At 47.2% G+C, this 546,551-nt stretch overlaps 2 protein-coding genes and 4 long non-coding RNA genes across 21 annotated transcripts; 3 read left to right on the forward strand and 3 right to left on the reverse strand.

Annotated features, from left to right (window-relative positions):
- Window positions 1-29,697: 29,697 nt before the first annotated feature.
- On the reverse strand, window positions 29,698-30,906 carry LOC129642215 (uncharacterized). The gene is made up of 2 exons (XR_008709562.1): window positions 30,501-30,906; window positions 29,698-30,175 (listed from the first exon to the last, which is right to left on the reverse strand). It is a non-coding gene; the product is annotated as an uncharacterized LOC129642215 (long non-coding RNA).
- Window positions 30,907-30,994: 88 nt separating this feature from the next.
- Window positions 30,995-289,197, forward strand: LOC129632557 (uncharacterized). 4 transcript variants are annotated; one of them, XR_008704586.1, is made up of 7 exons: window positions 30,995-31,329; window positions 37,858-37,972; window positions 136,267-136,350; window positions 141,169-141,371; window positions 287,045-287,154; window positions 287,771-287,868; window positions 289,063-289,197. It is a non-coding gene; the product is annotated as an uncharacterized LOC129632557 (long non-coding RNA). The 4 variants fall into 4 exon arrangements; XR_008704584.1 differs by lacking the exon at window positions 136,267-136,350; XR_008704587.1 differs by lacking the exons at window positions 136,267-136,350; window positions 141,169-141,371.
- On the forward strand, window positions 55,504-57,348 carry LOC129632573 (uncharacterized). The gene is made up of 2 exons (XR_008704593.1): window positions 55,504-55,599; window positions 56,917-57,348. It is a non-coding gene; the product is annotated as an uncharacterized LOC129632573 (long non-coding RNA).
- On the reverse strand, window positions 285,285-380,103 carry LOC129632511 (core histone macro-H2A.1). 13 transcript variants are annotated; one of them, XM_055554279.1, is made up of 9 exons: window positions 371,115-371,270; window positions 360,777-360,981; window positions 339,037-339,143; window positions 338,395-338,592; window positions 310,980-311,087; window positions 303,600-303,699; window positions 296,945-297,034; window positions 294,349-294,523; window positions 285,285-286,061 (listed from the first exon to the last, which is right to left on the reverse strand). In XM_055554279.1, exons 2-9 carry the CDS (start codon window positions 360,946-360,948, stop codon window positions 285,896-285,898), a joined length of 1,116 nt encoding a protein of 371 aa, XP_055410254.1. In that variant the 5' UTR covers window positions 360,949-360,981; window positions 371,115-371,270; the 3' UTR covers window positions 285,285-285,895. The 13 variants fall into 13 exon arrangements, with proteins under 13 accessions (XP_055410254.1, XP_055410265.1, XP_055410244.1 ...); XM_055554290.1 differs by lacking the exon at window positions 303,600-303,699 and adding an exon at window positions 301,782-301,872 and having other exon boundaries at window positions 310,980-311,090; XM_055554269.1 differs by having other exon boundaries at window positions 310,980-311,090.
- Window positions 311,431-312,764, forward strand: LOC129632566 (uncharacterized). The gene is made up of 3 exons (XR_008704589.1): window positions 311,431-311,564; window positions 311,794-311,948; window positions 312,629-312,764. It is a non-coding gene; the product is annotated as an uncharacterized LOC129632566 (long non-coding RNA).
- Window positions 380,104-532,674: 152,571 nt separating the features above from the next.
- Window positions 532,675-533,463, reverse strand: NEUROG1 (neurogenin 1). The gene has a single exon (XM_055566774.1). The coding sequence runs from the start codon at window positions 533,461-533,463 to the stop codon at window positions 532,717-532,719; it is 747 nt and encodes a 248-aa protein (XP_055422749.1). The 3' UTR covers window positions 532,675-532,716.
- Between the last annotated feature and the right edge of the window lie 13,088 nt (window positions 533,464-546,551).

The raw sequence follows: 546,551 nt of genomic DNA on the forward strand, positions 1-546,551 counted from the left end.
AGTCCAGAACCCTCCTTACATAGGAATTGAAAAGTTAGTGTCACCCATCAAGTCAGAATACCAAATGCCCTGCCGGGGATACTGACCACAGCCAGCATGAATTTCCCAGCATCATGCCAAGGTCAGCAGCAAACCAGAAAAAGGGCAGATCAAAGGTTGTTCTTCCTGGCCCTTGAGCCTAGAATTGAGAAATTCTGTAATTAAGCTGTTCAATAAAATCAGTTTTGATAATTCTCTTTTGTGCTGCTAAGTCACGTCACCTACTGAAAACTCAAGCTTTGCTCACCTTGGGCTTATTATTATAATAATAACTGGAGGGAATCACCCTCCTCTTTGTAAACTATCAGTACAATGGCTGTTAAATCTAAAAGGGAGCTGTAATTTATTTTAAGATTCAGGGATTTTGTATGCGCAAGTAGGCAGCAATTATGAAACAAATACTATAATTATAACTGCTCTAGAAAAGTGAATGAGGCAGTAACTAGCTGAGATGTGTTTTCTGATTAGAAAATATATTATTTCAGTTTTGAGCAAACTCTGCTGGGTCTCTTGTCCCTGGATTTTTGGAGTTGAATCCAAGAATGATGAAGAATCTGAAAAGCTCCATCTCCACCTGATTTGCTGAGGGAACAAGAAGCTGACACTGTCATCGGGGAGCAAGGTTGTCTCCTGGGAGTCAGGCTGGGGAGAGGCTGGAAGATTGTGATCCAGTGCCAGCAGGGAGGCAGTACCTGCTCTGCCCTCTCCTTCCCTCTCCTCCACCTGCACCCCACAGGGAGGGTCAGCTGTGTAGCCTGCTCTCCACGCCCGCTGAACTGGCTGAGTTTCGTCCTTGAACGTCGTTGGAGCTGCCCTGCATTTGGAGCCTCCACTGGGCTTGGCCAGATCAGATCTCTTGCCAGTGCCATGCCCAGGAGAGCATGGCACTTCTTTCCTGTTTCCCCTTTTGGAACATACTCTGGAACCCACAATTAGATCCCACAAAATGAGTTATCTTTATCCCGTGATGTTGTTTTTCTAAGAGACAGTTTTAACTCTCGGGTGCAGCTTTCTTGAAGGCATCACCAAAACATCTCATGACTTGCTAGAGGTTTTAGGACCTCTCTGGGTTCTTGGTGGGTGGTCTGAGACTCAGAGTTTCCCCACAGCTGGATGGTAAGGAACTCAGAAATGTTGAATATAGACTGACATCTGACCTGCCTTGGGTAACACGGAAACAGAAGATAGGATCTGGTGTTAGAATTCCTGGGTCTTTTTTCTCATTATAGAATTAAAATCAGGATCTATCTATCCATCTATAGATAGATATATCAATTGGAGCGAAGGTTTAAGTACTGGAGAAAAATCAGGCTCTTGACAAAAATATGAAGTTAAAAGGATTTAGCCACCTTGATTAAGAACTGAATCAGCAAAAGCAAAATTCCTTATTAGAATGTGAGCTCCTTGAGGTTAAGGATGTACCGGTTCTGTCTGTCTGTTCACGGCTGCTTCTCTAGCCCATGGAACAGTACTTAGATCACATAGATGCTTAATAAGTAAGAATGAACATTCTTAAGAAAAACTTGGCTCACTTTAAGTCTTCCCTGTCAGAATGAGACATGCAGTATGGATTTATATGTATAGTTAGGGGCCAAGATCTTCTGGAAAATACTTCTTTCAAGGGGAAGGAGAAACAACCAAAGGATCTGTGCTCACCAAGTGGACCTACTGAATCCTGTTGCCCAAGAACTTGCAGAAGCAACAACTATTAATTCTGAAGGGTGTTGATGTAGTGAGACCATGCTGCTGATTTTTCTCTAACACTTTCCAGCCTCTTTGGGCAGTGTTAATATCAGTTGGCTAACGTTTTTGTCAGCCAGAGTTTGTACCATGGTCAAGTAGGTATGAATATATCTGTATTTATTTTTGTACATAAATAGATAAAAAGAGCCTCTTGATGAAAGTGAAAGAGGAGAGTGAAAAAGTTGACTTAAAACTCAACATTCAGAAAACTAAGATCATGGCATCCGATCCTATCACTTCATAGCAAATAGATGGGGAAACAATGGAAACAGTGACAGACTTTATTTTCTTGGGCTCCAAAATCACTGCAGATGGTGACTGCAGCCGTGAAATTAAAAGATGCTTGCTCCTTGGAAGAAAAGCTATGACCAACATAAACAGCATATAAAAAAGCAGAGACATTATTTTGCTGACAAAGTCTTTCTAGTCAAAGCCATGGTTTTTCCAGTAATCATGTATGGATGTGAGAATTGGACCATAAAGAAAGCTGAGCACCAAAGAATTGATGCTTTTGAACTGTGGTTTTGGAGAAAACTTGTGAGAACCCCTTGGACTGCACGGAGATCCAACCAGTAAATCCTAAAGGAAATCAGTCCTGAATATTCATTGGAAGGACTGATGCTGAAGCTGAAGCTCCAATCCTTTGGCCACCTGATGCGAGGAACTGACTCATTGGAAAAGACCCTGATGCTGGGAAAGATTGAAAACAGGAGGAGAAGGGGACAACAGAGGATGAGATGGTTGGATGGTATCACTGACTCAATGGACATGAGTTTGAGCAAGCTCTGGGAGTTGGTGATGGACAGGGAGGCCTGGCGTGCTGCAGTCCATGGGGTCACAAAGAGTTGAACACAATTAAGCTACTGAACTGAACTGATGATTTAACCCATAAAATCCACTTCTAAGAATTTATCCCAACAACAACAACAAAAATGTCCCTTGCACTCAATAAATATTTTTTGAGTAATAAATATGAGCAGAGACTTAGCCATCCTTAGCCATGAAGGATGTTCACTCATGTGAAGAACACAAAGGTAGAAGCAGCCTATATATATCCATCCACAAAATACAGTTCCAACCAATGAGAGGATGCTCTGCAGCCCTAGAGAAGATATTGTTTGGGAATATCCCATGACAGTTACAAATATTCAGAATTAATAAGCGGAAAATCCAGGTTACAGAAATGTCATGTAGTTAACATGATCTCATTTTGTCTTCTATACTAAGGTGGTGCGATTACTAAAAATTTATCTCCCTCTATATTTTCAGACCTTCCACAGTAATCAAATACAGCTTTTTAACAAGGAAAACAATGTCTTTTTCCTTACACATAAATGATAAATTTAGTACAAAGCCTGGATGAAATACTCAGCCCCATATAAAACTAATGGTTGCCACAATCTCAGGAGTGATAGAAAGACTCAGTCATGGGATGCAGCCGGATGTGAATCACAGTAAGCATGTTCCACAGCAGTAAGGGACAGGATGATGCCTTAATTTTGACAGTGGGGCATGGCCACACGTGGATGTGGTCTCAAAATACAGGGTCCGCATCACGGGAGTCCCTCTCTCCCTGCCCTTGAGTCTCTAGGAGGCCACTAGGGCAGAGGGCCACATGCCAGACCAGGAAGGTGGCAGCAGGGGCATGGCCCTGAAGTGCCCTGGACCCAGGTTCCAGGCCAGCCCTGCTCTGCCTGGCCGGGGCACCTTGCAAGGGGTCATGCCCCCTCTCTGACTCTGTCACTTCTGTGTACAGTGAGAACTCCTGCCCCACCTTCCTTATAGCAGGCTGATGGATGGAGCGAATGAGAGGCCTACTACGTGCCAGGCACAGGGGGAGTGTTGTGTGAACACGAGGTGATTCCCTGTGGATTCCAGGCCTGACTCACGGAGCCAGGACAGACAGCTGGAGATGATCCCAGGAATGCACTGAGGTGGGTTTCCAGCCCACCCCTGCCCCCACCTCCCTGTCCACCGCCTCTCAGCGCGCTCAGCCGCACACACCTGCTGTCCCCTCCCTGACACGTCTTTCAAGGAAGTCAGTGTCCCAGAGAAAAGCAAACCTCTCAGGCAGCTGCTGGGAGCAACAGTAGCCCTACTGTCCCAGTTACAAGAATCCCTTTGCAAAGAAAGTTTTGACAAAGAGAAAGGCAAAGAGAGAACGTGGAGGGCGGGGGGAGGGTTGTGACAACAGAAGGGCAGAGCAAACCATTTCAAGTCCTGACACAGGCAAACTGGTTCTTAAAGTCACCTGTTTCTGACAGGAACGCAAGGCCCTGTCCTGTCACGCCACACAGCTGGGGCGCTATGCGATGCCAACTGACTTATATAAGCTCGTGAAACCCCGTTCATTTGAGTTCCCTGTTTGTACAAATAGTGTCAGGGGCGCATCCGCGCACCCTGGCCATCCATCAGCGCCGCTGTGCTTCCCGGGCCGGTGCTGATTCACCTGGGCCCGAACCCCACTCTGTGTACACCCCACCCAAGCTGCGCATCCTGCAGGCAGAGTCTGTCACCACCAGGCCTTTCAGCCTGCTGGTGCCTCTTTCCCATCTATCAGGCCCACAATAGCCGCATTAAGGCCGATGAAACCCTCAGCATTCAGAGGGAGAGGAAGGGGCCCCCCTGACTGACAGGATGGGTTGGTTGTTTACTCTGACCATTTGGCCCAACCAGAGCCTAGGGGGTTAGAAACCACTCCTCTGCCAGCTTGTCTGTCCTGGAGAGAAGAAAGCTGAGGGTCTGGAGGTAGCCTTGCAAGAAGCACCCATGCCATTCTACAGCAAGAACCTTGATGTGGGAGAAGGCTGGGAACCTTAACTCTGCTCGTGGGTACATGGGGCACTGAGACACTAGGAACCCAGGGTCAGCAGCTCCTAACCAGCTTCTGGGGAGCCTGGCTCCAAGCCTCTCAGAGACTCCATGTCCACACCTAGGGTCAACCACACCCACAGGAGACCTAGTCTGCCCTGGTCAATTCCAAGTCATTTACTCTCAAACAGAAATTCTTCTCTAGAGGTCAATTTAAAAAAGAAAATACACACGTGCCAATTTGAAGCCTCACAGCACAAGTCCCATTGGGACAAGAAGTGTGTAAGGGCACACACTCTCCATAGCCTGGATCCAGGGCTATGATTTTCGGCTGTGTGATCCCATGCCTTGACTTACAGAGCAACAAACAACAGGCGAGCCCCATTTGCACCCCTGAAAATGAGTTATATTTACTTGGTTACATGTTTGACATGAGCTCAGATGAGCAAACAGTGCAACACAACCTACTACGACACTTATAAAATCAGTGCTTTAAATTCTCAGCCTATACTGATCTTTCCCAGGTGGCTCACTGGTAAGGAATCTGCCTGCCAATGCAGGAGACACAGGAGACTCGGGTTCGACCCTTGGGTCAGGAAGATCCCCTGGAGTAGAAAATGGTAACCCACTCTCATATTCTTGCCTGGAAAATTCCAGGGACAGAGGAGATTGGCAGGCTGCAGTCCAGGGTGTCACCAAGAGTCGGACTACTGAGTATGTACACACTGATCTTTGCTCAGTTCAATTCATGTCAGTCATTCAGTCGTGTCCAACTCTTTGAGACCCCATGGACCGCATCATGCCAGGCTTCCCTGTCCATCACCAACACCTGGAGCTTGCTCAAACTCATGTCCATCAAGTCAGTGATGCCACCCAATCATTTCATCCTGTTGTCCCTTTCTCCTCCTGCCCTCAATCTTTTCCAGCATCAGAGTCTTTTCCAATGAGTCAGTTCTTCACATCAGGTGCCCAGAGTATTGGAGTTTCAGCTCCAGCATCTGTCTTTCCATATTTAGGACTTATTTCCTTTAGGATTGATTGGTTTGATCTCCTTGCAGTCCAAGGGACTCTCAAGAGTCTTCTCCAACACCACAGTTCTAAAGCATCAATTCTTCAGTGTTCAGCTTTCTTTATAGTCCAACTCTCACATCCATACATGACTACTGGAAAAACCATAGCTTTGACTAGATGGATCTTTGTTGGTAAAGTGATGTCTCTGCTTTTTAATAGGCTGTCTAGGTTGGTCATAGCTTTTCTTTCAAGAAGCAAGCATCTTTTAATTTCATGGCTGCAGTCACCATCTGCAGTGATTTTGGAGCCCAAGAAAATAAAGTCTGTCACTGTTTCCCCATCTATTTGCCATGAAATGATGGGACTGGGTCCCATAATTTTAATTTTTTGAATGTTGAATTTTAAGCTAGCTTTTTCAGTCTCCTCTTTTACTTTCATCAAGAGGCTCTTTAGTTCCTCTTCACCTTCTGCCATAAGTATGGTGTCATCTACATGTCTGAGGTTATTGATATTTCTCCCGGCAATCTTGATTCCATCTTGTGCTTCATCCAGCCTGGCATTTCACATGATGTACTCTGCATAGAAGTTAAATAAGCAGGGTGACAATATACAGCCTTGATCTACTCCTTTTCCTATTTGGAATCAGTCCGTTGTTCCATGTCCAGTTCTAACTGTTGCTTCTTGACCTGCATACACATTTCTCAGGAGTCAGGTCAGGTGGTCTGCCATTCCCATCTCTTTGAGAATTTTCCAGTTTGTTATGATCCACACAGTCAAAGGCTTTGGTGTAGTCAATAAAGCAGAAGTAGATGTTTTTCTGGAACTCTTTCTTTTTCTATGATCCAATGGATGTTGGCAATTTGTTGGGTTAAATTATATCAGTGTTTTAATTTTTTGTTTTTTTATAAGTGCTTTTAAAGTTATCACATTCATGGTGAAAAGTTTAAAGAGTGAAGGAACAGAGTGAAAACTTGAAGCCCCTCAATCTGCTCTCTAAAAATAACCACTGTTAACAGTTTTTAGGTATTCTTGTGTGTGCACGTTTTTAATATAAATTGATTAATTGCTTTTACAGTATAGTATAAATAGTGATTGTTCTGTTTAATAAAGTGTCCTGGGCAACCTCACAGCATGACATCAGCATTCTAGCTTTGTGGCATAGTTGTATCAATCGCTTATCAATGGACTTATTTTTCTTTAATTAGGATGCATGCCTCAATGACCATCCTTATGTCTTGGTTTAGTTGTGCAAGTATAACTGTAGGAGAAATCCTAGAAGCAGAATTGCTGTGTTGGAGAGCTATGCCAGTTTATAAATTTTATAGCTGTTGCCAAATCAATGCTCATGTTTGACATTGTCACTTGTATTGGCTAATCGTTTTCCACAATGTGTCTATTTACACTCTTACCAGCAGAGTATGAGAATGTCTGTTTCCCAACATCTTTCACTAACTGCAGATTATAAATTTAGGAGATGTCTACTTATTAGCTAAAAAAGAAGAGATATAATATTTGTACCTTGGTTTACATTCTTCTTAGTATGAAGCACTCCTTATAGCTGAGATAGTGCTTCAGAGAAAACCTGTTTTGTTTTTTTTTTGTTTTTTTTTTAAGACTAAATTCCTTGACTGCTTGGGCATTTTGGGGCAATTTCCATTGCACATCAGTTTCCTTATCTACCAAATGGGGATAGTGAAATCTACCTCTCAGGGTTGCAGAGCAAACATCTTGTAAGTTATTTGTCCAGCCTCCCTGACAGGAACGTGGCCTTGTGCAGTCCAAGGAAGGGTAACCACTTCTACTTATGAGCCTGTGGTTTTCTCCACCTTTGGAAGGTCCTTCAGGTAAGAGCCCTGCCTTTCTGGAGTGGTGCCTCTGGTGTTGTTTTTACTCAGCTTTGTCATTCTTTCAAGTTGCCAGCTCCTCCAGTCATCACCATGCCCTCCCTAGCCTCTGCCCTCCCCTGGTGCCTGAAGTGCTGGATCACTTTAGCTTTGGCTGGTTTCGAAGGGGGTTGGGGACACAAGCTACCTTGCCGGGAGGTAACTCTTAGGACTCCCTTCTGGAAACCAGATACGGATTTGCTGAGTGCCTACCAGGCACTGGGCACTGTGCTGGCTGCTTTATGTGGCTCAGCCCAGTGATTTCTCCTGAGGGCCTGCTGGGAGGGTGTTCTTACCTTCACTCAGAGGTGTAGCATGGTGGAGGACTCGTTTGGAGGCACACAGCCAGTTGGCAGGAGAGCCCAGAGCTGACCTGCTCTCAGGCCTGTGAGCCTTCAGTCACTGTGTGCTGCTGAGGACAGCTGGCTCACCCGAAGTCTGGGACCCTGCTCCTTGAGGAGTTCTGTTGGTCAGGACTGGAGGGTACATGGGTGTCATGCAGGCTGCAAGGGACAGAACGTCCCCACTTAGCTGCAACAGTGACCATCACCCCAGCCTCACTAGGTCCAGGCTAGTTAGGTCCCTCTCTAGGTCCCAGCCAAGTGTCTCAAAGTGGGCCTTCGGGATACAGTTACATGGTACCAGGGAAATAGGGTCCTGTTCCCCACAAGACAGACCCTGCAGGTCTGCTCACAGGCTCCCTAGAGTGGCCCTCCCTAGCCTGAGTTGTCTGGCCCTTGTGCCCTTCTGTATTCTCTGGGTGACACTTTATTTCTAAAAATCAAAGTAAGTTTGAATGAATTATTTTATTTAGTATTTATATTTTCTTATTTTGAAGTCTTTTTTTTTCCTGCTAATACTGACTATGAAAAATTTAAACAATAGAGTACAAAACACATTTAGGTATTCAATATTTGAAGAACAGATGAATGTAGTATAGAAAGTGTAAATTGCCTTGGTCTCCCAGAAACAACCATTGTCAGTAGCTAGTTAAATAAAGTTTCATAATTTTCTTCTAGGCATGCATATATAGTCTATACTTGTTATTTACATGAATGGACTGATAAGACACATACTGTTCCACATTCATTTAATAACATCTTGGGCTTCTTTCTACATCATCCGCACACAAACCTCTACCTCTTTTTGGATATCTGCTTTGTGTTTTGCTGTATAGATGGCCTTCAATTTATCTAAGTCGTTTACTGATGAACATATGGGATGTTTCCAACTTTTCGTTGTTTCAAACCATGTTGCAAATGGTATACTATTTAGAAAGGCCTCTTTGAAGTGAATAAAAAAAATTCTAGAGCATGTTAACTCTATACTAGAAATGATCGATCACCTGTTTTGTAGAAGCCTTTGCTAATCCAGCCACTCAAAATCAGTCCCTTTCTCCTGGGTCTCACTGCCCGTGACTTGCTTCATCTTCTCCTTTTTCCGAAGGAGAAGTGGGTGTCTGCCCTCTGGACAGTGGCAGCACGCTGCTTTCTCTATCTTCTATCTTTCTTTTCCTTTTTCTATGGTGGTGGTGGGGATTTGTTTTAAAATTTTTTTAAATTTTTAATTAAAATTTCTTTAAATTGGGGTATAGTTGGTTCACAACGTTGTGTTAGTTTCAGGGGTTCAGCAAAGTGAATCAGTTATACACATACATATACCCACTCTTTTTTAGATTCTTTTCCCATATAGGCCATTACAGAGTACTGAGTAAAGTTCCCTGCACTGTTCAGTAGGTTCCTGTTAGTCATCTGCCCAATATATGGTATATGTGCATATGTCATTCTCAATCTTCCAATTTATCTCTCTTCCCCTTACGTCCTGGCAACCATAAATTAGCCCTCCACATCTGTAACTCTGTTTCTATTCTGCAGATAACTTCATCTTTACCCTTGTTTTAGATCCCATGTATAAGCGATATCATACGATGTTTGTCTTTCTGTTTTTGCTTTTTAAATTTAGTTTTCACTTGTTACTGAAGTTCGACATTAACATAAATAATTTAATATTTATATAATACTTGCTCTGAAAAAGAAGCCTCCCTTCCCCTGAATACTCATCTGTCCTCATTTTGACTTCCTAGGACAACCTATTTCAACCCTTTATCTGATTTTTAGGGGTATTGACTTTCATAACTCTATCAAACATGTTTGTATTTCTACTTTAACATTTTTCAGTTTTAAGCTCTATGTATTGACTTCTCATTGTGAACAGCAAGCATTTATACTTCTTATCTACTTTTCACATATATGTCTTCTCGTAGTGCCTCCCCCCACGCCCCTGCTATGCTCCTAAGACAGTTGCATCCTATGTTTGATAAATCAACATTTAGTGTTTATACTATCTGGTCTATGCCTTTTGAAACTATGAGTATTTTCCTTGGGCTACACAATGTTTTGTGTTTCCCTACAATTAATAATTATTGTCCTTGTATAATTTTCTATGCATTCATCATGATTTTGTCTCCTCATTATACCCTAGTTATGCAAATCTTCTTAGTATATTCAGACACATGAGTATTTTATGAGGTTCATCTCCCTGAAAAAGTCTCCCCTGGAGCCTTCTGACTTGCTGTGATCTGGACTGGTTGCCCTCTGTGCTTGGTGTACATCTTGAGCTTTTCCTTCATCATAACCCTGGGAATTGGTGTCACTTCTCTCTTCTGAGTAGGATTTCCTGTCTCCTGTATCTCGTGCCTTCTTCCTCCTTGGTTCCCTCCCTTATCTGGCAGAGCAGAGTCTCTGGCTTCCTGATAAAGGATGTGGTGGAGGTAAAGTTTTTTAGACCTTGTGCATGTTACACAGTCTTTATTTTCCCTTCACACTTAGCTTGATAGTATGGCTGGGTATACAACTCTAATTTGCAAATAATTTCCCTTAAGCATTTTGAAGGCTTGTCAATTGCCTTTTTGCTTCTGAAGTTACTGTTGAAAATTCTGATGCCAATTTGGTGCTCCATATTTTTTGTGAAACTTGTTGATATTTCCTCTTCAGGGGCTTCTAGAAACTTCTTTTGGTTCCCAATGATCTGAAATTGATATTTGGTGTGATTTTTGGTATGATTCTCTTTGCTTTCATTTGCTAGACACTCAGTGAGCTATTCAATCTAGAAAATCATGTCTTTTAGGTAATCTATGAGACTTATTTAGTTTATGATATCTTCCTGTCCTTCTATTTTCTGATTCTCAAAAAAATCTTACATGGTCAGTTGCAGAAATAGCCTTTTCCTCACATCCTTGTCCTTTGCCATGTAACTTTGTGGTTCTTCCTTCTCTGATTCTGGGTTGAGACATATGGGCTTCTTTGGGCCAGTGGGTTGAGGGTGATCATGATACAAGCAATGGACTGAAAGCCACATGTGCGAGTGAGCTTGCTTGCTTTTGCTTGCTACCATCACTATGGGAAAAACATGCCCAGGTTAACCAGTGGTTCCAGGAGGAAGATGAGAGACACATGCAGCAGAGCCAATCATCAGCCAAGATCAGCAACCACTCCAAATATGTGAGCGATAATTGCTTATTCTTGTGTGCTACTGAGGTATTGTAATTGTTTATTATTTAGCATGATTGTGGTAATAACTGATATATCTGATTATTTAGATGCTGAATCTCTTAGCATAACCCTTTAATTTTCTTTTTACTGTTCTTTATGGGAGATTCAACAATATCTTTCATCCTTTCTACTGAGTTTTTCATTTCTGCTGTCATAATTTCTAAGAACTCTTTGGTTCTCTGCATGTTATTGCTTTGTTGTATCCTATTCTGTTTTCATAAAAGCATCATTTCTTATTACATTAACTATTATTCTTTCAAATTTTGCTCGCCTTGCATATCTCTTTCTTCCAGGTTGCTTTTTTATTCTGTTTATTTTGTCCTCTATCTTTGATTGCAGAGATTTCCTCTAATGTCTCATAATCTTTGCTTGTCCACTCATACTCACTAAAAAGCTGGTTAGAAGCTTTGTGTATGTGTTGTTCACAAAAAAGCAGTTGTTTTATAGAACTTCTGACTCTTCTTTAGAGCTAGAGAGATGACCCAGGGACATCTCCATTCTGCAGCTTTGAGGACATCTGCCAGGCTACCAGCATTCTGGGAGTCTTATGGGGGAAGAAGGCAAGGGGTCCCAACATTCAGGGTGTCAACTGTCACTAAATTCCTCTGTTTCTGGTATAGCAGCCCTGTTCTCAGCTGTACTTGGAGTCCCTAAACCAAAGTCCCTTTGCCAAAGTCTTTACAGAATAGACTCCCCTTGTCTCTGTCAGCAAGGAGAGTGTGGTCACCTGGCTTCAGGGAGTTGGAGAGGGGATCTGTGCATCTCAAAGTGGGTTATCAGGGCTTTCAGCCAGCCCTTTCCCACTCCTGTCTTATCATTCTTTTAATTGCTGCCAGTAGGTTGGGCAAAAAAGCGATCTCACTGCTGTGTTGATGTGCATTTCTTTGAATAGTAAGGCTGAGCCTGTCTCGTGTGTCATGGCCATCGTGTGAACTGTTTGCTTTCTGTGTGGTGCTTTATTCTCTCTTCTGAAGGGAGTCCTTGGACCTCAGTTCAATCCTATTTTTACTCCCTGGGTGTCATGGGTCCTGGGGTCTAGAGGTCTGCAGGCTGTGTGGCAGTGGGAAAGAGGCACAGAGCTGACGAGGGGGTGGTCCAGAGAGCAGGGTGTGCGCTCCCCGGGTTCCCCCCCTCCCCCACAAAAGTGCTTAATTGGAAATGGGCCCAGCCTTTTCCCCACCTCAGCACAAGCCTGCCACTGACAGCTCCTAGGGATGGAGTGGTCCTCTGGGCTGCTTGACTTAAGGGGCAGCTCTGTGCAGGGCCCCATTAGCAGTCAAGTCCTGGGTGGTGATTCTGGCACCAGCCTGAGGTTTGGCATTTACCAGGGTTTACATTCCACAAAGACGGTTACCTTTTCTTTTCTTTTTCAACCTTAAAAAAATTGTGAAATATAACACATATAGAAAATGTTCAGTTTAACAAATTATTATAAAGCAAACACCCGTGTAACCACCTCCCTGGGAGACAGTTGGCTTTTAACAACACCGTGGCAACTGGAGCTGGCAGCTTGCCCCTCGACTGTTGGGCTGTCCGTTCCCCTCCAGCCCACCCCGAGTCGTGGGGCCTGGGCGGGGTGGCCCCTTGTTGCTGGAGGTCCACTCAAGGTGTGGAGGCTCTAGGGCAGGGCCCTGAAGTCTAGATAGGGGGTTGAGTGTGAGACTTGTTTTCTCTCAGCCCCCTTCACTGACCTGTGTCCTGACAGACTCAGGGATCACTCAGAACTCAAGAATTTGCGTGGAACCCAGGGAGCAGGGGGAGTCCAGAGACCCAGGGTGCGAAGCCCAAGGCAGGCCTGAAGGCCAGGTCTGGCTGGCATGGGGTTGGGGGCTAACCATGAAGCACTCACCCTCCACAGAGGGGCCTGGCCCTCCTGCCTAGCCTGATGCGGGGCAAGGCCATGTGTGTGGGAGGGTTCGGAAGGGACTGCCCTCCGTGTGGGAGATATTCCTCATGGATGAAGGTTGGTACGCGTGCTCGGTCCTCTGGGGTGGGCCAGCTGAAGAACATTCCTGTCCCTGGGCACTGCCCTCCCTTTTGCTGCAGCAGCCCTGTGGTTCTTCTCCAGATGGGATGTCTTCTCCTGACAGCCAGCTCCCAGGTGGAATGCCCATGTCCATTAAAGTGCAGCCCCTATACACAGGAGATGGGCCTCGGCCGCTTGCCTGTCTCCACTTCCTTCCTTTTCTGGTTCAGCCCAAATGGAGCTCCCCACCATCTTCTAGGCACTGGGTGGCAGCAAGGGGCAGGACAGACTCAGTCCATGCTCTCATGGTGATAGTCTAGTGTTGCACAGTCCAGTAGATTTTTCTGGGATGACAGGGCATCCGGGGTGAGGGTGCAGGGAGGAGATGGAGGAGACAAGGAAATGGGCACCTCAGGGCCATGGGAACACACAGGGCTTGCATTGGAGCAGTGCTGGCTTGGCAAGGCTTCCTGCACGAATCAGCCCTGAAGGATGCAAATGGCAAGTCAGGCAGAGGGCCCAGGAAGTGTGATCAAGGTAGGGGAAAGGCACATGCCTAGGGCTGGTGAGGAGGGACGTGTGCACTTCTGGAATGGCAGGAAGAGAGCATGAGGGAGGGGCCAGGAGAAGGGTGGGCACTGGGAGCGGTCAGGGGAGGGTGGAGAACTGGGGAGTGGCATGGAGTCGCACCTGGAAGGACATTTGGGCAGATCTGCATTTTCAGGTCACCCTGGTCGCTGCAGGGCAGGAGAAGGGTCTGGAAGGCAGGACCAGTTAGGAAGCAGGATCTGCCTGGTGAGAGGCAGAGGCAGCAGGGGGAGGGACAGGACTGGAGGTGGAATCGGCAGGACTTGTGGATGGAATGGATGCTGAGGGGGAGGGAGAAGAAGCAGAGGTGAGGGACCTGGTGCTTCTTGCTGGGGAAACTGGGCAAGGAGGAGCCATCCGCGGAGCTGGCGATGCTGGCGGAGGAGCAGGTGTGAAGGAGAAATGAGTTCTATTGGGGTGAGCTGTGTCGGAGGCTCCTGAGGGCCACCGGTGGGCCTTTGGATGGGGGAATCTGGGGCTAGTGGAGTAGGGTCCACCCTTGTGGGCCTGCTCATCTCTGGTTCTGCCCCTAGGCTGTCACTCTCAAGGTGCCCCAGACCAGCCCAGCCTGGGGAAAGGGTGGTCCTGAACGGGGTGTGGCCATAGCTCATTGATGTCTACTTCGGATGTGTCTGTGTACCTCTGTGTAGTGGGGTCTTTTACATACACATTAGGAAGAAGTGGGCTGGGGTAGAGGAGAGGGGGACACAAAGTTTCAAAGAAGAACTTGTTCCAGGAAGGTGAATTTTGCTGTGTGGGGTTAGGCTCATCTGGGCTGATCCTGGAGCCTCTGGGCGTTGGCTGATGGAAGAAGAGTTGTGTCATTCCCTACGCTCTGCCTCCTAGACTGGTCATGGATAGACTCATTTTTTGCTCTGACCACCAGCCTGTGGGTTGCCTAATAATTCGTGTTCTTGGGGGACCAGCACCTTCGAGTACAAACTGAAATTCAGTACATGCCAAATCCAGTTTATGCTATTTAGGTACAGTTGAAGCTATTTGGGCCTTCTAGGGTGTCTACCAACTTAGCTGTCCCCTCCTGGCCCCCACCAGCTCCTCCTCCTTGCCATTCTGTGGGCTGTCTGGTCTTGGCTTCTGCTTTTGGTTGGGAACGCATGCATTTTGTATTCAGAGGTACAGAAACTGGCCATGTGATACCGGGATAACATGTTCTGCTGAGTCTCTTGGATGGGGCTCGGGACTAAGATCTTAGACTCATCTTGTCCTGATCTTCAGTGGTGACAACTGGGAGAGTCCACGTTGATGGTGAGGACCCAGCCCAAAGAGGGCACCATAGAGCGGTTCATAATCTTGGTCTGTGGCCTTCTGCAACCAGCCACGGCTCCTGACTTGGCCAGGTAGCTAGTGGGGCCAGATGCACGGGCATGGCTGTTCCAGGAAATCCAGCCCCAGGGTCAAGTTTGCTTAGGATGTTTGTGGTTTCCTCTGTAGGCATCCATCACCCAGGTCTATAGACTCTGCAGTGTGTCCACTGCTGTCCCCTGAGCCACCGCCAGCTGCTCTAGTTCAAGCCTTCACCATTTCACAAATCTCCCTACCTTCTCTGATCTGGCCGACCCTCCCTGGCAGCTGGACCTGATCCTGTGACTCTTATCTTTGACTTTTACCCAGAGTGTTTCCATCCCTCCATCTCACTCCCCTCTGCATGGCCAATTTCTGGTCATTCAATGCCTGGCATATAGTGTGTATTCATATGTTTCTCGAGTGAATAAATATAAATTAATGTGAATTGAGTCCTTTTGATCTTGACTGTTTATCATTTCATAAGGAAGTCTCTTACTCCCCTTCTTATTTTATGCACCCACACTTGGTGTTAATAAGTGCAGATATGTGTTCATTTGGCCGGACTCTGTATCCTGGAGTTGTGGGGGACCACTATATGTCACATGCTGCATGTTGGCAAATATTGTTGAGTTAAATTGAGTAACATTATCTTTTCAAACTGAGAAAAGCCAGGGAATCTCCATTAGATATCAGATACTTTTCCTGATATTTGGATTCTTCTGATGGTGAGATTTTGTGTTTTGATTTTCAGCCCTTGGTTTCATGGAGAAGGTGGCTTGTGAACCTAGAGGATGGGAAGATCTGATCCTGAGAAGACAGAGAAAGTCGTTTCAGGCAGAGAGAAAGTCTTGAGCTAATGTAAGAGGCGAGATGTTTTCTTCTTCAATTCAACCCATAGGTCATTGTCCCAGGGTCCAATTTGGTGGCTCTGAATTGTCAGTCATCTGACTTTGAACTTCTTTCCTGGGCTTAGGTCCCTCTGAATCTGACCTGGCCTTGCTCCCCATCTTCATTTTCTGCTGCTTCTTGTCTCCGACTTTGCTTGGACTGCTGCTCTTGCCTATGATGATGTTTCTCAGGGCATGTGTCTTGAAAGCTTGAGCCTTTCCATCTTCCATTGGAATTGTGATTTTTAGCACCTACACGTTTTGCATCTTTCCCAATGTCCCTCAGCTGCATGTGTCTTACAGTTCAACCAACTCCATGCTTCATCCATCCCCACAGTGTCCTTTAGTTGTTTGTTTATTTGTGAGTCTACTATATCCTTGTTGCTGCCAGGGTCTGTGGAGGAGTCAAGCGCCTAAGACATAATCTCTGTTCACATGAGGTTCTTGGTCTACCTGCAGAGTGGAGATACAGGAGGAATGGCTACTCAAGGTCTTATGCGGGTCAGAAAGGGATCTGTCAACCATGGCCTCTAGCAGGGAGAATCAGGCAGGGCTTCACAGAGGAGGGAACCTATGGGTTGAGTCATGGCATATGAGGAAGGGATTTAGTCCTGCAAAGTTGAGGTAGAGAAGACTTCCAGGTGGGACCGTCTTGAGGAAATTTAAAGAGAGAGGAGAGGGACTTCCCTGGTGGTGCAGTGGTTAAGACTTTGTTTTCTAATGCAGGGGTGGGGTGTGGGTTTGACTCCTCGTTGGGGAGCTAAGATCCCACATGCCTTGCAGCCAGAAAACAAACAAACAAGAAAAACCCCAGCATAAAACAGAAACAATATTGTAACAAATTCAATAAAGACTTTAAAAATGATCTGCATAAAAAGAATTATAAAAAAGGAAGACAGGAGAGTAGGGGCTGGTAGAGGGAGTGGGGTATTAAGCTGATACATGGAAGTGAGATAGGAGACTGTGTCTGGAAAAATGGGCACAGTCTGTGTTTTATGACGATGGATATGGGGATGGAGAACGCTTGCTGGTGTTGAGCAGTGAGGTGCGTTGCTAATTTTGTTAAGTCAACATAAAAAATTAAAGGTGATCAGGCACCATAATGAAGATGATTTGGGGTAGAGAGAAGTGACTGTGGGGGGCCAGGGATGTTGAGGAGAGTGGCACTAGGGGCCCCCAGCACCTGGTGACCCCTGCCTGGGTCTCAGGAATCACAGAGGAATGAGCTTATGGGAGCTTCAGTGACTCCTAGTGACTTCAAAGGAGCCAGCAGAAGGTTGCAGACCATGGGGTCTCCCAAGAAGAGGGGAGGATGTCACCCCATCTTCCCAGGCTGGGGTCAAGCTTTCCTGTTTTACTTCAGACACTTTTGAATCATCTGAAAATTTTACAGAAATACATGCTACCAATTAAAATGATAAACACTTTGTTCTAACTCAAAACAAGAAAGAAAACAGGGTGCTTGAGGTAATGTGGGTGGTGATGGGACCCAGGGAGCTGACCTCTAGGAAATGGTTTTGAACTGTAGTGGGTCTGGGGTATCTGGTTGCAGGGTGAGATGAGGTGTCTTTAGAAAACCACGGCATCCAGTTAATGCCTGGTTAGAAAAGGGATGTCAGATTTATGATACAAGACAAACTGTCATCACGGATTAAAACACTTCTGCGATCCAAGAGTAACAGTCATTGCTTGGAACATTTGCTAATCTTTTAAAAATTTTACCAATGTGAAACAGATCAACTGCTTGAGACCGGCTTCTTAAAGGTTAGGTTATTCATTCGTGTAGTCACTTAACTGATATTTAATTGATTCATTGAACTGGTCCACTGATAGTAACTCCTACAGAACCAGAAGGCAAGGTAAAGAAAGTGGGTCCTCAAGAAGGTGGGAGCTACAGAGTTTCACTTTTTATCCCCATGTGGATTAAGATGTTGTAGTTTCTGGGAGTATGAGAAGCATCTTGAAGTGCAGCTTGATTTTCATGTTTATTATTGTCAGATTAATGCAAAAGACACTAAAAAAATGCCACTTACAAAGGAAAAGCTACAATTGTGTGGCATTTTATGGGAGCCCCCTCATTTTATGAGGGCTGTGTGTTTTGGGCTCACATATATAGAGGAGGAAGGGGCAGGAGGTGGGGAGATATGAAGGGGAAGGCCAGGGGCGAAACCAGCAGGTCCTGTCCTAGGACAGTGATGCCATTGTAAAATCCTGGGTGCTGGTGAAGTGTGCAGATTGGAGGCCCATCCCTGAGATTTGCATCGGGAAGCCTGGTCTGGAGCCTGGCAGCCCACAGGTTTAGACAGTTGTCTACCCAGGAGGTCCCCAGGAGGACCTGTGACCCCGAGAGAAGGCAGCCCCAGTCTCGTAGTTTCCAAGGATGCCTACTGGAATGCGGGTCTCCTCTGTTTTAGGGCCACACTGGGCCCATCCACTTGGATGGAGGGAGATTTCCGACCTGACCATCCAATCCCACAGTCATTCCTTCAGCTTTATGAGTTCTAGGTGTCAAATCCCAGAGCCCTGGGACTCAAAGGCAGGCTTGTGAGCCCCAGGTAGCAGGCTTTGGACATGGCCTGGGCTCTGCAGGGCACAGTGGCTCCTGGACGGGGAGGCCTTGAAGGGTTGGGAAGATTCTTGGCGCCAAGAGGACTGAACAGGAGCGGTGAGACTCTCCTGAGTCTGGACGGTGGCAGAGGCCCCAGGCTGCTGCCTCAGGACCCTGTGGCGGGCTGCGCTCCACATACCCACACCCTTCAGCAAGGCCCTTTAGTCTGGACCTTGACCAAAGGGCAAGTTGGAAGGTTATGATGCCCTGTAAGAGAACATGTGCTGAAAGTGAGTGTTGGAGGAGGTGAAGAAATTGTTGCATCGGTCACCTCAGTTTACAGATGGGTAAACCAAGGCCTCGAGAGGAGATATGACCCATGGGGAACTAAAAGGAAGATGGGCTATGAAATCAGACAGAAATGGGTCCTCTCCACCTCTGCCATCTCAGCTGGATGACCTTGAACAGACTGTGTGACCTCTCTCTGCTCCTCTGTAAGATGGGGATAATAATACGCGCACCTTAGGCTTTGCTATCAGGATTCAGCATGAGTGTTTTCAGAGTCTGGCACTGTTGTTGATGCCCAGAGCTTGGGTCAGCGGTGGTTAGGCTGGGACCGGCTGCCCGGCCACCCTGTCCAGTGTTCTGGTCTGGGGCCCCCTGCTGCTGGGGCTCCTCGATGCTCTTAGCCTGGTCAGGCCTGTGCGCCAGCGATGATGGTTGGGATTGGGATGTGGGGCACTGAGCAGGCTCTGTTTGCTAACTTTGTGTATTGCTTAATAAGGAAAACACGGCTTGTCCTGGCAATCAGTAGATCTGGCCATATATGGGGAAAAGGAGTAACTTGGATGTGGTCAAGGACGCAATTCTGAGTAATTCTGATTTAAAACAAAATCAAAGACAATATGGAATTGCCACTTTTCTTTGTCCAGTGTGGTATGGAGTGATTTCTGGTTATAAATAGGTAACATCTTGCAGGGGGAACCTTAGAAATAGCTGTGAACTGTTTGGGGGAACAAATCCTTTCTACACTTGAAAGACCCTGGCATAGGGACAGAATCCCTGTGCATGGAGAGAAAGCATTTTTCAGGCAGGCAGAGAAGACCAAGGTCTTCTGTGGCCCAGCCATCTCCAGGGTAAATTCTAAATCTGGGGCCCTCTTGGCCTCTCTGCACTGGGACACCCACTGTCTTTCCTGCAGCCGTCTGCTTCATGGTGTCTTCGTCAGCTCCATTCCTTAGCCATCACTCATCCATTCGTTCGTTTGACTCGCTCAGACACATCCTGAGCACTCTCCCTGCGAGGCAATGCTCTGGGTTTCCTCCTGCTGGTGGCCTTGATCCTCTGGCTGCTCTTGGTTCATGGCTAGTGCCTGGGGCTCTGTCCTTGGTCCTTTCCTTTGCTCCCTCTGTGCACTCGTCCATCTCCTCTTGGCCTGATTTCCATAGCACAGCAGTTCAGAGGGGCCAGTCTGCCTGGGTCCAGTCTTGGCCCTACAATTTCCAAGCTGTGTGACCTTTAGTAGGTTGCTCAACTTCTCTGAGACAGTTTCCTCATGTGTCAACTGGAGATGATTATAGTGCTTACTTCTTGGGTAGTTAAGAGGACTAGTTGAGTTAATCCCAGAAAACTTCTAAAACAGTGCCCAACAGCAGGTCAGCGCTCAGAAACCTTGGTCCTGCTGTTGTTTGCTGATGACGCCCAGTTCTCTCGCTGGATGCCCTCTTTGCCCTGACTGCCATTCTTGACAGGAACAAGGCAGGCGGAGCTCCTACTGTATGCCACTGCATGCTTGGCACTCAGTCAGGGCATGTGGCACTGAGGAGGTCACAGTCCAGGACATGACAAACATTTTAGTGTGTGTCCTGCCCGAGAGCTAGCACTCCCCCACCCCACACTCCAGCTGATGTCTTTGTCCACAACCCCTTGCCAAGGTCAGCACCCTCGTGGGGATTAATTAGGGCAAGGGTGTGAGAAAGAGACAAAAAAAGGTCCAGGTTTCCAGCCTGGGTAGAGGATGCTGCCATCCATTCTGCTTCTAAAGTATTTCTTGATTCTTCATCTCCTCTCCATGGTCATGGTCCCTGCCTGGGTCTGGCCTCACCATCTCTCTTCTGCCCCTGTGATCTCTCTGGATAAAGCCTCTTCTGCTTCCTCTCATTCATCCTCTGACCTCCCCTGGCCAAAGTCAGGCCAGGCCTGGGGGAAGCTCTTCAGAGGTGGCCCATCCCCCCCTGCACCTGCAGCCTCCTCCTCCTCTGCCTGGGGGAGTCCTTTGAGCTCCTTCCCTCCTGTTTGCTGAGAGCCCAGCACCCCCTGCTCCTGGAATACCTGGTCCCGCCTCCTTGGGAGGGAGGGAAGGTGCGCAGGCTCTGCGGGAGTGTGGGACTGAGTGACCCGTCACATCCCAGCCCTGGCTTTCACCCAGCAAAGCAAAATTACTGAACGATTATTTCCTTGAGTTCTCGGAGGCTCCCCAGGTCTGTCCCTGATCCCTCGCACACACACTGTCGTCAACACTCCTGTTCTGGTCAGAACAGACTCAGCCACCTCTTGGCCAGGGACCCCTTCTTGGGCTTGTCCTGTGGGTGCTTGGTCCTTGGACTCCAAGGTTGACTTTGCCTGTTTCCTTGATTGGACCTTCGGAGCTTCCTGAACCATCTGCAGGTACCACTGTGGCCTCCAGCTGACCGATGTGAGCAGCCGCCCATCTGGCTTTCTATGGGGGAGTCCCTTCTCCTGTACCCGGTCCCTGTGTGCTTCCGGAGGGCAGGACTCTGCCTCCCCCTCATCTCCTCTCAGAGAGGAGCAAGCCCAGAGCTGACACACAGTAGGTCTTAGGCCACAGAGCCTTCCTGCCCATGCTGCTGGCTCCCTGTGTTTTCTACCTGCACATGTGTTTTCTACCTGCAGTTCCATTTTAACCTTTGTTTGAGCAGAGATTTCTATGTTAAGACTTTCTTCAGAGAAGACCTGAGACCCTCTGGGCCAGTCTATCTATCTGGTCTTTCAAACTTCCTGATCAGATCCTCCTGTGCCCTGGGTACTTCTTGTGCTGCCTCTTCCCTGACCTGCATGTGGCCCTCAGTTCTGATGCCTTGTGACCCATGTCCTTGTGTGCATCAAGGGGGGATTCTGAACCAAAGCCTGGACCTGGGCAGCCCTTAGATCTCAGGTTTGGTCAGTCTAACAGGTAGACCTTGTGTGTGTTGGGGCCAGAATTTGGTCCTGGACTGAAAACTCTGCCCAAGTGTTGGTCTGGCTCCTGAGCTACTGTATCTCCACGCAGATGCTGGGCCCTCAGTGCCTGCTTGTCAACATGGGGGTGTGGCTTCTTCCCTGAGATGTTGGAGAAAGCCAAGGTATAGCTGCCTTCTGTCCTCCCCACCCTGGGGAGGAGAGGTGGCCAGGGTGTGAGTCACAGGTCCCCTACCCTCCATCCTAGAGCATGGAGGTCATCCCTTCTGGATATATGGAACCTCTTCTCTGAATTGGTCCCCAGGACCCTATCCCAACCACCTTGTCCCTCACACAGTGGGCAAAGTGGAGTCATTCCATTGTTTTCCAAGGGTCGTGCTCAACCATGCCCTCCCCTCCCAGACTGCATCTTTCTGCCACTCTTGTGACATTTGATCAAGCAGCCTGGAGCTTCCCAACTCTCTGGCTGGTTTACATGGGTACAGAGTATTCTATGGTTATCATAACTTACTTAATTTTTCCTTCATGTATGTTTGGGTTGTTGTTTCCAATTTTTTCTTTATTATAAACAATATTCAGGGAACATCTTTACAGGAATGTTTTTGTAGGGCCAACAAGTGTGAACATTTATCATGTTGGTACATAATGTCAAATTGGTCCCCTCAAAGAACACTTACACTGCATGAGAATGTGTTTCCCTATACCCCAGCCAACATGGGTTTTGGTCCTGTTTTTATTTTTTGCCTTTATGGAAGCAAAAAATAATTATACACTGTGCCTATTTGCATTTGATTTTTAGCGGCTGTTTTGTATTTCTTTTTTTAAAAAATTTAGCTAGTTGATTTATCAGATCAGATCAGATCAGTCGCTCAGTCGTGTCCTACTCTTTGCAACCCCATGAATCGCAGCACACCAGGCCTCCCTGTTCATCACCAACTCCCAGAGTTCACTCAGACTCACGTCCATCGAGTCAGTGATGCCATCCAGCCATCTCATCCTCTGTCATCCCCTTCTCCTCCTGCCCCCAATCCCTCCCAGCATCAGAGTCTTTTCCAATGAGTCAACTCTTCGCATGAGGTGGCCAAAGTACTGGAGTTTCAGCTTTAGCATCATTCCTTCCAAAGAAATCCCAGGGCTGATCTCCTTCAGAATGGACTGGTTGGATCTCCTTGCAGTCCAAGGGACTCTCAAGAGTCTTCTCCAACACCACAGTTCAAAAGCATCAATTCTTTGCCGCTCAGCCTTCTTCACAGTCCAACTCTCACATCCATACATGACCACAGGAAAAACCATAGCCTTGACTAGAGGAACCTTTGTTGGCAAAGTAATGTCTCTGCTTTTGAATATGCTGTCTAGGTTGGTCATAACTTTCCTTCCAAGGAATTTATAATATTGTGTTAATTTCAAGTGCACAGCTTCAGATTCTTTTCCATTATAGGTTATTAAGAAATACTGAATATAGTTCCCTGTTTATAGAGTGGGTCCTTGCCGGTTATCTATTTTATATATAGTAGTGTGTATCTGTTAATCTCTTACTCCGAGTTTATCCATCTTTTTCCACTTTCCCCTTTGGTAACCATAAGTTTGTTTTCTATGTCTGTGACTATGTTTCTGTTTTGTAAGTAAGTTGATTTGTATTTTTAGATTCTACGTATAAGTGGTATCATATAATATTTGTCTTTGTTTACTTCATTTAGTATGACAGTCTCCAGATCCATCCATGTTGCTGCAAGTGTTTATCTTTCTTTCTTTTTTTAATGGCTTCTTTTACAGATTGCTTGTTCATATACTTTGCTCATTTTTCTACTGGAGGCTCATTTTGAGGAACTGAATGGTGAGAGCTCTTTGAATGTTTGAAGTGCAGCAACTGGTACTCAGTAGACCAGTTCGTAAAAGTTTGTGGTCAAGTAACTTTGTTGTGTCTTGAAAAGATTTTATTTAACCACATATATTTTTTGAATTAGAAGTTTTAGGTTTCTGTGTGGTTGAACTTTTCTCTTTTACATCTTTTAACTTTTCAAATAACATGCTTAGAAAGCATCCCTCTTCCTTGGCAGATTATTTGCCTGTATTTTCTCCTAGAACTTACAAAGTTTTATTATTTATGCCCGAATCTCTGTTCCATCTATAGTAGAATTTATTATAGTTTAGGGATAAATGTATAGATTTAACTATTCCTTCCCTTACACCAACAAAAATTAGCCATCAGTTGTCCTGACACTATTTTTTTAAATTTTATTATTATTATTTTTTTTACTTTACAATATTGTATGGGTTTTGCCATACATCAACATGCATCCACCACGGGTGTACACGTGTTCCCCATCCTGAACCCCCCTCCCACCTCCCTCCCCATACCCTCCCTCTGGGTCATCCCAGTGCACCAGCCTCAAGCTTCCTGTATCCTGCATCGAATCTGGACTGGCGATTCGTTTCTTATATGATATTATACATGTTTCAATGCCATTCTCGCAAATCATCCCCCCCGTTCCCTCTCCCACAGAGTCCAAAAGACTGTTCTATACATCTGTGTCTCTTTTGCTGTCTTGCTTACAGGGTTGTCGTTACCATCTTTGTAAATTCCATATATATGTGTTAGTATACTGTATTGGTGTTTTTCTTTGTGGCTTACTTCACTCTGTATAATAGGCTCCAGTTTCACCCATCTCATTAGAACTGATTCAAATGTGTTCTTTTTAATGGCAGAGTAGTACTCCATTGTGTATATGTACCACAGCTTTCTTATCCATTCATCTGCTGATGGACATCTAGGTTGCTTCCATGTCCTGGCTATTAGAAACAGTGCTGCGATGAACATTGGGGTACACGTGTCTCTTTCCCTTCTGGTTTCCTCAGTGTGTATGCCCAGCAGTGGGATTGCTGGATCATAAGACAGTTCCATTTCCAGTTTTTTAAGGAATCTCCACACTGTTCTCCATAGTGGCTGTACTAATTTGCATTCCCACCAACAATGTAAGAGGGTTCCCTTTTCTCCACACCCTCTCCAGCATTTCTTGGTTGTAGACTTTTGGATCGCAGCCATTCTGACTGGCCTGAAATGGTACCTCATTGTGGTTTTGCTTTGCATTTCTCTGATAATGAATGATGTTGAGCATCTTTTCATGTGTTTGTTAGCCATCCATATCTGACACTATTTATTGAATGATCCACTTCAGTTCCTCTAAGTGGAGATGCTACCTGCATCATATTCTGAATTTCCATATATGTGCTTGTGTCTGTTTATGAGTTTTTCTCCTGCTTCATTGGTCTGCTCACATTCATGGTTTAAATTCATTTTAAAAACTTTAATTTTTAGAGTATTTATGTGTTTGGCTCCCTCTGGTTCCGGCTGTGGCACCCGGGGCCTGTGTTGCATCTGCAGGACCTGCTGTGGTACTGTGCAGGCTCTGCCGTTGTAGTGCGTTGGCTCAGTAGTTGTGGTCCATGAGCTTAGTTGCTCTGCAGCACGGGGGGTTTCAGTTCCCCAACCAGGGATCAAACCCATATTCCCCGCACTGCAGGGCAGATTCTTAACCACCAGGCCACCAGGGAAGCCCCTGCATTTCTGGTTTTAAAAGCACTTTGGTTAATAACTACCAGTCATTGAGTTCCTCCTGTGCTTCAGGTACTTGACATACTTGATCTCCAGTCTTTCCCGACATCCTGCAGGGTGTAGGGACAATGGTCCTAGTGTAGCCAAGGCTTGCAGGGTAGATGAGTCGCAGAAGGTCAAAAGGGTAGTAAGTGGATAAGCCAGGAATCAGACCCAGGAATGCTTGCCTGTAAGTCTGGCACTTCCCACCACCCTGTCCTGCTCTGGTGACCCCACTCCGTACCGCCTGGGACATGTGGGAAAGGCGGCTTAGAGAATACCAGCTGGAAGGGGACTGTCTCGCTTCACATCATTGAAAGCGGAGGCCTTGGGGAGTGGAGGCTCTCTTCAGACCCAGCCCTGGTTAGAAAGAGCTGAGTCTGGGACTCTCAGCTCACTGACTCTGTATCCCCAAACCAGCGTCATGACAGAGCTGTCCTGTTGGCCTGCTCATGGGCTTATCCATGCCTGGTCTCCGAGCTGTTACAAAGATTCCACTGCAGACACAGCTGATGGGCAGTCTCCCTTGTAGAAGAAGGTGGGTCAGGTGGTGCCCAGGGGAGCCCTTACGCATTGCTGAACTGATGGGAATTACACGATTCTTTTGCGTCTTAGAGCTGTAGGCTAGAGGGTTCCTAAGAAGTTACATGGTCCAGCCCTGCCAGGTTTAGTTAGATCAAGAAGCTGATGCCCAGAGAAGGGACAGAACTTTCCTGGAGTCCCCCTGCTGTGGGGATCTTGGGCATATTCCCAGACCCACACCCCGCGATGAGGTCTGTTGAGTAAGAACTCCAGCTGGAACTTGGCTCTCAGGGACAGTGGTAGGAAGGTGTCAAGTCAAACCCCAGCCTGGTCTCCTGGACTCTGAGATGGCCCTGAGGGCAGGTCTTGCTAAACCCCATGGAAGTGTTGTGGGATGGTGTGTGGCCTTCTCCCAGCCTACGATCTTTATGGCTGACACCAGGGGAATTGTACGAGAGTGTGATAAGCATCGCTGTTGAGATTGGCACCTCTTGGTAGTGCTTTCCGTGCCCCAAGTATTGCCTGCTGGCTGCTTCCCGTGGGAGAAGTGGTTCGGCTTCAGATTGTGTAACCACCTAGGCCACAGATGCAGTGTATGCACGGGCACGCACACACACACATACACACACATACATGCTAGTCTTTGGAATGCTCGTGTCCCCACAGTGCTGTCAGGGCCAAGCCCCAGAGTCTCTTGTCCAGGGTCTGTGGGTTCCGATTTTCCACTGGAGTCTTGGGCCATCCTCTCTTTAGTGCTTTTGCTGTTGCCGCCCTGCCCTGCGGTACTCATGTCTCCTTTCTCTCCATGTATCAAAACTCTGGCTGAGCTGTGAGGCTCAGCTCAAATCTTTCTCTGGCTCTACCACTTTAAAAATCTTTATTGAATTTGTTACAATATTACTTCTGTTAAGGCATGTGGGATCTTAGTTCCCCAGCAGGGGATCAAACCTGCACCCCTTGCATTGGTAGGTGAAGTCTTAAGCACTGAACCACTGGGGAGATCCCTCCCTGACTCTTCTGTACAATCTTCTCTCCCCAGCCTCATGCAAATCCCAGCTCTCTCCCTCTTCTGAATGTTGCTAATGTTCTTCTGTGTCATCCACATGGGACTGGAGCTTGTACTGCCCTGGGACACCTGGGAGAGTTAGGGAACTCTCCCTAACAGCGTGTGTGGCTGTGTTTTCATGAGATGAAATCTTGTTGATCCGCTGAGGCAGTAATCTTGTATTTCACAGCGTTGTGTACTCTCATCAGAGTCTGGCACACAGTAGGCCCTCAGGAAATGTTGGTTGCCTGGTGGATTGGAATGAGCCAATATGTAAATACAAACGGAGATGCTTTCAGGCCTCAGTGGGTGCTTGCCTGCGCTTGCTGGCGGCCAGTCGAAGGCGTGAAGTGGGCTTGCTCAGCCCTGTAGGAGGTGCACCGGAGAGAAATGCTGAGATGTGGGGATTAGGGAGATAATGCAGATCTGGGGTTAAAAGGCTGGCAGTGCTTTATTCCCCTGTGAAGGGGGAAAAGGGCCTTTGGGCAGCAGGTGACAGGGGAGGGTGTGGGAGTGGCGCTCCCAGTGAAGCCTCGGCAGGAGACCTTTGCTGCCATCCACCTGGGAGGTTCCTAGAAGAGGTGGGTGAGGAGTTTGGCATGAGGTGGTGGGATGTAGTTCATTCTCAAACACTCTCTTTGGGCCCAGATAGTCCTCCTAGCCAGTCCTAGGAGCTCTCAGAAGACTGTCCTGGGCATGGGACACGTTTTCCCCTTTTTAGACCCTAAAGGGATGCTGAATGCTATTTGAGGGCACCTTCTTGAGCAAGAAGTACAATGTACTTGCTGTTCATTTGCTTGTTTATTCATTTTGCGTTGGGCCTAATGATGTGATGCTGACCTGCTGAAAGATCTGAGTGGGGGTCTCCTGCTTACAACACTGAAGCAGCTGGTGACTGTCTCCTGCGTGGGTGACAAGTTAAGGTCATGCTCTCTGTCATCCAGGATAGCACCCAGGCTCCTCGGGCTGGCATGTGGTGGCCTCCGCCCCCAGCTCTGTAGACTGCTGCGGCTCTCCTCTGTGTTCTCTAGAACTTCCTCGAGCCCTGCTGCCCTTCTCACATTTCCCAAACACACTGGCTGCCTTGCACCACCATTCTTCTGCTCATGTTGATTCCTCTGCTTGGACCCGCCGGGTCTCCTGCGCTGTCAGGATGAATGAGCCCCAGGCATCCTAAATAGAGCCCTGAGTAGACACATGTAGGAGACAGCATGGAGTCAGGCAGTGTGTATGCATGCTGAGTCATTACATCGTGTCTGACTCTTTGAGACCCTGTGGACTGTAGCCTGCCAGGCTCCTCTGTCCATGGGATCTCTCAGGCAAAAATACTGGAGTGGGTTGCCATTTCCCTCTCCAGGGGATCTCACCAACCCAGGGACTGAGCCCACGTCTCCTATACTGGCAGGCCAGGGAAGCCCCGAGTCAGCTAGATATGGATTCAGATCCCGCCTTTATCTTCCTGGCTCGGCATGTTACGTCCCTGGGCCTGTTCACCACACACTAGCACTGATCTCACAGGGCTGTCGGCAGAGCTGAATCGAGGGAGGAGGCGCCTGCCCCTTCTCTCCCTGCTTCCGCACCATCCTCAGTGTGCGGCCTGGAGACGCCTCCTCCTCCTGGTTAATTGTCTTGGTGAAGCCCTTTTGTTCAGATAGTTACTGAACACCACCGTGTGCCAAGTGCCCAGCACTGGGAGTAATTTTTGTTTGGTCATCGGCCACCAAAGAGTTGTAAGAGCCCATACTTGGCTCCTGGGGGAAATGACGTTTGCTCTGACAGACTTCCTGCTTGGCTTCCTTGGTGGCTCAGACAGTAAGGAGTCTGCCTGCAATGCAGGAGACCTAGGTTTGATCTCTGGGTCAGGAAGATCGCCTGGAGAAGGGAATGACAACCTACTCCAGTATTCTTGCCTCGAGAATTCCATGAACAGAAGGGCCTGGCGGGCTACAGTCCACTGGGTCACAAAGAGTCGAACACGACTGAGTGATTAACACTTGCTGAATGTAGGAGGCTGGGTGAGAGGTAACTTGGAGAAGATAGGAGGGAAGAGAGTTCTAGGCAGAGGGAGTAATGGGGTGAGTGGGACCCAGTCAGTAATGAACTATGTGAAGGTATTTATCCTAAGAGCAGTAGGAAGGGTTCTATGCCAGGCTGGGGTCTTGGTCACTTGTGCATCCCCAAAAGCAAAAAACGGACAGAGAAGGACCAGAGGAAGCTGGGAGACCAGTGAGGAAGGGCAAGGGAAAGACATGGCTGGTTGGGGTAGGGGCTGTGGCCATGGAGAGATCCTGGAGGTGAGGCTCGTCAGTGTGGTGAAGGCTGGGTCCTGGGCAGTGGGGGGAGAGGGAACAGGGACTCCTGGGTTCCTGCCTCTTCTGCCGGGATGCATGTATGTATGTATGTATGGGGAGCAGGGTGGTGGCCACGGAAAGATGAGCTTGTTTCCTTGGACGTGTAAGCTCCCTGAAGCAGGGATGGGCCCTCACACTCCATGTCTCTCCCATGGGCCTTTATGCCCAAGAGGATTTCAGAAGACTTGTTCCTGGTTAAGGTGAGAAAATTACCCCTGTTCCCCCATCGGTCAGCAGGCTTGACCATGGACACACCCCCTTGGACTCCAAGGCTCTCTGCGTTGGGGGGTCGACCCTGTGCTCATCTCTTGGAGGAGGCCCAGCCCCTCCTGGGGGCTCCCCGCTGGGACTGGTGTGCCAAACCTCCCTGTTCTCAACAGGACTGACTGGGGTGGGTCTCCCACTGCCTCAATGAGGCAGGCCTGGGTTTGGCTGCCCTCCCGGCTGTGTTGTATCCAGTGGGAAACATTTAGAATATGTGAACGTAAGTGGCTGCTGGAGAGAAATCTACAATTTCTCCTATTATTGGAAAAGAGCTAGGCTACCATAGGCTACCAGATGTTCTATGTCATATAATGGTATGTTTTATGGCAAATGAAAATATATATAAAATCTGTACCCAGAGAGCTCCCTACTTGCTAAAAGGGGGCTAGATCCTTCTTTTTATTCTTACCCTTTTCAGATTTTTAGGCAAGAATTCCCTTTCGGGCAATGAACTTATCTGCCAAGTTGGGGCCCAGGGGGAACCCTTATGGGGGACTCGTAAACCCCGTCTTTTGAGGAAATCTTGGGGCTGAGGCCACATTCAGCCCCACGTGTTTACACAATACTCTCTCTCAGCTCTGAGGGGCCATTAGAGTTAATTGGGTGAATAATCTGTGTTTAAAAAGTCCCCAAATACGTATTTACATAATCCACGCTTTGCCCAAGCCTGCTCAAGCCTATTTGTGGGATCTGGAGTGGATCTGGGCTGAGCGTCTTCCTCCTGTGCTTCTAGAGCAGCTTCTCCTGTTGGTGACCATCCTTCGGTGAGGACGGGGACAGGCAGGCTTCCCTCCTGGCTGATGGCGTGGTGGGGCCTATTAGTGTGGGGTCTTCCTGAGCCTTGGCCAAACACGTGTTATGGATCACTGTCCTGAGAGATGTTATATGGGGAAAGAGGTTCCACGGTTCAGTAAGTTTGGGAAGCACTGCATCTTATCTCCTCTCTTGGAGATTCCCTGTGCTCATTATTCCACCAGGACTCCAAGAAGTCCTACAGTAGAGAGGTGGATTTAGCTGTGTCTAAATCCAGCTTCCTTCAGATGTTATCTGATCTCAGCATCTCCATCCCTAACTCTGATGAATAGCCCAAAGAACTAGCCTTCTGTAGAAACACATTGGGAAACAGCAATCCACCCCCACTCCGTCCTTTTTTTTTTTTTTTAAACCAGGGGGCACTTCGAGTTCTGGCCACCCACCCAGACATTGTGTGTACTGCCTTTGGTCGAAGCCCTTGTGTGCAGTCATGTTGGCTGTGCACACACAATCCCCAAGAATGCTTTTCACATGACCACAGCCTTGCTGGTTCTTGGAACAGGCAAGACTCCAGGCATTAGAGGCAGGCCCGGGGTGTTGCATGGAGACACGGCATTCTCAGTTAGGGAGCCCTTACAGCCTGCCCACTCCTGTAGTTCTGTGCCCCGTTAGTTGCTGGCATCCTTTCTATAACATTGTCTCTATGGGTCACTCCAGCCACAGGAATTCTCTGGGCTGGTTTGGGCACCAGGAAGGATGAATTCAGATGCACTCAGGTGCATCTGCAAGCAGTAGCCCTGCTTATCCGTCTTCATGAGGTTCTCAGTCTTGGCTGCACATGAGAATCACCTGGAGAGATTAAAAAAAAAAATCCTGATGTTGGGTCACAACTCTGATTTGTTAAATCAGAATCTGGGTGGGTAAGAAACCTGGCTCAAATAAATGGTCAAGCTTCCAGGTGATTCCAATGTGGCTCCATGCGGAGGTGGAGCACAGCCACGCTGGAGCTTTGTCAGGAGAGCTGGCGGGGTAGGAAGGGGAGCAGAAGTTCACGGCGCTACTCCGGGCTCAACCACGACTGTATGAAGGACCAGACCGCCCACCTTCCCCAGTCCTGCCTGGGCAGCCCTCTGCAGTGTGGCAAGTCCCTGGGTGAGGAAGAGGAAGCGTCCTGCCGTGTTTACCCTAGGGACGCCTTTGTTGGGTGGTCCTGAGAAGGATGATGGCGAACATTACCGAGCAGGGCGTCTGCTGTGGGCCAGGTACTGTAAGGTGAGTTGACTCGTTTAATCCTCACATTCCCCATGAGTTAGGATTCCTGGTTATACATGTGGAAATGAAGGCACAGAATGGTTATGGAGGGCACCCAAAGTCACACAGATGTTCAGAAATGATGGAGCCTTGGTTTGAATCATCCCCGTGAAGAGTTCTTGGTGCAGTGCTGGTGAAAAGCCTTCTTATAGTTCAGGAGCTGTGTGAGGGGTGGTGTGGCTGGGGCTGGGAGAAGAGACCATGTGTGTGTGTGTGTTCTCTGAATTCAGGGATGGACATATTTCTGCTTGGGCTGAGGGGAATGGGGTGGGCATGTGGAGGAGCAGAATCAGTGGGGTGCTGAGCTAGCTCCCCCGAGCCTCACAGCTGGCTGTGACTACTTCTTCCCAACTGAGTTCAGTGGCATCCAGTTGGAAGCTTAAAACCAGCCAGTGTGAGTATTTGCACCATAGAAATCGGCAAACACTACAAGTCAGATTTTTATTTACTTAGTTTCTGAGAGAGCTTACACATTAGCTAGCAGCTCACTCGACCCAACTTTTTAAGCTCAGCACCATTGGATTGAGGCTAGTGGGTGAAGCTAGAGGCTTGGATTAGGATGGGGGAGAAGCCAGAGGGCAGGGCGAGAGAAGTGGATGAGAAGCTGTGCAACAGAGTAAATAGTTCTATCAAAGGAAATGAAACGAGAGAGGCAAACACGCTTCCCTGACTTAGAGCAATACGGTGAAGAAGCAGGGTGAGTGCTGAGTAAGTGTTAATTTCTCTTAAAATCGGGATTATTGGGGAAAAAACTAGCAACACAGACTGGAATGGAAATGAGGGGAAGGGAAGGGACCATTCCTGAAAGATGTGCAAACTGATCGGGAAGTTCTGCCCCACCATGCAGGCAATGAGCTCAGAGAACCAAGTTGCAGCTTGCAGTCCTGGGCCAGAAAGCCAGAAAAGCATTCTGAGTCTGCCTTTGGGAGCGGGCAGATAGGGGCTCCGGCAATGAGATGGTTAAATCAGAATAACAAGGGGTGATTTATCTTGCAGCCCCAACATTCCCTTGCTCACTGCTCCGGCTGGCCCTGATAATGCTCCCGGGTTGCAAATCTACCTATTTGTCAAGTCCCTCTCCACAGCCGGGCTCTCTCTGGCTGCTTGCATGGTTTATTAAAGAGGCGTTTGCTACCTGTCATCTCAAACAGCCTCCTTTATCCAAAACAGAATAATAGAGATATCTCTCTCCAGGGACTCGGGATGCAAATGCCCGAGGACAGGTTGCCAATTTGCCGTGTGTATTAGGAGAAGGAAGCTGTCAAGGGAAACGGCCAGGATCCAGGCTCTTCTAACAAGCTCATTTCTGGGTTGAGGGGAGACCTGGGCCGCTCGACTTTAGATTACGCAGGCACGCGCCTCCGCTTTCCTATGGACAGCTGTGAGCAACGATCGTTTCTCCCCGGGAAACAAAATTGGCTTTTCTCCCTGCTTCCCCTCCCCCAGCTCATCCTCGGGTAGTGGGGGGACCCTGCCAATAACTGTCAAGAAGCCGTCCAGCTGTGGAGCTGCGCCTGCACGAGGGGAGCTGTGGGCAGCGGGTGCCTGCTCTGTGGCGGGTCGCCACGGTTAGCAGGCTGGGGAAGTCGGTCTTGGCTGGTGTTTGCTGCGGCCCAGGGGACGGGGTCATTTTCTCCCCTGAGGGAATCTAGTCAGAGCAGCCCGCCCATGTCTGGCAGGCACAGGGCAGAGATGCTTCTCACTCTACCCACCTCGTCCCTCCCAGGATCTCATCTTAGAAGGAAACACAGGCCTCCTTCCTGCCCCAGAATCTCCCCACACTTGGCACCCACCACCTTGGTTCTGGGACCACTCAGTGTGATAGTTGGGGTCTAGTGCTTTCTGCTCCCAGGAAGACTCTAGACTCTGAGAGGACACAAGTGCAGAATTAGGGAGCCCACCAAGAAGCTCCCTGCAACTCCGCATTCCTCCGAGCACCTCTCCCTCCGGGTTCACAGGTGAGGAGGCTGTGGCCCAGGGCCTCCCTGACAGCTGGTGAGTGCTGGGCTTTGAACTTGAACCTGGGACAGGACTGTTGCATTTCCTGCATAGCTGTGCTCGGGACCATGCTGTGTGGAGGATTCACAGGCCAGGAGAATTAGCTTCCATATCCTGTGGGTTGTCTCCAGTGTTGTGGCTCTGTGGGCTCAGGCTGTCCAGACAGCTTGAGGGGCCTGTCTGTCTCCACTCCTGTTGGTGGGAGGGGACGAGCAGAGTCTCACTTGAGTGTGTGAGGCTCCTGGATCCCTAACAGTTTCATGATCAGCGGGATCTCTCTTCCCCACCATGTCCTCACCTCCATTCCACCCCTCACACTGCCTCAAGACTGTGTTACCCCAGAGCAGGGCCTGCAGCACACAGAAGTGTCCTGGGAGGGTGGCGGCGAGGGTTTATCCTTGAACTGGGCAGAGGTGACCCCAGTACATGGAGACACCTGCTGGACCTGTGCCGTGACCCAGAGCCCAGAGCTAGCCAAGGAAGGCAGAAGTCAAGGGCCTTCCTTGACTGGAAGCCAGACCACGCCTTGGGGTCTTGGAAATAACCTCAAGGAAGGGGTCAGGGCCCTGTGGGCAGTTTGGGTGTCTGTATGAGGCAGGGAGGCCCCCGTGAGCTGGGGGCACCATGGAGCTGGCTGTTTGCGTGTTTGCCGGCTCCCCGGTCCTCTCACATGTTTTGGGTAGGTGCTCAATTCAAGCGTGTTGGTACCCTGCCCCACACCTTTCCGTTCCCTGGTGTCATCCTTACCTCTTGGGACCTCTCTTAGACACTTACCAATGCTGATGGGGCTCCAAGTGTGTGCCAGTACCATGCCTTATTGGCAGGTCCACCCTCCACGTCTTAGCCCCTGTTCCTTCCCAGGTGTCAAGATTTCCTTCCTTGCCTGTTGTACTCAGGCTTCTCTCTGAGTCTGACTGACTCAGCCCCACCTGACCTGTTAGTATCCTTGTTTTACAGAAAACTGACTCTCAGAGAGGTTAAGGTCAGAGCAGGATCTGAGCCCAGCCATTCTGCCCCCAAAGTCTGTGTTCTTACTCCTGGAAGGGCTGCATGTTGACTGTGGCAGCGCTTTGGGCTTAGAAGTGGGGACTCTGTGTGCCAGGAGGTCTTGCCAACATGCTGTCCTGGTGTGACTCTTCTGTGAAGAGGGTCTAAGATGCTGCATCTGGACACAGCTCAGGGCTGCCTGAGGGTGGGGTGGGAGGATAGAGTGGGGGAGGACCTGTAGATCTTTCCCCTGGGGTGGTGGTGGGGCATTGCTGCTCTTGTCTCAGCCTGTAGGGATGCTGGACTAGGGCTGGGTTTTCCTGCTGAGAGGGCCCCAGGCTGTGGTTATGAGCTGGTCTATGGAGTTGCCAGTGCCTAGATATCATGCCCTGCAGGGCTGTGCCACCATTTCTGGCTGTACAGCAGGGAGACCTGCTGTGGATCCCTCTGCACTGCATGGCAGGATTGCATCCTCCTGCCAGCCCAGTAGCAGCTGCCCATGGAGTCCATTGAGGGTGGAGATCTGGGGTTCCTTGTACATAGTCTATGCTTCCTAGAACACACCGTCAAAAAGGCAGCCTCTGGGTGAGGAATGTCAAGGCCAGAAGGAAAAAATGGAACATTTGTGGGATTCTACCCACAAATGACATTGGTATGTTGGGATTGTTCTTCAACGTGAAGTGGGACCTTGGGCACCTCACAAATTCTGAACCTGGGTTGTCTCAGCCAGTGCCTGACACGTGGTGAGCAATCACGGTTGTCTAATGACTCTGTCAAATGGGAATGGTTGCTATCTCAGAGGCTGGTAGGGGGTGGAGTGAGATGGAGTGTGGAAAGCAAGTGGTATGCAAAAGGCTTTAGGTGCTCAAAGCCCTCCTTTTGGTAGGTGGAGTTGGGGGAGCTTGGCACCTGGCCGCTCTCATGGTGCCTCTTGCTTGCCTCTCACTCATCTGCTTTCCCTCTGCTCTGGGACTCTGAGGCCTTGCTCTAGAACACAAGACACTGTAATTTCTCTAGGGGAGATTCCCCAGGAGCAAACTTCGTGAAAATCTTTGAGTAGATGTGTGAATGCCAGAGCAGGAAAGGCCCTTAGAGGCATCGTGGAACCATGGAATGGCAGAGATAGCAGAGCCAGGCAAACCTGAGTCTCATCCCAGCTCTACTGCCTAATAGTTGTGTGGCCTTGGTTAGCCCACTGCCCCTCTCTGAGCAGCCTCCTCAACAGTTCCTATCCTTGGAGGCCCTTGTGAAGCCAGAATGAAGGATCTTTGCAAAGTGGAGAGCTATATTTGTATTTATTATTAACATGGTAACATGGTAACTGTGTTAGGAGAAGCTGTGTTGCTCATGATATTTTCCAGTCTTCTTGTTCCACTGAGGGGGCATCTAGGGCTCAGGAAGGAATGAACAGGGTGAGAGCAAGAGAGCTAGGTCTTGGGTTGAGAGACCGGTTCCAGGTGCTCTCCTGCCTCTGTGCTCTGGAACCACAATGGGGTGGGAGACAGCAGTTGTCAATCAGCATCCCTGAGTCCTGGTATTCATTCCCCACCAATGGTGAATAGGTCCTGTTTGTCAGAGGGAGCTGGTCAGCCAGACCCAGGGCCTACTTGGAGGTCCTCTCTGGAGCAGATACCCCAGAGGGGAATGGACCCTTCCTCAGGGCCTGGAGAGCTCAGGCTAGCAGACGTCCTCTGTCGGGGCCTAGGGAAGCCAAGCCTGACTTAGAGAGAAGGCATCGTGGCTGAGTTTGTGCATTTTAGGAGAAAATCAGCCCAAATAACTCCCAGATTCAGACTCAAGCTGTGCAGGTGAAGAAGGCAGGTAGGAAATTACAGCCACTTGAGGCTTTCTCTCCCAGGGACTTGATTAAAGCTGAGGAGTGTTGGAGCCAAAATAACTGGGAAAAGGGCTCTTTGATATGTTCATTTGGTTTTAATTTGGGGGGGGGGACACAGGGCAGCCCCAGCTTGTTTTATTTCTGCTTCCTTTTAGCGTCTTTCACTTGGCTCCTCTCCCCCACTCCCAACCCCCTCCCCTCCTGGAGTTTGTGAATTTCAAGGTCAGCTGAAAGTCAAACTTTACCATGTCGGTGATGAAATGCAAGCAGATGTGGCTGGTTGGGCTGATGGTGGCCACACCCTGAGAACCATGCTCAGTCCTGTGGGTGATGCCTGGCAAAATGAACAAAGTCTGATCGCTTACAATCCTGGGTTTCCATCTCGCAGATTCAGATTTCAAAGTGAGGGCCAATCAGGCATGTGTTTACCTAGGGGGGTTGAGAGAAGTGATGCTGGCTAGGACAGGCATGGCTGCCTCCTCCCCCTTGCCCGTGACTGAGAGCCAGTGGATGGGTGCCAGAATTTGGGATTGGCCTTTGGTACATGGTGCTGGCTTTCCCGGGGACCTTGTCTGCTGGCTCTCCTTGCTAGTAGAAGGGTTTGGTGGATTTTGGTCACAGCACATGTCCGTCGAGTTGCCCTTGCTCCCCACAAAGTGCATTAAGCCATTGGCAAATCCTTGCCACGTGACCAACGTGGTGTTGGCAGTGACCTCAGGGTGAAGGTCGATCTTTGGCTGGGCCTCCTGGCATCACCCACACCCCTCTGTGACTCAGAAAGTGGCCCAGCTGGCTGCTTCCTGCTGCAGCAGTCTGGCAGATCCATCAGATGGTATGGAGAGGAGCGGTTTCTGATGTCCTAGCTGCTTCCACCACTAGCCCAGACACTGCCTCTCAGGCTCCACGGGAGGTCTTGCACTGCTCCCCAATGTGCGGTCTGTTGATGGACTGTGGCAGCCTGGTCCCTGGCATCCTTGGGAATCCACCTTCCCAGTAACATGCTGGGACTGGCTTACCAGGAAAATGGGGAGACCCAGCAGACCTGGGTTTCTTGCTCTGTACTCACCAGCTCTTCCCAGCCCAGCTCCCTGCACCCAGTGCCTCTCAAGTCCAAGCCACAGGACAGAGTAGATGGATGTACTGCCCATGAGGCAGGAGGGTGGAAGGATGGGCATTTGGGAGTCAGGACTGTGCTGGGAACCCAGCTCCATCCGTGGTCAGTCATGAGACCCTCAACTCACTTCCTAAGTCCTCCAAGTCTCAGTTTCTTTGTCTGTAAGAGGGGATAAAGGTGCCCTCCTCAGAATTGCTGTGAGGATGAAATGGTGCATGTAAAGTGCCTGGCACAGTGCCTGTGCTCAATAATGCCTGCTATTATAGCTATTGTCCAAATCCGGCAAGAGCCGTTTGAGACAGCGTTGTAGGGAGGGACCTGCCTGGGCTCCCCTGTGGGCTGCTGGGTTTTTGTAGCTGCAGAGCCCAATTACCCAGCCTTTTCCTCCACCCAGGAGCACAGCTTCTTCCCCAGGGTCCTCGCCCCAGCTCAGCGAGAAGCAGAGGCAGATGCGGATGGGGAGTTAGCCTGAAATCACCCTTTCTACCCTGCCTCTTTGATTGGCAGCACACTGCAGAGAAGTGATGTGTAAAGCAATGTCCCTTCAATCCAGGAGCTGTCCAAAATGGGAATGGTTTTCACGGCACAGTCATTTTTGGATAAGAAAGTCTGAAATGAGAGAATTCTGAACGCAGAACAAAGCAGAAGAGCCTGCCACAACAGTGCATGTGAGTCAACCCGCAGCGCCTCGCAAACAGCCTGCCTTGTTAAAATCAGTCCCTTGGTGCAGGCGGGATTAACGCTCTGCAAACTTCCCATCCCAGGCCTGTCTGCATTTTTACTTTCCCTGCTGCACGTCTCTTGCTGATCTTCCTCCCTTCCTACCCGGGGGGATTTCCCACACATAATGGAGGCCACTCCCATTGCTACAGTGAAGGAGACTTTTTTCCTCTGCTTTGGGCAGAAAAATAGTAACTTGTGCTGGGAACACAGAGAGGCTGAAACACTCTCTGGAACAATTCCCTTGGCCCAGTCCCCCACTCTTTGCATTGTGAGAAGGAGCAGGGAGGCCCAAGGGAAGGTGCCCTGGTGAAGGGCCCTCTGGAGGTAATTTTGTGGGAGTCCCATGGGCATTCTCTTCCTCCCCCTCCTCCTCTAGTAAGTCCTGCCTGGTTAACTTACTCTGCAGAGTTGGGGCCTCCACTCTGGGGTTCCCAGTGGCAGACACAACTATTCACACATGGTACCCCAGGGACTGTGTCCTGTGTGGAACTGCTGACCACCCACCGTCCCGGTCACTACTTGCCACAAGAGTGGCTTGTGGGCTGAAAAGCATGTCCAGGAAGGAGCAGCAAGGCCACACCAGGAGAAGGTTCTGATCATTTCTGCCCCATGGCTTCCTGCCACTCTGGGTGAGCCCGAGCAAGACTGGCCGGCTGGGCTGGGTTCTGGAGCCAAGCCCCTTCCCTCGCCCTGTTTGCTGAGCCTCCCCACACTTTGGCCGCTCATTATCTCCCCACTGGCGGGTGAGTGGGAGAGGCCGCGCCGAGGGGAGGGCCAATTACTGGGGCCTCACCGCTACGCACCGCCTTGAATGCATTTTTCTTAAATGGTGAAGCCCTCTTCGGGGAGAGGCAATTTGTGGGGAGCTCAGGGCCGCATAATTTACGGGCCCCTCTAGCCTGGGTAGGAGTGAGGTGGCTGTGGCTTGGTTTAATTAGCTGGGTGTAAGCCGAGCACATCACCAGAATGGGCCCGGAATCCTGGTCACCGAGGCTCATTTCTCTTCTGTGCGAAGCACCGCCAAAGACGAAAAGGTCTAAAGTTACTTCATTCATTGGATCCCTTGGTTAGCAACGTCTTCCAGTTTGAAATATAAACCCACTTATTTTTCTTAACAAGAATCCAGCCCACCAGCTACAGTGTTCTGCTCATGCATTTAATAGGAATAATTGAATGGAGCTCAAATTATCATAACCTAATGCTTTCCGAGGCAGATCCAGCCACGGCATATTTTTTCCTACAAGGAAGCAAGTTATGTGAGGCAGGGCAGTGAGGGGGAAGCCAGCCTCAAGTGCTGCCGGTTCCTAGCTCTGCTCTGCAACGACTCGTTGGTTGAATTTCAAGGGCTGCTGGCCACTGGGCTGGGGGCCTCTAGGGGCTTCAAGAGTCAGGGCACCAGGGTGGTAGGTGCTCCCTAGGTGATATGCAGTCCTCAGCTGAGCATGACTCCCTGGGTCATTTTAAATAATGATCAGGGAGAGAAAGTTAGAGCTGGAAGAGACCATGAAGTGCTAGTACTTTTGGTGGTAGCAGCAATCCTAGTGATGTTTGTGTACATAATTAAACATAACAGTGATTATCGGTAAATGAGGATGCCCACTTACTGTATGGTTGTGGGAACTGAGGTCCCAAGATATGGTGCTGATGACAGACCCTTATCCAGTTTTCTAGAGTCCCCAGAGCACAGAGGGAGGTTTCCAGTGATACGATTCATAGACCCAGACCCTTTGAACAGATAGGATACGCAGGCTCTGGAGGGTCCATGAGGAGCTCTCCCTCACCAGCTACCCAATCTTGGGTAGGCCTCTCTCAGCCTCAGTTTCCACATCTGTAAAATGGGGCTACCGCCTGCCCTGATTCCCTCACAGCACTGGTGTGTGACAACCGTGAGAATTCATGCAGAGGAGGGGGCGCAGCAAAGTGCTGCTGGGCTCTTTGAACTGTCACCCCCACAGTGCCCTTACCTGCAGAGACAAAAGCTTCCTGGCCCCACTCAGGCATGATTTTGAGCTCGAAATGACCAGAATGAAAAGAGTGGCCAGAACCAGGGGCGGGCTGCTGACTGTGGGTGGCCTGGATTTGAGCCCTGTAGCTTTCCCCAGATATGGCCCTCATGCAGATCGTGTACGGCAGAGCAGAGGGTACTGCGTTTCTGAGCTTTCCCCTCACTTTCGTCAGCCCGCAAAGGCAGGCCTTCAGGTCAACCACCTATGGAGGAGTAGGGGTGTGTGAACACAGGACCTGTACTGTGGGGTCCTTCCAACGTGGCCCCCTTCGGAATCAAAGAAGGGCCCGTTTCCCAGGGGCATGTGTATAGCCCCTTCCTTATCTCCCTCCCTTTCTTCCTTCTCTCTCTCTCTCTCTCTTTCTGGAACTACATGTAAAGTTGTCAGGAAACCCCAGCTGGGTGTATGATGGTGCTGGGCTTCACCTTGCCTCACTGGTGCTGGAGGTGGCAGGTGCTGGGTTCCCCGTGAACACTGTTATCCTCCCAGGGCTCGGCTCAGAGGCTCAGGAGATTTGCCCAATGCCAGCAGAGAAGCTGTGCTGGTCTGTTGTCAGCAGATAAAAAGGTCACAAAGGCAGTGAGAAAGCTCTAGAAGGCCTTTGTGATCCCTCTCCCCAAGAGCCTTGCTGGTTAGGCTTTTGTTACTTAACAAAGCAAGTGGTGCTTTCGCTCTTCAATCACAAATCGTGATGTTGACTACTTCAAAAAAGCAGAGTGAATATGATTCCAATATTTATCTTAGCACAAAACTAACATTTCAGGGCCTATGCCCATAATTCAAATGTTGATGGGGAACACATTGTGTGAATGTGGTGCAAATATATACAAGGGGGGAAGTTGCTTATATTTAATAGGGAAACATGAAGTAAACATTTTTGAATAAAATGGCAAAGACTTGGGTTCTAGTTGCAGTTTCTCAGTTGAGCATATTTAACTGGCATGTCCGAGGAGCTGTCATGTGGTCTGAGGGCGGAGCGGGGTGAAGGTCGAGTTCTTGTTACCAGCGATGCCTCTCAGAACACGAGCCCAAGACTCCGTATTCCCAGCTTTGCTGCGTGCTTGCTGATCTAGAGGCTGGCCTGTGGCTCTGGGAAGTTGAGCGCGGCTCCTTGTTCTCTCTCTGTCTTTGCTTCCACTCCAGTGCTCGTTAGTGGCAGGAGCCCTTATAAAGGCACGTGGGAAGGGGAGCGCGGCTCCTTGTTAAGGGCAGTTGCCTTCTGGCTGCTTTACAAGAGTCTCAGTCCGGAGGCTCCCCTCCCCGTGGCATGCTGTGTGTGGAAAAGAGAGGCGCAGGCCCTGTGTTCTCGCTCTAGGAATCCTTATGCAATGGAAAGCCCGGCTCCTGCCGGCATCTGACATCATGCGAGAAGGCCTCGCAAGCCTTATGTAAACACCCAGGTGCCTGTCTGTGCAAATGTGGGGCCTTGACACTGGCAGGCTCCGTTTCTGTTACCACTGCAGGGTGTGGACATGTGGGCACTCGCAGTTCCTTCTGGAAGTCTCCAGTCTTTGTCTGGATGGGGAGGCAGTTCTGGAGCTGCCGCTGCACAGCCCTAGCCCCCTGCCCCTGGGACGATTCATCAGGTTTGTAGAGGTGGAAGGCCTTTGTGATGCTGTGCATGCTGGTTCCTGGGGCTTTAGTTTCCATTCTAAATACGTCTTGCCTGCCAGGATACAGCCACGTGACTTCTGCAAGTGAAGAAAGGACACTTTGGACTTGTTCCCCTGGCTCTGCTCATGGTCATCGTCTTGTTCCGCAAGGTTTCATTTTCTCACTGGCTGTGCTGTGTGTTTGTATGGGCTTCCTGAGACAGCAGGACCATATAAGCCTTGGTGCCCCACTTTCCAGGGGACAGAGATAAAGTGACACCCAGAAGAAGTTCACAGGGAGGGGGGGACAAGGGGAGACCTGGAATCTCATTGGTTCAATTCAGCAGACACTGACCAGGCACCGGCTGTGTACCAGGAGCTGCACCATGAGTTGGGCAGGGGTGGTGGGGCAGACAGCGGGGCAGAGCTAGGTCACCCGCGGTTTCCTAAGGTGTAACGTGAGTAAAACAGAAGTTAGGACTTTGCTTGGGAAATTCAGAGGCCATTTGTTTCAGAGGATCTGCTCTGGGACCTAGAGGTAGTGATGATTAAATTGAAAATTAAAAATTATAAAGCTGATAACAGTGCTTATACATATGCCAGAAGCTGTTCTAGGTCCTTTATGGATGTTAATGCATTTAACCCTGACAAACAGTCTCTGAGGTGGATATTATTACCCACATTTTTACAGCTGTGTGTAATAACCCCTTGTCCGGGTTAGAACAGAGATAGGGTGCTGGTTTTTCACCCCAGGCTGTCCAACTCCAGGGCATATCCCCTGAGCCACTGTGCAGGTGGAAAGAAGCAGGCACAGGTGCTGAGTGTATTTCTGCTGCAGTCTTTTCCCTGGGGACTTGGTGTCTGGCTGATGACCCTGACCTGGACATTGGCTCTCTGTGCCTCCTGGGGATGGGCAGGATGGGACTGGTGCTGAGAGGAGAGGGCAGGCCAGGATGTGGCTGCCCACTGTCCAGACCCAGGGCTTTGTGGCCTTCTCTTTCTTGCAGAGAGCCTGGGACTCAGAGCTTTGCTGCTCTTTAGTTCCACTTGCCACCTGAGCAAAGTGTGGGGCCAGCTCTGCCCACTGGAAGCTGGAACCGCATCCCAGGGTGGGAGGTGGAGCTGGAGCAAGGGTGAAGTGACTGGACTGAGGCCCCGCCATGCCTCTTCTCCTGGCTGCTGCCAGTGGCTGCTTACCAGGAAGGAAGCACCATGGTGTGTGCCTCCCCAGCCTGCTGATTCCGCTCTCAGACGCGTCACGGCTTTCTCATGTGTCAGGCTCTCACGTCACACTCCTGCCCCTATCATTGCTATCTACTCCCACCTTGAAAACAGACAACAGTATGGTTGATTCGTGTCTGAGAAGCAACTGTCTGAGAAGTCTTTGGACACACTGCCTGAGCATGTGGCGTGAGATCCAGTGAGCAAGACTCAGCAGGGATGTCCAGGCCCGGACCAGGGCTGGGGAGGGAGACAGATGGTTGCAGAGGTGTGTGATGGCGGAAGAAAGGGTGGTGGTGATGTGGAGGTGAGATGCCTGTTTTGAGCATCTTCTACTTTGTTTAAGGCGTCACCTAGGAAACTTATAGATCTTTAGAAGCTGGGTGGTTTGGGAACCGTTTAGCCAAAGTGAACTGATTCCTCCACTGGGTGAGTAGTTGGGACATTCGGCTCAGGGTGCTGGGGCTGCAGGAGGAGGCATTCTTGTGAGAACCGGTGTGTGGAGGGCTGGGGGAGCAAGACTTTCCCTGGGCATGTTGAATGAGATAAGTGGTTGAAGCTGAAGACTTCAGCATCACACTGGGCCCTTGGGGCATCTGGGGATGATGGAAACTGTAGAGCTTTAGGCAAAATGTTATCTACCTCTGAAAGCCTGTTTCCTTCCAGCATCAGTACATCCTCCTACTTCTTGGTGGTCTCTAGGAGCAGCCCCAGTGGGTGTTGTGTATCTGGTAGCTCTTTGCTGCCTAAGGAATGACTGGAGGGGCCGCTTAGTGCCATTTCTGAGCCGGGAAGCAGTGGAGGGGGGCGGAAAAGCAGAGGAGTATTGGCTGAAGTGTCCCTTCCTTGTTTCCCTGAAATGGACCCATTGGTGTCACGGTGTTGGAGCTGGGGGAGGACGGGTGGTGTGAAGTGACTCCATGTCTCAGCTATGGGTGTGGAGAGGTCTGCTTGGGTGACATGGTGCCTGGCCTTCAAGACTCAAACAATACCTGGGTAAAGGCATGTCCCGTTGTAGGTGTCTTTTGAGGCAAAGAAAAATAGTTTTTTGTTTACTAAGAGAATCATCCCCTGTTGCTAAGGAAAGAGCTAGAAGGAAGGGGTGACGTGCCCGGAGGGGAGGGTGTGTGGTGATAGGACTTCCTCTGGGGGAGGTGCCAGAGGAGGAGCTGAGGGGTGGCCCTGTATCTTCTATGCCCTCTGTGCTCTTGCTGGGACTTGGCCTCTCTAGGACCCGTCCCCCTCAGGCCCCCACGGAGCAGAACACACCACGTGCGGAGTCTGAATGCCCTGATGACCCGCTTTCCTTCTGAGCCATTGGTCCAAGCTCCATCATCTCTGTCTCCTCCCGGTGGCCCTGGGTCCCCAAGCCTCAGGCTGTTGTCTACCCAGTGTCAAACTGATGGGGGCTCTGGCACAGCTGCGGACCCTTTAGATCTTTGTTCTCTTACCTGGGTTCTCTTCTCCCCAAGGCAGGGTTTCCTGGAGTGTGGTCTGTGTATGACCGCTGGTGCCCACAGTGACTCTAGGAGTCCCCTTGGGGTACTTTTTTTGAAGTTAATAGTTATGGTTGTGTTTGATGTATACTAAAAGATGTTCATGAACATACGCAATCTCAGGTTTTGGGTTTCTCAGGCATTAGAACCAAGGATGAGACCTGAAGTCTGTGGGTGACTGCAGAGTGTGCTGGTAACAGCAGGGCTTTGGGGACAGACTGCCTGGTTCACATCCTGGCTCTTCCCTCTACAGACTGTGACACCTTGGACTTGTTGCTCAGTCTTCTGTCTAACTGGGGATCATAAGAGGCCCTCCCTCTAGGGTTGTTGTGAAACTGAGCGAGTTAATGCATGTAAAACATTTAGAAAGTGCTCGACAGATAATGCATACTCTGTTGGTATTAATATTATTTAAAGAAATAATATTGAACAAAGAGTAGTGAAGATGGTATGCAAATAGCCAGCTCCAAAGTAAATGTTCTTTCTGCATAGATAATCCTGGATTCCTAGTTCAGCTCTGCACCTGCTCTTTCTGTGTCCTGGGGAAGACATGGTAGCTCTCTGACTCCTCAGTTTATTCATCTGTACAATGGGGAATGGAATGTTTACCTTGCAAATTTGCAAGGTTAAAAATAGGAGACCACCCTGGCATAGTGACCGGCACACAGGGGTCATTTGGGGGCAGCTCTTGTGATGCTGTTGATGACATTGTTTCTGCTGCTATACCTACCCTGTGAGCGCCTGGGGGATGGGACCAAACACACGCATCTTGGGAACTAGAAGCACCCAGGATGGGGGAGATGCTAGACAGACTCATCAGGGCTGTGTTCTAAGCTCAAGGACAGGCATCTAAGAGTGAGCTCAAGGCAGGTGGGGCTGCTGCCTTAGGAACTCAGGCAGCTTCAGGGAGAGACACCCAGGGGTGGACCAGGAGGAGGAGGAGCTCAGGCTGCTTCAGCGAGAGACACCCAGGGGTGGAACAGGAGGAGGATGATGTTGGGATTTCAGGCTGCATTAACTGTGAGGCTGCCTTTTTGAGGGAAAGTGGGAGAAGAGGCCAGGCAAGGGGGAGTGGTGTTTGAGCCTGCCTGAGGCCACTTCTTAGCTCCACTGTCTTCCTGGGCCCTGGTGACATGTGCTCTGGGAATCTCCTCAGGGCCTGCCCTCCCGCCCTGCCCTGGGCCCCCTGGGTGAGCTCTTGGTTCCCAGTGAGACCAGGGTGGCTTCAGTCTCTCCTCTTCCAGCCACTGGCCTCAGCTGGGCTGTGGCAGCCCTCAGGAGGAGCCTCCAGGTGGCCGGCACCGTGGCCAACCAGGCATGCTTTCTAGAAGGCTGACAGGTGAAAAATGACCGAATCTCCTGACCCTTGGCCTGAAGGAATGTGTAGACAGTTACACTATGGTGTCCTAAACTGGTGGCCTTGGGACTCTAGTGATCTGAGAGTGTGGAGAAACCTCTGTTAAGTGGCCTGCAACCCCCTCACAGGCGAAGAAAGTGAGAGTTCTGACCTCTGGCCTTGAGATTGCTGATAGGAGAGGTCCTCCTATGGCTGTGCAGGAAAACCCGAGCAGGGGCCAGGCGGTGGTGTTGCAGCCCCAGCTCTGGGAGGGGGAGCGGTGGTGGACCCTGGTCTGAGCTTGTGAAATGATACATTTTGCCCTCACTGTGTGCTCTGTGGAAAGAGATCAGTCTAGACCCCTTTCTTGTTTTCAATTAGTGTACCCCCACTAGCAGTGAGTATACTCTCTCCAGGGGACAGAGAGTGGCCCTCTCTATGTGGGGGTAGTAATAATAATCAAAAGACAGTATTGCTAGTTGTATTACTACAGCTGCTGTTAATTAAACATTTACTAAGAACTGTGGTACTGGAGAATACTCATGAGAGTCCTGTGGACTGCAAGGAGAGCAAACCAGTCCTAAAGGAAATCAACCCTGAATATTCATTGGAAGGACCGATGCTGAAGCTGAAGCTCCAGTACTTTGGCCTTTGATGAGAAGAGCCGACTCATTGGAAAAGACCCTGATGCTGGGAAAGACTGAGGGCAGGAGGAGAAGAGGGCAACAGAGAATGAGATGGTTGGATGGCATCACTGACTTAATAGATGTGAGTTTGAACAAACTCTGGGAAATGGTGAAGGACAGGGAAGCCTGCAGTTAATGGGGTTGCAAAGAGTCAGACACGACTTAGTGACTGAACAACAATAAGCCCCACTCTGTCCTTATCTGAGCTACCTATAAGCCCTAGGTGGTAGATGCCACCTCCGTTGTACATAAGGAAACTGAGTTGAAGAAACCCTAAATGACTATTTATTAATTAATAATATGACTATTTATTAAATAATGTTATTATTATTTGAAGAAACATCATATACAGCCTAGTAAATGGGCTCAAAGTCCTGAGCGTGGATTCCAAAGTCCATGCTTTTAATCTCTTTAGCTTTTCTTTTGGTCTTTATCATATAAAAAAAAAAAAGGCAAGAGAGGATTAAATTGCATTTCTGTTCTGGACCTGATTGTCCTCAGAGCAAGGATTGTGTGTGCGATGATTCTGGCCTTTGCCCTTACCCCTTGGGTCAGTGGCCACAATACCCGTAGCCATCCTCGTAGGCCGTGTCAGATGCAGCTGCTGCTCTGGGCTCTGCGGAAGCTTTCCCTCTGCCCATGGGCCACTGTAGTGACAGAGCCTGGCCTGGGTCTGTGATGAGGTGTCTAGGAAGGCTGCTGTACTAGAGGCAGGCGTCTAGGGCCCTCTCCCTGGCCAGCAGTGTGGCCTGCTGGGGCTCCCTGTGGCACCTTCCTGGGGTACTCCAGACATCAGCTGGGGGCAGATGGCTGGTCTTTGTCCTTCCGATGCCAACTCCGGAGTCCTGTACAGTCAGCCAGTCAGAGAGGATGTTGTGATGTACGTGATTGTGAGGTTTGGTGCTCCTCTCCGAAGCCCAGACTTCCTGTGTGAAGGTGAACCAGGCATTCCCTCCACTTTGTGGGTGTCTGCCTCTTTCTCTGTAGAGTGGGCTGGCCAGCCTTGTCCAGCCTCGGCCACAGGGTCACTTTCAGGACAGATGAGCTTAGTTAGTGGAGGCTTTGCTCTAAATCTAAGAGGGTGCGTGGTTGCCTTTAGATGCCCCCGGGAAGCCTTCCTTGATGCGTCTGTTGGGTTAGGGGCTGTGTGTCCCCAGGCCCCGTATATCTTCTGTTAGAGCTGATATTACACTGCAGCAGAGCGGCCAATCTGTGTGTTGTGTCCCCCGCACCCCTCCCCCAAATCTGAGAGTTTTTGAGGGAAAGGACTGTGCCCCGATCGCTCTTGGTGGCACAGAGCTGACACCCATTACGTATTTGTAGAATTAGGAGATGATTGAATGAATCCATTTCCAACTGGGGGACGTGCTTGTGAGTCTTTCTCAGTTGGCAAAGAACTTCTAAGAGAGATTAGGAGGGGGAGGAATCAGATGTCATGTCTCCTTAATATTCTTTGTCTGAGTAACCTGTGGGTAGATCAGGTGTGGCTTGATCCAGCACCCAGCCTGTCTCCATGACAGGGTTTCATTCTCCCCATTCCTTGGTTCCTTTAAGTGAAGCTAGTCCTATTCTCAGACCCCGCATGGTGAAAAGATGACTACAGCAACTCTGCCCCCATATCCTCTCTGACTCAGTCTCGTGGGACAGATGGGGAATCTCGGTCCCAGCATTCCAAGGAGGTCCTGGAGCTCATTGTGATCGGACTGGCTTTGGTCATATGCCCTCTCCTGAACCAGTTACTGGCCAGGGGAAGGCCGTGTGCTAATTAGCTTAGATGAGACGTTTGCTCTACCCTACATGGAAATGAGGAGGCGGGCATGGCAACCCACCCCAGTATTCTTGCCTGGAGGATCCCCTGGATAGAAGAACCTGGAGGGCCACAGTCCGTGGGGTCACAAAGAGTCAGATGTGACTGAACAACTATGCACAGCACAGGTGGAATAACAGTGTGGGAGGGTGGATCCTCCAGGGAAATGGAGGCTGTTGCTGAGAGAAGGGGAGAGGCATATGGAGGAAATAGAAGGCACTTTCCTCATAGATAGCATTTTATGTAAAAAAAAAAAAAAAAAATCAGTGCATCCATGCCTCAATTCTGGGCCCCTTCAAGCTAAAAAGATGTTTTCCCCTTCAGTTGTCTGCATCAGCCCTGCAGTTCTGTGTGCATATCCAGTAAGGGCCCAGTTGCTCCACAGATGCCTCCCTGGCTTAGCTGGGGACCGGCTGTTGGCACTGGGCTCTTTCGTGCTTTCTGGCTTAAACACCTCTCAGTCTGTGTGTCTTGCTCATGGCATGTCAACTAGGTGGGACCCTAGAAGGCATTGGTTGCGAACTGCCCGATGAGAAAACCAAAGCCCAGAGACGTGAAGGCTCTTCCCTGACAGCGTAGCCAGTGTCAAAGCCAGGATCAGAACCTGGTGTCCTGGTCCCATCTCGGCTTTCTTCCTAACCCTCACCCTCCTTTCTACTTTGAGATGAGATTTCAGAGCCACAGACGCACACAGGAGAGACTCAGGCAGGAGTCTAGAGGACTCATTACAGGAGGTCGAGCACCAGGATGGTGCCTTGTAGAACAGTCCTGTCTCCAGATGCAACCCTGAGCCTGCCTGCCCTTGGGTGCCCAGCCCAGGGTCTGCGGCTGGCCTCCAGGCTCCAGAAAGTCAGCAGTTAAGTTGGCAGCCTTTGCCTTTGTCCTTTCTGAGCTGAGTGATTAGGATCTCTAAGAGTAACCATTATCTGTGTGTTTGGGGAATGCATGTTTTTCACACATGCAGCCCTTCCAGAAAGATTTAGCCTGGGGATGCAGCAGACGGGCTCTCCACTGAGGGCAGATACCAATCATTTTTACAATTGTTTGCAACAGGAGAGGAAGCTTGAGCTTAACAGTTCTGTTGTGGATGGATTTGGGGGAGAAGCATGAATGAATTGTCAACAGGATGGCTTCTGCTTTTATCCTGGGATTTGCTGCCGTCCCTGCACTCCGGCCACCCTGTGCAGAGCCCCAGGATTTACATTCCTCACAGGTGTGGGCCTCATTGCGTGCTGAGGTCTCAGGGGCCCGGCTGGCATCTGTAGAAGAGAACCTGTCAGGTGTGTCGGGGGAGGGAGCACGGTCCTCAGAGGGGAATTTGGGGCAGCCCCCACACTTCTTCAGTTGGGGGAGGGTCCCCAGCCACGGACACAGACCTGAGTGAGTACCCACCAACCTCTGGAGTTGATCTGAGCCCCCATAATGTTTTAAAGAGCCCTTGACAGCAGTGACCAAGAGGGATAGCTTTTTCAGCCTCTTGCTAGGGGGAAAAAAAAAAAAGATCCTGCTCAGAAATGCATTTGCGGGAAGTTTGAAGTTTGAAGCCCTCCAGCTGCAGCTTGGCGGCCTGGGTGGTCGGGTGGGTGGGATGGTGTCCTCGAGTGGGCGGGGAGTGGAGCATGGCAGCTGAGGAGCACGGCCGGGAGGGCAGAAGTTGCGTCTAAACAGCGGTGGTGGGTGTGCCATCTGGCGGGCCTGGGTTCAAGTCTTGCCTCTTGTTCAGCAGCTGCAAGAACTTGGGCAAGCTACTTGGCCTCTCTAAACCACAGTTTACTTATCTATAAGATGGAGATAATACCTCTTTGGATATGACGAGATTTAAGTGAGAAATTGCATGTAAAGCTCTTGGTGCTATCAATGGAAGTGTTCTTTGCTGTTATTACTAACAACGGTGGTGGTGGTGTCAAAGGTGCCCTGTCCCTGGTCTCCATCAACACTTCCCCAAAGACCCCAAATAAACACCAGAGCTTTGAAAACATACTGTGTTTCTAGCCCTACTCCCCCTTCCAAGCAGACGACCACCTTTAAGCTCCTGTATTGTAGAAATTCTGGCGCCGTCCCTAATATTGATACAGGTGATATTTCAGAATGATTTGTCACTTTCCAAATGTCAGGCAGTTCTGGGTGGGACAGAAGCCAGAGTGCGTGATTCCTGATTCAGAGAGGAGGCGGGTGGGAGCTGAGTACACGCATATACCTGGGGTGGTAAAAGGTAGGACAGGTGGAAGGACGGGCAGAGGCAAGTAGAAACGGAGGCCCAGGACGGTTTCCCATACCGCACCCCGATAATGACCAGACAAGGAAGGTGGGGGGCTGAAGTCACACTGGTCAGCCTCAGGGGTCTTTTTTTCCTGTGTGACGTGGTGGTGGACACTCTGCTGACAGTTTGACTCCATCTTCCAGGAAAAGTGGCTGGTGTCATCCCAGGTGTCACGGTCAAGAGGAGCAGAGTCGTGCCTGCTGAACACAGGCCTGTGCCTCACCCCCCCCAAACTCGCTCTTTCAGAAACATGCCCTCATCAGTTTTCGGGAGCCCAGGGTATGGGGGGGTGGGCGGCATCTTGACACTCAGGCCCTGAGGATGGTCATCTGGGTCTTCTGCGGGCATCACCATGATCTGGCTCTCAAGTGAAGTGCCTCGGGAGTTTGGAGGTGTCCTACGTGTGTCCATTCCTGCTTGTGCCCCCCACTGTAGCAGGCAGTGCCCCGGAGGCATAGTTTCTCCAGGAAATCCTCTCAGCCCACACCCCACCCTACCTGGTGGGGTAGGTGAGACTCCTGAGTGGGTGGTCTTCTGTGGTGGAAGGTGGTGCCCGTGCCCCGGCTGGGAGAAGTCCCCCTGGCCGTGTCCTCACTCTAGCGTGTGGGTCCCCTGGCCTCCCAGTTGAGGACAAGTTCCACTCTTGTCATTCCCCTGCCTCCAAGGGCCTCCTTTGTTTTGTTTCTAGTTGTTTATTTGGTTGGCCAAGTGGCAATCTTGGCCCCAGAATACATGAACCGTTGGGCTAAGATCTGAGTTCGTGCTGTGCTGTGTCCTAGGAACCTGGCACCATACTTAGTAATCAGTGTTTCATCATGTTCCTGTTTTATGCCAGGCCCTGTGCTAGGACTGGGGTACAGCAGTGAGCACCACAGATGAGGCTGCATCCCCAGAACTTAGAGTCCAGAGGTGAATCCTGGGAGCTCAATATGTGCTGGTAGGAGGAGCGATCTAGTGAAGGGTCCAGGAACCCTCCTGGCCGGGGCAGGGTCCCTGACTCTGTCAGCTCCTCTGGACATGGGTGGCAGGACTCAGGGCTGCTCCTTCTGAAGGTGGTCAGGACTAGGGCCCTGATCGCTTCTGATGAAAGGGGCTGGCGGGCAGCCCAGGCCTCGCTCACCCAACCTGTTGGGGTTTCAGATTTGTTCCATCTGAGCAGTCAATTAATTAGTAATTGGAGCTCCCATCATCCCGGGCTCTGAGCGAGTTACAGGGCGCCCCTCCTTCCTCCTTTCCATTCGCTCAAATTGAGCAGCCAGGTCCTGTGATATCATTTGAAACCCTGCCAAGAAGCAATTAACATGCTGTTTGCTGACAAGGATTTGCTGCCGCTCCAGGAGCAGGGGCCGGGATGGGAAGGCCAGTGGCGGGGAGTCGAGCCGTGAGAGCAAACAAAGGTGCGGATGGAGGTGCTGCTACCGGTCTTTGAAAGTTGCCAGGCCAGGCGGGAGTGGCCTTCTCTCCTCGGACCTCCTCCTCTCGCCCCTCCCTGCCCAGACCTGCACACTGCAGGGGTGGCCCTGGATTGTAGAACAGGATGGGTTTCTTGGGAATTCTGATGGCAGTGGCCAGTTACTGAGCTCTTACCAAGTGCCAAGTGCGCTGGACTGAAGAGCCCATTCAGTCCTCACAACAACCTGGAGAGAACCCATTTTACAGGCCAGGAAACGGAGGCACCAGAAACGAAAGGGCTGGCCCCAGGTGACCCAGGCAGTAAACGGTGCAGGAGAATCTGAGCATCTGGAAAAGCCTGCATGTTCAGGCGGGTACCCAGTGTGGATAAAAGGGTCAACCCCTGGGCCCACCGCCAGGTCACGGTGACTTGCTACGGGACGCGGGCTTGATAAATGGTGCTGTTGCGTAATCAGTGGCTGCCTCTGCGGGGTGTTAGGTGGAATCTGGCGGAGTGGCTGGCCCAACCCAGCCTTGCTGACAGAGCAGAGGCCCACGGCAGTGAGGGGCCCGCCTGGGTGAGGCTGAGGGGCAGGGCCACGTCCCCGTCCCGGGTGGTTGACCCTGTGACAGACCCTGGGGGACCCTTGAGGAAGCACCTGCAGGTGGCGGTGTCCTGATGGGAGGGGACTGGGAGGCCTCTCTCAGTGGCTAGGGTCCCCATGCTCTGCTTCCCCACCTTCTCAACAGCTTTGGGGCTGGCCTGTGGGGACTCCTGTCTTCCCTGCTGTTGACTCATCCTGGGTGGAATTATGTACAGAAATTAGTCAATGGAGCCGGTCCGTGGACCACAGGCAGCTCCCTGCAGGCACAGTGCAGGGGCTGTGCCCGCCTCAAGGGTCCTTCCAGGACCTGGAGCGGTAGCTTCATGGGTGTGTTTTGTGGGGGAGGGGACTGCTCCTTGCAGGGCAATACATACAGTTGGAGGCTGGTGGCCCTGCCCTCTGCCTAGTGGCTGTCCCCCCATCCTCCTGAGAGGGGAGAGTAAGCTCTGGCTTCTGCCGGCTTCCAGGAAGACATGGAGGCCCTGAAACTGGAGGTGCTGGCGCCTCCCACCCAAAGCCCTTCCCAAGCACCCCGTGTGCCAGGCACAGAGTTGGGCACTGAGGATTTGGGGAAAGCAGCATATGTAGGAGTCAGAAGAATCTGTGCTAGATGGGGCAGGCGTGAGAAATGCTGTCCCACAAGAGGGCTCCTTGTTGATTTCCTTAAGGTAGCATGGACCCTGGGTGACACTTGTATGGGACACGTGGTGCAAAAGGGCAGATAGCAACAAGTGCACCCCTCTGCCTGTTTCCATCATCTGTGCCCTCCCGCAGAGACAACCACGGTTTCCAGGGCGTCCTTTGTGTCCTGCCAGAGATGTGCTCAGTCAAGCATACGGGGGTCAGGGCTTGTGCATATATCTAATACCCCCAAGCTTTTTCTTTTCTTGAATAGCAGTGTACTCTATATGCCAATCTGCCTGATTGCTTTTTTCCCCTTTAATATTTGGCACATCTCGACACTCATTCTGTATCAGCTTACACAGAGCTGCCTCGTCCTTTTTATTGGCTGCATATTATTCTGTTATGTAACCAGGCCATACATTTTTGGACCAGTGCCCCATGGATGGGCTTTGTGGCTGCTTCTTGTTTTTCTCTGTTAACAAGTGACCCTGCTGCAGTGAATATCTTCGTTAACATGTGCGTGAGCAGGAGAAATTCCCACAGTGGATGTGCTGATCGAAGCAGATACGCATTTTTGAAGTTTGCCTGATGCTGCCATGTTGCCTCACGCAGAGGTTGTCCCACTTTTCCTGTCTTGGCAGCAAGGTGTGAGTGGCTCGCTTCCCCATATCTCCACTAATGAGGAACTGTATCAACTATGCCGATCTTTGCCAATCTGATGGTTGAAAAGTGGTATCTCATTGTGGTTTGGATCTGCGTTGATACAGTTGTGGGTGGCTGAGCTCTTTTGCATGTGTTGCAAGCCACGTGTAGCTTCCAGGTAGGTTTAAGCAGAGGGCCATGTGAGTGGTGGCGTGACCCTTCAGTGGCAGGCCTGCTCACTCTGGAGCCCACTAACCAGTGCTCGCTGAGTGACACACGCTGGTCAGGAAGGGGCAAAAGAGACCTGGGATGGGGTTGCCTGGGCCACTCTGCCAAGGGTTAGGTGAGGAGGGGTTTGCCTGCCTGGAGTGCTGGGGCAACATGGCATTTAATTCACTTCTGTCTGGTGATGGAGAGGAGAACTTGGACTCTTTAGACCATGGGAAGAGGGGGGGGCAACCTTCTCCCTGAATGGCAGGCAGTTCTGCCTGGAGGCTGGGAGGTAGATGCCTTGCTGTCTCTAGCGCTTCCCACTCTTGGGACTTAGAGCCAAGGTGGCTGCTATGGGACACTCTGCTCCTCATTGAGCTGCCAGGCTCCGGGCCAGGGCATCCTCGCTGCCTGGAGCTTTCTGTGCTGCAGGGCCCATGGTGGTGGTGGGTGAACTCCACGTGTGTCCATCTGGTGTGTGGACCAGCTCCCACCCCCTGCTCCTGTGAGCTGTGGTTTCAGGCCTGTTCTCCACACTCTGCCTTCTCCTCTCCGTGCCTCCAGCCCCAAAGCAAGGGGGGGCGAGCTCTCAGTGCTTCTCACCTGGCTCCTCCCTGACTCCGATCTCTTCCCCTGCTCTCCGACTTGACCACTGTGGCTCCTTAGTGAACTTCTTCCCCTTGATGACAGTTGTGGGCATGGGACTGCCCACCTAGAAGCCTCCATGGATAAGAATGAAGTCCCCCCTCTGAGCAGCCCCTGCCTCCAGTTCTCCTCTCCAAACTCCATCTTTGTCCAGATCTGCCAACCCGCCCTCCCCAGACACGCGCTGTGCCTTTGGGCCTCTGTCTGATCTGTTCCCCAGGCCTATGATCGTCTTCCTTTACTCAACGCTTACCTGCCCTGAGATCGAAGTCGGAGGCGCTGCCCAAGAGTCATTCTTCAGCCACACTGACCTGCTCTCTCTGCCCAGGGGCCGCTTTGGGGTCAGTCTCCAGGGGTCCAAGGGATTGGAGTGGCGGTGATGGCTGTGGTCATAGTCACAGCCCACAGGTGTGGTGAGTGGCAGGTGTGACACGAGGCTGAGGGTCAGAGCGCGGAGCTAGTGCCTGTGGGTGCTGGAGGTCGAGTCCCACCTGGGAGAACAAGTGCTCCCTCCTCACCTGGGACACCAGCCTTGTCATCTCGCTGCCGCTGCAGCTGGAGCTCCTGGCCCAGGGCCTGGCAATGTGGTGGTTGCTCAGTAACTGGTGAGGGAGGGGATGAGGGGTGAGAAAGGTTTTGAGCAGAAAAGCAACAGTCAGAGCTGCCTGGTTATGAGTCAGTGGACTGAAAGGAGGAGACGCTTCCAAAGGCTGTGTGGGAGTCCACACGGGTGGACCCAGGGGACGAGGGCCTGGGTCAGGGAGGAGAGTAGCGGGGGGGGGAGGGTGGCCCATTCTGACAGAGCCTCCTGGGGCTCTCTCTGTGAGCTGGGTACAGGCTTGCCCACCAGGTCCGTCCCTCTGCAGAGCAGGGATCGCTGCTTTCTTCTTGCAGGTGTCCAGCACAGCGCTCACACGTGGCTAGCATGCAGCAGGTGTCCACTGGAAGGCGCTGGCTAAGCTTGGACCCGGAGCCCTGAATCCTAAGGGAGTCTAGGTGGGGAGGCATTTTCAGTGGGTGCTCTGCACCTTTTCTGCTTCACAACCAGAGGTAAGGGCCAGGCAGAGCCAGACGTGGGTGATGGCTTTGGCTTTCGAGGTTTCTGGTGTCATTTGCTGAGGAGGAGGTTGCCATGTAGCTCGCTGTCTGTAAAGAGCCCAGTGCAGGGTCTGGGCACAGCAGGTGCTTAGCCAGTGGGAGCCATTGTGATGGTGGTGCTAGAAGCCAGGAGGAGAGAGGGCTTGGAACCCCCAGGAGTCAGAACAGAATGAGGGCGACACCCTGGAGCAGCCCCTCTGGGGACTGTTGTGTGGCCTGCGACATCAGCTGTGGTAGCAGAAGGCTGGCCTTGCCACTGTGGTCTGGGGCCTCTCAGGACAGGCTCTGCAGGACTCGGTAAGGATGACTGTTCTTGTGCCCTCCTGACCTGTCCAAATAGATGAGTGTGTGGTCCTGCCCTCAAGACTGTTCTGGGTCCCCGCCGGCTCTGGTTCTGGGTGGACAGGTGGGCTCGAGGCTGGCACGTAGAGGGGAGAGAAGTCAGGGACAATCTGGGGGCCTGGTGTCTGGCTAGGACCTGCCCTCAGTCCTGTGCCAGGCTGATGTCACCAAGTGTGAGGCCCATCACCGGGCACAGGGGTGATGAGACGGAAGGAAGGTCTTGGGAGGCCAGGCAGCCATTGTTGGCTGGCTTACCTGGATTAGGCTTTTCATGTGGAGGGAAGAAAGAGATCTGCTTTGTCGCAGCCGAGGCATCAGGCTGGAAACACGGTTGGTGTTCCTGGCAATCCCCGACACTCTCCAAAGCTTATTTGTTGCCTTCCCGAGACACGTCCAGGTGCTCCCTGTTATGATAACAAGTGGTGACACAGAGTTAGCTTGAAATGGGATAAACAAACAGACTAAAAATAACTGGATTTGGGGTGGCTTGGCACCGAATCCAGCTTGCAGGCTGTCGCTGCTCAGCCAAGGGTGAAGGCAGGCATCATCAAAGGCACCACGACCCTCAGAGCCCTGGGGGAGCTGGGGTAGGGTGTGGCTGAGTCCCTCTCCCGTCCCCACTCCCGCCACCCTGGAGCTGTGGGCTGCCTGAGGGTGGAGGTGCCAGATGGTGATGAGACCCCGGCGGGAGGGGTGTGGTGGGCCCGGATGCGAGCGAGGCGGTTTATGTCTGTTTGGAGGAAGCTGGGCCAATGTTTGGACATCTTTATGGTTTGGGGAGTTTCTTGGCCTCACCCAGAGGAGCCACGGTTGCATCAGAATTGGAGGTCCTGTCCTTGGTGGCCCATGCACTGGGAGAAAAGAGCCAAGGGAGCCACTCTGGAGTCTGTGGAAAGATGGGGAAATATGACTGCTTTCTAATCCCAGGCTGCTGCTCCAGATCACCTTGTGCTTCATGAAGGGATTTACGTGATGCATGGGAAGACTGCTCTGGGCGAGGCAGAAGAGGAGGATGGGAGTCATACCTGTGCTGGGTTGCATACCCAGGATGGACGTACATCTTGCAGAAGACCTGGCCCAAGGAAAGGCCCATCACAGGGCACAGAGAGAAGAGAGTTCTGGTGCAGGACCCACTTCCTCTGCCGTCACTACCTGTCCATCAGTGATGATGCTCTTAGAGATCACAGGCTTGCTTCACCACTGACCCCTGGATTCCCTCTAGCAAACAAACGTCCACCCTGGCAGTCATAGGTCCTGCCTCCCACATCTTTGTTTCTCCTCCTGGCCATGGGGTAGGACTGGGTTTCACTCTCCCCTGATGTTCAGTGTGGCCATGTAATATAATTACGTGGCCCAGCATGTAATGCGTCTTATTTTCTCTTTCCCTCTGGCACAGAAATCCAGAGAATATCTAATCTGTCTTCTCGGAACCCAGAGTGAAGACGGCAGGGCAGAAACCCCAGCCGACCTGCAGTGGGTGTGTTGTGTAGGCTTGAGGCTGTTTGTTATTGCAGAATCACCTAGCCCATCCTGATGGTCTAAGGGAGGGAAAATTCCCCATGCGTAGCCTAAGAATCAAAACCTAAGAGCTTAGAAAGGTAGCAAATGGCTTTTCACAGCACCTCTTTGCTCACTAAGTACCACTCCCACTTTATCACGTAACCCTGTTTATCTTCATGTGCTGTGCGTATTTGCTCAGTCATGTCCAACTATTTGTGACCCCATGGACTCCTCTGTCCATGGAATTCTCCAGGCAAGAATACTGGAGTGGGTTGCCATGCCCTTCTGCAGGGGATCTTCCCAGCCCAGGGATCAAACCTGAGTCACCTGCATTGCAGGTGGATTCTTTACTGTCTGAGCCACCAGGGAGTTTTATATCTGTTTACAGGCTTATTAGGTCTCCCCTCTAGAAAGTCAGCTTCGTGAAGGCCAGGACCCCCAACCCTCAGGTTTATATCTGAGTAGCCAGTGTGTACTGTGGAGCTGGTCCAGGATGGGAGGCCCACAAGGACTCGATGAGTTCCTGGATTGGGAGGTCCGAGGGGTGCGGTGACCTAAGGTGGAGACTTGTAAATATACTTGTTTGGTGCTGACAGTGAAGCAGGAGCTTGACGAGTTATTCTTTGAGTGAACGAGCTCTGGTGGAGAGGGGATGGGGTGGTGTCATTTCATAATGTGGGAGAAATGGCGAGCTCTCCAGGAGGGGAGACTATGGTGCCTCATCTTCTCTGTGCTCCCAGCCAGCTCCATGCAAGGAGCAAAGGAGGAGCTACAGTTTCTGGAGAAAGGAAGAGCGATTGGGATGGTGACTCAGGCCACCCCCTGCCACCCGTCACAGTTCGCTTGGTACCGGTTCAGGGAGCAGAGGGTGGAGTGTGAGTGGCTGGACAGGTCTCCCAGGCTGCAGAGTCGAGCCCTGTGATGGGTCCAGAGGGTGTGAGAAACTGCGTGTGTGCAGGTGTGAGAGAGAGCATGTGAGTGAATGAATGCTGGGCACCACCAGGACCAGCTTTGTGAGCTCCCTACCCCAGAGGACTCTGTGCTGCCCAGGAGGCTGGGAGAAGCCAGGAGCCCTGGAGAGAGGGCCAGGAGCTTGGAGCAGGTGACCCAGTTGGGGGTTCTAGTAGGGAAGTGGCTCCCAGGCCTGTCCTAGATTGGCCTCTGGCCTTTGCGCATGTCAGAACCCAGCAGGCCTGGGCCTTGCTGGGCACCTGCTCTTCTCTGGGATGTTCTTTCTTGGGATATTCTTTCCACGTGGTGACTGGAGGTCTGCTCCCAGCATGGCATTCTCTGTGAAGCTCTCTTTGACCACTAAGAGCTGGTGTCCACCTCCCCACCCCGACCCGGACCCCCACACCGCCCCTCTGCGCTCACACAGTTCTCAGCTCGCTTCTGTGAGTGCCTATCTCCCTGACCATGTCACCTCCTCGCTGGCCTCCTCCCCCCAGCAGATGGCAGGGCAGGGCTCTTATCTCACTTCTGTCTCCTCACTTGCTGCCTGGCATGTGGCTGCCACCCTATCAGTGACTGTTGATGAGGGTCATGGTGTCTTCAGGTAGCTGACGGCTCTTGGCTAGAAGAGGAGGTGGTCTGATGGCGTGTTGTCAGTAGGAGGATCGAGGCTGGGCCACAGAAGTAATAGACAGGTGTTGGCTTACTAGGAGGAGGAACTTCCCATCAGAGTGTCCTCTAGGGGCCCAGCCACCTTGAGGCCCCTTCCCATCTCTGGAGGTGTGTGAGCAGAGATAACATGACCCCTCTCCATTCCAGAAAAGAAGTGGAAGCATTAGATGTTCTAGCTCTCTGTCAGATTTTACTGGCCCTGCAGTCTGGGGTCTAGAGCAGCTGTGGCATCAGGTAGCTGCAAGGTGCTAAGCTGAAGTGTTGTGGCCCCAGGAGTTCCCAGGTGACACGGGTGTGGTCTGAGGGTTCCGGCCCTGATGGGTGCTCACCTTCTGACCTCACTGAAAGGTGGGGTTGAGTGGCCTCGTCAAACTGCCCAGAGTGCTGAGATGGGAGAGGAAGCGTGCCTAGCCCATGCTGTGTGTGAAAACCCTCTTTCCACAGCAGGTTGGGCAACCTGGGTGGGGCTGAACCATCCCTGACCCCACACCCTGTGGAGACTCCTCTCTCCTGTGGGGATTTTCCTGAGGGGAACACCACCCTGGTCTCCTCAAAAGGCTCAGGGTTCCCCCGACCCCGGCCAGCGGACAACCCCTTAGCAGTTGGATGGTCTTATGTCTGGCTCTGGGTTTCCGAGTGGTCCCTAGGGCAGTTGAAGGAGGCGGCATCCCCAGGTGGCAGGTTGCTGGTATATAATGGAGAGCCTGTGGCTCAGTGTCTCCATGATCCACGTGCTTTCGGCTGTGCGGGAAGGCTGCTGTTCTTGGTCCTGGGGGCTCAGTTCTCCTGCCTGTGGCTTCAGGAAAGGGTGCCTACCTCTCACTGTGGTGCCCCTAACTGTTCATCGGGGCTATTGCTGGATGCACGTGTCCTGACCCACCTCACCCGGCTCAGCCCTCGACAGTATCACTGAGCCTCTGTCCCAGGATCTCCAGCTCCTGCCTCAACCTCCCCTGAGCTCTGCCCCTCCTCCCCTACAGCTTGGCCACCTCGGCCCCTAACAATGCCATGCTTTCCACCTGGGAGCTTTTGTGCATGCAGTGTGCTTGCAGCAGACTCTTGCTGTCAACGACTGCTCCTCTTGGAGGGGACTGTGTGACAGTGATTGAGGGCATGCGGGGCGGATATTTGCAGAAGGTGCGTGTCACCCTTGCTCCTGTGATGGCAGGGCCAGTGCTGCTCTGACCCCATCAGCTGAGCGGCTCAGCCTCAGCCCAGGCATGCAGCGGAAGGCCAGCCACACACCCCTGGGCTTGGCAGACCTGTCTGGCCCTGCAGGAGGTGAGCCACAGATGGGTCAAGGCTTCTCCCTTTGGACAGGCTGTATACCTGTGTGACCTCTGGGTGACCTCACTGCCCCTCTGTGGCCTTGGCTGCTGGCTGGGGTTAGTGGATCTGGCCCATCACCCTGGTTGCTGAGGTGTGCTGAGCTGAAGAGCTGTCTGATCTGCTTACTGAGGCGAGTGACAGTCCCAGCAGAGCAGAAAATGGAGAGGTGTTGGAGGAGTCTCTTGCCCTGTCTGAACATTATAGCTAACGTGGACAAAATGGGGTTCCTGCCTGTGTGTGGTGTGGGTGAGGTGGTCTCTTCTAGGGGCTGCACAATGCTCTGAGCTTTAGTTCTCTTACCCTTTCAGAGCACCTGCTGGGTGCTGGTCCCTATGCAGGACAGACGAGGTCCTGGCCCTCATCAGGGGTCCTGAGGGGATGTGCAGACTCAGTCTGAGGAGTGTGTGTGTGTGTGTGTGTGTTAGTCGTTCCATTGTGTCCAATCTTTGCGACCCCAGGGACTGTAGCCCACCAGGCTCCTCTGTCCATGGAATTCTCTAGGCAAGAATACTGGAGTGGGTAGCCATTCCCTTCTCCAGGGGATCTTCCTGACCCAGGGATTGAACCAGGTTCTTCTGCATTTGCAGGCAGATTCTTTACCGTCTGAGTCACTAGGGAAGTATCTAGTGTGAGGAGGGGCAGGAGGATTTGGGTGGCAGGGGTAAGGATGGGAGAGGTATACTTGTCACTGGGTTGAGCCCCATAATGAAGTGGCATCAGCGAAGCCGCAGAGATCCTGGATGCTCCTGTGAGGCTGCCTAACCTTTTGACTTTCGCAGGGACTGAGAGTTGAGTGAGCCCAGCTGAGCTGTGTGGCAGGGTAACATGGCATCATACCCTAGAGCCAATGGTAGTATGTAATTCTTAATATATTAACCTAGTCTACTATTGTAATCGATAGTTTCTAGCTGTATGGCAGGCACATGTGTGAACTGGTCTCTCCCTAAACCTCGCAGTCTGAATTAGCCCCTAGCCCTCCCACGGTGCCCTGTCTCACCGTGTGCATGGCCTTCTGCATCACTCGACATTTAAGTTCATTCATTACTTGCTGCTAGAACGGAAGCACCCTGAGGGTGTGGATGATTCTGGTTACTGTTGTGTCTCCTAAGCCCAGAGCAGGCCCAGCACGGGGTACGGGACTGGCTATTGATCAGTGGTGAATGCATGGATAAAATGCACCCTGGATTTCCTCGGAGTCAGGGGAACTGGGCGTTGTTGCTCTTCCATGTTCCAGAGGGAGGCAATGAGCCTCGATGAGATGAAGTGACAGGCCAGATCACTCAGCTGGTTGGTGCCAGCGCTGGGGTTTGGACTCCTGCGCACGCACAGGTCAGGTGGGTATGGACGTGTGGTTGCAGCGTGTGAGGGTAGAGACTGGCACGCGTAAGGGCTGTGTGTGAGCCGCAGTCACTTTATTGCATGTGGCATGTCGAGATGGAAAGGCTTTGCAGGAATTTTGCTTTATGGGTAATAAAGGCCTTTATGTGCCTATAATGTGGACGTGGGTCCAAAGAGAATTCTGCCCTGCTTTCTACCAAGGGGCTTGGCGGAGACTCCTGCGGAGGCTGGAGCTGCTGGCCCTGCTTTGAGTAGACTAGACCCCAGGGAGGAGGAGATGCTGGCTCTGGGCATGGCCTGGGGCCTGCCTGGGGCAGGTTGGTGTCCATGGGGCAGGGTGGAGTGGCAGCATCCCTGGGGCGAAATGCAGGTTTAAGCTGCCTCCATGGGAAATGTGATGTTATGTAGCTCATTAAATCCTACAGGAGCAGCGAGGAGAGCTGCTTCCAATTATCAGGATGAAAATTAATGGAATAAAACCTCCAGCCAGGCTGCCCGGTGGTGGATCAGGGAAGGCATGTGCTGCGTGGCCAGGATCGGCCAGGAAGTGCTGGGGCAGTCACATGGGTGAGCCCAGCGAGGAAGCACAGACTGTCTGCAAATGACTGGGCCGGGGGCGGGGGTCCTTGCTAATCTTCACAGCGTGGTCCCCTGGACCAGGAGGGAAATGGGGCTGAGCAGACAGCTGGACGAGGCTTGGTGTGCGGAGCCCTGGGACGGGAGGAGGCCCCTTGGCACCCTGACCAGCCTCTGGGGCTGAAGGAGAGGTGGGGTTTGCTTTCTTGTGAGGTGATGTGGAACTGTGCGCTGCCCCTGAGCTTTAGACCTGGGGCAAAGCTGGGATGGAATTTGGGCTCCCTTTGGAGCATGTGCCTGAAAGCCTTGTCCTTGGGGGACTCGGTGAATCTCAGGCACAGTGACAGCAAAGTGGGGAGCCCAGATGAGCTTGGCTCCTGTTTCCTGTGGGTCCTGAGGACAGGCTCAGGCCCAGGTGATGATCGTGCCACTGCTGCTACTCCGAGCGGCTGGTGGTGTCTCGAGCTGAGAGTCACAACTGAGTCCTGGCCCTCCGGGTGGATCAGAGCCCATTTGTGCAAGGGAGCAGGTCTGGCTCGTGGCTGCCTTTCCTCCAGCCATTCTCTGCAGGTCTTTCCTGTTGGGACTCACTTTCACAAATACTGCCTGAGTACTGTCTGCCACCATCCGGCCAGTGTGCACTCAAGAGAGTGGGCTGAAAATTTAGCCAGGTCCACAGTCCACTATCAGGTGGTCTCCCCTGGCTCCCCCTTGGTTTAGGCCAGTAAACACTCAGTTCATATCGATGATCAGTAACAACCTCAGAGACTGATACTGTATCATCTCCATCCTACTGGAAAAGAAGCTGAGGCTCAGAGAGGTGAAGTGACTTCCCCAAGGATGCACAGCCAGGAGGTTGTCAACTGAAACTGTGACTCACATCAGAGCTGGTACCCTGAGAAGCAGCATTCTGCTGCCTTCTTGGGTAGGTGAAGTAGCCTTCCTTTGAGGACTCTCGGGCCTTCCCCTGCAGCATCGCAGGACTTCTCACGTCATTCTTTGCCGGTGGTGAGGGTGACATTCTTAGCTTCATTGGCCAGGGAGGAAACTGCTGGTGGCTTGTCGCGCTCACACTTAATTGATGCCCATCTATGGAGCATGGCCCCAGGATGATGGGTGTGTTTGGTTGAACTTGTTAAAGTCCTTGGCTGCCAATAGTGTGTCATGGGGCCTCTTGCCTGGAGTTCCCTTCAGTCTTGGGGAGCTGGTTGTTCTGTGTCCAGAACCTAGGTTCCCTAGGCTCCTGGCTTTCTTTATGGGGCTTCTCTTTGCTGGGGGCTGCCCTTGCTGATGGACCACCCAGAGTGTTTGGCTGGCAGGGTCTCATGGGTTAGTGCATGCAGCCCTGGATGGAGCGGGCAGTTGGGAGGCTTGGGGCTCGGTCAGCCAAACTGGACTGTTTCCTTGGATTGTTGTGTTATATTTATTTCCACTAATCTACTTCTCTTGCCTGTTTATACACTGAAAAGATCTAATAAAACGTATCTGAGACCAGAGCAAATGAAGACCATTTTGGAAAGAAGCATAAAAGGAACGCTGTCTTGGAATACTTAGCTAATCTGAGTTGCCCCCTCAGCTCTGAGGTCCTGCCTTTGAAAGCTCCGTTTCTCCTTCCGTTGCCTGTAAAAGCGAGAGTGCGACTTCTCAATGCTAAGCCGAGGCTGGTGGCCTGCCTCTGGGGTGGGGTTTGCACACATGTGCGGATCGAGAGCAGGAAGCTCTTCCTGGCCGGAGGATGCTGGCACTGTAGCTCTTCCATCTAAGGATCCTTGTGGAAAAGTGGGCTGATTCCACCACTTACGTGCCAGGACCCCGGATGCCGAGGCAGGGGAATGCTGCAATCTAAACATTTACATTCTGAAAAATGGGAAATCATCCACTCAGATATAAATTAGCCAGGGCCTGACGGGTTTATTACATCCTGGAATGCTTTCATGAGGCTTTCAGAGGGGTCCATGTTGCAGGCCCAGGTCTCCAGCTGGGCTTGCCTGTGGCATGCTCCTAGGGAGACCCTGCTGGAAGACACAGGCTGGGAGGACTTGTCCTTAAATTCCCGTGGGCCCTGATTCATCTGTGACGTGGGAACAAGGAAACACAGTGCTGCACCCTTGATGGTGAGGCACCCTGAGCTGAGAGCATCTTAAGCTGAAGGGGCGAGGTTAGGTTAGTCCAGGAAAAAACAAGGGAGGAGCCAGACGTGGTGGCCCAAAGAGAGGTGCTTGGATGATCATGGGGCAGGAGAAATGTGCTGAAATGTGTACATTTCATAACATATGCAACAGGACTCTTGTTGAGCAGGAAGAAGGCAAGGAAGGAAGCAAGAAATGAGCAGGAAGGAAGGATCACATGTCCTTCGGGGTTTTCAGACAAGTCTTGGACCGTAAGTCCTGGAGGCTAGGCTGGGTGTGAAGTCGATGGAGGCTGGCTCAACTCCAGCTCACCAAGAGTGGCCTGAATGACACTGAGGGAAAAATCCAGGGAAAGCTAACTGAGTCCCACGCTCAGGACATTGAGGGGGTCTTAGGGAGAAGGTGGGGGAAACACACAGACATAACCATACACACATAATTGTAATGAGCCAACTTATTTCTCCCTTCTATAATTATATGTGCTTCCAAATCTATGTAGGTATCTTAGCTCTAAGTAGAACAGATGCTGAATAAATGGTTGTGGTGGAGTTTGATATTAATCCTGAGTGATCTTTGACACCAGCTATCTTTTTCTGTTTCAGAGGAAGAAGCCCACTTTGTATAGGGGGTTTAACTTGGGAGTCTTGATCCCGAGCACTGGTTCTCAAACCAGCTTGCATCAGAATCACCTGCATAGCCTGATACAGCAGATTCCTAGTCCCACCCATCTTTAGAGTTTGATTCATTAGGTCTGGTGTGGGTCCTGGAAATTTGCATTTTTAACAGGTTCCCATGTGCTGCTGCTGCTGCTAACTGGGGAACCACACTTTGAGGAGCATTGGTCTAGACAGAGAGAAGGGTGAGGGCTTTGGTGGGAGATGATGGATTCTATGCAGAACTTCCTTGGGTCTGAGAACTTAACATTTATGTCTTTGATGGAATGAAAGAAGACTCATAGATATCCTTGGAATCATTTTTTGTTTTTAGGAAGAAGCCAGAGCCTCCTATATGGTGGGTGGAGCCAGCTTGCTGCCATGCAGAGCAGCAACTGGCTTTGTGGTCTACAGATTATTTCAGCAGGTATTTACCAGGGTCCATTCTGTGCCTGGTCCTGTGTGTGACCTGTTGTCAGCATCAGGAAAGACTTGAGCAGAAGGTTTTCAGTACAGTTGAATCTAACAAGTGCTTTGCGGGGTGGGGTGGGGGCACTTCCTTGTGCCCAGCTTCCTTGTGCCCTGTTGGAAGCTGGAGGAGGGATGATGCAGTAGTTGCCATGGGGATGCCAGGGGTCATCCCCTACGCCCTCCCCACTTTGTGCTCGGCTCCACTTTTGGTCCCCAGTAACAGCTCTGGACTCCTCTGGAAGCCAAGTGTTTCCTTGAAAGCCTGTGGGTCACTTTGACACCCAGGTGTGTCTCTGTCCTTTGGGGCCTCCAGCAGACACCTGAGCCTGAATATCTCTGCCCCCGGACCTCAGCCCTGCCACCCCTACACCTCCAGCCAAGCCCCACTGTGTTCTGACCTCTCACTGTGACCAGGTACCATAGGTCTGTTTTGCATCCACTTGCCACCATTTTCACTGAATTGTAAACCCAAAGCTGGACTTCGGAAACCCATGAATGGTTCTTCCTCCTTACAAACAGGCCAACCCCAAAGTCTGAATGAGCACAAGGAAGGGGCCTGCCGCCATGTAGAGACCACCTGACTCAGAAGGTGAGACAGGCCGCCTGGGTGCCTGTTGTGTGACTCGAGGCATGTCCCTTCTTCCCTGGTCTGTTTCTCTGCTCTATCAGATGAAGTGTGATGATGCCTGTCCTGCCTTCTCTCCTCTCGTATTGATGTCACCACTTTCCCCAAACATGAGCAGATTATTGAGGGTATCAGGGTGACAGGCAGATCTGTAAAACTGTCATGAGGAGGGCAGGTGACCCTCCTGAGGCTGGAGGGTGGGGTGCAGAAGCCCCTTGAGAGAGAGGCAAGGGTTAGCTTGGAAGTGTGGCATGGCTGTGAGACACAGACTGAGCACCTAGATTCACGTCCCCCTTGGCAATTTACTAGCCCTAGGAATGGGACCATGACTCTTAGGCTGTTTGAGCTTGTCTCACCTGGAAAAAGGAGATAGGGAAGAGAATGTAGCCTACTGGGTGATGTTATGCTCTGTATTAAGATCCAGTGAATTATGTGACATAACAGAGCTTGTTGGAGTGGCTTTAGAGTCAGCCAAGGGAGAGTGAGGGAGCACCTTTGGATAAAGGAACCCAAACTTCCCGTTCCCCCAAATCATGCCACGCTTGCTACTGACAACTGGCTAGCCTGTGATTACGGGGTAGAGGCAAGTAAAAATTCAAGGAATGTTTATTGAATGAGACTGTGAAGAGGGGAGTTTGGCTCTCCTGGTGCTGGGGTAATTTTTTAATTTAACTTTTATTTTTATCAAAGGAATACATATTCATAGCCAAGCAGTCATAAGCTTATAATGAAAAGCAGCCCACTGCCTCCCACCTCTGGTTTCTGCTTTCTGGAGGTAACTGTTTTTAATTCTTTTAGTTGTTTCTTTTGATAGTTACCATATTTCTAGATAATGTGCTTATATTATCATTTTCTTGATTTTTTGTTTTAGATGTTATTTTTGACTTTCAGTTATACAAGACAGGGGTTAAGTTTCCCCGCATCATTCTCCTTTGATCAAATAGGTGCACATAACTTCCCCTTTCCCTGTCTTTATGAAGCATGGTTGTACCCAGGTTATGATGGCGTTAATGCCCACCATGGTGTAAACATCCATGTAGTATACTGTGGTCGTTTTTCTCTGGATTGTCCTTTTGTTTTCTTTGAAATTAGGTACATAGGAACTGACATACTATTTCATTGCTTGACTTTCTATTATCATTTATCCTTTAATTCTCTGATTAAACTCTAAATGTTCTCTGAATATATTCAAATGCCCCTGTTAATCTCTGTTTCATTCTTTCCTTCAGTCTGGATAGTGACTCTGTAGGCACCGCTGCTAATCTGAGTCCATCCTTCACCTTCACATGGGGACTCTTGCTGGATCACTTGTCTCCTGAGTCTCATGCTTTTTCTTTCTTCGTTTACTCTTTTGCAAGGAGCATACACACCTTCCAGTATCTTCCTGAGAGGGCTTCCCTGGTAGCTCAGCTGGTAAAGAATCTACCTGCAATGCAGGAGACGCCAGTTCAATTCCTGGGTTGGGAAGTTCCCCTGGAGAAGGGATAGGCTATCCACTCCAGTTTCTTGGACTTCCTTGGTGGCTCAGATGGTAAAGAATCTGTCTGCAATGCAGGAGACCTGGGTTCGATTCCTGGGTTGGGAAGAACCCCTAGAGGAGGTCATGGCAACTTACTCCAGTATTTTGCCTGGAACATTCCATGGACAGAGGAGCCTGGTGGGTACAATCCATGGGGTCGCAAAGAGTCAGATACAACTGAGTGACTAAGCACACATCTTCCTAAGAAAGGGCACATCAGAGGCAGAAACTTGGAGGCTTTGCATGTCTGAAAATATCTTTGTTTGACTTTTATGCTTGATGAGTAGTTGGGCTGAATATAAAGTTCTAGCTTCTCCTTAGAAACTTGGAGGTACATAATGTTCCATTGTCTTCTACTTCCCATTACTCTGGAGAAGTCAGGTGCCACTCTGTGTCCCCATCCTTAGAAGGTGAGCTTTTCCACACTACTCCTTCCTTCTCCCCTTGCCCCTGCCCAGAAGCTTTAAGATCCGTTCCTTTGTCACGAGGGCACTGAAGTGCACATTTCTGTCACTTCATGTGAATTTTAAAAAATACATTGTTTTGGGCACTAGATGGATGCTTTTAAATTTAGAAACCCTAGCTATAGGGATTTGCCTGATATGATTTATTTGATAAAAGTTTCCATCCATTTTCTCCTTCTGGAACTCTTTTTTTAAAATATTGAACCTCCTTAACTGATCCACTGATGAACATTTTCTCCTTATTTCCACCGTTTTATTGTTTTGCATTCTAGAGCAGCTGTTCTCAGACCTTTTGGCCTCAGATTCCTTTTTAGTTTCAGGATCTATTTACACTCTTAAAGATCACTGAGAATCACAAAGACCTTTTATTTATGAAGACTATACCTATATTTACCATTAGAAATTAAAACAGAAGTTTAAAATTATTAATTCATTTAAATAAACTCAGTACATGTTAGCATAATTTATGAAAATATCAATGCATTTTTCAAAGCAAAAAATTAGTGAAAAGAGTGACATTGTTTTATAGGAGCAAGTCTGATTTCATTCAGATGTGTACTTGGAAAAGAGAAGAATATTCCTGATTACCCTTTCAGATAATTATGGATATCTTCTTTAATATTACAATAGAACTCTACCATGATAAATTCTCAAAAGTTAGTTTCAATGTGGAATCTGAAAACTTATCAGTAAACATTTTTTTCTGTTATGTTAAAAATCGTTTGCTTTATCTTGTACATGGAGTGGATATTACCTATGCCTGATTTTGTAACCTCATTTATTGATCATTTGGCAAATACAAGTGCACTCATCTCCCATGCCAGTAAGGTCATGCTTAAAATCTTGCATGCTAGGCTTCAGCATTACACAAACTAAGAACTTCTGGATGTCCAAGCTGGGTTTAGAAAAGGAAGAGGAATTAGAGATCAAATTGCCAACATTCACTGGATTATAGAGAAAGCCAGGGAATTTCAGAGAAACGTCTGTCTCCATTTCATCAGCTACACTAAAGCCTTTGACTGTGTGGATCATGACAAACTGCGGAAAGCTTAGAGAGACGGGAACACCAGGCCATCTTACCTGTCTCCTGAGAAACCTGCATGTGGGTCAATAAGCAACAGTTAGAAGCCTGTATGGAAAACTGATTGGTTCAAGATTGAGAAAGGAGTACGACAGGGCTGTCTGCTGTCACCCTGTTTGTTTAACCTATATGGTGAGCACATCATGAGAAATGCTGGGCTGGATGAGTTACAAGTTGGAATCAAGATAGGCGGGAGAAACATCAACAATCTCAGATACACGGATGACACCACTCTAATGGCAGAAAGCAAAGAGGAACTAAAGAGCCTCTTGATGAGGGTGAAGAAGAGTGAAAGAGCCAGCTTAAGACTAAATATTAAAAAAGCTAAGATCATGGCATCTGGTCTCATTACTGAATGGCAAATCGAAGGGGAAAAGGTGGAAGTAGTGACAGATTTCTTCTTCTTGGGCTCCAGAATCACTGTAGATGGTGACTGCAGCCATGAAATCAGAAGATGATTGCTTCTTGGCAAGAAAATGATGACAAACCTAGACAGTGTGTTGAAAAGCAGAGACATTTTTCTGCTGACAAAGAGGTCCATATAGTCAAGGCTATGATCTTCCCAGTGGTCACATATGGTTGTGGGAGCTGGACCATATAGGCAGATGGTCTGAGAAAGAAGGCAGAATGTCAAAGAATTGATGTCTTCAAACTGTGGTGTTGGAGAAGACTCTTGAGAGTCCCTTGGACAGCAAGGAGATCAAACCAGGGAATCTTAAGGGAGTTCAACCCTAAATATTCACTGGAAGAACTGTTGCTGAAGCTGAAGCTCCAGTATTTTGGTCATCTGATGCACAAAGACGACTCATTGGAAAAGTCTCTAATGCTGGGAAAGATTGAGGGCAGAAGGAGATGAGGGCATCAGAAGATGAGTTGACTGAATGGCATCACCTATGCAATGAATATGAATTTGGGCAAACTCTAGGAGATGGTGAGGGACAGGGAGGCCTGGTGTGCTACTGTCCATGGGGGTGACAAAGAGTCGGACATGACTGGGTGACTGAACAAAAGCGCACTGAGTTACAGAGATCTTTGAAATTGTTGACACATTTCTTTATACAATATCACATAACTCAATTTGTGAATATCACTGATCTCAACAGAAGAGTGTGCTCTCAAGATGATGGTATTAGATGAGTTTCCTAAGATTCTAATTTTGCTTGAAAGCTCAGATTTTATTGTAACTAACAAGTATTACCAGGTATTTTCCTCAAATTGGAAGATTTCCTTTGTTAATTTTTGAGAGAAGATTTGTCGATGTGGAGTTTTTACTTCGAGTGTGTGACAGTGAAGAATAGTGACTACTTATACAGTTTGCTGCCACCCCCTTGATTGCTGTTAAGGCCCTGGAAGTTTTACCCACAATTGCTCTGGCACCATCAATGTAAATGTTAACTCAGTGGAAAAGGTGAATAATGACTTAGTAGTATTGCAAAATAATTTTGGTTTCACTGACCCCATGAAAGGGCTTCAGGAATCCTTAGGTATCTGAGGACCACACTTTGAGAACTGCTATTTTAAATTATGTCTTCAACTTTATCATACAAATATTTATTCGGTTTTGTTTATTCTTGCTTTCCTTTTTTAAAATTTCTTAGAGCTCTTGCTTTGCACTTCTTTGTATTGATAGTTTGCAATTTTTATTTTTTATCTGGTTTATGTTGTCTTATTTCACTGAAGGTATTAATTGTATTTTTCTCTGGAGTTTTCTTTTGCTCTTTATATTGTATCTTTTCTCTGGGTTACTTTTATTTCTTTTCGGTTCTCCTGTCTTTTTTGGTGGAGGCTGGTGATTCTTGACTCATATTTAAAATGAGGTGCCAGCATGTTGGTTGGAAGTCCTCTGGGCATGGAGACCCTCAAATACTGGTATTTTGGGGAGTTTTTCCCTGGGCTGATTAGTTTCAAAGGTGGGGGGGAATATTCCAGCCTGACACATGAAACTCTTGGAGCCCAAAGGAGAAAGGGCACTGGGGGATTTGACTGCTTTGTATGTTGATTTTCATGGAATCCCGTTTGAGGATGGCACCTTACCACTTTCATCAGTTTTTGCTTTGTGTCATTAAATTCAGAGGGTAGAGCTACCATTTTCTTAACGTTTGGAAGAGAAATAATTGGATGGGTGATGAGGATCAAGGAGGGCACATCTAACTGCTCCCTTTAAAGACTCTTAACTATCTGTCTTCTTTCAGAGACACCATCACCCCTAACTCACTTGCCTTTCCAAGGTTCAGTCTACAGTAGCTTACTTCTGAAGGCTGCCCGAACAACCTTAGCTTAGCAGACTGTGGAATACTGCAGCCTTTGTCTGCATCACACATCCACTTGCTTTATGGCTTCCAAAATAGTTTTGACATCTTCTGTTCTTTTCTTTTCTCTTGGTCCTTTTGGATTGAGGCAATAAGATACTTTACTTTGTCTTAGGCAACGCGGGGGACACTGTACGGAGGCTCCATTTATTCTCTCCTGGTGCTCATGTCTTCTTCCATCCCCCTGCCCTCAGTGTGATTGGGACATGTGACTTCCTCCTAACTAATGGAATGTGGCAAAGGTGACGGGATGTCACATCCATATCTTACATAGGACTGTAGCCTCAGCCTTGCTTGAAGGTTCTCTCCCTTGCTGGCTTTGATGAAGCATTGTGGGAGGCCCACATGGCAGGGCTCTGAGGGCAGTCTGCACCCACAAGCAGCTAGGAAAAGAGGCTGGCCCCTGGCTGCAGGCCAGCAAGAAAGCCCCAGGCCAGCAGGCTGCAAGGAGCTGAATTATGTCAACAGCCACAGAAGACTGGAAGAGCTCAGTCCTTCCCCATATGAGCCTAGAGATGAGATTGCAGCCCCAGTGGACACGTTTTTGTAGCTGTGTGGGTTACGTACCACAGCAACAGTAACTAACGCAGGCAGTCTTCAAGCTGCTATGTTGAACTGGACATTTAGCTCCTGTGCTTTGGCCTCCTGGGCTGGTAGCCAGGAGTAGCTCAGTAGCCAGCCTCTAGGGCTGCAGGTCAGGATGCTGTCGCCTGAAGTCTCCATGTATATTTCCTGGTGGTTATAGGATTCAGAAGACTGGACAGGAGGGTCTCAGATTCAGAAGGGAGCTCCTTCCTCCTCTTGTGGGCCCATCCTTCCTGCACTGTGGGGTTGCAGAGGTTTTGTACCCAATTCATGGACTATGCATTCCCTGTTGTCGAGCTTGGAAGGGGTCTGCAGCCCAGCTCTCTGTGATCTTCCAAGTTGGTGGTCATGAAATGCTTTGCAAAATTTAACTTGAAATGCTGGAATTTAAATTCCACCTGTGGATTAACAAAGCACTGTGGAATCCAGGATGGGCTACTCTGTGAATGTTGCAGAGTAGGTCTGAGGACCATAATGCGGAGGTGCAGCAGGAACTTAGCCAGGAGCCTGAGCCTGGCTGCTCATCTTTGCTTGGTTCTCACCAGCTGGGTCATCTTGTACACATGACTTAACCTTTCTGCCCTCAGTTTCTTCACCACTAAGTCACTCAGTCCTTCACCCAATCTTTAATGAGCGCTGATTGTGTGTCAGACCCTGTGCCGGCTGCCAGATCTCCAGAGAATATGATGTGGTTCTTGCTGTTAGGGAGCTTCATTGGAGGTGGGATAGAGGGGCCCCCAGTAGACAGGAGAGCAGAGCTTGTAAACAGGGGAGGGAGGGCGCTGCAGACACATTTAAAAAAAATCTTTTTATTTTAAATTGGGGTACAGCTGATTAACAATGTGATAGATTCAGGTGAACAAGCTGCAGACACATTTGTTTGGTTCATCCAGTGTTTTGTTAGTATTAGTTGCTGAAATTTAAAAATTGAGGACTTTGACCTTCAAATTTGGATTTCAGACTTTTCTTGAGAAATAAGAAGATATGGCAATAGTTACCAAAAACTCCCTTCTTTAAATGGGTAAGGACCCATGCCTCTGTTTAGAGAGAGAGAAAGAGGGCCGGGAGGACTGTCTTTTCAGGAAAACGAGAAAGAATGCAGGTAGGATCTGTCTTCTCCTGTTGAGGTACTGCCTGGGGGCTCCTGAGTTTGTGACCCCTGCCACTCAGGGTGCAAATGCTGAATGGGGACAGAGGATCCAGAGGAGGAAGGGCATGCTGAGGTCTAGGGTCATAGGTGCCCCCTCTACCTCTTACAGTTGTTACAAAGAGCAGAGGGGCTGGCCGACACCAGTGGAAGCCTCTCAGTCCTTCGTAGCAGACAGGTCATTCATGGATCAGTGTCGAGGGCCAGGCATTCATTGGCGAGTTGTTGCACACCACGATCTACATCCTTTGCATGGCTCCTTGAGCGCAGGAGGGCTTCCCTGGTGGCTCAGATGGTAAAGAATCTGCCTGCAATACAGGAGACCTGGGTTCGATCCCTGGGTTGGAAAGATCCCCTAGAGAAGGGAACAACAACCCACTCCAGTATTCTTGCCTGGAGAATTCCATGGACAGAGGAGCCTGGCGGGCTACTGTCCATGGGGTCGCAAAGAACTGACACGACTGAGTGATTTTCACTTTACTTCACTTGAGTGCGGGAATTACGTCTGAACACGACCAGAATATGGCTATGAAAGTGGCTGTGGGGTCCAGTGGCAGTTATCTTCCTCCCTCAAACTTCCTAGCCAAACACCAGTTCCCTCTAGGACTTGGTATCCGCCCCCTCTGTCTCAGCCACCGTGACTGTGGCTATCTCGTAGCCCCAGGAACCTCATCGTCCTGTGGGGGCCTTGGGGACTGCCTCTTCGTGGAGGGTCCTGTCAAAGGAGATGCTCAGGAATGGCATCCTGGTGGGCTGGAGCTGACTGAGTGCCCCCACCTTAGGCCCGCCTGAGGCAGCTCTGGGGAGGGCTGGGGAGCCTGGCCACTTATCTCACACCATTAGGCTTTGGGCAGTGCTGCTTGCAGACAAAGGCTCGAGGAGGATTAGGGGTAATTACCAGGCTGGCTCTTTATTCCCAAGGTTTAATGGGCCCAGCCACTGTAATTGTACCTGCGGGTGTCAGGCTGCTCCCTCCCATCCAAAGGCCAAGCCTTGGGCTGCGGCGTGCCGACCAGAGGGCAGGCCCTGCTGCTTGCCCACCTGCCCACCTAGTGCTGGTGGTAACCGGAGTGTCCAGTGGCTACAGGTAAATTCAGTGTTGTGTGGCTTGGCAAGGCTGAGGAGCAGAGTTCATCGTGGAGAAAGTGGGGAGCCTATTGTGTGCTAGGGACCTTCTCATGGGGGCCACAGGGGTTTCCCTACCTTCTCAGGACCTGAGTGACTCTAGGAATCTCTGTCCATGTTGTGGGGGTTCTCTGTGGCCTGTGGGTGCTGCAAGTGTCTCCAGAAAGGCTGGACATTCTGGAAGATAGCACGGTTGAGGACCTTAGCCTTGTAAGGTGGGGCCAGCCTTAGGGATGGGGCTTTGGCTCTGGGTGGCTTTTGTGGAGGAAGGAGACCAGCCTTTGCACCCTGGGTGCTTTAGGGGACAGGGCCACTCAGACAGTCCCGGCTGTGGCTATGGGCACAGGCTGGAGGCCCTAGGATCCTAGCTGACGGAGCTCACGTCAAAGCCAAGGGGGAACCACTCTCTCGTCTGGGGAATCCCTGTACGGTCCCTCTCTCCCTGGGAGCCTTTGCAAGGAGAGTTCAGCAGAGGGCATTTGAAAATTCAAGCTATGCATCCTTTTAATCCTTTCAGGGAGCCTGTAAGGTGATATTGATGGCGATGTTTTTATTTCTTAGAATTATTTTTCCAGTCATTCAGGTGAACTCAGAGTACCATATCGGTTTTCCACCTTAAGTAAGAGGATTAAAAACATTGCATAATGCAGGACCCGAGTTAAGTGCTCCAGCCCCAGCGCCTTGTCACATCGTGTAATTGGGAGTAATTGCTGGTGTGGGGTTGGAGAAAGATGCTCATACGGGGGTTGGGGGTGGGGCTGGGGGCCTGGTTTGAACCGTTGTTACTGGAGGCAGAGCAGGCTGAGTCAGGGGGCTCCTTCACTCGGACAGGTGTGTCCTGGGCATCATCTGAGGGGAACGTGGGGTTGCTTTGAGGGTGCTGCAGGTGTTGAGGGAGATGGGGGCAAAGCTGACTCTCTGGGGACAGCAAGGCTTGATGTCATGGACTTCTTGGGTCCTTCTACTCCCTGGATGCCCCTGCTTCACTCTTGGGACAGGGGATCTGACCATGACCCTCAGTCTCTCTGAGCTTCCTCCTGCGATAGCTTTGGTTAGGTGAGACTGAAGTTCTCTGCTGGGCAGGCTGTAGGGTAGTTGGTATGGGAAGCTTCCCTTCCAAGGGCTGTAGCTTCTCCAACCAGCATTCCTCAAATTCAAACTGGAGTGTGCCCTGGATCTTGTGCAGTCCATCTGCCTTGCCACAGCTGCACAAACACCCTTCATACCACACTCTTGCTCATCAGTGAGAGCCTGGGGCAGAGGGAGGGAGACCCCAGCCCTACAGGAAGTGATGGGTCACATAACACTGGAGGCGTCTCGGGAACGCTGGATGGTGGCCACAGGGCAAGCTGCTCCCATGTCTTCTCCCTGCCCAGTCACCGTCCGGCCACAGATGTCACCTGCTTTCCTGAGTTTGGATGCCTGCTTCCTGGGGTGGGTGGTTTGAGGTGGGGAAGTAAGAAGGAATGTGGCTCTTCTTCAGGCGTTTGTGGCTGAGTGGTTTGTGGAGGCTCCCTGGGGGAATAGGAAGAGGGAGAGAGAGGTGAGGCCTGGTTGGGAACAGTGGCATGTCTCCTGGATTCTCTGTGCTTCCAGGAGTGCAGGGCTGGGAAGGGAGAGGCGGTCTCGACTTCCTCCTCTTGACTCCCCTCAGTCCTGCCTCATTTTCTTGGTCATCACTGTCCCCAGGGAGGGAGGAGAGATTCGGACCCAGCACAGCCATGGCCCTCTCAACACCCACATTTCTTTTCAGTCGAGGGTCCTCTTGGGAACAGAAACAGCAGCTCACGAGGATGGACAGGAAGCAGAGACTGAGGATGTTGTCCGTCTGTTGCACTTCAGAGCAGGCCTTAAGTACCTGACCCTGCTCACCTGGTGCTAAGCCCCGCGTGGCTCTGTGCTCCCAGGTCAGCTATTGCAGGCAGCCATCTATAGGCCCAGCACACGCAATGGCCCAGCAGATGTTGCTCTCAAGGTCTCATACTCCTCCCCAGGGACTCAGAGAGGCACCCCTGCTCTTCAGGAGCTTGCTAGTCAGTGCGGAGAGGGTTCAGTTCAGTTCACTCAGTCGTGTCTGACTCTTTGAGACCCCATGAACCGTAGCACGCCAGGCCTCCCTGTCCATTACCATCTCCCGGAGTTTACCCAAACTCACGTCCATTGAGTTGATGATGGCATCCAACCATCTCATCCTCTGTCGTCCCCTTCTCCTCCTGCCCTCAATCTTTCCTGGCATCAGGGTCTTTTCAAATGAGTCAGCTCTTTGCATCAGGTGGCCAAAGTATTGAAGTTTCAGCTTCAACTTCAGTCCTTCCAATGAACACCCAGGACTGATCTCCTTTAGGATGGACTGGTTGGATCTCCTTGCAGTCCAAGGGACTCTCAAGAGTCTTTTCCAACACCACAGTTCAAAAGCATCAATTCTTCGGCACTCAGCTTTCTTCACAGCCCAACTGTTTCATCCATACATGACCACTGGAAAAACCATAGCCTTGACTAGATGGACCTTTGTCGACAAAATAATGTCTCTGCTTTTTAATATGCTGTCTAGGTTGGTCATAACTTTCCTTCCAAGGAGCAAGCGTCTTAATTTCATGGCTGCAATCACCATCTGCAGTGATTTTGGAGCCCCAAAAAATAAAGTCTGCCACTGTTTCCACTGTTTCCCCATCTATTTCCCATGAAGTGATTGGACCAGATGCCATGATCTTAGTTTTCTGAATATTGAGCTTTAAGCCAACTTTTTCACTTTCCTCTTTCACTTTCATCAAGAGGCTCTTTAGTTCTTCTTCACTTTCTGCCATAAGGGTGGTGTCATCTGCATATCTGAGGTTATTGATATTTCTCCTAGCAATCTTGATTCCAGCTTGTGCTTCCTCCAGCCCAGCGTTTCTCATGATGTACTCTGCATATAAGTTAAATAAACAGGGTGACAATATACAGCCTTGACGTACTCCTTTTCCTATTTGGAACCAGTCTGTTGTTCCATGTCCAGTTCTAACTGTTGCTTCCTGACCTCCATATAGGTTTCTCAAGAGGCAGGTCAGGTGGTCTAGTATTCTGTTCTCTTTCAGAATTTTCCATAGTTTATTATGATCCACATAGTCAAAAGTTTTGGCATAGTCAATAAAGCAGCAGTAGATGTTTTTCTGAAACTCTCTTGCCTTTTCAGTGTTGGCAATCTGATTTCTGGTTCCTCTTGCCTTTTCTAAAATCAGCTTCAACATCTGGAAGTTCACGGTTCACGTATTGCTGAGGCCTGGCTTGGAGAATTTTGAGCATTACTTTACTAGTGTGTGAGATGAGTGCAATTGTGTGGTAGTTTGAGCATTCTTTGGCATTGCCTTTCTTTGGGATTGGAATGAAAACTGACCTTTTCCAGTCCTGTGACCACTGCTGAGTTTTCCAAATTTGCTGACATATTGAGTACAGCACTTTCATAGCATCATCTTTTAGGATATGAACTAGCTCAACTGGAATTCCATCACCTCTGCTAGCTTTGTTTGTAGTGATGCTTCCTAAGGCCCACTTGACTTCACATTCCAGGATGTCTGGCTCTAGGTGAGTGATCATCATGATTATCTGGGTCGTGAAGATCTTTTTTGTACAGTTCTTCTGTGTATTCTTGCCACCTCTTCTTAATATCTTCTGCTTCTGTTAGGTCCATACCATTTCTGTCCTTTATTGAGCCCATCTTTGCATGAAATGTTTCGTTGGTATCTCTAATTTTCATTAAGAGATCTCTAGTCTTTCCCATTCCATTGTTTTCCTCTATTTCTTTGCATTGATTGCTGAGGAAGGCTTTCTTATCTCTCCTTGCTATTCTTTGGAACTTTGCATTCAAATGGGTATATCTTTCCTTGAGAGTACACGTACCTGAAGCCCTCCTGAGGTGGAGCGGGCTGGGGTCTGCAAGACCACTGCTCTAGTCTGCTGCAAACCCTTCCTTTATAGGTGGAGCGCCTGCAGCACAGAGGACAGGTGCAGAGCCACAGGCCACCCAGTGGCTGAGTCAGAGCTCGGGCTCACGGCTCCCAGGTAGATGCCCCAGGATGGATGATGTGATGGTGTGGCTGACTGGGTGCCAAAGACCCCTCAGGGATCATCCATCTGGGTCCGTTGCTGAGGACAGGCTAAAATGGAGAGTGTGTGGAGGGGGAGGGAGATGGGACAGAGAGAGGGAAAAAGAATATGTATGAATGTATGTGGTTGTGTACCCTGATCCATTTGCTGATGCCATGTACATTTCTGGACCTCTGGTCATGTTTTTTTCTGGGCCCAAGATGGTTAGGGAAGGAAGAAGGGACCCTTGGATTCTAAGGCCCCCAAGTTAGATGGTTCTTGGCTGGATTCTGCAGTTTTCTGAGTTCTTCTTGCTGTCTTCCCTTGTATCTCGTCCCTTAGATCAGAAACCCCCACGGGAATGAAGCCCCCTAATGTGTAACCTGGAATTCCCTAAAGGAGAACATCTCAGAATTGTCTTTGGTGGTGTGAGCCATTTTTATAAGTGAAATTGAACTGTCTGTTTAAAATTGAGATTCTGCTGAAGAAAGTTGCCTTGATTAAAATGGAGATAAGGGACCAGCACCTTATCCTTCTTTCCTTTTACTTGGTTTGATGGTTCCCCAGGTAACACCATGCAACTCTAGGGCTCTTTGCAAAATGCTTTCTAAGCCACTTTCCCAGGCAAGGTGAAGGGGTGAAACTGGACTCTGAAATCAAGTTGCCTGATTCATTCTTCTGCTTCTGCCACTTGCCAGCTGTTGCGACCTTGGGCATGTTTCTTAATCTCTCTAAGTCTCCTTTCCTCATCTGTAAAATGGGCACAGTAAGATTATACTCAAATTTTTTATGTGGATTAAATTAGTTAATCCATGTAGAGTATTCAAAACAATGACCAGCACATATACTGAAAAAGTTAGCAGTTATTAAATGTGAATTCTTGAGCTTACATAAGTCCCGAGCATCCAAAGAAATTCACTCTAGTGGTGAGAAGTGAAGCCATGACAGGTGTTGGGAGAGAGGTTTTCAGGTGGAGAGAGGGCCTGCCTTCAAACCCTCAGGGTTGCCTGCAGGTCAGACCAGCCCTGGTCTTGTGGGTATTGACCGTGTTTGCAGGTGAGTCACAGTGGAGACCTGCCTCTTTCCCCTGACTCTGCTTGCATAGAAGTTGAGCAGGATTAATCAGGGTGTTGAATTGTGTCATTCTCCTGCCTCCACCTGGGGCGGGAGGGTTGACGGGCTCTCTGCTTGGGCTGTGCTGCCAGAGGTGGTGAGAGGAGGGAGTGGTGGCCCAGCTGGGAGACCTGCGTGCATAGAGCAACTGTGACTGATGTAAGGTTAGATCTGAGAACCTCCCTAAGAAGGGGACCCTGGCTTCTTGTCCCCCAACGCCCCACCCCCCACTTCCTCTGTAGGAGGAACTGAACAATTATAATAAGGTATCACCATTGTTAGGGCCTCCCCTTCCTCACTCTTGGAGCTCCAGGGCAGGTCCTTGTATCCCCATCCTAAGATGGGGTGCCTGAGGCCCAGAGAGGTGAAGCTGCTTGCGTGGCTGACTCAGGGTCAGAGCCCGTGGTCTCCTGACTGTGCTGAGGCTCACAGATCTGCCTCAGGGGGCCAGAGGGCTGGAGGCAGGCACACCCTGGGAGTGTCCCAGTTGCTCTGTTTCCAGTGGAAGGGCCTCCTCCGTCTGTCTCCGCTGCACCGGGAGCTCCTCTGGTCCCATGCTCAACGAGCACCCAGGAGAAGTTCACTGAACAAGACAACAGTGTTGGGAGGTATTCCTCAAACGTGATGGAACTGCTTCATGGACATGCAGTCTGGGTCATGACAGCTGCACAACCGGTAGAGCCGTGCGTCCTGTCACAGTGTGTGAATGGCCACAGTGTGTGAATGGTCACAGTGTGTGAATGGCCACAGTGTGTGAATGGCCACAGTGTGTGAATGGTCACAGTGTGTGAATGGCCACAGTGTGTGAATGGCCACAGTGTGTGAATGGCCACAGTGTGTGAATGGTTGAATGTCCATCAGCGTAGACAGTAAAGATGAGTGCTGCTGACTGAGACATCTTACCATGGGGCCTGCCGCTGCTACACCCAAGTCATCCACGCCAGCCCTGGAAGATCTTGCCCTACCTTGCCGCTGTAGGCCGTCAGCTTTGTTTGTTTTTGGTCCCTCTGTCCCAGGGAAGAAATTCTGACTTAGAAAGCATCTGGCCTTCCAGAATGTTCTTCACTGCATCTGCACAGCAGATTGCTATCTCCATCCTCCTCTGGGTAGTGTTCTTGGTGTCAGCCTGGTATTCTGAGTACAGTGGGCTGGGGCGTGTGCCTTCTGAAAAGGGTCAGAGGGTCAGTGGCCACAGTCTGTAGCTTTCCACATGTCTTTTCTGCAGTTTGCTGTGGGAGCTACCAGGGCAATGGCTTTTTGCAGTGAGAAAGAAAGCCACTTAAGCGTCTCTGGGCCTGGGCCTCTTGCAGACTTATTTTACATGTGTATACTGGGATCATGGGTCAAGGCTGGGCACTCTGGGCAGGTCAGAGGCCTTCTCGAGCAACACTTTTTGTTTAACTGGTAGAGCATCTTGGAGGGAGGAGGAGAGCATGGGCTGACTTCACTTGATGGGTGAAGCTGGTTCTAGGCACCTGAAGGCTTTTTAGAATTACAGTGTCAGGATGGCAAGAGCATGATATATTCATTCACTGGGTGCCGCTGTGTGTCAGCCACTGTGCTAGACACAGGGACTCTGGGGCCTGAGCAGCCGCGTCTATGACCAAGTGTGAGCCGCCTCCTGCTGGCAGCATTCTCCTGGGACAGGGCCCCGCCCTGTGCCAGCCCCTCCTTCTGACAGGCTGTACAGCAGGGCCCCTGGAGCCAGCCCCCAAGGTCATGAAGACAGTGGGGACTGCTTGGCACATGCCAGAGTTCTAGGTGTCAACGCATCCAAATCAGATTTGGTTTTATCTTGAGAAAGTTTCAAAATTGAATGAGATTTCAAAATACTTCTTTCATAGGTGTTTCAAAATTAGAGGACCCAAAGCCCTATACTGTCAACCTGTATGGCCCGGGCTAGGCCAGGACGCTGCTCAGCTCCTCAGCCCTGCCCCGCTCCTCAGTCTCTTGCTACAGCTCCGTGGGATGGGGCTTCAGGGATGGAGTCTTGCCTGATCCTGGTGAAGGATCACTGGGTGCATGGAACAGCGTGCCATGAGAAAGAGCCCAGGGCGTAGTGCTGCAGTGCCCTTTGGTGGGGGTGGGGACACTGGCCTTGGAGCCAGCCAGGCCTTGGACTTCGGTTCCCATCTGGCTGACTACTCCTGGAGAAAGCCCTTCTCCCGCAGGTCTCAGTCTCTGAGCAGTTGTGGTGATGGTGACTTACGCCAAGAGGGCTCCACAGGGCTCTGGGTCCAGGCTGCGTGTCCTCACATGGCGCTGTGTGCTGTGTTCCAGTCCATTAAGCCATTGCTCTTTCCAGGCGGCACCTGGCTAAACCGGAACAAGCTCGCTCCCTGGTGAGCCTGCCCGCCTTGCCCACTCCAGCACACTGTGCTCTCCCATCCCCAGGTCCCCACTGACCCATTCTCTGGGGATATGCCCTACCGTGCCACAATCTGTGTGTGTGTGTGTGTGTGTGTGTGTGTGTGTTTTCCCATCGAGACTGGGAGCTCGCTAGGAATGGACCTCAACTCCCTTTCCGTCTCGTATCTTTCCCATGGCCTTGACAGTGGTATGTGGGTTGTTCGGAGACTACAAACAGGACACATAAGTCATCAGGATCACAGTGGCCTATGGAGAGGAATGTCCCATGGATCATATATTTTCCTGGTGTTCTAATAGCTTTCCTCTGGACTCCGCATGAAGTGCATTTCAGGAATCGGTGTCATGCTCTGGCAATTGGTTGGTTTTTTTTCACCCATGGATAGTCATGGGTCAGCTGTCCTCTATCCTGAGGTCCATGGGGACCAATGAAGGGCAGGAAGTGGATGGAGGCCCCGGGGAGCCCACTGCCTGGTTTCCCATCATGCCCATTGTTCCCCAGTCTTTCCCAGAGACAGGTTGGGGTGGGTCTGAAAGGGAAGGAGGTAGCTGGGCCGGTGCTATGGTTTCAGCCTGCTGGCTGGGCCCACGAATGCAAGGATTATGGAGACGCGGCCCCTTTCTTCCCCTGCTGGAAATGGGCCCCAGAGAGCTACCACTGGCCTCCCTCTGTTGGGAGGGCAGGAGGAAGCATGCACCACAGATTCTGTGAAGTCTGCAGGTTTCACTCAGTTGGGATTTGTCATCTGGCAACCAGTCAAGTATCTGCCATACCTGTCCGTGTCAGCTGCAGCCTCCACAGCCAATCCGCATGATGAAGTATCCAGTCAAGTTTTGGCAATTCCGAAGGTGTGGCAATCTTGGTTCTTGCAAGGGGCCAGTGGGGAGCATTGCGACAGAGGCCCTTGTGCCGGGCCTGCAGGCTGCCCCAGGAGGGCGGCGGAGGGCACCCTTGACAGTTGACATCTGTGTCAACAGCGCCCAGTGACACACCGGGGGAGGACGAGCCTGCGCTTGGCAGGCCAACAATGGGCTGATTGACGAAATGAACTTTTCCCTCAAAGGCCCCACCACTGCCAGGGGTGCCTGGGCTGAGTGGTCTGCCTGCTGCCCCTGGGGGGCTCCCCTGGCAGGCTCAGAGCAGGGGGTGGGAGTGGGTATTGGTCCCTGCTGTGGTCACGACATGTCCATGAGCCTCTGGGAGCCGGCTGTGGGGTGAGGGCAGGCTGGCGGCTTCTTGGCATGCAGGAACAAAGGTCTGGTGGCGACGAATGCTGTATGGGTGGGAGTGGCTGGGCGCTGGGTTTGTGATGTAACCACCATGCCTCCCACCTAGCGTGGGGAGGGAGGAGCTTCTTGGGCTGCTGGGAGTCATGTTTGTCCTCCCACAACAAGTGGCTCATTCTGGGGAGGGTGTTCCAAGTGCTCCCCTGAAAGCTTAGCCACACTGCACTTTTAAGCTCAGTTCAGCATTGTGGTTGAAAATCTTGGCTCTTCTTCTTCCCCATGCTCCATCTTCTTTTCCTACACACATACACACACACACTCACTAGTACACACAGTTACACACACTCACAGACACACACACACAATCACACAATACACACATGCAATCACATAGTCACACACACACAGGCACACACATTCGCACACACTCACAGATAACATTCACATGCACTCACACATACACACTCACACACACACACTCTCATACACACTCAAACACACACACACACATGACACAACTCATGTCAGTTGGGAGGTCAGGTGGCCCAAGGCCATGGTGCTGGGAGACTCTTATATAGATGTGGACGTTGGAGCCTAGATAGCCTCAGGTGATGAGACCCCAGTTGACTTTGCCAAGTCCACCTACTGTTTTCCCGTTTTTTCTAAATCTTCAGACTTAAGTTACTCAACAGTCCCCACAAGACAGGCCACTGCCCCTCATGGGGTCCCAGGCAGTGTGCTCTTCCTGAGGGTGTTTGTACCTGCTGGGTGTGGATCTCAGGATTGTGTGTGCCCAGACAGCGAAGGGAGAAAGGTCCTTTCAGAGCTGAGGAGAAGAATAGACGGATCTTCCAAGGCCCAAGTTTGTCCATTTCACTTTCTGTTGAAACCTTTCAAAGCCTCTTTCAGTGGTAACTTTCAGTCATTATTCTCAGGATAGAGACCCAAAAGCCAGTCAGGGTCCCTCCTTCACTCATCCTGGTTCTTTAACATCAACTCTGCTCCACTGCTTGTTCTCCTCCCATAGTATCTGACATTCAGAGGCCTTATGGTGGGATAAAGCATGGAGCCCACTGGCTCTTTCCTCTTTCCTTTCTCTCCTGCCCTTTCCACCTAGTTAACTCTATGGAATTTTCCAGGCGAGCGTACTGGAGTGTGTTGCCATTTCCTCCTCCAGAGGATCTTCCCGACTCGGGGATCGAACCCAGGTCTCCTGTATTGCAGGCAGATGCTTTACCCTCTGAGCCACCAGAGAAGCCCTTTCACCTAGTTAACTCCTGTCAATCCTTCAGTTTTTCTGAGCATGTTTCCTTGTAAATATTTTCCATCTTTTTTTTTAAAATATTTTTAATACATTGTAATCATAATTGTTTTATAGATTGTGAGAGAATTCTACTACGTGGAGTGTCTTTTCTGACTCTATTTCAGTTGTCTGGTTCATGGTGTCTTATTTCCTTACGTGGCTGAGTAGTTTTGACCATGTGCTGATCATTTATATTGAAAAAAATATTTTAGGGTCAATTCTTTCAGGGAAGCTTTTCATTTGTTTCTGCTGGGGTTTGAGGGTACTACCGGTTAATTCAAACTTGAGATTCCTTGAACTCTCAGGTCATTTGAAACATAAGCGTCAGGACCCCAAGAGGGCTGGTTTATTTCCATTTCATCCTTTGATTGCAGCTCTTTAGAGGTTCGGCGTACTGTACGTGGGGACTTAAATGCCCGCCGCGCCCGCCGTGGGTGAGCGCTAGACTTTGACTTTTGTCCCTTCCTAGGGGCCACCACAGCCATAGTTCAACTTTGCTGCTTCTAGAACAGAAAATCATCTCTGGGCAACAGTAACTTTGAATATTGGGCTTGTCCTTCTATGTCCTTTCCTTTTTTGTAGATTTTGGCCTGGTAGTTCTTCACTGTTCTTTTGAGAAGATTAAAAATATTTTATTCAGGGTTTTTATTTTGCTTTATTAATTTTACCCTGTCAATTAATGAGGTGTAATTGGTGTACAGTATTATATTAGTTTTAGACACACAACTTAATGATTTGATATTTGTATATATTGCAAAATGAACACTATAGTAAGTCCAGTTAACACCCATCACCATGGCTAGTTACCAAAACTTTTTTCTTGCAATGAGGCCTTTTAAGATCTGCCCTCTTAGCAACTTTCAAATATGCAATGTAGTATTATTATAGTCCCCATACTGTATTTCACATCCCCATGTCGTGTCATTAGGGTTTTTAAGATGTTCTCTGTGAAAAGTTGGTTAAAATTCAGTAGCTCTGCTTAGGAGAACAGAAGTTTCTTGGTATAATTGTAATTTCTCCAACGCAGCCTTCTCTGACTTCTCCATCCCCCGTGCTGTACCCTCTGCTAGTACCCCTCTCCTTTCTAGTTCTCAAAATGGTTGTACATAGGAGTTCATGGTGTGGGTATTTGACTAACATATCTCTCACCACCAGACTGTAAATCCGTTCAGACAGGAGCAGGATACAGTTACCACTGTATCCCAGCTACCTAGAACAGTACCTGAAATGTCACCTGTTCTTAAGGACTATTTATAGTTGTAATTACGACTTACACTTCCTTCACTTGGTCCATCATATTTGTTTTTATGCCAGTTTTTGCTGTTGCTTTCAATATGCAACTCTTATCTCCTACTTTATATTTTGGATCCCTCAAAGACCAGTTTGACCCTGGCATGCATGTAAGGATTAAAAACATAAACTTTAAATTTAGAGAATCCTGGGTTTTATCCATGTTCCTTCCTAGCTGTATGGTCTTATGTGAGTCTGCTAATTTCTCTGCGCTTCAGTTTCTTCATTTGTAAATTGAGAATAACATTTGCGTTTATTTTAGGTTGCCTTGATGACTGAGTGAAATGATACTTAGCATAATGGTTGACTGTGTACCAACCTCTTTCCAGTGTACCTTCCTACATGCAAGTGTTAATAAGGCAAAAACTATATGGCTCAGATTCTCTTCCAGCTGAAGTCTGGGTGTAAGTTGGTGCATTTGAACAAGATTTGGAAGGCAGAGATGAAGTGGAGGTTAGTGTCTTGCTGCCTTGGCAACAAGCCTGACAACAGCAAGCATAGACATGATGCTGTTGACTCTTCTATGTCAGAATTCTAGTGCCTGGTCACCAGTTTTTTGGGGTGTGAAGAGGCATTTGTGAAAGTGACTTCACTTTGCATCCTTGGATTACAGCTGTGGAAGTGTGTTTTTGAAGTCAGCAGTTGCAGTGGCATCTTCTTGATACCCTCTTAAATCAAGTACGAATGAAGCTCTGGGTATAATCCATCCTGAGGCATAGTGCATTTCACATATGACCCTGTGAAGTTCAGTAAACAAGTTTTCTGCTCCAAAACACAATGGTGAAACAGGCATAATGTAACAGTTATAGAAAGTTCTGTTAAGCAAGGGAGAAAATATAAAGAAAAAGAGGTCATTGGTCCCAAGCAATTTCGAAATCCAGCAGGCAAACTCCATTTAATTTCGAGGCCACTTCTGGGATTCTTGGCTCCAACCTCTGGGCTCAAGTCTCGATCCTCTGAGTCATTCTTCCTTTTTCATTATAGGTATCATGTATTTGCATTTAAGGAGTTTGATCAACCTGCTTCTTGCATGGACAATTTTGGAGTTCATACAGCCTTCTTTCATTTAGTCACCTCTCTTTCCACTTCATTGCAAACTGGCAGTATTTCTTCTGGTGTAACATTCTCAAGAACTTTGTAGGTCTCCTCCTCCCCAGGTCTTTGCTGGGCAATCTCATCTCTGTTTTGGCTTCCATTGAGATGGCTGAGGGGGACCTATGAGTCACACACTTAATCTTTTCAAAGAGCCTTTTGTGTGACTGAATACTGTGACCTTTTGATCTTTCTGAGGTACTAGCAAAAGATTGTCCAGCCACACCCTCAGTTTTTACCCTAGAACCTGTTTTCCTGACAGTGAATCTCTTAATTTTAGTGTCTTGCAATCCAGATAGGCTGAGAAATTTCCCAAATCACCAAGGTCTGGTTCCTTTTCACCAGTTCTTCAGTTTATCTTTTTCCTTTTGCATTTTACCACAGACAGCAATCAAGAATAAACCTGGCCACGCCTTTGACACTTTCCTTGGAATTCTCCTCAGCTAAATATCCAAATTCATCACTTGCAAGTTCTGCTTTCCACATAACTGCAGGGCACAATTCCACTAAGTTTCCTGTCACTCTATAACAAGGATCTTTTTTCTTCCAGTTTCCACTAACATTTCCTCATTTCCTTCTGGGCCTTCATTGGCAGCACCTTTAACATCCATATTTCTACTAATAGTCTGTTCACAACAATTTAAGTATTCTCTAAGGTGATTGAGGTTTTTCCCTACCATGTTCCTCTTCCCTTCTGAGTCCTTACTGGTAGAGCTGTTAATGTCCATATTTCCACTAATAGTCTGTACAAGGCAAGCTAGGCTTTCTGTCATGCTCCTCAAAATTCTTCCAGTCTCTGCAACTGGAATTGCAAAGTCACTTCCACTCTTTTAAGTATTTGTTAGAGACAACCCCCTCTCCACTTCTGGTACCAAAATACGTTTTAGTTTTCCATGGATGCTGTAACCAATGACCACAACACCAACTAATTTATCTTATAGTTCTGGAGGTCAGAAGTCTGGAATGGATCCCACTGCACTCAAATCAAGGCTTGTCATCAGGGCTTCATTCCTTGCTGGAGGCTCTAGGGAAGAATCCATTTTCTTGCCTTTTCCAGCTTCCAGAAGCTGCCCCCATTCCTTGGCTCATGGACCCTTCCATCTTCAAAGCCAGCAATAGCTGGTCATGACTTTTTCACACCACATCTTTCTGACACTGGCTTTTCTGCCTCCATCTGCTGCATTTAAGGACTCTCGTGATCGTATTGGGCCCATCCAAATAATGCAGGATAATTTCCTGTCTTAAAGGCAGACCATTTGCAACCATAGTTTCATCTACTACTTTAATTCCCCTTTCCCATGAAACGTGAAACATTCACCAGTTTCAAGATTTACGACATGGATATCCTTGGGAAGCCATTATCCTGCCAGCCACACTCCCCTTCACATTGGCAGATAGGCTCAGTGGGGTTGGGAAGACTTTGCTGGAGGCCCATCTACAGCTAATTTTTCTAGTCCTTTCAGTGGTTTTGTTAGCATCCAGTTTCCTAGCTGAGTAAGCTCCTCGTCCTCCGAGGGCTCCCGTGCCCGGTGCCAGCATCGCAGCTGTGAAGTGGCAGTGGAGGACAAGGAGGATGGTGACCCGTTTCCCAGCCCTGAGGGAGGCGCACTACGGGGACTGAGCAGCTGCCGCCCAAGAGGGCTTCAGGGAGTCAGCATGAGCGGTGACGGTTCACAAGAGTGACTGGGCTTTGTGGAACGGGTGAAAGGTGCCAAACACCTACTACCTGCTAGGCACTGTGCTGGGCTTTATTTCCATAGCAATTATGTTTAAGTTCATGAGCTTCCCAGGTGGCTCAAGAATCCTCCTGCCAATGCAGAAGAAGCAAGAGACGTAGATTTGATCCCTGGGTTGGAAAGATCCCCTGGAGTGGGAAATGGCAACCCTCTCTAGTATTCTTGCTTGGACAATTGCATGGACAGAGGAGCCTGGCTGGCTACTCATCCATGGGGTCGCAAAAGAGTTGGACACGACTGAGCATGCACGCACGGGCTCTAGGAGCAAGGGCTTCACGAGTTATGGCACATGGGCTCAGTGGTCGTGGTGCACAGGCTTTAGCTGCTGCACAACGTGTAGAGTCTTCCCGGACCAGGGATTGAACCCATGTCCTCAACATCGGCAGGCAGATTCTTAACCACTGGACCACCAGGGAAGTCCAAAAGAACTAAATTTTTATTTTATTTTAATTAATGTTCATTTGCATAGCTACATGTGAATGCAGCTACTGTATCAGACCACAGCTCTGATAGGTTAAGTTGTCCGAGGTTTTACTGTGGCAGAATTAGGACAGTCATGAGGGAAGGGTTTGGAGTTGGGCAGCCCTGTCTCATCACACTTTCTACAACTTGCCTTGGTGTGGCTGCTTCTCCCAGACCCTAGCCCCAGCCTTGAACAATTCAACTCCTTCTGCTGTCTGGCCATTGGCTGACACCAACCCTGTAAGCCTTATCTGTCACTCCTCCACAGTTGTCCCCCTGGAGTTGGGGACTTGTATAGTCATTTCATGGTTTAAGGGAGCCAGTAAGAGAGAGGGTGTATCTGGGGTGGCAGAAGCCAGAGTCAGCCAGGTTGGTACCTTGTTGGATAGAGCCTCCAGATGCTGGCACCTGAGATGCCATGGCAGCATCATCACCCCACGTGGGCTCAGCTTGGTCCTGGAGGCTGCTTCCCCAGGTGCCACCACATGTCACTTGTCAGTTCAGAGCTGCTGGTGTTTGCCCTCTTGGGGGTCTCCTTTTCTGCCGTGTGTGCCTAATCTGCTTTCTTGGCACAAGTGAGAGCAGTTGGTATGGCAGGGGTGGAGGGCTGTGCAGTGGGGACTCGTGGCTCCGGGGAATCAGGGTCTCCTGTAGGCTGCTCCTTTCTGAGCCCTCACCTGTGGCCCCATGGGGGGCTTGGCAGAGCTATGGAGCTGTGTATGGTGGGACTGGCCTGGGGTTGGTGAAGGTGGGATCCTGGCAGAGGCCGGCTATAAATGTTTGACCAGGCAGAGGTTTCAAGTGTCTGGTTTAGGGGATGTGCCTGAACTAATCCTGTTATTAGCTGGATTATCTCTTCAAACTGAGAACCAGCCTCTGTGGGTCCCCAGTGAGGTGCTCAGTTGGGAGTCAGGGTGACTGGCCCCACCCGGGGTGTGTGCCTGGTGTCACTGAGCCTGCTGCCTGCATGGCAGCCAGGTGGCTTCTACTCCTGGTTCCTCCACTCATTTATGCATCCATCACACGGTTGCTGGGTGCCAGGCCTAAAGCTGGCTGCTAGGGGCCCAAAGGGGAACCCAGCCAGATGGGGTCTCACAGAGACAGAGCCCAGTGGAAGACTGCAAAACAGTAAAAACCAAGGTAGGTACAGAGATCTGGGGCGTTTAGGATGAAAGGCTGAGATGAGGCTGAAGAAGTGGGTAGGGACCAGCACGCAAGGAGGGCCTTGGGGGTCTTGGTAGGAAGTCAGCCTCCATTCCAGCTGTGGTGGAGGCTCCTGATAAGTCTTAGGAAGCGAGTGATGGGATCAGATGTGAGAAAGGATGGATTAGAGGACACTGGCTGATGCAGAGTGAGACCACAAGGAGGCTATCTGTTCGTTTGTTCAATCATTTGTTCATTTTTTTAATCCAGCAAATATCTGGATTCCTATTAGCTGCCAGGCCCTGTTCTAGGAACTAGGGATGAATCACTGAACAAAATGGACAAAAAACTCTGTCTTCAAGGAGTTTATATTCTAGGAGAAGGAAAAAAAAGAGACATAAGGAGGGGGAAGGGAGTGGCAGAGAGGAGAGGAGGGAATAGTGTACATAACTGCTATAATAAATGTGTGAACAATGGAGCATGTTAGAAGATGAAACATGCTACATAATAAAGAAAAAAAATGCAGAGCAGGACTCGACTCTAGGGGCAGAGTACCTCTCATGAACTGGTAAGATATGAGTAGAGACTTCAAGGAGACGAAGAAGGTATCCATGTAGATGGGACAAACCCTAAGGCAAGACTGTATCTGATGTGTTTGAGGAACAGCTGGAGGCCAGGGAGCCTGGAGTGGAATGGCCACAGCAGAGAGGAGCCGAGGAGTCGAGAGAAGGTGAGAGGTGCACGGTGCTGTGTACAGCAGTATGTTGCTATCCTTGGACGCCCAAGGAGCTCATGGATAGAGCTCACGGGATCTTAGAGCATGAATGGCCAAAAAAAAAAAAAAAAAAAAAAGGGACACCTTTATTTTCCTTAACCTTTAACGAGATTCAGCATGAATGTATGAAATTCAGCATACATTTCAATTATGACTGTAGGCAAAAATCCCATCTGTGACTTTCTCAACAATGCAGATATTTTTACAGATATTTTTATTCTACATGAAAACTATTCAGATAGCTTGAAATATTTCTTCTTACCCCGAGTTTGGTTTTACAGCATGCACCGACCCTGTGATTTAATGCATACATATCACAGTGTCACAAATTTTAAAAATTAACTCTTTCAGCAGAGTCGGTTTCACTTGTAAGGCTCTATAATTTTTATACACTTACAACCTTTCCCCACAACGAGTTCTCTGGCCTCCGGCCTGCTGAGGGTCATGGCACAGAACCTGCAAAGGAGCTCTGGTGTGGAGTCTGACTCCACCTGACGCACTTTGAGTGGAACGAGAAGCCATCGCAGGAGGGTGAACACAGAATCCTCCTTTTAAAATGTAAAGTGAGATTCTAGCTGCTCTATTGTGCCAAGACTGGCAGAATCGGGGTCAGAGTAAAGGTGGTCACAGATATCCTGGTTGGAGATGGTGAAGGTTCAGGCCAGCATGGAGGTCCAGGGCTGCAGGGGTTAGCCTGGATGCGCAGTGAAGGGAAGGCCAAGAGGAAGTGCAGCCGGATTGGGTGTGGGGAGCGAGAGAGAGGCTTCAGGGATGCCTGGCTGCTGTGACTTAGCTGCTCAGGATAGATTTCAGGGGAGGTGACGTTTGCGCTGGATTAGAAGGTGGTGCTGGCTGTGTTGTTGAGTCCTGCAGGGCCTGTGTGCTGTCATCTGCAGCCCTGGCAGCCTGCCTGGGACCCGTCATAGGTCCCCGTGATGTATCAGTCCACAGGTGGGGTGCAGGTGGAGGGAGGCTCTGGGGAGTTGCTCAGGCTTCTGGCTGGGGAGCTAGGAGGGATAGCTTTGATGTGATGATGGTCCTGGCACCCCAGGAGAACAATGGGCAGAAGGCATTTGGTGATATTTAAACTTCTAGGCCAGGGAGGCATTAGCCTGTGCTGAGTGGGAAGGAAGCTTGCTTCAGCTCCCTCAGCTCTCTGTTTAGCTCGGGTGACTGATTGATGGCCACGGATTTAATAACGCGGTCAACCAGGGCTACTCCGTGCAGGATGAATTTGGTTGAGATGTAAATATTTTATATCAGAGTATTAACTGCTTATTAAAAGTGTATTGAGATTTATATGTTATGTGGCTATAATTATAGACATCACAGAGAGGTCATTTGCTTGCTGGAAACATCTCTAACAGAGCTGTTAATCCGGAAATGTGCGTCCTGCAGTCAGCTGGCCTTTAGGTAGGCATTTTACTTGTCTTATTAAAGCAGAAATTAAACACAGGTATAAATGCTGCTGCACAGGCGGCTCCTTTTCTGGACCCACCACATGCAGGTCACGTGGCACCACCAAGCCCTGAGTCAACTCTTCTGAGATAAAAGGGAGTTGTGTGCTGCAAGGTCTTCTTGGCTTGTGGTGATGAGGGGCACCCAGGGGAGAGTTGGTGTTGCTTCTCTCTTCCACCCACGTCCAGAGGTTGATTGTCCAGGTCTGGGTGACGAAGGGGACCTGTCACAGACAGTCATACACCTCTGTTCATGGTTAGTGCGTACTTGCTGTGTTCACTCCTCCTTGTGGAGGGAGGTACCATACTCTCTGGGGACAGATTGGGGTCTGTTGTGGGTAAGTGATTAATTTTTTTTTTTGAACTGAACATCTAGAACTTGCTCTGTGTGAAAAATATGTGATCAGAGTAAAACTTAGAGCAAGTAACCCATGGGAAAACAAGTATTTTTTGAATGATTAAAGTGTGTTGAGTTTAGGAGGCAGCTTGGAGTCCGTCCATCCATCCATCCATCCATCCATCCATCCATCCATCCAATGACTGGGTGTCAGGTGCTGGGAATACAGCAGAGAGAAAAATAGAAACTCCTGCCTGCATGGAGCTTATATTCCCCTGGGAAAGTCAATTCAGTTCAGTCGCTCAGTCATGTCTGACTCTTTGTGATCCCCTGGACTGCAGCACGCCAGGCTTCCCTGTCCATCACCAACTCCCGGAGCTTGCTCAAACTCACAAGTATATAATGGACCCGAATGGATAAACAATAAGGTCCTATCGAATAGCACAGGCTCCCCATGTGGCTCAGTGGTAAAGAATCCGTCTGCCAAGCAGGAGATTTGGGTTCAATTCCTGGGTCAGGAAAATCCCCCAGAGAAGGAAATGGCAGCCCAGTATTCTTGCCTGGGAAATCCTATGGACAGAGGAGCCTGGAGGGCTATAGTCCATGGGGTTGCAAAGAGCTGGACATGACTTAGTGACCAAAACACCCACAACAATAGCACAGAGAACTATATACAATATCCTATGATAAAACATGATGCAAAAGAATGTATAAAAAAGAATGTACATATGTATGTATAACTGAATTATTGTGCTATATACCAGAAATTAATACAGTATTGCAAATCAACTATAGTTCAATTAAAAAAAAATGATTAGAAAAAGGTTATTTAAATAAGATAAAAAAGCATAATGGATTCAGATCAGGCTGCATACAAGAGTAATTTTATCCACCAAATTTAAATGATTTCTGTAACTTTTTTGTGTGTGCTTTGTTCTTATTTCTTTTTAAAATTGCTTCAGTTGTAGACACATATCTCAGTGTGTCCTAAACCGTCATATCCTGGCCTTCTGGGAAATGGCCTGCTCCTGGTTTCCTGGGCTTCTCACAGCTCCAGCTTCCTTTTACTGTCCTTCATGAGAGTCCTTCTGTCGTGTCTTCATGGGTTTCATACTCCCTGACTCGGAAGGCAAGAGTGTGAGAGACGAGCTATGCTGTGGTCGCTCCAGGCGTTGCCATGCCTGTTCCGGGCTGTGATACCCTGTGGAGGTGGGGCACACGTCCAGCACCCTACTCTTTGTGTCTTGGAGTCTTCTTTCTTGTAGTCTCCCCTCTCCTCCCACTGGCAAGCTGTTCCTCCTCTTACTGTGCCCGATCCTTCTCCCTCCACCTCCAGATCCTTCTGGCATGCACACAGAAACAATGAAAAACTGGCTCAGGTCTTCCAAGAGGAGGCTCGTTAGCGGACTGATAAGGCATTGTCATCATTTTTGCCTTGAGGTTCCAATAATTGTTGTTAACAAAGTCTTAGGCTATGAAGAGAGGCACATCCCTGGGAAGAGTTGAGGGACCTCTACTGACTAGGGCAGCTGTAAAATGGGCACATTTTCTGAAAGGACGCTGAAGGAACAGGAGGTTCAGGGAGAGTAGAGGGTTTGCACAGAGCCTCGTCATTTAGCTGGCTCAGGTGGTACTACAGCCGCAGCCCTGTAGAAGGGGCTCTGATGGGGTCCCGGAGTGAATGGTCCTCCAACTGGGATCTCATTTTCCTGAGGCACCTAAGCTTGTGCTGGCCAGTGCGGGAGCCGTTGGCCATGTGGGGCTTTAGAACACTTCATGTGTGACTAATGGGGCTGAAGAGCAGAATTTTCAATATTTAAACATTTTAATTAATTTAATTTTAAAAACAAGTACAGCCTGCCAGCAGGGAGGAGAGAAAAAACTATAAAAAGCAGACCCAAGGACTCAGAAAGTTATTAGAAAACTTTTAAGTATGTTTGGAATAACTGGGGTATGTGAATTTACTTTTACAACTGTAAATTTTATGAGACCTAAATACTGATTAAATATTTCTGAGGAAAATCTAGCATCTGAATTGACACCTGCTGTAAGTGTAAAATACACACCAGAGTTCAAAGACATAGGATAAAAAAAGTTAAATATCCCGTTTTATATTTAATTGCACATTGAAACAATAATATTTGGGGTATATTGAGTTAAAGAAAATATATTATGAAAATTAATTTCACCTGCTTCTGTTCACTTTAAGAGTGGCTTCTCAAATTAAAAATTGTATTTGAGACTGGTATTATATTTCTGTTGGACAGTACTGCTCTAGACCTTTCTCTGCCCTTGTTTAGGTCTGAGGCTGTCACATAATTTGATGGTGTTCAGCCTCCCACTGAATTTGTCCTAAGAACTTTACATGTTTTCAGTCTTCCCAAGAGTCCAATGAGATAGATACGATGATTTCCCACTTAAAAATATATGGAAACGGAATCTCAGGGTGGTGAAGGAACTTGCTTAAGGTCACACAGTTAATATGGAGCAGAGTGGGCTCCCTAGAACCAGACAGGCCTGGGTTAAAGGCACCCTGCTACTCACTATACCACACTGGCCCCACTCCAAGCCTGTGATTTCAATGCCCAGCTTGGGGCAGTGTATCCTGGAGCAAGGTCAGCAAATGACCACCAGGATTATAAGAGTCTTTGGGGGGGGGTCATGCTTTTGGGGGGACTCTCATGGGAGAGGAGGTGAGCCCTGGGCTGTACCTGGGGAGCACTGCCACCCTGCTCTGAGGGGTGAGAGGGATCTGAGGGCATAGTCTGAAACTCCAGCAGCTGAACTGAAGCCCACATCCCAGCCACAGACTTGACCCATTGTGTGGCAGAGTGTTTTCAGCAACATCATGAGGTGGCAGGGCCAACACAATGGTCATCTCCGTCTCGCAGGTGAGCAAATTGAGCCCGATGTGGGCGAAATGACTTCCTTGAGATCACCGTCAGAGCTGGGCCTAGAGCCAAGGGTTCTTTCTGGTTCCAAATTTAGAGTATTTTCCACTAAGAAAGTGGGAAAGACCGGATTGCTCAGGGTAGGAGAGGATGCAGGAGGTGAGCGGGCCACCTGCAGACCCAAGCTTGGCTTTCACAGTAACATCCCTGGGGCTAGAGACCTCTTTCCTGGAGGTCCCTGATGTTCTCTGGTTGCATGAGAACAGACAGCCATTGGGTAGGACTTTGTGCAGGAAAGCAAGTCCTGGCCTTGCCTGGATCTCGTCTCTAGGCTCACTTAGCTTTTGGAATTCTGGGTTCTGTCCTGACATTTCTATTTATTACCTATGTGTTGCTTCATCCCACTGAACTTCAGGTTCCTTACCTGTAAAATGGGACTTTATCTTGCAGGGGGAGGATTAGCAGAGAGGTTGGGAAATGTCTGGCACGTGGGTGCAGTTAACACTGGGGCTCAGTCACCTGTGGTTCTCTGGGATCCTCCCCGTCTCTCCATGGGAAAGACGGGAGGCCCAGGAAAAAAGCTGCCGTCTGAGGATCGCAAGCCTAGAAGGTAGGAAACAGGACTGCAGAATTCTCTCCAGCTGCAAATTGCATGTCCAGTCTAGGTGCTTTAGTTTCTCACCATAAAATCTGGTAGCACTGCCAGTAAGCTTGGAAAGGATTCTTGTTGTTCAGTCACCATGTCGTCCCCGACTCTTTGTGACTCCATGGACTGCAGAACTCCAGGCTCCCCTGTCCTTCACTATCTCCTGGAGTTTGCTCAAACTCATGTCCATTGAATCAGTGATGCTATCTAACCATCTCATCCTCTGCCACCCTCTTATCCTTTAGCCTTCAATCTTCCCCAGCATCAGGGTCTTTTCCAATAAGTTGATTCTTCACATAAGGTGGCCGAAGTATTGGAGCTTCAGCATCAGTCCTTCCAGTGAGTATTCAGGACTGATTTCCTTTAGGATTGACTGGTTTGATCTCCTTGCTGTCCAAGGGATTCTCAAGAGTCTTCTCCAGCCCCACAGTTCGAAAGCATCAATTCTTTGGTGCTCAGCCTTCTTTATGGTCCAACTCTCATATCCACACATGAGTACTGGAAAAATCACAGCTTTGACTATATGGACCAGTGACTTCTCTGCTTTTTAATCAGAGGTTAAAGCGTCTGCCTCCAATGCAGGTTCAATCCCTGGGTCGGGAAGATCCCCTGGAGAAGGAAATGGTAACCCACTCCAGTATTCTTCCCTGGAGAATCCCATGGACAGAGGAGCCTGGCGGGCCACAGTCCACAGAGTCGCAAAGAGTCGGACACGACTGAGCGACTTCACTTCACTTCACTTCAGGTTGATCATAGTTTTCCTTCCAAGGAGCAAGCATCTTTTAATTTCATGGGTATAGTCACAACTGGCAGTGATTTTTGGAGCCCCAGAAAATCGGTCACTGCTTCCACGTTTTCCCCATCTATTTGCCATGAAGTGATGAGTCCGAATGCCACGATCTTACTTTTTTGAATGCTGAATTTGAAACCAGTAGTGGAAGGGATTGCTGTACTTAGTCTCTCAGTCGTGTCCAACTCTTTGTGACCCTATGGACTGTAGCCCGCCAGGCTCCTCTGTCCATAGGGATTCTCCAGGCAAGAATACTGGAGTGGGTTTCCATGCCCTCCTCTAGGGAATCTTCCCAATCCAGGGATCGAACCCAGGTCTCCCGCATTGCAGGCAGATTCTTTACCATCTGAGCCACCAGGGAAGTGATGCTATCTAATGCTAGTGGTAAAGAACCCTCCCGATAATGCAGGAGACTTAAGAGACATGGGTTCAATCCCTGGGCTGGGAAGCTCTCCTGGAGAAGGAAATGGCAACCCACGCCAGTATTCTTGCCTCGAGAATTCCATGGACAGAGGATACTGATGGGCTATAGTCCATGGGCTCCTAAAGAGTTGGATTCAACTGAGGCGAGTTAGCACGCATGCACACAGACCCCCAAGGGAAAAATGTGTGTGGTGTCATGCAAAATTAGTTTTTCAAGGACTTGGCTTGCTGTACCAGATAATTCTCTTGAAAGTATTGGTCAAGCAGGGGCCATAGGGTGGATTGCTTCCCTCTGCTCCTCCACCCCACCCCCACCAAGGCAACCTAGTTTCCTAGAAGAGATGACAAATTCTGGATCGTATAACACTCTCTGTCCAGGAAGCATCTTTGGAGAGCTCCATGACTATAGCCAACTTGCCTTTGAGTAGAGGACCTGGCCAGCTCTGCCAGAGGAGGCCCCGGGGCCAGCTCCTGGGGCCAGAGGAGCCCAAGTCTGCCTCCTGGAACTCACAGCCAGCCTTGTGGGGAGAGGCAAGGATGCTGACCCTTGCCTGTTCCCAGCTGGTGCAAAGCACAGCAGTGCAGAGCCCAGGCCTGCCTCCGCCTGCCTTTCTCCATGGTCGCTGGGTGTCTGAAGACCCTTCCTGGCAGGAACCGGCAGTCTGCTTGGGCAGAAGGTGTATCTAGCCCTGTTTGTGTTCCCACTCCTCTACCCTAGACTACGGCTGTTGCTTCTGTGTCCAGTTCAGACCCATCTTGAGAGGGAATCTGCACCCAGCAACCAAGCAGAAAGGCCCCTTCTCCTTCTGTCCCAGGGCCCAGTTGAGGAGGAGGGTGGGCAGACTGAGGGCTGAAGGTGCTGGGACGCTGGCACCTTTAAGAAGCTGTCCTCCCTGGCTGGCCTGGGGCTTTGTGAGCCCAGGCACTCTGCTGATGGTCACTGGGTGATAAGCGGTAAAGCCTGGCTCCTTTCGCCTTTGAACTGAGCGCTGCCTTTCTTCTGCCTGGGAGCCGTTTTGAACTGCCAGTTCCTGGGGATTAGATGCATGTTTAGGCTGGATGAACTCATGAATGAAAATATTTTGCTTCGTGGTTTCGACAACAGAGACCTGCACGGTGGGCCCCCCTTTTCTCTCTCCCTCGCCTAGCACCACCCACACAGGCCCATCCTAATAGAGGGGGCGCAGGCTCTCCCAGCAGCACCCGAGCTGCTCTGTGATAGTTTGGACAGGACCAGTGTGCTGTGATGCAACCAGACCACGGGCAGCCTCTGGGCCAGGTGAGCACTTTCTTGATCATTTTCCCCTTGATCCGCCATAGCAAGATCGCCGAGAGGCAGCCCAGGGGGCTTCCATTCACAAGCAAGGGCAAGGTGAGGAGGGAGGAACTGGCCCTGGATTCGTGTGCTTCACCTCGCTTTGATTCCACTGCCATGGGTGCCTTGAGCTTTGGGGGGTGTGGGTCGTGTGGTTGGCGATCTGAGTCCTGCCATCTTGGAGGTGTGGGGGTCATGGAAGAGACAGGGGTATCAGAGTTCAAATCTCTGCTCGGACTCTTCTTAGTTGTGTGACCCTGAGAAAGTCACGCCATTGCCTCACATCCCCAGTTTATGGGTGAAGACACTGGGATTCCCACATCTGCCTGCTGATCTGCTCTGAGGGTTGTTAGTGCGTGAGGTGCCAACCATTGTGCCCGGCATGGAGTTTGCATTGCATCACTGTCCATTCCCTCCCTGTTGCTGGGCTTGGCTGGGCCAGCAGGCTCAGCCAACACCCACTCCATGTCTCCTGTGCCCTACTTTCAGAGAATGAGGAAGACCCAAGGGAGGTGCTTACAGGGCCCCAGTGTGACGGATGAAGTCATCAGCTCCTAAGTGAATTAATGCTGCAATTAATAGATTGATGCTGTTGCTGGCTGGGTTACACCCTTGGCTGGTTCCACCAGATATATCATCTTTATTGTCACATGACTCTGGGGGATACTGAGACCAGCACCCACCGTCCAGAGGGCAGGTGTTGGTCATCCCCTCTTGCACGAAGTTGCTGGGCACTTCCTGTAAGGGGCGTAGGCTGGTGGCTACTAGATATCTGTACTGGGATGTAGTGCTTTCCGTTGTTTAGTTGCTAAGTCATGTCTGACTCTCTGCGACCCCGTGGACTATAGCCCGCCAAACTCCTCTGTCCATGGAATTTTCCAGGCAAGAATACTGGAGTAGGTTGTCATTTCCTACCCCAGGATATCTTTGCAACCCAGCGGTCGAACCCATGTCTCCCGCATCTCTTGCATTGGCAGGTGGATTCTTCACCACTGAGCCACAAGGGAAGCCCAACAACAATTGGGGTATAATGTTTTCTGTTATTTAGTGAACAGATTCAGTTGAGGATCAAAACAAGCCTTGGGCTGGTCACTGATGACCTGGCTTGCCTGGGCAGGAGGCAAGCCTGGTGCCATCTCGTGTGTGTATGTGTTGTGGGGCAGAAAATATTACTGGGCTTGTCCCATCTTAACTCTTGATCAGCAGCTCTATCACTGAATAATGGGTAGTGTTATTCTACCTAAGTACTATAGGCTACATTTAGAGAAACTAGAGTTAACATTTTGGAGTCTTCTCCTCTTTTCTTGTTTTCCCTCTGTATACGTTTTTCTCCACTTATAAAACAGTATGGTCCATTTTTGTAACTTGTACTCACTTACCAATCTACTGTGGTATCTATTGCTGTGTGTATACTTCAGAATATCATGATAGCCTTTTGCATTCTCCTTATATTAATATGAGCTGCCCTCAGACAGCTGTTTCCCTAAGAATAAATGCTTAGAAATTTAATTTCTCAAAAAGATATCTGAGGTATCTGTTTTTCAGGCTTTTGCTAAGTTGTCTTCCAAAAAGTTAGGACTAATTTATCTTCCTCCCAGTAGTGAGTGTTTGCTTCCCTTTATTCTCTCCGATACCAGGAATCAAATATTTAAATCTCTCTTCTGCTGTACTAGAGGAAGATAAACGAATATCTTATTCTTTGAACTCACGCATGCAGAGCGCGGAGGCCCATGCTGAGTCTTTAGTGAGGACCTGCTGTGTGCAGTACTGTGTGTGCGAGGCCCAGGCAGGCCTCGGAGAAGCAGGAGATGGTGGGCCTTGTGCCACAGGGGCTGACGGTCATGTCCAGAGGTCAGGAAATGGTGTCTGTGAGGTGGTTCCTTCAGCTGGTGTTTATCAAGCGCAGACTGTGGGCAGAAGCACCGAGAGCTGTGGGAACATGGAGGAGGGCAGCATTAGAGAAGGAGATTGCATCAGGCTGAGGCCTGAAGGAGAAGCCGAGATACGGCAGGGGAGGAGGGGAGAGGGGTTGTAAGCGCCTGCAGTGTGGACGGGAGTGTGGGTAGATGTCAGACGGGGGCTGATGGGTGGCCTCTGGCAGTGCTGGCGTGTTTCTCAGGGAGGCCAGGCCTGTGGAAGGTGCACAGGTGTGGGGCTCCCCTGCATAGTGGTGTGGAAGATGGAGTGAGGGGCACCGTGTGGCCCCCCCTCCCTACTCTGGGACATCCCTTCTGGATCTGCTCCAGGATGAGTCTCTCGAAAGGCTGAAAAGAACCTTTCTCTGGATTCAGAAGCTGTGCTCTGCACTGTCCCTTCCTGGGCAGGGGCCCGAGGGTTCTGGGTGAGAGGGAGTCAGAGGTGCCCTTGATACGCAGAGCTCAGATCGAGGAGGAGGCAGGCCCCTGCCCAGCTCTGCCTATCTCACCCTCTCCAGCCTGCTTCCTGAAGGCCAGCTTCCCTCATGTCCCTCCCTGCTGCCTCTGGAAGGACGGCCTGACTTCTCACCAGGGCCCTTGGGCCCTTTGAGGTGGGCCTGCGCTTAGGTTGCCGGCTGTGCGCTGGGCATCTCAGCCTGCTTGTTTCTTTCATGGCCGGGTCCACAGTACTGCCTTCTCTCCAGTGGAAACCTGTGCATTCTCACTTAACGTCTTGGCTTCCTTTGACAGATCCCCATCTTAAGACTTGCTCACCATTCCAGATGGACAGAGATCACCTCCTCCCAGAAGCCCACCTAACTCTCTAGCCCTCTTGGGCAGGGCACAGCTCTCCTTGCTTAGGGAAGGGGGCTGCTCAGAGGGAGTGGGTACGTAAGGCAGCATTTCTCTAAGAACCAGAGCAGGAGTTGCTCAGTCGGCACCTCCCTCCTTCTGCTGTCCTGAGTAAAGTGCTAAGGAGAGAAGTGCAGAGGCTGTGTGACATGGGTCAGAGGTCAGACTCAGGAAACAGCAGATCTGGAGGGGGACCTGGCTCTCGCTCTCAGTTGCTGTGTAACCTCAGGCAAGTTACTTAACCTGTCTGAACCTTGGTTTCTTCATCTGCTTGAAGGAGAATATGCCTCAGGGATATTGTAAGCATTAACAAGATAATGGGTGTGTAACCCTCATAGTCCCTGGGCCCCACGTGGCCAGGCCTCTGCACTATCTGGCACCCAGAAATAATTAGAAAGCTGTCTCTTTATTGTCTTTTGAAGGAAGTTGAACAGTGGGAGTCCCTGTCCTGTGCCCCAGAGGCACACTTGAGCCCGTGTGCCCAGCAGCAGTTCCCTCCCCAACCAGCTTTCCTTTCCTCTGTGCTCCCCACACCCCATCTCTTGGTGATGTAGACGGGCCCACCCTCCAACAAAGCCTTTCTCCAGTTTCGTCCTTCCTCTGCCCTGCCTACCACCTCCTGACCCTACATCACACAAGAGGCAGGGGCAGCTGGCAGACACAGGAGTCCCTTAGAATGGGTACAGGGAGGAAGAGATACTTACATGTGGATGGATGAGCTGTCTTAGATGCACAAGCTCCTGGTCTACCGTTCATGCTCCGTTGGTATGAGGCTGACACAATTCAGGAAATGTTGATGGAGGACCTATTATACACCTGGCACCAAGTTAGAGTTCATCCTCCAAAAAACTCTGCGAAGCCGGCAGTGCGAGCACCATGTGACAGGTGAGAGAACTGCAGCTCAGAGTGCCTGCATCACTGTAAGTTGTACAATTTGTCACCCCCACCGGTGGTTAAGTGTTAGCAGGGTGCCAGGCTGTGTGGGGAGCTCTGCAGGGTGAGGGAGCCCCTAAGAGTCCTCCCCTTACTCCCAGGTCTGACAGGGGGACCATTTGGATGAGCAGAGAACAGGCTAGAGGCAGGTGATGGACAGAGCCTAGATGTGCAGGATTAAATATTTACATTAGGTAAAGATGAGAGTTAAGTGCCTCAGAGGCAGGCAAGGGAGAGTGGAGGGAATTGCTGCTGGGGCAGCCCCAAAGAGCTCCTAGAGAGCTGCAGGAGAGGGGACCATCTCTGCGGGCTCAGCAGAACCGTGAGGGGCTGGGGCCAGAGCAGGAGTCAGGGGCTGCGTCTCCTGCGAGATGTGTGAGATTGTGTGGTGGCCCAGGAATGTGGGAGCCACATACTTTTGTGTAATTAGGTCGGCTCCTCTGCAGCGACTGCAATTAGCTGCAGGCAGGAGACAGGACTTCCTGCAGCCAAGGTCACTTCTGCACCTGGGGCGGCTTACCTGGGCTCCTGCTGTCTGGGCTCGGGCCCCGTGGAGTTTCCGGCAGGGGCAGCCGAGAGGCAGGTGGGGCTATTGGGACTCCAGGGTCACAGCTCCCACCTCACAGCAGGAGGAGAGAATTGTCCCGGCCCTCATCCTACCACTCAGCCCTTTTTATATCTTCTCTGATGCTCAGCTGAAGAGGAGCCTGTTGTTCCCTCTCTTTACCTCTTCGGGGGCTGTTTCTGAGCCTTTCTCACTGTTGCTGCCTGTGAGAAGGACTGTCAGCAGCCTGGAGGTAATCAGCACCCCTGACTAGTCAGTGGATGCCTTGTATGCCTCCTTCCATGGGGAGCTCAGTGGCAAGAATATTCTGAGAGTCTGGTTTTTCCTTTTGAGGGGCCCAACCTATCCTGCTTTAATGAAAAATGTGAAGAATGGGATGATCCTTACAGCCACTTTGTTTCTTTTACAGTCCAGGGAGTATTATTTACTTACCTAATTTTATCTGTAGCAGTAACAATTACAGTCTCTGTGCCCCTTACCAGCCCTGCCTGTCTGTCTCCTGGAATTATGAGATATTAGACATGAAAACTTGGAAGCAGGAAGGTCATTATTCCCTTTTCTTTACAGATGGGAAAAACCAGAGGTGAAGTGAGTTGTTTGCTCAGGGTCACGTGGGGTGGCTGACAGTGGCCCTGGGCCACATGGGTGCCAGGTGGCACCATCCTCGGGCTTTCCCATCCCAGCTGGGATGAGTGCTGTGGCTGAGATGGGACATTCAGTCTGGGCATCTGGGCTCTCCCACCATGCCAGGCTGGGCTGGAGAGGGCAAGCTGCCTGGTCCATCACACAGGGTTGAGGAAGTCAGTAGCATGATGTGAGGTGATGCATGTGAGCAGGGAGGAGGCCCTGCCCTGCAGTGGCCTAGGGCGTGGTGGTGGCAGACTTAGGGCACAGCTTGGGAACACACTGGCTGCCCTCTCAGGCCACTCTCTCAAGGCTTTGCTGTGAGTCCCTGGTTCCTTTATTCAACACTGTGTACCCCAGAGTTGGAGAATGGTCTCTGAATCCTTGGAGCTTGGCTTTTCCAGCTGTCCCCTTGAGGAGGGGATGCTGAGTGCGCTGACCACTGGCTATGGAGTGCAAGTTAACTCAGGCAGGGCGCCTGAGGTCACCTATGTTCACAGGACACAATCTTGTATCCCTCTCTTCTTTATATACCCTTAGATGAGGTACTATGTGGTAAATGTAAAGTTAGTATTGTGTGCCTGCCTCCCTGTAAATGTTCAGTTGCTGTTAGTGGCCATTATTACAGTTTTAAACAGTATTATTAAGGACACAGACAAGGTTCTTTGAGGTAACAGGCCTGCCCTGGTGTGGGGAGGCGGTGCTGCAGGAAGAGTAGCTGACATCAGCTGTTGGCTCTGCATCTCCTTAAATCTCGCCTCCTCTGATAGGCCCAGGCACCTTCAGTAGGAAGGAAACTCCAGTTGTTCTCATTATTTCTGAGTGGTTGTGTTCTAGAAACTCATTATGACACAGAAAGAGCAAATACTGAACTGTGCTTCTAAGGGAGGTGCAAAGTTTGGTTCCTGCAAACCTCAGTCACAACACACTCGTCAACTGAGTGATACCTAATCTTGTCCTATGTGAGTTTCTGTGTAGAGACACCTTCTGTAATATATGTATATTTAATTGATGAGCACTAAACTCAATAGTAGGGTTTCTCTGGTGGCTCAGTCAGTAAATAATCTGCCTGCAATGCAGGAGACTGGAGTTCGATCCCTGGGTGGGGACGATCCCCTGGAGAAGGAAATGGCAACCCACTAGAGTATTCCTTCCTGGAAAATCCCATGGACAGAGGAGCTTGATGGGCTACAGTCCATGGGATTGCAAGAGTTGCACACGACTTAGTGACTAAACCACCATCACCAAACTCAGTAGCACACTCACACCTGAACAAAGCTTACTTAGTACAGGGATGGTCTCTGTAAAGCGTACCACAGTATTCTTGCCCTTAGGTGTACTGGGTGGCACATCTGCATGGCACCTGGGGACCATTTTCAATGGTAAAATCACCAACAAAAAGCACAGAAATGTGGCCAACGAGGCACCATGTTGACTGTGGAAAGGAGGCTTGAGTGTAAGAGCTGAAACAACCAGGCAGAGTGTCGCCATGTCCCACCTCACCCGGGACCCTGCACATCAGGGAATGCAAAAATTCACTGTTCTCCACGTGTCTACATGTGCTCATGCCAGTCCTGCATGGCTTGATTTGGGGGGTCGCTAATCAGTTTCAGCAAATAGGGAATGGTATACATGGAGTCTGTAAACTGTGAGCATCAGCTGTGTATGGCAGCGAACCCACACTTCTGGCCCAGCCCAGCTGACGGGGATTGCTCAAGGATAGGAGGTGGCAGCAGAGCCCTTGAGCCACAGGCAACTCAGATGACCCCAGGGCCAGCGGCCGGCCCGGCCCGAGCACAGGGAGGCCACAGGGCTTTTCGGTGCCCTCCGGGCTCTTAGGTCCCCCCCGGGACTGTGGCTGAGCCGGAGCGCTTCATCCCAGGCGCCCTGATGGGTTCTCCATGCACAGCACTTGAGCTGTTTACGGCAGTGGGTGGGAGGGATGTGTTTATTTGTACTCTCTGGCCATATTTTGAACACGTAAATGAAAAGAAACTAATCTTTGCAGGATTTTCACTTTGTGCCCCCTTCTGCATCCTGCATCTGTTGGCTCCACAGAGCGCTGGCAGAGAAGAGAAAATTTGTTGGAGGTGGTTGTATTTTAGGGACCCAAGCATCTGTGCAGGTGGGAAGGAGGACGGGGAGATTATGGATTCCCCAGTAGAGATCCCCCCAGGCCTGGCTCAAGGCGTAGGGTGAGGGTGGGAGTGGAGAGGAGGGAAGGAGGGAAGTGGGAAGTGGGAAGTGGGAAGTGGGAAGGAGGACGGCAGGCTCCCCAACCCTCCCCAACTCCCTAGACTTACCTGAATCCTGTTAGTCCCCTAGAGGCTGAGACTGAGACCACGGAGGGTCCCTGGGCTCTCATCACCTCAAGTTGCAGGTGGTAAGTGAGGCCTCAGAGGGGCTGGGCAGTGCATCCCCCATCAGCACAAAGCAGAGCTGGTCCTGGACCAGGCCTCCAGCCTCTCAGACTAGCATGCTCTCCACGTCAGCACGAGACAGTGCTGCTCCTTCTCCCCGAGCCTCTTGGCATGTTGCAGAAGGGCAAGTTTCCTTCTTTTGTTAAGGACCTGCCCTCAGTTCTTTGGAGAGGTTAGGAAGTTGGGCTTTGGAGTCAGCTTGCCCACAGTGGAATCTTGGCTTAGTCACGTATTGGCTGTACAACCTGGGGCAAGTAACTTAACCTCTCTGTGCCTCAGTTTGTTCTTTTCAAAATGGGGATTGACAGTATGTATTCGTCAAGGTTGCACTGCAAATTTAATCAGTTAATATTTATAACACATCTAGAACAGCAGCTGGCACAAAGAAAGAGCTCTGTGTTTGTTAAATAGAGTAAAATTTATAGAATTACTGTGTGATCTTGGGCAAATCGCCCTTCTTGTGCCACGTATTTTTTTGTCATTTACAAAACAGGGGTAGATAATAATACCTACCACAGAGGGCTATTGTAATCACTTGGTGTGATGAATAGTGAGTTTACAATGCTTAGTGCAGGGTAAGCTTTTAAAAACAGACTAGATTTTATTATTGGCATTTTTATGCTCTGGTAGCCTTCTCCCTACTCCCTGGCATGCTACTGCCCTGAATTCGGATGAGGAGAGTGGAGGAGAGCAAACACAGATGGGCCAGGGGAAGGGAGATGCCAGGCTGCTGAGATCTGCCTGCACATGAGGCGCCTCTGGGCTTCCCCTAGGCAAAGCCCCTGTGACTAACTGGGTGGAAGGTCCCCGGAAATGAGTGGGGAGCTGTTCTCTGAGCCTGGCTGCCCCACCCTCAGGGAGTCTGAGGACTTGCACTGGTCACCAGGGGGTCCTTCACCAGGTCTCCTGCCTGGGGCTGATGTCTCGAGGGCGGCCCTTCCACCTGCCCGGGCATCTGGGCACACGTGTAGCCAAGGGCACTGTCGGCAGTGGGAATGCCATTCAGGGGAGGCGGGTGCCTGCAGAAAACTCCCTTCTGCAGTTCCTCTGGAGGGCTCGGGATACACTTCACAGGAAGCGTCAGCACAATTTTCTAATCAAGTTGAAGTCCGTGGCCCGTAGTTAGAAACAATAAATGAAACGCAATTTGAGCCGGCACTTTGCCTGAGTCTCCATTTCTGGAAGTGGGTGTGAGTGAGAAGCTGGTCTTTCTGAGGGAAGAACTTGACCCCCGACCCTGACCATTTAGCCCCCAGCCCTACCCTCAGCTTGCAGGGGCGGGACCCTCGGACTTTATTTTAGGTAATCATTCCAAAATCTTGATTTTGATCTGTCAGGTCAAAGTCCACACTTCTCTGTAAATCAGTGCACACTATTCAGCAGACTCTTTGTTTCTCCTCCTTCAAGCTCCTTCCACCTACCATGCTAGAGTTTGGTCTCAGAGATCATTGTTTAATCAATATTAAACCATTCACATAGTTTAAGTGTTTACTTATGTGCTTTGAATCATAGTTTGCAGTAAGAACAAGTGATGCCCCCCTAATCTGCCTTCACTACGCTCCCCAATACCCTAATTATGTAATTTAGAAAAGAACATTTCCTGACAGCAGTTTTTCAGCGCGCGGCAACAAATGCCGACTGGGGACAGGACCAAACAACCTGGTAATAGCTAGCACATGGAGAGCGCTGCCTCGGTCCAGGCAGCTTTGGCTTGGGGCAGACGCCCGTCCGTTTGGGTTAAGGCTTTCAAATGATGGTGTATTAGTGCCAGTAGAAGTAATTCCACATGAAAAGAGCTGAGCTAATAGCCCATCTCCAGTCTCTTTTAGTTTGCAGAATAGGCCCTCACTGCAAATTGTTACTGACTCAGACAGTCAGGAACAGATATCTCACCCAGCCTATGGGACTGACACGGCCAAAGACGTGTCCAACAGGCCAAAGTTTAGACCAAACCTGCTCTTCATGAACTTGCCAATCCCTCACATCTATGGTCTAGAGGCTGGGCCTGAATGTTGCTCATCGTTTTTGAGGGGAGTTTGGAGACTGGCCTATTGAATCAAGCTAAGTGGGAGTCTGAGGGGCTGTGGGTGTCATGTTGGGAGGTGGGAAGGCTCCATGGTTTCAAGTACACCTACACTTCAGCATCACCTGGTCAGTGTGGCAATTTTGGGTAGGAGGGGCCCTTAATGCTTTTCTCCTTCTCTGCCAGTGTCCACCACTAGCATCTCCAGTCCACTGACCCTTGCTCACCCTTCTCTGGCTTTGTGAGACCTCAGTGCTTACTGATTCAGCTGCTTCCATAACAGGAATGGAAAACTACCCTTTCTGCTTCCCCGTTCCCTCATGGATTCCTCCGTCTGACAAATATTCCGTTGCTATGGAAACTCAGTGGACACCTTTGGGGGCTCACCTGTCTCAGCCTTTGGGGCCTTGGTGTGCAGCCACTCCTTGGGCAGAAGCCAGCAGCTGTGGGCCTGTGTGGTTATGTAGTCATCCAGCCACTCGGGGCTCTGCTCTTGACAGTCCCAGAGGAGGGGTAGGGGACGAGTGAGAAGCAAACTGAGCTGCGGAAATCTTAATTTGGCTGTGAGTCCCAAACCAATGCGTTAGCCTTTCTAGAAGCGCTGGTTGCTATGGTTACAGAAGTGGTACCAATTGCAAGAGTTGTTTTTGTGGTTAGGGTGCCTGTCTTAGACAAAGGGAGTGAGGCCAAGCCCACAGCCTCCATCCTCCCACTCTTCCGAGGGTTGGATATTGTCAACCCTGGCCTCGGAAGGTGGGGGTGACAGCCTCCCACAGTGGCCCTTTAATCCTTGCAGTTATTCTGGGGGTCCAATGGCTTCAGCCAGAAAGGAGTCGATCACCTAGCCCTCAGAGAGAGACCCCACAGCTGGGCTCACCAGTGAAGAAGGGGCCACTCAGAAATGGCAGAAATCAAGAGTTCAGCAATCTCTCTCTCGGGACAGACTCACCATAGAACGTTCTTTATGGAATCTTCTGCCACCCAGAGCCTGGCCACGAGCCTGCGTGTAGGGCCTGCGTCTTTAGGCCACATTTTGTCTTGGGCCTCAGATATTAGCTCCCCTGAAAAATTTCCTAAGTGACGGAATGGAGGCCTTTTCTTTAGTAGGGGTGCTTGTGTCGCTCGTTAATTCTCAAAGTGTTTTACAAATATTTATCCACCTTAGGTCATTTGCAAACCTAACCCCTGTCATCCCACCTCAAGGTTGTCCCCTCCAGCCTGGTTGCCCAAAATGAAGTCAGAAGCCTTGGACTGGGAATTCCACATTGGCGGATTTTGAAAAGCTGGCCTGAACAGTTTGTTTATTTCTCTAGTCTGCCCTTCTTAGAGTCCCAGAATGTGTCAGGACTTCCCAGGCCAGACATGCAAAGCCCTTTGCCCTCCCTGCCAGAGGTGAGAGTATTTTATTTATGAATTCATCTTAAATCACTTTTTAAAATCACTTTTAATCAAATTAATAGTCTTTCTCTGAGATTATGTCAAAGCATCAAAAATAAAGAGGGCTTTGGATGGGAGTGAAGTATTTTAGGACAGGTCACCAATTCCCTCCGACTTGCTTTCCCTGCTGGCACAGGCAAATAGAGAAAGCCTAGTTTGTTTTGCTCTCGGAGATACCTGAGGTCTATTTCCTTGTAAAGAGGAAGGCCCCCCCCCCCCACCCCCCAGGATTTGGAGGCCTGGGTCATTCCCAGGGGCAGTTGCGTGCTGAATGTCAGTGATGTTTCCCCCAAGACCCACCTAGATGATTCCTGGGTTCCTGCCCCTCCCCATCTTCCCAGCAACCCACCGCCCTGAGTTTCATCAGGGTTGCTGGCCTCAAAGTGACCAAACCTGAATTTGCCTCGGCCCCTGGTCTCAGAGGTTGTGACTAATGAAGACTGACCCCTGGTGAATTTTCAGAAGCCATGACTTGCCTGCACTGAGCCTGTTCTGCCGATAAGATAGGCTTTTGTGTCGAGTGGGCAGGGGGGGTAGCAGCTTCTATACGGTCCGTATCAAGGTGTTACTAATCCTTGGCTGGCTAATGTTTGCCAAATAAATAGCCTCATTAGGAAGGGCTATAAAAGTCCGATAAGATTCTTCTAATTATCCCCCAAAGCACAAATACTTGGGGTTTCAGTTTAGCAGAAAAGAGACATCGAGAAAAGAGGGGAAAACGTGCGAGTGTGAATATTTAACAATGGGTTTCCCTCCACCTCAGCCCTAACACGGGCACATCTACCATTTCATATTTTGTTTTTGCAAAAGCAACAAATTGCTGAACAGGAGGAAAAAAAAAAGACAATGACATATTTTAGGTTACTATTTCACCTTTGCAAGTCAATATACAAGCCATTAAAACTACATTTTTCCATGAATGATAAGTGTAATTACCTCTCTCTTGCCGTAAAAACTTGTCCTTATTAAATGTAAATATTTAAAAATGATTGAAATATATTTGAAGGGCACTTTATAGCTTGATTTTATATGCTGACATCTGGGTTGCCTTTCCTAAAACACTCTGTTTCTTGGAGAGTTATTAAATTAGTATTTTGAAAGGACTAACACTAGACTTGTTCCTTGTTTCAATTTTAATTTCGTACATATTTAGATTTACTGGGAACTCAGAGAGGGCTTACATTTAGCTAGTACATCGTTATGTTTGTGGGATTTGTACACGTAGAAGTCATGATATTATTTGCAGAGAGTATCTTTACACAGTGGGAAACTCCATCTCTACCCCTGCAACGTATAAGAGTAGAGGAATCAAGATTCTAACATTTCTGGCTATAAATGTTTAATTTTCCAATTCTTCTGAGCAGGAAGATTGCTTTAAATATTTACTTTACTTTTAATTGTGCATTATTTCAGATAGCAAATTACCCGATCTATTTTTTTTATAGATCTGTCAGAGATTATTTAGTTGAACTCCGAGAAAGATACACAGTATGATTATTTTATTTTTTATTTTCCTAGCTCCACTCTTAGGAAGAGATTTTCTTTTTCTTTAAAAATTCTCATTTTTGGTTGTCTCATTTTTAGAAAGGTGAGATGATTCAGTTCTGTGCTTGAGAAAGTTTCAGAGAAGGATAGAAAATCTAATATTTGAAAACACAAGCTTCACTAACATACTTAATTCCAGATGGCAAAAAGACCATGCCCAAAAATGTGAAAGAATTCAACATTTGGTGGCTCAAATATTTTTTCATGATAAACAAATATTTCTGGGGTGGATGTATTCCTGAGCTCTGCATAGGAAAGCAACCATCCATGCAAGCCGCGCTGGGCTGCCCTTCAAACTCTCTTTGCTCTTTTCCTTTCACTATGTTAAATCCTTGAGATGTGTGAAGATGTTATGATAGGCAGTGGGTCAAGTGATCTGCACATGTAGCCTTTTATAAATTTTTCTTTGCAAAGGAAAATTTTTCTTCAAATAAATCCCCCCAAATAAATGGTTTGTAAAAACAAAAGTCTATTTGTTTTGAAATTGCACAGAAGAAACCATGTTATAACAATATCTCTTTTTTGAGTTCTGCCTGAGAAAAGAAATTTACCTATAGTCAGCGATTTCCCTCATGATAAGCCTTTAAAAAATAAAGTTGTCTCTTGGGAGAAAATAAACATTAGCAAAGTGGAGGTATTTGTAACGAGGTGGCCTTTATTCACTTGTCCAATGGAACTGTTGAACCTTTGTTTTTATCCACCCCCCCCCCCCACACACTGTGTCTTTTTATTTCTTTATAGTTCTGTTCATGTAAATTCCTGAACCATAAGCATTTTAGAAATTTGTTGCTTGTAATTACATAGGTGCTTCTTGAATGAGCAAATGTGCTGTTTTCTCCCCACGTGGAATAGAAATTTTAGATAAATTTTGAAATTCTTTTTTTTTTTTTTTTTTTTGCTGAAGCGTTTGGCAAATATCTGGGGTTTGAGGGTATTTTCACGGTGCCCCCGAAGGTGAGCAATCGAATAGGGAACATGCAGCGTTCACCAGGCAGTGACTTGGGAATTTTTCAGGAGACATTATTTTCTTACGTTAATGCCTTTGTAGATTCCATCGACGTTCAGACATCAAAGAGCATGCAATTAATAATGGGCATCTGGAGGGCTGATCACATGCTTCCGATGTTAAAGTGGTGAACGACAGGACAATCAGCCGTGGTCAGGTATTAGCTGTAATCATTTCTAAACAACAGCAGCGAAGCCTTCTCTTTTGTGCCTCTGCTCTCAGAAACGCAAAAGTTCACGTACAAAAGGTTCCCATAGAGGCTTTCCTTCTGGTGGATGAGTGAGTATAAATGATTTGTAGACCTACATGGTCAGTGTTGAGTCAAATCACCTTAATTTCTTCAGTAAATGCAAACCCAATTTTGTGTGAACTTTTCCCCTTGAAGCCCAACATGGACGCAGGGCGACAGACAGCTGTTCGTATTATTTGAGCCTTTAGTTAATCCTCACCGATTTGTCCCTTTATTTGTTTGCATTTTCCAAAATATATGAATATTTCTCTAGCACTAGGACAATAGTCACTCTCTGCCTGCTGCCACCGAAAGCGTCCTTCCTAGTTATTTCATTTCTTTGATGGTAGCTTGTTTATCTTTTCCAAAGCGACCTATGTTACCCAACCCTAAGTAATATAAGATAGGCAGGTAAGACTGTATTTAAGCTCAACAAAAATGTTCCAGAGAAATATGGTGCTTTGGGCTCTAAATGCTTCAGCAGGTACAAAAAAACCTGCAACTCTTTAACAATAATTCTCATTTGAGTAGGTCACAGATAATAAAGGAACTCTTGTTTCTGGGAAATTAAAAAAATGACATGGGAGAAAATATTTATTTGCTCTCTACATTGGTCAAATGACTGGTGGATATTAAAAACCTGTAAACAGACAGATGCAACCAATTCTCTTTCATTAACAAATCGCAATTTCACAATAAAGTAAATGCATTAAAAAATGTCAACTTCTGAGATGCTGAAATTGTCAGAGCTTGAGCATAATTTAATTGTTAAAAAAAAAAAAAGATATTCTAAACAATTCAGGGAAAAAAATTTTCTTGTAAATCTTTAAAGAACCAACTTAAATGTTAAAGCCTCCTTTGGCTGCTCAGGTAGCCAAAGCGCCGTTCAACCATGTGTACATTTCTGTGCGTTTGCCCTTAGACTAAATCTACCCAGTCACCAGCTTTGTTTTCCTTCTAAGTACAAGCCATATCAGCAGCACATTTTTAAGTTAATTTGAAGCAGGGTCTATATATGGCCATCAGCAAATATGTTATAAGCTTATTATTTAATAGTGATTCCTGGGTAAGGCCATCATCCCCTTCCTAAATCCAAATATAAAAGCTGAAATCGTATTTGTTAAAACTGTCATTTTGAATTTGTGGTCCAGATTGTTTTCCTGAGCGTGCTGAGTAAGAGGCTCGAATGCTCCCAGCTGCAGGCACCCGGAGCCCAGCAAAGCCGCGGAGGCCAGAGGCTGAGCAGCTCCCAGCCTCAAACTGCCTGCCTGCTTCCCCCAAACAGAGCTCCAGCCCAGCGCGCTCACGGCTTTTCCACATTGTAAAATCATTTGATTTATTTGTTTGGTTTGGTTTGGTTTTTAGAAGCACTGCAGAAATTATTTCCTACTGGCAGAGAGGGCACTTTATGTTACACTACATTAGTTTCACATCATTAGTTTAGGGTCCTCAAACTTAAAATTGTAAAGTATATGGGAGGCTTCTAGAGACCTCAGTTCTGACCAGAGCAGAACCAATTAAACCTGATGGATTCCTTTCACTGTCTGTAACGTGTGAGGCCATACAGAACAAAGTGCTGTGGCATTGCTGAAGGGGTTCCCTCTGTTAGCTTTGGAATTTGGTGGTAGGAAATGTTGCAAGTTATTTATAAAAGAGGCAAAATTCCTCTGGTACTGTTCCGGTTCTTAAAAAAAAAAAAAAAAAAACACACGTAATTTTATCGTCACTGCTTGCAACAAGAAGCCAAGAAGGGGTGCCGATGACAGCCATGGACCCCGTCTCTCTGGGCTGTCTCTCTCACCGCGTCAGCCACTTCCCGCTCCGCACTCTCGCTCTTTACAAGTAATTCTAAACCCACCCGCGGATAGAGGACTAGCCCAGACCAGAGCGGCCCTGCTGGCCAGGGGTTCACCCGGCAGGGTGCCAGGCTGGGGGCACCTGCACCGTGGGGCCAGGACTCTCGGGCCCCTCCCCCCGGTCTCCCCCACAGGGGTCCGCACCCAGCGAAGTTCCCCATCCTCTGGCCGGTGGAGGTGAAGTTCGCGGAGCCGGGAGAAGGTAGGCTGGAGCCTGGAGCGCCTTCTCCGCCGCCGGGCGGAAGGAGAGCCCCAGCTGGCTGGCCGGCTCCCACGCGCCCATTCCGCTCTCTCCTCCCTGACCCTTCCCTCCCCTCCCCCGGGGTCCCTTCCTTCCCGCAGCTTTTGAGGGAGACCTCGGCCCTTGCTAGTTGCGGTGGCGGAAGAGCCGCCGTGTCAGGTGAGCGCTCCCCGAAGCTCTCCTGCCACCTGTTGGCCGCCCGCGGTGGTGACGCCCGGAGAAGCCGCGCTGGTGGGACTGGCCAGGCCTGGCTTCCGAACCCCGGGGAGGATTGTTAATGACTTCTCTGCGGCCACCGCTGTGTGCTGGCCAGGGCCCACAAACTGGGCCAAGGCACACAGACTGGCTGACCTGCAGGTCTCTCCTGAAGCCCCCTCGGCTGGTTCTCCGAGGTTTCCCGGGCCCCCATCTGTGGCCCCTGAGCTAACCCACCCAGGAATATAATGCACAGGATGCCTCCTGTCCTGGCATCCTTTCTCTCAGGCAGCCATGGGACCAATGGAAGGTCCAGGGTGTCACTGGGGCCTCATAGGGCAGTGGTGTCTGGAAAGGGTTTGCCCTGTAAGAGCCACAGTGAGGGGTGTGGGCTGTGACCTCCTGATGTGGTGCTGGTGCTCTGCCCTGAGACAGTGGAACAAAGGGAGGACAAGCCAGCCTGTCCAACCTGGGCATTCTTATACTGGGCAGAGGGGTCTGCCCAGCCCATCTCATTCCTTCCTTCCTGGGAAGTCCCCAGAGTGTGGATGGATAGCACAGGGAACTTCAGCCAAAGGTCAGAAAGAAAGGTGTAGGAGCTTCAGTATATAGGAGGCTGTGCAGTTTCTCCCTGGAAGCCGGGGACCTTTTACTACCCGATAAACCATGCCCAGTATTGTAGGCAAGCAGTTCTGGGGAAGTCAGGAACCCCCAACAAACAGGCTGGAGTTCACTCATGTGAACAGCTCTCTAAGGCACTTTTAACAAAGTGGGGCTCTAGTTTGGTGGATGTTTGGGGCATTTTGATACAAAGCAGTGCAGCAGTCCATTTCTGAACCATCTGGGGGCAGAACTAAACCTCTTTCCAGGGACCGATGGGCCAAGTCTTAGGAATGGATTTGGCCTGACTTTGAGAAAGTCACATGTGCTTTAGGAACATGAAAGGGCAGAGGACAAGTGTGGCGAGGATCCTCTCATTCCTATTTTAGGGAGGGGGTCTGGAGCCGTGGCTTCTCCAGGCCCCACTGGAGGGGGCCAGGAGCCACAGCTGCTGTTGGCCCACGCCCGGCGCTCAGCCCAGTTTGAGACACAGTGTATTTTCATTCCATGGTAGTTTTATACACAAAGACTGCATCCCTCTCAGCCCCGCCTGCTTGCGGCTCTCACAGGCCTTAAACACAGAGTCTGAGGTCCAGTGGGGCATCTGTGCTTAATGCCGCTCAGCAGTGTGACTGGACCGCTGACACCCAAGTTTTACCAACAGAGGTCAAGCTGTTTTCATGGGGGCTGACTTATGTGTAATGTTAATACCTTTCCTGTAGTCTGTTGCGGGGGAGGTGATTGACCCTGAAAGCCAAGGATGCCTGTTTTTAGGTGACGGTCTCCTGGCTTATCTAAGGTCAAAGTGTTCTTCCCTCCTGATGTCTGAAATCATAGGGAAGGGACTCTGGTATCTGGCCAAGTGGCTGCTGAGAAACCAGCCCTAAAAAGTTATTTTCTTAGTCCAGGGGTTCATGTGAGCCCTGGACTAGGGGTGATTTAGTTGTGTTTTTTCAGCTCACCTCATAATTTAATGGAGAAGAAATTCTTTGGCATGTTTCCTCCTGGGTGCCGACTGCCTTTGGAGGAGTTCTGTATGGAGCAGTGCCCCATGGTCAGAAATCTTCTCATTATGCCAGGCCTGGGCTTTCGGTAAACGCCGAGTGGCTGGCTGTAGTCTCTCAGGTTAGCCAACAGAGGAGGGAGAGAAATCCTCCTTAGCGGGGACTTGCATTTTTATGGAGAAGGAGGAATGTTAGAGAAGTCAGTAAACTTCCAGTGCTCACAGCCCTGTGCACATGAAGAGGAGAAGAAAAAACCCCAGGCCACTGGCTGTTTACTCCCAGCACAAAAGCGGTCTCCCTCCCACCCCTTCCCTTTTATTTTCGGCCTCTCTGACAGAAACATATTACCGACTGAATACGCCTTCCCACAATACTGTCCGTCACACCGGCATGAGGGACCAAAGGTAAGCGAACTTTAAACACACCTGGCACCACTAACTCCCGCCTTTGTGCTTAGAATGGCCGCCAGCCAGCTAGCTGCCCTGTCCCCCATTCACATGTCCTCGAGAGGAATTCTGACAGGGGGACTTCTTTCTGAGGCCGCGTAGTATTCTCAAATCAGGCCATTCAGACGCCTTGAGAGAGCTGGGGCAACCTCTCTGGTGAGCAGCCTGGTCAGGCTCCTAAAGCTTGAAGCTGCTCAGCCTAGAGAATTCCCTGGGGGCAGGAAGCCTCCGGGAGGGACTCTTGACTCCCAGGTGGGCCTCAGCAGAAAGGGCAGGGTTTCCGAGGCCCCCAGGTGAGCCCACCCTGTGGTTGCTAACTGTGCTGATGCTCTTCCTCACGCCCCTTGTGGGCACCTTGGAAGAGGGGGCAGTTGGCTGAGCTGTGGACTGTCTTCCCGGCTTTATGCATCTGGAGTTGTGAGCTTTTCCCCAGAGTTGTGGCAAGTGAAGAGAGAAGGAGTGGTTGCTCTTCCTCATTCCAGGTTGCTTGAAGGTGCACCTCAGCGTTTGGCCTTTCCCGTAACTGGGTACGAAATGGCTTTTTCTGAAACAGAGGAGACGACTCATGAGTCATTCTCAGTCTTCTCTCCAGCTGCTCCAAGTTCGTGTGTTGTAACTTTCCCTCTCCTGTGATAATGTATTCCAGAGGCCAGTGAGAAGAAAATGTGGGGAAGTCTTGTAAGTAGGAACATTCTCCTTTAGGAGATGGAGCGGTTTGGGAGGGTGGTGATGCTTTCCGGGGTCACAAAGCTGAGAGGTGAGGAAGCCATTGTGGCACTTGAATTTGGGGCTGATAAGACTGGTTTTTGTAAAATGCTGGAATCCTCTGTGATTGTCACTTGAGAAACTCATCGTAGTGTTTATCTGTTGAGGACGGAGAAGACAAAATGGACTTCTAGAGCATCAGTTGGTTTGCTCGTTGTCAACCCATCACTTAGTGTTAGTTCTGGCTGTTGAGGGTCATTGCTACCAGCCACTTAATCCCTGGGTGAAGCCAGGCTCTGCGTCAGCCCATCTCAGAGATAAAATCCAGCCCTGCTTTTCTTCTCCATGGGATCTCGGCCTAGGCAGCCGAGTGTTGCTCTGACTCCAACAAGCAAACCTCTGCAAGCAAAGCCCTAATTATTAGCTTGAATACAAATTGGATCTTGACCTCAAATGAGATTCAAGAGCATAGAAACAGATACTTCGGGAAGAGCTAAAGGAGATGACAAAGCTGTCGTCACGGCCGTCGGGCCCTCTCCCTGAATTTCCATGGCCCTCTCCTCTCCCCCTCACCCCTGCTTGCCCTACTGGAATCATTCAGTATTCACCTGGCTGTGAGGGTGAACACTGTGAAATTCCAAAATTGTTTCAGTGACTTGAAGACATGGAAAATACAGACGCCTTGCTTGGTCCCTCCTGTCTTCAGCCGATACAATCTCATGGAACCATGGGCGCACCAATGCCAGCTATGATCCAACGGAATACATTTCTGAGAACATGAAATCTCCCATTTCCCTTTGTTTTCGGCACAAAAGCCATTCTCACTCTGAGTATGTCAGACACAATCATCTAGAATAAATCTCCAGAAAGAAAAGTACATCTAAACATGAGTGACCACTCCTTTCCCATTTTCCCCCACTCTCCCCATCTTCACAGTGAATGAGTCACTGGGGTGTCTGCTGACAGCTTCTGCTGGCCAGCCAGACTGGGAGGAGGATCAAGGGACTTCTTGCAAAGTCTGAGGTTGTGGCCTCAGACACAAGGTCATTGAATTCCAGTGGGGGCAGAGTTTGGGCTTTTGCCCACTGGGCCACCTCCATTCTGGTTGAAGGTCAGAAGAAGGCCACACCCTTTGCTTCTAGGCCTCCACTATGCCTGAGGCTTGTCTAGAAGGTGCTCTGGGGTTTTGGCATCCACTGTGGAAGTCTAGGAATACTTAAGTCAGCCTAACTCTTTGTGCACATTAAAGGCTGGGGGTCTAGGGCTGCCCTCTCCAGGCCCTGGATGGCTGTCCTCCTCAGAACACCTGCTTACTGTTAGTGAAGGTGATGCAGCCGTGGGGAAGAGTACGTGGGAGCCTTTGCCAAATCAAGATTTCAGAAGCTCCCTTCAGAACTGGAAGATGTTTGTGATTGAGTAGTTAATTGTCACCCTGCATCTACAGTCCCTGTTCCAGATTTTTTCCTTTCAGTACAGGATCCAGTCCATGAGCACAGACTGCATTTAACTGTCAGGTCTCTGTTGGATGACTTTCAGTCTGGAACTATTCTTCAGCCTTTCTTTATCTTTAGATTCAGGTTTGAGAGCTCTGGCTGGGCTGCCGCATCCTTTCAAGGTTTCAGAGCAGGAGGCACGTGCTGCCTTCCTGTTCCATGTTGGTGTCCTGCATCGGTCACTTAGATTTCCTGGTCAAGGTGTTGTCTGGTTACCACACTGTATCCAGCTGACCCTTGAACAACATGGGAGTTGGGGCACCGACTCTCTGCACAGCAAAAATCTGCATATAACTTATGGGCGGCCCTCTGTACGTGCGGTTCCTCTGTGTCTGCAGTTTTCCATCCTTGAAGCCAACCCACCACAGATCACGGAGTACTGTAGTGTTTATTATTGAAAAAAAGTGTGCGGATCGGTAGATCTGTGCAGTTCAGACTCAAGTTGCTCAAGGGTCAGCGGAGGTTACTCTTCCCCCTTGTAACTGATAAGCGGTCTGTGAGGAGCCACTCTGACATGGGAATAGCCTGCTCTTCATCACATCCCCTCCACCCTGAATCTAGCATCCTTCAATGATTCTTTTCCCAACCAGTCTTTACTATGTTGGTCATAAAATGGTGATTTTCCAGTTCCCATACTTTCTCCACGTTTATCAGCTGGCATTCTCCTTTGAGTAAGAGCCTACCATCCCTGCCTTGCACCCTCCCTCTCTTCTTCCTTTCTCCCTTTTCACTTCCCCCCTCTCCTGCTTCTGCTTCTCCTGCTGCTTCCTCATCATAGTCTCATGCTATGCTATGCTAAGTCGCTTCAGTCGTGTCTGATTCTGTGCGACCCCATAGACGGCAGCCCACCAGGCTCCGCCATCCCTGGGATCCTCCAGGCAAGAACACTGGAGTGGGTTGCTATTTCCTTCTCCAGTGCATGAAAGTGAAAAGTGAAAGTGAAGCCGCTCAGTCGTGTCTGACTCCTAGCGACCCCATGGACTGCAGCCTACCAGGCTCCTCTGTCCATGGGATTTGCCAGGCAAGAGTACTGGAGTGGGGTGCCATTGCCTTCTCCATCATAGTCTCATAGATGCCTATTTTATTCCATGGGTTATAAGCTCTAGTATTGTTAGGTATTTGGATCCTGAAATTGTCCCAGATGTAGCCAGTGAAATTGCCTTCCAGCTTGGCTCCTGCGTCCTTTGACGTGCTACCATCAATATTTTGAGTTTGCTTTTTGGCATTAACAAGATATTTTCAGGCTTGCCTTGTACCTTCCTTGCCACTGCCCTTGTCTTGGAATCAGGCATTGTGCTCAGGAACCCTGGTTCCTTTTAATGGAGAATGGTATGTAAATATAATAGGTATGCCCAGTGCTACTGGCATGTCATTGCTTCTAGACCCCTTCAAATATAGGAGGTACGTATTGTATATACATATACAAACACACACTTAACACATCCTAGCTTCGAAATAAATAAATAACACACATTTGAAGTTATATATGTATATATATCCTGGAGAGGAAAATAGCAACTCACCCCAGTATTTTTGCCTAGAGAGTTCCATGGACAGAGGAGCCCGGTGGGCTACAGTCCATGGGGTCACAAAGAATCGGACGTGATTGAGTGACTAGCACGCATATGTGTATACATATTTAAAACTTTATATACCTACATGCATGTATATGTATACAACCTGCCCACGGTTCCATGATATTGCCCTCAAGCCATCCCATCCCTGCTTGTTCTTCATTACCTCCCTTCATACCATCCCACATTTGAATCTCCCTTCTTCCACAGTGAGAACCCTGGCTCCCAACAACACCACACATTTACTGATACCCTCAATCCTATAATATACATAAAATAGTTTCAAAATTTCTATACCCATATTAACTGTATAAAAAAAAAAAAAAAGGCCTAACTAAAAGAGTTCACCTGGGAGTTCCCTGGTTGCCTATGATTAGGATTTGGTGTTTTCACTGAGGAGTCCCAGGTTGATCCCTGGTAGGGGACCCATTCTGCATGTCACGCAAAGCACAGTCAAAATCCAAAAGAGACAGAAATAAAAAGAGTTCACGATTAGTTTGTAGTTCTTTCCCCCTTTAGACTGATGGTATATAGTCAACATTTGCTGTTGTTGTTGGTTAGTCACTAAGTTGGACTGACTCTTGCGACCCCATGGACCATAGTCCACCAGGCTCCTCTGTCCATGGGATTTTCCAGGCAAGAATACTGGAGTGGGTTGCCATCTCCTCCAGGGGATCTTGCATACTTTGTTGTTGTTTTTTTTTTTTTTAAAAAACATTACTTGGATTACCTCTTATTTCCTTTCCTTTTCAGTGCTGGTCTCAATTTAGGTTTATCAGATGATATCTCATGATTAGATTTATCAGAAGTATGTTTGGTTCATTTGCTTTCGATTTTAGCTTTTTGTTCCCTTCATCCTTATTGATAGAATTTTATTTCTGATTATGTACAATATTAATATGCTTCCCAAAGTCCAAGCTGTATTAAAAATATGCTCGGAGAAGTGTTATACTGTTCCCTCAGATGTAACCAATCTTATTTTTTTCTGTTTTTTTTTTTTTTCCGGTGTGTCTCTTTTTGCAAAAACCAGCAAACATTTTGTTTTCCTATTTCTTTTTTCTTACACAAAATGTCGTATACTGTAAGTGTTTTTCATTTAGCAATATATTCTAGAAACCACTCTATATCAGTTAATAAAAGTCTTTCCCATTCTATTTTACAGCAGCATCTTTTTACTCCATTGTATGTATATAACAGGGGCTTCCCTGGTGACTCAGAGGATAAAGCATCTGCCTGCAATGCAGGAGACCCGGGTACGATCCCTGGGTTGGGAAGATCCCCTGGAGAAGGAAATGGTAACCCACTCCAGTATCCTTGCCTGGAGAATCCCATGGACAGAGGAGCCTGGCGGGCTACAGTCCATGGGGTCACAAAGAGTCGAAAACGACTGAGCAAACAAGTTTATTTGGAATCAGTTTCCTATGTTTGAGAATTCAGGTAGTTTGCAATATTATGCTGCAATGAATAAACTTTATGTGTGTATATGCTCATGGTGGGAGATGTATCTTTAGGGTGATTTCTTAGAAGTAGAACTGTTGAATCAAGATAGATAGAGACATAGTTTTGTTACTGTTCCAGATTCCTCTTCATAGGAGCTGTACAAAAGGCATTCCCATCAGCAGTGTGTGAGAGTACTTATTTCTTTACAACTTTGCCAACAGAACATACATCAAGATTTTGAATTTTTGCCAATCTTATAGGTAAAAAATAGTATCTCAGTGAAGTCTTGTTCTATATTTCTCTGATTGTGCGTGAATTTGAACATCTTTCATAGATTTTAGAAGCATTCTTAAGTCTTTTTGGTGAATTGTCTATTTATGTCTTTGCTTAATTATTTTCCTATATGATTTTTAAGAGCCTTTTAAAGATATGTTAGCCCTTTATCCGGAGAAGGCAATGGCAACCCACTCAGTACTCTTACCTGGGAAATACCATGGGAGGAGCCTGGTAGGCTGCAGTCCACAGGGTCGCTAAGAGTCAGACACAACTGAGCGGCTTCACTTTCACTTTTCACTTTCATGCATTGGAGAAAGAAATGGCAACCCACTCCAGTGTTCTTGCCTAGAGAATTCCAGGGACGGGGAAGCCTGGTGGGCTGCCATCTATGGAGTCGCACAGAGTCGGACATGACTGAAGTGACTTAGCAGAGCAGATATGATTTTTAAGAGCCTTTAAAAGATATGTTAGCCCTTTATCCGGAGAAAGCGATGGCAACCCACTCCAGTACTCTTACCTGGAAAATCCCATGGATGGAGTAGCCTGGTAGGCTACAGTCCATGGGGTCGCGAAGAGTCGGACACGACTGAGCAACTTCACTTTCACTTTTCACTTTCATGCATTGGAGAAGGAAATGGCAACCCACTCCAGTATGCTTGCCTGGAGAATCCCAGGGACAGGAGCCTGGTGGGCCGCCGTCTATGGGGTCGCACAGAGTCAGACACAACTGACGTGACTTAGCAGTAGCAGCAGCCCTTTATCCGGAGAAGGCAATGGCACCCCACTCCAGTACTCTTGCCTGGAAAATCCCATGGATGGAGGAGCCTGGTGGGCTGCAGTCCATGGGGTCGCGGTCAGACACAACTGAGCGACTTCACTTTCACTTTTCACTGTCATGCATTGGAGAAGGAAATGGCAACCCACTCCAGTGTTCTTGCCTGGAGAATCCCATGGACGGAGGAGCCTGGTGGGCTACCGTCTATGGGGTCACACAGAGTCGGACACTACTGAAGTGACTTAGCTTAGCCTAGCCCTTTATCAGTGATGTACGTTGCAAATATTTCCTCCCAGTTTGATATTTGTCTTAATTTTACTTGTGGTGTTTTATTGCCATGCAAAACTTAAAAAATATTTTGTAGTCGTCAAAATTATCATTTTTTAAAGTTGATTTCATCTGGATTTTGATTCATAATTCTTATAGAAGGATTCACTCATGTTTTCTTTTAGTAGTAGTATAATTTAGTTTTTCACACTAAGATCACTGGTCGGTTTGGAATTTATTTTTGCATGTAATGTGAAGAATGGATCAAATTTAATTTTTTCCAAGTGTCTATCTATTGTATCAGTACCCTTTATTACAAACTATATCTCTGCCTGAATGACTTGACATATCACCTTTATCACGGACTAGATTTCCACAGGAAGTTTGGTTTATTTCTGAACTTTGTAGTCCGTTCCATTCATCTGTCTTTTTATGTGCCAATACCACAGTTTTAATTCTGTCTATGCCTGCATGCTCAGTCATGTCCCAAACATAAAAGTAGTCATGTCTGCTTTTGTGTTTTATAGGAGTGTGTTATAGTTTTCTTCATAAGAGTTTTGAATATTTCTTGTTAGATTTATTCTTAAGTACTTTATCTTTTCTACTGCTGTTTTAAATGGGAGGTTTCTCTTACATTATATCTTCTGATTATTTATTATTTGTGCTTATGAAGGCTATTGACTCTTGTTTATTTTATATCCTGCTGCCTTGATGAATTATTTTATTGTTTGAGTTAGTTCAGTGGTTCTCACTACCTGGCCTCAGTACATTTGAGGTTCCTGAGACACATTTAGTGGATTCACAAGGTCTGAATACTTTTTGTAATAATAAGACATAATTTGCCCCTTTATTAATAACTTCATTCTCTCTTGAGTGTACAGTGGACACGACATAATGTGTGAAATAGTAACAGACTAAATGCAAAAGCAGATATGAAAATCCAGCTGTTTTCTGTTAAACTCCACAACAAAGAGATGTGCAAAAATGTAAAACAATGTCATTCTCACTGGAAGTTTTTGTATTTTCAAAAAATGCTATTTATGTTAACATGTTTATTAGCATTACTTTTAAATTAATATTTAGAATTTTCTCAGTTTTAATGTCTAATTCAGTAAATATCAGTAGACATAACCCACACAAATTAAAGCTTTTTGAGGTCTTTAATAATTTTTAAGGATGTAAAGGAGTTATAAGGTCAACACTTTTGAGAAACTCTGAGTTTTATCAGTTCTTCTCTAGGTTTTCCGGGTATGCTATCACGTCCTGTGCAGTACAGCTCACTTTCTTTATTCTGTTACAACTCTTGAGACTCTTACCGTTTTCTCTTGCCCAGTTTCACTAGCTAATCCTTCCAGTACAATGTTAGTAGTGGTAAAGTGGGCATCTGTGTCTTCTGTCTTCAGTGGAAATGTCTCTGGTGTTTCCCCATTGAGTAATAGGCTGAGATGCTGCCTTAGGACACTGTGTGTATTATGTTTTCTAAGTCCCTTTCTCTGTGTTTGGTGTTTTTCCATTATTGTCTAAAAGTTTCTTTGGTATTTAGAAGGGTTTTTATTTTTGATCAAGCCATTGCCTTTGCGTTCGTACCTTCTACACTGCCCTTAATCTATCCTATTCTTAAACTTTTACCTTGTGGACTATCAGTTTTAAATGATATAATTTACTCCCATCTATTACCTAAATAACAATCAGTGGTCATATTTTACTTTCCCCTTTGTTCCCATTTTTAAAGTTATGTTTTTTCTGCTTGGTCAGAACATATAATGTTCATATATTCTTCTATTACCATGACCCCAGCTTCTCCTTCTTTTATTCTTAGCTCTATAATTAAATATATCAAGTGATCACCATTGATAACTTTGCTGAAGGCCCTCAGCCCATTATCTTTTGGTTGGGTAAAGCTTGGTTTGATAAGGCTAAATATAAAATCCGTGGCTTGTACTCTCTTCCCTGTGTGTTGAAAATGCTGTTTCACTCTGGCCTTGTTTATGTGGCTCAAAGGAAGTTTTATGCCAGACTAAATTTTTCACCTGCATTAAGAATTTGATGCTTTTGCATAGAGGTTGAGGAAGTTTTTGTCATTAAAATCAAGTCATTTTACTAGGAAACATCTCAAAATTGATCATTCTAGATTAGTTTTCCAAGTACACAGGGGGCCTCTTCAATATGTTGATTTAAGATTTTTATTTCTGGAAAGTTTTCTTGTATTATATTTCTAAATACTATTTCTGTTGCATTATTTTTCTTCTTCATGGACTCCAATCATATGTATATTGGACCTTCTTTGCCTATGTTCCATTTTAACTACTTTCTCTCTGTTATTTTTTATTTCTTTTTAAACTAATTTCCATTCTGTTTTTTTGTTTTACAACGTTTCTTCATTGGCCCTTATTAACTGTTTTATTTAGACTTATTCTTTCTTTGGTACCTTGTAATTTATTCTTTATTTTTGAGATAGTTTTGAATTTTTCTTTAATTTTATTTTCCTGAATTTTATCAACTTTCACTGTATTTCTTCCTAATTTGAGGAATCCTCTTTTATTCTTAGGTTTTATATGTGAATCTAGCTTTTTATAGCTTCAAATTTAAAATCGTATTTAATTAGCTTGAAATGTTACTTTATAGCTTTCTTCTTCTGTTTCATGGTTGTTTTTTATTTTGGTGGGAGGGTGAGAAAATTTTTAGCTAAACTGTTTGATTTATATTTTATCTTTTCTTTTAGTAGCTGCTGCTGCTAAGTCGCTTCAGTCATGTCTGACTGTGCGACCCCATAGACGGCATATGGCCTTATTCTGATTTTGTTTCCCCCTCCACTCCTAGGCATTTTTGAGGAGAGAGTTCCTATTTCAAGAGCGCCCTCTTATGTCAGTATAGTGAAGTACAGTTTATTGAATGGTTGGTGCTGGGAGTGGAGAGAGTTGAGTTTAGTCACTGTGGAATGTTTGCGGCCCCATGAACTGTAAAGGCTTCCCTATCCATCACCAACTCCGGAGCTTGCTCAAACTCACGTCCATCGCGTCGGTGATGCCATCCAACCATCTCATCCTCTGTCGTCCCCTTCTCCTCCCGCCTTCAATCTTTCCCAGCATCAGGGTCTTTTCCAATGAGTCAGTTCTTCGCATCAGGTGGCCGAAGTATTAGTTGCAGCTTCAGCATCAGTCCCTCCAATGAATATTCGGGACTGATTTCCTTTAGGATGGACTGGTTGGATCTCCTTGTGGTCCAAGGGTCTCTTAAGAGTCCTTGGGAGTGAGGAGACGGGTTTGGTATATTTTGTTTCTGACTCTCTCTTTTTTCCTGCAAGATTCTTAGTTTCCCTCTCTTTCTTTCTTTCAAAATTACTGTCAATGCTCTAAGGGGCAACAGTTTTTAATTTCCTTCTTCTTTTAAAAGTCATAATTCTCTGTCATTGCTGCCTCTAACCCAACTCACTTTTAAGTAGTTTCCCTGTAGCCAGTATTGTGAACTGCTAAGTTAGTGTGTTTTTTTATTTTCCAGCTTTGTTGAGGTATAATAGACTTTAGTGATGGACTTTTCTTTTCTGGGATCATTCTTTATCTATGTCCTCCACTCCCCTCCTCTTTTTCCTCATGGATTTCCCAAGACTCCCCTTTTCAGTGCTCTATAGTAAAAAACTTGCAGCAGTTGTAGGTGCTGTGTTGAAATTTGGTGTTCATTTCTTTACTTAACTGTAATTTGAAGTTCATAGTATTATCTAGTGCCTTGTAATGTTGAAGACATGGATCATATGTAGATTTTTTTCCTACCTACCCCCACCCCCCATCAGTCTTAGCTTCTTTGTGTGTTTCTTGCTTTTGGTTTTAGATGTGAGGAAAGGTTTAGATTTAGGAGGCCACCATCATCTTCCATCTTATTACTGAAAAAAAGGTGAAAATGTTGATTTTTAAAGGAACGTCTATCATTGCAACAAATGGTTTTAAATTACTTGGATTAACAAATTTGGTGACAATAAGACCACTACCTGTGTTAATCACATTTTTATTTATTATTTTCAGTGAGAGAAATGTTCCATGGTGGAAGTTTTTAGAAATCTTTTCATACAGCATAGGAGTTGTACCCTATTGTGAGAGAGGGTGGCCCCTATAGAAACATAATTATTCTTCTTAAAAACACTTATGCTCTGAAAGCCATTTCAGTTTTAATGCTGGCATTTCCCTACTGTTCCTTATGGTTCAAGAATCCCTGCACTCATCTTCTTTGCTGGTTGTTGGCATATTGCTAAGTATCCAGTAATTTTTTTTAAGCATCAAAAGAAATAATCTAAGCTCTACATTTTTCTCTTGATGGGGATGAGTTCAGTCTAAGCTAAGTCTTTGCCAGTGAGAAGAGCCTTGGTTCTGACAAGTGGCTGCTAACAAGGGAATTGCAAAAACCAGGAGACTATCTTTGTAATAAGGCAACTGTATGTTCTTTGTTTCTTGGAGCTACTGTTTTGGTGCCTTCTCCAGTGGTCTCTCAGTGCTTGTCTTATTCCATTTCTAGTAGGTGTTTTTTCCCCTCCTCAGAGAATCTTTGTAAAAAACTGAGGACAGTGCAAGGCAAGTATTTCTTGAACAAGACATAAAACCACTAGCCATACAAGCAGACAGATTGATAAATTAGACCACATGAAACGTACAAACTTCTCTTCATCAAAACACACCATTAGGAAAGTGAAAAGTCAGTCTATAGGATGGAAGAAAACATGTATCCTACTCTATAAGTAACATTCTATAAATGTTATAGAATTCTACTTATAGAATACATAAGTAACATTCGCAAATTCATAAGAAAAAGACAGCTCACTAGAAAAATGTGCAAGGAAGGCCTGAAAAGATATTTCATAAAAGAGGATATCCACATGGCCAAAAAGCACATGAAATAGTGTTTAGCTTCATTAGTCATCAAAGAAACACAAATTAAAACCACAGTGAGATAACACTATATTTACCAGAATGACTGAGGTAGAATAAGCAAACAAACCCAGAAAATACCCAAGTGTTGACAAGGATATTGAATACTGGAAATCATATACACTTAGTGTAACTGTGTCTGCTGCTAAGTCACTTCAGTTGTGTCCGACTCTGTGTGACCCCATAGACAGAAGCCCACCAGGCTCCCCTGTCCCTGGGATTCTCCAGGCAAGAACACTGGAGTGGGTTGCCATTTCCTTCTCCAATGCATGAAAGTGAAAAGTGAAAGGGAAGTCGCTCAGTCCTGTCCGACTCTTAGCGACCCCGTGGACTGCAGCCTACCAGGCTCCTCCGTCCATGGGATTTTCCAGGCAAGAGTACTGGAGTGGGGTGCCATTGCCTTCTCTGGTAACTGTGTCTACCAAGGTTAAAATATGCCTTCCATTCTAGGTGTATGCCCAAGAAATGCACACATGTGAACCTCAAAAGACATGTAATAGAATGTCATAACAACACCATTTGTAACAGCTCTGAACTGGAAACCACCAACATACCCATCAAGAGTAGGAAGGATAAATGAATTATGGTATAAATTCACACAGTGGAATACTATATATTGCGATTAAAATGAACAGCCTACTGCTATTTCCAACAATATGGAATGAGGCTCATAAACATAAAGTTGTACTTCAATAAAAAGTTAAAACAGGAATAAAAACAAAAAACTAGGCCAAACAACCTAAAAACTGATGCTCAAATGGGAGGTATTCCTGGGGTTTTGCATTAATAGTGAGAGCCTCCACATTTAGAACAGGTTGGATGGCAAGGCCACTCAGCTAGTTGGGCCTCCAGTCCACTGAAGGGACCCGCGTGGCCACCCGGCCAGCCTCTGAGCCAGGGTTCTAGGACGTGACGGGAAAAACCTTGATAATGTCACAAACTAAAAACAAGGACAGAGTCTTCTCACCCACAAAAGTTACAGCTTTGAGAATTCCTTTGTTTTTAATCAATTTTTACTCAGGCAACGTAGAAATACAATTGCCTTCATTTACAACATTACAGGTGATACAATATCAAAGATTTCCTTTAAAATAGTGTGAGGTGGGGAGTGGCTGGGGGTTAAAACATGATTGGTCATTATCTGATGGTTGTTGAGCCTGAGCCACAGATACTTGGGACCTTGCTGTGGTGTTCTCTGCATTTTTATTTCTACTTAAAGTTTTTTTCTATAAAAAGCAAACACAACACATCATTATTGAAAAGGCTTAAGTCACTATAGATCTCTAAGCTTCTGGTATTTATTCCTCTTTTCCCTGCCGCAGCTAACTGTCACCAGTTTAGGTCTGTCTTAGGAGGAAACAGATGGCACGTTCTAACTAGGATGATTTGAGGAGGTTTTAGTAGAGAGACCCTATGTAAAGTCATGTGAAGGGAAGGCCCAAAGCATCACGCAGTACCCCAGGGAAGGCTTTCTCACCTTTAGGCCCAAGGAACTGAACCTGGGAGAAGAGAGCTGAGCAACTTGAAAGGGGCCGGGAGCTTTGGTTGTGGTCAGTTTTTGGAGACACTATAGGTAGAAACTGGGAGAATAAATACTCTGGTCTCCTTCTCCTCCATTCCTTTGATCTTGTATTGGTGCTCAGCACTGGCTGGAAGGCAAGGTCACCCGCTGATGCTGTTCACTCAGGTCAGCCTCCCAGGGCATGGGGTAGGCTGGAGCGTGGTGGAGAGTGGATCTGCAGGGGCGCATGGAAGATATCCAGTGTAGGTCTAACCATATGTTTTCCAGTGTATTTGTGTATGTATATTTATGAATCCAGTGGGTTTTCATTGTTGTCTTTTTTTTTTTTTTAAATATCCTTGGGATCATATCACATGCCTCATTCAGCAACTTGTGGTTTTCACTCATCAGTGAGTGTCCTGGTGTTCTTTCCATGGCAGTACTTCAAGATCTACCTCATTCTGCCTTGTGCCTGATAGTATTCCACAACGTGGACGTAGAATAGTTTATCTTACCATTAACCCTTGACAAAAACTTAAGTTGCTTCCTTCTTGAGACTTTGTTGTCTTAACCCTGGAGACTCTCTGGCCATCTTGGGAACATCTGGAGAGTGGCCACATGTAAAATGTTGTTTGTTTCCATGGAGTCTCATGATTGGTTGAAGGATTTTTGTGTTGTAGGATATACTTGAACTATTCAAACAGTTCTGACTTTTGGCCGCTGAGACTGCTGAGGAGAAAGATAAGGAAAGTCATGAGGACTGGATCAAGAGTTGGAAGACGGAGTGTGAGTTCCAGGTTTGCCCCTGCCTTGCTGTGTGACCTTGGGCAAGTTGCTTAACCTCTCTGATCTTTGGTTTTACCTCTGTAAACTGCAGATGATATTCCAACCTGCTTCACCTGCCCCCTGTAGTAGTTGTGAAGGTGTTGGGAAACAAAGGGTGAGAAAGAGCTTGAGGTGGAATCCGGTGACAGTTCCCTATCAGAAGACAGGGCTTGTGCTTCTGTTCGCCAGGCCTCTCCCTGCAGGCAAGACCATGGCAGAATTTCCAAGAAGGGTGCTGTTTCCCTGCTCCCATCACCCCCAACCACAGCTGTGGCTCAGATTTGGCTTCCCTGAGTATTATCCGACCTTGTGCTTTTTGGTTGTTTTTTTTCCATGGGGCTAATTTGCTATGGGACTTGGACTCCTTTTTTCCTAGAAGCCTGTATGTCTCTTGGGATTGGAAGACATGGTCCAAAGACCAGTAGCTGGTCCTTCTCACTTCTGACTTTAGATCAGAGAGGCTGCAGGTGTCACGGTCACCACCCCACAAGGGCAGGATGACAAGCTAGAGGATAGATCTGTGTCCATTACTTATACCAGAGCATCAGAACGCGCTTTCCCCAGAAAGCATCTCTTCCAGTAAACCACAGCCATTGCTCCTTGAGTGCTTATCGCGGCAAGCACCATGCCAAGTGCTTTCCATAACCATCTCACTTGGTTCTCACAAGAACCCTATTATCAGTAGTCTTACTTCCATTTTACAGAAGAGGAAACATAGGCTCAGAGAGTTTAAGGTGCTTGCCCCAGGTCATGCAGTTAGAAAGAGGCAGGGTTGGAATTCACACCCCAGTCCAGTCTCTCTGACAGCAGGGCCATGTCCTTGGCCACTGGGCTGTATGCCTTCCTGGCTCACTCTGCTATACCTGAGGCCACTCTGCCCTGGGTTTCTTAAGGTTTCAGTGTGATTTGACCTGGACTATTTCCTGTCCATGTGTGCCTGACTCCCTAAAAAAATAGCGAATGTGTTTTCTGGTTTTGTGCCCTCTGGAGTGACTGGGTTAGAGTTGTGTATGTAGTAGGAGCTCAGCGAATGCCAATTTCTTGCGAAAATCCTACTGGGGTGCTGTTGGCAGGACCGGCAGAGCAAAAAGGCAGCATTGGCCCTTTATGGAAGTTATCAAGAAGATGAATAAGGCTTGAAACGCGAGACCCTGGCAGGGCTGACTCAGACCTCACAGAATGACTTGCCCTGGCCTTTGAAGAGCTGAGAGCTATTTACATCCAACTAATGGACCTCGCTGGCTGCGAGCAGTCAAAACCGCTGTATAAATACTCCCGCCAAGGCCACAGAGTGAGTGAGGACAGGAACAGGAAGAGACCCCTCCCCACCCTCCTCCCCTCCCTGAGAAGCCCATGGGGGAAGCGATGGCTCTGATTTGGTGGGGAGCCACTGGCAGTGAGCCCGTGCGTGGTAGCAGCGTGGAATCTAGTTGGCAACGTGGTGTGTAGAAATCTCTCATGGCACGAGGTGCTTTGAATAAATAAGTGGTGGCCAGCTGTTAGTCTTCCTATTGGCGTGAACATCCATCATGGCATGTTTCAAATATAAGTCTGGGAAGGAGAAGCTCAGACGCCCATGAAAGGCAAACGCTAGGCTGATCACCCAGCCCAGTCTGGCACTCATGGGCCTCAAGAAACTCACAAACTGGAAACACTGGCAGGGGTCTGTCCCGGGGGTTGGACACAGGGTCTCATGCTCTCTATAGGTGTCCCCCACCCCACCCAGGAGCTGAGTGTTTTGCAGCAGGGGACTCTTGAGGACGCCAGGCTCCCGCTGGGACCTGTTTGGTGGAGTCAGTGCAGTGCTGATGGCAGTTTCCCTTTTCTGGGTGTCCTTCCCCATCTCCTGCCACTGGCCCTGACTCACAACAGACCTTGAGAACAGGTGGGCTGGGAAGGGCAAAGGCTCCTCCCACTGGGCCCAGCCCCTTGTCTGCACATGGTGGTCATGGCCCAGGGGCTGTTTGAGGTGCCCTGCTTTGGGGCTAGCTGGCGAAAGGGCAGAATGTCACCACCAATCTATGGTGAGCTCTCCAGTGCCACTCTCTGTCCACTGGGAGCAGGTCCAAACCCACCATGGCAGTCTTGTCTACCCTCAGCCAGGCTGCGCGAAGGAGCCTGGGGCCTGCCTAGCCTGTGCTCCTCACATCCTGCAACCAAGTATGCTCTCTCTCGTCTTCATTTAGGATCATTTGTATTGCTTTTTTGTCTTCCTCCCTGGGTATTCGTTCATTCACCTACTCATTCTAAAAATATTATTTTGCATCTACAGTGTACCAGGCACTGGGAAGACAGGGGTGAGCGAGAGGTGGTCTCTTCTTACTGGAGCTGACCTTTCATTGGAGTGGGGTACACAGTCAGATAAAACACAAGAGACTAAAAGATAACCTCACGTTGTGAAGAGTGCTATTAAAGAAATAAAGGGGAGAGAGCCTACTCTAGATACTGTGGCTTTTCTGCTGCTACTGCTGCTAAGTTGCTTCAGTCGTGTCCGACTCTCTGTGACCCCATAGATGCCAGCCCACCAGGCTCCCCCGTCCCTGGGATTCTCCAGGCAAGAACACTGGAGTGCGTTGCCATTTCCTTCTCCAATGCATGAAAGTGAAAAGTGAAGTCGCTCAGTCGTGTCCGACTCTTAGCTACCCCATGGACTGCAGGCCACCAGGCTCCTCCGTCCATGGGATTTTCCAGGCAAGAGTACCGGAGTGGGTTGCCATTGCCTTCTCTGGTGGCTTTTCTGAGGAGGTGACTTTTAAGCTGAAGCCTGAAGACTGAGAAGGAATCCACCAAGTGAAGACGAGGGGGACGAGCATTCCACAAGAGAGACAAGCATATGCAAAGGGCCTGAGGTCAGGGAGAGCTTGGTTTCCTCGTGGAATTAAAAGACACGGAGGTGTCTAGAGTGCCGAGAGTTGAAGGTGATCTAAGAACAGCTCAGAGTGGCATCTCAGGCCCTGTGAAAGTCTGGAGAGCAGAGGAGCTCAGTGGGCTCTGCTAAGGTTGGGGAGTCTTAATGGGGAGAGGGGGCGTTGTGCACTGAGAATGTTGCTTTAGGAACATTCCGTACACTTGTTACATGTATCAGGAGCCTAGTGCTTGCCACGCGTTGTACTGAGTGCTGGGATGGATGACATTGAGTTTGGATGGTCTCCTGGAAGCAGAGAGGACCCCACAGGGTCTTTACCTTGGGGTGACATGGTAAGATCGGAAACGGAGCAGCCCCAGGAGCAGTGGCTTCAGTGAGTTCTCTGCAGAATGGTTTCCCAGAGACCATTCCCCGCTTTCTTCCTGCAGCCTGAGACCCAGGCTTGTCTGGCCTTTCGCAGCTGGTGTGGCCAGTGCCCTCTTCATAGTAGGTGCATGGTGGCCCCAGACTCGGGAGCGTGAGCTGAGTATGCCTGGTCATTGGGAGGAGGAGGAAAAGGTCTGTTCCGAGGCACAGAAAGCACAGAGGCTGCAGATGTGGAAAGGGGAAACAGCCCTTGTTGCCCACCCTCTAGGCAGGCAGGGAAACTGAGTCCTAGGGGGAAAGTCACAAAGTTTCTTGACTGGCTAATTGTACTTTGCATTTCATGTTTGAAAAGTACTTAAAGAGATGGACGGTGTGACCTGCCCAGCTCACATATCTATCTGTAGTGCCGTGAAGGTGGCTGGCCTGAGAGTATCTGCCATCTGTGTCCTGGAGAGCCCTCAGCTTGTGTATCCCAGCTCCTTTATTCCTGAGGATAAATGGACTTATCTCTGGCCACAGAGGCTCTATACCCTCATGTGTTTGGAGGGGTCATTTCTATTCTTAGGCTCTTCGCTCTCCTTGAAGGTTTACATAAAATGTTTATAGCTGTTACCCACACTAACCTCTGCTTACCACGTGGAAAACAGTGGCAGGACATATTTTGCTTTAGGGTTTGTGGGAGGAGAAGGGGACGACGAAGGATGAGATGTTGGATGGCATCACTGACTCAATAGGCTTGAGTTTGAGCAAGCTCCAGAAGATAGTGAAGGACAGTGAAGCCTGGCGTGCTGCAGTCCATGGGGTTGCAAAGAGTTGGACTCAACTTATTGGGTGAATTGAACTGATCTGAACTTGGGCTTTAAATGGAAGACACTAGGGCTTGTTGGGTAGGCTTTGGTCTCCAGAGTCATGCTGCCTGGGTTCTGGCTGTTTGGAGCAGTGACCTGACCTCACTGAGACTCAGGTCCGTCAGGAGAGAGAGTCAGACAGTGGTCCCTGCAGTGCAGACTGCGGCTTGCTTGCCAGGCGCTTGTCCTCAAGCACATTCTACACACAGCTCAGTGATGCTGCACCCTGAGTGCATCACAGTCACCAGAGGGTCTGTGCAAGCAGGCAGCTGGACCCCCCTCCCGAGAGGAGCCCAGCCAGGAGGACTAAGGTGGGCCCAGGAATCTGCCTTTCCATCTGGTTCCCAGGCCGTTGGTCCCAGGACCACACTTTGAGAATGGCTGCGTGAATGCATTTAATCAGCCATCACGACAACCCCCTGAACTTGTTATTACTGTTATTACGACTTTGCTGATGAGGAAATTAAGGATTAGTGGGTGAAGTAACTTGCCCAGGGTCACACAGCCGTTGGGCGGCGAAGCTGGGATTCACATCCCGGTCTGGGTGACGCACAGCCATCGTTCCTGGACTCCGAGGGGAGTTGTGTGTGAGTCCCAGCAAGTGCCTGTCTGGCAGGGATGAGGCGCTCCATACATGCTGGCTGCAGGCCCTTTACCCCTTCAGACCCAAGCGGGCCTTTATTGGAGATGATAGTTGACACTGAGTGGTTTTCATTGTTGTTTGGTGATACAGCAGAACCAAATTATACTCAGAAAACTTAGAAGATCTAGACTAAAAAGGGTGAGTGGCTGGAGAGGGGCTGATTCACCAGACAGTCACAGGCCTCCAGGGTGGGCAGGGACCGTGCAATCACTTGTTGTCCTGGCCCTTCCCCAGCAGAGGGTTCCCAGCCCCGTGGGAGGGCTTCCTGGGCTGGGACCCTCACTCACTCTGCTGACACCGGGACAGAGAGAAAGAGCTTCATTTTCAGAGGCAGGGTGTTGGCCTAATGGAGCTGGCCCAGGCCAGCAGAGGGACATCACGGCCTCTGTCTTCCTGAGCCTCTTTCCCCAACTGGAGTAGGGGGTCTGGTCCCTACAGGACAAGCTGTATACTGGGAGCCCCTCAAGCCTGTGCAGACAGCATGGGTGCAAACACGGAAGACTGAGTCCAGGGCAGCACTGGGAACCTTAAAGCTGGACTTTACAGGAGGGGAGGGACTGCTGGTGAGGGAACTGGCCTGAGCAAAGGTTCAGGCAGTGTAAATGCAAACGGCTCCCTCAAGGCACATCATGCAGTTCTTCCAGCACATTCAGTCCTATCTCCCCATCGATGTTTCCTCGATGGAAACGTTTCTACTCTAGTCAGACAGTGGGCAAACTTGCCTACCAGGCAGAAGCATTTGGGTTGTCTGCCATTGAGGTAAAGGAGCAGGGGGCTGCAGAGTCCTAGAAGCAGGCAGATCCACTGCCCGTCTTGGCCTGAGCTTCAGCTGCTAAGGGGGCATGTTGCTTTTTTTTTTTTGAATTCTCAGTCCAAACATTTTTGCAAACTTTCTAAGTAAATCCTCTGGAAGCTGAATTATCATGGAGACATCAGCCAGGCAGTCCCTTCTTTGTACCCCATCCTCTTTTTTTTTTTTTTGCTGGCAAGGAATGGATTTGGGGAGTGCCATTGTCTGTGTTCCAGCTCTCCCAGCCCGGAGCAGACCCTGCTGAAGCTGGTACCTTTATCTTGGTGAGCTCAACCCTCAACTCTCTGGGTCTTAGCTGGATTAAGGGCCTAGATGTTGCCGAGGAGGAAGGAGGGACCTCTGTAATTGCTGTTTAAATCTACCTAACAATAGCCACATGTGGAGCCAGATTTGAGGGTTATTAAATATGAGCACCATTCTTCCCCCAAACATGCCTGTGTTTGCATAGCTGGGCAACATGGGGAAGTGGGGGCTGGGAGAAGGCTGCCGAGTCAAAAGGGGGCTTCAGAGGCCCCTTTTCTGAGAGAGAGGGCAACCCTGGGTTTGGCTGAGAAGCCTGGTGACCAGAGTCTCCCAGCCCTGGTCTGGGCTCACTCTAGGCCCCTACTCCTTTCTTTCTTTTTTTTTTATTTTTTAATTTTTTGGCCATGAATGTGGCACGTAGGATCTTAGTTCCCTGACCAGGGATTGAACCTGCGCCCCCTGCATTGGAAACAAGGAGTCCTAACCACTGGACTGCCAGGGAAGTCCCCCCTGCTCTTTTCTTAGGGGTTCTCATCCTCTGCAGCAACTGCCTGCTGTCTTGGTGTGACACAAGGGAAGGACGGGGTGCTGCGGAGAGAGGCCTGTAAGCTGGCTTATCTGCTGCCATTTGGGGACAGATGGTCATGTGCATCTCAGCTTTGCCCTGGTGCCCTTTGCCCACAGTGAAGGGTGATGGGCAAGGACATTGTGTTGTGACGGTGTGGCATGCCCAGCTCCTTCCATGGCGGGGTGGAGGGAAAGCCCAGAGGCTCAGTTTCCCAGCTCTACACCGTCAGGCCTGAGAGCTGACAGTGAGTCGCATGGCCTTATTCTGACCAGCTGATATTTTGGAGACAACGTGCTCTGCAGGTGTGTGTCTTTGTGACAGGAACCAGCTCAGGGAAAGGCCTGGAGCGGGTGTGGAGCTGCCTCTGGAGGGGGCGAGGTCCCAGGAAGGGTGCAGCCAGCTTCCGGTGCCACCCTCTGGCTTGGGTGTGGTGCTACCACCTGAGGCTGTGGTGGGGGCGGGGGGGGGCTCCCCTGCAAAGGTCTAGGTGCTCTGGGACCCTGGAGGCAGGACGACAGGTGTGGCCGAGACAGAGGCCAGTGGATGCCGATAATCTGGGAGGGCTGCCGCTCTGAGTGAGCCCCAGGGCAGCCTCTCCTGTCACTCATCAGACATGGTGGCTTGTCAACCATGGAGAACAGAATTAAAATCCTGCAAAGACATGTCTTTCCTTTGATTTTTGCTTTAAATGATAGATTTAAGCAACTTTGTAAACTGTGTTATTCAAGTTAAGTTTCCAGAAAGGAAACTAAAGCGTCATAAAGACAAAGGACGGACAGGGAATTACATTTGTATCACATGATAGATGAAAAATGTACACATTTCTTACAAATCAGTAGAAACTTCTTGCAAGGTTGTGGAAATAGCAACCTTGTAAATGCTGGTGCATGTAGCCAGGGTATTTCTGAAAGGCCCTTTGGCATTAACTACTTTTAAAATATGCACAAAGCTTTATGTTTTGCCTCTTTCTACAAGGTTCTGTTTCTTACCGATTTTTCTCCCAATTTTGGACATCTTTTAAAAAAAATTTCTATATGGCTGCACTGGATCTTCATTGCTGCACGCCAGCTTTCTCTAGTAATAGTAGGCGGGGGCTACTGTTCGTTGCCGGGCATGGGCTTCTCATTTCAGTGGCTTTTCTTGCTGTGGAGCACAGGCTGTAGGGCGCGTGGGCCTCAGTGGTCGTGGCACACAGGCTTACTTGTTCCCCGGCATGTGGGATCTTCCCAGACCAGGACTGAACCCGTCTCCTCGGCATTGGCAGGCAGATTCTTAACCCCTGGACCACCAGGGAAGTACAGTTCCCCCCCTCCCCTTTTTTTTCTGGTCATGAATAGCAAATTTTTCTTCTTTGGGTACCATTGTATAAACATATTTATTGTGACTTTTGTTATGTTTATATACTTATAATGCATTTTGTTTTGAAATGCTGTTGTAGATCATTTCTACCCTGTCCGTAGTCCGTGTTAGCCATGTTTCTAAGAGCACTGTAACACCAGGCTCTTCTCCAATAAGAGTGGGGTTGGGGTTGGGGAGAAGGGAGAAGTATGGGCTTTGGTGATGGTCAAGGGTGCCAATCCCAGCAGTGTACTTCACTCTCTGGGTGGTTTCAGGTGGGTTACCTAACCTCTCTGAGCCTCAGTGTCTGCGTCTTTCACAGAGAGTACTGCACCTAGGGGCGCTGTTGTGAGGATGAGACGAAGAAATGAGTAAAGCCCATGGGTACTGGTTCTGCCTGTGGGGACTGCTTGGTGAATGGAGTCATGGTTACCAGGTGGACAGGATTCCCGTGACTAGCACTTAATCATTTGGGCCCAGGGAGCTTTGGTGGTTCACTAGGTCCAATCCCCTGTGTCTTGGCAGGACTGTATTCCAAGCATCCCCAAGAGACTGCTATCCACTCCCATCTCAGGGACCTCAGGGGCGGTGCGGGGGAGCCCAGACTCCTGCTTACTAATGCATTCCAGTGTCACACCCTTGGAGCCAGGAAGTCCTCCTGAGTATCTACACTTAATCCCCCTGGCTAGATTTGAAGGTTATTATTTTTTTTTTCCTTACAGTTTCTGTAGGGGAAAAAAGACTGAAATTTTGCTCGTGCAAAAAGGTGTCTGACTTCCATGGCAAGCAGCTCTATTTTGCAATCTCCATATGAAATCCCTTGGTAGGAAGGCTCAGGAGGAGGAAGTGAGAGGGGCTGTGGAGAGAGAGCTGTAATGTCCTGGGGCTTGTCCCTGATCAGCCCTTGGAAAGGAACCACATTACTGGACATGTCCTCTCTTGACATCCATGTATTCTCCTGCTTGCACTTATCTCTACGTGACTGTCTTGAAGGAATGGAAGACTCACTCTGACCTTCCTCCCCCAGCACACCCATCTTGCTACCTCCTCTAGGGTCCTTCCTCTCAGGGGGGTGTCTGTCCATCCACTCACACAGCTGGACACTCAGGGGGCATCCTTGACCTGGCCGCTCTAGCTCCCCGGGGGTGTCCAGCCCCATGTCTTGTTGGTTTTACGTCCTGTAGCTCTTGAACCCCTCCACGTCTGTCCATCCTCACTGCTGCCACCGTATCCCCCTGCCTTTGTCTCTTGCCTGGACAGCTGCAGTAGCGTCCTCGCAGCCTCCTGCTTTTATCTGGCCCTCCTGGCCTTTTCTCCATTCAGCACCCAGAGCCATCTCTGCAGAACACCCTTGCACTCACCTCTTTAATGGTGTCCCACTGACCTCTGTAGAAAGACCAAACCTCTTTGGGTGCCCTCCAAGCCCTTGTCTGTTGTCTTGCCGCTCCTTGCTCTCTACTCCTCAGCCACTTTGGCCACCTCTCCCAGCTCCTCAAACATACCATGTTCCCTCCTACCCCAGGGCCCTGACACATGCTCTTATCTCTTCCCAGACCACTTTCTGCCCTACCCATATCTGCCTGGTTAACTGTTACTTATCTCTTAGATGTCAATATAACAGTTATTTCTAGCAAAGCCTTCCCTGACTCTCAAGCCAGCTCAGGTGCCTTTATCAAAAGCTCTCCTGGAGCAGAGTTCCTTTCCTTTAGAGTCCCTCACTGAGTTTACAATTAGGCATTCATTCATGTGTGTGTGTATGCGCGCGCTCAGTCACGTCCGACTCTTTGCGACCCCATGAACCATAGCCTGCCAGGCTCTTCTGTCCATGGGAATTTTCAGGCAAGAATACTGGAGTGGGTTGCCATTCCCTTCTCCAGGGGGCTACAGTCTTCTCTGGCGGGCGATGGTCCATGGGGTCACAGAGAGTCAGACACGACTGAGTGACGAACATTTTCACACTTTCTTTGGTGTTTAGACCAGGCAGGAGTGGTTCATCAGGTGTTTCATGCAGGATAGTTGTCAAGTTCTAACCTACGAGGGGCTTTGTACTCCTGAACAGGCTGGTGTACTCAGAGCCTTTGTGGATGGGGTTATACCTATATGCTAGAAGAAGGGCTCTTGCTATATTTATAAGAACCCCATTTTTATGGGGTGAAAAAATCAATCCTTGCCTAAAGCAAATAATTACCAGCTGATTGGTCCCTTTTGTGACTTCAGTTTGCCATGTGCACGAAGAGCTTAATTACCTACTTCCTAGAGAAATAAGTGACTTTAGCTGGTCACAGTCTTTGTAGGAGTAAGCTCCAAGGGCCCTAGTGGTAATGGGGTCTTCTCAGGCAGCTGGTCAACCTCCGGGTCTCAGAAGTGACATCAAGGGCATTTGGTGGTTACCACAAATAAATTGTCACTGTGTAGGAACCCCCCAGTGAGTTGAAGAGCTAACCCTCTTTCTGCATTCCTCCCAGTCTCCCATCCCAGATGTATAATGCCCTCTTGCAGTTCCAGTGTCTCAGTATTGATGGGTAAAAGTGCCAACTTGACAGGCTGATGGTCTAGTGAGCAGGTCGGTCTGGGTTTGTCCTGGTTTGTCACTGGCTGTCTGTGTAAGCTGAAGCATCCCTTCACCTGTTTGACCTCAGTCTCCCCGCCTGATGCATCACTTACAGGTGTGTGGGGCTCCCTCTAAGAAAACAAGTCAGAGAGGCTTTGAAAAGTCTAACATTATTCAAATCCAGAGAACTCTCAGGATGGAAATAGACCCATTGGCAAACGTGAAGAATTTTTAATGCTTGATCTTCTGTTCTAATGTCTGACCTCCTGGTATAGGTTCATCTATTTCTCTGGGCCTCAGTCTCCCCAAGGAATAAGAGGGTTTGATTCTGGGTTGGCAGATAGAAGAACTAATTGCTGTCCCACCTCTGCTCTCCCGCAGTTAAGGCAGACACCACTAATGAACACCGAGTATGCGGTCCTCCTTGGTAGAGAGCCACAGACAGCCAGCCAGGACTCCTTTCTCCAGGCTTGCCTCAGCAGTGAAGCTGTTTGAAAGTTGTGGAGAGCAAACCCTCATGAATTAACTGATGTGCCTATAGGGGGATCAAGGCCTGGGGAGGCTGACTCGCCCAAGACTTGGGGGTAAGTGCACTTGTGAACTTACAGCTGGCTTTGGGGAGGTGGCTTGATGGCATCTAATGTTTGGAATGTGCTGAACAGGTCCAACTCGGGTCAAAAATGGGCCCATCATGTGTTTCAAAGGCATCACTCTTTTCTTCTGCCCATCTCACGGGAGGCCCTTGACTTTGTTCGCTCTCAGAGGTCTCTGTGGTCCTTTGGCTGCCTGCCTCCCCTCCTGTCACGGGGTGACTGTGGCAGACTCCAACAAGGATTGTGCCAGTCCCCATGGAAGCAGATCCATGGCCATGCCCCTCCCTGGGACCTGGGGCTGAGCACCCTCCTTGGAACAGGTATCTGGGGCCATGAGCCCCAGGAGGTGCCATCCTGTCTTTAGAAGTGAGCTGGTTTTCCATCATGTAGGGAGCTTTTCTGCCCAGAGGAGTGAGGACAGAGAGTTATTTTGCAAAGGAAGAGGCTGGGGAGGCTGTGGCGAGAAGAAGCATCGGGAAGCTTAGGTGAGCGGCTCAGAGCTCTTCTCTTCCCACCCCATCCAGTGTAGGGTCCCCATGCAAGTGTGTGGCTGGGGAAGGAAGGGTGTGCCAGATGGGGCCTGAGCTGAATTTAGGTGTGGGCCTGTGAATGAGCAGTGTGATGTTTGGCCTAGGCTCCTGAGGGTGGCAGGCCCAGCTGAGACACCAGCTCTGTTTAGTCAGGGGACTGGGCCTAGGGGCAGAGGCCTGCGTGCTGGGGGCCTGCCTCCTCATTGGCAATAGAGCGGTTGGAGGTACTGTGGGAGAGGCAAAGGTCCTCTCTTCTCTGTACGCCTCTCATCTCCTTCTTTAATTTTATTCTTTCTATCTTGCTTAAGAAACTGATGTCATGAAGACATGATGTGGCCCAGTAGACCAGACCCCAATGTGACCCTGTCCAGACCCCAGGTCCAGACATCCCTCCCCCACTGCTCAGGTGTATCCCAAGGGCCAGGTACCCTTGCTTGTGAATTCTGGGCATCTCAGACAGGCAGTTTTCCTCCAGACCTGGTTATGCCATCTAACAAATTCATTTGGGGGCGAGCTCGGAGATGAGGTTCAGAGGAGTGCGAGAATTGTCTTTTTAACTGTCCCCAGGATGCCTGGAGCAGGCTTGGAGGATTCTTACTAATCTAATCCCTGTCAGAAAAGGAACGATAAAACAATTCAGGCTTTAGAAGCCAAATCCCCTTCCTGCGCTCACACTGCTTCTCGCTTTCTCCCGGACTATTTTCCCTCCTTTGTGATGAAGCCGTGGTTCAGCTCCTCCATAAGGGTTTCAGTGGATTTCATGTTTCACTCTTCCATTTTTCATATTTAAATTTGCTTTACTCTCTGGTTTGACTTTCCACTGACCCTTGAAGAATTGGCGTATTTTAAGGAGGGGGAAGAGATCTCATTATAGGAAATGAGAAAAATGGGGCAGAGTTTTAAAACTTTTAATGACTAAAACACAGTGTTCCAAGTCGGTATTGCGCTGGGGTTGAAGTCACTGTTTGGTTACAAGTCTTTAGGTCTAAACGGGGTTGATGACATCTGTTTAATTTTAGATGTCTGGAATACATTCTGAAAATAATGAAATCCAAATGTATGACCAAATTAGAGAACAATTTTATCTGTGACAAAGAAGTTTTTAAAATAAGAGCAAACATTTCGACCAAACAAAACTTTAAAAGGCCCATCAAACCTTTGGTCATCTTGCCTCAACTTTTTCCCAGTGGGTCTCCATGGTTGAGAGAACTCTGTGTGTGAACCAGACGTTATTATGTAATTTTATACCCATTTTCCTGTCCTTTCTCTGGGTGTGCGCTCTGCTATGTGCTGTCAGCCCCGGAGAGACTGTGTTTAGGGAAGTGAGGACCCTTTACGGCAAAGCTTCACTGATGAAGCAAAGGGCTCTTGTCACCAGCACTTGGGGCTAGTTGTCAGCTGTTATGTAATAAGCTGGATAGCTTGGGTGGGGACCTGGGGAGAAATTCAAAAGTGCAAAGACCATGCTGGTGCCACAGGGGGATAACCCCGGGCATGGCGACGGGCAAAGAGTATTTCTGACTCTCACATGCCCACTGTGACCGAGGCAAGTCCCTGACTCTCTCTGGGCCTGGCTTTTCCCATTTCTATGAGGAGCTCAGGGATTCTGGGAGGCTTGTCAGGGTTGACCTCCCTCCAGGAAGGTTGTATTGCGCTGAGGATCCCCTATGATTAAGACTTGCACTGAGCAATTCCTCCCACCTCCCTGGAAGTCCGGCATCTAGGATTATGTGTAGACTCTGCCCATGGGAGTCTTTTCATTGTCCAGCTCCCGGAAGTCCTAGGAGGATAACCAAGATTCTTTGTCTACTCCGTGCTGCCAGAGAGTCCAGTGTCTGGGCCACCTCTTCCATCCTTGGTGAGACTTTCCTATTAAGACAAGAAGTAAATTACGGTTCAAGTTTTGCTTGATGTCTTAAAACATTTGGTTACTGGGCAAGGTAATTCTTGCCCAGTGTTTGTGCCTTCCAAATATTTGTAGATTCTTACCTGTGTGCCCTGACCCACCCCTCAGATATCAGCTCAAGTCTGTCCTAGAGAACCAGACCCTTCTCTCTGGAGTCCCCCCAGTCCCCTTGCCCAGGATTGCTTTCCCAGATCAGCTTTCTGAAGTGTGGCCCATGCACCATTGTCTACACGTTTCTCACATGGTTTAGGCTTGTCAGTGGGATGTCCCAGAGACGGGAGAAGGTTTCCCAAGTGCTTGCCCTTGACCAGTGACCACAGGCACACTGGGAAATGGGGGTTCTCTGCCTGTGCTGCCCGGGCTCAAGGGCCTGGGGTAAAGCTTGGGGTTGGTGAGGCCTCCACACTAGACTGGCCTCTGCAGAAATGAGCAAGTGGAGGTGCTGCCTGCTGTGGACGGATAATGGATGGATAGGTAATGCCAAGGTGAGCCCCGGCCTGCCCAGAACTCGGGGGTCTATACATTTTGCCTGTTGGCTGCTTTCTTGCACCATCTGGTCCATTCTCAGGGCTTTGTTTTTCAGTTGGTGCCCCCACTGGTTGGGAGGCATCATTAGCTGTGCTCTGGGCAAAGGTGGAGGATGATCTGATGGTGGTGATATTTGGCAAGTGTATTTGGGTACATTCGTGGGGGGTTCCAGACTCTCCAAAGACAGTGGGCTGAGGTCAGCAAGATGAGAGGCCTAGGAGGGAATACAGTGGCACCGCCAGCAGCAGGTAGTTGGTGAGGGGCTGTGGGTCTCTGGGGATCTGGAGTGGAAGCATCATTGAGGTCTGAGAGGTGGTAGGTGGAGAGCATAGAGCACTGGCGTGGGAAGCACCACGCCACCGCCCCCCCCCCCACCCCGGCAATGCTCCGTGTGACCTTGGGCCGCCAGAAGCCTTGCTGGGCCTCAGTTCAAACTCTATGAGATGTGAAGGCTGACACCCACCTGACAGGCTTATGGTGAAGCCCAGATCATAAAATGGCATTGAAAACCATTGTAAAGATGGCACTTTGTGAAGTCTAGACAAGAATAAGAAATTGGAATTTTTGTTCATACTAATGAGACATGAAAAGAGTATTGATGATAATAAGTCATCCAGCCCTGTTTTTTAAAGTGCTTCAGGACAGAGGAGTTGAAAGAACATGGACATAGAAGTCAGACTATTAGATTTCCAGGTTGCTCGTCCCTCACTCTGTGTGTGGCTCCGGGTCTTAGTGTCCCCAGGTGCACAGAGGGGCCAGTAGGCCTTACTCTGTTTTCCTTCCTGGGCTGCTTTGAGGTCAGAGGGTGGGTGGGGTGGTGGTGAAGTGACCAAGTGCTTAGCAGGCAGGAAGCACCATGAGGATGGGTTGAATGGGTTGGGCTGGTGTCGATGACCTGTGTTGTTGGGAAGGGCATTCAGGCCAGGACATCTTGGTGCAACTCTGAGGACCAAGGCGTCCTGAGCTGGATGTTTTCCTGTGGTCCAGGTACAACTTGTTGCATAATGAGGCTGCTGAGCTCGGTCTCTAACTTTTTGTATGGCACTGAGAGTCTGAATGCAAGTTTGTCAGGGTGGCTGTAATTAGAACTCAGACTTTGCAGGTATTAAGTGTGGCTTAATGTTTTAACTATGGTACAATAAATTTACAACATCAGGGCCGTGTCTAGCTACTTGGTAGACTGAAGGCATGAAGAAGCATAGTCACATTTTGCCAGATACATATCAGAGACTTCCCTGGCGGCTTAGATGGTAAAAGCATCTGCCTACAATGCGGGAGACCCAGGTTTGATCCCTGGGTCAGTAAGATCCCCTGGACAAGGAAATAGCAACCCACTCCACTAGTCTTGCCTGGAAAATCCCATGGATGGAGGAGCCTGGTAGGCTACAGTCCATGGGGTCGCAAAGAGTCAGACATGACTAAGCAACTTCACTTTCACTTTTCAGGGAATTCTGGGGGCCAGGCTTGGTGCTGGATTTTTACAATTGAAAAAAATTTTTAATAGCTTTAGTTTTACTGGAATGGTTTTAGGTTCATAGCAAAATGTAGGGAAGGGTACAGAGAGTTTCCGTATACTCCTCCCCCCGCCACCTTGCATAGCCTCCTCTATTGTCAGCATCCCCCACCAGAGTGGTCCGTTTGTTGTAACTGATTAACCTGTGTTGACACATCACGATCACCCAAATCCGTAGTTTACATTGGGGTTCTTTCTTGTACACTGCATGAGTTTGGATAAATGTTTAATGATATGTATCTACCATTATAGTATCAGAGTCATTTTGCTGCCTTAAGGACCCTCTGTGCGCCATCTGTTCATCCCTCCCTTCCCCCATCCCTTGGCAACCACCGATCTGTTTGCTGTCTTCAGAGGAGTGAAGAGATCTTCTCAGGCCCCTTGGCCATCAGTGGGGAGCCAGGATTTGACCCCTGGCTGTCTTCCTGCAGAGCTGATACTCCAGAACACAAGACTGCCTGTTCACCATTTCATCCTCAGGCCATGGCAGGTGTGACCCAGGGCAGCCCGGGAAATGGGGAGGTGGGAGTGGTGGCTGAGACTCGGGGAGGAAGAAGACAGCCACTGTGATTCCAACTTCTCTTCACCCTTACCCTAAGTTCTGACATAATCAGGACACTGGTCTTCACCATGTGGGCACTGGGCCTTGGGGGAGATTGGGTGGGTGATGGGAGGAGGACTGAACAGCTGAGAGGACACAGTCACTCATGTCCTGGTGACCAAGCATCAGGGCTGAGCCAGGCGCTGTGCTGGATGCTGGGGGCATAGCAGAAAGCATGACAGATAGGTCCCTACCTCCTGGGGCTCACAGTATGGTGAGAGACAAAGATAGGACACATAGATAAATAAAGCAGAAAATTGCAGGGGTGACAAGTACACTGTAAAGCATTAAAAATGGGTGATGTGATGGACAACTCCTTTGAACTGGGTGGTCAGGGACAACTTCCCCAAGGAGGAGACGGTTAGGCTGAGATCTGGATGACAAGGAATCAGCTGTGAGAAAATGAGGGGAATGCATGACAGGCAGATGGAACTGCAAGTGCAAAGGCCCTGGGGTTGAACAAGACTGGTGTGTTTAAGATGTAGAGTGGACAAGACAGCTGGATTTAGGAATCCAGAAGGGAGTGGTAAAGGATGACATGGGTGAGATAGACTTCAGATCATCTGGGGCTGTATGGGGCAGTGTCTAGGAGTTTGGTAATAATTCCAAGTACAATATGAAGCCAGGGTGGTGGTGGTGGTGGTTGTGGTTTAAAAGATGCCTTTGACAGTGGGTTGTAGGGAGGACAGGTACAGATGGGAGGTCAGTTAGGCTCCAGGTAAGTGTTTGGTGTAGAGTCAAGAGGATTTTAGGATGGATTGGCACTCTGTCCAGAGTTGCTTAAGCTGAGAATTATGCCTAACCTTTGGCAGCATTATTTTTTTTTAAAACCTCTTTGAGCCTTGGTTTCCTCATCTGTAAAGTACTGTTAATAAGAAGACTTAACTTACTGGCATTTGGTGAGGGTTACGGTAGCTCAGATGGTAAAGAATTTGCCTACAATGAAGAGTTGACTCATTGGAAAAGACTCTGATGCTGGGAGGGATTCTGGGCAGGAGGAGAAGGGGACGACGGAGGATGAGATGGTTGGATGGCATCACCGACTCGATGGACGTGAGTTTGAGTGAACTCCGGGAGTTGGTGATGGACAGGGAGGCTGGCGTGCTGCGATTCATGGAGTCACAAAGAGTCGGACACAACTGAGCGACTGAACTGAACTGAATTGAACAATGCAGGAGACCCGGGTTCAATCCCTACGTCAGGAAGACCCCCACAGAAGGGAATGGCTACCCACTCCAGTATTCTGGATGGAGAATTCCATGGACAGAGGAGCCTGGTGGGCTACAGTCCATGGAGTCTTGCAGTCAAACATGACCAAGTGACTAACACTTTCATACTCAAATGAGATAATGCACATAAAACTGTGCCTGGCATGTTACCAGTTCTCAATATCTTCATGAGCACCGTCATTAGTATGTTATGTTTTCCCCTACCATTTCTTCAGTGGGACCTTAGGTAAATCACCTGGCCTTGCTGTGCCTCAGTTTCCTTATCTGAAACCTAGGGATCATAACAGAACCCCCCGACCCTCGAGAGCTGCTGGGTCTAATGAGGTGAGATGAGCAAAGAGGTACATACTACAGCTGGCACACAGTAGGTGTTTAAGAAGAAGGGCTTGCTTGCCTTAGCCCCACAGCCATTTGCTGAGGTGGGGAGGAGCCGAGGAAGAGCAGGTTTGGCGGAGTGGGAATCAGGAGTGCAGTCTGGGACTTGTTCAGTTTGAGAAGCTGGTAGACATACAAGTGAGGGCATCAAGTTTGCTGTCAGGAGCTTGGGAGGGCTGGGGCTTGACATTGACATTTTGCATGACAGGTTTGGAATGTAGAGCCACACTGGGTGAGCTGGTGGGCAGAGAACGAGAAGAGAAGAGGGCTCAGAGACCAGGGCCAGGGCAGTCTTAGACGTGGGAGGAACCAGACAGGGCGACAGGGAAGATCCAGCCAGGTGGATGGGAGGAAAACTGGGGGTGTTGGGGAAAGGCTGCCCAGGGGGGCTGTGACCACCTGAGCTGTTGGTGACCTGGTGAGAGCCGGTTCAGTGAGGAGGCGGGGAGCCATGGGAGAAGATGGAGCTCTCTGACCTCGTCACAGCTCTTGAGGTGTTCTGCCAAAATGGAGACAGTTAAATGGGGTAGCACCTTGAGAGGGATGCAGGGTTTTTTTTGACACAGAAGAAAATACAGCAAATCAGTATGCTGGAGGAAGCAGAAGGGAGATGATCCTGAGAGAGGCAACATTGGCAGGAGTGGGGTCTTTGGGAGGGTTCGAGAGGTAGGGCTTGGTGTCAAGGAGCTGGTCTTGCATAGGAGCAGAGATGCTTTCTTCACGGCCGGTCATCAGAGGGAAGGCAGAGAGGGTGGGTTTGGAGGAAGGATCCCTATGTTCTCTGACCCCCCCTCCCCCATGTCTGTCCCTAGACCAGACCTGCCTCCTAATCCTTCTGCCCATCCGCCTCCTGAGGTTCCTGCTGTGTTCCTCTGGGCAACCTTGTCCTTTCCCACACTTGCACACCATTTTACCCACTTCCACTGTCTTCTGTGCTTCAGCCCATCCTTTCTCAGGCTCACTTAGCCTCTTCCTCCAGGGCGTCTTCCTTGATTATTTTAGCTGTTGGGGCCCTGATGATCCATAACCTAGACAGACCCCTTGTTACTCTGCCTCCAGGGTCAATGGAAGGGAGGCTGCCTTGTTCCATCTCCTATGCCATTGTCCTGAGGTCCTCTGTGGCTGGGGAGCACACCGTTTGTTCATGGAGTGAGAGGAAAGAGATTGAGGGCTTGGGTTCTGAGGTCTCACTGACCTGGGTTCAAGTCAGTGGTCCTTACTGGTTCTGTGATCTTTGGCAGCTTTTTAAAAGCCCCTTGGTTTCCTCATCTGTAAAGTAATACTAATAACGCGACTTAACTCATTTGCCTTTGGTGAGAGTGAAATGAGATCATGCACATAAAACTGTGCCTGGCATGTGACCGGCACTCAGTGAACATCACCATGCGCACCAGCATTAATATGTTATGTCTTCCCTACCCTTTCTTCAGTGGGAGCTTGGGTAGATCACCTGGCCTTGCCCTGCTTCAGTTTCCTTATCTGAAAATAGGGATCGTAACAGCACCCTCCTGCGAGGGCTGCTGGACTTAATGAGCTGAGGGGCGCAGAGTGGTGACTACCACAGCTGGCACGTAGTAGGTGCTTAAGCAGAGGGGCTTGCTGCTGTGATGATGCGGCGACGATGACAATGATCACTGTGCATTCCTGTCTCCTGAGACTGTGCAGCTGCTTGCCTGGGGCTCCCTCCAGCTCTGTCAGGCATTGGCAAAGGTGCCCCCACCCCTCTCCTCCCAGGCTCAGCTCCTTCACATGTTGCTTCTTACACTTTCCCACGAACCCATTCATCTCTGGCTCTAAGGTTACAGGGCTTTGAAAATGAATTTTAAAAATTATACTCTGCTGACCCTTTAAACTTCATTTTAAATCCCCCTAGTGCCTTAATGAAGCTCAGGCTATTTTGAGCATCTTGGAGAAGTGAGGCTGACAATGCCTTTTGAATTTACATAAAAACATAGGAACGCGCATGGACCCAAATATGTATCTGTATAATTAAGAATAAAAATCATAACCCCCTCAGCGGGCTGTGCTAGTGAGCATCAGGTTTAATAGGAAATTAAGAGGAGGAATTAAAGTTGCCCAAGGGGTACATGCAGAGACTTCAAACACCTTTTGGAAAACAAATTAACGTGGTTTTCAGAAAACCTTTTCCAAGGGCGGCAGAGGGTTTCCTCGGGCTTCCCCGCTTTCTTTTGAAATGTATTTTTAACACTTGTGTAAACAGTTTGGGCCTGTGACACGGGGCTTCCTGGGCTCCCTTCATTAGCTGGTGTCTCTGGAAGAAGAATTCAGCTCATTATCTGGGCGTTTTGATCTTCCTGGCGGTGGCCGTTGCTTCTGGGCCCGGCCTGGGCCCACCCTTCTCTCTTTCCTGTCGCCTGGTGGTGTGGAACCCATAGGCATGTGTCCTGGCCTGTTTCCACATCTGCCCACTGAAGCGTGGCTTCCCAGATGCGCCTTCAGTTCCTGGAGAATGTCCCATCTCCTTGGCAGAGGGCAGTGGTGGGGAGGGTGGAGGCTGGCCCTCCCTCAGGTTCATCTGTGATGTTGGCAGAATCGGCCTTTGCCACCCCGGCTCCCCTGGCCCCTCTGTTTATTTCCTGTTGCCCTCTCCTCGGGCACATCTGCAGTGGAATGCATGACCTCTAAAGGTACAGAGTTCCCCATCACTGGAGGTATTCAAGCAGGTATTCAAGTCTTGAGGAAATCTGTGCCCTCCTGTGGAGTGGACCTAAGTGGGCGTTAAAAGTTCCCCACAAATCTGGGATTCTGTGATTTACATTTTACACACAGAGTCTGAGCCACACCATGTGAACCTTGGCAGCCACCAGGATCCCTGTGATAGAAGATACAACGCCTGACTCCAGACAGTCAACACCAGTGACCCTTATCCTGCTGCCCTTGCCTGGGGCAAAGGAGAGGGTGCTCTGTCCTCTGGAGGTTCCAGGCTTCTGTACAGTCATGAGGACACCTTTACAGGGACTCGGGATAAAAGCTCCAAATTGTGACTGTCTGGTGTTCCTTTTAAACCTCCCTTTCTTCTGATGTAAAATGGGGGCAATAAATTATAATAGCTACCACATATTAAGCACTTAGGGCTTGCCTCGTAGCTCAGCTGGTAAAGAATCTGCCTGCAATGCAGGAGACTATGGTGCAATTCCTGGTTCAGGAAGATCCCCTGGAGAAAGGATAGACTACCCACTCTAATACTCTTGGGTTTCTCTGGTGGCTCAGACAGTAAAGAATCGGCCTGCAATGCAGGAGACTTGGGTTCGATCTCTGGGTTGGGAAGATCCCCTGGAGGAGGGCATGGCAACCCACTCCAGCATTCTTGCCTGGAGAATCCCCCATAGACAGAGGAGCCTCACGGGCTACAGCCCATTGGGTCATAAAGAGTCAGACATGACTGAATGACTAAGCACAACACAGTAATCACTTACTGTGTGCCTGAAGCACTTGATGGCTTATAACCACTCAGGAGGGGGTAATATTATGGCACCACTTTGCAGAGGAGGAAACTGAGGTCCAAGAAGTTGTACTCACTCGCCCAAGGCTATGGACAGTAAGTGATGAGAAGTAACACCGAATAACCATCTGCTGGGGATCTGCTGGGTTCTTCACAGGGAAGTGGAGGTGACCCCAGGATCTATGCTGAATTCTGCCAGAAAATGAAGAGGGCATGGCCCAACCTGCTCTTGACCTCCTGGGGAGGCCCAGTGAGGGCACGCCTCACACTTCAGTTGGTACACTGTCCAGGGCTGGCAGGGTGCAGGCCGTGAATGTGGCATTGCTTTTCCCACAAAGAGCTGGTCAGCCAGTGGCATCCAGGCTGGGCTGGCGGGTGCACCATCTTCTAGAAATTTTCTCACCTTGGCCAATGGGCTGACAGCTGGAGGTGAACCCTGAGGCTGATTCACCCTGCATTCACAGGAGGCCACTTACCTACTTCCTGCTGCTGCTTCCTGCCACTCTTGGGCAAGTGCCCAGGAGGAAGAAGCAGGGAACTTCCTTGTCCCTGAGGAAGGATGTCATAGAAAGGGAGGGGTGCTGGCTTCGCTGATCAGTGGTGAGGACATGGAGGGGACCTGGCATCTCCTGCACTCTTGTAATCCTGCTTCTCACTAGGCCTGTGAAGAAACCTCATGCATCCCCCAGGCTGCCCACCCTGCTCTCACAGGGTCGGCCGTCTCATGTCACAGAGCCACGGTCACCAAAGGTGGGCTGCTGGAAGGGAATGGGCTCCCACGTCTGGCTTCACCGCGGAGGTTGAACCTTGAAGCATGGGAGAATCAGAGCAGGGGCTGAGGGTGATTTTGAGCAGACCCCCAGGTCAGATGCGGCACTGAGCTTACAACACACTTGCTGTTGTTTCTTGCTCATCATCTCCTGGGCACCTACCTTTTCTCGATTAGGGGACAGAGACAGGGAGATGACTTGGCCAAAGTCACATGGCTGGATCTGAAGTCAGGAGAGCACACGTGCCCATGTGCTCTCCCCTGGGGCAGCTGGGAGGGGGGAAAGGGCATGCCCTAGGGAAGGACCTGGTGGGTTTGGTGAAGAGAGGAGGGAGAGACCAGGAGAGAGAGGAGATGGCAGGACATGAGGCTGGGGTTGATGGTGATGATGGAGTGTGTGCCCAGAATGTCAAAGGCCTCATTCAGTAGTGTGCTCTTAAGCATCTAACAACCAGCTCTCTGGGAAGGAAGGACAAAGAAAAAGAAGAAGCCTTGATTTGAAGTGTTTTCCCATTTCCATGGTGTAAGTGTTTCCACCATGGCCCACTTCAGCTCACCCATGTGATAGCACTGAGCGCTAAGCTCTTGAGAGCCGGCGTGAGCTGTCCTCAGCATTCTCGTGGCTCATCTCTCTGTCTCTGGTGTTCAGGAGACAGTAGAGAGGTCATAGGAGAGGTGACCTCTCAGGGTTGGCTCATGTTGGGAAAAGAGACTGGAGAACATGGCCAATTAGGAAGCCACTGCTGACCCTTGCAGGCTGAAGGGGGCAGGCAGGGGTGGGGGATGGGGGTTCTTGGAAGAGAAGGGCCAGATCTCATCATAGTCACTGAAGTAGATGTCCTTCTCTGTGTTGGAAACCTTATGGGTCTTGTGCTCTAAAAATGCCTGTCTCCATGGGAGGCTTCCAGAGGCAGTGAGACCTCGGTGCTCGCATCCCCCTCCAAGGTCAGGGGGGCCTCAAGCAGTTTCACATGGATGTGCTCAGCTTCCCATGTACATTCACTTTGTCCAGCAACAGCATCTATTCCCCCAAGAAATGACCTGGGAGTTTTCATTTGGGGAAAAATAAAAATGGATTTCCTTGGAAATTAACCCAGCTGGGGAGTTCAGGTCAGGGCAGAAGGGCACATGAGAGTCTTACTCAGCTGTGATGAGGCCTGCTGAACTGCCAGGACATCTCTGGGACTGGGGAGAGTTCAGAGAGGGCCGCCCATCCTGATCCCATGTAGGCAAGGGGACCGAGGCCAGAGGAGTGCAGGCTGGTACAGAACCATCTCCCAGGGCTTCCTGAAGGCGGACGGTTTGGGCCGAACTTCAAGTGTGGGCAGGTTCTGGAAGAGTCAGTGTTTCAAGGTGGGAGGCATGGGGTGTCTGTGTGTGTGTGTTAGTCGCTCAGTCGTGTCTGACTCTTTGTGACCCCATGGACTGCAGCCCACCAGGCTTTTCCGTGCATGGGATTCTCCAGGCAAGAATAGTGGAGTGGGTTTCCATTTCCTTCTCTCATTGGCTCAGATCCATTCCCAGCCCTTCCCCCGATGGCTCTGCAACACGGGGGCTGGCCCTGAAAACGTCAGTTCCCAGGCTGCCTTGACAACTGGTTCTGATCGGGTTTAGCCCATGGGAAGCAGTGGCAGGAGACTGGAGGGCCGGAGGGAGGGAGAGAAAAAGGCACTTCTGCCTGCCTCTCCGCCACTGCAGCTGTTGCCTCTGGGGCTCCCGTCTCCCGTGGTGCAGGCGCCCTTGGCCTAAGGAGGCCTTCGTGCGATGGCTGCTGCAGCTGCAGGGCCCAGCCTCTGGGCTCTGGGAGCACCTCCTCTAGCTTCTCCCCCAGCCCTAGGTCTAGCCATGCCCTCCTCCTGCTAAGGCCGATGGCTAACGACCTCTGCCTCACCTCATTCTCCAGCCCCCTACACACCCCTCCCACCCCCCGCTGTCTTTGCAGCTTCTCCAACTTTGTCATCTTATCACCGCGATGCCTCCTGGGCATGGGCTGTGGGCTGTTTACCTCACCGGATGCTGACTAAACCAGTTTGCCTCTTGGCATGGGAAGGGGTGAAGGGCAGGAGAGGCCTCCTGGGGGTGGGGGGTGGGGGTCTTCCCCCTCACCTTGCTTTTGAGTCAACCCTGATGCCTCCGTCTGCCCGGGCAGACCCGTGAGGCTTTGTCGACTTCTGAAGCCGACTCCTCTCTCTGCTGTCCCAGCAGGGCTGTCTCTAGAGGCCGGGCACTTGGCTGAAGCTGTGACCCATTATCTTGCGGTTCCTTCATTTGTGTGGTTGGAGCTGGCCCCTCGTGCCAGCACCTACACGCTGACTGGCTGCCTTTCCCTCTTGCCAAGCCCTCTCCCTCACCCTGCCCTGACCTGCCCAGGGTGGAGGGCCCCCTGACCTCCGGCCCAAGCCTGCCATTCTGTAGCTTCCTGGAAGACCGTATCCGAGTGGGCAGAAAGGGTGAGGCCGGGGCCCAGCCTTGTGAAGAGGAAGCACTTGTCCAGGGTTACGCAGTCAGGGCCAGGAGGTCTCGGCTCTGAGACACTTCCAGGCCACAAGTGTGGCCACAGGGCTTCCTGGAACCAAGCTGGGAAATCACCAGTCTAGTCCTGGCTTCTGTTTTACGTGTGAAGAAAAACAGCAGCCAAAGGGGAACAAGGCTTTGCCCAGAGTCACAGTACACCAGTGGTGGAGCAGGCGCTCGGGCTGTGGTCCCTGCCTGGCACCCGCTGGGCACTGCCCCCAGGTCCTCAGTGGTTTGGGGAAGCACAGCAGGTGAAAGCAGTGCCTGTCTGCTGACAGAAGAGGCCTCAGGCAGGCCAGGGTGGCCCCAGTGCTCATTCCCCAGGAACCCCTGCATCCGGCAGCCCACAAGGTCAGCAGAGGCCTCTCCAGGGCCTGGGTGTGCCCGGCCACCACTGTGCGCGTGTGTGGCTTCCTGCCCTGGGAGTGGGTGCAGCAGTGCAGAAATCCCCGAGGACCTGCCACCAGGCCAGTGCCGGGTTGTGCAAGAGCTGTGTGCAGTGGTTGTGCTTGTGCGAGTCTGTTTAAAACAAAACAAAACTGGAGGGTTGTGCTTTGCATGGATGAGGGGTGACTCAGCAGTGCCCGGCTCCTTGAGGGAGGTGCCAAGGGAGGTCAATGTGGCGGGGCCGCCCCGAGGGTGCAGGCTGTGTGTGCACAGTCTTGTGGGAGCCCCAGCAGTGGGAATGGGGTGCCCTCTGCCCAGGCTGCTGACTGGCTTGTTGTGCACCTGTCAACTGAAAAAACAGACAATCTACAACATTGGGTTGTATCTTATTCAGCAGACTTTCTGAGGACTTAAGCTCAGGACACAGCATCTCAGATAAATGCTGAGAAAACTGTTCCAAAGAGGCAAGGGAGGAAACCAGATTATATAGAAGTTTTTGCAGCAAATGACCAGGTAGTTGGAACATCAAAGGATTACTGTTAATGAAGAAAAACCAGGTATCTCAAGCTAAGGAATCTAACCATGTTCCTTTCCCTGGTGGCTCAGACAGTAAAGAATCTGCCTGTAGTACAGGAAACCTGGGTTCAGTCCCTGGGTCAGGAAGATCCTCTGGAGAAGGGAATGGCAACCCACTCCAGTACTCTTGCCCGGAGAATTCCATGGACAGAGGAGTGGCGGGCTACAGTCCCTGGTGTCGCAGAGAGTCAGACACAACTGAGCGACTAACACTTTCACTTAGCAATGCACCTCAGCTATCCGGGGCCAGTTTCCCGTGCCTTCTCACCCTAAGTCGTCTCAGGGTACACTGTAGTGGGTGGCTGCGGAGGCTGACCATGCCATGGGCATGGCAGTTTGGGTAGCCTGTTTTTTCTCCATCCTGAGTTTTTTCAGGGCTCAGCATCTGGGTGACTGTAATGTGATGGCTTGATGGCTGCAGCATCCTTTGTTTACTGATACAGCAGGAAATACTTTAGTTCTCACACCAACCAGGTCGCCTCCCACACCCAGCCCTCACTCTCCGCTGCCTGACGAGTAATCCCCCTTCCTGCCACCCCCGCCGCCCCCCGCCCTACAGTAGCTCCCCCACGCTTGGGCACACCCGCCAGCTCTGGGCAGCAGTCTCAGGTGAGGGACCCAGAGGCAGGCCAAGCCAGGTTCAGTGGGTGGTCCCAGTCCGGAGGGAGGTAGTGAATGTGTAGGAGAGAGTCCTGAAAAGACGTCTAGAGAGAAAGTCGCTGCCTTGTCACACAAGGCCTTCAGTGACTGGCCTGCCTGGACTTTGATGTGTGAAAACAGAGAATCACGCAAGGCTTTGGGGCAGGCTGGTGTGGACGAGGTAGAAATACTTCAGGAAGGTGGGTGGGGGAAGTGGGTGGAGCTAGAGCAGGGTGGACAGCCAGGGTGGACACCACGCAGTTTGTAACTCAAGCACTGAAGAGGGCTGGCTCAGGGCAGTGGCCACAGAGGGGAGAACCAGGCTCGGTCAGCCTCGCTCAGCTGGCCCCCTGGGCCTGAGGAGGTGGTGCTGTCCCCCATTATAGGGGGTTGGGGATCAGGAATGCAGGGTGGCAGTGGAGAGCACCCTGTTGCATCCTAACCAGCATCATGGGCAAGTTACTTAATGAGCCACTGTGTTGCTAAGTTATTCACTTATTAAGCAAACGGAGATCCATTCCCAACCTGCTAGTTGGAAATGACCCTACTAGTGTTGCCATGGGGAAAGGATGTATCCAGAAGACCTGGCATGCCAGCTGGTGTGTATCTAGAACATGCTGGGCCCTGGAGGCAGGTCACATGACTGATCCACATGCTAATTGTTGCTTTCTCCCAAAGGTCGGATTCAACACCCCAACATACACCCTCCCAAGGCTCCTTCCTTCACCACCTCTGTGAGGTACCCTTGGGTCAAGGTGGGGTTGCTGCCAAGGCCCCTCCCCACTCCCCCTCTCATCATGCCAATAACTTGATTGAGGTAGGAACTAGCCTGCCCTTTTTACCCACTGAGGTCACTGGGGGGTCATGGCCCAAGATGCCCCAACTCCCACCACGGGCCCAGCATGTTTCCCCTAAGCCTCCTGGCTTGGGGAGCCGGGGAGGAAATTTGCCATAAGGATGGGTGGCTGACCAAGTGGCTTCCACCCGTCATTTTAAATACCCCTTCCTTTAAAGGCGACAATGGTCAAGAAGCTTCTCAGGGAAAGGCCTTGGTTTCTGTCCCACCAAAAGTGGGGCTAGGTTGGTGGGTGGCTGGACAAGTCCCTCTTCCTCTTGGGACCCCAGTCTCCTTGCTTGGGCCCTTGAACAGAAAGTTGGGGCCTGTTTGTGGGCGCACTGGTGGCCACTGGCAACATGGAAGAGCGCAGAAGCCTCCCTGAGGTCAGGTGAGGGGAAGAAGGTCATAGAGCCAAGTCCTGGGGGCCCTGGCAGGGGGGGTCCTCCCTGAGAGGTGGGCAGAGTTGACACCGGCTAAGGAGCTAGTCCTGGGCCTGTTCTTCCCCATGGATGCCACTCCCAGGGCTGACTGGCCGCTGGCGTGGTGGGGCTACTAGGCCTTTGTTTCTGTAGGTTCCTGGCTTCACCCTCACACCTGAGCAGTGAGTGGAGATGACTGATACAGAACATGCTTTCTCAGCAAACAGGGCACTCCCTCCTGTTGGAGACTGGGTAGGAGGCTGCGTTAGCTCGGGTGGAGGCTTTGTGTGTGTGTGTGTGTGTGTGAGAGAGAGAGAGAGAGAGAGAGAGAGAGAGAGAGAGAGAGATCAACAGGAGGGGAAGGGGCTGGTCCTCCTGTCACAGGGACAAGCAGCCTGAGGCCTTGGAGAGAGCCTATGAGAACTGCTTCCTCCACCATGTGAAGGAATGGGCTGAGGAGAGGTTTTCCTCCCCGGACTGCATACCACTGATGCACTGAATACCGTCCTCAGCGTCTGAAGAGACTGGGGGGCCATGTGTGTGCATGCTAAATTGTGTCAGTCGCGTCCGACTGTTTGCAACCCTATGGAGCCCGCCAGGCTCCTCTGTCCATGGGATTCTCCAGGCAAGAAGGCATGAATAAGGAGAGTTGTTTTTGCTCTACGCTGATGCCCTGGGGAGCTGAGCCAAGTCCCATCCCACGGTTGTGCTGGGGGCCTGTGTGTAGGCAGGAGATTGGACCAGGTGACCCCTTGGCCTGCTGAACTCGATGTCAGACCTCCGGGGTGGCTGGTCTTGGCTGGCACCCACCCTGAGGATGCATGCCAGGCCACGGTGAGCATTTGGGTAGGGTGCCAGGAGCCCCGTCACATTGCAGAAGGACTCCCCTTGCAGGCACACCCTTTACTAGGCAGCCCAGCACTTAGAGGTACCCTCATAAAACAGAATCATGGTGCTCTTGTCCATATTGGCAAGGGAAACAAGACCCAAGCTGGAGAGAGAGAGTGGGTATAATGTTCTCAAGTGTAAGTTTTTCTCCCATAAATTTTTAATTAAACCTCTGGCACCCATTATGTCTTCATCCCTGGAAAGCCCTTGCTGATGCCAAAATTACAGAATCATTTCAGAACACGTGTGAATCCAGTGAACTGACTCGCAGTTCCGTGTGGGCACTGCTGTGACTGGAACTTTAATAGTTTCCTGGTGGCCTGATGGCTGCATTTCCAACTGGTAAGATGGTACTTAGTCCCTGGGCTGGAATTCAGCACCTCAGTGCTCCGCTGTGTCCCTTGGAGGGGCTTGGTGACAAGTGCCAAGGTCCTCAAATAGGTAGAGATCAGTGCCTCAGGGCTCTGGTTTGTCATTCTCAAAGGTCTGCATTTCCATTTTGATCGCCACCTTTGGAATTCGTATGATCTTATCTATACTATCTTGATACCCACATTATAGCCTGGTATTGCTGGATGATTTAAGAAATATTTACATGTCTTCGTGATGGTGTCAGCATATTTGATGGTTCAGGTTTGCTGCAAGGGAAGGTGAAATACAGCCTCAGTCCACCGTATGGAGGAAATTCTGTTTGGTTGCATCAATTTAGATGGAGAAAAGCCAGGGCAGAACAAGACCCACGCCAATGGGCAGTGCCAGAGGCCAAGATGTCGGTGTGCTCGTGGCCAGGGCCACATGCATATGGCAAGGGGATCTTCAGCAACAGGCTGACGTTCATTGGCAGTAATTGTGCTGGGAAATATGTGAGGAAGAGATGGCTAGAATTAGGATGAGGAGATTAAGAGTTTATTTAAGGCAGGTTTTCAGTGTGATCATAAGGTTGATGTGGCTTCAAGTGAATAAGATACCTCTGCAGAATTATCAAGTAATCCCTTGTTAAAATGGGTGCTGCAGGCCTGTGTGGTGGATTTGGGTTTTGTATGAAAGTTGGTTATCCTTGCAAACAAAGCCTCAAAGTTATTAATGCCACTTTGTTTGCACACATCTGTTTGCAGGCATTCGCTCTCCGTGGTGGTATTAATTACATCAAAATACAGCAACAGAACTGGCTTGAGGCCCTATCTCTCTCCTATTAAACCCATTCTTGGCAATTGAACTGGAGTAAAACACATCATCTAATTTTGTCGGTAGTTTTGTTTGGATTTAATTTCCAAGTTTGCCGGGGCGTTTTATGTATTCAAGAGTTGCTAAAAACGAGGAGTGGACAGCCCTGATTTTGGTTTCTCTGTATGCATGCACTCATTTACCGGTACACCGACTGAGTTCCGACTGTGTGGGAGGCGTGTGCTGGGCACTGAGCCTGCAGCAGTGAATGGATGAGATCCCTGTCCTCATGAAGTTGATAGCCTAGAGAGGGAAAAAGACCCCAAACCACACAAAAGCTGCAGAAACAAATGAGTAAATATATAATAACATTATGAGGTGGAGACACAAAAAGTTATCTGGGTAAGAAGACAGAGCAAACGAAGAGTGACCTTAGATAGGCTGGAAAGGACCGGCCTCTCTGAAGAGTGACATTGCTCAGAGACCTGAGTGAAGTGTGCCGGTCAGGAGAAAAGAAATCTGGCTTTGTTACTGTTGTTCAGTTGCTAAGTCATGTCCAACTCTTTATGACCCTGTGAACTGCAGATTGCCTGAGTATCTCCCGGAGTGTGCTCAAACTCATGTCCGTCGAGTCAGTGATGCCATCCAACCATCTCATCCTCTGTCATCCCCTTCTCCTCCTGCCGTCAGGCTTTCCCAGCATCAGGGTCTTTTCCAGTGAGTCAGCTCTTCATGTCAGGTGGCCAAAGTATTGGAGCTTCAGCTTCAGTTCTAGCTTAGGGAGTAGCAAAGACTCCTGAGATGGGGATGTGGTCAGTGTGTGTTGTATATTATTTTAATTTGTGATGTGAATAAACAATGGATAGTCATCAACTCATGACGAGTTTGGGTTCTTGGGGTTTGGGGGTCTGCAGTGAGAAGTGGGGTAACCTTTCAGCCTCCTGAGGGTGAGAGGGCCCAGAAGGAGCCCAGGGCCACAAAGAGGAGCAGCCCAGGAGAGCAGAGGGGTTCCTTCAGGCTTCCTAGCTTGGTAAGCAGCTACAGTGGGTTGAAGGAGAGCAGAGGAGCTCCTGGCCCCCTGTCCTGTCCCCCTGCCACACCCACCCCAACAACACAGCCATCCAGAGTTGCATCACAATCATCTAGAAGGCTTGTTAAAACACACACGGCTGTGCCCCACCCCCGGATTTCTGAATGAGGAGGCCTGGGGTGGGGCTTGAGAATGCGTTTCATCCAAGTTCCCAGGTGATGCTGCTGCTGTTGGTCCAGGGACCACACCTTGAGAATCACGGAGAGCAAACTGAAAACTATACTGGGATCTGTCCAGAGTGACTAGAGAAAGAACGAGGCCCAAGCCTTCGAGAACGGGTCTGCCCAGGCTGCACACAGATGGTCCTCTGGCTCAGTGGGCCCTGCTGCAGAGTGACAGCCGTGATTCTGGGGCCCCCAGGGGCAGGACCAGGTCGGCCCTTGCTGAATGCTGGTGCACGTGTGTGACACATGTTGCCCAGGCATCAGCGCACCCAGGCCGGCTGCTGTGGCCAGGACAAGTCAGGAGTTTCCCGGGTCAGGTCCTGCAGCTGAGGAGGGTGGGGTGGGGTGGGGTGGGGTTGGGCACAGTCTTGGCCCAGGGCCTGGCGCAACCAGAAGACTGATGCTGAGAAAGCTCCAGCACTGATGTCAGTGCCCAGAGTTTCTTATCTCTGCCCTTTGGTTCCAGGGTCCAGCAGCTCATCTACCATCCCATCCCTGACTTTAGTCTGGTCTCCCAGCGCAGCTGTGTATGAGGGTCCTCTGCCAATGGTTTGGTGTTCTGGAAATGGGAGCACTTCCTTCCTTCCTGGAGGAAGCCGGCTCCTGGCCTGATTTTCCCAGATGAGGCCTCTGTTCTTCGCCCTAGTGCAGCCGTGGGTGTGGGTTTGAGAGTTTAGGGGAAAAGAAGGCGACAGGTCATGCTGGGCGCCCCGGAAGCATGGCAGGAGCTGATGGGGAACAGTTGAGCCAAGGGTTCCGCACACTTGGAGAATAAGCCCCAGCTTCCGAAGAAGCGGCAGAAAATTGATTTTTCACGGCTTCCATAGTCATCCTGAAGGATTTGGTAGGGTGAAAACTGGGCCCATTTCTCAGCTCTCTGTGCCCTGTGCCGCCAGGTCTGGTGCTGAACAGGCTTGTCCCAGAGGCAGAGAGGCCCCTCCGGCTCCTCCCACCACCCCGTGTCCCAGGAAGGGATGTAGGGCCTGTCCCACTCGGCTGCCCATGGCCAGCTGCTGCTTGTCTGGTGCTTGCTTTTCGGGGCTGCTGCCGCAGATGTGAAAGGTGTGTGTGAACCTGAGCCCAGCTGGGATTAGGGCATCTGTCTAGGGATGCGGCTGCGGCCCTTTGCTCTCTGGGGTGGGGTGGGGTGGGGCGGGGCTGGGGAGCTCAGCATCTCCGTGTCTGTTCAGTCCCCTTGGTGAGTATTGTTGTCAGCACTGGGAAGGCAGCAGCCAGCTAGAGGAGGTCTGGGGTGGCCATCCCCCTGGGTGCTGGGCAGCCTTGCCAGGGGTGGGCCTTGTCTGGGAATAGCGGCCGGTTTTCAGCATGTGTCCTCTGTGTGTGTGTATGGAGAGTGGAGCTTAGTGCAGGCCCCAGGGAGCTGAAGATGCCTACAGCCAGGGAGGAAGCCACAGCTATGGCCCGACTATTCCTGGAGCTCCTGTTGGCTTTGGATGATTTCATGGAACGCTTGGCCAGGGTGCTGTGAGTCAGAGCTGCCAGCTCTTGGCCCAGCAGCCAGCACATGGAGTGTTTAGCCTTCCAGAGATGTGTGGTGTGGGGTGCCACACCCGCCCCCAGCCAAGCATCCAGGAAGCAGAAGACCTGGCTCTGTCCCAGCTCTGTCCCACAAACTGAGCTGCCTCGGGGAACATCTCCGCACCTCTCTGGTTCTTAACCTGCTCCCTGGCAGGAGAGACTAATCTCTGCCTTGCTGGGCTGCAGTCCATGGGGTCACAAAGAGTCAGCCATGACTTAGCGACTCAACAGCGAAGTGCCACGCCCCTATCCACATTCAGAGGGGGAGAATCAGGTACAGAAGGAGTGTGCACTTGGGCAGTTGCTTTTGTTGAGGTTTGGAATCTGGAAATGGGTCAGCTTTGCTGGTCCTCCCTGACGTGGCATTATCAGGGCCTCCCCCTGTGAACAGCATGGCCTTGCATCGTTTTAATGTTTCCATCCTGGTGGACTTGTTGGAAGGACATGTGAACATGCTGCCAAAAGATCTCAATTCATCAGAGGGTTTCATGCTCAAACCCCTGAAAAGTGGCAAGTGTTTCTTGTTCCTTGTCTTGTTTCTGGTGGCGGTGTCTGTTGTCCATGACCAGTGGCACCAGTGTTTGAGCTTGAGGTTGTGGTGGGGTTGTAGGGGAGGGGAAGAAAAGGGGAGTGTCGCACAGCTTATCCGGGATAGGGAGTAAAGATACTTTCTTTAGATAATGTGTGGAATGGGAGCCCCATTGGGAATAATAATAATGGTATGGATATAGTATTATAAATATGGATATTTTCCCCCAGCTTTGGCCTGATCAGGGCTTATGTGCCCTGGCATTGTATATATCACATATTAATACCTATAATTACTAAAGAGTAGCTAACTTTTACCAGACTTTTAAATTAGTTAATTTATTTATTGAGGCTGTGTTAGGTCTCAGTTTTGGCATGTGGGATCTTAGTTCCCTGACCAGGGATCGAACCCAGGCCCCTTGCACTGGGAGTGTGGATTCTCAGCCACTGGACCACCAAGGAAGTCCCAAGGACTTTGCATTTATCTGCAAATGCCGTAAAGCGCTAAGCCCTTTAATCTTCACTGTTTCGTGTAATTATCTCGAGAACTCGAGATATGGGTAATTATCATTCCCATTTTAAAGTGAGGGAAGCAGAAGCTGAGAGGTTGCAGATCTTGTCTGAGGTCCACTGAGCCAGGGCAGGGGTCCAGCAGGCTGAGCCCTTGCCTCAGACCCTGGGTTTACTTAGACCCTGAGGGTACCACTTCCTGGGGGCTAGGCTGTGCCTGTGAAGGATCAGCAGGCAGGACAGCACTTTCATTATAATACTGATGAGGACAGTGATCCAGTGGTGGTCAGGGCAAAGGTTCTGGGGCTGGATTGCCTGACTCCAGATGCCCAGCTGGGTGACCTTGGGCAAATGACTGAAACCTATGGCTCGGTTTACCCATCTGTGCCTCTCTCAAAGGTTGTTGTGAGGATGAACACCTGGGAAGGGCCTTGAAGAAGGCTGCTAATATGTGATCATCATTGTTCCATCACTGTCCCCTGTGCATTCTCCCGGTCCACACTGGGAAGGTAGGTGTCTATGGGTTAGGATGGAGACTGGCATGAAACAGGTGCCCAATATATCTTCTCTGTATGAGGGAATGGAGTTTACCAGGCAGCCTGGAGGGCTTCTCTAGTAATCAGTCTTCTCTTCAAAGGGTCTTCCCTACAGTTTACTGTCTGAGACCAACCCACAAGTAGGGCTGACCCTACTTCTTATCCATACTGGCCAGCACGAGCTCCCTGGGTCTGCCAGGTGGGAGAGTCCTGGTGGACCCCAGTGCCTGCTGGAGGCACAGGCTTCTTAGAGAGGCAAGCGATGGCAGATGCCAGCTCTCTAGCCTGCAGGGGGGGTTGGGGGAGGGTTGGGAAGCTGTCTGTTTTCTGAACAGTGGGGGCCACTCCGTGTGGCTATGTGAGCGGCGGAGCTGGAGCCCTTGCCTGAGCCTCGTGGGAGGGGGCTCAGAGGGCCAGGCCAGCCAGTGCAGCAGGCCTCAGAGCCTGTCAAGGTTAACAGATAGGCCTTGCCTCTCCCCTAGGAAGTCATTCAATTTCTCCCTTGACTCAGGCCACATTGTTTCAAAGCATGTGGTATAAACTACTAACCACTGGGGAATCGCTTGAATTAACAAACTCATTTTTCCTGAGACCTGAGTTTGAACTTGAGTGAGGAGTTCAGGGCTCTTTTGCAGAAATCCAATAGATCAGGAGAACTCATGTTACACCATGTTTTCAACCTTGATCAAATGCACATTTTGCATGGTGGGGCCTTCTCCACGCCTGCACACTTCCAGCTGCACGGATAGCTCAGGACTGTGGCAGGCCAGGGCAGGAGCTGGCACGAGGGCCGGGCTTTTGGGGAATCCAGCCCTCTGCTTGGGTTGGAAGGCGCTTCAGAAAGGTTCCTCTCTCCCTCTCCCCCTCCTCTCTTCCCAAATCCTGCCTCCCCCATACCTGACCTTCTGAGTGCCGTTACTTAACAAGAGGTATGAAGGTTTTGCTGGAATGAGCCTGGATTCTGGACTGAGTCATGGGGCCCCAGCTCAGGTCTCTGGTGTATCTTGTCTCTGCCTGTAAAGACCTGCTGGGCCAGTTTCCTCTTCACCCAGGAGCCTGGCTACAGGGGCCACCATTGATCTGTGAGGTCAATAAGGAGTCAGTCAGCCTCCCAGAGCCAGCCCCACCCACGTAGCCCACGGCCAGGCCTGAACCTAGAGCTCAGGGGAGGCCTGCAGATAGCTCCACATCCTAGAGGCCAGAGGCCAGCCCCAGAAGGCCAGGAGCTCCCTGGGGACAAGGATTCCATGTGTGGTATGGACTGGAAATCATAGAGCAGATGGATGGCCGAGTATGGGGAAGGTGGGGCTCAGGGAGGAGCTCACATAAGAAGGGTAGGCTCCCTGGAGGAGGCTGGGTGGCATCTGGAGCTCCAAGAGAGAGGAGAGCAGGCTTGGCCAGTCTGATGAGGAACTTCCCAGAAAACACCATTACTCCCCAAACCTTGTCCTTTGCCATCCAGATATGGGGGATTCTGTTTTTGTGAGGCAAGGGGTGTATGGCCCAAACTAGTTGTTCTTAAGCCAAGCCCAGAATCCTGATCACCTGGGGGGCTTTGTGACACTGTCAACGCACACCCCCACCCCAGATCTATGTAGTCAGTTGCCCTTGGGTCTGTGTTCTGAAGCTCCCCAGAGGATTACAGTGCTTGGCTAGATTCCAGAGACCCTCCCCCTGTGTGGGGTGATCAGCCCTCCTCCTTCCCTGTTTGGGCTTAAAGAACATAAGTCTATGGAGACATGCTTGGTGGAACCCCTGTGGGTTTCAGTGTCCCTAGGGCCCAGTAACCAACTCCCAGCTCAGCTCAGGCTGTAGGTGGCAACCTGTGGGTCACAGGGTTGGACTACTGGGCCCCACAGGTAGGAGATGATGGTTCAGGTACTCCCCTCTGCCTGCCTCTCTCCACCTGACAGTGGAGGGCCCTCACCCTCTCCTCTGCCTTCTGGCTTTGTCTCTCAGCCTAGGGAGAGCTGGCTTTGGGAAATATGATTTGCAGCTGTAACCTCTGCTGTTCTGCAGTTCTCTTGGGGTTTTCTCATTCCAAGTTCCAGCATAGGGGATCAGTTTGGCGTAGACTTCTAGGTCAATGGGAGCCCATTGATTATTGCCTTGGGGACAATACAGAGGGCAGACAATAGAAAATACGGCAGTCGGTGCTCCTGGGGTGGGGCCAGTGTTGTTCCATCGCTCAGCCGTGTCCACTCTTGGTGACTGCATGGACTGCAGCACGCCAGGCTTCCCTGCCCTTCCCTAGCTCCTGGCGTTTGCTCAAATTCATGTTCATTGAATCCATGATGCCATCCTACCGTCGCGTCCTCTGTCACCCCTTCTCCTCCTGCCTTCAATCCTTCCCAGCATCAGGGTCTTTTCCAATGAGTCAGCTCTATGCAACAGGTGGCCAAAGTATTGGAGCTTCAGCCTCAGTCCTTCCAATGAATATTCAGCACTGATATCCTTAGGATTGACTGGTTTGATCTCCCTGCCGTCCAGGGGATTCTCGAGTCTCGGGAGGGGGCCAGTAGGTCAGGGCCATGTCTGGTACAGTTTCTGGGTGTTGAGGCAGAATCTTGTGGGAAACTGAAGCCTGCCAGAAGTATCTTCAGCAGGGAGAGCTGGGTGGACAGTCCTGGCATCTAATGTGCAGGTGGAAAAACTGAAGTTTGAGAGGGTGCCCCACTAGGATGCTGACAAGCCGAAGTCTTCATTTTCGTTTTGGCTGAGAAGAGGTCAGGGACCCAAGTGAGGCCCAGAGTGGGTCCTGGACCATCTTCTGACCACAGGTATGGCTCTTTTCTTGTGTATTTTAGAGCAACAGGGGCTGGGAGGCTAAAAGTTGCCTGTGGGTCGCTTGGCTGCCTTGGTTTTCTTGTGTTGAGGAACTTTTATGGTAGAACGTCTTCATCTGAGCTTCCTATGACACTGGATGAAAAGTGTTGTGTGAACTTTTCTGGGCAGAGGGTCCCTATGTTCAGTCACTCAGTTGTGTTTGACTCTTTACAACCTTATGAACTGCAGCATGCCATGTTCCTCTCTCCTCCACTATCTCCTGGAGTTTGCTCAAACTCATGTCCATCGAATTGATAATGCCATCCAACCATCTCACCCCCTTCTCCTCCCGCCTTTCCAGCATCAGGGTCTCTTCCAATGAATCAGCTCTTTGCATCAGGTGGCCAAAGTTTTGGAGCTTCAGCATCAGTCCTTCCAATGAATATTCAGGGTTGATTTCCTTTAGAATTGACTGGTTTGAGAGTCCCTTGCTGTCCAAGGGACTCTCAAGAGTCTTCCCTAGCACCACAGTCAAAAGCATCATTCTTTGGTGCTCAGCCTACATTATGGTCCAACTGTCACATCTGCACATGACTACTGGAAAAACCGTAACTTTGACTATATGGACCTTTGTTGGTAAAGTGATGTCTCTGCCTTTTAATGCAGAGGGTCCATACCTCTGTAAGATTCTCCCAGGGTCCTAGACTCAGCCATGGAAGATCACTGCTTATTGGAACTTATCAGTTAAACCAATTCCTTGTGTCTTCTACTGTGGAGCACATGGCCTGGCTCTTTCTCACCAAAGGCTTGAGGAGGTGCCTTCAGAGTCTTTGCTGGTGCCGTTGGCACCAGTCAGGGATATTCTCACCCGGGAGAGGGAGCCTAGGGCCTGGGCTGTGTGTGCATACTCCCCACTGCCAGGTCAGTACCTGGCTAGGGAGAGAATTTTGACTCGGGTCCAGAAGTGTTTTTTTGTGTACCTCCCCCTGTTCCTCCAAAAGATGTTCCCTCCCCAGGGCTGGGGAGGCATGTGAACTTCTTAGAATGTGTGCCTGCTGGGAGAAAGAACTGCCTTCCTTTGGTGCCTCTTTAGGGATCATCATGGCTCAAGGTGGTTTAGCTCATGACCAGAGTGTTTTCTCCGTGGCTTCCTGTCCAGGTCACGGCCAACTTTCCTGTATGCTAAGGGGCTCTCTTAAAAGATCAGATCAAGCAGTGAATGTTGCTGCACCTTCCTGAAAGCAGCCGTCACACAAGGTATTAGTTATGTGCCCAGAGCTCCTGACAGAGACATGCCAGTCCCCCGGCTGGAAGGCCTGAAAACAATCTCAGGGGTGGGGCAGGTGCTGACAGCGGGTGCTGCCACCCGCCCACAGCCTGTGCTTTGCGTGGACATGTGTGCACTGTTGATGTGGCTAATAGGTGTCTTTACTGAGGGTGACGTTTACATGCTATAAAAAGTCCATTAACTGAATTTAAGCTTCTCCAGAGATGGTAGGGTCTAATCTGTATTTGGCATGTGACATGGCGGGAACTGAGAGATGCAGAGACCCCTTCTGCTGGGCCTTTGCTGGGATTTGAGACATGGGCTTTGCCAAGTGAGTAGGTGAGTGAATGAACGCACGAGTGTGTGAGACAGTGAGAGAACGACATCTTCAGGGCCAAGCATGACTCGTGCACAAAATGAGGCTGTTTTCCGAAGTTTTCAGTAAACAGGCTCTCGTTTCAATGCCAAGTGGCACAGTCGAAATTCTGTATGGGAATAAGACAGCGTTGTTATTTTTGCAGATCAAAGTGTTGTAAAATACTGCTCTCTGTTTTTAAATCAACTGTTCAGAAAGCGTTTTTGTTTTTAAGCTGAAGACTTCACAGGTTGAGCATCTACAGGAGTTTACCTTTTCCCGGTGCTGTGTTTTAAGCCTGAGTTGAGGATTGTCTGTGCACCAAGCAGGGCCCTTTGGTCCATCGGCCAATGGACCAATCAATGGACCAGATCTGCTGGGTCCCTCTCCTGCCCTTTGAAAGTTACCTGAGCCCCTGAGCCACAGGTGGATGCAGATTTGTTTGAAGCAAGGTCTCTGCTGCTCCTCCTGGGCCACTGCAGAGTTTGAGTGATTCAAGGACCCCTGGCCTGGAAGTGTTCCCCAGTGACCCCCTCCCTGGACCTCCTAGAGAATGTCCACCTCATGCTTCTTGGGGCTCACACCTGAGAACAAGTGAACTGAGAGCTCCTGGGGACAAGCATGGACCCCTCTTTTCTGAAGCCCTTTACTAGTCTATTGCTGGACTTTTATTACCCATTGAGTGCCTGATGGCACTGTCCCAAACAACTCAGTGTGGGTGGTGAGTTGGCACTCTGGGTCCTCAGAGTCACGTGCCGTGGGAGAAATAGACACTTCAGAACCAGAGCATCCTAAGCTTGAGTCCTGGCTCTGCCACCCACTAAAAATATATTTGGAAAAGGGACATGACTCCTCTGAGCCTCAGTTTGCTTATGTGTAAAATGGGGATGCTGCTACATACCTCACAGATTGTTTTGAGGGTTCTCTGAAAATGATGATGATTAAGTGCCTCGCTCAAAGTAGATGCATGAGAACAAAATCACAACAGCTTAGGTTTGAATCCTGACTCTACCTCCTACGTGAGCCTGAAGCTCAGCAAGAACAAGTGACTTGCCAGATTTCTCTGTAAATGGTGAGCCATCTCCTCTCGCCTCCTGGTGACCCACACATTGAGCACCAGGCGAGCCTGTGGGTGCTGATGATCATGAGACTGACCCTCTTTGCTCGCTGGTCAGGCCAGCCAGCAGAGGGTGAACACCGCCCCCCACCTCCTTTCCATGAACTGTGGGTGCTGCCAGGCTCTTGCCTGCATGTCGGGGTTGCAATGATTTCACGACCATCCTCCAAGCCTGGGTTTGGGGAGTTTGGAGCAGAAAGGTCTTAGCAAGCACCCCCTTTCCCAGGCAGGCCCCCGAGCCCACCCCACCCCACCTCTTGATTGCTAGCAGGCCTCAGAACTGTCCAGGCTGTGGAACGCGGCCCAGCCCTGACCTCGGGCCCCGAGCCCCCATGGTGCCCTGCCTGTCATGCATGTGCAGCCCCGTCAGGGTTGGCTCCCTGGGCCCGGGGGCTGCCCCGTGCTCCTCTGCGTCCCTGGCCGAGCATACCGAGTTATGTAATGCTGCTGAGCCAACATTTATAAGTCGCGGCCAATTTGCTGGCTTCGAGTTACACTGTGCAGATGCTCTGCGGTATGGTTGGCTTTTGTCTCGGAGGCCGTAAGCAGATAGCATAACTCCGCTTACCATTAGACATTTCGCAAATCATCTGGACTCGAGCGTGCTGCAGCCAGACAGTTCATTTATGTTGCGAACGGTATGATTTGTAAAGTAATAAATTTCCCGTCTCTCTGCCAGCAATAAAGTACAGCAAGCAGGCAAGGCCAGAGCCCTCCAAAAATACCCTGGCTCCCAGTGAGACCTGGAAGAGGGCTCTGTCAGGTTCTGTCTCTGCTCCTGCCTTCACTGGGTTCTGGGAAGTCAGGTTTGGGCCATAAATCCCCTCTACCATCTGGGTGACTCGGGGCCCTGGCACGAACTTGTTATTAGCATGTATAATTGGTCCCCTACCATGACACATTTGTCACTTCCCGGGCCCCTCTGCATCCTGGCATGAAAGGGCGGCGTGATGCAGTGACGGGCAGTTGTTGCCCACCCCTCCCTCTCTCTGTCAGCACATCTGGCTCAGGGCCAGGTCAGGGCTGTTTGTCCTGGGAAATCAGTGGCAGACAGAGAGTTGTGGGGAGATGTGCTGGTGACAGCATCTTTCGGCCTCCGGGGAAGGTGTGAGCAGGCCTTGCTCTGCCCAGGGTGCAGGGCTCTCTGTTGTGAAGATAGTTGCTCTGGGCAGAAAGTCAAGGACTGGTTTGCAATGAGCCTTGGGATGTCCGAGTCCCAGTTCCCTTCCTGGGGGAGGGCACCTGTGATTGGTAGATGCTTCCACATCTGCTGGAGTTGTCAGGGGGACCCCAGAGCTGCAGCCCAGAGCGCCAGATGTGGTCTGGGACCCCAGAATACAAGTGCATGGCTTGGAGTCCCACATTTTTTTTTAAAAAGTATTTATTTATTTGGCTGTGCTGAGTCCCAGCTGCAGCATGAGGGATCTTGAGTTGTGGCGTGCGAACTCCTAGCTGCGGCATGTGAGATCTAGCTCCCCAACCAGGGATCGAATCCAGGTGTCCTGCTCTGGGAGCTCGGTGACCCAGCCCTTGGGCTACCGGGGAAGTCCTTGGAGTCCCCATTTTTGAGCAGCCCTATCTTCTTGTCCTCTGTGGTGGCTTCTGTGTAGAGACCTGGCTCTGTCTCTGACCTCTGCCCTAGGTGATCACAGCACCTGCTCTGTTAGATACTGTGCTGGTCAGCGATGTCTCTGGGGACATCGGGGGCATGTCACGTCTGGGGAAGTGGAGCCCGGGGAATGGTCCACAGGCTGCGAACAGCCTCGTGCTTAGCTGCAGGATGCTCCCCACCCACCTCAGCTCCTTCCTCCTCCTCTACCTCTGCCTCCTCTTCTTCCACTATTGATATTTGCTTTTTAAAAATCCCATTGAAAAATAAAATAACATTTAAGAACTACATATAGAAAAGGGAGTTCTCTGTAGTGCAGTCACAAAAACATAGTCACAGGGATGGTTTTGCTGTGTTTCCTCCACGCTGGCCTTTGGTAGTCCCTCGAGGGACACCCTCCCTCAGTCAGGGCAGCTTTGCCACCTTTGAGGATGTCCTGGGCTTGCACAGGGCTCTTTGTCTGGAGGGGAGTGGGGGTGGGCAGGTAGATTCACTCCTCCAAGCGGGTCGTGAGGAGGGTATGCTTCCCAATGTCAGAGTCCTGCCTTGGAGGTGGGCCAGTGGGAGCACAGGAAGGAGCCGAGGCCTCCAGGGTCCCCCACGACCTCCTTGGTCCTCCTGTCTTGCACCACGGCCTCCACGGATAGTCCTGCCCCGCTGTTTCCTTCCAGCCGAGGTAGGTCCGTCCCTTGGCGACTTTACTCCTGACCTGTTGACCTTGGGCCACTTGCCTTGCCTGTCTGGGCCTCAAGGTACCCTGAAGTGTGGGGCGTGATCCCTGCTGGGCGGGGTTGTGTAAGGATGAAAGGAGACGGCCTGGCATCCGGAGGGCTTCAGCAGTGCCTACCAGCTGTGCGGATGTAATGCCCCTTGCCTACAGCGGGCCCAGGGCTGTCTCATGGCTCAGTCCTAGGAGAGGCCCACACACTCTCATGCCTGTGAATGTCTCCCTGCCCTGCCCTGACTGAGCAGTGCATAGCCTTGGCCTGGAGGCGATGTTTCAGGGCCTGGGACTGAATACTGAGAGTCCAGGAGGAAAGCCTGCCGGGGAAGTAGGAGAGCGAGGAGTGACTATTAAAGGGAAGAGTCTAGTCTTTGGACCTTGTTCTAGAGGAGAGTGGGCAAGGGTGGTGGGGTGACCTGGGCCATGGGGAGGAAGTTGCTCGTTGCCATCTTGGTCTCTTTGGAGAGAGGTGAGGGCTGAAGGCCGAATGTGGGGTCAGGACCTACTGGCCAAAGCCCAGAGGAGAAAGGCTGAAAAGAAAGAAAGGTGGCTACAGATTGCCAGGGAAGATCACCTGAAGCTAGTGCTGAGGCTCCAGGGGCCAGGAGTCCTGAGCAGGAGACCTAGGACGGAGTTTTGCCGTGTGGCCAGAGCTGCTGGGGTACCAGTACACTGCCCCCAGGGAACTGAGCCTGGTGCCCAGACTCTGGGTTGTTTGGGCACAACCGGGAGGGTCGGTAGGGATTGGTGGAGGGCCCTTGGTAGGATGCCGCGTGCCATTCCCTTCTTTACAGAAAAATGGCAGATGCCGGTTGAGCAGGTGTGATGTGCCAGGCACGATGGAGGAACTTGATGTACACGAGCTCTTTCATTTACTCCTCACTGCAGCTCTGTGAGCAGGCGTCAGAATGGGGAAACTGAGGTTCAGCGAGGTTTAGTGATTTGCCCCACTTTTCCCAGCTAGGAAAGAACTAGAAACAGGGTTCCAATCACTTCAAAAACGTCTACTAGACCATAAGCTCTGTGAAGGCAGAGCCCAGGCCAGTCCTGTTCTCTCTGCCCCGATACACAACCAGCTGCCTGGCCCAAGCAGGATGGAGCGATGTGGCCACGAGGGTGGAGACGGGCCCAGATCTGCATGGTTCCTCGCGCGCACCTGTCATCTCAGGTGCTCCAATGGCCGTTTCTCTCTGCCCTGCCCGGGGTGGTTCTGTTCGCCGGTAGGGCAGACCTTGGGTAGACAGCACCCTTCTCCCAGCTGTCTCCCGGACACTCTAGACCCTGAAAAAATTGTCGAGTCACATGTTTTCCTTGGGTTTCGATAATTGGTGATTCATGTTTGCAAGGAAGGCAGGAAAGTGACTCATGTTGATTTAATAAACCTACGCATATTCTCAAGAATCAGCTGATAAATCGCAGACTGGCAGCCCACTCCCCCATGCCTGCCAGCACCAAGCACTCAGAAATCACCAAGTTCAACAAGCCTGCAGAAAATTCAATCTCCCCAGCAGTATTTTCCTTATTTGAGCTAATAGCACGAGGCGCCTCTCTTCTGGCACCACGAGGTGGGCCAGGGGGCCCCACTGCCTTCCCTGGGGTCCCGTGGGAGGAGGAGCGCAAATGCTTCACATGGGGCAAGTTCCTGAGGCTTTGACAGCGATAAGAGTTGCTGGGACCTCCCAGGGTTTACCTTGTGCTCTTGGATCCAGCGGCTGAGCCCCTGGGGAGCCAGCCTCATGCCCCAGCTTCTGAACGCTGGGGTAACATGAGCAAGGAGCCCTTCCCCGCAGAGAAATGAGAACAAGGCCAACAGCCACCACCCTGGCCTCTCTGGGCCGTGTCAGGACTAACACACCTCGGTCAGTTGTGTGGAGCTCAAGTTACTCGATATAAACAAGCGGAGGTGAAACGTGGCAGCCCAGAGGGGCAGCCCAAGGTGGCAGGGAATGCGTCATTTCAGACAGCTCTCCAGCAACAGAGATGATTCCTGACATCTAGCAGGTATTAACTCGGGAGTTAATCCTCCTGGGTTATGGTTCTGCGTGGTCTCCACATACCTCTGTTCCAAAGCACTCAGGCCAGTGGGCTGGAGAAAAATTTCAGAGATCCACTAGGTCAGCATCAATGCAGAGATCCTGTTACCGTCCGCATGCTCTCATTCAGGGCTGAGTCCTCACAGAAGTTCCAAAGGAGGGGGTGGGGGTGCCAGGCCATGAGGAATGGGGGTGCCCTCTTTGGATGTTAGGGGTTTCCTAAATCTGGTGGCTTTTCTGGAAGTTCTTTGGTATTCCCTCCCCATGTTTACTGAGCCCCTAGTGGGGAGTCAAGCTCCATGAAGAGTCCAGCCAGAGGAACCAGGATTCTTCCTTGGTGAGTCTGGTACTTGGTTAGGGTCCAGTCTTCCCCTCCCTGCTCATTCCTCCCTCTTTCTATTCATCTATCAAAAAAAAAAAAAAATGGATTGACTGTGATAATGTAAAGCATTATGTATGTATGTATGTAAAGCATTTAGTGTCATGTCATGACTGGCTCGGTGTTAGTTTTTATTATCAACATTCATATCATTGCTATTATTTAATATCTATTGCATGCCAGGCAAAAAAAAAAGGTGAATAATGCTACAAATTGGTGAAAGGACTGCACGAGAGCTGGAAATCATCAAGACAGTCTAACCTCACCCCTCACACTGCAGGGGGGCCTAGCGAGGCCCTGAGGGATGCAGAAAGGCTGAAAGGGGTTTCCCCAGGAGAGTGCGGCTGTGCCTAGAACACAGGCCTCCTGCCACAGCCTGCAGCTGCCACGCTGGGATGGCGTGGTCTGAAGACGCTTCCTGAAGTGAGTGGGTCTTAGGATGAGCTTTAGAATAAGAGTAGGAATGAGACCAGCAGGAGAGAAGAGAAGAGAAGGGGCTGAGTGCCGCCTGGCCCCCATGGAGGGAGGGGGCTACAGGTGGAGAAGGGCCTGGACAGTGGGAGGGGTAACCACAGCCATCTGTGTAGCATCATTTGAGGAGACCCAAGGAGGCTTCGTTGTCCCCACGTTACTCTGTTATTACCAGCAGGTGCTTCTTTCTGGCCTTTGCAAATCAGAACTGTTGGGGTTGGGGCTCAGCCTGCTCGCCTGTGTCTGCTCATGCTCGGAGGGGCTGCCCATGGGTCCCGGCTGCAAGCCACAGGCCAGGAGTGGATTCCTTAGGGAGAGGAAGCCCATTCAGTCCTAATGTGCCATTAACCCCTTGCATTTGTTTCCTCGGGCTGTTGCAACAAATTAACAGGAATCTGGTAGCTTAAAACAACAGAAGTTTATTCTGTCACAGTGTTGGAGGCCAGGAGCTCAGAATGCAGGTGTTGGCAGGGTTGGTTGCTCCCCCAGTCTCTGAAGGAGTATCTGTTCCATGCCTCACATGTAGCTTCTGGGGGCTGCTGGCAGCCATGGGCTTTCCGTGGCTTGGAGTTGTGTAACTTGTCTCTGCCGCATCCATCTTCATGTGGCCTAAGTCCCTTCTGTCTGTATCTTCTCCTATTCCTTTAAAGGCACTAGTCATTGAACTGTGTGCTTACTGATGGATCCAGGGTGACCTCCTCTTAATTGGATCTGCAAAGACCCTTTCTCCAAATAAATATGTTCACAGTCACAGGTTCTAGGAGGCCACCACTCCATCCACTACCCCTCTAAAGAAGTATGGAAGTGTGGCTCCAGAGATGGGTTACATGGTAAATTTTGATGGCATGAGGGGTTAAGTCTGGTTCAGACACAGATCTGGGGGTACCAGGAAAACTCCCAGAAGTGTTTGGCCTTGGGTGTAGGGATTTTTTATTTTTGAGACTGAGAGTGCAGCTTAGAAGTGCTGATCAGGGGCGTATGGGCATCCAGCAGGGCCTGTTGACAGAGTCCACCATGTTGGGGATGGAGTGTTGTGACCACAGCCTGCTCTTGGAATGGTCCAGAGCAGTGCAGTCCAGTAGCACTTTCTACGATGATGGAAATGTTCTTTATAATCCTAGGCATCTGACACAGTGGCCACTAGCAGCATGTGTCTGCTGAGCTTTTGAAATGTGGCTAGTGCAATAATGGTCTTCCCTGGTAGCTCTGATGGTAAAGAATCTGCCTGCAATGCTGGAGACCCAGGTTTGATCCCTGGATCAGGGCGATGCCCTGGAGGAGGGAATGGCCACCCAGTCCAGTATTCTTGCCTGGAGAATCCCATGGTCAGAGGAGTCTGGAAGGCTATAGTCCATAGGGTTGCAAGGAGTTGGACACAACTGAGCCACTAACACAACATTAGTGCAACAAAAGGACTAGATTTTACTTCTATCTACTTTTAATATACTGTATTTAAGCTCAAGTAGACCTACAGGACTAGTGGCTACCTATTGGCCAGCACAGCTCCAAAGTGTCTTGATTTGACCCTCTCCCCTTGTCTGTTCTTCATTTCACTATCAAAAATACATTTCATCATAAAGAGCTTAAATTGCTCTTTTGCTTTTTTATGTGTGTAATGCTTATGTTTTAACTTTTGGCTGAGGTATAGAGGCCAGATGGAGGTGACTGGTTTTAGACCCAGTACAAGAAAACGTGAGTGGCTCCTTGAGTAAAGGGAAAAGAGCGGTGTTTTCTATGGACACTCTTGCAGTTGACAGTTGCCTGGTCGTTAAGCTGGAGATGCAGCTAGAGAGGCCGTGGTGAAAGGTATCCTTGCTGGCAGCAAGGAGGTTGCCTGGCAAGGTTGCTTGGAGCCTGAAGAAAGGGGTGATTGCCCACGTCAACTCCTCTGGCCCACTTTTGGGAGTCTATGAGTTTGGACTGCTTTGCTCCTTTTCTTGGCTTCTGGAAAGCCACAGATGAAATTTGTGTCTTACGAAGCTGTGTGCGCTCAGTCGCTTCTTTGCAACCCTATGGACAGTAGTCCACCAGGCCCCTCTGTCCATGGGATTTCCCAGGCAAGAATACGGAACAGGTTGCCATTTCCTACTCAAGAGCATCTTCCGACCCAGGGATCAAACCTGCATCTCCTGCAGCTCCCTCATTGGCAGGTGGATTCTTTCATCATGAGCCACCAGGGAAGCCCCTTATGGAGCGGTTTCTCCCAACCCCCTCCTTGTTTTCCCAGTTCCCCAGATGGACACTGCATACTGTCTTACTTTAGAGTGAGGATATTTATTTTTGTACACTGTTTAGACATGATCTTAAGCAACACTTCATTTATTTACCCATTCACATGTTTTTGACCTTCTGGGTGAAAAATAAAGCATTTTCCTGAGAGGAGAAAATCTCAGAGGAGGCAGTTCTTGGGGTGATGGGGTCTTGGTAGGACATGTGTGGGCCCACAGCTCATCTCTCCTCTTTCTCCTTGCTTTTTTTCTGGCTTGTGCTCATCTGAGATGGTGGCTCTGGGTCTCGAAGCTTGATCTGCTTGCCCACCTCCATGCTCATGCTTGACGGGAGCTCACAGGTCCAGGCTAGAAGTCACAGGCCAGGCATAGAAGAAGGTTCCAGCTACACAGGCGGGGCAGCCTGTTTTAGGTGGGGAGCTGTGGAGGATGATGGTGCGCTGGGTAAGGCTCACATCGCTCTGTGTACATGTAAGACACAAATGAGGGATTTAAAGGTGAGGAGTCCTGTGAGTGTTGCTAGGCAACCTTTCAGCTAGGTCTGGAGGTAACATAATCTCTGGGAGCAGCCTGGTAGGAGGGCCTCCTAAGGACAAAGCTGAACTTCAGAACCACTGCCTTCTGCGCCTGTTCCCTCCGGGGCTGCCTCTGGGAGGGAGTGAGAAAGGTCAGCAGAGCCACGTTACGTAAGCCGCACGGGTGACTGATGTACCCATGGATTCGTTATTGTTCTGTCTTCTTTTTCTCATGTATTTATTTGTACCCCACCTTGTACAAGAGAGGGTCTGAGGTGGTTTCAGAAACACAGCTGCTATAGCAGGATAAACATTAAATAAGGGCAGAAACTGGGGCTAAGGGAGAAGAAGGATGAGGAAACGGGTGGGACCAGTCATTCAGCAAGTATCTGCTGAGTACTGAGTGTGTGCCTGCCTGTGCAGATGGAGCAATGAACGCAACAACCACAGTCCTCCACTCCTAGAGCTGATGGTCTCATAGGAGAGGGGTGAGAAAGAAAGACCACAGGTCCAGTGCTCTTTGGGGGGTAGACTGTACATTAGACCCTGAGCCTCCTAGTGGGTGAAGCTAGAGGGGAACACAGTTACGAGGGGCTGGGTGTGTTCTCTGTTTTGTTTGTGTGGGTAACAACAGAGCCGCAGTGATGAGCTTCACTCTCCTATCCTAGAAGTGCAGTCCATGGCAGGGTCCTTCTACCCTCTTGCTTCTCCTCCACTGCCAGCCTCATTTCAGGTGCCAACCTCCTGCCTGGGTTCTGAGAGTCAGCCCAGTGACGGATTTTGCTAAGCAGTTTGCCTGAGGCCCCACAGCTTCATGACTCCACTTTGACCCCTATCTTTGACTTCTTCCAGTTTGGTATTTATTATTATGCCTTCTATAGTGGGAGCCCAACTTGCTTATAGATTCTGAAGAAGCTTGATCATTCAGCCCCTGGCATCTCTTTGGGAGGGAGGTGGAATGTCCTTACGCCCTTACATCAGCAGACCAGGGTCTTCCCATCATCTCATGGATGGGTGAGGTGGCTTGTTCTTTGAGTAAAAATACTGGCATGTAGGAATCCATCTTTCCAAGGCAGCCCTTTTGTTTGTCTATTTATTTGTTCATTCCTCCAACAAATATTCTTGAGCATGTCAGGTGTTGTGTGTTAACCACCCATCATCTCTCCTGTCAAGGAGTCCAAGCTTTAGTTGAGGAAGAAGGATCAGTACATGTGAGCCTGCTGTGCAGAGTGGGGAGGGTTTAAGTATGAGATGGAGTGCTAATCAATAGAGCAGAAGTAAAAAATATAAGCAGGCTAAATTCATCCATACTGTATAACCACTTTATATGTCCTGGCCACAGATCAACCCTCATCCTGAGCACCCCTCCACAGAACTCACCCTATTTGGGCAAAGTGAAAGTGAAGTTGCTCAGTTGTGTCTGACTCTTTGCAACCCCATGAACAGTAGCCTGCACCAGGCTCCTCCATGCATGGAATTTTCTAGGCAAGAGTACTGGAGTGGGTTGCTGTTTCCTTCTCCAGGGAATCTTCCTGACCCAGGGATCAAACCTGGGTCTCCTGCATTGTAGGCAGACGCTTCTACCATCTGAGCCACAGTCCACCTTAAAGTGCATGCGTTCAGAATGCAGTAGACCCTGTACAAGTTAGCCATACAGAAGCAGAAAGGGCCTCACCTCCTTTGTTCTTGGAAGTGTACTTCTGTTAATGCAACCTTAACTTGTCAGCAGCCTAGTGATATGAGACAGAGCCTAGAACAGGGAAGCCTGCAATACCAGCCTCTTGTACAAGCTGTGCCTTCCCAAGTGAGCTGTGCTGAAGAATGCTGAGGGAATCTTTCTCAAGGACATGAGGGCAAGTGCCTTGTGTGTACTCCATTAATGAATGCCGCCCGTTCTCAGGTTACAGGAGCAGGGCTCTTGGATGGATTTCAATGTTTTGATCCCTCTTTAAAGAAAGCAACCACAGCTATTCCAATTATGAATTCTGAAATACCATTTTGCAACCATTGGGGTGGGAGACGATTGAGCCGCTGTGTTATCATACCATGCATCTCCCAGAGATAGAGACCTGCATAAGTAAAACCATATTTCTGTTTTCCAAGATCCAAGGTACCAATCCCAGGGACTGTCAGGCAGGCTCAGGAAGCAGCGCGTGGGGAACATTCTCAGACTTGGTAAGTGGCTGGCCTGCTGATAGAGGAGATTAAGGTGCTTTTGATCTCTTTGGCCCTAATGGCAACGTCTTTAGTTTTTAAAGTGACTTGGGAAAGTCTTCCTTTGAACAGCCAAGAGACTGCTTCAAGAAAGGCAAGCCCTATTCTAGACACATTGTCGGGGAGGTTATGCTGCTGAACTGTAAATGTAGTTGCATGAATTTTTCCTTCCAGTTCCTTAAAAGCATAGATTTAGCCTTCAGATCAGTTAGCTGATGACCCACAGGGCACCCAGGCTCTGCAATCCCTCCCCAAGTCGGGTGGTCAATGGAGGCCTCAGGGCTCTCCCTGGCTAGTCCAGCTTCCCTCTGCATTTGGACTCATCGGCAGGCTCATCTTACTTGGGGCCACTGCTCTGCTGCCACACTCTGCAAACCTCCGTCCAGTCTTGACCCTCTGCTCACTGGAGGGAGGCTATTCCTGAAGGCAGTAGGGTGATGGAAGGACATTCTGGTGACACGAGTGGGAGAGTGGCATTTCCTGGTGGAGGGTTTGTGTGAAAAAAGGGTGTGTGTGTGTGTTGCTCTGACCCTGGATGTATGGAGAGCTACATGAATTAGAACTCAGATGTCAGATCATGAACATAAAAATCTTAGTTTAAATAAACATTTAATCCCTTACTACTCCTTTCTATAATGGAAGTTAAAAGTAGACTCTAAAATCCAGACTGCTTTGGTTAAAGTCTTCATTTCTCTAGTTATTAGCTGTGTGGCCTTAGTCAAGTCATTTTTTTTCCCTGAACGTGAATTTCCTCATCTGGAAAACAGTATCTAATTCATTGAGTTGTGAGAAATAAAATCATGCGTATGTAACATACCACCTGCTTTACCTGCTCTGTGATACTGTGTTACTGGTTACTTAACCCGCTTCATGGTACTACAACAGATTTATAGTTATTCTAATGTTATCCATTCTGTCTTTGATTGCACACAAATGCCTTACCCCATTACTATTCATAAGCTCTATGTGCAGGGAGTTACAGGACTAAAGGAAGAAGGTAAGGATTGATTATAATTTCCCTAGAAAAGAATAAATGTACAAAAAGTGAATTTGTATCTAAGGTCTTATAAATACATACTAAAAGAGAGAGGTTATTAGTTACTCGTATTTATATTTAACGAGGGCTTCTGCCCAGTATTTTAACACTTGGAAGAGAGCATCACTGCCACCCTAACAATAAGAACAAGCCAGTCCATTTATAAAATCATGCATTTTTAAGTCTGTCAGAGAGTTAAGGACACGGGGTAAAGTGATGATTAAAGTCCAAAGGGTAGCAGCCCTTTCAAGAAGAGGTGGGACCCATGAGTGTTTCACTGTGGGCTGAGCTGCGGGAAGAGGAGGTAACCATCACAGAACCAAGTGAGACGGAAAGAGTTTAAAGGAATTTTTAGAGCCACGTGTGGGTTAGCATAACAGTTTAGAATTCTTGGAAGCTCCAGACTTGGGTGTGTCTTCGTACTCACTTTTGTCCATGGACTTCTACTGAGAACTCACTAGGAAGATTGGGGTCAGGACAGGAGAATGGACAGAAAATTCCCTGTGGTATAGGTACATGAGACCTACCCAAGTCTGTAGTTTAAGCAGGAAAACCAAAAAAATACTCTCCCATTTCCTGACCTTTCAAGAATAGGAGGCAGAAGTTATCTGCCACTGGGGGAGGGTAGGAGTGTTAAGAGACCCCCACCCTTGAGGAAGTATCAGACAGTAACTGTAAAATAACCATCATATGTTTGTCAGAGAATCTAGTAGGAAAGGTGGCAACATGAATGAACAGATACAGGATTTCAGCAAAGGGATGGAAGTGAGTGTGTGCGCATGTGTGCACTTAGTCATGTCCAACTCTTTGCAACCCCATGGAATGTAGCCCTCCAGGTTCTTCTGTCCATGGAATTTTCCAGGCAAGAATACTGGAGTGGGTTGCCATTTCCTACTCCCAGGGATCTTTCCAACCCAGGGATTGAAACCATGTCTCTTGTGTCTCCTGCATTGGCAGGCAGATTCTTTACCACTGCGCCATCTAGAAAGTATATTAAAAACAGGTATAAATGGAAATACTGGAGATGAAAAATGGGACGTCAGACATGAATTCTGTTGGTGAGCTTAGCAGATGGGACACAACAGAGGAAAGACTCAATGGAGACATGTCAATAGAAATCATCCAAACTGAAACAAAAAGAGAAAAAAGAGTGAAAAAACAAAACAGAGCATTTGATCTAAGGGAGAACACCAAAAGGCTAACACACTTTAACTGGAATCCTAGGAAAAGAGGATGAGAGCAAAAAGGTCAGAAAAAAATATTTGAAGAGATAGGGACCAAACACTTTCCAAAACTAATGGAAAACAAACAAACAAACCCCAAACCATCACTGTCTGAGAAGCTTAGAAAATCCCAGGTGGGATCATAGTCAAATTGCTGAAAAAGGATAAAAAATTTTCTTATGGATTTATCGCAGACTTAGAGGAACAATGACAAGAATGACAATTGACTTTTCATCAGAAATTGAGGTCAGAGGCAATGGAAATGCCATCTTTAGAGTGCTGCATGGAAAAAACAAACACAACAAAACCTGTCAACCTGGAAACCTATATCCAGTGAAAATAAACCCCAAAATGAGGATGAAATAAAGATATATTGACACAAGTAAAAGCCGAAAGAACCAATCTCCAGAAGAGCAGGACATGCTAAAAAGGACTTCTATAGACTAAAAGAATAATTTCAGAGGAAAACCTGGTCCCATGGAAAGGAGTGGGCCCAAGAAGGAGTGAATAGGTCTATAAATTAAAAGGACTTTTAAAACTTAAAATCAGTCATTTAAAGTAATAATGACAAAGGAAGATGGAGGTTTATGGTCTTTTAGAACTAAAACCAATGGCAACAAGAGTACAAAGGGTGGGGGCATTGTACTTGGAAATGTACTGTCCTTAGTTCTTAAACTATTCAGGAAGTAGTAAAATATCTTTTGAAAGTAAAGTGATAAAGATAAATGTGTAATCTCTGGAGAAATCACTATGATGCAAAAAAGCAAGCCTAACATGTCAATTGTTGTTTAGTCACTAAGTCATGTCAATAGCAGATGTGAGATGAAATACTAAAAATACTAATATTAAAATACTAAAAATATTTGTTTCATTCCAAGAATTCAGGATAGGAGTAACAGAAAAAAAGGTGTAAAGGCCTAATAGTACTCAAAACCCGAATGTGGTATATTTAAAACAAAAATATATAAATAGTTAATTACATGCAAATGGATTGAACTTCCCAATTAAAAGGCAGAGATTGGCAAACTGGATAAAAATGCAAGACCCAGACACATGTACCCCAATGTTCATCACAGCACTGTTTATAATAGCCAGGACATGGAAGCAACCTAGGTGTCCATCAGCAGATGAATGGGTAAGAAAGCTATGATACATATACACAATGGAGTATTACTCAGCCATTAAAAAGAATTCATTTGAATCAGTTCTAATGGATGAAACTGGAGCCTATTATACAGAGTGCAGTTCTAATGGATGAAACTGGAGCCTATTATACAGAGTGCAGTAAGCCAGAAAGAAAAACACCAATACAGTATACTAACGCATATATATGGAATTTAGAAAGATGGTAACAATAACCCTGTGTACGAGACAGCAAAAGAGACACTGATGTATAGAACAGTCTTATGGACTCTGTGGGAGAGGGAGAGGGTGGGAAGATTTGGGAGAATGGCATTGAAACATGTATAATATCATGTATGAAACGAGTTGCCAGTCCAGGTTCGATGCACGATACTGGATGCTTGGGGCTAGTGCACTGGGATGACCCAGAGGGATGGTATGGGGAGGGAGGAGGGAGGAGGGTTCAGGATGGGGAACACATGTATACCTGTGGCGGATTCATTTTGATATTTGGCAAAACTAATACAATTTTGTAAAGTTTAAAAATAAAATAAAATTAAAAAAATAAAATAAAATACATTACAAGGATATACTGTACAACACAGCGAATAGAGCCAGTATTTTATAATAACTATCAATGGAGTATAACCTTTAAAAATAATGAATCACTATAGTGTACACCTGTAACTTACAGTGTTGAAAACAACTATACTTCAATAAAATTTTTTTTAAGTTAAAAAAACAAATGCAAGACCCAACTATATGTAGTTTATGGGAAATACACTTTAAATAAGTCACAAATGGAAAGTAAAAGGTTGGGAAAAGATACCATGCAAACACTATGCTTAAAAAAACAGTTGAAGCTCTCCTAATATCAGAATGAATAGACTTCAAGATGATAAAAAGATAAAAGGTGCATTTTATAATGGCATTAAGTGTTAATTAATCAAGACATAAAAATCTAAAAGTTGTTGTATAATAACAGAGCTCCAAAATATGTGAAGCAAAAACTGACTGAGCTGAAGCTGAATCACAGCTGAGGAGTGTGAGACTCTTCTCTTTGTAACTGATACGTTGAAAGATTGGTGAGTGTATAGAGGATCTGAACAGTACTGCCAATAGCCTGACCTAATGTACATTTATCTAACATTCCATCCAACAAAAGCAAAATGCACACACTTCTCAAGTGCATATGGAGCATTCCCCAACATAGATCATAAACTAGACCATAAAACAAGTCTAAATAAATTTCCAAGGATTGAATTTCTAAGTGTTCTCTGAACAAAATGGAGTCAAAGTAGAAATCAGTGACAACAAGATACCTACAGAATTCTTCAAATATTTGGAAATTAAACAGTACTAAATAAAGGACTAAATAGTCCATGGATCAAATAAGTCACAAAAGAATTAGAAAATATTTTAAATTTAATGATAATAAAAAGGTGACATCAAAATTTGTGAGATGCATAAGTTTTAAAGGGAAATGTATAGCTTTAAATGATTATCTTAGAAAATAAGAAAGATGCAAAATCAATTACCTTTGCACCTTAAAATGTTAACAAGAGATAAGCTAATTAAACCCAAGTAAGAGTGGAGATCAATGCAATAGAAAACAAATAATAGGAAAATCAGCAAAGACTAGTGTTGGTTTGTTAAAAAGAGTAATAAAAATGATAACTACCTAGGAACATTTACTTACTGGATACAGAATTTCAGTTTTGCAAGATGAAAAGTTCCAGAGATTGGTTACACAGCAATGTGAATATACTTAACACTGTTGGACTGTAGCCTTAGAAATGATTGTGGGGGTAAATTTTATATTACATATATATTTAACCATAACAAAAATTTTTATAAAAAGGAAAAAAGACACAAATTATTGATAAACCAGGAATAAAAGATGAGCTATCACTAAGGACATTAAAAGGATAATGAGGTGATATTGTGAACAACTTTACAGCAGAAGTTGTACAAAACATCCTGTTTCTATTAATACAAAGTAGCCAACATTCAAAAAACATCCATGTCATCAGTGACGTATTACTTGAGAGGGACATATTACTTGAAAAACATAGCCTGCAAAAGTGACACAAGAAGAAATAGCAAATCTAAACCCTATACTCACTAAAGAAATTGATTTGGTAATTAAAGTTTCCAACAAACAAATGTCCAGACCCATATAGTTTTTCTGGTGAATTCTTTCCAATATTTAAGGAAGAGCTAATAATCAATTTGTGGCACCCCACTCCAGTACTCTTGCCTGGCAAATCCCATGGACGGAGGGGCCTGGTGGGCTGCAGTCCATGGGGTCGCTAGGAGTTGGACACGACTGAGCGACTTCACTTTTCACTTTCATGCATTGGAGAAGGAAATGGCAACCCACTCCAGTGTTCTTGCCTGGAGAATCCCAGGGACAGGGGAGCCTGGTGGGCTGCCGTCTATGGGGTCGCACAGAGTCGGACATGACTACAGCGACTTAGCAGCAGCAGCAATAATCAATTTTACATACGCTATTTCAGAAACTATGGTATGAGAGTATACTTCCCAACTTATTTTATGAATCCAGCGTTACTTTGATGCCAACACCATACAAGGATATCATAAGAAAGGAAAATTACAGATCAAAGTCCCTTATTAACATAGGTATTAAAATCCTTTAAGTGTTACCAAATGTAATCAACAATATATAGAAAAAGGGTAGAGTTCATCTCAGAATGTAAAGTTGATATTCTATTATCAGATCAGATCAGATCAGTTGCTCAGTCATGTCCGACTCTTTGCGACCCCATGAATCGCAGCACACCAGGCCTCCCTGTCCATCACCAACTCCTGGAGTTCACTGAGACTCACGTCCATCGAGTCAGTGATGCCATCCAGCCATCTCATCCTCTGTCGTCCCCTTCTCCTCCTGCCCCCAATCCCTCCCAACATCAGAGTCTTTTCCAAGGAGTCAACTCTTCGCATGAGGTGGCCAAAGTACTGGAGTTTCAGCTTTAGCATCATTCCTTCCAAAGAAATCCCAGAGCTGATCTCCTTCAGAATGGACTGGTTGGATCTCCTTGCAGTCCAAGGCACTCTCAAGAGTCTTCTCCAACACCACAGTTGAAAAGCATCAATTCTTTGGCGCTCAGCCTTCTTCACAGTCCAACTCTCACATCCATACAACCACAGGAAAAACCATAGCCTTGACTAGACGAAACTTTGTTGGCAAAGTAATGTTTCTGCTTTTGAATATGTTATCTAAGTTGGTCATAACTTTCCTTCCAAGGAGTAAGCGTCTTTTAATTTCATGGCTTCAGTCACCATCTGTAGTGATTTTGGAGCCCAGAAAAATAAAGTCTGACACTGTTTCCACTGTTTTCCCATCTATTTCCCATGAAGTGATGGGACCGGATGCCATGATCTTCGTTTTCTGAATGTTGAGCTTTAAGCCAACTTTTTCACTCTCCTCTTTTACTTTCATCAAGAGGCTTTTGAGTTCCTTTTCACTTTCTGCCGTAAGGGTGGTGTCATCTGCATATCTGAGGTTTTTGATATTTCTCCCGGCAATCTTGATTCCAGCTTGTGTTTCTTCCAGTCCAGTGTTTCTCATGATGTACTCTGCATATAAGTTAAATAAACAGAGTGACAATACACAGCCTTGACGAACTCCTTTTCCTATTTGGAACCAGTCTGTTGTTCCATGTCCAGTTCTAACTGTTGCTTCCTGACCTGCATACAAATTTATCAAGAGGCAGGTCAGGTGGTCTGGTATTCCCATCTCTTTCAGAATTTTCCACAGTTTATTGTGATCCACACAGTCAAAGGCTTTGGCATAGTCAATAAAGCAGAAATAGATGTTTTTCTGGAACTCTCTTGCTTTTTCGATGATCCAGCGGATGTTGGCAATTTGATCTCTGGTTCCTCTACCTTTTCTAAAACCAGCTTGAACATCAGGAAATTCACAGTTCACATATTGCTAAAGCCTGGCTTGGAGATTTTGAGTGTTACTTTACTAGTGTGTGAGATGAGTGCAATTGTGTGGTAGTTTGAGCATTCTTTGGCATTGCCTTTCTTTGGGATTGGAATGAAAACTGACCTTTTCCAGTCCTGTGGCCACTGCTGAGTTTTCCAGATTTGCTGGCATATTGAGTGCAGCACTTTCACAGCATCATCTTTCAGGATTTGGAATAGCTCAACTGGAATTCCATCACCTCCGCTGGCTTTGTTCGTAGTGATGCTTTCTAAGGCCCACTTGACTTCACATTCCAGGATGTCTGGCTCTAGGTGAGTGATCACACCATCGTGATTATCCGGGTCATGAAGATCTTTTTTGTACAGTTCTTCTGCATATTCTTGCTATCTCTTCTTAATATTTTCTGCTTCTGTTAGGTCCATACCATTTCTGTCTTTTATCGAGCCCATCTTTGCATGAAGTGTTCCTTTGGTATCTCTGATTTTCTTGAAGAGATCCCTAGTTTTCCCATTCTGTTGTTTTCCTCTATTTCTTTGCATTGATCGCTCAAGAAGGCTTTCTTATCTCTTCTTGCTGTTCTTTGGAACTCTGCATTCAGATGCTTATATCTTTCCTTTTCTCCTTTGCTTTTCGCTTCTCTTCTTTTCACAGCTATTTGTAAGGCCTATTTGATATACTATTAAAAACCAATCTGTATAATTTATCATGTTAGTTACATAAGAAAATCATCTTTGCATAGATGCAGAAAAACCTATGGACAAATTTTGGTATTTATTCATGATAACAGCCTTCCCTGGTGGCTCAGACGGTAAAGCATCTGTCTACAATGAGGGAGACCCGGGTTCGATCCCTGGATTGGGAAGATCCCTTGGAGAAGGAAATGGCAATCCACTCCAGGACTGTTGCCTGGAAAATCCCATGGACAGAGGAGCCTGGTAGGCTACAGCCCATGGGGTCGCAAAGAGTCGGACATGACTGAGTGACTTCACTTTCACTTCTTTCTTTTCATGATAAAAACTCAGCAAACTGGGCATAAAAGAGAGCTTTCTTAACCCAACAAATGGTATCAACAAAAAACCTATGACTGATTTGCTAATTGGTAACTGAATGCTTCCTTTCAGAGGCTAAAGACAAAGTGAGGATGCCTCTTTCACAACTTTTACGCAACATTGTACTGGAGGTCTTTGACAAGGCAATACTATAAGCAAATGAAACAAAGGACATACAGATTGAACAGGAAGAAGTAAAATTGTCTTTACTTATAGGTGACATGACTTTATACAAAGAGACTCCTAAGGATTTTTGGAAGATGAGTAGAGCTTTATTAATTAAGTAGTAATTAATTTTGCAGTAGTGAAAGATAAACAGAGTTATGATTCCATATACTAGAAATGAATAGTTGACAGTAAAAAATTTTAAATAACATTTACTGTAGCATAAAAAATCAAATATTTAAGTGGGCAATTTTTCCTTTGACAAAGTGATCTTAAAATTTATATGGAAAGAAAAAAAGGCCTAGAATAACCAAAACAGTATTGAAAAAGTAAAACAAATTTGGAAGACTTATCCTACCTGATTACAAGACTGACTACATAGCTACAGTAATCAAGACAGTGCAGGATTGATGAAAGGGATAAATGGAACAGAATAGAGTCTGTACATGCACCTACAGATATATGGTCCAAAGATTTTTGACAGGAATGTCAAGGAAATTCAATGGGCAATGACAATCTCTTTAACAACTGGTACGGGAACAATTGGTTATACTTTTAAAAAATAAAAGAACTTTGGCGTCTGTCTCTAATCATGTATAAAAGTCAATTCAACGTAGGTCATTGACCTAAATGTAAAAGGTAAAGCAGTAAGATGACTAGAAGAAAAAAAACAGAATTTTTTGCAACCTTAAAGTAAGCAAAGATTTCTTAGAGAAGTCACAGAAAACATGAACCATAAAAACAAAATCTGGTAAATTGAATTTCATCCAAATAAAAAATTTAGGCTCATCAAAGACATTGTTAAGGGAATAAATAGGTTAACACATATGTCTGACAAAAGACTTGAATCCAGAGTATAAAAACTCTTTAACAATTCAAGAATAAAAAGACAATTCAATTAAAAATGGGCGAAACAGTTTTAATAGAGACTTGGCTAAAGGAGATAGGCAAATGTATATCACCCAAAAAGTAAGCACCTGAAGAAGTGTTCGGCATCATTAGGTTTGAGGGAAATGCAAATTAAAATTACAGTGAGTTACTACTAGTTATCCAGTAGAGGTTATCCACTGACAGGGTTAAAGTGAAAAAAAATTGATAACATGAAATGTGAGAGAGGAAGTGGAGGGACTGGAACTCTCCTGCATTGCTGGTGGGAGTATAAAATGATATAACCACTTAGGAAAACTGATTGTTTTCTTTAAAAGTTCAAAATACATTTATCCTACGACCTAGCAATTCCACTTTCAGATATTTACCTGAGAAGAATGAAAACACATTTTCACAAAAATTTTTGCATCAGAATGTTCATAGCGAATTTATTCATAAAATTCTGAAACTGGAAGAGAGCCCAGGTATCTATCAGATGGAATGCATGACTGAATGGATAAACTGTGGCACAGTCGTATGACAAGTTATGAGCAATATAGAGGAATGAGCTTCTAATATACACAGTATCATGGGTGACTCTCAAAACTGGAATGAGTGAATGAAGCTAGATACCAAAATAAATATACTATGCGGTCCATTTGTAAGAAATTCTAGAGTAGGAAAAACTAACCTATGGTAACAGATCAGATAAGTGGTTGATTCTGAGGGTGAAAAATTGAGAAGGGGTGTGGTATACTTTCTGGTTGAGAGAAATGTTCCATGTCTTTGTATATATTCTTCAAAATAGATTGAACAAAACACTTAAAACCTGAACATTTCACTTTATGGAAATTATATGCTAATAAAAAATATGGGATTAAAAAATCTTTTTCTTTCACTAGACTTCAAATCCTAGTTACCAGATTTGAAAGTACTGTATTTAAAATAAATCAGTGACACTCTCTAACATAAATCACAGCAAGTTCTATGACCCACCTCCCAGAGTAATGGCAATAAAAACAAAAATAAACAAATGGGACGTAATTAAACTTAAGAGCTTTTGCACAATGAAGGAAACTATAAGCAAGGTGAAGAGGCAGCCTTCAGAATGGGAGAATATATTAGCAAATGAAACAAATTACAAAGAATTAATCTCTAAAATCTCATTCAGCTCACTACCAGAAAAATGAACAACCCAATCAAAAAGTGGACCAAAGAACTAAACAGACATTTCTCCAAAGAAGACACACAGATGGCTAATAAACACATGAATAGATGCTCAACTTCACTCATTATCAGAGAAATGCGAATCAAAACCACAATGAGGTGCCATCTCAGACCGGTCAGAATGGCTGCTATCACAAAGTCTGCAAACAATAAATGCTGGAGAGGGTGCGGAGAAAAGGGAACCCTCTTACACTGTTGGTGGGAATGCAAACTAGTACAGCCACTATGGAGAACAGTGTGGCGATTTCTTAAAATCTGGAAATAAAACTGCCATATGACCCAGCAATCCCACTTCTGGGCATACACACCAAGGAAACTAGAACTGAAAGAGACATATGTATTCCAGTGTTCATTGCAGCACTGTTTACAACAGCTAGGACATGGAAGCAACCTGGATGTCCATTAGCAGGCAAATGGATAAGGAAGTTATATGTGGTACATATACACAATGGAATATTACTCAGTTGTAAAAAAAGAATGCATTTGAGTCAGTTCTAATGAGGTGGATGAAATTGGAGCCTGTTATACAGAGTGAAGTAAGTCAGAATGAGAAACACCAATACAGTATATTAACGCATATATGTGGAATTTAGAAAGATGGTAACAATGACCCTATATGCAAGACAGCAAAAGAGACACAGATGTAAAGAACAGACTTTTGGATTATGTGGGAGAAGGTGAGGGTGGGATGATTTGAAAGAATAGCATTGAAACATGTATATTACCATGTGTAAAATAGATGATCAGTGCAAATTTGATGCATGAAGCAGGGCACTCAAAGCCAGTGCTCTGGGAACAGCCCAGAGGCATGGGGTAAGGAGGGGGGTGGGTGGGGGATTCAGAATGGTGGGGACATATGTACACCTGTGGCTGATTCATGTCAATGTATGGCAAAAAAAAACACCACAATATTGTAAAGTAATTAGCCTCCAATTAAAATAAATTAATTAAAAAATAAGTTAATGGTATAATTATATTTTGATGGGCAAATGCTATGATAAAACTATTGTAAACCTAATTTGAAATATTTTATGAGAGCTACATCCTGTAAGCCTGTTCTTTAGCAGCAGCTCTGCTCAAACCCTAGAGAAGGTGATGGCACCCCACTCCAGTACTCTTGCCTGGAAAATCCCATGGACAGAGGAGCCTGGTAGGCTGCAGTCCATGGGGTCGAAAAGAGTCGGATAAGACTGAGCAACTTCACTTTCACTTTTCACTTTGATGCACTGGAGAAGGAAATGGCAACACACTCCCGTGTTCTTGCCTGGAGAATCCCAGGGACGGGGGAGCCTGGTGGGCTGCCGTGTCTGGGGTCGCACAGAGTTGGACACGACTGAAGTGACTTAGCAGTGGCCACAGCAGCATGCTCAAACCCAGATCTGCCCACTCAGCCTTCCCCTGAGGAGAGGAGAACTGGGCGGCAGGTGAGAGGCAGCCCCTGCCGGCCTCATGGTGAATAGGCAGTGTCCACAGAAATGAGCTTCAGTTGTATCTGTTAATTATCTGCTGCTGAATCTGGAGCTTATGAAACCCTGTTCACTAGACTTCAAAAGCTGGTGAGTCGGCTCGGTTATCTCTTTGAGGAACCCACTTTATCCCTCTCGCCAATCTGTGACAGCAAAGATTTGGTTTCATTGCAAAATTGTCTGGCACGATGGCGTCAGGCTGACTTGGGAAGGGTTGGAAAACAGTGATGACTCAGAGCTCTGCTGAGGAGCATCGAACCCACCTATCTCCTCTGCATGCCTTAGCCTGGTGAAGGAGGGGGCAGGGTGGACCTGGCCCCCATGGGAAGGAGGCTCCAGAGGCCTTGCAGAGGAGTGGAGCTAAGTCCTCCATGCTTCCGTGGGAACAAACCTCTCAACCTAGGCTGGGAAGGGTAGGGTTTGTTTGCTTGCTCGCCTTTCTTTTTTGGTCTTTGGTAATAGTTTTCATTGACTTTCATTGACTGGGGAGTCAATGAAAACTGGATTCCTTTCCTCAGCTGGTCAGGGTCAGCTTTGATTCTGGGTTTTCCTTTTCCTATCCTTTTATTAGAGTGAAATGAGGTTCTGTATCAGGTTCTTAGGTGAAAACATATTTCTGTTTGTTCTGCTTTCCTTGTTTTCCTTACTGGAGTAAGTGTTGTTTTCCTAAAATGACATATATATTAATTCGTTTACATGTTTCTAAAACTAAGGACATTAGTCGAATTTATTTGTAGACAAAAACGAAATGAAAGATTGCTTTCCTACTTGTTTTTCTGCTCCCTGGCATTAATTTCAGAAGTTAAAAATCTGGGTTGTTGCTTCTTGTGCTAACAATTCCCATCTCACTAAATCATGGCACAGATGCAAAGTTTCAGTTTAATTTGGATTCTGGTATTATGCTTACGGAGGTAAAGGAAGACCCAGGCTTCGTAAATCTTTTTTTGTTTTTCCACTTTTATTTTTACATGTAGCTAGACTCAAAGTTTATGTCCATTTAGCTGACCTTTTCAATAGTGAGAGCTATTTTATAAGGCAGCAGAAGTGAAAGTTATCAGCAAGACTGGGTAATGTACAGTATTTATGAATGAACGTGCAAAAACCAACCTGGGGGTGTAAAATGTGAGGCTGTACTCAGGCAGAACTGCTTGTGACTTGAGCCTTCTTTGCAGTAAAGCATAATTCATGCTGCTGTTAGCCCTTAAAACAGGAAATAATATACCCATTTAACTTAATCACAATTTATATTACATGTGCATATTTCTAAACAAATGTTGTAGATGGAGAGTTTGGTAGCAATAATATTTATGAATTACACTTTTAGTTAGCAAAGGAAATGTGTGACCTCTTACATTTGGTTTGACATTTGAATTTGGTGTTCAGTGCATTTGACAGGGGTGATGGATTCTCATTAGCTCAATGTATAAACAGGAAATGCTTCCTTGGTGAACAGTTATTAATGTGGGACATCCCTGAATTTGAATTTTTAGTTGCTTATTCTGGTCCAGACTGTGAAACTTATTTAATGTCTCCCTTTCAAAAAAATAAAAATAAAAGGAAAAAACAAGCTTTTAATATTGTGGCTTGACAACCTGAACACGTGAATGCCAGGTTCTGAAAAACAAAATGTTTGGTGAGCGGGTGGGAAGTGAGGCTGCAGGGATCTCACACGCAGGGAGTAGCCCCAGCAGCGGGCGGCCCCCACGTGGCTTCGGCTTGCCTTAATTTCTAAATAAGATAACCTATAGGAATTAGAACATGACGTGGGGGCAGAATGGAGTAAGCTCCTACTTAACCTTTATCCAAACCAGGATTAAAGCTGTTCGTGCAAACCGGGAATCAGAGCCCATTTGCAATGTGACTTCAGACAGAAATTTCATCTTGAGTTTTCAGTGCTAACTTGCGATTCAGCAACAATCCTACGAAACAGGAGCTGAAGGGAAAGATGCAGGAAAGTTGGGAGAGGCATCCAGCTTCTGATGGGTAGGAGGAAAAGCCAGGCCAGTGTGCCAGCGCCCGTGGTGGGCCTGGCTCTTCTGAGTCATGCTTCGAATCTAATTAGAAGTCGGTTAGAAACCCGGAAAGTGAAGCTGGCAGGCCCTTAATCTGTATTTCAGGTCTGCAGAGGGGGAAAGTAGCATTTTTATTGTTGGAGGTCAAAGTTTAAATTTAGTTTATATCAGATTACCAAAATATGCTTTCGGTAAGGTTAGATTCTCATGCTCGGAGAGAGTGGGACTGTAATGAAAGCAAACAGGGCCGGAGATAATCCCATTACAGATGAACTCTTCACTCGAGCCTCAAACATTTGGGAACCATAATAACACCATCTCAGCAAGAAGATAAAGCCGAGCGGGTGGGAGCCGAGAGGGAAGCTCACTGAGCCCCCCTATTCAACATACCCCCCTTTCCCTTATTCCCAGAGCACACCCTGCTCCAGCTTTTTAGCTCACAGCACTTGGAGAAATGACTTACTTATTAGTTTTTCTGCTACTTCCACCCCTAAAATTTAAGCCCCGTCTATGGGGTCGCACAGAGTCGGACACGACTGAAGCGACTTAGCAGCAGCAGCAGGGTAGAGATTGTTTTTTTCTATTTTGTTCCCTACTGTACACCCACTGTATAGATCACAGCCTGGCTCATAAGAATCTCTCACTAAACACTGGTGGAATGAATGAAGGAAGCTCATTTCCTCTGAGCAGAAAGTGAAGATTTTGAAACCAAGATAGGGAGCCAGCCCCTTTGGGTTCTGAAAGAAGTGACAATTGCCCTCGGAGGAGGAAGGCGTCATCATTCCTGTGGGTTCTAGAAGGAAAACCATGAGGCTCAGATCAGAGGTTGCCAGCTCTAAGTCTGTGAGAACAGGAGCCATGCCTGCCCTGGTATCCAAGGCCTTGCACCCTGCTATGGAGGCTCAGTATCTGGGGACGGAGCTGGACAGAATTAACGAGGAGTTGGGGTTGGAAGAGCCCTCAGTTGCACGTCTGGGAGGTAGTGTGTGTCCCTGCCCCAACCTTTCAGGACAGTGAATCAGTACAGGCTGAACGGGACCCCATGAATACTGCCGGTCACAGACTGGACACAGATGGGGATGAACCATCCAAGAGCTGAGAAAAGAAGCTGACAGGGCGGGATGCATCTCTTTGGAGCCAGCTTTGCTATCCCTGCTTAAAGTCCCGCCAGGACATTCCTGAGCTTGAGACAAAATAAAGCGTCACCCTTCTCCACTAAGGATGTGCCCGTGGGAAGACCACGTCCCTTCCTCATGCCTTCTTTTAGAAATCATGTGAAATAGACCGACGACTGCTTCTGCCTCCAGTGAACATGATTTGCAAACTACCCTTTCTCCTCCTTCCCCCATGGAAATAATGGACAGCCTGTCCTCTTCCTTCTTCAAATACTCTCTTAAGAATATTGGTATGGATCCCTGTTTTCTTTTGGCCTCTCAGAACAGAACCTTATTTATCAGTTTGTGAACTCCAGACCCCAGCTCTTTCCTCCCAACTCCTGGCAATGTTATCATTCTACCAGCCAGCAAGGGGGAAAGCCAGAGGCTTCTGCAGCAAAGACCAAGTATACAAAGCAATATGAAGGGGTCACTTACTCACTGAAGCCTCTGACAGAGGATTGTGAGCCACACAGGGCTGGTTGCTACCCTCAAGCAGCTTAGATACCAGCTGGGAAGATCGTTGCCTCCACCTGTGTGCTTCTGAGGGAGGCAGGTTGACCTGAGGTTGGCGTGGTGATAGGAGCCAACCTGGTCCTGGCATGAATACCATGCTGTGACCCCAGAGGTGAGCCCTGCTCCCTGGTATGCCTCCCAGACTTTCAAGAGCCTCCCTTTGGCTCAGCTTTTGGGACAGAGAGCAGTCTTGCCTTGAATCATTCCCCACAGACCCGGTCCTCTGCAGGGAAACTGAAACCTGTCCTCTGAAGAGGCAGCGTTCAGACTGATGTGCAAACTCTCGATGGCCACTGCCACCTTCTGAAGAGAAGGGGGTGCAGCAGGCCGAGCTCAGGAGGCACTTACAAGCATCCACAGAGTGCCAGGCCTTTTCCTAGACCCCAGCCTCTAAGGGCCAGGCTCACTCACAGCCCGGGACCTTTCGTTTGTGTTGGCACTACTCTTGCACTCCCTAGTCCTCCATTTATCCAAGGCCTTCCATCCTGAAACCCTTGGAAACCTCCACCATGAAGCCCTCCCTGAACACCCCAGATCCTGTCTGCTCCCCGAATCTCTGTGGATTTTAAAATTGTTCTCTAAGGACTGTGTGAATTTTGTCCCCCTGAGCTCTGTGAGCTCCCTGAGTTCAGGGGCAGTGCTACTTCTTTGACCATGCCTTAGTTAATTAGTACATGCCTTAGTATTTATCTGGCTTCCCAGGTGGCTCAGTGGTAAAGAATCTGCCTGCCAGTGTAGAAGACTCTGGTTTGATTCTTGGATCAGGAAGATCCCCTGGAGGAGGAAATGGCAACCCACTTCAGCATTCTTGCCTGGGTAATACCATAGACAAAGGAGCGTGGCAGGCTACAGCCATGGGGTCCCTAAGAGTCAGACACGACTAGGCATGCACATACATTAGGATTTATTAAGCGTGTCTTGAAGTTCAGCTATCACTTTGCCTTTTTGGACTTTGTTTTTGGAGTGATTAAAAACTTTTCTACTTAAAAATATCTTAAAAGTTATACATGTTTGCACTAAAAAAAAACCAAACTATTCAGAGTTGAGTACAGAAAAAGTTAGTAGCTCTTGGGTCCCACTGCCAATCCCGTTCCTGAGGTTATCAGACCTAACGGTATAGGACATCCTTACATCTCTCTCCATGCACCGACAAACTTAAAATGTATGTATACACACATATTGAAATTTTAACTTTTCCTATTCTAAATTATTCCTTTTTAAAAATAAAATCTGGCTCGCACTAACCAAACACTACCTTGACAGTGCTTTTTTAGTTAACGCCACCTCATGGTATTGTGCTGGCTAGTAAATTTGCCGAGAAAAGCTTGCTTTATCAGTAAGGGACATAAACATGTTCAAACCTTCTGACATTCATGGATCACTCTTAAAAATTTTATTAATATAAAGGAAAAATAAAAAGAGACTGAGTAGTAGGACAATAGATGTTCATGGATGCTGCAATATAATATATGAGTAATTAAAAAGGAAAAAAATCCAGCATGGCTTTTTCTGTTAGTACATGTAAGATGTTATTTATTCTTTTTATTCTCCTAATAGCTGCATAATTTACATTTGATGGTATAAACATAACACAATTTATTCAACACTTTAACTGATGGACATTCATTTTGATTTTACTTTTTGCCCTGATAAACAGTGCTTCTGTAAACATTCTTGTAGATATGCCCTGCAGGACATAATCCTATAAGTGAGATTGCTGGTATTTTAAATTTTAATAGACGGTGCTATACATCTTTTCTAAAGATTATAGCAGTTTATCAGACCCTAGGAATGAGTGAGCACTCCTGTTTCCCTTACTAGCCCTAGGTATTACTATTCTATCACTCTGATGGGTCAGATTTGTTGTTTTAATTTGTATTTCCCTAACTAATGAAGTTGCGTATCTTTTTTAGTGCTTACTGGCAATTTACATTTCCTTGTCTTTAAATTGCCTTTTCATATCCTTTGCCTCTTTTTCTGATATTCTTTCTTTTTCTTATCTGTAGAAGTCCTTTATTAAGATAGCATATAAACCCTTAGCAATAAGTGTTGCAGTTTTTTCTCCCTTCTTTTAATTTTGTCTATGATAAATCTGGCTACCTAAAAATTTAAAACTTTGTATTGTCATGTATTAAAACCTCTCTTTCTTTATGGCTTCTAGTTTTTATGTCTTCTTTAAGAAGACCTTCTCCCTCAGAGTTTATATATACATTCCCTTAAGTTTTCTTCTACTATTTTTTTTATAGTTGTATCTTTTTCATTTAGATCTTTAATTCACCAGGAAGCCAGGTATGAGATGATGTGTAGAGGGGTCTAGCTTTATTTAACAGGTGATGTTGGACTAACTGCCTATCCATAAAGGAAAAAACCAAACCGAAGCAAAGTTTCCTTTCCCCATTGACTACATCTGTGTCTTGTATGGAGTTATTCTACTTTTAGGATACGTTAGGTTCCCAGGCCTTGCTTTAGGGTGGACGACAGCTCCCATTGTCCCGACACTGTAAAAGAATCAGCATGAGCACTGGTTCCCTGCTTGGGTAAATCTCTCTTTTCTTGACTATTAGCTATCAACAGGGAAAGGGGAGGGTTTCGATTACACATTCCCGAACCCAGGCCTATGTGAAGCTCTCAGAGCAGCAAATATCCTTCTTTTGGCTTGTGGGGTGGTGGGGGGTGGTGGCGGGAAGGACCGAATTTTGAATGATGACAACCCCAAGTGGTGCCCTAAATCACCAGGTTCTACATGCTGGTGACAACATAGCCCCTGATATAAGAGGTCCTGGTCAGAGACACCCTTGTCCTCGGCAGGCTTGGGGGCGGTGTCTGTCTGGCTTTCTTTTCAGTATCTACTCGCAGGCTGAGATTTTCTTTAGGCCAAGTTTCAGCCTGGAGCAAATTTTTTATGGCTGTGAGCTAATCCCCTAGCAAACCCTGGTTTATATAGAAACGCTGACACAGTGCTAGCTCTGGTGATTCAACTGGGGCGGCTGGGCTATTTATGGCTCCCTGATGCCAATAGGGGATAATTCTCATTTAATAGATTCCGTTTCTGTGGGGACAGGGATCCCACTTTTTCTCCCCAGTGGAACTTCTTGCACCAGGACCTGAGCAAGTGGACGGCTGCCTGGGGGCAGGGGCAACCATGGGAGTAGCTCAGGCTGCAGTAAGTTTCAACCAAGGTGGGCTTTTCATGCTGGGATTGCAAGAGCCTTAGACACAAATAAATATTTTCATCTCCTGTTTTGTCTCTGGGCAGTGGGCCCGAAAAGCGTCTTGATTCTTCTCAGTGAGACTTGGGAGAAAAGCTGAGGATGACTTAATTCCGTCTTCCCCTTTCCCTTTCTGCACTTCTTTCTTTGTCCTAAGGACCTGCAGCAAGGGTTCTACGCAGCCACTGTTTGTGGGCGTGAGCCAGGCAGGGCTGTACTCAGGGTCCCCCGGGAGGTGAGGCCGTGTGCATGGCTGACCCCTCCTGAGACAGCTCCTTTGCCCCAGGTGGGGGCTGACGGGACCAGGGGATGGGTTTGGGGCTGGCAGGAGGGGGCAGTTCTTGGTTTAGCTTCATTTCTATTATCAGCCAGTATGAATCTTGGGTTCCAGCTTGAGCTCTTAAAAGACCTAGGGAGTGCCTTGTTTCCATTCCTCTCAACTGCCTCCTTACATAGGGTCAGACTTTTTAAAAAATTGTGGTAAACTATTCATAGCATAATATTCACCACTTGGAAGCATACAGTTCAGTGACATTAGGTCAGTTTGTATTGTGCAACCGTTTCTATCATCCATCTCCAGAATTCTTTTCATCTTACCCAGCTGAAACTCTGTGCTCATATTAAACAATAACTCCTGCTCCCTGGGGGGAGAAACTCTTGCCACTATGGGATGAAGGGTTTTGGAGCTGTGATCTCTGATGACCTGGGCCCTGTTAGGGTGGCTCTAGGGAGTTCCAAGAAGCAGCCAAGCCCCTACAGAAGGGAGTCCTCTTCACCATGCCGGGCCTGTCCCAGTGACATTTGGAGGGTTAGACAGGTGAACTTCATCATCCCCGTTTGCCAGAGAAGCTTCACAGCAACAGGGTTAAGCAGTCCAGTAACCCAGTGGCCGAACTGGGGCTTGAACTGGGGCTGCCTGGCTCCAGAGCCTGTGCCCTTAACCATTTCTGTATATTTATTGCTAAGCTCTGGAGCTCCTAGTGTCATCCCCAGACCAACAGAGTCATGGCAAGAGCACCGAGCATTGGTCTCAACTCAGCAAAGCAACCAGATCGCGCCCACCTCATCTGTGGCCTTTGAAGTCAGCGATGTCAAAAGCGGGACAGCCTTGTCTTTTACCAGCTTTTATGGGGCCTGTCAGGGGGATGGAAGCACTTAGAGATGGCAGGCAGATAAAGGATGGGCCAGGCCTGCCCTGATAAGGTGGCCTAGGACTGGGGGAGACACCGAAGCCGCCAGGACTGTGGTTTCTGCATGGGAGTAAGCACGATTTCTGGCAGAGCCAGAGAAGCTGTGAAGACAGGCTGGCGGCCACAGGATTTAGTGGTTTAGCTTTGTTGAAATCCTCAACTTCAAGGACTTCCCCTGGTGACTGAGTTTTGTCAGGCTAATTAAGAGCAAGCCTGGCCCTGCAACCAGCCAAGCTCTGGGAATAGAAGAGGGAGGGGAAGGGTGGGCGAGGGATGCCCAGACATGGCTGGGGGGCAAGGATCTGGTGTCAATCCTGATGGATGGATGGGGCCCCCCTTGCCATGCCTGGCAAGACAGATGGTGAGGAAGATCCCAGGGTGAAGCCTGTTCCGCTTTTCACAGCTCCTCTTCCAGCTCTCCCGCCCCAACTTTCCCAAAGGGACAGGCCTGGAGCTGGGAGGACTTGTGAACTCGAGCCTGGAGGATGGTGGGGGGTTGGGCATCCTTAGATTCAGGGTTCATCCATCATCTTACTCTCACATGTGAGCTTGGCTGGAGACTAGAACTTGAGATGTATCTCATGAGGGATTGTAGGCCTGGAAGGAGGGGAGGAGACATGGAAGGGGCTGGTGAGTGTGCTCCTGGATAAAGGACTCCTCAGGGCTCTCCCAGGACTGTCTCCATGACACAGTGAGAATACCTGCCCAGGGCCTGTGCACAGCGCAGTTTCAGGGAATAGGTGGGGTTTTACTAATTAGCTAACCCTCCCCAAGCTCCTGAGATGGGAGAGGGATACTATTATCCCTATTTGACAGCCAAGGAAACTTTGGCTCAGAGAGGTTGAGTAACTCAACCAGTGTCACACAGAGTATATTTGAACCCATGTCTGACACCAGAGCTTCCCAGGTATAGCTAGTGGTAAGGAATCTGCCTGCCAATGCAGGAGATGCAGGAGACACAAGTTCAATCCCTGGGTGGGAATATGCCCTGGAGGAGGAAATGGCAACCCACTCCAGTATTCTTGCCTGGAGAATTTCATGAACAGAGGAGCCGAGCGGGCTACAGTCCACGAGGTCGCAAAGAGTCAGACAGGACTGAGCACGCACTCACCTCACTGACACCAGAGCCTAAGCTCTTTAGCACGAGTTACCATGGACTTTACAGTCCATAGGGTTGCAAAGAGTCAGACACCCCTGAGCAACTTTCACTTTCACTTCATTGTCACAGAACTGGCAGCAAAGCCTCCCTGGCTATCTGCCCTCAGACTGATGCAGACAGACTGAGATGGGGCCCAGATCACCTGCGGCCTCATTCAGTTCCTTCAGCATGAGAGGCTGTTGGATGCGAGCTGGGTCCCTCAGCCAGACATATGACAGGAAGTGTGGAGGGGCCTCAAGAGCCCCCTTGGCCACTGCACAGTGCTGGGAGCAGACCAGGGGGAACACTTGAGGGCAGGGGCCGTGTGGGGAATCTGTGCTCATACCCTAAGAAGCTGAACAATGAGCCAGGCAGTTCCTGCCTTTGCTCACAGAGCAGGAGCACAGGCTGAGCGGCACGGGGTGGGAGTAGGGCTCAGGAGTCAGGAGCCCCAGCTGAGACGGAGGGGGCGCTGGGTCTGGGAGGATGAGTGGGAGTTGGGGGGGTGAGCTCTTCCTTCCTCAGGGAGTGGAGTGAAGAGCACTGCTGCTGGGCAGAGGAGTCCAGAGGTCTGTTGGGTGAAAACCCCAGCTCTGCTGAGTTCGTGACCTTGAGCAATTTAACCTCTCTGTGCCTTTCTGCGTGCTGCGAATAAAAATAGTCCATATGGCATGTGGTTGTTTTGAAGATAAATTAATGCAGACAGAAAGCTAAGTCTGTCCTCAGTAAACTGTGAAATGACCATGCAGGCTCTGGGCTGCTGCTGTTCTCCCAGCTGAGAAATACTAGCAGGCACAACCTTTGCACAGAGGTGGAAGAAGGGGGCCAGCTGCATGACCTGCGAGTGGGCAGGTTGCCATGTCTTACCACCCTGGCTCCCCTGACTCCCTCACTTCCTACTTGTTTACATGGGTCTTCCCAGTGTGACATGTCAAGTGTTATCCAATAGAACATTTTCCAGGGTTGGTGGTGTTCCTCTAGCTTGACTAAGAGTTAGTTAAAGCTCGTGGGGAGGACCATCCCAAACAGTGGAGAGGTGCTTGCTTCCTTCAACACACTGTCTTTGATCGGTCTTGGTCTTCCTGGTGCAAGGCACCAAGCTAGGCTCTGGGAGCACAAGCCAGTCACAGTCCTTGCCCTTGAGAGCTCACAGTCCACGGAGAAGACATTATTCATTCATTCATGCATTCACTCAGCCACCATTTTCCGAGCACCTGCTTTGTGCCAGCGACCTTTCTAGATGTTGAGAACTCAGCAGAGAACAGGACAGTCAGCAACTGCCCCCAGGCTACTCTTGTGGTTTGCTTTTCTGGGATGACATCAAGATGCAATTAGTCTAGAGTGATTGCCATGACCCTCAGTCCCTACTATGCGCTGGGCACTGGGAATCCACTGTGGGCAGTAGGGCAGAGTGGTTAACAGCTGGGTCTCTGGGTCCCATAGCCTGGGTTTGTATCTTAGCTCTGTTTACTGGCTGTGAGACCCTAGGCAGGCTGGATCTAAGTCTGCTTTGTCTGTAAAATAGGGATGCTAATGGTACCTTCCTCATGGGGTAAGGATGAAATGCAATGAGGTGTGAAAGGCACTCAGCACTTGGCACGCTGGCTGCACTTACACGATTCCCACCTGTCGAGACTGTTGTCATCGCCCTCCTCCAGCTTTCAGGGGCTCACCTGAGACCCTGGGAGGACTATCCTCTCTTCCCCGTCAAGTGTAGGATTTAACATGCAAGTACTGTTAGAAAAGTCATGAATGTAATTCTGGTTCAAGGTTAACCAATCTCCTTTTCTAAGTAACCTTTAAAAATCAATTAGACTCTGTAAATGAACTATATGGGAATAGAATCTTGACAAGTGTGGATACATGTATACGTATAGCTGATTTACTTTGCAGCACAGCAGAAACTAACGCAACATTATAAATCCACTATACTCCCCCAAAAATTAATTTAAAAATTAAAAAGAAATAAAAACCAATTAGAAAAAGGCAGACAGCTCAGTGGAAAGATGGGTAAAGATTTGAGCAAATAGTTCACAGGAAAAGAAATAAGAACAGCTTATTAGCAAATGAAAAGAAGTTCAATCCTATCTATATTTTAAAAAATATCTATTAACATAGCAAGATACAATTTTCACCTTTCAAGCAAATGAAGGTTTAAAAATTTGCTGATACCTTTTGTTGGAAAGGATATGGGGAGATAGACATATTCACATAAGTGAGTGGGGAATGTGAATTGGTGCAAGATCTGTGGAGAAAGTTTGGAAGGGATGGAATGGGGAGGGAGGAGGGAGGAGGGTTCAGGATGGGGAACACATGTATACCTGTGGCGGATTCATTTTGATATTTGGCAAATCTAATACAGTTATGTTAAGTTTAAAAAAAAAAAAAAAAAAAAAATAAAAATGCACCATCCTTTTGACTTAGCATTTCTATATACAGGAACTTATCTTATGGATATGTTAATAAATGAATGCAGTGATATGCATCTAAGAACGTTTACTACCTCCCTGTTTATTGTAGAGAAAAAAATAGAAAGAACTATAAACATCCACCAATGGAGGACTGGTTAAACTAAGGTACCTGAATACAATGGTATACCCCACAGCCGTTATAAGGTACCTAGGGCCCTAAAATGTATCTTGCAGATCTTAACATATTGCTAAGATAAGTTTTTTTTAAGGTATAGAAAAAGGAAAGTGTAGAGCAATATGCCCATTTGGTTTACTCTCATTTGGGTTAAAGAGTATAAGCTGATACACATGTTTATATGTACAGAATATACCCCAAGGAATGCATAAGAAACCACTCATGGTGGTTTCCTTCAGACAGAGGTCCCGGGAGCCTGAGCAGGAAGGGAGGTCTTCATTCTACCTTCTTGTATTCTCAGATTTTTTTTTGTATCTGTGAATTACTAAAATAATTACAAGGAAAAAATCAAGCCAACTGAAGATACTCATTGCTAGTTACAACATTCATAGTTAAAAGATGAAATCTTGTTCCAAGTTTTTCTGGTTTGTGTTTTTGTGTGCGGACTGATATAGTATTCTTCCTCTGAAATCCTCCTGATTAGCTAAGAGATGGCTCTCAGGCAGGGCTGCCCATTTAGATGGTTTCAACGTAAACCAGCGTCCTGCCATTGCTTTGATTGAGGTGGAGGAGAAAGCCCAGGGGTTGAGCCTGACCTAGCTGGTGACAAGGGACCCCTGTCCTTCCTGAGTGTTTGATCCTGCATTCTTATCTCCTCCTGTAGAATCAGAATCCAGAAGCCACTAGGGTGAGGCTTGAGGTTCTCAGAGCATCCTCAGTACCAACCTTACCCCTGTACTGGTGAGTAGGTAGGTGTTTTCTAGCAGCGAGACCACACACCCAGGTGGCCCTGGAGTTGTTGTTGAGTCGCTAAGTCATGCCTGAATCTTTGCAACCCCATGGACTGCAGCACATCCGGTTTCCTGTCCTTCACTACCTCCGGGAGTTTGCTCAGACTCAAGCCCATTAAGTCAGTGATTGTCATCCAACCATCTCAACCTCTGTGCTCCTGCTCTCAATCTTTTGCAGCATCAGGGTCTTTTCCAATGACTCGGCTCTTTTCATCAGGTAGCCAAAGTATTGGAGTTTTAGTATCAGTCCTTCCATTGAGTTTTACGGGTTGATTTCCTTTAGGATTGGCTGGTTTGATCTTGTAGTCCAAGGGACTCTCAAGAGTCTTTTCCAGCACCACAATTCAAAAGCATCAACTCCTCGGTGCTCAGCCTTCTTTATGGTCCAGCTCTCACATCCATACATGACTAATGGGAAAACAATAGGTTTGACTATATGGACCTTTGTCAGAAAAGTGATGTCTCTGCTTTTGAATATGCTGTCTAGGTTTGTCATAGTTTTTCTTCCAAGGAGCAAGCGTCTTTTCATTTCGTGGCTGCAATCACTGTCCACAGTGATTTTCAAACCCAAGAAAATAAAATCTGTCACTGTTTCCACTTTTGGAGATATGGCTAAAATGAATCCTTCCAATCGGTGAGAAAGTCTATTTTTTGTGAGGGCTATTAGCACAGCTTTCATGTGTATGGAACTTGGGGCACAATCTACTGTTTGTCCCTGAATCCTTGGTAGCTAGAGGTGACATCTGTCAGGAAGTAGAGAGGTAGGAGCTTTTGGAGCAAGCAACATGCAAGCTGACTTGTAACTTCTAATAATTCAGAAGCCAGAATGCCCATACTTTTTTCTCCCTCATTCCCTCTCACCCCTTCTTCTTCCTTTCCTTTTCCGCTTTCTCGTTTTTCTGTTTAAAATTTTTATTAGTTTTTGTTTTAAATTTCATGTAAAAAAAATAAAGATAACATTTTCAAATGGTTTAGAGAGTCAGATGTTACTAGACTTGTGTAAACACACACAGGCACACACCCCCCATATCCTGGTCCTGGACTTTTGCCCACCTCCCTTATTTTCTACTTCTCAGAGGCAATTATTGATACTTTTAGTAATCTCGTGGATTCTTTTGTTATTTCCCTCTGTGTCTCTAAATAATGTACTTATTCTCTGCTTGAATTCTTCCATTTTTGGCATTGTTGATTGACTTCCTACTGTGGAAATGAGGATTTAACTCTCTTTTCATCATCACTTGCACTTCCCCTCTTCCATTGTTCCAAAATAGTTAATAGCATAATTTCATTATATTGATGTTTGGTGATTGAATGACCCTTGAAGTTCTGTTCATAGCTGAACTATGATGACTCGTACTCTCCTGACCTCTCGTCAGTTACCTTTTTTCCACCTCTGCTCAGTGTTTTGTTATAGGTCACTAGTTCAACACCAAACTCTTCTCTAGTTGAATAAAGTCTGTCTTAAAATTGTTTTCACAAACTTTATTCTATCGTGTCCACCTTCTGAGAAAATCTCTCCCACAGCCTCTGAACTTGGTTGGGTGCTTTCTAGATCTGCTATCCAGTTTTTGTTTGAGGTTTCTTCATTAGCATATTGGCGATTCCCTCAGTTTTATTTTTCTGCTGATCTTCTATTTCCTGGATCCCATATCCTCCTCTTTCTTTGGTTTCTTCTTTGCTTTAGTGGAGCGCATTTTTTTCACCATTAACTTATAAAGAAGTAAGTATTTTTTGTACCCTTGGATATTTGAAAATGTATTTATTCTAGCCTCATGGTTACTTGATGGTTTGGCTGGGTATAGAATTCTGGGTTGGAAATAATCTTTCAAAACTTTGATGGCCTTGTGCCATTGTCTTCATGGCTACAGTGTTGCCAAGAAGGCCATTAGTGAAATCTGTTTCTCTCTCTCCCTCTCTACTATAGGAAATTTTCTTTGCCCTGTTGTTTTGAAATTTTGTATGCAGTTCTTTAGTGTAGATATATTTTTACTCATTGTGCAGGGCACTTTGTGAGCATTTTTGAAACTTATATCCTTCAATTCTGCTGCTAAGTCGCTTCAGTTGTGTCCGACTCTGCGCAACCCCATAGACGGCCGCCCACCAGGCTCCCCCATCCCTGGGATTCTCCAGGCAAGAACGAACACTGGAGTGGGTCGCCATTTTCTTCTCCAATGCATGAAAGTGAAAAGGGAAAGTGAAGTCACTCAGTCGTGCCCCAACTCTTCGCTATTACCTATGAAAATTGTTTCCTTGATTATTTCCACTTTCATTTCCCCTCTTTTTATTTTCTACCTCCCCACCTACTCCCTGAAACACCTATTATTTAGAGGTACATGTATTGAACTATTTCCTCAATATTCTCATTTATTTCTCTTCCATTTTTTTTTTGTTTTCTCTATTTTCTGGGCTGTTTATCTTTGAAATTTTTATGCATTGTGTTTCTTCCATCATTTAAAAAAATTTCCAAGATCTCTCTCTTGTTTTCTAAACATTCTTTTTTTTTTTCTAAAATAACATCTTCTTCTTGATTCATAGATACAATATTTTCTCTAAGGTACTGTGATTTCACTTAAGTTTTCTTCTTCTTTCCTACTTATTTTGGTCTCTATGTTTCATATTATATAGTCTCCACAAGTGCCTTGTTATTCTTGATTGCCTGATCACATTTAAGAGTAGAGGTCATTTAAAAGCTGACTTGAAAGCTCTGTGTCCTTTAGGTGGGGCTGTTTAAACTATGAACTTCATGTAGCATAATCTAGGTAGGCTGTTTTCAAGAGAATCCTCACTGTTGATGTCTTTTGAATTTGTCTCTTGCACTAGTCAGATTGTTCAGAGAAACTGTCTCCAGGCTTCTGCCTAGAAGATATACATTTGGCTCTCAGCATTCATGGACTTTAGGAGGGAAAGAAGGCTAACTATCTCTTTAGTATGTGTATTACTAGTCTGCTCAGGCTGTCATAACAAAATACCACAGTCTGGGTGGCTTAAACAACAGAAATTTATTTTCTCACTGTTTTGGAGACTAGAAGAGCAAAGATAGAGGCTTGGTTCTGGTGAGGCCTCTCTTCAGAAGGCCACCTTCTCGCTATACCTCACATGATCTTTCTACTGTGGGCAGGAGGAAGGAGAATGCTTTGGTGTCACCCCTTCCTCTCCTTATAAGGACAATAGTTCTATTGAACAGAACCCTAACTTATGACCTCATTTAACCTTAATTACCCTCTTAAAGGCCCAAACTCAAAATATGATAATGTGGGGAGTTCAGTACAGTCGCTCAGTCATGTCCAACTCTTTGTGACCCTGTGGACTGCAACATGCCAGCCTCCCTGTCCATCACCAACTCCCAGAGTTTACCCAAACTCATGTCCATTGAGTTGGTGATGCCATCCAACCATCTCATCCTCTGTCGTCCCCTTCTCCTCCTGCCTTCAATCTTTCCCAGCATCAGGGTCTTTTCAAATGAGTCAGCTCTTCGCATCAGGTGGCCAAAGTATTGGAGTTTCAGCTTCAGCATCAGTCCTTCCAGTGAACATTCAGGACTGATTTCCTTTAGGATGGACTGGTTGGATCTCCTTGCAGTCCAAGGGACTCTCAAGAGTCTTCTCCAACACCACAGTTCAAAAGCATCAATTCTTCAGCACTCAGCTTTCTTTACAGTCCAACTGTCACATCCATACATGACTACTGGAAAAACCATAGCCTTGACTAGATGGACCTTTATTGGCCAAGTAATGTCTCTGCTTTTTAATATGCTGTCTAGGTTGGTCATAACTTTTCTTTCAAGGAGTAAGCGTCTTTATTTCATGGCTGCAGTCACCATCTGCAGTGATTTTGGAGCCCAGGAAAATAAAGTCGGCCACTGTTACTCCATCTATTTGCCATGAAGTGATGGGATTGGATGCCATGATCTTTGTTTTCTGAATGTTGAGCTTTAAGCCAACTTTTTCACTCTCCACTTTCACTTTCATCAAGAGGCTCTTTAGTAGTCCTTCATTTTATCTGCCATAAGGGTGGTGTCATCTGCATATCTGAGGTTACTGATATTTCTCCCAGCAGTCTTGATTCCAGCTTGTGCTTCATCCAGCCCAGCATTTCTCATGATGTACTCTGCAAATAAGTTAAATAAGTAGGGTGACAGTATACAGCCTTGACATTCTCCTTTCCTGATTTGGAACCAGTCTGTTGTTCCATGTCCAGTTTTAACTGTTGCTTCCTGACCTGCATATAAGTTTCTCAAGAGGCAGGTCAGGTGCTCTGGTATTCCCAACTCTTTCAGAATTTTCCACAGTTTATTGTGATCCACACAAAGGCGTTGGCATAGTCAATAAAGTAGAAATATATGCTTTTCTGGAACTCTCTTGCTCTTTTGATGATCCAGCACATGTTGGCAATTTGATCTCTGGTTCCTCTGCCTTTTCTAAAACCAGGTTGAATATCTGGAAGTTCATGGTTCACGTATTGTTGAACCCTAGCTTGGAGAGTCTTGAGCATTACTTTGCTAATGTGTGAGATGAGTGCAATTGTGTGGTAGTTTGAGCATTCTTTGGCATTGCCTTTCTTTGGGATTGGAATGAAAACTAACCTTTTCCAGTCCTGTGGCCACTGCTGAGTTTTCCAAATTTGCTGGCATATTGAGTGCAGCACTTTCATAGCATCATCTTTTAGGATTTGAAATAGCTCAACTGGAATTCCATCACCTCCACTAGCTTTGTTTGTAGTAATGCTTTCTAAGGCCCACTTGACTTCACATTCCAGAATGTCTGGCTCTGGGTGAGTGATCACACCATCATGATTATCTGGGTTGTGAAGATCTTTTTTGTACAGTTCTTCTGTGTTTTCTTGCCAACTCTTCTTATGGGGAGTTATGCCTTCAATATGTGAATTTGTGAGGGGTATAATTCAGTTCATAACAGTATGTAAAATTTCACTTAACTGTTCTGTTTTCATTCTGATACTTTCATCTTCTGCTGTGTTTGATGATCTCAATTCTGTTTCATCCTCTCTAGAAAATAATCTTCGAGTCTACTGCTGGAGTGGGGATGAGGCTGCCACCCAGGTACATTGAATGAGAATGGGTCTCTGAAGGTCTGACGGTTCTTAAGTAGATTATAAACCAATTCTTCTTTTAATAGGTGCACATTCACCGCCACTTCTAACATTGCTTCTAATTCCTGACTAGTTGACTTTTGGCCTGCATTACTGTTGACTTAGGACTCAGTTTTTCAGGTCTGCTAAATTGGTTACCACTTATCCAGCTTCCAAAATGTTCTTGCTTTTGTAATCTCTCCTGTTTTCTCTGTCCATGGGAATTATATCATAAAAATATCTTTCTGTCGTCAGCTTGTGTTTCTGGAGGAAGTAGAGGTAAATATATGTTTGTCTAATTCTCCATCTTTAACTGGACACCATATGTCTCCTTCCCTTGAAAGCAGTGGAAGCCCATCTGAGGAGTTAGCTTTGGTTCCCAGTCCATTTCTCCACCAACTCTGATGTTTCCACAAAACATATCTGTTGTATCCAAATGCATTTGATTTTGATGTGTTGAGTGATTTCTGGGGACCAATAGTCTGACATCACTTGATCAAAAGATAGAAATATACTGAGCTCATCACAAGTATGCCAACAATTTTAATACACTCAGAAAATGATTTGTGCTTCAAGTTCAACGAAGCTTCCACATTTTCCTGAACAGCATTTCCTTACATTTAAAAACTTGATATATTTCCAGGGGAATCTAATCCATATGTTTCCTATTTTTTTTTTTTTTGCTTTTAATGCATCTTAATATTGTTTCATAAAGCACTATTTAAGCTAACATTCTTTATTAGCTTTTTTCCCCTTAAGTAAGCCTTTTCCATTAGCTTTTATTTAGAACTGTGTTTTTTTCAAAACTTCCGACCACCAAGTTGAATTGAACCCCTAAATGTCTGAGTTTCACTTGAAAGTTTGACTTGTCTTGGCGTCTAGTTAGGGCAAACCCATATTTTCTAAAATCTTGTGTTTTCTGTCTATGTTTCCCAGCTAAGCAGATCTGTACCCAGAACCCATTCCACAGAATCCTATACTCCATGGTAATCTGGACCAGAAAGAAAGTACCTACATGCAGCATACCTCTTTTTGTGGTCAACCATGCATTGGATAGATAAGAGTAAGAGGAGATATTCCCCTGCCTTGGGGAGTTCAGTCTACTTAGGGAGATGAGTAAGAAAAGAAAGTTTTTCATTTCCTACCTGTATGTCAGATAATGGACACTTGGTCATGATTGTCCTATTTAAACCCAATGATACACATGTATTTTATCTAAATTAATCCTCTTAATAAGTCTTCAGGATGAATATAATTATTACCCCAATTTACAGAATAAGGGCACTTGAGACTCCAAATGTTGCTGAGCTTGCCCAAGATTGTACAACTATGAAGTGGTAGAGAGGCTGGTTTAGAAGGTAGGCAGAATTCCAACATATGAAAAGCAGGAACATGATTTAGGTACCTGGTTTGGAATGAGTATTCAATAGTGGTTGTGAAATTAATATAACAGGGCCAATGATACATCCTGTAAAGCTGAGAGAAGACTTATGAGGGCTGCCACCACTAAGAAAGATGTCCTAGAGGAGACTGTTATCCCAAACCTGTCTTCATTTGCTCTGCTGCCATGTCCAGGTGACTGTCGTCTGTTACCTGGATACCTACTTTGCTGTTGTTGTTCAGCCACTCAACCATGTCTTGACTCTTTGCGACCCCATGGCCTGCAACATACCAGGCTTCCCTGTCCTTCACTAGGATACCTATTGGAGCCTGTCAACTGCTCTCCCCACTTTCCTTCTTGCCCCATTACTAACTGTTCTCCACACAGCAGCCAGCATGATTTTTTTTTTTTCATTCAAGGTAAAATTTATCTACAGTGAAATGCATACAACTTAAGTATTTAATCTGATGAATTTTGACAAAATGTATATACCCATGTAACCAACACCACATTCAAAACATAGAACATTTCTATTACCCTGTGTTCCCTTTTTGTCAATACCTACCTCTGATAGGCAACTAAAATTCTTGATGCTATAACCATAGATTAGTTTTGTATGTTTTGAGTTTCATGTAAATGAAATTACACATTATAACTCATTTGTGTCTATTTTTTTTTTCAATCAGTGTGTTTTAAGATTCATCCCTGCTGTTCTGTGTAGTTGTACCTCATTTCTGAAATAGTATTTCAGCTATAAAAATATCAACTTTATTGATTGATTTTTGTGTTGAAGGAGATTGTTACAGTTTGGAATTATTGTGAATGAAAGTGATACATTCTTGTACAAGAGAGTTAGTGAACATACATTTTTATTCTCTTGAGTTACTAAGAATGCAATTGCTGGTCATACGTAGATACACATTTAATATTTTAAGAAAATGTAAAAATGTTTCCAAAGTTCTTTCACCGTTTTATACTTCTATCAGCAATGTATGGGGGCTCTGTTTGTTCTTTTTTCCCCTGAGACACTAGGACAGTGAAAAATAAAAAAGATAACAACCCAATGGTGGAGAGACAGAGGGAGCTGGAATAACTGGATATGGACATGGGGAAAATACAGCTTGGCCTATTCTCTGAGTGAGGTAGAAGTTAAGGCTTACTTTTTTCTCATTAGCAATATACAGGTGTTCCAGCATTATTATTATAATATTACTATGTAGCATTAGTCTTTAAAAAGACTTTACTTTTGCAATGGAATTGTCTTGGCTCATTTGTCAAAAGGCATGTATGTTAGAGTCTATTTCTGGGTTATCCATTCTATTCCACTGATACATTTGGTGATCTTTATGCCAACACTGAAAGGACAACATTGGAAGGACTGATACCTGAAGGTGAAGCTCCAATACTTTGACCACCTGAGGCGAAGATCTCACTCACTGGAAAAGACCCTGATGCTGGGAAAGATTGAGGGCAGGAGGTGAAGGGGGCAACAGAGGATGAGATGGTTGGATGGCATCACTGAGTCAATAGACATGAATTTGAGCAAACTCCAGGAGATAGTGAAGGACAGGGAACCTGGCGTGCTGCAGTCCATGGGGTCACAAAGAGTCAGACATGACTTAGCGACTGAACAACAACATGCCAACACTACACAATATTAATTTTTTTTAATTATTTTAACCGAGTTATAATTGATATATTAGTTTTGGGTATACAACATAATGATTTATTATTTGTATGTATTGCAAAATGATCACCACAATATATCCACGTAACATCCATCACCATACATAGTTACTATTTTTTTCTTGTGATAAGAACTTTCAAGAGCCATTCCCCTAGCTACTTTCGAATATGCAGTATAGTATTATTAAGAACAGTCATCATGCTGTGCTTAACATTCCCATGACTTACTCATCTTATAACTGAAAATTTATACTTTGTGACCCCTTTCACTCAGTTAACAACCCCTAACCCTCACTTCAGGCAACCACTAATGAGTTCTCTACATCCCAAACTTGGGATTTGTTTTTCATATTTCATGTATAAGTGAGATCATATGATGTTTGTCTGTCTCTCTCTGACTTATTTCACGTATCGTAATGCCCTCAATGGTTTCCCTGGTGGCTCAGACAGTAAGGAGTCTGCCTGTGATGTGGGAGACTTGGGTTCGATCCCTGGGTCGGGAAGATCCCCTGGAGGAGAAAATGGCAACCCACTATTCTTGTCTGGAGAATCTCAAGGACAGAGGAGCCTAGAGGGCTACACAGTCCATACAGTCACAGAGAGTCGGACACAACTGAGTGACTAACACACAATGCCCTCAGTGTCCACCCATGGACCTTGTTCCAAATAAACCTTTTTCGTGGCCAAATAATATTCGTGTGTGTGTGTCCCCTTTATCATTATGAAATGACTCTCTTTTTCTGGCATCATTCATCACCTTAAAGTCTACTTTGTCTCTAATTAAGTCACTTCTGCTTTCTCCTGATTAGACTTTGCCTGATATACCTTTTTATGTATTTTTACTCTTAGTGTATCTGTGTCTCATTTTAAAGTCCATTTTTCCTTGAGAATACATGGTTGTGTTTTATCTATATTGAGAATCTCTGCTTTTAGTTGGACTATTTAGAATAAAATTTAATATTAGTATAGATATAGTTGAGTTTAAGTATATCATCTAACTATTTATATTCTATTTGTTTCTGCTGTTTTAATACCTTTTTAATAGTATATTTTTTCCTGCTTTGTCAGAGTTTTTAAATGATTCTGTTTTCCCCTACTCATGGCTTATTATGTTAACCTTCATTTTACTGTGGTTTTTCACTTGTAGTAATGCTGGGAGAGATTGGGGGCAGGGGGAGAAGGGGGCGACAGAGGGTGAGATGGCTGGATGGCATCACCGACTTGATGGATGTGAGTCTCAGTGAACTCCGGGAGCTGGTGATGGACAGGAAGGCCTGGCGTGCTGCAGTTCATGGGGTCGCAAAGAGTCGGACACGACTGAGCGACTGAACTGAACTGAATTAATTTTAGTTTTTAAATGTTTGTATTTAACTTGCCACAGTATATTTTAAAATAATTTTATATCATGTTATTTATAACATAAGAACTTTACAACAGTATAGTTCAATTTACCCACTCCTATTTCTTTTGTGATTTAAAAAAAAAATTAAACTTCACTTCCAGATATGTAATAATGCCAAAATCTCTCTTCTCTCTGCATTAAACAGTCAAGTCTCTCTTAAAGGAAATTTGAAACCTTTTTATTCTGTAATAACCTGAGACTTACAGGAAAGTTATAAAATGAGGATGGAGATTTCCTATGTACCCTCCACCCGGCTTCCCTTAATGTTCACTAACATCTTACAAACCATAGTACATATGTTAAAAACTAAGAAATCAACACTGACACAATACTGTTAAGTAAACTAGATTTTATTCACATTTCATCAGTATTTCTGATGTCCTTTTTCTGTTCCAGGAGCCAATCCAGAGTCCCACCACACACTTAATTATCACCTCTCCTGGGACAATAGTGTTAGTCTCTCAGTCACGTCCTAGTCCTTGCCAATCACCTCCCCCAGTCCTTACCGATCTGTGACAGTTGCTTATCTTTACTAGTCTTTCATGGTCTTGACACTCTTATAGAGTTGTTTTGTAGAATGTCCCTCACTCTGGGCTGGCTGTTTGCTCATGATTAGGTTGAGGTTGTACAAAGATACCCCAGGAGTGATGTGCCCTTCTCAGTTACCCCATCAGGGGGCACGTGATGTTAATACTACTGGTGGAGCTAACAGTGATCACCAAGCTGAGGCAGTGTCTGCCAGGAGTTTCCACTGGAAGTTATTTTTCCTTAATATCTGGAAGAAATACTTTGAGACTATGCAAATATCCCATTTCTCCTCAAACTTTCTCCCACTAATTTTAGCATCCATCAATGGATCTTATCTGTAACAAATTTCAGGATGTTCTAATGGTGGTTTTCGGTTTCCCTTACCCCTTCTAGACTTCCCTGGTGGCTCAGACGGTAAAGCGTCTGTCTAGAATGCAGGAGACCTGGGTTTGAGCCCTGGGTTGGGAAGATCCCCTGGATAAGGAAATGGCAATCCACTCCAGTACTATTGCCTGGAAAATCCCATGGACAGGGGGGCCTGGTAGGCTACAGTCTATGGGGTCACAAAGAGTCAGACACAACTGAGAGACTCCACTTTCACTTACCCCTTCTGCTTGTGTTAATTGGAATTCTTGAAAGAACCATTCCTTCTCATCCATGTCTCTCTCTCTCTTAGTTTTGGTCCTTGTATATATTTTTTATCCTACAGGTTATTCTGTTGTTATACATTTTATTGCTTAAATTATTTCAACTTTGGCCAAGGAGAACTCTTTGATATTGATTCCTGAGCCCTTTACAGGTATCCTCATTTTTTTTTTTTTTTTTTTTGAGTACCTTGTCACTTTCTGGCACACAAGAAGCTCCAGACTCCTCTTGTATTTTCTCTGATCCAGGTTTGGATTTAACTACTTATCTAAGAATGCTTCCCTGGTAGCTTAGTTGGTAAAGAATCCGCCTGAAATGTAGGAGACCCTGGTTCGATTCCTGGGTTGGGAAGATCTGCTGGAAAAGGGATAGGCTACCCACTCCAGTATTCTTGGGCTTTCCTGATGGCTCAGTCAGTAAAGAATCCACCTGCGATGCAGGAAACCTGGGTTCGATCTTTGAGTTGGGAAGATTCCTAGGAGAAGGGAACAGCTACTGACTCTAGTATTCTGGCCTGAAGAATTCCATGGACTGTACAGTCCATGGGGTTGCAAAATGTCGGACACGACTGAGCAACTTTCCCTTTCACTTTCCAAGGAGCCCTGGTTGTGGTGGTGGTTGTCTTGGGGTTTTTTGCTTTTTAATTGAAGAGTGATATTTAGAAGCTAAAATCTGTGCAGTGAAGTCCTCAGTGGTATTGAAATGTCATTGTTTCTAGTGTCTGTCAGCACCAAACTTGGATATATATACACACTAACTTATTCATAGACTCATTTATGTTTATTTTTGTATCTGTCAGAGTGAATATATTTTTAAAACAATTGATTTCTTATTGAGTTCTTATTGATTCTCAAACAATTGAGTTCTTATTGATACTTCTAATTGCAGCCCAATACCAGTGTCCCTTCTGACCTTCCCCATTTGCTTCTTTGTAACTGCTTTTATAGAAAGTTAGAAACAGAATTTTCATTATTTATCCTAAATCTATTTATTTGTTCAACTCTAGTATACATTGGAAGTTGCTTCAAAATTGTTAACTCATATCTCTGTGAGAAACAAATTTACCAAATACAAACTGTATTTGAGTACAGTTCTTTTTCTTTTTAGCTCTATAGTACTTAATTCAAATATGGTTTTTGAAAGTTACTAAGGTTAGTTCTTCACTTTTCCATTCTCTTCAGTGTGCTTATGCTGTTCTTAGTAACACTTAGATTATATATTAAGATTACAATTTATATTCCATCATGTGTTCCTACCACATCCTGGTTGATTGTATTTTATATAAATTTACATGCAGTGAAACTTCCTCGCCGCCACAACTGGTGAAAGTCCGTGTACAGCAACGAAGACTGAGCACATCCCAAACCAAACAAACATATACAGAAAATTTGCTCTTTGTAGTGTGCAGTCCTAAGGGTGCATACAGTCATGTCTTCACCACCAGACTTGTGATACAGAACAGAAAAGTTCTAGCAACCCGTACATTCTCTCTTAATTTGCATTATATCAGCCCCTTCACTGTCCTCTATCCCTGACAGCTACTGATCGTGAGTTTGTTTGCCTTTTTCAAAATTCGTAAAAATGGAAGTGTAGGATATATAGATTTTAGGTCCGACTTCTTCCATTTAGCCAAATGCATTTAAGATTTATCTATGTTGCATGAATCAGTAGTTAGTTTCTTTTCATTGTTAGCTTTTATTTATTGTTTTTTATTGTATGGATGAACCATCGGCATGGTGATTATCCATTCACTAGTTTAAAAGTGTCTGGTTGTTTTCAGATTTCGGTGATTATGAGTAAAGATTGTATATAAATGTATAGGTTTCTGTGCGAAATTAAGTTTTTACCCAAGAGAAATAAAAACTCCTGGACTGTTTGGTCTTATGGTAGTTCTACATTTAACTTTATATATTAAAAAAAGCTGACAAATTGCAGCAGTGGCTTTCTTATTTTGTATTTCTACCTTTAAGGTATATAAGTTCCAGTTGTTTTGACCCTTGCCAGCAACTGGTTTTGTCATAAAAACAGAGCAAACAAAAACCCATAGGCATTCTTAGTATGTAGTGATTTCACTGTGGTTTTAGTTTGTGTTTGCCTGATGACTAATGATATGGAGCATCTTTTTATATGTTTATTTTCCCTTTGTATATCTTTGATAAAGTGTCTGTTTAAATTTTTGGCAATCCTTAATTAGATTGTTTTCTTTCTAAGTTAATTTTTATTGGAGTATAGTTGATTTACAACGTTGTGTTAGTTTCTGCTGTACAGCAAAGTGAATCGGTTTTACATGCACATGTATCCACTCTTTTTTAGATGATTTTCCCATATAGGTCATTACAGAGTACTGAGTAGAGTTTCCTGTGCTGTACAATAGGTCTTTATTAGTTATCTATCAGTTCAGTTCAGTCACTCAGTTGTGTCTGACTCTTTGTGACCCCATGAATTGCATCACGCCAGGCCTCCCTGTCCATCACCAACTCCCGGAGTTCACTCAAACTCACGTCCATCGAGTCGGTGATGCCATCCAGCCATCTCATCCTCTGTCGTCCCCTTCTCCTCCTGCCCCCAATCCCTCCCAGCATCAGAGTCTTTTCCAATGAGTCAACTCTTCACATGAGGTGGCCAAAGTACTGGAGTTTCAGCTTTAGCATCATTCCTTCCAAAGAAATCCCAGGGCTGATCTCCTTCAGAATGGACTGGTTGGATCTCCTTGCAGTCCAAGGGATTCTCAAGAGTCTTCTCCAACACCACAGTTCAAAAGCATCAATTCTTTGCACTCAGCCTTCTTCACAGTCCAACTCTCACATCCATACATGACCACTGAAAAACCATAGCCTTGACTAGACAGACCTTTGTTGGCAAAAATGTCTCTGCTTTTGAACATGCTATCTAGGTTGGTCATAACTTTCCTTCCAAGGAGTTAGCGTCTTTTAATTTCATGGCTGCAGTCACCATCTGTGGTGACTTTGGAGCCCCAAAAAATAAAATCTGCCACTGTTTCCACTGTTTCCCCATCTACTTCCCATGAAGTGATGGGACCAGATGCCATGATCTTCGTTTTCTGAATGTTGAGCTTTAAGCCAACTTTTTCACTTGCCTCATTCACTTTCATCAAGAGGCTTTTTAGTTCCTCTTCACTTTCTGCCATAAGGGTAGTTTCATCTGCATATCTGAGGTTATTGGTATTTCTCCCGGCAATCTTGATTCCAGCTTGTGCTTCTTCCAGCCCAGCGTTTCTCATGATGTACTCTACATATAAGTTAAATAAGCAGGGTGACAATATACAGCCTTGATGTACTCCTTTCCCAACTTGGAACCAGTCTGTTGTTCCATGTCCAGTTCTAACTGTTGCTTCCTAACCTGCATACAGGTTTCTCAAGAGGCAGGTCAGGTAGTCTGGTATTCCCATCTCTTTCAGAATTTTCCACTGTTTATTGTGATCCACACAGTCAAAGGCTTTGGCATAGTCAATAAAGCAGAAATAGATGTTTTTCTGGAACTCTCTTGCTTTTTCCACGATCCAGTGGATGTTGGCAATTTGATCTCTGGTTCCTCTGCCTTTCTAAATCCAGCTTGAACATCTGGAAGTTCACGGTTCATGTATTGCTGAAGCCTGGCTTGGAGAATTTTGAGCAGTACTTTACTAGCATGTGAGATGAGTGCAATTGTGAGGTAGTTTGAGCATTCTTTGGCATTGCCTTTCTTTGGGATTGGAATGAAAACTGACCTTTTTCAGTCCTGTGGCCACTGCGAGTTTTCCAAATTTGCTGGCATATTGAGTGCAGCACTTTCACAGCATCATCTTTCAGGATTTGAAATAGCTCAACTGGAATTCCATCACCTCCACTAGCTTTGTTCGTAGTGATGCTTTCTAAGGCCCACTTGACTTCACATTCCAGGATGTCTGGCTCTAGGTGAGTGATCACACCATCGTGATTATCTTGGTTGTGAGGATCTTTTTTGTACAGTTCTTCTGTGTATTCTTGCCACCTCTTCTTAATATCTTCTGCTTCTGTTAGGTCCATACCTTTTCTATCCTTTATTGAGCCCATCTTTGCATGAAGTGTTCCCTTGGTATCTCTAATTTTCTTGAAAAGATCTCTAGTCTTTCCCATTCTGTTGTTTTCCTCTATTCTTTGCATTGATTGCTGAGGAAGGCTTTCTTATCTCTCCTTGCTATTCTTTGGAACTCTGCATTCAGATGAATATATCTTTCCTTTTCTCCTTTGCTTTTCACTTCTCTTCTTTTCACAGCTATTTGTAAGGCCTCCCCAGACAGCCATTTTGCTTTTTTGCATTTCTTTTCCATGGGGATGGTCTTGATCCCTGTCTCTTGTACAATGTCATGAACCTCATTCCATAGTTCATCAGGCACTCTACCTATCAGATCTAGTCCCTTAAATCTATTTCTCCCTTCCACTGTATAATCATAAGGGATTTGATTTAGGTCATACCTAAATGACCACTAGAATGGTCTAGTGGTTTTCCCTACTTTCTTCAATTTAAGTATGAATTTGGTAATAAGGAGTTCATGATCTGAGCCACAGTCAGCTCCCGGTCTTGTTTTTGCTGACTGTATAGAGCTTCTCCATCTTTGGTTGCAAAGAATATAATCAATCTGATTTCAGTGTTGACCGTCTGGTGATGTCCATGTATAGAGTCCTCTCTTGTGTTGTTGGAAGAGGGTGTTTGCTATGACCAGTGAGTTCTCTTGGCAAAACTCTTATTAGCCTTTGCCCTGCTTCATTCCGTATTCCAAGGCCAAATTTGCCTGTTACTCCAGGTGTTTCTTGACTTCCTACTTTTGCATTCCAGACCCCTATAATGAAAAGGACATCTTTTCTGGGTGTTAGTTCTAAAAGGTCTTGTAGGTCTTCATAGAACCATTCAACTTCAGCTTCTTCAGCACTACTGGTTGGGGCATAGACTTGGATTACTGTGATATTGAATGGTTTGCCTTGGAAACGAACAGAGATCATTCTGTCGTTTTTGAGATTGCAACCGAGTACTGCATTTTGGACTCTTTTGTTGACCATGATGGCTACTCCATTTCTTCTGAGGGATTCCTGCCCACAGTGGTAGATATAATGGTCATCTGAGTTAAATTCACCCAGTCCATTTTAGCTCACTGATTTCTAGAATGTCGACGTTCACTCTTGCCATCTCCTATTTGACCACTTCCAATTTGTCTTGATTCATGGACCTCACATTCCAGGTTCCTATGCAATATTGCTCTTTACAGCATCAGACCTTGCTTCTATCACCAGTCACATCCACAACTGGGTATTGTTTTTGCTTTGGCTCCATCCCTTCATTCTTTCTGGAGTTATTTCTCCACTGATCTTCAGTAGCATATTGGGCACCTACTGACCTGGGGAATTCCTCTTTCAGTATTCTATCATTTTGCCTTTTCATACTGTTCATGGGGTTCTCAAGGCAAGAATACTGAAGTGGTTTGCCATTCCTTTCTCCAGTGGACCACATTCTGTCAGACCTCTCCACCGTGACCCGCCCATCTTGGGTGGCCCCACACGGCATGGCTTAGTTTCATTGAGTTAGACAAGGCTGTGGTCCTAGTGTGATTAGATTGACTAGTTTTCTATGATTATGGTTTCAGTGTGTCTGTGCTCTGATGCCCTCTTGCAACACTTACTGTCTTACTTGGGTTTCTCTTACCTTGGGTGTGGGGTATCTCTTCACGGCTGCTCCAGCAAAGTGCAGCCGCTGCTCCTTACCTTGGCCGAGGGGTATCTCCTCATTGCAGCCCCTCCTGACCTTGAACGTGGAGTAGCTCCTCTAGGCCCTCCTGCACCTGCACAGCCACTGCTCCTTGGACTTGGGGTTGCTTCTCCCAGCTGCTACTCCTGGTCTTGGACGCAGGGTAGCTCCTCTCGGCTGCTCCTGTGCTGTCGCAGCCTGGCACTCTTGGCCACTGCCCCTGACCTCGGACGCGGGGTAGCTCCTCCCAGCTTCTGCCCTTGACCTCAGACATGGTGTAGCTCCTCCCGGCTTCTGCCCCTGACCTTGGACGCGGGGTAGCTCCTCTGGGCCGCGCTTGTGTGCCATTGCAGCTGCCCGCACCGCCAGCTACTATAGATACTGTTAGTTATCTATAGTAGTGTGTATATGTCAATCCCAGTCTCCCGATTTATCCCTCCTCCTCCTTTTCCCCTTGGTAGCCATAAGTTTGTCTTCTATATTTGTGACTCTATTTCTCTTTTGTAAATAAGTTCATGTGTATCATTTTTAGATTCTTTTTTTGAAGTGTTGATTTTATTACTTTCACGTGAACATCATAAGTGACTCAGTGTTTTTACAGATTGTACTCCATTAGAAGTTATTACAAGAAAGTGGCTGTAATTCCCTGTGCTATACAGTATATCCTTGTTGCTTATCTGTTTATACATAGTAGTTTGTAGCTTTTAATTCTGTACTCCCTCATTTCCCCTTTGGTAACTATTAGTTTGTTCTCTATGTCTGTGAGTCTGTTTCTGTTTGGCATATGCATTCATTTGTATTATTTTTTAGATTCTACATATAAGTGATGTCATATAGTAGTTGTCTTTCTCTGACTCATTTCAGTAAGCAAGCTTCATCCATGTTGCTGCAAATGGCAGAATTTCATTCTTTTCTATGACTGAGTAATACTCCATCATGTGTATACATACCACATCTTTATCCATTTGTCTGTTGATGGGTGTTTGAATTGCTTCCATATCTTGAATATTGTAATTAGTGCTACAATGAAGCAGCTCAATATAGAAAACACAACCCCCCAAAATGGGCATAAGACCCATTTTTGATTGCAAAAACAATGAAAAAAATGGGCATAAGACCTGAATAGACTTTTTTCAAAGAATATGCATAGATGGCTAACAGACATATGAAATTATATTGTGTTGCTAATTATTAGAGAAATGCAAATCGTAACAGTGAGATATAATCTCACACCTGTCAGAATGACTATCATCAAAGGTCTACAAAGCATGAATGCTGGAGAAGATGTGGAGAGGGAAATCTTTATACTGTTGGTGGGAATGTAAATCAGTGTAGCCAGTATGGAAAACAATCTGGCGGTTCCTCAGAAGCTAAAAATTAGAACTACCATATGATTGAGCTATTTCCACTCCTGGGTGTATGTATGTATGTGTGTGTGTATATATATATATATATGTTTGGAAGAAAATGAAAACACTAATTTGAAAAGGTCATTTGTTTTCTTATTGTTGAGTGTTGACGGTACTTTACATATTCTGGGAACAAGTCTTTTATTAGATATGTAGTTTCCAAATATTTTCTCCCATTCCATGGCTTGTCTTTTCATGCTTTTAACAGTGTGCTTCCTATAAAAAGCCTTTTTAACCTTGAAAGAAGAAAGAAAGAAACCCTGACAGCCTTTTAACCTTGAAAAAATCTAATTGGTCAATTTTTCTGTTATGAATCATGCTTTTGGTATAGCTAGAACATCTTGGGGAAAATTAACATTTGAATAATATTGAGTCTTCCAACTCATAAACATGGCATATTTCTCCATTTATTTAGGTCTTTGATTTCTTTCATCAGTGATTTATAGTTTTCATCTACAGATCCTGTGTGAATTTTGTTATATTTACACCAAAGTGTTTCATTTTTTGGTGCTATTATAAGTAGTACTGCTGTGTGTGTGTGTGTGTGTGTGTGTGTGTGTGTGTGTGCGTGCGCGCGCGCTCAGTTGTTTGACTCTGTGTGACCCCATGGACTGTATCCAGAATGAAGCAGGGCAAAGGCTAATAGAGTTTTGCCAAGAAAATGCACTGGTCATAGCAAACACCCTCTTCCAACAGCACAAGAGAAGACTCTACACACGGACATCACCAGATGGTCAACACTGAAATCAGATTGATTATATTCTTTGCAGCCAAAGATGGAGAAGCTCTATACAGTCAGCAAAAACAAGACCAGGAGCTGACTGTGGCTCAGATCATGAACTCCTTACTGCCAAATTCAGACTTAAATTGAAGAAAGTAGGGAAAACCACTAGACCATTTAGGTATGACCTAAATCAAATCCCTTGCAATTATACAGTGAAAGTGACAAATAGATTCAAGGGATTAGATCTTATAGAGTGTCTGAAGAACTATGGACAAGCATTTACGACATTGTACAGTAGGCAGGGATCAAGACCATCACCAAGAAAAAGAAATACAAGGCCTCCTGTCTGAGGAGGCCTTACAAATAGCTGAGAAAAGAAGAGAAGTGAAAGGCAAAGGAGAAAAGGAAAGATATGCCCATTAGAATGCAGAGTTCCAAAGAATAGCAAGTAGAGATAAGAAAGCCTTCCTCAGTGATCAGTGCAAAGAAACAGAGGAAAACAATAGAATGGGAAAGACTAGAGATTTCTTCAAGAAAATTAGAGATACCAAGGGAACATTTCATGCAAAGATGGGCACAATAAAGGACAGAAATGGTATGGACCTAACAGAAGCAGAAGATATTAAGAATAGCTGGCAAGAATACACAGAAGAACTATACAAAAAAGATCTTCATGACCAAGATAATCACGATGGTGTGATCACTCACCTAGAGCCAGACATCCTGGAATGTGAAGTGGGCCTTAGGAAGCATCACTAATGAACAAAACTAGTACAGGTGACAGAATTCCAGCTGAGCTATTTCAAATCCTGAAAGATGATGCTATGAAAGTGCTGCACTCAATATGCCAGCAAATTTGGAAAACTCAGTAGTGGCCATAGGACTGGAAAAAGTCAGTTTTCATTCCAATCCCTAAGAAAGGCAATGCCAAAGAATGTTCAAACTACCGTACAATTGTACTCTCCTCACACTAGCAAAGTAATGTTCAAAATGCTCCAAGCCAGGCTTCAACGGTACGTGAACCGTGAACTTCCAGATGTTCAAGCTGGATTTAGAAAGGCAGAGGAACCAGAGATCAAATTGCCAACATCCACTGGATCATGGAAAAAGCAAGAGAGTTCCAGAAAAACATCTATTTCTGTTTAATTGACTACACCAAAGCCTTTCAGTATATGGATCACAACAAACTGTGGAAAATTCTGGAATACCAGACCACCTTACCTGCCTCCTGAGAAATCTGTATGCAGGTCAAGAACCAACAGTTAGAAGTGGACATGGAACAACAGACTGGTTCCAAGTTGGGAAAGGAGTACATCAAGGCTGTATATTGTCTCCCTGCTTATTTAACTTACATGCAGTGTATATCATGAGAAACACTGGACTGGATGTGCTGGAATCAAGATTGCTGGGAAAAATATCAGTAACCTCAGATACGCGGATGACACCACCCTTATGGCAGAAAGTGAAGAACTAAAGAGCGTCTTGATGAAAGTGAAAGAGGAGAGTGAAAAAGTTGGCTTAAAGCTCAATATTCAGAAAACTAAGATCATAGCATCTGATCCCGTCACTTCATGGCAAATGGATGGGGAAAACAATGGAAACAGTGACAGACTTTATTTTTGGGGGCTCCAAAATCACTGCAGATGGTGACTGCAGCCATGAAATTAAAAGATTCTTGCTCCTTGGAAGGAAAGTTATGACCAACCTAGACAGCATATTAAAAAGCAGAGACATTACTTTGACGACAAAAGTCTGTCTAGTCAAAGCTATGGTTTTTCCAGTAGTTGTGTATGTATGTGAAAGTTGGACTATAAAGAAAGCTGAGCATTAAAGAATTGATGCTTTTGAACTGTAGTGCTGGAGAAGACTCTTGAGAGCCCCTTGTACTACAAGATCAAACTAGTCCATCCTAAAGGAAATCAGTCAAAGCTGAAACTCCAATACTTTGGCCACCTGATGAGAAGAACTGACTTGTTGGAAAAGACCCTGGTGTTGGGAAAGATTGAAAGCAGGAGAAGGGGATGACAGAGGATAAGATGATTGGATGACATCACTGACTCAATGGACATGAGTTTGAGTAAGCTCCAGGAGTTGGTGATGGACAGAGAAGCCTGATGTGCTGCAGTTCATGGGGCTGAAGAGTCAGACACGACTGAGCGACTGAACTGAACTGGATAATTAAAGATGTTAAGCATCTTCTCGTGTGCCTCTTGGCCATCTGTATGTCTTCTTTAGAAAAATGTCTATTTAAGTCTTCAGCCCCCTTTTTTTTATAGGTTGTTTGGTTTTTTGATATTGAACTGCATGGGTTGCTTGTATATTTTGGAGATTAATCCCTTGTCAGTTGCATAGTTTGCAAATATTTTCTCCCATTCTGTGGGTTGTCTTTTTGTTTTGTTTATGGTTTCCTTTGCTGTGCAAAAGCTTTTAAGTTTAATTAGGTCCCATTTGTTTGTTTTTATGTCCATTACTGTAGGAGATGGATAGAAAAACATATTGCTGTGATTTATGTCAGAGAGTGCTCTCCCTGTATTTTCCTCTAAGAGTTTTATAGTATTAGGTCTTGTATTTAGTTCTTTAATCTATTTTGAGTTTCATTTTGTGTATGATGTTAAAGAATGCTTTAATTTTACTTTTTTACATGTCCAGTTTTCCCAGCATCATTTATTGAAGAGACTGTCTTTTCTCCATTGTGTTTTCTTGCCTCCTTTCTTGTGGATTAATCAATCATAGGTGCATGGGTTTATTTCTGGATTTTATATCCTGTACCATTGATCTCTATTTCCTTTTTTGTGGCAATACCACACTGTTTTGATTCCTGTAGCTTTGTGCATGCATGCGTGCTCAGTCATGTTTGACTCTGTGACCCTTACAGACCTCTGCTCTCTAGCTCTCCAGTCTCCTCTGTCCATGGAATTTTCCAGACAGGAATATTGGAGTGGGTTGCCATTTCCTACTCCAGAGGATCTTCCCGACCCAGAGATTGAACTCATATCTCTTGCGTCTCCTGCGTTGGCAGGTGGATTCTTTGCTACTGCACTACCTGTAGCTTTGTAGTATAGTCTGAACTCAGGGAGCCTGGTTCCTCCAGCTCCATTTTTCTTAAAAATTGCTTTGGCTATTTAGGGTCTTTTGGGTCTCCATATAGATTAAATTTTTTTTTGTTCTAGTGAGAATGCCATTGGCAATTTGATAGGGATTGCACTGAATCTAATATTGCTTTGGATAATATAGTCATTTTGACAGTACTGATTTTTCCAATCCAAGAACATGGTATATCTTTCCATCTGTTTGTGTCATCTTCAGTTTTTTCATTGATGTCTTATAGTTTTCGGATTTCAGGTCTTTGTCCTCTTAGGTTTATTCCTAGGTGTTTTATTCTTTTTGATGAGATGGTAAATGAGATTTAATTTCTCTTTCTGATCTTTGATTGTTAGTGTATAGAAATGCAACAGATTTCTGTGTATTTAATTTATATCCTGCAGCTTTACCCACTTCATTGATGAGCTCTAGTCACTTCCTGATAGCACCCTTAGAATCTTTTATGTATAATATCATGTTGCCTGCAAATAGTGACAGTTTTACTTCTTTTCCAATTTGGGTTTCTTTTATTTCTTTTCTTCTCTCTGATTGCCATGGCTAGGACTTCCAAAACTGTGTTGAATAAAGGTGGAGAGAGTTACCTCCTTGTCTTGTTCCTAATCTTAGAGGGGATGCTTTCAAGTTTTTCACCATTGAGTATGATGTTAGCTGTAAGTTTTCACAACTGGCCTTTATTATGTTGAGGTATGTTCCCTCCACGCCCACTTTCTGGTGTTCTCTCTCTGTTTGGCTCCTCTGTATATAATTTCATGCCTTCTTTTGGATTAATTGAATATTTAAAAATTTTTACTTTTGTGTTGGCTTATTATATCTTCATATATATCTAACATTATAATTATATATATATATAAGTGATTACAAATGATACAACATAAACCTAACTTTGCAGTCTATTTAGAGTTAGTATTTTACATTTTTAAGTACAATATAGAAAACTTACAACCTAAAAGGTACTTATTAGCCTCCCCACTCTGTTATAGTTGTCATAGGTATTATATAAACATACATTGACTCCTTTTTTCAGGGCTCTGTAGATGATCATTTTTTCTTTCAACAGTCGTGTATTTTTGAAAACCTAAACAGAAAACAAAGTAGTCTATTGCATTCATCTTTCCTGTTTCTGTTTCTTCATTTCTGAGGACTGAAATTGTTTGCTTTACCCTGGAAAGCTTCCTTCAGCACACATCTTGGAGCACTTCTGCTGGTGACAACCTCTTTTTGGTCCCTTCTTTGCATTTCTGAAGGTGATTTTCATTTGACACACAATTCTGCGTTAACGTTTCTTTCAGCACTTTGATGATGTTATTTCACTATCTTCTGGCCTCCACAGCTTCTGATACGAAGTGAGCAGTCAAATAACTAATCTCCTACATGTAATGTGCTTTCTGTAGCTGCTTTCAAGACTTTTTTCCTTATCTTAGTGTTTAGTAGTTTGATTTTAATGTGTCTGTATGACCTGTGGGTTTTTTTCTTTTTTTTTGCATTTATTCTGTTTTAGATGTATTTGATTTCTTTGTTCTGTAAGTTTATTTTTTTGCCAAATTTGCTAAATTGGACAATTTTTCTTAAATATTTTTTCTCTTCTACCTTGGGGACCCCAATGGCATGAACGTTAGACCTTTCAAAATTGACACACAGATCCCTAACGGTCTGTTCATTTTTTCTCTCAGTAATTTTTGTCTTTTCTTTAGTTTGGGTAATTTTTATAGATCTATATTTATTGATCTTATTCTTTTTTTTTCTTTCATCTCCATCCTACTATTGAACCTATCCAGTAGTTTTTAATTTCAATATCCTTTGTATTTATCCTGTTTTTGTATTATCCTTGTACAAAATCCTGTTGTATTTATCAGTTTCAAATTTTCCATTTGATTCTTTTTCATAATTTCTATTTCTTTGCTGAACACATCTATTTTTTCATTCATTTCAAGAGAGTTTGTCTTTACTTCATAGAGAATGATTATCTAGCTGCTTGAAAGACTTGAATATTCTAACATCTTATTCACCTTGAGGATGGCACCTGTTGAGTGTCTTTGCCTTTGAGAATTGGTCAAATTCTCAAGTTCTTGGTAGGTTGAGTAATTTTGTATTATACCCAGGGAGTCCTGTATATTAGCTTGTGAGGCTCAGGTCCTGTTAAAATATGCTGCAGAATGTTGATTGTTTTGTTTTAGCATGCCACCAGTCTGGTTGGCTTCAGAGGCCAAGTTCTGCCTTACCTTCTGTGGGGAGCCTTTTCTCACCTTTCCCTAATCCCTCCTCCATAGGATTCCCCCCACACTCTCCAGCTCTCAGAGACGCCCTGGTCTGGTCCTCTGTCTAGAAAGCTGGGGTTCCCTTGTTGCTTTAGCTACTGACACTGTTGCAGCTTTGCATGATTGAGCCTATAGAAAATACTGAGACAGTCATAGAATAGAGAAGAAAATAGCGCACTTTGCTCAACAAGATTCCCCGTGGTCAAAAGGACGGGCTTCTTGCAGGGGGTTCGGTGCCTGCATTATGTCCTTTGCATGGTCCTGCACTTCTCAGACTGGAGCTGGCCTTGTGGTGGGGCCATGAGGGGAAAAGGATATTAAAAACAATGCAGACTCCTCCACACTCTTTGGCTTAATTTAGGAGCCACGTTGGCCAAAAGGGTCATTTCTTAGAGTTTTTGTTTCCTGCAATCACTTTGCAGTCTCCCAGTTTGAATCACCCTTCAGTTAAAGCCAAGAGATAGGACTTCCCTGGTGGTCCAGTGCCTAAGACTCCATGCTACGAACACGGGGCTGTGGGTTTGTTCCCTACTCAGGGAACTAGATCCCGCATGCCACAACTAAGGCTTGAAGAAGCCAAATAAATAAATAAGACAAGAGAGAAAGGGAGAAAAGATAAAAACACATAACTCATTACTATCATACTGATTATACTTCAGGTTTTAACTTTCCTTCCCACACCACCTGCTCTTATTTGCTTTTCAAGATCCTCAGGTAGCTGCTTTCTGAATTCTGTCCAGCATCTTTAGTTGTCATCATTTGGATAGACTGTGGTAGACGCATTCCATCATAGTTGGAATGGGAGTTAAGCCAGTTTTCACTTAGGGGCTTTAACCTCTGGCTTCTGCATTTGACAGCTCATTTTTGGAAACTTACACCTGCATGGTTCATGCAGACTCAGAGAACTCAGGTTGACAGACAGAAAGATTTTGTTTCTGTGCAACAAGGAGTACATTCTTGCCTCCTAGGTTCATGCAGGGTTGATTCTCTGTCTCTGTTGCTTTGATCTGTGTCAGGGCATTAGCGATTAACTGGCATTGGTCTCATTATATTTGGGGTAGATAGAGCCAGAAAGACTAAGTACAGGTCTAGTCTCTGTTATACACTCAGATCAGGTGCTCAGTTGTGTCCGACTCTGCAACCCCATGGACTGCAACATGCTGGGCTTCCCTGTCCATCACCAACTCCCAGAGCTTACTCAAACTCATGTCCATAGAGTCTGTGATACCATCCAACCATCTCATCCTCTGTCATCCCCTTCTGCTCCCACCTTCAATCTTTCCCAGCATGAGAGTCTTTTCTAGTGAGTCAGGTCTTCGCAGCAGGTGGCCAAAATATTGGCGTTTCAGCTTCATCATCAGTCCTTCCAATGAATATTCAAGGCTGATTTCCTTTAGGATAGGCTGGTTTGATCTCCTTGCAGTCCAAGGGACCCTCAAGAGTCTTCTCCAACACTACAGTTCAAAAGCATCTATTCTTAGATACTCACCTTTCTTTATAGTCCAACTCTCACATCCATACATGACTACTAGAAAAAACGTAGCTTTGACTAGATGGACCTTTGTTGGCAAAGTAATGTCTCTGCTTTTTAACATCCTACTAGGTTGATCATAGCTTTTCTTCCAAGGAGCAAGCATCTTTTAATTTCATGGCTGGAGTCACCATCTGCAGTGCTTTTGGAGTCCCCAAAAATAAAATTTGTCACTATTTCCATTGTTTCCCCATCTATTTGCCATGAAGTGATTGGATTGGATGTCATGATCTTAATTTTCTGAATGTTGAGTTTTAAGCCAACTTTTTTACTCTCCTCTTTCACTTTCATCAAGAGGCTCTTTAGTTCTTCTTCCCTTTCTGCTATAAGGGTGGTGTCATCTGCATATCTGAGATTATTAATATTTCTCCCAGCAGTCTTGATTCCAGCTTGTGCTTCATCCAGCCCAGCATTTCTCATGATGTACTCCACATATAAGTTAAATAAGCATGGTGACAATATAGAGCCTTGATGTACTCTTTTCCCAATTCAGAACCAGTTTGTTGTTCCATGTATGGTTCTAACTGTTGCTTCTTGACCTGCATACAGATTTCTCAGGAGGCAGGTAAGATGGTCTGGTATTCCCGTCTCTTGAAGAATTTTCCACATTTTGTTGTGATCCACACAGTCAAAGGCTTTGGCGTAGTTCAGTAAAGCAGAAGTAGATGTTTTTCTGGAACTCTCTTGCTTTTTTGATGATCCAGTGGATGTTGGCAATTTGATCTCTGGTTCTTCTGCCCTTTCTGAAACCAGCTTGAACATCTGGAAGTTCATGGTTCACATACTGTTGAAGCCTGGCTTGGAGCATTTTGAGGATTACTTTGCTAGTGTGTGAGATGAGTGCAATTGTGCAGTAGTTTGAGCATTCTTTGGCATTGCCTTTCTCAGGGATTGGAATGAAAACTGACCTTTTCCAGGTTACACACTAGCTGTTTGATATTGCAAGGGCCATTTTACTTCTCTGAGCTGAAATTGCCACATCTATCAAGTATTAGATGAAAATGCCTGACTTGAAGGCTAATTCATTGAACAATTATTTAGTATATGTCATGAGCGAGACCTAATTCTAGGCACGGGGCATATAGTAATTTAAAAAAATCAGACAAAAAATTCCATTTTCATGCACCTTATATTCCAGTAATGGGTGGATAGTTAAAAATATGAATGTGGAAATTACATGTAATTTATTAAAAGCAAGACTAATAACTGCTCACTATACGCTCCTCATGTAAACATGGAAAACTTAAATAGCACATTTCTTATTAAGCAGCTGCCAGTCAACTTTCCCTGGCATAGTGAGCTCCAATTAGTTTGACTTAAAACGAGCCTTGGCTTACCTCTATGACCATCCAGTTGTGCATATGCTTCCTCTTTATGTTCAGTGTTAGAAGTGCTCCAATCCTGGACAGACCCCATTGGAAGCATTGCCCAGTTGTTAACCACTGCAGGCAGAGCAGTTATATGTAAGATATGAGGCTTTGTTTAGAAAAATGGGCCTGGAGTAAAGTCAGACCCTTGATGAGTATGAGCTTTTTAAAACCTTAAGGCCAAAAGGTCATCGTGGTTTCATTCTTGTGGCTATTGTAGCTGAAGAATAGATAACCTACATTCCCTAATTTATACAGATGGCAGAGTTACAGTAAGTTAAAATTTTCCATGTGTACACTTTCCTATCCATGATCTCCTTTAAGGCTCACAACATCCCTGGAAGGAGAAGGAGAAACGAGAGAAGAGGGAAGGGTAGGTAGAGGAGGGAGATGACGAAAACGATGACAATGGTGTGATGAGACTAATAGTAAACATTTTTGAAGCACTTGCTATGAACTTAGCACTTTATATGGATTGTCTCATTTAATAAATGAGCAGGACCAAGATCACTTAGTTTCATTGCAGGGAAGACTGAGACTTGGGGAGTCACTGGGTGGAATAGTCTGGGCCTCTGGGCCTCTGGCCCAGTCTGGCTCTCTGTGCTGTTCCCTGTCTGCCTGGAGGATGGGCAGTGCCAGGGTCCGTTAGTCATGTGACTCCAGCCACCTCCCAGGGTCCCCCTGCAAGGTTCTGCCAAGCACTCCTCCCCTCTCCCCACCCACCCCCCACCACCTCGGGCACAGGCAGCTTCACAGCAAGGCCCCTGGGATGCACACATTTCCTGGGTGGTGACCTCTCCCCTGATCTGGGAGCCAGGGCTGTGGATTAATGTGTCCGTCACACTAACTAGTTATCACCCAGGAAAGTGTGACATTGAGCATCATGTCATGGCTGACTCAATGTGCCAAACTGATCTGTGACTTGTTGGTTTGGCTGTTTTGACACTGGAACATTTTGACATGGGTATGAAGAAAAACGTTGAGAATGTATGAAAATGTCAGCTTATCGTGTTTGTTTTATTACCTAATGATGTGAAGGATGTCCCTGACTCCTACCCCCTTGCCTAAATATGAGGTTCTAGAATAGATGGGGCCCTGGGCTGGCATAAGGGTAAGGAGGATGTGATTAAATCTTTACAAAGTGTATTTCTTGTTGGTAGGCTGGCATGAAGACTTAGCTGATTTTATTTTTTTGAATGCCACCTCAACAAACCCCACATTCTTGTGAGAGGCCACTCTTCACTGGCACCCAAAGGGCAAGTTTGAGCATCCAGACACTAGAGGGAACCAAAGCCAGGGTGGTCCCTGACCTAAAGAAAGGAGTCCTCCAGAACGTCACAGCTCTTGCCCCAATTCACCTTTATTTCCATCTACTCAAGCCCCAGGCTCTGCTGCCTCTTCCTCTCCTGGCATTTCCATGAGAGCACTTGGATGGGGTATGTGGACACAGACACTAGGCTCTTTCTTAAAACTGCTTTGGGTTTTGTTTGCTCAAACAGTTTTCTTAAAACTTGTCTCAAGGTTTTGATTGCTCATCTTTGGCTTTCCTCAGTGCTTATGCTGCAGCAGTAAAAGCAGGAGCTAAAATTGAGAGGCTGTCTCAGATCCTGGGAGATACTGTCTACTGAGAATGTGAGCTTTCAAGTCAGGTGGACAAGGGGTTAGCCTGGCCTCTACTACTTAATTATCAGGCAGGATAACTTCTCTGAACTTTGGTGCTATGGATCGAATTATGTCCCCCCTCCCCTCCCCACCCAGGAAATGGCAATCTGCTCCAGTTACTATTGCCTGGAAAATCCCATGGACAGAGGAGCCTGGTAGGCTACAGTCCATGGGGTCGCAAAGAGTCGGACACGACTGAGCGACTTCACTTTCTTTCTCCCCCCCAATTCACATATTGAAGTCATAACCTCTGATGTGATTATATTTGAAGATGGGATCCTTGGGGAGATATTTAGGTTTAGATAAGATCGGGCTCTAAAATCACTGCAGATGGTGACTGCAGCCATGAAATTAAAAGACGCTTACTCCTTGGAAGAAAAGTTATGACCAACCTAGATAGCATATTGAAAAGCAGAGACATTACTTTGCCAACAAAGGTCCATCTAGTCAAGGCTATGGTTTTTCCAGTGGTCATGTATGGATGTGAGAGTTGGACTGTGAAGAAAGCTGAGCACCAAAGAATTGATACTTCTGAACTGTGGTGTTGGAGAAGACTCTTGAGAGTCCCTTGGACTGCAAGGAGATCCAACCAGTCCATTCTGGAGATCAGTCCTGGGTATTCTTTGGAAGGAATGATGCTAAAGCTGAAACTCCAGTACTTTGGCCACCTCATGCAAAGAGTTGACTCATTGGAAAAGACTGTTGCTGGGAGGGATTGGGGGCAGGAGGAGAAGGGGATGCCAGAGGATGAGATGGCTGGATGGCATCACTGACTCGATGGATGTGAGTCTGAGTGAACTCTGGGAGTTGGTGATGGACAGGGAGGCCTGGCGTACTGCGATTCATGGGGTTGCAAAGAGTTGGACACGACTGAGCGACTGAACTGAACTGAAGATCATAAGGGTGAGATTATTGCCTTTATAAAAAGAGACACTAGAGAGCTTGCTTATGTGCTCCTTGCCAATTCCACACCCCTAATCCCACCCATATGAAGGCACAGTGATAAGATGGCCATTTGTAAGCCAGAAAGAGAGCTCTCACTAGAACCTGGAAGTGCTGGCATCTTGAGCTTGAACTTTCCAGCCTCAAGTACTATGAGAAATTAAACTGTGTTTTTAAGCTACTCAGTCTGTGGTTTGGTTTTTTTTTTTTTGGCAACCAGAACAGATCAAGGCACTTGGCTTTCTCACCTGTGGAGTCTTGTAGAATTTATAGTTTGAACTAACTGTATATAAGTGACTAATAGCTTGCATATTACTAGATATTTCTTTTCATTAATATCATCACAATAGTTATCATGATAATTATAATTAAAGATAATCTCATTTTAGGGGATGGGATATTCCACTGAAATGAATTATGGAGTTAATACAATTTTACTTTCTTATGCAACAATCTCTAAAACCAAGCACAGTCAAGACCAAATAACATATATCACTTTCCTGCCTTCTTAAATAGTATAGTGAAAATATTTCATAGTGCATAGCATTAGAAAAAGTGCATAATGTTATATTTATACATAAAATTATATATATGAGTGTACTAAAACATGATAAAATGTATTTTTAATGACTTACAATGTTGAATATATGCTTATTTGCCATCTGTTTATCTTTTTCAGGGAAGTGTCTGTTCAGGTCTTTTACTCATTTTGCAAAACTAATTTCCACCCCCCCATGTTATTGAGTTTTAAGAGTTCCCCCAGTTTGTGGCTTTTCTTTTTTATTCTCTTTACAGTGTCTTTTGTAGAGCAGAAGTTTTGAATTTTAATCAACTTACCAAATATTCCATTCATGGGTTGTGATTTTGGTGTTGCATCTAAAAACTCATTGCCAAACCTGAGCAGCTCTATACCTGCCAAAGTCATTGAATATATTTTCAAAAACCTCCACAAGGATAGAACAATTCCATGCCCAGATGATTTCACTAGTAAATTCTATCAAATATTTAAGAGATAAATAGCAGGAATATTACACTAAATCATTCAGAATGAATGAGGAAGGAATATTTCTTGACTTATTTATGAGGACAGCATCATCCTGGTAACAAAGCCTGACAAAAATGTAAGCAGACTATAGATCAATATCTTGCATGAACATGAGAACATGAGATGCATTCAGTTCAGTTGCTCAGTTGTGTCCAACTCTGCGACATCATGGACTCCAGCACACCAGACTTCCCTGTCCATCACCAACTCCTGGAGCTTGCTCAAACTCATGTCCATTGAGTTGGTGATGCCATCTAACCATCTCATCCTCTGTCATCCCCTTCTCCTGCCTTCAATCTTTTCCAGCACCAGGGTCTTTTCAAATGAGTCAGTTCTTCACATCAAGTGGCCAAAGTATTGGAGTTTCAGTTTCAGCATCAGTCCTTCCAAAGAATATTCAGGACTGATTTCCTTTGGGTTGATTGGTTTGACCTCCTTGCAGTCCAAGGGACTCTCAAGAGTCTTCTCCAACACTGCAGTTCAAAAGCATTACTTCTTCAACACTGGCTTTCTTTATAGTTCAATTCTCACACCAATACATAACTACTGGGAAAACCATAGCTTTGACAAGACAAACCTTTGTCATCAAAGTAATGTCTCTGCTTTTTAATATGCTGTCTAGGTTGAGCATAGCTTTTCTTCCAAGGAGCAAGCATCTTTTAATTTCATGGCTACAGTCACCATTTGCAGTGATTTTGGAACCCCACCCGCCCCACAATAAAGTCTCTCACTTTTGTAAAGTAATTAGCCTCCAATTAAAATAAATAAATTTATATTAAAAAAATAAAATCACATACACACACACACAAGTCTCTCAGTTTTCCCATTGTTTCCCATCTATTTGCTGCATTAAGGACACAAAAGTCCTTAGTATACCTTGTCAAATCAAATCCAGCAGTGTTTAAAAAGATGATGCATCATGATCAAGCTGTGTTTATTTCAGAAACACAGGTTGATTTAATATTTGAAAAATCAATCAATATAAGTCACCTTAACACAGAATAAAGGAAGAAAACCATATGATTATCTCAAAGACAGAAAAAGCAGTTGACAAAATTCAGTAGCCATCATCATCATAAAAACTCAGCAATTTAGAAATAAAAAGGATTTCTTCAACCTGATTAAAAAAACATCTTTTTATCAGCTTTTCTCATAATGGATAAGTATGGAACACATCCTTCCTAACGTAAAAACAAGATAATGTTGTCCACTGTCATCTCTTCAGTATTGAACTGGAGATCCTAGCATGTGCAGTAAGTCAAGTAAAGGAAGTGAGACATATAGGGGTGGAGGAATTAAAATTGTCATCATTGTTGTATGATATGATCATGCATAAAAATCCTAAGGAATCTATAAAGCTGCAACTAGACCTGATAAGAGAATTTAACAAATTCAGAGGATACAAGATCAGTTTACAAAACTCAGTTTTTTCTATATACTAGGAACAATTAGAAAATAAAATTCAAGAGACTGTTAGATTTATAATAGCATAAAAACCGTAAAATACATAAGATAAAGTTTAACAAAATATGTGCTAGACCTCTACAGTAAAACTGCAAGATATAACTGAGAAAATTTAAAGAGACTTAGATGAATTGAGAGATATGCCGTATTCATGGATTGTAACACTCAGTATAGTTAGGATGTCAGTTCTTCCCAAGTAATGCAATCCGAATTTGCTATAGCAAATTTTTAAAAAATAAATTAACAAATTGATTCTAAAATTTATATAAAAACACTGAAGTCTTAAAATACCCAAAGCAAACTTGAAAAATAAGAACAAAGTTGGAGAATTTAAACTACCTGATTTCAAAACTTACTAATATAAAGTACAGTAATCTCTAGTGTGGTGTTGATGTATGGACAGGCATATAAATTAAAAGAATAGAACAGGAAGTCCAGAAACAGACCCATGTATATAGTCAATTAATTTTCAACCAAAGTTCCAATTCAGTGGGGACTGGATATTCTTGTCAAATATTGGTATTGGAACATCTTTATACCCATTGGATGGCAATATGGAAAAGAAAAGTCACCTTGACCTGTTGCACCTGACACCATACACATACACAGAGCTTAAATGTAAAGTCTAACATTTAAAATCTTCTAGAAGAATAAATAGAAAATCTACCCCACATTTGGATAGGTTAAAATTTATTTGGGCACACATAAAAAAATCACTAATCATAAAAATGTATAAATTGGATTTGATAAAGATTAAAACTTTCTACCCGGCAAAAGACATATTACAAAGTCAAATAGAGAAGATATTCACAGGTCTGATCAAAGACTTTTAGCCAGAATATGTGAAGAACTTTACAACTCAATAAGACAGAATATTTAGTGTTAAAATAAGCAAGATTTCTTCCTTATTTTATTAAATAAGCAACATACATATATGTTCACACCAGAACATATATGTGTGAATGATAAGCACATGATTATATGTTCAACACATATATTTAGCAGGAAGATTCAGTGAAATGACTCATCCAGTAGAATGATCACAATTTTAATGGTTTTTTTCATTTTTATTTGCAATTTAATCCCCAAATTGACTTACACTGTTCCCTCCTGAAAATACTAAGATGCCAAAAGGAACAGGCATCTCTATTGTCTCCTTAATGATAAGTTTCTCAGAAAATTTGTGCAGTCATGATTATTATTATTATATATTTCATCTTTATTACTTTATCTTTAAAAGGCTATTAAATAGGTACATTTTAGATTAATATTATTCTTTCTGTTGCAATTTTATTGGGAAATAATTGACATACATCATTGTATCATGTGCAGTGTTGAGCATGATAGTTTGATATATTTTATGTTGTGAAATGATAACCAGCAATAGGATTAGTTAAAATACAGCATCTCATATAAATAAAACAAAAAGGGAAGCACAGTTTAAGTTTATAAATGTCATAAGAGATGACGATTTAACATTTCTACCCCTTCTTCCTCTCTCCCAAATTTTATCATACTTTTAATTATATCAATAGTTAGTGTTTATATCATTATAACAATATAAATGTGTTCTCTGCAGAACCTATTAGAGTCCTGTGATTACGTGTCTTTTAGAAATGTTAAGTATCAGATCAGATCAGATCAGTCGCTCAGTCGTGTCCGACTCTTTGCGACCCCATGAATCGCAGCACGCCGGGCCTCCCTGTCCATCACCAACTCCCGGAGTTCACCCAGACTCATGTCCATCGAGTCAGTGATGCCATCCAGCCATCTCATCCTCTGTCGTCCCCTTCTCCTCCTGCCCCCAATCCCTCCCAGCATCAGAGTCTTTTCCAATGAGTCAACTCTTTGCATGAGAATGGCCAAAGTACTGGAGTTTTAGCTTTAGCATCATTCCTTCCAAAGAAATCCCAGGGCTGATCTCCTTCAGAATGGACTGGTTGGATCTCCTTGCAGTCCAAGGGACTCTCAAGAGTCTTCTCCAACACCACAGTTCAAAAGCATCAATTCTTCGGTGCTCAGCCTTCTTCACAGTCCAACTCTCACATCCATACATGAACACAGGAAAAACCCAATACTATGTTTGTTCCAGGGGTGCACCATAGTGATTCACTATTTCTATACGTTACAAAATGATCACAATATTAAGTCCAGTTACCATCTGTCACTATACAAACTTACTACACTGTTGTTGACTATATTCCCCATGCTGTACACTTCATGCTCGTGACTCACTGATTTTGTAACTGGAAGTTTGTGCCTCTTAATCCTCATTGCCTCTTTTACTCTTTCCTCTACTCTGTTTTGTTTTTGTCATTTGTTTTTTAATTCCCTCATGTAAGTGAAATCATACAGTATTTGTTCTGCTCTGTTTGACTTATTTCATTAGGGCCATCCATGTTGCTGCAGATGGCAAGCTTTCATTCTTTTTATTGCTGAGTAATATTCTCTATGTGCGTGTGTGCATGTGTGTATGACATCTTTTTCATCCATTCATCTGTCAGTGGGCACTTCAATTGGTTCTGTTTCTTGAGTATTGTAAATATTGTTGCAATGAACATAGGGGTGATTATAGCTTTTCAAATTGTTGATTTTGTTTTCTTCGGAAAAATATTCAATAGTGGAATTGCTGGATTGTGTGGTAGTTCTGGTTTTAATTTTTTGAGGAATGTCTATACTGTTTTCCATAGTGGCTGCACCAATTTACATTTCAATCAACAGTGCACAGAAGTTCCCTGTTCTCCACATCCCTGCCTGCACTTATTTTTTATCTTTTTGATAATACCCATTTTGACACATGGGAGGTGGTATATTGTGCTTTTGATTTGCATTTCCCTGATGACTAGAGTTGTTGAGCATTTTATCATGTGTCTATTGGCATCTGGTCCCATTACTTCATGGGAAATAGATGGGGAAACAGTGGAAACAGTGTCAGACTTTATTTTTTTGGGCTCCAATCACTGCAGATGGTAATTGCAGCCATGAAATTAAAAGATGCTTACTCCTTGGAAGGAAAGTTATGACCAACCTAGATAGCATATTGACAAGCAGAGACATTACTTTGCCAACAAAGGTCCGTCTAGTCAAGGCTATGGTTTTTCCAGTGCTCACGTATGGATGTGAAAGTTGGACTGTGAAGAAAGCTGAGTGCCGAAGAATTGGTGCTTTTGAACTGTGGTGTTGGAGAAGACTCTTGAGAGTCCCTTGGACTACAAGGAGATCCAACCAGTCCATTCTGAAGGAGATCAGCCCTGGGTATTCTTTGGAAGGAATGATGCTAAAGCTAAAACTCCAGTACTTTGGCCATCTCATGCGAAGAGTTGACTCATTGGAAAAGACTGATGCTGGGAGGGATTGGGGGCAGGAGGAGAAGGGGACGCCAGAGGATGAGATGGCTGGATGGCATCACTGACTCAATGAACGTTGAGTTTGAGTGAACTCCAAGAGATGGTGATGGACAGGGAGGCCTGGCGTGTTGCAATTCATGGGGTTGCAAAGAGTCGGACATGACTGAGTGACCGAACTGAACTGATTGTCAATCTCTATGTCTTTAAAAAAACATCTATTCAGGTCCTCTGCCCATTTTTAAATTGGATTGTTTGGGAGTTGTTATTATGTTGAGCTGCATGAGTTCTTTGTATATTTTGAATATTAACCCCTTGTCAGATGTATCATTTGCAAATATATTCTCCCATTCAGTAGGCATCTTTTTTTATTTAGTTGATGATTTCCTTTGCTGGGCAAAAGCTTTTTAGGTTGATGTAACTCACCTAGAGCCAGACATCCTGGAATATGAAGTCAAGTGGGCCTTAGGAAGCATCACTACTAACAAAGCTAGTGGAGGTGATGGAATTCCAGTTGAGCTATTTCAAATTCTAAAAGATGATGCTGTGAAAGTGCTGCACTCAATGTGCCAGCAAATTTGGAAAACTCAGCAGTGGCCACAGGACTGGAAAAGGTCAGTTTTCATTCCAATCCCTAAGAAAGGCAATGCCAAAGAATGCTCAAACTACCACACAATTGCACTCATCTCACACGCTAGTAAAGTAATGCCCCAAATTCTCCAAGCCAGGCTTCAACAATACGTGAACCATGAACTTCCCAGATGTTCAAGCTGGTTTTAGAAAAGGCAGAGGAACCAGAGAGATTGCCAACATCTGCTGGATCATCAAAAAAGCAAGAAAGTTCCAGAAAAGCATATATTTCTGCTTTATTGACTACATCAGAGCCTTTGACTGTGTGGGTCACAACAAACTGTGGAAAATTCTTCAAGAAAAGGTAATACCAGACCACCTGACCTGCCTCCTGAGAAATCTGTATGCAGGTCAAGAAGCAACAGTTAGAACTGGACATGGAACAACAGACTGGTTCCAAATTGGGAAAGGAGTACATCAAGGCTGTATATTGTCACCCTGCTTATTTAACTTATATGCAGAGTACATCATGAGAAATGCTGGGCTGGAAGAAGCATAAGCTGGAATCAACATTGCCAGGAGAAATATCAATAACCTCAGATATACAGATGACACCACCCTTATGGCAGAAAGTGAAGAGGAGCTAAAGAGCCTCTTGATGAAAGTGAAAGAGTAGAGTGAAAAAATTGGCTTAAAGCTCAACATTCAGAAAACTAAGATCATGGCATCTGGTTCCATCACTTCATGGCAAATAGATGGGGAAACAGTGGAAACAGTGGCAGACTTTATTTTGGGGGGCTCCAAAATCACTGCAGATGGTGATTGCAGCCATGAAATTAAAAGATGCTTACTCCTTGGAAGGAAAGTTATAACCAACCTGGACAGCATATTAAAAATCAAAGACATTACTTTGCCAACAAAGGTCCATCTAGTCAAGGCTATTGTTTTCCAGTAGTCATGTATGGATGTGAGAGTTGGACTATAAAGAAACCTGAGCACCGAAGGATTGATGCTTTTGAACTGTGGTGTTGGAGAAGACTCTTGAGAGTCCCTTGGACTGCAAGGAGATCCAACCAGTCCATCCTAAAGGAGATCAGTCCTGGGTATTCATTGGAAGGACTGATGCTGAAGCTGAAACTCCAGTACTTAGGCCACCTAATGCGAAGAGCTGACTCATTTGAAAAGACCCTGTTGCTGGGAAAGATTGAGGGCAGGAGGAGAAGGGGACGACAGAGGATGAGATGGTTGGATGGCATCACTGACTCAATGGACATGAGCTTGAGTAAACTCCGGGAGTAGGTGATGGACAGGGAGTCCTAGCATGCTGCAGTTCATGAGGTCACAAAGAGTCGGACATGACTGAGCAACTGAACTGAACTGAATTCTCTTTATTTATTTTTGCTTTTGTTTCTCTTGCCTGAGAAGGAAGATACAAAAAATATTGCTAAGATTGATGCCACAGGGTAAAATTGTCTATATTTTCTTCTAGGAGTTTTATGGTTTCAGTCTTACATTTAAGTGTTTAATCCATATTTTTGTGTATGGTATGAGAAAGTAGTGCAGTTGATTGTTTTGTATGCAGTTGCCCAGTTTTCCCATCACCATTTATTGAAGAGGCTGTTGTTTCCCCATTGTATATTCTTGCCTCCTTTGTGATAGATTAATTGATCACATAAGTATGGGTTCATTTATGGGCTCTCTCTTCTGTTCCATTGATTTGTCTGTCTGTTTTGTACCTGTAGCATACTCTCGATTACTCTAGCTTTCTAGTATAATATGGAACTGGGGAACATATCTCCAGATTTGTTCTTTTTTCTCAACCTTGTTTTAGCTACTCAAGGTTTTTTGTGTTTCCGTAGAAATTTAGAATTATTTATTCTAGTTCTATGAAAAATGCCATTGGTATTTTGATAGGTTTTGCACTCAATCTGTAGACTGCCTTGAGTAGTGTGATTATGTCAACAATAGTAACTCTCCCAGTTCATGAACATGGTATATCATCCCATTTGTGTCATGCTCAATTTCTCTCATCAGTATCTTATCGTTTTCCAAGTACATGTATTTTACCTTGTTAGTTAGATTTATTCCTGGATATTTTGTTATTTTTGAAGCAGTTTTAGATGGGATTGTTTTCCTAATTTCTCTTTCTGATAGTTAATCGTTAGTATATAGATTTTGTGTCCTGTGACTTTATTGAATTACTAGTTCTAATAGTTTTGGGGTGGTATCTTTAGGATTTTCTATATATAGTATCATGTCATCTGAGTATAGTGACAGCATTACTTCTTCCTTTACAATTTGGACTCTTTTTCTTATCTGATTATACTATGTTGAATAAAAATATCAAGAGTGGGCATCTTTGTCTTGTTCCTGATCTTTGAGGGAATACTTTAAGCTTTTCACCACCAAGTAGGATGTTGGCTGTAAGTTTGTCATATATCACCTTTATTATGTTGAATTATATGCCCTCTATATATACTTTGTTGAGAGTTATCATAAAGAGATGTTGAATTTTGTAAAAAACTTTTCCACACCTATTGAGATGGTCATATGATTTTCATTCTTCAATTTGTTAATATAGTGTGTCACAAATCATTGTTTTGTGAGTAAAGTAAGTCCTCTACATACTGAACCTTCAAAGATGTGAATGTGTGTTCACATACCCAATCATGTAAGTTAGTTCACATGTCTGACGTACATCTCCATACGTGCATCTTCTACAGGTGGTGGTGCCTTTGTGTAATTTACTGTAAATTACTGTATAGCGAATGGCAGGACAGTATCTTTATTTCAAGCCTAGGAAACAAGGGTACAGTCAGTGTCAGTGTAGTTGGTACTGCTAAGAAACACTGAGATAATGATGGAAACCAAAGTGAAAATAATTGAGTTAGTGGAGCAAGGCAATAATATGGATTTGGAGGCCCAGAGCAAAGATGAAGAGAGACAAGGGGAAGAAGGAACTGAAGAACTGAAGGAATTCATGCTGCAGGAAATGGCAAGGGGACTTTCTTTATTTGAGGAGGCACTGTTTGTGAGGCACTGCTGCTGCTGCTGCTAAGTTGCTTCAGTCGTGTCCAACTCTGTGCAACCCCAGAGACGGCAGCCCATCAGGCTCTCCCGTCCCTGGGACTCTCCAGGCAAGAACACTGGAGTGGGTTGCCATTTCCTTCTCCAATGCATGTAAGTGAAAAGTGAAAGTGAAGTCGCTCAGTCGTGTCCGACTCTTAGTGACCCCATGGACTGCAGCCCACCAGGCTCCTCCATCCATGGGATTTTTCCAGGCAAGAGTACTGGAGTGGGGTGCCATTGCCTTCTCCGTTGTGAGGCACAGGACCTGAATATAGAATGGTACATGAAGGTTGCAGCAGCTGTTGAGAATGCAATCCAGTGCTGCCGTGTCATCTGTTACAAGGAAAAAAGAGCTACTACCCAGACAACACTAGATCACTTTTTCCAAGAGGCTAGCTGTTATTTCATTGGGTAAGTTCTTTGTCCCTTTCTCTCCTCTTCTTATGGGACCCATATAGTATGTACATTAGGGTTAAGCCTCTTGATGAGAGTGAAAGAGGAGAGTGAAAAAGTTGGCTTAAAGTTCAACATTCAGAAAACTAAGATCATAGCATCTGGTCCCATCACTTCATGGCAAATAGATGGGGAAACAGTGGAAATAGTGGCTGACTTTATTTTTTGGGGCTCCAAAATCACTGTAGATGGTGACTGCAGCCATGAAATTAGAAGACTCTTATTCCTTGGAAGGAAAGTTATGACTAACCTAGATAGCATATTGAAAAGCAGAGACATTACTTTGCCAACAAACGTACGTCTAGTCAAGGCTATGGTTTTTCCAGTAGTCATGTATGGATGTGAGAGTTGGACTGTGAAGAAGGCTGAGCGCCGAAGAATTGATGCTTTTGAACTGTGGTGTTGGAGAAGACTCTTGAGAGTCCCTTGGACTGCAAGGAGATCCAACCAGTCCATTCTAAAGGACATCAGCCCTGGGTGTTCTTTGGCAGGAATGATGCTAAAGCTAAAACTCCAGTACTTTGGCCACCTCATACAAAGAGTTAACTCATTGGAACAGACTCTGATGCTGGGAGGGATTGGGGGCAGGAGGAGAAGGGGACAACAGAGGATGAGATGGCTGGATGGCATCACCAACTTGATGGACATGAGTTTGAGTGAACTCCGGGAGATGGTGATGGACAGGGAGACCTGGCATGCTGCGATTCATGGGGTCGCAAAGAGTCAGACACGACTGAGTGACTGAACTGAACTGAACTGAAGCTTGATGTTGTCCCAGTGGTCTCTTAAGCTGTTCTGATTTGTGAAAATGTGTTTCTCTTTAAGGTTCAGCTTGAGCGATTTCCACTACTCTGTCTTCCAGTTTGCTGATCTGTTCCTCTGTATCATCTGTTGTCGATTCTTTCTAGTGTATTTTTATTTCTGTTATTGTATTCTTCAGTTCTGTTTGATTCTTTTTATATTTTATAGCACTTTGTTATACTCACTGTGTTCACCTATTCTGAATTTGTTGAACATCTTTATGATCATTACCTTGAACTCTATCAGGTAGATCGATTATCTCCACTTCACTTGGTTCTTGTAAGATTTTATCTTATTCTTTCATTTGGAACATATTCCTCTGCCACCTCATTTTGCATAATTCTTTGTTTTTATTTCTATGTATTAGATAGGTTGGTTATGTTTCTCGGAGAAATGGCTTTATGTGGAAATTCCCAGTGGGGCCCAGCAGCACATTCCCCTCTGGCCACCAGAGCTGTATGCTCCAGGGATGCCCCCTATGTGGGATGCATGGGTCCTTCTATTGTGACAAGGCCAGTTACTCTGGATACACTGGTAGGTGGGGCTGACCCTTGAGGTAGCTGGATGATGGGCTTAGAGGTGCTTAGGGATGGTGCTGATCTGGTGTTCATGGGATTGAGTTTCCACATGTCTATGCAGCAGGATCCTGGGACGAGTGCTGACTAGCTAATGGGAGGGTAACCCCCAGCACTATAGGATAGAGGAAGGGCTCCAGGACGGCACTTGCCAGCACCCATGTCCTTGTGGTAGGACAAGTTCTCTAAAATGGTTGCTGCCAGCATCTGTATCTCAGGGTGATCACAGCTGTCTTCTCACTCTTCAGGAGACTCTTCAAGATTAAACAAGTAGGTCTGACCAAGACTCCTCTCAGATTACTGCTTCTACACAGGGCCTTGGAGTGTGTGGGATTTTGTGTGCACTGTTTAAGAGTGGGCTTCTCTGGTGGCTCAGACAGTAAAGAATCTGCATGCAAAGCAGGAGATGCAGGCTCAATACCTGGGTCGGGAAGATCCCCTGGAAGAGGGCATGGCAACCCACTCCAGTATTCTTGCCTGGAGAATTCCATGGACAGAGGAGCCTGGTGGGCTACAGTCTGTGGGGTGGCAAAGAGTTGGGCACAACTGAATGACTAACACTTTCACTTTAAGAGTGGAGTCTCTGTTTTTTAAAGCCATCTGGTTGTCTTGTAAGCGTGCTCTGCTGGCTTTCAAAGCCAGATATGCTGGGCCCTCATCTTCCTGGTGTAGGGCCCATGGGCCGGGGAGTGTGATGTGGGGCTGAGACCCCTTACTCCTTAGACAGAACCTCCATAATTGTGGTTGTCCTCCTGTTGTGGACCGCCTACCCAGGGGTGTGGATCTCGACTATACCACGTCTTCATCCCTCCTACCCGTCTCATGGGATTCCTTCTTTACATCTTTAGTTGTGGAAAATCTTTTCTGCTAGCCTTCAGGTTGTTCTGATTGATAATTGCTCTGAAAATAATTGTCATTTTGGTGTGTCTGTGGGAAGAGTTGAGATCAGAGTCTTCCTATTCCATCATTATGGTCATTTCCCTGAAAATTTTGATGAGTGACGATGCCAAATGTTGGTGAAGATGTGGAGCAGTTAGCATTGCTCTGCATGGTGATGCAAAATCATGCAGCCACTTTGGAAAAGAGTTTGGCTGTGTAAGTTTAACATATGTTTACCATGTGGCCCAGCAATTAAACTCCTTGTTACTTACCCAAGAATAATGAAAATATGCACCCCCTTTAAAAAAAGGAGTTGTACAAGAACATTCTTAAAGGAATTATTCATAATAGCCCCAAACTGTAAATAATCAACTGGTCATCAACTGGTGAATGAATAAACAAATTGTAGTGTATCCATGGGCTTCCCTGGTGGTTCAGCAGTCAAGAATCTGCCTGCCAATGCAGGAGATGCAGGTCCAATTCCTGGGTCTGGAAGACCCCCTGGAGAAGGAAATGGCAACCCACTCCAGTATTCTTGCCTAGGAAATCCCATGGACAGAGGAGCCTGATGGACTATAGTCCATGGGGTCACAAAAGAGTCAGACGTGTCTTAGTGACTAAACAACGGCAATGGAATACTACTTGATAATAAAAAGGAGTGAAATATTCATACATACAACAAAGCAGATGACTCTCAAACAGCATGAAGCTGAGTGAAAATACTACATACTGTATGATTTTATTTGCATGCAATTCTGGGAAAGGCAAAACTGTAGTTACAAAATGCAGATCGGGGTGACTGAAAGTCAAGGTACAAGGGAGGGGATCGACTGCACAAGGGCTCAAGGGAACCTTTTTTGGTGATAAAAATGTTCTGTATCTTGATTCTGGTTGTGGTTACATGACTATATATAATTACCAAAGTTAATCAAACTGTATCCGTAACATAGGTGAGTGTTATTGACTGTAATTTATGCCTCAATAAATCTGAAGAAAAAGAAAATATGTCAAATACCAAAAAAGCTGACATTTTCAAGTGCTAGGGAGGATGTAGGGTAAGTGTAACTCTCATATATGGTTGGTTGGGGTGTAAAATTGTACAGCCTCTCTGGGAAACGGGTTGGCAGCTCTTTTAAAGTTAAATATGCACTTAACAGTATCCCGTTCCTAGGTGTTTATTCAAGAGAAATGGAAACATATGTCCACCATGAGACATTTATATGCATATTAATAGCAGTTTCACTCCTAGGAGCCCCAAACTAGACACAGTCCAAATGCTCATCAGTAAGTGAATAGATAAACAAGTTGTGGCCATTCATACAATGAAATAAATACCACCTAGCAATAAAGATCAGGAAGCTACTGAAATACACAGTCTTGTGGATGACTCTCCAAAACATTATGCTGAGTGAAGGAAGAACACATCTTCCAGGATTCCATTTACATGACGTTTTAGCGCGAGTAAAACTATCGTGATGGAAATCACATTCATTGCTGGCTGGAGGTGAGGGAAACTGACTGTAAAAAGGGTACCAGGGAACTTTTGAGGGTGACGGAATTACTCAAGGTCTTGACTGCAGGTTTACGTATGTGTGTGTATACATACATATATAAATATTTTATATGTATATATAAAATACATGTATAAAAATGCCATCTCTCTCTTTATATGTATGGCCTAATATAAGTTCTGACTAAAGATCCCTCAGTTTGAGTTTTTAGGCTTTCTGAGTTATAAATAGTAGAAAAAAATTTTTTAACCTTTTTTCTCCAAAGACATAGTTGTGTGCACCCTTTAAAAGTAGGCTTCCCTGGTGGCTGAGGGTAAATTCACACTCATTACAACCTTGAATTGTTACCATTTTAATGTGATTGTTTTACTTTTTCAGGGATTCTCTTTAGCTTGCTTCCCTGTACTGAGAGAGTATTGTGAGAATTACATTTTTAGTTCTCAGTAGTCATCTTACTCTCTGCCAAGGCTAAGTTGTCCTTCCGGCTTCTGGAAATATGATTAGGGGCTGGCCTTTCGTCCAGGGCCACTAAGTCCCTTGTTTACCAGTCTGTGTCTGCTGTACATGTCAGAAACTTGAGGCCAGCTAGATAATTTCCATGGGACAAAAAACCAAAAAACCTTGTTATTTCAATTATCTAGTGGCATTCATTAAAAAAAAAAAAATGGTTTTTGCTCTATCTAAGCAGTTGATCCACTGGCCCACTTTGAGAAGAAAGGTGCAGATTCAAAAGTGCACACTGTTATTGGGAGCAGGGGATGCATATTATGAAGTACCAGGGATGTGCCAGGCACAGGGCTCAGTCCTTCACGAGCATTAGTTTTTGCCCTCATATCAGGTACTCAGGAAGCTCCCATCAGCTCCATCTTTTACCAGTGCCTGAGGGGGTCAGCTTAGGGAATTAATGCTGCTTTCAAATTGTGGAACAGAATTGAAACCTAGAATTTTATCCCCAAATCCATGTTCTCTCTGCAGCATCTCTCCATCAAAAATAAATCATGGTCCACAGATGGCCAAGGAAACTGTCCCACTTTATTGTATCTGAAATGGCATCTTGCCTTCGTTTGTCCAGAGTGCATGTTCCTGCCACATGTGAATGACTGAGGACCGTGGCAGGGGACAGGTCCCCGCTGTCACCATCCAACAAGCAGCCAGCAGGACTGGTTTCTGAAGTCCCTGAGATTCTGGCCTGATCTGGCTCCCCTCTAAGTCGGCAGAATGCATGCCTCCTGACCTCTCAGCCCACCTGGAAGATCCCACAGTTGTGAAAAGATCAACCCAAAGTTCTCAGGGTTTCAAGGGCTTGTGTTACCCACTGCTCTACCAAGCACATTTTACACTGGATTGAATTTCCCCTGCTTTATGCAGGAACTCTGCCCTGTGTATGAGCACACCACCGGAGTCATAAATATTAAGAACAAATTTTTCTTTCTTTTTTTCCCCACTGCCCAGTGGTGATAAGAGTCAGCGAAAACAGGCAGGTGGATAATTCTGCATGGATCACCTCAGTTCTGCGGGCTCCCCGTGGGCAGGGTGCGCTGGGCTGGATGGCGCTTGCTTTGCTGAGGCAGAAGAAATGCTTTTGTGCGTGTTGGAGACTGGGGGAAGGTTCATGGCCAGGTCACGGCGCCAGCATTCTTGCCTCGGCCACAGAGGCAAGGCAGCGGTGGGCCCCAACCCGAGAAGCCCAGGCCGGGGCGGGGAGGGGGCACGGGTCCTGGGAGGCAGAGCTGCAGCTGCTGTGTTTGGTTTCCCTTTGGTCCCAGGGATTTAGATAAAAGGGCTGCTTTTATTGATTGGGGAGATTGGGAAAGGGAGGGAGGGGGCTCTAGAATCAGTCTTTGTCTTTTTGTTTTTCTAAGCAAACATTTATTGAGCATTTACTGTGGACCAGGCATCGTGGTGAATGCTTTTCATGCATTATCAGGTCGAATCCACGTGACAGCCCTGCTGTTAGAATCTCATTCCAGCGAGGAGGCGACTAAAGCTCAGAAAGGTTAAGTAATCTGCCCAAGGTCACACAGCTTGTAAACGGGTGAAGAGTGTGGGCCCTGGAGCCCTCTCTCACCTGAAATATTGCAGTAGTCTCTTTACTGCATTCTTCTTTCTATCCTGCATCCCCAATCCACTTACCACTCTGCCCCCAGAGTGATCTACTTTTTAAGAATTTTTTTAATTTTAAACTTTTCATTTGGTATTGAGGCATAGCCAATTAATAATGTTGTGATAGATTCAGGTGAACAGCAAGGAACTCATCCACATACACACACACACACACATATCCATTCTTCCCCAAACCCCCTCCCATCCAGGCTGCCACATAACATTGAGCAGACTTCCATGTGCTGTACAGTAGGTCCTTGCTGGCTGTCCATTTTAAATATAGCAGTGTGTACATGTCCATCCCAAAGTCCCTAACACGATCTCTTCCTCCTGGCAACTGTAAGTTTATTTTCTAAGTCTGTGAGAGTCTTTGTCTTGTAAGTTCATTTGTGCCATCTCTTTTTCGATTCCACATATAAGGCTGTCACGATATTTCTCCCTCTCAGTTGGACTGACGTCACAGAGTGGTCTTTCCAGAACTCAGGCCTGCTCTCCAGCTGCCAGTGGCCCTGCTTTTCCCATGGTGCAGAATTCGCAGTGACCAGAGCACTACTTACCCTGCCCCTGGGACTCCCACTGAGCTGGGCCCTTCCCTGCCCCAGCTTCCCTCCCTCACACCGGGCCATCCCCTACAATACCCCCACCTCCTGCCCAGCACTCAGAGCACCTCCTGAGGGCCCTGCTGTAGGGAGCCCCTTTCCCTGCCAGTCACCGCTCCTCCGCCGGCTCCTCCTGGCCCTGACAAGCTTGGCTGTGGTCAGACAGGGTTCCAGAGGGGACAGCCACGTGTTGTTTGTCTTCCCCCATGGCCCGTGTGGGAATGGGCCATGCAATGGGTATTCTGCTACTCCTAGTTACGATGACTCTTGTGGGAAAACCTACCTTTTCGCCCCTTTGTCCTCAGCACCCAAGGTGCTTCACAGTCTCGGGGATCTCCAAGACCCTTCTTCCACTTGGCAGCAGACCCATCCCTAAAGCGGGGCTGGCCTTAGTGGCCATTTCCTGCCTACTAATAAAGTCACAGGAAAAAACTAACCATTGATTTGAAAGGAAGGTGCTGCCTCTGGGTGAGATGAGGCAGGCAGAAAAAGATGACAACCGAATGGGCCACCTGGGGGAGGGTCTGGGTGGTCCTGAGAGATGCTGGGGTAGCGTATGGGGACATTTAGGGACAACATCAGGCCCCCACAGGGATGCAGCAAGAGAGCAGGTGAGGGGCCTCTGAGAGCCCAGGTGTTCCCTGGCCAACAGGAAACCAGAGGGGCAGGGATTATCCCATCTGAGATCACAGAGACAGAGGTGCTTTGGATGCCATTTGCTAAAATGAATTAGGGCCCCAGCTGGGTATTCAAGTTGTATAAAAAATACCTCCAAGAGGTATTTCTGGGGGATCAGTGTTATCCACTCTAGTTAATGAGCAGATAATGCTTCCATGGGAACCCCTCCACTGAGCGCTGTTGAAGAGATCTCGGTTTCCTTGTCTGTGACAAGAGGCCCCAGTGTGGCGGCTTCTGTCAGGCAGGTGATGGTGTCCAGGACATGAGACTCTGCCCCTGTGCAGTGGGCAGTGAGAGCGGGCTGCCTGAAAAGGTGGTGTCCTGGGATCTGTAGTGTCAGCACTCACTCCACGGGATAGCACGGAACACGACTTGCTGTCGGATGCTTGCATTTCCTTATAGGTTCCATCAACTCAGAGTTTTCACAGCAGTTTCTGGGTGGGGGCACCTCTCCTGCCCCACCCATCCTGCATGTGGGGCACAGAGGGGCTCATGGTGGATGGTGGGGTTGGTGTTCCCATTTTTCAAGTGGGTGTGACGTGGCTCAGGACAGGTGACAGTCTCAGGTCACACAGAGTTGTGGGGTGGGGGGTAGAAGTCAGGTCAGGCTCACTTGAGCGCTTGTGCCCCCGGCTGCTCTGTTGGTGGCCTTGCTCTGACCTCAGTGACAGAAAGGCCTCCCAAGTGCACGGCGTGGGACAGCAGACTGGGGCTCATCCTTTGTCCGCTCTTTCTGGTCCTCCCAGGACACAGGGCTCATAGAATGTACCAACCATGTTTCTCTGCAGCCACCCCTTGGCGAGGGCCAGCAGATCATGGGTGGGGCGGCCCTTCCCTTCTTGACCTGATGGCCCCCGTGTGTCGCAGGCGGCTCTACCCTGTGCAAGGCTCACTCAGTCTGGAAGGCTCTTGCTGGAGGCAGCATTGCGTGGTTTATAGTTCCTTCCCAAGCTTACTGATTCAGGTAGAAACAAAAGAGAATGACGCTTTGGGCGATGGCACGGGCTCACAGGTGTACATAACTCCTTACAGAGCGCTGCTCCCCCAAGGTCATGTTGAGAGGCTCACAGGCCTGACGTCTTTGCTGAAGGACTCAGGAAGGGCATCTGGGACAATGGCTAGGGCTTGCGGCTGGCCAACCACGGCTGCCAAGGGCCAAGGGAGGACTAGAGTGCGCACAAGAGCTCAGGCCTCTGTGTCAAATGGCCTGGAGCTAGCTCCCATTACCTTCTGCAGTCTGAGCCTGAGCAAGGTACTTCGGCCCCCTGCCCCCTCGTCTGTGCAGCAGGGGGGTGATGGTGGTGGTGATGTTATTGAAGGTGGTGATAGTGACAGGCTCTCTCCACTGGGGCAGGCAAGGCCCTGCAGGGACCCTGGGCTGTGGAAAGCAGCCCCAAAGTGCTGGAAGCGGTTGACGACCACTGTTACGGCTCTGGTGGAATCAGGTCCCCCCAGTCCCTTCCCTCGGCAGGCCAGGAGGAGGCCGACTGGCTGCTGACCCCGCAGGACAGGTTCCTCCACAAGGCGGGTTCTGCGCCTGTCCAGAGCCCTCTCTGCACGGGAGACACATGGAGATCGTGTTAAGGCCCCAGCGTCCATTGTTCAGTCAATCAGACTAATCTGCCTGGCCCTCGATAAGGGCAGGGATCAGGTTTCAGGGAGATTTTCCTGGGATTACTTCTAGTAGCCGCTCAGTCTAGACAGGCCTCTCAGTTACAGAGGTGCAGACAAAGGCGAGGACCGGGAGTGCCCGGCCACGAGGCGGGCCCAGAGCCCTGCTCCAAGAGCCTTCCCCTGCAGTTCCTGCTTTCTTCCTGGGGGGTCAGGGCAGGGAAGGCGTCACCTCACTGGCAGGCAGCCCTGGTCTGTCTGAGAGAGGGTCCTGAGCCCCTTTTGTGAGTCCAGGTGGGGCCCTAACATAGTATGAGTGCCTGGTGTCCTTGGAGCCCTCGCGCTATATGAAAGCACAGCTCACGCTTTGCCCCATTCAGTCCTGCAGGGGCTCATGAGGTGGCTGCTGATGACAACGGGCTGTCCCCACACCGAAGAGGTGGGCAGGGAAGTCTACCCACCTACTCGCTTCTGGTTCCTAGCCTGGTTTTTTCCCTACTTCCTTGCTCTGAGACTTGGGTGGTTGCTTTTGGACATCAGTGTGCCCATCTGTAGAATGGGCATGATACCTGCCCCACCAAACAGAGTCATTGTGTGAGTCACCAAGAGAACGTGTGTGAAATGGTTTTGGAAATTGTGAAGTGCTGTGCTCATGATGGTCACGGGTTCCTAGTGTGCTGCCTGCCACGGAGTTGACCATAAATAAGTGGATGGATGAATGAGTGAGTGTGAATGACCCACCCTCTAACATAGAATTGCTGAATGTCAATTGCTCCCGTTCTCCGCCTCCCTCACTCCCCCAACCCTGGGAAGTGTGTGGAGCAGCCTGAGGCCAAAAGGGACAGGGAGCTGCAGGTCCAGCCTGCTCCTCAGTTTTTCTGGAAGATGAAGGGGACCCATGTCCTGCCCTCACTGGCATCCTGGGGACATTGTCAGTGTGACCCACTCTAATGTCACTGTGTCCAAATGGGATGTGTCTGCCCTTCTTGAGCCTGGGGAACAGAGCCTGGAGAGGGGCTTTGAGGAAATGTCCTTTGGGGCTGGATGTCAACTTTGGTCACATATGTGTGCACAGGGCATGGGGGGTGGGAGGAAAGGAGGAGATGGATAAACAGTTCTTTGTTTCCTGGCTCATCTACCTGGGGTTTGAAACAGGCCCTCCATTACTTCCTGGTTCTCTTCAGTTATACCTATGCCCTCTAACAGAGCTAGATTAGGCTTAAAAGTACAAAGTATCACTCATTTAATGAATTGGGTTTTCTCAGAGTAGCATTGGAGAAGGAAATGGCAACCCACTCCAGTGTTCTTGCCTGGAGAATCCCAGGGATGGGGGAGCCTGGTGGGCTACCATCTATGGGGTTGCACAGAGTCGGACACTACTGAAGCAACTTAGCAGCAGCAGCAGCAGCAAAACTAAAAGTCAAAACAGAATGGAAATAACAACAGGAAAACTTACAAGTTCAGTGAGACTTTCAGGCATTGCTCTCTGGACACATGGAAACTACCTCTTAGGGTTATTTGATTTAAAGCCTCTGATCCAAAATTGACCTCGTACATGAAGCTTGGAGGGCAGAGGCTGCACAGTGATGACCCTGGTTGGCTGACTGGCACATCCCTTACTCAGTGTTGGGCAGTTATCCAGTCTGTCTGCTCTGTTCTTCAGATCAGAGTGTAGAATGAACACGGGAGAATAGTGAGGTGGGCAGAGGAGGTCTCTATAGCCAGGACCCTCAAGCGAGGCGTGAGGAAGGCATGGGGACCTTAGGGAGCTTTGAGTCTCAATGACCTGAGTTTGAGGCCTGGATCCACCATCTGCCAGCTGTGTGACTTAGGCAAGTCAGTTAACTCGCTGTGAACCTCTGCTTTCTCATCTATGAAATGGGGCGAATGATAGCACTGACATCATGAGGCCATTGTGAAGGTATGTCGGGGACGGTGGGCAGGAAAGGGCGTGTGGGGAGAGCAGGCTCTCAGAAGGGTCTGCCTTTGGGAGGATGAGTGTGGGGAGCTGCCAGCAGGGCTGTGAACCCAGCAGCAATGCCTTCTCTGTGCACTGCGGCGGGTATTCGACTTGTCCGGCCTTGGGTGCCTCGACTCATTTCCACGTTCACAGATGTATTGAAAAAGGCCAGTGGGCTCAGGACGAATGCCAGCTGAACTCTTGGAGTCTGAATCTCCACCAAGGCATGCATGGCTGCTTCCAGAAAGACGAGCAGATCTATAATGAAGTCAGCATGTGTTCACGGCCATCCACTGGGTTAATAGCCTCGTTGGATCTGGTAAACCCAACTCTTTTCCACAGTCCCTGAGCAAACCATGTTGGTGGAAGGGAAGTGGGGAGCGCGCGGAGCAGGAAATGGTAGCGGCTCTGCCACCGCCTCTCGGTAGGACTTTGAATGGACCACTTGACAGCTCTGGGCCTCAGTTTCCATAAGCTGTCACACGCGATCATTCCTGTTCTGTCTACCCTCTGGGCCATTTTGAAGACCAAGGGGAAATATGTACAGAAAAGATGTCAGAATCTTATGCAAACATCTTGAGTTGTTATTAATGGAAGAACACGGTGATGTATGGATAGTCACTGGCAACAGTTGACTTATAAAATTCTGTAGTTAAATATTAGGTTTCTGAGCTCCATGGATGACTTGGAAAATATACCGACCACAACAAAAGTTTGCCTTTTGAGGAGTCTACACGTTGTGTGTTTTACATTTAATTGCACATCCTTCTATCTTCCTAAATAGAGCAGAGAAGACAAAATTTAACCTTTTCTTGTTGACCTGGCCATTATAAACATTATCAGCAATGGTAGCTCAGATCAGATCAGATCAGTTGCTCAGTCGTGTCCGACTCTTTGCGACCCCATGAATCGCAGCACACCAGGCCTCCCTGTCCATCACCAACTCCCGGAGTTCACTCAGACTCATGTCCATCGAGTCGGTGATGCCATCCAACCATCTCATCCTCTGTCGTCCCCTTCTCCTCCTGCCCCCAATCCCTCCCAGCATCAGAGTCTTTTCCAATGAGTCAACTCTTCGCATGAGGTGGCCAAAGTACTGACGCTTCAGCGTCATTCCTTCCAAAGAAATCCCAGGGCTGATCTCCTTCAGAATGGACTGGTTGGATCTCCTTGCAGTCCAAGGGACTCTCAAGAGTCTTCTCCAACACCACAGTTCAAAAGCATCAATTCTTCAGTGCTCAGCCTTCTTCACAGTCCAACTCTCACATCCATACATGACCACAGGAAAAACCATAGCCCTGACTAGACGGACCTTTGTTGGCAAAGTAATGTCTCTGCTTTTGAATATGCTATCTAGGTTGGTCATAACTTTCCTTCCAAGGAATAAGCATCTTCTAATTTCATGGCTGCAGTCACCATCTGCAGTGATTTTGGAGCCCAGAAAAGTAGCTACTGGAGGCCAATTAATGAATATGCATTTCCCATGTATTATCTTAATTCTTGTCACAAATGTGGGAGACAGAGCACATTATTTATTCTGTTTTATACTGAGAAAACTGAACTCATAGGAGTGAGATAACCCACATCACACTGCCAATAAGAAGAGGGACAGGTGTTCGAGACCCTGAAATCTATTGCCCTCTAGTATTGCCAATAAGTCATTTAAAAATACTTTGCCTCTCTTTCCTTCCTCTCTCTTTTCTTCATTCCTTCCTTCATCAGTACCTCAGTCAAAAACCCATCAGGCATTGGTATGGTGGGAATGAGAGCCTTGGCAAATCCTTTCCCCAAATAACACGGGACCAAATTGTCAAAAACAACCATTTCAGGGCTCTAAAACTGACCAAGATTACATGTTTCCGTTAAGAAGGTAAAATGTTACAGTAGCTTTGAAAAACAGCGTGGCAGTTTCTTAAAAAGTTAAATATAAACACACTATGCAACCCAATTAGGTATCTGCCTGCATTGGTTTCCTGTCATTGCTGTAACAAATTACCACAAGCTTAGTGACCAAAAATCACACAAATGGATTATCTTACCGTTTAGGAGGTTAGAGGTCTGCCAGAGCCTGACTGGGATACAGTCAAAGGGTCCACAGGGCTGCATTCCTTAGAAAGTACTGGAGGAGAAACTGTCTGGCTTCTGGATGCTGCCCACAGTTCCTTGGTACATGGCCGCCTTCCTCCACCTTCAAGCCAGTCAGTAACAGTGGGTTGAGTCCTCCTCACATCACTCTGACCTTCTCTTCTACCTCTCTTACTTTTAAAGACCCTTGTGAATTAACAGGACCTACCCAGATAATCCAGGATAATCTTGCTTTCTCAAGACCAGTTTATTAGCAACCATAATTCCATCTCTAGCCTAAATTCCCCCTTGCCATGTAACATATATTCACAGGTTCTAGAGATTAGGACATGGGGGCTTCCCAGGTGGCTCAGTGGTAAGAGTCCGCCTGCCAATGCAGGAGACACAGGAGATGGGTTTGATCACTGGGTCGGGAAGATCCCCTGGAGGAAGGTATGGGAACCCTCTCCAGTATTCTTGCCTGGACAATCCCATGGACAGAGGAGCCTGGCAGGCCACAGTCCATGTGGTCGCAAAGAGTCGGACATGACTGTGTGACTGAGCATGAGCATGCGGGTTTAGGACATAATATAAAATAATCTAGGATAATCTTGCTTTATTAAAGTTGGCTGACTAGTAAATTAGACTTCTTTGGGAGCCATTATTCCGCCTACCATACCACCCAAGATAATGAAAATATGTATCCACACAAAGACTTGTGCATGAATGTTCATAACATTATACATAATGGCCCCAAACTGGTAACAACCTAAATGTCTGTCTACTGGTTAACAGCAGATAAACAACGTATGACACATTCTTAAAATGGAATATGATATGGTAGTAAAAAGGAGCTATGGATGTCTGTTACCTCATTATGTAAAAACATTGTGCTAAGTGAAATGATATGCAAAAGATATATAATTCCCCTTATATGACATTTCCAGAAGAGGTAAATCTACAGACAGGAAGCAGATCTGTGGTTGGTCTGGGGACGGGGAATGGGGTCTGGCTGCAAATGAACACTGGGGAGCTCCCCAGAGAGATGGAAATGCTCAGAAACTGAATTTAGACGATGGTTAGGTGATGGTTATACAGTTCTATGAACTCCCTGTACAAACCTTTGAATGATATAAGGTGGGTTAATTTTATCGTAATTTATAATTCACTAAAACTGTTCGGGGAGAAAAGTGTTTATGCAGGTCCAACAGGGTCGTGGCCTGGTAGCGGTTCAAGGCCAGGTGAGGAAGGTGGCTGAGTCTGGTAGCAGCCTAGTAGACCTGAGGATTTGATTATGCACAGGATGACTGAGCAGATAAGTAAATATATTAGGATAATCGAGGCTGGTTTTCTCACTATTAGAGGAAGGAGTTACAGAAAAGGAAAGGGGAAAGTGAGATTGAATCCAGTGTTGTTAGCCTAGAATTGGAGGTGTTGGTATAAACACTTGGTTTTAAACATAGATAAGTTTAGAAATTAGCATATATGTAAATATGATGTATATATATGTATTCACATATGTATATATTACTGAGCTCTTTCTACTAGGAGGGCATAGAAACACCCTCATAGCAAATAGCATACCTGGTTGCTAAGGTAATGGTTTCTAATGCCAGTTTTCACTAAAGAAGACCAGGACTGCTTGGAGAAATGGCTGATTCCAGGGGTGGGGCAGGAAAAGAACACAATGAGTTGGAAATACCTCCTACCAGAAAGTATGGAGGTGATCAAAGAATGATGTGGACATGTCCAAAGAACATGGACGTCAACTTGAAAGGACTCCCACTGGTGCAATCTGGGACATTTGAGCATTATATTATATAATAATAGTAATGGGTTAAAACCTAATAAATAGCATTCCATGAGTCCACACTGGTTTAAATTAATGCAGAAAAGAAAGCTCTTTATCATGGTAGAATGCCAGCTGATCAATGTAGAAGGAGTGATGGGGTTAGAAAAAAATCTCCACTCGGCATTCATTATAGTGGTAATGATTTCAAGTAAAACTCATTCATTAAAGTAGTTTCCTATTAAAACATTCAGGGACTTCCTTAGCAGTCCGGTGGTTAAGATTTCACCTTGCAATGCAGGGGGTGCCAGTTCTATCCCTGGTTGGGAGCTAAGATCCCACATGGCTTGTGGCCAAAAACCAAAATATAAAACAGAAACAATATTGTAACAAATCCAATAAAGACAAAAACAAACAAACAAACAAACAAAACATTACAAAATATATTTGCATGCAACGATGAGCCAGACCTTGTTCTGTGCTAATCGGATATGTAGCACCGTCCGTTCCTGCCTTGAATGGTCACAGGCTACTTTTTTAACGTGGATCTGTTTCATGGCTCTGCATTCTTTTCCTGGGTGTCTGCTGTCAGTTAGTAGCTGTCTTTTTTTTTTTTTTTTTGCTGTGGCCTGTATTCCACCTGCAGGTGGTCCTGCTTGATCTTATTGGCAGCTCCCACCTATAATTTGCAATCTGTTGTGGCTTAGGACACCATAGGAACAAGCTTGTTAGGGGCAGCACCACTGGCTCTGAGGGACTTGTGCATGAGGAGAGGGCATGGGCTTTTGTACATGGAAGCTGGGACGGTATTTTGGCTGCTCAGAGACCTTGTGGCCTATTTCCTGGCTCCTACGATACTTTGAAGAGGTAAGATTGCCTGAGCATTGGATATAACTAATGACCGCCTTTGGTTTGGGGGGACATCCGCTTTCTTTTCCTAAAGCAGAGTCACTTGACAGGTCAACATGAGAATACACACTCTCTGGTCAACACTGGAGCCGGTAGGTTGCCCAGTGTTAATAATTGGCTGAGGCCACCTGCAGAGGGAGTCGTCCATAGACAGACGCTTGGGAGATGGCTCCGGGGGGAACACCAGTCAGATGATCCTTTTAGTGAAAATGAGCAAACTCTTGGCTGTTAATGAGCCGAATAATTGCCCCAGTCACCTATCCAGACTCAGACCCTTTTGCTCAGAGACAAATGCTGTTTCTTTACTTGCCAGTCCACACATTCCACAAGCCTCTTCACTTTCCTGTAGGCTGGGTCATCATGAACCCTGCAGCTGTGTCTGTCTTTAGCTGTCAGGGCCTGGGAGGAAGATATTTGCGGGGGCATATCCTCAAGACAGCTGTCATGGGGCCAGAGCCCTCATTGCCAGTGACACCTCTGGGACTGGGAATGTGGACAGCGCAGATAGCCCTGGGCTATGGGAACCTGTCCCAAGATGTTTGGTCTACCACCCACAAATAGACATCCATCATCCTGAAGCTGGAAATTTGGTTTCTGTACTCATTTTTATGTGTGTTTATGTTGGCTGCTTTCCTCAGAATAACCTTGGCCAGCTGAGGAATAAGGGAAGTCATGCCGTGTCCACTCTGAGAGGGTAATTCCAAAGGGATGGGTGGGATGGTCAGGGACTTTTCTGATAGGGTATGACATGCCTCTGCTTGGCTGAGCTTGGTTTTAATGTGGGCCGAGTGCTCTCTTGGGAGTGGTAGCGAGGGTATGTCATGCCAGGAGAGGCCCCAGAAGCCAGCTGGCACCACGTGGAAGGCAGTTTCTTCCAAGGAGCAGCCATCATGGGCCAAAGAGGGTCTGGGTCTGGGGCCCATGCATCAGAGCCCTCAGTGGCCCTCCTTTCTTCTTCTGAAAGTGAAAGTTGCTCAGTCGTGTCCAACTCTTTGCGACCCCACAGACTAGAGTTTATGGAATTCTCTAGGCAAGAATACTAGGGTGGGTAGCCTTTCCCTTCTCCAGGAGATTTTCCCAACCTAGGGATCAAAGCCAGGTCTCCTGCATTGCAGGCGGATTCTTTACCAGCTGAGCCACCAGGGAAGCCCAAGAATACTAGAGTGGGTAGCCTTTCCCTCTCCAGCAGATCTTCCTAACCCAGGAATCGAACTGGGGTCTCCAGCATTGCAGGGAGATTCTTTACCAACTGAGCTATCAGGGAAAGCCCTTTCTTCTTCTAGGCCCTGTCGTATGGATTTGGGAAGTACCTGTTCTTTGTGTACCCCTCTGTACCAGGCTGGACACATTCAGCCTTCTCTGGTAGGAAACACAGGCTGGGAAGTGACGCTCTGGACTCTCACATCCGCCAAGAGAAGGAGACAATCTACACAGTCACTTCCTCTCTTTGCTTTGGAGCCCCGTGTCCCCATCTGTCATTGAGGGGCCAGATTAGAGACCCTGTAAGGTTCCTTCCAGATAACATGATACCTGCACAGCCACCTGCCTGGAAACTCTCCTCAGTGAAGGGTGTGTCTGTCCCCATATGTAGACCTCTAGGCATGGAGTTCATGCAAGGCAGGGGATGAATGGCATCCTTGCTGGCAACTTTTAAGATTTTTTTTTTCTTTGAGTTTATACATTGTCACTGTGGTAGGTCTAAGTGTGAGTTTCTTTTTTTCTGTTCTACTTGGGATTCATTTGGCTTCCTAAATCTGAGGGTTAATATCTTTTACCAATCCTAAAAAAGGATCGGATGAGATATACAATAAATAAACTTTCTCAATCGATCTTCCATTAAATTTTGCAAGGAAGTACTTATGACAGAACCATTTACTTTTTGCTTACAGATTCGTAGGTTGGGCTTTGGTGGCTCCATTCCACATGGAGGGTTAGATTTGGATCTGATCCACATATTGTCATCCCAGGATCCAGGCAGAGGGGACAGCAGTTACCGGGGACATGTGAGAAGCCAAGGCAAACCACAGAAGCACATTTAAACTCAGTGTACTTCATGTCCACTCACAGTCCATTGGCCAAAGAAAGTCACATGGCTACGCCCAGAGCAGTGGGTGAGAAGTCTTGTTCACTCAGGGAAGGGGCTGAGGAAAGATGATTTTTTTGCTGAGCAACAATGCACTGTATCACAGTCTGTCCACCTAGTCACGAATACCCACTTTAAGCCTCAAGCAGAACACACTTCCTTTCCCCCCAAGACTGTTTGAAGTTTTACCCAATGATAGAATCTGGCTCCGAGTCTTGTAATCTCCATCAGGTCTCTTGGTCCAGAGTCTTGTGAACTAAAGAGACAAGTATTTGCTGTCTACCCCAGCCCGTTCCCCTGCAAAAGGAAAAACTACACATTGTATAATTGAAAAATGGGGACAAAGTGCCACAATTATTCCTGTTGACTAGGGGAAGAATGGGAGGTGCAAAGCAGTGGCCCTTGGTAGATTCCTCTTTCTGGGAAAATACAGAGATCCTCTTCTTGGGAGGGTAGGCAATAGTCCTTGATTCTTTCCTGAATATTCCTGGATTCCTTGATTCTTGGAGCAGTACCCACATCCATTGTTCTCCGTGGCTCCTGGTTTCACCTCCTGGGATTTTCTCCCTCTTCCATTACCCTCCTTGCGTCCCTCCAAAGAGAGTGTTAGAATGTATGCCTTCCTTCCGTGGCCGAGAAACTTTCTATGGAAAGTGGGGGTGGGTGGAGGCAAAGGCTTTTTTAAAAATCTATCTATGTTTGGCTGCGCTGGCCTTTGTTGTGGTGCGCGAGGCTTTCTCTAGTGGTGAGCAGGGGCTGCTGTCCAGTCGTGGTGCGGAAGCGTCTCACTGCAGTGGTTTCCCTTGTTGCAGAGCATGGGCTCTAGGGCTCACGGGCTTCAGTAGTTGCAACACATGGGCTCTAGAGCGCAGGCTTAGAAGTTTTGGGACACAGGCTTAGTTGCTCCGTGGCATGTGGAATCTTCCCAGACCAGGGATCGAACCCATGTCCACTACATTGGCAGGAGGATTCTTAACCACTGGACCACCAGGGAAGTCCCAGGTGCATTTTTAATGGTAATATAACACTCTCAGAATCATGTTTTAAAATGTGTTTGATTTTATTGTATTTTTATTACTTACCTCTAAAAATGTTTTTGAGTTCCAACTGCATACGCCACAAGCCTTTGGAGGACTGCCCCTCCCTCTCTCCTTCCCTTTCCCTCTGCCTCTCTCTTTTTCTCTCTCACTTTAATTATAGGTATGCTGAGTTAATCAGGCTTCCACAAGAGGAAAGCCTGATTTTGTTCTTTATCTACCAGGTATGATCTTAATCCCCTCAGATTTTAGCAAATGCTATGTGATGGTCACATCTGTGATTCGATCTGTGCTCTGAGACAGTGTCTTAAAGCCTGTGCCCTTGATTTGGTCTTTGACCTAAGACTGCATCTTTATGGCCATACCCTCAACTTGGTGAGAAAGCAGTTCCATGTTGCAACTTTGCAAGTCCGGGGATTTCGGGAGCCTCTCCATTCTGCGTGCAAACTGGTCCCATGGTCAGTTCTTCCCTGCGCTCACTTCTCTCCTGTGTCACCCTATGAAATGCAGTGAGTAACATCCAACTCACTCACAGAATCATCTTTTATGACACTTCTTCACGGGAAGCCATCAATACTCGAGGTGAATCTCTTTCCGGGTTTCCAGGGCAGCAGTTTTCCCACCACATAACGCAAGTGCCGTTTCTCCAGCCCTGCTTAGTTTTCCTTACCACCTGCTGCCCGGTCCCAAAGCCAGTGCCACAGAGTTTAGGTTGTCATAGTGGCCCTCACCTAGGCACCAAGTTCTGTATTAGTTCTAGCAGCAGCAATACTTTCTGATAACTTTAGGGCTTACAGCAAAAACAAATGCTTCCTTTTAACTCTGGGATGTGCAGGACTTTTGTTCTGCTCCAGGCTGTGGGTCAGGTCTGGGTCCATGCCACTCTTTGAATATTCTGGGCTCCAGGCTGAAGTGCCGACCACTATGGAGGGTGTGCTCATCTCATGGTGTATCACAGAGTGTGAGCACTGGCTTATTTCTGCACAGCGGTTCTTTCATTCCCCGCCCCCGCACCCACCATCCCATTCTATCTTTGTGCCAGTCTCTAAGTTATTTGTTTAGATCTTTTCCAGTGAGTTAATTCTCACATCATCTGTGTTTTAACTGTTCATTGGGCATTTAATTTTATGTTTCATTTCTGGAAATTCTAAGTTGATTCTTTTTCAGGTATGCCTGGCCAGTTTTGAAATGTTCTTTTTCCATTATGTTTAAGCTCACTGGTCTTAATTTTGGTTTCATATCTGCAAATTTAGTGTCTGGTCCTTGGGGCCCAATTTTGCTGCCGTTGTTCTTGCTGACTCTCACTCCTGGTGCCTTCTTTGGGTCCTTGGTAATTTTTCATGGCGAGTTCATAGCTGACTGATTGTAATCTGCAAGCTTTCTGAGAGGCCTGGGCTGAGCGTGCATCCCCTAAGGAGCTTTTGTGGGTGCTTCCTCTTGCTGCCTGAGGATACCACTCTCTGAAGTCACTTTTCTTTTGTTTTTCTTTTTCTTTTATTTTTTTAATGTGGGCCATTTTTAAGAAGTCTTTATTGAATTTGCGACAATATTGCTTCTGTTCTGTTTTTGGTTTTTCGACTCAGTCCAAGGCATGTGGGATCTTAGCTCCCCAAACAGGGATTGAACCCGCACCCCTTCCATCGAAAGGTGAAGTCTTAACCATTGGACCATCATGGAAATCCCTGAAGTCACTTTAAATCAGCATACCTTCCAAAAGTTTCCCAGACTGAGAAGGTGTTGTAAATTCCTGTTCAGAGCCAAGCCTGGAGACGGCCACATTTCCCAGTTCTCTTGTCCCAGGGATCGAATTGGAGGAAGTAGATCTCTTGCAGAGTCCTGGGTCTGGGCAGAGGTCTCAGTTCAGACCTCCCGCTTGTGTCTGCTTCTGGGTTTGGCAGAGGCCCAGGGACAGCTCATGGCTTTAGTGTTCACATGGCCTTGGCCTCCATACAGCACTGTCCCCACATCTGTTCCTTGCCTCTCTCCCTGCCTTCTTGGTTTCCTCTGCTTCGTCTTTGCATTTAAATTTATCTTTATTGTGTCCAATCCAGCATTTCTGGATGTTTATAGTGGGAGGGTGGTCGGGCACAAGGGTAGAAGGTCTCCCCTCCGTGGGATACTTACTGCTTCCTGGGTGCACAGCAGGCCCTGTTTCTCTAGAGGCCTGGGGGGCACAGTCCTGGACGCAGCCCAAGGACCACCCAGAGGAAGGAAAAGGCCCACGTGCCCTGCATTCTCGTCAGAGGACAGGGTGGATGGGCAAGGAGGGATGGTAGAGGAGTACTGACTGTGAGTTTATTGAGTGCCTCCTGTGTGCAAAAGTCCCATGTTAGTGCCTCTCTACTCATATTTAATCCTATTTAAATATGGATTTAAATCCTATTTAATCCTCACATCAACCTTTTGATAGGCTTATTATTTAAGCCTTATATAATCCTCACAACAATCTTTTGTTTAATCCTTCGTATTTAATCCTCACAACAACCTTTTGAAAGGCTCAGAAATGGCAAGGGAGGTACCCAAGGTCACACTTGTAGTGGGCAGCCAGGTTGAGAAGCCAGGCCTACCCTATTTTCACTTCTTTAGAAACCAAGGCGCAGGTGGGCCTGGCCGTCTGTGACGGGCCGCAGGAGAAGCAGCCTGACCCGTCATGTACCGCCCTGTGCAGCTGGGTCTGAGTGTGCGTGTGCAAGCTGACAGGGGGCACCCATGAGGGGGGCCTTGAGGGGACATTCCCCCTCGTCCCTTTTCGTGATGGTTGTAGAAACTCAAAAGTGTGCTTTTTAAATGAGGTAGAGAGATGCTGTATTCTCTGGGGGCAGGGGGCGGTGGTGTGGTGGGGGCTGGCAGGACAGCCCAAACCCTGTCTTCTTTAAAGTCAGCGTGTGGAGTCACTGGTGACTCCAGCATGGACTCTTCAGGTTGAGAGGCAGGGGTGGGGGGTGGTGTGGATGGGGCTTGGCCATGTGGTGCTCCCTCTGCACAAGTCCTGACTGCTCCCGAAACATTCGCCAGCCAGGACTCAGGGGGCCCAGGATCCTCAGGTGTTTTATTATTTTTGAAATCTAGATTATTTTCCAAGGATGACAGCAGCTTTAACACACAAGTCTGGCTCAGACTTTCTCCCCCAGCCCGGCAGTGTCTGCGTACACCTTTGTCTCTGAACAAGCCACATTTCCTGTCTCCTCCTCGGCACTGCCCCAGCCCCCAGGCAGTCTGCTCCTTTGCAGCAGGGTGTCCCCCTCACTGAGAGGGAAGGCTTCAGCAGATGTTGGAGGCAGAGCAGAAGGAAGCTGCCCTCAGTGGATACTGAGACCTGTGCGGTGCTCACCTTGGCTTTCCCAGGCCAGCAGGGGCAGGGTGCTCTGTCTAAGGAGGGGGTGGCCTGGGGGCTGAGGGGCAGGCTCAGCTGCTGCACAGTAGTGCCCTGAGCTGACTGTAGGTCCACAAAAGCTTTCTGGGCAGAGCAGCCTGGATGCTGGGCCTCTGGGCAGAGTTCTGTGATGGGAGGGCAAATGCCAGGGCAGGGAGCAGAGAGTTTCAGAAAGTGGATCCAGGATACAGATGAGCCTATTTGCAGGGCAGAAATAGAGATGCAGATGGAGAGAATGAACATGTGGATATGGGAGGTGGCGGGGGGAAAGATGAGGAGACTGGGAATGACGGATGTGTGCTGCCATGAATAAAACAGACAAATAGTGGGAAGCTGCAGTACAGCACAGGGAGCTCAGCTTTGTGTTCTGTGGTGACCTAGAGGGGTGGCATGGGGGTGGTAGGAGGGAGGGTCATGAGGGAGGGATGTATGTATCAGTTCAGTTCAGTCGCTCAGTCGTGTCCGACTCTTTGCAACCCCATGAATCACAGCACGCCAGGCCTCCCTGTCCATCACCAACTCCCGGAGTTTACTCAAACTCATGTCCATCGAGTCAGTGATGCCATTCAGCCATCTCATCCTCTGTCGTCCCCTTCTCCTCCTGCCCCAATCCCTCCCAGCATCAGAGTCTTTCCAATGAGTCAACTCTTCACATGAGGTGGCCAAAGTACTGGAGTTTCAGCTTCAGCATCAGTCCTTCCAATGAACAGCCAGGACTCATCTCCTTTAGGATGGACTGGTTGGATCTCCTTGCAGTCCAAGGGACTCGCAAGAGTCTTCTCCAACACCACAGTCCAAAAGCATGAATTATTTGGCACTCAGCTTTCTTCACAGTCCAACTCTCACATCCATACACGACCACTGGAAAAACCATAGCCTTGACTAGACAGACCTTTGTTGGCAAAGTAATGTCTCTGCTTTTGAATATGCTATCTAGGTTGGTCATAACTTTCCTTCCAAGGAGGAAGCGTCTTTTAATTTCATGGCTGCAGTCACCATCTGCAGTGATTTTGGAGCCCAAAAAAATAAAGTCTGATACTGCTTCCACTGTTTTCCCATCTATTTCCCATGAAGTGATGGGACCAGATGCCAAGATCTTAGTTTTCTGAATGTTGAGCTTCAAGCCAACTTTTTCACTCTCCTCTTTCACTTTCATCAAGAGGCTCTTTAGCTCCTCTTCATTTTCTGCCATAAGGGTGGTATCATCTGCATATCTGACGTTATTGATATTTCTCCCAGCAGTCTTGATTCCAGCTTGTGCTTCTTCCAGCCCAGCGTTTCTCATGATGTACTCTGCATATAAGTTAAATAAGCAGGGTGACGATATACAGCCTTGACGTACTCCTTTTCCTATTTGGAACCAGTCTTTTGTTTCATGTCCAGTTCTAACTGTTGCTTCCTGACCTGCATATAGGTTTCTCAAGAGGCAGATCAGGGGGTCTGTTATTCTCATCTCTTTCAGAATTTTCCACAGTATATTGTGATCCACACAGTCAAAGGCTTTGGCATAGTCAGTAAAGTAGAAATAGATGTTTTTTCTGGAACTCTCTTGCTTTTTCGATGATCCAACGATGTTGGCAATCTGGTTCCTCTGCCTTTTCTAAAACCAGCTTGAACATCTGGAAGTTCACGGTTCACGTATTGCTGAAGTCTGGCTTGGAGAATTTTGAGCAGTACTTTACTAGCGTGTGAGATGAGTGCAATTGTGCAGTAGTTTGAGCATTCTTTGGCATTGCCTTTCTTAGGGATCAGAATGAAAACTGACCTTTTCCAGTCCTGTGAACACTGCTGAGTTTTCCAAATTTGCTGGCATGTTGAGTGAAGCACTTTCACAGCATCATCTTTCAGGATTTGAAATAGCTCAACTGGAATTCCATCACCTCCACTAGCTTTGTTCGTAGTGATGCTTTCTAAGGCCCACTTGACTTCACATTCCAGGATGTCTGGCTCTAGGTGAGTGATCACACCATTGTGATTATCTTGGTCGTGAAGATCTTTTTTGTACAGTCCTTCTGTATATTATTTCCACCTCTTCTTAATATCTTCTGCTTCTGTTAGGTCCATACCATTTCTGTCCTTTATTGAGCCCATGTTTGCATGAAATGTTCCCTTGATATCTCTAATTTTCTTGAAGATCAGTGGAGAAATAACTCCAAAAAGAATGAAGGGATGGAGCCAAAGCAAAAACAATACCCAGTTGTGGATGTGACTGGTGATAGAAGCAAGGTCTGATGCTGTAAAGAGCAATATTGCATAGGAACCTGGAATGTTAGGTCCATGAATCAAGGCAAATTGGAAGTGGTCAAACAGGAGATGGCAAGAGTGAATGTCGACATTCTAGGAATCAGCGAACTAAAATGGACTGGTTTGGGTGAATTTAACTCAGATGACCATTATATCTACTACTGTGGGCAGGAATCCCTTAGAAGAAATGGAGTAGCCATCATGGTCAACAGAGGAGTCCAAAATGCAGTACTTGGATGCAATCTCAAAAACGACAGAACGATCTCTGTTCGTTTCCAAGGCAAACCATTCAATATCACAGTAATCCAAGTCTATGCCCCAACCAGTAACTCTGAAGAAGCTGAAGTTGAACAGTTCTATGAAGACCTACAAGACCTTTTAGAACTAACACCAGAAAAAGATGTCCTTTTCATTATAGGGGTCTGGAATGCAAAAGTAGGAAGTCAAGAAACACCTGGAGTAACAGGCAAATTTGGCCTTGGAATACGGAATGAAGCAGGGCAAAGGCTAATAGAGTTTTGCCAAGAGAACACACTGGTCATAGTAAACACCCTCTTCCAACAACACAAGAGAAGACTCTACACCTGGACATCACCAGATGGTCAACACCAAAATCAGATTGATTATATTCTTTGCAACCAAAGATGGAGAAGCTCTATACAGTCAGCAAAAACAAGACCAGGAGCTGACTGTGGCTCAGATCATGAACTCCTTATTGTCAGATTCAGACTGAAATGGAAGAAAGTAGGGAAAACCACTAGACCATTCAGGTATGACCTAAATCAAATCTCTTATGATTATAAAGTGGAAGTGAGAAATAGATTTATGGGGCTAGATCTGAAAGATAGAGCGCCTGATGAACTATGTATGGGGGTTCATGACATTGTAGAGGAGACAGGGATCAAGACCATCCCCATGGAAAAGAAATGCAAAAAAGCAAAATGGCTGTCTGGGGAGGCCTTACAAATAGCTGTGAAAAGAAGAGAAACAAAAAGCAAAGGAGGAAAGGAAAGATATATTCATCTGAATGCAGAGTTCCAAAGAATGGCAAGGAGAGATAAGAAAGCCTTCCTCAGCGATCAATGCCAAGAAATAGAGGAAAACAACAGAACGGATGTATGTATGCATATAGCTAATTCACTTTGTTGTACAACTTTATAAAGCAACTACACCCCAGTTTTTCAAAAAGAAGAGAAAATGGACCCTGGGTTCAGGTTGTGGTCCATAGCTTGCCTGTGTGACCTTGGGCAAGTTGCTTGACTTCTCAAAGGCTCACTCTCCCCCCACCTTGTGAGTGAGAGTAACAGCAGTGCCCTCCCCCGTTGTTGCTGCTGCCTTTTGCACAAGGCCTGACACATGCTAAGCAGTCAGTCAGTGCTCCCTGTTGTTGGTGTCATCGTGGTCGGTGTTAAGGAATCCTGGAGTCCATGGTGCTGACTTCCGTTGGCTCTGGTCTGAGCGTCAGGATGACAGCTCAGACCATAAAGCTCAATAATTCAGAGCACCAATGTAGAAAGTGAGTTGCCAGCCACCAATACTGGCGCAGTGATGCCCCTCACTCTGGGAGGAGGGCATCTGAAAGGCCAAGTGGGATGAGCAGGTGGTTGAAGGGGGAGAGCCCTCCTGGTAGGTTCTCCAGCAAGCCCAGCAGGTGAGCCAGTCTTCTCCTGCTCTTCACTCAGAGGCGGCTGGTCTACCCTGCCTGCCTCCAGGAGGTCAGGAGACAAGGGCCTTTCCTGGAAGAAAGCTGCAGAGGAGCCTGGGCTGCCAGGGATGAGAATCTGGAGAAAGAGCAGGCATACCAGGACCTCAGAGAGAATTAAGAGAAAGCCACCATGTCTGACATTTGGGGGAGGGTAGATACTTACCCACTAGGCTGCACTGTGCCTGGGACTGGGGTTGGGTCAGGATCTGCAGGCTCAGCCAGCTGCAGAAGTGGGCATTGATCCTGGACTCATGGACTCCAGAGCCTGTTCTCAGCCTGCTTGCTGTGTGTATCCCACGGGAGCTGCAGTGTGTGGCTGCTCAGAGCCTGCTCCTCCAGCCCTCTGTGGCTCTGCATCCCCTACATCACCCCCTGGCATGGACTTCACAGGGTCAAAAACTGGTCCAAAACTAAGTGGCTGGAGCCCATGCTTGGAGCTTTGTTAGGTGGCACCATGAAAGATTTGAGTGGGGGCACAGCAGCCTGATGGGGGAAGGTTTGGGTTAAGTAGTGGAGGGCCTGGGTTCTATTTCCCAGTAGGGCTAAGGGCATGCCTGACCCTGGAGCCAGCCCTGGCCCAGGAGAGGGGCCTTGTGCCCCTGGGCCCTCAGAGTCATGTTCATCGGGTGATGCTGGGAGAAAGCACTTTGCAGGGAAAGCTATGTTTCATCTACTGGATTTCCTTCCTTGCATGACACACATGATTCCGCTAACCCTTTCTTGATGGCAAGTCCATCTTTCCCTGTTCCTGGGGGTGTGTGGGCCACTTATGCCCCCGAGATCTATGAGGACAGACTCTTGTAGATGGAATACAATACCCTCCTCCCACCCAAAGGTGCTCAATCCTAATCACCTTTACATGGCACAAGAGACTTTGCAGATGTGATAAAGTTCAGGATTTGGAGATGAGGTTACATGGCTGGGTCCAGTGTAATCATAAGGCCCCTTATAAGTAAGGGAGGAAGGCAGGAGTGTCAGAGACAGAAGGGGTGGGATGACAGAAACAGAGGTCAGAGAGAGGCAGAGAGCAGTTGGAAAGTGCTACACGGCCAGCTTTGCAGATGGCAGAAGAAGCACGAGCCATTCATCTGCTGATGGACATCTAGGTTGCTTCCATGTCCTGGCTATTATAAACAGTGCTGCAATGAACATTGGGGTACACGTGTCTCTTTCCCTTCTGGTTTCCTCAGTGTGGTGCACTGGGACAACCCAGAGGGATGGTATGGGGAGGGAGGAGGGAGGAGGGTTCAGGATGGGGAACACGTGTATACCTGTGGCAGATTCATTTCGATATTTGGCAAAACTAATACAATTTTGTAAAGTTTAAAAATAAAATAAAATTTTAAAAAAATGCATAAAATACAAAAAAAAAGTTTGGGAACCACTGGGATAAACAAATTATGATACATTTATTAATAAAATACAACTGAACAATAAAAAAAAAAAAAAGCACGAGCCAAAGACTGCAGGCGGGCTCTTGACACTGGAAAAGGCAAGGAAGTAGGTTCTCCCTCCACCCTCCCCACTGCCCCCAGAAGAAACACAGCCGGTGACACTTTGATTTTTCATATAGTGAGACCCACTGTGGACTTCTGACCTCCAGAACCGTAGGATAGCATGTGTTGTTTTAAGCCACTAAGTTAGAGATAATTTGTTACAGTAGCAATGGGAAACAACTCCAGACACTAAGGCCTGAGGGGGCTGAATGAGACGATGAGCATGGGGCCTTCCTGGATCCGCCCCAGAGCCTCTGCCTGGGGCCCTGGACACTGCTGTCTGCATTGGTTTCCACTTCTTCCCTTGCCACGACCGGACACTCCGCTGGCGTGTCTTTGTGAGCATCTTATATCTTCTCAGTGTTCATTTCCTTCAGAGTTGCGTCCAACAGCCGATCAGAAGCAAACAGAAAAGATAGCAGGCCCCTGAGGGAAGATCAGGCCTCACTGACGGGGAATGGAGCCCCCTTTTCCTACCAGGTCATAACTGTGAGCTTTGTGACAACAGTTTCTCTCCATTTGGCTGCACTTCATCAACAATTTCTGGCTTTATATCAGTGTTCCAGAGGGCAGAGCTCCCAGAAGGCTGAGTGCCAGCCAAAAATGGGTTCCATGTGCTCTCAGGGAAGACAGGACAGCTCACTCCACTCTCTGGCCTTTAGAGAAAGCTAGCACAGGAGTGGAATCTGTGAGTTTTTTATCAGAAACGCCTTTGGCTTTGGTGTAGTCAGAGAGCAAGCCCTAAAGACAGCATGCGATTGGCAGCTGGCTTTGTTAGAGGAACTGGCAGGCTGTGGTGATGGACAGGGGATGGGAGGGGGTGCATCAGCTTTGGTGTTTTGCTTTTTTCTAAGGCCTTAGGAATCTTCTATGACTAGGCCAGCCTTTGCTCCTAGGGGGGGCCTCCTCCCAGAACCTGATTGATCCACACATTCCTTGACATTTTAGAAACTTGAAAAAACAAATCAGCTCTTTATCTAAAGAAAAATTTAGCACAGACAATTAACCTTGGGATATGGGCATTTCATGGAGAAGGCAATGGCAACCCACTCCAATACTCTTGCCTGGAAAATCCCATGGATGGAGGAGCCTGGTGGGCTGCAGTCCATGGGGTTGCAAAGAGTCGGACACGACTGAGCGACTTCCCTTTCACTTTTCACTTTCATGCATTGGAGAAGGAAATGGCAACCCACTCCAGTGTTCTTGCCTGGAGAATCCCAGGGACAGGGGAGCCTGGTGGGCTGCCGTCTATGGGGTCGCACAGAGTCAGACACGACTGAAGCGACTTAGCAGCAGCAGCAGCAGCATGGGCATTTCAAGGCTGTTATAAAGGAGAGTGAGGAAAGACAGAAAGGCGGATGGACCAAGACAGTGGCACTTACCTCCCCAGAACTGACATGAAGCTGGTAGCTGGGTCTTGAGTGGTTTCTCTGCACTGGGGCCTCAGTTTCCCCATCTGCTACCCAGGTGGTTCCCCATGCACCCAGCCACTGACTTCTACCTCATACTGCCAGTTGATTCTAAGCCTGAGTATTGCCACAGGCCTGTGTTTTACATGACTTTACAGTGAGGAGGTCTTGCTTCATTCAGAAACAAGGAGAAAATAGTTCATGAATGATTCTAAGATATTCTCCTAGAAACTAAGAATTCCCTAAAGGTGGTTAGCAGACAGTTCTCAGAATTTGCAAAGAGATAGTCAGTTTTCCAGGTGCTTCCAGACTAGGATGTGGCAGAGAGATGTCAGACCTTTAAGAGGAATGCCAGGCAGCCGGACTCCTACCTCAGTCCCTCCCCACCCCACCCCTTCCTGAGGGCACTGCCAGAGGACTTCTGTTGGCCTGGCCTCCACTGCTGGCTGCAGGGCCTAGGCTCTTGGAGCCACGGTTAGTTAACTCTGGAGTTTGAGCCCACAGAGAAAGTTTGATTTTCTGCAGCAGGTAGTAAACTGTCCCCACACACTAGACCAACTCCCTGAGCCCGGAAAGCGTTATAAAAAAACCACTACCTCCCCTCCCCAACAACCATCGCCAACTCAAATGAAAATGATTCCTTTGTAGAGTTGCTGATTACAAAATTCCAGCTAAGTTTCTTGACACTAAGTGTTTCTTACTGATTAAAGGGCCTGCTTGACTTTCCAGCCTGGAGTGTTCTGTCCTAAAGAGTTCATGGTCATGGCCTTTGGAGTGTGAAAGAACTGAGATTTAAACCCAGTTCTGTCTCTTTCTCCCATGTGAGCTTCTCACTTCTCTTGTTCTCCAGAAGGGGAGACTGGTGTCCTCCTCATGGGCCTATTAGGCTTGAAGCTACCATTTATGGAGTGCCTGCACTGTGTGTATGCTTGGTGGTGTCCGGCTCTTTGTGACCCCATAGACTGTAGCCCGCCAGGTTTCTCTGTCCATGGGATTTTCCAGGCAAGAATACTGGGGCCGGTTGCATTTCCTACTCCAGGGAATCTTCTCGACCCAGGGATTCAACCCGCGTCTCTTATGTCTCCTACATTGGCAGGTGGGTTCTTTACCACTAGTGCCACCTGGGAAGCCCAGGTGGGAAGCCTGCACTAGGGCATAAGAGTCACAGCAACCTCATGGTGGGTGTGTGTGTGGTGGGGACATCACTGTTCCTATCTTAGAGACAGATTATAGAGTCAAAGAAGCTAAGTGACTTATCCAGGGTTAAAGCTTATAAGTGGCAAAGCTGGAACTTGATCCCAGAAATTGACTCAAATGTCTGCGTTCTTGACCACTGAGTTCATGCTTACCAAGTGCCCAGGAGGCCTTGTACTTAGTAGGTGCTCATGCAGATGAGTGAATAGAGAAAGAGCTGTGTGCATGTCTGCAAACCTGACCCGAGAAGTCCTATCACAGGCGTGAAACCGTGGCTTCTGTGACCTTGGCGTGATGGCAGGCAGACGGTGCCCTTGGGGATTGTTCCAGGGCGAGGCTGGGCAGGAGAAGGCCCTCTGGGATGCCTGAGCTGTCTCGTCCTCTTCCTCCTGGGTGAGCATCACTGGAGCTCGAGTCCACATCCCGGATCCTGGAGGCGGGCACAGAGGTGCTTAGATTTAAGGGGTAAGTTCAAAGCAGAAAGGAAGCTCTCTTAAAAATGAAGGGCAGTGTGAGTGTCGGGGCCAAGGGAGGATGGTTGAGAATTCCCTGTAAAACTTTACAGCTTCCGCATTTCCCCTCCTCTAAATCTTCCCATGAAAACCGTGCGTCTGGGGGGCCGTCTCGGCTGAGTGAGGGCAGGAGCCACCCATTAGCCCAGCTAGGGAGGGCTTTCCGGCTTCATTAGTGCTGCCCATGGTCTGGTGGACAGTGGCATGCTAAGTGGGTGCCCCGCTGCAGGCCCAGAGGTGAGGAGAAACAGCTACAGATGCCCGCGGCAGCCGGGTGGTACCCACGCTGCCCTCCAGCCCTGCTGGACCGCATCTGTGCAGAGGAAGCTCAGCTGTTGTCCCTTTTATGCGTATTGACTTAGTGGAGTGCAAACATGTTAAAAGTTCACTTTCTCCTTTATAGAAGTCTATAAAAAGGCTCTTAAACTGGAGTCCTAGGGCTTCAGCGAGACACACGTAGGCTCGGGCCCTGGGGAGGGCAAGGTCCATCCCTCTGCCTCCAGCATGGGGGTGTGATCCTCTCAGCTCGAAGCCTGAAAGCCCTGGTTTAGCCAGCATGGCTGCGGTGGACGCATGACAGTGGGCAGAGAGGTCCCGACTCAGGGGCTGCCTGAGGCCTGTGGGCTGTCTGAGCCCAATGCCTGGCAATTGTTCAGTGACTTACAGACAAGTGAACGAAGGCTCTGGGGCTCATGCCAAGGGCCCAGCCACCATTGCCCTGTCCTGCTCCCTGTGCCTCGGCATGGGCCACAGCTAGGGCTTGGGGCAGGAGCGCCTCCTGCTCGCAGGTACATACAGTGGCATGTCCACCTGACACCTGCTGCCCCTTTGCACCCTGCTGACCTGACCCTGCAGAGGGCCGCACTCCCTGCAGAGGGCTGGCAGCACAGCTAGGGGCTTCATCCATTGTCTGCCCACATGGTCCACTGAGCTGGTCCCTCTAGGAACTTGGGGGCCTGGTGGGCTGTGGCAGCCCCCCTGGCCAGGAGGGGTCTTCGCAGATAAGGCTGAGCTTTCCTGAGAGGAAGAAACATTCAGAGCTACGTGAAAGGCCAGAAGGGAACTGGCACTTTTGGGAAAGAGCAAGCATTCCTCTGGGTGCAAATCTAGTCAAAGCACAGAGGGTCAGACGGAAATCCGCACCTGAGGGGAGGCTGGCCGTGCAGTTGGAGCTGGTTGTGCCCCTCTGCCTTGCTTGATTGAGCTCTTAAGTCCATTTTGTCTTGAGTAAAATGGAGATATGGCACTAACTGCAGCACGTTTGGAAGGTGGGGGTTAAATGTAATACAAATATGAGGCATGCAGCAGTGCATGGGTTTTACTGTCTCCACCATCACGACTATCAGTCCCTGTCCCTGTCATTATTGGCGGTATAGAAACACTTGCTGGTGGAAATGCCTCGGCCACGGTTGTTGCTCCACACACTAAACAGTCTGAAAAGCTTGGGGTGTTGCTTGGAAGTGCGCCGTGGACTGATGTTCTAGAACAGAGCTGCCCGATACAGTGGCTACTGAGTACTTACAAGGTGACCAGTGAAAACAAGGAGCTGAATTCTTAATTTTATTGTGTTTTAATGAATTTAAATTTAAATAACCACATGTAGCTAATGGCACAGCTACATTGGATGGCACAGTTTTAGAAGGTTCCCCCCAAACTGGGCATTGCCCAGCTCCTCTCTGTGCTGTGGTAATACAAAATGGGGAAGGGCTTGCCAATGACACCAGCCCCTCAGCCATACACAATGCTGGGTTAGAATTGACCATGGTATTGATAACCACGTGGCCACGTTCCCTTGAAGCTGGCCACATGGAGATGAGCTGGCTACTGTCAAACACTGACCCTAGCCAGAGTTTGGATTCTAGCCATGACAGCCATGAGGCTTCTGACCTTTATGGGAACCAGAGCAATAGAAAGAAGCAGCTCATTTTGATGGAGCATCTGTCCCTGACACTGGGCTGCCAACTCCATTTTAACAGATGAGACCACCCCTGGAAGAGGCAGGGTGACTTGTCGGGGCTTCATCCCCTAGCAGTTCCTCAGACCACAGAGATAAAGACGAGCCAGGTTTTGCACTGACTGAGGAGACACCAAAGTATAGAGGCTCAAGGTCTCAGGCTGCAGAGTGGAGCTTTCCTGGCCAGGCAAGGCATGGTTTCCCATCAACAGCTGTGGGGATGCAGGCTCAGAGGGTCAGGGGGACCAGCCCAAGACCCCACAGGGAGGTGGACAGTCACTGGCGGCAGGATGGAGATCAGGGGCTAGGTCTCTGAGCCCAGTTCTCCCATGCCTCCCTCCCCGGTACCCCCGCAACCCTGCTTCCACTTCCTGCGGCCACCCTCAGCCCCTGAGTGGACAGGCCCCACCCCGGGGCGCATTCTCATGCACTGGAGGGTGGGCGGGGCCCAGAGTGGGGTGGTCCTGCCTCCAGGGGGCGCGGTGTTTGGTGGGGTGGGGAGCTGACAGCTGACAGCCTTAATGGGCACATTGTCCCCTCGCTGCTGAGAGCGCCGCCCGGCCACTTCCTCACACGCCGCGCGCTGGATGAGCTCATGTCTGAGGCCGCGGGCGGCGCGGGGCGGCCGAGCTGGGCTGCAGGGAGGCCCGGCGGCCGCGAAGCCCGAACGGCTGGGGCGGCAGAGTCGTGAAGCGGAACGTTGTAATGAGCGACGCCGGCTGGATTTATGGGGCTGCGCACGTGCGCCTGGCCTTCCAGCGAGGGCCTCGCCTGGGAACAAAAACAAGCCCTGGCCCAGGCACGGCGCGACTGGGTCTTAACAAGAGCCCACTAATTACTGGAAGGCCTCGGCCAGGTCCCCGGCCTGCAGAGGAGCAGAGTCGGTGCTGCTTCCTGAGTCAGTGTAGGCTTCGCTGGAGCCGGTCTCTTCCCAGGAGGACGTCCAAGGCCAGCCTCTCCCTGGCTCTATGGCCTCGTGGAAGGGGCTGATTCCCGCCCAACCCCCCCCTTCCTCAGTTTTTCTCATCTGTGAAATGGGATAATGCACCTTATGAGGCCATTGTGGGGCGTTCTAGAAGGAGCAAGAGTTGACTTGAGAGGGACTTATTCCTGGTTTTGAATCCTGTTCAGCCAGGTTCCTACTGTGTGGTCTGGCCAAGTCACTGCACCTCTCTGGTGCAAGTTGCCTCACCTTGAGTGTGGGGATAGTCTTGTTCCTTGTCAGGGTCATTGGGAAGGTCTGACAAGAGGATGCATGCAGGCTCCTTGGTGCTCCTAGCATTCATACTGCTGCCGCTTCTCCGTGCATGATCGCATCCCTGGTTGTGTTGTTAGTGCGGTTTCCCCCGATCATGGAGGTGGCAGACAGGGTCTTGAGCGGCTGGCATCAGGTGATCCTGCCCTGCACCCTGGTGGTGTGAGCAGTTCAGGGTCGGACCCACGTCCTGTCCAGGGCATTTGGAGATTCACCAGGGCCGACAAGCGCCATGAGCTTGTGATCACAGCCTCTCTCTGCTGGTGTGGAGCCTGACGGGACCAGGATCCAGGCCTTGGACTGAGCTGCAGCCTGTTGTCCTGTCCCGGGGCTGGGGCTGTGAGAGGCTTCCTGACTCAGGCCTGTATGTCGGGGTCATCAGGAAATGCTGCCCATGGCCCACCCAGGACACCTGCCCGGGTTAATACCCTTGCCTGTGAAAGGTGTGACCTCAGCCTCACTGGCACACAGGCCAGGGCTCTCGGCCGCCGTAACACAGAGGTTTCTCCTGCACACATTTCCTGCTGCTGTCCCTGTCTATTGATACTGTGGATTTAGCATCTAGCCAGAAAGTTTCCATGTCCACACCCTTTTCAAATCAAGATCCAGGGAAGCGGAAACAGCAGATACCATGAGATCCAGGCTGCCGTTAGCTGTGCGGCCGGCTGGCTGGTGTCAGCCGAAGTCTGGTGCCAACATCAGACTTGACTCTGAAGCCTCTCTGTGCACACACGGAGCCAGAGACCCAGTAGGGTGTTGCTCCAGAACCGGAGCTCCAGGAGTGGGCGTATGCACCTGGGTCTTCCTCCTTCTTCCCCTCTGAGTCAGGCACTCTGACTGCTGGCTTCCGAGGGTCCCAGCAGGCTCGGCTTGACCGTGATTTGTGCAACCCTGAGAGAGAGTCCCTCTTCCCTTCTTCTTCCCTGGGGTGAGGCACTGAGGATGCCGCAGGGCACTCAGGGAGGGTGGGGTCTTCTTTGCTTGCTCACTGCTGTATATCAGAGCTGAGTGTGGTGCTCAGCCCAGAGGGCTCCAGGGGTGTGTGTGAATGAACAGTACTTGCTGTCTGATGGGGAGATGGCCGTCAGCGCCAGACAGCTGTCCAGCAGGTACAGTGCTGTCACTGGTGAGTGTGCAGGCTACACCCAGGAAGGACACCCAGCCAGACGGTGGGGTCAGGAGGGCTTCCTGGAGGAGGTGGAAGGGCAAGAGAAGAGACCCAAAAGGTCGAGCAGGGTTATACAAAGGCAGCAGTCATGTGTTCGGGGCCAAGGAACTGACACATGCCAAGTCTTGCAAGCAAGATATGACTGGCCTGACACAGAGTCAGGACAGGTATAAAGAGGGGCGGAGGTGGAAGGTGGAGCTGGAGAGAACAACCAGCCTTCCTCCATTCTCAGGCCTTTATCGACTTCGAAGACAGCTTTTAAAACTTCCATGGATGGTCTCATATCCTTAACCATTTTATAAATGGAGACATTGACCATCACCCCAGGTGTGTTAGGATTGAACCCTCTGTGTGTATGCAAGTTTTGCGTGCTGGAAAGGGCCAAGTGATGGGGTATGGTGATGGTTTCGGGGTGCTGCCCTCTGAGTAGCCCTGGGGTTACTGGGGACACTTGAGGCAGAGGAGGGTTCAGCTGAGGGGCCCCTGGAAAGTGAGGCTCCCTGGGGTCCCTCAATGGATGCTGTCTGCATCCTCCAGGTGTTAGGGTCTGCTCATAATGAAATCCTGGAGGGCCATCAGTGGCTGTTGGCAAGCATGTCGTAAGTACTTGGCTGAGCCTAAGTTCCCTGAAGTTGGTCCAGCCTTTGCCCAAGGTGGCATCTCTTTACAGAAGCTGTGTGGCAGGACCAAGTAAGTAAGTGGCTTCTCTTCTGGGGCTCGGAGGCCGTCTCAAGGTGGGAATCCGTAGCTCAGACCTGAGGGGCCCTAATGAGGAGCTGCCAGGGTTCAATTAGGCGCACGGCCCCAGCTCTGCAGTGTTTGACTGACAGCTCATTACCCTGCTGCCATTTTGGGGCAGTGGAATTTAATCTCCCAGATGGGAAGCAAATCAATTTGCCCATCGCCGCAGCTGAGCCTCCTTGAACTCAACTCTAATTTATTCTCCTAAGCTTAGGAAGCTTTGTCGTTTCAAGGTACAGAAATATCAGGTTTCCCAGCCAGCCTGGGCATGGTGTGCATAGGTGAACATGTCGAGAAGGTCAGGCCTGGAGCCCAACCTCCTGTTGGTTGGTGGGGACTGTGCCATCAGCCTGGCTAGGAGGAGACCAGGGTTCTTGCCCAGGAGGCCAGGCTCATCTGTGGGAAGGTTGTATATGGAAATTGAGGGCCATGTGACATCCCAGGTCATTGGGATCAAGGTCACCTGCCCAAGAACTCAGCCTGGAAGGCACTCCTGCCAGCAAGGCACATGTGACCGGCTCACCCGGGCCGCCTGCATCCTGGGGCCACGGTCTTCTGTGTTGGGGTCGTGGCTCTGGTTTCCTAGATTTAGACACAAGAAGATTCGGAGGGTGTCGTCCTGGGACTCTGAGCTTTCTGCCCTCCCTAGTGAAAAGTGAAAATGTTAGTCACTCAGTCGTGTCCGACTCTTTGCGACCCCACCAGGCTCCTCCATCCATGAGATTCTCCAGGCAAGAATACTGGACTGGGTAGTCATTCCCTTCTCCAGGGACTCTTCCTGACCCAGGGATCAAACCCAGGTCCCAGCAGATTCTTTACCATTTGTGCCACCAGGAAAGCCTCCAAAGTGTCATCATAAACCCACAGTGCAAACAGGGACCTTTACCTTGTAATACCAGGTCTGTGCTCAGGACTCGGGTGGCCTCTCGCCAGTGATGACATTACCTGCGGCATGTGCGCCAGGACATGTGACGGTGCCCCCTTTGCTGTGGGTGCTGGGCCCCAGCGGGCTCTGGCAAGCAGTGGGTGCCCCTTCTAAGCATGCTCAAGGGAGAGTTAGCAGAAGCAGCACATTCAAAGGGTGAAACAGGCCAGCGAGGGCTTTGCTGAGCAGGAAGGTAAGCTGTCTTATAGAGCAGAGAGTCCTGGCTGATTCTGTTCAAGGTGGATGTTTCTCTGTTTGTCCCTTGATTTTGCCCCCTCTGACACACAGGGCCTGGAGTCTCCTGCCTTAGGTGGGTGAGAGTGAGCACATGCACGTGTGTGGGAGGGTGTGTGCATACACATGTGAGCATGGGTATGAGTGAACATGTGCGTGATGGTGGGTCACTTGAGTGGGAGTAGGGGAGTGAGGGGAAAGTGCCGTCTATGGAGAGAGAGTTTCTGAGATTCTTTCTCTGAGTTTGACAAAGGCGCCCGGCTGGGTTGGTTTTCAGGGGTCAGGGAAAGGCCAGTCTATTTACACACCTTTGCTGAGGAGCATGGAGGGGCGGTGATGGGGGCCGGGATTAATGAGCAGTTTTATTGCCTTGCCTGTCAGGAGGGTCATGCGATATTATTTTGATATTGGGGCCCCCAGAAGCAAACACAACGGGCCAGGTTATAAATGGGAGAAAAGCCAAAGAAAAGGCGGCCTCACCCTTTGCCATTGAGCGTTTCCCTTTCTTCTCGGCCAGGGTTGGCCTGGGACCCTCCTCCCGCCCCCAGTGCCTTCAGGTGGATCACTTCGAGGCGGCACTGAGGCCAGCTCCCAAGATAACACCGGTCAGTGGCGCCTGGCCATGAAAATTAAACACCATGGTTGCTAAAGAATAAATGGGCCACGCCATCCCCCAGCCACCGTGGCCTCTGATGAGAGCTGGACCACTCAGGGTGACTGAGGATGCAGCCTGCATGACACAGAAGGAAACAAGGAGGCTACCAGCCCCCTGAATTGACTGGTCCAGGCTGCTACCCTCTCCAGGAAGGCCAGACTCAACAACAGACCAGCCGTGGGGCCTCAGGGTTTTGAGGGATGTGATGGAGTGAGAGAGGGCAATTACTGCGCATCTCTTGTTCCCATCCCTTCCCTTTCCTTTTTCTCTTCTTTCCTTCTTGCCTTTTTTCTCTGTCAGGGCTAACTGTATCTAGGACCAAACACAGTCACCTGACCCAGGTAAACACACCCATGGATGGACAGCTCCACATGCTGGGGGCAGGGATGGGGCAGAGCTAGGGCTGGCGTGGCTGCCTGGCTGTGAGCAGGCCGCAGACCTGGGCTTCCCAGCACAGGGACACAGCGAGCCTCCCCGGCTGGGACAGAGATGCCTGTGTGCCGTCCTGCCACTCGTCCCTATCTCCTGGCTGTCTTGGCTTAGAAGATTCCAACCTTCTCCACACAGCCTGGCTGTAGGTTGTCTGCTCCCAGAAAGTCTCCCTGAGCACTGTGAGCCTGTGGGTGCAGCTCCCCCTGCCAAGCCCCTGCCCATACAGTGGCTAAGTCCGTGGGTCACCCACACTGCTGGGCACAGGCAGCGTCTCACCTGTCCTTACAGGAGGCCCTGGCCTGAGCCTCATTCAGAGTAAGCGCCCCGTGAGTCCTTGAAGCCCATTGCACATGTGTGCTATGTGCTCAGTCGTGTCTGACTCTCTGCGACCCCGTGGACTGTAGCCCGCCAGGCTCCTCTGTCCATGGGATTCTCCAGGCAAGAATCCTGGAATGGGTTGCCATTTCCTACTCAAGGGGATCTTCCTGACCCAAGGAATGAACCTGAGTCTCTCGCATCTTTCTGCATTGGCTGGCAGATTCCTTACCACTATGCCACATGGGAAGCCACTGGATTGTTTTAAATACATGTTTCTGTTTGCCTATCATCCGGGTTCTGGGTATACCCCCAGGCCAGCTGCATAGGACCTAGAAGTTGAATAGGCAAGAAGCCATGTCTCACTGGAGTAAAATTTGGGAGTGCATACCATAGGAGGGGCCGGTCCCCAGGGCAGAGGGGACAGGAAGAACTCTATCTATAGACATAGACAGCTGAGTTCAAACCCCATTCCACACTGATAGCTTGGGGGATACACTTCACCTCTCTGTTGTAATTTTTTCATCTATAAAATAGGGAGGGTATGATCAACCTCCTAGGCTTGCCACGAGAAGTAGATGAAATGATGGATATAGAGGACCAGTACACACACGTGTCCACATGCACACGCATACACACACACACTCACACAGTAGTTGTCAGTGTGGTCCCAGTTGGAGCCATGGCACTGTGTTAGATCTCAGATGTCATTTAAGGAAGCTCATAGGCTTTCTGAAGAAATTGTCTGGATTATTCGGGGCAGAGCCCAGCTGCCGAGGGCAAAGGTTGCTCCTCAGAAATAAGCAGGAGGGGGTGTTGTCTGCCCAGCCACCGGCACAGGCTGCGTTGCCGGCTGCATCCTGAGGTCGGGCTGGGGCTCAGGCGTGGTGGCCGTGGGGTGAGTGGCTCCCTCCCTGCTCACTGCAAGCCTGCCTCCAACACAGCTCACAGCACCAGGGAGACGGGGACAGCCCTTACCTCTGCAGAGGCTGCAGGTTTCTCCCTTCCCAGAATAATCTCACTTCTGGTAAATTTTACTAACTGCAGACTTTTCATTTGAGGTCTGTGTACGTTTCAAGTGGTTCCTTGCACTCATACCATTTTTTTTTTTTAAGTAATGAGCTGTTTTCTTTTTTCCCTGTAAACATGAGGCCGACATCAGAGAACAGTTTTTGATCTCAGTTTTGAAAACAGACAGGGTGGTTTAGAGATGACGGGGATCCCAGGCGAAGGGCTGGCGTGCTTTCCCTCGGTGTCACTGAGAAGAATTTCTTCAGTGAGCCCACATTTCAGGGGCACAACGCACTCTGGATTATCGCAAGTTTAGAGACACTTAGGTGATTATGGTAAATAATTCACACAAATCCTGACGAATGCAGTCTATTCTTTTGTGCACACTCGAAGAGCAGAAACCTGCAGCGCTCCCCTCTCTTGGCTTCCCATCCTTTGAGTGACATCTAGTGGCCGATCTCTGGTAAACACAGGACTGGGTTTTAAGGTGTTCCTTTTCCAGGGCGAAGGAAATGCCATTTACCTAGAAACTACTTAAACCTCTGTTCCATCTGTGTTTCAGTCTCTGAGTTGAAAATGGCACTGAGGCCAAGTGGCCTCTCTTTGTTGCTGATTAGTGTGCCATCTTGGGCCTTTCTGGTTATCACTAATTAGCAGTGTGATCACAAGGCACTCAATCTCTCCCAGTCTGTGTTCTCAGCTGTAAACTGGCTCTAACAAAAGGACCTGCCCTTCAGGGCTGTCACAAGGGCAGAATGGATGATATCTGTAAGAGACTCAACACAGTGCCTGACACACAGCAAATAAGCAGCTCCTAGAAGCCAGCGTCCACATCACAGATGTCATCTGCGCAGACAACACTCTTGGATGAACGCTACTCAGTAAGGTTTGTCCAGGCAGACGTATGCAGATATTACTGATGAAATGATATCATTTTTAAGATGCATCTTCTTTTTTTCTTATTATTTTAAAATTTTTATTTTATATTGGACTATAGTCGACTAACAATGTTGTGTTTCAGGTGTTCAGCAAATGATTCAATTATACATGTATTTATTCTTTTTCAGATTGTTTTCCCATTTAGGTTATTAGAGCATACTGAATAGTTCCCTGTGCTATATAATAGGTCTTTCTTGATTATCTGGTTTATATATGGTAGTATGTATACGTTAATCCGAAGATGCATCTTTAAAAAAATAAAAACCTTTTTGCCAAAATATAATTAATAAGTAGGAATATGTAATCTAGACACAGTAAAGATCTTGGGGGAAAAATGTAAGTCTTAATAACACCTTATGTTTAGGAAAATTTCAAAAAAGCTTTCAGGTTTGAGTGAGAAGTGTCATGGTTGGTTTTTCATTGAAAAGGCTGGTTGTGTGATGGCTTAGGAATTCTATTCTTATTTCATTAGGCACAGTGTGGAAAGGAAAAATGATCCTTTACATTCATCCAAGATATGCAGCGTGCTATGTATTTCCTCCTGGGTAAAGTCTGCTTTAGAATCAGGCACGTTTCTTTTTTAAAGTGACAAAAGCAGTCTTCTGTGCCTTTTAGGCAAATTGAGATTAAGGTGAATGTACCTTCTGAAGCACAGAGTGTCTGCATTTTGCTAACAAGCTGAGATAGCCAAAGTTTCGCTACTCTAGTGTGGCAGGGATCATCCCTAAACACCCACAGCTGTAAAAGCTGACAGCATGATGGGGGCCTTCGTGAGAGCACCTTCCTTGCCTTTGGAAAGCTCCCAGTAACAGGGACCCCATCCTGTAGGAAAGAGCATGGCGCGGGTTGAGGGCTGAAGGCTTCTGTCACTCCATCTGGCAAGTAAGTGGCCCAGGGGCTCTGGGTCCAGCCATGAGTCAGAGAGATGGTCAGGAGGGAGGAGGTGGCAGGAGAAAGCAGAGCTCAGAGTCTAGAGATCCAGGCTGGAGGACCAGCCTGCCACCTGCCACCCACATGGCTGTTGGAACATCTGCTTTCTCATCCATGAAATGGGATCTCACCCTTGCCCGGTGTCATGGGATGAAAGGAGACTTTATACGAACTCCCCCCTAGAGACCATCAGGGTCTGAGGCTGCTCTCCCTACCCCAGGGTGCAGTGACCACTGTAATATTTCTCAGGGTGGGCTGCCCCACCCAGGGTCCCCCATTCCTGTGATAAGAGAAACCGACTTAGGACTCAAGGGCACAGTAAGTTGGAACACACCAGTCAGAACAGTTTAACATTTTACTAAATCAATTCACACAAATTCCAAATTGCAAATATAATTAAGGACAACAGATTCTGTTCTGCCTTTTAAATCTTTCATTTTTCAAATCCAACATTAAGACAAAAAGTAAACAAAAATTAAGTCTGGGGCAAATTCATGATTCTTCTTCTTGAGGGGAGGAAAAAAGGAACATTATAGTAAAAAGAACGCCACTGGGTGTACAATAAAGCACCACGACACACGGTTACAAAACGGGCTTCCTGCGCTCTGCCCCACGTAGAAGACTGCTCTCCCCACTGCTCTGCGTCAGGCAGGATTCCATTAAAATAAAACTATAAAATCTCCTAGGTTACACTAAAGTCAGACACGGTCTGGAACAGTGCTTAACAACAGTAATGTCAACTATCAGTGCTAACATAAAAACATTTTAGAAGGTCAAACACAATTAAACTGGAAACCAAAACCTTATTTTCCCTAGATGAGCAAAACGGGGGGGGGAAAAAAATGAAAGGGTTCCCGCCTCCCACTAGGAGTGGAGGGGATTTCTTTTTTTCTTTTCTTTCTTTCAAATTGGAGGCGGGGGCATGGTGCGGGCTGGCCTGCAGTTCCTCAGCCTAGTTGGCGTCCAGCTTGGCCATTTCCTGCACGTATATGCCTATACTCTCACTGTCGAAAAGCACAAAATACACCGTTTTGATGGAGGAGGACATTGTGGACACGAAGTAACTGGAGATGGCCTTCAGGATCAGCTGAGCTGCCGTCTGCTTCGGAAAACCGTTCCTGCGAGAGAGAGAACGAGGGCTCAGCAACTACAGGGCCACAGCGGCCACCGGTCCACCCTCCCCAGCCACCTCCTCCCTCCAGGAGCCCCTCGAGTTCCCTGTGCCGTGGTGGCCTGGTGCTGTGTCAGGGTTCACGAGCGGCCCTCAACCTCTGGCTGCTCAGACACAGGTGTGAGAGCCCAGGGCCACCGGGCAGGGGGAGGATGAGGCGGCGGCGAACTGTGTCCTGCAGGAGAATACGCTGTGTGCTCCAACAGGGGGCGTGCCATGACGCTTTCTGAGAGGCAGTTAGCAAGGGAACAGGTCTGTGTTTTGCGGCGTGTGGGGTGTGTGCCGTCTCTTGTGGGCAGTGTGAACACTCACGGTTCTCTTCCCAGCATCACTGGGACTAGCATGGGGCTTGAGATACAGCCCAGGCTCCCAAAGGCTCCCCGGGGGGCTCAGTCTCAGGGGTAATGGAGGCTGGAGCTTCTCCAGGAAGCACCAGCCTCTGTCTTGTCCACGGTAAAGGGTTGCACCCTCCCCATGGGCCTTCCGATTTCATGGGTGCTGAATATCCTCCTCCCAGTACACACCAGCTTGGACACCCCATGGGCCTGAGTGTCAGGGAGCTGTGTGAGGGAACAACCCTGAGACAAGTAGGCTCTTCATCCCAAGGGACAGCATCCAAGTCTCCAGGCCAAACTGACGTGAATTCACATACAATTCCATTTAAAGTAAATGTCACGTGGCTCAGAACTCAGGCAAGAATCTGAAAGGCATAACTAACAGGATAAGCACTCTTTGCTCCGTGTGTGCCCGGGGCCGTTCCTGGGCAACACTGCAGGTGCGGGACCCACAGGATCCAGGACTGTGGCTAGGCTTAGTATAGGGCAGATAACGGCCCTGGATTCAAGCTCTTACTGACCCGTCTACAGTTCAGGATACTGAGGGCAAGAGTGAGGGGCTGGAATCCACGGGGATTTCTTTGTTCATCTGCAGGTCTACCGTCTTCCATCTGACCTGACCTTGGAGTGTGAAGTGTGGGGCCAACTTGACTTTGCTTTGAATGGTGTGCCTGCTGCCAGGCGAGAGGCTTTCAAATGTGTCAGGTACAGGATTTCTCCCCGGCTCACTCACTAAGCGCTGTGAGACGTGCACCACCTTAGCTTCTTTTGGAGGGTCACACTTAATCTCGTCAGCACTCAGAGCCTTTCAGGGCCGAGGAGAAAACCATTCTTGCAACTTGCTTTCGATCAAACAGGGCTTCGCTCAGCTTGATAATGGACCCCTACTAACTCCTGAATGCTTCAGAAGTGAAGTTCACTCTTAGATGACACAGGCATCACCCCAGACCTGTTCCCAGTCTGTCTGTAGTAGGTGCACCCCAGAGTTGGGGCTCCCTCACAGGTTCCCCCGCCCCAAGCACAGGGCACTCCTGGAGGCAGCCAGCATATATGAGCCTGTGACCAGACCACGGTCAGAAGCTGAGGGAGAGCTGCAGAGGTGTTCTGGCCAGGACGGTGCTCCGGACAGGCAGCCTCCACCTGAGGACCCCCTGGGGGCTCTGTGCACCAGCAGAGTTGGGGTGACCAACAGGCGGCCTAGCGTGGAGGGTGGTGGGAACAGTGCAGGAAGTTTCTCAGCCCCACTCCGGGACTTGCAGGCTCAGCCTGGCAAGAAGCTGTTCTCACAAGCCTGGCTCAGCTGCCCTGACTCTCCTCACAGGAGTCAAGAAGCACAGAGGCCATGCTGTCCAGGACAAGACGCAGGCTGGAACGACTGCACGAAGTAAAGCCGACCTTCTGTTTTGGCGCTTCTCTCTGGTGAGTATGCTGTGGGGCACCCAGCTCACACCCTGGAGGGGCTATCCTTCCTTCCCCACCCCCTACTCTTCAAAGGGGGACCAAGCCCACTTTGGGGGCAAGCGTGCAGGCACAGGGTCCCAGGGTCACCCGAATAAGGGCCCCCTTGAAGCATTTCACCAAGAGCAAATGTTTATTTTCCTGCTGTAAATACAGATGCTGTCCAGAGAACTCATCAATTAAAACGATCCCACTTGTTCTGGTCCTGATGAGAAAAGCATGAGGAGGCAGCTGCCGCTGGGCAGACAGGCAGGAGTGGGGTCGCGGGGTGGTGGTGGGGGGTGGCGGCAGGACCGCAGAGCTCCACCCACCGCTGGGGGCAGCCTGCACTCAGGCCAGGAACTCCAGGGGCTTCTGACCAGGCAGAGCTCGGCCTGTACACACCACCTGGCTAGGTAGGGGCCGGGCAGCACTGGGAGGTGTTGCCTCTGCACTGGAAGCCCAAGACCAGGCTCCAGCAGCCCCAGACACCCTACTAACGATGCCCTCCTGGGTGTCCTTGCCTGCACCTGCACAGGTGAGCTGGGCCGAGTTGAGGGCCTCTGTCGTGTGGCCTGATGGTCACAGCTCACCTCCTCTGATATGTGCCCCACTGGAGCTGGCTCTGGGCAGGGCTTCGTGAGCTGCCCTCGTGCCACTCTGAGGCTGCTCTGCCCGAGCCAGGGGAGATGGTGTGGTACAGAGACATGGCGGGGCCTCCCTGGGGCGCCCTCACCAGGCCAGCCACTGCACCTGTGCCCAGCACTTTCTGACACAGACCTTCTCCCCCAGCTTCCCATTCCTCTGCCCTGGAGGATGTGTGACTCTGACTGAAGGGACATTAGTCCCTGTTCCTCTCAGTCAACAGTTCTCCACTTTAGCTTCTATCAGGATTACGGAGGGGTGGCCAACATGCAGTTTTCTGGGCTCCAGCCGGGAAGTCTGATGAGGTGAGCCCAGGGACCATGCTCTGAGAGCCACTGTTCTACACACAGTCAGGGTGGACTTGATAATCTGAGCTTGTATGGTGGGCCCGGAGGTTAAGAACCTACAAGTGGGGAGGTCATAGAGCTGCAGTGCCCAGGCCTATATGCCCCACTGTTAAGGGAGCACAGGCTGATCTGGCTTGTCCTGCAAGGTTGCTGTTGGGTGACTATGAACATGATCTGTTTCCAGGAAACCTCTTGCTGACAAACCCAGACCTGTGTCCGAGGCAGTCACAGCCTGAAGAAGAGACCCAGCCATGGGACTGTGGCCACTCTGGACCACACAGGCCACCAGGAAGGAATGGAGGTGGCAGCAGCTTTCCTCTTGTCTTCAGGAAGGGCCTCAAAACAATTTCTAGTAGGCACACTTAGAAGTATTTGTAATGGAATGGAATGTGTAAGTGGATGCTTTCACAGGCAGAGCCCTGCACCCTTAAGACGGGGCAGCTGTGTGCACGCAGCAGCCTGGAGCCCCACAGGACTTGAGTCTGGGCCCTGGCTCTGTGCCTTGTTTCCCCACCTGGTGAAATAAGGCAGGTAATCAAGTATTTATTACCTGGAGAGGCTGTACACATTGAACAAGATACTACACAGAGCCCTCAATCAATAGTGTCACCTGTAAAGTGGGAACAGGGTCTTTCTAAAGGTACACATGGTGGGAAATGGCCTCCCGGGCCCTGTGACAGCTGGGACTGGGTGACTGCTGCTGTCTCTGCTGACAAAGTTGTAGTCAAGGCGCCCAGAGGGCCGCTGTCCAGGCCTGCAGCGTCCAGTTCTCTCGGAGGGCCGTCAGCCACTGACTGCGGTGGTGTGGGCAGGGGCTCCATCGGCCCTCCTGGTGCAGCACCGACCAGTTGAGAGAGAGGTGCTCGCCTCTGTGTGTCTCACTCATCTCTTGGCTTAGTTGCTGGCTGGCTGGGCTCCCTTGTGGGTGGAATAACCGCTGCCTCTCTGCTTGGCTGGGTCTTCCTCTCCAGTCACTGTGTTCTACCGCTGCCGCGCTGTGTCTGCCTCCTGGCTGAGACCAGTTGCCACCGCTTCTAGAGTGAGGGTGGACACGGGCTCCCACTCCAGTCAGATCCCAGTCTGAATCATGCCGACCTCTCTCAGCACAAGCTTCCTCCACTAGGAAGCAGGTTCCACGTGGTGCTGACGATAGGGATGCAGGTGGGCTTCCCCAAGTGCTGGGAGCCCCCCATGTTCCATGTGGCCCCTCAGTGGCTTAAGGTGCTTTGTGAGAAAGGGCTTCCCACCCCTCAGAGAGTTTGACCTTTTTTATTGCCTTGATCAGACTTCCCTGAAGTCACTCCAGTTGTGTCTGAGGCCTCAGTCTCCATGACTGTTGCAAGTGGACCCCATGGGCTACCTCCGTGTGGTGCCCTCCCGGGTCACCTGCTCAGTGATGGCTGGGGGCTGTCTGTACACACTGGTTTCCTGTCCACTGTCCCATCTGGATGGCAGAGATTCAGGTTCACGTGGCACAGAAGAGGGTTTCCTGCCTCCAGCTGGGCTGAGCCCTCTTCATTTAGGGCTTTGCCAGGCGTCCCTGCTTCCAGAAAGCTTGGCCTCCAGGCCTGGTAAGGCAGGCCTGCAGGCCAGGGGCAGTGCTGAGGAGGCTGACCAGGGACCCAGAGATTCCTGTGGGGAGAGGCTGTGTCTTGGGAGCTGGAGAGCCCAGGTGGATTTTCTGGAGGGCAAAGAAAGCTCGAGAGGCCCAAGCCTGAAGGCTAAGAACAAAAGTGGCTTCTAGGTGGACTCTGGTTTTCATGGACCAGGCTACCTGTTTAATTGTCTCGGCTGTTTGGAAGATGGCAGGGTAGCTTGGGTGATGCGGGCAGAGTGTCTGTCGCCCCATGTGGACCCTGTCTGCTGGGAGTAGGTCTACTTCACACTGTGCTCTTGGGCCTTCCTGTGCTCTATCTGGCTTTGAATAACTCTCCAACCAGAGACAACTCTATCCAGAGGTAAAGACCAGGCTCTCAGGGTCCGAGCTGAGAGCAGTAGGTTACAAGAGGGTGAAGCTAAAATACAGAAGGCATTGGCATCCAACACAATGCCTCCAAAGCCAGAGAGAGGCCGGGGCAACACAACCCACCCCAGAGGCCTCTTACCTTCTCTTCAGGGCTCATGTAAGTAATTCTCCCCAATAGAGTTTGTCTCTGTTCTTTGTATTTGTCTTCTAAGGCCCATGCCCAGGGAGCAGGGAGGCTGATGCTGTGGCTGGGCAGGTCAGGGAATTCCAAGCAGTGTTTCCAAGGTTGTCTAAAATCTCCCACAGAGAGTGCGCAAGGAGTGGTGTGATCCTCTGGCAAGGCTGACCAGAGGGGACAGTAGGTGGGGGTTCCATGTGCCTAACATCAAGCGCACTGAAGCCAAGGGCCTTGGCTGAAATGCTGGCTCTGCAAGTACATGCTGTGTGGCCTCTGGTGAGTGACTTAACTGCTCTAAGCTTCCCCTTTGCCTTTGAGTGGAATTAGCAGTTCTGCTCACCTTGTGGGATTGCTGTGAGGATACTGCAGATAGGAGGTTTAGCACCACTCCTGAAACTCAATGAACAGCCATAAATGATAGTTTGAAGAAAACAAACTGGCTTTCTTTTTTAGGCTCATAAATCTAAGGAGAGTTTAATCAAAGCCCCACACTAGCTGTTCCCCAAGTACTGCCCCTCCGGAGAGGGGTCGTCCCCTAATGTCAAACAGAGCAGAGGGAGTGGGGGGGGATCCATAAATACTGTGAGCAGGATGCCCAAGGACAGGAGGGCCAGAGGCGATTTCCCGAGCCCGGGGCTACACTGTGGGGTCTCATTTGCCTTCAGTGGGCTCTAGGATTGGCTCCTACTCTTAGGGGCTGGAGGAAGGCAGTGCAGGGGTGTGGTCAGCCTCCACATGCCCGTGACACCGGGCCTTGGCTGAGAGAAAGTGATCCCACAGCCCTTCACCAACATGTTTGTTTGCATTTATATTGTTTTCATTCCAGCATGACTTTATGCTGGAGACACTGGATGCCACAAACAAGCTGTTTTATTTCCCCTCCTAAACCCCACTGTGATTTACTGGCCGGCTCTGGTGTAATCCCATTCTCTGCTCATGAAAAGGAGGGCAGCTGTTTACACGGCTCTGTGGGGCAAGGTCTGCCCCACAGATGTGGGGCCAGGCGGCAATGCACATGTGCTTGTCTTTGGCATTCTGCCCTCTTAAAAGCTTTCAACTGATTATTTTTTAAAACATTTTACTCTGTGAAAAATGTAAATAAGTTTTTAATAACAGATGCTCTTTTTATGGGCATGACTTTTATGCTTCAATTAAAAATTTCCCAATAGTCATATGAAAGAGCGTGAAATTATTACCTCCAATAAAGACTCCTCTATTGCTTCTCTCCTCGGAAGCACCTTTCATCAGAGTAGATCAAAGTGCATCCGAAACGCTAATTAACTGTGCCTTAGAACCGTCTGGGAGGAAGGGCAGTCCCTTAGCCTCACTAGCTGATAAGGCAGGCCAGGGACAGAGAGGGTGATTCACTTCCCAAAGGTCACACAGCCATGCCAAATAATAGAATTTCTGTGGGAGGATGTGAAAGTGGGAGAAGCAGGAAGCTGGCTAATTATGCTCAGATCCAAGAGCACGTTGTAAAAAAAAAAAATCTTGCAAGGACTCTGGGACTGAGTAGGGTCAGTCCCTGGGGAAATTCACTGCTGGGTGCTTGCTGACTGCTTTATGGAGGGTGCATGTCTGCCGGGTGCTCTTAGAACCAGCCGAAAGGGCTGTTAGATGCTCCAGCTCTGTCAGCTTTGCTTTCTTTTCAATATGCATTTACATGGTATTGGCTTTTAAAATGATGGTCAAGTTTTGCTTCTGGCAGAAGAGAACAGAATGAAGACGTATGGCAACTAGACAGACGGCAATCCAAAACACCAATGGCGTCCATTCTGGACGTACCTGCACTTAGAGGTGAAGGGGCCAGAGCACGGGGACTCGAGGCTGGGGCGGCGTGCACTTTCCCTTGTCCTCTGTGCAGGGTCCCTCCTCCCACACACCAGCTTCGCTAGTAAGCCCCAGAAGAGAGCCCGCTTCCGCAGTGGGGCCCTTGTGCCCCCTCCCACTGCCCAGAACTACAGGGCCCGAGGGGAGGTGTGGCACCCATAGCTCAGCTCCAGGAGGGGGATGCGCCTTCTGTCCTTGCTGGAGGGGGACGGGGAGAGGCAGAGGCTCCGGGGAACAGTTTCTCGTGTCGGGCCCTCTGGTGTGACTACTGTGGCCCTGGCGCGCGGTGCCCGTCTGCCTACAGGCAAGGCCCTCTGCGTACAGCGGCTAAGCTCCACTCAGGCAGACATCCCAGGGCCGGCTCTGGCACGTGGGCTGTGGGACCCTCAGTGATGGCGCTGTTCAGGGAAGCAGCATTACAAGGTCTGCACAAGGGTGCACCAGCCAAGTCCACTCTCTGTCCTCCTCGTGGGTTTGGAAGGGGAACGCTTTGAGAAGAGCAGCTTTCTATATGCACAAAGAACGGTTCTGGCCCAGGAGGACAATGTAGCTGGCCGTGTCATGGAGCATCAGTGTGCCGGACCCATGCTATACTGCACAGCCCGCCCTCCTCAGGTACTGGGAGGCACTGATGGCAGACACCCTGGAAGGCTCTCCGTGTGCGCAGGATGCCCCAGGGACCGATACCTGCCGACACAGTGCCCTGGGCTGTAGCAGCTCTGAAGGCCACTTTCCACTTGCTACTGTGCCCTGTCCAGAGGGTGAGGCTTCTAGAGGCCTGAGGCTCAGACCCTGGGGAGGGAGGAGCCTGGAGATGTGATGGGCAGTGAGACACAGCCTCAGAGGCAGCCATCCCACCTTCTTCATGGCAGAGTTCTCAAAGCATGCTCTTTTCAGAGAGCACCTTAATGTCTGAGCGGTCCTGAGATGCTGCATGATGAGGGGGACAATCACGTTTCTTTTACAGGGTAGGGGGTTAGAGCCAAAGGTGGGGTTCGTCTGCCTGCTATCACTCGGCTGGTCAGCCAGGCCCGAGCGCAGTGCTGCTGACAGGCAGGGACCTTATGGGTTATGTGCTGACATCTGGGGTGTACCAACCAGGGTGGGGGTGGGGGGGTTGTGGTTGGGGGCTTGTGGCTGAGTCCTACCTGCCCCATTAGAGGTTCAACAACTCCACCCTTCCAGGGCTGCCCCTCTGGGTTGTGTGTCTGTCTCAGGGGCAGTTGTACTGTTCCCCACAACCTCTGTAAGTCTCCCTGGGGAGATTTCAGGGCTGGGAAGAGGGGGCAGCCCTGTTTCACGTACCTGCCCAGTCAGATCCACCTCATGTGCAGGGCAGTGAGACACAGGTAGAGAGGAGGGTGGAGAACGCTCGGGAATCCACAGGTAAGGGGCTTTGCCTAGAGAGTGCTGGACGCAGCCTCAGCTGACCGTGTGCACAGAGCTCTCTGCAAGCGTGGCCCACACGCACCGGGGAGAGAGCCACATGCCCTTACCTGCCGCTACCGATGGATGGAAAGGCAATGGACTTCAGCTTCTTGTCATCTGCCAGCGCCAAGCAGTTCTTCACCGTCTTTTCCAGAAGTTCCTCACACTTGTCTGCACCCCAGACGGGACTGTTACAGTGGATCACAAACTTGGCGGGCAGGCCGTGGCCTGCGCTGACAGCAGCTGCAGGGGACGAGCGAGGAGCAGTGAGTGGGGTCCCACACAAAGCGCAAGGGCCACTCTCCAGCACACGCCCCAGACCCTCCTCCCTCTAAGGGGGACGTCCACCCCCACACCTGGGAAGCTGGCGTTAGGACGCATCACCACCAGGAACTTTAGCCAAGGTCACAGTAAACACTCTCCCTACCCTCCCAGAAGGCAGAGCGTTAACCATCTAACTTGACCAAATGTGTCAGAATGTTTGTAGCCTCCAATTAATTGCCTTCTGGGGTCTCCAACCGCCTTTTCCTCAAGTGGATTCATGTGCATTTAATTATGATGTATCTATAAATCTCTCAGACATGGTTCAGAATAAACCTATTGGGAAAGTAAATAGCATGTCTGCTGTTCTAGTCTTCTCCCTGACTGACCCTTCCTGCTGGTTTTGACAGAATTAATTGGACTGTGTTTTTAGGATGGAACCATTTTCCATCTTACTCTCTTCCTCTCCTAGGAGAAGCCTCTCTCCAGCTGAAGATCTCTACGGCAGACCTGCCTTTCCAGGTGTGTGCTCTCTCTCCACCCTGGGTCAGAGCTAAAGACAATGGTCTGGGTCTGCTCCCACCAGGAAATGTGACAGGTCAGCCCCTGGCTCCCAGAGCATGTTCCAGGGTTCCCATCCCAAAAGCTGCAGCGCAAAGAAGGTGGTTCTAGAACCAAGGCATCTGATGAATGCTGCCTACCAGATTTCTGTACAGGAGCACACTCACGTCTCCATCCACCGTTCCACTAAGACACCCAAACCTTTTTGATCAAATGTTCCCTAAACCCAATTTGTGAAGAACACCCAAGTGCTTCCAGGGGTCTTGGTTGTTACTGGGTCTGCTATTTGACTAGCAGAATCCAGAGAAGAGGGATTTGTGAGAAGTGTCTCATGGTGCAGTAGCAACAGTCTGAACCCAAAGTCACAGGTCTGACTTTGAGTCCTGGCTCTGCTGACTGGTTCAAGAACTGCGGGCTTGATTGACACTGTGGGACTTAATTCACGGGTCTGCCCCACATGAGAAGTAACTGCTAAACCATGCTTGGAAAAGATAAAACCTCTGTTAGCAGTGATTATCTATTTCCTTCATACTTAAAAATATTTTAAAACATTTTCTAAAATAGATCTTAGAATAAAGATCAAAATGTGTTCTCATTTTTGGAAACAAGCAAACGTACCTTTAGTTGTGCTAAGTCTAATGGGTTGGCACCAGCTGTGGCTCCTCTGTCGCCAGCTAAGATGGTGTGTGGCAGCATCAGGGCCCCCCTCTCATCACACCTCCCGCTGAGGGCCACCAAACGGGCTTGAACCGAAGTACCAATGGGAAGGACGCCGGGCTGGCACAGAGAGGCGCCAGGAGGGGGCTGAGGAAAGGCCAGGAGCCCCTGGCTGGGTGCTTTATGCTGTGCGTGTCCTCCCTGTTCAGTGTGGGCAGTTCCAAGGGCAACTTCCTGCAAGAGCTTGGTAACTGTGCCCCAACAAACTCTCTGCAGTGCCTTGCCCTTTGTAGGCAAAACTGAAATGAACTGGCAGAGCAGAGGTCAAATGCAATGCCACCCTCTTATTCCTGCTGGGACCCATGACTAGCCCAGGATGAAAGGTCATGTGCAGGCACTGGGGAAGGAGGTGTAAGGCCTGGGGGACCCTCAGAGAAGGCTGTGTGGGTGTGACCTAGGAACCATTGATGCCCATACTTAAGATTCATTTTAAAAATCATAAATAGGATGTGGAATGGGCACTGGGGAACCATCTAGTAAGAAGAGGAAACGAGCCCAGAGAGAAAGGAAGGGAATGGTGTTCTCACACAGCTGGTGGGTGAGCCAGCCTTGCCCCCTGTCCTGCCTCTCAGGTGCTCAGGAAACCCTGTGTCCACCTAAAATCCCCCAGTCCAGGCTGGCAGCAGGGAGCAGTGCCCTGCCTTGAGTTCTCATGAGTAATTCTCCTCATCTCACACTTCATTTTCTTACCCCTCTTATCAGGAAAGGTGTAATTGGCAAATGAGAGATGTGTATTTATATTACTCCCATTAAAAACACAGATGGCTGAATGGAAATGATTCATTTGCATCTCTCATCAGCAATTTTGCAGATGGCTCAGTATCACTATAATTCTCGGCTCTCAGATTTGCCAAGTTTGGCTTCTGTAACTGCTTAAAATTTGAGGACTAGACATCAAACATTTAGAAGCTATTTTAAGTAATAAGGAAAAAACTTTAGAAAGGCAATTTTCACAACCCTTAACTCTCCTGACAATTAGTGTGTGATAAAAAGTCTACCAGGCTTTCTTCTGCCTCCATCTTGGAGACACCCCATACACTTCTGAATTCTAATCTGTCCTGTAAAATGGTTTCTGTGATACAGCATGTACCACTCCCAGATAAGCAGGGTGCTGCCCCTCCTCACCTCCAGCTACTTCCAAGGGCCCGTTCTTTTTCCGGAGTTCCAGGACAGCTTCCACAAACTCCTTGCCACCCTTCTTCTCTAGCGTGTTTCCTAGACAAGAACAGGGCGAGGTCAGATTGCCATCCCCGGGTCCCAGGGCACACACAGACACTTAGCATGTCAGATGATTACATACTAAAAATGATCTGACCAGCTAAATTCCCAGGCAGCTGCAAGATAGGAACAAAGCTGTGGCTGAGTCAGAAAAGTGGAACTGAGAAGAGATTTATCATCAGTCAGTCACCACTCTGCACGGCTGGTCACTGGGCCACCTCTGCTGCCCCTTTATGTGGGGGTGACTTGGGGTGATCCTGGATGTGCCAGAGATGTGAAGGCGACGCCTGTTCTCTGCAAGCACGCCTGTCTCGCATGCTTTCCATCAGCGTGAGAAACCAGATGGTGCTGGCTTCCAAGGCTGATGCCTCCCCCTGGATTTTCTTCCCTGTCTCTGGGGAGAACCCCCAAATAAGGAGGTTTTAGAGGAAGCATAGCAGGCCCCCATCAGGCAGCTAGCTCTCCTCTTGGCAGCAGGCCCAGAAGAAAGCATTCAGATTTGGCCACCTTTGGGCTAGCCCTACTACCACGCTTAGTTTCTATTTTGCAGCTTTGGTGTCATGTGTGAATTAAAAAAAAAAAAAAAAAAAAATGGCCTCAGACAGTATTTCCTTAATCACACTAATGACTCAGAATCGTTTTAGGTAAAGGAGGGCAACATCAGAAACAGAGCTTAAAGATGAACTTAAAGCTTGGAAAGAAGGATATCTGTTCAGGACCAGATTTTAACAATCAAATGGGATTTGGGGAGCACTTCTTCTTGAATTAGGGTACTTACTAAGTAATCAATTCCTCCTATGAAAGCCAAGTTCCCAAATATGATTATCGACACCTGTAATAAGGTCTGTGCGTTAAATGTCTCACTAGGGAGAAGCACTCAGAATCATCCTTTTAAGTTTGGCCAGCATGGGGCCTTGGTCTTCCCTAAGCTCTGCTTCCTCAGCTGTGCACATTTTAAAGTACATTCCTCACAAGAGGATAAAATACTCCCCTTAAGATTCACCGTTTGTCATGGAAAATTCCAGGTGCCCCCGGCATATTCTGTTATGGGTCAGTCAGGGTGCACTGGGATGCACCAGCCCAGATTCTCTTTGGATTCACCCTGGAATGACTAGGTTTGATTATCTTAGAGAAACCTGCCTCATTAGCATGTTATTGTGGAGGGGTGAAGTAACCCCAGGAAGTGTCTAGAAGGAAAAGCAGATGGCCTGGGCACTGTCACAAATAAGTCAGCACAAGGGCTACTGGCAAGCACCGCCTATAAGCCGCCCACTCTACGAAGTCTGGGGGCCTGAATGGTTGTGAGCAGCAGGCCATCACCTACAAGGAGCTCTCAGCTAGCGGAAGGCCTGGCTTTCAGGCAGAGTTTAAGGTGGGATCCCTGAGGTGGGATCCAGTGCCCCTCCTCGTTAGCCCGCACTGCCCACAAGCCTTCACCTGTGCTGGAAAGCAGTGAAGTGGGCTTTAAATGGCAGAGGCGTGCAGAGGTAAAACACGTCCGCCCGCTTCAGAGACTTTCACTGACAGCGGCATCGGCCTCCGGTGTTCGTGACAAAGTTCAGCATCCAGGACAGTGCCCAGTGGGCTTAGGGGAGCAGGCTTGGGCCTCATGGCTCAGCTTCAACCACCGGGAAGTGCAGAGTTTGAGGCTACAACCCAGGTGAGTGAGGCCCAGTTACAGGATCACCCGAAACATCCATGCAACTGAGAGAAATGAATCTGAAGTCTAAAGTCGCTGGATCCCAAACACTGCTGACCAACTACGCCTGGTCTGGCCTTCCCTCCTCATCCGTCCTCCAGCTTGAGGGATGGACACGAACATGCTCTAGGCAGGACTATCTCAGGACGCATTCTCTAGTCTACCTACTCTTTACGAGGAATGGGAAATTTGGAAGATTAAATCAGTGCTGTATTGATACTACTGACACCTTTCTGAAATAGAAAATTTAAGAAAATGGGCTGATTTATAATTAAAGGTGTTTTATCTTAGGAAGAGTGTTTACTTTAAAATTTTTACTTATAATTAAATCTTGCTTTAATTAGAAGTGAAATTTGCACGTTAAATTACACTTAATGCATTTCCCAAACTTAAAAATTGAATCCTAGATTGCAGGCAATCAACCCGGTCAGGACTTGACTCCTACACACACATATGTATGCACATGTTCATGTAGACACACGTGTACTTTTTAACAAGAAACAGGCCCATTTCAACTGTATTGTCAACACTCTTAATGTAAGACTCTTGCTTTTTAGGCTTAACTTCAGGGTTAATCATAAAGCAATTGGCTTATTTGCCCCCAAGCATAAACATGTGTTACTCCCATGAGAACAAGAACATTATTTCATGCTTAGAAAGCAGGCATAAGTATCAGTGTTCAAAACAGCCTAAGCAAAAATTTAGGCTTGGACAAATGTCAGGCTCAGCCTGTGGTCTATTTCACTGTTAGAAAGAACTTTTTGATGGGTAAAAGTTAATCACTGGGGCTAAGCATTCCTGCACTCGCATTCCTTCTTCCAGCAGTCTCAGGACTCGGGAATTCACACCAAATATGAGAAGTGGAGTGATTACATCCTCGCTTCCTCTTTTCCCCTCTCACACATCAAAGTAGGAGCTGGAACCAATTGAGACCATGTGTGAATCTGGTTGACCATTATTTTGGTATTGTAAGAGATCTGGGTTCAGTTCTAGTTTGGACTGGTTCAGAGAAAAAGCACAGAGGTGGGCTTTGGAAGCCCTGAGTTCTAGTCCTGGCACAATCTTGCTCCTTGGCCAGTCAGGTTGTCTGGACCTGTTTTGATAGTGTCTGGGAGTGACGTGCCAGGTAGCCTTGGCAGAGCTTGCAGACCCAGGTTAATTACATGTCACTGAGGCTACTCTTCCCTGCCCTGTGCACATGAGTGAGTTAAGGGCATGTGTGTCAGAGAGAAAAGCACTAGCCCTGTCATTATTCCAAGGAGACCAGTTCCATTCATGGTTTATGAAGGACTGGGCTCTTGTGGGGTGGGGACAGTTGGTTCTGCCTGTTACCCCAGCTGGCCTCAAAACCTCCAGCTCCACCTCCTGGTGTGGCTAATCCTGAGGAAAGACTTCCCAAGCAGCAGCAGGCTGGCCCTTCCTTTCTCTCCCCTGGGCAAGATTTTTTTGCCCAGCAAGTTTCATAATTTCCATTTCACCCAAAGTCCAGGATGGCAGGATGAACCCAGGCTTTAGCCAATCCTGGCTGAAAAGATAAGCCCTTAGCTGTTTGTTTATTTAGTTTCCTCCAAATCAGTGCTTCCCTCCCATCAAGTTTTCACTTGGTTAAGAAAGGAAGTATCTTTCGCTTAAGCTGCCTGATTTAGGAGCTCTTAAACTCCTCCAAAATCTTGAGAAAGGGGAGTTTATTTTAATTGCCTACAGCCTGATTTAATTTGGGCCTAGCAGGTTTGGCAAATCCCGACTTTCCATCCAGTTTGTCTTTCCATCCTTATCCAAAATCCAAAATGCCCAGGAGAGCAATCAGCCCAAATCCCAGTGGCTGGGGCAGACTGTGAACAGCGGGCTTAGTGACTGACACTGAGCAGAGCTGGACAGCGACAGATTGCTAAGCCGCTGTGCTGCTAGTGTCTGGGACACTCAGGCAGATCCCTACAGCCTCATCCTTCAAGATGACTTCACTTCTGTCCTTAATAGAAATGTAGCCAGTTCTCTTTGGAAGCTGGTGTTGGAATCTACACTCAGAAATGCTGCTCTCAGGATCAGCACGCCCACTGTAAGAATCATACATGCACCTGAGAGCAAGACGACAACAGCAAGCCCCTATCACGAGCCAGACGTGAGGCACGGTGCTCTGCTTACATGATTTAACATACTTCAACACAGTTCTCATTGTTCACACTATTATGGATAGGGAAACCAAGGCACTGAGGAGGAGTCAGGTGACTTGCCGAGGCCCCAAATCTGGTAGATGGTAAGGTTAGGATTCAGGATCCTACCTCCTACCTAGCTCCAAACCTGCACTGTTTTGCCATCACTCCCAGATGCCTTCACACCCACATTACAGAAGCCCCTCAACACACTGGCACAGCAGGGCACTGTCTGTGCCAGTCTGCTCACTCTGCCTTGCCCCACCCACAGCTACTTAGGGCCAGATGGCAGCTACTTAGTGCCAGATGCCACCATGTGGGTCAGCTGCTGGGGAGAGGGCGGGGCTCTCTGGGTCCAGAAGAGTGTTTCTCAAGAGTGTCTAGAAACACGACATCAGAATGAAGGGACCTTCGTGCACTTAAGGTCTGAGAACATGAGTGTGGGAGAGGGTTGTCAAGTTCCCCCAGCGTGCACTTAAGGTTGAAGGCCACTGTCAGGAACTAGTGTGCTTCTGACACAGACCTGTGCACAGGCGTTCCTGCGTGTCTGGTCCATAGAAGGGCACAGAAGCGGTCATGGATGCCACACAGCCCATTGGGCTGCATCCCCCTGGCAGCTTAAAGCTGTGCCTCAGGAAGCAAGTGAGGACACGATGTTGCTGAACCAGTTTCCAAACCAGAAGTGGGCCCAGCTGGGAGCGGCATGATGTAGCCTGGCTGACAGTCAGCTGTACTTCCCGCATTCATGACCCGGGGATGGGAGACCCGGGGAAGGTCAGGACAGCTGGAAGTGTGAAATGAATGCAGCCCTGCATAGCTGTCAAAGGATCAAGCTGTCTGCGGCGGCCCACTGACCATGCACACACACACTCGGCAGCACCCGGCTAGGCATTACCTACTTCACCACCGGTGTAGAAGTCAGTGTTTGTCGGGTGAACGACAGCATCACTGTCGATCGAGGCAATGTCAGCCTGTACAACTTGCAACTATAACAGGTAAACAAATGTATATCAACTGTGTTGGACCGAGACCCACGCACAGGCACATTTACTAAGGCCCCAGTGGCAGGGCTGGCCTACCTGGTCGATTCCAACATACGAGCCAAAGGGCAGTCAGTCCACGAGGTGTGCGCACGTGTGGGTGGGGGTGAGCGGAGGAGGGGGAGGGATATCAAATGTGACATGTTTAAATTAAACATTTGAATGACAGGTCCAAAAAAAAGAGAAACACACACGAGATCATTTCCAAAGGTTAAAAGAAAGAACAACGAATGCCCCGTTTCACTTCGCAAAAGCCTGTAAGACTGGCACCCCACTGAGAAGGCTACTAAACATGGCATCTGGTTTTTTTTAAAATGTGGACTATCAGGCCGACCAAAACAACAAGTTTCTCCATTTTCTCGGCAGCAGTCACCGTTTAGGGTTTGATTTTTATTCCTGTGAAGTTCATCATTTTGTCTACCTTCAAGGGACATTTCTTGAAAACGGAGAAAACAGTATAGGTGTGCACAGAGGAATTTTTATTCTTTATTCTTTCCCTTAGATGTGTAAAAATATTTTTCTAGGCCTACCTCTTATTCTAATCTTGTTTTTATGTATATTGTGAATAGATGAATCCTCACCTTTTCTAGCTTGTGGGCATTTTTTTTCCCCCCTAAAAAAAGAAAGTGTCTGTTTAAGGCAGTTGGAAAACAAGTTCAAGCAGGGCATTTTTGAGTCCCAGTTTTCACGTCTTCAGCCCATTACTGCACCCAGTTTGTGTGGGTCGGGCCTGGGCTCTGGCATGGGCGTCTCTCCCGGTAAGGAAATCTGCCATTTTACAAAGGTGGCCAAAAACGAAAGCTAAAGGCACACAAAACATACCTAAGTCAGTATCAGATAAACGGCTGCCTTGGTGGGTGCCTGCTGCCCCCGCAAGGCTCACAGCTAAGGAGATAGAAGCCTTCATTGTGCCCTGAGCCGACGGCTCCTCTCTGCAAAGGTGAGACCACAGAGTGGGACTCCTGAGGGCTGCCTCTCAGCTTGTCCTGAACCGTCCACCCTCCTGGACAGGGACTCCACAGCTCTGGCATAGTTTTCCTGTGGAGGAACTCACTCAGAAAGAGAATGAGTGCCTTCTCTCTAATATCATCTCAAGCCAAATAATTCATGAAGGTGGCACCCAGTCATATACTGTTTTCAGTTGTAGGAAAAGTTGAAGTGGCAGTACGTGGTAAATTTGGGGGAATCCAATTTGCTGGTGGATGAGACACCTAATAATATCCTGATGTGCAGTTTAACCGTCTCCCTTCTCAAGTGTTTTCATGCTTTAACTGTCATTTCTAATTAAGGCTTAAATGGAGAAACTCATTTTGTAGTGACCTGAGATGTTTCAATTCTTAAAAAAAAAAACAAAAACCAAAAAACACAGTTTTAAAAAAATCCCCCCCAAAGTAACCAGCAGTCAGTGTGATCATTATGGAAGAGAATTTAGATGGAAATATATTTATAATCAAGGGGAAAGCAGCCAATAGGGCTTAACAAAACATAATCACATCATTCCCAGTTGGAAGGGCTTAGAGTAAGTAGACATTCAGTGTCTACTCTCAAATATTAATCTCGGTTTTGGGAATTTAGTTTGACCATCTGTAATTTGAGAAGATGAAGAGCCTAAATTCTGGGTTCCATAACTTTTCAACTGACAGCTGATGGTGCCAAACCCCATCCCCAATTACCTAGGTCATCTTTAAGGTCAATGTCAGCATTGGTAGGATTGATTATGGCCTCCACCTCAAAGCCGGCTAAATTACTGATTTCACTGTGAATAAGGTTCAGCTGAAAAGAAAAGCATGAGGTGGGAAATAACAGGACAGCTGGGAAGTCACAGAGATGGGAGCCTTGGGATATAGATGAAGGGCAGGGGCTACTCCAGGTGCACTGGGCACAAAGGGGAAGAGGGACTCTGGCTAAAATGAATCTGTTTCAAACAAAAGACTCAAATGCCACTCAGGATGCTAAAAAGAAGCAAGCTAGGCTGAGGGTCCAGAACCTGTTTGGTGATGCCTGGGGCCAAAGGGAAGCCTAAGCCAAGTCAGACTGGGGCGTCTACCTTCATTTAAAAGGTGGGTGCCAAGATCTGGGTGCCAAGGTACAGCAGCTGTCAGGACCCAGAGTCAACTCCTCAGGGCTGGGTAGGGTCAGGAGGTATATGGAGCCATCCTCTTTTTTGAGCACTGGGATGCTGCAGAAGTCCTAGCTGGTCTGGGCAAACCCCTAGCAGCTCTGCCCTTCTCTTCCAAGCGGCCATGGGTCTCTCAGGCTCTTCATGTCACTGTGAACACTGGCTAAGTGGCTCCCGTGCCCTGCTCGGGGGTGGTGAGGAGCAAGAATGGTCTGTTATTTAGTAATATCTAATTTTATATGCCTGTTAGCTATGTGATGCTGAAGATCTGGCCAAACCCAGGAAGAAACACAGCAGTTCTCCATCAAGACAGTATGTCTTTTAAACTGGGTTCACTTGTTGGTGAGGCTACTCCGAGGCGCAATGGGTAGTGTTTTCCTTGAGTGGCTTTTATGAATACCCCACCAGCCGAGTCCTTGTAAAGCGCCACTGCACGTCCTGCCTCCCCGCTGCTATTCTGGTGCCACAGCCACCCTCACTCTGAGAGGAATCTACGTTCTAGACTGGCTGTCAGAGGTGCAGGGGGATTGAGCTGGCCCAGGACTCCCCTTCCTGCTCTCAGGCCCAAGGGCCTGCAACGGAGTGCTCACTCTCTCCCAGGGAAGATGGCTGTTCTTCAGTGACAGAAATTCCGACCAGCTACACAGAGAGCCATGCCCAAGCAGCCCCCAGAGGAGCTGCTGACCAAGACAAACTGCAAGCCTGGCTTGGGGAGCTGACCACACCCCCTGGGCCCAGTGGGGCAGGCGTTCACCCCCCAGGAAAGGGCCGTATGCAGACACTCGGCCGGGATGCTCCTGGCCACAAGCTCCAAGTGACTGAATTTCTGGGGCCAGACCATTTTGTGCAAACAAAACTAAACAAACAAACCAAACCCTGGCATTCTATAAGCAATAGAAATATTGCCCCCCATTTCTGATTCCCAGAAGCAATAAGCAGATTCTCAAAACAGGGACCTGCTTAGACTAAAAGTTGTGGAAATGAACTGGTCTTATTGTCAGGGAAGGACCCTGGCTAGGCCTCGCCACAGCGAAGGGAGGCCCATCTTTAGTTAGGGCTCAAAGGGAGAAGAGGCCCAAGTTCTCTCCACTTACACTTTCTGCGGTGCGATTCTCAGCACTGCAGGGTGATCGGGGGCCCTGACATTCCTGCAGCTGGAGGATGCCCACTGAGGCGACCTCACATAGTGATGCACTCAGAAGCATATGTGGGCCCTGGTGCCAGGACAGAGGCACAGAAGGGATGGCATTGGGGCGAGGATACTCATGGTTGTGCTCAAGGGGAAGGGGTGTGGGTGGGGTGTGATCTCAGAGTAAGGCAAGTGAAGCTTCAGGACAAGGCAAAGGGTTTGATTATGTATCATGTACGTATTGCATATGACATCAAGCAAAAGCTGTTTATAAAAGCTCAAATTAAGCCAATATTCCCTGCTCCCTCCACCGAAAATAAAAACTCACACTGTGTGAAGCAACAGGAGGTTCTAGCAGGAGGAATGGAAAGGAGAAAGGTGGGGTGGGCAGGGGAAACAGTCCACTTGGTTTTATGGGTGAATACGCTTTAAAGACATCTAGGAGATTTTTTTTTTTTTGGTTTGTTTTAAAGTCATACATGTTTAAATCTTTAAAACTCATGCTGTTTTTCCCCCTAGTTGTATAGGTACTTCTGGATTTGTATTCAGAAATGCCTCAATGGAAAATCAGCTATTTCCATGGGCTCTGATTCAACTAGCCAGGGAGACCCTGGTAAATTGTCTCTGCCTCTGCCTCTGCCTGGGGAGAACTGCCCCCTGCTCTTTAGGGGGAGGAGTGTTCTGGGGAAACCATAGGGCTTCAGGGCCTTGCTGAAGTGAGGGAGAGGTTGCAAACAGAATTCCGAGTTCTCTCTGGGCTCACCTTCCCTCTGAGTGGAAGCAGCCCCTTCTTGGAATCACAGAATCCTGCCTGTCAGGGAGCCACTGCCCCTAGCATGGAAAAGCCCTAGCTAACCAAGTGCACCTTCAGTCTCACCCACAACCGAGCCTTGATTTCCCAACTCTGTTCTGCCAGGTGCCAGGCTCAGCAGAAGTCCTCAGGGTGAGGGGCTGAGCCACAAAACAGTACTGCTATTAAAAATGTTTGTGCCTGGGGGAGGCCCAGTCTGTGTTTGTGTCGGGGAGAGGAATGGGGAGGGGAGAGGACAGATTGCTTCAGGCACTCTGGAAAGGTACATGGGCAATCAGCTTGGCTTGGGCAGGCTGGACCAGGTGCAGAAGCCGACAGTGATCTGATCATCTGATCACGAACAAGGACAGAAGCTCCCCTGGACAGGAGGACAAGTAGAGGCCGCACATGCACATGCCTGGAAAGGATCTGGATGTGCAGAGGACATATGCCAACAGGCCTGGCAGGCCCAGAATAGATGTCCAGTAGTAGGAGGTCCCAGGACCGCCCCCCCAAGACCCACCCCGGGTCAAATCCACTTGGGCCTCTCACCCAAAGGGGTGCACAGCTGTTTGAAGCACATGGCAGAGCAGGGGTGTTTGTGGGCTGGGAAATCAGATGTCTGGGGCACTGTGAACATTCCCAAGTTGAGTCTGATTTTCTGGGAGTGGGGAGGCTTGTTAATGATTTTGGAATGTGAGTAAGGTGACCACTTCCTTGTCTTAATATTGCAAAAGATGGAAAACTAAGTTTTAAATCCCAGAATGGTGAATTTAAAATATCTGTGAAGACTACTGGCCACTGGAGAAAGTAACCAAAGAGCATCACTGGGTATACAGCAGAAAGGGGGTCCCACCTGGCTATGGGGCTGGGGAAAGGGGACTGAGCCAAGGGTCCTTCAGGATCTCCTCCACCATGGGGACCTGATGATGCCCAGGTCACTGGGCTCTGCTGGAGCCAGCCTCTGATGTCTAGGGTCCCCAGTCTTCCCTCGAGGAGTTATGCCTAGTGAATCCTTGTTGTCTACTTCTGATGTGAACTCATTAGGGTGTAAGCTCCTTGAAGGCAGAGAGAGGGCCACCCAATGCCTAAGACAGTGCTCGGGTCTCTGTAGGCCCACAAACAGAGCTGGGATTGAACATCAAACATCCAGACACAACTCTGTGATGAGATGAACAAACTGCTTCCCTGAAAGCAGGGATACGGAGAGGTCAGAGCTCAGAAATTTCCCTTGTCCTGGCTGGGACCTGGGGTGGCTCAGAGCTGACCTGGCCATCCAGGAGCTGGCTGGGAGGCAGCCTGCCTGTGGTAAGGAAGGAGCTGGTGGCTTGGTGCTACTGGAAGGACATCTGGGATATCTTGACATGACCTCCTTGGCTAAAGGAAGCAGTACAATCCTTTTTTTTTATTTTTAACATATGTGATCAGAAATTCAATTTTAGGGAATAACAGTATTAAAGATCATCTGAGTGACTCACTGAGTATAGACTGTCATAGTCCAAGCTTTGTCTCTCTCATTCCCTTACAATGGACGAGGAAGAAGACTTCTTTCCCTGTATCCGCCACATAAAATGGAACTCTCCTCCTGTCCTCAGGTCCACTTCAACTAAGGTGGATGTAGAGGCAGAGGTCCTCCACAGAACTGTCTCCACCTCCTCGCAGAGCACAACGTGTCTCCAGGGCCTGCTTCAGGACCCACTCCCGCCCCGGCCTCTCAGGTGAAGGGGCTTCCTCCTCTGTGCTATGCTGCCCAGCCTGCAGGTATGCCTGGTCTGAATCCCCCAGAGGCTCAGGCCTGGTGGTGGCATCTGGTGCATTTCAGGCTAGAATGTGCCACCCGAGGATAAGGACTCAGGACACTGCCGGAGGAAAAGCATGGGATCGCCCGTGTCCTAAACTGTCTCAGAAGCCAACAGTCTGCCGTAGGGTGGAAGGGGGTGGTGGGCCTTTCCTCCATGTTGCTGCTTCAAGAGCCCTCTCTCTCTTCACTATTCCCTAGCCCCCGGGACTAGGGTGTCTGGATCTGAGGAAGAAAACCCCTGGTGCCTACCCCTGCCTCGAGCAGCCTACAGGGGTTTGGCTGCAATCCTGATAGTGTGCGGTGTGGGCGGGGAGGGCACGCACACATGCCCTCCTGACACCGCCTTCCCAGCCGCTTCTAGTAACACTGACTCTTCCAGGGAAGTCTACAGCACTTACTACCACTGACCAAGATTTATAATAGCCCTTGGAAGTACTGCTTTTGAACATAAAGCTTTTTAAATCTCTGAAAAGACGCTGAGAATCTCCACTGAATCACAAAGCAAACACATCTAGTCAACTTGGATTCGCAGCACCGTTTCCCTTTGGAAAACAATTCAACAATGTGTGTGAACACTGGGTAAAATCAAAGAATAATGAGAGTGATTACTCCTGAGACAGCTGTATGTGAAACACATCATCATCAACAATTAGAGCCCCGGCTCCTAAGCCCCGGGCCAGCTTCTCCTGCGCGTAGCTTAGCAACTGTGCCTGTGAGGACCGGCGTGAGCAGTCTCACCTTTCTGACCTCAGCCTGCCTGCACTACTCTCTGGTGTCACTGTCACAGGCGGAAAACAAGACTCGTAGAACACCGGGTACCATACAGCCATCGCTGTGAAGCACCCTTTCAGAAACACTTCCAAAAATCCAAGTCAAAACTAGTGCCTGCACTAATGACATTTTAAAATGTGCTTTGTGTGAAAATTCCTGTGTGTCAGTCTGACAGCTCAGGCCCCTTTTGCACTAAATGCCATGATTTGCACCCAACAGTAAAAACTAACAGAGGGCCAGAAAGTACTGCTTCAAAGTAATGCTGCTAACTAGGAACATTTACTCCCTTTCTCACGCTGCAGGGGCTCAGGGTTCCAAGGACACTATTTTCTAAGAGGGTGCCCCAGCTGACTTGAGATGTTGATTTACTCTGTGACAGCACTTTTGGGGAGACACAGTTTACTCTGCTAAAGGGTGCCTACAGGACTGGGTCTGGGGTAGCTCATCCTGGATGTGTGTATCTGGGGTCATGAAGCTGGACGGGAAAGAAGGTGGGTGTTTCTTCCAGCTCTGCACTCAGCCCCTTCTCTCACAGCTGACCATGTTACACTGGGCTCCAGCTCAGCCCATCCTTTCAGGCTTTCCCTCCAAAAGTCAAGATATCGAACAGCCATGTTAGCTTTACTATCAAGCCCACTGCTTCCTTCTTCCTGTATTTCCTATATAGTATTAGATAACACACCTGTAAATTACTCTAGAGTATCAGTGCCTCTCTACAGCATTTTGGACTTCCCCTTCCAACCTAAGTCAGGTGTAGTCAGTGTTCACTGGATTTGTACTTTCCGGTACTTTCCTGCCTGTGGTGCTGCCCTGAGGTCAGAGGCCAGACTATACCCATCACGGAGCAGGTGGCGCTGCTCGGTCACAGCAATGCTAACCATCAATCTGCAGCCTTTGCTGGCTCCCTCCCAGGCCTCATATGTAGCCCATGAGGCCCTGATCCCATGGCCAAGAAGAGCATTGCTATGTGTACACAGGCGCCGTACAGCCGAACACTGCTGCTGTAGGGATCCCGCAAGGGGGTGCGAGGAGTTCCGATCTGAGGCTGGTTTTGGAGTAAGCAGCAGGAGAGAGCAAGAAGAACACAGGGAAGGGAGAGGCACCCAAGGGTGGGGCAGGGGAAGGAGTGAAGGAGAGGGTGGCCCCTGGGCTGAACTGTTGTACCTGTTTAACAGGCTTCCAAGTCCCGGCTAATAGCATTGGGGATCTAAAGCACACTGGAGCTAGTCCTTAAATCGCAGAGCGTTTTCACACTTTAGTTCAAACGAAAGCAATCTGGGTGACAGGTCACATTAACTTTCAATATATTACCCAAAGGACAGGTTAAAGGGTGAAAGTAAACCCAGGTGGTTGCCTTCACTGCTGTGCTGAAATTTTATCAATAAAAAATATTTTACACAAAAAACTCTCAAAGCCCCAGACCTTAAGATGACAACTAGTGCTGCGTATATTTTCCCTTTGAAAAATGCATACAAAATACAGACAATGGTTATAAAATGTACACTGTAATGGTTATTTGCTGGAACACAGAGTCCACCACAGGAATTGCATCATGAGAGCCTGAGTGCAATTAGTGACAGGAAGCGGGAGGGGAGGAGGAGGCTTGCAATGAAGTGAGCAGGAGGACTGTGTCACTGAGATGCAAAAGAAAACTGACGGTGAGCTTTTAAAAATGATGCAGCTTCAGGACCAAGTTGTTCACCACATTCAAACTAAATGCAATTTACGTGGAAGTTCAAATCCATGCCTTTAATACTTTTTAATGTAGAATAAAAAATAAAAATAATCAGCCAACTAATTCCCACTGTCTCTCCACCCCCTTTTTTGGTGTTAACAGAGAAATTTAACCCTCCTCCTGAGGTCTTAAAAGCCTTTGCATCATTTTTATTTTCAACAAAAGTGAATCATCTGTTACAAAACCATGTAGTGTCCTGGCAAATTTGCACCACTGGGGCAGCTGAAAACATACTGCCCATGGTTAAAACAAACAAACAACTGGCTTGAGGGCTCCTCAGGTGGCACGGTGTGTCTAGCAACAATCCCGGCCCCTGGATCAAGGCTCCACCTCCAGTATCCACCAGAATGCCTGGGCTGCCAGCTAGATCTTTCTCTTTCCAGGCCCTGGTTTTGACTTTCTGGCCAAGATTATAGGATGGCCAGGTCCTCCCATGTACGCAGCTCCTTCCACAGACCAAGCCCAGGGTGTCTCCAGCCCCACAGGAGCTCCTGTCCCTCTTCTTCACCACCATATCTCCTCTCCCCACCTGCCAATCTCCCCTCAGCACCTGGCCCAGCCCTCCCCTAGTTCGTTCCTAAAGCTGCCCGCCCCTACTCTCTCCGCCAGCCCACGAGGCCAGGAGTGGTCCGCAGGCAGGTTTTCTGCTGGGAGAGGCACCCATCAGTCCCAGGGCACATGAGCAGACTGGGGAGAGCGCTGGCCTACCTTCTGGCCGAGGAAGAGGCTCTTGGTGGAGAGCACGGTGAAGCCGTCGGCCGGTGTGCCCTCGGTCGTGCTGTCGGCGCTGGCGGCCTTGCTGACTTCTCCCTGCTTCTTCTTACACAAACAGAAGAGTCAGTATGAGGCCCGCACAGGTGGAGGCCGCCATGTGAATCTGGGCTTTTCTAACAGGGTGAAAAGGAAGCCTTGCCCATAATACTCAAGAGAAAACAGGAACCTAAACCACTACCAGCTCTCAGCATTGGGGGCTGCAGGCCTGCATTCAAGCCCAAGCATTCCATACAGAGTGCTAAATTGTATTTTCATCACTTCAGAATCTTAAAAAAAAAAAAAAAAAAAAAAAAAAAAGCTGCTTAAAGGCAAAACTTCACAGTGATAATTTACAACAGAAACACTTGTATTAACTGTAGACCAAGTAAATGTCTCTTAATTCAGGGTCTTCACTTTCTAGATGCCTGTACAGTATTCACATCTGAGAGGAAAAAACAAACTGCTCTGGGTACTTAGTTCTCAAAGAGCCAAAAAAGCAGACCAAGGACCATCACCCTCCAAGGCTCTCCAGCTCATGAGGTAAGATTCTCCCACTTTCTTTCACTAAGACCCGCCTTGGAGAAGCCTCCATATGGGGGCCGTTGGTGAGCTGATCTGCCCCCTTGAAATGCTCCAACCCCCAGCAGTGGGCATGACTCTTGGCAGGCTCCTGGGCCTCTTTCTGGCATCATTCACATTGAAGGATGTACACCCTGGGGTTTCCAAGAGCCTTGCAAGGGTATGTTGTGTATGTTTAATTGCTCTCCAGATCCTCAGCTTCCTCAGGTATTTACCTCTTCTGAAATGGATCAGTCCTAAGAGTGATCTAAGCAGCAATCAAGGATTCATGCTGGGACTCCCCTCACAGCTACTTCTCAGATCCCAAGAGTGGATACTGCGTGGCGCACCACCCTTCCAGTAGGGGTACGTGCCTTTCTCAGTCTTTCATTTCTCTTAAGGATGAGGCATGTATTAGAAATGGATATTTTGGCTCATTTGGGGATTTATTTTATATTTAGATATATTGTCGAGTGAGGAAGGTGAGCACAATGGCAATTTTTGTTTAGGTACTTCACTTTTTTTCTTCCCCCAATTATTATCAAAAAGGACATCACTCCTGAAGGATGGTCTAATGGGAGCAAATCAAGAAAGTAGGGGGTGAGAAATATAAATGGCTATGCCTTCCCAAAGGAAGGATCTGGACAGTAAATTCAGGGCAAGGCCCGTGCCCTATCCATTTGCCCTTTTAATACTCAAATTCATTAACATATTAACATTTTTTACTGACATTGTAAAGTAAGGTCTAGTTTTACTAAGTGCTTTAAATATAAGGACTGGTTTCGCATTTAGGTTACACGGCTAACCTGGACTATTTTCTATAAATTAAATGAGCTAAATTTGATGCTCCAAGGTGTTTATATAAATGATAAGACAGAAAGCATTTTATTAAGAAACATGGTATTAGCAAAGATCTATTAAAATTATCACTATTCTGGTTCTCCTAACAATTTGAGTGTATCAAATTTGACAAGTAAAAGAGAAACAGGTATAATCAACAATTACATAGTAAGTCTTAGTAAAGCCTTTTTTGATATACTTTCCAGGAAACAAGAAAGGCAAAGGCTGGATGACAAATCCTTTCACAAGTCAGATGTTTCTAATTCTGTGCTTTCAACAAAACTGAAGAAATACCAAACTGAGTTAGCAGCTGATTCGTCATTAAAGAAAGGACTGATGGAGTTTAATTAATAGTAGAGTACCAGTGCAGGTTTCTCAGTTGTGATGAACGTACAGGGTTATGGAAGATGTTAACAACAGTGAGACTAGGTGAGGGATATTCAGAAATTCTCTATACGCGCTTTGTAACTTCTATAAATCTAAAACAATTCTAAAATAAAACATTAAAACAAATCGATGACAGATTACTATGTGATTGTTGGCATGTAACTCAGAAAGAGTTTAGAGGATTGAGTGATGTTGCTATAACAAAATCCTTTCCATTCCCATTTAATTATTTTTCTGAGCAAGACTTTCCAGGCACTGTACCTGTAAGTATAAAAATATAGGATGATGATTCATTTTTACAATAAGCAATGTTCATCTTAGGGTACTTAAGTTAATTGAAAAAACTATCTCCTTGAATCAATCCTATGACATGATACAGCTTCAAAAACTTTTACTTTCTCAATAGTTAAAATGTGTTGAGTATTTATCAGCTTGATCAACTGTGTATTATTAATAAAGATGATAACTATCCAATCCTGTGCAAACCATAACATTTAGTGCTTTTATGATCACAGGAAATTTTTTCAAAATGAATTTAAATTTATGTTAATTACTTTTGTTGTGCAAATCACTAACACAGTACAAGCAAAGAAAAATGTATTATGTTAGGATAAAATTTTCTGGGGAAAGGGAAGGGAAACAAGGCTCAAAGGAGAAAAATGATGTAGATTTTCCAACTGTTAAAAAAGAGCCTGCTTGTGTATTTTATGGTATATCAAACCATCACAGTAATTAGATTTACTTGGATACATTTAAATGAGTGATGAAAGAGCTTTCTTTTTAAATTTCAGTATTTACATCAAAATTATGCCCTTTATAGAGATTTAAATTTATTAGTATGAGAAGTTTAGTTGTCAAATTTTAGATGTATGAGATATGAAGATTTTCAAAACTGCTTTAGGAAGTATGTGAGCAAAAAACTGTTAAAGCCAATGGTCTACCCAGTGAACACCATTCATACAGGAGATATTCAGTAAATGCTTGGGAATGGAGTGCAGTTGATAAGTAGACAAAGATTTACTGCTTCTGTCCAAGGATACATGAATTTTAAGAGGTCAGAAAGCCCTAAATGATAGAATTTCAGGCATCTGGGAATTGGAACTGGTTTTACTGGGAGGAGGGGCCTGAAAGGCTCCCTGTGAGCCTCATACAAGCCAGCAGCTGCCTATGCAGTCAGGTTACAAAGCTTAGCCTGTGGTGATTAAAACTGGTCATTTTCAGCAAGCATTCATTTGCATACGGTCATCTGCACTAAAGCTGTTGCCCCATACTGTAAATTGGTCCAGTTACTACGGGGAAAAAAAAATATAAAGATTCTTCAAGAAATAAAAATAGAACTACCATGTGCTATAGCAATTCTACTTCTGGGAATGTATTCAAAGGAAATGAAAACATTTTATGAGGAGATATCGGCACCCCATGTTCAGTGGAGCATTATTTACAATAGCCAAGACATGGGAACAACATAAGTGCCCATCAACAAATAAATGGATAAGGAAAATGCGCAAACACATACATACAACGGAATATTATTTAGCCATAAAAAAGAAAATCCTGCTGGGAACCTGAAAGAGTTCCAAATAAGATGAATGCAAAGAAATCCATGCCAAGACACATTATAGTTAAAGTGGCAAAAGTTAAAGATAAGGAGAGAATCTTTAAAACAGCAAGAAAAAACAACTTGTTACCCAAAAAAACCCATAAGATTACCAGCAGATTTTTCAGCTAAAACTTTGCAGGCCAGAAGGAAATGCCTTGATTTTCCTAAGTGCTAAAAGTTAAAAAAAAAAAAAAAACTTCCCACTAAGAATACTCTACCCAGCAAAGCTCTACTTGAGAAGTGAAGAATACAGATAACAGTTTTCCAGACAAGCAAAAGTTAAAGGAGTTCATCACCACTAAACTCACCTTACAAGAAATAATAAAGACTTCTTTAAGCTCAATGGAAAGGGCACTAATTTACCAACAGGAAAATCTACAAAAGTATGTGTCACTGGTAATGATTTACAAATACATAGCAAAGGTGGTAGATTATTAACTTATAAAGCTAGCATAAAAGTTAAAAGAACTAAAAATAACTAACTACAGTAATTAGTTAAGGACATACGCAAGAAGAGGCTTCCCAGATGGTGCTAGTGGAAAAGAACCTGCCTGCCAATGCAGGAGACACAAGAGACATGGGTTCTATCCCTGGGTTGGGAAGATCCCCAGAAGAAGGTATGGCAACCCACTCCAGTATTCTTGCCTGAAGAATCCCATGGACAAAGGAACCTGGCATGGACAGAGGAGTCCACAGGGTTGCAAAGAGTTGGACACGACTGAGGCAACTTAGCACGCATGCAAGCACACACAAGCAAAGAAATGTAAAATGGAGGGAAGAGTAAACGTGTAGAGCTTCTGAATGGGATCAAACTTGTTATCAATTTTAAATAGACTGTTATGGTGTTATACATAAGCCTCAAGGTAAAGAATAAGCCCATAGGAGAAGGCAATAGCACCCCACTCCAGTACTCTTGCCTGGAAAATCCCATGGATGGAGGAGCCTGGTGGGCTGCAGTCCATGGGGTTGCTAAGAGTCGGACAGGACTGAGCGACTTCCCTTTCACTTTTCACTTTCACGCATTGGAGAAGGAAATGGCAACCCACTCCAGTGTTCTTGCCTGGAGAATCCGAGGGACGGGGGAGCCTGGTGGGCTTCCGTCTATGGGGTCGCACAGAGTCGGACATGACTGAAGTGACTTAGCAGCAGCAGCAGCAGATACGCAAAAAGAAAGAAATGTAAGCATACTACTAAAGAAAATTATCAAACCACAAAGGAAGAAAGCATGAAAATAAAGGAACAGAGGGACTACAAAACAGACAAAAACAATTAAAATGGAAATAAATACATACCTATCAATAGTTACTTAAAATGTAAATGTACTCAATTCTACAATCAAAAGACAATGAGTGGCTGAGTGGATGAATACATAACACCCATTGACGTGCTGCCTACAAAAGACCCATTTCAGATGTAGGAATATACACAGACTGAAAGTAAAGGGATGGAAACACATTTTCCATGCAAACAAAAATCAATAGAAAGCCAAGGTAGCTATACTTCTATGGGACAAAACAGACTTTAAAACAACAACAGACAATGAATGACATTGCATAATGATAAACAAGTCAACCCAACAAGAGGATATAATATGTGTAAATATTTATACACCTAACATAGGAGCAAATAAGTTTATAAAACAAATATTAACAGACCTAAAGGAAGAAACAGACAGCAACACAATTATAATAGGAGACTTTATATCCTATTTTCATCAATGGACAGATCTGCCTTCCAGAAAATCAAAAGAAACAATCCCATTCACCACTGCAATGAAAAGAATAAAACACTTAGGAATAAATTTACCCAAAGAAACAAAAGACCTATATATTGAAAACTATAAAACACTGATGAAAGAAATCAAAGATGACACAAATAGATGGAGAAATATACCATGTTCGTGGATTGGAAAAATCAATATAGTGAAAATGAGTATACTACCCAAAGCAATCTATAGATTCAACACAATCCCTGTCAAGCTACTGAAAGGTTGTTGCTGAACCATGCAAAGATGCTGGGATTCTTGGCCTCAGGAGGAGAAGAATTCAATCCGGGGCCAGAGACGAGACTTGATCGCTCAGAGCTTTTGTGTAATTAAAGTTTTATTAAAAAGAAGACAAAAAGAAAGACCATGAGAAAATACTTGAGGAGATAATAGTTGAAAACTTCCCTAAAATGGGGAAGGAAATAATCACCCAAGTCCAAGAAACCCAGAGAGTCCCAAACAGGATAAACCCAAGGCGAAACACCCCAAGACACATAGTAATCAAATTAACAAAGATCAAACACAAAGAACAAATATTAAAAGCAGCAAGGGAAAAACAACAAATAACACACAAGGGAATTCCCATAAGGATAACAGCTGATCTTTCAATAGAAACTCTTCAAGCCAGGAGGGAATGGCAAGACATACTTAAAATGATGAAAGAAAATAACCTACAGCCCAGATTATTGTACCCAGCAAGGATCTCATTCAAGTATGAAGGAGAAATCAAAAGCTTTTCAGACAAGCAAAAGCTGAGAGAATTCTGCACCACCAAACCAGCTCTCCAACAAATACTAAAGGATATTCTCTAGACAGGAAACACAAAAATTGTGTATAAATTCGAACCCAAAACAATAAAGTAAATGGCAACGGGGTCATACTTATCAGTAATTACCTTAAACGTAAATGGGTTGAATGCCCCAACCAAAAGACAAAGACTGGCTGAATGGATACAAAAACAAGACCCCTGCATATGTTGTCTACAAGAGACCCACCTCAAAACAGGGGACACATACAGACTGAAAGTGAAGGGCTGGAAAAAGATTTTCCATGCGAATAGGGACCAAAAGAAAGCAGGAGTAGCAATACTCATATCAGATAAAATAGACTTTAAAACAAAGACTGTGAAAAGAGACAAAGATGGTCACTACATAATGATCAAAGGATCAATCCAAGAAGAAGATATAACAATTATAAATATATATGCACCCAACACGGGAGCACCGCAGTATGTAAGACAAATGCTAACAAGTATGAAAGAAGAAATTAACAATAACACAATAATAGTGGGAGACTTTAATACCCCACTCACACCTATGGATAGATCAACTAAACAGAAAATTAACAAGGAAACACAAACTTTAAACGATACAATAGACCAGTTAGACCTAATTGATATCTATAGGACATTTCATCCCAAAACAATGAATTTCACCTTCTTCTCAAGCGCACATGGAACCTTCTCCAGGATAGATCACATCCTGGGCCATAAAGCTAGCCTTGGTAAATTCAAAAAAATAGAAATCATTCCAAGCATCTTTTCTGACCACAATGCAGTAAGATTAGATCTCAATTACAGGAGAAAAACTATTAAAAAATCCAACATATGGAGGCTGAACAACACGCTGCTGAATAACCAACAAATCACAGAAGAAATCAAAAAAGAAATCAAAATTTGCATAGAAACAAATGAAAATGAAAACACAACAACCCAGAACCTGTGGGACACGGTAAAAGCAGTCCTAAGGGGAAAGTTCATAGCAATACAGGCACACCTTAAGAAACAAGAAAAAAGTCAAATAAATAACCTAACTCTACACCTAAAGCAACTAGAAAAGGAAGAAATGAAGAACCCCAGGGTTAGTAGAAGGAAAGAAATCTTAAAAATTAGAGCAGAAATAAATGCAAAAGAAACAAAAGAGACCATAGCAAAAATCAACAAAACCAAAAGCTGGTTCTTTGAAAGGATAAATAAAATTGACAAACCATTAGCCAGACTCATCAAGAAACAAAGGGAGAAAAATCAAATCAATAAAATTAGAAATGAAAATGGAGAGATCACAACAGACAACACAGAAATACAAAGGATCATAAGAGACTACTATCAACAATTATATGCCAATAAAATGGACAACGAGGAAGAAATGGACAAAATCTTAGAAAAGTACAACTTTCCAAAACTCGATCAGGAAGAAATAGAAAATCTTAACAGACCCATCACAAGCACGGAAATTGAAACTGTAATCAAAAATCTTCCAGCAAACAAAAGCCTAGGTCCAGACGGCTTCACAGCTGAATTCTACCAAAAATTTAGAGAAGAGCTAACACCTATCCTGCTCAAACTCTTCCAGAAAATTGCAGAGGATGGTAAACTTCCAAACTCATTCTATGAGGCCACCATCACCCTAATACCAAAACCTGACAAAGATCCCACAAAAAAAGAAAACTACAGGCCAATATCACTGATGAACATAGATGCAAAAATCCTTAACAAAATTCTAGCAATCAGAATCCAACAACACATTAAAAAGATCATACACCATGACCAAGTGGGCTTTATCCCAGGGATGCAAGGATTCTTCAATATCCGCAAATCAATCAATGTAATACACCACATTAACAAATTGAAAAATAAAAACCATATGATTATCTCAATAGATGCAGAGAAAGCCTTTGACAAAATTCAACATCCATTTATGATCAAAACTCTCCAGAAAGCAGGAATAGAAGGAACATACCTCAACATAATCAAAGCTATATATGACAAACCCACAGCAAACATTATCCTCAATGGTGAAAAATTGAAAGCATTTCCTCTAAAGTCAGGAACAAGACAAGGGTGCCCACTTTCACCATTACTATTCAACATAGTTTTGGAAGTTTTGGCCACAGCAATCAGAACAGAAAAAGAAATAAAAGGAATCCAAATTGGAAAAGAAGAAGTAAAGCTCTCACTGTTTGCAGATGACATGATCCTCTACATAGAAAACCCTAAAGACTCCACCAGAAAATTACTAGAATTAATCAATGACTATAGTAAAGTTGCAGGATATAAAATCAACACGCAGAAATCCCTTGCATTCCTATACACTAATAATGAGAAAACAGAAAGAGAAATTAAGGAAACAATTCCATTCACCATTGCAACGGAAAGAATAAAATACTTAGGAATATATCTACCTAAAGAATCTAAAGACCTATATATAGAAAACTATAAAACACTGGTGAAAGAAATCAAAGAGGACACTAACAGATGGAGAAATATACCATGTTCATGGATTGGAAGAATCAATGTAGTGAAAATGAGTATACTACCCAAAGCAATCTATAGATTCAATGCAATCCCTATCAAGCTACCAACAGCATTCTTCACAGAGCTAGAACAAATAATTTCACAATTTGTATGGAAAAACAAAAAACCTCGAATAGCCAAAGCGATCTTGAGAAAGAAGAATGGAACTGGAGGAATCAACCTACCTGACTTCAGGCTCTACTACAAAGCCACAGTTATCAAGACAGTATGGTACTGGCACAAAGACAGAAATATAGATCAATGGAACAAAATAGAAAGCCCAGAGATAAATCCACGCACATATGGACACCTTATCTTCGACAAAGGAGGCAAGAATATACAATGGATTAAAGACAATCTCTTTAACAAGTGGTGCTGGGAACTCTGGTCAACCACTTGTAAAAGAATGAAACTAGAACACTTTCTAACACCATACACAAAAATAAACTCAAAATGGATTAAAGATCTAAATGTAAGACCAGAAACTATAAAACTCCTAGAGGAGAACATAGGCAAAACACTCTCTGACATACATCACAGCAGGATCCTCTATGACCCACCTCCCAGAATATTGGAAATAAAAGCAAAAATAAACAAATGGGACCTAATTAACCTTAAAAGCTTCTGCACATCAAAGGAAACTATTAGCAAGGTGAAAAGACAGCCTTCAGAATGGGAGAAGATAATAGCAAATGAAGCAACTGACAAACAACTAATCTCGAGAATATACAAGCAACTCCTACAGCTCAACTCCAGAAAAATAAATGACCCAATCAAAAAATGGGCCAAAGAACTAAATAGACATTTCTCCAAAGAAGACATACAGATGGCTAACAAACACATAAAAAGATGCTCAACATCACTCATTATCAGAGAAATGCAAATCAAAACCACTATGAGGTACCATTTCACGCCAGTCAGAATGGCTGCGATCCAAAAGTCTACAAGTAATAAATGCTGGAGAGGGTGTGGAGAAAAGGGAACCCTCTTACACTGTTGGTGGGAATGCAAACTAGTACAGCCACTATGGAGAACAGTGTGGAGATTCCTTAAAAAACTGGAAATAGACATGCCTTATGATCCAGCAATCCCACTGCTGGGCATACACACTGAGAAAACCAGAAGGGAAAGAGACACGAGTACCCCAATGTTCATCGCAGCACTGTTTATAATAGCCAGGACATGGAAGCAACCTAGATGTCCATCAGCAGATGAATGGATAAGAAAGCAGTGGTACATATACACAATGGAGTATTATTCAGCCATTAAAAAGAATATATTTGAATCAGTTCTAATGAGGTGGATGAAACTGGAGCCTATTATACAGAGTGAAGTAAGCCAGAAAGAAAAACACCAATACAGTATACTAACGCATATATATGGAATTTAGAAAGATGGTAACAATAACCCTGTGTACGAGACAGCAAAAGAGACACTGATGTATAGAACAGTCTTATGGACTCTGTGGGAGAGGGAGAGGGTGGGAAGATTTGGGAGAATGGCATTGAAACATGTAAAATATCATGTATGAAATGAGTTGCCAGTCCAGGTTTGATGCACGATACTGGATGCTTGGGGCTGGTGCACTGGGACGACCCAGAGGGATGGAATGGGGAGGGAGGAGGGAGGAGGGTTCAGGATGGGGAACACATGTATACCTGTGGCGGATTCATTTTGATATTTGGCAAATCTAATACAGTTATGTTAAGTTTAAAAATAAAATAAAATTAAAAAAAAAAAAAAGTTTTATTAAAGTATAAAGGAGACAGAGCATTATCCTACCAAAACAAGACAAAGACACCACCAAAAGAAAATTAAAGGCCAATACCCCTAATGTACACAGATCAGAAATGCTCACCAAAATATTAGCAAATTGAATTCAACAATACATTAAAAAAATAATACACCATGATCAAGTGGAGCTTACTTCAGGGATAGAAAAATGGTCCAACATCTGCAAATCCATCAGTGTGATACACCATATCAACAAATGAAGGATAAAACTCATGATCACATCAATAGATACAGAAAAAGCAACTGAAAAACTTCAACATCTATTTGTGATGAAAAACCCTCAGCAAAGTAAGTACAGAAGAAGCATACCCCAACATAAGACAGATCATATACACCAAGCCCATAGCTAATATCAGACTCAATGGTGAAAAGCTGACAGCTTTCCCTCTAAGGTTAGGAGCGCAGCAAGGATGCACACTCTTGGCACTTTCACTCAGTGCAGTATCGGAAGTTCCAGCCACAGCAATCAGGCAAGAAAAGAAAAGGCGTCCAACTCAGAAAGAAAGAAGTAAAACTGTCACTATTTGAACATGACATGATATTATACACAAAAAGCTCTAAAGTCTCCACCAAAAAAAAAGAATAAATGAATTCAGTAAAGTTGCAGGACAAAAAAAATCAATACATGGTTTTCGGCGGTGTTTCAAGACATACACTGATAATGAGCTATCATAAACAGAAATTAAGAAAACAATTTATGACCACATTAAAAGGAAAAAAAATACCTAGGATTATTCTTAAACAAGAAGGTGAAAGTCCTGCACAGTGAAAACCATAAGACATTGATGAAAGAAATTAAACACACAAATAAATGGAAAGATATTCTATGCTCAAGGATTGGAAAAATTAATACCATTAAAATGTTCATACTACCCAAAGTAATTGACAGATCCATTACAATTCCTATCAAAATTCCAATGGAGAGAGATCTCTGCGAGATGGTGGAATAGAAGGGCCTGAGCTCACCTCCTCTCATGAAAACATCAGAATCAAAACTGTTGAGCAACCAGTGACAAAAAATACTAGAATCCACCAAAAAAAGGTATTTTCAAAGAAAAGAAGCCACAACAAGATGGTAGGAGAGGTGCTTTTGTGATATTATCAAATCCCAACCTTTAGCCAGACTCATCAAGAAAAAAAGGGAGAAGACTCAAATCAATAAAAGTAGAAATGAAAAAGAAGTTACAACAAACAGTACAGAAATATAAAAAATTATAAGAGACTATTGCAAGCAACTATATGCCAGTGAAAATAAACAATCTAGAAGAAATGGGACTATTCTTAGAAAGGTACAATCTCCCAAGACTGAACCAGGAAGAAACAGAAAATATGAACAGACCAATCACAAGCACTGAAATTGAAACCATAATTAAAAACCTCCCAGCAAATGAAAGTCCATGACCTGACTGCTTCACAGGTGAATTTTATCAAATATTTAGAGAAGAGTTAACACCTATCCTTCGGAAACTGTCCCAAAAAGTCACAGAGGAAGAAAACTTCCCAACTCATTTTATGAGGCCACCATCACCCTTATCCTAAAACCAGACAAAGATACCACAAAAAAAGAAAATTACAGGCCAATATCACTGATGAACATCACAGATGTAAAAATCCTCAACAAAATACCAGCAATCTGTATCCAACAATACATTAAAAAGATCATATACTATGATCAAGTGGGATTCAACCCTAGGATGCAAAGATTTTTCAACATCCACAAATCAATCAATGGGATACACCGTATCAACAAATTGGATATGATCATTTCAAAGACACAGAAAATTTTTTTGACAAAATTCAGCACCTGTTTATGATAAAAAGAAACTCTCCAGAAAGTGGGCATAGAGTGTACATACCTCAACATAACAAAGGCCAGTTACCTGGAGAATCCCCATGGACAGAGGAGCCTGGCGGGCTATAGTTCATAAGGTTGTAAAGAGTCGGGACACAACTGAGAAACTAAGCACAGCACAGCACACATGACAAACCGCCAAACCTACAGCTAGCATCATATTCAGTGTTGAAAAGCTGAAAGCATTTCCTCTAATATCAGGAACAAGACAAGGATATTCACTGTCACCACTTTTTTCAACACAGTTTTGGACGTCCAAGCTATAGCAATCAGAGAAGAAAAAGAAGTAAAGGGAGTCCAAACTGGGAGAGAAGCTAAACTGTCACAGTTTGCAGATGACATCATACTGTACAAAGAAGACCCTAGAGATGCTACCAGAACACGACTAGAACTCATCAACGAATATGGTAAAGTTGGAGGTTACAAAATTAATACACAGAAATATGTTGCATTCCTATACACTAACAATGAAAGATCATAAAGAGAAATTCAAGAAGCAATTCCATTTACCATTGCATCAAAAAGAATAAAATACCTAGGAATAAACATACCTAAGGAGACAAAAGACCTTTATTTCAAAAACTAAGATGCTGATGAAAGAACCTGAAGAAAACATAAACAGATGGAAAGATATACCATGTTTGTGGACTGGAAGAATCCATACTGTCAAAATGACTGTACTATCCAAGGCAATCTACAGATTCAATGCAATCCCTATCAAATTACCAATGGCATTCTCCACAGAACTAGAACCAAAAAACCCTCAAAATTTGTATGGAGACCTGACCCTGAATAGCCAGAGCAATCTTGAAAAAGAAAAATGGAGCCATAGGAATCAGGCTCCCTAACTTCAGACTAAACTACAAACTCACAGCCATCAAAACAGTATGGTACTGGCACAAAAATAGAAATATAGATCAATGGAACAGGACAGAAAACTCAGAAATAAGCCCATGCACCTATGGTCAACGAACCTATGACAATGGAGGCAAGACTACACAATGTTGGAAAGACAGTCTCTTCAACAAACGGTGCTAGGAAAAACTGGATAGCCACATGTAAAGAAATTAGATCATTCCTTAACTCCATACACAAAAATAAGCTCAAAATGAATTAAAGACCTAAATGTCCGACCAGACCGTATAAAATACCTAGAGGAACACATAGCAAAACACCCTTTGACATAAATCACAGCAACATCTTTTTTGATCCATCTCCCAGAATAATGGAAATAAAAGCAAAAATAAACAAATGGGACCTACTTAAACTCAAAAGCTGTTGCATAGCAAAGAAAATAAACAAAAAGACAACCCACAGATAAGGAGAAAATATTTGCAAAGGATGTGACTGATAAGGGATTAATCTCCAAAATTTACAAACAGCTTATGAAGTAGCACCAAAAAATGGGCAGAAGACCTGAATAGACATTTCTCCAAAGAATACATACAAATGGCCAATAAGCACATGAAAAGATGTTCAACATTGTGTTATTAGAGAAATGCAAATCAAAGCTACAAGGAGATATCACCTCACACCTGTCAGAATGGCTATCATCATAAAATCCACAAACAACAAATGTTGCAGAGGGTGTGGACAGGAGGGAACCCTTCTCTGCATTGTTGGTGGCAATGTAAATTGGTATAGCCACTATGGAGAACAGTATGGATGTTCCTTAAAAAATGAAAAATAGAGCTACCATATGACCATAATCCCACTCCAGGGCATATATCCAGAGAAAAACATGGCCTGAAAAGATAAATGCACCCCTATGTTCACTGCAGCATGGTTTACAATAGCCAAGACAGGGAAGCAACCTAAATGTCCATCGACAGAGAAATGGATAAAGAAGATGTGGTCCATATGTACAATGGAATATTACTCAGCTGTTAAAAGCAATGAAATAATGCCATTTGTAGCAATATGGATGGACCTAGAGAGTGTCATATGGAGTGAAGTAAGTCAGACAGAGGAGAAATATCATATGACATCTCTTATTGTGGAATCTAAAAAGAAATTATACAAATGAACTAACTTACAAAACAGAAAAGAGACTCACAGACTTCGAAAATGAACTTATGGTTGCCAGGTGGACAGGATAGAGACTTTGGGAAGGTCGTGTACATGCTGCTATATTTAAAATGGAGAACCAACAAAAACCTACTGTAGAGCACAGGGAACTTGCTCAATGTCATGTGGCAGCCTGGATGGGAGGAGAGTTTGGGGGAGAATGGACACATGTATATGGTGGCTGAGTCCCGTCACTGTTCACCTGAAACAACCACAACACTGTTTATCAGCTATACCCCAATACAAAATGTTGTTGCTGTTAAAATTTTTTAATTAAAAAAAAATCACAACTGCTGAGCAAACATTGACAAAAAATAGAACCTACCAAAAAAAGATATTTTCAAAGAAAAGAAGAAGCCACAACAAGGTGGTAGAGAGCTGCTTTTGCGATGTTATCAAATCCCAACCTTTGCCAGACTCGTCAAGAAAAAAAGGGCGAAGACTCACATCAATAAAAGTAGAAATGAAAAAGAAGTTACAACAAACACTACAGAAACATAAAAAATCATGAGAGACTATTGCAAGCAACTATATGCCAGTGAAAATAAACAATCTAGAAGAAATGGACAATTCTTAGAAAGGTACAATCTCCCAAGACTGGACCAAGAAGAAACAGGAAATATGAACAGACCAATCACAAGTACTGAAATTGAACCTCTGACTTAAAAACTCCTTACAAACACAAGTCCAGGACCACATGGCTTCACAGGTGAATTTTATAAAAAATTTAGAGGAAAATTAACACCCATCCTCCTCAAATTCTTCCAAAAAACTGCAGAGGAAGCAACACTCCCAAACTCACTTTACAAGGCTACCATCACCCTGATACCAAAAACCAGACAAAGATATCACAGAAAAAGAAAATTACAGGCCAATATCACTGATGAATATAGATGTAAAAACCCTCAACAAAATACTAGCAAACCAACCCAACAATACATCAAAAGGATCATATGCCATGATTAGGTGGGATTTATCCCAGAGATGCAAGGATTTGTCAATATCTGCAAATCAATCACTGTGACATACTACATTAACAAACTGAAGAATAAAAACCATATGCTCTCAATAGGTGCTGAAAAAGCTTTTGACAAAATTCAACACCCGTTTATGACTTAAAAAAAAAAAAATCTCCAGAAAGTGGGCATAGAGGAAACCTACTTCAACATAATACAGTCCATACACAAGTTCACAGCAAACATCATTCTCAATTGTGAAAAACTGAAACCATTTCCTCTAAGACCAGGAACAAGGCAAAGGTGTCCACTCTCACCACTATTATTCAACATAGTTTTGGAAGCCCTAGCCACAGCAATCAGAGAAGAAAAAGAAATAAAAGGAATTCAAATTGAAGAAGAAGTAAAACTGTTATTGTTTGCCAATGACATGATAGTATACATAGAAAATCCTAAAGATGCCACCAGGAAACTACTACAGCTAATCAATGAACTTGGTAAAGTTGCAGAATACAAAATCAATGCACAGAAATGTTTTGTTCTTATATACTAACAATAAAAGATCATAAAGAAGCTTCTGCACATCAAAGGAAACTATTAGCAAGGTGAAAAGACAGCCTTCAGAATGGGAGAAGATAATAGCAAATGAAGCAACTGATAAACAACTAATCTCGAGAATATACAAGCAACTCCTACAGCTCAACTCCAGAAAAATAAATGGCCCAATCAAAAAATGGGCCAAAGAACTAAATAGACATTTCTCCAAAGAAGACATACAGATGGCTAACAAACACATGAAAAGATGCTCAACATCACTCATTATCAGAGAAATGCAAATCAAAACCACTATGAGGTACCATTTCACACCAGTCAGAATGGCTGCGATCCAAAAGTCTACAAGCAATAAATGCTGGAGAGGGTGTGGAGAAAAGGGAACCCTCTTACACTGTTGGTGGGAATGCAAACTAGTACAGCCACTATGGAGAACAGTGTGGAGATTCCTTAAAAAACTGGAAATAGACCTGCCTTATGATCCAGCAATCCCACTGCTGGGCATACACACTGAGGAAACCAGAAGGGAAAGAGACACGTGTACCCCACTGTTCATCGCAGCACTGTTTATAATAGCCAGGACATGGAAGCAACCTAGATGTCCATCAGCAGATGAATGGATAAGAAAGCTGTGGTACATATACACAATGGAGTATTACTCAGCCATTAAAAAGAATACATTTGAATCAGTTCTAATGAGATGGATGAAACTGGAGCCTATTATACAGAGTGAAGTAAGCCAGAAAGAAAAACACCAATACAGTATACTAACGCATATATATGGAATTTAGAAAGATGGTAACAATAACCCTGTGTACGAGACAGCAAAAGAGACACCAATGTATAGAACAGTCTTATGGACTCTGTGGGAGAGGGAGAGGGTGGGAAGGTTTGGGAGAATGGCATTGAAACATGTAAAATATCATGTATGAAACGAGTTACCAGTCCAGGTTTGATGCACGATACTGGATGCTTGGGGCTGGTGCACTGGGACGACCCAGAGGGATGGAATGGGGAGGGAGGAGGGAGGAGGGTTCAGGATGGGGAACACATGTATACCTGTGGCGGATTCATTTTGATATTTGGCAAAACTAATACAATTATGTAAAGTTTAAAAATAAAATAAAATTGAAGAACAACAACAACAAAAAAAGATCATAAAGAGAAATTAAGGAAACATTCCCATTTATCATTGCAACAAGAAGAATAAAATACCTAGGAATAAACCTACCAAAGGAGGTAAAAACTTGTACTCAGAAAACTATAAAACACTGATGAAAGAAATTAAAGATGACCTAAACAGATAGTGAGATAGTCCATGTTCTTGGATTGGAAGAATTTATATTGCAAAAATGACTATACTACCCAAAATAACCTACAGGTTACCAATGGCATTTTTCACAGACTTAGAGCAAAAAATTTTATAATTTGTATGGAAACAGAAAAGATCAAATTACCAATTGCATTTTTCACAGAATTAGAGCAAAAAATTTTATAATTTGTATGGAAACAGAAAAGATCCCAAATAGCCAAAGCAAGCTTGAGAAAGAAAAATGGAGCTGGAGGAATCAGGCTCCTTGACTTCAGACTATAGCATAAAGCTAAGTCATCAAGACAGTGTGGTGCTGGCACAAAAACAGAAATATAGACCAATGGAACAGACTAGAAAGCTCAGAGATAAAGCTACACACTTAATCTATGACAAAGGAGGCAAGAATATACAATGGAGAAAAGACAGTCTCTTCAATAAACAGTGCTGGGAAAACTGGACAGCTATATGTACAAGAATGAAATGAGAACATTCTCTAACACCACACTGAATGTCTAAGAATTGATGCTTTCAAATTGTGATGCTGCAGAAGACTCTTGAGAGTCCCTTGGACAGCAATTAAAACAAACCAGCCAATCCTAATGGAAATCAGCTCCGAATATTCACTGGAAAGACTGATGGTGAAGCTGAAGCTCCAGTACTTTGGCCACCTGATGTGAAGAGCCGACTCACTGGAAAGACCCTCATGCTGGGAAAGACTGAGGGCATAAGAAGGGGACGATGGAAGATGAGATGGTTGGATTGCATCATCAACTCAACAGACATGAGTTTCAACAAACTCTGGGAGATGGTGAAGGAAAAGGAAGCCTGGCGGGCAGCAGGAAGTCCATGGGGTCATGAAGAGTCAGATATGACTGAGAGACTGAACAAAAACAGCATACACAAAAATAAACTCCAAATGAATTAAAGACCTAAACATAAGACCTGGCACTATAAAACTATCAGAGGAAAACATATGCAGAACACTCTTTGACATAAATCACAGCAGATATTTTTTTTACCCACCACCTAAAGAAAATAAAAATAAAACTAAACAAATGGGACCTAATTAAATGTAAAAGCTTTTTGCACAAAGATAACCATAAACGAGACAAAAAGACAGCCTTCAGAATGGAATAAAATATTTGGAAATGAAGCAACTGACAAAAGATTAATCTCCAAAATATATAAACAGCTCATGAAGCTCAATAACAAAAAAACAACCCAATCAAAAAATGGGCAGAAGACCTAAACAGACATTTCTCCAAAGAAGACAACTACTGTCGTTTAGTCACTGAGTCATAGCCAACTCTTTTGTGACCCCATGGACTGTAGTCTGCCAGGCTCCTCTGTCCATAGGATTTCCCAGGCAAGAATACTGAAGTAGGTTGCCATTTCCTTTTCCAGGTGATCTTCCTGACCTACAGATTGAACCCATGTTTCCTGCTTGGCAGGCAAACTCCTGCATTGCAGGCAAAGTTTTTTTTTTTTTTTTTAACCACTGAGCCACTAGGAAGCCCATACAGATGGCCAAAAGGCACATGAAAAGATGCTCAACATAACCAATTATTACAGAAATGCAGATCAAAACCACAATGAGCTATCACTTCTCATCAGTCAGAATAACCAAGCAGGGAACTCAGCTCAGTGCTCTGTGGTGACCTAGATGGATGGGGTGTGGGAGAGAGGTAGAGGTCTAAGAGGGAAGGGATATATGTATACACAGTTTGTTCACTTTGTTGTACAGCAAAACGAACACAAAATTGTAAAGCAACTATACCCCAATTAAAAAAATAAAAGAACAGGTATGTGTATAACAAAAATAACTTTGCTGTACACCTAAAACTAATACAACAATGTAAATCAAATATACTTCAATATAAAATTTAAAAGATAAAAATGTGCTCTTAAAAAAAGAATGCATACATAAACGTGTGTGTGTAACTGAACCACTGTGCTTTACAGCAGAAGTTAACAACATTATAAATCAATAATACTTCAGTTAAAAAAAAAGAAAACAGTAAAATGTGAAAAAGATTCCAATGGCATTTTAAAAAGAAATAGAACAATCTTAAAATCTGTGTGGAACCATGAAAGACCCTCAACTATCCAAAGCAGTCTTGAAAAAGAACAACAAATCTGGAGGCATCTTGTTCTCTCATTTCCAACTACATAGGAAAGCTGTAGTTATGAAAACAGTATGGCACTGGCAAAAAGCAGACAATGGAACAGAATAACAAGCCCAGAAACAAACACAGGCACATATGGTCAACTAATTCACAGCAAAGGAGCCAAGAATATACAATGGAGAAAGGACAGTGTCTGCAATAAATACTGTTGGGGAAATTCAACAAGCAATGGAAAAGAATAAAACTGCACCACTATCTTACACTATACACAAAAATCAACTCACGATAGACTAAAAACTTGAACAAAGGAGTTGAAACCATAAAACTCCATGAGGAAAACAGACAGTAAGCACTTTGATATTTGTATTGGCAAGGATTTTGGAGTTGATGCCAGAAGAAAAGGCAACAAAAGCAAAAATAAATAAGTAGGTCTATATTAAACTAAAAGGTTTCTACACAGCAAAAGAAACAATTGACAAAATGAAAAGGCAACCTATGGACCTATATAAAAACTCTGACAATGCAAGAGCTAAAAACTCAAGAGCACTTTTCCAAAGAAGACACACAAATGGCCAACCAGTACATGAAAAGGTGCTCAACATCACTAATCATGAGGGAAAATGCAAATCAAAACCATAATGATATAGCACCTCACACCTGTTAGAGTGGCTATTATCAAAATGAAAGCAAATAACAAGTGTTGGTGAGGATACAGAGAAACGGGAACCCTGGTATACTGTTGATGGGAACATAAATTGGAGCAGCCACTACAGAAAACATTGTGGAGGTTCCTCAAAAAATTAAAAATAGAACTACCACATGATTCAGCAATTCCACTTCTGAGTATTCATCCAAAGGAAACAAAAACACTAACTCAAACAGATATAAGGGCTCCCCTGGTGGCTCAGCAGGTAAAGAATCCACCTGCGATGTAGGAGAAATGGGTTCGATTGCTGGGTTAGAAGATCCGCTGGAGAAGGATAGGCTACCCACTCCAGTATTCTTGGGCTTCCCTGGTGGCTCAGCTGGTAAACAATCTGTCTGCAATAGGACATATGCGCTCCATGTTCATTGCAGCATTACGTGTAATAGCCAAGATATAGAAATATGGAAACAACCAGAATGGCCACCAATGGAAGAATGGATAAAGTATGACACACTTTGTAGTATAGTTAATATATAGGGGGTATAGTTAATACCCCCTATATAAACAGAAAAGAGTATTAATCAGTCATAAAAATGAAGGAAATTCTGCCATTCGAGACAAAATGGATGGACCTGGACAGCACTGCTAAGTAAATATGTCAGAGAAATTAAAATGCCATATATACCGTATAATCTCTCTTACATGTGGAATCTTAAAAAATAGTAACAAGAAAACCAAACTCACAGGAAAAAAAGATCAGATCTGTTACTAGGGGCAGAGGGTTGGGGGAGGAGGGATTGCAGGAAAGTGGTCAAAAGGTACAAACTTCCAGTTATCAGATAAGTACTAGGAATGTAATATCCAACATGAGGACTATGGTTAACATTGCTGTATGAAACACAGGAAATTTGTTGAGAGCAGGTCCTAAGAGTTGTTATCACAGGAGAAAAAACTTTTTTTTAATATATGAGACAATGAATACTAACTATACAAATAGCTGAGAAAAGAAGAAAAGTGAAGGGCAAAGGAGAAAAGGAAAGAGATACCCATCTGAATACAGAGTCCCAAAGCATAGCAAGGGGAGATAAGAAAGCATTCTTAAGTGAACAATGCAAAGAAATAGAGGAAAACAATAGAATGGGAAACACTAGAGATCTCTTCAAGAAAATTAGAGACACCAAGGAAACATTTCATGCAAAGATGGGCACAATAAAGGACAGAAATGGTATGGACCTAACAGAAGCAGAAGATATTCAGAAGAGGTGGCAGGAACACACAGAAATGTACAAAAAAAGATCTTAATGATCTCGGCCAAGTCTCATCTGCTCTGATGTTTGAATCTCTGGAAATTTCATTAAAAAGTCAGCAAAATTTTGCAAGGATGGCATCTTCACAAAAGAACCCATCCCTTTCTTTGGCATCCCTTACCAGAACATTCATCCCTCATTTGCAGTTTAAAATATTTCTCAAAAAAGAAAGAGGCACCCTCCCAAAATCATCTTGGGCTTTTTGCCAGGCAAAAAGGAGCAAGTGTATTTTCTTGATCAAGGAGAGTGATTCACACATGAGGGTGGAGTTCAGTTGAGGCAGTAGCATGGATATATATTTGAAAAATCTGAGGTGAGATAACTTTTTATCAGAATTTTTGGCAAAAATTATCTTCCTGGCGATGCCCTAAATATTATCCTGTGAATCTTGGCGAGCCTTCTGACAAGGGGTCTCAACCTGGAAGATTTAGGCACAGTTTCCTTTGAATCTTCAGTGTTCTGTTTTGAGAATGGTCCCCAGGTTTCTATGATGTGCTGGGGACCCCGCACGAAGGCCTGCCCCCTTCTCTCTGGGAGGAGTCAGGCGTGCTCCCGCCCTGTGCCATGAGCTCTCTTCTCTGTCACTGGAATGCCTAGACACCTCCTCCTCCAAGTGTGGCCTTCCCAGAGAAGCCTCCCCTGACCAGCTATGAAAGGCAACACTGCCCTACTTCACTGCACTTGGCCGCGGGCAGAGAGCCACACACCCCCACCTCGCTTCTGTAATGACTCTGCCTCCCTCACCAGACCAGAGCTCACTGAGCACCGAGGTGCTATACCCTCACTACCAAGAAGGGGAACAAGCACACGCTGACGAGAAAACACGCGTGCATCTTCCTTCAACAACTCAAGTATCAAACGGGAAAACAGTAAGGCAACTTTCAAAATTTCTTAATGGGATAATATGCTGCATATGTGAGTAACAGCCATCAAGGTTAAAAATACACTGTCTCCTTCAGCAAGTCCACTTGGAGGACTTTCTCCTACAGATGACTTGCACACGGAGACCCAGGCACAGTGATGGTCACTATGGCACGGTTTCTCCGAATGGACACAAGGAACAATCCACAGAGAACTGGGTACACTGGTTCGGTTTACAGTATCAGCAACCGGGGTCACACCATGAGATACTAAAGCAGCTCACATGCCAAGATGAACAAGAACTGCCAAGGGAGTAAGACAAACAGTTGATGTGTGCCAGACACTGCTGCAAGCATTCCACATGGATTGTCTTTTAAGCTTCCCAACCACCCTGTGACATACCTCCAATTTAGAGATGAGGAAACTGAGATGCTAGAGAAATAAACTTTCCAAAGTCACACAGCCAGGAACTATCAGAACTGGAATACAAAGCTGGCACCAGTAACCACTGAAACCACACTGCCAAATCATTGGGGAATAAGATTCATAAAAGAGAAGTGAAAAGCAAAGGAGAAAAGGAAAGATATAAGCATCTGGATGCAGAGTTCCAAAGAATAGCAAGGAGAGATAAGAAAGCCTTCCTCAGCGATCAATGCAAAGAAATAGAGGAAAACAACAGAATGTGAAAGACTAGAGATCTCTTCAAGAAAATCAGAGATACCAAGGGAACATTTCATGCAAAGATGGGCTTGATAAAGAACAGATGGTATGGACCTAACAGAAGCAGAAGATATTAAGAAGAGATGGCAAGAATACACAGAAGAACTATACAAAAAAGATCTTCATGACCCAGATAATCACAATGGTGTGATCACTCACCTAGAGCCAGACATCCTGGAATGTGAAGTCAAGTGGGCCCTAGAAAGCATCACTATGAACAAAGCTAGTGGAGGTTATGGAATTCCAGTTGAGCTATTCCAAATCCTGAAAGATGATGCTGTGAAAGTGCTGCACTCAATATGCCAGCAAATTTGGAAAATTCAATAGTTTGGAAAACTCAGCAGTGGCCGCAGGACTGGAAAAGGTCAGTTTTCATTCCAATCCCAAAGAAAGGCAATGCCAAAGAATGCTCAAACTACCTCACAACTGCACTCATCTCACACGCTAGTAAAGTAATGCTCAAAATACTTCAAGCCAGGCTTTAGCAATATGTGAACCATGAACTTCCAGATGTTCAAGCTGGTTTTAGAAAAGGCAGAGGAACCAGAGATCAAATTGCCAACATCCGCTGGATCATCAAAAAAGCAAGAGAGTTCCAGAAAAACATCTATTTCTGCTTTATTGACTATGCCAAAGCCTTTGACTGTGTGGATCACAATAAACTGTGGAAAATTCTGAAAGAGATGGGAATACCAGACCCCCTGACCTGCCTCTTGAGAAACCTATATGCAGGTCAGGAAGCAACAGTTAGAACTGGACATGGAACAACAGACTGGTTCCAAATAGGAAAAGGAGTACATCAAGGCTGTATATTGTCACCCTGCTTATTTAACTTCTATGCAGAGTACATCATGAGAAACGCTGGGCTGGGCATAGAAGAAGCACAAGCTGGAATCCAGATTGCCAGGAGAAATATCAATAACCTCAGATATGCAGATGACACCACCCTTATGGCAGAAAGTGAAGAGGAACTAAAGAGCCTCTTGATGAAAGTGAAAGAGGAGAGTGAAAAAGTTGGCTTAAAGCTCAACATTCAAAAAACTAAGATCTTGGCATCTGGTCCCATCACTTCATGGGAAATAGATGGAGAAACAGTGGAAACAGTGTCAGACTTTATTTTTTGGGCTCCAAAATCACTGCAAATGGTGATTGTAGCCATGAAATTAAAAGATGCTTACTCCTTGGAATGAAAATTATGACCAACCTAGATAGCATATTCAAAAGCAGAGATATTACTTTGCCAACAAAGATCCGTCTAGTCAAGGCTATGGTTTTTCCAGTGGTCATGTATGGATGTGAGAGTTGGACTGTGAAGAAAGCTGAGCACCGAAGAACTGATGCTTTTGAACTGTGGTGTTGGAGAAGACTCTTGAGAGTCCTTTGGACTGCAAGGAGATCCAACCAGTCCATTCTAAAGGAGATCAGCCCTGGGTGTTCATTGGAAGGATTGATGCTAAAGCTGAAACTCCAGTACTTTGGCCACCTCATGCGAAGAGTTGACTCATTGGAAAAGACCCTGATGCTGGGAGGGATTGGGGGCAGGAGGAGAAGGGGACGACAGAGGATGAGATGGTTGGATGGCATCACCAACTCAATGGACATGGGTTTGGGTGGACTCTGGGAGTTGGTGATGGTCAGGGAGGCCTGTCATGCTGCAGTTCATGGGGTCGCAAAGAGTTGGACATGAGTGAGCAACTGAACTGAACTGAAAGATGTATGTGTGTGTGTACATATATATTTAAAGCTAGTAGTATCGGGAAGGCTTTATTTATCCATATGCTTTCATGTGCTTAGACTTTCTCAAAGGGTGCATGAAAACTCTGCTCTGGGGAGAAGTGGGAGGACTGTGGTGTGAGTGAGATTTTATTACCACATACTCTTTCATACCGTCCAAACTCACACACACTACCCACACAAATATTCATTAAAGTCACTAAACTGTAGGGCTGGAATGGAACCCACTGTTTCACTAGGTGGGGTAAACTGAGGCACAGACTCACCTGAGGCCACCCAATTAGAAGGAGAAACCCCAAGGCACTTGCAAGGGCCCTGGACGCCCAGCACCTGGTGGACTGTGTCGCCTTCTCTAACAGTTTCCACTATAGCTGACTCAGCTGTCACAACTGCAGACTTTCAAAACCTTCCAATTACATAGAATTGGGGGAAAAATTATGATTTGGAATTCAAGTGTTGACACTTGAAAAATACCAACTCCCTTTCACTACAAGTGCTTTAGCATGTAACTAAGGCTTTTTCTGCATGTCTCTGGAAAGGTTATTTTCAGAACATTCCACTTAAACCTGGAGATGCAGGGTTCTCTGCTGTTTCTGGGAGCTGACACCACAATTTACATTAAACAAATGTTTTGAAAATTAGCTGTTCACGGTTCCAATTTCAGCTTCCCCCAGGGTTTAATGTTAGCCAAATACTGGTACAGTAAGCAGACAATGTGTTTTATTGTGTAGAAGAAAAACAGACCACCATAACAGACTTCCTGCTTTTGTAATCAAGGGAGAAGTTGAGTGTTCAAGTGATTATTGGCATATGGTTACTAGAAACACCGAGTTCCAAATATAGCTACTAGAAGCTAAAGACATACACACACACACACACGCCCTCTGTATTTCGAGTTCAAAAAGAAAGAAAAAGCATTCCCAATGTTTGGTAGGTTGTGAAGTTCATAAACTCATGGGGCAAAAACTATGGCAGTAGACTGGGGATGATAGGGAATCAGGTTCAACCCAGGACTGCCAGACACACTGGAGTTGAAGAGGTGCTCAGACATCAAGAAGCAGTGGCCCACGTGAGCAAAGCCACACTCTGGCCACGGCACAGGAAGGCTACGTGCAGGGACGCAGCTCTGCCCCTAGTGGCCTCTGCTCTGCGGGCAGCCAGCTCCCTGAGGCCCACAATCAAGAGATGATGGACTTGGCATCTCTGTTTTCTTTTTTAACATTTAAAAAAGCCAGGATGCCCTGGCTTTGCCCTGTCCTGCCCCTCCCCACAAACACAAATGTTGTAAGGGGAAAAAAAAAACAGTTCAATCTGTTAATTTTATAGTTAGCAGGAATGAGTAACAGCATTCTGTGAAATCCCCTGCCTGCCCCTAGCCTGCCCCGAGCCTCCTCCAGGACTTGTGGGCTGGGTGGACTGCAGTGTCTGGAAATAACTTATAGGACACTCTCCAGTACTAGGTTTCTCTCTCAAAGAAGTGGGAGTGATTCTGAGCCTGGTGTGCGGGGTGGGGTGGGGTGGGGTTGAGAGGCTCTGTGGGCAAGAAGAATTTAGATTTTGTAGTTTTCAGGAAAGTGAAGAGTGAAGGCAGAAGGGGATAGAAGAGGATGAGATGGCATCACCAACTCAATGGACATGAGTTTGAGCAAGCTCCAGGAGTTGGTGATGGACAGGGAAGCCTGGCATTCTGCAGTCCATGGGGTCGCAAAGAGTCGGACACGACTCAGTAACTGAACTGAGGGAATGAGGGAAGTGACTATCTACTTACAGACGGGTGAACAAAGAATATAGCCTCTTAATACCTTAGCTAAAGAGTCCATGAACTATGTGGGTGGGAGGTTAGAGGTCTCAGAAGGTGCCCCTCCATTTGGTGAAGGCCTGCCTGATCTGTGGACGGGCTTGGAGGAGGGGACATGCTGGGAGCGCGGGCTGGTGTGTGGCTCTGGGTCAGGGCTCCTGGACCTGTCCTGGGAAGGTGTCTCAGCATCTCACTCCAGTGAGGGCTCTGGTAGAAACGTCCTGACACTGACACTGCATTAGACCCCTCACAGCATTTCCAAGGGGATGTGACTTACAAAATAGGAAAGCCACCTTCTGCCACAAAGAATTTCCTTAGTCTGGCTGGGGGGCCGGAAGGATGACTCCTGAGACGACACCACAGGACAGGGCAGCCTTCAGATTCCATTTTACTAAACACAGAGCAGCACTGGCCCTAGCTTGCTGGTCCTGGAGTCTGTGACAACAGCAGAGAGGCAGGGCCCAGCAAGGAGGAACAGAGAGCATGCGCCCCAGTTACCCGGGAGTCTCAGACGGCTGAGGACAACCAGTTAAAGGCGTGGGCCTCCAGAGGGCGGATGAGCCAGATCCTGGCTTGGGATCAGCTGGCCCGCCCTACTCCAGAAGACATTAGGTCACACTCACGAGAAGGTTTCGCTCCCCACAAGATCAGCACCTATGGCCTAGTCTCAGTTCAAACTGGGTCTGGCAGGAGGAGCCCAGACAACACATCCATTTTCCTCCTAACAAGGCAATCATTTCAAAGAACTAACTGTCTGAACCATTCCTGCTACAACAGGCTCGGAAGAGGACACGAAGCCATGGCAACACAACGACAGTTCTGACATGTCAACGGCAAGCATTGCAGCCGGCACCTCTGGGCAGGACTTGATGGTTGCTCACACAGGGAATCTCCTGCACACACAGGTCCCTCCCCACAGGCGTGGGCATCGCCTCGAAGGGCAGGCACCGGCCCCTTCCAGCCTGGGGCTATCTGCCCCGGCACCTCCCCACATCACCTCTGCCTAGGGAAATCTGGTTTCCCACCTGCATCCAGACTCTGGCCACTTGAGCTGGACTAGCTGTCGTCAGCTGCGTTTGTTTCCATAGGCCCCACCCCGAGAGGGGAATGAGCCCTCAGCAGGAAGGGGCACCCTTGTGACCCCACCTACCTGCACCTGCCTGGCCCCACACCTCACACATCTCTGCCAAATCACATACTCACCTTGGATTTCCGGGCCCCTTTCTTGCCCCCTGTTTTCTTAGACACGGGCTTCTTCTGGGACGGAGACTTGGCCTTTTTGGCTGGGGGTGGTGTGATGATGGCTTCCAACTTCCCTTTGGATCCTCGTTTCTTCGCTAGCAACTCTGGATGGATGTTTGGTAACACACCCCCACTGGCTATGGTGACTCCTTTTAGCAGCTTGCAGGAAAACCAAATGAGCAGACAGTGAGCCGGACCACCCCGTCCATGACCTTCAAGAAGTCAATCCTCCCCACCCATGCTCCTGCTCTTGGTTGGCAGAGCTCTCTCCTCTATGGCATCTACAGGGATGCTAACAGGACCCTGGCTCACTACACAGGGAGCAGGCCTTCAGACTCCTTCACTCGGGTGGAGTTTCCAAACCATCTTTCTTCCAGGAGAGTCAAATATCTTTCTTTATTCCCCCCATCCCCAACCAATAAAGTCTTGGGGAAAAATTGCCATGGGGGGTGGGGGGACGGCAGGGAAGTGGCTAACAGTCACAAGCAGTCCACACCCTTGACAGTCAGCCAAACACCACCCTCCCTCTGGATAGACAGCTCTTGGGCCGCAAGACCGCCTGCTGGGGTGTTTGGGTCGCGGAGGCAGAGGAGAGCCCCATACCTGATTCAGCTCTTCATCGTTGGCCACAGCCAGCAGGATGTGCCGGGGCGTGACCCTGCCCTTCTTGTTGTCTCTTGCTGCGTTGCCAGCCAGCTCCAGAATCTCCGCTTTGGGGAAAGGAGAGGAAGGGCATATGGTCACATTATAGCATCAGAGAGCTGTGTGCACCCTCCCAAATCCCCTGTTCTTGGTGTCGGGAAGGGGAGCAGGTGGCAGTGTCCTGACCCTACCCTGAGCCATGAAGCTGCAGGCGGTCTGCCTGGAAACACTTGGTGGCAAGTCACAAAGGTGTTGAGAGGCAAAGCTGAGGGGGATAAGGGAGACCCCTGGCCCAACCCATTTGTTGTGGACATGCAAAACTGAGGTTTAGAGAGGAGAAAGGACCACCAGCTAAAGGCCCTCATTGAGGGGTGGTAGAGCTCAGATTTGAACTTTCTTCCCAGAACAGGGCTGCCCACAGCCAGCATGCCAGATATCATCAGCATCAACCCCATGGGGCCAGCAGTGCGGCCCCTGAGCTAGGAGTCATACAGGGGTTTATGGGACGTCAGGGGGAGGTGGCATGTTACTCAGTACATTTCTGTTAACAGAATCAATGTAACAGAATCAATGTTGAAGGCCTGCACACTCATATTCAAAACTAGAAGGATATGACTGCACCCTTTACAAAGTCAACATTATAAAAACATAAAAGAAAAGAGGTGGGGTGTAGTAGATTAAAAGAGGCTACACAGACACAACAGCCAGATACAAAGTGTCAATACTCAATGGGATCCTGATTGCAAAAGAAGTTATAGAAGTCATTCTGGTGACAACTGAGGAGATTTGAATGTGGGCTGGATAGTGGACACAAAGGAATTACTGATTTTCTTGGGTGTGATAACAGTATTACCACTCTGAAGGGAGCATCTTGTCCTTAGGAGATACATGCTGAAGTATTTAGGGGTGAAGGGCCCTGGTATCTGCAATTTACTCAAATAATTCTGAAAAAGTCTACAGAGGAAAACAAGTGTGGTGACATAACAAAGGTGTTAAAGTTAACACCTGTTAAGTCCAACTGTGACGTGAGAGAGTAAGACGTCAGAGTTCCTCTCTCAACATACTGTATATTTGACATTTTCCACAAAATAATTAAGAACCCAGAAGGAGATGAGCCTGATCTATAGTTGGTGCTAAGTTAGAGGTTACTGACCAATCTTTTGGGACAAGGTCTCAGCAGACAAGACGACAGGTCTCCAAAAGCACCAAAGATGGGAGAAATGAGGAAATGCCCTTCAATAAGAGATTTTTTTTCCCTCCTTGGTGGCCTAGTTCTCTTTGTGAACTGTCAACCTTGTTACTTTCGTCTCATTTTCTTAATGAGAAATGCAGACTGTCCCCAGATGTGTCTTACATCCCCACTTCTGCAATTCTGTCCACACCACAGCCCTGTCTGCAACATCCATCTAGCCCACCCTTCTGGGCTCAACTCAAGTCTGGCCTCTTCCTCGTACTAAAGGATTTATAATATTCAAAGTTATGTTGTAAACACTAGACTTGTCCAGCAAAGTTAAAACTTGGCATCATTATAAAATAACTGCGGAAAAAAAATTCTAGCTACATTAAAATCACATATTTAAATTTTACAATATTACATGGTTTACCCTGGAGAAGGAAATGGCAACCCACTCTGGTATTCTTGCCTGGAGAATCCCATGGACAGAGGAGCCTAATGGGCTATAGTCCATGGGGTCGCAAGAGTAGGACACAACTTAGTGACTAAACCTACATGGTTTACAATGTTAAACCACTGTTACAGCTGAACCCAATGCAAAAATGAGTCCGTGTGTCAAACTGAACAGCTGCTTGGCTACCCATAGCTGGATCAGGAGGGTTCCCCTCAATCCAAGGCACAAATTCAATAATCGCTGCACTGATGATAAGTGGACACCAGGGACACTGAGGCTCTGCCTGCTTGATGCTCCCAGGTCATAGGGATCCTTATGTGCATGTGCTTGTCACTAGAGTGAGGCCCAGGGAGGAAGGGGATATAATCAATACACCTCCCACCCTCATCCATTAGCTTCAACAGGACTGTTCCCCAAACAGTCTGAGTACCAGGATCCCCTGTCAATTTTACTGAAGCTTCCCTGAAACTGATGGTTGGCTGCGTATGCCAAAGCCCAGAGGAGATGACCCTATCATGACCAAGCAAGAAAGAGTGCTTGGGATGCTCAAGTGACCTGATGTCCAGCTGCAGAAATGAGCCCAGCTTGAACTCCACTCTGCCCCGTTCATGGAGGAGGCAGTGTACCTACAACACTATTGTCCAACTCACCGCCTGGAGGAAGCCAAGCAGAAGCCCAGAGCCTAGCAGTCAGGGCACAGGAAGGAGAGCCACCACAGGCAGCCATGTGGCAGGAAGGCTGGAGAGGGGCTGCTGGCACCACTGGGCTGCAGCCCGCTTGGCTGGCTTCCTGACCTCTCCCACCCCTCACCTCCCCAGCCTTTCTCCACCGGGAGGCCACAGGAAGCATGGGGCCATCACTATCTACAGCAGGAATACACGGAAGGGGGCTGGGGGATTACAACTTTGTCCCCATAATGTGCTAAGAATCCGTTACCAGGCCCTCATTAAAAAAGAAACAGAGAGAAAGAGACAGAGAAATCCACAGTAGTGCCCTAAGCCCATCCCTGTGGTAAGAAGATCGTTTGAAATTACGGTTTCTCGGGAAAGTGGAGGTGGCCTGTTTCCCCTTCCTGCCCAGAGTACTGGTGCAGGCTCTCCCCAAGAGAAGGCACAGTGGCCGTTGGTGGGGGTAGGGGGAAGAGGGATGTGGTCATTTTATTTTTGGCATCACTACTTTAGCTTTTTTCCTGTGGGGAAGGTGGTAACGATGAATTGCAAAGACCTGGAGGGTGGGGAAGGGTCACCAGAACTCCAAGTGTGTTCCAGCATCTGGGTGAGGGACAGGCAGTATGGAACACAAGCACGAGAAGCAGCGTGCTTCCCACTAAGCAGCACCCACAGCTGAGAAATAAGATCAATTCTCCAGGAAATCCCCTGAACTGCCACTAATTTCACAGCCCCCACACACCCCTACACTCTCACATTATGGGGAAAATCTCCAATGGCCCAAGTCTCTCCACTTGCGAAATCTCAAGGATTGTGCTGACTGCTAATTCAAGGCTTCCCCGGTGGCTCAGTGGTAAAGAATGCACCTGCAATGCCGGAGACGTGGGTTCGATTCCTGGGTTGGGACGATCTCCTGGAGAAGGAAACGGCAACCCACTCCAGTATTCTTGCCTGGGAAATCCATGAACAGAGGAGCGTGGCAGGTTACAGTCCATAGTGTTGCAAAGAGTTGGACACGACGAGCAACTAAATAGTGACAACAACTGCTAATTCAGCCTGGACTCAGGGATGCCAGACGAGATGGACATGGAGGGGCTGGGGAGGTGTGTGCAGTGCGGCGAGGAGCATCTAGCACCTTGGAAATAGCTGGGCTGAAGTGTCCTTCCTGTGTCATTCCTCTGCCTTTTCACCAAGGAGCCAGAAAACCCCTTTCTTTTTGCAAAACTCCAGCTCACTTTTGATCTGTGAAGACCAAGACAGCTGGCCCTCCCACTCCCTATCTTCAAAGAGTGGACCCTCAGCCCTGTTGGGAGGGAGGGAGCGGCATCAAATGGGGTAACAAAGAAGGGCAGAGGTTCACAGTTTGGCTGATTGAGCCAGAGCTTTATCTTCTGTTTACTCCTGCATGTTTTCCAGATGGATAGTTACCATAGCAACTCCTTCGTCAAGGGACACACAAGATGGAGCACCTCAGAGACACACCTTTTATGAGAAGTGTGTTCCCGGCTCCACCCTACCCCTGCACTGCGGCAGGCAGAGGGCTGGGGCAGTTGACAAGAGACCAGAAAGAAGCAGGAACCCAGAGCACAAACTCGCCCCTTGCCAAGGATTCAGTAATATGTTCCCCTCTTTCATCCTCAGTCCAGTTTTAGAAACGGCAATCGTAAAGGGCTTTCCTGGCTAAGAGAGGGCTGCCTGCTGCAGGGGGGGAGGAGAGGTGCAAAATGCCAGCAGCTCAACAAGATGGATCAGCTCCCATCTGCTCTCCAGGGCCTGTTTGCAGGAGGGCGGGAGAGAGGGCGCTGAGTGCTCAGGATTTGGGGCAGGGCACACGCCACTAAAGGAGATTTCCTGATTAAGTTTCCTTCCTAGTTAAGTGATCCTAGGCTTTGCAAATGATAGCAAGGACACATCTGTGGAAGCCCTACGCTCAAGGCTATGCCTGGGTTCCTGCCACTGTACCCACTGCCCAGGGGGATGGGCACCTCCTGGGCCAGGCCAGAGCCAGCTTCAGCTCTACCTAGACTTGAATGGAATCCATGCCTTCCTACCAGGGAGGGTTTGCTGCACTTGATTCATCTTGTATTTCAGAAGGTTTTGTGTGTCTCTAAATTTTTTTTGCTTCTGTCTATTTTGAGAGAAAAGGGATTCTGAGAAAGAGAACTAGACAAGCACCACATTTACAGATGAAAATTCTTTTCTCCATGGTTTGCAGTGCTCTGTGCTTGGATCCTGCCTCAGAGGGAGTTTCAGGAGCCACAGTGCAGAGACTGTAACCGAAACAAATGGAATCTGTAAGAAATCAGCAGAGAGTGGTTAGCAGGAAAAGAAACAGACCCCTGACCAGGGTATGCACCCCCTCTAACTTTGTCACCAATGACCAACGCTGGGACAGGTTTGGGGCTCAGAGCCTGGGGGGTCACCTCTGAGAGGACTCTCAGTTTGGTGAAGTTCCGCAGTGACAGACACTGCAAAGGGGTCAGGTCGAATGATGAGTTACACTAGCCAACTCGTGTGCCAGTTTCCTGTTCTAAGATCTTTTTAAGATCTAATTGGTAAAACACCTGAGTATCTCTGGCTCCAACTCCTGGCCAGTCCCTGGCCAGTGGTGAGCCACTGGCTCCATCACATGCCTAGTGATGCAACCTTATTCTCTCCTCAGAGCAGCAGGCAGGGCAGAGGCACCCCTGGGCCCACCATACCCTGGCCATGAGGAATGTGACCATTTTAGGGCCACTTGATGAGATCCCCACAGCCTTGAGTAACAGCATTATTTGGCAGCCTTCTCGGCTACAGCCCAGCTGTTTGAACGTGAATGCCTCTGACAGGTCTACTTTCCAAGTTCACCCAGAGACCAAAGGCTTAGTGTCTTTTTTTCCTTCTCCAAGCGTCTTGCATATAGTCCTATCTGTTGTACTGAAGCATTGTGTCTATCTTCCTTCAGGGAGATGAAGTCATGGTTTGCAGAATTAGACCCCTAACAACTAACAGGTGATGCGTGGAGGCTGCGCCAAACTTTAAACACAACCCTCGCAAAGGCAAGAGTTGGGGGCTCCTACAGAACTGTTTGAAGCGTCTTCTCTCACAAAAGAAATATTAAAAAGAACAACCAGAAATCAAAGAAAAGCAAATGTTCACGTAATCCCAGGGAGAACACAGATATTTGCTATGAAGCCAACAACATGACAAGGAATCTGTTTATTGTATTTCTTTCCATTCATCAGGCTGCCATCAGCAGTTCATTGAGTTCAGAGCTGTTTTACACTATTCTGGAAGGCCTTAACCCAATCAACCCCAATCGGAGACTGACTGCTAAGTGTTTCCTGCATCTTGACTGCACCAGTTTCCTCCAATTCCCTCAGCAGCCCAGAATCCACCTTTTCGGGTGATGAGTGGCAGGAACTGAAGCCCACTGAGCCATCGGCCTGGAGCACCAGGGCCTCGCCTCCACTCTGCTTGTCCCAGGGGCCTCCAAGGAACCAGTGATTCCACAGGGAAAATAAAATACCTTGTCTTCTGCCCAGAACAGCAGTAACTGGGGGTGTTATGTTCTGGGCAGAGGACAGGGTATTTTGCAGCAATGAGCCATTCTGTCCCTTTCCTGCAGATGTTCTGAGTCTCACACAAACTCAGCCATTGCTGTTACGCCCACAAGACAGACCCCCCTCCTCAGGGTCCAGGTGGCAGCATGTAGTCCAGTATCCCACCTTCCCCACCAAGTCTCCCAGTAAGAAAGAAATGCAGCTTAGTATCAGGTTTCTAAAGTAAGCTAATTCTTGTACACATTTTAAAATAAATAATTAGTAATTTTGCATTATACACATTAACAAGAAAAAGATTATGATTCTTGGCAAATATTACCATCATCTAACCCGCCAACCCAGTCTGGTGCTTGAGTATCTTGCCTTTCAGGAAAGTCTTCCTCTTCCTTCCCCAGATCACTGGAGGGTCTGTGTGAGCTCACCTCCTGGGTCCATCTTCAATGGTGGCTGCAGCCCCACATAGCACCATGGTTAAGCGGGGGCATGCTGTCAGACAAGCTGGGTGCGAATCCCAGCTCCTGCCCTGAGCTGTGAGATTTGCCAAGAAACACCCGTGCCTCAGTTTCCCATTCTATAAACAGGGGGTGAGGTCACCTCTAGGTTTGTGAGAATTAATGAGTTACCAAATTACATGCTTAGAACGCTCGGTAAAAGTCAACTCCAAATACTGACGCCACAACCACACACTTTTATCTCTTAATAGAGTATAGCAGGCTTGATTTCTAGGAGAAGAAAACTCTTTCTTTTCCTCGATGTCCTCTATCAAAATAACTGGCTGTCTGGCTGGCTGGAGAGATGGGATGTGCGTGAGAGCTGAGAGGAGGAGGAGAGATGCAATATGGAAAACCTGGTGTTTCCTCCCCTGATAGTTTACCCTTTGCTGTTACACTTAACAGTTTACATATGTTTGAAAAATGCACTTGAACCTGCTTAACCTCAGTGCTGCCAGACCTGCCTTGATATTACGCAGCACCCAGGGCGGCCCCACAGGCAGCCTCTGCCTAGGGATGGGGTCTGGGGCTTTTGTCTGACCCGGCAGGGGGTGGCGTGGTGGGCAGGAGCAGAGCCAGCTGCTGAGGCAGCACAAGTTGAGGCCCCAGGAGGAAGGCGGGAGGCCAAGGTGGCTGGGGAAGGCCAGAGGAACCTGCTCTAACCGGAGGCCTGGCCGACAGCCGGGCAGGGCCCTCTCCGCACGGCTCACTGCTTTCAAGGACTTGAAATTCATTTACAAGGAGATGGTTAATATGTATGTTTGTTTTTGATATGGAAAATCATAGCCATTTGTTCTTAATTTATCTCAGAAAGGGGTGAACAATCAGAGATGTCTGCTGGAATGAAAAGATTTGAGGAGTGTGATGTAAAGAGGAAACTCATTTAAAGAACCCTGACATGGTGCCATTTCTGAGACAGACTTCTGAAGCGGAAACAAGGAGTAGAGTGGGGCTTTGGTGGGCTGCCATCCTGCGGGGAGGTGCATGCCCGTCACTGGCGATGCCTGTCGCCCGTGCTTACACACGCCATTTAGGAGCTATGGCACAGCTCTGCTGCCTGGGAGTGGAGTTGGCGACCAGGTCTGAGGGAGACATTTTGCTCTACCCACTTGGGCGCTGACTGAGCTTATCTTGTGCGCAATTTATCTTTTCAAAATGTAAAAAATAAACTGAATACATAGCATAAACGAGAAGAAGCGACTATGCTAGATGCCACCCCACTGGCCTTGGCAACTGCGTGTCATAAGCACCCCCCGCCTTGACATCTGTCCTGGCATGCTTAATCATGCTTCTGGGATTAAAAAAAAAAAAAATCTGAGCACATGAAGACTTTTTAGGTTCTTTCATAAATGACTTTTTAGAGCCACATAAGGGTGTCATAGTAGGGGAGGTCCCCTAGAAGGGGCCTGAGGTCACCTTTAATAGCCCTGCCCCAGCTCTATCTGTCCAAATGGATTCCCAACGCGAGGCCCACTGGTCTAAGGACTTGTCTAAGCTCTGTCACCCAGGATTCCACCTCTTGTTCACTAAGAGGACAATGAAGGACATCACGAATAAGCCTTCTGGCTCTCAGTTGGCTCTTGGTCCACTCTCGGTGCTGCTGAGCACTATAGCCACCCCACACTGACTGGGCACTGCCCTCCGCTCTCCTCACTGCGGCCATCTGCAAGCCTCTCCCCGAGGACCTCTGTGTCCTGTTGCTGCTATAGGCAGCTCCTCCCACACTGGTCAGACTGCCCCTTCCTAGAGCCCAGCACCCGTCACTCCAACAGCATCACCCCTCTTGTGCTCATGCACTTCTTTCCCACAAGCCCTCAACTTTCCTCCTTCCTGTCAGGGACTACGTGTCCTTCCAGGTTCATCCTTTAGGACCCCTGTCCTCTTCGCCCATGCCAGGCCACGGGGTTGTCTCCCGCCTGGCACATCCACACCACGTGCCCTCTAGCACTCATGTGAAATTGCAAAGGGCCTGCCTCCCCAACTGGGCTATGAGGACGGGAGCCAGCGTGGAGGACTGGGCATATCCCATCTTCTGGAGACATCTGCTGAAGCCAGAGGAGAGGCAAAGTGGACTAAGTGGTCCCAAGTCCAGCGTTCTCCTTTTAACAGCTAAGGTTTCAGCTCCATTGAGAGCCTACAGAAATGCTCTGCTAGAGATGAGTTAGGAGAAGGCAATGGCACCCCACTCCAGTATTCTTGCCTGGAAAATCCCATGGACGGAGGAGCCTGGTAGGCTGCGGTCCATGGGGTCGCAAAGAGTCGGACACAACTGAGCGACTTCACTTTCACTTTTCACTTTCATGCATTGGAAAAGGAAATGGCAACCCACTCCAGTGTTCTTGCCTGGAGAATCCCAGGGACGAGGGAGCCTGGTTGGCTGCCGTCTATGGGGTCGCACAGAGTTGGACACGACTGACACGACTTAGTAGTAGTAGTAGAGATGAGTTACTGTGTTCAGTGACCTTCGAGAAGTACTTCAAACTCCCAGAGCGTCAGTTTCCTCCTAAGCAAAATAGGTGGTTTGTGGATTCAGTGAGTTACTCGATGTAAAGCACTTAGCCAATGCCCGACACACAGTAAACGCTCCATGTATGGCAGATATTTTATTACCTAAACCGCCCTGCCTTTGCCTGCACTCAACCACTGCCCTCTGTGCCCCCAAACTCACATTTTGACAAGCCACAATTTTAATCTGGGAGGGAGACTGCCAGGGCCTGGGGCAGAGGTGGAAGGGCAAAGAAAACAATGCTACTGGAGTTAAGGACGGGCATTTTCTGAATGAACAGCAGACACTGACTTTTGGCGGTCAACATCCAGATTTACAGAGCCAACAGAGAGCTGTTAACCAAAGACTACCTCAGGTACCAATTACCACAGGGAGCATCAATCAGGACACTGCCGGCAAGGGAAACCGAAAGCTAACCTTTTCCAGAGACCCTGGATTTCCATGTGGTTCTCACAGTTCTGCAGGCAAGAAATGTGGGCTCTGGCAGAGATGGAGCCGCCTTCTCTAAGGAAGACATATATAAAAGTCTTCTATCAAGGCAATTCGATACAGGTCCCCCGGGAGACCCCACAGGCCTCTCGAAGTACCAGGGAACATAACGCTTTCTGGCCACTAGATGGAGGGCACTTGTCTGAAAAGGAAAAAGGTAGGGTGGAAGATGAAGGGAGAGAGAGGGAAGGAGGGAAGGTGGAGGCAGGTCAGAGCTGTAGGCTGCTGAGCCTGGCAAACCCGAGGAGAAGGTGTCATCATCGGGCACCAGAGCTGGAGGGGCGGTGGGGAGAGACAGGCCAGGAGACAGAGGGAGGCCGCCTGCGGTCAGTGCCCCTTGGCGTTTGTCTACTTGCTAGAACTTACTTATAGCTCCAAGGAGTGGCTTTTTGCTCTATAGTATTTTCCGCTGGATTGACTAGACACAGAAGCCTTGAGACAGGGAAAGAAAGTAAGGGGGCTATACATATGCTTTATTAGTTACTGATAATTTTAATAGGAAGATATTGAGAGAAGAGATATTTGTGGAATTCTTACCCACTTCTTCCTCTCAGTAAGTTAGCAGTTCCTTTAAAGCCATTCTTGATGTTCATTCACAGGGGGACCCGGGGGTATGTATACTTTGAGCACCCCTCCTGGGACACTGCCACTTTAACCAGAGCTCCTGGCTCCCTCTGCGATGCGAGGTACAGCTGAGACATCCTTTTCTGGCGGGAGTGCGAGATCAATTCTTGAAATGCCCCCAGTGTCTTCCTGTTTGCCACCAACAGCTGCTCTGCCACTGGCCCATCCTCAGGCTGGGCTGGGCCATGATGCCCTGAGGTTAATCCTAATTACTCATCATTAAAAACTCCAGGGGTCTAGTTCAGCTCTCATTCTTACCAATTTCCTGGTAGCATCTGCCATTAGCACCATCCCCTCCCCTCCAGAAACTCATCCTTCCCCTAACTGGTCTTCTTCCCCTTCAACAAAAATCCAAGTGCTGAGCAGCAGAGTATACAATGATGAGAGAGGGGTGAGAACGGCACAGTCCCAGACCTGGGGTCACTAATATGTCCTCTGCAATGTCTGGCCCGTCAGACAGTCAATACACATCTGTTGAAATCAACAGTGATTCTTCAGACCCACCCCCCGGCTCCCCGCCCCCCCACCCCACACGGCACCCAGCTCACAATCTTGTACCTGGTCAGAGCTTGGTAACTCTTTCACAAATAGGTCATTACAGATGAATTACTAAACCACTGAACAAGCACGGCAGCATTTAGAGAGTGACGCAGGATGGAAGTGCAGGGACACTATCTGAGGCACTGGCCTGGTTTCATGGATTAGAACACACACTCAGGATCCATGGCTTGCAGTGTGAACTACAAAGCTGTCACCCCAGGGGAAGCAGCCCCTGGATGGCCCAGGATCCAGGCAGGCCACCCTTCACAGTCTCAAGTCAGGACGCGAGGTTGGCTCAGGGGGGTGGGGGGTGGGATGGAACAGGGATGCTGGGGCAGGTTAGAGGCAGATGAAACACCCTCAGATTTGGGCTCAGATACACGTACACACGTCAGTCTCTGCATCTCACATGCAACTATTATTTTTTGGCATTACATTTTTTAGATGTATTTCAAAATGAAAAGGGGGAGGAACATATTTAGAAACATATATTGCATATATAAGAAACTGGCAATACTGATTGTCCCCTGGGAGGAGACCTGGGTGTGCAAGAGAGTAGGGAAAGAAATGCATGTCTCACTGTATGTCTTTGGGGAACATGATTTTTATCATTGGTATATATTACTTATTAAAGAAAATAATGTGCTGCGTGCTTAGTCACTCAGTCATGTCTGACTCTCTGTGACCCCATGGACCGTAGCCCGCCAGCCTCCTCTGTCCGTGGAATTCTCCAGGCCAGAATTCTGGAGTGGGGAGCCGTTCCCTTCCCTAGGGGATCTTCCCAACCCAGCAATCAAACCCAGGTCTCCGCACTGCAGGCAGATTCTTTACCATCTGAGTCACCAGGGAAGCCCAAGAATACTGGAGTGGGTAGCCTATTCCTTCTCCAGGGATCTTCTCCACCCAGGAATTGAACCGGGTCTCCTGCATTGCAGGTGGATTCTTTACCAACTGAGTTAGCAGGGAAGCCCAAAGAAAATAATTACTTTCTATAAAAATTAAAACAGTGAAAAACCTGCCAGATATGAGAAACATCTTATAAAATGTATAACAAGATAAACACACCATTGAAACAGAAAAGAAAGTCCAGAAATAGCCCTATGTATATATAGAAATTTCATGTATGATAAAAGCAGCCTCTTAGATCATCAGGGAAAAGCTGGAATACTCAATTAATTGTGTTGAGATAAATGGGTAACCATATGAAATAAAATTAAGTTGATTCCTCTCTTACACTATATCAGGAAAAATTCCAAATGGGTCAAAGTAAAAATGTAAAAAATTAAACCGTAAGAAGTACTAAGCAAGAGCATGAGGGAATTCCTTTGCAGCCTTGGAGAGAGGTAGACACTCTGAACAATAACTCAAAATCCAGCAAAAACAGTCTCATAAAAATTTCTGATACTAAAATTATTCAGATAAAATGGCTAATCATTTCACTCATATTAAGTCATCATTTTGTATGTTTTAAATATATACAATTATATTTGTCAATTATTCCTTAATAAAGCTTGGGAAAAAAGAATTATTCAGATAAATACATAAGAATGTGTGTAAAATACAAAGAAAAATATGTGTAAAATATAAAGAAAAATTTGAAAATGAAGAGAAAACAAGATATCGTGAGGAATGACCAAGTATATTCACAAAAGAACTAAACAGAACTTCTAGACTAAAAAATAACAAAACAAATTAAAAATTTAGTGACTGAAGTAAATAACAGGTAAGACACAGCTGAAGAGAGAGTTAGTAAAGTGGGAGATAGTTTTACAAGACAGACCTGAAGTAATTATCCAGAAAGTAATTTGAAAAGACAGAAATGAAAAATATGAATGAGATAAACAGATATGGAGCTTAGAAAAACCACTAACAAATCCTTAATTTGTGTTCCATAGGGAGAGACTAGAGACACTGAAGAAATAACAGCTAAAAACTTTATGGATAAGATATAAAGACATGTTCAAAATCAGAGAAAATTTACCACCAGAAGATCTTAGTCAATGACGTTCTAAAGGATGTATGTAAAGTGAACCCAGGCAGAAGGCCTGAAGTGAAAGAGGTATGCACATTTTGGCTCACACCCTTTTCCTTGCCCACATCCAGAATCAGTTGTGTAGCGCTCTGAGCCTTCCCACTAGCCTAGACAAAAACAGAACCCCTCATGAGAACTCATCTAAGTACATGCAGACCCCAATGACAGAAATGAAAAGCTGCATACCACCCTTCAAAGAGAAATAATGGAGTAACAGCGAGACTCCTTGACCACTGAGGTTTACTAGGCCACGCAGCTTATCTTCAAGAAAGCAGCAGTTTTCAACCAATGGTGGTAGAACAATTGCACATCCGTATGCAAAAAACTGAATCCAGACACAGACCTAACACTCTCTGCAAAAATTAACACAAAAGGGGTCAGAGACCTAAATGTAAAATGCAAAACTATAAAACTCCTAGAAGATAACATAGGAGAAAAATCTAGATAATCTTGGGTTCGGTGATGCCTTTTTAGATACAACACCAAAGGCACAATGCATGAAAGAATTGAAAGGTTTTTTTTAATTAAAAAAAAAGAAAAAAAAACACCCTTCTGCTCTGTGAAACACAGTGTTGAGAGAATAAGATAAGTCACAGAGCAGGAGAAAATATTTGCAAAAGAAAGCAATGAGACCTTTCCTTTCTCTGGTCTAACCCATAGGGCTGGGAGAGCAGGGGACATGGGGCCATTGTTTTGTGAAGGGTGCCCAGATCACACTTACACTCTCCTGGACAACCGCATGGCCTCCTTAGGAGGACTGGGTGAAGGACCAGATAAAAACTCAGGTTTTGGCCTCTGCAGCAGATTCAGGAGGCCCTGGGAGAAGCGTGTCCTCACGCTGTGCTGCCACCCCCGTGGATGGAGAAGTGGGGCGCTAGGCTGCCCCACTCCTCAGTGCTTTCCACGCCTGGCCTCGGCCCCGAGGTCCGACTTACCTGGGTAGCTAACAGGCTGGCCATCTGACAAGTCACCAGGGGGATGGCAAATGCTAAACCGCTGCTTCTCCAAGCACCTCCTGAAGGTTCATCCACCACGGAATCATCTAGGACTGCCAACGTAGCTCCCCGCTTAATCACTTCATGATTTGCTTCATATGATCACGTACAGTGATCAAGAGCAGATGTTAATAAAAACAGACTAAAATCTAACTCTCTTTCGTGCATGTATACATATACACAAAAGGCATTCGGTGCCAGCTGCTATCTCTAGGCACTGAGATTATGAGTTTTCGCTTCTTAAATTTTCAGACATAAATTACTCACATAACTGGAAAAGGGAACATACATTTAAATATAGTGTGCACACACTGGGTACCCAGCACACTGGGGTTTCAACTTCTGTGTTTCCGATTTTTTTCTGGTTGTAACCCTCTGGCTTATTAAAATCCAGTCCCCCCGAGACCCCAATTTCATCTGCTGACAGGCTTTGTAGAACAGTGAGCCCTGTGGGGTTCTGGGAGCCTCAGGAATACATGAAGTCTCTAGCAAGAAGAGTTAGCTGGGTCCTGGCCAGAAGTCTAAGTCTAAGGTTGGGTGGCCACGGAAACAAGCGAGAGAGACAGCCATTCAGAGGGCTTCGAGCATCACAGAGCCAGCCTGTCCTGTTCTCCCTGCCCTATTTTTAGCTGTGTGAGTACAGGACACACTTGGCTGTTCCGGATAGGAAAGCGGTAACAAAGGCCAGGTAAGTGACAGAGCCAACTGCAGGCTCTTCCTACCCTAATCTTCCAGGCTTGTCGGATCCTTTCTTTCCCAGGCCAGAAATGCCAAGTATGATGGATGTTTGTTGAAATGAATATCTGTGTAACAGGACACACTGCTGACAGAGGAGGCCTCTCCCTGTCATATCTACAAGAGAGGGGGGCAGGGATGGAATGCAGACAATGAATAACACCAAAGGGATATGCAACAGCTGACCTGAGTTATAGATCAGAAAGCAAGCAAACTAAAAACCTGGGATGAGGATGATCACTTTACTAGCTAACACCAGGCAGAGGTGTATCTTTAACACCATCCCTTTTCCCTGGGGTTTTACTACAGGATGTAGTCAGGCACAAGGGCTAGGACACATCCAGTCTGCAGAGTGGCCATAGGGTCCCCCGGGTGAACCCTGCTTGTTCCCCAGGCCAGGACCTGACCCTGAAAACTTCACCATGGTTAGCCTAGTTCCTACAGACAGCTTGAGAATGGAGCACCTGCTGTGAGAGACGCCAGGTGCCTGCTAGAAGTGTGTGGAGGTCCTTCCTGGTCACTAGCAGGAGATAGGAGAGATTAGACCGAGGTCTGAAACACAGGGTGTGGGGAGGGGCAGGGAATGGGGAAACGGAAAGGGACTGGTAGGTGAAGAATATGCAAACCTGGATGTCTTCATTATTTTGTAGCTTACAGCCAAAGATGACAGAAGAAAAAAAAATTGTAGGCATGGCCTTATCCTATAAGAGGTAGAAATATACTATGACCATAGGTTTTTAAACAGACCAGAGCAGGGTATCCAAATCAACAGATCTCTCACAGTGATCAACTTGAGAGGGTCTACACTTATTACAAAGTGTCGACATTCAGTCTTGAGATGCGAATTCCCATCCTCCTTACTGTCGAGAAATCAACTGAGAATAGATGTGATTTTTGCAAGCAGGCTTACATCCCAGGAGGCAGGTTGGCAGCTGTGTGATCAAGCTATGTAGTGTGTCTAGACTCCCCCGCCCAAAAAAAGATGTCATTGCACATCCTTTTGGATTTGATGACCAGGAACCAGGTCTGTCCTCTCAGGAGTTGGGTGAGGGACTCCAAAGGCACTTCCCTCCAGGGTAAGCCCAGTGGGCAAGGACTCTCATCTGGCACCTCAGTGACGAGCACAGCCCTGAAGAGTGGTGGGCCCTCCCCAAGTCAGCAAGTGAGTGGTTCAGCTTAGCAGAATAAGCGCACAGCGTCCCCAGGCCACAGCCTCATGGCACAAACGCTGAAGCACCTTCTAATGTGTTGAGCCCTGTATGGAGGTGGCAGACCTAGCTCTCCTGAGCTATTAGACAAGCTCTGCACCTCAGTGCCACAAGCCAGACCACAGAGCATCCTCCATGGTGGCCTTAAGCTTTGCTTCTTTAGCTGGCATTCTTCATGGTCCCATTTTCACATCCTAAACCACCAGTGTCCCCACACTACATCACGCAAGGTGTTTATAGCATAGCTGTTTCTTGAAAGGCTCTCTGATAAAAGTTTGGGAACCACTATATATCTAAGTTTCTCCCCTTGGGGATTCACAAGGATACCCACATGTTAAAGGCTCCCAAAAGTGCTGCAGTAAAGAAAGCTATTTCCCAGTGGTTCCCAAACTAAAACCAGTTGCTTTACTGAGGAACTCAACAAAAGGTATTCACATATCCATCTCAAAACAGGGAATGTGAATACAGCCATCTCCCAGTTTCACCCACACAGCCCGGTGTTTTGGTGGACTACCTCTTACATTTCACCAAATACCTGGGTTCTGCTGAACACCGTTTGAGCAGTGTTGACCCAGGGCGCTTTGCATCCATCTAGTCATGGCATGCTTGCTTTCTACTCTTCCACATATACTTTTCATCCCTCCTACCACCCCCACTGTAGGACTCCAGTGCTTTTAACTTGTCCCTTAGACCTGCCCTATCCCCTTACTGGTCTATGGACTTGTGTGTTCCCAACATCAACTTTCCCTAGGGCAAAAAACATGTCACATGTTCCTATTTCACATCTCCTAAACCTCCCAGCACTGAGCAGGGCTGTGCTGGGCACAGGGAAGAGACTCCAAAGAGGCTTTCTGAGCTAAGCTGAATTCAAGTTCCTCTAAATATCACTTAAGAAAAGAAGTACCACAGTAATACCAGAGCAAAGACAATGCCTCAAAGAAACTACCTCAGTTTCCCCATGATAATACTTCTTTTTATCTATAATTTATTTAGTGTTTACTAAGAATGCTGGCGAAATTCATAAGATGCAATACCAATCTTCACAGCAACCTGAGAGTTGGGGCTACTATCACCACTTGGCTGGAAGGTCAAGGGCCCTGGGGTGGAGAATGGACTGTGCTGGGGCACCAGGAAGCCCAGCAGACAGCATAACATTCCTCGGGAGGCGCTCTGGGAAGAGTCAGCAGGGCTGCAAAGCCAGGCACACAGAGAGCTGGGGAAGGAGCTGTCTGGTCGCCAGACTCAAGCCTGTTCCAGATGTTGCCTATTCCTTTTAAGTTTGGCAGATGATTGGGCTCTGCACCCAAGAGGAGAAACAGACGCCAGCTTCAAGTTTCAGAGAAGACGCAGGCCCCAACCTCCTCCCACAAGCACCCCAGCCTGGAGCAGACCATAAGGAGGAGTACTGCATGGTCCCTCACCCCTGAAGACATGCTCTTCACAGGGGATCGTCTATCTGGACTCTGATGGCCCCTGGTCTGCAGGGCTGCTGTCTGTCCTGATGCTCTTGTGCTGGTCTGGCCTCAGCTCTGGCCTAACCCAGGCCCAGGGCTGGGCATGCTCAGCTCTCAGTTAACTAGAAAACCCCCCAAGGTTTTCATGAGTGTGCCAAGAGCTCAAGACAGAAGTAGCTTTCAACACCAGACAGAGTAAGAGTTTGGTAATAGGGCACCTTGGTGTTGAGGGTGAGTCTGGCTTTAGGCGTGTATGTGTGTTAGCTGCTCAGTCATGTCCAACTCTTTGCCACCCCATAGACCGTAGCCCACCAGGCTCCTCTGTCCATGGGATTCTCCAGGAAAGAATACTGGAGTAGGTTGCCATTCCCTTCTCTGGGGGATCTTCCTGACCCAGGGATCGAACTTGAGTCTCCTGTATTGGCAGGCAGATCGTTTACTGTCTAAGCCAGCTTTAGGAAGTGGAGTCAAATGGCAGCTTGAAATAAACCAGAGGGAGCAGTTCTGTAACAGCCAGGGCATTCTGCAGGTGCCTGGTGAAAGGACACCACGCCCGAGTGGGCAGGGACAGCCCCACCAGCATCCCCAAGGCAAGCAGGCGACCCAAGTGGGCAGGGACAGCCCCACCAGAATCCCCAAGGCAAGCGGGCGCCCTCAGTCACCTCAGCAGCCAGAGCAGGACTACTCCCTCTGCTGTCACCCTAATGTCACCAGGTTAACAGCTGGGCACCTACACTGTGCAGACCCAACAAAGCACTTCGCGTGCACCCTCTCATTCCCACCTCACAGTAAGTCCATGGCACTCACTGTAACCCCCATTTCACAGATAACAGAACTACAGCTTGGGGATGTGAGTGAGCTGCCTAGGCCATAATGAGGAAACGGCAGCTCTGACACCAGGGTCCCTACTCTTAACCACCTGGTTCTGCTGCCCCTACCAGATTCTACTGGACAGCATGGCACCCCAAGTGGTGCCGCAGGCTGGCCGGAGATGTCAGCTCCCTGCTCCAGAGCTACCTGGTCCTAGGTGGGCCCTGCAGCTCAGGCACCCAAGCATCCAGACCCCTCCTCAACTCTCCACCAGGGTGTTCTCACAGGAGGCCAGGTCCAGCCATGTCAGAAGAGCACTGGGTCGCACCCCATCACCATGCCTGCAATTGTGTGCCACCTGTCAGAGAAGGAGACAAATCCTCCAGGGGGACCCTTCAGGTGACAACTAGACAAGCGGGGCAGCTCTGGTCAGCAGGTTAACACACATCCTCCAGGAAAAGCTTTCTGAAGCCTGATCTCAGCACATGTGTTCCTGCATCATCACCACCTTTTCCTGGTTTGTACCTGCCTCTGGACAAAGCTTCTGGGGGTCAGGGGAGGTCTTGCTCTGGCTTCACTCTCAGCACTGGACACAATGCAGCTCTTCTGAGGACCTGTGGAATGGGTGGCACTTTGCTCAGATGCCATGTATTGGAGCACAGTGTCTAAGCCCGAAGCTACATTAGCGTTTCCCAGCTCTGGGAAGAGGCTGGCACCCAGCAGGTGCATTGTGAAGGTGGCAGAGCTCTTTCCTATCCCTCACGGGGCTGGATGGCACCATCTCCCTCTCCAGATCTCAGCTGATTATGTCTTCTCCTCAAATAAAACCCTCCTGGGTCAGTTCACCTCCAGGCCCCCAGGCACTGGGGCTCCTTGGCCTGTTTACAGCCTCCACAGCACTTGGCACAGTCCGGAACCATCTGGGTTGGCTGGTTCTTCCTTCCAGACTAGAGCATGAGCTCCATGGAGCAGAGACTATTTCTGCCCCAGCCACTCCTGTGCTCTGCAGCTAGCACAGTGCTGGGCACAGAGCGGGCACTCAGTAAGCATGTGAAATGACTGGGAAAGGGTCTTCTGTGAAACAGGAGCAAACAGCAGAGCAGAAAGAGAGCTGGGCCACCTCTGCTTCTCTCTCAGGGACCAAAGCCCAAGTTCTGAGCAGGCAGATGGGCTCCCACAGCCCAGCCCGAGGGGCTCAGGACGGATCACCTCCTGAGAGCAGTCATGGCGTGGGTGCAGTGCAGCAACGCTCATGGGTGGAGCGCAGCAACGCTCCACTGATGCAGCCCTGAAACTCAGCTCCTGCCCATCAGACAACCGGACACAAGCGGCTAGCAGTAATCAAGTATAGCACCGAGGGCCCAGGACATCCCCCAAGGCCCCATCCCACAGACCAGATGACAAGTTGGGGCCCCGGGCAGTGGTCACTCCAATGACTCAACACTGTGTAGGCAGAGAAGATGGCTCAGATTCACCTAACTATAGCTCTTCTGGAAGGACTTGGTAAAATTTCAAAATATGTATTACTTTTTAATACACAGGGGTTAACATGGCTAACGCCAGAGTAAGGATTTGCCTTAAGTGACTTGGCCAGCTCTAGCACTGGACCGCCCTGATCATTCCCACCCCACTTTGGGACCACTACTGCACCCAGGACAGTCAGAGACGGGCACAGTTGGGGGGGGTTCAGGGTCAAGGTGCCCGGCCCCCATGAGAAAAAACCTGCTGACCTGGCCCTCATGTGCGCTGCGCTCAGTTTCAGAGCCAACCAGACATGACAAGGAAAACATACAGATTTTCTGTGTGGCACAGACAGTTGTTGCCTCAAACATGATGGAGCAGCAGTATGCCCCCACCAATGCCCTGCTAACTAACAAGAGGGAGCTTGATGGAAGAAATGAAACTGCTGTGGTACTTGACCTAATGAATGTGTTTGTGAACAGCCCAGTGTCATGCCTGTGCCAGGGGCATCATAGGATTCAGGAGCCAGGAAACACAGGTCGGCTGGACTTACACATCATGTCAGCTTTCCCCATTGCGCTCAAACAAAGTCCCTTTGGATCTCACAGCAGCCTGGAGTTGGTGAAGCAGGGACTGTTGTCTCCAAATGAGTTGAAAGGAAATTGGGATCTGGAGAGGTTAAATGACTCTGGGTCACACAGCAGTAAACTGCTGAGCCAGACCTTAACAGTCTCCTCTGGGTCCCACCCAGTGACTTCTCCCCTGGTCTCCCCTGCCAACTGCCAGCATTACATGTGGTTTTCCTGGGTGTGACACCTATGTTCTGGGCTTCTGTTTCCTCATCTGCATAGTGAGAAGAACCATGCCTATGTCATGCTACCAGGCATGCCACCTATGAGTCTCTGACAAGCACAGGGTCCAAGTTCCAAATACGTGCAAAGGCCTCACAACTAGAACCCCAAATACTTTTTATGCCTAGACACTTTTAACAGAACACAAAAACTCTAGAACCTTCATGGTTGTGAGGGGAAGCCTTGGGTCTTGTCTTAACGAGAAGGCTGGGAGAGCAGGGAGCAACCCAGCCTTGTCTTGCTGAGTCAGGCTCTCCTTTCTCTCTAGAGAGATAGCTGCCCCCACCTGCCACTTGCCCTGATGATGTATGGAGAAAAAATTGGTAAAAGCATTACAAAGGGACAGCAGGATGTGCCCCTTTGCAAGTACTTCCTGGTTATACGTGGCAAATCTTTTTATGCCCTGAGGTTGGTTTCCTCAATACTAAAAATGGCGGCTGGGGTTGCAGGGGGGTGGGCGTGAATCCTGCCCAGCTGACCTCCCACAGTTGCTATGGAGTCACCAATAAGACCAACAACATTTTATCTGGGAAAAGGACCAAGGACCCCCCACCCCCCGCCACCTCGCCCCAGAGGGATGGCTGATTCCTAGACTGGGACAGGGGAAGGTCAGGAGGAGATGAGAATATCTCATTTTGTTGGAAAGAAAAGAAATGTACAGAGTGATGGAGAAGGGGAAGAAGGGCTAAAATCCAGCCTGAAGGTCAAATTTGAGACAATGTGACCAAAATAATGAGTAAAGACATGGCAGTACATAACATGTTAAATTCTAAAAATCCACGAACCAGCATTGATAGAGAAAAAAGACAAGAAGGGAAGGGCAGAAAGAAAGCTCTTCTTAGCAGAAGACTGCCAACTAATAAATGTAGGAGAAAGGACAGAAATAGAAAAACCACTATTTTATAACCACCCCAGTGATAACAGATCCTGGTAATAAGATCATCAAGGAATGCTAACGCCATGGGTGAAAGGCTGCGATCCAGGATGTGCAAAAATGCACAGACACCACCTTAATCCAGTGACCAAAGTGAAGATCAACAGTGACAGGACAAACCCACAGCAGGGGCCTCCTGACACGAGGCCAGAGAAGGGTTCAACATCGCTTACGGAATTCTCCCGCCAAAACATTTAACCTGAATCCAAGCCTGAGGCCCACACAGATTAAAGGGCATTCTGTGAAATATCCAGCCTGTGCCCTCCAAAAACATCCATGTCATCAGAGATTTTTTTTGAAAACTAGGGAATTTTTTTAAATAAACCTAAAGAAACCTGACAGACAAATGCAATGTATGATCCTAAAATGGATCCTGGATCAGGAAAGAAAATAGAACAAAATCATAAAGCACATTATTGGGACAATTGAGGAAATTTCAAAACAGACATTATTATAATAGGTAACAACCAAACAGGTAACAGCCAGAAATAAATGTACACGTGTGCATGCACATGCATGCACACACACTCACACACACACACACACACACACACACAGAGTGGAGAGAGAGAAAGCAAGTGGGGCAACATGTTAACAGATGGTGCATCTAGGTAAAAATGTTCACTCACTGTTCTTGTAACTTTTCCGTAGGTTTGAACATTTTCAAAATAAATGAACAAGGTCCTCCCAATCCTTGGAAGCTGTGTGTCCACAGTGACTCAGGCACACTCACCTGTCAGGTACTCCAGGACGGCAGCCATGTACACGGGCGCCCCAACTCCGATCCTGTACTTGGGGTGGCCTTTCTTGATGTACCGCAGCATCCGGCCCACGGGGAAGATGACTCCCGCCTTGGCGGACCGGGAGGTTTTGGTGGACTTCTTCTTCCCACCCCGGCTGGACATGGCGGTGGCCCTGGAGATGGATCAGCAAGTTCACTGTGGAGGCAAGCGAATGCTCGGGTCAGGATTACTGGGGACATCTCCCCTTTCCCCACACCCTCTGGGCCCTGGAAGAAACAGGCTGTGCTGGCAGATGCCACCGCCTAGTCGCGGAGCCCTGCGAGCCCAGTTTCTGCATTCCACCCATGTGCTTCAGCCCTGGAAAAAAGAATGGCTTAGCTTTTCACATTTTATACCATGACATCAATTTTATCAGCCACTTCCATTTAAACGTTACTCTGACAACGACTGCTTTTAAGTGCCTCGCCTTTATGCCACATGATGTAAAGAAAATGGGGTTTCTTGGCTGAGATCTATATGCTTGTTTAATAATTGTATTTTCATACACTGGAGACCAGGGCTGATACATTTGCTGAACACTTGATAAAAGAAAACTATGTCACCTGCCTCTACAATGAAGACGTTAAGTCAGACACTTAGGTTTTTTGATGAGAGCAGCCTCTCTCCCTTGTAGTCCTTTATCTGTGAGAGGCAAGAACTGCTCACAGGAGTTAAACGGGCAGCCAGGTTGGAATATGAGGCCCTCTGAGCACTTCCTGACTGCTAGTCAGGCCTGTCCTCAGAAAAGAGAGTCCTTCCTTTCTTCCCCGACCCACTCACCATCCAAAATGTCCCATACCTCTTGTAGGGTCCTCTCTTCTCCACCCCGACTGTAACTGGACCCAGGTCACCACTATCTTAACCAAATGATCACACATTTGGTCCTGAAAAGGCCTTCCCACCACAGGCCACACTCTAATCCACCTGCTCTTCACTGGCTGAGCTGTCTCCATGCACACAAATCTGAATATGCTGTGGTACTATTCTTAAGTTTTCCCTGCTGCCACAATTCCCAAGACGCAATCAGAACCTTTGGCCTGTCATGCAATGCCCTAGAAATCTAGGCCTGCCACACCCATCGAGCTTCACCTGTGCTTCCTTCCTGAGGTCTAAACGCAAACACAGGGAGTACCCCCAAATGTCCTCCTCCACAGTAATCGTGCCCTTTAGCCAGGACCTCCTTTATCCTTCACGCTTTCCTGCCTTCTGCCAACCCTCCCGCGTGCTCCATCCTCTGGGTTCCTATGTGCTTCACACCACGGCACTGATGGGCGCACATACACACGCTCCCCCACCCTCCCTCTCTCTCTCGTCACACCGCGAGGTCTCAAAGGGCTGCCCCTGACTATTCCTGGCACAGTACCACACAGCAAGGTCGCAGACGTTTACTAGGAGCATCGAGTCATTCACGTATGCACTTAAGGAATCACGCTTGGGACAGAGACGACAATGCACAAGGCAGATGGGGCCTTGTTCTCCCAGAGCTGGTGGACACAAGAAATACTACATAACCCTCAGTCACTCAAATGGGAACTGTGAAAGGCCAGTGCAGGGCACTGCGGAAGGGGCTGTGAGAGGCCTCAGCCTGTTCCAGGGCACCAGACAAGACTTCCCTGGAAGACACAGATGCTCAGACCACTGAACCAAACGGTCAAGTCTCCCATTTACTGGTAAACTGAGGTCAAGCTCCGTGGAAGTCACAGAGTTAGGAGTCCTTGTTCCTGACACCCAACCCTACATTCAAGATATACATGGTCCATATCTAACATCAGTATGACCCTCAAGACCATCTTGGATGGTCTGCCTGACAGAGATGGCCAAAACAGGAGAAGGCAGAATTTCTGGGTACTCTGACAGGCTCATCAGAATTAAGGGGGCGCAAGGCCTGTGTGATGAGAACCCTGTATTTCACCCTGTCCAGGGAGGTACCTAGGCTTAATTGATCATTGATTGCTAAAGAGAGTCCCAGAAGGGTCTGGTTTTTCTGAAACAAATAGTTGGCTCCACTTCTTCTGTAATGAGCTCTGTTTTAAAACATTCCTGGCAAACAGGTGCCCACGCTCACTCTGAGCAGGAAATGGTATTTGTACTTGTGTGTGCATGTGTTTGTAGGGAAAAGTTGGATCTGGGCTCCCAGCAGTCTTTGGCTTTAATACAAATATGTTGCACAGATTAACCCCAGACCTTTAGACTGAGAGTTTTAATGGTTCCCCTCTTCCAGCAGGAGAGGCCAGTGACCAGGGATGGTTTATGCAGCTCAGCCCTGCTCTTCCTGGTGCACAGACTCCAGCTCTGTCTCTGGGTGGACCTGCCTGGGTATGTTTGGGGCTGACTTTGTGGGAATCGGACAATGTCCTGTCCCAGACCGGAACCACTAGTACCCAGGGACCTGACATGCCTATTCTTCAAAAGTAACATTCCTGGGGATCCCCTCTGATTCGAGCCAAGAGTCTTTAGTCAACAAGCTGGTGACTCCCGAGTCCCTATCCCAGTGTACACCTGGCTGCCGAGCCCCAGGGCTCTGTTCTGACTGCCCTCGGCAGGGCCTGCTTTTAAGTCCCATGTGAACTCCTGTGGGTTTCTCAGCCCCAGCAGTGGCAACTTCATGCACCAAGCTACCAATCAGGGGCCAGTGTGTCCCTACCTCTCTGCCCACCTCCACAGCTCCCAGTCATTAGCCAGGCTCTGTTGAACCCACTTCCATAACTTCACAAGCCTCTTCCCTTCTCTTTGCCCTCCCTGCCTTGGTTCAGCTCCTGCTCCTCGCCTGTTCTCCACAGCACTAGTCTCTCTCCATGGATGCCAGAGGATCTCTGCCACTTTGCTGGCTCTCCAGCTCCCAAGCCAGCCACAAACAGCATCCTTTACTTCTTCAGCACTGCTTCCCATCATCCCTGCCTGGGCTCAGATGCCCAAGTTGCCCTTGACTTCCTGACCTGTGAAGCCATGTCCAGAATATTTTTACACATGCTGCTTCTCCTGCCTGAAACACCCTTCGTCCTCTTGCCAAACCTGAATTTGATGCTCACACAACCTCTCCTCTTGGTCCCGACCATGGACTGGATTGTTCACTGCTCCATATTCCCACACTACATACCCTGGCATCTCTATGTGTGCCTGCCTCCCTAGCTCGACTCAACTAGGACCTACTCCATGCCAGGTGCTGCAGTCATCTGCAGGTCCCCAGGTTCCAAGAAAGACCTTATACATCAGTGCTTAAACGTCAGAGCCATCTTCAGGTCTCATTTGGAACCAGACTCCTCTGATAAAACAGCCCTGAGTCTTCATTCCCTCCCCAAGACTGCCCTGAGGAAGTTCTGTTCCTTGCCCCTCCTCATGTTCTTGCTGCACTTCTAGCAGTAAATCCCTAAGCTGTAGCCACAGCTATGAAAGAATTCTACCTGAGCCACGCAGCCTCATGATATCCAATAATGTGTGGTGATTTTAAAAACATCATTTGGAAAATCGCCTTGTAGCGGTGCAAACTCCAGATAAATGCATGAGTGTGGCAGGTCCATCCTGCTCTTCAGAAGTCTAGGAGACAAGGTCGGTTAACGCCAAGCACCAGCATGGGGAGGCAGGGTGGGAAGAGTAACTGTGACAGAAGTGGCTGCTGAGCACTGCGATTAATAACTTGAGTTCCAAAGTCAGACTAACCCAATTCAAGTCACAGCTCTACCACTGAGAGCCTATATATCCTAGGCCAGCTGCTGTAACAAATAAGCCCCTACTTCTTATTTCTCACCTGGGGAAAGTCCTTGACTGGAGTTTATCTGCAGGATGATCCATGGGTCCAGACTCCTCCCACCCTTCAATGCACAATTTGGGGTTACCACTGGAGGTAAAGGGTCATGGAGGAAAATACCTGGCGGCTTTCAGAGGCCAGGTCTGGAAGTGGAGCACACCACTCCTGATCATGACCTACCAAGTAGAACATGGTCACATGGCCACACCTACTGCAAGAGAGGTTGGAAAATGTCCTCCAGCTATTTCCTACAGAGAAAAGAGGAAACAGCCAGTCTCTGTAACCTGACAAACCAACTTGAGAGCTGACCCTGAAGCCAGGGTCTGAGTGACCAGTCAAAGCCTATTTTGACCCACGTCCTGCGTCGAGCCTTTTCTGAGAGGTGGACAGTCCTTTGTCATGCAGAAAGTGGCTTCCCATGCATTCAGCTTCTCATTGGGGCCCTGACCTTGTTCACAGGAGAAACAGCAACAGTACCCTGCCAAACTGACAAAACTGTGTCCTTCCTTCCTGGATTCATCAGCCAGGAGGGCACCCCATTCAGCAAACCAGAAGCCCTCAGCCCTGCAGAGGGTTCCACATGCTTTGAAGACAGTGATAGGTCTTCAGGCAACCCTGGCATCTGTTCATTACTGAACATTAGCTTGACTGTTATCAGATCAGGAAATGAAGATTTTGTGGTTGATCCTGAAGGGATCTCTGTGGTCTTTATCTCTGCAACTCCTCCAGCTATAAATCAATCACAATAGACATGAACCTTGTTTGCAGAAACCCAAAGTTCACACAGACACAGAGGCGGAGGGGGCTCTACAGAGAAGAGCCAGGCTCAGTGAGAAGCAGGTCTTTGACAACAAGCCCCCCAATGATCAAGATGTGACTGCGACATCGTGATCTGTCCTCAAAGCACAGGACAAATGAGATGCCTGGCTGTGAGGATCCCGTGAATCAGACAGACAAGAAAACAAAGGGAAGGGGAACAGAGGCAAGGAGGGCAAAGGGTCACCCTACTACACTGTTGTTCTCGCCAACAGGGCACCACAACTGGCTCCTCCATGTGCTGCAAACCACCTTCATCCCCACTTCCACCCTTTGGGACATGCCGCTCACTCGGTGTGGAACACTCTCTCCTGCCCTCAGGCTGGGGCGATTCTGCCTAGTGGATCCAACATTTCTCTGATGATGGAGATTTATCAAGGAGCTCCCTCCTCTGCCTCTCTGCAGTGGCTGAGCCATGTGGCCCCCAGTTCTAGTCTAGTGTGCAGCAGCCCCATGCCCAGACTCTGGCTTTGTACAAGACCCAACCAACTCTGGCCTATCTTTCCTATTACCAGCACATGAGGGCTCCACCAGGCTGAATCACTCTATTTACTCAGTAGACATTCCTGCAGCGGCCCCTGAGTCCGGTGAGAAATCCCTTTTAATGAACCTCAGCCACCATTGAAATACGTAAAATTGTTTTTCTCAGTCTTATATAAAAGGCTCTCTACAAGCAGTTTCCAGCCCTTCCCTGACTGTCATGCTGGATCCAACTTATACAAATATTCTAAAGCCACCTACCCCACTCCTAGCACTTGTTACACTGTATCACCACTGTCTCTGTTCTTGCCTGTCTTGATGGGATGGACCAGGCCACTCTGCTCACCGACTGTATCTCTTAGAATCTACCACCCTGTCTGGTTCCTGCTGCTGCTGCTGCTGCTAAGTCTCCTCAGTCGTGTCCGACTCTGTGCGACCCCATAGACAGCAGCCCACCAGGTTCCCCCATCCCTGGGATTCTCCAGGCAAGAACACTGGAGTGGGTTGCCATTTCCTTCTCCAATGCATGAAAAGTGAAAGTGAAGTTGCTCAGTCGAGTCTGACTCCTAGCGACCCCATGGACTGCAGCCTACCAGGCTCCTCCACCCATGGGATTTGCCAGGCAAGAGTACTGGAGTGGGGTGCCATTGCCTTCTCCGGTCTGGTTCCTGAGAGGCCCTCAAGTGCTAGCTGGGTGGTAAATGATAAGTTACAGTGGCTGGGGGCTCTCTTGACAAAAATGAGGGCTGCATTTGCCAGGACCACAGGACTCAAATGTGACAAGTGAGACACCAATCCGGGAGCTTCTCTGGGACCATTCATGTGGGAGCCCAGACCCACAAAATTCAGGAAGCTTGTGGGGCTACCTTGGGGATTCCCAAGAAGGGACCACCACCATTTCCCTGATGGCTGAGGTATGAGCATGCAGAGGCCTTCGGTGACCATCCTATGACTCCAGCAATCTCCCTTTTTGCTGTTAAGACAGGCACAGTAACACAGACCAGCAGAAAAGACTTACCTTCCTCATATCTGTAAGATGCTGACCTCTGTTAAAGCTGCCGCCTAGAAAACTCTCAAAAAATCAGGGCACTCACGAAACCATTGGAATGGTCAATGGTAAAGTCTTTTATATCTAAGCAATGAATGTGTGCATATTGATCTTGAGCAAAATATTGATTAGAACTGCTGGGGGGCTGCTGGTCAGACAGCCCTATCTCTGGCCCCCAAGGATGAAAGAATCTGAGCTATCCGTGCTCAGGTCACTGTTACAGAGTGAGGACTGACCCATCCATTCCCTGCCAGTGGATAAGTGCCTGCATGTCCACATGCATCTGTCTCCTTCCCATCAACTCGAATTATGAAGGCAAACCTGAGACACTCAATTCTCAAGTGCAGGACACTAATCCTGTTTGCAGCATTCTCCTCCATCTACTCCCATCATACCAAACGATCAGCGGTGACACTGCTGCCGTGTCCCCAGAGGCATGCGGATCTACTGCACAACTATCACTCCCAGAGCTGGGGTTCACAAGATGCGCTCTGATTGGCTCAGAACAGAGACTTGTTCTGGTACTTTGGCCAATCACGAAAAACATCTCTCTCCATTCATAAAACACTATACCACAAAATGAAAGGGATTACTAAAGAACTTACGGTCCATCCTCAGTGAACCAAGGGACTGCAAACAAGAAGAAAAGGACAAATTGAGATAATAAATAAACCTTAAACCGAACACTTTGTTCCAGCAGATTTTACTCTTCTCATGTGTCAGGATTTTAGTGGTGGGAAAAAACAAAAGCCAAAATGAAGAGTGTTATTTACTATAAGCAGGAACAGTTAGCAGAAAGGCAGTCTGGGATTAAAATGTTCACCTCTGCAAATCCACTCTGTGGTATGCATCCTGAGTGACACTAAAGGAAGCAGCACTACATTTTAATAGTTGGTATGGCACTGCCTGCCTCCTTCGCAAGGAGATTTTCCTTCAAACCTCCTCTCCCTGTTAAAGGACGTGCCAACTAGGAGACAGTCACCCCAGTGGAAGGCCATCAGAGGAACATGTGAGCTTCAGTAGGGCAAGACCCTCGTCAGGCTTAGCATCTAGAAGCTATTCAGTGTTTGCTGAACAGATGAAGCATCCCCAAGAAAAGACATTTTCCTCCTATCCAGAGCCTTCGCAGCCTTATTATTGCTCTTAGGAAGAAGTTTAAATCCCTCAGTGTGTTTCTGATCAGGATTCCCCTCTGTGATTTGGTCTGTTTTGCCCTCTGGCTTCACTAGTTTCCCTCTAGAACCACAACTTCCTGAGCCTCTGGCAGTTCCCCCATGTGACCTCTATTCTCATTGTTCTCAGACTTCGCACAAGTGGGCCATGTCTCAAACACTTGTCCCTACCTGCCCTCTTTTGCCCAGTCAACTCTTACTTGATCTTTCCGTGCCGAGTAAGGGCTTGCTCCTGGCTAGGTTACTGTCCTGGGAGCTGCTATGAGAGCTACTGTGGCTTCCTGCACTGACCTTGCAATGCACACTTGCCTGCCTTCTGCTCCTCATGTCAGCTTCCCAAGGGTAAGAACTCGACATTTCTTTTTTTCTTTTCAACTACATACCAGTTTATTAACAAAAGGATATAACTTGGGAATAGTCAGATGGAAGAGATACATACATAGGGTGGTCCAGGGAAGGGCATGCATGGAGCTTCCACGCCCTCTCCAAGTGTGCCACTCTCTAAATCTCCACTTGTCCATCAACCTGGATGCTCTCTGAACTTTGTCCTTTGGGGGTTTTACAGAGATTCCATTACATAGAAGACATGACTGACCAAATTACTGGCCACTGGTGATTGATTCAAGCTCCAGCCCCCTCCCCTCTTAGGAGGTAGGGGGACATGGCAAAACTGGACATTTTCTTGATCCAGTTCTGTCCCTAGTGCTTGACCCCCAAGAGACTTGATTCCCAAGAAATATTCCCTGAAGACTGCAAGACACTGATCTAGAAGGCTTGATCCCAGCTAACAAGCTATGCAATTCTCTGGAATGAAGAATTAACCACTTGGGCTCACTCATAAGAGCTGAGGTAGGGCCCAACGTATTTCTAAACCTACAGAACTCGGGAAGGACCTATAAGACAGACGTGGGCCCCACTGACCTCTGCCCTTTCCCAGCCCATGTGCCAAGAACAGGGCTCTGAAAAAGCTGACACAAATCCAAGGCCACAATCCAAAGAGAACTAGAAGCTGCTGACATTCTGATGAATACCACATATAGATTCTTGTTGGGTTTTGTCAAGTTGGGCTTTTGTGAGTTTGGGCTTTTATTTAAGTAAACCTCCTTTAAATGGCTTGGGGTAGCATTAACTTTGAAGATATTAGAGGTAGGTCCCAAAATTCATGTATGCAGTCCAAGCCTCTCTTGGAAATAAGAGATGAAAGGGTCTTCCAGAGATCTGCTATCTGGAGGACCAGAAAAAATGGCAGCCTGAGATGTACCATTCTCTGACCCTGGCCCACTGGGTATAGACCAAGCCAGTGACTTATAGTTGTATGAAGTATAGAATGTAGTGTGTGATGGTCTAGACAACTCAAAGTTTAATAAAACATAAGCCACCCCATCCTCATTCTAAAGGCCCTGCCTCAAACAATTTTCACTTATTTAACCCCCTCCCTCCTTCTAAATACCTTTATCGAAGGATCAGTATTAACAATGGTAAGAGATCAAAAGAGTAACAAAGTGGAGAGATTTCCTACTCTCCTCCTAAAAATAGAGTAAATAAGATTTTCAAGTCTTGAGGATTTAGGAAGAGGAAGAAAGAAAAATAGGTTGAAAAATACATCTCTCCTCACTGGGGAGCCTGTTGTGCAAGACTGAGATGCCGCTGCCCAGCTTTGGTTAGTAGTGTACATGGGTATTAATTCCAGGTGCAGCAAAGAAGTGTCCATTTCATAGCTAATAACGCCTCTGAAAGCAGACCAGTAATCTAAAGGTGGCCTGGAGTAGGTGGATTCCCTCTAATTCACAAATAGAGTCTCCCACTCATTGAAATTTAAAACTTCAAAATTTCCTGAGTCCTTGGAGCAGGAAATCTTGGAACAAAGCACTTACCCCTTTTTAATGATGAAACCTCAAACCACATAGGTAGAAGAGAGAGAGAAGCTAGCAGGAGCGCCCCTCTAATTGTCTATTCTTATACGCTGTTTATTGGATTATTAAAGTCTTACAAGGACTTCGTGGTAACTGTAATTGTTGAATTTAAGGCTTGTCTCAGCTGTGTGTCTCTTATTTCCGCACTCGGGAAAGTATCTTTCCCTAACATCTTGTCTAAAACAACGTTTCAAGCAATCTACTGACAAGATCCTTCGTGAGTGATCTGTGGTCCCTGCAGTAGTGCAGGTGGGACGCGCCATCCCGCACACCTGTTGTCAGGTGACATGACCAGCAGCATCCTGCGCACTCACCTCCTCTCTCCACCCCACCCCCCAGCGAGAGACTTCCCTCCTGGCCTTCTCCACTCGAGGAGCCTACAGCCTTCTGGAGTTACCTTGGGAAAAAAAAAACCAAACAACACCTCCCAACCACAAAGCAAACAAAAGGCTGATCATAAAACGAGAGGGCAGCGGGGGTTCCTGTGGCCCCTCTCCAGCCAGTCCCTGGACAAATCCCTCCCCGCCCCGCCTTGGTTCCACTCTTGCAACTATCCCCCAAACCCCCATCCCACTCTCCCAGCACACCACCCAGACGCCTACACCACCTCCACCTGGGGCTCGAGCCCGACTTATTGTGCCCCGGGCAGGCAACTCACGAGCGGGCGGGCGCCTCACCAAGTACAACTCCGCGCACAACAGCTCCCGGGCGCCCAGGCCCAGGCCGACCGGCTCCCGCCGCGACGCCTCCCCCGGCCTCGGGTCCAGCCAGCCCGTTACAGGAAGGGTCGCCGGGGCACGAGCCGGGGCTGTCTCCTGGCCACAAAAGCGCTCAGGCGCGGGCAGGAGGACCCGGTTCTAAGACAAGTTGGCTTCCGGGTTTGCTTTTTGAACAAAACCAGAGGATCCCGCGCGGCCCGGGCAGGGCCTGGGAGGGCCCCGTGCGCGCGCGAGGCCCCGGCGTGGGCCGTGTTGAACCCAGCAGCCCAAGTCGGCAGTGCGCCGCCAGGTGCCCGCCAGGCCCGGCCGCTCCCATGCACCCTCGGCAGTAAGAGCGGGGCAGCCGGACCCGGGCTGCGGGGACGCGGCGCGGCGAGGGGGCCGGGGGGCACTTACGGGGCGGCTCGGCGGCGGCGGCGGCAGCTGCAGCAAGGTGTCCGGCCTGTGCCCTCTCGGCCGCTCGCGCCTTTTCTCTCCGCGCTCCTCGCTGGCCCGCCCGCCCACCTCCTCGCTTCCCGCCCGCGCGCCCCGCGATCGCCCCCTCCGCCCGGCTCCGCTGCCGAGTGAACTGGAACCAGTCGCCGCGGCCCCGGGATTCCCACAATGCACAGCGCGCCGCTCGTCACATCCCATCCCGTCCCCATGCGTCCGGCCACCCCTCCCGCGCCACCTGGGCGCCCCAGCCTTGACCCCAAGCCCGCAGCCGCGCGCGCGGGGGCCCTCCGTGCTGTACCTCCTGGACGTCGGTGGGTTAGTTCCCCGGCCGCATGGCGGCCCCAGCTCTGGTCCTCTGTCACCTGGCCTGGACGCCGCACGCAGGGTCCCGCCCGAGCCGGGGACTCGCCCTGAGCTAAGTCCTGGGAAAAGGTCGGGACCCCGGGCAGAGGCACTTCTCCAGCGTGCGTCCCAGCCTGTGCGTCTAGAGGAACGCTTATTGAGGGCCTACTGGGAGTGGGTGGGGTGTGGTGGGGAGGGCGGTGGGGGAGGGCGGCTTTCCCTGCCGATCTCTAGAAGCCTTCTCATTGACGCAGGGCGGGAGGCAAAACTGCTGTTATCAGCAAGCATTTTCCCCTCCCCAACCAATGCAAACCTCCCTCGCACCTCAGAACCTCCCGCTGTCTTTGGACCCAAGCCCTTATCAAACCTGGTCTTCCCCTCGACCAACTGTTGTGCATCTGGCTCCCCTGGAGTTCTTCGCAGTGACCCCTAGAAGTCTGGATTTGCTTTGTTGCATGGAAGTCTTTTACTTAGATTCAGCAAATGTTCGCTCTTGGACCCAAGTTGAAATTCACTAAACAGTGATTCTCTATCATCACACACATTTTTGTTTGTTTGCTTTTTAATTATTTTCCCTTTCCCTTTATTTTTTAAAATTAATTTAGGTTTGATTGAGACAAGCAACAAGAGGGGCCCGCTGCAAAACCCAACTTGTATTTCTAAATTGGTTTTTGGCCTTAAGACCTTAGTGACCCATCCCAAGAGCCCTCCGGCTCCTCCTCCTCTCCCCTCCATCCACCAAAGGCGGAGGGGGAGGGGGGAGGCATTAGCACCCAGCTGAACCAAATTTAGATAATAATACAGACCCTGCAGAGTTGTTCTGAGGCTGCTGAGTTGGTGGTGGAAGATTATGAGTCATTAATGACCACTCCCTTCCCTCAGGCTGCCCCTGTAGCAACGGTGGTAACCTACCTTCACCACGATGCTCTACACTGTACTGCAAAAGTCTGCAAAGCAGTGTCCAATACATGCCACTCATACATTCATTAATTCATTTAACTACTGTGGTCATACTTCGTGCCATGCATCAATTTGGGTGATGAAGATGAAGCAGTGAATAGACCAGGCAAAAATCCCTGAACTCCAGAAGTTTGCAGTCTAGCTGGGAAAGAAAGATTACAGGCAAAAGAGATGATGTATCAGATGGTGTAAATGCAATACAGAAAAATAAAGCTGTAACTGGGAAGAAACTTTTGTATTCTATTACAAGTTAATCACTAAAGGAGTGTTGCCTATAAGCTTAAATTATACAAAATGGCCCATTTCTGGTAACTCTGTCTTAAGATTTAACTCAAGGGAAATATCCTGACCAGGCCCATCTGTGAATGGCTTCTTGGAAGAAGAAATTAACACATCCCCTTTCCAGGCTGACCAGAACCAGGAAATGTTTGACTTTACTCCCTCCCCTTTTAGTATAAAAGAAGCCTGAATTCTAACTCAGGCAAGATGGTTCTTTGGAGGCAAGAGTCCCCCATCTTCTTGGTTTTCTGGCTTTCCAAATAAGTCACCATTCCTTCTCCCAACATCTCATCTCTCGATTTACTGGCCTGTCATGTAGCAAGCAATATGAGCTTGGGCTCGATGACAAAGCAAGGAAGAGGGATAGGGATATAAGTTGGGATGGAGCTTCAAATTTTAGAAAAGGCCTCATTGAGAAGGAGACATTTAAGGAACGGAGTGAAAGTGAAATTCGCTCAGTCGTGTCTGACTCTTTGCAACCCCATAGACTATACAGTCCATGGAATTCTCCAGGCTGGAATACTGGAGCGGGTAGCCTTTCCCTTCAGAGGATCTTCCCAACCCAGGGATAGAATCCAACTCTCCTGCATTGAAGGCAGATTCTTTTACCAGCTGAGCCACAAGGGAAGCCCGAGAATACTGGAGTGGGTAGCCTATCCCTTCTCCAGGGGATCTTCCCAACCCAGGAATCAAACTGGGGTCTCCTGCATTGCAAGTGGATTCTTTATCAACTGAGCTATGAGGGAAGCCCAAGGAATTGAGGGAGCAAGCCAAGTAGATATCTGGGGGATTGGGTGGGGGAGGTATTCTAAGCACAGGAACAGCAAATGAGGCAGACAGAAGCATCTCTGAAATCAAAGTACAGTGAGTGTGTTCACAAGAAAAGATAATGTGTAACATGTTAGAGGTGTTAACTATGTAATCATATGGCAGTATATAAGTATAACAAATCAACAGGTTGTACACCTTAAACTCACACAATGTTATAATGTCAATAATATCTCAACTTTTAAAGTGTGAGGCTGTTGTAGAATGAGTGAAAGGAGAATTACAGGAGATGAAACTGCAGAAATGATGATTCTTCGGGTCTAAAAACAAAACATTAAGGATGTGTGAGGATTCCCCCACGGAAGCTGCAGAGAGGTCTCAGAAGAGGGACAGAGACCACCACCACCCACCTTTGCTCTGTGCTCCCCTTCTCCTTGGGGAGGTCCCTCAGTTCTGCAGGGGCCAGCTACCAGGTGAGGCTTCTGTAGGCCACAGCGAGTCAGGAGGATGCCAGACTCAGTAAGTCATTCAGCAAACACTTGCTGAATGCCTGCTGTGGACCAGTCTCCTTCCAGGAGAAAAACCCTCTAGGTGCACTCCCACACTGCCTAGGTTCTGGTCTGAAATGTAAGCAGTACAGTACTCCTGGAAACCTTAACCGGAGAGACCAACCGGGCTGGAGGAAAGCCCAGGCGTGTGCGGAGAGGGGGAGACACCTATAGCCTGCTGCTGCCCTAGTGGTTACAGACCTGAGGCTTCCTCCTCCCCAGGTCCGTAAGTGATGCTGAAGGCAAAACACAGGGCAAGATTGTCTTAGAGATCTGCAACCCTAGCGGACCAAGAAGTAATTCGCTTACCTCGACCCTAGCTTTGGTCTCTAAGTTTGTTTCCCTGGTGATGTGGAAGTGGGTCAAGCCTACAAGACTGGTTTTTCTTTCCATCCTATTGCACATTCACCATGTGTCAAATCAGATATATCCCATCATTTCTGTTTCACAACAGCCCCAGCAGGCACACTATTTCGGGGACATTTCTATCCCCATTTTACAAATGAAGGTACTATAGATTTGGAAAGCTAAGAAACATCCTGGGGTTAAGACAGTGGGTAGGCTGGCTGCTGCTGCTGCTGCTAAGTCACTTCAGTCATGTCCGACTCTGTGCGACCCCATAGATGGCAGCCCACTAGGCTCCTCTGTCCCTGGGATTCTCCAGGCAAGAATACTGGAGTGGGTTGCCATTTCCTTCTCCAATGCATGAAAGTGAAAAGTGAAAGTGAAGTCACTCAGTCGTGCCCGACTCTTAGTGACCCCATGGACTGCAGCCTACCAGGCTCCTTCATTCATGGGATTTTCCAGGCAAGAGTACTGGAGTGGGGTCCCATTGCCTTCTCCGGGGTAGGCTGGCACTGGGGTTCAAATCCAGGTTCATCCAGGACCTGAGTTTTCATGACTCAGTCCTGAATAAAGCCCTTCTAGGCGTGCCCTTCCTCCGCACCCAGTATCCATCCTCCCCATGCCGCCACCCCCCAGTTCAGAGTGGGTCTTCTTGTCCCCAAAGTCATGCAGCACTGTCCTTGGGTTAGAGTCCTCACCCCTCCAGAGCTGACCTTGGTGCTGTCCTCGCGCCCCTCATCCCTCCACAGTGTGCCATTCACAGAATCACTGGGAATATTGTCCCTGGGAGAAGTTCAAGATTCCCTCTCTCTTCCTCTTTCCCAAAGGCTCCACACCCCCTTTCTCTTCCCTCTAATTTGTCTATCCTGTTCTTCCATGTTGGGGGCATGCCCTCTCCCCCAGTCAGGCTCAGAGTGTTCCATCAGATTTTTTTCTTTACAATTGCAAAATAAATGCATGCTCAGTATGTAAAACTTGGAAAATAAAAATGCACAAAAGCATAAAAATCACCCTAAGTATACCTAGGAGAAAACCACTGCTTCCTTTTCAGTCTTTGTATCCATATCTACTTAATATTAAATGTATTTGTGTTTCTATTGCATTTAGGACTCGTCACCTGCTTTTTAAACTTAATTGCCCTTTATAAACATTTAACCTGTTGTAGGTATTCTCCAATAGCAGTTCTCAAACTATTTGAATTGAAAACACCTTTACTCTCTTAAATTATTGAGGACTGCAAAGAGCTGTTGTTTTACATGGGTTGTATCTGTCAATATTTGCTCTATTAGAAATTAAAACAAAAATCTTAAATATTAACTTATTCATCTTTAAATGTTAATCTGTAAACAAGTTTCATGCTAAAACAATGTATTTGTATGAAAAATAACTATATTTTCCAAACAACCAAATTTTAGTGAGAAGAGTATTACTGTCTTCCAACTTTGCACATTTCTTTAATGTCTGTTTTAGCAGAAGATAGCTAGATTCTCATGTCTTCTGTATTCAGTCATTGCTATCTATTGTTCTAAGTATACGAAAAAATACAGTCTATATAAAAAAACAGATATGTATTTGGGAAAAATAGAGGATTTTAAAAACCTTTTCAGATAATTTTGGATATTCTTCTTTGATACTACTCCAAAACCCCAAAAGTAGTAGTTTCTTAAAGGTTAATAACAATATAGACTCTGAGACCAACTGATTTGGTAACATCCATTAATCTACATTTTTATTATTTTTAATGGATTTATTAATCTGTCTTAATTTTTATCCATTATTTTGATGGACCATTTAGCAATGCATGATTTGATATAATCACTCATTGGTTGTTTGGAAAATAGTGGTTCACTGAGTTATACAGATCTCCTAATCTTCCAAATGTGAACTCCTTGCATGGTATAATGAGGAAATCACATTTCTGATATCCTTGTTATCAGCAGAGGTTTTTAAGTACTGAGAAGTTTCCAAGCTCATGGTGGCAGATACAAATTTCCCAATACTGTAATTTTTGGTTGAAAGTTCAAATTTATCATTGGCAACATAACATCACAGTTACTTTTCTTGAAGTGACAAGTTCATTTCATTCCTTTTCAAGAAAATGTCCACCATATTCTCAGGGCTGCATTGTGACTTTCCTGGGCCTCAGGCATTCTTACCTTCTTGGGCTCATTTAAAAACAAAAATCCTCCAGCACTGGTGTAAAGACAAGTATATTAGCATGAAATATACAACTATGCCTAGTGGGGATTTCAGCCTGGTACACACCAGAGTCTGAACAGTTCAATCACAGTTCATCTGTCAGGCAGGCTCACCTTCGCCATAAGGAATAGAGCCAAGGCCCGCATGACTTTATGGACCATGAAAGTGTTCCCATTTCTTTAAAATCAGAAGAAGAAAATGAAATTCACTTCTTTTAGATCAAATAAAATATTTTAATATATAACATTCATATATTTGTCCCTATGCCAACACAGTTGTAAAATATAATCTTTATATCTTTTTATAAAGGAAAGGGCCTGCAAAGACAAAAGTGCCTGGAGCCAATGAAAATATTAACATAGCCCTGCTGTCTATTGTCGTTTCAGGTAAAATGGTGTTTTGTGAAAAAACCAGCTAGTTTAGCCCACAATTCAATCACACAAATGCTTTTCCTTAAGGCAACCATCCTAGTGTGTTAAATAGCCGAACATGAAAAGTGAAAGTGGTTCAGTTGTGTCCTACTCTTTGCGACCCCACGGACTATACAGTCCATGGAATTCTCTAGGCCAGAATATTGTAGTGGGTAGCCTTTCCCTTCTCCAGGGGATCTTCCCAACCCAGGGATCGAACCCCAGGTCTCCCGCGTGTGGAGGTGGATTCTTTACCAGCTAAGCCACAAGGGAAGCCCAAGAATACTGGAGTGGGTAGCCTATCCCTTTTCCAGCAGATCTTCCTGACCCAGGAAGTAATTCACATATACTTCTCATGTGGTCACAGAGAACATTTTAAAATGTAAAGTATGTTCTGAAGGGTTGAGATCAATAAAATTAGTAATTTTTACTGCTTTATTGTGGAGAAGGAAACGGCAACCCACTCCAGTATTCTTGCCTGGAGAATCCCCATGGACAGAGGAGTCTGGAGGGCTGCAGTCCATGGGGTCTCAAAGAGTCAGACATGACTGAGTGACTAAACAACAACAATTGCTTTATCAAGGACATTCTTAAATGAACTACTGGGATTTTTTTTTCTGGCAGTGCTTGGCAATAAAGGATAAAATGATTATTAGTACAGTTTGGTGTCATTGCTGATATGTGCTAAGTCATCAGCAGTTTTACCTACAATTGTTTCTGCACCACTGGTGCAAAGATCAAGACAATGAAAAAGCTAAATATTGTCTTAACATTATCACAAAAAGTTTGAATTTTGTGAACCCCTGCAAAGGGTCATGGTGACCTTCGTCGATCAGCAGACCCCATTTTGGGAACCACTATTCCAAACATCCTGGGCTGTACCATCACTTGAAGTGAAGTCACTCAGTCGTGTCCGATTCTTTGCAACCCCATGGATTGTAGCCTAACAGGCTCCTCCATTCATGGGATTTTCCAGGCAAGAATACTGGAGTGGGTTGCCATTTCCTTCTCCAGGAGATCTTCCCAACCTGGGGATTGAACCCAGGTCTCCCTCATTGTAGGCAGCCACTTTACCATCTGAGCCACCAGGGAAGTCCAATCACTTAGTTAACCGATTATTATTGATTATTGCTGTTGTTACTGTTTTTCTTTCAGGCAGTTTTGCATTCTATTAGGAAAACCTGATGCATGTCCTTAGCAATACATCTTAGTGCACATCTGATGGCTGAAGGTTAATTCTTAGAAGTGGAACTGCTGGATCAAAGATCCACAGTTTAAAAGCTTTAACGCAGGTAGCCAAGTGGCCCTCCAGAGATCCTGGGACTGGGCTGGTAATGGGCAGGGCTGAGCATTCCTGCATTTTCCCAGCACCTCTTAGCCCCGCCCTGATTATTCTCCAAGACCTTTGATGATCTGAGAGTCAAATGGTGGGGTGTCACCATTCCCCTGGTTTAGGTTGACCTTATTTGTGACCTTATTTGTGGGCAGGGAGAGATCTCTAGTTAGTTCCCAAGCTTCTGATCAAGCCAAGGGGTGGGTGTGGGTGTGTGGGTGTGGATGTGCACGTACGCGCGTAGGAATCCCAGGAAAGAAAGAAACTGCTCTCCACCACCCTCTGCCTCCACAAGCAAACAGATGCACCCTTTTCCACGGAACAGATGCACCACTGTCTCTTCCATTGGAGCCTTTCTTCCTTACTTGATTACTTCAAAGATAAGTTGTCTCGCTTTGATCTGTAATTAGCGGCAACATCTGACTCTTACCCTGGTTCTCAACAATCCCCACCCCCTCCTGTCTTTGTTAAGCAGTTAATGCCTTTCTCTAAGAGAAGTACAGGTGAATATTTACCCTTGATTGAAAGTAACAAAGGGACCAAGGAAAACCATCCTGTGGTGTAGGAAGGGCTGTATTACCTTTTTCCAGACCTACAGGCATCTCAAGATTTAAATATTTTCCCACCCACCCCCAGGTTAGAGCTGGATTGAAAATATGGTTTGAAAAATTCAGGCTACCAGAAGAGCAGTGGTGCTCAAAGAGACCTTTGGGGGTCCCTGAGACTCTTTAATGGGGTCTGTGTGTCAAGACTACGTTTATAATAATACTAAGGCCTTATTTGCCTTTTTCACTGTGTTTACATTTGCACTGTTAGTACAAAAAGCACTGGTGGATAAGACCACGTCTTAGCATAAATCAAGGCAGTGTCCCAAACTGTTAGCAGTCATAGAATTCTTTAACACACACACAGTTTCACTTAAGAATTAAAAGTGTCTTTAAATGAGCAGATTTAAAAATTTTGAAAGCTTGTGTCTGCTACCATGAGCTTGACAGCTGACAGCTTCCCGAAACTTCAGAACCTTTCTGATAATATTGGTGATGGTATTTTAAGTAAAATCATTTTCTTATATTGTATAATAAAAATCTGTTAACATTGGGAAAAATCTTAAATATCTTAGAGATATATAATATAGTACAACTTAGTGAACTAATATTTTCCAAATGACTAATGTATGATGTTACAACATTATGCATTGGTTAAAAAAAATCCATCCAAAGTGAAAGAAAATACAATGGGTTTAATGGCACAGAGTATGAAAAGTCCAGTGATATGTTTTAATATCACTACCTTTAAGAAACTACCATTTGTTGAGTTTGGATGTAGAATCAGAGAACAATATCCATAATTATCTGAAAAGGTTATTACTGGGTTGGCCAAAGAGGTCTTTCAGTTTTTTCTGTAACATCTGATGGAAAAACCCAAATGAACTTTTTGGCCAACCCAATATAATACTCATCTCTCGACTACATTCAAAACAAAACAAAACTGCATGGGAAAAGAAAACCACCATAATAAAGTCAGAAGACAAATGACAAACTAGAAGAAAATACTGGCAAAATATAACACAGGTAAAAGTTATTATCCTTATCTTAATCTGCTTAGGCTGCCATAGCAAAATACCATAAACTGGGTGACTTAAATAATATAAATTTTCTCACAGTTCTGGAAACTGGGAAGTCCAAGATCAAGGTTTTGGTACAGGTCAGTTTCTGATAAAAGCTCTCTTCCAGGTCACATGGCCACTTGTCTTCACATGAATTTTCCTCTGTGCATGTATACAGGGAGCGAGGGAGAGAGAGAAGAGGTTACTCTGGTGTCTCCTGTTATAAGGACACTAATCCTGTTGGATTAAAGCCCCATCCTTATGATCTCATTTAAACTTAATTACCTCCTAAAGGCCTTACCTCAAAATATAGCCACATGGGGGGTTAGAGCCTCAATATGAATTTGGAGGCGGGGAGACACAATTCAGTCCATAGCAGTCATATAAATGTATCTTCAGAAAACTGGGGGAGGAGATTTAAAATTCTATTGAAAAATGCTCAAATGATACAATCAATTAACAAAAGAAATAAAAATGGTGCTTAGACTTCTCTGGTAGTCCAGTGGTTAAGAATCCACCTGCCAAGGCAGAGGACTTGGGTTCAATCCCTGGTCTGGGGAGATTCACACGCCGTGGGGCAACTAAGCCCATGTGTCGCAACCACTGAAGCCCACGTGCCCTAGAGCGTGTGCTCTGCAAGACGAAGACACTGCAATGAGAAGCTCGTGCACCACTAAGGCAGTCTCTGCTCCCTGCAACTAGAGAAAGCTTGTGCCCAGCAATGAAGATCTAGCCCACCCGAAAATAAATAATTTTTAAAATGGTGCTTAAAATATGAAAAGATGTTCAACTTCACTCATAAGAAAACTATAAATAAATATACACCTAGATATTTCTCACTTATCAGACTAACAAAGGTTCAAAAGCTTGAAACTGCATTCTGTTGGCACAGCTGTAGGAAACAGGCTCTCATACATTCCTGGTAGATATACAAACTATTACAGACCTATGGAGGGGAATTTTACAATATTTAATAAAAGTATCTCTGCATGTACCCTTAACCAAGCAATTCTGCTTTTAGAATTTACCCTGAAAATGCACCCCAGTGATACAAAAATGCCTGCTCATGAGATTTTTCACTGCTTCATTATTTGTAATTGCAAAATATTGACGAATACCTAAGTATCCAAGCATATAAGATTGGTTGAATCAACTCTGATACATATACATAGTATACAGTACACACTGTAAAAATTAAGGATGAAGATCTCTATGAACTGATTATGGGGTGATTTCCAGGAGATATTGTTAAATGAAAAAAACAAAGAGCGAAGGAGCATATATAGTGTGCTATATTTTGTATAAGAAAGAAGGAAAACGAAGAAAACATACATAGGGGCTTCCCTCGTGGCTCAGTGGTAAAGACTCCACCTGCAAATGCAGGAAACATGGATTCAGTCCCTGGTCCAGGAAGACAGTCCACATGCTGCACAGCAACTAAGTCCGCACCACAACTGCTGAGCCCCTGCTCTGCAACAAGAGAAGCCACTGCAGCGAGAAGCACACACAGCTAGAGCTTAGACTCTGCTCACCACAACTAGAGAAAAGTCCACACAGCAATGAAGACCCAGCACAGCCAAGATAAATAAAGGAAAATAGTTAAAGGAAAAAAAACATACATATATCTCTACAAATAGAAATGAGCATGCATGCCTACTTAGTCGTGTCCAACTCTTTTGCAATCCCATCGACTGTAGCCCGTCAGGCTCCTCTTTCCATGAGATTTCCCAGGCAAGAATATTGGAGTGGGTTGCCCTTTCCTTCTCCAGGGGATCTTCCCCACCCAGGGATCAAACCCATGTCTCTTGCGTTGGCATGCAGATTCTTTACCATTGAGCCACCTGGGAAGCCCACAATAGAAAACACAGAAGGGATAAACCAGAAAACAAAGAACATATTTACCTATAAGGGATAATGGGTAGAAAGCAAGGGAGATGGATATCATTTCTCTGAGTATATTTTGCACACTTTTGGCTTTTGGAACTATGTTAGAGTTCTATATATTCAAAAACTAAAATTATTATTTATCAGAATGAACAAGGAGAACATTCCTAAAACTGAAATCAAACTAATACCAATGAACTCAATTGTGTTCCAAATGAATACCATAATCGTACTGAATGCAGATGCCAAAGAAACAATCAACTTTCCATGGTGGCTCAGTGGTAAAGAATCCGCTGACCCACGCAGGAGATGCAGGTTCGATCCTTGGGTCAGGAAGATACCCTGGAAAAGGAAATGGCAACCCACTCCGGTATTTGCACAATTGCACTCAACTCACACGCTAGTAAAGTACTGCTTAAAATTCTCCAAACCAGGCTTCAGCAATACATGAACCGTGAACTTCCAGATGTCCAAGCTGATTTTAGAAAAGGTAGAGGAACCAGAAATCAAATTGCCAATATCCGCTGGATCATTGAAAAAGCAAGAGAGTTCCAGGAAAACATCTATTTCTGCTTTATTGACTATGCCAAAGCCTTTGACTGTGTGGATCACATTAAACTGTGGAAAATTCTTCAAGAGATGGAAATGCCAGACCACTTGACCTGCCTCTTGAGAAATCTGTATGCAGGTCAGGAAGCAACAGTTAGAACTGGACATGGAACAACAGACTGGTTCCAAATAGGAAAAGGAGTACGTCAAGGCTGTATATTGTCACCCTGTTTATTTAACTTATATGCAGAGTACATCATGAGAAACACTGGGCTGGAAGAAACACAAGCTGGAATCAAGATTGCTGGGAGATATCAATAACCTCAGATATGCAGATGACACCACCCTTATGGCAGAAAGTGAAGAAGAGCTAAAGAGCCTCTTGATGAAAGTGAAAGTGGAGAGTGAAAAAGTTGGCTTAAAGCTCAACATTCAGAAAACTAAGATCATGGCATCTGGTCCCATCACTTCATGGCAAATAAATGGGGAAACAGTGGAAACAGTGGCTGACTTTATTTTTCTGGGCTCCAAAAATCACTGCAGATGGTGATTGCAGCCATGAAATTAAAAGACGCTTACTCCTTGGAAGGAACGTTATGACCAACCTAGACAACATATTAAAAAGCAGAGACATTACTTTGCCAACAAGGGTCCGTCTAGTCAAGGCTATGGTTTTTCCAGTGGTCATATATGGATGTAAGAGTTAGACTATAAAGAAAGCTGAGCACCGAAGAATTGATGCTTTTGAACTGGGGTGTTGGAGAAGACTCTTGAGAGTCCTTTGGACTGCAAGGAGATCCATCCAGTCCATCCTAAAGGAGATCAGTCCTGGGTATTCATTGGAAGGACTGAAGTTGAAGCTGAAACTCCAATACTTTGGCCACCTGGTGCGAAGAGCTGACTTATTTGAAAAGACCTTGATGCTGGGAAAGATTGAGGGTAGGAGGAGAAGGGGATGACAGAGGATGAGATGGTTGGATGGCATCACTGACTCAATGGACATGGGTTTGGGTGGACTCCAGGAGTTGGTGATGGACAGGGAGGCCTGTCATGCTGCAGTTCATGGGGTCGCAAAGAGTCGGACATGACTGAGTGACTGAACTGAACTGAACTGGTATTCTTGCCTGGGGAATCCCATGGACAGAGGAGCCTAGTGGGCTACAATCCATGGGGTCGCAAAAGAGTCAGACACAATTTAGGGACTGAACAACAACAAATCTGATACTTTGTCTGTGGTGAGAAAGGGAGTTATGGAAGATTTACAAACAAAACCTGAACCATTTTTATTGACTTTGGTATTTTGCAGTGCTGTAGGAAAATCGATTCTAAAACAATTTTGTATCTATTATAGGTTTTAGGAAAAAGGGTAAATGTGGGTTCTCAGCAGTAGGGAAATGAGGGATGTAAAAATATAGAACGCAAGAAGGCAAGAAACAGCCCTACAGGGATGAATGGGAACTGGAAATACCAGGTGAACTCATTTCTAAATAGGTATATGTAAATGTGCATGTATCTATACCTATATATGTGCACACACATATATCTACATTTGTATATAGATATATAAATGTGTCTTACACATGCATATATTACCTAGCTCTGTATGCTGAAAAGAAACCTCTGGGGCAATTAGCATATCTATCATACAGATCTTGATTCTAATATCATTGCCTACTAAAAGCAACTAGGGCTCCTTGGAGAAATGGTTCATTCTAGAGTTGGGGCAGGAAGTACATAAAATGAGACTGGAATATCTTGTTATCCTTAATATAGGGAAATATACATGCACAGGTACACACACTCAAAAAATGATGGGAGCCAGTTTAAGAAAGAGGCTCCCATTGGCCAAATTTGGGACAATTTGAGGGATTCGTGAATCCACACTGATTATAAAAAGATAATACATGTGCAAATATGTAATATTTATTTATAATATAATATATACATATATTGTTGTTCAGTCACTAAGTAGTGTCCAACTCTTTGAGATGCCATGGAATGCAGCATGCCAGGCTTCCCTGTCCCTCACTGTCTCCCTGAGTTTGCTCAAACTCATGTCCATTGAGTCGGTGATGCCATCCAACCATCTCATCCTCTGTCACCCTCTTCTGCCCTCAGTCTTTCCCAGCATCAGGGTCTTTTCTAATGAGTTGGCTCTTTGCATCAGGTGGCCAAAGTATGGAGATTCAGTTTCAGCATCAGTCTTTCCAATGAATATTCAGGGATGATTTCCTTTAGGATTGACTGGTTTGATCTCATTGCTGTGCAAGGGATGGTCAAGAGTCTTTTCCAACAAATTCCAAAGCATCAGTTTTCAGTACTCAGCCTGCTTTATGCTCCAATTCTCACATGTGTACATGACTACTGGAAAAACCATAGCTCTGACTGGTCAGAACTTTGTTGGCAAAGTGATGTCTTTGCTTTTTAATATGCTGTTTAGGTTTGTTATAGCTTTCCTTCCAAGGACCAAGAGTCTTTTAATTTCATGGCTGCAGTTACCCTTCACAATGATTTGGAAGCCCAAGAAAATAAAATCTGTCACTGGTTCTACTTTTTTCCCTATATATACATATACACATATATTAATAATATATATCAGTTCAGTTCAGTTGCTCAGTCATATCCTACTCTTTGCAACCCCATGGACTGCAGCACACCAGGCCTCCCTGCCCATCACCAACTCCCAGAGTTTACTCAAACTCATGTACATTGGGTTGGTGGTGCCATCCAACCATCTCATCCTCTGTCGTCCACTTCTCCTCCTGCCTTCAATCTTTCCAAGCATCAGGGTCTCTTCAAATGAGTCAATTTCTCGCATCAGGTGGCCAAAGTATTGGAGTTTCAGCTTCAACATGAGTCCTTCCAATGAATATTCAGGACTGATTTCCTTTAGGATGGACTGGTTGGATCTCCTTGCAGTCTAAGGGACTCTCAAGAGTCTTCCCCAACATCACAGTTCAAAAGCATCAATTCTTCGGCCGTCAACTTTCTTTATAGTCCAACTCACACATCCATACATGACCACTGGAAAAACCATAGCTTTGACTAGATGGACCTTTGTTGGCAAAGTAATGTCTTTGATTTTTAATATGCTGTCTAGGTTGGTCATAACTTTCCTTCCAAGGAGCAAGAGTCTTTTAATTTCATGGCTGCAGTCACCATCTGCAGTGATTTTGGAGCCCAAAAAAATACAGTCTGTCACTGTTTCCCCATCTATTTGCCATGAAGTGATGGGACCAGATGCCATGATCTTAGTTTTCTGAATGTTGAGTTTTAAGTTTACTTTTTCACTCTCCTCTTTCATCAAGAGGCTCTTTAGCTCTTCTTCGCTTTCTGCCATAAGGGTGGTGTCATCTGCATATCTGAGTTTATTGATATTTCTCCTGGCAATCTTGATTCCAGCTTCTGCTTCATCTGCCCCAGTGTTTTGCATGATGTACTCTGCATATACGTTAAATGAGCAGGGTGACAATATACAGCCTTGACGTACTCCTTTCCTGATTTGGAACCAGTCTGTTGTTCCATGTTCACTTCTAACTGTTGCTTCCTGACTTGCATACAGATTTCTCAGAAGGCGGGTCAGGTGGTCTGGTATTCCCATCTTTTTCAGAATTTTCCACAGTTTATTGTGATCCACACAGTCAAAAGCTTTGACATAGTCAATAAAGCAGCAGTAGATGCTTTTCTGCAACTCTCTTGCATTTTCAATGATCCAGCAGATGTTGGCAATTTGATCTCTGGTTCCTCTGCCTTTTCTAATCCATCTTGAACATCTGGAAGTTCAAGGTTCACGTATTGCTGAAGCCTGGCTTGGCGAATTTTGAGCATTGCTTTGCTAGCGTGTGAGATGAATGCAATTGTGCGGTAGTTTGGACATTCTTGGCATTGCCTTTCTTTGGGATTGGAATGAAAACTAACCTTTTCCACTCCTGTGTCCACTGCTGAGTTTTCCAAATTCGCTAGCATATTGAGTGCAGCACTTTCACAGCATCTTCTTTTAGGATTTGAAATAGCTCAACGAGAATTCCATCACCTCCACTAGCTTTGTTCATAGTGATGCTTTCTAAGGCCCATTTGACTTTACATTCCAGGATGTCTGGCTCTAGGTGAGTGATCACATCATCATGATTATCTGGGTCATGAAGATCTTTTTTGTATAGTTCTTCTGTGTATTCTTGCCATCTCTTCTTCATATCTTCTGCTTCTGTTAGGTCCATACCATTTCTGTCCTTTATTGTGCCCATCTTTGCATGAAATATTCCCTTGGTATCTCTAATTTTCTTGAAGAGATCTCTAGTCTTTCCCATTCTATTATTTTCCTGTATTTTTTTGCATTGATCACTGAGGAAGGCTTTCTTATCTCTCCTTGGTATTCTTTGTAACTCTTCATTCATATGGGTATATCTTTCCTTTTCTCCTTTGCCTTTAGCTTCTCTTCTTTTCTCAGCTATTTGTAAGGCCTCCTCAGACAACCATTCTGCCTTTTTGCATTTCTTTTTCTTGGGGATGGTCTTGATCCCTGCCTCTTATACAATATCACAAACCTCTGTCCATAGTTCTTCAGGCACTCTGTCTATCAGATCTAATCCTTTGAATCTATTTGTCATTTCCACTGTATAATCATAAAGGATTTGATTTAGGTCACACCTGAATGGTCTAGTGGTTTTCCCTACTTTATTCAATTTAAGTCAGAATTTGGCAACAAGGAATTCATGATCTGAGCCACAGTCAGCTCCTGGTCTTATTTTTGCTGACTGTATAGAGCATCTCCATCTTTGGCTGCAAAGAATATAATCAATCTGATTTCAGGTTTGACCATCTGGTAAAGTCCATGTGTAGTGTCTTCTATTGTGTTGTTGGAAGAGGGTATTTGCTATAACCGGTGCATTCTCTTGGCAAAGCTGTGTTAGCCTTTGACCTGCTTCGTTTTGTATTCCAAGTCCAAATTTGCCTGTTACTCCAGGTATCTCTTGACTTCCTACTTTCCTACAATTATACATATATTTATTCTTTTATAGATTCCTTTTCATTTTATTTCTTTAAAAAACTAACATTAGTTTTTTTTCTTTTAATAAAGACTTGCTGACAACTAATTCTCTCATATTTTCTCCCTTAAAATCTTAAAATGTCTTCATTTCATTTTCATTAATAAATTCTATTATGTAAAAATTCATACATTTACAAAGTAAGCAGGAAAATACAATTAACTCCAGTATATTCATCACTTATCTACAACAATTAAATTCTGTCATTGTCTATACTTCCAAACTCCCCAACCTGACAGTGATTTTTAAGTTCTTTTAAGGTAAAATACACATGCATAAAAGTGCACACATTTTACTGTGCAATTCTGACAAGTGCATACATCACTTAATTGCTTCCTTTACCATAATACAGAATATTTTCATCACCTTAGAAAATTCCCTTGAGTCCCTTTGCAGTTAATCTCTACCTCTGGAGGCAACCATTGTTTTGATGTTTTTCTTCATATTGGTTTTGACTATTTTAGAACTTCATAAAAGTGAAATTAGAGAGTATGTCTCTTTTGCCTTCGGTTGTTTTTGCTTAGGATATCAATCCATGTTGCTGTGTGCATTGATTGTTTTTACTGTTGAATATCCCCACATTGTATAAATATATCATGATTTGTTTATCCACTCTCCTGTTGATGAATATTTGGTTTTGAAGGTTTTTTTTTTTCCTAATTTTTTGTTATTGTGAATAAAGACATGTGGCACATTCTTATACAAGTTGGTTTATGGATGTATGTTTTTTTATCTCTTGGATAAATAACTAGGATTGGAATTGCTAGGTCAAAGTGTTTAAGTGCATATTTAACTTGCTAAGAAATTGCCAGAGTTTTTCACAAAATGGCCATATTCCTTCATGTTCCTACTAGTGACATGAGAGATTGGGTAGCTCTACATTCTTGCCACTTTCCTGCTGCTGCTGCTAAGTTGCCTCAGTCGTGTCCGACTCTGTGCGACCCCATAGACAGCAGCCCACCAGGCCCCGCCGTCCCTGGGATTCTCCAGGCAAGAACACTGGAGTGGGTTGCCATTTCCTTCTCCAATGCATGAAAGTGAAAAGTGAAAGTGAAGTTGCTCAGTCGAGTCCAACTCTTTGTGACCCCATGGACTGCAGCCTACCAGGCTCCTCCGCCCATGGGATTTTCCAGGCAAGAGACTGGAGTGGGGTGCCATCGCCTTCTCTGGCCGCTTTCCTAATGCCTTGTAATGTTGAGCACTTTTTCACAAACTTAATGGCCATTCAAATATCTTCCTTTGTGAAATGCCTGTTGAGTCTCTCGCTTATTTTTATGGGGTTGTTTTTCCTTTAAATTATTAACTTGTAGGAGTTTTTATGTTTTCTGAACATAAGTTCTTTCCAAGTTATCTTGTAGATATTTTCTTCCAGTCTGCGACTTGCCTGTTTATTTTCTTCCTGGTGTCTTTTGATGAACAGACATTTTTGCTTTTGATAAACTACACTCAATCAATGATTTCTTTTATAGTTATATCTTTCTAGTTCTGAGAAGTCTTTGTCTAGCCTCAGATCATGAAGATATTTTCCTTACTATTTTATAGTTATAGCCGTTACATTTAGGTTTATGATCCATGGCAAATGAAATCTTATATATAGTGTGAGGTAGGGAGGTAAAGTTTCATTTGATCTCATATGGATATTTAGTTGTTCTAACACCATTTGATGAAAAGACTTCTCTTTCCCCACTGGTTTGATTTGGCATCTTTACTGAAAATGAATTGACCACATACATGTCTCTTGAAAATAATGTGGATTCTGAACTCATTTGGTAAAAATTTCTCCCCTCAATGAAATCTTATATCCTTCTACCTCTATTGCCTCTATAGTTCTCTAATGCTTTTGAATATGATTTTTTTATAAGTTGTCTGTGTTTCCAGGTGTTTTTTTTTTTTTTTTTACTGGGAGCACTGCCTTGCCACAAACTACTTCATGCATCTGGAAGTGGACCTCTTAGTGTTGAATATGCTGTTGATATTCTAACTTCGTGGTGACAGATGCTCTTTCCTCTTCTATGAATTCTGGGTTAACAATTTCCTTCTAGGTCCAGGTTTACTATGTCCCATAACATCTTAGCCGTTCCATAACAGAACTCTATAGCCTGGATGGATTAAGCAACAAACTGTATTTTCTCAAGTTTTGGAGACTGAGATTCCAAGGTCAGGGTGTGAAGAGATTTAAAGCCTGGTGAGGGCCCTTTTCTTGGTCTATACACCTTCCTTCTGTATCCCCATGTGGTGAAAACAGAGAGGGGTCTTGTCTCTTCCTCTTCTTCTAAGGGTACCACTCTCACCATGAGAACTCCATGTCACCTCATCTAAATCTTAATTACCTCCCAAAGGCCCTGCCTCCAATACCATCACACTGGGGATTAGGGCTTCAACCCATGAACTCTGAGGAGACACAAACATTCAGTCCGCAGCTCATGAGTTTTAGTATGTTGTATTTTCATTATGATTCAGTTAGTTTCTCCTCTCCCTTGTGACATTCTTCTGACCCAAGATTTATTTAGAAGTATATTGTTTAATTTCCAAACATTTGAGTATTTTTAGTAAGTTTATTGCTATTGATTTTTAGCTTAATTCTACTGTGGTTAGAGAATATCTTCTGTATGATTTCAGTTCTTTGAAATTTGCTTTATGGCTCAACATATGTTCAATTTTGGCAAATGTTCATATACACTTGAAAAGAATGTACAGTCAACCCCTGAACAACCAGAGGGTTAGGGGTGAGGTAGGGAGGAGACTATCTCCTAGGAGCACTGACTCTGCACAGAAGCAGAAATCCTAGTATAATTTTACAGTCAGTCCTCCATATCCAGTCTTACATCCTTGGATTCAACCAACAACAAACTGTATAGTACTGTAGTATGAAGTGAAGTGAAGTGAAAGTCACTCGGTCGTGTCAGACTCTTTGAGACCCCATGGACTATACAGTCTGTGGAATTCTCTAGGCCAGCATACTGGAGTGGGTAGCCTTTCCCTTCTCCAGGGGATCTTCCCAACCCAGGGATCGAACCCAGGTCTCCCGTGTTGCAGGCAGATTCTTTACCAGCTGAGCCACAAGGGAAGCCCAAGAATATTGGAGTTGGGTAGCCTATCCCTTCTTCATGGGATCTTCCCAACCCAGGAATCGAATTGGGGTCTCCTGCATTGCAAGCAGATTCTTTACCAACTGAACAATCAGGGAATATATACATATATATATGTATTAAATTCATACTATAGTATATATGTGTGTGTGTGTGTGTGTATAAATATACACTATATATAGTATAGGCTATATACTATATATATACTATACTATATACTACTATATACTATATATATATATACTATATATACTATACTATATACTCTCTCTATATATATATACACTACAATATATAGTGAGAAAAAATTCCACATATAAGTGAACCCACACAGTGCAAACCATGTTGTTCAAGGGTCAACTGTGTTCTCAATCTTTCACTGTTGAGAAGTGGTTCAGTTCAGTTCATTTCAGTTGCTCAGTCATGTCTGACTCTTTGTGACCCCATGAATCACAGCATGCCAGGCCTCCCTGTCCATCACCAACTCCTGGAGTTTACCCAAACTCACGTCCATCAAGTCGGTGATGCCATTCAGCCATCTCTTCCTCTGTCGTCCCCTTCTGCTCCTGCCCCCAATCCCTCCCAGCATCAGGGTCTTTTCCAATGAGTCAACTCTTCGCATCAGGTGGCCAAAGTATTGGAGTTTCAGCTTCAGCATCAATCCTTCCAAGGAACACTCAGAACTGATCTCCTTCAGAATGGACTGGTTGGATCTCCTTGCAGTCCAAGGGACTCTCAAGAGTCTTCTCCAACACCACAGTTCAAAAGCATCAATTCTTCGGTGCTCAGCTTTCTTCACAGTCCAACTCTTACATCCATACATGACCACTGGAAGAACCATAGCCTTGACTAGATGGACCTTTGTTGGCAAAGTAATGTCTCTGCTTTTGAATATGCCATCTAGGTTGGTCATAACTTTCTTTCCAAGGAGTAACCATCTTTTAATTTCATGGCTGCAAATACCATCTGCAGTGATTTTGGAGCCCCCCAAAATAAAGTCTGACTCTGTTTCCACTGTTTCCCCAGCTATTTCCCATGAAGTAATGGGACCAGATGCCATGATCTTAGTTTTCTGAATGTTGAGCTTTAAGCCAACTTTTTCACTCTCCTTTTTCACTTTCATCAAGAGGCTTTTTAGTTCATCTTCACTTTCTGCCATAAGGGTGGTGTTATCTGCATATCTGAGGTTACTGATATTTCTCCCAGCAATCTTGATTCCAGCTTGCACTTCTTCCAGCCCAGCGTTTCTCATGATGTACTCTGCATAGAAGTTAAATAAGCAGGGTGACAATATACAGCCTTGACGTACTCCTTCCTATTTGGAACCAGTCTGTTGTTCCATGTCCAGTTCTAACTGTTGCTTCCTGACCTGCATACAGGTTTCTCAAGAGAAAGTGATAGTGAGAATGAGAAGTGGTAGTATATACATTATTTAGGTCAACTTTGTTTTTTATTATATGGCTCAATTCTTTTAAATCCTGATTTTTATCTACTTTTTCTAACAGTTGCTGAGAGGAGTCTATTAGTAAGTCTCCCATTGTAGTTGTAGGCTTGTCTTTTTCCCTTTTAGTTCTGTCCAGTTTTGCTTTTTATGTTTAGAGCCTCTGTTGTAAAGTGCAGACAAATTTGGAATCATTATATATTTCTGGTGGATTGACCCTTTTTAAAAAAATCATAATCCCTCTTTATTTCCTATAGTGCTTTGTTTTGAAGTCTACTTAGCTACACCAGTTTTATTTTATTTATTGTTTGAATTGAGTGTCTTTTTCCATCTGCATTTTAAAAATACTTCTGTATCCTTATAATTAAAGTATACTATTTAAAGAAACATTTGGTTAATGTTGTTTCTAAATCTACTCTTAGACTTTTACTTGTAGCATTTTCTTCATTCATACTTAATTTTATAACTGATACTTAGGTTTCAGCATTACAACTTACTATTTATTTTCTATTTGTCCTACCTCTTTTACATTCCATTTCTTTCCATACTCTTTCATATTAACTATTATTTTTATTTTTTTCCTCTCTATTGACTGTGACACATTCAATTTCTATTCTGTTGGTGATGAACCTAGAGACTCAACATGTTTTCAGTTCAGTTCAGTCACTCAGACGTATCCGACTCTTTGCGACCCCATCAATCGCAGCACGCCAGGCCTCCCTGTCCATCACCAACTCCTGGAGTTCACTCAGACTCATGTCCATTGAGTCGGTGATGGCATCCAGCCATCTCATCCTCTGTCATCCCCTTCTCCTCCTGCCCCCAATCCCTCCCAGCATCAGGGTCTTTTCCAATGAGTCAACTCTTCGCATGAGGTGGCAGAAGTATTGGAGATTCAGCTTTAGCATCATTCCTTCCAAAGAATACCCGGGACTGATCTCCTTTAGAATGGACTGGTTGGATCTCCTTGCAACATGTCTTACGATTTATTAAAATCTAACATAAATAAATATTTTAGCAATTTTCCAGGCAATACAAGAATTTTAAGATATCTTAACTCTGTGTATCCCCATCCTTTTGTCTTTGAGCTACTGCTGTGCTTTAATTATGTATGTAATGTATGTGTTTATTAGTATTTAATATGTATAGAGTTTAATTACAAGTGATGTTAAATGTATGTTTATAATCCCACAAGTCACTATTATTATTCATGTTTTCAACAGAGAAAATTAATTTGGTTTAACCTACCTGTTTACTTTTTTAAAAATAAAATTGTATTTTAGAATAGTTTTAAATTTACAGAAAAGTGGAAATGATAGTACAGACAGTTCTGTATACCTTGCTCCCACTATGCCCTATTGATAACAATTTATACTACTGAGGTATATCTGTAACACTCAAAGAACCAACACTGGTATGTCACTATTAACTACACTTCACACTTTATTTGGTTCCCATTAGTTTTTTCCTAATGTTTCTTTTCTGTTCCAGAATACTACATTTAGTCATCACATCTTATCTGGTCTGTGACAGTAGCAAATTTTCCTTCTTGTGGACGACTTCGGGAGTTTTGAGAACTGGTGTTTTGTAGAGTTCAGTATACCCTCCTTTACACACGTTCTCCTTTCTCTGACTCACTACCTTTCTTCCTCACTCCAGCTTCCCCTGCAAATGTGTTTCCTAGCAAAGTGACAGCATGCAAGTTTTTGCCTCTGGCTCTGTCTTCTAGAAAATCTGGGCCAAGACCTTCTTGTTCTAGGGAGTAGATCTTTGAAATCCCCACTGAAAACCTGGGCTGTTCATCGCATCTTCTTCTGACTGGCAGGTCTGAGTCCAACTTTTGTTCCTGCAACCTGGTGAGAGGCTATCAACAGTTCTATGCTTTCTCATCAGTGCTTCAGTCAAAAAGTCCCAACTGGCAAACATCTCAAGGAGATAAGGGATGCCAAATACTGGGCTCAGATTCCTGGCTTCCCCTTCTCTTTGAGATCTTGCTTCTGGAAATCTTTTGTTGCTCTTTAATGCCATCAAACAGTTTAAAATATTATATATATATATATATATATATATATATATATATATATATAATTTCTGTCTCCTTTTCTAGTTATTTTCAGCTAGAAGCTTGGTCTGGAAAAAAGCTGGCCCCCCACCCAACCACCCATTCCAGGAAGCAGAACTCACAGCCTTGGGTTTTAATAGGAAACCACAGGGTATTGCTAGAGAAACTGCTGTTTCCTTATAAACTCTTGCAGGCCCCCAGCCCAAGTGAAAACAAAATGGGACTCTGTCCTCTCACGTGCTTCTCCTTTTATTTCTGTTTTTTCCCCCCAATGCCTGTTTTCTAACAGCTCTGTATGTTTATTTGGTGGAAGGTAGCTTCAGCACAATTTTTCCTTACGTCATGCAGCTGGATCTTTCAGTTGGAGAATTTTTAGATATGAGGGGAAAATACGAGCAGAGCTAGTCCTTGGAACAACTGCAAGGGAGATGGAGGTGGAGGCATGTATCTCAAAGAAGCTTTCCTGACTGTCCCTCACCCCATCACCCAGAGACCTCCCACAATCCTCGTGTCAGCTTGACTTTTTTCATAAATATTGACTTCACTTCTCCATTTCACAAGGACTCAGTTACTATACGTACATCAGCTATTATATAGTATTGCCCTCTGGTGGTACAGAGCTGTTAGCCCTGTAGTGAACGTATCCAGAATGCTGCTGTTCTGAGAACTTTGTCAACAAAGGAGATGGCAGAACAATTTAAAAAAAAAAGAGAGAGAGGACTTGCCAAGTCTCATATCTTACAATGAATTTTATCTCTTTGCTCTCTTGCCCTAACTCATCTGGGAATCTAGTAAACAGTACCTATTACAACTGTTTCTGAATTAAAAGTCAATTGGTAACAGGCAAGAGGCCACTTTGGCTTCTCAGATTTTTAAAAATTCTTCAGGGATGGCTCTATGTTGCGAAAATAGGGGTGATCTGGAGACCAGGATTTGTCTAGTTTCAGAATGGTTCTTGTCTTATTTAGACTAACTGCTGTAACAAGTAAGCTATGCATTTCAACACTTTACACAATAAAGTTTATTTATTGCTTGTGCAATGTCCATCATCGGTTTACCTGATCAGGTGACTTTTCTACATGGCTTTCCTCCACATTATGTCACAGGGACCTGGACTCCTTTTGTCTTACAGAAAAGAAAGTCCTCTTCAGCGAACTCTTCAATTAGCCAGTGGACATGAAAAGTAATCAAGGGTTGTACATGGGAGGGTTTATGGGTCAAACAAGGAATCTGTATCCATCACTTCAACCCACTCAGGGTATTCCACTGGCCAGAATCCAGTCACGTGACTGCCCCCACCTGCAAAGGAGGCTAGGAAGTATAGCTCAGTGCTTGCCACAGGCTTCATTTGTATGTGTATGTGTATGTGTTTGTTTTTCTGCCTTCTGAAGCAAAAGCAAAAGCAATGTCTTTGCTTTTGCCAAAGAGCCCCTAAACCTTCTTGGCTTTTTCACTCCTCAGTTTTAAAAAACCGTGAATTAACAGCAGCACTGGAAATGGTTTGTTCAGGCTTTTAAGACCGGAAGGAAAATACTTCTAAATTAAAACATGGAATAGTTTCCTGGTCCTGCGTGAAGTCTAATCAGTCAACACTATTTTATTTTTTATTAAGGTAACATTGGTTTATAATATTATGTAAGTTTCATGTGTACAACACCGTATTTTTATTTCTGTATACCCTACAGTGTATTTACCTCCAAAAATTTAGTTTCCATCCATCACTATAAAGTTGGTTCCCTTTACCCATCTCTCCCCCTCCCCTTGCCCCTGTTCCTGTGGTAAGCACCACTCTATTCTCTGTGTCTGTGTGTTGTTTTTACTTGGTTTGGTTAGTTCACTTATTTGGGGTTTTTTGTTTTGTTTTTTAGATTCCACATGTAAGTGACCATACAGTATTCATCTTCTTCCATCTGACTTATTTTACTAAGCATAATACTCTCTAGGTTCATCCACGTTGTTGCAAATCAGCCCACATTATTTTTTAACTAAACTTTTTCATTGAAATTTATATAATATTAAAAAAAGAAAAGAATCCATATGTAACCAGCTCGGTGAATTTTCACAGGGTCAATACAGACATGTGACAATCACCCAGATCAAGAAATAAAAAATGAACATGACCATGATCTCAGAAGCTAACAAGTAAGGGTTGGGGAGGATATATTAGTGATGAAGTAATTCTAGCGGCACTGAGTTTGGGCTATGATACCGCCTCCATTAAATATTAGCTCCAAAGTTGAGAAGAAGATAAAGAAGCCTGGGTTCTGCCCTCCCCTTGATTCTAACCAAGAGAATTACCTTTGGCAGGTCACTTCCCCTCTGTCTCTTTCTCCATGTGTACAATGGAAGGCTTGACTAGCAATTCACAGAGGTCTCTCAAGCTGAAACAATGAGGTTTTAAGACTTACCACAAACCCCACAAGATGGGGTGTGGTGGGGGCAATACATGACAGATCACAAAGGAATCCCTGGGGTAGAGAGATGCTCAAGTCCCAAGCTGTCCCCAGACCTGATGGAAGCCACCTCCACTGAGTCCTCCAGATTGACATCCTGGGAGCAGGTCACCACTGCTCTGTTACAAATGGTGTCCACCCACTTGGTGTTCAGGTTTTTTTGCCTTAATTCAGTTCCGTGTGTACTGTGAGGGGTGACCTTGGAGGGTCAGGGAGGTGTACACATAGCCTGTGTGAGCTCAGTTGCTCGGTTGTGTCCGACTCTTTGCGACCCCAAGGATTGGGGCCCACCAGGCTCCTCTGTCTATGAAATTTTCCAGGCAAGAATATTGGAATGGGTTGCCATTTCCTTCTCCAGGGAATAGTCTGGGGCTAAGGATTTCAGAATATGGACTTAGATAGACTTGGGTGCAACTCTGACTTTACCACAGACTATGTGACCTCGGATGAGGCATTTATTCTCCTTGAGACTCAATGTCCTTATCTACGAAATTCAAAGGATACAGTCACCTACCTTAAAAGTTCTTGTGCAGGTGACATGAGCCTAATCTCTGTAAATACGCTTGGCATTATGCCCGGAATCTACATGCTAGTGTTAGTTGGGAGAACTGCCCTTCCATGCTAATCCTCCACCAAGGCTGCTGTAACTCTTCCCCCTTGACAAAGGGTCAGAAACCTATAGCCTGGAAGAGAGACATAGGAGGATATAGGTTTGTTCTGCAGTGAAGTCCAAAATAGTCACCTTTATTTTCTCTTACCACTCCCTCTGAACCCTCTCTCCCCTGGTACTGGAACAACTCATTTCTCATGATTGCCAGAGTCATTTTATCCATAATAATCTCCTTGCAATTTAATCTGAGATCTGATAATAACCACTGATGTAATTATAATTAATAAGAATGCTTAGAACATGTAGAGTGTTTTTTCTCCTTTGTTTCCCAGAAAGCTGTGAGAAAAAACAGGCTTCCAGGTCTTGCAATCTTGAGCTTAAGTAATGGCTCCACTACCCACTAGCTGTGTGACCTTGTACAAGCAACTTAACCTCCTTAAAAATGAGAAGGTGAGGCGGACTTATTGTCAATTCAACCCTCCTTCCTTGGAGAGCCTGGGAAGTTCCCCAGGCTCCCTTGCAGCTAAAGTTATGGATGGGAAGTAAGTCCCACTAGTTGGTGGTTCTCATGGGAGGTTTGGAGCTGAAGGAAGGAACCAATTCCTCTGCCAAGGCATGCTTGGCTGTTGTGAGTCTAGAGGCAGTCAAGAAAGAGGGTCATCAGCTTCAGGCTGGGAGAAGTCATGTGACGGTAGCCATGTTGGCAGCTATAGCAGCTTCCTGATGTCCTACCAAGGTAGTGGGTCCTTATAGATACAGCTTTTATCACCCCTTTACATATGAAGCTCTTACCATAATCTTATTGGCACTTGATTTCTGATACAAAAATCCCCCTTTGCTCAAAATACCTAGAACTTATTTCTTGCACTGAACCTAACATAGGATGATGATACTGCTAATTTTTTAGGATCATAAGGATTATGCAAGCTATTAAATATAAAATACCTGTCACAGAAGGAGTACTCAGTCAACAGTAGTCACTGATACTTATTATAATAAGCCTGTGTAGGTGTTAAAATTTGGGGGAAACCAGTTCTGTAAATTGCATCTTGCCGCCCACTGATGTTAGCAGGATTTAACACACACACACCCCACCCCCCGCACCCCCCTCTTTTTTTCCAAGCAGTCAGCAGGCATCTATAACAAGAGGAAAATGATCCTTGGCTAATGTTGCTTTCCCCTTATGTTCTCGCCAACAATTCATGTTGCCTTAAGAGATTAGGCCTTTTTATTGCTTGCCTCATTGCCCTGCTGTCTGCACCAAAGTTACGTCTTGGCTGGCTGGGCGTGTCCTTCTGATGGAGTCCAGGCCTGCTGCACAGAGAGCAAGGGGGTTATTTGATCTCCTGACTGTGGCTCTTACAAGTCCCATTGAGAGTGTGCTTACCCACAAAGCCCTGCTATGCTAATTGGCCCAGTGTAGCCCAAGAAACAAAATTTCACCTAAAATGAGTGTTTTTTCTGGCAGGATTTGGCATTGGGAGAAGGCAGCCTCTATGGGGACTCAGGGGTTAGCTCTGCAGCCCATCCACCACTTCCCAGACACTCAGAACCCCCATAGCTAATAGGCAGCAGCTTCTCAATGAGGGTGATGAGGGGTCATGGGGGAGGATCCCCTACCTCCAGATAGATTTTCATGCAGCCTGGACTAAAGTCCTGGAATACAAGAAAACTTCTCTGATTAGACATCTCTCAAAATGGATCCAGAGCCTGATACCTTGCCCACTAAGCACTGTTCCACAGACACTGTGGTGGGAAGGCAGAGGAGCTATTCTCTCCATCTCTGTCTCACATGTTTGTTTGCTTTTTATTAAAAAGCTGGATGACATTCTTCCCACTGTTAATTCTCATTATGGTGATAGTGGTTTAGTTGCTAAGTCACATCCAACTCTTGTGACCCCATGGACTGTTACCTGCCAAGTTCCTCTGTCCATGGGATTCTCCAGGCAAGAGTACTGGAATGGGTTGCCATTTCCTTCTCCAGGGGATCTTCCCGACCCAGGAATTGAACCTGGGTCTCCTGCACTGCAGGTAGATTCTTTACTGACTGAGCTATGAGCAAAGACTATCCTCATTGTCAGTCAGTCAGTCAGTTCAGTCGCTCAGTCGTGTCTGACTCTTTGCAACCCATGAATTACAGCATGCCAGGCCTCCCTGTCCATCACCAACTCCTGGAGTTCACTCAGACTCATGTCCATTGAGTCGGTGATGCCATCCAGCCATTTCTTTCTCTGTCGTCCCCTTCTCCTCCTGCCCCCAATCCCTCCCAGCATCAGGGTCTTTTCCAATGAGTTAACTCTTCGCATCAGGTGGCCAAAGTATTGGAGTTTCAGCTTCAACTTCAGTCCTTCCAAGGAACACTCAGGACTGATCTCCTTTAGGATGGACTGGTTAGATCTCCTTGCAGTCCAAGGGACTCTCAAGAGTCTTCTCCAACACCACAGTTCAAAAGCATCAATTCTTTGGCACTCAGCTTTCTTTATAGTCCAACTCTCATATCCATACATGACCACTGGAAAAACCATAGCCTTGACTAGACGGACCTTTGTTGGCAAAGTAATATCTCTGCTTTTGAATATGCTGTCTAGGTTGGTCATAACTTTCCTTCCAAGGAATAAGCATCTTTTAATTTCATGGCTGCAATCACCATCTGCAGTGATTTTGGAGCCCCAAAAAATAAAGTCTGACACTGTTTCCACTGTTTCCCCATCTATTTCCCATGAAGTGATGGGACCAGAGGCCATGATCTTAGTTTTCTGAATGTTGAGCTTTAAGCCAACTTTTTCACTCTCCTTTTTCACTTTCATCAAGAGGCTTTTTAGTTCCTCTTCACTTTCTGCCATAAGGGTGGTGTCATCTGCATATCTGAGGTTATTGATATTTTTCCCAGAAATCTTGATTCCAGCTTGTGCTTCTTCCAGCCCAGGTTTTCTCATGATGTACTCTGCATACAATAAGCAGGGTGACAATATACAGCCTTGACGTACTCCTTTTCCTATTTGGAACCAGTCTGTTTTTCCATGTCGGGTTCTAAGTGTTGCTTCCTGATTTGCATATAGGTTTCTCACTGTAGCTCTTCCTAAAAAGGCAAAGTTATCCTTCAAAGACAATACACAAAATCATTAGATTCTGGAGAGAGAATCAGATTCTGTCCCTTCCACTGGTAAGAGCTTCACAAGAGTGGGTCCCGGACTGCAGAGCTTCATTGTCACTAATCCTGCACCTCTGCTCCCAGGTCAGTCACTGTCTGCCCAGTCTTCTTAGAAGATCTCATGCCCTCCCTCCCAACTCCCAAACTCTTCAAAGCTGCTTCAGGACTATGAGGTGCTGTTGATGGGACACTGAACTCAGCACTAGGAACCAGTGTTTGTTTAAAACAACAAAGAAGAAAACTCACTCTTTGAAAAACTGACAAAGATCCCCTTCCCTTTACTTGAGTCCTTATCTCTCTCTGTTGAAAGTTCTGTCTCCTTTTTAAACAATAGAGTTCTCCAACTTTAGTATGCATGAGAATTATCAGAATAAAACCACAATGAGGTGCTACTTCACATCTACCAGGATGCTTACAATTAAAAAAAAAAAAAGCCACATGTAAAATAACAAGTGTTGGTGAGGCTGGGGATGGAACCATTGTGCATGGGGATGTAAAATGGAACATATGGTAGAAAATACCCTGGCATTCCTCAAAAAGTTAAACATAAAATCATCTATGACCCAGCAATTCCACTACTAGGTATATACATGGAAAAAAAAAAAAAAATGAAAACAGGGACTTGAACAGATACTCAAAGACCAAAGTTCGTAGAAGCATTATTCACAACAGCCAAAAGGTGGAGTGTTTGTCAATCAATAGAAAAATGAATGGGAAAATACATCCATGAGATGGAATATTACTCAGTCATTGAAAGGAATGAAGTTATGATACATGCTGCCCTGTGGATGAAACTGAAAATACTTACATTAAGTGAAACAAGTCAGACATAAAAGGACACATATTGTATGATCTTACTTACACGGAGAAGGTAATGGCACCCCACTCCAGCACTCTTGCCTGGAAAATCCCATGGATGGAGGAGCCTGGTGGGCTGCAGTCCATGGGGTCACACAGAGTCGGACACGACTGAAGCGACTTAGCAGCAGCACTTACATGAACTATCTAGAAAAGTCTGACTCATAGAGACAGAGGGTAGATTAGAGAAGATTACCAGAAGTTTGGGGAGTTATTGCTTAATGACTACAGAACTTCCGTTTGGGGTGATAGAGAAGTTTTGGAAATGGATGGTGATGACTACACAGCAGTGTTGATGTGGTTAACGCCCGTACAGGGTTCAGTTCAGTTCAGTCCAGTCGCTCAGTCCTGTCCAACTCTGCAACCCCATGAATTGCAGCACGCCAGGCCTCCCTGTCCATCACCAACTCCCGGAGTTCACCCAGACTCACATCCATCGAGTCAGTGATGCCATCCAGCCATCTCATCCTCTGTCGTCCCCTTCTCCTCCTGCCCCCAATCCCTCCCATCATCAAGAGTCTTTTCCAATGAGTCAACTCTTCACATGAGGTGGCCAAAGTACTGGAGTTTATTATTCATTTAAAAATGGTATAAATGTTGGGCTTCCCTAGTGGCTCAGTTGTAAAAAATCCACCTACCAATGTGGGAGACACAGGTTCCATTCCTGGCCTGGGAAGATCCCACATGCCTAGGAGCAACTAAGCACAGGCACCACAACTACTGAGCCTGTGCCCTACAGCCTGGGGGGCTGCAACTACTGAGTCCACGTGCCACACTGCTGGAGGCTGTGCGCGCCCTAGAGCCCACAGTCTGCAACAAGAAAAGCCACCGCCATGAGTAGCTCCCATCTCGCCACAGCTAGAGAAACGCTCCCGCAGTAACAAGACCGAGCATGGCCAAAAGTGAATAAATAAAATTATTTTTTAAATGGTTTAAATGCATATTTTATGTTACATATATTTACCACAGTTTTTTTTTTTTTTTTTAAGAATTATCTGAAGAGCTTGCTGAAATGCATATTCCTGAAATCCGCTCCCAGACTTGACTCAATAAGTCCAGGTTGCGTCCCAAGATGTGTCTTTTTAACCGCGTTCTCAGTTCCTAGAATCTGACCCGCATCTGGTTATCTTTGTGGTAAACTCTTTACCGTGAGCAATTTTACCGTACCGGTTGGCCGTTAGGCACTTCTGCCGTAAAGAAAGTAAGGTCAAGTAAGTGATTGGTTTCAATGTCGTAAAAGATAGTCTATAAGAGGCCGCTAGTCACTTCACTCTCACTTTACACTTTTCTGCATTGGAGAAGGGAAATGGCAACCCACTCCAATGTTCTTGCCTGGAGAATCCCAGGGACGGGGGAGCCTCATGGGCGGCTGTCTATGGGGTCACACAGAGTCGGACACGACTGAAGTGACTTAGCAGCAGCAGCAGCAGTTATTCATAAAGGTCTTTCAGAGCACTGATTATTGATTCTTTTGGCTAATTTAGATTAACTGTTTCCTAATACCATCTTTATCAAATTTACACAAATGTTTTTGTTTGTGGGACTCAGCATGTGGGATTTAGTACCCCCATGAGGGACTGACCCCAGGCCCCATGCTGTGGAAGGACCGAGTCATAACCATTGGACTGTCAAGGCATTCCTTCTCTTGCGATATTAGAAGTTGGGGGCAAAAAAAGAATGGAGCACTTCCTACCTCCCTGCCCCCTCATAAATGGTTACAGGTATTAAGTTTCTTGAAAATGGTGGGGAAAAAATTTGCTATTTCATAGTAGGTAACTTGGGAGAAGGCAATGGCACCCCACTCTAGTACTCTTGCCTGGAAAATCCCATGGACAGAGGAGCCTGGTGGGCTGCGGTTCATGGGGTCTTTAGGAGTCGGACGCGACTGAGCGACTTCACTTTCACTTTTCACTTTCATGCATTGGAGAAGGAAATGGCAACCCACTCCAGTGTTCTTGCCTGGAGAGTCCCAGGGATGGCAGAGCCGGGTAGGCTGCTATCTCTGGGGTCGCACAGGGTTGGACACAACTGAAGTGACTTAGCAGCAACTTGACGGAAGGAATGATGTTAAAGCTGAAACTCCAGTACTTTGGCCACCTCATGTGAAGAGTTGACTCATTGGAAAAGACTCTGATGCTGGGAGGGGTTGGGAGCAGGAGGAGAAGGGGATGACAGAGGATGAGATGTCTGAATGGCATCACTGACTCGATGGACGTGAGTCTGAGTGAACTCTGGGAGTTGGTGATGGACAGGGAGGCCTGGCATGCTGCGATTCATGGGGTCGCAAAGAGTCGGACACGATTGAGCGACTGAACTGAACTGAACTTGACGGAGGGACGTCCCTGGTGGCTCAGATAGTAAAGAATCTGCCTGCAATGTGGGAGACCTGGGTTGGGAAGATCCCCTGGAGAAGGGAAGGGCTACCCACTCCAGTATTCTTGCTTGGAGAGTTCCATGGACAGAGGAGCCTGGCAGGCTACAGTCCTTGGGGTCACAAAGAGTTGGGCACGACCAAGGGACTTTCACTTCAACATGATGTAGACAGAGTTTTGGTACTAGCACAGAATTTGCCTTAGATGATTTGGTGAAACAGAAAGACTGTACATGTGATGAAACATTTAAATATAGTCCAATATATAGTCCAGTTGTATGGGCTACACATATTGGTTGAGAAATTGCAGAAACTCTTAACCTATTTGTTTCCAGGGAAATTTGAAGAGGTTTACGGCAGATTATTTAATATTGTAAAGAATTGCATACATCTGACATTAGATCCTGAGCCCTTAGTGATCAACTTTGAGAAAGGAAGATCTCTAAGATATACCCAGGTACAACTGTAATCATAAACCTACACACATTTTGGGCTACCTAGGTGGCGCTAGTGGTAAAGAACCCAGCGACAATGCAGGAGAAGAGATGCTGTGTTCCATCCCTGGGTTGGGAAGATCCCCTGGAGGAGGGCATGGCAACCCACTCCAGTATTCTTGCTTGGAGAATCTGATAGACAGAGGAGCCTGGAGGGCTACAGTCCATGGAGTCTCGAAGAGTCAGACACGACTGAAGTGACTTAGCACACACGCACAATTTTAAATGTATTCAAATAGTTATTGTATTTTCATTTTCCACAATAAAATCTTTTAAAATCTTGGTTATTAATTTTCATGTTTCATTATGTATTTTCTAATGTCCTCTTTTATTTTCATTATTTTATCTTTTATGTTATTTCAATGGCCAATTCACTGTGCAGCAAAACTTCCAGCAGCAAAGATTCTTAGGAATATTGGTGTGAAAGAAGACAGCATGACGAACTCCAGGAGGTGGCTGGAACCCAAATCATCCCCTGCTCCTGGCTTTTGCCAGACTGAGCAGAAGAGCCTTTCTGGAGTAGTGCAGGGTGGAGAAGAATACAGGACAAGGTTCTGAGTGCTGGTATGACATCTTAATCCAGACTGTATCTTCTAAGCAGTGGAGAATAACAGAATACTCTGAGCAAGAGAGCCATGTGATCAGATTTGCAGTGGTTTTTTTTTAATGTATGAAAAATTTTGTAAGAAGTGACAAGAAGAGTATAATGTGCCTCCCATGAACCCACACTGAAATTGAACTGTAGTTTTTTTTACACAACTGCACTGCCTTATCTCACACAATTAACAGTAGTTTCTTAATATCAAATATGAAGTTCATATTTCAAATTTCTAAGATGGTCCCCAAAATGTTTTTGTTTTAAGGTTGATTTGTGTGATTCGGGATTCCAATCAGGCCCACATATTACATTTGTGACTTTGTTTCAGAAAGGTCACTAGAGAAGGTGAAGTTTGAAAGCTCAAGTGTCCTGGCTTGGGAGAGAGGCCAAGCTGCATTGTTTTGGTTAAAAATATGGATGTGAAATTCAGGAGAGCAGGCTGGGCTGGGATCATCTCTTGTATTTCTAGGTAAGAAGGGATGGGGTCTGAGCCCAGGGAAGGACCAGCCCTGAAAGGTGGCAGGCACGGAACTCTTAGGCAATCTTCTAAGAGAGATGGGGGAGAGGTGCCTGTGGCCGAGGTGGCCGAGGTGTCTGAGGGTTAGGCGACCAAGCATCAAAAAACGACCTTGACATTTGGTTCAAGGGGCCTGCAGTAACTCTGAGAATAGTCTCCATGGAATAGTGGGAGTGGGGAATCCTTTTGTGGTGCCCTGAGCACTGGGTGGAGAGAAGGATGAGGGATATGGACAGCTCTTTCAGGAAACTGCTGAGAAGTGACCAGAAAATGGGCCATGGTGAGAGAGGGAATCCTGGCAAAGAAGGATATCATTAGGGATGGGAGGTCCATGAGCCTCTTAAAGGCTGAGGCCTGGGAAGGATCAGGATGGTGTGGATAAATAAAAACTGCCTTCTGGAGGACAGACTAGCAGTACGTATCCAGCTCTTCAAAGTGGCTATAATATGGAGTTTCTCTCACAGAAACTGATGCACAGGACATAATCAGAGATGCACAACATGATTTATCTAGGAGGTTTGTTGTTGCCTTATTAATAACTTATGATTACTTATTAATTACTATCACTAACATGGATTCTCAACCTCAGCACTATTGACATTTGAGGTTAGATAATTCTCTGTTGTGGGCGCTGTCTTGGGCATCATGGGATGTTTAACAGCATCCCTAGCCTCTTCCCACCACGTGCCGGTAGCTACCACTCGCCACAAGTGGTGACAGCCAAAAATGTCCACAGACATTGCAAAATACTCCCCGAGGGAGGGGCAGAATCACTCAGCTTTTTGAGAATCACTCGGTTAAAGGATGGTATGTCCATTTGGTGGCATTTACAGAGTCATAAGGCTAGCTTTCAAGAGTCATTAAGGACATGTTCACAAGTCCTTACAGTATCATATTGAGAAAACAAAAGTCACATCTGTACTTTTAAGTTCAAAAATAATACTAAATATATAAAATACACACACATCATACATGGCAAGAGGTGGGAAGGAAACAGACTAAAAAATAAGTGGAAGCAACTTAGCATGGTAGGATGAGGGATCTGTTTCCAAGTTTCCACTTTAAAAAAAAACAAAACACATTTTCTACACTGAACATGAATGCTTTATATTAGTTTTTAATACAGTTTTGCCATGGACCTGGCAATTTATTTTAATGAAATTTATTATGGAATATAACAAAAGACGCACAGGAAAGTGCCCAAATCACAAGTGTATGGCTTGGTGGATTGTCACTAAGTAGACACACCTGTGTAACCAGCACCCAGCTCCAGAAACAGAAGGTCAGCAGCCCTTCAGAAGTCCCCCGTCTTCCTGTCTGGTCACCACTGGTCTCAAAGACGACCTGCTTCCTGATTTAAACACCGTAGATTCCATTTCCTATTTTAAAACCTTATATAGATGGTTTTGCATGCAGTGTGAACTGTTTTCCTGTCTAGCTGCTTTTGCTCAACATTGTTGGTGAGATTCACCCACATTATGGAGTATAGTTATAGTATATTATAATGAGCATATAGAGATTTTAAATCATAAAGCTATTTGTTAAAAGATGGCAGGTGGACGTTGTTAAAAATCTGAATGCTTTCACTTCCCAGTGGGGGCTCTACAGCGCTTCTTCTAGGAAGTTGGTCGTGTCTTCCAGCCCCCAGCCCACTCCCCTGAAAGTTCTCGCTCCCAGTTGCTTCTCCAGGTCTTGGATGGATCTGTGACAGTCCCACCAGGCCCTGGCTCACTTGCCATCACCGATGGCACATATTGGTGTCTGAATTCCTTGAAGAAGAAACCGGTCAGACAGGGTGGGTGGGAAGGGGGCGTGTGTCTCTTGCACAAGACTGAAGATGGCAGGAAGTGGGGCCACGGGTGTCCAAGATGGGGTCAGGGCCTCCTGAAGGGAGAGTCTTCACCTCTGTTCCTGAAGTGACCATGGCTGATATGCCACCGGCAGAAAATCAGAAGTTTCCCGGCAAAAGCAGCCTCATCTGGTTGCCTGGCTTGTCACATTCCTCAGCACCAAGCACCAAGCACCCTCTGGGCACACCAGCCCTATAAAGGTGGGGCTATCATGAGTTCCCATTTTATCACCATGAGCCTGAAATGGAGAGAAGTTAGCTTGTGTAAGAGCCCAGTCCGGGCTTTGAGCTCAGGTCTGTGTGGACCCAAGGATCGCTCCATCAAGGCCACTTCCCTACCTTTTTTATCGCTGGCTGACATGGGAAGAGGGGAGTCGTGACTCCGTCTCCAGTGATAGATTCAGTCTGGCAGCCTGGTCCCAGCCAGCTATAATGTCAGGCGAGCCATTATCTCTGATGATGCTTCTGTGGGTTTAATCATACAACAGGTAGCTCAATATCTCTTGCTTCAAGCCCTACCTCCTCCAACCAGCGGGAATCTCTGGAAAAATGTTCTGGGGAAAAACGGAGGCATTTTTACGACTCTCTGCTCACCTAAACCTGCTGGGCCAGGACAGAGCACAGACCCTCGGGCTCTGACCATTACCCTACACTTTGGACCCAGCCGCCCCTGGCTTTGATGTTGTCTTGGTAAATGTCCCCCAGTCACCAGTGGGCTCTGATCTCTCCAGCACCTAATAATTCAAACAGCCTGGGGCAGTGAGCAGCTAATCAGCTGGACAGGGCTTGCAGCTGCACGATGAGGTTGAGGGAAAAGGGGGTGCTTCTCTTCTTAGGGTCTCATTCCACAACCTGATGGCCATGGCAGATGCCCCTGTCCGCCGGCCCAGAGGTGAGGTTAATTCTCTCAAGGACCCGTGTGGGGATGTGCCTGGCTGTGGTGGCCGTTACGTAGTTTGAATCATGGCTGTCCCGGCCAGGCCATCGGGTGGAAATTAAAATTTAATTTAGACAGTCCCGTCTCTGCGGCCCTGGTGGCCGTCGTCTGGGTGATTGACTGGCTGGTTTCTTTCACCTTTGCACGCCTTGGGTTTTTACTGGCGGAGGAAATGAAGGCTGAACTGGGGCAGGAAATTCCATGTACACAGGTGTTTCTGGTTAGCCCCATGCTCCTCACCCAGGGGCACAACTGGGGGCCAGGGATGCCTGTGTGAGCCCGGGGGCGTCTGTGGTGCGGCAGCTGTGGCAGCTTCGCATCTAGAGAAGGCTGGGCAGGATGATCAGGGCCCCAGGGCAGACAGAGGTATTCACAAATGGGCCCCCAACTGGTCCTAGGAGCCCAAAGACTGCCTGCCACTGCCATGAGATCGCATCAGCACCTTGGTGAGAGCCACCCCGGCCCCTGTGCCTGCAGTGGGTGGCTGGTGGCACCAGGCCCTGACCTGGGAGATTAGCAGCGCCCTGAGGTGGTGTTTACACGTTGTAGCCAGCACTTCATGTGGCTGACCTGCCCCCATTTTCACATCTTCTGAAGGGCTTAGAGATCCAAAAAGCATGCCTTCCCTTGCTTAAAGGGTCCCTGGAGGGATTGAGGAGGGCGGCCTTGGGCTTGGTCAGACACAGCCATCTGCAGGCTTCTTTCAGAGGCTGAAGAAATGGTGTTCTTCGTCCCATAATTATCTCCATTCTGCCATCTGGACACTTCCACCATTACTCATTCATCACCCTGGGTAAAGGCACTCAGGGCTCCTGTTAAACTCAGAGTGCCCCAGGGGGGAGGAAAGCACATGCTGGGAAATGACACGGGGAGATACCCACCCTGCACCTCAGTTTTCACAACTGTAAAACGAGAATTAGACCCGGGGTCTTCTGCTGGGTTGGCACATAGATAAATAAGAGGCCATTCATAGAACATCGGGCCCACCGTGGGTAACTAGCGCACAGAGAATATTCACACCACTTTCAACTGGGCTCTAGCCCCTGGGAACATGTCCAAGGGAATCATTCAAAAGGAAAATTATTTTATAAATAGTTTAGAGTATTATCTTAAGTCATGAAATTAAAAGACACTTGCTCCTTGAAAGAAAAGCTATGACAAACCTAGACAGCATGTTAAAAAGCAGAGATATCATTTTGCCAACAAAGGTCCATATAGTCAAAGCTGTGGTCTTTCCAGTAGTCATATATGAATGTGAGAGTTGGACCATAAAGAAGACTGAGCACTGAAGAATTTATGCTTTTGAACTGTGGAGTTGGAGAAGACTCTTGAGTATCCCTTGGACAGCAAGGAGGTCAAACCAGTCAATCCTAAAGGAAATCAACCCTGAATATTTACTGGAAGAACTGATGCTGAAGGTCCAATACTTTGGCCACCTGATGCAAAGATGCAACTCATTGGAAAAATCCTGACCCTGGGAAAGATTGAGGGCAGGAGGAGAAGGGGATGACAGAGGATGAGATGGTTGGATGGCATCACCGACTCGGTAGACATGAATTTGAGCAAACTCAAGGAGACAGTGAAGGACTGGGAAGTCTGGCCTGATGTAATTAATGGGGTTGCAAAGAGTTGGACATGATTTAGCAACTGAACAACAATAATTACTTTAAGCACACACACACACAAATGTAACCAATGAAAATACCCATCACTGGTTATACACTGAGGTATGTCATTAATGAACAGCCAATAAGATCAGTATGACAAGTATGAAGCCAAGTCAAATGCTCAGGAAATAGCTGAAGAAAGCAGATCTACACCGCTGATTATGACTGTGGGAAAATGCATGACAAGTATGAAGAAGACTGGAGGGAGATGTGAGTAATTGCTTATTTAAATATATTTAAGTCATTCAATATTTAAATGCATAATAAAAATGAAAATTAAATGAGAACAGAGATAGATATGAATGTGTCTACGTTATCGAGTTTCTTCTAGTATGAGAGCCCTCCTCAGGAGTCCAGGACACAAAGTATGTGATCACAAAGGCTGGAGAAAAGCTTGCAGCTGGGGTCTTGCCCATGCAGAGGACACAAAAGCAGGTTCATCAGAATGTGTGTGGCCACCCGCGTGAGCTTCCAGGGTTAGGCAGGGAGTCCTGAGGGAAATGGGGCTGAGGCCTCATCAGTCAGCCTCCTTTCACAGCCCAGGATCCCCACATACACCCCCTGCTCCGGTCGCTTAGAGAGGGTCCTGGGCCCGGTCCTCAAGATTCCGACCGACTCGCGGCTGCCCCTTGAGGTAGGGTCGGGGAACTGCATTTTCATTGCTTTTCGGCGTTCCGGGTCTGGGCAGTATCATGGAAAGGACCTTGCTGTTTTGAGTGAAGCATAAATGAATGGCTGCTGTGTGGGACCAAGAGGATTGGAAGCTGGAGGGAGCCTAAACTGAGAGCTCCCTGCCTTTTCTTCGGGCCCCTGCCTGGTGAGCTGCAAGGCACAGAGGGTGGGCGTCTCTCTATCTCAACAGACTTCCCATAGTTCAAGTCAGAGCTTCATCCTCCTAGCAGAAACCTGACCAGTCCAGTCCTTGTTGTCTGAACTCAGAGCCCTTCTAGAATCTGGCTGTGGTCCTGGGTCCCTCACCCTTTCTCTGTTACACCTCCCTATCCCTCCAGGTTTTCATAATGGACTTCAGTTCATTCTTATTGAATTGCCTTGGATGCAAAATAATGGTTGGAATACCAGCAACCAGAAATGGTTGTGAATTTCAATTCCTCTTCTAAAACCACTTGTAAATATTTCTGCAGCTTTCCTCCCCTCTCCCTCCCACCCCTTCTTCCCCACCCCACCCAACAGACAGGAATTACAAGACAGTAATTCACAACCCCTCCCTTTGTATCTCCTGCTTCTTGTGGTTATCAGGATGGTTACTGCAGGGAGTAAGCCTGGCTCTGACCTACCTTCCAGACCTCAGACCCCACAAGCACCATCAGATAGGAGGCTTGTCATCTTGAAAAGAAAGGCAAAAAAAGATAACTTCCAAATGTTGAGCACTTGCTGTAGGTCAAGTATCTAAGTATGCTAAGTATGCTAAGTGCCACATCCACCCATTTCCTCCTCCCAAACACCTTAGGAGACAGGTATTTCTGCTTTACAGATGGAAGAAACTGAGGTTGGGAGAGGTAGTAAGTGGTAGAGCTGAGATCCAGATGTTGGCTATCTGACTCCAGAGTCTAGGCTTTTCTTTGCTCTAAATCCCTTCACTGAACCTTCTCTTTTGTCTGTGGAATTCTAGGAAGTGTCGGTTCTGTTTCTCATCTGCAGGGCCTCCCGCTCCCCATGAAGCAGGGTCTCTGGGCATTTGCACATCATCCCTAGAGGGGAACCTTGGGTGTGCAGAGCCTCGTCTCAGGATCCAAAATGTCCAGAACTAGCTGGAGTCAGGGCCTTCTGGCCTCTCTCCCCACCACATGGAAATGTCGTTTGTAGTCAGCGGCTGTAGTTGGAGAACTGCCTTTTAGGTGCAGTGAGTCAAAGGACCACATGGAATCACTTTAGCCTGAGCCGGCGCTGGAGAAGCCCTGGCTCATGGCCACGAGTGGCGGCATGTCCAATAATCCTAAACTCCAGGCGTGAGTGTTGCCAAGAAACCAGAGGGGGTTGGAGACTGACCAGCTCTCCCATTGCATGCCAAGGTCCTGCATGGTGCTGGGAGTGTAGGTACTCAGGAACATAGCTTCCTGTTCTCTGTTGGGGAAGGGCCTTGGTCCTGTGGGCTGAGGGTCTTGGTGATATTAATAAAATGCCCTGTACTATGACCATCTTGGGGGATGGAGGGTCTTAATCATGGGCCATAGGCCTCTGTGACTGTATGGAGCTTTATGTAGGTTTCTGTGTCCGAAGAGGAGCCACAGCTTTCTCTGCATTTTCAGAGGTATCCAAGACCCACAAGAGGCCAAAGACCACACTGTCCAAAAAGACTGTAGTAGGAACAAGGGGATTACACCATTCAGCATGCTCAAATGTATAAGCCCATCCCTGGCACTGCTAGTGGGGGGAGATGTGCCAAGCTGGTGCAAGTATGTGAGGATGGGGAGTGGGTACCCAGGTCAGGTTGGCTCCCTGAGCAGAATGGAGCTCCTCCTGACTCCCTTCCCACGCTGACCACACAGGCTGCAGAGAGCATACCCACCCCCAGGCCTTTGGGGAAGATGGCCTCCCCCACCATCATCTGTGAACCTCATCTCCAAGCTTAGGGCTTCCTCCCCCGGTGGGGTTGCCCCCTCTCTGAGCTCCAATTTCCCCATCAGCCTGGGGCCGTATATCTTCTCCTCCTTTCTCCTGGCTGCTTTATAGCTTGCTGGAAACACCTTCCCTTAGCACTTCGAAATGTATCACTTGAAAGCATCTTAACGTTAACCAATGTGATTCTTTTTTAATTTGAAGGGGCTTATTTCTCCGAATGGCTTTCCTGATCATATAGGAGGGCATGCTCCCTAATATTAAACTTTTTCTTTATAAAGAGCAAAAAAATGACTCACATCTGTTTGATATTTAATTCAAATTGAATGGCAGGACAGGAACAAAATTACACTGCAAAAGGCCATAAAGCGTGATGTTTAAAAGGGCCAAACATACCAAACCTACATGTCAGAAAATTTGAAATGACACAGGATTGAGGGGATAGGGCCTAGGCAATGGGGTGTCTCCTACCCAAAAGCCAGAGAGGTGGTAGCCAAGCTGGGAGAAGGTGAGAGGTGGGAGAGGCTCATGATGCACTTGTGGATTTTGTAGGGACAGGTTTCTAGCCACATATGAGTTTGGAGGTCTTGATGCCATCTAGAAACCACTGCTAGCTGCTCTGGGTTGACAGGTGGCCTGTCTGGAGCCTCCCAAGGGGCTGCTGGGTAATGCTCACACACTGCCTAGGGGACCAACCAGGCACTGCCCCACTGTCAGTACCCAGAAGGCCTTGGGGTTTGCCTACAGCTCAGAGACTGAGTGGGAAACCCCTATGCTGATCAGTAAACCAGAGGCTCCAGTATCCTTTGTCTAAAGGGGATGAGAAATGGGGTGGGGCCCAGAGAGCTGTGCTTTCCTTCCTCTAAATGCCAGGCAATCTGTCACCATCCCGGACTCTTAAAGAGCTCCCAGGAAAGAAGTGAGCGTGGTCTCCTACTTATCACCCCCGTTGCAGAGCCCCAGCACAAGCAGTCCCGTTGTGAACCATATCTGGTGACATCTGTGAGATGGGCATTGACAATGGGGCTCTGCAACCCGAGCTTGACCAGAGCAGATTTGGTGCCCCTTAATGAGTGTACATGGAGAAGGCAATGGCACCCCACTCCAGTACTCTTGCCTGGAAAATCCCATGGATGGAGGAGCCTGGTAGGCTGCAGTCCATGGGGTCGCTAAGAGACGGACACGACTGAGCGACTTCACTTTCACTTTTCACTTTCATGCATTGGAGAAGGAAATGGCAACCCACTCCAGTGTTCTTGCTTGGAGAATCCCAGGGATGGTGGAGCCTGTTGGGCTGCCGGTCTATGGGGTTGCACAGAGTCGGACGTGACTGAAGCGACTTAGCAGCAGCAGCAGCAGCAATGAGTGTACATGGAGGAAGGGGGTGGGGAGAAGAGTAAGGATCTAGAAGAAATCAGATGCTGGCTCCCTCACTGACCAGCTGAAGTCACTTGGGCATGCATCTCCTCTCTTAGCCTTGGTTTCTTCATCTGTTGCATGGAATGGTTTAACATCTTCATAAGGTTATTTTGAATATCTAATGTTTTAAATCTAAACACACATTCACTTTTTTTTGGAGGGGGCAGCTGTATCTAAATCCTTCATTCTTTCTGTTTAGATTATTTCTTTGACTCTCACACAGGATCCAACAGTGCTGTACAGAAACTACACATTTTATTTTATTTTATTTTTGAAACTACACATTTTAAAGCAATGAACAGATATTAAAGTTTTGCTCTTGTATTTTTTAACCTGTCTTTACAACCTGCATTTTCCTGATTTTTTATTGATATGTCTGTGGGTGTAGCTATAGTAGAAGCATCTATCTCTATGTTACCTTTTTTTCTTTGTTTTGTTTTCAAACATTCATGCTTTTAAGTACGAAAGCATTGTACGACTTTCTTAGAATAGTTACTCTAACCCCTACGGCTTCTGTACAGTAGCACCTTTATTTCCAAGGTGTTTTCATGTCAGTTACTTTGTGTCTCTGGCCCACAGTTAAGAACAAGAGGCTGGCACTTTTTTTCACACAGTGGTGTGCTGGAGCTGTCTCATGCTGTCTTCCAAGAGATAATTGTTACGCAAGTCACTATGAAAAATTCAATTGTATGAACTCACAGTTAAATAAACCATATTATATACAAAGTTAATAAATAATCAAAACTCAGCTTCCTAATTATTTTACTGTATTTTAGTATATCTATGCTCTTGTAAATTGTATCTGTATGATGGAAATTCTATGAAAGGGTGTGTTCACTGTGCATCTCTTTCCAAATCCAAGTTCAGTGATGTCATCTTGATACCTTGAAACTGACCACAGTTGGAGAATGTACACCATGGAAATCAGAGAGTGGTCAACACTACACCCAGACTTCACGAACCCCTCGGAGAGCCGATTGCTGAACATTAACCAGCACATCCCCGATTGTTGAGATTGGCAAAGTGAGGCATGTGGAGCTTTTGGTGACTCTCACGGCCACAGTGAAAGTCCTCCTCTCAACCCACTGCTTTCTCCATTAGACTTAGCTCTTCATCATTCCCAGGACCACGTATCCAGGGTGTACTGCTGCTGCTGCTGCTGCTAAGTTGCTTCAGTCGTATCCGACTCTGTGCAACCCCATAGACGGCAACCCACCAGGCTCCCCCGTCCCTGGGATTCTCCAGGCAAGAACACTGGAGTGGGTTGCCATTTCCTTCTCCAATGTGTGAAAGTGAAAAGTGAAAGTGAAGTCGCTCAGTCGTGTCCAACTCTTTGCAACCCCGTGGACTGCAGCCTACCAGGCTCCTCCACCCATGGGATTTTCCAGGCAAGAGTACTGGAGTGGGTTGCCATTGCCTTCTCCGATCCAGGGTGTACAGCATTTCGTTATCCAGAACACTATGGTCTTTTCCGAATGTCCCCCTACCATTCCTCTTATGAGATCTCCTTGGCTTCTCAATTTCTCCTGAACTGAGCCAAAACATCCACTCTGGTTTGTAAAGCATGCTGAGACTCTCAAGTGAAGGCATTTTCTCTTTCTTTAACTGAAAGGAGCAAAACTCACAGCTCATCATCACCCCCTCAGTTTTCTAACCAACACATTACCTGAAGCGCTTGACAAAGCCCAGAGGCAGGCGTATGCGTGTGAGTATGTGTGCATGCGTGCGTGCATGCGTGCGTGCGTGTGTGTGTGTTGGGGAAGGAGAAGTCAGACCACAGGAGGCTTTCCTGATGATGCAGCTAGAAGTCTGCACAGCAACCGCAGACCCAGGGGAAGAGGAATGTAAAACCGAAAGATGAAGCCCCCTGACGACTAGCTTCCCTCTCTAGCCTCCAGCGAGTGCCACAGGGGACCATGTGTTCCTCAGTAATGAGGCCCAGCACTGGTTCTGGAAGCCTCCAACGTCAAGCGTCCAGCTTGCCTGCTTCCAGGGTTCCTGGGTCAGAGCTCCAGCGTGGGAGCCCTGCACTGTATGTGTGTTTCTGAGAAGCAAAAGGCTTAGTGGTCTCGTTGCACCACAGACGCTTCTAGAAACAGAAAAACCTGTTGGACTCTTCTCATTCTGATCAATTAGTTGTTAAAATGCATGTTAACCTTTTAACCAGCATCTTTGTTGTGGTTTGACCTGTTTCTCAAAGCCTCATTCCCTAAAAGTCTGCTTTTACCCCATGCAAATTCTTAAAGTCTATAGACACTTACCAAGGACCTACTGTGTGCCAGATGGCTGTTTGATCTGCAGACAGTTGCTGTCAGGGCTCTGCTGGGGGTGGTGCCAGCATGTACACAGCAAGTACACATGCCCTGCTGAGGAAATACCTTTTGTTCAGTGGATCTCACCTGGAAATCCCCTCTGAGTGTCCCAACACTGTCTTGGAACTGGGAGGGAGCTGGCTTTTTGTGGAGAAAAGTCAAGGAGGCTTTTGGGAGGGAAGAATGTTCAGGGATCAGTGGTAGTTCATGTTGAATAAGAAATGGCTGGCATTTACTGACCATTTCCAAGGAAGGTGTGAGATCTTGTACAGACTGTGTTTCAGTCTTCACAGAGGTGGAGTAGGTACCAATAGTGTCCCCACGTTATACATGAAGGGAAATGGCCTGGGGGAGGAAGGCAGTTTCAGGGTCAGTAAGTGGAGGGCGTGGGGGTCTGGACCCTGCTCTACTGCCCTGCCTTTCAGGTGGGAGAGGAGGGGGTGTGTCAAACCAGACACCCCGGCAGGACTGTGTGCTCCAAGCCAGGCCACATCTGTTGTCCTGGACATGTCCTTTGTGCTTTCCGCCTTCCTTTCTTGCAGACTCTGAAGGTCACACACGTTGGGGTGACAGTGGTGGAGGGGGATTTGTATTTGCCAGTTGCCTTCAAGATGTCCCTGGGAGCCCTCTGTGCTGTGCCCCCACCCCCATCTCCTCTCCATTTTTGGTGGCCACCCTAGGGCTCCGGGCTTCCCTGGTGGCTCACATAGTAAAGAATCTGCCTGCAATGGGGGAGACCCACGTTCCATCCCTGGGTTGGGAAGATCCCCCTGGAGGAGGGAATGGTTACCCACTCCAGTATTCTTGCCTGGAGAATTCTACGAACAGAGGAGCCTGGTGGGCTATAGTCCATGGGATTGCAAAGAGTTGGACATGACTGAGTGACTAACACTCTCACTTTCACTAGGGCTTCGGGGTGGGGGGCTGAGGGAACTGCGATAGGCACACTCCTTGAGCGAGCTTTCTTGCTCCCCCTTCCCTCCTCTGCTCTGTCCTGCAGTGGAGCGGACCCTGCAGGCTGCAAATCCTAGGCTACTCATTAGCCTCTGGTCTCCCATAGGAGAGGGAGAAGCCCGCATGCTTTGCACTTTCTCTGGGCACCTTGGGGAAGAGTATCTGACGGGGGCTTCAGCTTCCTCTGGACAACTTCTGTCTCCAAGTTCCCAGCTTCTTGGGCAGTTCTAGCTCTGTGCTGCACGGCAGCCTCTCTGGTAACACGGTCTCTTGCAGGTGACCATGCAGCCCCAGGATGGGGGCTAGCAGCAGTAGCCCTTCCTGTTCCTGTTGATCTCTGAACTGCAGTGCCTATGTGGCATTTTGGCCATTCCATTCCCCGTGTGCCCAATGTCCTGATTCAATTTTTTTAAATACTCAAGAGTGTTTTTTTTTTTTTTTTTAATATTTCCTTGACTGGATCCTGACTGATGCCATCCCTAGCACTCTCTCCCCATCTCCCCCACAAGCAAGGTGAACATAAGGGTCCACCTTCCCAGCCCATGTGAGCAAGAGGCCAACGAATGAAAGAATATCACAGCATCCTCATCCCTCAGAGAAGCAATTACGGAAACCCCGTGGCTGGCTACCTGGCTGAGCTTTCTCTCCAAAGGCCCCTGTCTCTGCTTTTATTCTGAAGATTCCCCACCCGCTACCCCCTGCCCCCACATCTTTAAAGGAAAGTGAGGCAGACAGCCCAGCTGGGGTTCCTTGCAGCAGTTGGAGTGCTTGGCTCAGAGCCGGGGCGTCCTGATGGCGTTGCCCAGTACCTGCTCTATGTAAGCTTTGTGTCAGGTAACACCGAGGGGATCAGAGGAACAACAGAGGGGGAAGGAAAGCCCCCTCCACAATTCCAGATCCCACGGCTTCTCCCTCCCTTCCGGATTGTGGTTTGATTTTGACTCATAAGTGCCCTTTCTCGGATCTCTTCTTTCTTGTTCCCCAGTGACTGGCACTGAGCCCCTTAAACAAGCAGGCATCGTGGGGAAATGGAGGCAGAGATAGGAACAGCTCGATTGTGCTGACATTGCTGTGGGAACATACATTTTTGTGGCTCAAGCCCCCCTTGCCAAATGGCAATATAAAGCCCTTTCAACTCACATGCGTAAAGAAGAAAATAATTAAACTCTTCTGTCGAGGATCACCTGGCTCCCCCCATCCATTCACTTAGGATGTTTTGTTCCCACTGGAGCGTATGATTGGAAAACAAAGGTAAATGAGAGCAATTTATTCCCGGATCACTTTCCCCTCCCCCCCTGCAGGATTAAAGCTGCCTCAGCCATAAAGAGTTTACAAACTCTAAAGAAAGATAATAACTTCCCTTCTCACGGCCCGGTCACGGGGAGGTAACGCATGTTTCCAATCAGCTGAGAATGGAACTCAAATGGTAGATTTTATTTCACTTTAATCCGCCTGTGAGTTCACTTTCAAGGTAAGAGGGACCACAACCTGCAATGTGAACAGAGTTTATTAACTTCGAAGTCTCCTCCTAAAGGTGGAGGAGCCAGCTTAGTTTACTCCTCGCCCCAAAGCCTTGCCTGGCTTGGGGGCCTGGTGTGGTTGGTGCCTGCCTGGGGCACGGGGTGAGTGCTGAGCAGGTAGAGGGGCCTCAGCAATTCAGAGCCCAGCTAACCTGAGCACCGCCAAAGGTCATGGAGGCGACAACGAGCCGTTCCCGCGGCATGGAGCTTACTTGCTTCCGCACATCTGTTTGCCGCCTACAGGACAGCCTGGCTGCTCAGTGGGCTGCTGTGGGAAGAAGCCATTCTCAGGTCCTGTCTCAACTCTCTCTGGTCACATGGCAAGCTTGACCTAGCCCCCTCTCCCTGTCTTACTTCACACATTTACGAAGTCATCATCCATTGGAAGGGAAAAGGAGCTGTTTCCTTGATTGGCCTACTGTGGAACCTTTAATGGGTAAGGTTACCACTGGAAAGCCCTGCCCTCCCCAATCCTTCCCTTGACAACGTAGATGCCTCCAGCAGGGAAGGATCTTAGGAGGCTTTCCTGACTCAGATGGTAAAGAATCTGCCTGCAATATGGGAGACCCGGGTTCTATCCCTGGATCAGGAAGATCCCCTGAAGAAGGAACTGGAAACCCACTCTAGTATTCTTGCCTGGAGACTCTCCATGGACAGAGGAGCCTGGAAGACTAGAGTCCATGGGGTCACAAAGAGTTGGGCACGACTGAGCAACTAACACACACACAGACACACACAGACACACACACACACACACTACAAGGAATCTCTTTATGACACAATCTGGCCTATGAGGAGTCTTGCTTCAGGGAGGCCGTGTTTCCTAGTGTATGTTTGGGGGAGGAGGTCTGTGTGGACCCCAGGCCCAGATTCAATCCAGCCAGCCCAACCCCTGACTGCTATGGTGCGGTGGTTGGGTGCCCACCCATGGTGTCTCCTGGGGGCACCTACATGCCCCTGTTTGGGGCAGGAAGTACTGGCTGAGAGCTGTCTGCTGGTGATGTGGGGCCCTGTCAAATCAGTCAACCTTCTCTGTAGTCATTACAGAGTTCCAACAACCCAGAGTCTGGGTTAAGTTTGGGCACAGAGGCTCAAGAACTAGGCAGAAGAACCAGCCTTGTCCTGTCCCAGCCAGAGGGTCTGGGCTGCCCCAGGCAGACCCTCTCACCAGCCTCGCAGGTGAGACTTACTGTCTGCTCTCAGCTTTGGGGCCTTCCTGCCCCAGCCCTCCCCACTGCAGGCCTTGGTCCTGCCCTCCCTGGCCCTGAGAGGCTCAAGCCCTAGCACCATCAAGGCGACTGCTTTCCTGACCACATCTGCCTGTCTGCCCACACCTCCCTGCCCGGTTCTGTGATGGCCATCAGGAAATCAGCAGCAACAACCAGGGTTCTCGTCTGCATGGAGCTTGGGCTCTCACAGGAGAGAGAGCTGGGGACTCCGTGGGCACAGCACTCTGCTGCTGGGAGAGAATGGCCGTGCTGGGCCACGGCCAGGACCACACTGTCTGCTGCACTTGCTGCCACGACAACCTCCCAGGCTTCTTCGTGGCGTGGAGCCCCACGCCGGGGCTGTTTATGGAGACTTCTGTCTCCTCTTGTGTCATCCCTCCTCGAGGCGGCACAGTGACTCACAGATGGGTTGAGGAGACTCTCATTTTTGGAAAAGCAGAGGAATGTAGGGGTTACAGTGCCTGAAAGGGCACAAGGAATTATTTCTAAATTTCCAGATGTCTTAAGAGAATTGTAGCACTCTGGGATACACCTGAATGTAATTGATGTAGCACTTTGTATGTGTGTGTGTGTGTGTGTAAGCTGAGTCTATGGTTCTACATGCATTCCATTCATTTCACTAGATCAAATGATGAAAGCCATCCTATCGAGCACTTCCTGTGTGCCAGACACTGCCCTAGGTGCTTTGTATGCTGTGCCTGACTTTACCTTCTCAGAGCTGTCATTTTCCCCATTTTACAGCAAAAGAAACTGAGGTACCAGGCGATTCAGTCATTTGTTCACGATCACAGCGGTGGTAAGTGTGGAGCAAGAATTCTCACCCAGACAACAGCCTGACTGCAGAGCCCCAGCTTGGACCCAGCACAGTGTGAGAGTGTGTGTGTGTGTGTGTGTGTGTGCACGCGCATGCTCATGCACGCCTCTGAGCCACGTGGGCTGCCCTGTGTATGGAAGATGAGAGAATGCAGAGGACACTGTTGAGAGGGACTCACCACCCTGCTCAGTCTGAGCAGCAAAGAGAAGGGGTATCACATTCATGGACCAGGGCCTGAAGCCAACCTGATAGCTCTAACTAGCCGGAGGAGATAGCTAGCCTAGATAGCTAGATGAGAAAGGGGGTGGGTGTTGGGCTCTGGTGACTGAAATGGTTTCTACCCAAGAAAAGTGGAGGCTTGCATGGAGTGGAGCTTTGCTGTCTTGGAAACATGCTAGGAGGCAGGCAGTGAGTTTCTGGAAGGGACTTCATGAACAGGTGGGGTCTGAAAACAACAAGCTGTGTGTTTCTTGGCTCCCTTCCACCCTGTCTCTGGTCTTGCCCTCCTCCGGCCCGCTGTGTCGTCCGTACTGGGGCCCAGAGGGCCTCACGGACTTCACCCCAATTCAGAAACTCCTGAAGGGAGGAGGCAGGGGGACTCTTCTAGGCCCCCAGCTGCAATGGGTTCACTTCTTCCTGGAGGGCAGAGGACTCTCCGTGTTCAGCAAAGGTTCCTTGGTGGAGCAGGGGAGCTGCACTCTGGGGCCTCTGGGGAGCCACCAGCCAGCTTCTGCTCTTCTTCTGTCTTTGATGTTCAGTCTCCAGGCAGTGGCTTCTCAGTTCTGCACAAGAGGGGCTGCTGCTCCCTAATGCATAGTTTGAGGGACACTTTGGTCTCCGGAGGGATTGTTGTGTGAAAAATAAAGGCAGCTCCAAAACAGTGGGCTTCGTCAGACCACACCACACATGGCTTCTGCTGCTCACCAGCCTTGACCCTCGTGTTTCCCATTCTACAAACTCCAAAGAGTGGGCCTTCTGGTGCCAACATTTATGATATTAAACCCAGTCCTGACTGCCCACTAGTCCATGGCTAAGACAAAATTTTTCACTAGGGAATCACAGAATATGGATAAGTCCTCGGGCTCTGAAGTCAGTCTGCCCAGCTCCTAAATTGCTCCCACTCCATGTACCTATCTAAGTGAGCCCCTGGGTCAGCACCTATGTTGCCCTCTCTCGGGTCTCGCAATAGAAGCTAATGCTTACTGAGCGCCCACTGCGTGCCTGGTGCTGCCCTAAAGGCTTTATGCATGCCTCCTCCTAACACCTTCGCAATGGCTTCAGCAGGGAGGTGCTACCATCTTACCCATTTTCCAGGATAAATGGAGAGACAAAAGTAGGCTAAGTCATTTGCCTGAGATCACATAGCTTGTGAGTGGCGTGATGTTGAGCAAGATACTTCACCTTCCTGAGCCTCAGTTTCCTCATTTGTACAGTGTGTCTGTCTGGGTGTTGTGAAGATTGAATGGGGGAATGCACATAGCACCTAGCAGAGTGCTGAGCACATAGCAAGTACTCACCAGACACGGTCACTTAAGAGTAGAGCTGAGGTTAATAACCCCAGTGTGAAGAGAGAGAAAACACGATGTCTCTAGCATTGCCTACAGTGAGTTAACTCCAGAATGCATGTCTTTACTGAGTCCCCTGTAAACTCCTTGAGGGCAGGGGCTTGGTCAGCCTGTTCATCGCTGGTTCCTGGGGCTTTGCACAGCATCTTACACAAGGTAGGTGCTTGGTGAAAGTCTGATGAATGACTGAGTGAAGGACTGCTTTGCGAGCCCCCTGGGCCATTCACAGCTTTGGACAGCCCCTTTCTCTTACACCACTCATCCTCTCCTGCCTTGTGGGTGTGACTTGAGTGTATCTGCCTCACTCCCTGTAAAATAGAATCTTCCCAAGTCAGAGCAGCCTGGGTCCTGCCCACAGCTATCTTTCCCAAGGAGACGATGTCAGACCTGGCAGTGCAGTGGAAATTCCTTGCAGCCTGGGTGCAAAAGGATCTCTCTTCTTGGGCGGGAAGTGGAGAATGTTGAAAACCTTGTTGAAGGTGGTTACAGACTTGGAATGTGAGCCAGCCAATGGGTAGCTTCAGGGCGTTGGATATCACAGAGCAGGGTCTAGGCTGATGGCAACCATCTGGGTCTGAGGCCCCTCCTTTCATTACACAGGTGAACATGGTTTCTAAACCACACTCCCCATCCCCAGGATGGCATGGAGTGTGGCTGCTTATGCTCTGCTGCCCAGCACTTGCTTCCCAACATTCGCTGAGAAAATGAGCCCATGCTTGATCCCCTGCTAGTCCACCCGCAGGGGCACACGAGCCACCCTTGAGTGAAGTAACTGCTGCACTGCATTCTACCAAAACCTCCCACCCCGCCTTCTCATAGAGTTAGTCCTGGAAGAGCCCATTGCTGTGTGAAGCCACCTTCCCCTGAAGACCTCTGCTCTCTGGTCCTCCAAGACTTGGATCCACAGGTGAGAGTGAGGGACCATGAGGATGAGGCGGTAGCAGCGACAGTGAATTCCCAAGCAGGCCCAGCCCCCAGCTCCCCGTGCCCAGGAAACCCTGGACTCTACCTTCATTCTTTCCAGAGATGTGAGCCCCCACCTCTCCAATTTCCTCTTACACCTCTTCTCTATTTCCCACCCCCACCTCTGCGAGACGACGTGGCGTGCATGAGGCCCATCTGGGGGATCAGGGAATCCTGTTGGGCATGCCAGCTTAATGAAATACTTGCAGTTTATTAAACACAGGCTTCCCTAAGCCCCGAGAGCCTGTGGGTATTTGAAAGCCCAAGGTAACCCCGAGCTACCACAAACGTAATTGTTACATGTGTCCCTGCATTCCTGGTGCAACCTCAAACTCCAACTCTTAAACGGCACACAAAATTAGCGACATAAAGTAACTCCTAGTCAGAGGAGAGGGGGAAATGTGGGGAAACACTGAGGGAGGCTCCCAGAATCCCTCAGGGCCTTTAAAAGTATATGAAGTTCCTGTTACCTCGCATGGCTGTGGCCATGGAGGGCGCTCCCCTCACCCCCGGCCATTCATGTTTGCAGAATCGGTTCATTATAATGTGGGTCTGGCCTGTCAACCTGGCATGATGTAGCTTGAATATTTCAAGTCCTGTTTCAGCCGAGGCATGCTCCAGGGTGGCCGGCGGGGCTAGCTGAGCGAACCGTCTAGGGGCTCCCTCTGGAGCGGTATTTCTGGCACTCCTCCAGGGCTGGGCTGGAGAGGGCTGTGGAGAAACCCCAGGTGATCTGGAGCCCCATGCCCGGAACCTGGGGGAGGCTGCTCCTGGGGCACACTTTCCCGTTCGTCCGTCTCCTCGGCGCGGAGCCTGTAAATCAGAGGCGAGGGGCTGAGATGGAAGCAGCAGACAAAGGCCTCCAGCGAGGTGCCTCCGTCGATGCGGACCACCATCTGGACGCCAGAGAAGGCCACTCTGTTGACGGCACCCAGGGGCACCTGCTCCAGGAACCTCAGCGTCAGCCCGTTGACCCACACGCTGGCCTTGCAGCTCAAGGCCTTCAAGCTGAAGGCCAGCTGGGTGCCACCCTTCTCCAGGTAGGGCTCCAGTGACAGGTGCTGGCGGGAGAGGTGAGGGAGCTGCAGCCGGAGGTGGGCGTCCGGGCCCCTGCCCACCAGCAGCGGGCTGGCGTCGTGCTCCAGCTGAGGAGGGACATAAGCAAAGGTGGCAGAGCCCGGCTTGGGGTGGTGCAGGCTCACCCGAAGGACTGTGAGAGGCCTCTCCATGGACAGGAGCCTGGGAAAGATGGAACACAGATGCACAGGCCTGAGTGGTGGCAGTCACTCCCTCTGTGACTCCTTGAGTCCACACATGCTTGCTGCCCTCAGGGATCCCTGGTCACCTCCAGCCAAGCAGAGCCGGGCACTGAAAGTGGATGTGGTCACTCTGCTGCAGCCAGGCTGCAGCCATGGGCAGAGCTGGTGAAGCTCAGACCCACTGTTTCTAGCCTCAACTTCATCCCTAACACACTCTGTGAGTTAGTGGGAAATGCCACTCACTCTCTAAATTTTATTTCTCTTTAACATAACATAGGTACGTCCATCCTTGTCTTTGCAAAGTCCAAGGCACACCAGCCTATGTGGTGGGGTTTTGGTGGCATATTGGCATTTGGGGACAATTTGCCTGGCTTCCTGGGAAAGGAAGGATGGAAGATAGGATCTACCTTCCTTGTATCCGACAGTCACATGACAAACGCTTGCTGAGCCCTCTTCTGAGCCAGGCACTGACCAGCTGCTGGGACGAGCAAATCAACAGGAGCACCCAGCTGCATAAAGAGAAGGGGCTTCTAGTTCCCAGCATTAAGGAGGGACCCAGAAGAGGGAAGCCCTGCCCGCTCCTGGGAGATGGGAAAGGCTGCCTGGACACACCAAGGAAGAACAAAGACACCTAGCACATTCCAGAGGACGAGATGGTTGGGTGGCATCACTGAGTCAATGGATGTGAGTTTAAGCAGGCTCTGGGAATTGGTGAAGGACAGGGAAGCCTGATGTGCTGCAGTCCACGAGATCTCAAAGAGTTGGACAGGACTGAGCGCCTGAACAACAGCAACAAGCACATTCCAAGTGCTCCTATGGATGCTAATACTGCAAACATCTGCTCCTCACTGCCTGGGGCAGAAGACGGGTCCTGAGGATGCACTTGGCAAGAGCTGAGATCTCTCTCAGAACTGATAGGGGCTCCCTGGAGGTCGACTGGCCATACCCATGTGCAATGCACATGTCCCTTGCCCCAGCAACTTCATTGCCAGAAATTTGTCCTTCAGAATCTAACTGGAACATGCAGGGAGTCTCTGTTCCCCCATGGAGCTGAGGAACATAAACTCCCTGGCATGTGTACCAACCCCAGATGGCCCAGGACCTGCCACCACCTTCTGCAGGAACTGAGGGCTGAGTGGATCTGAATAGCTAACTGTATGCTTTTTCCAGCTCCAGGCTTTTGCTTACAGTACTTTCTTTCCTGAAAATGCATCTTCTATCCCTAACTGCTTATCTTTAAAGGCCTGGTTCATATGTGACCTCTCCCATGAAGCTCTTTTCCTCTGTTTACACTCTGACCCTCACAACAAGAAGACTCCCCCAGGGCTGCCCCCTTTCCACTGTGTGTCAGCGATGTGGGTCCTTGTCCCACCTTCTCTGTTGTCCCTGAGACCTCCTGAGGGTAGAATTGCCTCCACGCCCTGAGTCTCACTGCCCTATACAGACAGCACCGGGCGACAGCAAGTGTCTGGAGGCACATTTGCCAAATAGCTAAATGAGAAGAGGCTCACGCACATTAAAATCATGTGAAATCAAGTCCAGAGCAACCCCATGTGAGTCTGGTCCTTAAAAGCTGTGGGACAGGCTTCAGTCCCCTACAAACTCTGGACCCCCTGTCTTTTGGTGAAGTAATGGTGAGAGCCTCTCAGTCTGACAGTGAGTGGTGAGCCCTTAAGAAACCCCATTTTGGACCCAAGGAGAGAAGATGGCGGAGGAGTAGGACGGGGAGAACACTTTCTCCCCCACAAATTCATCAAAAGAGCATTTAAACGTCGAGTAAATTCCACAAAACAATTTCTGAATGCCGGCAGAGGACATCAGGCACCCAGAAAAGCAGCCCAACTCTTCGAAAGGAGGTATGAAAAAATATAAAAGACAAAAAAAGAGACAAAAGAGGGAGGGACGGAGTTCCATCCCGGGAAGGGAGTCTTAAAAAGAGAGAAGTTTCCAAACACCAGGAAACCTTCTTACTGCCGAATCTGTGCCGAGCTTTGGAAGCACAGAGGGCAACATAAAAAGGAGGGGAAAAAAAAATAAACAATTAAAAATCGCAGATTGTGAGCCCTACGGTAACTCCCCCAGCGGAGAAGCAGCGCAGACGCCTGCACACGGCATTAGCAAGCGGGGGCTGCGCAGGGAACCAGATATCAAATTGCCAACATCTGTTGGATCATAGAAAAAGCAAGAGAATTACAGAAAAACATCTATTTCTGCTTTATTGACTACAACAAAACCTTTGACTGTGGATCACAGAAAACTGGAAAATTCTGAAAGAGATGGGAATACAAGACCACCTGACCTGCCTCCTGAGAAATCTGTATGCAGGTCAGGAAGCAACAGTTAGAACTGGACATGGAACAACAGACTGGTTCCAAATAGGAAAGGGAGTACGTCAAGGCTGTATATTGTCACCTTGCTTATTTAAATTCTATGCGGAGTACATCATGTGAAATGCCAGGCTGGATGAAGCACAAGCTGGAATCAAGATTGCTGGGAGAAATATCAATAACCTCAGATATGCAGATGACACCACCCTCATGGCAGAAAGTGAAGAGGAACTAAAGAGCCTCTTGATGAAAGTGAAAGAAGAGAGTGGAAAAAGTTGGCTTAAAACCCAATATTCCAAACTAAGATCATGGCATCCGGTCCCATCACTTCATGGCAAATAGATGGGGAAACAATGGAAACAGTGACAAACTTTACTTTTGGGGGCTCCAAAATCACTGTAGATGGTGACTGCAGCCATGAAATTAAAAGACACTTGCTCCTTGAAAGAAAAGTTATGACCAACCTAGACAGCATATTAAAAAGCAGAGACATTACTTTGCCAACAAAGGACCATCTAGTCAAAGCTGATTCTTGCAGTAGTCATGTATGGATTTGAGAATTGGACTATAAAGAAAGCTGAGTGCAAAAGAATTGATGCTTTTGAACTGTGGTGTTGGAGAAGACTCTTGAGAGTCCCTTGGACTGCAAGGAGATCCAACCAGTCCATCCTAAAGGAAATCAGTTCTGAATATTAATTGGAAGGACTGATGCTGAAGCTGAAACTCTGATACTTTGGCCATGTGATGAGAAGAACTGATTCATTAGAAAAGACCCTGATGCTGGGAAAGATTGAAGGCCGGAGGAGAAGGGGCTGATAGAGGATGAAATGGTTGGATGGCATCACCAACTCAATGGACATGAGTTTGAATAAGCTCCAGGAGTTGATGATGGCAGTCTATGGGGGTCATTAAGAGCCAGACACAACTGAGCAACTGAACTGACTGACTGACAGTATTCCATACACAGTTAAAATGCTACAGTTGTTTTGTAGTCAAGAAAATTGTTTTAGTATTTTGCGTATGGATCTGCTTTTTTTTTATTGCATTTTCTCTGCCACCTTGGACATTGACTTTTTGTTCCTCTGTTTCACCCCTAAATGGTCATGTATTTTGTAGTTTTAATGAAAAATTCTTCATGTATTTCAGGGATATGAATTGAGATCTGACCATGTTTAACTTATTGTCTAGGCAATAGCTCAGTGTGCTGAAAGGCAAAAATCCCTACATTTCAATGATGGAGAAAAATGGACAAAAATTGTTTAAACAAATGATAAAGTTGTGTGTGTGCTCAGTTGTGTCTGACTTTTTGCGGCCATATTGACTGCAGCCCATCAGGCTCCTCCTTCCTTGGAATTCTCCAGACAAGAATACTGGAGTGAGTTGCCATACCCTTCTTCAAGGGATTTTCCCAACTCAGGGATCAAACCCAGGCCTCCCGCACTGCAGGCAGATTCTTTACCACTTGAGCTACCTGGGAAGCCTGAGCCACCTGGTAGTGGTAAGCAAATAAGAAAAGTATATACCATTTCAGATGGGATGGGTGTTATGAAGAAAGGGAAAGCAGGTGAACATGAGCGAGTGAATAGTACAGTTAATTTTTATGGGTATTTATGCAAGACCTGAAAACAAGATGATATTTGAAAATTGACTTCAAGTAAGGGAAGGAGGGAGATGAAAATTTATGTGTGTGTGTGTGTGTGTGGTTGGCAGAGGGAATGCCCAGGACTCAAATAAATAAAATCAGAAATAAGAGATGTTATAACTGATACCAGAGGAATACAAAGGACTATAAAATACCATTATGAACAATTATATGTGAACAAATTGGACAATCTAGAAAAAAGAAGATAAATTTTTAGAAAAATGTAATTTACCAAAACTAAATCATTATGAAAGGAAAAATCTGAAGAGATCAGTTACTAGTAAGGAGATTGAATCAGTGAGAAATAGATCAATTACTAGTAAGGAGATTGAATCAGTGAAAAATAATCTCCCAACAAAAAATTTTTTCAGGAAAAAATGGCTTTACTGGTGAATTCTATCACATATCAAAAATAATTAATATGAGGGGGAGGAGCCAAGATGGCGGAGGAGTAGGACGGGGAGAACACTTTCTCCCCCACAAATTCATCAAAAGAGCATTTAAACGTCGAGTAAATTCCACAAAACAACTTCTGAATGCCGGCAGAGGACATCAGGCACCCAGAAAAGCAGCCCAACTCTTCGAAAGGAGGTAGGAAAAAATATAAAAGACAAAAAAAGAGACAAAAGAGGGAGGGACGGAGTTCCGTCCAGGGAAGGGAGTCTTAAAAAGAGAGAAGTTTCCAAACACCAGGAAACCCTCTCACTGCCGAATCTGTGCCGAGCTTTGGAAGCACAGAGGGCAACATAAAAGGGAGGGGAAAAAAAATAAACAATTAAAAATCGCGGATTGTGAGCCCTACGGTAACTCCCCCAGCGGAGAAGCAGCGCAGACGCCAGCACACGGCATTAGCAAGCGGGGGCTGGGCAGGGAAGCGCGGCGCGGGCTGTGTCCCTTAGAGTAAGAATCCGCCCGAATGTCCTGAGCGCTATCTGAGCGAAATAATTTGGGCTAGCAAACCAGACTGTGGGATATCTACCACGCGAAAAGCCAGCCCTAACCTAAGACACCGCCAGGCCCGCGCACGGAACAAAGGACTGAGCAGAGATAGCTGGCTGCAGACCTTCCCCCTCCGGTGACAGGCAGCCAGAGCCGTAAGGGGGCAATCGCAGCCCAAGAGAGACACTATCTATAAAACTGTAAGCAGGCTTCTTTGCTAACTAAAACTTCTTGGGGGTCTGGACGGTCAACATCTGCCTGAGAAGGTGCGCCAGTTTTACACCCAGATAACTGAGTGGCGGGGAGGCAATAAGTCGCAGCATTGGCGCCCGCCAAACACCTCATCACCTGAGCTGCTCGGATCTGGGAAGAGCACAAAACGCAGGCCCAACCGAGTCTGCACCTCTGAGGACTACCCGAGTGCCTGAACCTGAGCGGCTTGGACCTGGGAGCTCAGCCCAGGGCCGGCCTTGGATTGTTCCCGGCAGAACAACCTAGAGCCCGAGCAGTGTGGGCAGGGAGGCTACACGCGCCGTGAGCGGGGGCAGACCCAGTGTGGCTGAGGCACTGCGAGCGCACGCCAGTGTTATCTGTTTGCAGCATCCCTCCCTCCCTCCCCACAGCGCGGCTGAACAAGTGAGCCTAAAAAAAAAAAAAAAAAAAAAAAAAAAATAGTGTCCTCAACCATCCCCTTTGTGTCAGGGCGGGAACCAGACACTGAAGAGACCAGCAAACAGAAGAAGCTGTAACAGAGAGAAATGCCTTGGAAGCTACAGGCCATAGATTAAAACCCTGTGGTTACTACGGATTACATAGGAAGGGGCCTATAGATCTTGAGAAATATAAGTCGGACTAAGGAACTAGCCAAAAATGGACTGAACCCACAATACTCACAACAAAACCAGAGAAAGACCTAGATATATTTTTACTATTTTTACGATCAATCTTTCTTTCTTTTTTTTTTAATTAAAAAAAATTTTTTTTAAGTCCTCTATTGTCCTTTAATTTTCACTTTTATAACTATTACTTTGCAAAAAAAAAAAGACCCTATTTTTTTTTTCTTCTTCAGCAAACTTCATATATATATTTTATAATTTTTTGACCGTGTTTTTTTTTTTCTTTTTCTTCTTTTCTTTAACATTGTATTTTTGAAATTCCAAACTCTAGATTTTTAATTTTAGACTTTTGGTATATGTTATCAATTTTGTACCTATAGTTTTTTTTTCATAATTTCTGTGACTTTTTTTTCCCTCTGTTTCTTTCTCTTCTTCTTTTATATAACATCATATATCTGCAATTCCAAACTCTACTCAAGATTTTTAATTTATGCTTTTTGGTATTTGATATCAATTTTGTACCTGTATTTTCTTTATAATTTTTGCGACATTGTTTTTGTTGGTTTGTTTGTTTTCTCTCTTTATTTTTCTTCTTCTTCTTTTTTTTAACATTGTATTTTTGAAATTCCAAACTCTACTCTAGATTTTTAATTTTAGCCTTTTGGTATATGTTATCAATTTGGACCTATAGTTTTTTTTTATAATTTCTGTGACTTTTTTTTTCTTTTTTTTCCCTCTGTTTCTTTCTCTTCTTCTTTTATATAACATCATATATCTGCAATTCCAAACTCTACTCAAGATTTTTAATTTATGCTTTTTGGTATTTGATATCAATTTTGTACCTGTATTTTCTTTATAAATTTTGCGACATTGTTTTTGTTGGTTTGTTTTCTCTCTTTATTTTTCTTCTTTTTTTTTAACGTTGTATTTTTGAAATTCCAAACTCTACTCTAGATTTTTAATTTTTGCTTTTTGGTATTAGTTATCAATTTTGTACCTGTAGTTTCTTTATAATTTTCATGACCTTGTTTGTTTTTCTTTGTTCGTTTTCTCTCTCTTTCTTTTCCTTCTTCTTTTCATTAACATCACATTTTTGAAATTCCAAACTCTACTCTAGATTTTTAATTTTTGCTTTTATGTATTTGTTACCAATTTTGTACCTTTAAGAACCCAATCTTCAGGACCCATTTTTCACTAGGGTACGAGATTACTGGCTTGACTGCTCTCTCTCCCTTTGGACTCTCCATTTCCTCCACCAGGTCACCTGTATCTCCTCCCTAACCCCTCTCTACTCTACCCAACTCTGTGAATTTCTGTGTGTTCCAGACGGTGGAGAACACTTAGGGAACTGATTACTGGCTGGATCTGTCTCCCTCCTTTTCATTTCCCCCTTTTATCCTTCTGGCCACCTCTGTCTCCTGCCTCCTTCTTCTCTTCTCTGTATAACTCCGTGAACATCTCTGAGCGGTCCAGTTGTGGAGTGCACATAAGGAAGTGACTACTGGCTAGCCCACTCTCTCCACTATTGATTCCACCTCATCTCATTTGGGTCACCTCTAACTCCCTCCTCCCTCTTCTCTTCTCCATGTAACGCTGTGAACCTCTCTGAGTGACCCTCACAGTAGAGAAACTTTTCATCTTTAATGTAGATGTTTTATCATTGGTGTTGTATAGAAGGAGAAGTTTTGAAACTACTGTAAAAATAAGACCGATAACTGGAAGTAGGAGGCTTAAGTCCAAACCCTGACTCCAGGGAACTCCTGACTCCAAGGAACATTAATTGACAGGAGCTCATCAAACGCCTCCATACCGACACTGAAACCAAGCACCACACAAGGGCCAACAAGTTCCAGGGAAAGACATACCAAGCAAATTCTCCAGCAACAAAGGAACACAGCCCTGAGCGTCAAGATACAGGCTGCCCAAAGTCACCCCAAAACCATAGACATCTCATAACTCATTACTGGATATTTCATTACACTCCAGAGAGAAGAAATACAGCTCCATCCACCAGAACAGCGACACAAGCTTCCCTAACCAGGAAACCTTGACAAGCCACCTGTACAAACCCATACACAGCGAGGAAACGCCACAATAAAGAGAACTCCACAAACTGCCAGAATACAGAAAGGACACCCCAAACTCAGCAATTTAAACAAGATGAAGAGACAGAGGAATAGCCAGCAGATAAAGGAACAGGATAAATGCCCACCAAACCAAACCAAAGAGGAAGAGATAGGGAATCTACCTGATAAAGAATTCCGAATAATGATAGTGAAATTGATCCAAAATCTTGAAATTAAAATGGAATAACAGATAAATAGCCTGGAGGCAAGGATTGAGAAGATGCAAGAAAGGTTTAACAAGGACTTAGAAGAAATAAAAAAGAGTCAATATATAATGAATAATGCAATAAGTGAAATTAAAAACACCCTGGAGGCAACAAATAGTAGAATAACAGAGGCAGAAGATAGGATTAGTGAATTAGAAGATAGAATGGTAGAAATAAATGAATCAGAGAGGATAAAAGAAAAACGAATGAAAAGAAATGAGGACAATCTCAGAGACCTCCAGGACAATATTAAACGCTACAACATTCGAATCATAGGGGTCCCAGAAGAAGAAGACAAAAAGAAAGACCATGAGAAAATACTTGAGGAGATAATAGTTGAAAACTTCCCTAAAATGGGGAAGGAAATAATCACCCAAGTCCAAGAAACCCAGAGAGTCCCATACAGGATAAACCCAAGGCGAAACACCCCAAGACACATATTAATCAAATTAACAAAGATCAAACACAAAGAACAAATATTAAAAGCAGCAAGGGAAAAACAACAAATAACACACAAGGGAATACCCATAAGGATAACAGCTGATCTTTCAATAGAAACTCTTCAAGCCAGGAGGGAATGGCAAGACATACTTAAAATGATGAAAGAAAATAACCTACAGCCCAGATTATTGTACCCAGCAAGGATCTCATTCAAGTATGAAGGAGAAATCAAAAGCTTTTCAGACAAGCAAAAGCTGAGAGAATTCTGCACCACCAAACCAGCTCTCCAACAAATACTAAAGGATATTCTCTAGACAGGAAACACAAAAATGGTGTATAAATTCGAACCCAAAACGATAAAGTAAATGGCAAAGGGGTCATACTTATCAGTAATTACCTTAAACGTAAATGGGTTGAATGCCCCAATCAAAAGACAAAGACTGGCTGAATGGATACAAAAACAAGACCCCTACATATGTTGTCTACAAGAGACCCACCTCAAAACAGGGGACACATACAGACTGAAAGTGAAGGGCTGGAAAAAGATTTTCCATTGCAAATAGGGGCCAAAAGAAAGCAGGAGTAGCAATACTCATATCAGATAAAATAGACTTTAAAACAAAGACTGTGAAAAGAGACAAAGATGGTCACTACATAATGATCAAAGGATCAATCCAAGAAGAAGATATAACAATTATAAATATATATGCACCCAACACGGGAGCACCGCAGTATGTAAGACAAATGCTAACACGTATGAAAGGAGAAATTAACAATAACACAATAATAGTGGGAGACTTTAATACCCCACTCACACCTATGGATAGATCAACTAAACAGAAAATTAACAAGGAAACACAAACTTTAAATGATACAATAGACCAGTTAGACCTAACTGATATCTATAGGACATTTCATCCCAAAACAATGAATTTCACCTTCTTCTCAAGCGCACATGGAACCTTCTCCAGGATAGATCACATCCTGGGCCATAAAGCTAGCCTTGGTAAATTCAAAAAAATAGAAATCATTCCAAGCATCTTTTCTGACCACAGTGCAGTAAGATTAGATCTCAATTACAGGAGAAAAACTATTAAAAAATCCAACATATGGAGGCTGAACAACATGCTGCTGAATAACCAACAAATCACAGAAGAAATCAAAAAAGAAATCAAAATTTGCATAGAAACGAATGAAAATGAAAACACAACAACCCCAAACCTGTGGGACACGGTAAAAGCAGTCCTAAGGGGAAAGTTCATAGCAATACAGGCACACCTCAAGAAACAAGAAAAAAGTCAAATAAATAACCTAACTCTACACCTAAAGCAACTAGAAAAGGAAGAAATGAAGAACCCCAGGGTTAGTAGAAGGAAAGAAATCTTAAAAATTAGAGCAGAAATAAATGCAAAAGAAACAAAAGAGACCATAGCAAAAATCAACAAAACCAAAAGCTGGTTCTTTGAAAGGATAAATAAAATTGACAAACCATTAGCCAGACTCATCAAAAAACAAAGGGAGAAGAATCAAATCAATAAAATTAGAAATGAAAATGGAGAGATCACAACAGACAACACAGAAATACAAAGGATCATAAGAGACTACTATCAACAATTATATGCCAATAAAATGGACAACGAGGAAGAAATGGACAAATTCTTAGAAAAGTACAACTTTCCAAAACTCGACCAGGAAGAAATAGAAAATCTTAACAGACCCATCACAAGCACGGAAATTGAAACTGTAATCAAAAATCTTCCAGCAAACAAAAGCCCAGGTCCAGATGGCTTCACAGCTGAATTCTACCAAAAATTTAGAGAAGAGCTAACACCTATCCTGCTCAAACTCTTCCAGAAAATTGCAGAGGATGGTAAACTTCCAAACTCATTCTATGAGGCCACCATCACCCTAATACCAAAACCTGACAAAGATCCCACAAAAAAAGAAAACTACAGGCCAATATCACTGATGAACATAGATGCAAAAATCCTTAACAAAATTCTAGCAATCAGAATCCAACAACACATTAAAAAGATCATACACCATGACCAAGTGGGCTTTATCCCAGGGATGCAAGGATTCTTCAATATCCGCAAATCAATCAATGTAATACACCACATTAACAAATTGAAAAATAAAAACCATATGATTATCTCAATAGATGCAGAGAAAGCCTTTGACAAAATTCAACATCCATTTATGATCAAAACTCTCCAGAAAGCAGGAGTAGAAGGAACATACCTCAACATAATAAAAGCTATATATGACAAACCCACAGCAAACATTATCCTCAATGGTGAAAAATTGAAAGCATTTCTTCAAAAGTCAGGAACAAGACAAGGGTGCCCACTTTCACCATTACTATTCAACATAGTTTTGGAAGTTTTGGCCACAGCAATCAGAGCAGAAAAAGAAATAAAAGGAATCCAAATTGGAAAAGAAGAAGTAAAGCTCTCACTGTTTGCAGATGACATGATCCTCTACACAGAAAACCCTAAAGACCTCCACCAGAAAATTACTAGAACTAATCAATGACTATAGTAAAGTTGCAGGATATAAAATCAACACACAGAAATCCCCTGCATTCCTATACACTAATAATGAGAAAACAGAAAGAGAAATTAAGGAAACAATTCCATTCACCATTGCAACGGAAAGAATAAAATACTTAGGAATATATCTACCTAAAGAAACTAAAGACCTATACATAGAAAACTATAAAACACTGGTGAAAGAAATCAAAGAGGACACTAACAGATGGAGAAATATACCATGTTCATGGATTGGAAGAATCAATATAGTGAAAATGAGTATACTACCCAAAGCAATCTATAGATTCAATGCAATCCCTATCAAGCTACCAACAGCATTCTTCACAGAGCTAGAACAAATAATTTCACAATTTGTATGGAAATACAAAAAACCTCGAATAGCCAAAGCGATCTTGAGAAAGAAGAATGGAACTGGAGGAATCAACCTACCTGACTTCAGGCTCTACTACAAAGCCACAGTCATCAAGACAGTATGGTACTGGCACAAAGACAGAAATATAGATCAATGGAACAAAATAGAAAGCCCAGAGATAAATCCACGCACATATGGACACCTTATCTTTGACAAAGGAGGCAAGAATATACAATAGATTAAAGACAATCTCTTTAACAAGTGGTGCTGGGAAATTTGGTCAACCACTTGTAAAAGAATGAAACTAGGACACTTTCTAACACCATACACAAAAATAAACTCAAAATGGATTAAAGATCTCAACGTAAGACCAGAAACTATAAAACTCCTAGAGGAGAACATAGGCAAAACACTCTCTGACATACATCACAGCAGGATCCTCTATGACCCACCTCCCAGAATATTGGAAATAAAAGCAAAAATAAACAAATGGGACCTAATTAACCTTAAAAGCTTCTGCACATCAAAGGAAACTATTAGCAAGGTGAAAAGACAGCCTTCAGAATGGGAGAAGATAATAGCAAATGAAGCAACTGACAAACAACTAATCTCGAGAATATACAAGCAACTCCTACAGCTCAACTCCAGAAAAATAAATGACCCAATCAAAAAATGGGCCAAAGAACTAAACAGACATTTCTCCAAAGAAGACATACAGATGGCTAACAAACACATGAAAAGATGCTCAACATCACTCATTATCAGAGAAATGCAAATCAAAACCACTATGAGGTACCATTTCACACCAGTCAGAATGGCTGCGATCCAAAAGTCTACAAGTAATAAATGCTGGAGAGGGTGTGGAGAAAAGGGAACCCTCTTACACTGTTGGTGGGAATGCAAACTAGTACAGCCACTATGGAGAACAGTGTGGAGATTCCTTAAAAAACTGGAAATAGACCTGCCTTATGATCCAGCAATCCCACTGCTGGGCATACACACTGAGGAAACCAGAAGGGAAAGAGACACGTGTACCCCAATGTTCATCACAGCACTGTTTATAATAGCCAGGACATGGAAGCAACCTAGATGTCCATCAGCAGATGAATGGATAAGAAAGCTATGGTACATATACACAATGGAGTATTATTCAGCCATTAAAAAGAATACATTTGAATCAGTTCTAATGAGGTGGATGAAACTGGAGCCTATTATACAGAGTGAAGTAAGCCAGAAAGAAAAACACCAATACAGTATACTAACGCATATATGTGGAATTTAGAAAGATGGTAACAATAACCCTGTGTACGAGACAGCAAAAGAGACACTTATGTATAGAATAGTCTTATGGACTCTGTGAGAGAGGGAGAGGGTGGGAAGATTTGGGAGAATGGCATTGAAACATGTAAAATATCATGTATGAAACGAGTTGCCAGTCCAGGTTCGATGCACGATACTGGATGCTTGGGGCTGGTGCACTGGGATGACCCAGAGGGATGGAATGGGGAGGGAGGAGGGAGGAGGGTTCAGGATGGGGAACACATGTATACCTGTGGCGGATTCATTTTGATATTTGGCAAAACTAATACAGTTATGTAAAGTTTAAAAATAAAATAAAATTAAAAAAAAAAAAAGAAACCCCATTTTCCCTCATGCATACACACACACCGCCCCCACACACCCCATTCACATCCCCCGTCTGGCCCCAGTATTCCTGCAGAAAGCCTCTCCCTCAGGTGTGTGTACCCCGGCCCTATTTACTTTCATTTATATAAGTACAAGAACAGCTGAGCTGGACGTCCAAGTCCTCAGGCTGGGCCAGAAACTCGGGGTTCACTTCTAGGAACCAATCCCATGGCCTAGGGACCCTAAGAGAATCCCTTGGAAAGAAGGGTTCACCACTGTTCCTGTGACCTTCCTCTGCTTCGCTGGGAATTCCAGAGCCCATAGCAATCCCCCTGGCCTTGCAGAGCTCTTCTCCTGTTTCCAGTTATTCTGGGGTGTGTGCCTGGTGAGAAGCCTGCAGGGGCCCTGCTCCCTGCCCTGCCACCCTCAAGTTTAAGTTCAAGCCCCTCTGATCTCCACCTACCTTACTTCCTGGGGTGCATCTAGCTCTGGGACAGCAGCTGTGAGCTCCCCGAGGTTGGGGGCATGTGAGTCTGGGCTGGGGCAGGCCTGGGGATGGCAATAACACCTGTGGTTTGGGGAGGTGATACGTCACCGTGCCCATCACCTGTTGCTCGCATCCTTTTTCCCTTTAGGAAAGAAACTGGAAGTGTAATTTCCTGTTGCAGAAGTGCAACCCTGCTGCTGAGAGGTTGAAAACCCCATGGGACTGTGGCTAGGCGAGGCTGCTGAGTTCCCTCCTGGGTTTCATCTCGGCAGGCCCGAGGACCTTGAGAATGTTTCCAGGGTGTCAGCTGAGTTCCTCTTCTCCCCTGGCAGGTGTGGGGTGTTGGTGGGGGGAAGTCATCCCAGACCTGTTAGAAAGGGGAGCCCTTTTGGACAGATGGCCAGTGAGGGGCATCCCCACTGCATGTGAGAGGCTGTGAGGGGGCCACTGTGGCTGGACTGGTGGTGGCCGAGGGAGCTGCGGGGGACATGGTAGTCCACTGAGTGTCTCAGGAAAGGACAGGGCCTCCAGGGAAGGAGAAAACAGCTGTTCACAGCAGGTGGCCTCTCCCACAATAGGACAGCAGGAGGGCCCCCACTATGTCTACCCATCTGGAGTCAGTCCCGCTGGCCTTTGGGAGCAGCCTGGACCAGACCAAGATGGATGTGTGCCCAGCGCTGTGGGGTCTGGCCATCCTGGAAGTGACCCAGCGTTACTGCAGTGTAACCCTTCAGTTGGTGCAGTTCTACCTAGTCTGCCAGTGTGGCCTTCCTTCCACTGTACCCACCGACAAGCTAAGCTGGCAAGAGACATGTGCCCATCTTATACAGGGGGCGAACAAGGGGCCCAAGGTTCCAGAACAAGTAAACAACATCATCCTTTCACTTTTTCCCCATCAAACCCTGGCTATCCTGAGGATTCTTGGAGATTATACAGGTGAGTGTTGTAGGCTGGGCCACTCCTATCAGCCAGCGGGTGCCTCTCCAGTTGGCCTCCTTGACCCCCAGGCCCACTGCTTACTTCCTCCTCATGTTACCCTTGTGGCCCCAGAGATTTCAGCAGGCCGCACACTGGGGCTAAGTCTCTGTGGGTGCTATTCAGGATTCCTAGCCCGCACCCTCTATTCTCAGCAAGTTGTTTGCTTCATTTGTAGGAAGGAAAAACAGAGAGCTCTGAAAACAGTCATCCATCCCTGCCCGCCCCAGCCTGTGACACAACCACTGGGGCTCGCCCAGAGACGGAACTGCACCTGCCCCAGGAATGAACAAGCTCTCTCCCTGTACTCCACCTCCTCCACGTGCTCTCCCGGAACTGCACCTGCCCCAGGAATGAACAAGCTCTCTCCCTGTACTCCACCTCCTCCACGTGCTCTCCCGGAACTGCACCTGCCCCAGGAATGAACAAGCTCTCCCCCTGTACTCCACGTCCTCCACGTGCTCTCCCGGAACTGCACCTGCCCCAGGAATGAACAAGCTCTCCCCCTGTACTCCACCTCCTCCACGTGCTCTCCCGGAACTGCACCTGCCCCAGGAATGAACAAGCTCTCTCCCTGTACTCCACCTCCTCCACGTGCTCTCCCGGAACTGCACCTGCCCCAGGAATGAACAAGCTCTCCCCCTGTACTCCACGTCCTCCACGTGCTCTCCCGGAACTGCACCTGCCCCAGGAATGAACAAGCTCTCCCCCTGTACTCCACCTCCTCCACGTGCTCTCCCGGAACTGCACCTGCCCCAGGAATGAACAAGCTCTCTCCCTGTACTCCATCTCCTCCACGTGCTCTCCCGGAACTGCACCTGCCCCAGGAATGAACAAGCTCTCCCCCTGCACTCCACGTCCTCCACGTGCTCTCCCGGAACTACACCTGCCCCAGGAATGAACAAGCTCTCCCCCTGTACTCCACGTCCTCCACGTGCTCTCCTGGAGCTGTACCTGCCCCAGGAATGAACCAAGCTCTCTCCCTGTACTCCACCTCCTCCACGTGCTCTCCTGGAACTGTATCTGCCCCAGGAATGAACAAGCTCTCCTTCGGTACGCCATCTCCTCCACGTGCTCTCCCGGAACTGCACCTGCCCCAGGAATGAACAAGCTCTCCCCCTGTACTCCACCTCCTCCACGTGCTCTCCTGGAACTGTACTTGCCCCAGGAATGAACAAAGCTCTCTCCCTGTACTCCATCTCCTCCACGTGCTCTCCCGGAACTACACCTGCCCCAGGAATGAACAAGCTCTCCCTCTGTACTCCATCTCCTCCATGCGCTCTCCCTCTCTGAGCCCCAGTCTGCATCGGCTGTGCCAGGCGTGTGTGAGGCCCACCCTCAGGGACTGTACCTTCAGGATACCCAGGGTGCCAACATTCTCAGTGGGAGCACATGGAGATCTTGGCATACACAGTCGTTGCAATAGAAGAGCAGAGGTGAGAGAGACACTTGGAGTATTCTAGGAGGGCTTCATGGAGAAAGGAGTCCCTAGAGCCAGCTCTTAACCTCAAAGCTAGACGGAGAGACTGGTTGTCTAGCAGTTAAAGGTTGGCTTTGGTGTCAGTTATATCTGGATTCAAGTTCTGTATCTTTTTTATGATTGCCTGATCCTGGGCAAATCTTTTCACCTTTCCTGACTCAGGTTCTCCACCTGTGAAATGGGGACAGCCATAGCACCTACCTCAATGGTCTGTTTTGAGGATTCCTTTTTTGAAAAGCCTGAAAAAGCTTAGGTATGGTACCTGGAACACAGAGCCGAACTCAACGAATGGGAGCTGACACAAATAATCAATGATGAGACTTCAACTCCCACCATGAAATAGGTGGTGACAGACTAAGCTTCCACTAAGAGCAATTATAAGTGGTAGGTTTTTTAAAAGATTTGTTTGAAGATATTGGAGAGCAACAAGGCAGCTAGACTCGAGGGGCCAGGACCCGACTGAGAAGAAAAGCCCATTTACTTTAATTTTTTTAAGATTTATTTTTGATGCAGACCATTTTTAAAGACTTTATTGAATTTGTTACAATGTTGCTTCTGTTTTATGTTCTGCCTGTTTTTTTCTTTTTGGCCACGATGCATGTGGAATCTTGGCTCTCGGACCAGTGATTGAACTCACACCTTATGCATTGGAAGGAGGTCCCAACTCCTGGATAGCCAGGGAAGTCCCAGGAAAGCCCATTTATTTAAGCCTGACTTGCTACCCCTCTTCCTTGTGAGACATTTGCTGGTTTGAAAGTGATCCAGGCCTTCAGGCTGAACAAAGAGTGGCCACTGAGATTCTCAAGGGTCTCCCCAGACAGGGGAGGCACAAACGGGGACTCAGCCCTTGAGAAGCCAAGTGAAAGTGAAAGTCTCTCAGTCGTGTCCGACTCTTTGAAACCCCATGGACTGTGCAGTCCATGGAATTCTCAAGCTGAGCACCTGGATAAAAGAGCACGCAGAGAAGTGAGCTCATATTCTGTTCAACCTTCAAGATGTCTGCTGGTCTCAAAGCAGGAGGAATGAGAAACCAAGGAGCCAAATAAATGCAAGAGCTCAAAGGCTAAGAGGCTCAGCAGAGGGTGTGGCTGTCTCTTGGAGGTCAGGTCCAACCAGGGAAGAGGGGCACCCTGCTAAAAAATCCCCCAGACTTTCAAATGAGACCCTGTACAGTACATGGGGACTAAGGACAAACCAAATTAGACCAGGTCTTAAGAAGGTGGAAACCTGGCCCCGGATGATCCCAATCTCTCTTCTCTAACTGCCTTCTAGAAGAAAAACAAATACTTAATAGACCAAGTTAACATCATACAGAGCCTCTACAACTTCTCATTAACAGTGTTCTATGATTAACAACAACAAAAAGTACTAGGCATGCTAAGCTACAGGTTGTTCAGTCACTCAGTTGTGTCTGACTCTTTGTGACCCCATGGACTGCAGCACATCAGGACTCCCTGTCTACCACCATCTCCTGGAGCTTGCTCAAACTCATGTCCATTGAGTCTGTGATGCCATCCAACCATTTCATCCTCTGTCATCCCTTTCTCCTCCTACCTTCAATCTTTCCTAGCATCAGGGCCTTTTCCAATGAATCAGCTCTTCACATCAGGTGGCCAAAGTATTGCAGCTTCAGCTTCAGCATCGGTCCCTCCAATGAATATTCAGGATTGAGTTCCTTTATGACTAACTGGTTTCATCTCCTTGCAGTCCAAAGGACTCTCAAGAGTCTTCTCTAACACCACAGTTTAACTGTCAAAAAAAAAAAAAAAAAAAAGAGAAAAACAGCAGAAACAATCTCACTACATATGCCACAAAAGACCTGTACAAGAATGTTCATAGCAGTTTTATCCTATTAACCCCAAATTGGAAGCAGCCCAAAGGTCCATTAAAAAGGAAATGGATAAACAAATTGTATAATATGTATACAATGAAACACTACACAGCAGTAAAAAAAGAGACTGAACCAGTGATACATACAACAATGGAGATGGATCTTAGGACCATTTTGGAGAGCAAAAGAAACCAGGCACAAATGATACAGACAGTATGATTACATGAAACACAAGAACAGATAAAACTAGCCTATGGTGATAGAGGCCAGAATATCGAATGATCTCTATGGAGAGATACTCACTAGTATATTTGTTTACTGGGACAGCCATAACAAAGAACCACAAAGGGTTTGGCTTAAATAGAGAAATGTATTGTCTCAAAATCCTGGGGGCTAAAAGTCCAAGTCTGTTTCAACAGAACTAGTTTCTTTTGAGGGAGACTCTACCCTTGGCCTCTCACCCAAGTGCTGAGCTTTGCTGGCAACCTTTGGCTTTGCTTGGCTAGTAGAAGCATCACCCTGATCTCTGTCTTCATCATCACGCGGCAGCCTCCTTGAATGCAGTGGTTCCAATGGCAGCGTTTCAGGCATGCTGATTGGCTTGTGAGGGAGAGGGACCAGGGGCAGGCAGTCAGGCTAGACTCAGGGCTCTTGCCAGCACCATAACCCTTCTCAGTACAGCTTCACCTCCCGGGTGGATGGATGGATAACCAGAAGTCCAGATGGCTACTCTGGGGTGCTTTAAGGTCTGCAGACACACCTGGGACCGAGCCTGCTGAGTGGAAGGTGGCTGGCCACGTTCCAGAGCCTTTCCTCTCAGCCTGTAGGTCTGCCTCGTCCAGACCACCAGCCAGCTGCATGTCTCTGAACCATGGCCTCCTCCCCATGGTTCCTCACACACACTGCCTTCCCGTCTTGGTGATGCTCAGGTATTTCTTCCCACCAGCAGAGATGGGCTCCAGGAAGAAACCTGGTAGGGGCTGTGCTGTCCCTAAGTGTATGACCTCCGTTGAGTCCTACCCCCTCTCCATGCTTTAGTTTTTTCCTGGGGCATGGGACACCTCTCCTCGTTGCCCCCTGGAAACAGACTTCAGTGAGAAAAAGGCTGTGTCCACAATCTCAGCTCTGGCACGGGAGAGTGGGTGGAAGAGATTGCTCATGGCCCCTGAGTTCCCTCAGTAACTCCGTTCAAAGCAGTTCCCGGCAAGAGAGAGAACTGAAACAGCCAGGGAATTTATCGGACAAGAGGAAGAACTGGGGACTTCCCTGGTGGTCCAATGGATAAGACTGTGCTCCCAGGGCAGGGGGGCCTGGGTTCAGTCCTTGGTCAGGGAACAAGATCTCACATGCTGCAACTAAACCCCCGCGCAGCCAAATAAATAAAAAAAATTTTTTTAAAGGAAGAACTGCTCAGGCTACATCTCCTGAGGGCCAGCAGGAAGTCGTGCTGGTAACCGTCTGTCTGGCCTTTCCCCGGGGGGCAGGGTGAGAGCCAGGGAGGGTGAGAGTGGGGGAAGTGGACGTGCTGGCTGCTCTCTGCTCGGCCCCCTTGGCTAGGATGGCCTCCTTCAGTTGGTGCTGTGGCCCTGGGGAGAGTACATTAGTGAGCAAATGTCCCTAGTTGTGCTCCTTGGAGAGCTCAGGGCCAGAAGGGCACCTTCCAGGGCTCCTACTGTGGTGGGCAGGAGAGGACTCTGGTGTCAGACTCGGGTCTGAGGCTTGGCTCCTTATTGTGGCAACTGTGTGCGCTCAAACAAGTTACTCAACCTCTCTGAACCTGAATTCTGGCCTGTAAAATGAGGATAATCTGTTGCTGCATGAGGGCTAAATGAGATGTGTGCAAAATGCCAAGCACGTGGAGAGGGCTGGTAGAGGAGCAGAGTCCAGTGAAGGTGCGTCCTGGGGAGAGGGGCTGGCAGACCCAACTCACAGCCTGTATGAACCCCAGATTCTCAGAAGCCTTCAGGTTTTGCTTAAAACAACCATGATTTTTGAGTTGAATATATAATTTGCATGGAGTCAATAGAAATTCCATTTTTAAATGATAATGAAGTAAAACGGATGCTCTAGAAAGAATCTCCAGGTTATGGCAGGGGCACAAGGCTCTAACCCGGGAGGAGAAGGCTCTCATTATACAGACAAAGAAGCTGAGGTTCACAGCAATTAGTTGATTAATTAAGATCACAGGTCTGGGAATGTCAGAAGCGGGATTTGGGCCCAGTCTGTTACACTCCGGCTTAAACATGAAGCCATTGTGCCTCATGGGTGGTGTTCTCTGGGGTCCAGCTGCCCTACCTTCTCTAAGTGTGTGCTCCGGCTGTCTGGCTGGCAGTGCACTCAGCCCGCCAAGTCAATGGGGCTGCTCACCGCCCCCACCTCCCCTACCTCGGCCTCCACCCCACCTCATGTCCTTATAGCCTCTGGCCACCAGGGGGCAGCATCCCAAAACCCAAGTGGCTCTTCTACGCGGACCAGGTGGAGAGTGCAAGTCCAGGGAAGCCATTTATGGGCCTGTTAGGGAAAGGGGAAGACGGTCCGCACTTCTCTGGCTCAGAATGCCCTGAAATGGCCCAAAGGTGGATTTCTAGCAAATCTCACCAGAGGACACCAACTCTGAGCGTGGAGATAAAGCAGGAAGCCAGGGGCCACACAGAGCGTAGCAGCGGTCTGTTACACGGCAGGTGCAGGGACAGACAGGCCCAGAAAGGTGAACCACCTGCCCAGGGTCAAACAGTGCACAGCACAGTGAGGGCGAGAGGCCAGGCCTGCTCCCTTATCTGTAAGATGGAGCAGGCATGATCCTCTCCAAGGAGGGCCGCCACGTGGGGAAATGAAGATGCCACACTTAGCCCAGGCCAGCACTTGGCACTTAATGAGCGCTCAAGGACAGGCTTCCCCAGTGGCTCAGCAGTAAAGAATCCACCTGCAATGCAGGAGACGGGTCCAATCCCTGAGTCAGGAAGATCCTCTGGAGGAGGGCAGGGCAACCCACTCTAGTATTCTTGCCTGGAGAATCCCACGGACTGAGGAGCCTGGTGGGCTACAGGCCTCTAGGGTCACAAAAAGTCAGACACTACTGAAGCGACTTAGCACCCATGCAGGCAAGGGCTCAGGGCATTGGATAGGGATGGAGCGGTAGTTCCATGACCATCAGGACAAAGTGTGCTCTGCCCCCTCTAGTTGTCAGGTGAGAAAACAATTATCTGTCACTTCTAGAGATGATGCTGTGAGGGACGCACAGAACGTGAAGCCCAGGAGGGACATCTATACCGCCAGTGTGGGGAGACCAGGGCAGCCCTCCTCCAGGGGACGCTGTGTTGACTCGTGCAGAATGACTCCGAGCTGGCCAGGTGGAACCTGGTGGGGAGATGCCTGGTGGAGGGAGGTGAAGTCAGGTACCCAGCCACTGGAGGGGTTCTGTCACATCTTGCTCTACGCACTTGGCTAACACGAATGGCAACAAGAGCAGTAATGGTGCATTTGAACTTTAAAACAATAACGAAGTTAGCACCGAGTGTGTCCTGACTAGATGCTGTGTCCTGTGCTAAGCCCTCACGTGAACTGTCTTATTTAATCCTCACTGCCTTTGTGAGAGAGGTCCCAGTATTAATCCTAATTCACAAATGAGAATGTAGAAGCACAATTAAGTAACTCAAGCTCACCCATATAGCAGGACATGGAGCTGCCTCTCAAGCTCACATCCGATCTTCAGATCGTTGTGCTCAACTCCTGTGCTTCCAGGGGGCAAGCCCTTCCCCTCTCTGGGCCTTGGGTCCCAACCTTCTGATGGCTGGTCTGGGCTGGGTGAAGTGAATAGCTATGGGGATGGAGGGGGAGGGGTGGAGCAGCCCCGGTTGCTTATTCCTGCTGCATTCCCTCCTGGACGGAGGAGGCCTCCTTGCACAGGTGGGGCTGGCCAGTGTGGCCTTCGGGGCCTCTACCTGCTCAGGAGTCAGAGATGGTGAGCATTCTGCCCGTGCTCACTCCCCTATTCCAGGGGTCATTGCTAAGCCCACAATGATTGCAGCCAAAGATGGAGAAGCTCTATACAGTCAACAAAAACAAGACCAGGAGCTGACTGTGGTTCAGATCATGAACTCCTTATTGCTAAATTCAGACTTAAGTTGAAGAAAGTAGGGAAAACCACTAGACCATTCAGGTATGACCTAAATCAAATCCTTTATGATTATACAGTGGAAGTGACAAATAGATTTAAAGGCCTAGATCTGATAGATAGAGTGCCTGATGAACTATGGAATGAGGTTCGTGACATTGTATAAGAGACAGGGATCAAGACCATCCCCATGGAAAAGAAATGCAAAAAAGCAAAATGGCTGTCTGGGGAGGCCTTACAAATAGCTGTGAAAAGAAGAGAAGTGAAAAGCAAAGGAGAAAAAGAAAGATATAAGCATCTGAATGCAGAGTTCCAAAGAATAGCAAGAAGAGATAAGAAAGCCTTCCTCAGCAATCAATGCAAAGAAATAGAGGGAAACAACAGAATGGGAAAGACTAGAAATCTCTTCAAGAAAATTAGAGATACAAGGGAACATTTCATGCAAAGATGGGCTTGATAAAGGACAGAAATGGTATGGACCTAACAGAAGCAGAAGATATCAAGAAGAGGTGGCAAGAATACACAGAAGAACTGTACAAAAAAGATCTTCACATCCCAGATAATCATGATGGTGTGATCACCTACAGCCAGACATCCTGGAATGTGAAGTCAAGTGGGCCTTAACAAGCATCACTACGAACAAAGCTAGTGGAGGTGATGGAATTCCAGTTGAGCTATTCCAAATCCTGAAAGATGATGCTGTGAAAGTGCTGCACTCAATATGCCAGCACATTTGGAAAACTCAGCAGTGGCCACAGGACTGGAAAAGGTCAGTTTTCATTCCAATCCCAAAGAAAGGCAATGCCAAAGAATGCTCAAACTACCGCACAATTGCACTCATCTCACACGCTAGTAAAGTAATGCTCAAAATTCTCCAAGCCAGGCTTCAGCAATACATGAACCGTGAACTTCCTGATGTTCAAGCTGGTTTTAGAAAAGGCAGAGGAACCAGAGATCAAATTGCCAACATCCACTGGATCATGGAAAAAGCAAGAGAGTTCCAGAAAAACATCTATTTCTGCTTTATTGACTATGCCAAAGCCTTTGACTGTGTGGATCACAATAAACTGTGGGAAATTCTGAAAGAGATGGGAATACCAGACCACCTGACCTGCCTCTTGAGAAATCTGTATGCAGGTCAGGAAGCAACAGTTAGAATTGGACATGGAACAACAGACTGGTTCCAAATAGGAAAAGGAGTTCGTCAAGGCTGTATATTGTCACCCTGCTTATTTAACTTATATGCAGAGTACATCATGAGAAACGCTGGACTGGAAGAAGCACAAGCTGGAATCAAGATTGCCGGGAGAAATATCAATAACCTCAGATATGCAGATGACACCACCCTTATGGCAGAAAGTGAAAAGGAACTAAAAAGCCTCTTGATGAAAGTGAAAGTGGAGAGTGAAAAAGTTGGCTTAAAGCTCAACATTCAGAAAACGAAGATCATGGCATCCGGTCTCATCACTTCATGGGAAATAGATGGGGAAACAGTGGAAACAGTGTCAGACTTTATTTTGGGGGGTTCCAAAATCACTGCAGATGGTGATTGCAGCCATGAAATTAAAAGATGGTTACTCCTTGGAAGGAAAGTGATGTCCAACCTAGACAGCATATTCAAAAGCAGAGACATTACTTTGCCAACAAAGGTCCATCTAGTCAAGGCTGTGGTTTTTCCAGTGGTCATGTATGGATGCTAGAGTTGGACTGTGAAGAAGGCTGAGCGCCAAAGAATTGATGCTTTTGAACTGTGGTGTTGGAGAAGACTCTTGAGAGTCCCTTGGACTGCAGGGAGATCCAACCAGTCCATTCTGAAGGAGATCAGCCCTGGGATTTCTTTGGAAGGAATGATGCTAAAGTTGAAACTCCAGTACTTTGGCCACCTCATGCAAAGAGTTGACTCGTTGGAAAAGACTCTGATGCTGGGAAGGATTGGGGGCAGGAGGAGAAGGGGATGACAGAGGATGAGATGGCTGGATGGCATCACTGACTCGATGGACATGAGTTTGCGTGAACTCCGGGAGTTGGTGATGGACAGGGAGGCCTGGCGTGCTGCGATTCATGGGGTCGCAAAGAGTCGGACATGACTGAGCGACTGAACTGAACTGAACTGAAGTGAATGTACTGTTCGAGATTCTTAATACATGTCAGTTTTCCTTAACACTAAATCCAACAATGGAGCCCTGACCAATGCCTGAGGCAGGCCCTCGGGACAGGGTGTCTGGGAGTTCTGAGGCCTTCTGGGCTCTCACCTTGGGGTGGGACAGTCAGGCCACTTAGAGCCAGTACCAGCGAGGCTAGCAATTACCTCTGCTTTTACTTCCTTTTTCCCGCTGAGCTACAGGACGGTCCCTTATGCTGCTTGCGGAAGGGGGCGGTGTCTCGCATCCTGGCCTAGTGGTGTCCCCTCCTGCTTCACCCACAGCATCCGAGGAGCAGCTGTGGGGCACAGGGCAGGGAAGGGGCCCTCTCCGGGAGCCCAGCCTTGACTCTGCCGCAGACATGCTTTGTAGCACGTTGCTTTTCCTCTCTGGGCCTCGGAGTCCTCATCTGTAGAAAGAGGATACTCATTCCTGTGCAACCCCCGGGCCCTATAGCCAATGTCTCTAACTTTTGGAGAGGGCTCCGCTTTCACCTGGTCAAAATGTTTTGCCAAGGGCTTCTTTCTTTCTCAGTCAAGAACCCATATTGAAGAAACGCAGCTTGGTCTCATTTAGAGAGTGTGTCTGGCCAGGAAAGATGGCCTTAAATGCAGCACACCACACATCAAACAGGGGCTTTTTGTTTTTAATTAAGTGAGGTAAAAGCCTAGCATAAATACTTTGCCTAAATTTTAGAAATAAAACGTATTCTGAAATTAGCATGTCTTCAAAGGCAGATTTTTAACACACCATGAAAAAAGCTCTGTGTGGCAATTTAGATGGTTTCTGGTGCCTAGAAGTACTCCATGTAGATCTGATAACAGGAGGACAAAGAAAACAAACAACGACAACAACGATAAAAACTGTTCCTCTGCAAACAGTTCTCTCTCTTTAAATTGTGGTCAAACACACAGAACGCAGGTTCCCATTTTAGCCATCGTTAAGTACACAGTGCACTAGCGTTAAGCACATTCACGTTTTTGTACAATCTCCAGAACCTTTTCCTCTTGCAAAGCTGAAACTTTAAACCCATTAAACAGCAACACTCCATTTCTCTTTCCCTCTAGCCCCTGGCAACTACCATTCTACTTGTTTCTGTGGGTTGGACTATTCTAGATACCTCATATAAGGGGAATCCCACAGTATTCGTCCTTTTGCGTGATCAGCATATGTCACTTGACGTAATATCTTTAAGGTTCACTCATGTTGTAGCATGTGTCTGAATTCACTCATTTTAAGACTGAATAATAGTTCACGGTATGCATATACCACATTTTGCTTATTAATCTGTCAATGGACATTTGGGTTGCTTCCACTTTAGGCTGTTGTTAACCATGTTGCTGGGAAGAATATGCATAAATACCTGTTTGATACCCTGTTTTCAGTTCTTTAGGATATATAAAGCAGTGGAATTTCTGGATCATATGTTAATTCTGTGTTTAATATGTTGAGGATCTGCCCTAGTGTTTTTCCATAGTGGCCACACCATTTTACATTCCTACCAACAGTGCAGAAGGGTTGCAATTTTTCCATATCCTTGACAACACTTGTTATTTTCTGTTGTTGTGTGGTTTTTATTATTTTTATTTTATAGTAGCTATTCTAATGGGTGTGAGGGAATATATCATTGTGGTTTTGATTTGCATTTCCCCGATTAGTGATGTTGAATATCTTTGATATGCTGTTGGCCATTTATTTATTGTCTTTGGAGAAATGTCTACTTTAAGTCCTTTGCCCATTTTTGAATCAGGTTATTTGTTATTAAGTTATAGGAGTTCTTTACAGATTCTGGATATTAACCCCTTGTTAGATATGGAATACACAAATATTTTTTCCATTCTATGGGTTGCCTTTTCTCTCTGTTGTGTCCTTTGAGGCACAGAAATTTAAGATTTTGATGTAGTCCAATGTACCTGTTTTTTCTTTTGTTGCTTGCGCTTCCCTGGTTGCTTAGATGGTAAAAGCGTCTGCCTATGATGCAGGAGACCTGGGTTCGATCCCTGGGTGGGGCAGATCTTCTGGAGAAGGAAATGGCAACCCACTTCAGTACTCTTGCCTGAAAAATCCCATTGACGGAAGAGCCTGATTGGCTACAGTCCTTGGTGTCGTGAAGAGTTGGACACAACTGAGCGACTTCACTTCACTTCCAAGAAGTTATTGCCCAATCCGATGTCATGAAGCTCATCCTCTAAGAGTTGTATAGTTTGGGTTATTCCATTTAGGTCTTTATTTTGAGGTAATTTTATTTTTTAAATTAACCATCACAGATGTTTATTTTATTTTTGGCTGCACTGGATCTTCGTTGCAGCTCACAGGCTTTCTCTAGTTGCGTCAAGCCGAGGTTACTCTTCACTGAGATGCGTGGGCTTCTCACTGTGGTGGCTTCTCTTGTCGCGGAGCACGGTCTCTAGGACGCATGGGCTTTGGTCGTGTGTCACACAGGCTTCATTGCCCTGAAGCGTGTGGAATCTTCCCGGACCAGGGATCAAACCCGTGTCCCCCTCATTGGCAGGTGATTCTTAAAAGACTGGACCACCAGGGAAGTCCTTGAGGTAACTTTTATATACTGGGTACTGTAGGAGCCCAGAGTCCAGCTTCATGTGGATATCCTGTTTTCTTTGAAATAGTTATCTGAAAACAAGATGTATGGTTGATGGTGACAGTTTGTCGTATTTGACCATATTTGGTTGAATAAAATAAGTTACTTTACTTTGGCTACAATGCAAAACAAAAAGCATTCAAATTCACCTTGGAGGTTTCATTAATTTCACGTTCCCACCTTTATATTGTTTAACAGAAATACTCTTCATTTAAAATAACAGGCTGCACTCTCAGCAGTGTGGATTGTTTTCTAACAATATAACTCTCAGGGAGGTGTTAGTGGGCGGATCCATGAACCACTGGCTGTTTTCTGCCTGTGAGCGGCTCCTGTGCTCCTGCTCTCTGCACTTTCCCAGTGTTCCCGATGTCGCAGATTTTAAGAGTAAGGGTTGTTGTCACTGTTACGTTTTTGCTACCTTGGGTTTCTAAATAAACCTGCGGCCAGACTGCCGCCACCGAGCACTGTGTTTTGCAGATTTGGACCCCAGACTCAGAGCCCATGAGTAGAGTTCTGAACCCCTGATGCAGGAGACACACAAAACCCAGAGGTTCAAAGCACTTCCAAACTTTTGATTTGCTCCTAATTTAGAGCTCTTCCTAGAAGACTGGTTCTTCACACTGGTGGATAACACCCACAGGGAAAACTGCTCTCTAGGATGCAGAGTGCCACCGGTAGGGGGCGTTTGGGGGAGGCCTGTGCTCAATGTCAACTTGCTCCTTCTGCCACTTACACCTCAAGCTATCTCCCACATCTGGAATAGTCATCAGGAGCTGAAGAAGGACCCGAATTTCCTGGGAAGAATGATAAATCACGGGAGGCTTCTGGTGCCAAGAAAAATAGCCTGGCCCAGCTTTGGGGCTGGGAGCCTCAACTGCCACCTCGGGAAGCTGCCATCACCACACAGAGAGAGTGCAACATGGCCCGATTTTGCCAAAACAAAGGGAAGGCCCTCCGGCAATTTCTGTGGCTTTGTGTTGCAAATTTAAATTGTCTGCTTTTAATTCTCCTTTACCAGTTTAATACAAATTGGAATTTCAAAACCAGTGAAAGACAGAAACCTCACTTTGGAGTGGAAGACAGACCCCACGTGACCTGCATTTCAGTCTGGGACAAACAGATGGATCCTGGAAACTTCTGGGGAGTGAAGGCTTTGGTGGTAGTAGGATCCCTAGGCTGTGGGGCTCCTGGGCCACCCCCATGTATGCATGTACTGTGAGCCCATGGGGGCCAACAGTTGTTTCCACACACAGAACAGAAGCTTGCCAGACTTCCCCGCTCAGGACGCTACCCCGGCATGCGTCTAGAGCCAAGTGCCAGCTCATTGATGTGTATTTCCACGTGGGGCTCCTGGACCTCTTCCCAAGGAGCAGGCAGGACTCAAAGGAAACTGGGCTCCTCTGCAACCAGCCCTGGATAGGCTCTGCAGTGATCAAGCACATGAAGACAAGCTCTGCCCTCAAGGAGGTCCAGGTGCATGCAGAAGACAGACTCTCAGACAGGTACCACCCAGTAGGACCCAGGAGGGAAGCATGAGGACAGGGGAGTCCCAGCAATGTGCCAAGACCAGCCTAGGGGGATTAGGAGGGTTTTCTCGAGATGATGGCAGGGCCAATCTTGAAGAACCAGTAGGAGTTGACTAAGTTAATGAGGAGGAAGGGGCATCTCAAGATGGGGACGTACATGAACAAAGCCTCACTCAAGCTCGAGGGAGCCAGACGTCAGAAAACCAGAGAAGGAGGAAGCTGCTGCTTCCTCAGCCTCAGCACGTGTGCCAAGGTTCTGCCGTAATCATTACCTCCAGGTCCCCCTGGCTCTTCCCCTCCAGTCTCTCCCTTGACCCTGTCAAAGCCCCAAAGTTTATTGGGGTTGATGGGGCATCACTTAGCTTGTTTTCCTGTCTCTGCTGTCCTATTGAGTACCCCAAGCCACAGCCCCTCATAAAGAAAGTAGTCTCTGCCCCCAGAATGCGGGAGATCACCAGAGAAGGAAGGTTCCGTATACAGTCTGCATGGTGCCATGCACAGAGAACCTGCAGTCTGGGTCTCTGGAAGGCAGTGTGGCTTGAGGGTCAGGTGGACTGAATCCTAATCCCATATCCACCACTAATGAATCAAGGGACTTGGGCAAGTTCTGCAAGCTCTCCAATCCTCAGTTTCCCACTGATGAAATAGCAAGGAAGGAAATAAGGAGGAGGAAATGAGATTGAGGTCAGGTATGTAAGGCATCGGGGCTTCCCTGGTAGCTCTGTTGGTAAAGAATCTGCCTGCAATGCAGGAGACCCCAGTTCAATTCCTGGGTCAGGAAGATCCTCTGAAGAAGGGATAGGCTACCCACTATATTCTTGGGCTTCCCTGGTGGTTCAGTTAGTAGAGAATCTGCCTGCAATATGGGAGACCTGGGTTTGGTCCCTGGGTTGGGAAGATCCCGTGGAGGAGGGCATGGCAACCCCCTCCAGTATTCTTTCCTGGAGAATCCCCATGGCCAGAGGAGCCTGGGGGGCTGCAGTGCATGGAGTTGCAGAGTTGGTCATGACTGAGTGACTTTCACATGTAAGGCATCAGAGTGTGACTGTATTGATTGCCAAAACCTAGATGAAGACAGGCAAAGTGGTGATGTCCTATCTCGTCTTCTCCAGACTTCCCACACTAAGTTTTTCTCTACATTTTCCCTCCCTCTCTTCTCTTTCCAGCGTAATGAAAGTTTGGTTGGTTTAACACAGATCTAAAGCAATGGTTCCAGGACTTCCCTGGTGGCCCAGTGGCTAAAACTGTGCGTTTCAAGTGTAGGGGGGGCCTGGGTTTGATTCCTGGTTAGGGAACTTGATCCCACATGCCACAATAAAAGCTTCCAAGTGCTACAACTAAGACCTATTGCAACCAAATAAATAAGTAAATCAATTTTTAAAATAAAAATAAATAAAGCAGAGGCTTCAACAAGAAGCATATTTGTCTCTTACCTAACAGGCCAGGTATAAGCAGCTGAGGTCTCCTAATGATTGTTCCATGATGTCAGCAACCTGAGTTCTTTCCAACCTGTCACTCGATCAGTCGAAAGTATTGTCCTCATCCGTGTCGCTCCAGATGGCTCTCGCCGCCCAGGTCTGCATCCCAGCCAGCTCGGGTGGGGCAGAGGGAAAAGCACATGGCAAGTCCTCTCCCTTTAAGTCATATCCCGAAAATTGCCCGCATCTCTTCTACTCACATCCTTGTGGCCTGGCCTTAGCCAGGGGCTAGACCTGGCTACAAAGGAGGCTGGGTAGCAGTGTGCTCAGGGACCAAATGACAGCTCTCTTATCATAGGAAAAAGGGAGACCAGATATTGGGAGACCATTGAATCGTCCTTCTTCAGCCCCGTTAGCCTACTCCTCAAGGGTATGAAAGCTCAGAGCTGGGCTCCATTGCTACAGATTTATTCCCAGGGAGGGAGACTGACTGCTAACCTGCTACAGCGAAAAGCCCCATGATCAGCCCTCTGCCTTCTTAGAAAGCAGAACAAGGGAGCAGCCTAAAACAGCAGCAGGAGAACTGCAGTTTATTTGGGGAAAAGGCTTCCCTGAGAGAGGGGGTGGTCACTGTGGCAGTTGCTGGCCTGCTGCGGACAGCGTGGTACAGGCCTCTGTGCGCTGGATGGTGGCGGAAAGCCAGTCGCTGGGCACAGAGAAAGGGAGCGAGGAAGTTCCCTGGTGGCTCAGCTGGTGAAGAATCCGCCTGCAGTGCAGGAGACCCCGGTTCAATTCGTGGGTCAGGAAGATCCTCTGGAGAAGGGACAGGCTACCCACTCCAGTATTCTTGGACTTTCCTCATGGTTCAGCTGGTGAAGAATCTGCCTGAAATGTGGGAGACCTGGGTTCACTCCCTGGCTTGGGAAGATCCCCTGGAGAAGGGAATGGCTACCCACTCCAGTATTCTGACCTGGAGAATTCTATAGAATCTATGGAGTCTATAGAGCCTGGAGTCTATAGTTCTATAGAGAACTATGAAGTCCATGGGGTCACAAACTGAGCAACTTTCATTTCCCTGGTGATCCAGTGGCTGAGACTCCGAATTTGCAATATAAGTGGCCTGGCTTTGATCCCTGGTCAGGGAACTAGATCCCACATGCCAAAACTAAAGGTCCCGCGTGCTCCAACTAAGACCTGGTGCAATCAAATAAATGATAAATATTTTTAAAGATAAAGATGCAGTTTTTCTCTGAAGGTTCTGGTCTGTTCTGAGATGGAGGCACAAAGTGAAAAAGCCTTTTGTTTTATTTTTATGTAATGTTTTGAAAAGGTTATATATTCACATTATTCACAATCTTTGAAAAGATAAAAAGGAGTAGCTTTCAGGGTCCCTCACCCCTCTTCCCAACAGATAAGTGCTCTAATGAGTGTCCTACCTGCCTTCCAATCCTCCTTCTGCAAGCACAGCAAACACGAAAATACACTCCAGCCACGCCCGGCTCCGTGGACACGGCCTCAAGGCCAGCAGCTCATGTTCTCCCCAGTGGCCTTGCTCTTCTTGTCCTGTGGTGTTTCACAAAACTAGCCTGAGCCACGACGAGATATATTTCATACCTCCCATGCATGACATTTTTCACATATGCTTTACAAATGTGCGTCTTCACCCCGAATCCAATGTCCTGGGAAATATGTCTTTTCCACATGGCTGCTGCTATAATATAAAAAGCATTTTCCCCTTCCCTTGGCCCCAGGAGGGAGCTATATCATGAAAATGGAAAAGTGATGAGAAAATGAGAAATCCTGCCTCCAGAGCTCTCTCTCCAAGTGGTTTTCCAGAGGCTCCCTGGGACTGCATCACCTTGAGAAGCGTAAATCACCAGTGAGGCTGGGTGAAGCTGTCACCCACTGGTCCGGTGCATGACTGTTTCTGCTTGGTGGCCACTGACCCAGCGCGTGCCTGCTCTGTAGGTGTGGTCCTCTGCCTGTCCACCCACCTGCCTGATGCAAGCAGGCCTGGCAATGGGAAGGGCACACAGTCCCTGGTGGGCCAATATCTTGCAGAACTGCAGAGTGTCTAGGTGAGGCCCACAGGCATCGCAATTCAACCATTTGGAGGGAAACCTTACTGTGGGTGGTCTTTCCACAGACCATGGGGATGCCTCCAACACCTTCCAATAAAACCCCGGCGAGCTCTGAGCTCAAGTGTGGCAGACTTCGTGAGCCTTCAGTACAAGCCATGGCTTGGAAACCTGGCGAAAACACCATATCCAGGGCTTGGTAGATGCAGCCTCAGCCTGCCTTTCCTTCCTTCACCCTGCCCTTCCCTCTAACACCCAACATGCCCAAGTTATCAGTAAGTGAAGCTCAGAGAAGCAAGGGAGAAGGCAATGGCGACCCACTCCAGTACTCTTGCCTGGAAAATTCCATGGACGGAGGAGCCGGGTAGGCTGCAGTCCATGGGGTCGCGAAGAGTCAACATGACTGAACGACTTCACTTTCACTTTTCAGTTTCATGCATTGGAGAAGGAAATGGCAACCCACTCCAGTGTTCTTGCCTGGAGAATCCCAGGGACGGAGGAGCCTGGTAGGCTGCCGTCTATGGTGTCGCACAGAGTCGGATACGACCTAGCAGCAGCAGCAGCAGCAGCAGCCGAGAAGCAAAATCTATAGTCTCCAAGCCCTACTCTCTGTAAGAAAGATCACAGCTTGTGCTGCTAGGGGGCGCTGTTGGGCAACTTTTCTGCGCGAAGGTCTTGCCTGCATTAAAAAAAAAACAAACAGCTATTATTTTTTAGAACAATTTGAGGTTCAGAGCAAAAATGAGCAGAAAGTACAGACAATTTTCATATACCCCCCTGGCCCCCCAACACACAGCTGCCTCCACTGCCAACATTCTTCACCAGAGGGGTACCTGTGTTATAGTCTATGAGCCTACATTGACACATTATTGTCACTCCAATTCCATAGTTGACTTAGGGTTCACTTTTGCTGTTGTACGCCCCAGGGATTTTTGGAAAATGTATAATGACAGGTGTCACCACTGTGGTATCATCAGAGTAGTTTCACTCCCCTAAAACTCCTCTGTGCTCTGTCTATTCATCCCTGTCTCCCGTGTCTCTGGAGACTACCAATCTTTTTAAAGTCTCCACAGTTGTGCCTTTTCCAGAATGTCATATAGTTGGAATCCCACAGTATGTAGCCTTTTCAAATTGGCTTCTTTCACTTACTTACATGCATTTAAGTTTCCTCCATGTCTTATCATTTCCTTTTAGTGCTGAATAATATTCTATTACCTGGATGTATCACAAGTTTATTTATCCATTCACCTTTGGAAGGACATCTTGGTTGCTTTCAATCTGAGGCAACTATGAGTAAAGCTGGGCTTCCCTGGTGGCTCAGAAGGTAAAGAATCTGCCTGCAATGCTGGAGATGTAAGAGACTCGGGTTTGATCCCTGGGTCGGGAAGATCCCCAGGAGGAGGGCATGGCAACCCACTTCCAATATTCTTGCCTGGAGAATACCATGGACAGAGGAGCCTAGTGAGCTACAGTCCATAGAGTTCCACAGAGGCAGACACAACTGAAGTGACTTAGAATGCACCCACACATGAGTAAAGCTGCTGTAAATATCTGTGAGCAGTTTTTTGTGTGGACATATGTTTTTAACTCATTTGAGTGAATTCCAAGGAGCACAACTGCTGGATTCCTACCTGTGTATTTAGAAGCAGGATGCTCAGTGGGATAGGCTGTCTCATGTCAGTTCCCCGGGACCCCTGCAGTCTCGTGTCCTTCTATACCATAGCACTCACCTCACTCTTCCAGAGATTCTTCTCCCTCCTGCTGGCAGAGACACCCTGACAGGTGTAAGTGGCAAGCCTGCCTCTTCCCTCCTTTCATTCTTTATTCCACAAAGTTGAGGGCCAGAAGATTTTTCATTACAAACGGAATAATTTTTTTCAACACCAGTATTTAATAAAATCAACTATGCAGCTTTCATTCATTACTGATATTTTGCAGTCACCATTGGAGTGATTCATGTCACACCTCTTATTTGTTCTAAGTGCTTGTTGCAAACATACAGCTGCACTGGCATTCAAATTTTTTATGAGACAAACTGATGAAGATGTGAGAGATATATATATTTAAAAGTAAATATACACACATATATGGGGCTTCCCTGGTGGCTCAGATGATAAAGAATTTGCCTTCAGTGTGGGAGACCTGGGTTTGATCCCTGGGTCAGGAAGGTCCCCTGGAGAAGGAAATGGCAACCCACTCCAGTATTGTCATCTGAACAATTCCATGGACTGAGGAGCCTGGTGGGCTACATATACATATGTATATATGTGTATGTGTGCGATAGGATACTGCTGCTGCTGCCGCTGCTAAGTCGCTTCAGTCGTGTCCAACTCTGTGTGACCCCATAGACGGCAGCCCACCAGGCCCTGCCATCCCTGGGATTCTCCAGGCAAGAACACTGGAGTGGGTTGCCATTTCCTCCTCCAATGCATGAAAGTGAAAAGTGAAAGTGAAGTCGCTCAGTCGTGTCCGACTCTTAACAACCCCATAGACTGCAGCCTACCAGGCTCCTCCATCCATGGGATTTTCCAGGCAAGAGTACTGGAGTGGGGTGCCATTGCCTTCTCTGCGATAGAATACTACTCAGCCATAAAAAACAATGAAATTTTTGCTATTTGCAGTAACATGGATGGACCTGAAGGTTATTATGCTTAGTGAAATAAGTCAGACAAAGAAAGACAAATACTGTCTGTTATCACTTATTTGACAGAATGTGGTCCACTGGAGAAGGGAATGGCAAACCACTTCAGTATTCTTGCCTTGAGAACCCCATGAACAGTATGAAAAGGCAAAATAATAGGATACTGAAAGAGAAACTCCCCAGGTCAGTAGGTGCCCAATATGCTTCTGGAGATCAGTGGAGAAATAACTCCAGAAAGAATGAAGGGATGGAGCCAAAGCAAAAACAATACCCAGCTGTGGATGTGACTGGTGATAGAAGTAAGGTCTGATGCTGTAAAGAGCAATATTGCATAGGAACCTGGAATGTCAGGTCCATGAATCAAGGCAAATTGGAAGTGGTCAAACAAGAGATGGCAAGAGTGAATGTTGACATTCTAGGAATCAGCGAACTGAAATGGACTGGAATGGGTGAATTTAACTCAGATGATCATTATATCTACTACTGTGGGCAGGAATCCCTCAGAAAAAATGGAGTGGCCATCATGGTCAACAAAAGAGTCCAAAATGCAGTACTTGGATGCAATCTCAAAAACGACAGAATGATCTCTGTTCGTTTCCAAGGCAAACCATTCAATATCACAGTAATCCAAGTCTATGCCCCAACCAGTAATGCTGAAGAAGCTGAAGTTGAACGGTTCTATGAAAACCTACAAGACCTTTTAGAACTAACACCCAGAAAAGATGTCCTTTTCATTATAGGGGACTGGAATGCAAAAGTAGGAAGTCAAGAAACACCTGGAGTAACAGGCAAATTTGGCCTTGGAATACGGAATGAAGCAGGGCAAAGACTAATAGTTTTGCCAAGAAAATGCACTGGTCATAACAAACACCCTCTTCCAACAACACAAGAGAAGACTCTATACATGGACATCACCAGATGGTCAACACCGAAATCAGATTGATTATATTCTTTGCAGTCAAAGATGGAGAAGCTCTATACAGTCAGCAAAAACAAGATCAGGAGCTGACTGTGGCTCAGACCATGAGCTCCTTATTACCAAATTCATACTTAAATTGAAGAAAGTAGGGAAAACCACTAGACCATTCAGGTATGACCTAAATCAAATCCCTTATGATTATACAGTGGAAGTGAGAAATAGATTTAAGGGCCTAGATCTGATAGATAGAGTGCCTGATGAACTATGGAATGAGGTTCGTGACATTGTAGAGGAGACAGGGATCAAGACCATCCCCATGGAAAAGAAATGCAAAAAAGCAAAATGGCTGTCTGGGGAGGCCTTACAAATAGCTGTGAAAATAAGAGAAGCAAAAAGCAAAGGAGAAAAAGAAAGATATAAACATCTGAATGCAGAGTTCCAAAGAATAGCAAGAAGAGATAAGAAAGCCTTCTTCAGCAATCAATGCAAAGAAATAGAGGAAAACAACAGAATGGGAAAGACTAGGGATCTCTTCAAGAAAATTAGAGATACCAAAGGAACATTTCATGCAAAGATGAGCTCGATAAAGGACAGAAATGGTATAGACCTAACAGAAGCAGAAGATATTAAGAAGAGATGGCAAGAATACACAGAAGAACTGTACAAAAAAGATCTTCACGACCCAGATAATCACGATGGTGTGATCACTGACCTAGAGCCAGACATCCTGGAATGTGAAGTCAAGTGGGCCTTAACAAGCATCACTACAAACAAAGCTAGTGGAGGTGATGGAATTCCAGTTGAGCTATTTCAAATCCTGAAGGATGATGCTGTGAAAGTGCTGCACTCAATATGCCAGCAAATTTGGAAAACTCAGCAGTGGCCACAGGACTGGAAAAGGTCAGTTTTCATTCCAATCCCAAAGAAAGGCAATGCCAAAGAATGCTCAAACTACCACACAATTGCACTCATCTCAAACGCTAGTAAAGTAATGCTCAAAATTCTCCAAGCCATGCCTCAGCAATATGTGAATGGTGAACTTCCTGATGTTCAAGCTGGTTTTAGAAAAGGCAGAGGAACCAGAGATCAAATTGCCAACATCCGCTGGATCATGGAAAAAGCAAGAGAGTTCCAGAAAAACATCTATTTCTGCTTTATTGACTATGCCAAAGCCTTTGACTGTGTGGATCACAATAAACTGTGGGAAATTCTGAAAGAGATGGGAATACCAGACCACCTGACCTGCCTCTTGAGAAATCTGTATGCAGGTCAGGAAGCAAAAGTTAGAACTGGACATGGAACAACAGACTAGTTCCAAATAGGAAAAGGAGTTCGTCAAGGCTGTATATTGTCACCCTGTTTATTTAACTTACATGCAGAGTACATGATGAGAAACGCTGGACTAGAAGAAACACAAACTGGAATCAAGATTGCCGGGAGAAATATCAATAACCTCAGATATGCAGATGACACCACCCTTATGGCAGAAAGTGAAGAGGAACTAAAAAGCCTCTTGATGAAAGTGAAAGTGGAGAGTGAAAAAGTTGGCTTAAAGCTCAACATTCAGAAAACAAAGATCATGGCATCCGGTCTCATCACTTCATGGGAAATAGATGGGGAAACAGTGGAAACAGTGTCAGACTTTATTTTTCTGGGCTCCAAAATCACTACAGATGGTGACTGCAGCCATGAAATTAAAAGACGCTTACTGCTTGGAAGGAAAGTTATGACCAACCTAGATAGCATATTGAAAAGCAGAGACATTGCTTTGCCAACAAAGGTTCGTCTAGTCAAGGCTATGGTTTTTCCTGTGGTCATGTATGGATGTGAGAGTTGGACTGTGAAGAAGGCTGAGCACCAAAGAATTGATGCTTTTGAACTGTGGTGTTGGAGAAGACTCTTGAGAGTCCCTTGGACTGCAAGGTGATCCAACCAGTCCATTCTGAAGGAGATCAGCCCTGGGATTTCTTTGGAAGGAATGATGCTAAAGCTGAAACTCCAGTACTTTGGCCACCTCAAGCGAAGAGTTGACTCATTGGAAAAGACTCTGATGCTGGGAGGGATTGGGGGCAGGAGGAGAAGGGGACGACAGAGGATGAGATGGCTGGATGGCATCACTGACTCGATGGACATGAGTCTCAGTGAACTCCGGGAGTTGGTGATGAACAGGGAGGCCTGGCGTGCTGCGATTCATGGGGTCGCAGAGTCGGACATGACTGAGTGACTGATCTGACCTGATCTGATCACTTATTTGTGGAATCCAAAAACATAAAATAAATGAATATGATAAAAAAAGAAACAGATTCACAGATATTGAGAACAAACTAGCAGTTACCAGTGCGGAGAGGGGTAGAGGATTAAGTAAGATAGGGGTAGGGGATTAAGTACAAACTACTACAAGCACATAACTTACAAGGATATATCATACAGCACAGAGAATATAGCCAATTTTTCATAATAACTATAAATGAATACAATCTATAAAAATTTTTGAATCACTATGTTGTACACCTGAAACTAATATAATATTGTAAGTCAGCTATATCTTAGTAGAAAAAAATGGTTATGGTGCTTTGCCCCAGGGACTCTAATTCCTCCAGGAATCTTTAGGAAAACGGTCCTAACTTTCAGGCATCCCAGTCTCACCTGGGAGCCACCAGGACTTGGGATCTTCTCTTCATGGATTCTTTGTTCTCAAACAAGAAACTGGTGGTTGGTTTAGGCCAGTATTTTTAACACTTAATCTAGGTTGTCAATGTTTTGAAATCAGGACCTTGGAAGTATAAACCTTATTTGCAGTTTCTCTTAAAAAGCCGGAAAATGAGGCCAGCCTGTGCTTCTGTCCCTGCAGGGTATCAGTCTGCACCCTCAAGGTGAGTGGGACACTCAGCCCCTTCCAGCCTGTCTCACCTGTTTTGCTCCTGTAAGCCTTTGAGTTTGCAGCCCTTGTGTGAGATATTTCTTATTGCTACTATAAGAAACTGCTACAAAGTTCAGCCTGTGTTGTTCTGGAAACCAGGAGTCTGAAATCAGTATCACAGGGCTTAAACCAAGGTGTCAGCAGAGCCATGCTCCTCTCAGAAGCTGTAGGGGAAGCAGCCTTGCCTTGCCTTGCCTTTTCTGGCTCCTGGTAGCTGCCAGCATTTCGTGGCTTGTGGCTTCATCACTCAGTTTTCAAGGCCAGAATCTTCAAGCCCTGCTCACTCTACATGGGGCCCCTCCTCTATGTGTGTGAAACCTCTCTATGCCTGCCTTTTGTGAGGATATCTGTGATTGCATTTAGTCCCACACAGATAATCTAAGGTAATTTGTCTCAATAGCCTTAATTTAATCACACCCTTTACCATATAAGTTATTGTTCTTTCTTTTGCCATATCAAGGTACCACTCACAGGTTTCAAGATTAAGAAGCAGATATGTTTGGGGACCATTATTCAGCCTTCCACAGTCAAGAATCCTTCCTTTGGGGAGCTAGCATTCTAGAGAGTCAGAAAAGGAAGGAGTGATGGGATGGGAGCAGCGCCACGCCATCAGAAAACCAGAGAGACTCTAGTTTACAAGGGACTGAATTGGGACTTCCCTGGTGGCCCAGTGGTTAAGAATCCACTCTGCAATGCAGGGGATTTGATCCCTGGGCAGGGGACTAAGATCCCATGTGCCATGGAGCAACTTAGCTCATGCACCCCGACTAAAGAATCAGTGTACCACCATGAAAGATCCTGTGTGATACAATGAACATCCTGCATCCCGCAACTAAAGCTTGAGGCAGCTAAACAAATAAATGTGTGTGTGTGTGTGTTAGTCGCTCAGTCATGTCCAACTCTTTGCAACCCCACAGACTGTAGCCCACCAGGCTTCTCTGCCCATGGAATTCTCCAGGCAAGAATACTGGAGTGTATATTTTAAATGAGAGCGAGACTGAAGTGAGGCATGAGGCCTTAAGTGCAAATGCCCTGAGGCAGCAGCTTGCGGGTCAAGCACTGTCTGTGAGCTCAGGAGGGGACACAGGGGAGGAGGCTGGAAGACCAGGAGCGGAGCAGACAGTCCCTGAAGGGCTTTGTAAGCCACAGTGGAGGGTTTCACTTGTGTCCCTAGGCGACAGTGAGCTGTGGGAGGACTTCCATCCATGAAGGGAAGTGAGCTATTGAGTTGCACAGGGCTAACAGGTGAGCCTTCTGCAGGCACCCTCCCCTGGACCAGTAGGGGATGACACGGGGGGCCCCTTTCAGGCCACAGCACTGCCCAGCTACAAGCCTTTCAGGCCCCATCGACTGTCCCTTATGCTGTGCACCTCCATGCTCCAGACGTTCCGCTGAGCACTCGCCACCCACGTTTGTAACAGGGCGCTCCGGGTGACACTGGGCTCCAGCACTTTTGAAATCTCAGATGACTAGAAGTGGATGGGGAAGGGGGAGACTTCAGACCTCATGCTCCGACCTTGAAGCAGTGCTGCCCACTTGAAGCTTTAAGAAGCCAGACTGTCTGGATTTGAATCTGAATTCAGACACTTACTAACTGTGGGACCCTGGGGGAGTCCCATAACCTCCTTAAGCTTCTTTTCCTCCTCTGTAAAATGGAGATCAAATGCCTTCCAGTGTTGGGGTGAAGATTCAAAGAGATAAAACAGGAAAAAGGACTTAAAGCTGGAGCTTAGATTAGGAAACACAGAATAAATGTTAACTGTTGTTATTTGATTTTTAGTTCCTGTAGGAGACAATTTTGAGAGCAAGCTCTTCCTTTGTTTTCTGAGAAGTGCAGTGTTGGGGGAGCGGGGAATAACTAACAGAGCATTTGATTTTATGTAGAAAAAAGCCAAGATGTTCTTCTGGGATGGAGCGCTTCCAGGCAACAAAATAAAAACACTTGAGAGTTTTGTATAACTGCATGAAAGCTTGTCTTCATTCAAGGCAGAACTGTGCCTCTTGCCAGTTGCTTGTAGAAATAAAAATGATGAGATTTTGCTCTCAGGGCTTCAGAAAGCTGGGGGTTCCTGGAAGTAGGGGTGCAACATGGCTAGGGCTTTCCTGTGTGGAGGAGGGTGCCAACCAGGGACCCCACAGACCCCAGTGCATCAGGAGGGGCCTGAGGCTACTATGGCTTTAGGACTTTGAACCTGGTCACACCTAGGAGCTAGTCTGAGGTTTTCCATCTTGGTCTATGATTCTTTCCTGTTCTTCTTCCAGGCAAATCTGGTCCTTGGTGGGCTTGGGGGCCTTGTTGAAGTATCCCTGGCCACAGTTGGGATGTGGGAGTCTGGAGCTCAGCAGGGCCTGGAAAGGCTTGTAATGTGGTGGCAAGAGGTCTTTGGAGAACAGGAGAGCAGGGCGCTGGAGTTGGGAGGTGAAACAAGGGAATAGCAGCAGCCAGGGTTTGAGGCAAGAGCAAACTCAACCTGCAGGATCCCAGCAACCCTGGGGTGAGGATCCTGATAAATGCAGTCTTGCTACGGCCAAGAAAGCGGATGGTTGGTTCTCTCATGCTGGGTGGGCATGAAAGGGCAGCCTGACCCTTGGGAACAGTGAGGCTCTGGGCGTCTGGGTTACAGATAATTTTTCATCTTTGCAGTCACCGTGTGGGGCAGGTGCTGTCATGTGGCTTGTTTCTCAGGTCGGGGACTGAGCACAGAGAGGGTGAGGTACCCAGTCCTCAGTCACACAGCTAGTAAGGAGCAGAGTTAGAATTCATATTGGTCTGTCTGACCCCCAGACCTGCTGGTTCCCCCAGGGAGCAGGCCCTTACCTGAACTCTACAGTAACTGTAGCCATTGAATTCCGCTCAAAATGAGAGAGTGTCTGGGAAAATACTGCCCCAGAGGAGCTGGTGGAAGAGAAGCCCTTTCTGGGGTATTCTCAACACAGTTTATGACCTCCAACTCAATCCCGGGCCCCACCCTTATTTTTCCGAGGAGGCCACTCTTGCTGGTGATTGCGAGGCAGTGTGTAGAGTGTCTAGAGCGTGGACCCGGGAGCAGCGTTGCAAACAGCGGTTGACATTACAGGTGCCTGTTCAACCTGACGGTAGCCGGGATTTCCCCTGGAGTCAGCCCTTTCCTGCCGGTCTGCGAAGCTGGCGGTAGATGGCGCTCCGACCCCTCTCCTTGCTCTGAGATCTGCACTTCGTGCTTCAGATGCCCAACGTCCTCCCTCCAGTCCCGGGCTCGCCTGGCTGCGCAGGCACTTACAGATCAAGAACTGCTTCTTCACTGTTCTCCTCTTTAACAGACTCTGAGGCGACGCTTGCTGAGTCCCGGGGCCTGTTCTCTGTGCTGTGTTCGGCGTTCACGGTCCAATGTGGGGGACAGATGCTGCTAAGTCACTTCAGTCGTGTCCGACTCTGTGCGATCCCATAGACGGCAGCCCACCAGGCTCCCCCGTCCCTGGGATTCTCCAGGCAAGAACACTGGAGTGGGTTGCCATTTCCTTCTCCAGGGGGACAGATGAGGCCACTGCAATTCAGTGCGACCACCTCTAGGACAGGAGAGGTCTGGGCAGAAGCTTGAGGGCTGAGGGAGCGCTGGACTCCTGGACTGGGGGGCCTCACGCTGTCTCCGTGGCAGGCTGGAGCTAGCGTTCTCAGACAGCTGTGCCCGAGGGGAATGCCTGGGTGACCTGGGACCCACCTCCACCCCTACCCAGGCACACAGCTGGTGCCCAAGAAATGAAGGGGAGTACAGGAGAACGTTGTGGAGGCTGTGCAGATCGGCTGTCAGGGGTCCCGCTGGCCCCGCCATGCAGCAGCACCCATGGTGGCAGTAGCAGCAGTGTGTTCATTCCCTGGGGACTTCTCAGCTCCTCATAGCTCCACAGGGGACTCTGGGCACCCTCTCAGAAGCTGCTGTCTCCGAGGGTTCCAGGGTATCCACCCACCACAGCTAGGCCTCAGGGCTGCACCCAGCCTTGAAGAGAGATCCAGCCGCAGGGCACCAAGGGGAGCAGGGAACGAGTGGAGGGGGTCGCGCTGACAGAAAAAGGAGCTACTACCCTGCATTCAGTTCCTTTTTATACTGTTCCTGAGGTTCAACCCTGAATGCTCATTGGAAGGACTGATGCTGAAGCTGAAGCTCCAGTACTTTGACCACTTGATCCAAAGAGCTGACACATTGGAAAAGACCCTGATGCTGGCAAAGATAGAAGGCAAAAGGAGAAGGGGACGGCAGAGGATGGGATGGTTGAATGGCGTCACCAACTCAGTGGACATGAATTTGAGAAAACTCCAAGAGATAGTGAGGGACAGGGAAGCCGGCCTGCTGCAGTCCATGGGGTTGAAAAGAGTCGGACACGGCTGAAGAGCAACAACAATTCAATTCCTGTCGTGTGATGGCACTGTTCTGGGCACTGCATCTTCCATTATCCTCACAGCAACCTTTTCAGGAGACATAATCTTCCCTGCTAGGTAGGTGGATCATGGAAGTTCAGGGAACAAAAAGCTCAGGTCCAGGTGTACACAAGGCGAGGGTTGGATGAAAAGCTATGCTGTTGACACATGGCGTCAGGGGCTTTGGGGAGACGAGAGCCAGCCCCCCACCATGGTGTTGGGAAGGGGCCTGTTGGTGAGTATCTGAGTATAGAGCTGGTGAGTGCCTCTTTCCGAGTCAGGCTGACTCCAGACTAATGCCCCCAGTTTAGCTCTGGTTTCTCACCTGGGTGCAAGTCACCACAGCACACAGCCCTTGCTGTCCTCATACAAGACCTAGGTCACGTGGACCATCTTCAGGGACTCTTGTGTGTTCACTTGCCTGGCCCTGATTCCGGGTTGAAGTTTCATGTACAGCCTGAATTCTGAGCCCAAGTCAACCCATAATGATGACAACCCATGACGTCTCTCACCCCTCCTCCCAAAGCGACTTCTCAAAACCAGCCCCTTGAATACTCTCCCAGCCGTGCTGAGTCCTCAGTCTTTCTTTTCTCTTCCTTCAAACAGTTCATTATTTGTACGGAGATTTCGCTTTTCTTTGACTTTTTTTTTCTTCATATATAACCTGATAAAAGGGCTCCAGTTATTTCAGAATATATTCTGAGTCCTATTCTGTGCTCAATTACACACCATCTATAGTTGATTTTCATGAAATTTAAATAACAAAGAGGGACGCTTATGTCATTTCTTCCTTATAAAAATACACCCTTGAAATCCTCTCTCATTGGAAAGCTGCAGCGTGTCCACAGTTTAACAGCTTGTGAGAGTGTGCGTGTATGTGCTGCCTCATTAGAAGTGCACACAGAGTGAGGTGCGTCCTGATAACAAGAGCTAAATTTGCACTCACTGTCCCCAAATCGAAATAGACCGTCCGGACCGCCGGGACGTGGCAACATCTGCCAGGCTCGGCCACAGCATCAGGCCAGGGCAACCTGCCACAGGGAGGTCAGAAATCCTGTCCTGTCAGCCGGGGATCCAAGGGGGGTGTGTGTCGGCAGAGACATAGGAGGACCACAAGTGGACAGGCAGGATGTCTCAGTGGCAAGATGTTAAATACCCAAATCGGGCTGACCCCTCAGGAGCCCCAGATGGGGGGTCTGCATGTCGCTCTGGGTCTAAAGGGCCTCATTGCCCAGACAGAAGAAGGGTCGGAATCCTTGAAGGCTTGACCCAAGTCCTGGAGCCCAAGGTGGTGGCTGAGACCAGAGGGCTTGACAGGACCCTTGTGATGGGGCTACCCTGTTGAACTAAGGGGTGATGATAGTTGACCTCCAGTTTTAAGCTTCCCTCTTCTGGATTGAATTCATCATGTGGGGCCTGGCAGAGAGGAGCAAAGGGACTTCACCCCTGGATGGGGGCTGTCAAAGGCTGGTAATTGCAGGGGAGTCTGGACTTGTGGAAGAGGGGGTTCCACCCAGACCTCAGCCTTCATTCCTTACATCCCAAAGCCCACTGCCTCAGCCCCTGTAGGAGTTTTTCTGCTTCTAGGTCTCCCTGCAAGGAAGCTGAACTGGAGCAGCGGGGCACCCATAATCACAGGAGCCATTCCAGGTGGCACTCAGTGATCTGGAGATGACCTTCATGGGCCCGGCCTGTCAGCCTAACCAGTTTGGAGTGGCACTCGGGCTCGGCCTTAAATACTTTGATGCCTGAGAGAACGGGCGGAGGATATCTGAGAGGAGGAAAGGCATAGACAAACGCCAGGAGCAGGCAAGTGCAACTCAGGTTTGGAAGGAGAGAAGAGCTGTTAAGTTTGGAAAAGATAGTTAGGAAGTCTCCCATAAAAGTAAATAAAAATAGGTGTTGTTGTAGAATAGAAAAACAAAACACAGAACTGCACCCCAAACCCCCTGTTATTGAGACCCACACCTGAAATAGAAATGTAACAATGGTTAGTACTTAAGGGTCCAGTCACTCTTGTCTGTGCTGTGCTCAGTCATGTCTGACTCTTTGCAACCTCATGGGCTGTAGCCCACCAGGTTCCTCTGTCCATGGGATTTCCCAGGCAAGAGTACTGGAGTGGGGTGCCATTTCTTTTTCCAGGGCATCTTCCCAATCCAGGGAATCAAACTTGCGTCTCCGACATTGGCAGGTGGGTTCAGGTATCAGTACATAAAATATTATGTATATTTAATATCTGTACAACAAACAGTCTAAAAGCAAAAACACCCAATTGCAATGAGCACATTTAATATCCAGATCTTGGTTTCTAAAAACAATAACAACAAAACCAGGGCTCCTTGAAGGATAGCTAATTCCAAGGCTGGGGAAGGAAAAATACAAGGTGAGCCTGGAACATCTCTTTATGTCAAAAAGTAAGGAAGTCTTCAAAGAATGATGGGGATGTATCAAAATGACTCAGAAGCCAGCCTGAGGAGTCTCCACAAATCATACACGGATTAATCTGAACATCAAGCAAATAAGGACAGTGAAAGATTATAAACCACTAAATGACTCCATGAGTCTAAACTGGTATGAATAAATGAGTGAGCAAATGAATGAATAATAAATGAGGTAGAAGGAAAAATGTTTTCTTTAAAGAAATGCCAACTAATGAATGTAGAAAAAGTTATGGAGTTAGAAAATTTTGTTTTGAGAACATTATGTAATCATCAATGGATGCTAAAACTAATGGGTGAAGTTTGATGAGGAACTGGTTATTTATAGTCTCAAGGAATCTCCCCATAAAAGAAAAAGGGCTTCCCAAGCGATGCAATGGTAAACAATCCGCCTACCAATGCAAGAGACGAGGGTTTGATCCCTGGGTCAGGAAGATCCCCAGGAGGAGGAAATAGCAACCCATTCCAGTATTCTTGCCTGGAGAATCCCATGGACAGAGGGGCCTGGTGAGCTAGAGTCCTTGGGATCGCAAAGAATCAGACACCACTGAGCACACACAAACATAAAGGAAAACACATTAACAGTTACTTTATAGTGGAAAGTCCTGGCAGACATCACCTTAACCAAAAGCCTCAAGTTAACATCACCAGTATTAACATGACCAAGGTGGCCCCTGGTGGGAGAGGTCAGCGTCAAGTACTTCCTTCATATAACATGTGGGAAGAGGATATCACCTCCATGCTGCTTCTTCCAAAATGTTGATCCTCAATCTGATTATGAGGAAACATCAGAAAAGTCTATATTGAAGGACATTATACGAAACAGTTGGCCTTTAACCCCCCCAAATGTCAAGGTTATATAAAATAATGGGGAAAAAACCATTCCAGATCTAAAACAGATGAAAGAGACATGACAACCAAAAGCAATGTATGATTCTAGATTGGACACTGGCTTTGAGAGATGATAGGTAAAGAGGACTCAGCTGGAACAACTGGAGGAATTGAATATGGACTGGGCAGTAGATATTAGCATATATCAATATTAACTTTCTTAATTTTGATGGTTGTATTGAGACTATGTTTTTAAGTGTTCTTTTTTTCAATAAATACACACTGAAGTATGTTCATAGGGTTCTCAAGGCGAGAATGCTGAAGTGGTTTGTCATTCCCTTCTCTAGTGGACCACGTTTTGTCAGAACTCTCCACCGTGACCCCCCGTCTTGGGTCATGTCAGAACCGGTCAGGTCTTGGGTTTGTCAGAACCGGACATGGAACAACTGACTGGTTCCAAATTGGGAAAGGAGCATGTCAAAGCTGTATATTGCCACCCTGCTTATTTAACTTATATACAGAGTACATCATGCAAAATGCCAAGCTGGATGAAACACAAACTGGAATCAAGATTGCTGGGAGAAATGTCAATAACCTCAGATGGTATGCAGGTGGTATGCCGATGATACTACCCTTATGGCAGAAAGTGGAGAGGAACTAAAGAGCCTCTTGATGAAAGTGAAAGAGAAGAGTGAAAAAGCTGGCTTAAAACTCAACATTCAAAAAACGAAGATCATGGCATCCAGTCTCATCACTTCATGGCAAATAGATGGGGAAACAAAGGAAACAGTGACAGAACTTTCTTTAGTTGGACTCCAAAATCACTGCAGATGGTGACTGCAGCCATGAAATTAAAAGACGCTTACTCCTTGAAAGAAAAACTATGACCAACCTAGACAGAATATTCAAATGCAGAGATATTACTTTGCCGACAGAGGTCTGTCTAGTCAAAGCTATGGTTTTTCCAGTAGTCATGGAAGGATGTGAGAATTGGACCATAAAGAAAGCTGAGCACCGAAGAATTGATGCTTTTGAACTGTGATGTTGGAGAAGACTCTTGAGAGTCCCTTGGATTGCAAGGAGGTCAAACCAGTCAATCCTAAAGGAAATCAGCCCTGAATATTCATTGGAAGGATTGATGCTGAAGCTGAAGCTCCAATATTTTGGCCACCTGATGCCAAGAACTGACTCCTTGGGAAAGACCCTGATGCTGGGAAAGATTTAAGACAGGAGAAGGGGATGACAGAAGATGAGATGGTTGGATGGCATCACTGACTCAATGGACAGGAGTTTGAACAAGTTCCAGGAGTTGGTGATGGACAGGGAAGCCTGGCATGCTGCAGTCCATGAGGTCACAAGCAGTCAGACACGACTGAATGACTGAACTGGGCTGAGTTGAACAGAACTGAAGTATGTAGAGCTAAAAGATTATGCTGTCTGCAACTTGCTCTCAAATGAATCAGCTAAGAAAGATTGTTTCTGTCTATCTATCTATCTGGAGCCTGGTAGAATCCCATGGACAGAGGAGCCTGGTAGGCTGCAGTCCATGGGGTCGCTAAGAGTCGTACACGACTGAGTGACTTCACTTTCACTTTTCACTTTCATGCATTGGAGAAGGAAATGGCAACCCACTCCAGTGTTCTTGCCTGGAGAATCCTAGGGACGGGGGAACCTGGTAGGCTGCCGTCTATGGGGTCACACAGAGTCGAACACGACTGAAGTGACTTAGCAGCAGCAGCAGAATGATAAAGCAAACAAGAGAAAATATTAACCATTGGTGAATCTATGTATTCAAGAGTTTTTGCAACTGTTTTGTGTATAAAATTATATTTAACTGAAAAAGTTACCCTCAAAAGGAAAAAATGTAGTTCTTACACCCAAGAGCATAAGCTCTTTAACTGTTAAATGGAAATAATATCTGACTCTTAAGTAGGCTGGGAGGAATGCATGCCTTTTTGTGAGAACTTAACAAATGAAAGAGATTCTTATTAATAATACCTACTTTTACTTACAGTTATTTATAAGGAGGGCTCACCCTTGTTCCGTCACATGGCATGCAGGGATTTGTGTGCTATTCCTGGTCTTATATCTGGACAGCCATAGAAATGTCCTAGTTCTTCACTATCGTTGATCCTAAAGTTCTTAGAATCTTTGGTATTTTAGAACCTTCAGGGCATATGCCAGGAATAAGGCCAAATTTCTCCCTGATTGGTCCTTTGCAGATGCCATGGGGTGAGTCGAGGGGCATTTACCTTTGGCTAAGACCTTAGCACCTGATGACTAACTTACAAATGAATGGTGTGAAGGTGCTCAAGGGGAAGAGTGTCTTAAACACCAGTTCCTGCTCTGTCTACTCATTCCTCAGAGTGGGAGGCTGGTGTCAGAAGCCCAGATGACCCTGCCTCTGCTCCACTGGTTGCTAGCTGTAGAAACTCAGGCCCATCATTGGCCTCTTACCTTCTTGTCTGGCAGACCCTCCAAAGAACCAGGCTAATAGCTTCAACCTGCAAGTCCATCCTCTCTTGCCCCACCCATTTTCAGTCCACCCTTACCTCTGGGCTGGACAATCCCACTCCAGCTGCCAGTACTCTCAGCATGCTCTGGCCCCAGTGGTTCTCAAAATGTGTTCCAAGGACATGTGGGATCCCTTAGACCTTTCCATGGAGTCTTCAAAGTCTTTGCTTTTCTAGTTACATATTTGTTTGAGAGTACATTTTCATATACTTCAACAATGTACCAGACCAGCTTCAATGCAGAAGTAGAGATGTGAACCTGTGTGTGCTAAGTTGCTTTAGTCTTGTCCAACTCTTTGTGACCCCATGGACTGTAGCCAGCCAGGCTCCTCTGTCCAAGGGATCTCCAGGCAAGAATACTAGAGTGGATTGCCATGCTCTCCTCCAGGAGATCTTCTTGACCCAGGGATAGAACCCACGTCTCTTACGTCTCCTGCATTGGCAGGCGGGTTCTTTACCATTAACACCACATGGGAAGCCTAGAGACGTGAATCTGGTTGTCTTCTACTAAGCCAGATATTAGAGAGACTTGCAAAAATGTTAAGTACCATTACCCTTCTTTATAATTTTTTGTCTTGAAATATACAGTTATTTTTCATAAAAATGTTCTATGTTAACATGAAATGGGTTTATTATTGCTATTTCTTTTTTGTATTTATTTCAGCCTTATTGAGGTATAATTGACAACATTATATTTTTTTATTATACAAAGTTAATTTCTTTAATTTGATGAATGTTCTTTTTTTGAGTTCTACTTTTTTAATATAAATTTATTTATTTTAATTGGAGGCTAATTACTCTACAATATGCAACTTTAAAGTATTGATTTGATACATGTATACATTGTGAAAGAATTCTCACTATGGAGTTTATACATCCATCACTATACATTTGTAAGAAAACTTAAGTTCTACTCTCTTAGCAAATTTCAATTATTTAACTGAAAGTTTATTTTCTTTTTACTACCCTCTCCCTACACATCCTCCAGCCCATGGCAACCACCATTCCACAATCCCACGAGTTCAGTTTGTTTTTTTAGATTGCACATATAAGTGATATTGCAATATTTATCTTTTTCTGTCTGGTTTATTTCACTTAGCATATTGCCCTCCAGGTACATCCATATTGTCACACAGGATTCCCTTCTTTTTTATGGCTGAATAATATTCTGTTATATATACACACACACATATGTATCATATTTTCTTTATTTATTCATCTGTTGATGGGAACTTAAGTTCTTTCTGTATCTTGGCTATTGTGAATAATATTGCAGTGAATGTGGGAATACAGATATCTCTTGGAGAAAGCGATTTCATTTCTTTTGAATATATACCCAGAAGTAGGATTCCTGGATCATATGGTAGTTCTATTTTTAGTTTCTTGAGGAAACTCCTATGTCTCCATTTTCCTACCAACAGTATATAAGTGTTCTCTTTTCTTCATATTCTCATCATGATTTGTTATCTCTCTCTCTTTTTTTTTGCAATAGATATTCTAACAAGTAAGAAGTGATATTTAATTGTGGTTCTGATTTATATTTTTCTGATGACTAGTGACATTGAGCATATTTTTGTGTATGTGCTGGCCATCAGTATGTCTTCTTTGGGAAAAAGTCTGTTTGGGTCCTTTGCTCATTTTATTAATAAAATTAGGTTAATAGGTTATTGGAGACGGAAATGGCAACCCACTCCAGTGTTCTTGCCTGGAGAATCCCAGGGATGGGGGAGCCTGGTGGGCTGCTGTCTTTGGGGTTGCACAGAGTCAGCCACGACTGAAGCGCCTTAGCAGCAGCAGGTTAATTGGCTTTTTTGCTGTTGAGTTATATGAGTTCCTTGCATGTTTTAAATATTAACCCCTTATCAGACACATGGTTTGCAAATGTTCTCTCCCATTCCACAGGCTATCTTTTCAGTGTACTTTTGATTTCCTTGCTGTGCAGAAGCTTTTTAGTTTGCTGTAGTCCAACTTGTTTATTTGATTTTGTTGCCTTTGCTTTTGGAGTCAAATCCAAAAGCATATATCATCAAGACCAATGTCAAGGTAACTACTTCTCATGTTTTCCTCTAGGAGTCTTATGTTTTCAGATCTTATGTTTAAGTCTTTAGTCATTTTGAGTTGATTTCTGTGTATGGTGTAAGATACTGGTCCAGTTTTATTCTTTTGCATGTGGATATCCAGTTTTTCCAATATCATTTATTAAAGGGACTGTCCTTTCCCCATTGTTTATCCTTGGCTCCTTGGTTGAAAATTAATTGACCGTATGTGCATAGATTTATTCTGGGGGGTTTTATTCTGCTCCACTGATCTGTATGTTTATCTCATGGCAATACTATACAGTTCTATTTCTATAGCTTTGTAACATGGTTTGACACTGACGCCTCCAGTGTCCTTCTTTTTCAAGATTGCTTTGGCTATTTGAGGTTTGTGGGGTTGTCCACACAGCCTACTTTTTTCTTGGTGGCTCCTAGTAGTTGACATCATGCCAGGATACAGCGGTGTCCCAGTGGGGAGGAGGATCACAGTCAGCCCTTAGATGGAGGCTGGTTTGAAGCTGCACCCTCAGGAAACAGCTTGTAAAATACGTAGTCAAACCATCCATCAGGCAGAACTCTTAAAAGTTGGGACACTAGATGTGGAGTCCCACCCTTTCATTCCTGAGGGAGAAGTTGTAATTGGGGAGTTCCCTCTTGGTTATATGGCACTGTGCTGGGAGTGGGATTCATCTTGAGGTGTGTCTCAGTTTTTCCTACCCATTTCTATGTGGGTATTTTCTCATTCAGCCTATGTGTAGGAGTCACTCAGCTAGTCTCTGGTTTTCCCTCAGAGGAAATCGCTCCACATGTAGCTCTACATTGATGTGTCTAGTTAAGGAGGGAAGTCCAGGAGCCTCTGGTGTCTTAATCTCTCCCCTATTATTGTTCCTTTAGAATGAATTAAATATTTCCTTTTTGGTTTCTATAAAGATAAGCATCAATAGATGTAATTCACATAAGCAAAAGCTCTGTAGAATTCTGAATTATTTTTCAGAGACCAAAACATGTGAGAACCACTGTTCTAGCCCCTGACTGTGTTTTAGCAAGGATCGTTGGTCTAGGCTCTATGGTGATCATAACTTGTCATCCCTCAGGGAATAGGCTGACCTCAGCATCCTGGATCTCTGTGATGGAAGAAAAGAGGGCTAGAGAGCCTTGAACTAGCAACTAAATGCTGTGGCCCAGAATGGCATGTATCGATTCCACTCATAGCTCATTGGCCAGTACTAGTTTCATGGCTCCACCCACTTGCAAGGGGAGGGGAAATGTGAGCCTCTCCTGTGTCCAGTGGCTGAGCACCAGGAGTCTCCACCATGCCCTGCTTCATTCTTCTGCACAGCAGGTATCACCACCTGATAGTCCTATTGGATAGTTATTGCTTATTGATGCTTGGGTTTCCCTGGTGACTCAGTGGTAAGGAATACACCTGCAATGCAAGAGACTTGGGTTCAATCCATGGATCAGGAAGATCTCTTGGAGAAGGAAATGGCAACCCACCCCAGTGTTCTTGCCTGGGAAATCCCATGGACAGAGGAGTCTGGCGGGCTACAGTCCATGGGGTCTCAAAGGAGTCGGACATGACAGCGACTGAACCATAACATTGACTCTTTGCCCTCTAAGAGGAGGGTAAGCTCTTTAACTGAGATCCCTTGTCTTGCTTTGTTCACTGCTCCATCTTCAGTCTGAATCTGGCATATTGTATGACCTTGATAAAGGGAAGTAATGGATGAATGGGGTAAGAGTGTTGGGATTTTCCTGGTGGTCCACTGGTTAAGATTCCACGTTGCCAATGCAGGGGGTGTATGTTTGATCCCTGGTTGGGGAACTAGGTCCCATGTGCCACAACTAAGAGTTCATATGCTGCAACTAAAGGATCCTGCATGCCACAACTAAAGGTCCTGAGGGCCGCAACTAAGACCTGGAACAGCCAAACAAACAGACAAATATTTAAGATAGAGGTGGGGGAGAGACTGCTGACTGTCCTCCCAGGCTGTCTGACTGGCTGGAGTTTGAAATGGGGACTGCATCTCAAAGTGCTTCCTGAGCCTGAAAATGCTGGAGAGGCTTGAGCTGAACTTGCACTTGGGGTTCCTTGTCTCTAAACATAACGTACACAATTCTAGATGCTGGTGCTGAACAAAGCCTGTGCAGCGTGTGCCTGGATGTGGGGCCTTGTTCCAGGTGAATGGGTGAAAGATTCCCACGATGAGGACCTGGGGTGCAGCTCACTCACAGAGAAAGGATGGCTGTATCTGGTCAGGGCTCCCTTTTCTCCTGGCCAGTCCCAGCTGTGGGCAAGGCCTGGGCAGCCCCTTCTATGAGGGATACTCCAGAACCAGCCCTGGGGATTCTTGGAGATCTGGCCCCACATGCATGCCCTTAGGTAAAGTCTGTTAGGCATACAGGTTTGCGTTTTCCCTCCAGATCGCTGGTCTCATCAGCCAATCCCACTGGATCCTTACATCTGACTTGGGTCGAGTCAGGCTATCATTCCAAATAGAGCTTATTAGCCTTGCTGGGCAGTAGGGGGAGGGACCAGGCTGCGTGGTAGGGACAGATGGCACTTGGAAGGGAGCTCAGTGCCAGGCCCTGAGCATAGGCATAGTGTTGTTGCTTGACTGAGCTGTTCTAGGAGGCCCTGAGTCACGGCTTGTTTGGGGATTGTCATGCCCTCACTGGAGGACCTGGCTCAGATTTGGGAGAAGATTCCTACGAGGGGGCCGTCCCCTCACATCCATCAGGTATTTGTGACTCCCACACTTTCAGGTTCGGCAACTTCTTTTTCCAAACTCTGGAGCTTGTCATAAGATTTCTGTCCTACTTCCAGCGTGGGAGAGGGAGTTTGGATGATGAAACACTAGGATTTCTGGTCCGGGCAGCAGGTTCATGGGGATGACATATGGAGTAGAGTACTTAAAATCAAGGTCATCCAAGGAAATCAGGGATTCCTTGCCACTTCAGGGATTTAGGAGTGGGAAAGACATGAATGTCCATGGGAGAAATACTGGGAGTTCTCAGGAAGATAGTCAGGAAAACACAGACAATGCATTTCTGCCTGGCTTCCTTGATTGACCAAATAGCACTCAGTTCAGTTCAGTTCAGTCGCTCAGTCGTGTCCGACTCTTTGCGACACCATGAATTGCAGCACGCCAGGCCTCCCTGTGCATCACCAACTCTCTCAAACTCATGTCCATTGAGTCAGTGATGCCATCCAGCCATATCATCCTCTGTCGTCCCCTTCTCCTCCTGCCCCCAATCCCTCCCAGCGTCAGAGTCGAAGAAAACTGAGCGCCGAAGAATTGATGGTTTTGAACTATGGTGTGGGAGAAGACTCTTGAGAGTCCCTTGGACTGCAAGGAGATCCAACCAGTCTATTCTAAAGGAGATCAGCCCTGGGTGTTCTTTGGAAGGAATGATGCTAAAGCTGAAACTCCAGTACTTTGGCCACCTCATGCGAAGAGTTTATTCAAATAGCACTAGATGCTGACTAATTAGGAAACCCTGAATCTCAGAGCGTTTGGCTAGTGAAACTTTAGAAAATTAAGTCCAAACATCTAGGACTTTGTCTAAACACCATGAGAATGATGACAAAAACAATGACAAAAACCTCCAAACAGCTGAATGTCTAATACACCTCTTGCCTGACCTGGGAAGAGAAAGGGCCTGGAGTGAGCAGGCCTTGATGGAGCCCTGAATCAAGAAATGTGACCCCAAACCAGTTTCAATGACTGGTGGAGTCTTCAGGGAACCCTGGAGCTTGGATCACATGCAATTCTAAGCCAGAAAAAACTGTTAATAAAACACCCAAGGGCTTACGAATCATCAGTTCCAAAGGCTGTTAGACATCATCATCAACATGGTCTTTAAACCACATCTTCCTGGGACTGAAATGGTATTTCCTTTCTCTGGAGCTTTCTTTTCAGAGTAAAAAGGGAAAACAAAAGGAAAATAAAACAAAATTCAATATAGAATTACCATGTGATCCAGCAATTCCACTTCTAGCTGTATATACCCTCAGAAGAACTGAAAGCAGCAATTCAAACAGATACTTACCTGCCCATGTTCACAGCAGCGTTTTCCACAATAGCCAAGAGATGGAAACAATGCAAATGTTTATCCATGGATGGAAAGATGAAATGTGATATGGACATACACAACAGAATAGTATTGAGCCTTAAAAAGGCTTCAAGTTCTGGCTTAGGCTACAACAGGAACGTGAACCATTAGAACCTTGTGTTAAATGAAAGAAGTCAGTCCAAAAGGACAAATACTGGATGCTTTCATTTGTGTGAGGTACCAAGAGTAGTCAAATTCACAGAGACAGAAAGTAGAAGGGAGGTGGCTAGAGGGTGGGGAGAGGGAGAGAGGGAGCGGTATAGAGCATGTATTTAGTGGTGCAGAGTTTCTATTTGGAATAATGATGGTTGTAAACAGTGTGAATGTACTTAATGCCATTGAACTGTATACTTAAAAGTAGTAAATCTTATGTATATTTACCACAGTGAAATGAGTGAAGCTTGCTCAGTCGTGTCCAACTTTTTGCGACCCCGTGGACTGTAGCCTACCATGCTCCTCCATCCGTGGGATTCTCCAGGCAAGAATACTGGAGTGGGTTACCATTTCCTTCTCCAGGGGATCTTTCCAACCCAGGGATCGAACCCCAGTCTCCCGCATTGCAGGCAGACAAGACAGGAGCATGCCCACTCGGCTCATGGTCCACAGAGGTTCTTATCCATAAAGGCAGCGCTGAGCTGCTGGGTGCATGTATGGAGGGGTGCCTGTGACCTGGGCTTGCCACTGATGGCTCAAAGTGAGCACGGGCAGCAGACACCCATGAGGCAGGAGTCCAGAATGTGGACTTTCTTTCACCTGTTGGGCGGAGCTGCCACCTCCTGGATGGGCCATCAGAGAGCTGGGGGAACAAAGCCAGGAGGGTAATTTAAAGGTACTCTGAGCCCCTGGGCCACCATTGTACTGGGCTTCCCCACTTTTCTGCCAGGCACCACCAATCATGTAAGTGCTTGAACAAAGGATCCTGTCTACTTGGGCTCCTGAGAGTGGGGAAGAGGCAGGTCCTCAGAGGAGCCAGGCAGAGCACACGTGGCCAACTGCACAGCACAGATCCCTGGGACTCACAGTGACTATTACAATGATCAAGTGCAGAAGGGTCTTATCACAGAACAACTTTCTCACCCCTCAGGGCGTGGGGGCAGTGAGAGGGTGCTTCTCAGCCACAGGGACTCACATCTTCATTCATTATTTTTCAAACAAGTCAGTCGAAAATTGAGGTGTCTGAGCAATGTGCAGATTAAGAACCACTCAAGATGTGAGTCCACATAGCCCCTCAAGCCAAAAATTAAGACCCCCCCTCCCACATTCTCTTTCATAGGAACCTACGGTAGATTTATTGAGAAGCAAAAGAAAAAAAAAATGAGAAAAGCAGAAACGTCAGTAACCTTTCCTTTCCAGCATAGCAACTCTCCTTGCAGCCACACCGCCCGGCAACTCCTGGATTAATCTTTCTTTCTTTCTTTTCTTTTTTTCCTTTTTCTGCTCAATGGATTGTGGTCAAGGCCATTGTAACGTGAGCAGTGCCTCGGAGGGGATTGGCCGAGGGGGCTGCGAGGGGCCCCTTTCACAGAGGGCTAATTGCGTTTCAGACCACCAGTATTCGGGAGCTACAGATGTCTTCCTTCATTTGCTTGGGTAGCACAATTGGACCCATCTGTTGCATTTATTCCGCTGGCTCCCCTGCCCGCCCCCGCCCGCCCCCACCCCCTCACCCCCATCCCCTCCCTTCCCTTGTCTGCGGGCCTAAATTGAAAACTCATCAAAATGTAATCCAAGAGCAGTTTGGCTGCCGAGCTGCTGAGAAGGGGCTCGGTGGGAATAAAGGCCCCCCGCCACTTTACACGCGGGCCGGAGCCTAGGGAGCCGGGTCACAGGCAGCCTTAGGGGGGAAAGTGAGAAGTTAGTCGGCAGATGGGCTGCTCCACGCAGCCCTATAACCTGATGCCTGCAAAGAGGGGCCCTAGCAACGGGCCGGCCCAGGCTGGAGGATGCCTCTGCCCCGGAGGTGGTGACCCCACCTCGCAGGCCTCGCCCCTGGCCCAGGATGCTTCTATTTCAAACGAGGCTGGGGCCAGGGCTCAGCACTCTCTGACCCCCATCTGCCCTCTCTAGCTCAAAGGGATTTCCAAGGCAGAGAGGGCAGGGATGGGTGGCCTTGCGAGGCCTGGGGAATGTGGCACTAAGGGAGACAGCCTGCCTGCCCACCCGAGCCTCCTGCAGACCTAGGCCTCCTCCATCCATTGCTCCCTCTGCTCTGCACCTTGCCACGTGCTCAAGCCCTTCCCTGTGCTGACTTCTCTTTCTCCCAAGCAGGCAGTGAGTTCTGCAAGGTATGGAGGTGGCCACTGACTCCTGGTGTTGCCCCAGGCTTGGACACTGGCTGAGGAGCTGACCGGGGGGATCTAGGCTTATATTCAATACAAACCCCCATGTGTATCGAGTCCCCTTCCAACACCTGCCCCATCCTGGTCCAGAATAAGGCCATTACCCCCAGGAGCAGCTCAGAGCCGCTCCCTCCCACTATGTGCTGGTGACTTCCCAGGGAGGGGGTGCCTGCCCAGCAGAATGTTTCAGATCAGTAGGCTTGGAGGAACAGCTGTGATAAGATCTCACTGCTGGGCACATCTGTGAATCTAGAGCTGGCACTCTTTGCCACTGAAGAGTTGTGGGTGCAAGGTTTTTAAACTCATTTTTTTTTTTTTAAAAACTGAAACCCATAGTAACACATATATACAGCTGACCCTTGAACAACATGGGGTTTAGGGGTGCTGACCCTGAGCAGTCAAAAATCCATGTGTAACTTTACAGTTGGCTCTCTGTATGTGAGGTTCTGAGGACTCAACCAACCTTGGTCCGCTTCTATGTGGATTGTTTTCAATAAATACCTATCACGATACTATACAACCCGAGGTTGGTTGAATCCTTAGAACCTTGGATATAGAGGTAAGGCATGGCATGTGAATGCCATGCAAATCCACATAGTTGTGGACCCACAAGCTTCCAACCTGTGTTGTACAGGGGTAAACTATATGTATGTATGTATGTATATGGGCTTCCTTGGTAGCTCAGCTGGTAAAGAATCTGCCTTCAATGCAAGAGACCCCAGTTCAATTCCTGGGTCAGGAAGATCCCCTGGAGAAGGGATAGCCTACCCTACCCACTCCAGTATTATTGGGCTTCCCTGGTGGCTCAGATAGTAAAGAATCCTCCTGCAATGTGGGGGGAGACCTGGATTCGATCCCTGGGTTGGGAAGATCCCCTGGTGGTGGGCATGGCAACCCACTTCAGTATTCTTTGCCTGGAGAATCCCCATGGACAGAGGAGCCTGGAGGGGCTACAGTCCATGGAGTCGCAAAGAGCTGGACACAACTGATCAACTTCGCACAGCACAACATATATATATGTATATATATATATGTATATATTTATAGCAACTCAGCACACACAGATATATAACTAAAACAAAAGTTTCTCAAAATAATACTTCCTCCCGCTCTATGCAATGCCCTCTGATATTTTCTGTTCTGTTGTTATATTTCACTCCACTGTTAAAAATGCCAATCATCTTGTCCACTCCATTGCTTTCACAACCTACCTAGCAGTAGTTCTCAGACCCTTGGCATCAGCACCTACCCTTGGAACGTGTGCAAAGGCAGGCCCCTGAGTCCATCTGCAAGTGTCAGGTTCCGTGGCACTGGAGTAGGGTCCAGGAGGGGGCATTTCTGACAAGCCACCTCCCCGTTGAAGGGGATTCTGTTGCATCTTGAGAAACCCTGCTGCTCCCAGTGTGCTCGGTGGTCTCAAGCCCGTGGTCTGAGCTGGCAACAATAGGTTGACCTCAAGGTTGATCAGCTCAAGGTGGGGCCTCCCAAGGTCACCTCCTGCCTAGCCACCTCCCCACCATGTCTTAATTAAATCCTCACCCAGTGAGAGTGTAGATGTCAGGTCTCTCTTGAATGGCTTTTAATTGAAGTGTTAATTTGTGGCTGCAGAGAGAGGGCCCTGCAATTCTGGAGACTTCATTAGCTGCCATCCTAAGCTGATTAGCCTTAGGGGGCAGCCAGGACACAAGTCATCAGCAGGGAGCTGGCTGGGCCAGAATCAGGCCTTGGAGCTGCCTTTGCTGAGAGAGGGGCGGGCCAGGGCCAAAGCCTTCGGCACCTGCCTCATCCGTCCCTCCAGATGCCAGGCAGGCACCTGCCTCCATGGGCTTCCAAGGCATTGACCTGGTTTCTGCTCTCCCTCCCTCAGTTCTCCTTGATGATAAGGAGGCACCTTTATCCTGTGAGTCTTCTGCTCACACACCATTGTCTATGGAATGAACAATAGCTCCTTAGCCTGATGCTCAAGGCCCCCCAGGAATGTGCACCAAGAGCATCTCCCACAACCTTCTCCTGCCTGCCCTTCATCCTTGCTGAGCCAGGCTGCTCCCCATTTCCCATCCTGCTCTGCAGTTCCCATACCTGCCTCCAGCGCTTTGATCTGATGAGCCTTCACCTGGAATGCCCTTGGCAACTCTTGCCCATCCTTCAAAGCTCAGCACCACTGACACCTCCTCCCAGAAGCTTTCTGTTTTGTCAGGTGTCAGGGGCAGGACTCCCTGCAGAACAGCTTGGGCTGGGGAGAGAAGGAACTGGAAGGATACCCTTTCCTGGGAACCCAGGGCAGCCGATTAGTCAGACCTTGGGAAGGGTGGCATAGTCGGCTCTGGGATAAGCCTGGTCCTTCTGTCCCCCACCGCTTTCCTTCTCAGACTCTCTGGTCCTCCTTGGGCATCTGCCCCTCCTTGCTGGTGCGAGTCTGCCTCAGTGGCTGTAGGCTCTGGAAGTGAGCAATCTGGGCTCACAGCCTGCCCTGGCCACTCACCAGCTAAGTATGTGTGCATGCTCAGTGGTATCCAACTCTTTGCGACCCCGTGGACTGTAGCCCACCAGATTCCTCTATCCGTGGAATTTTCCAAGCAAGGATACTTGAGTGGATTACCATTTCCTTCTCCAGGGGATCTTTCCCACACAGGGATCAAACCCACATATCCTGTGGCTCCATTGGCAGGCAGATTCTTTGCCACTGCGCCACCTGGGAAACCCCTAGTATGACACACTTATCTCCTAACCACAGGGCTTTTGCACATACCATTCCTGCTGAGCAGAGCACCTTTTTCTCACCTCTTCCCAAATGAGCTCCCACATATCCTTCCTCCAAGTCACCTTTCCCTTTGACCAGGTCAGAATTCCTCCACCCACAGCAGTCTCAGCACTTTCGTGGCCCTTGTACTAGTAAGACATTCACCAAAAAATCCACACAGTCTGTTAAAAATCTCTCTCCCTACCAGACTCTAAGTTCCATGAGGGCAAGGCCTATGTTGTGTTTTTTTCACTGCTCTATTTCTGGGACTTAGCACCCTGCCCGGCACAGAGGAGGTGCTCAATTAATACTTAATGAATGAATACCCACAGGAAGTGGTGGACCTGGCTTTTGATGCCAGATCTCAGAAGCCAAACCTGGGCTTTCAGCCTGGCCATGCTGGGCTTCCTGGGAAGGCGTGCCTTGGGAGCAGAAGTTGGAGTTGCCAAGCATTCAGAGGTCATCCCCAAGTTGGGGCTAAAGGCCTGTTGGGGGCAGGGGCAGCCCACATTGTCCCTGAGTGAGTGAAATGAAAACCTCCGTGGGGGAGGGGCCAGTTCAAGCAAATCCTGCCCAAAAAGAGATAAAGGAAGTCTGTGGAGGGCTCCCCACCAACCCCCCACCACCATCACTCCCACACCCTCACAGGGCTGACTGCCTACCTGCACACAAGAGGGCCCTGGGCTCAGAGATAACCCCCAGACAGTCCGGGCTCACAACGCCCAGCAGGCAGTTTATGCCCCACCTGCTTCATGATGAGAGCAGGCTGCACCCTGCACAACCAGGTCTCAATTCTCCAGTGGCTAGGTCACTGGGGCAACATCAGGGCCTCCAGGGAGCCTCTCTTCATTTGAGAGGCCCCCCAGGGCATAGTCCTGGGAAATGAGATTTAAAATCAAGGGCCTAGTCCTGGGAACAAGGCCTGGGCTTATGCCCCTTTCGAGGAGGGCCAGTGTGGCGGACACCCTGCTGGATGTCTGAGGCTGCGTCACTCATAGCAAGGACTCCAAGTTGGGCCAACCCTGCCCTGGGGGCTTCAAATGCCCTCTGACTCCTTGGACCTAGCGACTGGAGGCTGACTTCCTTGAGACTGAGTGACGATCAGCTGGCCCTGCCTGCTTGGACAAGAGAGAGGGTGGGCAGCCCATGAGCTCAGGCCCAGCACAGGCGGACGCAAGGTCCATGGGGACTCGGGGCCTCTGCTGTGACCTTCAGGTTCCTGTCCGAGGCACAGTGCTGTTCCCTCAGCCACGCCAGCTTGTTCTGGCTGCTGCATCCCACAGAGGGACTGCCAAATGTCATCTTCAGGCTTTTCTCTCATTATTTTGTCCTGTGCGTGTGTGACTTCTATGATTTAATGAGTCAGATGGAAGGAAACAATGGGAAAAGAGTGAGTCACCCTTCCTGATGTGTGTGCCCACTGCCTATAGGTGACCAGCATGCTGAGTCAGTGAAGGGCCAGGTATCTGGGTATCTTACTACCTGGGTAACTTTGGTCTATGTACAAAGCTCTCTGTGCCTCAATTTCCCCGTTATAAAGTGGGACTAATAATAGTATCCGTCTCTTTGGAATGGTGTGAGAACAAAATGAAATAGTATACAAGGAGTTCTCAGAATAGTGTATTTATTGAGCATACTCCAAATGTACACACACAAAAGCTATTTGAGTACCAAACTTTTATGTGTAGTGTGACCTTCAGAAAATTGCATTCAAATCCAAGCAAATGTGTGTACAAGAGTGCCTCTGTGTATGTGTGTCCACCCTTTAAATTTCATAAACTTATTGGGGAGTAGTATTCTACAACTATCTATTTTTGGACTTCCGTGGTGGCTCCGTGGTAAAGAATCTGCCTGTAATGCAGGAGCTACAGGGGACAAGGGTTTGATCCCTGGGTTGGGAAGATTCCCTGGAGCAGGAAATGACAACCCAGTTCAGTATTCTTGCCTAGAGAATCCCATGGACAGAGGAGCCTGGCAGGCTACAGTCCATAGGGTCACAAAGAGTCAGACATGACTGAAGTGACTGAGAATGCATGCACTGTCTATTCTACTCATTGTCTTCTCCACTTAATAATCTATCGTGGGTATCTTTCCATGTGGGCAAAGACATGATCCTTAGTAATGGCTGCGTAGTCCCATTATTTGCATAATTTTTCCTGTCGTTCAATCGCTCAGTTGTATCTGACTCTTTGCGACCCTGTGGACTGCAGCACACCTGGCTTCCCTGTCCTTCACCATCTCTTGGAGCTTGCTCAAACTCATGTCCATTGAGTCGGTGATGCCATCCAACCATCTTGTCCTTTGTCATCCCCTTCTCCTCCTGCCTTCAGTCTTTCCCAGCAGCAGGGTCTTTTCCAATGAGTTGACTCTTTGAATCAGGTGGCTAAAGTATTGGAGCTTCAGCTTCAGCATCAGTCCCTCCAATGAATGTTCAGGGTTGACTTCCATTAGGATGGACTGATTTGCTGTCCTTGCTGTCCAAGGGACTCTCAAGAGTCTTCTCCAACACCACAATTTGAAAACATCAATTCTTCGGCACTCGGTCTTCCTCATGGTCCAATGCTCACATCCATACATGACCACTGGAAAAACCATAGCTTTGACTAGACAGACCTTGGTTGGCAAAGTAATGTCTCTGCTTTTTAATATAATGTCTAGGTTGGTCATGGTTTTTCTTCCAAAGAGCAAGCATCTTTTAATTTCATGGCTGCAGTCACCATCTGCAGTGATTTTGGAGCCCAAGAAAATAGTCTCTCACTGTTGCCATTGCTTCCCCATCTATTTGCCATGAAGTGATGGGACTGGATGCCATGAACTTTGTTGTTTGAATGTTGAGTTTTAAGCCAGCTTTTTTTATTTTTCTCTTTCACTTTCATCAAGAGGCTCTTTAGTTCCTCTTTGCTTTCTGTCGTAAGGGTGGTGTCATCTGTACATATCTGAGGTTATTGACATTTCTCTCGGAAATCTTGATTCAATTTATTTAAGTAAGGTACTCTAAGGGGCATTTATGTAGTTCCACAGTTTTGCTATTACAACAGCACTGTCATAAATATCCCTGAACATTGAACGAATGAGTGCATTTTCCTTCGCAAATAAAAGACCTCATGCAAACTGGCTTCATTAAAGAGGGGAATGCATTAGTTCATGTAGCTGAAAAGTATATATGTGGCTTTGACTTCAACAGTAGAATCATGGTGTTTCCACGATGGCTTCAGCCATCTCTCTTTCTCTCTCTGTTTCTTGGCTTTGCTCTTCTCTATGTGGTTTTGTTCTCAGACAGCCTCTTCCCAGGTAAAGACAAGACAGCCACCATCTCTTCTGGGCTTACGTCCTGTGAGTTCAACCATCCCATCAAAAAGAGGTTGTCAATTTCTCGTTAACTCCAGCAAAGGTCCTAGAGTGGAATCTATTAATAATTGGCCTGGCTTGAGTCCCTTATACATTCAACTTTGCACATGTGAGGGTAGACCTGTAGCATATTTTCTTGAAAGTGAAATGGTAGGCCAAAGGGAACGCTCATTTGTGGCATATCCAATCTTCTCTGCCCACACTTGTGCATTATGAGAGTCCTTGGTGTCATGGAAGGAGAGGAGATAAGGGAAGCTTCTGGCCAGGTTGTGGTAGGGACAAGGCAGGCATCTACCTGGTGATGGCTGTCATGGTCTGCATGGCACCCAAGGGGCTGCAAAAAGAAGCAGACTCCTCACCTGGTAACCAATCACTGCTGGGCGCCTCCCCCAGCACAAACTGACTTTACTAGTCATATTATGTCACTCCTCTGCTTTCTGACAACAACAGATCCCTCACTGTCCCCAAGTGTGATACCTGTGGGTATCCTTAGAAAATAGAACACAAACCTCAAGTGCTGGGGACTTCCTTGGTGGTCCAGTGGCTAATACTCCATGCTTCCACTGCAGGGGACATGAGTCCAATCCCTGTTCAGAAAACTAAGATCCCACATGCCTCATGGCATAGCCAAAAAAAAAAAAAATCACCCTCAAGTGCTGACATTTCCTGGGAGAGTAGGAGTAAGGGGGAAGGGAGTGAGCGTGGAAAGGAGGAGAACAAACATAAAGAAAAGTGTGATGAGTTGGCCGTGACCTGTTCCCAGCACAGCTGGCTGCATGCTCTTGTGAGACATCTTCAGGGAGGTTGTATGAGGCTACTGGGTGTCCAAAAAGTCCTGAGGAGGTAGGGAGAAGAAGAATTTATCCCCTGGCTTCTGTCTCTCATTGGTAGCAATTCACTCCCGCAGAGCATTCATGTCCTTTGAGGCTCTGCTCCCTGACCCTCCGGCAGTCACTAAGGAAGCCACATCCCAGGACAGCAGCAGTGACATTTGCATTTGACGCATGCCTGTGGGGTGAGCTGATGAGCAGGCCCAGAGCAGCAGCACTCCCTGTGCGCCTCCCTGTAGCCCGCAACATCACAGGCCTGGAGGAATGCCCTGGTTAGTGTACCTGTGTGTGAAGTTCCTAGGTGAGCGATGAGGGCCAATCATGCTGTGAGTGACAGGAGGGACCAGAAACCGCCATCGGAACAAGGCAAGCCAGAAAGTAAGGCAAGTGGGCAGAACTATGCTGGTGCATAAACTGAAGCTAGAAGCAGTTCCTCTGTACTACTGCACTGAGCAGTTACCTTCCCTAGACAAGGCTTTCATTCCAAATCTCCCTTTCTAATCATCAAGCATCCATTTGCTCATCCACACATTATTGCAGGCCCACCATCCTCTGGAGTGTGCAGAAAGGGTGTTGCTGTAGATACAACCCCTGGACTCAGGCAGCTCAGTGCCTAGTGGTAGGGGGAGATCCATGAAAATAACTGTATCACAGTGTGAGGGCTACAGTGATAGAAATAGGCCTGTGATATCAAGTGAGCGCCATAGAAAGACACTGTGTGGAATGACACAAAACCCCAAACAGGAGTTGCTTAAACAAGGTAAAAAATTACTTTTCTCTCTAGGTTTTCCATCCATGACTAGTGTGGCAACTCTGTTCCATAAAACCCTCAAGGACCAGGTTCCTTCCATTCCTAGCCTGTGGCTTTCACCCCTTTATTTAAGAGGGTACCACTCTTCCAGGTGGCAGAATGGAAAAAGAGATGAAGAGACAAAGGCCACACTCCAGTGCTCTCTTAAAAAAGGGTTCCTGGAGGCTGCCATATGCCCCTTTTGCCTACATTCCATTGGCTAGAATTTAGTCACATGACACATGGAGCTGCAATGGAGGCTGGGAAATGTAGTTTTTCTCTCGACTATTTACTGAGCTAAAAATTCTATTACTGTGGGAGAAGAAAAGACAACCAGCAAAGACACATGATACAAGGAGGTGGTGGTGGGTATTGGAGAGGTTTCTTGAGGAAGGTGGCACCTGATGTGTCTTAAAAGATGGATTAGGGTTGGCGATTCACCAAGTCAGGGGAAGGACCTTCCACACAGAGGAGACTGTGTGGGCAGAGGACAGGGTTGAAGTACAGCAGCTTGCCTATGTGTGTGTGCACAGGTATGTGCGTGTGCACAGGTATGTGCATGTGCACCTGCAAGGGTCAAAGTCAAGAGTTGGCGCTGGAAAGATAGACAGTCTTATGTTGTGTGCCTGGGCACCTCAAAAAAAGGCATTTCGTCTTTATCTCCAAGTGCATTGTGGAGTCTGAACTAGTTCAGTTTCTACACTGAAATGCTGAGCAAGTCAAATCTGCCAGGGGAGAGGAGAGGGAGAGGAGAGGAGGAGGCTTCCAAGTTCCTGGGCTGGTGGCTGGTGGGTAGAAGAGAACCAAGCTGGAGGGGGAGAGTGGGTTCACTTGGCTGAGACTGAGGAAGCTGGCCAGGGGTGTGGAAAGCAGCGGGGATGGAAGAGCATCCAGGGGAGGGAGGGTATAGGAGTGAGCCAGAGAGAAGGCTGGAGACGATGTTTGGGTTGTGTGTGCACTTGTGGTAGTGTGTGTGTTGGTATGCATATGTGTAAATGTACACATGAGGTTCAGAGGTAGAGCAGTCGCAGTCGATGACCGCTTCTAGAGTGTGGCTATGAGGTGGACAGCTCACCTGGCAAGAGGTGAAGGTAGCTGGAATCACTTAGGCAGACATGGAGCTGTGATCAGTAGCTTGGGGTGATTCTGACTAGGCATTGAGATCTTCCCAGGTAAAGCCAAGTGGAGAGGAAGACAGTGCTTGGAGTGTCACACTGATCAAGAAGTAGCCGCTCTGTTATTACCATGGCTGTTATTATCCTTATCACCATCTTCAGGCAGCTGGGGTGAGGGATGTGTGTGTGGGTGGGGGGCATCTGGTAGCTTAGAGAGCTGTGGCTCCATGTTATCTGCTCCTGAATGTGGAAACAAGTCCCTGCGCAGATCAAGGATGGGCCGGGCCTGCTCCAGGCTACAGTCAAGAGCTGTGGGTCAAGATGCCACTGCCTGCAATCCAGTGGGGTGCGGGTCGCTAGGAGACCAAGCAGGCCTCTCCCCTGGCGGAAAGCTCCCGGCATGGTGGACTGGGCGCTGGGGCCCGCTCTGCCGGTGCCCCAGGGATAATAAGGACTTCAGAAAGGACAGCCCTGACTCGGGGCTGAAAGAGGCTTTAGTTTCTTGTTTGGCGGCTTAAAAAAGGCAAATAGAAGCTTTTCTCCTTTGGGGATCAATGTGAATCCCAGAAAATCCCATTATTTTCCTTTTGAGATCAGTGGCCTGCTCTTGAGGGCTTTCTCTTCCCCAAGGCAACAGCCTTCTCCGTGTGCTGTTTGAGCATCCTGCCCCTGTGTGGCCCCAGAATGGGCCGAGGTAAGGTGGGGGGAGGGGAAGAGAAACAGGTGAGCCCCAGCTTACAGCTGTTTCCTCCTGCTGGCTACCCACCCCTTGTTCCAATCTGATCCCTCTCCCCACTGTAAGACTAAGGGAGGTGGTGGGCCAACAAAGCCACCAGAAAAAAAAAAAAAATGTTTTTTCATGTTCTTCTCTTTCAGGAAGCCACGTATGAGCCCAGAGGCCTGAGAGGTTGTGATGCTCTAGACTGCTGCTTCATGTGGGGCTTGCACTGGGGTGTCACCTCCCACTGAAACGATAGTGCACCTGGGGTAGATCATCAGGGACAGACGATCGTGATGGTGATAGAGAACAGCTACGAACCTCTACGTGGTGCCTGGCCAAGGCCTAGCTCCTTCCATGTGTCTAACAGCTCCATGAAGAAGGTGTTATTACTACCCTTCTTCACAGACGAAGAGACTGAGGCCAGGGGAGGCCAAGCATGTTAGCCAACGCTGGCTGCCGTAACAAAATATTACTGACTGGGTGAGTGACACAGCAGAAGTTCATCTTCTCACAGTTCTGGAGGCTGGAGGTCTGAGATTAGGGTGTTGGCATGGTTGGGTCCTGGTGAAAGCTGCCTTCTGGCTGGGTCACCACATGGCAGACAGAGAGAGATTATTCTCTCTTCTTAGAAGGCCGCCAGTCCTATCTGAATAGATCGCCACCCCTGAAAGTGAAAGTGAAGTCACTCAGTTGTATCCCACTCTTGGTGACCCCATGGACTATAGCCTACCAGTCTCCTCCATCCATGGGATTTTCCAGGCAAGAGTACTGGAGTGAGTTGCCATTTCCTTCTCCAGAGGATTTTCCCGACCTAGGGATCCAACCCTGATCTTCCGCATTGCAGACGCTTTACTGTCTGAGCCACCAGGGAAGCCCATAACCTCAATTACCTCCTAAAAGCCCTATCTCCAATGGAGGTTAGAGCTTTAACATTTGAATCTGGAGGGTGTGGCTGACACAGTTTAGTTCTTAGGACCAAATCACTCATCCGTGGGCATGCATGCTAAGTGATAGAGCCCTGCCTGGTTCAGAATGAAGTGAGGAATCTACTCTGCACTCTTTTTTCAAACTTTTCATTTTATATCAGAACATAGTCAATTAACAATGTTGTAATAGTTTCAGGTGGACAGAAAAGAGACTCAGCCATACATATACTGCCCTGTACTCTTGAGCTTTCTGAGAAGTTGCCCCTATTGGGCCTTCTGGTCAGATGAAAAATCTCCAGTCTAACTTTTCCAAGAAGGAAATCTATGGAGCATGCCTGAGCGCTTGTCCAAACTGATCACCAAGAGCCAGCCACACATCCAGTTTAACCCTGGGGCCTCCTTTCCAAACCTGCCCATCCACTGGCTGTGTGTTGGGCCAGACCCACCACAGGGGAGACCCGTCCCGAAGGCACAATTGCTGGGTGCAGACCCCCTGCCAAGTGCTTTTGCAAGTATCTTGCCTCTACAAGAATCCTCACCAGTTGACAGATGAGGAAATAGAGGCTCAGGACAGGGTTAGGTGTCCTGCCTTGTGAGTGCAGCCAAGACTGGAATCAGGGCTCTATTTGACGGCCCCCTCCCCTGGGGCTCACTCTGTGATCCACCAGGTCCCAAGCATAGTTTGGTAACATACCCTATGCAACCTGGACACTTTTTTCCCTGCTGGGTGCTTCTCAGGGTTGCTCCCATAAAGAACACATTTCTTTGAAGTGACTTTTAAATAGGTGATTTGTCGGTGACGGTCCTTTTCCAGTCCTAATTTGGGTGGGTATGGGAAGCACAAGCTCTCTTTCTGGAGTCCCCATTTGATTCTTAAGATACACACAAAAGCACGTGGACACTCAGTAGCTACAAGGAGGTCTTTTGGAGATGTGCTCTAATGAATAGAGAAGAAGGATCTTTCATTAGCATAAGAAGAGTTTGCAATAAAATAGGTGCTCCAGAGAGTACTTGAGAGTTGTTTGTTCAAGTAGGCTGAAAGTCTCTAGCTCTTCCATGGCCTCTTGGGCTTTGAGCTCTCCTGGAGGTGTCTGCTCTAGCCTGTGGGGATTTTAAGCACAGCTTCTTTCCCCCATGTCCTGGGAGCAGTCTGCACATCCCAGCAGTGGCCTTTGGTCTGGGAATGTACACAGAGAGGCCCTTATAGGAGACTGGGTCAAACCCAGCTCTTCCTTCGTGTGGCAATTATCCTACAGGGGAGGCTGCCTTGCTCCCTCAGGGTTCCCTTCACTGGGGCAAGGCTGATCAGCTTAAAGGGGCTCTGTCCCTGCTGGGCCTCTTGGCCTCTCTGTCCCCCCAGGTGGCCTCTGAGCAGACCGATGCCAGATTTGTACTCACTTAGCCTGGGAGAAGGAGTTGAGGCCAAAAGGGGACTGATCGCCTGAGATCAAAGGTTAAGAGGGGTTAAGCCTTCACCCTAGAAGGTCACCCATCACCCTTGAGACAAGTACCTCACCGGTATTTTCCTGAAACCTAGAGCAGAGGTAGGCCTGGAGGGAATATCCATTCATTTATTAAGGAAGCACTATTTTCCTAGTGCAGATGGTCCATACTCCAGTTTCTCATTAACTGTCTGGCTCAGATTTTGGACAAGTCACTGCCTCTCTGGGCCTCCCTTTCCCCATCTTTCCAATAAAGAGCTTAATTGACAGTCAAAGGCAGAACAGTGGTTCATTGTCGCAAAACACTGGAGTCCTTAAATTGTATTTCTGCTCTTGTGCAATGAGAGAAAGTTAGGTTAGACAAGGTGGATAACAGGGAAGATGGTAGGCCCTGACCAACATTCTTGCAGGGGCTGTAACATCAAGGCAGACCCTGCTGGACTGTGACAGAAAAATGAGTGCGATGAACCCCAGACTGAATCACAGCCTCTCCCACCTGTCTGCTAGGAGGGCTCTGAGTCAGAGGGGCTGGAGTCCATCGGGTCCCACTAATGAGGTGAGATCACAGCTTGATGGGGATGGTTTGTCCTGAGAACATGGAAGGCCCTCCAGTGGAGATGAAGGGGAATTCTTCCTGCTGCCTCTGATCAGTTAGGTGCAGTGCCAAGCCAGATCTATCAGGAAGGTGGTATCTTTGCCAGGCCTAGAGGTGGTCTGGGGGGCTGTAGGAAACATCACCTGGGCCACACTTGTGATGAGCATCCTAGGAGTGCCTGGTAGAGAAGGAAATAGAGGGAAGATAAAGGACTCCTCTGGTCCTTCCCCTCAGGGGGCTTTCTGTTCCGATTCGGAGGAACACTCAAACCTCTCCAGGGGGCTTGGGCCCCGGCCTCAGCCTCCTCCCGGCCCGCCCATTCCCATCTTGGTGGGTAGGAGGGAGGCAGCTGGCCGAGGAAGGACACCAGATGTGAACGTGGGGATGACCAGGGACCTGATGGGCTTCACAGCACAGGTCTGGAAGCAGCAGGAATGGGGGGACCAATCCCAGGCTTCATCCTTGGGTGTGAAATGTGGGCAAGTCACTTGGCCTTTCTGTGCTGCTCTGTGGGCTCTCCGGGCCTACACTGGGGTAATAATGAAGCATCAATAGGTAAGCATGTGAAAGCACTTACGCAGTGTCTGCAACGTGATAAGTCCTTGATGAAAGTGAAAGTATTAGTCACTCAGTTGTGTCCAACTCTTTGTGACTGGATGGACTTTAGCTCACCAGGCTCCTCTGTCCATGGAATTCTCCAAGCCAGAATACTGGAGTGAGTGGACATTCCCTTCTCCAGGGGATCGTCCCAACCCAGGGATCAAACCTGGGTCTCCAGTATCGCAGGCAGATTCTTTACCATCTGAGCCTCCAGGGAAGCCCTGAAGCCCTAGGGTGGTCACCAAAAATGGAGAAGAGATGGGGGTGAGAGCATAGCACAGAAGGTTCCACTGCCCAGGGATGTCTTGAAGGCATTGGAAAATACAAATCCTCCTCCTCCACTGTCACCCCAACCTGTGTGACCTTCAGAGTCTGCAAGAAAGGAAGGTGGAGGGCACAAAGGACATGGGTATTGAACCTGGGTCTCCTGCATTGCAGGCAGACTCTTTACCATCTGAGCCACCATGGAAGCAGTAAGTCCTCCATAAAGCACTATAAAAACACCAAGGAGAAGAGAAGATGGCACATTGAGGGTGATGTTCAAAGTTCTTGGCAAAGTCCCTTTCCAACTCAGTGCTAAATAATTATTAGACATTTGTGGAGTGGCTACACCAATGCAGGTAACCACAGGTAATACTTTTTATGGCATTTACTCCTATGCACAACCCTACAGGAAAGGGCTGCTACTATCTCCATTTTACAGTGGAATACACTGAGGTCAGAGATGGGGCTAAGTTTGAGCCAGATATTGAATTCAAAGCCTGAGCTTTTAAACAATAGCTCCTGTAACTGTGGGAGGCTTCCCTGGTGGCTCAGAGGGTAAAGCGTCTGCCTGCAACGCGGTAGACCCGGTTTCGATCTCTGGGTCAGGAAGATCCCCTGGAGAAGGAAATGGTACCCCACTCCAGTATTCTTGCCTGGAGAATTCCATGGACGGAGAAGCCTGGTAGTTAGGCTATAGTCCATGGGGTCGCAAAGAGGCCGACATTACTGAGCGACTTCACTTTCTTTCCTGTAACTGTAAGATAGCTATCCTCTGCAATCTCAAGCCATTTCAGAAAGTGATTTGGGGGACTTCTCTGGGGAGTCTAGTGGTGACACTCTGCGCTCCCAACGTAGGGGGTCCGAGTTCGATCCTGGTCAGGGAACTAGACCCCACATGCCGAAAGCTGAGAGTTCGCATGCCGCAACTAAAGATCTCACATGCCTTAATGAAGATCGAAGATCCTGCATGTTGTAACTAAGATCTGGTGCAGCCAAATAAATAAATATTTAATTTAAAAACAGAAAAAAAGAAAGTGATTTGAGACCAGGCAGAGAAAAGGGATTCTAGCATCTCCTTGGTCCTGTGGAGAGGGTTATAGAAAGGAGAGCCTAGTTGGCTTTCCCCAAGAGGAGGGGGTCTGAAGCTTCCCAAATCCCAGGTGCTGGGGCGGAAGGCTGTGAAGGAGTGTGGCTGCTTCATGCTCTAGGCTCCCCTGGCCTTGGGCCCTGAGCCTGATGCTCCACAAGAGTTCCAAGACTGTACCTCCACCCCCCTTATATTCTTCTGTGAAGAAGAGTGGGAGGGGGCGAGGAAAGCCTGCATCCCCAGGAGAAGATATAGGAGGTGTGAAAATAGATTTTTAAAGGCAGAAGGAGAGGTTATTCTGATGGCTTGGTTCCTGGCTATATTTTGTCCCAGACACAAAGAGAGTCCCAGAATTTGGCAAGGCCCAGCACACAAACCAGAGAAAGAGAATCCAGTGGCTGGATTGAACAGCATCCCTGATAGAGGTTTTTGAGACTGAGTGGGTGGGGATGGGCCCCATGCCGTGCGTGCCCACTCCCAGGTGGGGCTCATCACCCCCTCCTCCTCCCTAGCAGTGATGGATGTGGCAATCAGGGACAGATGGCAGTCCCAGAGAGGGAAATGGGAAGAGAGGAGAAACCTCTGCCTCATTGAAGGGATTGGGGTCAGACTAGGAGCAAAGCTCACCAAGAACAAAACTTCCCTCCCTGGCATTTTTATTATTGGAGGCCTTGCCAGAAAGGACAAATGGTTGTGTGCAAGGGCTGGGCATGGCAGATCTTTCTCACTCTGGGTGACCTCACAATGTCCCAGCTGTAAAATGAAGGTAGTACCATTGCCCACCCCCAGGCATTCTCTGGGACACCTCCAGGGACATCGAACAGGCCTCGCCCAGGCCAGGGATGGGCCTTTCTTGTCCACTTCTCCCCTCATTCACTCTCCACAGAACTTTTCAGGAATCTATTACTATTATTACAAGGATGCTGAGACCCAGAAAGGGGAAGAAATTTTTCTTACTATTATTTTTGATCCTAAATCAGGAGCTTTAAGGAAGTGAATCAGTTTGAATGATTAAGTGTAGGGGTAGCGGGGGATGGTCTTTCTACTTTGGAAGGTTTGATACGGTAGCAAGGAGATTGGGTGACACTGGCTTAGGTGATGCTGGCTGCTGGGCTAGTCCTGGGTCTACAGGCTTAAAAAAAATCTCCCATTAGCTCTAGTGAGTTACTGCAAGCTGTCCCTTAAGGCGGTGCTACAAGGCCAGCACTAATCTCCCCCACTTCGCTAAGAGCCCAGGAGATTTCTCCTCATATTTCAGAGACAGCCTTTGGGAAGTCCTCTTCCTAGACCCTGAGGCCTTTGCAGACTAGTCTCTCTATGCCCCTCCACCTCCAAACTGCCCATCCTCTCCAAGGACAGAAACTCAGAACTGGATGGAAGGAAGGACCATCAGCCAGATGACCACAGGCTCATCCTTGCCCGACCTTCGACTAGACAAGCCCTTGTGCTGCTGCCCGTCTCAGGGTCTCCGGCTGCACTAAAGGGGTGCAGGTCAGTCTGCCTGAGAGAATGGGGATGGAAGTGACGTGAGGTGCAAGGCCGGGGAGCCCAGTCACAGAATAAATAGGGACCTATCAGCTTTGGACTCCGTGCCCCTGGCTCCCAGGTGAGAGTTTAGAAGGAAACTTTTAAGCCTTTAAAAACTCTTCCTGAGCCCCGCCCCACATCATATAAAAGGTTAAAAATGCCCCCAGATCCTATATTAAATTTAACTTTTATAAAACGACACGAGTTGTAGTTGATTTACACTTGATAACAATGCTGTCATATTACTGACCATTAAATGTGTATTACTATCAATCTGCTGGGGGTTTGTTGTTGTTGCTTAGAGTTAGGGATTTCCCCTCCACCCAAGTTTCAAACATTTCCTTAGAGACCGTGAAAAAGCCCAGGGCTTTGTGCTTCTGTGCTGTGGGGTTGTGGCTGCAGGTCGGGGAGAGATGGCCTGTCCCCCTTTGCCAGCCTCCGCGGGCCCTTCGGGAGGCGCCAGATTGTGTGGGCGGCGTCGCCTGGGGATGGTGGGGTGTGGCTCCCACCCGGCTGAGGGGCAGGAGCGTCCGGGCTTGCAGAGGGAAGCTCGGCCGCAGCGCCCCCCCCTCCTCCAGGCCGGGGAGGAGACCGCCGAGAGCTCTCCAATTGGAGAGCCTTTCATCTCTTTGTTTTTTACAGTGATTAACCCGTCCGAGCACGCTGCGAGCGTGGCTCCAGGCGGTGAGGGGCGGGGGGAGGGGGAGCCGAGGACCCGGCCGGGAAGGAAGGGAGGGGCTCCGGGCTTTGTCGCTTTCAGGGAACTCTGCTGCCATAGCAATGGAGCTTTCTAAGGTCTGACTTTGATTTGATTCCATTAAAGTCTGTCTGCTCAGTCTCGCGAGTGGAGGGGGCGTTCTGGTTTCTCCAGCCTGGCCCCGCGCCCCTCGCCCTTAGGGAGGGGAGGGCGCCGCCTGGCCTAGATGGACGGACCTGCGGCGGGAGCTGGGGCGCGCGGGCGGATGGCGAAAGGGATATGCCGAGGAGCCGAGGGCCTCATTTCTGGAACACACCATCTCTGCCCGGGTCGTTAAAGATGGGAGACTAGCCCCGCGCGCCAGCGCTCCCAGGAGACCCTTCCTCTCCAGGGGTGTCGGGGTTGGAGCTAGGCGAGCTGTCCAGCCCGGGTCGTCAGAGCAAGGCCGGGGCACCTGCCGGTCGCTCCACCTCTGCATGCATTTCACACTTTCTATCCTGTTAGGCGTCCGCACTCCTATGCCGCAGACTTTTTCCCCTCTTTTTTTTATGTCCTGTGGGTTTAATCTAGTTAGACGATTTTCTGCTTAAAATTGCATTGTTAACAGCAATTGTTTAAAAGCGGGCCGGGAGCGAGGGCGCCCAATCTTTGAACCGGGCGGGTTTTGCGTGCCTCTGCTCGGCGCAGGATAGCAGCCAGCGCGGAGCCGAGCAGGGAGGGGGAGGCGCGCAGAAAACAATCCTCGGGCTCTCTCGCTCCCGAGCCTTCAGGGCCTTTTCCCCGAGCGCAAACAGATGCAAATGTCTCCGCAAACACCGCACAAAGCTATTCAAAGAGAGGCTGCCTCTCCAGGCCTCAATAGCCCTTTAAACCCAGTCCAATTGCTTCCAAGTAAAGGTAAAGGGTCCGCGCGCATTTTTTCACTTCTGCTGGAAGGGGGGCGGAGGAGGCGAGAGCCTTCGGGGCCGGAGGTTGAGGAGGGCTGCTCTGGTTCAGTGATTTGTGCCATCGACCCCAGCTGCCGCGGACGGAAGACGGTCTGGAGGGTGCAGTGGCTCTGGGGACGCCGCGCCTCGGGTGCGGTTGGAACAGCGAAGCTGCAGAAGCCGGTGCAGCGGAGATGCGGGTCCCGAGAGGCCGCCGGTCCTTTCAGGCCCACAAAGGCCGGGCTAAATCGCGGCGCGCACAATAGCATGAAAGGGCGAGCTTGGGCCGTTTGGACACAAAGTGGAATCACTGCTCCGAGGGGTACTCATAAACTTTTAACTAGTACGCGTGGTGGCGTCGCCGCGCCCTTTGTGCGCTCCGTGCGGAGGTGAGAATGGAGTGCGCCCTGCCGGCCCCTGGGGAAAGGGAGACTCTGGCCTTCAGCTTCCCTCGGAGATCCAGGGTCAACCACCAATTACGACCAGTCATTTCCTTCTCACCCGAGCAACGGAAACGCGCCGGCATGAAGGTACAATCCTTAGCTCGCCTGGAATCCCTGCATACTGCGCGCCCGCCTGGGCCTGGAGAAGCCCAGAAGCTCAGGGACCGTGTTCTGGGCGTGCTGTGCTGCTGCGGTGGAAGCTGGCACATGCGCTGTCTGAGCCGGGAAAGTCTCCTTCCTTTTACATCCACTTCCACGTACTGTGTGAACTACTTCCATATTTCGCATTTGCTGAGGCCCAGCGAATGTTTGGAGGGAAGGAAGCACGGGGGTTGTTGGGGGGCGGTTCCTACCCTCACCTAACTTCCAGCCTGGTAGTCGGGACAGAAATCAAACTGTACATTAGATACAGCCCCAGAGATACATCAACCCTTCACATCCAGAGGAGAGTCCGTTTAGACCAGTTGTTGAGGTAATGATTGCCTCACTGAAGGATAGGGAACCTTTGAGAATCAGGGCAAGCCCAGAGATATATAGTCTGCTGTCAACTCTGATCCCCATGAGTCCCTAAACTTCATGAGGGCAGGAGCCATACTTCACTCCTCACAGGATATGGCCCTTGGGACAAATACCCCCGGTGTCTTAGACTAAATGAATGAGTTGCCTGGGGCCTCTAGGCAGAGGAAATCTCCCCTACACCAGGAATGAGAGACTCGGGACCCTTGGGAAGGAGAAGGCCTCTCTTGATGGCACTCCTACCCCAGCCCTCTGCTTCCGGACTCCGTTTTCCCACCACGATGTCACTTTCACTTGTCATCATTTGCTGTATCACCCCTGATCTGTCATTTTTCAGGGCTGTGTCTCACACAGGTCATGGCGTGAAAAAAAGTAGTAGATCCCAGCTCCAGATATGATCCTACACTCCTCTCTTAGAACAGGAGTTTTGTGGCCACAGTCCTTGCCACCTTCTCAAACACCTTGGACCATTTTTAATGCCCCAAAAGTGGTTGTGGCAGGTGCTTACCCAGATCATAGGGTGGCTAATGTTGGCCACCACTAATTACTGAAGTTTACTTTGTGTGACTTCCTTTAACGTCAAATGTACCAATCAGGTGGCACCAGTGATTATCCCATGTTACAGAAAAAGCAGAAACAGTGGCAGATTTTATTTTCTTGGGCTCCAAAATCACTGTGGATGGTGACTGCAGCCATGAAATTAAAAGATGCTTGCTTGTTGGAAGAAAAGTTATGACAAACCTAGACAGCATATTAAAAAGCAGAGATATCACTTTGCCGACAAAGGGTCTGTATAATCAAAGCTGTGGTTTTCCCAGTAGTTATGGATGGTGTGAGAGTTGGACCATGAAGAAGGCTGGGCACCGAAGAAGTGATGCTTTCAAATTGTGGAGCTGAAAAAGACTCTTAAGAACCTCTTGGACAGCAAGGAGATCAAACCAGGCAATTCGAAATGAAATCAGCCCTGGATATTCATTGGAAAGACTGATACTAAAGCTGAAGCTCCAATACTTTGGCCACCTGATGCGAAGAGCTGACTCACTGGAAAAGACCCTGCTGCTGGTAAAGATTGAGGGCAGAAGAAGGGGACAACAGAGGATTAGCTGGTTGGATGGCATCACCGACTCGGACATGAGTTTGAGCAAACTCCGGGGGATGGTGAAGGACAGGGAAGCCTGGCATACTGCTGTTCATGAGGTCACAAACAGTCCACACGACTGAGTGATTGAACAAAACAACAGATGAGAACTTCCAGACTCAAAGTTGCTATCGCTTGTCAAACAGTGGCAGAGCCAGAATTCGAACCTGACAGCCTCTGTTATGAGTTACAAACCCAACTTCTTTCTTCTCTAACTCCACCCCCAGCCGTGGTACTAGAGACCCTTTCTCCGGGCTGGGGAGGGACGCAGTCGTGCCTCCCTAGAGGCGAGTCCGGGTCGCCTCGGGCAGGTGCAGGGCCGGGCGGGCGCGAGGGGCGGGGCGGGGGCGTTATCTCCTGACCGATGGGCCGCCCGCACATCTGTTTATCTCTGAAGCAGCGCTGGATTGGATTTCTCGATGTTTATCTCCCTCGGAGGAGCAGAGAGCTGGGGCCACGGAGAGCGCAGCTGCGGATCCGGCGTGATTGACAGATCCAGAGCTGGGCCCCGTTCGGTTTGGGTGGGGGCGGCTCAATGCCCACCGCTCACCCTGATCCGAGAGGGTTGCAGGTGAGCCTGCCAGAGGCCAGGTGCTTCAAGGTTCCTTGGTCTGCCCGCACGCAGGCTAGAACTCCCCCTCCTTAGGGACCACTAACTGGGCCAGAGAGAGGACAATGTTGATTTATGACGCAGATGGGAGCAGGGACTGGGGAGAGAGGGCGGTAAAAAAGATGGATGAAATTCTAATGAGTCTGTTTCCTAACTTGCCAAGGAGTCAGCCTCGGGGAACGAGGGAAGGCCCTCAGATGTGACTTCTTGCTCCCAAGAATGTCTGGAGCTAAGGGATAGGGGAACTTTGGCCGAAGAGGATGTGAGGTCACAAGTACTTCCAAGTGGAGCCCCTTCAGGAGGCTGCAAAACCAGGGGAAACTTTAGATTTTGACGTTTTCCTATCTTCTCTGGCCTTCTCTTGTCTGGCCTTCTTTGGTAGCTCAGCTGGTAAAGAATCTGCCTGCAATGAAGGAGATCCGGGTTCGATTCCTGAGTTGGGAAGATCCGCTGGAGAAGGGATAGGCTACCCACCCCAGTATTCTTGGGCTTCCCTGGTGGCTCAGACTGTAAAGAATCCTCCTGCAATTCGAGAGACCTGGGTTCGATCCCTGGGTTGGGAAGATCCCTTGGAGGAGGGCATGGCAACCCACTCCAGTGTTACTTGGAGAATCCCCCTGGACAGAGGAGCCTGGTGGGCTACAGTCCATGGGGTCTCAAAGAGTCTGATACCACTGAGCCACTAAGCACAGCACAGCACAGCTGGCCATGCCTCCTGCCCGAACCAGGTCACTGCAGTTTGCATTTATGTGTACACTCGTGGTGTGGTTATGGGACTGATGAACTGTGGGTTCCTGAGGGGCAGGGTGGGGCCGGTGGTAAGGCACCTAAACCAGTGAGCAGCCGGGAGTAGGTGTTTGGGAAACTTGTTGATGGGCCTGACAACTGGCCCTGGGGAGGCTGGGTGACCTATGGTGCTGTGACTGTTGTTTAAAAGGCTGGGAGAAGCCATGTGGATTTTGGTCTTTTTCATATCAGGCTCCCACCTGGTGGCCACATGGCCTGATTTATTTACATGAATGTTGGCACATGTTGGTGACTTCTATTCCCCTGTCCTGGTGGCTGCCCAGCACATGTGAATGATCCCTCTAAAGCTTTCATCACAATTTCCTCACTTCATCCACCACTCAGCTCCCCATTTTCACTGTCCAGCCCTCTTTATTATTTTTTAAAATTAATTTATTTTCTTTATTTGGCTGCACTGGGTCTTAGTTGCAGTATATGGGATCCAGTTCCCTCACCAGGGATGGAACCAAATCCCCCTGCATTGGGAGCAGGCAGTCTTACCACTGGACCACCAGGGAAGTCCTGTCCAGCCCTCTTTAGAGGGGATTACTGGGTGCCCTTTGTGCTCCTGATGTTGGGAACGGAAAGCACATTTGTCACAGGCAGTACCCACCCCTTGCAGCAGTGGTCTGGGGTCTGGAGTAAACAGGAGATGGGACACTCAGGGACTGTCTGGACAGTGCATGCTCTATCTATGCCACTTGCTGAGGACTCCAGAGATCATTGGCTGGTCTTATGTATGTATCTGCCTGGCTCTTTGGATGGTCCTGTATCTTCAGGATACATCTGGATTTGTCATTTCACTGGGACTCTATCAAGCTGGTTAGTAGCTATAACCCTAAAATAAACTGAAGTGTTGTTTTGATGGGCTAATGGATACAGGGTGGCCCAACATGGAACATAGGTCCTTTGGGAAAATGGGCACTCTCTGAGCTGGAGAGGGCCAAATGGGTTGTTCCTGAGCACCAAGAGATAGAAGTGTTCTTCTAGCCCTGCACTGGAATGACTGTCAGATGGCAGGTGGGGTGGGAGTGGGCCACACATGCTATCACGTTAGTGTCCTCACTTTCTGTGCTGCCCTGTAGAAGCACAGTGTGGATCTTCTAAGATCTTGATCAAATCAGAAACCATAAATCAGCTTTCTTGGAGAACCACCAGAAACAGAAAACCTGGGATGATACACTGGGACATGAGATAGCCCAAGACTGCTGAATGTGTTTCTTCTCAGTGCTTGCTTCTGTCTTGCATGAGCCACCCGAGACTCACTCACATCTAGTTCTGGGGAATTCTGCTAGGAGATCTGAGGGACAAGGGAGGCCTTGTGCATACTCAGTCGCTCAGTCACGTCCAACTCTTTGTGACCCCATGGGCTGCAGCCCGCCAGGCTCCTCTATCCATGGAATTTTCCAGGCAAGAATAGTGGAGTGGGTTGCCATTTCCTCCTCCAGGGGATCTTCCTGACCCAGGGATCGAACCCACGTCTCCTGCATCTCCTGCATTAGCAGGCAGATTCTTTACCACTGAGCCGCATGGGAAGCCCCAGGGAAGGCCTCACCAGCATCCTATTTCTTGCTATGAAGTCAGAGTCAGGCTATTATAAAACAATGCCTGTTTCAAGACGTGACTAGGTTTGGCTGATTCAGGCTTTGAGATGTGGCTTCTGTTTCCCTTTTGCGAGCTGGAGCAGTGACTGCTAGCAGTTGCCATTAAGTTGCCATCCACCAAGACAGAGGCCAGGGCAGGCCCAGGGAAGGCCTGGTCTTCTCAGTTACCTCAGACAGGTGGAACTTAATCCATGACTTCTGAAACAAATCTTTACATCTCTGAAGAGACCCTAAGGGCCTCTCATCATGAGGGGGCTTAAAAGGTTTTCCCTCTGAGGGCCAGGTCATGAACATCTTGAGGTGAAGAGTTAGGAATGGAAGGAATTTAACCAGCCGGTGTTGTTGGTCAACTGCCAGGGGAGGACCCTGAAGCCTTTTTTGGGAAATGGACTTTATGTGTACTGGAAGAGGTGATTGGGGAAAGGCTGAGGTGTGAGTGCAGACCCTCTCTGCCCTCTGGAGCCTTGAGAACATTTGCCTTTAGAGGAAGATGCATGGGGATTGTCCTGGACACCATTTCCAGCCCTTTGGGACAGCTGAAGGCAGGGCACGAGCACGGCTCCCTTGGGTGTCCTGGAGAACCCCAGCAGGGGCTCCTCACTCGGGGTGTTGGGCCAGCAGCTCTCCCCACGCCACTGTGTCACCTCCATCATTTAGGCCGCACTGTCAGCCCGGCTGCTGCTGCTCCCTGTTCTCCTTCCCATTGTAACAGACCCCCATCCGACCAAGTCCGTTCTGTCAGAATAGGAAGACAGAGGCTGGCCCTCTAAGGAAAGGGTTTCTCTTTCTAAATATTTACCGTGCTGCTGTGACTTATGAAGACTCCCTTTGTGTGTAGTCACACAGGCTTAAGTCATTCACCCCTAGCCCGCTATGCTTGACGTGGCCAGTGGGTCAGGCCGTTCCGTCCTCACCCTTCAGGGAGATAAGGCTGGAGTAGCCCTTCTGTCCTGCATGGAGAGCCTGGAGGCCTGCTGCAGACTTGAGGATGAAGTTCTGGAGAGGCAGTGGCCATTTTCCTTGGCTGACTTTAGATGCCAGGGGGATCTCCCTGCCAAGGTCCTAGGCTGGCCAGTCCCTGGGGGCACCTCGGGAGGGGTCCTGGCAGTGGGGAATTGTTTTCTTTATTTGTCAAATGGTCAAGGGATAGCTGAAGATTGAAGGGAAAGTTCTCTAATCCTCTTCAGAACCCATTCCAAGTCAGCTCACATTCCTTCAACAAATATTCACTGAATCCATGACAGGTGCTGGACCTGGTCTTTCAATGTCCTCAGAACTCAGCCTAAGTCTGACACAAAGTAGGTGCCCAGCAACAAAAAGCATGGGCATGGAGCAGCCACAGGAGCAAGTGATCAGATAGAGAAGAGACCCCTTCGCAGAGTTTTACTGCCTGAGGCTCTGACCTCATGTCTTATGAAGGTTGTAACTTTTTGGGTCTGGGTAAGATGCTTTCTGGAAAACTTTGTGCAAATCAAGTTGTTGTAAATCAGAATTTTGGAGTTGTCCTAGGTCTCTGGAAACTGTGTAAGGGCTGAGAGTCCTTTTCTGAGTGGCTGTTGGGAGGTGATTAGGTCACAAGGGTGGGGTCCTTGTGAATGGGACTAGTGCTCTATTAAAGAGACCCCAGAGAGCTCCCTTGACTCTTCAGCATGCAATGGAAAGGGGAGAAGTTGCAGTTGTGGAAGAGGGTCATCTGTAGAACCAGACCATGCTGGTACCCCAATCTAGGACTCTCAGCTTCCAGATGGAGATCAGTGTCTGTTACCTATAAGCCACTCAGGTCTGTGATGTTGGAGGAATCATTGAGAGGACATGACCACCAGTTGAGCTGCATTGCAAGCTACATCTGGGCAATCAGAGGCTGCTTGTCCCTTTCCCCTATCGTTGGAATGGACGGAAGACCCACTGTTCTTGTATTTGGAACCTCGTCAGGGACACAGCCATGAGAGGGCATATGTTGTTGAGACCATCTAGACAATATGAATGACTCAGCCAGTTAAAATTGCTGTACAAACTTAAGATTCTAGGGAGTAGATGGGGCAATCTAATCATCTCGCCAACACCCAAGTCTAGTCTTATGTGTAAGTTTCCTTACTGAAATCGCCACCAGACTTCCCTGGTGGGGTAGTGGATAAGAATCCACCTGCTAGTGCAGGGGACATGGTCTGTCCCTGGTCTGGGAAGACTCCATATGCCGTGGGCCAACTAAGCCTGTGAGCCACAACTATTGAGCCTGTGCCCTGGAGCCCACAAGCCACAATTACTGAGCCCATGTGCTGCAACCACTGAAGCCTTAGTGCCTAGAGGCTGTGCTCTGCAACAAGAGAACCCACCACAATGAGAAGCCTGTGTAATGCAAGGAAGAGTAGCCCCGACTTGCCATAGCTGGAGAAAGCCCACACAAATCAACAAAGACGCAGCACAGCAGCCCCCCCTCCCTGCCCCCGCTCAAAAAAAGAAAAGCCTGCTACATACCAATCTGGAGTGGTCTGCTTCTTTCTTACGTTTCTTCTTGCCCCACATATATGGGAGCCAGTTTGGAATTTCACCTAGGAAACTCTTGAGGTTGGGAACCAGCAGTAGTATGTTGTGAAAGCATCTGAGCTAAGACACGTTTGCAGTCAAGGTGTCAACAGGCTGCAGTCACTCGAAGGGATCACTGGAGTTGGAGGATCTGCTTTCAAGATGGCTTGTTAGGTGGTTGGCAGATCAGTGCTGGCTGTTGGCAAGAGCCTCAGTTTCCCACCTTGTGGATCTCTTCATTGGGCTGATGTCCTCAAGACATTGCGACTGGCTTCCCCCAAAGTTAGAGTTCTGAAAGAGCAAGGAAAAACTGCACTGTTTTTTCTGACTTAGTTCAGAAGTCAGACTGTACTTCCTGCACTGTCCTGTTGGGCAGCCCTGTGCAGTGTCGGGGGTCGCACACAAGGGCATGAGTAACACAGGGAGGATGAGTAGGAGCCATCTTGGAGGCTGGCTACTGACTTCTAATATAGTATATACTTTCTTATTTAGTATGGTTGTTCACTGTCTTTCTTTGTCCACTAATTTTTTGAGAGCAGGTCTGTTTGTCTTCTTTGTTTCCCAAGTGCCCAGAATAGTACCTCCCACATAGAAAGCACTCAATAGATACTAAGTTGTGTACATTTAAATTGAGTGGTTTGCCTGGGACTTGTGGGAGGTGAAAGAGATAGTAGCCAGTGTCTCTGACATGTTTGTGAAACAAAAAATCCATTGCCTCTCATTGTCACTTACTAGATATGCTGAGTGTTGGCTGTGTTGGCTTTTTTTTTTTTTTTTTTAATTAAGGACTGCCTGTGTTTAAAGGTAGCTAGTGAACAAGAGTTATAGGAATGTGATTCTGTGCTTCCACTCCACAGGAAACAAAATAAAAGGAAGCTTCTTAATCTCTCTATTGCTCAGTTTCCTCATCTGAAAGGTAGAATGTTGCTGAGTGTTTCTAAGGATTAAGTGAGTTAATGAATGGGAAGTACATCTCATCCAGTACACGCTCAAAAAATACGTCAGCATCATTTGAACTTAGAAGGTGCTTGAATCCTGAAACAGTATGTGAGCAAGGTGGAGGAACTCTCCACAATAGGGCCACAAAGATTTGGACACGACTGGAGCAACTTAGTGTGCGTTCACACACATAAGGCATCAGCTGTGTGTTCATCTGGAAGTATGCTGTGAAACCCCAAACTAAGGTCACTGGCCTAGTGGATGCCTGCAAACAATGTAGACCCCACTAAGGAATCTTCTCGGCAAGGTGAGGAAGTGGTTAGGGCCATCCACTACCAACTCAAGGGTATTTTCACCTAGCTCCTACTAGGTGATGGTGGCGCTCTGCAGAGATGGTGGAGAGACAGACAGGAAGGCTGATAGTCCTGGGACAGTGTAGTCAGGGCAGTATAGAGACAAGTCCTAGAGCCCACGGGGGATCAAGGGGCTCAGAGACAGCCTTTGAGAAGAGGTGATACAACCTGAACTTTGGGGTTGAGTGGGAGTTGGGAATGTGAATGGTGAGAGGCAGGGGAAGAAAACGTCCCAGCAGAGGAAACTGCCTGGGTGAAAGCCTGAAGTCACAGAAAGGATGATACGGGGTGGGGCAGACAGCACACACATGGAGGTGACAAGGAGAGACCAGGCTGGGGAGGCAGAACAGATGAACAATCTGGAATTTTATTCTGTAGGATTTTTATTTCATAGCCCTAGAAAAACCTAAGGAATGAGGTTGTCAGCCCTGTGTTCAGAAACCCACCAGTGGCCTTCTGGAGGACAGACTAGAATGGGTGAGATCTGAGTCAGAGAGATGAGAGAGGACGCCGGCGCGGGGACCCTGAAGCTGAGGGTCGGGGTCACCGGTTGCGGGGCCCTCCTGGTCTGTCTGGAAGGAGAGCCTTCCCTGCGGTCTGCTCCAGCCGCCACCAGTGGAGAAGGCCTGAGGCGACCATACTATGCGGTAGCAGAAAACAAGCAGTCGCTTCACTTGTGCATCTACTTTCTTCTCCTGGAGGGGACAGGACTCGTTCCAAAAGAGCTCCACCCTCCCTCTCTCCCCCTTTCTCCCATCTGAAATGAGACGACCCCCGTGTGCTCCCAGCACTTCCTTTATGCCTGCCTCAGTGTGCTCTTGTGATAAGGACAGTAGTCGCATGCTTCTCCTACGCACCCCCATTGGCTTCTTCAGTAACCTGTAGTACAGTGTAGCCCTTTTAATAGGAGCCCAGTCAGTGGGTGATCTTGGCACATGGATTCAAGCCCTGTTTAAAGCTCTTTCTGCAGAGACCTTACTCATGTGTGTTTACACACGTACACATGCGCACACACATGTGCTCACGTGCATCCGTGCTGTCTGCCATTCAAGCCAAATCCAGAAGGGGATTTATCAGATCAGTCTCCACCGGATTCCCTCCCCACCCCAGCTTCGCAGCCAGGGAAGCGAAAGATGAGCTGAGTGGTTTTTCTCCTGAGCCAGATCTCAGCAGGAAGCACATCTGTCGTGCCCAGCCTGGGGACTCTGGGGCAGGTCTCAGGGGGCCGCCTTCACATGTCTTGAACCAGCTCTCTCGCTTTGAGGGTGGCAGGAACCTCTCTCACTGACAGTGAGGTCCTTGTGGTCCCCTGTACCTACCCACCGCCCCCCAACTCCCCACCCGCTTCATGGCCCTTGGCTGGCTCTGGGTGCTCTCATCTGTATCCTAGTTCCCTGCTCTGTGCGTGAGGTGCTGGGGGAGGAGAAGTGTCAGGGCTTTTTTTTTTTTTTTTTAGTGTCAGGTTTTTGTGGTGGAGAAAATCTGGCAGTCCTGAATTTCTTCCTGAATCAACCATCTGCTGAGTGTTTTCCAGGATTATGAAACAATTTTTTTTGAGGGGGTGGGAGAAGTGGGTGGGTGAGAAATGGCAGTTCCTCCTTGACTTCTTCCCTGCTGTTCTTGAAGCCCATTGGAGGGGAAACTGGGAGGCTTGGTGTCAGACCCAGTGTCAGGTCTGGCTCTGCCGCTTTCTTGACCCATGCTCTTTAGTCTGTTTCTGTCTGTTACATGGAGATGAACAGATGCAAGCTATTTACCTGAGGACTCAATGGGCTGGCAGTCCCCGATCTTTTTGGCACCAGGGACCAGTTTTGTGGAAGACAATTGTTCCGTCGACTGGGGTTGGGGGGATGGTTTCAGGATGATTCAAGCACCTTACATTTATTGTGCACTTTATTTCTATTATTATTACATCAGCTCCACCGCAGATCATCAGGCATTAGATCTGGGAGGTGGGGGCCCCTGCCAAGTCATTGAATGAAAGAAAGTTTATAAACTGGAGAGTGATGTGAACCTGCATTTGTTCATGATGTTGAAGTGAACACTTGAAGAGCCAGACTTTGACGGGGGCACCCTGCTGCTTTGGGACTTTGGTCTAAGGTGTCATCGCAGTGTTTCCTCCTAAGCACTGATGGCAGGGAAACTGGGGTGCAACTTTCGAAGCTGACCTTTGGTTATCAGTTCATGAAAACCCACTGCTTATTGAGAGAGTCAGGGAAGGGAAGGAATGAAGGCAGCACCTGCTCAAGGGGACTGAGCATGCCCTGCATTGCAGACCCCAGCATCCTGACTTGGCCTCAGGGCCTAACAAATGCCTTTGCTCATAGGAGAATGTGGGGAGATGCCACAGCCTCAAACTAGGTCCCAGAGGAATTATACATGATTGAAACAGAGAACCCAGGTTTCTCTTTCCCATCCTTTGTAAATATTGGGTTGGCCAAAATGTTCATTTTGGTTTTTCATAAGATGTTACAGAAAAACATAAACTTCTTGGCCAACCAAATACTTCACATCTCAGAAGAAAGGGAGATTTCCACTAGGGACAACCAAACTGTCCTGGCTTATCCAAGACTGAGGGGCTTCCCAGGGTATGGAAACTTCCATGCTAACACGAGAATAGCCTCAGGTAAGCCAGGGCAAATTTCTCCTGAGAGTTTTTTCCTCTTGACCTGATTGTGTGGCTGGTCCTTCATATGGTGAAAACTTGATTTCATCTTTATTTGTGTATTGCCAGCAGCACTGTGGTTGGTATAGCTCAATCAAGAGATGGGTGATGGATGAATTGCAATTTTTGGTTAATTTAAGGTGATCTAAATAGGTCACAGAACAGCAAGGAGATCAAACCAGTCAGTCTTAAGGGAAATCAACCCTGAATACGCACAGGAAGGACTGATCCTGAAGCTAAAGCTCTAGTATTTTGGCCACCTGATGCAAATAGCCGACTCCTTGGAAAAGTCCCTGATGCTGGGAAAGACTGAGGGCAGAAGGAGAATTAGGGTGTCAGAGGATGAGATGGCTGGATGGCATCACTCATGCAATGGACATGAACTTGGGCAAACTTCAGGAGATGGTGAGAGACGGGGAGTGCTGTAGTCCAAGGCGTGCTGCAGTCCGTGGGGTCACAAAGAGTCAGGCACAACTGGGCAACTGAACAATAAAAGCAACAACAAAGGTCATGCTGAGAGGCGTTGGAAGATAAGAGCCATTGAATACATAACTCACATAAAAATGGTGCGATAACACAATGTTTATCCAGCTCTGTGTGGAGAAATTTAGAAAAGGTGATAAACCAGGTATATAGTTACCTTTTCTCTTTTTTGGCCTGAAGTTATAACTGGTAACATCTGGTATTTGGGCAAACTCACAGCTTGAGGACAATATGGATGACCTGAGGTGTTATGGTGGAAAAAGCATAGTTGCTATTGTTCAGTTGCTAAGTTGCATCCAACTCTTTTCATCCCTATAGACTGCAGCATGCCAGACTTCCCTGTCCTTCTCTATATCCTGGAGTTTGCTGAAACTCATGCCCACCGAGTCAATGATGCTATCTAACCATCTCATCCTCTGCTGCCCCCTTCTCCTCTTGCCCTCAATCTTTCCCAGCATCAGGGTCTTTTCCAATGGCTCTTTGCATCAGGTGGCCAAAGTATTGGAGCTTCAGCTTCAGCATCAGTCCTTCCAATGAATATTCAAAGTTGATTTCCTTTAGGATTGACTATTGTGATCTCCTTGCTGTCCAAAGGACCCTCAAGAGTCTTCTCCAGCACCACCATTCGAAAGCATCAACTCTTTGATGCTCAGCCTTCCTTATGGTCCAACTTTCACATCCATACATGGCTACTGGAAAAACCATAGCATGGACTTTACAAACTGACCGTCATTTGAGTCCTTGTTTCTTATTTGCTACGTTACATTAGGCAAGCATTTCATTGTCCCCCAGCCTCAGTGTTCTCATCTGCAGAACAGGTGATTTATTTACCACAGGACTACTTTGGTGACACAATGTCACATCATCTGTAATGTTCTTAGCATGACCATTGACACATAGTAGGATCTTGATAGCCACGAGATTCCTCAGATCTCTCAGGAACTGTAAAAAGGCTTAAGAACATATGCTTTGCTTATGCATGTTTTTCTACTCTTTTTTTTCTTCGATCATATTTTGTAATGTTGGCTTCATGCAAGGGAACACATGTAGAGTACATGCTATGACACAGAATTTTAAAATAATCGCCCAAGAATGTATTATGCAACTTGAGGTCTAGAGCATCACTGGATTAATTTCCAGGGGCTGCCATAACAAATTACCACAAGCTGAGTGGCTTAACACAACAGATTTGTATTCATTCACAGTTCTGGAGGCTTGAAGTCCAGAATCTAGGTGTCTGCAGTGCTAGGCTCTCTGTGCAGACTCTAGAGGAGAACGCTTCCTTTCCTCTTTTAGCTTCTGGTCATTCCTGGCATTCCTGGCTTAGAGTAGCATCACTCCAATCTCTGCCTTCCTTCATATGGCCTTCTTCCCTGTGTCTGTACCTCAAATCTCTCTCTCTCTCTCTCTCTCTCTCTCTCCTTATAAAGACACCAGTCATTGGATCTAGGACCCATCTTAAATCCAGAATGATCTCAGTCCTAGATCCTTAACTTAATTACATCTGCAAAGAACTTATTTCTAGATAAAGTTATATTCACAGGTACTGGGGTGAGGACTTGAACATTTTTTTCTTTGGGTGGGGGGGACACTGTTCAACTCACTATAATCACCATTACTGATCCCTCTTGTATCTTATCCCTCTACCCTGCCCCTGCCCACCATCCCGAAGTGAATGGTTATCACCCTCTCGTCTTTTGCTTTATAAAAAGGGTATTATGGTATGGTTTATGTAATCTTTGTGATCTGCTTTTTGTTCAGTGTTATAATTGTACATTGTCATAGTTCATTCACGCTGGATACCCTATTGTCTGCGGTACCTCAGGGTGTTTATGCATTCTCCTGAAACTGGATATTCAAGTTGTTTCCACTTTGGGGCTGTTGTAAACAAGGCTTCTTTTACTTAGCTCTTGGTGCTCAAGTGCAAGATTTCTCTAGAATATATGACTAGGAATTGAATTGCTGGACCCAAGGTAAATAGTACTTTACCAGATAATGTCAAATTGTTTTCCAAAGTGATTATATCAATTTGCATTCCCATAAGCTGAGTATAAAATGTTCTCTGTTCTCAAAGTGATTTTTTATTCCAGGAAATGGAAAAATCTCAGAAGGGTCTTCCCTGTGGTGATGAGTATTAGATGATAAAATCTCATCTTCTTCCATGATTTTGCTCTGTAGCAGATTTTTCCTGGTGGGTCTCTCCCCTCAGAGAGAAAGCACTAGACCCTCCAGTCTCACCTGCTGCTGGCTGCCTAGGCTCTGCCTACTCTGCAAATCCATCTTAATGGCTCATTAGAGGTGCCTAGAAACTGTAATTATGGTATAGCATTTCACAGGCCTACAATTGAAGGCTGTGTTTTCTAGACGCCCAAATCAAGTCTGTTGTGGAAGGCTGCATCTCAGAAAGTTTGCATATGATATTCTGGATTATGAGTAAAAAAAAAAGAGGCTTGCCTTTGCTCTGAGGTAGTGATGTAAGCATCCTGAGTAATTGGTTGAAAAATTGGTTGAAATAAACTGGCAGAGTGGAAGGCATGCTGATGACTCATGGGAGCCAGTGTGTAAATGGTGTATTCTGGGGAACATTTTCTGCAGAGGAAGGGAGACAAAGCAGCATTTGTCCCAGTTAGATCACAGAATATGAGCACAGCTAAGGATCTTAATAAATCCCTCGACTGATGGGGATACCGAAGCTCAGAAAGGACCTCCTACTTTCAATGCAAGCCTTAGGGTTAGCTGCATCTTTTTTTGTGCAAGTCTAGCCAACTTTTTTAGGTTGCATTCCCTAAAAGCAGAAAATGAATCAGAGATTCTTGAGCAAGTGATTTGGTGTATGAGTGTTCTTAGGTAAAACCTGTCTAGGAGTGAGGAAAACAGGGTAGGACAGGGAAAGAAGAAAAGCCAAGATGTGGGTCCAGATGAAGTCCAGCCTCAAGCTGACCCCACAGGATGCTCTGGAATATGAACAGTACTTTAAAACTGTCCAACTTGTACCTTCATTGATTGGTCCTTGGCTGCAGACTAGCTGACGGGAGGACATAGCCACCTAGGCTGTCCTGTGCTCCCATCAGCTGAGCGCAGTTCTCTGAAGGAGGCAGCCAACACTCACAGCAGCGGATGAGATTGCTATTCAGATGTGTTGTTGTTCAGTCGCTCAGCTGTGTCTGACTCTTTGTGACCCCATGGACTGCAGCACGCCAGGATTCCCTGTCCTTCACTGTCTCCCAGAGTTTGCTCAAACTCACGTCCATTGAGTTGGTGATGCTGTCTAACCATCTCATCCTCTGACCGTCCCCCCTTCTCCTTTTGCCTTCAGTCTTTTTCAGCATCTGGGTCTTTTCCAGTGAGTTGGCTCTTCACATCGGGTGGCCAACCTTTATGCAACCTTGGAGTAGGCAAATATACCCTAGAGGGAAAACAAAAATCATGAATGTTAAAAGAAAAAGATAAACTGGACTTCATAAAAATTAAAACCTTTTGCTCTTGAAAAGACATTGTTAAGAAAACGAAAATTCAAGGCACAGAATAGAAAAGAGTTGGAATGCATACATCTGACAAAGGAGCTGCATTCAGAATGCAAAATGAACATTCATAAGTCAATAATAAGATAGACAACCCAATTTGAAAACGGACAAAAAAATAAGTAGTGGTAATTAACTCTGATTTTATTTTTTTTTAATTATTTATTTATGGCTATGCGGGTCTCCTTTGCTGAGCATGGGCTTTCTCTAGTTGCAGCAAGCAGGGGTCACTCATCATGCAGTGCATGCACAGCCTCCCTCACCTGGGTGGCTTCTCAGGTTGTGGAGCTCAGGCTCTAGGATGGCCTGGGTGCCCACTTCCGTAGCTGCAGCACACGGGCTCAGTAGTTGTGGCACACAGGCTTAGCTGCTCTGTGGCATGTGGGTTCTTCCCAGACCAGGGATTGAACCCATGTACCTGGCATTGGTGGGCAGATTCTTATCCACTGTGCCACCAGGGATGTCTTCAACTCTGCTTTTAAAACTTTGTTTTAGAGATACATTTCGCTATTACTTTGGCTTTATTCTGTTCTGCTACTTCCCTCACAGTGGTGTTTGGGAATAACTAATATCCATTTATGATATATATTAACCTGATTGTACATTGAATGTGTGTTGAAATAAAAATAGCAGTATAACAATGAGCAAAGGACTTGAATAGACAGAAGAAGATATACAGTCTATGGAGGGCCAATAAAATCATGAAAAGATGCTCAACAAAATACAAATTAAAACCATCATATGATGTCACTACACATCCATTAGAATTGCTAAAATCAAAAAGAATAAGAATACCAAGTCTGGGCAAGTATTTGAAACAGTTGTAACTCTCATATACTGCTGCCAAGAGCTGGAAATTGGTACAACTACTTTGGAAAACAGTGTGGCAGTTCTTATAAAGTTAAATACACCCTTATTATGTTACTCAGAATCCTGCCCTTAGGGGTTTCCCCAAGAGAACTGAAAACATGTCCACTCAAAAACTTGTGTAGGAATGTTTATAGCAGCTTTATTCACCGTAGCTCCAAACCAGAAACAGCCCAAATATCCATCAGCAGGTGAATGTATACAAATTGTGATACACATGTACAATGAAATATCATTTAGCAAATAAGCATTTGGATCACTGATATGCATAACAATATTACTAGAATCTTTGAAACATTATCCTGACTGAAAGAAGCCCCAAAGAGTCCATAATGTATGATTCCATTCATATGGAATTCTAGAACCGATAAAATTAATCTAAAATAGCAGAGAGTGAATCAGTGATTGTCTGGAGCCAGAGAAGGAAAAGAATTGAATGGAAGGGGACACAAGGGAATTTTATGGGGTAATTGTTGTTTAGTCCCTAAGTTGCATCTGACTCTTTTGCAACCCAATGAACTGTATAGCCGCCATGAGATTTCCCAGGCAAGAATACTGGAGTGGGTTGCCATTTCCTTCTCCAGGGGATCTTCCTGACCCAGAAATGCTCTATATTTTGATTGAAATGGAGGGTAAACAAGTGTATTCATTTGTTAGTACTCAGCAGATTGTACACATGTACATTTTATTGCCTGTAAATTATACCTCATTAAAGTTATTTTGATGAAGAGAGAAATACCATCATCCTTTGAGTGATGAAATTAAAGATAATTTTTCTTTTATCCTTATCCTCTGTTTCTAAATTCTCTACCATCATCTCCTCACTTTACTTTTCAAAAGTACATTGAAAAAGCTTCTCTCCATCTCTGAAGCCCCATTCAGCTCAGATGCTCTCTCCTTCAGAAGCCTTACCTGATGCCTCAGTTAGAATTAACTGCCCCCTCTTCTAGATCCCCATTGCCCTCCTTGGGGCCACTGCTAAGCCATTTGCACTCTGCCTTGGGCAAGTGTTACTACTTGTATAGTTGGCTGCTTGTCCTGTGGGCACCCAGTGATAGGAGGGTTGAATTAGGACAGAGCCCCAAACATGGTGGACAGGTGTTCAGTGTTCACCAAGTTAAACTGGGGTTTTCCGGGCCAGAAGGAAGTTTCTTATCAAGTTCAAGGGCTGCTGTCATCTATAGGTGCATCCACAGTGAAGTGGGGAAACTGACACAGAACCTGGAGCTTCAAATCAGTGTTCTGCCAGTTACTAGCCAGGTGACTTCCTTGGGCAAATCCCTTAACTCTCTGAACCTCTGTGTCCTTTCTACATAGTAGGAGTAATGCTCTCTATGTTTGTTGTGAGGCCAAGTCAGTTCAGTTCAGTTCAGTTGCTAAGTCGTGTCCAACTCTTTACGACCCCATGAATTGCAGCACACCAGGCCTCCCTGTCCATCACCAACTCCCAGAGTTCACTCAAACTCATGTCCATCGAGTCGGTGATGCCATCCAGCCATCTCATCTTCCATTGTCCCCTTCTCCTCCTGCTCCCAATCCCTCCCAGCATCAGGGTCTTTTCCAATGAGTCAATTCTTTGCATGAGGTGGCCAAAGTATTGGAGTTTCAGCCTCAGCATCATGCCTTCCAAAGAAATCCCAGGGCTGATCTCCTTCAGAATGGACTGGTTGGATCTCCTTGCAGTCCAAGGGACTCTCAAGAGTCTTCTCCAACACCACAGTTCAAAAGCATCAATTCTTCGGCGCTCAGCTTTCTTCACAGTCCAACTCTCACATCCATACAGGACCACTGGAAAAACCATAGCCTTCACTAGACGGACCTTTGTTGGCAAAGTAATGTCTCTGCTTTTGAATATGCTATCTAGGTTAGTCATAACTTTCCTTCCAAGGAGTGAGCATCTTTTATGGCTATTTCATGGCTGCAGTCACCATCTGCAGTGATTTTTGAGCCCCCCAAAATAAAGTCTGACACTGTTTCCACTGTTTTCCTATCTATTTCCCATGAAGTGATGGGACCAGATGCCATGATCTTAGTTTTCTGAATGTTGAGCTTTAAGCCAACTTTATCACTCTCCTTTTTCACTTTCATCAAGAGGCTTTTTAGTTCCTCTTCACTTTCTGCCATAAGCGTGGTGTCATCTGCATATCTGAGGTTATTGATATTTCTCCCAGCAGTCTTGATTCCAGCTTGTGTTTCCTCCAGCCCAGTGTTTCTCATGATGTACTCTGCATATAAATTAAATAAGCAGGGTGACAGTATACAGCCTTGACATACTCCTTTTCCTATTTGGAACCAGTCTGTTGTTCCATGTCCAGTTCTAACTGTTGCTTCCTGACCTGTATACAGGTTTCTCAAGAGGCAGGTCAGGTGGTCTGGTATTCCCATCTCTTTCAGAATTGTCCACAGTTTATTGTGATCCACACAGTCAAAGGCTTTGGCATAGTCAATAAAGCAGAAATAGATGTTTTTCTGGAACTCTCTTGCTTTTTCGATGATCCAGTGGATGTTGGCAATTTGGTCCCTGGTTCCTCTGCCTTTTCTAAAACCAGCTTGAACATCTGGAAGTTCATGGTTCACGTATTGCTGAAGCCTGGCTTGGAGAATTTTGAGCATTACCTTACTAGCATGTGAGATGAGTACAATTGTGCGGTAGTTTGAGCATTCTTTGGCATTGCCTTTCTTTGGGATTGGAATGAAAACTGACCTTTTCCAGTCCTGTGGCCACTGCTGAGTTTTCCAAATGTGCTGGCATATTGAGTGCAGCACTTTCACAGCATCATCCTTCAGGATTTGAAATAGCTCAACTGGAATTCCATCACCTCCACTAGCTTTGTTCATAGTGATGCTTTCTAAGGCCCACTTGACTTCACATTCCAGGATGTCTGGCTCTAGGTGAGTGATCACACCATCGTGATTATCTTGGTCATGAAGATCTTTTTTGTACAGTTCTTCTGTGTATTCTTGCCACCTCTTCTTAATATCTTCTGCTTCTGTTAGGTCCATACCATTTCTGTCCTTTATTGAGCCCATCTTTGCATGAAATGTTCCCTTGGTATCTCTAATTTTCTTGAAGAGATCTCTACTGCTACTGCTAAGTCGCTTCAGTCATGTCTGACTCTGGGAGACCCCATAGACGGTAGCCCACCAGGCTCCCCCATCCCTGGGATTCTCCAGGCAAGAATACTGGAGTGGGTTGCCATTTCCTTCTCCAATGCATGAAAGTGAAAAGTGAAAGTGAAAGTGAAAGTGAAGTCGCTCTGTGTCCGACTCTTAGCGACCCCATGGACTGCAGCCTACCAGGCTCCTCCGTCCATGGGATTTTCCAGGCAAGAGTACTGGAGTAGGGTGCCATTGCCTTCTCCGAAGAGATCCATTTTGTTGTTTTCCTCTATTTCTTTGCATTGATTGCTGAGGAAGGCTTTCTTATCTCTCCTTGCTATTCTTTGGAACTCTTCATTCAAATGGGAATGTCTTTCCTTTTCTCCTTTGCTTTTCACTTCTCTTCTTTTCACAGCTAGTTGTAAGGCCTCCTCAGACAGCCATTTTGGTTTTTTGCATTTCTTTTCAAGTAGCACACAGTAAATGAGCAGTTAGCTCTGACTGCTGTTGTAATTGGGACTTCCCTGATAGCTCAGTGGTAAAGAATCTACCTGCAATGCAGGAGACTCAGGAGATGTGAGTTCGATCCCTGGGTCAGGAAAATCCACCAGAGGAGGAAATGGCAACCCACTTCAGTATTCTTGCCTGAAAAATTCCATGGACAGAGGAATCTGGCAGGCTACAGTCCATGGGGTTGCAAAAGCACTGGGTGCGATTGAGCACACACACTACTGTAAATTATCATCATTCTAACAAATAATAATAATACCAAGAAACGAGTCTGCCCAGATGGGAAGATACTTATTAAGAAATAGACTGGTAAGTGGAGCAAAAATTTTCTTCCTAGGGAAAGACTATGGACTCTGATTAGTGGTTGCACAACAACTTTTAAAAGCCCATCTAAAATTATTTTTTCCCACATTAATGGTTTCTAAGAAAGTCAAAACCATTTCCCACAGAAGCAGACATCCCAAAAGGAGTTAGGATTTTGCTGGCTCTGTTCCTCATTCAGATATCAGGTGGCAGCCGGGGCTCAGCCTGGAGGAGGCTGGCTTTCTCGGGAGTGTTTGCTGGAGCTGGGCTGACACAGATCTGATAGAGGTTGTCAGACCTCCGAAGAACAATCGACTTTCTAAGCTGAGCCCCTTCTCTGAGCCATGTGGTGCTGCGTTACATTTGTAAATGCCAGCGCGCTGCTAAGCACGTCCCAGTGAATAGAAGTGTTTTGATGTTTTGTTTTTGGTCGGAGATTGAAGTCCAGTGTCTTGGGACCCAGTGACTTCGGCTGACCTTCCCGCTACATGGACAGGGCTAAATTTCAACCCCTGGAGGCTTCTGCACACAAAACCTCATGCGTCGCAAGGGCAGGTGCAAGGAAACCCGGCGGAAATCTGAAATCTTCGCTGCTTCAGAGACCTGAGCTTGCTTCTGTCAGAGGAATTAAGTTTCACAAGCCCTTTTTTTTTTAATGTAGAAAGCGTATCATTAGGTGAATCTGGACAGGGCGACTTATTAAAACTGCTGCCTGTAGCAGAGAGAAAGCTGTAAATGCCTAAAGACATTTAAGGACTGACGGGGCTCACTTTTATTTCCAATGACTTCTTTTTTTTTATTGTATTGGAGCATAGGTGATCTACAATGTTGTGTTAGTAGGTATACAGCAAAGTGAATCAGTTATATGTATATATGTGTCCAGTCTTTTTTTAGAATCTTTTCCCATATAGCCCGTTACAGAGTATTGAGTAGAGTTCCCTGTGCTATACAGGGGGGTTTTATTAGTTATCTATTTTACATGTAGTAGTGTGTATATGTCAAGCCCAATCTCCCCATTTATCTCTCCCTCACCGTATCTCCTAATAACCATAAGTTTGTTTTCTACATCTGTGACTCTATTTTTGTTTTGTAAATAAATTCATTTTGTACATTTTTTTTAAGATTCCACATATAAGCAATATCATATGATATTTGTCTTTCTGTGTCTGAACTTACTTCACTCAGTATGACAATCTCTAGGTCCAGCTTGGCCAGAGTAACGGGCTTCTAAACGAAGCTCTGATATGTCAGGTCTTGCTGACTCTGGAAAATGTGTTTTCCTTAAAACCTGTATTCTGGTTTTGAGACCAGGAAAGGTCTTTTGTTTATAATTTTTAATTGAGTGAGCACCTTTATAAAATATGTAACCTCTCCCACTTCTGAACTACCATTGATATCTCTCTAACTCCTCCAGTTTTAGGTTTTGCATTATTTTGATCAATTATAGAGAAAATTTGCAGTCTCTTTCTACCTAACATTTTATTCAAGTTTTATGTGCTCACATACATAATAGATAATTCTTTTTCATGATACCATTCAGTTCTACTTTACTGAGTTGTTCCCCTGGGTTTGAGTATTTGGAGGTTTGTTGTGGTGGTGACTGTTTTAAATGGATTATTATCATCTTTAGTCATTGAGTTTTTCTTTTCTTTTTATAAATACTTCCTTTAACTACATCAGAAAAGGTGGTCTGGGAGGTACTATGATATTTGCAAGGGCCTCCAGTCTTCCGCCCCCACCCTTTCCCCTTTCTTAAAAAACCCCAGACTCGACACACAGCTGCATGGTCTTCCTCAGCCCCTGCTCCAGTGTCTGGCAGCTCCCCTCCTGTGCTGGTGGCCTCGTGTAGCCCATAATCAGGGGGTGACTCATACTTTGGTTCTTCGAGCCTCTTGGGGCAAGGGTTTCCTGTAGGAGCCTGTGTCAACTGAACTCAGCTGGTGCCACAGAAGCTCTGGTCTTTTCTAAGAAGAAAAAAAGAATCCCATATGTTTACTTTGTTAAATAGCCAGTCTCTGGAAATTCATGCTAGCTAAGTTTTTTGTGTGTTTGTTTTTCTAGCAGGTGGTCACCTTACAGATGATGAGTTGTGGAGTAAAAGTCCTTCATGATACAGGATCTGGCACCTACAGTGCGGTGGTTCTTGTTACTTGGGGCTGCCAGGTCCTAATTAAAAGCACTCTATTCCCCCCACTGTCATTTTGATGGGAAATATCCTTGGAGCACCATAAAGTCCCACACACTGTTGCTCTGTCTCTTTCTGCCATCACCTCCTGCCTTGCTGGGCTCCATTCATACTGGCTTCTTCCTTCTCCTTTGAACACACCAATCATATTCCCTCTGATTGAGCTGCTCATCCTCCTGATTCATACAAAGCTGACTCTCATCAGTCAGGGGTCAGCTTAGAGTCCCACTCTTCTGAGGGGTCTCCCTTGACCAGTTTTAAAGGGGTTTTACTGACTCTTTAGTGCGTGGTGGTGGTTTAGTCACTAAGTCTTGTCTGACTCTTATGACCGCATGGACTGTAGCCTGCCAGGTTCCTCTGTCTGTGGGATTCTCCAGGCAAGAATCCTGGAGTGGGTTGCCATTTCCTTCTCCAGGGGATCTTCCCAATCCAGGAATTGAACCCAGGTTTCCTGCATTACAGGCAGATTCTTCACCAACTGAGCTATGAGGGAAGCTCCTTAGAGCAGAGATTTCTTTCTTTTTTTTTTTTTTAATCACTATCTGATATTTTGTGTGTTGATTGTTTCTCCTACCAGTGGCTAAACCCCATGAAAGCAGGGGTTCTGTCTGTCTGATTCTCCCAAATCCTAGAGCAAAGTCAGGCACACAGTAGGCACTAAATTAATATTTGTTGAATAGTGGAATGGCTCATTTGCTCAACAAACACAAATGCTCCCAGGGAGACACTGTGGAATTCAAAAAAAATTGGAGCCAGACACACAGTCAGTTCCCAATAAAAGTTGGTGCTGATGTGGCTATTTTGCAGATCAGTGGTCACTCAAGGAAACCAGACCCACTATCTTGGCATTATCTCTCTGTGAGTGGCAGACACGGCTCTCTGACACTATTAAAATGTTTAAGACACAGTGCCATGTACACCAGGAGTGCTTGTTACATGCATTCATTCGTTTGGCCAGCATAGTCAACAACTCTGATCTGAGTTTGTATCTTGCTTGCAAGTTAACCAGTTAACTATGGTTAGGGAACTCGTAGTCAGAGGCAAAGGAGAGTCTATTACTCACAGCAATAGCAGTAACCAGCGTATTAGCATCATTAGGATGATTCCCAAGTCCTGATTTTTGTAGGGTGACAGGAAGAGGGCCACATGATACTCAGTGCATTACAGGAGAGGAGCTCTGAGCTTAGGGAACATGATTCTTTTATACTGGACAGTTTGCATCTGCCCTTTGCTCTGGATAGAGACACAATCTCTCTCTTCCAAGTCTGTTCAGTATACAAATAGCTTTGAAAAGAGTCTGGAACAGACTAAAGAGCAGTTAGTGCCTCTGTTCACCATGTGCAGAAATGCTTGAGGCTCAACGGAGAATTGTCTCACAACAAGAAGCCTACCATGCCCTCAAATTTGTTGAATGAATGAATATTAGGTGTTGTTTGTGGCACTATGCAGTTGATTAAGACATGTTTTCTGACATTAGGGACTCATGCTTTCCTGCTGGAGAAATAAGTGGTAGGGCTGTGCACTGGTGAAGGGTGTATGCTCTGGGCTTAAGTGCATGAATTTAAGTCCTGCCCCTTCGCTTACTGGTTTGAAAGCCCTGGCTTCAGACTCCTCATCTTTAAATTGGAGATAATAAGGTTATTATGATTAGATAAGATGATGTGATGATAAAGAGCTTGGCTCAGTGCCTAACCAATGGTAAGCATCCAAGTACGTGTTGGTTACTAGGTTGAACCACATGAAATCACCATTTCTGTAGTAAAAAATAACCGGCAATTTTATATGGTTCAACCTAATCACATATTCATCATTATTCATCTTTGGCTTGATTACAAATCATCACATAGAAATGCCTCTGACTGTGGGGGTCTGTGCTCTGGGTCAGGTGAGGCAAGCCTGGAACACAAAAGTATCTGGGAGAAAAAAATGGGCCTGGACCCAGATGTGGCTCCAAGCCCCATGTTCTCCTCTCATTAACCTCATGACCTTGGGTGAACCACTTAACCTCTGAGCCCCTTGCCTCATCTGTGCTACAGATACAATAATCCCTTCTACTTCACTGGACATTGTGAGGCTAATATCAGATGATGGATGCGAAATTGCTTGGTAAACTAGAAAGCACTATAGTCAGGTCCTCATGCTTCAGATGAAGCCATTCTTAAAGGCAGTGAGATTTGTCTGGGCTTCAACCAGACAGCCACTAGGTAGAATTTAATATCCTTCCTAAGTCCTCTAATCACAGTTTTACGTTTGAAGTATAGCATTGGCCTCCAAGATTATATTGCTTCATTAGAATCAAGTTATGCTAGTTAGGTTTGTATCTAAGACCTACAGTCTTGAAGAAAGGTAGGGACCATCTGGTGACCAAAGAAAGATCATCTCATCACAAAGGGTGATTGGTTTGCAGCTAAATCAGTCAATAGCTAACATTTATCAAGTCCTTTTAAAGGGTAAGACATGTGTTTTCGCTCTTTCCATGAAGAGTGACGCCTTCATTGAAGACTTGGAAAATCCTATGACATAGATATGTACTATCATTAATATCCACTTTACAGATAAAGAGACAGGCAAAAAGAGGTTACCAATTAGGAACTAACAGACCTGGACTGGTGGGTTACATTGCCTGAGCACCCTCAATGATAGTCAGAAACACTCATTGTAAGTTGGCTCTGTAAGAGGGAGACCCTAGAGCCATCTTTCTGGGGTAGCCATAGCAGTTCCCAGTGCTGCTGTTGTGCTTGCTGAGAGAAATCCCGCCCCTCCCACAAGCAGCTACGGAAAGCCAAGTTCTGCTGGGCACTTGCAGGCCATTGGAATGGCTTCACACCCCATCTCTGCTATCAACCTGCCTGTACTCTGCTGAAGAAGTAAGGACTTTAGCGTTTACCTCCTCTCTTTTGTGGGGACTCGCTGTGATGAGAAGAGTGATGCTCACTTGGCTGGCTTTCTCAAGAGCCTGTACTCTCTCTGGAAAGAGCTTGCTTCTAGCTCTACTAAAGCAAAACAGTGGCTAAACAGTGGCTAAAACAGTGGCTCAGAGACAACAGGCAGCAGGCCTTAGTGGCAACGCCAGTTAGGGTAAGGATTGACTCCTAGAACAGGGACACATGATACCATGGCTTCAAGAACGAGTTCCTTTCTCATTCATGCAACAGTCCAAGAAAAGCATCCCAGGTAGCCGGGTGGCTCTGCTTCACACAGTCGTTCAGAGAGTCAGGGTCCTCCAAGCTGCCCACTGTTCTCCAGGGCAGTGCTTCTCAAACTTCATGTAGTGAATAACTCTACATTTTCAATATATTTCAGATAAACATTTTTATATCAAATAATAAAAATGAATTACTAGAAAATGAAGGGGAAAAAACCTCCCAAAGACATCCAAGATACAAACCTAAACTATTTTATTATTAGATAACACACTCAAATTGCTATGCAAGTTACTAAATACACTTCCCCTTTGAACAATGGGTGATGTAGGAGACTGTTGTTCCATTTCCAATTATTTGGGAATTTGCTGTTTCGGAGAACATATTTAGTTCTTGAATTGGCTTAAATTAACTTGAATTGGCTTACATTATTGAAATTATTTTATGACCCAGAATATGTCTATCTTGGTGAATAGTCTGTGCATACTTGACAAGAATATCTGTTCTGCTATTGTTTGAGTGTGGATGGTGTTATTTTGTAAGTATAAATTAGGCCAAGTTGGTTAATAGTGTTGTTCAGATATACTATATCCTTACTGATTTTCTACTTTTTATATATCATACCAAGTGATGAGTGTTGAGTCTTTGTAGATTTGTGGATTTGTCTGTTTCTTCTTTCAGTTATATCAGTTTTTGGTTCATGTATTTCGAAGGTTCATTGTTGAGTGCTTACACATGTAGGACTGTTATATTTTCTTGGTGAATTGACCCCTTTATCATTACATAGTGTCCCTCCTTATCTCTGGAAACATGTCTCGTCTGGAGTCTGTTGTTGTTTAGTCACTCTAAGTTTTGTCCAGCTCTCTTGCAATGCCACGGACTATATGTAGCCCACTAGGCTTCTCTGTCCATGGGATATTCTAGGCAAGAGTACTGTAGTGGGTTGCCATTTCCTTCTCCATGGGATCTTCCTAAACTAGGGATCGAATTTTCGTCTCCTGCATTGGCAGGCATATTGTTCACCCCTGAGCCACCTGGGAAGCCAAAGTCTATTTAGTCTGATATTAATACAGCCACTGTAGTTTTCTTAAAAGTATTTACACGGCCTGTCTTTTTCCTTTCCATTCTTTTAAGCTATTTATATCTTTATATTTGAAGTGGGTTTCTTGTAGATAACCTACAGTTGGGTGACAGCCTTTGGATTTTAATGTAAGTTGTACTTAATATAATTATTTATGAGATTGGATTTAAATTCATCATCTTCCTAGTTGTTTTCTATTCATCTTATCTGTTCTTTGTTCCTTTTTCCCCACTTCTTTTGAATTAACTGAATTTTTTTTTTTTTTTATTAGTCTATTGTGCTTCTACTTTTGGCTTGTAACATGATTTTGTAAATTTTTGCAGTTTTCTCCTAGGGTTTACAAAGTATACTGTTAATGTATCTGAATGTATCCTCAAAGAATATTTTACCACTTTATGTAAAGTGAAAGAGTCTTACAAGAGTGCAGTTGTCCCTTGAATAATTCGGGGGCTGGGATGCCCAGCCTCCATGCAGTGGAAAACCAGTGAACAACCTGCGAGTCAGCTCTCCACATCTGCTGTCCCAAACCATAGATTCAACCGGCCACAGCTTGTGTAGTATTGCAGTACATATTTAGTGGGGAAAAAAAATCCACATATAAATGGATCTGCTCAGTTCAAACTTGATGTGTTCAAAAGTCAACTGTATTCCCATTGATCTCACCCATTCTTTGGGTTATTTTTCTTGTTTCTTTCTTTCTTTCTTTTTCTTTTCTTTCTTTTCTTTTCTTTTTTTTTTTTTTTGCCACGTGGCTTGCAGAATCTTAGTTCTCCTAACTAGGGATCGAACCTGTGTCCCCTGCAGTGGAAATGCAGAGTTCTAACCACTAGACCACCAGGGAATTCCCTGGGTTATTTTTCTTGAGCGTTTTACTTATGTTGTCAGTGCCACAGTACAGTATTACTCATTTTGTTTTACACAATTATCTTTTAAACTGATTTAAGATAAGTAAAAAAAAGAGTCTTTTACTTTCATTTTAACCATTTCCTTTTTTTTTTTCATTTCTTTATGTAGATTCAGGTTTTCATTTGATATCATTTCTTGAATGCTCCATTCTGTGGTGGTTTTTCCTACTCCTTTTTTTCTCTTCATGTTTCAGTTTGGATATAGTCAGTTGATCTATCTTCAAGATCATGGAATCTTTAGAAATATCCAGGCTATTGATGAGTGTGCAATATCATGGGTAATTTTCTACCGCTTCACTTTGATTTCTTAGAGTTATCATAGCTGAATTTCCCAAATTTTTTTTAAAGCATTGTGATAATTAAGTTTATATGTCAACTTGACTGGGCTAAGGGAAGCTCCAGAAAGCTGGTAAAACATTATTTCTGGAAGACATCTATGAAGTTGTCTCTGGAAGAGATTAGCATTTGAATCAGTAGACTGAGTAAAGATCTCCCTGAGGACCCGAATAAAACAGAAGGATGAGGAAGGGTGGATTTCCTCTCTGCTTAAGTTGAGACAGCCATCTTCTAGGACATCAGTGCTCCTGGTTGGGGGCTTTTGACTCACACTGGGACTTAGATCATTGGCTGCCTGGTATTCTCAGGCTTTCAGATTTGGTCTGAGTTACACCACTAGCTTTCCTGGTTCTTCAACTTGCAGCATGTCGTGGGACTTCTCAGCCTCCATAACACTGTGAGCCAATTTCTGTAATAAATCTCCTCTTATACGTATACTTATATATCCCACTGGTTTTGTTTCTCTGGAAAACCCTGACTAACATAAGCATATTGTCCACAATTTCCACTAAATTCTTTACAGTATTCATCATAGTTATTTAAAACTTCCTATCTGAAAAGTCAACAGTTTGGGTACCTCTGGGCTGGTTTGTGTTAGAAACCAAAACAATATAATTGAAAGCCCAACAGCCAGTTTTGGCATCCTGCCTTTAGAGTCGTCCCCATGCTGGCCACCGGTCCAGAGGCAAGCAGGTGAGCTCAGTGCTGGAGCTGAGCGTCTGTCCTCAGCCACCCCAGGAAGTGGCAGCTCCTACAGTTCAGTGTGCCTGGGCTTATTCTTGGCCAATGGCTGATGCAGGATATTGGCGGAAGTTGACCGGAGCACCTTCCAGAAGGCTCCAGCCTCCACCACTAGGCTCTTTGAAGGAGAACTTGGGAACCTTGATTCCCTGCTTGGCCTAGATTGGAGCAATCCCAGAAGTATTTTCTAAGGAAGTCTAGGCTTTGATGAGATGGATGGGTCTTTCTGGCCAACTGTGAATGGTGATTTTTCAGAAAAAGATGCCACCAGGCTCTTGGCCCTATTGATCTTACAAATTGAAATAGTGACACCCCAGGTCCTTGCCAGAAAACTCACCCCAAACCCTGAGATAGGCTTCCTCTATCTCAGTCAGGAAAAGGACTATTCCCCCGACTTCCTCTTGCTTCTAGGCAGGGCTGCTAGATCAGGTCATAGGGACTGTGCCCCACGCACAGCCCCTTTGGGAGGTGGGGGGTGGACGGGGAAACTCCACTTGCCTTGCTTTCCGCGCTTTGCACCAGGAGGATCGGAGGAATGAGCCCTTTTCCTCATGCAACCAACAGCCCCATATGGCAGCTGAGCCTTGCCTGTAACAATGATTAAGCTTACACTTGGATCAGGCTGGGCTCCAGAAAGCAAAGCTTGTGGTCCATGATGCTTTTTCTTAGTTGTATTCCATTTTTGTTCCAAGAGGAACAATGTAAGAAGCAGTAGAAATGCTGGAACCAGATTGTCTGAGTTCAAATTTCACCTTCATGGCTTACTTTCAGCGTGCTCTTAGAAAAGTTATTTGACTTCTCTGTGCCTCAGAGATAATGCTCTGCAAAACAGAGATAATGATATTATTAACATTATGGGTTATGAGAATTAAATCATTAATATGTGTAGTGTGTTTGCAGGGGCTTCCCTGGTGGCTCCGAAGGTAAAGAATCTGCCAGCAATGCAGGAGACTCAGGTTTGATCCCTGGGTCAGCAAGATCCCTTGGAGAAAGGAATGGTCAACCACTCAAGTATTCTTGCCTAGAGAATGTGCATAGAATACACAATAAGTGCTGTGTAAGTGTTAGCTGGTATGATGGTTTAATGATGATGATGTCATTGAGAATATTGCCCTGGACATCATGGGCCCCGTCCCCCTACTCATGCCTCCCACCCATTATAAGCCTTCTCCGAGGCATTTCTCTTAGGCCTCTGAGACTGGAGAAGGTTACGGTTATCTTGGACAACAAGTTGTCCTTACCTTATGGACACTGAAATTCCTCTTTCCATCTTTGCTTTGGTGCTAAAATGAGCGTTTTCAGGCAAACTTAATCATTTGTAGAGGACTTTTGGGGATGGTGTTCATAGTTTCTGACCCAAATCCTTGAAGTCATCCTTAATTTCTCTGTTTCATACCCGAAAACAAATCCTGTTGTTTCCTTCTTAAAAGTTGTCCTGGTTCTGGACCACCCTTAACCCCTTCCACCACCATAAATCTTTCTTCAGGACTCATATGCAGGTGCTTAGTTGGGTCTCTGCTTCCATCTTGGCCCCTAAACTCTGCTATCTCTATAACAAGAAGTGTGGCCTTAACAGTTATAAGCAAATTCACAACACTCCTCTTCTTTCAACCCTGCAATTAACTTAAGAAAAAAAAAATCATGGTTTGTACTACCCCTGCCTGTCTCCATATTTCCCAGGTGGCTCAGTGGTAAAGAGCCTGCCTGACAATTCAGGAGATGCCGGTGATGCAGGTTTGATCCCTGGGCTGCGAAGATCCCCTGGAGGAGGAAATGGCAACCCACTCCAGTATTCTTGCCTGAAAATTCCCATGGACAGACAAGCCTGGTGAGCCACAAATCCATGGGATCATCGCAAAGACTTGGACATGACTGAGCATGCATGCATGCACCTGTTTTGCCCCCCTCATGCCTTCTGCTCCATGTCAGCCTCCTCTTTCCTCTACTACATGGTAGATAGCCAGAGTTTTCCCCTCTTGGCACCTTCTCCTTGGGATGCTTTCCTCCAGATACTATCAAGGCTTGTTCCTTCCCTCTGCATCTGAGCCTCTGCTCAAATGTCATCTCATCAAAAGCCTTTACATGGCTGTCTTTTCTAAAAGAACACCCTCCCTTCCACTGTAGCATTCCATATTCCTCTAATTTTATGTTATTTTTCTTCTCAACATTTACCGCCATCTGTCATAAGTTGATTTTGTCTCTCCCCCATTAGTGTGTAAGTTTCTTTCTGGTGAGGGCTCTATCCTGGTTAGCCCAGTGCCTAGAATGGTGCTCAACACACAGGGCTTGATAGAATCATTAAAGAAATGACAGGCTAAGTGAAGGCTTCATTTCACCATGTCATCCCCATTGTCCCTGACCTGGTTTCTCCAAGACTTGGAGGAAGAGTGTAAAAATACACATTACACCAGAACAGAGACAAACCCAGGTAGAATAAATAAGCTTTTCTAAGTGCTAGATGATTCCTCAGTGGAAGATTCCGTTGAGGAAGTGAATCGTGGCTGTCAGTGAGATGTTCTTTGCTCTGTAATGATTACAATACTCTAGTAACCTCAGCTGCCTTCACAGTGCCAGTGGATGACGACAGAATTTGCTGAAGGACAAAAAGAGGCCCCTGGGCTGGGGATAAGCATTTTTTAAATCACCTCCCTTCTTTTCTCCTATTGGGGAACTACAAAGCCATACTTACAGGCTTGCTTCCATGGGAGAAAGAACAGTATAAACTGGCAGGGGTGGAGGCTCCTTCCATCAGTCGATGCTGTTAAAGATGTTTTCTTTAGATGGAAGTTGCTCTGGGCCCTGTGCCTGGAGTTGTGTGCCTATTTTGGCAACAACATTGGGAATACAGTTTGCTCTTCTTGGGGGTAGTGGTGTTTCGCATTTTCAGTGCTGGCTGTAGGCAGTTGTAGGAGACAAAGCTCCTACTGCAGCTGTTGGCTCCAGGATGCCTGGGATGTGTGGGATGTTTGTCTGCTGGTGGTTTTCTCAAGACTTTGGGACAATGATAATATACATCAGACAGAATGCAGAATCTTCCTCTAGCCCAGACACTTGCACCAACACCACGCTGAGCAGTCTCTGTAGGGGACCTGCCTTCTTGCAGACCCAGCCTGAGCCCCTCAGAAAGCTGGAGAGAAGCACTTCCACACATCCTATGCATGGGAGAACAGAAAATCTGACGCAGACCATTTGTGTTTTTTGCTATAGGAAAATGCAAAGCTGGTAGAGTGAATTAATTCTGAGACAGACAATAGAGCAGGGACCTGGGCAGGATTATTCAGGAGATGCAACTTTTTCCTGGGAGCTTTTAGCAGAAGCCACTCTCTTCCAAGCTCTCACAACTTCCAAAGCTTTTCTTGGAAGACTCTTTGTCTCTGTTCTAAGGGCAGTCAGAGAGAGGAAGCATCCAACTTTCCAGAACCTTCCAAAAAGAAGCCTTTTTATCTGAAGTACATAGATGGACTTAGCAATGACTGCCGGGGACCCAGCATCTGACTCTGTAGGTCTAACTCATCAGGACCTGCGTGAGTAGGGTGACATTCCCACAAGGGGAAAATGCTATTAGTAGTCTTACTTCTGGACTCTGCTTCTATTCACGCCCTAAACAGATAAGATTTCTCTCATGCTATAGAATACTATTTTCCCAAACCCATTTCTACCACCTCTTTGTACATAATTATATTCATAAAAAGAGGCAATTCAATGGAAAAAAATGGTCTTAATATTAAGTGGGGTAACTTATGAGCTGGGGGAATAGGCAGCAACTGCATTTTAGGGACCATCTTTGTAATCATCCACATTCTGAGATTTAAAACAAAAGCCACTATTGGCCAGTGCTGTCAGCTAATTGTTAGACAACGGACGAACACACTGCAGCCAGAAAAATCCCCACTGAGTTTGGATGGCTGATTTCTCTGGCAGCAAATGAAAGCTTTGGCTGTTGCCCCTGGCTAGCCAAGCAAGCCAGGACTGAGTCCACTGCATGCCCTCCTCTGTGGACACTGTGGGCACAGTGTGTGTGTGTGTGTGTGTGTGCATGTGTGGTGTAGACACTCTCACAATTTTAGGCAGCTGCACACCCATCTAGGGACACCACACCAGCATAATTCATCCCACACCTCCCAGCCAGAGTGATCCCAGCCTCAATGAACAACAATTTGGAGGCATTGTTTACAAATCAATTTCCCCCTCTAAATAGGCTGTTATAAGAGTGGACCCTTCTGCTTGCCCAGCCTGGGCCCACCTGTCACTGGGACTTCCTAGCCAGTGGTCACACCGTATTGATCTTTTTAATCCCCTTTCTTTGAAACACAGAGCCAGCTGATGTGGAGCTCCTCAAAAGAAAGACTCTCCCACCGCCCCTACCTCTACAGGTAGCTGCATATCCGGGGCTAATTCTCCACTAAAAAGTCTTAATTGGCTTATGGGGAGCCTGAAAGATCTCCCTTGTGTTTACAAAGTGAAAGGAAATGATGGATCTCAGATGCCCTACTCTCACTTTATCCTTTTTTTTTTTTTTTGGTGGCAATCAGGTGCATTTTATTTTTAATTGTTTCGAAAAAGGACTGGACTTTCGAAGTTGGGTGGGGACAGTGTTTCACTTTAGTGGTGGAGCAGCCAGGGGAAGGGAAGAAAAGCCCCAGAGACACCAACCACAGGCAAGAAACTTGGTGACTTATTATCTTTTTTATTTAGCTTTTATTTACACGAAACATCTGCAGTACAAAAATGTAAACTTTGATATCTCATAATAATAGAATAAACTCTTTATGCACAAAAATACATTTTCATATGAATGAAGCATCTTGAATAAATTAAAGTACTCTCCAGCCCAGTGCCTGAATAGCTACGCAAGAGTCTCGGGTTCTTCCTAGAGCGAGCCTGCAGTGGTGGGGGTCGGGATCCATAATGCATGAAGCCTACTCCTTGTCTCTCCTTTTTAAGCCTTTTCATTGTATTGTCAGCCGGCTCAAACCGAATTTTCATGCTCGTTTTTCTTCATTAGAGTTCTACAAATTGTAAAATTGACTTTTCACCTCGTCTTCAGGGACTGATGTGTCCCTTTTCTAAATCACACTGAAGTGGTGGCTGGGGTCAGCTCTGAGCCAGCCACAAAGGAGGTTTTGTGGAGTACAGAAAGTGCAAAAGGAAAGGCCGTCTAGGGGCGGGCGGGAGGGGCCCTGGGGCTGAGGGCTGGAGAAACAGACCAAGGGGCAGCCGCTGCGAGGGTGCAGCGACCTAACAAGCGGCTCAGGTATCCCCTACCCATTTAAAGCTCCCGTTTCCTCGGTCTGCCTGGACTGGGCGGCCGGAGACCGCAGCTGGGTCCCCATCTACTGTCCGTCTCCTGCGGGAGGGGGAAGGTAACGGTATTCAAAAGGGGCCCTAGTGGTAAGGGATGAAACGGGGCGTTGTGTGGAGCAAGTCTTTGGGCAGGCCGGGGAAGGAGAAAAGAGGGTCGCCGGGGCCATAGGCGAAGTCTTCGGATGCGACGGGGCTACTGGGGTCAGAGAGTGGCGAGGCGGCAGCGGCGCAGGGGGAGGCGGCGGCACCGGAGGCCCAGGACTCCGCGTCGCTGGCGGGACTCGGGGGCCCGGGGAGGCAGGGTGCGCACTGTGGCGGCAGGAGGCGCTCGCGGGTACCGCCCCCGGGCAGCCCCTGGTCCGCCAGGCGCAGAGTCTCCGCCAGAGCCCAGATGTAGTTGTAGGCGAAGCGCAGCGTCTCGATCTTGGTGAGCTTGGTGTCGTCGGGGAAGGAGGGCAGCACGCTGCGCAGCGCATCCAGCGCCGCGTTCAAGTTGTGCATACGGTTTCGCTCGCGGTCGTTGGCCTTGACGCGTCGGCTCCTGCGCAGCGAGTGCAGCAGCGCCTCGGAGCGCACCCGTGAGCGGCCCCTGCGCCGCCGCCGCTCCTGCTCATCGTCCGGCGCGCGAGGAGTGTCGGGCGCCCCGGGAATCCCGGGTGCGCCCCTGCGGACCGTCACGGGCGGCCCCGAGGCGGACGCGGGCTGTTGGAGCCTGGCACAGTCCTCCTCATCGGTGAGGAAGCCGGACATGTCGCTAGTGCTGCTGCTGCTGCTGCTGCTGCTAGCGCAGTCGAGGTCCGAGAGGCAGGTCTCTAGAGTGGCTGGCATCGTGGCGTTGTGCAGGACCAATGGACAGTTAAGAGGGCGCTTAGAGGGCAGGAGTCCGGGCTAAGGGCAAGGCCGCCGGGACGCACTTACGTTCGGAACGGCCCGGGTCTACTCTGTGCTGGCTGCGGGAGCCAAGGGCTGGAGCGCACGGGAAACTTGGCCTCAACTCCTCGCCTCGCCTGCAGGGGCCACGCTCCTGCCTGTCTCCCGAGTGATCTCGCCGGCGATCAGATCAGCTCGTGTGAGTACCGAGTGTGGCACACGACTGGCCTCAGGACCCCTTAAGTACTCGGTGCAACAATGGGCGCCCCCCCTCCCTAGCCACCTCCGCCCCCGAGGCAGCCCCCTTGAATGGAGCTTGGCGGCAGGTCAGCCCCGTGCGGCGCCCGGGTATTTGCATAATTTATGCTCGCAGGGGGCCACCCCTCCCCTCCCCCCCTCCCGGAGCGTGCCCGTAATTACCGCGGGCCAATCGGCTGCGCCGTGCGGCCCCGAAGCTGTCTCCGAGCTAAGCCGGCCTGGGCGGCTCCGGGCAGTGAAACGGAGGCGGGGGCCTCGGGCGATTAGCAGCCGAGGCACGCTCCTCCAGGGGCTGGCCGGGCGCCCCTCGCTGGGGTGGGATGGGGAAGTGGGGCGCTGGCCGGAAAGTGTGGGCGGCGCACGAGTTGCAGAAACCTGGAGCCAGCTGGGACCCTGCGTTCGCTCCCTTTCAGGCTGCTGAATGACTGACTTCGGGCTAGTGATTTAGCTTCACTTTCCCCATCTGTAAAATGGGGCACGAGCCTACTCTGTGAAGGATGATGTGAGATGATGTTCTTGGAACACTTGGTAGGGCGCTTTTGTAACCGAGCGGCGCCCGAAGAATGGTTTCGAAATACAGGCGCCCTAGGAACCCAGGCAAAACCCTATTTAAGAAAACCAGAGAGTGCCTGAGTGTGGCTCAAAGGGCAGAGGGCCAAGATAGGCACCTCTGCTCTGTCCAGGTTGGTGAACAGGGGAATGACTCTACTGACCTTCACCCAGGGCAGTATGGGGCGCGCTCCTGGGGGAGCAATGAGAAAAGTAAAGGAATGGATAGTTTTCCCAAGTTGGGTGGCGTCTTGGCTGACCTGCCCCCCACCCCCTGTCCTCCCAATCCCCCAACTACCCGTGTCCCAACACTGTCTGAAGACTCAGAGCAACAGACGCATGCGGATCCCCTTGCCTCCAAGGAGCCCTCGCTACCTCCCGGACCTCCCACCTTCACCCTTCTTCGTGCTGTAACTTCTGGAAGGGTGTTTGCAGCCTCTGAGGCCCCTCAGATTCCCAGCCAGGGAGGCTTCCACATGGCCTCAGCACCATCCTGATGACACCCCTAGGCCCCTGTATTTCCTTGAGACTGCTGTAATTATTTCCTTGAGACTAGGGGCTTTTAGAGTGGAGAAGGAAATGGCAACCCACTCCAGTGTTCTTGCCTGGAGAATCCCAGGGACGGGGGAGCCTGGTGGGCTGTCATCTCTGGGGTCGCACAGAGTCGGACACGACTGAAGTGACTTAGCAGCAGGGGCTTTTAAAACAACAGAGGTTTATTCTCTCACAGCTTAGGCGCCCCGAAGTCTGAAATTAAGGCATCAGCTGGGTTGGCTTGTTTTGCGGCCCTGAGGGAGAATCACTCAGAGCTTTGGGTGACTCCTGGCAACCCTTGGCATTTCTTGGCTTCTGTTTGCACCACTTCAGGTTATGATTTTTGTCCTATCTTTCTGTGTTTTCTATCTAAGGTCATATCTCTATCCAGGATGATTTCTCCTTGAAATCTTTACCTTAATTCCAGCTGCAAAGACCTTTATTCCAAATAGGTTCACATTCTTAGGTTCTAGGCTGACATATCTTTTGTTGTTGTTCAGTTGCTAAGTAGTATCCGATCCTTTGTGACCCCATGGACTGCAGCACAGCAGGCTTCCCTGTCCTTCACTAGCTCCCAGAATTTGTTCAAACTCACGTCCACTGAGTCGGTGAGGCCATCCAATCATCTCATCCGCTGTTGCCCCCTTCTCCTCCTGCCCTCAATCTTTTGGAGAGCCACTATTCAACATACTACAGTTTCTTTTTCAAATTCCTAGAAGAGAGAATCTGGTAAATGGGACAGAATAATTAGAGTGGCCGTTGGCATTTCTTGACTGCCTTGCACCTGAAGATCCTTCCTTTGAGGAATTTGAATGCATGAGCACCTCTCTTCCTGGCAATTAGGGTGCGACCATGTGACTTAATGTGCATTGGTGGCTTCTCAGGTGGCTCAGTGATAAAGAATCCACCTGCCAATGCAGGAGACACAGGTTCAATCCCTGGGTTACGAAGATCCCCTGGAAGGGGACATGACAACCCGCTCCAGTATTCTTGCCTGGGAAATCCCATGGACAGAGAGGATCCTGGCGGGCTACAGTCTGTGGGGTCGCAAAGAGTTGGACACGACTGAGCACACATGCACGCACCAAACCAGTGTTCAAGGCTCACTCACCTGCTTATCCTGGAGGCTTATTTTATGTGACTTAACTGGGCTAATTGCATACCCCACTTGGAACTTAGGCTCTGAGCTGGTGACAGTTCAGAGTACACCTGTATTGTAGCAGCAGCTTGGAAGAGCAGTGGCCAGTGGTAGCAGAGATGGCCAGGAACCAGTGGGTGTTCTGACCTAGCTTGTCCCTGAACCTTTTTAGCTGTGGTTCTGCACCTTTCACCCCCACCCCCATTTTCCAAGCCTGGTTCTCCAGTCTTCCCATTGATTGTATGAGAAACTCATTGCAGACCTTTTCACAGTAGGGCTCTTTTGCTTGAATTGGTCAAGTGTGATGTCTGTGGTTTGCTAAATAAAGCACCAAGTTAAATGCTAAAGTTGCCAAAGCGTAGAGACTGAGGCAACCCATATACCATATTGCTTGCCTATTCTGGGCCAAGCACTGTGCTAGACACTGGGGTGGGAGGGAGGAAAACCTGGCTGATGGGGGGCCAGGGGCTCTGAGTCTCATAAGCCTAGGGTTCAGTGTTGGCAGAAACCTTGGAGTTTATTCATCGATCTGCTGTACTGTGCACGTGGGAAACTGGGGCAGCAGATGGGGAGGTCTTATCGCCATGGATCCCAGGGAATCTGGTCAAGCTTGGACCAAATTCATAGGTCTTTTCAGCCCCCATTCCATGTTTTTCCACTACAATTAATCAGTAAATACTCAATAAGCACCTACTGCATGCTGCCCGCATGGTGCCAGGTGCTCTATGGAGAGTCTGGCAGAGTTGTAGTCTTGGGGCAGAGGAGACATGGCCACAGAAAGGTGGCCTGCCACTGAGTGAGAGAAGTATGGAAGCCCACCAGGGGAACAGATCTGAAGAAGGGAAGGGGGTGGTCAGGGAAGGCTTCCTGGCAGAGAGGGACTTGAGAAGGCCTTGAAGGGCAGATGGGATGTGAGCAATCTAGGTAGAAAGGAGGGGTAAGGATGGCTGTAGCAGCTGCTCTGAGTGGGGCTTCTTTGGGGGCCTAGTGGATTAGGATAGGGGGCAGTTGCCATGGGCCCTGAATGGCCTTGGCGACCTTTCTTCTTCCTTTCTGTCTCCTTTCCTGCTGCTTCTCTCCAAGCAGGATTGTCACAGTTGTTCCAGTGGTTTACTGCACAAGGGCATCCAGGGCAAGTCAGGGCTACCATCTAGCTTCTCCAGCACCTGCTAAGCCATGCACCCTGGTGTGGGGCTGCATCTGCCCAGGAAGCATGCTTTTCACAAGTGCACAAAGGCACCTCAGGAGCCAGCAGTGGAGCTGTGCTCTCTCCCACCTCTGCCCCCCGACCTCTGCTGGAGCCTTACGGAGCTGACCAGAAAGGCACCTGAGCCTTGCCGGACACTCCTTCCTGGACATTAGTGCCTGTCCCTTGTGTTTTGAATAAGTGCATCTGAGGCTTGGGGGCCCTTCCTACAAGTGACTCACCGAGGATGGAGCTGAATCCAGGGAAGGGGAGAATGAGATGGTTGCTTCGGCTCAGACCTGTTCTCTGTGAGGCTCAGGGCTTTGTGCTTGAGGACAAAACAGCTGGGCCCCAATAGGAGGATATATATATATATATCCTTGCTGGAGGTGATAAACATTTCTCCCACCCCCATAATCCCTTGGAGCCTAGTACAGAGCACATCTGTAGAAGCCCTCATTCCCAGAGCACAATAGAATGTGATGTGGGCATGTAATAAATCCAACCAAAGCAGGCACTGAGGTGGTGAGGGCTGAGCCAGGACTTTCTGGCTGCCTGATGTGTGAGCCATTCAGCTGTCATTGTGTGTAGAGGGTACAGATGTTCCAAGGGACTGGACTAAGCCAGAGTTTCTCACATTGTGGTCACATGAGGTGGTAGTAATGACAGGGGGCCCCACCCCAGAGGCCCAGAATCATAATCTCTGGAAATCTGGACCACATGCTGAAGTCATTGTTGACTTCTACCTTAAGGCTCTGTTTGCCTCTCATATTGGAACAGATATTTTGCATACCTGTTCAAGGCAGTTCTGAAGTCTCACTCGAGACCACTGTGGAACTAGAGGGGAGATGATTTCAATTTCTTCTTGAGAGGACCTTTCTGATATCAACACACTGAAAGGAACCAGCTTTCTGGAGAGGAGATAGAGGTTCTCAGGGTTGAGCAAGTCATTTGATGCTTCCAGAATTTTTGAGATTCTGAGTATACACGCTTATATGGGACTTCCCTGGTGGCTCTGCCAGTAAAGAATCTGCCTGCAACGCAGGAGACCTGGGTTCAATCTCTGGGTCGGGAAGATCCCCTGGAAAAGGGAATGGTTACCTACTCCAGTATTCTTGCCTGGAGAATCCCATAGACAGAGGAGCCTAGATGGCTATAGTCCATGGGGTCGAAAAAGAGTCTGACATGACCAGGCAACTAACAAACACTTTCACTTTCACACACTAATACATGTGTGTGTGTGTGTGTGTGTGTGTGTGTGTGTGTGTGAAGAAAGGGAAAAATAGGAGAAAATAGTGGCAAATTATAAATGTTTATATCTAATAGATTAGTGTGATCAGTACATAAAAATACAAAGGAGTCTGTACTGTTTCCAAGACCAGTTCCTGGATTTTAAATGAACATAAAATTATAGTGCCTAGTGGCTCAGGTGGTAAAGAATCCACCTGCAATGCAGGAAACCTGGGTTTGATCCCTGGGTTGGGAAGATCCCCTAGAGGAGGGCATGGCAAGCCACTCTCTAGACAAGCCATTCATGTCTAGAGAATCCCCATGGACAGAGGAGCCTGGCAGGGTACAGTCCATGGGGTCACAAAGAGTCGGACCTGACTGAGTGACTAAGCACAGCACAGAACATAGGGATGAAGATTCAGAAATGGATTGGATTTAAATTTGTGGTTGGCACCTTCTTCCTCCAGTCGCTGTCAGTGTCTCAGTGACCATGTGTCAACTTTGACTGCAGTGAGTACCCACAGCCTTCAAGCACTTTTGAGATCAGGAGGCTGAGCCAGATGTTCCACTTGCCATCCTCCCTTTCAGGTGTCCTAAACACGTGAGCTGAGGTTGAGCAAACTGTCTTTTAGAGATGCTGTGATAGGAATGAGACTGAGGGGTTAGTGTCCTGTAACTACAAGTGCTGGGATGGTGCTCTGCATGTGCTGGAGCGGGGAAGGGCACCATCCCATTTCGCATTTTTCCTCTAAGTTATTTTCACTGAGATTTATCATTCTCCATCCTGACACTTCCTTGGAACTGAATGTTGTGAGGATACAGGCAGAGTTATTTTCTCACAGTTCACCTGAGCTCTCAGGGGCAGTTATGTTAGGAGAGGCCAGTGGTGCTGGCACCTAAGGAAGCCACTTTTCCCTCCAGCTTTGGGCGAGGGGCTGTGCACAGCACTGACTTTCTAAGGCCCCTGGGCAATGCTGATGTCTGCAGGCATGGCCTGCATGGCAAGTTTTGCACAAAGAAAAGTTGTGGAAGAGGGCCACCTTTTCTGAACAAAATTGCTTAATTTCCACCATCCTCTTCTTGTGGAGCTACCTGAGCGGGGGTGGTGGGGAGGGATAGCATTGGTTTCGTGGGTGGCATTTTGGAAAGAGAACGTGGTAATCTTTTTAGAAAAAAGGATGAGAAAGTGCAGTTACTCAAGAGGATGGATGAAGGATGATGTGGGCCCCAGAGGTGCGCAGTGTTCCTTTCAGTCGGTTAAATACACCCGCAGATATGCGTTTCTATCTGAGAGAAGCAGGGTGGGGCTGGGGGAATGGAAAGGAGAAACAATTCCCTATTTTCTTTACTGATGACCCATGACAGTTGTGGAAGAGGGGGGCAAAAGGGAGGGGGAAACGAGGCAGGAGGGGGAAACAGAGGGGTCTTTCAGTGACAGAGCAAGGAAAATGGCAAATTATCCATGGTTTCCAGAAATCTGTGGAGGCCTCCTCGGCCCCTGCCCTGCTAAATACAGTGCCGGCTGTATGCATTTCCCACCTCAAAGATGTCTGCTTGAATATTCTGTGGCATTGTGTGCCAATGTGTTTGGTTGTGTACAGTCTGCCTACATGTGGGATGAATCTGGGCCTCCAAGAAAAGTCCTGGTACAAATCTACTCTTTTCTGGTCTTGTGGAAGAAATGCTCTCCAAAGACACTCTGGGAAACTCTGGAGCCACGTAACTTCTTTCCATAAGAATTTTTCAAATTTTAAGAAGTTAGTTCTCAAGCCTGTATGTGTGGGGCAAGGGGACAATACATGCTTGGGGTGGCCCCAGGTTTGAAATGCGTTTTTTTTTTTTTTCTAGTTTGGGCCAGTCTTGGGTGAACAATGTCCTTTTTGTGCCCAGAGTAGAGTGGGGGAGGCGAAGGGGGTGTGCACACTTATGCAGGGAGGGCCCACAAGGGTGGAGGCCCTTAAATGAAGAGGGAGCAGGCAGGCAGAAGGTGCTTACCCCTAACCCCTCCTCAGCTGTGAGGCCTGCAATCATTTTCACATCAGCTGCTTGAGGCTACCAGTCAACCCAGAACCTCCTTCAAAGCCTCTGAGTTTTGCTTTTGTAGATTTTTTGAAGTCACATCTTCTGGGCTCAGATACACACACACACACACACACACACACACACACACACACACACACACACTCACACACACTCACACACACTCACACACACTCACACACACCATAGCCCCTGCTGTTGTGTCACTAGATTTAGCTCCCCAAATCCAGGCTGCACCTGCCACAGGATACTGCTGAAGCCAGAGTTAATTTCACTAAGCAGTTTCATTTTCTTCCGCTTCATGTTTTTGAATTCTTAAGAACGTCTTCAGTTGAGATTACAAAAATCTCACAAGATGCTTGTGAGTCAAGTGTGGGAAAACTGTGATGTGTGAGTGTATTTTCTTTGGTGTGTACAAAAGAGGTCGCAGTGAAATTCACCCTAATGGAATTTAACTATTGAGTTAAGGAGAGAATTCAGAAATAAACAGACAATGGAGAAATAGCTGAAGTGTTTCCTTTTTGCTTCTCTCTACTTAAGTACTTGGCTAACATAAACTCACGTTGGGTTCGAACACAAATGCATTTTGTTTGTAGTAATTAAAATGTTTTAATGAGACAACCATAAAATCCACCATTAATTATTTTATTTCAAACACTTCTGCCTTCTTTTGAACCAGGTCTATTTAGAAATAGTTTAGAGAGTAGCCTGCAGTTTTATTCTTTCCTCTGCATTATACACAGGAGTGGAGAAGTCATTTATAAATAATTACACAATGTTTTGGGTCTTTGGGCTTGTATAATATATCAAAGCGATTAGTACACTTATTGTTCCATTGTAAATGCTTTTTCTCTCCTTTCAGTTTCACTTGCCTTGTCTTCTAGCTAAACCTTTTTCTGGAAATCTTTTGTCTTCTTCATTCTTTTTGCTTGTTACAGTCCAGGAGCATTCTTCTTATTCAAACACTCGCAGCAGGGGCAAAGAAAGCGACTTCGGCCGCATCTTAAGTTTTACCATAACTTTCTGGCATTATCTTTTCTTCCAGTTTTCCCAGACTACCTAGGGGCAATGAAGAATTATAACATACATGAATTATTGGTACTCCCCTCGAGTTAAAGGGGGGGAAGAAAGTGCCTCATTTTCTATGCCCCCAAGGGCCTGAGCGAGCGGGCGGCGGCTGAACAATGTATCGATCGCTTTGCATCTCTTTGGGACGCCGGCCCTGCCCGGCGCCCCCATCCTTGCCGCCGCCGCCGCCGCCGCCGCCGCGGGTCTGCTCCCGCCCCGGACGGCTGGCCTTCCTCGATTTCTTTCACAGAGCCACAAATAAAGATTGCGTGGCTGGAAGAAGCGGGTTTTCTCCGCGCCAGGGACTCTGTCGCCGCGTCCTCCCACGGCGTGGGGCTGAGGTGCAGGGCTGTGCGGGGGCGCGCGGGGACTGGGCGCGTGCGCGCGGCTACTCGCGCGGGAGGCTCCGGGGCGGCCGGCTTCCGGCTTCCCGCCAGGCCCGCTTGCCTCCAGAGCCGCGTGAGGGGATTAGGGCCGCACGAGAGGCGACTGCGCCGCGGCTGCCGGCCACGTGAGGAGAGACGGGTCTTCAAAGGTCCCCCACCCAACTAATCCTTGTCATCCAGCAGGCCCGCTGCGCCGCGCCAAGCCCCGCGCCTCGCCCCGGGGCTGGCTCGCGGCCCCAAGACGACCACCTGTCCCCTCCTCAGGCCACTCCGGAGACCCCGGCCAGGTCGGGGCCGTTCCCCCGCCACCATCGCGCCTGCGCAGCCGCGGGGCCCCGCGGTCCACTTAGGACCCTTCAGATGCTGTTCTGGAAAATAAGGACGAAGTCGGGGAATATAGGTGTTGGCAGTAAAATAGAGGGGCCAAGAAGACAAATGATAAAAGACGGGTCCAAGAAAAAAATACGGGCGAAGAAAAGCCGCGGGAGAGCTCCAGCTCTCCCCGCCGGGGCGTCTTCCAGGCGGGAGGGCCTTCTGTCACTCGCCCCCCACCCCCGCCCCGCCGGCCCCCGCCCCCGGCCCGAGAACGCGTCGCAATCTGTCAGGCCCGCGGCCCCGTTTCCATATGAAGGGCGCGCCGGCGCCTTGGGAGCGCTGAATGGCCGCTCGCGGTCGGGCGGGCGCGCACGCCCCCGGCCCGGGCTGGATTTGGCCGCATTTGCATAGCAGGTGCTGATGCTTGTCCATTCTTACTTAAAGAAGTTTTAATATGGGATAAATTACCAGGAATTAGGAGCAGGCGTGGGCGGGAATAAAGGAACCGTGTCGCCCGTCGTCTTCCCGCTGCCTGGTGCGGGGAAGAAAAGAAATAGTCAGTGAGATTCCACTTTAAAAAGTGTCTCCTCAACAAGTCACAACCCCCACTCCCCGGAAAGGGGCCGGGGAACTTCCAGCAATTTGATTTTAGAATCTGTTCGGCAGCGGGTAAAGCAATAATCCCAGGGATAGTAATACGATTAACGCGCAGAGATCTTTGAGTCAGAAAGTCTAGTCGAGTTTAAAATGTTAATCCTGACCCTAATCCGCCCGGTTGGCGGTGTGGAAGTGCTATGCCACGAGAGTTTGTTTTCTTCCCCTACCCTTAAAGAAGGGCTTCCCAGGTGGCGCTAGCGGTAAAGAACCCGCCTGCCAGTGCAGAAGATGTGAGAGGCACAGGTTCGATCCCTGGGTTGGGAAGATCCCCTGGCGGAGGACATGGCAGCCCACTCCAGTATTCTTGCCAGGAGAATCCCATGGACAGAGCAGCCTGGTGGGCTACAGTCCATAGGATCGCAATGAGTTGGGCACGACTGAAACGACTTAGGATGCTTAAAGAAACATTAAAGAAACATCAGGCAAGACCCACCTCAGCCCATTGGCTCTGAGCACCAGGCACCAGCCAGGAAGCTTCCTCTGGGCAGGGTTGCTGGGCCCCCTCTCCTCTTGGGGAACCAGGTCCATGTGGTTCTACCAGCCTCTGGGATTCATTCCATCTGTTTGGAATCTTGAAAAGACTTGGAGCAAAGTGGAGTTTGGAAGAAATTGGATTTTGAAGAAGAGACATGATTGGAGTGGGCTCACGCACTTGGTCCTGACTCTCAGCCTACTCAAAGCCAGACCTAAAGGTATCCTCTAGAGAGGGACAGCTGGTTTTCGTGTGTTCAGGGTCTCAGGGATTGGAGAGGAAATGGCTGCCTCAGACACCAGCCTGCCAGGTTGCAGGGCTGCTTGTCATATTCAAAGGAGAAGTGTCTGGAGTCTGGGGCCCTTGAGGTGTCCAGATACCTGGCGGGGGTGGGGTGGGGTGGGGTGGGGGGTGGGGGTTGGGGACTGAAAAGGGGCCACGGTGAAGACACTGCTGCCCCCATGGGCTCCCCACCAAGATGCTGTCAGACTTAGCATCAGAGGTGCTGCCAGACAACATGTGGACAACTGGCTGCCTTCTCCCTGAGGAGCCAGGTGCCAAGGTGCTCATCTTCTTTGCCCTCTAACTGAGGCGCTTCATTCCTTCCCTCCCAGTCCCACACATGGTTTTTCAGAGCTCAGCCTCCTCTGATCTCTGGTGGTTTCTTTATTTTTTTGCCCAGGTCGACCCTGCTTTGGGACAGGATCACACCTGAGATGGTGTAGGCAGGCCTCTGGCTTGCCCCAAGCGCTTCCCAACATGCCTGCTTTTCCCGGAAGAAAGTGTGAGGTGCCCAAATGGACCATATGGTTTGGAGGGAGCGCCTTGGAGCCCACAGACAATGGGGAAGTGAGAGGCCCAGGTCAGTGGCGGAGCTCGCGTGGCTGCAAACCTCTCTTTCAGTCTAATGAAGCTGTTGTCTGGGGGTAATGATGCAAATGCCCCGGCCCTTTCTCGCTGTGATAGTCTAGAACGTGATTTGTCATACAATCTGAATCTTTGGGAGGACTTTAGACAGAACCTCCCCCAAAGATGGAGATGAGCCATATGTGCACTTTGCATCTGAAGTGGGGGTGGGGGCGGCAGGAGGGAGGCCACTGCCCACACCAACTTTCCGGAAGGACAGTGCTCTGACAGCCTGGAGGATCCGGTCCCTGTCCCAGTGAGCCCAGGGCTGCCTGACTCCAGGAGGCTCCTGAGTGTGTGCAGCACTGTAGTATCTCAAGACAGGTTAGCAGTGTGTGTTGGAAAAAAAGGTGGAGGATCTGGATGGTTTGAATGGGGGGGTCATTGTTTGCCTCCTTCCTTCTCCCCATGCTTCCTGGTGAGGATGGAGGAGGGGCCATTCTGGATGGAATCCTCACTTAATAACAATGCTTAGATTTCACTAGGCTGAGTGCTCTAACTGATGCTAATTGGGAGGATGAAACTTCAAAGAGTATCTCTGAGACAGAAATAGTAGAGAAACAGGGACCAGGTGTGGGTAGATACAAACCAAAGCGAGAAAGACAAGCCGGAAAAGTGTGAAAACCAGCTCCTACTGTGTATGTTCTTGAAGGAGAAAGCAGGGGTTACTCCTCATTGCACCTCTGGCTCGGGCATGGTGGGGCCGCCCAGAGTCTGGGCACAGAAATACATTACTCACAATCAGTCTCAGTGAAGTGGATTGCTGTGGGATACATCGATCTAATAGCCTTGTTTTGTTACATGCATTAGAGAAGCACCAGTGGCCCAACATGGCTCTAATAATAGCAGTGACAATGAGGGGGGTGGGGGGTGGACGGTGGATCTATGGAATGAAGTCTGCCGGAGAGAAAAAGAGAGCAGGGGAAGCAAAGATGAGCTGTGTGCACACAACAGCCCTTCCTCACCTTTAGGGGAGTGGGGAGTTGGGTTGCAAACTTCTTTGGGATTACTCCACCTTTTGTAACCCGAGAGCTGGTTCACAAAACAAGTTGGCACCACAGCCCCAGACTCTGCTTGTGGCTCAGCTCCTGAGCTGGCGGAGGGCTTGCTGGGTGGGTAGCTGTTCATGCATTCTACGGCAGTGTAACCTTAGGAGATAAAGTGGGGTGGGGTGGGAAATGGAGGTGTCATAATCCGAGGCGGAGAGGTCCCTAATTACCTTGCTGGCTGTGGGGGTCAGGACAGATCAAAATTCTGGTTACACCTTTGCCACCCATCCCTCCATGGCCACAGGTAAGGTCATAGGCAAGCTGTACCAAAGCCCTGGCTACATGATCCTCTTTCTGCTCCCTCAGACGCCCCTAGCCTCCTCTCCCGGCTTGGAGGGCTTGGGGGTGGGGGGGAGGTTACTGCACTGAAAACACCAGCTCTCAAAGCCCAAGCCACAAGCTGCTCACCGCAACACCTGTTACCACCTAGAGGTGTGTCCTGGAGTGGGAGCCGGGAGGTGGCTGGACTCGAGTAGGGTGGGGGTGGGGACCCTGGGAACCCAGCGGGACTGGATTTTTTGCTTATTTGAGGGCTGTGCAGAAAACATTTAGAATAAAATGGGAGTCTTTCTGAAACATCCCAATCTCCTTTCTTGCTTTAACAAATATGCGCCTGATGCCATTTGCATAGTGTAGGAAATGACCAGGGCCAAGGTGCTCAGTACCAGTCCCTCTACTTCTGAATCCATCATCATCCATATGAATATAAATAATATTTGTGAACAGTTTTTGTGAGAGGACACTGAGCTGCACTCCCAATATGTATGATTTTATTACAAGTCTGTGAGCTGTATATTTTTTATCTGCCCTTTAAACATGAAGAGACTGAAGCATAAGGAGTTTAAGACGCATGCTCAGGGTTGTGGCGTTGGCAGGCAGCAGACTAGAAATGGAATCCAGGGCTATCTGGCTTCAGTGCCTGTGATGTTGACCACTCATCGTCCTCCTTCTGTCCTTTTCTGTGAACACCCACTCTGTGGTCAGCTCCAACTGGGGCCTGGGGACATGGAATGGAAACCACAGCCCTGCTGTGTGGGGGAGAGTGGCTGTTGCAGGTGTGGAGGAGGGGGAGGGGCTCCGTGGGAGAACTTCTGTTCCTGTCTGCTGGTCGTGGGGAAGGGCTATGAACATGGCACACAAGGGACACTTTTGGGGTTTGACACTGGCCTCTTTATGTTTTCCTGGTGAAAGTTGAGAAGTCTGGGTTCTCTGTGCTACCTTGAGAAAATCCTTCTCCTCTCTAGCCTCACCTTCTGCA

The sequence above is a fragment of the Bubalus kerabau genome, chromosome 1 (genome assembly GCF_029407905.1).
Source record: "Bubalus kerabau isolate K-KA32 ecotype Philippines breed swamp buffalo chromosome 1, PCC_UOA_SB_1v2, whole genome shotgun sequence".
Lineage (NCBI taxonomy): Eukaryota > Metazoa > Chordata > Mammalia > Artiodactyla > Bovidae > Bubalus > Bubalus kerabau.

Excerpts from the sequence above, each read along its gene's own strand:
- LOC129632511 (XM_055554228.1), bottom strand. The coding sequence starts at position 360,948 with ATGTCCAGCCGGGGTGGGAAGAAGAAGTCCACCAAAACCTCCCGGTCC. Across the intron at positions 339,144-360,776 it reads CGTCCTGGAGTACCTGACAG|CGGAGATTCTGGAGCTGGCT; the intron begins GTGAGTGTGCCT and ends CTTTCCCCAAAG. Across the intron at positions 297,035-303,599 it reads TGACCTTAAAGATGACCTAG|GAAACACGCTAGAGAAGAAG; the intron begins GTAATTGGGGAT and ends GTTCTTGTCTAG.
- NEUROG1 (XM_055566774.1), bottom strand. The coding sequence starts at position 533,463 with ATGCCAGCCACTCTAGAGACCTGCCTCTCGGACCTCGACTGCGCTAGC.